Source organism: Lycorma delicatula, chromosome 2 (assembly GCF_047948215.1).
Source record: "Lycorma delicatula isolate Av1 chromosome 2, ASM4794821v1, whole genome shotgun sequence".
NCBI classification, from domain to species: Eukaryota; Metazoa; Arthropoda; class Insecta; order Hemiptera; family Fulgoridae; genus Lycorma; species Lycorma delicatula.
Window position 1 is genome coordinate 9,643,241 of NC_134456.1, and position 491,389 is coordinate 10,134,629.

General features: G+C 31.8%; 2 protein-coding genes across 4 annotated transcripts; both read left to right on the top strand.

The window, feature by feature from the left end:
- Positions 1-16,831: 16,831 nt before the first annotated feature.
- On the top strand, positions 16,832-487,246 carry LOC142320111 (uncharacterized). 3 transcript variants are annotated; one of them, XM_075357791.1, is made up of 12 exons: positions 16,832-16,964; positions 369,928-370,151; positions 388,506-388,739; positions 394,264-394,365; positions 401,814-401,906; positions 415,127-415,228; positions 420,114-420,203; positions 452,020-452,133; positions 459,373-459,465; positions 463,072-463,188; positions 474,656-474,706; positions 486,820-487,246. In XM_075357791.1, exons 2-12 carry the CDS (start codon positions 369,942-369,944, stop codon positions 486,937-486,939), a joined length of 1,326 nt encoding a protein of 441 aa, XP_075213906.1. In that variant the 5' UTR covers positions 16,832-16,964; positions 369,928-369,941; the 3' UTR covers positions 486,940-487,246. The 3 variants fall into 3 exon arrangements, with proteins under 3 accessions (XP_075213906.1, XP_075213908.1, XP_075213907.1); XM_075357793.1 differs by lacking the exon at positions 452,020-452,133; XM_075357792.1 differs by lacking the exon at positions 401,814-401,906.
- On the top strand, positions 149,255-156,248 carry LOC142320463 (uncharacterized). Its single transcript, XM_075358265.1, has 2 exons — positions 149,255-150,045; positions 156,108-156,248. The coding sequence occupies exons 1-2, from the start codon at positions 149,342-149,344 to the stop codon at positions 156,124-156,126; spliced, it is 723 nt and encodes a 240-aa protein (XP_075214380.1). The 5' UTR covers positions 149,255-149,341; the 3' UTR covers positions 156,127-156,248.
- Positions 487,247-491,389: the final 4,143 nt, after the last annotated feature.

The following is a 491,389-nucleotide window of genomic DNA, read 5'->3' on the forward strand; positions in this document are numbered from 1 at the left end:
TTTCTCCTGGGCCGCTGGTGGCTCGAGGAGAAAACGGGTCTACTGGTGGAAGCATAGGATAGCGGCACTAAGGGCAGAAGCCGTGAGTACCAGACAAAGACTTCACTTATTCAGGACACGACTGAACGCTGAAGACCCCCGCCTGACAAGGGAGCTGCTTGACGCAAAGAGTGTCCTCCAAGTGGGGATAAAGAAAGAAAAAAGAACGCCTGGAAGAAGCTATGTGAGGGGGTGGACAACGACCCATGGGGACAGGCGTTCCAAATAGTCACAGGAGATTTGGTAGGCTCGCTCTGTCAGAGGAGTTGGTGGTGAGGATAGTGGGGGAGCTGTTCCTGCAGAGGCAGGACGTCTGGGAGGAAGTACGAAACACGGAGTCCAGACGTCCTACTATGGACGAACTCAAGAGAGCTGACGTCGAACTGAACGAGAAGAAGAGTCCGGAACTTGGAGTGCCTAGAAATGTTGGACTATGATTAAACGACAACCCTGGATGGTCACGGACGTGTTCAACTAGACACTGCCGTGAGGGGTGTTCCCGGCGAGCTGGAAGGAGGCCAGACTGGTCCTCCTTCCAAAATCGGATACCGAGACAGGCGAACCGGGGGCATACCGTCCGTTGTGACAACTGAACACAATGTATTAATAACATAATCACTATTTCAACTATCAGTAAAGATAGATTTTTTTCCAGATTTTTTTCAGGCAAAAAATGTATGGGATATAATTATGGTATGAATGTATACGGTTTCATAATTTCGTTAATTTAACAATGTAATAGAAATATTCAGGTGAAGAAAATATGATTTCAATTAAAACTGGCGGATACCTTGCTTGTCTCTTACGAAAGGTTATATATCCATTTAAACATGCAATGCATGCAGTGTATTTGTCTGTAAGATTGTTTCATTATATCATTTGTGAAGGGACGTTTTTCATCTGTATCATATGATAGAGATTGTTGCTAATTAAGCTCATTGAAAAGTTTTCTAGAACATTACATCTAGATAATGTAGGCGCTAATGAAAGTGAATTTCACGCTTGTATCAGATCTGAGATTCATCGGTGTAAAACTGTAAGGCAGGCAATGTGATCTTATACTAAAGAACCGGTAAGAAATGAACTATTAATTATGTAATGAATGAGGTCGGAAATCCTATATTTTTTGCGGATATTATTTGAAATTCTCTACAGAATTCTATAATTCCTGATGGCAAGCGATAATTTTAAATTTCAATCTTAGGTTGTATAAGAACGGAGGACAGAAAAATAAAGCCATCTTTGCTAATTAATATTAGCAAAGATGGCTTTACTTTGTGACGTTTCTTGCACAGGGATCACCGCAGAGAAATGTTTTTGGACTTTTGTTCAAGATTATTCTGTTTAATACATTTTTGTTATTTCGTCGTCCCAGTGGGTTGTAGAGAGTTGACGTTTATTTATGATACATAGCTGCAGAATGGGTATGTTTCTAGAAAAGATGCGGATTTTTGTGCAGATACGGATTTTTTCCCGGCTTTACCGGTGAAGTCATACAATAACTTTAACATTTTGTAATTTCAAAAATATACTAAAACAATTAAAAAACCTTTTTTGTAACCACATTTTTTAATTTTCGACATAATGTAATTTTATGTTTGAGGTTGTAATTTTTTAGATAGTTTTTTCAAACTATTTACATTTTTACTATAAAAAAATCGGTATTTTCTTTTAAATTCCTTATAAATAGTTAAACATTTTTCCAAATGGAAATTCAGGTTACTCAAATAAAATGTACGTATACACGTTTTGAACCGTCACTGAAAATTTATTTCCCTATCTTCAAGGTTAAATTTCTGGGAAAAGAAAGGCTACACTTCATTTTGAAAAATACGTGTACTTTCTGATCAAACAGAATGTTCCAAACGGTGGTTAAAGTAAATGTTCAAAATAGTAGCCTTCAACATCGATACATTTCTGTGTACGAGTCACGACTGATGCCGTAGCTCGCTCCAAACTGTCCAATGGGATTTCTGTGCACACCACTTGAATCTCATCCCAAGTGTATCTACGTCACGTGGTTTACAACGGTACGCTTTATGTTTTACTGCGCTTCATAAGGAAAACTCAAGCGGCGTAAGGTCTGAAGAGCGTGCATGAACTCGATTGGTCCTCTGCGTCTGGACAGGTACATATTGGCTGAAGTATGCTCCCACATCACTATGATAGCGCGGCAGAGTGTCATTTTGTCGGTAATAAAACCTCTCGTTACCGTAGATTGCACGAATGGAATCAGCAAGCCTTGTACTTTTCTTCAGTTACAGTATCTGCAAAACGGAAAGACGAGTCCCGTAAGAGGCAAACCGGTACCACTCATTCCCACCAGGCAAATTCACAGCCTTTTTAACAGTAATGTGGGGATTATCTTCAGCCCGGTACAAAAAATTATACCTGACAGTTCATTAAGTTTGAATTGTGCTTCATCCGACCAAAAAATGCTACCCACAAATCCCGGTTCACGTGTAACCATCCCCTGAACCCGTTCACAAAATTGTATCCTGCGAACTTGATCGTTGCCACAAGCTATTGCACCATCCTTAGCACGTGCACACGTAACTTGCCTTTCTTCATAGTGTGTCGCACACTGCTAGGCACTTAACCACTCTCACGTGAGAGTGCCACGCTGCCAGCTGCTGAAACATTACTTTTTCCCAAAAATTTAATCTTGTAGATAGGAAAATAAATTTTCTATGACAGTTCAAAGTATATATAAACTTTTTCTGAACACTACTATTACCTTATACAATCTTGTATCTCACTAAATAAATATTAATGATTTTTTGTAATTAAGTACATTTAATACTGAAATATTGTGTTTTATTTCTTGGACCAACAGACCCAGCCCGTTCGTTCTTGTTAACTTTTTCAGCATTATAATGTTAAATATAAAATTATTAAGAGAAAATATAAAACTATAAATACAAAAATATAAAATAAAAAGACTTCTCACTAATAAAAAAATAATAAAAAAATAGAATATATATTTTTCAGAGGTGAGAAAAAAATTTAAAAAAAAGATTTTTTTTTAATATTCATATATATATAGGTGAAGCTTAACAAATTTGCATAAATAAAGTTTTCTCTAAATCCAATACCTCCTTCAATAAAGGTTAAAATAAGACAAAAGAAAATTTTTAAAAAACTTTTCTGCATTTTAGGCTCGTATTCTATAATTTAACAAAACTATAGACATTTCTTGATAGCATGAAGTATAAATGCTACAAAACGATTTGAAAGTTTAAACCGAAGGGAGATAGCAAAAAGGAAAATAGATATATAGTCCAAACTCACCGTTTTGGTCTAGTGGTGAACGCGTCTTCCCAAATCCGCTGATTTGGAAGTCGAGAGTTCCAGCGTTCAAGTCCTACTAAAGCCAGTTATTTTTAAACGGATTTGAATACTAGATCGTAGATACCGGTGTTCTTTGGTGGTTGGGTTTCAACTAACCACATATCTCAGGAATGGTCGAACTGAGAATGTACAAGACTACACTTCATTTACAGTAGTCATACATATCATCCTCATTCATCCTCTGAAGTATTATATGAACGGTAGCTACCGGAGGCTAAACAGGAAAAGAAAGAAAGATATATAGTCCAATTTTAAGAGGTGGAGGTGATGCTTTAAAAATACTTTTTAGATTATATACATAAACATTATAGGCAACAAATTTGTTTTAACAAAGTTTTCTCCAAAATGTCTGAAGAAAATCGAAATTATGTTTTTTGCGATATCCCCAATTACCTTAACGAATTAAAAAAATAAAAAAAAAAATATTGTCATTGTCCAATATAAAGAAATAATTGAGCTAAATTTGAAGAAACTCGATTAGATGGTTCTTGAGATATAATACCAAAAGCAATGCGACACTCATAAGTACATAAGTACGCACTTACATATGTCTTTTTGGTCTAGATAAATCTGTCAGACCCTAAAACGTAAAGATTTGTAAAATACTTGATACCCCATTTTTGACATGATCATCATACTTTCCCTTTTAATATATCTATATTCGCCGGGAAAATAAAAGAGAGTCTATAGTGATATTTTTTACAGTGTTTCAAAAGATCTTGTAGAAGTCGAAGTTCTCGTATCTGTTAGTTAAATTGTACAATCAGAACCACAGAGACGTTCAACGACTGAAATATCTGGATGATGAATAATTGAGTCTTAAATCTCATATTGCCGAAAGTTTTCACAACTCTTTTAAAAAAGTTATTTGGGTAGTATGTAAGGAATCGGAATGTTCGGGCATTGTATCATGGTTTTTTCGAAAAACGCTGATGTATGGTGCATCAGTTTTAGATTAAAGACTAAATTTCACTAATTATAATAGAGTTTTACTTTGTGTACAAAGAGTAATGCTTATATTGGTTTACAGCTTCTATATTGATAAGATGCGCAAAAATCTGATGGTGCTCTCACAATACTGTATTGTTGATGCAAATGTTTTATATGTTATATATATATAATACGTGTGTATACGTAAAGTAATTTTAAAGCCAAAGAAAGGAGAATAATGAAAGCATGGCAGGTAAACTGGGGCAATAATTTCTTCGGTAGCTTTATGCATCGCCTCATAATATCCTTTACTCAGATTTAACTCGTATCTAAGATACTACTGTAGATGAATGAATTACCATTCACTGTACCTATTAATTCTATACACCAGTTATTACCACAAATGTTGACAAGCAATATATGACAGGAATTTCTGGTCACATATATGTTGACGGGAAATTTAATCGTATCTTAAGAAAGATGAAACTCTTTGGCGATAGTTCACGTGGCTCGTTTAGTGATTATGAGGATATTGCACACCATGGTGTTTCATGTGGCTGAAAACCATATTTAATTATACGGAAAAATTCAAAATTTGATCTGATTTCATAGATGAAATGTTGAAGTATCGCGCATAACCTGACCGACGTACTATAATTAGCTAAACCTGTGGTACCCAAACTTTTCTGAGTCGCGGCGCCCTTTTTCAATTAAACTTTTCCATGGCGCCCTACCTTACGTAAAAGTATGACTACTCATAAGTAAGAGATAAAAATAAATAAAACTCGTGTATCTTCATTATTTTTTTTACTTTATTGACGTAAAATTATAAATGTCTTGTTTCAATTAATTATGAAGCTTTTACAATATTTTGCGGCTTCCCGAGGCGCCGCGGCCCTCAATTTGAGAATAACTGAGCTAACATTCACTACTGGCTTTTCATCGGTGGATTAATCCTTCTTGCTGATTTTTTTTTGATTTTTCACTTAAGTATACTAATTATCAACATTAATGTCATGGAAGAAATAACCGTATGAAAGCCACGAAATACACGACCATACGCTTGTGCGTGCGTACGAAAAATTACAGGATTTATACAGTCCGTGCTGAACTGCTATACGTCTCGTGCGTGGTTGAGTGTATTTATAAACTTCTTACTAGTTCGTGGTAGAAATTTATGTTAACCAATTTTCTAGTCTTTTAATTAAACAAAAATATTTCGTTTTATGAAAAAGTTTGTGGAATTTAATTAAAAAAGGTCTGTGTAAAATTTGCTTGATAAAATTCTTAATTTATTCCGTTTATAAATAATCGATTTAGAATTCTTTATTTTATTTTTCTATCGGTGAAATTAATTTACATCTGTTCAGTTTATTTTCACATGATTTCATCTACTATCTGACTTGTTTACGATCTGAAAATTAATTTTTTACGAAAATCCCTCTGAACGTTTTAGAATAGATCTTTTTCTTTTCCTGTTTAGCCTCCGGAACCACCGTAATGTATTACTTTAGAGGATGATATATACGAATGTAAATGAAGTGTAGTCTTGTACAGTCTCAGGTCAACCATTACTGAAATGTGTGGTTAATTGAAACCCAACCACCAAAGAACACCGTTATCCACGATCCGTATAAAAGTTTAAAACAGATCTGTCAAACAAGTAAAGTATACTATTTATGTTTCAAATAAATAATGAAATAATAACTAATACGTTGTGTATTTTAACCTTTTTATATAAAAGAGTAATAAAATAAAATTAAAAATATATATGTAACGTGCATTTTATTATAAAGGTTATAAATAATCGCCAAAAACTATTAATTTAAAATGAAAATAATAGTACCAAAGTATAATTGTAAATTATAATTGTGTAATCAATAACTGAAATACAAATAATTTATAAAATAAATTTTTCTATTATAGATATGAATTGGATTAATTTATATAAATATAAATAAAAAGGATTTAGAAGAAACAATGAACGGCATAGATGAAGTCCTACGCAAGAACTATCGCCTGAAAATAAACAAGAACAAAACAAAAGTAATGAAATGTAGTAGAAATAACAAAGATAGACCGCTGAATGTGAAAATAGAAGGAGAGAAGATTACGGAGGTAGAAGAATTTTGTTATTTGGAAGTGGAATTACTAAAGATGGACGAAGCAGGGGCGATATAAAATGCCTAATAGCACAAGCTAAACGAGCCTTCAGTAAGAAATATAATTTGTTTGCATCAAAAATTAATTTAAATGTCAGGAAAAGATTTTTGAAAGTATACGTTTGGAGTGTCGCTTTATATGGAAGTGAAACTTGGACGATCGTAGTATCTGAGAAGAATAGATCAGAAGCTTTTGAAATGCGGTGCTATAGGAGAATGTTAAAAATCAGACGGGTGGATAAAGTGACAAATGTAGAGGTATTGCGGCAAATAGATGAAGAAAGAAGCGTTTGGAAAAATATAGTTAAAAGAAGAGACAGACTTACAGGCCACATACTAAGGCATCCTGGAATAGTCGCTTTAATATTGGACGGACAGGTAGAAGGGAAAAATTGTGTAGGCAGGCCACGTTTGGAATATGTAAAACAAATTGTTAGGGATGTAGAATGTAGAGGGTATACTGATATGAAACGAGTAGCACTAGATAGGGAATCTTGAAGAGCTGCATCAAACCAGTCAAATAACTGAAGACAAAAAAAAAATATATAAATTGATAAAAAAATCAAAATCGACAAAAATTCGCGTAAATTTAAAATTCCACTAAAAAAATCCAATTCAATGTAACTACGAACAAACTGCGCAAGAGCAACAAAATATGATTATTCTGATGCGCTAAAATACGACAATGAGTCAACAGTAACATGCTGACTCCCAGCAGTAATGATAGAAAAGCCGCTGTACTACCACACATATGTGCGTGGTGAGCAGGTTGCATGTATGCGTAGACCACGCGCTTGTAAGTGCTCAGCTCTCAACGTTTTAAAAAGAAAGCGCTGAACAAACTACTACTATCTGTAAGAAATAAATTTGCTCTTTATTCCTATTATTGAAAGTAATGATTCAAAATCCAGTTATACCTTTACCCCGGATTCATTCCAATTCTTGCTTTATGATAATGAATATCAATTTTGTAACGATTGCTGACCACGAGGATCTAATATATACGCTTCTGAGGTTTAACATTGTCAGGAAAAATGATGTTCCAAGCAAAAAGCACGATTAAAATCATAGACTACAATTTGACATAGAAGTTAATAGGTTATGGATGTAGCCGTTTGCTGCGGTGAGCCTCACTCTTTACGGTGCTAGATATACTTACTTTTCTTTCGCTTTATAGATTTAAAGCTAATTGTAGAAAATTTAGACTCATTTTGCTAATATCCGATAAAATTTTATTAATAAAAAGGTTCAACTGAGTTTCAATATATCATTTTATTATGGTAAATTACTATATAATCAGGATAATCAGCAAAAATTTTAGAACAGAAAACATTATTAATAAAATAATAATAATAATAATAATAATAATAATACTGTTAATAAAAATAATAATAATATTTAAAAATATTTTGAAAATTTAATACAATATTTAGCCAACATAATTAAGTTACAAAATCATAATTTAAAATTAAATTAGTAATGTAAGAATTACTTAATATTTATTTGTAATAGGTAAATAAATTTAACAAATTAACTAGTTTTAGATTTCTCAAGGACAAACATTTACTTATTTATTTTTATAATGCGATTATAGATAAAAACTACAAATTTAATCATTATTATTAATTATTATTGTTTGTTAATTTAAATTGGATTTACAAAATACACGATCTTCATTTTCTATTAAAACGTTATAAACATATCTTCACGTAGACACAAAATATATTGTTTTAACTACAAATTTTATGTCTTCTGTAGAAAGTAAACTGTGTAATAAACTAAAAACTAACATTAAATAGACTTACGTCTAGGCCTAGGTCGTAACGGAATTAGTAGTACAATTCTTTATATAAATTCAAATAAAACGAGCGAAACGGTCTCGGGTGACTGCTTTGATTTTAACCGTAAAATTAGTTCTGATAATGTGCAATGAAGTAAAGCAACGAAATAAAATAACACCAGTGAATAATAAATAAGTTATAAAAGTGTAAAAATACAGTTTAATTTTCTTTAAAATAGTAAGAAATAATAGTTTTTTTTATCATCACATAAGTTGTAATCTTGACTATCAAGTAATTATTATACAATGATGTCTACAATTCTATTCAAATATCTGGAGAACGGAAGCTCTATTATACCTCAAATTATTATTATTTAAAAAATAATAATTAAGGAATACATTTTTTTACAGCATAAAAAAAGTCTAAGAAATGTAACGAATGGCAGTGACAATTTACCACGAACAATAACAAATACTTATGCTTTCCTGTATCACTGAACAACTTATGCTGTTTTTCCTGTATCACTGTATAACTGAAGCGATATCTTTTTTAACCTCGGATAGGCCTTTATCATTTCATAAAATTTCATTTTTATTTTTCTACCAAAAGGTCTTCATTCTTTCGGACTGTTTGTCTTTTTCCTCCAGTCCATTCTCCTCGGATAAATTTTTTGTTTTCACCTACAGGAACCTTTATTTAAAATTTTCTTTCTGTATTAGTTTCGATGTAGACAGTCATTTTCTGTAATATTGAACTTTATATGTTCTTCTTTCATCTGTTTAATAAAGCCACCTTCACCTTTATAATTTCAAAGTTTATTGATTATCTGCTTTGTTTAACCTTGATTGGTTCATTTGGACTACGTGTCCGTAGAATTGTAATAGTCGTTTTCTTATTGTTACTTTCAAGTTTTCAATTTTATCGTATATATATCTTTATTTGGTCTCAGTCTATGACCGTTGTGTTATTTCTGGAAAATAAATTTTTCTTTCTATCTTGAGTAGATTTTCTACTCCAGTTAAATCTGTAGTTTCCATGTTGACCGTACCTCATGGTGAGGAATTAACCTGTACCGAATCCTCCAACCCATCTGACTTAGATGATGAATCTAAATTTGAGAAAGCCGCTGAAATCCGACATGAGGAACAAGATGATCTCCTCTTTTGACCCAGAATCATTTTCCTGTTAATCTTTGATAATTAGAGGTGCATTAAACGACCTTATTTGGGGTTTGAACTTGTCGAAGATACAAGCTAAGCTTTTAGGACTTAAGATATAAAACTAGAAGCTTCTTCATACTGACACTAATATGTATTTCTCTGGTAATAGTCAGGAAGAGTTCCAAAATGTATACTGAAGAAAATCATCTACTGAACTATAATAATAATTGTGCTGTCATGTTAGTATTTCATCGTGAACAAACTCTTTACAGAATTGAGACTATTTATTGATTATTCTAAAACTAATTTAAAGGCCTGTTCGGAGAGGAACAGGTCGCTCCTCTCCGAAAAGGAAGACGCTTCCCTATCAGAAACGATTTTGCCTTTTTTACAGTAAATTATATTTATTTCACTGATTAAAAAAAAAAAAAAAACAAAAAAAAAATCTTCAAAAATTGTTGAATTACTTTATCTTGCTTTTGTCTCATTAAAAAACTTAAAGTTATTTCTTCAAACGTTTTATCACGTACGTTGGTTGTATTAATAGGATTTGCTATAACAACAAAAATTGAAATTGCTTTTTTTTTTCTTTGAATTTTTATAAGCATCGACTGCTAAGGTCATTAGCCCTCGTCATAATCTTTAAAAGAAACTACTATCACCATCTGGATCGTCATATGTAAGGATGTAAAAGGCCCTTACATTTTATTTAAAAGCACAAACTACACAAAACATTTAAGACATAAAGACGAGGACAATCACAAACACTTATGGGGTGTAAAGGGCCTCAATATTAAAATTTGAGATAGGTTCTCAAAAGACCATTAAATTAAAAATAAAATTAAAACTTATCATACCCTTATGATAAGTTTTAATTTTAGCACCCTCGGGGCGACCAGAACCGCCGTTGAGTATATCAGTCGCGCCAGGGTGTCGTGGCAGTTGAATCCTTCTTATAAACAGGCTATAGGCATGCACAGCGTACACCCACAGCCTCGCGCCCTCAATGCACCCTTGAGGGTCCCCCATGTCATCATCGGACACACCCTGACTCACTGCTCTTGAATGCAGGTGAGCCAAAATGGCCTAGGCAAGAGGGCTACCTCCCGTCACTATACGTACCACGTTTCGAGATTCCCTTATATATATATGCATGCATTTAAAATTAAAATTAAACTTATCAATACCATTTGTTTCTTTATATATATATAAAACTACCGCTTAGAGATTCTTTTATCACAGCTTTAAACTTTAATTTTATAGACTTTTAAGAAGTCCACTGGCGTGTAAAAATGCAACTATATTTTCTTCATTTCCATTATCCAGATCAGCACTAATATTATTTCTAAGACGGAACCTCTTTCTGAGGTCCTCATATATGGTACACTCTTCTATTAGATGCTTGATTGTCAGTGTTTTATTACAAACACCGCACATTGGTCTCACTTCGCCGGTTAACAAATATAAATTTGTTAATCGCGAGTGACCGATTCTAAGTCTGGTCACCGCTACTTGTTCACGGCGAGTCAACTTAAAGTCGCTTTTCCATTTATAAGGAGAAGTTTTAACAGAGTTTAATTTTGTATTTAAACTCCTCCATTCAGCGTTCCACTTGTTTCTTACTATGTTGGTTAGACGGTTTTTAACATCTGCCACTCTTACAGGAAATGCATCCCAGTCATCGCAGACTGTTGCCTTTCTGGCAGCTTCGTCTGCGATTTCATTACCTATAATACCAGCATGCCCTGGAGTCCATACAAATACGCATCGCTGTCCTCGTTGTTTTAGTACGTATAAAATGGACAGGATGTTTGCAATTAGGACGTCCTTAATGTTCTTGTTCCGAATTGCGACGAGTGCACTTAATGAATCGGAACATATTAGCACTCTCTCTTCGCAATAGTGTTCAGTGTAGCGAAGAGCTTGCTGAATTGCAGTGAGTTCTGCCGTGTAGACACTGGCCACATCTGGCAGTCTCCAAAAGTGGGCTTCTTCTTTTACATATATCGTGCATCCAACACCATGTTCGGTTTTAGAACCGTCAGTATAAATTCTAATATGCTCTTCGTAACTACTGACGGTTGCCAAAAATTCCTGTTGGATGATCACTGCTGGTTTCTTTTAATTTAATTTCTAATATTTTATATTTTCAGTTATAAGTAGAAAACTGATGAAAAAAAAAAAAATATATATATATATATTTTCATTAGTTTTAATAAAAAAATTTTTTTCATAAAAATTATATATATATATATATAAAAGTTATAAAAAAAAAAAAAAAAAAAAAAAATATATATATATATATATATATATATATATATATATATTAATTTATGGTTGAAATGCTTCAGTAGTAAAAATTTAAAAAAATAAAACTCCATGTGCAATTAGGAGTAAAAAATATTTCATTAGGCTTCAATAAAAGAGAATTTCTTTTTAATGTTTAATGTAATCAAAAATTTTTTAAAACCACATACATATTGCGGGTGAAGTATTATATATATGATTATTTCAATGATAAATAGAAAATATTAAAATATCATATAAAAAAAATTATTTACCTAATCTGCTAATAGTAAATTAATTATTGTTTTGTTCCTAGAATGCACATTCTAATAAAATATTTCCCAACTATGATACATAAATATATATATACAACAGTTATTTGTGGTTACAACTGGCATATTTCTACTTTAGTAATTTTTCATTGAATATCTATAAATATAATTTATTATATACTTTTATATATTTATGTATATTCATTCAGCGGGTTTCATGGAGTGACTGCTAAGTTACAGGCGTATTCTTCTGATTGATATAATGAAAATATTTGTATCAATTTATTCCGATACAACTATCTTTCAAAGTAATTTAAAAAAAATATTTCTCAAAAAATTAATTTTTTCACAAAAACACAAAAAAATTATTTTTTTTTTAATTTTTATTTTTTGGAATATTTTACGGGATTTCTACAAAAAATATTCATTTATAATACTTGAACCAATTTCTGAAGTGTAATTATATACAACTAGAACACCGCATTGTTAAACCTTTAGATCAAAAAAGGCCGACATTTTAACTGGCCTTAGCTGTTAACAAAATATTTCACATATTTAATGTACACACACACACACATACACACGCACAACAAATATATATATATAGGTTCTCAGTTTCAAATTCAAGTAAAGGTTAGTTACTATTAAACGGATTTGAATACTAGACAGTGGATACAGGTGGACTTTGGTGGTTATAGTTCAACAAGCTTAACCCACCGAGTTGGTCTAGTGGTTAACGCGTCTTCCCAAATCAGCTGATTTGGAAGTCGAGAGTTACAGCGTTCAAGTCCTAGTAAAGCCAGTTATTTTTACACGGATTTGAATACTAGATCGTGGATACCGGTGTTCTTTGGTGGTTAGGTATCAATTAACCACACATCTCAGGATGGTCGAACTGAGAATGTACAAGACTATACTTCATTTACACTCATACATATCATCCTCATTCATCCTCTGAAGAATTATTGAAACGGTAGTTACCGGAGGCTAAACAGGAAAAAGAAAGAAAAAGTTCAATAAGCTACACATTTCAGGAATGGTCGGCTTGAGTCTGCACAAGACTACGCCTTATTTACGTATCATACATATCATCATCTGACTGTGCCATTGTTGCTAATTGTTCACTAGTTGAACAGATTGGCCGGCCTCCGTGGGGCGAGTAGTAGTGTCTCGGGCTTTCATCCAGAGGTCCCGGGTTTGAATCCCGATAAGGCATGGAATTTTTACACGCTACAAAATTTCCATTCAGGCTAAAAAAAAAATTGAACAGATTGCTACGTACACATTAAGAATAATAATAATTTTATATATATATATATATATATATATACATATATGATACAAAATATAGATACATGTATAATGATATCAATATCTACACAAAACACCAGACTCACACAACCACTACGACTTTATACTATTTTTCAACAACATATACAGTATTAAAGTTGAAAAACATTATTAAAAACTGTTCACTAAATTGTGGGTAAGCATCCCAAACCGCGTTATAAAAAAACGAATTGATCAAGGCTGGGTTTTATTAACAAAACGTTGTGACACAGATCGTAAAATTTACTGACCATAATATTTTTAACCATCATTATATAATTTAACCTTATATTCGACTTTATAACTTCTCTCTTATCTCATCGTTTGCGGTTTTTTCTGAACGCATATATTTATATGAACAGATTATTGTTTTTTTTTAATACACAGGTTAGTTCATAAAACTTTTATATTATTTCAGTAAACAACTTGCGATAGAGAAAATATTTTTATAATTAGTTTTGGTGTTATTGTTTTTCTAAATGATTAACTATTCAAAAATATGTAGAAAAACAAAATATATGTACTGAATATTTTACTTAATATGACTTTATGAACGATTAAATACATATAAGTATTATAAAGAAACCCATTCTATACATATGAACATTAAAGTTCTATCAAATAATGATCACTTACTTCAGTTCTTTATCAATAAACTTTTCCAGCTGTCATCCATTATTTAAGTGTTAGGTATTTCAATAAGGAATATTTATTACTTTAAATTAAAAACAAATAGTGGTAAATTCGTTTAGAAAAAACTGAGTAAGAAAATATCTGTGCTAAAGTATAATATTTGTTATTTTATCTCGGATGAATGGATATTTAGAAAAAATAATGATTTTGTAAAAAGAAGTAGAATGTACAAAATTCAATCAAGAAAACGATTAGCCAACGAAATGTATTTAGAAATTTCTGTACCTACGCATTACGAAGCAGAAGACGTGTTTTGTACCGCTGAAATATCATTTTTCAACTGATTTTCATGAAATAAAAACAGTTTTGTAAAAAAAAAAAAGGGGGATTACAAAATTCTTTTTTTTCTATACATTAAGCATTCTGTAGAGATCTTAGAAGAATGGATTCAAACAGACTTACTAAGTGAATTTTGACAAGAATAATGGTGACAAGACGAAGTTAAAAGATTCAAGCAAGTTAAAGGGAGTCTAAAGGTAGTAAACATAAATTTGATGGACTTAAAGGACAGAAGGGTGCTTAGAAAAAGGATTTTAGAATTCAGATTCAGATTCAGAAGGAGAAGAAGGAATGCGCTAACCTAAACTGGTCGGAAAAAAGAAGGAAGCGTAGTGAAAATGACGGAGTATTGGAGAGCTAAAAAACTAGCCTAAAGCTAACTATTTTATGTGGCCCTACAGTGACCGGTGACTATAAAAGAAAAAAATTTCGATTACAAAAAGTTTAGATAGAAAAATTTAATATGTTAAAAGAAAATTTATTTCGGAATATAATTAAATCACACTAACTTTCTTACCGCAATTTATTATGAAGCAATTCATTTAAACTTGTCGGTAATGTTGAACTTATTAGCCAAAGTATAGGAGATGAGCTCACTTTAAAAAGAATATCAAAGAAGAAAATGTGGCTAAAAGAATCTGTAAAAAATGAATTATGATTCTTTCAATATTATTTCTGATTAAACAACAGCGATAGTTCAGAATTAATTCATGTAGAAAATTACAGCATAACCTGGTGTTAAAGAAAAATTAATTTATAATTATATGGAATTAGTTAAATCAATTCTGGAATACAATTACGTACCTAATTGTTAAACAGTTTCATTATACCTTAGAATAAGATTAAATTAGATGTTACACAATTAATCTTATTATTTATTCATAAAAAATGTATATTATACACGTGGTAAAAATTAGTACATAAAATTGTACTTCATTAATAACTTTTGATAATTTTTTATATTTTTTTTTTTACAATCAAAAGTTAATATTTATTAATAAATCAATATATTTAAATTAAAAAAAAAAAAAAGGTAAAAAAAGGAGATTAACTCTGAATCGAACAGATGTCCCTTTCCCTTTTAGGATTCAAATATTTCATTAATTAAAACTTCGTTTGGCTATAACTCTGGGATCAATGAAAATAAGTACCTCTTATGATGTGTAATTGGAAAGCTCTCAATAAGGGCATATTACTGCAGTTAAGAAAAAGTCAAAAAACAAAATTTTGTTGGATTTTGGGCTTTTTTGGACGCTTTTGGTTCAGTCGGTTTCAATTAAAACGGAAGGTGTACAAGTAGATGTTACAGCAGTCCTAAATCCAAAATTTCAACATTCTACGGTTAATGGGTTTTGAGTTATGCGAGATACATACGTACGTACAGACGTCACTCCGAAACTAGTCAAAACGGATTTAGGAATGGTGAAAATGGATATTTCCGTTGAAATCTGAAAAGCGAAATTTTTCGCAATCACAATACTTCCACAATACAATACTTGTACGAATTAAAGAAAGTATTAATTTGGTTACAATTAATTGTCAAATTTCGGTTTTGATCACAATACTTCAGTAAAAGGAAGTATTGTGATCAAAACCGAAATTTGACAATACTTCCTTTACTTCGTACAAGGAAGTAAAAATATTAAAAGTATTTCGTTAAAAATATAATCAAAGAATAATTTAAAAATTTTAATGAATATAATATTAATAAATTAATGTTCATTTACATTTCCGCACTATTGAATAACGCTCTACTTAAAATGTCGCCGCAGATTATAATATTAACTGCAGTTGTCAAGCCGGTTTGGAAGATATCACCAAAATAAAAGAAATGCATTAGTTATAGAAAAGAAATAATAGCAGTAATGAAAGATGGAAAGAAACACTTCTTTTTATTTTTAATATTCATGGCGTGTTTTAGGACACACGTATAAATCTAGCAGCTTTCTAGTCATGGAGTCTTCAGTCTTACAAACCAACAATTTATTTTCCTACTGTCAAAAAATATTAATTAGGTGGGCCACACTAGTGACGATATTACGATAAATGAAAAAAAAATTGTCTATATTTTAATACGTGTACCGATTAAAAACGTAAACGTCTGATTTTTTAGTAAACAAAAACATCTGATTTTTTAAATAAAATTATTACATAAAATAATAGTTAACATAATTCTTTTTAATAATTATGAATCAATGTAAAGTAAAAATAAATACAGTAAGTATCGTTTATAGTGACATCGGATATAATGACCAAAAACTTCGTCTCTTGATATGTTTGTTATGCTGTTAAATATATAAATACAGTATGTGTATTGTTTATAATTACATCGATTATATCTAATTTTTTCAACTGCAATAAAACATTTTATCGCTTATAATGACGGACGTAGTATATCTACATTGTAGCTACAGAAATATTCTGACGGTTAAAATGAGTCACCTTTTCCTTTTTCCGTGCATGTGTACTATAGTTTTTGTCTTTCTTATCTTCTTCCTGTACAGATTATTATAAACTGAAGCAGCCACGTTCAGTTGTTATAAATTTTTTGCTGTAAGCGTATCATATTGTGCGGGTAACGTATTTTATTTTACGTATCCTGTGTAATTAATTTAATAGTGATTTAATTATACCTTAGCGAAAAACATTCACGATAGAGGAAACGGCGCACATTATCTAGAGGTAAGAGAATAGTGAAACTAATAAGGACATTGTCCAAGAATTAGGTGTAAGTCATTCGGCGATATGGAAAAACCGTGAAAAATTTTGAAACAAATTCTATGAATTTAAAAAATTACGGCCTAGTCAGCGTGATGATGTAGACCAAGCGCTGTTAAAATGTTATAAATATCAAATGACAAGTGATATCCAATTAGCGGCCTTATATTGCAAAGTACGGCGAACGATGTTTCTGAAAAATTCGGTAAACCGTATTAAATAACTTCAGCTTGACTACAACGGTTCCGTCAGCGTCACGATATCGTGTCGGGAAGAATCGTGTCGCGGCGAGGCCGCTTATTCTTATTCAAATAGTGGATCTGAAACCGGTAGGTAAAATTTGACCAAAATTAAAAGACGGCTATTCGGACGAAAAAATTTATAATGCTGATGAATCAGGCCTTTTTTTAAAATTGACGCCAGATAGCGGCAATGAAGCCCGTTTGCCGGTTTCTAAGTTTTACCGAAATTGCTAATGAAGAAACAGAGAGTGTTTATTTTGATTTAGAAAAGAACCTTCAAAAACTAAATTACAACACGAAATGTTCGAAACAAAGCAAAATAACCCACTTTTTGCAGAAAAATTAATTTTTACAACTTTTACTCTATCGTACTTGTATTTATTGTTGCATATTTTTGTTTTTTTATATTATTTTATTACGGAAATAAATTATTACTATTATTTTACTGTTTTACAACACCCGTGTAGATGGCATACTAAAGTCCACTAAGCTAAACATCGGTTATTTTGACTATCGGTTATAATAACCCAAAATCGTCTTGGAAGTCACTATAAACGATATTTACTGTGTATACTAATCAGCTTGCGAAGATTTTGGATTTGTATAAAGAATAAATCGTTTCAAAAGGAACATTCAATTTTTGTTAAAAATTGTACAATATATTAAATTTTGATATTCCCAAGGACATATTGGCCAATCTGTCTATTTATTATGGTTAGATTTTAATCTTGTCAAATTGTTTCAAATGGTTGGCTTTATCCTGGGAATTTTGGCTCCGCAACAATGTTGTGTAGCAATAATTATCGATCACGGGCAATCTGACATTTTAGAAGACTAGAAAAGCAGAACGAAAATCTACTTGAATCCTTCTTTGCAAATTTTATGTTTCTGCAAAACTACGGTTTTCCTTTCAAAAAGAAGAAGGTGCGAAAAAAGAATACAGTGTGATCATGTCGCTCTGGATAGGCCACTTAAAATTGTCCTTGAAAAAAGCAACCTGTCCATTAATCAATTTCTGCCTGGGAGTTCAAGATCATCTCGGGTAATGCCATCAGCATGGTGCCTGGTCTCACCCCTGCATCCCCTTGTCCGGAAGAGAGTTCTATTTTGTCATTAAAAAAATAAATTTATTCAAATGAATTAATAGAATAAGTATGTGTTATTGTATGTATGGTGTGTGAATTTGTGTGTTTTTTTGCGTATTTGTTCAACAATGTGACTTAAAGGTAAGCTCAATTTTTTTATCTTATTTCTCATTATTATTATTTTTATCTGTGTATTACAATAAGGTGTTAAGGGTAAGGTTAAAGTGAATGTCTTTGGTATGAAAAAACGAAACGATGCTTGTAATTAAAAGGATTGTAGACGGGTTCTGAACACATTGTTTCATGCTAAAATCCTTAGCCTTAACGTGATAAATATTAACGAAATAATTTTGTTCACTATTTTTCCCTAATTTCCCTTATGTTAATACCACTTATATTAATTTCCGTTTATATTAATACATAATTTTTATTACAAATACCAAAAATCTAATATTTGGTAGGGAATAACAGAAAAGAAACTTTGTTTTGTTTGGATAATTTTAAATTTAATTTAAGTTTTCCATAGGAAATTTGTCCCATCATCGCGGACCAGATGTTGAGAAATCCCGATGAAGACCGATATTTAAAAAAATAAAAATTTTAACCAATCCATACGTTTATATTTATGAATGTGCAATCTTTGGTGAAAACCTCCTATAGGGGATTAAGCCGGAGTTTGAAAAAAGAGGTTCTAAGCAAATTTCCATCGAACGTTCCAATCTACAATATCTTTCGATAGTTTTATTCCAATGAAATACCAAAATAAATTTTGACTCTACTCCAAATTACATTTGTTTTAATTGTGTATTTATCTTTGACGGAAAGTGTTTTGATATGCGATTGAAAACCTCTGAAAAAATTATAATTTAAATTTAAAAAATCACTTTCGGCAGGCCGGAAGGCGGAGGTAGATTTCACCGGTGCTAAGTAGGGAATAAAAAATAGTTCCACCTTAAAATTAAAAAAAATTCAAATTTACTCAATATGATAATGGTTGCGTGTGAAAAACGTTTTTCACATGTTTAGCATATGAGAAGCCCCTCTTCTTACAATTCCAGCAAAACTGTTTATTCCTTGTCGTAAGGGTTGGTCATATCAATTTTTTTTCAGATAAAAGTTTAGGTAATGTTTAGATGACTAACCACGAATTTAAACAGATTCGATACTGTGCCTATTAAGGGAGAGATATGATTTTTTTGTCTTCGAAACCCCATTTTTTCCACCCCCTGGGCCAATGGTCGGTGATATCAAAAAACGTTTTTACTTTAATTTTTTTTATTTTTTTTTAGGCCCTTGTCCAAAAAATAGTGGGAACTTTAAAGGAATTCGATGTTTTAATTAATAAGAAAGTGTTATAGCGACGTTTTATTTTTTCGAAAAAAACCCCATTTCCACTCCCATGGTCCGATTTTAACCGTTAAAGAAATTCAACCGAGATTTTTGAACAAGTAATTTTTACGGAACAATTTGAAAGTGATTGGCACAAAATTACGGCAAGAGTTTTTTCATTTTCATTTAACATATTTGAGAAAATTTGACGAATTTTTTATTATTTGATTTGTGTTATTAAGTAAAATAAATGTTTATATTCAATTATTTCTCGATGATTTCATATTTGTTTTGCATTAAAAAAGTTCTATCATTTAGTTAGAATATTAGTAGAGAAATAAAATATTTAATATTCAATATACAGGAATAAGATATTAAACGGTGTATATTGTTGTGTATGAGAAAATGAAGCAGGAAAAATATATAACAATCATTATCCCGCCTTTCATACATATTCGTACTTTTTTGATTCGGACAATGTCTTTTTGAAGAACTATAAATAAATAAATAAATTGTTGAATTTTGATTTTCGATTTTTGATGTTTTCAAGTGACTGCAAACTCTCGCCTAAATCTTAACAATTTTATTGTTTTGGGAGTTTGGATTTTAATAAAAAGACAATTTTATTATCTGTTTTTCTTTTTTATTCATCATCATAACTGAAAAACGACTGTTAATGTTTATATACAATTACTAAGTTACAATTCTCATCTTGTTTACAAAAGTGATTTTAATGTAAAAGGCGGTAACGTTTTTTCCATTCATCCAGATCTTTTATTCCTGGTCAGGTACGCTATTTTTTCATTCGATACCAAAAACTGATTTCTTTATGATCTATTGCCAGCTGTTACAGGATGGCAGTCATAATAAACGGAGTATAAAGGAATTAATTGCCGGTGGGATTTCTCTTCTTTGAATTATACTCTTAGATGATTAACAGATCTATTTTTTGTTCCGAGAGAACAGATTGTAGATATTTATTTCTGTCAATAAAAAAATAGCGAGAATATATTAGGATAACAATTTATGCGGCGATTTTAATCTACACATAAAAAAGAAAGAAAATTAGCGATTCATTTATTTTATGGAAAAATAGTACAGATTTAAACTTAAAACCGAATCATCGTTGTGAAGTGCAAGAAACAATTCATATATATTGATACGATAGCTATGCGATTTATTAATTAGAATGATTTCATAAATATCTCTGAAATACTTTATGTTAAGTACTTCATAAATATTTATATATGAAATATTTAAAACATATGATTATACTCGATTGATCTTGGTAATAATAAATGTATAAATGTTTACCTATAGAATATTATTCGTAATGAAATACTCTGTTATTAGTTTTAACAAAATTGAAGTGTGAAATAACAGTGTTACATCGCACATATCGAACGGATGAAAATTTCACCAGTACGACAAACGAGTAACCGATTATTCATAAAAATAGAAACCTCAGTAATGCTAATGAGTTACAAGTAATTTTGTTTTAAATTTTCAAAGAAAGCTTTAATTATTCTCCTACTATATTACACTTAATTTAAGCATTTTACTTAAAAAGGCAAGGATATATATTTTTAACTTTCCCGAAATTTGCATAAAGTTTAAATATTTAAAACCTCTCCGAAACGTTAAAATTATCATCTCGCGTATTTTTTTTTTATTCGTTCACTTTTACGTTTAAAGATAAGTAATTTAAAAAAAATTATAATTGTTTGTTAAATCAGCTGTAAAAATAATGTGATCGTATTCTTAAAAAAACTTTGTCAAATTTATAAATAAAGTAGTTTAAAAACAAATTAAATTTGGAGTTATTTGTAATTTTACATTTATTTTAGGTTTTATACTTTTGATAAAAGTTAAAAAATATTTCTATCCTGATAAAGCATAGAAAGTAAAAAAAATAAGTAAAAATTATAGTAAATAATTTGAAACAATATTAATGCATTTCTATTTTTATAAGTTGGCGTTTGTTATCCGTATGATTCTAATATGATTTAAAAAATTTTCATATTCTAACCACAAACGGTTCTTTCGGAGAAAAGAATAATAAAATCTTATATATGCTTAAATGTAAAAAAAAATTAACATAATTTTTATATCATTCGGATCAGCTGACAGATGATCCACGTTTATATTCCACTGTGGCATATACATTAACTTGGAAAAACGATTAAACAGAACGATTTAAATGACATATAAATAAAAATACCTCACAAAATATTTTTCTCCTCCAAATTCTACTATGAGGCCGACGAAAATCTAGTACACAACTAGATTGTTATAATTCACCATTATAACACAGTAGCTCTTCCGGTGGCGCTTTATGCTTGTGAAACTATCTTTTTCCACTTACTTAAAACAGAAAGGCGAATTATTAGAACTTGGATAAGTCAAAGTTATCAAAAGGATGGAATCTGGCGAATTGCCACAAATGAACAGTCTACAAATAAGTCGACCCGATTCTCAGTACAATGAAAAAACGAAGGATTTTCAATTTTTTCCACGTATTAAGAATGCCTGAGAACCGAATTCTAAAACAACCGGTCACAAGGAATATTAAAATAAAAAAACCTGTGGAAAATATGTTGGAGAAATCGAAAGAGATCTTCAGGAAACTGGGTTGAGGGTTGAGGACGCCTGTGTTAAAATGGAAATTAACTAAGCACTTCAAAACAGTAGATTCAACGTTTAAAAATTAGAAAAGCATAACATTAGAAAGGACACAGATGAAGTCAGGAAGCAACGATCTGATAGAATGAAGAAATACTGGAAAAATCGAAAGGCTAGACTAATACAGAAATTCAAGAAGACTGAAATATGGATGGTTCAATGTGGCCTCAAAAAAAAAAAAAATGTACTGTCATTTTGATGGAACCAGCTTTTGAAAATCTGTTTTATTAATCTTTGTTTTTAAATACGATAGATGTAGCTTCCTCAAAAGAGAACGCTTTAAGAAATTTAAAAAAATTCATTATGAATTAATATCATATTCATATTTTATATTTTAGTTATTTAAAAAAAATAAATAAAAAAACGCACGAGTAAAAAGATTCTAAACGCACGAGTAAAAAAATATTCTATCAGTTTTAAATATTTTTGGCTTATAACATTTGCTAGAGTTCTATCGCATTTAAAAATAAAAATTAATAAAACAGGTTTTCAAAAACTGTTTCAATCTAAATGACGATTCAATTCAAGAAAAATATTTAAAAAACTGGGTTTGTTTAGCTGTTGTTTACGCAATATATTTTTGAAATAAAAATTTGTGTACCAGATTATCATTGGCTTAATAGTAGAATTTGGAAGTGAAAAATCTTGTGTGAGGTATTTTTATTTGTCATTTAAATCTTTCTTTTTAATCGTTTTTACGGGTTAATTTATAGACCATAGTGGAATGTAGACATAGATCATCTGTCAACTAATCCGAATGGTGAGACATCGCTTTTCTGGAGTTGTATACAAACCTCTTCAGAACATGGGCCTCTGGCATCCTCAAGCAGGACCCCAGAAAATCTTGCAGGAAGCTGATTAGAGACAAAATTGTTGCCAATTTAGCCGAGGACTCAGAAAGTGATATTGAAGGTGATATTATGGACTCTTAACCGAACTCCTCCGTGGAAGACTGCATCTATACCTCGTACAGGCTTGAAAAGCCCTTTCATCCTTCCTAGTGAATGTATGACTAATTAGGTTATGCTCACGAAAGCCCACCGGGCCGATTTAGTGATTAACTCGTCATCGCAAATCAGCTGATTTCGAAGTCAAGAATCCTAAGGTTCAAATCCTTGTAAAACCAGTTACTTTTATACGTATTCGCATACTAGATTTGGATACCGGTGTTCTTTGGTTGTAGGGTTGCAATTAACCACACATCTCAGGAACGGTCGTCCTGAATCTGTACAAGACTACCTTCATACATATCATACTCATTCATCCTCTGAAGTGATACCTTACGGTGCTTCTGTAGGCTAAACATAAAAAGAGAGAGCTTTTGCTCACGATCCAAGTCTATAATCTTGTTGTCTACCCCAACGTTCTTTGAGGTAACACGAAGTTGTTTCGCGCCTACCACCAGCACACTATAATCATCCTACTATCATTTGAAGTAGTTCATAGGCTCGTATTACAAATCACCTAGATGGTAGGGCACATGGAAGTACTATGCTACTGATTAAAAGTTTCTTCATACATCACCATATCTCTAGATTCATCACGGATAAAATTCAGGCGACCTCGGTTGAAATCCTGGGCTGGATGGAGCCTAATAGATTATCTGCAATCTACTGTCCTACTTGCCACGCGATAACGGATGAATTATTTTCGGATTACTTTGCAACCCTAGGTTCAAAATTATTCGCAGAGGGAATTGAAACGTTAAGCATCCTCTATGGGGTTCTCGATTCACGACCATTCGAGGAAGAACGTTGAGTTCTTCCTTGACAGTAAGAGTTGTATTGTCAACTTGCACCTTCGATCTCAGGATTATAGCCTATGTACTGGTCAAAGGATCCCACGAAGATCGGACGAACGGACTTGTTAAACGCCTGTATTAGTTCAGGCACATCATCTCTATACACCTCGACTAAGAATAGTTACGAGTCAACATCCGACCGTTAGCTTGTTCTGCTCATCTTAAGTACGACGGTGATAAGAAGAAAGAAGTCGACTGTCCTAACAACAGGAAAGACTGGGACTCATATCGAACCTGAATTTTAAAGTAATTCGTACTTGTCACGTTGAAATGTCTGATGACATGGATTATGCAACATACTATTTGTCCTCGGTCATGCGGGAAGGTAATCAACATCTGAAAAGAGATCTGAGCGAAGAGAAGGCACATATTATCCAAGAGAGGTGATGACCTGATTACTTCAATAAGGTGACTTAGACGAACGAACGTGGAAATGGTAGAGAAGATCAATGCGAATCTGAGGAAGATTTTTCTTCTACATGACGGAGGGTGTTTTATTGAATTTTTTTACAATTTTGTTTGCAAATAACAGGAAATAATTGACTTCTTGGATGATCCAATGACAGTAGCCCTTCCGATTGGGCCCTTTTCAACTACGGTGGTGCTGCAGGTAGTCAAACAGGGGCAACGTTCAAAGAAGGCTTTAACTTGATTACGCATAGAATGCCGGTTATGCTCCAGTTCAAGGCAACCAAGCACATAACATACATTTTCAATGGCTTCGTTCGGACGTCGCCCTCGAATTATGTAAACTACACAGGTATATGAAATGTTGTAAATTTTTTTTTTAGACTCTACTAAGGTTGATTATCGTGAATGATAAAATTTTATTACCGTAAATCATAGTTTCAAAAGCAAATGAGATTCAGTCGCTTTCTATCATTATAAAATTTAATAACAAATTGCGAACAATTTCCGGATGATAATAATAGCGTTTTATACAGATTTTATCTGACTAGCGTTTAGAAAAATCTGAAAATGAAGACTAATTTGTAATATTTTTAATGACTACTTTTAATGATTTCAAAAAACGAGAAAGTTTTCATTCAATTCAACCTGTACTAAACGTTTTGGAACCGTTTTTTTTTTTTTGGAAAGGTGGTATTTTTCCTGGTGGTACCGAGTAAATTTATCAAAATCTGTACAAACATTTTTAGAAATTCAGTAAAATGAAAAAAAAAAATTTTTTTTAGGTTCTGATCACAGGCTTCTTCGAAGGGTGTACTTTGTGCTGTCCTGGGTGGGTTATTATCAATAAAAATTAAAAAAACATTTGTTGCTTTAATAAAAGAAAAACCCCGACAACATAATTTCCGGCAACAAAGAAATATAGTTCAAAATTTTTTAATATTTGGGAGAAATCATAACACCGAAGATAATTGAAAAAAATGGGATGAAGTATAGAATACAAAAATGGAAACCGTCTATCATCCCATGATGAACATTTACAATAAAAAATCTATGTCATATAAATCCATTGAGGTACTATAAAACTGTAATCTTACTAGAAGCACTATGTGGGGAAGACCTGTGTGTCTGAAATTTTTTTTCAGAACAAGAAATAACAAAAAGCAGAAAAAAGTAACTTTAAGAAAAATTTATGAACCAAAATATGAAAATGAAATTTACAAACTGAAAAATTAAAAAGAAATTTATAAATATACAGAAAAATAGGGTACTTAATCCGGAAAAGAAGATTACAGTTTTATGGAAATTTATAAAGAATGAACAACCAAAGACTGACAAAACAAATATTTAATTTTTACATAAACAGAGCCGCAAAGAAAAACTGGTTTAAAAATAATAATAACAGATCTAAAAACATTAAACATTTCTAAAGATCTGTGTAAAGACAGAGATAAGTTTAGAAAAGTGATTCGAGAATCTAAGTTTCCAGACAGAAAGAAAAAGAAGGATATAAACCTGAATAGACGGATGGAAGAATGGCGACAACAGGGGAAAAGAATGAAAATATTTTGGGAAAAGAAAAAGAAGTCAAACTATGCAAGCGTGATCCGTAGTGGTCGCAACGAAAGGAAAACAAAAGAAAAAGATAAACCAAGTTAAGTTGGCAGTACTTATGCATCTCTGCCGCAGCGATTTGCCATCATGTGATTTATTTATTCATTTGTTAGACTCCAAATCACACAAAGATTTTAGTCTGTTCATTTGAATTAGAGAAACATATGTTTGTCTTTGGAAAAAACGTTTTTGCCAACATCAATTGCAGTTTGAGTGTAATAGTGCTTTGTAATTTGTATACCGTCACGAGTATAACAATTAATGGAACCATTTGTCGTTCATCGTCCCTATATTAAAGGCTTGAAAAATCGCCCTGAGAAGAGCAATTGAAAGGTCATCTACATTTTTCACACGATTATCAACGGGTTGTCAATTGAATTAAAACAGCATTTGGTTGCCCTCCAGATTCTAACTGGTCTATCACAAGCAAATGAATTTCATAAATATACCCGTAGTTCCTTTTATAAAATTTTTATGATGGATATGATACGGTATAATACTCACGATACTTTAACTAATTTTATTGCGAGTAAAGGAAAATCACAATTGACATCAGTTGGAATTACGTCATTTGGTGGTTTTCTTTCATACGTGGTGGCTTCCCGAGAAAAGTCAATTGCAGCATTATACATTCAACGTGTAGTACACAAAATTTTCGTCAATTTTAACAGACTTCAAAAATAGGAAGTTATTAATTCGATAATTGTCAGGGCATAACCTTTGATCAGAAGCTCATTTTTAACGATAAATTAGTTGCTTGCGGCGATCCTGTTCCATTGCTTAATTGTATAGACTAAAAGGAAAACATATAATGGGAATAAAACTTTCCTGTTTTGTTTCAAGTAAAGTTCTTTTCTCTTACGAACAGTTTGTTTTGTAGGTCTGCCTATATCTCAGTTCCGTTGATGTTATAAAACTGAAAAGAGTAAAGTAAAAGCTTAAAAAAAAACATTGAACTGACTCCAAAAAAATATACTCCCCGCAAATATCTAATTCTCACTCTTTATTTGTTATTTTTTCTAAAGATCGTAATAGAGTCGATCTATACGCTTAATATGCTATATACTCTTTAAAATTTATCACTATACGTTTTATAAAGCAAAATAGAGGTTACTATACACACCCTCGTTTGCGCGAGCACTTACATACATACCCAGACGCAACATTAATAGAATAAGTTTCAAAATTTTTTTAACTCGGGGACCTCAAAACGACAAAACAAGAAGGGGGTTAATTTCTTATTAACCAACAGTAACTCTTACTCTCTATTGTTTACAATACTTTCCCTTTAAAAACTATTAATTGCGATCATTAAAGTTGTTTAGAATAAATTATCTGATTATAATTACGTTTCTATTAGTTTACAGTATAAATGCAAATTATTTTATCTAAACTCAACAGTTGATATCGTGTCTGAAATCTGTGCCCTTAAACAGACATAAAATAATGTAACTCTTGTGATATAATGCAAAGTGTCATAACATCCTTTTGTTTTAAACTACTTTAATGATAGTTAAAATCACTAATGATGGCTTAATTACTATGTTAAATAATAATAAACTAACAGTGTTCATTTTTTAATTATCATTTGCTCATAAAATAATAATTTGCTTTTTTATTTTTTATTCCTGTTAAGTTATTCGTCATTTATTTTCGTATTACATAATTTTATTTTACCGACAAGAAAGTAAAATTTGGATTAATAACGAATAAAGAAACAAAATTAAATATTATAGTGCTGATTTTTAAAGTGTTTTTTATATTTATTCTGTTGTCAAAAGTTAGCGAATTTTCAAGGTAACTGATTATTTCTTTCTTAAAGAAAATTAAAAAAAAAAAAACAAAAAAAAAGAAACGAAACTTAAATGCAAAATACAATTTTAGCAAACTAATTAAAAAAAAACCTTCGAAAAATGAACATTCAAATCTGTTAATCCATTTAGTTGTTACCTAGAAGAGCAACTAAAAACTATTAAATTAATTATAATGTTTTATTTAATAAAACATCCCATGTGCTAATTGAAACTTTACAAATCAAACGTAGTAAAAAAAAAATAAAACATAAGAACACTTATAATGAAATCTAAAAGAAACGAAATTAATATAGGCCTGTACTTTTACTTTCCCGCTTATATAGCGCTATAGCTCTAGAAGGGAAAGTATTATAGTCGGTCGAATTTGGGCATATGCGGTTATCACCGGAACTTGACGTTTTTACACCTAAAAACCGGATGGAAATTTTCTGGATATTCGTATGTACGTATATAATATGTTCGGTTTCGTCCTCTAAATCACCTTGTATCTCCAGAACTACTCGACCGATTTTGACCAAACTTGGTCAGATTACTTCTATATATCGGGCCTTGATGCCATTAAATGTTCAATTTAAAAGATCAAGGGGGGTGAAGCTTTAGAGCTAGATGACTCTGTGTCCCGAGATTTCGCCTAATTAGGTCACAATTTTTCTTAGGCACATTTGTTAACGATTAAAAAATAAAGATATTTGCAAAAAGATGTTGGCAAAATCGCACCCCTACCCCAAAAAGCTCTAAACTTGTAGCTAAGTGGGCATACTACCCCTTGTCAATAGTACCCCTTGTCACCACAAGCAGCGTTAGTATTGCAGCCCGCCATCTTGGAATTTCCCTTTTTTTCTTGTGGGAATTAACTTTTCCCTCGTCCCCTTGGACCGGGAAATTTGAAATTCCACAGAATTGCCAACCGAATTATTTTTTTACATTTTAATATTAATTATTTTATTTAATCAGTTAATATTTCACAGATTGATAGCACTAACCTACTGCTGTTGTAGTTGTCTATGTTGTGACGTCACAGGTGAGCAGTAGAATTAAATAAATGAACATATAAAGTGTAAAAGAGTAATTTGGTCTGGCTGGGTCTCGAACTCAATCGCCCGGTTGACTCGTTACCTGGTGCGACAAGCCTCGCGGTTACTGCAGTATTTCGATCCTAGAAGCAAAATTTGCTCTATATAAGTTCTAATATAACATTAAATTAGTTAGTGACGACCGTCGCCGCTAATACCGCCACACCCGCTCGAATTAAATACTTGTGCGCGCGTGCTTTTGTTAGATCATTGAATTAAATAAACGAAAAGATATTATAAGTGTGTGTGTGTGTAAACCATGCATTAGAAACAACCCATAGTCCCACAGTTCACAGTTGAAAGTCTTACAACTGTGTTGTCAGGTTTTTACCACTAAGCAATATACAAAAATGCAGAAAATATCAATGTATGACCTCAACGAGATTTTTTTTTTAAATTTGTTAACATTTTTTAAGTGTTTTGACTTTACTGTACCGGATAAAAAGAGCTAGCATAGTACTTTCCCAGCCATCTTGCACAGCTTTAATTTTTTATTACATTTTTATTATAATATAATAAGAAAAAGAACATTTCAAAGAAACGTTTTTGCACTTTAAGTCCATGATCTATAATTAAAAAAAATTGTAGACATTTCTTAAAAGCGCTTTTGAAGTATAGCCTTTCAAAATATATTTAAAATATTTTAAAACGAAGGAAGATTTGGTTCAAAATAACAAAAAAACAAATATTTCAATTTTAAAAGATAAACAGTTGTTTTTCTGAAAATAAAATTGGATTATTTATATACGAATTGTAGAAAACAAATTTGCTTTTAAATGCCTTTGAAGAAAATCGAAATTGGTTTTTTCATGATCCCACCCCCAAAACTAATGTCGAGAAAAATTAACATGAATAATGCCCCTTACATAGAAATAAATGAGCCAAATTTTTAAAAAATCGGTTTGATCAATCCTGAGATTAAGGCCGAAACTAGTGCTACACACTAACGTACATACAAACGTATATTTTAGTAGATGAACTAGCCTGACGCTAAAGCTTAAGATTTACAAAAAACCCTATACCCTATTTTTGACTTGATCATCATACTTTTCCCTTTCGTATAACTATTCTCGGTATATTCCCCAAGAAAGTAAAATCAACCATTATCCTCTTTAATAAAAACTTTTACCAGTTAAAAAACAATTACCAATCGTATACTCTTACCTTTTATTGACTTAAAAACTGAGAAAAAAAATTTGTCTAATTTTAGTGCACTTTTCTGAAGTATTATTTTTTCTTCCCTTTATCTCTGATGCATCATAAAAATCTTTGATCTATACTATATTTTGAGTTTCCACAATATTACTTATCAGTTTCTTGCATAATTTTCTTATTTTTACATCTAAGTCCTTTTCTTGATCATTACACCTTTAAGGGTTGTTCGGAAAGTTATCGGCCTAACAAAGAGAACACAAAATTTTTCAGACATTTTAATTTTATTTTTCAACGTAGTCAACTTGCAATTTGGTACATTTAGACCAACTTTTTAATTGCCTCGATATTTTAAGTCTATTAAAATGGCCTCTTGAATTCGGACGATCATGATATTATTCGTTCAACTCTGCAAAATAAGCGGTTGTCTCAGCTTTGACCTAATCATTTGAAATCAATCTTTGTCCAGCGAGCCATTTCTTCAAATTTCTGAAGCGGAAGTAATCGCTGGGAGCCAGATCTTGGTCGTGTGGAAGCATTTCGAAACGTAGGTCATGCTGTTTTGCAGTGACAATCCGAGGGACTTGTGCAGGTGCATTATCGAGCTGAAAGAGGACTTTTTTGGCCAGATGTGGACATTTTGCCTAAACAGCATCCTTCGATCGGTCCAGTAGTGAAGCGTAATACTCCCTTGATGATGGTTCTGCCTTCCATACTGTGATTTTTCCTGATGGCATCTGTTTCACTCTCTTTGGCGCAATTTCACCTGATCTCACCCACTGTTTTGATTGATTTTTGTTTCTGGGGTGTAACGGTGAATTTATGTTCCATTTACTGTAACAAAACATCAAAAAATCCCAACGGAATCGCGTTTAAATAACGCGATTCCGTTAAATAAGTCTAAAAATCCTCGAGAAATTTTCGAATGGGTTTTTGGTTGAGCGGAAAGGATTTTAACACCCAAAAAATCATGGGAAATGTTGTATACACGGATTATCTAGATGTTTGCAATACTAGCAAGCTTTCATCCCTTCGGTCAGCAAATCACTTAATATCGCATTGTGGATTCTTGTCACGATTTCTTCGGTCGTAATGTTTTTTGAGGTCCCAAGCTTCATCATATTGAATGGATGTTATAAATGTTAATAATATTCACATTTAAATTCAACAGCTCACTTTTTTACCGTTGTAAACGTAAGAGAAGAATCCTTCAAAGTGGGGAGTTAATCCTTTAACTCTGCGTGCCCGTCAGGGTTAAATCTTTTAAAACAAAGTTCTTTCTAACTTGAACTAAAAAAAGCTTATTTTTTTCAAAAACCTTCAAAACATGTTATCTTTAATCAAGCACCACAAACAAGCAATTAAATGTACGAGTCTGTAACTTTGCAGCATTCCACTTAAAGGATCATACTTGGCAAATATCATACTTAGTTATCTATTTTGTCAGACCGAGAACTTTCCGAACCGCTCTTTTATCTGCTGGTTGTGGAAGATTCATTATTTGACATAACACTGGGGCTGTTCCGTATCCTTTACCAAGCCGTACAATTGTCGTAAATTAAAATCATAAAGAATCCTTTATGTGGTTTATAATTTTATTTTACAATATTTTATTTTTGAACTAATAAATTTTTAAGTCTTTAAAGATTAGAAGAAAACTGTTCATTTGTAAGGCTAAAAATTAGTAGTTTTCGAGTAATAAGTATATAATCCTGTGTGCGTATATCTCATTTAAAGAAGCAGTAAATTTATTTAGACTTATAATTCTGAATTCTAAATCGTTTTGCCCTTTACCGTATTCCTCTAGATCGTTAATAATTTTTGATTTTGTTTTTGCATTAAAATCTACGTGATTTTAATAACAGGAAAAATTTTAATTTACAAAAAATCAACGACAAAATTTATAATAAAAATTATAAAGTTTACTTAAATATAAAAATGACCTTTCACATACATTTTCTTTACTTGCTCTACCTCGAACTCGTCCATCAGCCTATTTCCCACTAATTCCATATTTTCTTTTATTGTTACGTTTTTAATAAGCTTTTTAAAAATCTTTTCATTCTTTGCAGTCCTCCAGTTATCAAACATTTTTTTCATTTCACTTATCAGGTTTCAAGCATATCTGTTTTAACTAATTACATTTCACTCTTGCTACAATTATTAAATCTCCTGATCGCCTCAAATATTCCCAAGTTTGTAAGAGAAACAGCCATAATAAATGAACAAAGACACAGAAGGAAATTATATTACGATTTATTAAGATTCTGTTTTTACTTTTACAAAAAACTTCTTTAAAATCTAGTTGTAACTGTGATTGATTCTGAAATGTGGCCTCTTTTTTATATATTTTATCATCACTTCAGGCAGGTGAAAATACTCCGTATATTATGATTTTTTAACATTTCATTTCTATCTCGCGCTTGAATAAAATTTCCTTGTTAAATAACATATATTTATATTTGTAAATTCAATCAAGTTATATACAATATTTACTATATTTTAGAGGAAATTACATAAGTAATTGAATGTAAAAAAAAAGATATATATATATAATTTAATTTTATTAAAGATATTTAATATGGTAGTTCCGTTAATTTTACTAACATCCTTAATTAATATTTTGGATAATAATGTACAAAATACTAAATTAATAAATTTATCAATTCGTAATACTATTAAATAAATTCGGTAAAAAATAAATTAAAAAAATAAATATTAATCTCAGGAAATAACTTAAGTAAACAAGTGACCAGTTTCTAAATTATAAATTTATTCAAATTAAGTCCCATAACGAAAGAATTTAACGACAGAAAACTGGCTGGAATAAATAATAATCTATTAAATATTATCTGTGACGTAAAACTATTTTTATTCTTATTAGTTAAATTAACATCTTCCTACAACTATTTTGGAAAAAAAAATTGAATTTATTTAACTACGTAGCTACATAACCTTTATTATATATAATCAATAAAACTTCTAGTCTCTCTTTTAAATTAATATTTGGAAAGCTGCCCGTAAAATTAAGGTTAATAAATTAATTTTTAAGAATAATTATTATACAGTAATTGTGAATTTACTAATTAATCGAATATATAAACTTATTAAAAACGTTTAATATTTGATTAATTAAATAACCCGGTTATAATTTATATATATTATTTTATTTTTAAGTAACATTGAAAAAATGTTACCACATTACACCAAAATGGCTGAGAAATTTTAATTAAAATTTTCTAAATGTATTGCATACGTCATTTCCCATTCTTTAAGTCCGTCACAGTGGCAACAATCCCTTATAGAAAATTTATATTCTTATATATATATATATATATATATATATATATATATATCTTGAATTTATTTTAAAAATAATTTTAAAATAAGTTAAATCTAAAATATTATGTTCTTGTTTAGATAGCGGTATACCAGAAGGGTATACCGCTATCTAAACTAGAATAGTCTATACTAGAATAGGGTATACCGCTACCGTAGTTTAGAATAGGGCAAATGGGCATATGCGGTTTTCTCTAGATCTTGATGTTTTAACACTTAAAGAACCCAAAAAAATTTAAAAAAAAGTATAGAAATTATCCGGTTTCTTTTATGTTAACTACAAGTTAGTCTGTTTCAAAAACACAAAGACACATCTTGTACGGAACGCTACTGGAATAAATATCTTACATTAATGACGGTACTGGGACATTCTATTTCGATGTAAAATGATTTTATGTTTGTTTAAAAACAGTGTAAAATTCTTTACTTTACTTTGGTGAAATATTATGTTTTTTAATTTCTCCTCAAGAAAATAAGAAACGGAAGCGTGCTTCATGTGAACAGAATTCATCACAGCTATCGCTTATTCGCGGCTAGTCTTAATAAAATAAAAAACTTTAAAAAAAAATATAACGACCGAGAATCGGCTGCTGGAGCAGGGCCCAAATGGCATAGTCGGACCCAGTATCCTTATCCTTAGCGGTTAGAGACAGAGGTAAGATGAAAATAAGGAAAAGATCCGGAACCGGTTAGCCGACCTGCCATGCCGGACGTACTGGTAGGTGGGCAGGCTCATTTGGGTCGCAAGGACACTCCCCTGGGCTGAGTAATACTTGATTGTTAAGCCGGCCCAGGGGAGCAGAAGAACAAACAAATACAAAAAAAATAGTCCTAATAAAAGAGTTTCTAGGACTAAGGAAAAACTCCCTAACACTTTTCTCCAGACACCATCCATTTCCCGTTACTCTTCCCATTACTCAAATATCCGGGTGTTTCAAACCGATTACGCCATCGCCAAATGTTATTGTATAATTGACATCAATCATTTATCAAAAGTCAATATTTTTAAATATATATATATAAATCACTGGGTCAAATCTCATCTAAATCGATCCTTTCTGTCTGAAGGTCCACTAAAAAACCACAGCCCAATGTACGCTCATACATCCTTCCAATTTCTTTTTTTCTTTAGAACGGGCCATAAAACACCAACATCTGCAAAACAAACCAACGTGCAAAATTTGACCCGATTATCATAATTTACCGTATGAAGAGTACTGTACGACTGTTTAGCTTAATTATATGCCGGAAAACAAAAATAAACAAACAAAATGTAATTAAAAGATATATTAAATTTATTCTTCAAAAACGGAAATCTCTAAAGTAAAATATATATACTTTTTAGGTAGATTTCATAAGAAATTTACCTACTGTAATGGGTGTCATGGCTCGACTTCCGGAAAATTTCGATATATCTTCGCGTTTCGCATCCCCCAGACCCTAAAACTACCGTCAACTCGGAATTTGATATATATATATATATAAAATTCACTTTTTTGTGAACTCGATAACTGCCATAATTTTGCATCAATCACTTTCAAATTTTTTCTCAAAAATAACTTGTCCCAAAATCTCGGTCGAGTTTGTTAACTGCCAAAATCAGACCATGATGGTGGAAATGGTGGAGGGGGCTTTTTTCGAAAAAACAAAATATCGCTATAACTTTCTTGTTAATAAAATATCAAATTTTTTACAAATTTCCTACTATTTTTTGGATAAGGGCTTAAAACTTATGTAGGTAAAGTTTTTTGAAATCACCAACCATTGGCCCAGGGGGTGGAAAAAATGGGATTTTGAAGACAAAAAAAAATCATACCTTCGTTAATAGGCACAGTATCGAATCGATTTAAAGTGGTCGTTAGTTCTCTAAATATTACCTTAAAATGTTGTCTGAAACAATTTTTCATATGATCAACCGTAACGTCAAGGGATGACCAAAACAAAAAAAAAGACAAACAAAAAATATCGTTGTAACTTTCTTTCGTAAAATATCGAATTCGTTTAAAGTTCCTACTACTCTTTGGATAAGGACCTAAAAACCCTATCTAAGTAAACTTTTTTTATATGACCAACCATTGGCTCAGGGGGTTGAAAAAATGGGGTTTCGAAGAAAAAAGTATTATACCTCCCTTAATAGGTACAGTATTGAATCGGTTTAAACTGGTCGTTAGTCCTCTAAACATTACCTAAAACTTTTGTCTGAAACAATTTTTAATATGACCAACCCTTACAGAAAGGGATGACCAAAATTTTGCTGGAATTGTAAGAAAAATGGGGTTTGACGTATGCTAAACACGTGAACTTTTTTCACATGCAACCACTATATTGAGTAAATTTGAAGTTTTTCTTAATTTTAATGTGGAAATCGTTTTTATCCCCTACTTAGCATCGGTGAAATCTACCTCCGCCTTCTGGACGCCGAAAGGGATTTTTTCATTTTGATTTTCGTTCCATCCGTATCTTTAGCTAAGGTAACTAAATCGTCTGCAAAGACCAATAGTACGTTAATATTCAGAAATTAAAATTTTGGTTAATAATCGATGGATGAAGCCGTTACTTGATGAAAATCTATCATAACAAAAGATGTTTTTTTATTATTTTTTATGTACGTAGTTACTATATTATTTTTCTTTGAATAGTAAAATAACTGTGGAACGTATTAAATTTCTATGAATCCGCCAAGTAAGGTCAACCAGATCGTTATCAACATTTTTTTTAATTTTGATGTATAAAAAAATAATTATATTTAACATGTGATCACATCATTATACTCATTCTAATTGAATATTCGTAATAACTATGATTTATCTTTAACATTAAAACCAAACTGCACACTATAAGGACCTAAAAACCCTATCTAAGTAAACTTTTTTGATATCACCAACCATTGGCCCAGAGGGTGGAAAAAAATGGAGTTTCGAAGACAAAAAAAAATTACACCTCCCTTAATAGGCGCAGTATTGAATCGGTTTAAAGTGGTTGTTCTCAATTAACTAAAACTTTTGTCTGAAACAATTTTTGATACGATCAACCCTTACGGAATGGGATGACCAAATTATTGCTGGAACTGTAAGATGGGGTTTTGTCGTATGCTAAACACGTGAAAGATTTTTTAAATGCAACCATTATCGTATTGAGTAAATTTGAAGTTTTTCTTAACTTTAAGGTGGAAATATTTTTTATTCCCTACTTAGCACCGGTAAAATCTACCTCCGTCTTCTGGTGTGCCGAAAGGTGTTTTTTTTTTGTTTTTATACGTGCGTACAACAATTAAAATAATGCCGAGAAAATACATAGAAAAAGAAATAGATTTACGATATTTTAATATGTTTTATACGTAAATTACTTTTCTTTTTTTTAACTGTCTCCGATTAAGTTACAATCTCTTCCAAACAATAGGTAAAACCACAGACTAAGTAAAAATATATATATATATATATTTAAACCGACGTGAAAGAATATCGTCCCAGTAATATATAATCATAATAAAACCAAGATAATTGCTAATAATACGTAATAATGCAGTGGCTTATTGAAGATTATTTTCTTCCTGCATTTGATTTTTTTTATTATGAACTGCATAATACGAGAAATGCACATGAAAGCACTATCATCAATACCACATTGCAAAGTTAAATTACACTAACTATAAAACTTTTGCTTAGAGATTGCTATTATATCACACTGTTTCTTTTTATTATATAACGTCTTTTCTTTTTTTTTTTGTAATAAAATAATCCTCAGCTAAATTAAATTCGCAAAAATGATTATATCTCTTAAATATGCATACCAAATAATATATAGCTTAGATATTTATTTTTATAAATAAGTATAAAGTACTGCATCTCTAATTTTTAAAAAAATAAATGAACGTGCCTTTACGCTCGTTATCTCATAAACTTTAAGCCAAGGTAGTTGGATACATTAATTTTGCTTTTAAATACGAATATAAATTTTCTAATGCGGATGGGATTTAGAAATGATGCAGCAATAACACTTTTATTATTCTAAGTCTTTAAATCATAAAAAAGACAATTCATAGAAGTTAAAAAATACATCTATAATTATATAAATCGAATATTCCAAGAGCAAAAGACCAATTTGAAACTTTATAAATCGGTTTAAAAAAATTCAGATTCATATATTCATATATGAATTATATGATATAGTTATAACATATATAACATTTTACGTTATATCTGTGGTACTTATCGTGGATTTTAATTAGTCTTAGATTGGTTTACGTACGTCTACAGAACGAAAATAATTTTCAACATATTTAAAAGAAATATTAGAACATATTTTTGTTTTTAACCGATTTCATAAAGGAGGTTATATATTCGACCCGTATTTTTTTTTATGTTTGTACGCGCATAACCTTTTTCGTATTAAACCGATTGAAATAAATCTTGTTGCAATCGATGCAGCTGCTTTTTGCAGTAGTTCCACGATGTTGACAAAAAAATTCTAGACAAAAAAATCGGTCTGAAAATTGAAAAACACCTTTTTTCGCCGTCTGACGGGTAGGTAGGGACAGTGAGAATCCTGATGTTGTATATATGTGTGCGTCACATTAGAGGATGTATGATCTTCTGTAGGACAGGTAATGTGAGTTTTTGCGTAAGACAAGCAGCGCCATTAATAAAACCATAAAAAAAACGAGATATCTCGTTTTAAACTGTTCAGACCCAATGTACATTATATATAACATACCGCACGATAGGGACAGTAGGGATCTTATAATTCTATATACAAGGATCACATTAGATGGTCTTGACGTTGGTTCTATTTTTTTTAAATAATTATTATTATTATTATTGTTATTTTTTTGGAGTGGCGAAAAACATGACTGTGTCATTATATCCCAAGATAATAAATATTATGAAAACATAACTAAATAAATAAAAACACAAATAATAATCTTATAACTAAATCTAAACTAAAAAAAATCTTAACTAGAATTCTATACAAAAGAATTGAGAGGAGAGTGGAAGAAGTGTTAGGAGAAGACCAATTTGGTTTCAGGAAAAATATAGGGACAAGGGAAGCAATTTTAGGCCTCAGATTAATAGTAGAAGGAAGATTAAAGAAAAACAAACCGACATACTTGGCGTTTATAGACCTAGAAAAGGCATTCGATAACGTAGACTGGAATAAAATTTTCAGCATTTAAAAAAAATTAGGGTTCAAATACAGAGATAGAAAAACAATTGCTAACATGTACAGGAACCAAACAGCAACAGTAACAATCGAAGAACATAAGAAAGAAGCCGTAATATTAAAGGGAGTCCGTCAAGGAAGTTCCCTATCTCCGTTACTTATTAATCTTTACATGGATCTAGCAGTTAATAATGTTAAAGAACAATTTAGATTCGGAGTAACAGTACAAGGTGAAAAGATAAAGATGCTACGATTTGCCGATGATATAGTAATTCTAGCCGAGAGTACAAAGGATTTAGAAGAAACAATGAACGGCATAGATGAAGTCCTACGCAAGAACTATCGCATGAAAATAAACAAGAACAAAACAAAAGTAATGAAATGTAGTAGAAATAACAAAGATGGACCGCTGAATGTGAAAATAGGAGGAGAAAAGATTATGGAGATAGAAGAATTTTGTTATTTGGGAAGTAGAATTACTAAAGATGGACGAAGCAGGAGCGATATAAAATGCCGAATAGCACAAGCGAAACGAGCCTTCAGTCAGAAATATAATTTGTTTACATCAAAAACTAATTTAAATGTCAGGAAAAGATTTTTGAAAGTATATGTTTGGAGTGTCGCTTTATACGGAAGTGAAACTTGGACGATCGGAGTATCCGAGAAGAAAAGATTAGAAGCTTTTGAAATGCGGTGCTATAGGAGAATGTTAAAAATCAGACGGGTGGATAAAGTGACAAATGAAGAGGTATTGCGACAAATAGATGAAGAAAGAAGCGTTTGGAAAAATATAGTTAAAAGAAGAGACAGACTTATAGACCACATACTAAGGCATCATGGAATAGTCGCTTTAATATTGGAAGGACAGGTAGAAGGAAAAGATTGTGTAGGCAGGCCACGTTTGGAGTATGTAAAACAAATTGTTAGGGATGTAGGATGTAGAGGGTATACTGAAATGAAACGACTAGCACTAGATAGGGAATCTTGGAGAGCTGCATCAAACCAGTCAAATAACTGAAGACAAAAAAAAATATAACTAAATAATATTAATTAAAATGGCGGCCTCCGTGGCGCGAATGGTAGGGTCTCGGTCTTTCATCTTGAGATCCTGGGTTCGAATTCCGGCCGGGCATGGCATTTCTCATACGGTACATTTCCATATCCCACGCACAAGGTTCAAGCTTATGTGACGATATAATCAAGCAAATAAAAAAAAAAATGGTTAATAGGAAACAGAAACATCATAGGTTTAAAAAACCTGTAAAGAAGAATTGCATAACTTTCCCAACGCTCTTCCTTATGTTTAACAAAGTTTAAAATTATAAATAATGAAAAAAAATTAAGTTATTAAATAAAATTTATTTAATTATAATATAAAATTGTAAATATTATTATTATTCCGCTTATATAAATTCAAAAATCAAACAACATTTATTGTTAAAAAATTAATTATTTTATTCAATAAAATTAAAAAAAAAAATTAAAATTGTAAATATTATTGTTAAATGTTATCCCATCCGGCTGATCTAATGGTTAATTTGTCGTCGCAAATCAGTTGTTTAACAGCTGATAAACTGCTCATTTAGGATTGATTAAGTTAATTGCTTTTATAAGGATTTAAATACTAGACGGCAGATACAGGTCTAAATAGATTTTTTGGGGTTCAATAAACCACACGTCTCAGGAATTGTCGGTCTGAGACTGTACAAATTTACACCTCATTTATATGAGGTTGTACACGGGTTACGGGTTGCAAACTCAATCCGTGTGTATCAAATGTAATCAAACCAATTTTTTTGCAAAACTAACTCCTCAGTGTTTGATTTAATATTTTAGATTTACTTTTACGTGTTTATAAGTGGTGCTAAAAAAATTGACTAGGTTATAGATTAAAAACACGGAAAACTAAGTGCGCTGAGCAGTAGCATCTAACGTGCGACAGATATGATTAATATGGTACTCAACAAATTACAAATCTTGGAAACGATTTAACCTTATCCGTTTTTACCTTAAAGATTATACTTTTAAAAGTTTAATTGAGCTTTAATTATTAAGAAAAAAAAATTCATTTAAAACATTTTGGATCCTGATTAGTCCCTTTAAACAAAAAATATTTTTATCATCAAATTATACTGTATTTACAGAAGAATTGATTCAAAAATATTATTAAACACAAAATTCAGGTCCCATCGAACAGTTTTTTTTTAATTTCCTGTATCATCTATATTACTAGATAAAGTTAAAATTTCAATTTTGAAAATTAATTTTTTAAAAACTGATATTTTAATTACGGGTCCCATTCATCCAAGTAGTTTTTTAACCTTAAAAATACATTTAATAGATTAATTATTTACTTCAATAAGTCGGCACAATTTGGTGCATTCTTAGTCAATAGGGATAAAAATACCGTGACTCCTACGAAAACAGATGGTAATTAGAACTTGAACAATTAAAAACGGATAATTAGTCATAGTTATGACTAATTATTAACACGTTTTATTCAATTTGAACAGCTATTGTAACAATACATCACTTGTTTTTAATCATTATTACCAGCAATTTTCTAATCAATAAAAAATCTGATTTATCTGAAATTGATTTTTTATTTGAAATCCGCCATTTTGTTTCTATAAATTGTAGAAGGTTGAAATTTCACAGAACATTTTTAGAACATTTGTTAAAAGATCTGTAAAGTTCCAATAGAATTTAGAGGGTGGGGAATGGGCGAGTGATACTATACCTCTTCGTGGGACACATTATATATAGTTTAGTAAAAAAATAAAAGCGAGTTATGCTCCTTGTTCGAGGGATCTAAAGCCAGATTAAAGCTGTTTTTACAAATTATATTTTTCTTTCGAGGTATGAGTTTCGAGATACGAGGCAAAAGCTATTTAGAATTATTGTTGAATATCCCGCTCTCTACAAATTCGATTGACTTTAAAAACTATAGAATTTTAAATAGCACATTACTTATTTAGTAGTTTCATTACACTAAATATCAGTTAATTATATACGACCGCTATACAAAAATTCAGCATGGTGTATACTTTATTAATTCTACTTAAAATTCAATTTTATCAATGCCACGTATATAGAAAATTTTTGAGCTGTTTCCGAAGAGGTTTACTTGAGTCATCCCGGAGATATTAATTAAAATGCAGGCTAACTCACACGTACCTATGACTATTTAGAAAGTCATAATAAAAATATGAAGCAAGTGGTTTCTTATAACGTGACTAAAAAGAAAAGAATTTGTTCGCATATAAACGGAAACCGTTCAAAGGATTTGTCATTTTTAATTATCAATAGAATTTAACGATCATCGATTAATTATTATACAATAAGAAATATCACATCTAACGGTGAAGCCTGGTTAAAGATATACCTCTTAAAATAGTTTCACACAGGTGGTATAGAAAAAAAGATAATTATTACTATGCTCAACAATAAAGAAATAAATTTCTATTAAAAATAAATAATTCAACCCTTTTTAAACTTATATTTTGAAATGCTATCACACCGATTAAAAATTACTGCTACCGTTGCTGTGCTTAAGAACCTCCCTTCATAAATAATGGGCATTTATTTTTTTTTTTTTTTGTCTTCAGTCATTTGACTGGTTTGATGCAGCTCTCCAAGATTCCCTATCTAGTGCTAGTCGTTTCATTTCAGTATAGCCTCTACATCCTACATCCCTAACAATTTGTTTTACATATTCCAAACGTGGCCTGCCTACACAATTTTTCCCTTCTACCTGTCCTTCCGATATTAAAGCGACTATTCCAGGATGCCTTAGTATGTGGCCTATAAGTCTGTCTCTTCTTTTAACTATATTTTTCCAAACGCTCCTTTCTTCATCTATTTGTCGCAATACCTCTTCATTTGTCGCTTTATCCACCCGTCTGATTTTTAACATTCTCCTATAGCACCGCATTTCAAAAGCTTTTCTTCTCGGATACTCCGATCGTCCAAGTTTCACTTCCGTATAAAGCGACACTCCAAACATATACTTTCAAAAATCTTTTCCTGACATTTAAATTAATTTTTGATGTAAACAACTTATATTTCTTACTGAAGGCTCGTTTAGCTTGTGCTATTCGGCATTTTATATCGCTCCTGCTTCGTCCATCTTTAGTAATTCTACTTCCAAAATAACAAAATTCTTCTACCTCCAAAATCTTTTCTCCTCCTATTTTCACATTCAGCGGTCCATCTTTGTTATTTCTACTGCATTTCATTACTTTTGTTTTGTTCTTGTTTATTTTCACGCGATAGTTCTTGCGTAGGACTTCATCTATGCCGTTCATTGTTTCTTCTATATCCTTTGTACTCTCGGCTAGAATTACTATATCATCGGCAAATCGTAGCATCTTTATCTTTTCACCTTGTACTGTTACTCCGAATCTAAATTGCTCTTTAACATCATTAACTGCTAGTTCCATGTAAAGATTAAAAAGTAACGGAGACAGGGAACACCCTTGTCGGACTCCCTTTCTTATTACGGCTTCTTTCTTATGTTCTTCAATTGCTACTGTTGCTGTTTGGTTCCTGTACATGTTAGCAATTGTTCTTCTATCTCTGTATTTAAACCCTATATTTTTTTAAAATGCTGAACATTTTATTCCAGTCTACGTTATCGAATGCCTTTTCTAGGTCTATAAACGCCAAGTATGTTGGTTTGTTTTTCTTTAATCTTCCTTCTACTATAAATCTGAGGCCTAAAATTGCTTCCCTTGTACCTATACTTTTCCTGAAACCAAATTGGTCTTCTCCTAACACTTCCTCCACTCTCCTCTCAATTCTTCTGTATAGAATTCTAGTTAAGATTTTTGATGCATGACTAGTTAAACTAATTGTTCTGTATTCTTCACATTTATCTGCCCCTGCTTTCTTTGGTATCATTACTATAACACTTTTTGGAAGTCTGACGGAAATTCCCCTTTTTCATAAATATTACACACCAGTTTGTATAATCTGGCCATATCATCTATTAAAATATTTTTTGACTCTGGTCACTTTAAATGAATGTATATCTATAAACTGAGTGGTTATTTTTTGTTTTTCATATATAATTATACGTTATGAAATAATTAAGAAAGAATCATTCAATTCATACAAAAAAAAATCATTCTTAATTTATAATCTCGAATAGAATTCAAGTTTTGCGCCACTGAAATTTGATGTTACCTATATCTTTAAGACTTTTTTTATGTACGAATCGTGACTGAGATGTATTGGACACGAGAATGTAACTACAAAAAAGAATTTCGCACAAAGTGATATGTTTTACCAGCTTGTAGTTTAATTCTCCTACACTAACTTTCAAAAAAGAGTGAGTGTGAACCCTCTCATATTCAATAATATCCCCCTCCCTCAAATTGGGCCCTCTCATGTTCTGTCAGTCGCCATTTTTACAGTATCAAGTTAAGTCTGACATGTTAATGCATCTGAAACAACGCACAGTAATTCAATTTTTAACAGTAGAAAAAATGAAGGTAGTGAAATCCATCATCGTCTAAAAGCTGCTAATGGTAATGAAATTGCCGATTGAAGTACTATGAGTAGGGTGGGCAATAAAATTTCGTGCAACAGAAGCTATTAAAATTAATATTATTGAAAATGAACTTCGCATTGACAATATTTTGGGTTCCAAACAGTAGAAACGGATCGATTATCTAAAAGCTCAACAGCTGTTAGATAAGAGCTCAAAAGCTCGACAGTAAAGACTTTGCAATATATAGAGGAGTTAAAACACTTCTCAACACGTGTGTGTCGTGCCCAACATCCAATGAGCCAAAAATTCAGCTATACAATAATGGTCCGCCGTTCACATCACGTACATCACCGAAACTCTTGTGAAGTTGAAATTTAAACTTATTCTATCCACATCCTCAACACTTAGCAGATTTGGAACCTTCGATTTTCGCAATTTTCCGTAATTAATGAGGGATATGAAGGGAATTCATTTCACTAAGGTTGATGAACTGAATAACGCAGCATCGTTCAAGAAGATTCGGTCAAGGAAAAATCGATATTATTCTTCATCGACAGAATGAGAAAATCGGTTCACCGTTGGAAGAAATGTGTACCTCTAATAGTGACAACATGAAAAATATAAATGTAAGATTTTGTAGCACGTAAAGTTCATTTTTATTCCGTATTTGTTTCGTTCGACTATCTTTTTTCGGTACTTGTCGGTTAGCATCCCACCTAATTTATTTTATCGGTTATCTGGACGCTACATATTTTCACTTTTTCCACTCTTCTTGTAAAAAAACTGTCATTATAAACTTACGTAACCTTAAAATAAAAACGACTTTTTAAATTATTTTAAATTTAATTAGATAAGGTTAGCGAGCGAAGCAAGCGTTAGGTTACGTATGGTTGGAATATCGTACAAAGTTCAGTACATGAAGTCAACATTACCTAACGCTCGTTTCGCTCGTTAACCTCGTCTAATTAACATTAAATAAATATAAATTATATACAGTACTTGGAGCTTTCAAACATTTTAGTGTGTTTTTTTTTTTTATCAGTGCCCACATTAAAAAATTAAATTAGGTGAGACGCTAACCGACAAATACTCTCATTTGCGACTTATGAGCGACTGCGTGTAGCGTTTCAGCTACTCATTGTATATTTTACGTTATGAGTGAATTAAGATCAACTTTATTTTTAATACATATACAAATAGCAGATATATTATTTATTTTAATTAATAATTTCCAGAATTTCTTTTTTATGAAAAATCAGCGCCTATTGTTTAGTCATTACTTAAATAGTAATCGTTGTATAAATCAAGTCCATTTAGTTAAAAAATATGTTTATATTCGTTCATGTGTTAGATTACAATAAAACTAAAATAAAACAACATGACGATTTGTTATATTTGTTCCTTTTATTAAAAGAGGTGCACAACCAACAAACGCCTGTTTGTAGCAGAATACCTTGACCGAGTACGTACTATGATGTTTACCTTGTCTGTAAAGCAATTTACCTTACAAGATATTGACCAATTAAATATCATTTGACTGTTATAACTGTTCTTATATATATATATTATACTACATCTGTTATTGTTAGATAACATAAAGGAGAAAAAAATCAATGGATAACAAGTACCAATTAGAAAGGTGTTAAACAAGTTTTAACTTTTAATTTGTTATTTTGTTTTATGGGTGCATTTACAAGTACTATTCTTATATTTTATAAAATTATGTTAATTTATTCATTTCCATGTGTAATTTCGTAATTATTATAATTATTCTCAATTTGATATTTAACAGCACTTGCGTACTTTAATCTATTTTTTGTAGTATTTACTATATAACCCACTCGATTAATCTAGTGGTAAACTCGTCATCGTAAATGAGCTGATTTCGAAGTTGAGAGTTCAAATCCTAGTAAAGGAAGTTACTTTTATACGGATTTGAATACTAGATCGTGAATACCGGTCTTCTTTGATGGTCGAGTTTCAATTAACCTCACATCTCAGAAATGGTCGATCTGAGACTGTACAAGACTACACTTCATTTACATTCATATATATCATCGTACTTCTTTTGGAATAATACCTCATGCTGGTTTAGTAGGCTAAACAGCAAACAAAAGAAGGTATTTACTACATAAAAAAACACAGAATTTTTCTTCAAAAAAATCCTTATTACACAAATCAAAATTTTAAGTTTTAAAATTAATAAACAATAAGAAAAAGAAAATAATTATAATGAAAAAATAACGTTTAGTTTTATCAGACGACATAACCGTATTAGCTGAGACATGGAATTAAATCAAAGAACAGACTGTAAAACTTGAAAATCAAGCGGCGAAAATAGATCTTAAAATCTCCGACAAAAAGACTAAAATAATTACAAACATCGAAAATCCACCAAAATAACCTTAAAAGTGGTAAACAAAAGATAGAAATAGTGAAATAATTTAAACATCTCGCACACATCCTCAGAATGAGCGCTTACAGACTAACCAAACAAATTTTTGATTATCTCCACAATAAAAAAAAACCAAATCAGACTGGTTAAACTAAACAAAAAAAGATAATGTAACTTCAAATCACAGGAAGCATGCTCCTGAATAAAACAATCACCAAATACAAGAAAAAGAGGTTCTAAACCAAACGTAAGATCCAATTCTTCAAAGAAGAAAGGAAAGTAAGTTTGGAAAAAATTAAACAATATTGGGCTAAATGAAAGGCACAGGACGCTAAAAAAGGTTATGATGAAACGAAAAAGAAGAAAAAATAGGTAAACAATGAAAGGATAAAACAAAATACCATAAAATTAGTTAATTTTGCGTATCGAGATTTTTCCAAATCTGTGTTTCAAAACTCTTATTAAAAAAAAGTTATATAAATTTCTACAAGATGCATTTACGTACGGGTGATGGTCTGTATTTTAATTATAACATGATTTCCTACGGGAGTTAAATAAATTTTTTACCCTTAAATTAAAATGCACTCTTACTTTTAGACTGTGATCATGTGTAAAAAATTAATTTGGATAAAAATGTTTTACGCAGCATTTTAATTTTATACAAACAAATTTTTTAAATTAAATCTTCTAAGAAGTGTTATACAGTAGAAGTTTGTACTCGTATAGTAATTAGAGCACATTTAATTACCTAATTATATACAAGGTAATGATGTATACAGTAATTTAATAATATAAGCATGGAGTTCATATTACGAGGGGGAAAGTCAGTGGAAGTAATGATGAAATAAAATGTTCCTTTCTTACAATCATGCAAGTTTATTACATATTATAATTAAAATTAAATTAGTTTAAGATTAAATTTGATTAATAATCTAATAAAAAAAATTGCACACTTTAACTTAGTTTTTTACTCTCGACACGGACCCTTCATCAACTGCGTACTTTCTTAATCTCTTTTTACTTAATGCTGGACGCACCTGTAGAAAACATCACGAATAGCGCACCAAGCCTCTTACTGGTTAACCCGTTGTCGCTTTAAAAAAATATTTATATTTTACACGTTTGGGATATTTTAATAAAAGATAATTTTAAAGGTATAAAATATTCATTTTATAAGTAAAATTGTAAAATTGAATTCTTTCGGACAAAATCGATTGACGTGAAACTTAGACAATAATTAGCGAATAGCTCAAGAAACAAAATTTATATAGTACCGATGTGTGCTTTTACCTCGGTTGATGGATGAAACCCTCTTCTCAGAGGTGGAAATTATTACATTCAAAATAACCGCAGAAATCAATGGAGGAATAAATTCTAAGCAAAAAATATTCCGTAAAAATTTGTTGTAGTCGATACTTTTTGAGATTTTCGTGATTGAAAATGCTGATTTTTTCATCCAACCGTTAAAAGATTTTTCACGAATAACATAAAAACCTTAGATTTTATCGAAAAGATTATATTTGCAAAAATGAAGCTTATAAAATAACAAAGAGATTTATTTTTTTATTTGTGTAGATGCAATACGAACCACCGAGTTATGCCACGTTGAAAGTAACTTTTTGTTTAACGAAAATTGAAGTTGAACCTTTCAACGTTAATTAACGGAAAAACGTAAACGTTTTCGAGGAAAACGCTTAGAATATTATTCAAAGTAATTAAAAAGACCTTTAAAATTTTTCGGTAAACGTTATTAGCATGAAAACTTACAGAGTTATGATGAAAATAAAATGGTTGTCTCGCCATTTTTTCGGAGAAAAAATCAGCAATGAAACAAATGACATTTCCGCAAGATTTGGAATTGAAAGTAACTCTTTTACAATTTACTTTATTTAAGTACTAAAATATGTTCTAGAAGTTAGAACGATTTGAAATGCCTAGATTTGAAAAAAAAGGTTGATTCAAATTTAAAAAACTTTTTAAAATTTCTTAAAATTTTTTTTACTTTTTTCATAATAATTCAAAATTAAAGAAAATACGTAAAAAATTCTACAGTACAAAAAATTGGTTTTTGTTTTTACTGAATATTTTTATTTTCATTATCTCTGTAGAATAAAAATTGATTGAGATATCACCGTTAGAAGTTTTCATTTGAGTTCCAGGACCACCTTCCCCAAGCCATTTAAACTCATAAGTTTCACAAACGAAGGGCTCAACGGATCTGAACTTTAAATACCTTCTATCCCTTGAAATATCCCTGCAAAGTGGGTTTTTGAGCGATTGGTTAACTTAAAAGTTAACAAAGTTATCTTTGAAAAACCATCGCATATTTTCGGTGAAATTTTGGGAACATGTAAATTTTTATATTCTCGATAGCTGCAATATAATGCAACTATAATTTACTTAGTAATTTTACTATAGATTTATTTCATTTATATATTTTCACGATTTCTTTTTTTTTTAATAATATTAATGAAAAACACTTATTCTAAAAGTTATCGTTGTAAATGCAATTAATACATTAGTGAAAATTTATTATTATCTTTAAAAATGTTGTGTTTTTCGTTTTCGTTTCACGAAACAAAACATAAATTAATATTATTGTGAGGGAACGTCCACTCCTTCCTGCTAATACACACTTGATATCTACGTCATTTGACAGGCAAGCCCCTACGTGTGAATTCCTACTTGTGTGTTAGTGTATCCTACCACTTAAGTGTAACTTTTGTTCGATACTCGCCCGTCTCGCGACCCTGTGTTGGTGTACACTATGGAAATTTGAATGAAAATGGCATGTGTCATTGTCACTGACCTATTCTGACCTACTCTCGCCTAATCTGATAGGGTGGTTCCCCACGATGGGGGCCGAGGCCCCCATCGGGAACCCCCCTGGATCTTGAGAACAAGCCGAATTTTTCTTCACCAACCCTCACCTGGGAAGATACCCTTCCCGGTCCTAACGTACGTTTAAGTTGAGGGGATGCATGCGCTTCCCCTAAACATCGCCCAACTTGTTTGTGTTGTGTTTTTGGCATAATAACAGGATCGGAGCGGAGGTACCCTCTGTAAAAACAACTTAAAATTCATTCCAGTCACAAAGGCAGTTGTACGTGTATAATGTAACTCTTATTAGAGAAATGAGAATTTATTAACAACGTTTCTCTAGAAACAAAATTAATCTCTTATTATTTAATTTTTTTTTTTATTGTTGAGAAATTGTTATAATTTTAATAACTCTGGGACTATAAATTCCGTAATTTCTTCCCCTATTCAAATTATTTTAATATTTGACTTCCATCAAAACTTTTAAGCCGTGCAGTCCTATAGTGGAAAAGATCCATATACGAGGGTTTTTTTTCAATATCCGATCGGTCACCAAATTAAAACCACAGTGAAAATAAAAAATTTTTTATTTGTAACTAGTACTTACATAGTTACGCTATATTTCTACATATTCGCTACTCCGATTTAGACATTTGTCGTAGCGTGGTACCAATTTTCCAATACCCTCGTCATAGAACGGAGCCGCCTGTGTTTTCAGCCATGTTTCTACGCCGTTCTGCAGCTCGATGTCTGTGCCAAAATGTTGTCCTCCTTGCCAGCGATTCATGTGAGCTAAGAGGTGAAAATCGGATGGATCCAAGTCCGGGCTGTATGGTAGGTGATCAAACACTTCCCAACGAATGCGCTGCAGGAGCTTCTTTGTTTCAGCTACAGCGTGCGGCCGAGCATTGTCATGGAGCATTGTCATTTATAAACATCATAAATTATATTTCATAACACAAAAGAGTGTGTGGACTTTATTCCCAGTGCTAAACTTCCACGAGTAGATTTACACCCAGGTTTCTCTGATTGGTCTCTCATATTCATCCACAACTTCCTCGTGACGGGAGGTCTGCCAGTACCACTTTTGTGTACTACACTTCCTCTACCTTTAACTGCTAATATCAACATTTAATCGACCCTTTATTATGCGAGTCATGGTCGTATTCTAAACGAAAACGTCAACAAACAGTAGTAACAGATCAGTTTTTATGAAATCATTGTACGCACGTTGCTTCCTCCTGCACGGTAACCATTGCTCAACTGACGATCCCCTCCGTCATTTCATCGAAGGTAAGGGAAAGATTCATTCAAGGTAGTAACTCTAGTACCAATACCAATGTTAGAAAAACAATTTACGAGCGCTACATTGTTTTAATTTTTACTGGTTCCTAAAATCCGCTCAGTAATTTATGTTATGTCTGTATTATAAAAATATAAATTTAACTGAAATTTTAATAATTTGTTTAATTTTATTTTAAAAATAAAAAAAATTATTTTAAATTAAAATCTCTTTAATTATTTTATATATTTTTTTAATTGTTAATTTGTGGATATATTTTTTCAACAACGATATTGGATATATATATATATATATATATATATACATACACATAATAACAATTTGTTGTAACATCTCCTTCATCAATGACAAAAACCAGTTGGGTTTGAATTTCTATTCAGTACTTGGAATATTTGTAAGTAATTTAAAGTTAAAATTAGTTATACGTTGGAATATTTGTAAGTAATTTAAAGTTAAAATTAGTTATACGTATAAACCGTAGAATATATAGTGTAATATTTCATTATTAAATCAGAAATACACTAACATATCGTATAATAAAAACGGTTAAGAAGAAATATATTCCCAATTTAATATATATCAAAACAGTAAATTTTACACCATGAAAAAAATACATTTTTGAATGTAAGGTGTGGATTAAAAAAGATAAAAAGTTATATATTACTTATTTTTAAGATAACAGACGAAATACGTATTCTGCTATGCGAATTATTAAAATAAACCATGTAATTTTTTTACTTAACAGTACTATATTCTGTAAGATGGCGTTCTCTAAGGTTTTCTCCCCTTTTTTTGTTTTTTTTTCTGTATTTTTATAGAACTTTTATTTCTATTAATTACTCTTTATCTTTTATTTTCGTTATTCTTATGTATACTTTTCATTTTTATGTTTTCTTAACCTCAATCATTTTATCATTAATACGTGGAATAATACGTTGATAACAATAATGGAATAAAAGTAACAAAAGAGAGGAACAAAAGTTTATAGATATGACCGTCTTCCAAGTTGAGATCACAGTAAATAATTAAATCGTTGACTTTCTCTTCATGACAAAACAAAAAAGAATTAAAAAATCATAAAAATAATAACGATAAAAGAATAATATAACCGAAACTGCGTACTAAAGATTATCAGAACAGATTATGATTACAAAAATGGTCCGACAGTACAAATAAATGACAAAACAGGCCACATTCGGCGTAATTATAATTATTCATCTTACTTCAGTAGTCAGGAAGACACCAGTATAAGTGATATATATATATATGTATGTATGTATGTATAGACTAGACGCTCTCTGTTCCATACAGCGTCTAACTTAGACTAATAACCTAACTAACTTAGACTAATCTAGACCAATCCAACCCACGGATCATTTATTTTTTGGTTATTTGAAAACGATTATCACTGGAGCCTCAGAGCTTGAGATTAAGGTAAAGAAGCGCAAGGAGAGTTAAGGCGTTTTCAAGACGGTGCTTGCTGAGAAAGTTAAGAGGGGTCAGTTCTCGGTTTCAGAGAATATAAGGGCGGCGACGATAAAACTCCTTGACTTGACCGCAGACATTCGGATGAAGGGATTATTCGAAGACGTGGTGAGTGCACTTGGCGATAACGGATCACGGTGCTCAATCGTATCAATAAGAGAGGTTTTCGGGAGGCTCATGCGATGTTCAAGATATCAGAGCCAGGGGCATGGACGCTGAGTAAAATTCGGTTGGTAGGGTGGACGACTGGCGCTAGGAGACCAAGTGCTACAGTTGTTAGGCCGCAGATCACATCTCTGGAATGTGCAATAGGGCAGACGTGAGAGTGCTATCTTTCAGCTACAGTAAGGCATGTCATTGACCTCGCCTGAATTGACATCACTTGATCTGACCTGACTTGTATTGACTTCGCCAGGTTTTTACCTGACCTAATCAACGGGCCAGACGTGAGAGTGCTGTACGTTAACTGCGGTGAGGCAGATCATTGACCTCGCCTGAATTGATCTCACCAGATTTGACCTCACCTGTACTTAACTCGTCTTATTTCGACCTCGTCTGGTTTTTATCTGACCTAGTCGTTGTTTTAGAGGCTGAAAAAAGAAAAAAATTATATATCTTCAAATTTATAAAAAAAATGTACACTTCTATAAAATAATTAACTGTTTATTTTTCGAAATAATAATTTATTATTATAGTAATAGTAAGTTATTAAATAATAATTTATTTTGTCCTGAAAAGTACTTCAACCTTGCACATAACAAATAAAAAATAAAGAGTTCTCACATCGGTCCATACGCAGACCAATGCTAGTGTTTACTAGGGGTAACCTTTCCATCTTTACGCAGTAACAAACTTTAAACATTTAATATTGGAATTAATGGCCCAAATACTAATAATAATAGCCTTCCCAATAATGAATAACACTAAATAGTTCTTAGAGCTCAAATTATGAGATAAATTTAATAGTTTTAGATGAAATCTGACCTGAAAAACTGAAAAAAATAGCAGTTTCTAAACAAGTGTTTTTAATAGTTTTTGATAAATCTTGGGGTTAAAATCGGCCACATTTTAACATATATTATGTTTATAATAATCTTTGGATTTTATTCATACCGGTTTACTCAGAATCAGATTCTCTACAGGTTTTATTTATACTTTTATTTAATTATTACCCGTTTAACGAAGTTATTTTAAGGCAAACATAAAATAGTGTGTATTTCAACTTTTGTCTTATACAAAATTTATAGAAAACTACTAAAAATGCAGTACTGGGACCTATTTTTTTTATCAATTTTTCAAGTCGTATTTTATATAAAACACTAAATTTACCCCTTAATATGAGTCTCGAGAATTAATTAATTAACCGGTCCGGTTAATTTTACCGAAGGCGCAAAAATCAGGGCGGAATCTTTCGCCAGCCGACCACAAGATAAAGATGCGTTTCCTAATTATTGTTTATATGAAATTTCTTCTTTATTTTTAACAGTCCTGAATGTTTGTACGAAAGAGAAGGTTAGCGAAAGCGCGTCAAAAATACCAAGAAAAGAAAGCAAATGAAGATAAAAAAAAAGAAGGCAAAATTGGATATTAATAAACCGGTGAGCCAATATTACATAGCATGCTTTACCAGCACAGGAAGATGACAGAATCATCAGCAAGCCGCTACCGATTGAAAATTATCTTAAAGTCAGGATCAGCAGCGGACAGACATTGAGTTCTTCTTCATAGATGAGATCTCCACGGTGCCCTACGAGTTGCTATGCATGATCGATTAACGTCTGAAGCGATTGAAAAATAACGAGAAATTAGTTATGATGTATCAATACCTTAAGTATTTAGTGATTAGCTGCAGCTACCATCAGTAAGCAAGTATTCAACAGCCTGAACATATGGCTCCAACAACGCATCTTTGGCAATCGTTCACAATGCTCGAGTTAGAGAATATGAGACAACATGGAGGTACAAAAGGTACAAAAGTGGTCGATATTGTGAATGCGATGGAATGGAGAGCTCACAGAAAATCACACGGTCTTGTTGGTCGACAAAATCAACACAAACATCGATGGTGAATTTTCACTACAAAGAACGTTGCGAATCTATCCGAGCAATCGGCAAATTAATGATCACAATAAGATTACTTGAGTATTTTAAAAGCGAAAATATTGATAATTTCAAAATTAGAGCACAATATCAACTTATAAATGCCACCAAACGACTTGAAAAATATACAACCACAGAATCAATTAATCCTAATGACGTTAACAAGATTGAAAGTTTACCAAAAGAAGTGGAAATTTACTCGTATAATGAAGCGAAGGTCACGTTGCAGTCAAACATCAACGTAGCTAAAGGCCTTGTCAACGGAGCGACGGGGCTTCGTTGAACCCCATTATATATATATATATATATATATATATATATATATATATATATATAATTTTATTTCATTATGACTAAAATGCAGAAAATAAATATATATTTTTTAAATTTAAAAACGTGTTTTCTTAAAAAAAAAAAGTAAATAAATAACAAAAGCAAACAAAACAATTCGTACTAAAAACCAAAAAATAATTTTGTTTAAAAAAAATTATTTTAAGAAAAAAGTACTTTTAAGAAAATCTTCTATTTATGTTTGATTAAAAAGAAAAGCGAGGGACGCGCTGTAACTATAAAACGGTTGTACATGAGAGCCCCGAGCTTTTCTTTTTAGTCATGAACATAGAGAAAATTTTTTTTTAAATAATTTTCTTGAAAAAAAAAATTGTTTTTTACTTTTTAGTACGAATCTTTATGTTATTTTTTAAAAATAATTTTTTATTTTTTTATAATTAGTGAATATTTTATGAAGCAGGTTTGATCAAGGTTTTATCACGATTTCTTTTGATCAATCTAGACTGACACTTGGCCAGTTTTTTTTTAGCATACCTACTCATTCTTGATGTGATCTACATAATAATGTATTATGTAACGATCAATATTAAAAAAAAATGGTTTTTATTCAATCCGTATCTAATCTATATGATTCAAAGATAGTTTATATTGAGAGAGAAAGAGGGAGAGAGATAGAGAGAGAGAGCGTTTGTATGTCGGGAGGTGTTTGTAAATCTTAGATATCTAATGTAGGACATCAAAACAACAAAAAAAAAAGTTGGCAAATGCCCATCTCGTTTCATTTTCCTTCTAATAGGCTTTTTTTTTTTAAATAAAAATTTGTCTCTTAAGAACGATTTGAGATACATTATAAAATTTTGTGGTACATTTACTCAACAACATCTTCTACAAAATAAGTATTTTTATCAAATTTTATTATATATATAAATGTTGTTACACATCTGAAACTGTTAAAATGGATCGCAAAAATTATGCGTGTAAAACATACACAAAATTGCCATAATGCATAATTTTTACGATATCCATTCAATAATTTCATCCGTATTATCAGCTGTTTCAAGCGGTTTGAAAACATAAGGTGTCATTTTGTTAACAATGAAAGGCTTAATATTTTATCCGGTGAAAGGTAATTCAATAAAGCTAATATTTATCGACCTACTAATGATTAAACATTTTTATGGGTGCCATTTTGAAATTTTAAAAGGTAAAATTTTCAAACTTATTTATTTTGTAGATGTTGTTACGACGTGTTGGGTTTACCAAATTCATCAAAATATTTCAATTTTTTCTTAAGAAAATAAATTTTTTTGAAAAAGCAAGAACAAAATTGTTGGACAGATAGAATATATAAATTCATTTGTTTACATAAACCTTTTTGTTTATTCTGATGTTCCGAATCAGTCTGTTAAGTTTGGTCAACACTGCTCAGGAAACTGTAACCCATCGGGTTGGTCTAGTGGTTAACGCGTCTTCCCAAATCAGCTGATTTGGAAAGTCAAGAGTTACAGCGTTCAAGTCCTAGTAAAGCTAGTTACTTTTTCACGGACTTGAATACTAGATCGTGGATACCGGTGTTCTTTGGTGGTTGGGTTTTAATTAACCACACATCTCAGGAATGGTGGAACTGAGAATGTACAATACTACACTCATACATATGATCCTCATTCATCCTCTGAAGAATTATCTAAACGGTAGTTACCGGAGGCTAAACAGGAAAAAAGAGAGAAAAAAGAGTGCTCAGGAGACTGTGGTACATATTATTATTTGTCTTCATCATTGCACAATGTTGGATTGTTTAAAGATTAGTACAGTCAACTTGTATTTTTATTTGAAAATCCTTACCTACCGATTGATGTTTTTTCCATATGTTAGGGGTGATGAGGGAAGCTTAACTCCAGATTTTTAACATCCCCCTCCCATAGATTTTTGAAAAACTCAAAAAGTATTTGATATGCGTTTTTCTCTGAATCAATGCATTTTAGAGAAACGTTTTTCAAACAAAAAATGTACAGGACATTCTCCTCTACAATTAATGTTTTCGAAGTTATGCCGTATAATTTGAAATTGAAATACTAGTGGAGCTGAAGTTGTAAAAAACGTGTTTTCCGGTTTTTTCACCGGAAAAAATTGTTTTTCGTCTGTATTGAGTTTGGAAAAGTTGTTAATCTCAAAAAACAGACAACTTTTATTTAAACAATTTTCTTGTACGACTTAACGTTTTGGAGCTGTAGCTTGTGAAAGTGTGAAAATGTTGTGAATTGGGCACGTGTTCGAAACCGGTCTACTCGTTTACAACGTTTTTTACAACTCCAGCGTTACCTAGTATTTCAATTTCAAATTAAACGGCATAACTTCAAAGACATTAATTGTAGAGGAGAATGTCCTGTACATTTTTTGTTTGAAAAACTTTTCTCTAAAATGCATAGATTCAGAGAAAAACGCATTCAAAAACTTTTTGAGTTTTTCAAACATCTATGGGAGGGGGGATGTTAAACATCTGGAGTTAAGCTTTCCTCATTACCCGTAACGCATGGACAAAATATCAATCGGTAGGTAAGGATTTTCAACAGCCTATTTTGATGACAAATTGCCTGTACTAGATTATGATAAACCGTAATTCTTTCTGATACTTAGGTATTTAAATTTTTTTTATTTTTAAAGTTTTTTACTTGAAAATTCAAAACGTTTTGAAAAGCTATGATAAAAATTATTATATGTTTTCTGTATTCCGGAAAATCTCTTAAATCACCAAAATTTCAATAAATTTCGGTATTGTCCTCTTTATGCAAATACTCTAGATTAATTTTCTTATTCTTAACGAAACTTAGGGCTTCCCTCTATATGTTTTTTGAATGACTTGGCGTAATAATTTTTTAGCAAAATTTTCTGACTTATTTAAGCAGAATTTTAAATAAAATTCAACATAATTCTTATAGAAAATTAAATATTATTAACAAATATTAAAATCCGCTTGGTAAAGTCGATTTAATAACACGTTGAAATAACCTCTAGATCTTTCGGGTTACTTGAAATACATCATCAGGAGTTAAAATATTAAATCGAAATAAAAATCCTAAGTTAAAATGTGTAAACAGTCATGACTGTGTGGTCCAAACAGTATTGTGTTTTTTACTTATTGTGTTTATCTATTGTGTTGTTTAGTACAAGTATTGCATGTAATGCGTTAACTGAATGAAATTTATAAATTGACAGTTGTATTATTACAATTTATTATATAAACATATAATTATTTTTGTAGTTCATAGAATTCTTAAATTATCTTGAATTGTACAATCATAAGTGTGGATGTATCCAAGATGTAGGATTTGCTGTAAAAAATTTAATTTCCACTGTTTTGTTAAATAAAAAAAAGTTTATTTTAATTATTTAGTTTGAACAAACAAAAACTGTCGCCGTAAAAATGAAGTTATATGTTGATGGTTTGGTCCTAACAGTATATCAGGGCTAAAACGTAGAGGGGGGGGGGGGAGTTTGGCGACCAGAAGCGTCACAAGGCGGGTGTCTTCTTCTACGGTCCTAACAGTATACTGAAGGAAAATACTCTGGTGGATTAAAATTAAATCAAACGGAACCATGTTAACAAGCAGATAGTTATTAGTTTAATTTATTTCTTTATATGTATATTTAGTATGCTTTTAAACATTTGTTGTTCAATAATTAAATTTTTGTTATTGCAGTAAATATGATATTTTTTTAAGTTAGAAGTATTATAATATTTATAAGAAATATCTATGATTTTTAGGAAATTATAACGATCGTATGTATTACCGTATTCTATTAAATAAGTATGCAGAAAGGTCTAGAGGCTATTACAATGTGATGGTAAGGTGGATTTTAATAATTGGTAATATTATTTAATTAATTAACATATCAGCACTACCAAGATCGAGAAATTAATTTTTATAGAAAAGCTTTTTTCCTAAAATGTTTTACTAATATACAACATTATTAGATACAGATATTAATTTGTGATATTTTATTCGCTTCTATTATTTGTATTATTTTATTTCTGGGTTTAATTAATTTAATATTTGCGTTTTGATTAGTTAATAATTTTATACATATATAATGTAATGTAAAAAAATTGGTTTGAACATTTTGAGGTAAAAAGATTATTTTTATCCACTCATTACGTTAAAAAAAATAAAATATTAAACTAATTTAAAACCGCATTAAAATTTGGAAACATTTTAATATAATTAAATTATTATTTAGATATGAAAATTTTGAAATCAACGTTAAATTAAGGGTTGCAAAACGGTTACGTACACATAACCGTTTTTACATTAGAGCGACATTTAAAATCGAAATTTTTGTAAGTATTATTTTTAGTGGAATTTATTAGTCTGTTTTATTATTTTTTGAATTTTATACGATTGTTTATTTATGTTTCTTTTTAAAGATCACGGTTTAAACTTATTTACAGTTGATGTATCCACCCACGTTAGTATCATTAACATACAATAGTAATTATTATTTCAAATTGCATAAGAGATTGCATATATATTTTAAAATATAAAAAAAAAACTGTAACACCCACACATAAAACTTTGTAATTTACTTTGTTGTTTTACTATAATAACATAGAACCGTTGCAATCTACCCGATGTAATTCTTAGAAACAAACTTTCTACTATATTTACGAGATATAATCGGTGATAGATTCAGATGGTATTACCTATTATATAGATGGCAGTACGTGATGAAAGTTCAGGAAAACCCGATCGATATGAAAATGAATTCTACAATAATACTAACTGGCATTTTGTACCATTAAACCGAAGCTCCGGTCATTCGTTGCACGATTACCGGAGAAGTACATCCGTAATAGAAATTAAATCACGTAATATGTTATACTAATAATCCAATAATAAAAAAAAAAATAAAATTGCATCATTTTCGTGTAAAATATACATAGTATAATTGAATAATATATTGAAATTAGTATCAAAATAGATACTGCAGTATTAAATAATAAAGTGGCAAAACCCGGATACCGGAATTGTAAGTGGAAATAGTCGAGTTATTAGCAACGTCTCATGTACGCCGTATAATTTTACGTAACTTTTCGAAGAAGGTGATGATTACAATTAAAAGATTTTTTTTTTAAAAAACCTGTTATCAATTTTTTAGAAGTTACTGCGATCTGAATGCAAGTAAACAAAAAAACATTTGGATGCTAAAATATTATTCTTTTAATTTCAAATCTGCCTAAAATCTTTTTTTAATGCATTTTTACCCAATCAATTTTTTTATGATTTACTTGCTCATGATTCCTTTTTTACTTGTTTTTAAAATAAATTCTTTTATTTAATCGCATGCTGTTAGCATGCGATTAACAGCATGCGATACCTAGGACTGCATCAGGATCGCTGTCTGACTGGGAGTCATGCCAGGGAGAAAAAGACAAGCTTAATATTAAATTCAGAGGGAGATGTACCGGTTGCTAAGCGGGGAAATCTAACTATCATTATCTTTTTTCTTTTCCTGTTTAGCTTCCGGAACCACCGCAGGGTATTACTTCGGGGATAAATGAGGGTGATATGTATAAAATGTAAATGAAGTGAAATCTTGTAAAGTCGGATATTACAAATAAAAACGGATATTACAATTACTGCAATACTTTTTTAAAAGGTGTTGAAAATGACCTCCTCCAACATCAATACGTGCAACACTCCACACGTTTCACTTTGTTTTCCAAACTTTGAGTAGCTGTACCGGAATGTCTCGTACGCATGCCGTTATTGCGGATTTTAGTTCGTCAATCGTGTGTGGTCTGTTAAGATGCACTGTTTTTTTCACTGTTCCCATAGAAAGTAATCTGGGGAGTCAGATCGAGTGATCATGCAAGCAACAAAACCTTCGTAATGTTTCGTTCACCAAAGACATTTCGTAAAAAAAGTCATTACCTGTTACCTGTGTGAGCTGTGAGGCCATCTTGTTGGAACCAACTGTGGTTGATTTCTACGTCTTTGAACTGATTTTCTACACTATTAACTGTATCTTCAAAAAAGATTGGACCCGTAATGCGCGTTCTACTCGCATAATTCTCGCTTCGTATAAAGATTATTCGTGTATTTAATGAGGATTAGTTGTCGATCACAGTCATCTATTTTGTGAATTAATATATTCTCCCAGATGAAACCACGCTTCATCTGAAAAATCTTTGGACTTTGATCAATGTACTTCAGACTCATCTTTGTATTACTTAATTATGTTTAGTATACATTTATGAATACAAGATATGTAAACATTTACAGTTCTTTGAGGGGTTTTCAATAAAACCCCTCTCTACATACCTTTTTTATATCCCAATCTACATATGGTATCGGTAAATTGAAACAGATTGTAAATTAAACACTTTGGAAAAAAAAAACAATAAATAAATTCTTTTAAAATTCATCAATAGGACTAAATTGTTTATGTGCTACCGCAAGTAACAACGTGTGTAAAAAAAAACAAAATTAAATTCACATTATAATATAATATTTGTAAATTCACGATCAATAGCGTAATAATGTTTCACATCAGGAAAGAAGAAGCATTATTTTTTTTTAAAGCAACTGTTCAATGACATCAAATTATTTAATTTTTTTCTTTTAACGAATGAAACCCAGGATTCTAGGACACAACGGGAATCTGAAGAGCTTTAATTTTTTTTTTAATATCCCCAGAAGCAAAAACTTTAGAAAAATAAATATCACAGCATTTCATACTTAAAGATGTGAAGGAGATCTCTTTGAGTAGAACGATTTTTCGAAGGCAATAAATTCTGCTACTCATAAATATAGGGGCAACAAAAAAATGTTATTGTTCCTTTGAAGAAGAACAAATCTACGTTTTTTTTCAACGTTATTTATTTACCAGATCATAAAAAACATCGGTTTCAATTTTTTATGCAAAAATCCCAATTTAGGATCACGCAAATATCACTTCGTTCTAGCTTTCTTCTCTTCCTCCGTGATCTTTTCAAAATGGTGTCATTTTTTCTCATCCGCTCATTTTCATTCTGTCAGAAGAACTTTTAAATTTTGAATTATTCCTCGGAAGTTATTTCTATCGCAACAGACCTCCTCAAATGATTTGCTTTTCATGTTCCACAGTTTTTATTTAAAATGTTCCGGTCCATTCTGATCGTATGCCCCTAGAAATTTAATCATCTTTTTGTTAAACTGTTTCTAGGTCTTCTTGATTTTATCGATCTCCTTGTTAGATATAATTGTGTATCCTTTGTCTGTAACGTTTGGACGATAGATTTTCCTTAGTAAACTTCTTTCGATCTTGGGCAATTTTTTGAGGACGGTTAGGTGTAATTGTTTCAGTGCCATTACTTGCATTCAAACAAAACACGTAAATATATGAGTAATAAAATTTTATACTGCCTATTTGGAAGTAAATTTTTTTTGAATAAATAATAATAGTTGTATCAGTTTAAAAAAAAATAATATATCAAAATATTCTAATTGTTTATTAGCGGGAGCTTGATGATAACTGGGGTAAAGGTAAAGAGTAACCGGGGTGTAGTAGAGTTTAACCATTTTGACAACATTTCTGTTTCTAGAAATGAAACAGAAATATTTATTAAAAAAATCGATTCGAATATTAAAATATTTAGTTTTTTTATTAATGTATAAATTTGATGGCAACTGGAAGCGTTTGAGGTATAAATCTTTACAGAATAGTTACGTTATCATTAACGGCACTTTATTTATTCGTATACATAATTATCTTTTCAAAAAGAATTGTAATTTATTCAATATTTACATGTTTCTTTATTTAATGTAGAAGATTCTAACGAAAGCGGAGTAAAGATTCACCCAAACTAGTGACGATTTCCTAAGAACCCAGACAATTTGAAGGTTGTACAGCTTAATGGATTTATGATAAATGATTTCTTGGAAAATAATTTCATTCTTTTTAATGTAAATCACACTTGTAAATTATTCCACCTACTAACATCGACACACACAAGCGATAAAAGTTAGTAGAAATTCATATTTTAAAAAACGAATAAGTTATTTAAAAATCAAATCTGGAGAAAAATATTTGATAAAATGATATGAATAATTTCGACGCGGGGTCATGCGAGTTGAATTAAATTTCTGATATAAATTGTCATTTTTTTCGCTTATCCCTGTACGTGTAATGTGTATGTACTTACAGATCCGGCAGAAATAACTCCCCGATTTCCCACCGCTACTAGTGGAGAGCTAATACAGGGCGAAGTGTCGGCACGCCATTTTGTAGCGGACGTCTTGCCATTTCAGTTACAACCATGGCGTGGAATCATGAGCATCATACTTTCGTTATTGAAACGTATTTTAAAAATGGTGATTCTGTTATCAACATGTAGCGATTAGGTTTTTTCACACTTTCGACTAGTTTGACACGCCGCTGTATCCAATAAGAAGACAATTCAGTTATGGGTGTCCAATTTTAGGTTCAGCTTTTAAGAAGAAACCATCAGGTAGGCCACGAAGCGTTTGAATACCCGACAATTTAAATCAGTGAGACAAGCAGTTCACCTCTTAAACACGCTGTTGCGTTACAAATGTCGGATCGGACTGTATAAAGAATTTTACACGCCGACTTACAGTTAAATCCTTAAAAAATGATGGTCATGCAAAGCTAAATGAACTCGACTAGATTAGCCGTATTGTATCTCTTTCCAGGCTATTCTGGAGTATGATCCACTGAACTCGATTGTGCTGTCAAGTGACGAAGCCCATTTTCATTTATCGGATTGTTTTAACAAACAAAACTTTCAATACTTGGCAGAAAATAATCTCCTACAACTTCACGAGCACCCTCACTTAGAGCTTGTTACAGTTTGGTCCGCGGTCGTTGAATTTGGAATAACAGGGCCGTACTTTTTTAAGGAAGAAAGGAAACCAGTTAAAGTAACTTTCGAACATTATGTAAAAATGTTATGTTGCATTATGTTGTAATGCTATCAAGACTTAATGAACTTGAAAATCAAGCCGAAAATTTATGGTTTCAACAAGACGTGACCACTGCTCATATAGCAAGACAATCAATGAATTTCCTAAGAGAGATGTTTCCCGGACGTCTATTTCACAACAAGGAGACATCCTATGGCCTGCACGTCACCTGATCTTGCAGCATTGATTTGTTTCTCTAAGGACATCTAAATGTTGAAATCTTTAAACAGAAGCCAAGAATCCTAGATCGTTTAAAAGCTGCTATTCATCAACAAATCGCTGCGATACGATTAGAAATGACAAGAAAGGTAATGCGGAATTTAAGGGAGAAGTTAAAGAGAAATTAAATAATGAAAGTTGGAATATGAACAAAATAATTTAAAAAAATTAATAAATAGTATTTGAAAATAAATGCCAAACACTGTTGTTTCAGAATATATTTAATTTTTTTTGTAAATTAGTGGTAATGTCTATTTTGTTTACATTTCAAATCGGGGAGTTATTTCTGCCGGAAAAATAAAATTTGTAATCCAGAATGTAGTGGATTATTCTAACGAAAGGAACACGTGTTTAAATGTGGACAAAAAATAAAATATTCAAAAATCTATACAAATGTATCCGTATGTAAAACATCACCTTTTTTAGAATTTTATAAAAAATTCAAAGCATTTTAGATTTAGATCTCTCCTAATCAGAGTTTTCTGACTCAATCTTTACATAAGATAATAAACATACAATGCTACCTAACTTACGCGACGTTTCAAGTTACAAGCTACTAACTTATTACCCGAAAGAAAAATTCCCAAAAAAAATTTAATCCAAAATTATTTGAGTATTTCATTTCCATTAATTCTTCCCATTTAAAAGTCTTCCAAGTGTTATCATTTCAAAAAAAAAATGTTACTGCTGTAGAAGGAAGAGACCTTTTTTTAAACTTTAGGATAATATTTTTCGAAAAACAGGTTAGAATACAAATCGTTTTGTATAATTGAATAATAAGCTTAGTTAACAAGGAAGAAAGAAAAAAATAATTTCCTTAGAAAACCCTACGCAAAGGATATACTCTTGTTACTTTTGAGAACATTTATTCCATTTCCAGGAGTGATTTACGTTTCATGTCGAGTCGCTCTATATATATATATATATATATATATATATATATATATATATATATATATATATATATATACACACACACGAGAATAAGTCAATTATTATCCGTAATTTAGTTATATTTTTGTTTATGTTGGTAGTACTGTTGTTTTGCGTAGATGATGCAGGCGTGGTTTAATTGTTATGTCTGTGCAGGTTTGATGTTGCTAGGTTAGTTCCATTATCGTTGCCCTGCCGTCAACCACGGCTGCTCCGCTTTGTTTGCACCAAAGAAGAGCAACGTTGTGATTCGTTTTTTGTGGTCGGAAGGTGTATCAGGGGCCAAAATTCATCGGAGACTTTCGGTACAGTACGGGATCAATGTGTTACCGCAACGGAGTGTCTACGATGGATTGAAAAATTCAAAAATGGTGGCACAAGTGTTACGCACGACGAAGGAGCCGGACAACCGTTTACCGCCAGAAACGAGGAAAACGTTGAGCGTGCACGTGACATGGTTTTCTTAGACAGACGTGTAACTAACGATGAAGTGGCACATCGTCTGCAAATTAGTCACAGTTCTACCTACAAAATCATCCACAACAGACTTGGGTTTCATAAAGTTTGTGCAAAATGGGTCCCAAAACAACTCACACAGTCGCATAAACAAACACGCTTGGACATCTGCCAAGAACATTTGGATCGCTACGGTAACGAACGGGACATCTTCTTAGATAGAATCATCACCGGTGACGAAACATGGATCCATCGTTGCGAGCCGGAGAGTAAACGGCAGAGTATGGAATGGAAATATACAAATTCGTCTTGCAAAAAAAAGTTCAAGACCCAGCCGTCCGCAGGAAAACTAATGCTTACGGTTTTTTGGGACTCACAAGGCCCAGTACTGGAACGTTATAAGGAAAGGAGCACGACAATAAATAGTCCGCGTTACAGTGAGATGCTTATTGCCAAGCTGAAGCCTGCAACTCGAAGCAAACGCCGAGGACTGCTGTCGAAAAGTGTTGCGTTATTGCACGACAATGCCCGTCCACATACTGCTGCCTACACTGCTGAAACGCCCCAGTAACTCAACTTTGAAGTACTGGCTCGTCCTCCGTATAGTCCTGATCTTGCCCCTTCTGACTAACACTTGTTAGGTCCACTCAAAGAGGCATTAAGGGGCCATCGATTTACCTCGGAAGAAACAGTCACTGTTTCGTCCGAGCCAGGAATATTCCTGCGAGCCAGGAATGCACCGCTTCTTTCACAGAAGCGGTGCATTCCTGGCTCGCAGGTCAACCTCAAACCTTCTTTTATGAGGACATCAGGAAGCTTGTGCAACTATGGACCAAGTGCGTTGAAATGCAAGGGGACTATGTTGAAAATTGATGTACATGTAAGTTTCCTATTTGTATTGCAATAAAATTTAAAACTACATTGTGGATAATAATTGACTTACCCTCGTATATATATATATATGTGGTTAAAAAATCTATGTCAATATTCGTTTTGATAGTCTCTAATCATCGCAAATTTAGATTTAATTTGTTTATACATAATTATCAAATTACAGGTTTTTTTAGTAATTCTATTGCAATCTAAAAGGATATGTTTGTATATTTGAAATGATAATACTTAAAACTACATGTTAAAAATTGAAAGGTCGTTCGTAGGTCAACAATGTACGCGAGTCAGTTTTTATAACAAGCCGAAGGCAAAGTGGACTTTTTATTTATATTTAAAATAATTGAATCATTTTATAATAAAAGAAAACATGTATTATTTAATAATAATCCAAGATGATTTGGAAATTCCAATGACTATAGATGATTGAATTATGTAATATTTTCGACTACTCGGTTAAGGCGATTACTTTCATTCATCTCGATGTTACGTTTACTGATAAAAATAGTAAATATTAAAAACTATTTTTTGTAGAATTTATAAAAAAATCATAAATACTACTGAATTTAAAAAGATTAACAAATAGAATGTTAAAAATTAACAGAAAAATTTTAATTACGAAAAAATCAAGCATTATAAACAATTTTTATTCAATTATATAAAAAAATCAGAATTATATCAGAAAGAATAAATTATTTTATTATGTTATGAATAGAAAAGAAATCCACCGCCAGAAACTAATTAGTTGTAAGGAATAAAAAATTTTAAATTATGTTACCAAAGTTTATTGAGTTTTTTTTATATGTACACATTACCATTACGTAATTAACTGGACACGTTAGGATTTAAATAAAGATTGTTTAAATAAATAAAACAAATTTGAGCATTTCTGTAAAAGAAGACAGACATTTCGTTTCCGATGCCCTCACAATTTCGCAGTCATAAACGCACTGATTTTTTAGAGTACAACGCACTTACTTTCTTCCGTTTAGCCTCCGGGAATTACCGTTCAGGTATTACTTCAAAGGATGAATAAGAATGATATATATGAGTGTAAATGAAGTGTTAATCTTGTACAGTCTCAGTTCGACCGTTCCTGAGATGAATGGTTAATTGAAACCCAACCACCAAAGAACAACGGTATCCACGACCTAGTATTCAAATTCGTATAAAAATAAGTGACTTTGCACGACTTGAACGCTGGAACGTTCGACTTCCAAATCGGCTGATTTGGGAAGACGCGTTCACCACTAGACCAACCCGGTGGGTTAAAAAGAGTACAACGCAATGCAATATGTTCGATTAACGAATAGATCTACCCATTAATTTTCAACTCGTTCACAAACGCGGTTTACTACATAAGCGCGTATGAAAAATCGTACACCACAACACAATCAACAAAACCTCAGATTGACATTACGTTGTCTTTTGCCTTAAACTGAGCGTAACTCAATAACGGCTCGACTAATCTTTATGAAATTCCCGCATGTACAACATAAGTTAAACTACTACAGCATATCTAAATTTCAGTGAAATTAATCTAGTAGTTTTGAAAATTTTCGAGTCGCAAAATTTTATACTTGAATGATGTTTTCGTAATTCTCATACCTAAACACGTAAAGAAAATTTACTTTTTACCCCCCGATCCCACCAACAGATCGAAAAAACCTCAAATTGAGGTTATCTTGCCTCTTTTTAAACTTAAATTAAATGTAACTAAGAAATGACTCTACCAATTTTCATCAAATTTTCACGTGCACAACTTCAGATAGACTACTCCAGCATAATTGAATAAAATTGATGTAATAATTTTGGAGATTTTCAAGCCACAAATATATATATATATATATATATATATTCATAATTAAGTAACATTCTAAGTGAATGGTATTTTTAAACTCCTCATACCTCAAAAGGGTAAGACAATTCAATTTCGCCCCCCCCCCCACCAGTTCCACCGTGCAACCGGAAGAAACACCGTACTTTTCTTCGTGAATTCGGTAAAAAAAAAAAACTGTATTCAATATTCTAACAATATTTATTTAATTATTTTAATTTTATTTAATTTACTCTAGTCTCATAGATCCATGCATAAGCCTACAGTTACGATTTATACTTCTGATGTTTCTTTTACCTTTCTTTCCAACAATTTCTCATTCTAACTGCATGTACTTTTTTTTTCATTTTCACTCGATTTTAAATTCGGATTTGATGTTTTCTTTTCAACCTGAGGGTTCTTTGTTCCTTTTATAATACCTCTATAATCATTCTTATATTCTTAAAAGAAAACTCTTCAACGTTTATATTTTACTTTTAAAATTTTTCTTTATCTTTTTGGAACCAGTTTAATCATTTTCTGTTTTTCAAAATAATCCACCAAATTCTTTACTAATCCATTCTTATATATTCTATTAATGCGTGACCTTATAATACATTAACATCTTTTTTAATATTATTGATATTCTTTCAATTTTGTTGCGGAGACCTTTACTGCTTCTTAATTTATAAACTTCATTTACAGTATTCGGTCTTAGAATCTTTTTCAAAATTTTACTTTCCTTCTTTTCACTCACCTCTATTGCTGACTGCTTTCAGTTTTATAATGTCTTTTCTTGGTAGTGATGGATAGATAGTATTTTCTTATTATATTTATTCTGCCAAATCTGATAAGCTGTTTTTATCTTTCTTGTTCTTTTCTCTTAAGATGCAATAATTTTCTTCTTGCTGTTAACTATTTCCCAAGCTATTAAATTATCAATTTATCAACTACTCTACTAGTACTAATTTACTACTACTACTACTTACTACTACTACTTACTACTACTACTACTACTAATTTATCAACTACTCTAATTTTTCTATAATTTGTTCTCTTTTCTCTGCTGTTATTTTTTTCATCTGCAATCATAAATTTTGGGTTTTTAAAAAGTAATTTGTAATCCGTCTTTATTATTTATATCCTGTAACATTTCTAATTGTATATTTCTCTCTTTGTTATGTAATAGAACCGCAGTATCATCCGCATAAGCCAAACCATCTGGTAATTTTTATTTACAGTAATCAAAATAATAAGTTATTTATATAATTATAAATCTATATTATATAAATGATGTTTGTAGATAATTTGGAATTTCCAATGAGTGTACATTATTGCATAATATTTCGGATTACGCGGTTAATGCGATTTACTTTTATTCATCTCGACGTTACGTATACTGGATAAAAACATTACATCTTAAAACCTGCTTTATGCAGATTTATAAAAAAAATCATAAATATTCTTGAATTAAAAAAATTTAGCAAATGTTAAAAATTAACAACAGAAATCCATGCTACGATAAAGATCTCACATTTCATTTATTTTTTACTATATTATATCAATATATGTTGTAGACATAATAAATAAATTTGTTATGAAAAAAACCCATAAAGTGGTTGGTTTTCCTAAAACCTTTTTAAATAGTTATGGGGACTTCTGAAATTTTAAATAACTTTTTAAACGTTAACCCAATTGTTTCTGTTGACAATGAACACACATTTTTCATTGACTGGTTTAAAATAATATTTTTTTTAAAAATAATATAAAATAATTTAAAAAAAAATCAATATTTTATCTATATTTATTTAAATACTGATTTAAAAAATATTTCCTTTATTCTGTAAGGTATTTTGAAGGCTTTCTCTACTGATTTCAAAGGGGTTTAATTTAAAAAATAAAAAAAATGTTAAAAAATTAATAATGATAGAACTCAATTAGCCAATCAATAATATCTACAAAAAAAGTAATAATTGAATAAAAAAACATAGTATAGCTACTGAACTATCTTCTTAGTAGTAAATTTCAAGTAAAAATTGAATTAAAAAAAAATGTTTTTAAATAACCGAGAAACCACTTAACAGTTACTATAGCGATATAATAAAACATTTATCATGTGAAATTTAATGTTTTGAATATATTTCTGGAGTGGGTGTAAATCAAGGACAAAAACAGAAGCGAGACAAAGCCTGAAAGAATTTTAAATAGGATTAAGAAGTAGTTAAAAAATAATTTAGTTTAAAAGTTTTTATTTCTTTTTTATCGGTTATATTTACATTAATTTTCTCAGAATTAAATTCTCTGCAAGTTTTATTACTAAATCTTCCGTTTATTAGTCATTTAACAAATCTATTGTACTAAAAACCTAAAAAAAACTTGTTTTTCGACTCCGTATTTTATATTTTATGTCGGATATCTTAAAAACTAGAGTTACAGTTTTGCAACCTGTTTTATCTTATTAAGGTATTAAGGATAATAGGTTGTGTGTATACACACACAACTTTATTTAAAATATTTATCATTTTATTTAAAGAAAATATTATTTTCATTTATTTAATTCAATGAATCTAACTAAAGCGCGCGCGCATTCTATTTAATTCGTGCGGGTGTGGCGCGGTACTAGCAGCGACGGTTGGCACTAACTAAACTAATATAATTTCACATCTTACAAAGAACAAATTTCGGTTGTACTGTCGGTTGACTGGTGTAGCCTCAACACTTATCGCACCAGGTACCGAGTCAACCGGGCAATTGAGTTACGTTTTTACACTTTATATGTTATTAATTTATTTAATATACAACAGTTGTACGTCAGTGCTACCGACTTCTGAAATATAATCTAAATATATATATATTAGTAGTATGGAAACCGCACGTTCGGACGTAACTAGTACATTAAAGAATCCACTGAGGTCTCTTTTCACAAGAGCGACTGCCACTTTCCAGTTAAATTCTTAGCACGCAAGCGTCTATCTACTGCAAAAAGCATACCAAAACGGGATTCTGTTTTCTTCAATAATCGATTCCAATATATTACTTCCGTGTGTGCGTAACTTATTCAATACATTAAAGAAGATTTTGGAAAATTTAAAAAACGGGCGTAACTAGAAAACGGTGTGTACTAGGCCAATTCTAACGCGATGTTGAAAGGCTTAACCGAAAGGGTACTTTCCAACATCTGGGAACGATTGCCACTAGTTTCATCCGTCCAAGTCCAGCCGTTCTCGAGATACGCCCTTTTCTAAACATTTTTTGAAATTGATGCTGAAATAAAATAAAAATGTGCTCAGTTAACAGTTTTAATCACTTTTAAATTAATTTTAAAATTGGCCATCATTACTTTCAGCGAAAGAAAATAAAAAAATAAAAAATAAAAATTTCTACTTAAGAAGGTATTTAATAACTTTGCCAATTAACGGCGAGTAAGACACTATATTTCCATATATTAATAAACAATACGCGATTTTACTTGGTTTAAAATTATCTTCAACTTCAATATTAATTTTCAAATCAGTAACGCCCATTTTTATCGATTAATCCTGTCGTGAACAATCAATCACGTACAAGGAATATTTGTTTTTATAATCTGATAACGTATATGGCGAATCGGTCAATTTATAATACAATTGTTTAAACTCTAGATTTCGCTGAAAGTAGTGATGACCAAGCATCATAATAAAATTTACACAATCATAGTGTCATTAACGATCTCAACAATAAACAAAATAAACAATCTACAACCTCCATCCCCATCATCCCGCTTTCGCTGAAAGTAATAATGCCTGTTTTTTTTTTCATAACTAACAATGATTTTTAAGTTTAAACTGACATTATAGACATTAAATAATGATTATTGCTTACATTAAAAAATAATCAATGGTATATTAAACTTTTGCTGAAAGTAGTGATGACCAATCATCATAATAAAATTTACATAATCATAGTGTCATTAACAATCTCAACAATAAATCTACAACCTCCATCACCCATAATCCCGCTTTCTCTGAAAGTAATGATGTCCGATTTTTTTAAACGTAAATTACATTTAAAAGTAATCAAAACTGTTAACCAAGTGGTTATTAGTTAATAAAAACACATTTTCATTTTATTTCATCATAGAGACTTTAGCAAACAGTCTTTAAATTTAGAGGCTTTTTGGATTTAAAATTGCCACAATTTAAATAAATTATTGATTCCGCGACTTTTAAGTAGGAAGAAACCGAATCATTTGGTGTATGGAATTCCAGCCATCAAAATATTTCACGATAAAACAGATTATTTCGCAGTTTTAGTCGGGTTAATGAATAACAAATTTACAAAATAATAAATATTTTTTTCAGGACGATGAAATTTTATTTATTTATTTATTTTACCTTGTTTACAGCCATTGTCTTTAATTTTTTTTTAATTTACCGCTACGGATGGTTGACCCATCGGAATTCCGAGGAGCCTAAGTTTCTGCACAAACAGTGTTGGCCCCATCGAGGTAATAAGGAAATTTCAGTATGGGTGACTGGTACACTAGCTCTCCTTGCAGCGACAAGGAATACTCAACAGTATTCTTACTAGTAGGCATACTGTGTCAATACGCAGTACCCCTACTTAGCTACTAGTTTAGAGAATTTTTTGGATGGAGGTGTGATTTTGAAAAAAAATGGCTTGCAGCAACTATTGTTATTTTTTAATTGTCGAAAAATGTGCCAAAGAAAATTATGACTTTAATTAGACGAAATCTCAGGATACTGAAAGTGACCTTGCTCTACAGCCTCACCCACTTGACCTTTTAATTTGAAAATTTAACGGCATAATTGCCCCATATATTGAAGCAATCAGACAAAGTTTGGTCCAAATCGGTCCAGTAGTTCTAGCGATTTAAAATGTGAGACACATTCATGTACATAATAACATCTGGAAAATTTCCATCCGGTTGTTTGATTTTTTGGGTTCCTTAGGTGTCAAAATGTCAAGATCCGGTGAATACCGCATATGCTCAAATTTTACCGATTACAATACTTTCTCTTCTAGAGCTATACCTCTACTATAACGCTATCTAGACGGGAAAGTAATAAAAGAGAATGTATATATGGATTGTATAACGACGATAAACAGTTATGATGAATTTCAACTAATTTTACTGGTTAATTAAATTACGATAAAGTTGTTTTAATTATTTATGATTATTTATAATAAATTTTGTATCTATTTAACTTTCACAGTAACTCTTTATTCATTATACTGTTCCGAGCCTTATAAATATAAAACCCTTTCTTTTAGAACTTTTATTTCGCACTTAACTAGATTAATTTCTAACAATTGTAATTTCAGAGATCCGAAAATATGAAGTTTTTCAACTGTCGTTTAAGTACTTTAAAATCGTCAGAACCTAATGCCGTTGGAAATAAGAAGGCTGTTTTTGTCCGTTATAAGGTTATATTACCAACCAACCATAAACAAAAAAAAACAAATGTAATCCAAACCTATTACGTACCTCTTCTCATAATAAGAGAAACGATTTTTTTTTGTTCAATGATATTTTATATTACGTAAACATTAAAATAAGAAATCTTTGTTAATAATCAAAAATTAACTAAATTTCTTAACGAATGTAAAAATAACATTACAAAAATGAAGATTAATTTTTGAATAATTTGAGAAAAAATACAAAAAAAAATTAACCAAATATAAACAAAAGGATAATAAATAATGTCCATAATAACAGAGATGAACTGAAATTTTGTAACTAAAATTTTTTTTTTAAATAAAAAAAAATAGAATTTTTAGTAAGTATATTCATTCACTATCCAACTTTCAAATAAATAATTTCTTAATGTTTATAATTATAATAATAATCATATAAATATCAATAATAAATAAATATTTATCTGTCTATATTAAGTAAAATTATTGTTTTATAAAAAATAACTGGTTACAAAGTAACAATTATTAGACTAAGGCTGACCATATGAGTAGGTCAAATTTTAGAGAGAATATCACTGTCAAGAATAAATAAATAAAAAAATTAAAAAAAACATTTAATGACTTTCACCTTTTTTGTAATTTAATTATTAACAATATATTATTCGCTTCGCAACTTTATACGTGTCCATTTAATTTTTCAACCTTAAAAAATACGTTGATCGTCGAACGAAAATTATGAAGAAAAACTATTCTGGAAATATTATATGGGAATAGATTGGTCATCGATTGAATTACAATTAATTACTAGAAAGCTAGTAATTGTCTGGGACATATAAAAGGAGACGATTGATTAAAACAGGGATAAAAAAAGGATTAGTAGAACATCCAAAAAAAGACAAGTCGGAAAAGTAAAAATTACAAATGATTATAAATTAAAGATGAAGGAATGATCTTAAAGATTAATTAAGAATTATAGATGGATTATAGATAGTAGGAAATAGCTACCGACATCTTATAATTTATCTGCAAACAAAGGAGAATGAAGAAAGAGACGTGATCATGCGATTTAATAAAAAGAAAATATGGAATTAACATTCTGTATTCAACAAATACTCTATAAATATTTAATTAAATTTTTATAAGTGTAAAAGGATGGACCACTAAATGTGAAAATAGGAGGAGAATAGATTATGGAGGTAGAAGAATTTTGTTATTTGGGAAGTAGAATTACTAAAGATGGACGGACGAAGCAGGAGCGATATAAAATGCCGAATAGCACAAGCGAAACGAGCCTTCAGTAAGAAATATATTTGTTTACATCAAAAATTAATTTAAATGTCAGGAAAAGATTTTTGAAAGTATATGTTTAGAGTGTGCTTTATATGGAAGTGAAACTTGGACGATCGGAGTATCTGAGAAGAAAAGATTAGAAGCTTTTGAAATGCGGTGCTATGGGAGAATGTTAAAAATGAGATGGGTGGATAAAGTGACAAATGAAGAGGTATTGCGGCAAATAGATGAAGAAAGAAGGATTTGGAAAAATATAGTTAAAACAAGAGACAGACTTATAGGCCACATACTAAGGCATCCTGGAATAGTCGCTTTAATACTGGAAGGATAGGTAGAAAGAAAAAATTGTGTAGGCAGGCCACGTTTGGAATATGTGAAACAAATTGTTAGGGATGTAAGATGTAGAGGGTATACTGAAATGAAGCGACTAGCACTAGATAGGGAATCTTGGAGAGCTGCATCAAACCAATCAAATGACTGAAGACAAAAAAAAAAGGGTAAAAATTTTTGTTACAACAAATAGTATGACTAATTATTATTATTATTATCTTTTATGACCTCACCTCATAGGATCACTTTAATCCGTTCATCATACAAGACTCTTCTATGGGACTATTTGGGTCATGCAGTCCTCTCAGTACTTTTTGATACGTTCCGATCTTTGTGCCCTTTCTAGTGTTGAAAATGTTCGTGTTGTGAGCTTTTTTCTTCTCATTGTGAAACGAATGGTTTTGTTCTTGATTTTTTTATTTAATTTTATTCTACCTGTGGTGTCTGCTGGTGTAATGACGATTTCCATCAGATTGTCTTTTATTTCTCTGATAAATCTACATCCTGATATTTTGTTTTTCGAGTCGAGATTGTAATGAACTGTACTAGTTGAGAAGTTTTGAATCTTGCATCGTCATGATATGTCAAAAGAATCCTAGTCTCTCTTCCGCGGGGGGTAAGAGGAGACTAACTCTCCTCTTACTCCTCTCGGGTAAGGAAGTAAGAGCAACCAATCAGTGATGAGTTCTAACTCTTTGTACACGACTTGGTTGGTCACAATCCACCACTGCCCGTCTTTCTGGTACTTTTTATTCATGCAGGTTCTTTCAATTCATCTTTCGATTTTCTGGAGTCTATCTGACTCTTTGATTGTTCGTTCAGGTGGAAAAGTGTTTCTGCTGAATATGTGACTTCTGGTTTTATAACTATGTTGTAGTGTTTTATTGATAGACATTTTTTATTGTATGTGTAACAGGTTAATTTTTGAGCTTTAGCTAGTTTATATCTTCTTATATTTGGATTGACGTTTTTTCGTTCAGGTTGTTTGTTATTTTTCCGAGGTATTAAATCGGTTTACTATTTTGATTTTATTACAGTTTATGTTTACTTTTTTTAATCGTGTTGGTTTTTGGAGCATAATTTCTGTCTTTTCGAATGATATTTAGAAGTTAATTTTATTTGCAATATTTTAAAATTCTAATAACTGCGATTTAGTTTTGTCGATGTCGTTTGCTAGCAGTGCCAAGTCACCGGTGTACCAAGTCGTTAGTACCAATATAGTTTGTATTGATTTTTCGGCAAATTATTACTTTTTAGAAGGCACTTTTTGTCTAAGTATGAACTTGGATCCAAGGATGACTAATGACATATACGTATGAAAAATAAATCGGAAAATCGCCATCTGCGATTTGCCGATTTATTTTCATTATTGTTATTTATAAAAAATCGTTAACGAAATTTTTAATGATATTTGAACATGAAATTTTTTAATATTTTATTTTTAATTCAGATTCGTTCTCACAAATTAGGCGACAACTCGGTGAGAAAAAAAGAATAATTTGTATATAATCGGTTTTGTTGCTAACTTTTCAATCCTTACGAAAATAATCCAGGTTTGTCAAATTGCAAGACGATAGTCCCTATCGTTTCATGAAAGAATTCTAATCCTCAACATGATTGTTAATAATGGTTTTGTTATTTTATAGCATTTTATTGGAATCATACGTCGTCTAAATCCATATCGATATTTTTCAACATAAAAAATCATTTTGTGCGGGAGCGTTTGCTCTCACTCAAATTTCTTGGACGTATTATTTTATACAAAAAAAAAAAAAAACAAGAACTCAATAACACGTTCAGCTCATAAAAGGCATCAAACAGTATACATATTAGAGATGAATTGCTTGTTCACAGATTTCTCCTGGATTTTATTTCCCCCAGATATGACAATTTTGCTTGTTCAATGAATCCACTAAATACTGGTATGTTTTATTTTTTTTTATATAAAGATTTTTGATTTTACAGATAAAGATTTACCAATTCGAGTTACCGGATGTTGTTTGGTTATTCCTCCAGATAGCAGCACTGATAGTAATTGTCTTTTTAATTATATATCAGCCGTTAAAACGGTATGTCCATATCATTTATCGTATTATGGAAATACAATTATATTTACTTCCCAACTTTGTAATTCTAAACCGAAAACAAAGAAAATAGGTCTCATTATAGTGCATAAATTCAAGAAAACTATGTTTGTAATAACGCAAAATTAATAAATGTTTACTTTTATTATTTTACTTATATTTTATATTATTTGGTTGTATTTCTCAAGCTTATGTTTTATATTTTAAGAATTTATAATTGTAAACAACTTTATTTTCACTTGTAATCGGTTTACATTTTGTGGAACAAAGATTATTCTTATGAACATGCATTTATTTCTGAAAATATTGCCGCGGTTCGTGAAAGTATTGCTGAATATCAAAGAATTACAACTTCATACAGTTCGTAAAAATTAGGCACTGTAAAGAGGTATCGGAAAAGAAGATTTAGGTTTACAAGTATATCTGATTAAGTTGACAAAAAGAAATCATAGTCGTACATTTATTGATTTATTGTATAAAGAAAAAAATGGAGAAAATACCGAGTCTGGCGGATAGGGCGGGGTCACACGAACGGCATAGCCGGCTCGGTTGTCCCCGCCACTAAAGTTACTGGCAGGCAAAATAAAATAAGAAGATCCAGAACCGGTGGGCCGACCTGCCATGCCGGACCTACTGCCGGCAGGCGAGGAGGTCCGTTAGAATCGCAAGGACACGCCCCTGGACCGAGTCATGCTTGACTGCAAATTCGGTCCAGGGGTGTAGGGGAAAAATAATAATAAAAAAATTAAATTATCAAAGACAGACAAAGCGGCTTTGGAAATCAGGAAATCCAAATTATAAAAATTAAATTTTTTAACCAAACAATTCACAATACAAAAGAATTTTTCTATAAATACAGAACGTGAAACATTGAATTACTTTAGTCAGACCGGTGATCTTATACGGAATTCAAATAATAAATCTGACTAGCCTAGAGAATCTTCTGAAAATCAAAAGGATTAACCTACGGACAACCTACGATTCCAGAAAGACAAAAGAAGGTACTAAAATAAAATTAGGAAATTTATAAAACCGTAGAAGATTTTGAAATTGCAATTAGAAAATAAGGGTAAAATTCCTCGAACTAATGATCTGAATGAATTCGTAAAAAATAAACAAATCATCGAAAAACTTGAAGAAAAAAGCCGAATGGTTTCTTATAGTAAATGATATCGGAACTTCAAAACCTAAGAATAAAAAAGAGGAAGACTGTTTGAGAAGAATGAAGTTTAAATAATTTAGTATACAAAAATTCTTGTTGATGAAGGGAGAAAAAGTATCCAGAAGGAAAATTAATGAACACGAAAAAAATGAAGGAAGCGGCCACCTTCCGGGCTATTTCGAAATAAAAACATTTTTAGTGGATACATTGAAAGATAAAAACTTTAAGTATTGTATAACTTTTAAGATAAAAACGTCATTTAATGAAAGGGATCAAATCAAACCTAAATTTTTAGACCGAATATTTTTATTATTTTCACTATTGCACTCAAAATATTGCGTAATTATGTCATCAATATTTAAAAATCCCATGGGATATTTGAAATAATCATATATTCATTAAGGGTGAAGCTAGAAGATTTTTTCGGCTTTTTTATGATAATCTAGTATTAGATTTATTAAAAATATTTTAAACCTGTATAATTCGAAAAAAATAAACAATAAAAGAAAACATCATAACCGAAGAAATTTTCTCTTCACTTCAGATTTTAATTTAGCAAGATTTTACTGTGTACACAAAACACACACACACACACATTTACACGTGTGTATATATATATATATATATATATATATATATATATATATTTATATTTTTTCTTTCATACACTAATCTCTTATAAATGCATAATAAATTACACTGTGTCTATGTAAATGACAAGTAATTATAATGTATGATAATACATAACATACTATGTTATTATTATTTGAAATAATAAAAAATGAAAAAAAAAACTTAATGTTATAAACTTCCTGAAACTGATGCACTTTTACTTGAAGTATAAATTAAGATATCCTATGTAATAAATTTTTAATTAACACAAAATAAAACATATTTATATAATATGCAATTAGTAATATCATCAAATACTGACCCTTTGATCTATAACTGTGAAAGTAAGGGAATAATAAACAAGAATAATACCCGTAATAATATTTTATAATAACGCCGTAGGGAAATTAAGATTGCATATTTTTATTTGATATGATAGAATATAGTTTGTAATTTAATAAAATATCTGACAATCATAACATTGGATTTTCACATCGGTTATACAGAGCATAAAATAACTTTTCCCACTGTTACGTTACGTTGTCTATCATAATGATTACAATTATGGCAGTGTTATTATTATTATTCGCAAGTTAACATACTTGGACAAGATACAGAAAGCAGCCGATAAAGCAGCCAAGGTAACTCTTTGAGCAGACTCAACATTACTAAAATTAGAGGCCCTAAGCCCAGTAAAAGAATAGTCCTCATGACACTGGCCCGCTCTATTATGCTTTGTGGAGTAGAAATTTGGGCAACCGCTCTAAGCGCTAAAAAATACAGGCAACGGATGGCTTGCGTAAAGAAGAGTGCAGCACTCCGAATTACCTGCGCGTGTAGGACCGTCTCGGAGGATGAAGTTTTAATAACAGGAAACGCGATTCCGGTAGACCTTTTGGCCAAGAAAAGAAACAAATATACGGAAGGTGGGAACACTTAAGGATAGAAACAGCACACAGAGTAAGTAAGGAAGATAAAATGAAGGTCTGGAACGAAAGTCGGAGGAAAGGGACAGCAGGTAAATGGACGAGAAAACTCCTGGCATCCCTGGATAAATGAACCGATCGAACACGCAGCGAATTTAATTATTATATGACTCGATTGACAGGAAGTGGGCTGTTTCGTAAATACCTGCATACAGTAGGTAAAAGGATAACTCCAGACTGCATATGGTGTTTAGGGGGAAGAAGATGATGAAAAAAAATAGGTTCTTTAGATGCCGCGAGTGGAACGATGAGTAGAAGAACCTACAGGACGTTCTAGAGAACACATAACCGTAGGCCACAGTAGAAATAATGCTGGAAAGCGAGAGGAAATGGGATTTAGTAGCGAACTACTTTCAAAACATAATGAAGAAGAAAGGAAAATAGAATGAGGTGATCACAGGAGAATAGAACGAGCAGAAAAACAAAATAAATGGGATAAAAAAGTTAGAGAATAATTAAGGTCTGCATACCACCCTGAAGTAATATGCAAACAGTGCCGGGGTGGAATAAATCCTCTGATGAGGAAGTGAGTATGCCGGCTGAGCCGGATTGTCCCACATACAGGGGGACAAGCGAGACGGTACCTAAAGCACTTCTTTCAAAAAAATATTATTATTGTTACATTTTAATGTAATACAATAATTATTAATTATATAAATCTTACTATATATATATATATATATATATATTTTTTTTTTTTTTTTTTTTTTTTTTTTTTTTTTTTTTTTTTTTTATTTAAAGACAGAAAATTAATTCTTTACCGGTATTGATTTTAGGTAGAGTACTCAATAGAAATAATTTTCCTGTATAAAAATCTTTGAAACCAAATTTCATTTTAGACATTTTTTATCATATTCAAATTTCATATTAGCTTTTATCAATTATTTATAAAATCCACTCAATAAAAAAACCAGTTATAATCTAGCTCTTCATCTGGCGACTAATAGATCTACGTATTTTTACATAAACAATAAAGGAATCATACATTGATTGCACTAGAAATATGTCTGCAATATCAATGTAAACGAATCTGTTCAAAAAATTTTTTTTCAGTGTTCCAATTTTCGTGTTGTACCATGGCGATGGTATAACACGAAACGAAACGAGCCTTCAGTAAGAAATATAATTTGTTTACATCAAAAATTAATTTAAATATCAGGAAAAGATTTTTGAAAGTATATGTTTGGAGTGTCGCTTTATATGGAAATGAAACTTAGACAATCGGAGTATCTGAGAAGAAAAGATTAGAAGCTTTTGAAATGCGGTGCTATAGGAGAATGTTAAAAATCAGACGGGTGGATAAAGCGACAAATGAAGAGGTATTGCGGCAAATAGATGAAGAAAGAAGCGTTTGGAAAAATATAGTTAAAAGAAGAGACAGACTTATAGGCCACATACTAAGGCATCCTGGAATAGTCTCGCTTTAATATCGGAAGGACAGGTAGAAGGGAAAAATTGTGTAGGCAGGCCTCGTTTGGAATATGTAAAACAAATTGTTAGGGATGTAGGATGTAGAGGGTATACTGAAATGAAACGACTATCACTAGAAAGGGAATCTTGGAGAGCTGCATCAAACCAGTTAAATGACTGAAGACAAAAAAAAATACCTATTTAGAAAGACGTATTAGGCTAATAATAACTATATTACCCAGTTATATAATTCAACTTATGGCATTACTGGCTAATAACGCTTTACGGTTCAAAATTGTTAAACAATGTAGAGATAACATTGCTAAAAATTAATTTAGTATAAAAATAAATGTTTGTTATTACTGTAATAAGTATTGCTTGTAGTTTAAAAAAATTTTTTTGTTATGTATATAAAAGGGTTTAAACCATGAATTATATAAAATTATTCAAGATTTTCTAGTAACATCTTGATTAGAAATTGATTGTTATTGGAATAAATTGTAAATTTCTAACTATGTACTTTTTAAATTGTGATATTTTTACCTGTAAGAATTATTATACAACATTTGTATTTTACTGTTGTAAAAGGATAATTTCTTTGTAATAGATTGACTGTTTAATTTAGATTTGGAAATGAATAAAAATTATATTATATTACATTTTGTTAAATATATTAATAGTGGGAGAATAATAGATTAACTATTATCAATAACTGATTATTAACTTTAAATTAAACAATACTACTTTTGTATTTAAATTGTTGTCAGTTGGTTTATCATCAAGAATGAACTACAAGATGAAATAAAAAAAAAAAAAAACCACATACATTTTTACTTTCCCGTCTAGTGCTATAACAGAGCTATAGGTTCCCAGAAGGGAAAGTGTGGTAATTGGTCCAATATGGGCATGTGCGGTTTTCACCGGATCTTTACATTCTTACATCTAAGGAACCCAAAAAACCGGATGGAAATTTCCCGGATGTTCGTATGTACATGTGTGTGTGTGTGTGTGTGTGTTCGGTATCTCACACCTTATATTTCCAGAACTACTCGACCGATTTTGACCAAACTTGATCAGATTACTTCTATATATGGAGCATTGATGCCATTAAATTTTCAACTTAAAAAGTCAAGGGCGTGAGGCTGTAGAACAAGATCACCCTCAGTATCTCGAGATTTCGCGTAATTACGGTCTTATTTTTCTTAGGCAAATTTGTTAACGATTAAAAATAGTATTTCCAAAAACAAAAAGATTTTTGCAAAATCGCACCCCCACCCCAAAAAATGCTCTAAAAGGCTCTAGATAAACAAGAGTCTAATTTGGTACAGCGTGTCATTAGTACCCTCTCTGACCTCAAGAAGCGCTAGTGTAGCAGTGACGTACAGTTGCTGTAGTCTTTTTCTTTCTCTGTTTAACCTCCGGTACCAGCTATATTGTAACGTCACAGTTGAGCGGTATAATTAAATAAATGAGGAATATTTAAAGTGTAAAAAAGTATTTAAAGTAGCCGTTAGTGCCGCGCGAATGATATAAGGTATGCGCGCACTCTTTTATTAGAATCATTGAATTAAATAAACAAAAAAATATTATATTTAAATAAAATTATAAATATTTAAAATTAAGTTGTGCGTGTATGAGGATGTAAGCCGTACATCAGAAAAAGCCGCGTGGCGGGAAAAAAATACAACTGTGTTGTCAGCTTTTTTTATTTCTATCCGCTGTCTCTTCAACTGAAACTGTCTTTTACCCACGCGATGGCACCACTATTTATAATATATATCAATATCTCTAACCGTATTATATCTGTTGTTCAAATTTGGCAGCTGACTAATTCAGACCTATTTTATTAGTATTTGCGATATATTTTGTTTGAAAATGATAAAATTTATTTTGTTTGAAGTGCAGTGAAATGGTAAAGATATTAGAGAAGGCTTATGTCAAGGATGTTATATAGACAAAAAATAAGTGATAAAAATGGTTTTAAGAAGGGAACTCGAAGAGAACAAAAGGATTGGACGTCCTAACATATCAAAAATCGATGAAAATAATAGAAATTTGTTGAATTAATATTGGAGAAGAAATTTCTGAAGAGTTCGAAATCTCTTACAGCTCTTGTAAAACAAGTTTTAATGAGATTTTTGGTATGAAACAAGCGACAGAAAACTGTTGAATACAATCGTTAGCCGACACTGCTTTGAGTCAAAATGTAAAAATTACTCAAATATGTCATAACACGTGATAAGACATGGGTGTATAGTTGTGATATTGAAACGATAGTACAATCATCTGATGGAAGTTTCTTGAAGAACCGAGACCGGACAAAAGACCCCGAATTAGAACGAATTCTAAGGTTCTCCTTACTGTTTTTTTCGATTAGAATAACGTGTTTCATTATTGATTCTTACCGCAAGACTGTACGATTAATACATATTATTTCTTAGTAGTTTTACGCCGTTTACCATTCGAAGAAAACGACCATAAATTTGGACAAATAATTGTTGGATTTAACCCAGCTTACACTTCACTGTTAACTGGTGACTATTTAGTAAAAAATAACACCACAGCCTCTGAATTCTTCATACGTTCCTCACTGAGAGGTGTTCTCTTTCCTACTGATGATGAGAAAATTAAAAAGGATAATGATTTGAGACTATAAATGAAATAAAAAAATATCGCTAAGTGAACTTTAGGCTATACCAGAAGTAGGCTTTCCACTAATAATAGGTAGCCTAAAAAGTAGTGAGCTCTTTGCGCAAAAAGATAGCTTCACATATACTGTGACAAAAGTCAAAGGAAGAACGATAGGTAAGCAGTCATGACATCGCTATTGACCTAAACTCGCACTATTTACATTATTTTCAGTTTCCTCTATTCCCAAATAAATTTTTAAGCTACTGATACTTCCATTTCCTTTCATATCGTCCAAAATTTTTGTTCTTTTTCGTCCTCTCTTTTTGGATATACTGTTCCATCTGGTCCTGTTTTAATTAATCCATCTCCTGTTATGATATTTCTCATCCGATTAGCATTTCTATTCTGATTAAATGTAAAACAAATCAACAATTAATCAATTGAATAAATCTATTCTCAGTTAATCAATAAATATAAATTCTTTCATAAAATTCCTTCGGCGAACGGGTAATACCTAAACTCAGGAAATATATTGTTTATTGCATAAAAATATCAGATGAACCGGTACGAAACTCTGAAGCAAGTTCTTTCACCATCGTACTTAAGTATCTGTATTGTTTTTCATATTCAATTCCTTCTTCTTTCGTTAAAGCATTCATCGGTTGTCGTCTTGCAATCTTATTACTTTTTTCCCGAACGTTCGTTTCGATTAAAGTTAAATCCCTGGAAATCTGTCGAGAAACCTTCAAAATTATCATAAAAAAGTCACTATTTATTTATTTTAGAGAAGATCAGGACTAAAGGTATATTGTCCTGCGTTATGCGTATGATACTGCGATTCTATAGTACGTAAAAAAACAACAAAAAAACAGATAGTATTATATAACAGGAAATATCTGATAAGACAGTAAAATGTTTTCTGAAAAGACAGAGATTATGATTAAATGTAAAATCGATAACACCAGGGAGATGGAAATAAGAGCTGATAAATTTAAATATTGTGATGACTAGTTAACATCGAAAACCTATGACATCTAAAAAAAATAAAAAGAGAGAAACGGTTCATCAGATATGCCAAAATACAAATAATAAGAAAATACTATCTATCTATCAGTGGCAAGATCAAAACAATTTAAATATTGCAGATAATACAGATGTTAAATAAGATTCACGTCATTGTTATCTATCTAGTTGAAGTATAAAAAATAAAACTCAAGTTTAAATTCTTTTGTGAGTCTCATTTCTTTTATCCAGTAAAGCCATTTTTAAGTACATCATGTAAAACTCACGTTAAAAATTTAAGTTCATCGTATAAAAGTTGAAAGCTACAAACTCAAGAAACAGGGAAAGACATAAGACATTATGAAACTGCGGATAAACCGGAAGTATTATATACTATAGAATATTTATAACAAAGAAGTCTGTATTGAAGACGAGCGAAAAGAAAGAAGAAAGGAGAATTTTTAAAAAGATTCTCAGACCGATTAGAGAAAAGATAATGTGGAATTAAATATCCGATTAGAACATAATAATGAGAAATTTAAATTAAGAAGCAATAAAGACCTATTAGAAGAAAATAAAAAAATAAAAAATATAACATTCACTTACGTTCATAATGTCACATTAAAAAAATGAATAGACATAGATTAATGAAGTTAATGGATTATGAACAGAAAATGACAAACTGGTTCGAAGTTAAGGAAATAAACTGGAAAAGAAGTTACTGAAAAAGGAAAATATAAAGATTGAAGTTCTAGAAAATAGGAGTGATGAAAGAAATATAATAAAAGGAATAAAGGATTATCAGGATTAAGAGAAAACATCAAATCAAAATTTAATATTTAAAGAAGAAAGAAATAAACAACATGTATTTAGAAGTAGAAAATATTCGAAGGAAAGAGACAATAACAGAAGAAGAAATCATAATTGCAAGCTTATGAGTGGTCCTGAGAAGCTTAAATAAATTCAAAAATAAAAAAAATATTGTTAGCGTTAAATAAATTTGTTTTAAAATATTTTATTTAAATCATTCTTAACTGACCAATTGATTACTTAACGATAACGTGTACGTATAACACTAAAGGAATATTCACTACCAGAATTCCTAATGGTTTCTGGCGGTGGATTTATTCTTTTTTTTTTTTTTTCATTACAAACTGAAATAATTTATTCTATCAATTGATATGTTAATATAATTCAGTAAAAAAATGTGTGGTTTTCTCGTGGTAAGAATTTTGCTGTTAGTTTTTAATATTTATTTGTTATTTTTTTTAAATTAGTTGTATTTTTATGTTTTTATAAACTCTGCGTCAAACAGGTTTTAAGATGTCATGTTTTTATCAGCATACGTAACGAAATGAATGAAAGTAATCAACGCCTTAACCGAGCGTTCTGAAATATTAAAGAATTCAGTACAGTCATTGGAAATTCCAAATAATTCAGAGGAATAGTTTTAAAAGATATAAATTTATTACGAAATAAAAATTATTTTAACTGTAAACAAAAAACCCATTTTGCCTTATGTTTGTTACATAAAATAACTAACTCCGGTGGCCACTTTTGACCTACAAACGACCTTTGAATTCTTAATATATAGTGAAGTAATAACATATTTTACATACAAATAAAAACTTTTGGAATGAAATAGAATTAATCAAAGAAGGACAACCATAATTAATTAAAAATGCTTTGTTTTTGTCTTCAGTCATTTGACTGGTTTGATGCAGCTCTCCAAGATTCCATATTTAGTGCTAGTCGTTTCATTTCAGTATACCCTCTACATCCTACATCCCTAACAATTTGTTTTACATATTCCAAACGTGGGTGGCCTGCCTACACAATTTTTCCCTTCTACCTGTCCTTCCAATATTAAAGCGAGTATTCCAGGATGCCTTAATATGTAGCTTATAAGTCTGTCTCTTCTTTTAACTATATTTTTCCAAACGCTTCTTTCTTCATCTATTTGCCGCAATACCTCTTCATTTCTCACTTTATCCACTCATCTGATTTTTAACATTCTCCTATAGCACCGCATTTCAAAAGCTTCTAATCTTTTCTTCTCAGATACTCCGATCGTCCAAGTTTCACTTCCATATAATGCGACACTCCAAACATATACTTTCAAAAATCTTTTCCTGATATTTAAATTAATTTTTGATGTACCCAAATTATATTTCTTACTGATGGCTCGTTTCGTTTCGTGTTATACCATCGTCATGGTATAACACGAAAATTGGAACACTGAAAAAAAATTGTTTGAACAGATTCGTTTACATTGATATTGCAGACATATTTCTAGTGCAATCAATGTATGATTCCTTCATTGTTTATGTAAAAATACGTAGATCTATTAGTCGCCAGATGAAGAGCTAGATTATAACTGATTTTTTTTATTGAGTGGATTTTATAAATAATTGATAAAAGCTAATATGAAATTTGAATATGATAAAAAATGTCTAAAATGAAATTTGGTTTCAAAGATTTTTATACAGGAAAATTATTTCTATTGAGTACTTTACCTAAAATCAATACCGGTAAAGAATTAATTTTATGTCTTTAATTAAAAAAAAAAAAAAAAAAAAAAAAAAAAAAAAATATATAGTAAGATTTATATAATTAATAATTATTGTATTACATTAAAATGTAACAATAATAATATTTTTTTGAAAGAAGTGCTTTAGGTACCGTCTCGCTTGTCCCCCTGTATGTGGGACAATCCGGCTCAGCCCGGCTTACCCAGTTCCTCATCAGAGGATTTATTCCACCCCGGCACTGTTTGCATATTACTTCAGGGTGGTCTCCAGACCTTAATTATTCTCTAACTTTTTTATCCCATTTATTTTGTTGTTCTGCTCGTTCTATTCTCCTGTGATCACCCCATTACATTTTCCTTTCTTCTTCATTATGTTTTGAACGTAGTTCGCAACTAAATCCCATTTCCTCTCGCTTTCCAGCATTATTTCTACTGTGGCCTACGGTTATGTGTTGAACGTCTCTCTAGAACGTCCTGTAGGTTCTTCTACTCATCGTTCCACTCGCGGCATCTAAAGAACCTATTTTTTTTCATCATCTTCTTCCCCCTAAACACCATATGCAGTCTGGAGTTATCCTTTTACCTACTGTATGCAGGTATTTACGAAACAGCCCACTTCCTGTCAATCGAGTCATATAATAATTAAATTCGCTGCGTGTTCGATCGGTTCATTTATCCAGGGATGCCAGGAGTTTTCTCGTCCATTTACCTGCTGTCCCTTTCCCTTATGGAAGTCAAACTTGGACGTTTGACTTCCATATAAAGCGACGCTCCAAACATATACTTTCAAAAATCTTTTCCTGACATTTAAATTAATTTTTGATGTAAACAAATTATATTTCTTACTGAAGGCTCGTTTCGCTTGTGCTATTCGGCATTTTATATCGCTAAAAATGTTTAAACATATTAAAAATTTACGTCGCTTACACGTATATCTAAATTTGATGTCATAACTAGAGGTAATGGAGGCAACCCGATATGAAACACAAATTAAATCCAGCGGCAATGAAATTTGTATGAAGTTCAAAAGATAATGAACTTTTCCGATTCACATTTTTAAATTGATCTTTGAAAATTCGTAATTCTCTGTTCATATTCAAGTAATTTACACTCAAACAGATCTGCCCTCTTTTAGACAGAACCTTTCCTTTTCACTGTCATTCCTGATTAGGCGATTAATTTTAAAACTGTTACGCTTACACGTGGTTACGATAAAAATGTAAGATCTATATCAGGAATTTACTTCGATTCAATCCAACGGCTTCCGTTGAAACCGATTAAAAAGAAAAACAAATTTATTCAATATCTTTCTCTAACGAAAAATTTATCCAATTTCTACAAAATTTTATACGATTTGTATTTACATAAAAAAATTAAATCCTTTTCAGAAACACAAAAAAAAATTGTTTATCATAAAACCGTTAAATTGTAGAATCTTCTAATTCTTTAGTTTCATAAGTAGATTGTAACTAGCTATATTAAGTAAAGAAACATTTAAATATTGAATAATTAGAATTATTTTTAAACATGATTTATCTGTAGGAATAAATAATATACCATGAGAGATAACTTAACGTTGCTGAAGAGATTTGTGCCCTGTAACACCTTCGATCGCGTATAATCATATACACTCTAATAAAAAATCGAAATATAATATTCGAACCGGAGTTTTTTGGAAAAAATAATGTTTTAACAACCAATAATAATACATGGTGTGAAAATTGTTAAAACAATTATCGCTGGGCTATAGTAAGCCCACAAACACTACTACGGAAATGCTACTATTTAACGAACGATTTATTCCTTTACAGGTTATGTTTTCTGATTGCTCAGCCTTAATGATAGCGACTGTTATTGAATCGATGCTTCTTTATTTGTACCGGTTACACGTTCGTTCTTTTTTTTATTCTTCGGATCGTTGTAAGTTTAAGATATTTGGCAACGGCAATAAACCGATATAAACAATATAATACTGGAGAAGTGGCCGTGATGTTTCTGCAAGAGAGCGATGTGTTGTCGGCAAGCATGCGATACAGTAAAGTTATACTCAAACTGATTACATAAACCGAAGTTGCAGAGCTCACACTCGTTATTAGAGTTAATAAAAATTTACGTGTCGGCGACCCGGCTTCAAGGAAGCTGATAATAATTTACGATTCATTTACGTTCGGTGCTAGGAACCGACCGGTATCGAATTTTTTGACGGACATCTTCATACTTCGAAAAACATAACCGTAATCGTAATATTTAAATATGGGAGATATGGGCGTTTCGTCGAGCGAGCGAACTACCATTAGTAAAAAAAAGGGAAATTAAAAATTCAAAAAACGTTTGGATCAACTGTTGTTATTTTTGGTATATATAATAATTAAGTCATAAATAGCTAATTCCTACATATCGAAACCATCTGGGCCACAAAAATAGGGAGGGGTGTTCCAAAACTGAAAAACTACTGGATTCACTATTTGATACAGTAATATACATAAAATAAATTCAAATAAAATATTCCCCTATTTAATTTATCGTAATTATGACGTGAAATATTTTGTGATTTGAATTTCTGTTCGTGATAGCACATTCAAATTCGTTATTTTAATGCGATTGACTATCCTAAGTGAGATTATTATAGCAGATATCAACTTCAGCTCATTAAAAAAGAAAGTTCGTACGCATTCATAGCAATATTTAGAATAAAATTAAAATAATACTGGCGAAGCCGGACTCGCAGCTAATTTTTATAAATTATATTACGAAAGGAAATCCTTTTTTATCTCGGTCTTTTGACATTTCATCTGTTTATTTATGTTTGTAATTATATTCAATTATATCCAAAGCTATTTTTCCCTTCCCGTTTGGCGCTATAAATTTAGAAGGATAAGTATTGCAATCGATTCAATTTGTGCACATGCGGTTTTCATGGGAGGTTGACGTTTTGACACCTACGGAACGAAAAAACCGGATGGAAATTTTCCGAATGCTCGAATGTACGCGCGCGTGTGTGTTCGGTGTCACACTTCTTATTTCTCCAGAATTACTGGACCAATTTTGACCAAACTCGGTCAGATTACTTCTATATATGGGCCACTGATGCCATTAAATTTTTAAATAAAAAGGTCAAGGCGGTGAATCTGTAAATCATCCATCATCTAGAGATTTCGACTAATTATTTTTCTTAGGCGCATTTGTTAGCACTTAAAAAATAATATTTGCAAAAGTATTTCCAAAATCGTACCCTACCCCAAAAATGCTCTAAATAAACCAGCGGCTAAGTGGATGTACTGCGTCATTAGTACTCCCTCTCGCGACAAAGAGCGCTAGTATAGTATTGATGTATAGCTGTTGTAGTCGTCTGATAATTTGTGACGCCATTGGTGAGCGGTAGAATTAAATAAATGAATAATACTTAAAGTGTAAAAAAGTATTTAAATTGGCCGCTGGTACCGCAACATCTGCATGAATGAAATACGGTATGCGCACGCTCTTTAGTTATAATCATTGAATTAAATAAACCAAAAAATATTATATTTAAATAAAATGATAAATATTTTTTATTAAGTCGCGTGGGTATGTTTGTGTAAACCGTGCATCAGAATAAATAGCCGCGTGACGGGAAAGTCTTACAACTGTGTTATCAGTTTTTCTTTACGTGCGTGAAACTTTTCATATAGTTCTTTATTATTTGGTATATTGAAGTTTGTATAAAGATTTTGATAAAATTCTTCGTTTCAAAATGGTGGAATGACATATTTCTTAGAAAGGGTATGCTAAAGAATAGGAATCATCACTCCTGATGTTATAAATCATTTTTAGTCTTTATCAAAGAGGCTAAGTGTTAAATATTTCACTCTTTCCTTTTTTTTATTCTACTTTTAAGCCTAAAATTTGTTTATAAGATCGTTCCCTGGTATTGTAAATCATTATGCCTTTCTCAGTTCGCTGTTATATACTACTTAATCTTACGCTGACATTCGTTAAACTTATTTGTTACGTTTTCCCGTCGGATACAGAATATGAGATAAAGTTTAAAAAAAAAACAAAAATCGGCACATAATGGATCTTCTCGACAGTCGACAGTCGTCAGTCAATGTTTATTGGTATTCCTGAAAACACTGCTTACGTATTGCTAATACCCCAAGATTATTTTAGTGCTGGCCAAACTTCCTAAGGTCGGTTATTATCGGAGATTATATTTTATATTTTATTTTTCACTGTATTATTTAATTTCGTTACACATAATAAGATTTAGTAAAAACTCATCTCTATACTAAGAGAGATACGCAGAGGATGTATGCTAGATAAGTTTTCGTTTATATATTATAAAACTTTTCAAAAACCCAACAATAGTTTTTTTACCTTTAAATAGTGCGAACAGTAATTTTTTTTTAACATATAAAAATTAACCGCACCGTCTGGAATAAACGTAAAAAATTCTTTCTTGATCAAAAGTGATTTTAAATATAAAATAAGATTTTAAATCGATAAATTGAAAGGGTAAACAAACAGACGTTATCAAATTTATATATTTATAAAGGTCTTTATGTCATCAGGATGATTTATTACTAAGTATAACCATCTAATAAAGTTTGAAATCTGATCTCTCCTAACATAGCATTATTTAACAAAAATTAAGTAATAATTAACTGATAATAATAGTAATAATAAAATTAGTTGGATTTACAAAAAACTATATGATGGAGCTGCGATCTCGGAGGATGTATAGGCATTGACCTCGCTTCCGAAGGCGGACCACAGCAGAGAGAGATAGGTTATGTTTTCATTAGAGGCTCATTAAATTTGTGAATCTGTTTCTTGATTTTTAAGTAAAGCAAGAGGACTTTGAATAAATTGAATTGTAGACAAAACTGTCGTTGTTGCGATCAACACTTGTTTTGTCGGTATAAGGATAGTATTTTTGGTGTTAAGACTCAAACAAATAATGACCTGAGTGCATACTCTAATTGAATTAGATATAGGAAGACTTTGTACGAAACCTTAGGTGTTAGATGAAGGCGCGGGGATCGCGCTTCAAAGAAACGGTTAATTGATAGTTGAGAGTTATAAGTTATGGTAGGTGGTCTTAGTTGGAAGAGGTCATATGAAGGCGATAGAAAGTTGTGTAAATACACCGATGGAAATGTCTTCCGAACCATTTGCATCGGTGGCAACCTGACAGAGGCCAGACTGAAGACTGGGATTTGTTATCAAGTTTAGAGAGTCAAAAAGATGACCTCAGGTAAACCCCATCAGGGCTTGGAACGGGGAGGCGTGGCGAATGGGATCGTCATAAGGCGGTTGTCTCCCCTATTTTATGGCGGGGGGGGGGGTCAGGTGTTGTAGCTCGATAACCTAAATCTCTTCCAATATAAACATATAAAAATCAAAATTATTTGTTATTTAATAAAAAATAATCATACATAAAATATGGACAAGAAATATTTATTGTCAATAACATAAATTGAAAGTAATAAATAATAGCCTAACAAATTTTGGAAGTGAAAGGAATTAAAGTAATACGAACCTAAAAATAATAATAATAATATGCATAATAGCTGTAGTAAAATTATTGAATTTTATATCATTATTTACCAAATAACCTATTACGAAATATTTAAAAAAACATAATTACAATAAATATAGTTCAACAGAAATTATTACACTCATTAATAGCCTTAAAGATTAAATTGTAAGTAATAAATTTATATTTCGTACAATAATTATAGAGGGCTATTTAATTGGCGAAGTGTGTGCCAGTAATATGATGCTGGATTTTTAATTATTGCCTCGATTTTGAAAAAAGTTGTGTATTCAAATTTAAAACGTAATTACGATTTGAAATTTCCTTTTTTGTATTACCCGTAATTGTAATTACCCCAGTCTTCATTATAAGCTGTTACGAATATAAAGTATCCGAAATACAAAGAGAGCTAGTCAGGCGTTTACTTTCTCTGAAAATAATGATATTCATTATATCCATTCCTAAAAGGTACATAAATCAAATTATATACTTGTGTAATTAGCAGAATAATTGTATTTTCAGTTCGGAAATGACAATAAAGTGTTTTTTGCTCGCACTCTTTTATTGGGGGTTTGAATAAGATCGAACACCATCAGAAAGTATCTTTTCTTACCTAAGGAGCATTAAATTGTGAACAAATTCACATAATTTTTGGATAAAATTTTAAGATAATTCGGCGTTATTTACGCCGAATCTTATTACCCGTATCATAAGATTCGTAGCTCGGTGCCCCTAATCGATTGTAACAAAATTATATGTCAAAATGCCATATATAAAGATATTATCGTGCCTAATTTCATCCTAACCAATCCACCCAGTTTGCAGCTATCAAGCAAAATTCTGGTCAAAATAGGTATATTCTACGCTTGAATAGTAAATAAAACTTTTCGATGATAATGTGTGATCCTGATGAAACTTCAACTTTTGTAAGAAAGTTTATTTGCTTAGTTCCCCACTAAAGATAGGACATTTTATTTCAGCCAAAACATCTCTATCTATTTTTCCAAATTTTACAAAAAATTAATTCTTCCCTCCCGAAATTAGTACCTGTGTACCAAGTTTAAAGAAAATCGGTGAATGGGGTCCACAGTTATAAGACCACATACAGACCGACATAATTCTGACAAACGTCCGTGTGACAAAAGTATATTTTTTTCGGAATTGGAATAAAAAATGTTCGTAAATTTATAATTAATTAAATTTTTTTTTTTTAATTTTTAAAATCTCCTTAAGGCTAAAAAAACTTAAAGAAAGACGCAATTTTTTTGACTTTTTGACCGATATTTATACTTTCCCGTTATACCTGTAGCTGCCATAGCAGCATATATCGCTACGGCCGGGAAAGAAAATAATCAATTTCTTTTTTAAATTGGTTCTATTTGACCCCCGTGCTTGACAGCTACTTCATATAACATTTTTAATAACAGCCAAAATTGAAAAACAGATAAATATTATCAGAAATTATAAATAAATAAAAAAACTTTAAATCCTAACACCCTTAGGCAGAACCCACCCTATTAATTCATAGGACTCCCTTTTTTTAAATAACTTTCTGTTGTCTAGATTAATACTAAATACAGGTCGACACTTTAAAAAAAATTAAATTTTAAAGTACGGATCCCATTCAGCCCCTTGTTTTTTGGGACTTAAAAATTCATTTGTTGGAGTAATTATTTACTTCAATAAGTTGGTCCATATCATTCATCAAAGCTAAAAAATTATAGTTTACTAAAAAAAGTACCGTGATTCCACCTTGACCGATGAGATCAAAATCAGGATAAAGCTGGGATATACCTAGTCCAATATTTATGGTCGATGGGTTTTTAAGATGCAAAAACAATATCTCTCTACCAATAATGTCCGATTGAATTAAAAAAACTTTGGAATTTTAAATAACTTTCTGTTAGTGCGATAAAAGCACAATTTTCTACGACCATTAAATAAAAAGTTAAAGACGGCAATCACTCTACCCGTATTCTCGTTATTTTCTCCAAATTTTTACTACCATCAATGTAACAAAACGTTTTTTGATCTATTTCCAAAGAATTTATATTCAGCCCAATCCAGAGGTTAATTAAACTACACTACTAGTGTTGGCCAACACATGTACGTAAACTTTTATAAATTTAGGTAAACTTTTATAAATTCTTTTGTGTATTTTGAACTAAGAGACTAAACGATAAGAAAAACTCGCTGTTTTATGTTTTACCAAATTAACAAAGTTATTTACGCCAAACATAAAATAGTGTGCTTTTCGACAACAATTTTTGAAAACTACTAAAAATACGGTTCTGAGAACTATTCTTTTTTTTCAATTTTTCAGGTTATTTTTCATATAAAACTACTTACTAAATTTATGCCTTAATTTGAGTCCCAAGAATTATAATCAGACTTATTTTACCGAAGGCGCAGAAATCAGGGCGAAATCTTTGACCAGCCGTCCAAACGTTTCGTTTCGCCAAACCTATGTTTCTATGAAACAATTTTTTTTGTTTTTCACCGGCAGAACATGTCCTGAAAGTTTGTTACATTCTTCGTGAATCACTCTGTATAAAAATAAGAGATCATTTCCTTTACAAATAATAATGCTTTCTCTCTATAAAATAAGCTTTCATATAGTAAACCAATATTATATATTTGTTTGATTATTATTATTATAATTATGAAATTTATCTCGATCTAATTTATAATTTACGCTTTTTTTTATGTAGGCAATAGAAAAGTACTGCAGTTTTATTAGCGGTAAAACCACTACAGTTTTTCTTTCTATTTAATGTAAACCAGTAATACTTTACCTCCTATTTTGAAATTATTGCCACACACAAACACCGCCAACATTACATACGAACTACCTACGCGTTATTAAAAAACGAAACAAAAAAATATACAACCGACATTAGATAGCAATCATTGAAAGTGTTTTTTCTTTTCTTTTTTTTTGCAACATATGTATATTAAGCAAAAGTTGTAGTTAATGATCTTTTATACATGATGCAACGTTTCATCTAAAAAAAAACTGATTTCATTGTGATTTATAGCGATCTCAGATAATTATTAAATCTAAAAAAAAAAACAAAAAAAATAACGAACCATTTCTACATAACATAATTTTTTTTTACTGAAAGCCGTACTACTGTATATTAACTATAGGCGCAACAAGGAAGGAGGGATATAAAATATCCAAAACTTTAAAATCATATGATTTTCTTTCTCACATTTTATTATTACATAACACAATACATATTTTTATGTTTTAGTAGTAATTTAAAACAAAAAAATTGTAAAAAAGATATTTAATAAAAGCCAGCATAAGGTTTGCTTTCTCAGCTTTGACCTGACAGATTTTAATTTCAAATATGCCGTAGGGATTTAATATTAATGACTTAATTCTGAAATATTTAAAGTACAAGTTCGAAAATGATCAAAATGTTGAGTAAAAAAAAAATTGAATCCGGTTTCATCCCCATATCAAATTACATTCACTGAGGCACACATACCAGATTTTTAATGAATTGCAAAAAATTTTTACCTTTTAGTTGATTTGTTTTTTGTTGCCGATCATTTAATCGGTCTTTGGTTTGATATAATTCTTCTGATCTTAATTTGTACACGTTTAATCTCTTTTATTCTTTCTTTGGTTTTAACATTTTCTTCCTCTTTATATTTATCATATTCTCTTATTTTTTTAATCTTTCCTTATTTGTAACAATTTATTCTTCTTCATATTCATCTTCTTGTCGTTTTTTGGGATATATGTCTACATGATATCTTTATTTTTCCTGTATGATTGTTTCTTTTTTATTTTTGATCATTCACCAAATAATCCGATAATGAAAACTGAATATTTTACACCGTAAGGTCAAAATTAAAATTTGTAACCTTTTGTTAATTACGAACTCACGAAAATACGAATAATACTGATCTAGTAATAAGAGTAATAACGGGAATTTTACTCTTCTAATATTTTCTGTAAGATTGTTGAATTAATAATTGTGTAAATATTTTATGTTAATAAAAACTAATGTTTCAGCAATAATGTAACTTGTTCATTTTATTAAAGAATTGGAGGATCGTATCTCACTTTCAAATGAAATAATTTGAAATGAAGTGCAGCAAAAAATATGTGTGTATGTAATTTAATAGGCGTACAAGGAAGTCATGTGGTGTTGATATAATTTTTTTTTAAATTTATTACCAACCTCTAAAAAATTATTTTTTAAATCTTTTAATTTTTAATAATAAAAAATCTGATGTGGACAACACATGACTTCCTTGTACGTCTATTAAATTACATTTAGATTTTTTTTTTAAATGAAAAGTATATAAAATTTTATAAAAAAATTCTGCAATTTTTTTTTTTGTTATTGAATTATTACTCACCGTAAATTTTTTTACAACGAGAGGTTAATAATGATTAACAAATCAATGCATTTAAATTAAAAAAAAAAAAAAAGTTAAAAAGAGGAGATAACGCCTGATTTGAACTGATGTGCCTTCCCCTAAGATCCAAATATTTCATTAATTAAAGTTTTATTTGGCTATAACTCTGGAATAAATGAAAATAAGTACCACTTACGATATATCCTTGTAAACCTCTCAATGAGAGCTTATTACTGCAGTTAAGAAAAAGTAAAAAATCCAATTTTTTTAATTTTGGGATTTTTTTGTCACTTTTAGTTCAGTCGATTGCAACCAAAATGGGAGGTGCACAACTAGATGTTATACCAGTCCTAAATCCAAAATTTCAATATCCTACGGCTAATCGTTTTTGAGTTATGCGACGTACACACATACATAACACGTTTTTTTTTTGGTTTAGGAGCGAAAAACACCTGTGCGTTATCATCTCCCGGAATTTTATTTAATAAAAAGGTAAAATAACTCTAAAATAATAAAACGTATTAGGTTTAAAATTAATATAAATCATATAATAAAAATTTACTAAAAAAAAAGTAAAAAAAGTGAAATAAAACTCAAAACTAATATCGGAGACGGAGTCTTTAAAATATAAAAGTTAAAATAATAGAAAAAAGAAACTATAGAAACATAGTACGTACAGACGTCAGGCCGAAACTAGTCGAAATGGATTCAGGGATGGCCAAAATGGATATTTCCGTTGAAATCTGGAAAAGGTAATTTTTCGCTATCACAATACTTACTTTACTTCGTACAAGGAAGTAAAAATTATTTTTTTTTACTTTTTTACAAGTAAGGTAGTCCCAAAAAACAAAACCTTTTATCAGAAATTTAGAAAATTTGTTCCTTAAATCTCATTTTGGAAATCGTTATAATCAATAAATTGCCCCATTAAAGCGGGGGCCCCAAAATTTTAAAAACTTTCAAAATTTTTTTTGGTTGCTTATATTTAAACTTTTATTACAAAACTTAAAGTAAGACATTTAATGATTGAATTATAAAGACTTCCCTGCCTTCGCCGAAAAGATTTCACGATGAAAATGTTGTAAAAAGTATTGTATGACTTGACAAGCGTAGCTGGGATAGTCATACAATAATCTTCCAACATTTTATTAATTTAAGATCACGATAAACGGGTTTATTTTCAACATATAAAAACAAATAAAAAAATAATAAAAAAAATTTATGTAGAGTAGTTATGTTTATGTATTTTTAATGCTTAACAAATATATATGTAATACAGTCTTCATTAAAATTTAAATAACACAATGAGGTTACAGGTTAGTTTAGAAAGTAAAATAATATAGAAGGTAATGACTGTGGACGAATAAAATTGACAACAGATATTTCTTTGCTTTTATTATCTTTAATCAAGTTTATTTATTAATTTTATCCGAAAATAAAAAAAAAACTCAAGTTAATATTTAAAAACAGTTAACTAACGCCCATCGCTTAAATTATATGGAAATTGTACTTTCAAAAAGGTTTTTTCAGAGTTAATAGAGCAGCATTGGAATTCGCGATGGAATTCCACAGAATGTCAACGACGATTCAGATTGTAGGATTACTTCCTCGTAATATGAAAGTGAATCGTTAATAATCATAACAAACTTTATCAATTAATTTAAAGTTATATTGAAAATATGTATTAAATAATTTATTAAATTGGCCACAGCTCAACGTAAAAACTTTTTTAACAGCAATATTATTGCAACTGAATAATAGTATGATATTTTACTTTCTCTCTTGTTATAAAGATTTTTTTGACGGTAGAAATTATCTATCACCCATTTGACTAGTTTTATTCTATCATCCATTCCTTTCTATTCTATGCAAATCATTTAACCGCAACGTATTTACTATATCTTACATTCTACTATCCGTTGACTGGTATCTACGTTTTCTTTACTTTCTATACTTCCCTCCATCGACAAATGAACCAAACTTAAATGTTTTAATATATATATAGTCTACCGAGATAGTTTGTCTTTTAAAAAAAATTAATTCGTTTTAATAACTCTTTATTTCGAATATTATCCCACCTAATTTTCAACATTAACGTGCAACACTTTGTTTGAAAGATTATTTTTCGTTTTGTTCCTCCTACCTGCTAATACTTGACATATATATTCCGAAGAAATTACCTTCTTATTCTTGGATATATTTTTGATACTAGCAGAGATCTTTTTTAATGAAACTCTTTTTGTTTGTGAATCTCTACCTCATTTTATTTATCTTTTTGAATTTTATTATCTCGTTAACACAAATTTTGTAAAATTTTTCATAACAGTCAGAGTGTTTCATTAATAAGTGACACAAAACTATATCTTTTTCTCGTAAAAAAAAGATGGTACATGGGTTTTACAGTTCTATGTAATATTCAAAGAAAAATAAAACGATACACTTTTTTGTTCATTTTCAAAAGGTTTGTATTACTAGTCTCAAAATGTCTTCTATTAACAATTTAACGACGTCATCTTAAACCTAAATAAATGTGACAGTGACTAGAATATTTTCTTCCTCCTTTTCTTAATAAAATTAAATAATTAAAATTAATAAATAACAAATAAATAAACATACAAATATAAAATATAAATAAAAATAATCTACGGCTAGAAATCAAATTAAATAATCTGTAAAATAATTGATAACGAACTACGTCTAGCATGAGAGAGTCGACTGAGGGAGAGCCGCCCTACGCAGCCGCCCAGGGCACCACTATTGGTCCGCTCAGCACCAACAGCAGCTAAAATAAAAATGTGAGCACACGACAGACAAATAAACAGACCCACCCACCATCCTTTTTTATGAGAAATATATTCATAACGTATCAACCTTAACAATTGTAATTTTAAATTACGAGAGAAGAAGATTCAAAAACGATTATACAAATTTTAAAACATATAAATATTTAAGTTTTTCTAACAAGGCACGATTGGTAAATACAATATTTTGTATAATAGAAACTGCTTACCAATATATTATTAGTTTTCCTCAAATTTTTTGGGCTATTCTACCATCTTCAGGAGGGGGTTATAATTTACGATTGAAATATATAAACGTATAAAACTCGCATATTTAAATTATATACATAACAATCGATCGTCATTTTGTAAAAGTTAGTCTTAAATCGAAGTAACTACGTCCATATTGTAATAGTATCACAGTTATGCTATAACAATCTTAGTCGGTTTTGATACTATTACAATACGAACGTAGTTTCTTTGACTTAAAACTTTAACTTTTAATAAATGACGATCAAATGTTACGTATATAATTTAAATATGCGAGTTTTATACTTCTATATATTTCAATCGTAAATTATAACCCCTCCTGAAGATAAAAGAATAGCCGAAAGCGGTTGGGGAAACGAATAATATATTGTTAAGCAATTTATATTGTATACAGTAATATAAATATTTATCGAGATAACTTACAGATTAGGTTGAGGTCTCATTTCATAGCAAAACACATTAAGTTTTGACTCGCTTTGTTCGTTATTACCGAATTCGACTATCACTGCTGACACCAGAATTGTGAAAAATGTATACATTTACTGATGCGAAACGTGCTGGCCGTGTGTTTTGGTTTCACGATTTGCAGTCAAAAACTACAGTTCAATGTAATTTTCGTAGACAGTACACTAGAGAGCCTCCTAGAATTCATACAATTTACTCTTGGCACAAAACCTTTCTCGAGACAGGTTGTTCTTCCAGAAAGAACGGCTCGTTCTACTTCCAGAAGACAACGAACGGTAAACGGTATCGTTTACAAATTTTTGCCTCGGTTAGAGAACGATGACCAAGGTGGATACCATTACTGTCAGCAAGACGGGGCTATCAAGGACTTATCACTACCGCTTAAAAGTCAGAAATTTCTTGATAATCGATTCCCAGGACAGTGGATCGGCCGTGAAGATCCAATTGCAAGACCACCTCGCTCCCCAGATTTTTTCTTGCGGGGCTTCATTAACTACCGGCCTTTGCCTGCTGATCTTTTTGAGCTAAGACTTTGAATAAAAACTGCAGAGGTAATGCCCGACATACTTCTACAGTCTGAAATGGAGTCGATATCAGGTGTGATCTATGTCGGTTTACAAATTGAAGCTACATCAAACCAATGTGAATGTCGAATGACAAACTTGATGTGTTTTTCTTTGAAACGAGACTTCAACCGAATCTTTAAGTTATTTCAATAAATTTTTATACGCTTTAAAATTTTTTAAGTCCTTTTTGAATCAAGCGATACCAATATATTACATATAATACCCAAAATAAATATATATATATACTTACACAACACATAGACAAAAAAAAATACATACATACATATAATACAATAAAATATTTTAAACTTCTTTTATAGGAACAACTTGCAGATTATATTTTAATAATTTATATTAATCTAATCCAAAAACTCCAGCAAAACGCGATACATTCTAGTAATAATGATGATGGAGTTTTCTAGGTAAATTTACGTCAACGGCTTCCTTTACAATTCAGTAACATAGTGAAAAAAGTATTATACAGATTAATTTAACATTTCAGAATTTTAAACGACCATCGGTACAAACAAACACAAGATCCTCTGATAATAAATGTAATAAACCAACGTCCATTAAAGTTAACGTCTCTATCCGGCTATTGTATATACGTATATATATTGTGAAATAGTTAGATAGTACGTACTAACTTAAGTTATTGCACACTGTACACTTACATTTATATTATTCAAAGTGAAAGCTGTCTGTCTTTTTTCAGGTGTAACAGAAATATTTTTCGTTAGATCGAACGATCTTTGTCATTACTAATGGGGGAGAATACATTTTGGTGGTCTTCTTGCTACCGTCATACATAATCAACGGAAAAAAGAGTAAAACAAATATTTATTATGAAGTAAAAGGAATAATTGATATTTTTATTCAAATTTTAAGAAATCTTGTTCCATCTCTGTTAGAAATAATAACAACTTAAAAAGGAAAATTTCCAGTTGTCCTATTTACATAAATTTTATATATTACACAATTATGTAGATATCATTAATATGGCAGGTTTATTTATGAGAAATTTTCCTGGAAAGACTAAGGAGTAACTGCAGAAAACTTAAAGCAGAGCGTCTTTATAATGTATAACTAAATAGTTATATAGTCCATATTAATAAATAAGATTGATTAATTCGTGAAATAATAGTCACGAACTACGCAAAAGTTATTTTAAATTAAACACATATATAATAATAATAACAATAAAAATGAAAAAATGTTTTTTAGTGGCTATAATTGATTAATATTTGAGTACATATTTACACGTTAAGTGAAGTATATTAAAACAATTCAAGCATATTAGCTAATTAGTAAATTTTTTCAGTAAAAAGAAATCTTTTAATTGTTGGAAGATTTCAATCGTTGGATTGCATCCACTGAATCCAAAAATTACAAACGAGTTAAACTGGTATGCATTTATTTCTGTATTTGTTTACCCTCTTTTCGTAACTTTTATCTTTTTTTTTTATATTTTCATAACTGATCGAAGTGTAATCGTGAAATTTAGTACGGTGATTTTTGTTTATGAAGAATTACTAGTATTAAATTCTTATAAATATCAGACAACTAAGCGGGGTAGTTTTCCTTTAGCCGACCGCGAATCTGATCTTTAATCCAACGATCGATAGTGATTGTAGGACAACAAAAATTTCGGTTCTTTAAGTGAAATTTTTTGATTAAATTTATCCGTAATTTAAATTACGATGAATACACTAAAACGACTATAATTGTTTAAAGATTTATAATTTGGGGTATCAAATATAAGTAGAAAAAACAGGATTTTAAAAATAACTTGTCGTTATTGGAGATCTCTGTAATATTTTGCATGTAAAATATTTTTTAGTTAAATATTTTCAAAATATTACAAAAATATATATTGCAATATATATATATATATATATATATAATATTTCAAAATATATACTGTAATATAATGCAAAATATTACAGAGCTCTCTAATAACTCACTGAACTGGTCTAGTGATGAACTCGTGTTCGCAAATTAGCTGATCACGAAATCGAGAGTTTTAAGGTTCAAATCCTGGTAAAGGCAGTATGCACTTTTATACAAGTTTGAATACTAGAACAGGGATACTGGTGTTCTTTGCTGGTTGGGTTTCAATTAACACGCATCTCAGGAGTGGTCGACCTGAAACCGGTACAATACTACACTTCATTTACATTCATACATATAATCCTCATTCATCCTCTGAAGTAATTAAAATAGAAAAAGAAAGAACTCTCTAATAAGGGCTAATTATTTCCTTTTTGGTACTAATAAATTTCTAACAGTCTTAGTTTGTTCTATTTTTTTTTTTTTTTTTAGTTATATTGGCTAAATCATTATTCCCTCCCGGATATCCGAATTTGGGAACAGAAAAACCGCATGATTTTAATTAATTAATTTCCTGGTGATATCTGTCTTAATCATTAACGGAGTGGTTTTCTGTTGTATTCTCATCCTAACTAAAAGGGGAGCTCCAATAAAATATTTTTTAAATAAATATATTTTTCATTCGATCCATAATTGTATGATGTAATAAAAACGCACGGTTTTATTATGTAAACCATGCCACAATGAATTGAAATCATTCCCATCGATTAGAAATAGCGTTATATTCTTCTTTTTTTTTGTCCAATAATAATGGCCAAAGATCTTGTTTATTTTTTTTTTTAAAGTAAATATTTGTATGAATTTTAAAGATAGGTTACCAAATATGTAATTTCAAAACATATTTTAACATTATAAAAACAAGCATTACGAAATTAATTTAATCATATATATGTTTTTCTCATATATACATTTTCCCTTTAATTTTTAAAAAACCTATAATAGGAATTTCACGATTAAAATAATAGGATAAAATTACGTTAAAAAATATATTTAGCTATATTAATTTATCGATCATTAAGTTATTATACTTAATATAATAAAAGAACACAGGGAAAAAATTACAAAATTTGAAAATATTATTAATCGTCAAAAACATTTTGTAATAATAAATATAATACGTTTTAAAAAAAGGCCTGAAGGAATATTTGACTATTAAAATGTGATTTATATTCACATTCGAGAAAAATATTACCAAAGTTAACAAAAAAACTGTTAGTTTCTTCTTTAATTTTATACTTTTATACGTACGCAATAGTTTATGAAACAACAAAAAGTTATTTTATAAAATTTACAAAAAAATATATTACATACTCTATCAACATAACACTCATTTAGATAAACTTTTTAATGTTTTAACATTTAGTTAAATGAAATCTTAAATTTAATATTTTTGTAACATTATAAAAAATATAAATAAAATATTTATATTAATTATAATGAAATAGGTTTAAGAGAAAATTAAATATATAACGGAAACAGAAAAAAAATAATAAATTCAAAATTAGACTATATTATCACAACATATGACTTTATACTGCAAATCGGTCTGTTCCCCATCGGGAATCAAGCAAAAAAAGAAGAAAAAATACATGTTTACGTTCGTACATACATTCTTCTGGATTTTCAATGATAAAATTGTAGTTTTGTTTCTTTTTTGACAGGGCGGGATCATGAAACGTTAAAATCTACAAAAATACTGAAATGCAAAATATAAACAGACCACTTATACGACTCTGATAAGAAAAAGAGTCTGATAAGAAAAAGAAGTTTTAAAATAAAAATATTTGTAATAAGAGAAAAAATATCTACAATTACTAATTAGCAAAATCATTAACTTTATACAAAAATTTACACAATAATTAGACTACTTAAGGAGTTTGAAAATCGTTTTAAAGTCAATAAAATATTAATTGAATATTTCATGAATTCTGATAAAATATTGAGGTTTTCAGGAAAGACAACATACGATTTAAAAATAGAATGTTTATTGATCTGATATTGTCTAAATTAAAAAAAAAAAATTGTTTAACCTCTTATTTAATAAAACATATTAAGTACAGGGTGTCCCATATAAAACACAACCCAACCTTATATTGGTTAGGTACTGAAATAACAAAAAGGCATGTGTAAATGTAAATGTAATTTTTATTATTACCATCCATTACCTTACATTTAGAGTAAATGTCGGAAGTGGCCGCCATCTTATTGAATACAAGCTTCAATTCTTTTTACAGCGTTTTTGCAACTTTTTTCAAAGTTTGTGGCTGGATATTTAATACAGCTTGTTCAATATTGGTTTGTTGCTGTAGGCTTTTTCTTTGAGGTAAACCCGTAGAAAAAAATCCGCCGCAGTCAAATCTGGAGATCTTGGTGGCCAGAAGCCTCGACCGATAACACGATTACCAAAGAATTCCTCGACGAAATCAGAAGTTGAACCTGCGTAGTGCGATGTCGCACCGTCATGTTGTAGCCAACAGTGTCTGTCTTCCTCTTCCAAGAGTGCGATGAACCGAAATAAAATATCCTGATATCGTTCTGCATTGATGGTGTACTCGAAAAAAATAGGACCGATTATTTTCTTCCGCGATATCGCGCACCACACACGCCCGACTTCTGCGGGTGTAATTGTTTTTCGTGATAAACGTGGGGATTTTCAGCGCTCCAAATTCTACTGTTTTGGCTGTTTACGTAGCCATCCAAATGAAACCGTGCTTCATCTGTGAAAATAACGAATCCATAACATTAATTCCCTCGCGCAGAAATCGACGGAACCATCGACAATATTGTAGCCGTTTTTCTTTTTCGGGCTCAAGAAGTCGATGAACCGTTTGAATGCGATAAGGTCGTAATTGTAATCGTTTGGTCGCCCGATGAACGGTTGATTTAGACAAATTAATTTCAGCAGACAAACGTCTGATCGATTTATTTGGCGAGGCGAGTAATCGGTCTTTGATTTCAGCGACTGTATCTGTATTCAACACTGACGCAGATCTTTTGTGTTCCTTGTTATTAACAGAACCGGTCTCTATAAATTTTGCAACTAACCTTAATACTGATGTTTTGTTAGGAGCCGGTTTATCCGGGTACTTATGGCGAAACAAATCTTGCACTGCAACCGCTGATTTCGTACTGAAGTACGATTTAACAATGAAAACACGTTCATCTAGGGAAAACACCATCTTGTCTGTAGCAATACACTGAACGTTATGATTGCATTGTTGTTACTATCGGTAGTGTTCTACTGCGTCGCCGCGATGTTCAGATGTTGGACGAGTCCATTTCAGTAACGAGTAGGGGAGTAAGCTGGACTTTTGAAATTTCATGGATGAGTGATTGATGCGTTGCGTTTTATATGGGACACTCTGTATTTGTACTGTGATAAAACAAACCATTTTTAGAATTAGTAATACGAGTATATAAAAAAAAAAAACGGTTTTAAATTAATCAGCAAAAAACTAAAAAAGTATGTAAAAAATTTATAGAACTCTGTATGAGTATAGGATAATTATCCTTAAAACTCTGATACGAATTTCCATCCTGAAAGTCACCTTTTTTAAAGCAAAATAATTTTTAAATTCTTTCATTTTTTAAAATTGATTGGTGAAACTAAAAATGAAAAAAATCAATTTTTTTTTAATTTTTCTTTCAAAAATACCTTTATGTTGTAATTTTGTGATTATAAAATATTTTTATGTTAAATAAAGGAAATATACAAATAACATTTTCCCAAAATAAGAGGTGTATTTTAAAAGAAAAATATTTTAATAATGCACTCTTGTCATCCTATTAGACAAGTTATCTCAAAAAATTAACTGCTGCTGCTGCTGCTGTTATACAAAATTTATTATACATAAAGCACATACTCATATTTAATATGCGCTGTGTGAAATAATTGTAAAGAAAGGTAAACCTGAAATGTTATATTTCAAAGTCATTTAATCATTTATCGTTGCAGTAACGCGATCTTTCATTAACAAAGGTAATATATTTGGTCTCTATTAGAGCTACTCCACAGCATATCAACAAACAGCCTCCTGAAATAACAGCAGATAAACGCATTTGATTTAAAAAAGTTATTGTAATTATAAAAAATATACCCCATTACAAAAAATATCCGAAAGAGATTACAAATTTGTTTTAAATAAAATAAGCATAAAAAAATAAAAAGCTGACAACAAACTTGTTATACTTTCCTGGCATTGGTTACACAAGCCTCGTACAGTTATTTTTTTTAGTGTTTCAGAATTTATTCACGTAACTTTTTAGCGCTGAATCCGAAAATAACCTTCATCCTTTTTCAACACGTCAGAATTTTTTTCGCAAATTTCAAAATTTGTAAAATTGTGAAAATGTGAACAATAAAGTACACATAAAATTTTTTTTATAATAAATTAATATCTCTTTTTTGGCTTGTGCTATGCATTCTTATAGTTAAGTTGAGTGGTCTGAAGAGAAGGGGGGGGGGGGGGTCATCGACCTCTTAATTAATGGAAAATGTTAAAAACGCCAAAATTCTATTGTAGTGCATTTTTAAATTAATTTATTTTTATTTATTTAATTAATTTTTATGAGGTACATCATGTCCCTGGAAACTATTCCCCCTTTTCGCTCACCCTTAATGACAAAATATGTAAAATACTTAAAATTTTATTCCATGTGTCGAAGTTTCTTTGAACAGCTTATACTCTACTTCGCGCTTTTCCTTCTGTGTTCAGTATAGGGTTCATCTCAGTGTAACATCCAGCCTTTCTTTCTTTTCTTTCTTTTTCCTGTTTAGCCTCCGGTAACTACCGTTTAGATAATACTTCAGAAGATGAATGAGGATGATATGTATGAGTGTGAATGAAGTATAGTCTTGTACATTCTCAGTTCAACCGTTCCTGAGATGTGTGGTTAATTGAAACCCAACTACCAAAGAACACCGGTATCCACGATCTAGTATTCAAGTCCCGTGTAAAAATAGCTGGTTTTACTAGGACTTGCATGCTAGTGATGAAGAAAGTAAAAGGAACTATCGGCAATTAAGAAATGCTATAAACAGGAGGTGCAAACTGGCGAAAGAAGAGTGGATTAAAGAAAAGTGTTCAGAAGTGGAAAGAGAAATGAACATTGGTAAAATAGACGGAGCATACAGGAAAGTTAAGGAAAATTTTGGGGTACATAAATTAAAATGTAATAATGTGATAAACAAAGATGGTACACCTATAATACGAAAGGTAAAGTCGATAGATGGGTGGAATATATTGAAGAGTTATACGGAGGAAATGAATTAGAAAATGGTTTTATAGAGGAAGAAGAGGAAGTTGAGGAGGATGAAATGGGAGAAACAATACTGAGATCTGAATTTAAGAGAGCATTAAAACATTTGAATGGCAGAAAGGCTCCTGGAATAGACGGAATACCTGTAGAATTACTGCGCAGTGCAGGTGAGGAAGCGATTGATAGATTATACAAACTGGTGTGTAATATTTATGAAAAAGGGGAATTTCCGTCAGACTTCCAAAAAAGTGTTATAGTAATGATACCAAAGAAAGCAGGGGCAGATAAATGTGAAGGATACAGAACAATTAGTTTAACTAGTCATGCATCAAAAATCTTAACTAGAATTCTATACAGAAGAATTGAGAGGAGAGTGAAGGAAGTGTTAGGAGAAGACCAATTTGGTTTCAGGAAAAGTATAGGGACAAGGGAAGCAATTTTAGGCCTCAGATTAATAGTAGAAGGAAGATTAAAGAAAAACAAACCAACATACTTGGCGTTTATAGACCTAGAAAAGGCATTCGATAACGTAGACTGGAATAAAATGTTCAGCATTTTAAAAAATATAGGGTTCAAATACAGAGATTGAAGAACAATTGCTAACATGTACAGGAACCAAACAGCAACAGTAGCAATTGAAGAACATAAGAAAGAAGCCGTAATAAGAAAGGGAGTCCGACAAGAGTGTTCCCTGTATCCGTTACTTTTTAATCTTTACATGGAACTAGCAGTTAATGAAGTTAAAGAACAATTTAGATTCGGAGTAACAGTACAAGGTGAAAAGATAAAGATGCTACGATTTGCTGATGATACAGTAATTCTAGCCGAGAATAAAAAGGATTTAGAAGAAACAATGAACGGCATAGATGAAGTCCTACGCAAGAACTATCGCCTGAAAATAAACAAAAAACAAAACAATAGTAATGAAATGTAGTAGAAATAACAGAGATGGACCACTGAATGTGAAAATAGGAGGAGAAAAGATTACGGAGGTAAAAGAATTTTGTTATTTGGGAAGTAGAATTACTAAAGATGGACGAAGCAGGAGCGATATAAAATGCCGAATAGCACAAGCTAAACGAGCCTTCAGTAAGAAATATAAGTTGTTTACATCAAAAATTAATTTAAATGTCAGGAAAAGATTTTTGAAAGTGTATGTTTGGAGTGTCGCTTTATATGGAAGTGAAACTTGGACAATCGGAGTATCTGAGAAGAAAAGGTTAGAAGCTTTTGAAATGCGGTGCTATAGGAGAATGTTAAAAATCAGACGGGTGGATAAAGTGACAAATGAGGAGGTATTGTGGCAAATAGATGAAGAAAGAAGCATTTGGAAAAATATAGTTAAAAGAAGAGACAGACTTATAGGACACATACTAAGGCATCCTGGAATATTCGCTTTAATTTTGGAAGGACAGGTAGAAGGGAAAAATTGTGTAGGCAGGCCACGTTTGGAATATGTAAAACAAATTGTTAGGGATGTAGGATGTAGAGGGTATACTGAAATGAAACGACTATCACTAGATAGGGAATCTTGGAGAGCTGCATCAAACCAGTCAAATGACTGAAGACAAAAAAAAAAAAACTAGGACTTGAACGCTGGAACTCTCGACTTCCAAATCAGCTGATTTGGGAAGACGCGTTCACCACACTAGACCAACCCGGTGGGTGTAGCCATCCAGTGTAGCCGTGGTAGGATCTGGCATCATCGTAGCAGTCTGTATTTCTTGATATCCCATTTCTTTCATATTCTGATAAAACCCATCTCTTCTTTAACGGCACCCAGATTTTCAGGAATAGTCCACATGTGAATTTACGAAGTGAACCTTCATGCTCATGGAAAAGTCTAAATCTTTGTACTTGTGCAGCATGTTCTCAACGATTGATTTGAAGTTCGGATCCTTCTTACTGCACAAAATCATATCATAGTTACTACGTATTTAAAGATTCCCCAGGCGAAACGACGAGAAATGCATAAAAATTCATATGGTAAGCAGTCAAAATTCATATTGCGACTGCTGATTTTTAGCTGTTTACTGCAACAGCTATGATGCCACTGAATTAAAACTGAAAATTTACATTTTTCGTGGTAATTTCATTATTTTTTAACGATTTAAAAATTGTGTTAATTTTAATAACGCTGTTTGAAAAAGTTTTCATTGAAATTTCAATTCCATTAAGTCCTTACCTTTTAATAGGTATGATTTAACTTCATTTCTTCGTATCGTTTATTTAGTATTAAAGATTAATTATATTATTAACAATAATTCATTCATGTTCTTGTATAGTAGATTAAAAAGTTTTTTTTGTAGATTTTGTATTAATCACAAATGAATGTTTTTGTAATTTGTATTGATATTTAATTTTCAATGGGAAAATAAAATTTTAATTTCAGTAGTAATAAGAAAAAAACCTGCCTCACATTTTGAGATTGCCGGGTAATTTGAAATCACTGTGTGTGTGCAGATATACGCTGTGTTTATCCGATTACACGTCGAGATTTTTTCCAACATTTTCTCCCGTAAAAGTTGGGGGGGTTGACCTACATCCGGAGCCAACTTACGTTTGGATTCGACCGGGCTTTTAAGTTTCGTAGTTCATTTTCGTTTTTATATTCTTGATCGTGAACTTATTATAGTTTACATTTATAGTAATAACAACCTTCGGTAATTAATAAAATACGTAATTAAAAATTTTTTACTTCATAAATATATTGACTTTTTAAATTAGATTATAGATAAAATTAAAACATATTATTACAATTTCAAACTTTTATAGAAAAGAGATGATTAAATGCGTTTATGTAACCAGTGAATGTTCTTAGTTTTCAAATTTCCGTGAAATCATATTGTTTATTTCGTTTAATTTTTTCTTGAAATAAGAATGTGTAATATTATAAAATAGTATAATAAAATACTAATATTATAGTATAATAAAAAGTATATATCTTAATGGTTTTTTAAGGTTTAAACGAAATCAATTTAATCATACCACAAGAACTTGTTATCCCGTAAAACCTCCGGAAATTTCACATTGTGGGCAACATAAATATCGTACTAACGTTATAACTGATGGGAATTTTATTCACGCAATCAATAATTTTTACGTCGATTTTAGAAGCACAATATATTGGTTTATCCAGATTTTTAACTTAGATGGTTTAATTTTTTTATCGGTGGTAAAATTTTATTTGGCGGAAAAAATAATTTCTACCGACTGTTTTTTCCTGAAAATTAAATTACAAAATGGAAGTCAACCGATTAGGGGTCGATGTATATTTGAGCAAATACGGTAAATATACAGAAAGTTCATAAAGTATGGCAAGTCCTACGTTGAGAATTGGCAATAATCTAATGTAATAAAAGGATAATGTGAGATTTTTAGGACTAGTATTGGATAAATCCCTTACGTGGGGATTACACATACAGGACTTGAGTGTTAGATGCGAAAAAGCCCTAAACATTATCAAATGTTCATCGAACATTAATTGGGGCTCAGATAAAGAGATATTATTGAGATTGTATAAGGCATTGGTTCAATCAAAACTAGACTACCGATGTATTGTATATTCATCCGCTAGGAAGTCGCATCTAAGAAAGTTAGACGTTATTCATAATAGCGGAATAAGATATGCGACAGGCGCTTTCCGCACAAGTCCGGCGACTAGTCTAATGTCCGGAATAATGCCACTACATTATAGAAGAGAGATCCTTTTACCAAGATATGCAGCAAAAGTATGGGCTTTTCTTGCCCATATAAATCACAAACTTTTTACGAATCATTCTATGGCTGCATTATACGAACGTCGTGCTACCTATTCCAGACCAGCCGGAATTAGGTACCACGAATTAAGAACAAAATACGAAATTGCTATTCCAGAGACTCCAGCAATTTCCACAAGAGAAACACCGCCATGGCTCTTGCCAGCGGTAAATACAAGGGTGGATCTCTCTCAGGGAGAAATAAAACAGAAACCAGCAGTGTTCATCCAACAGGAATTTTTGGCAACCGTCAGTAGTTATGAAGAATATATTAGAATTTATACTGACGGTTCTAAAACCGAACATGGTGTTGGATGTTCCATATATGTAAATGGAGAAGCCCATTCTTGGAAACTGCCAGATATGGTCGGTGTTTATACGGCAGAACTTACTGCCATTCAGCAAGCTTTTCGCTACACAGAACACTATTGCGAGGAGAGAGTGCTAATATGTTCCGATTCTCTAAGTGCACTTGTTGCAATTCGGAACAAAAACATTAAGGAAGTCCTAATTTCAAGCATCCTGTCCATTTTGTATGTTCTAAACCACCGAGGACAGCGATGCGTATTTGTATGGACTCCAGGGCATGCTTGTATTACAGGTAATACAAGCATGCCCTACAATATTTGTCGCCTCGAGGGCGCAGACGCCCTCGCCAAACGGTCTGCGATGATTTGGATGCATTTTCTATAAGAGTGGCAGATGGTAAAAACTGTCTAACGAACATAGTAAGAAACAAATGGAATACTGTTTGGAGGAGTTTAAATACAAAATTAAACTCCGTGAAAACTTCTCCATATAAATGGAAAAGCGACTTTAAGTTGACTCGCCGTGAACAAGTAGCTGTGACCAGACTTAGAATCGGTCACACGCGATTGACAAATTCATATTTGTTAACCGGCAAAGAGAGACCAATGTGCGGTGTTTGCCTTAAAACACTTACAATTAAGCATCTAATAGAAGAGTGTACAATATATGAGGACCTCAGAAAGAGGTTCCGTCTAAGAAGTGACATAACTGCTGATCTGGATAATGGAAGTGAAGAAAATATAGTTGCTTTTTTACACGCCAGTGGACTTGTTAGAAGTCTGTAAAAGTTGAAAAATTTTTAAAGCCGTGCCAAAGAATCTCTAAGTGGAATTCTTTATGTATAAAAAGGGATCTTTATCTATATGGGAGTCTCTAAGCGTGGCACGTGTAGTGACGGGAGGTATCCCTCTTGCCTAGGCCATCCTGGCTCGTCTGTATTCAAGAGCAGTGAGTCGGGGTGTGTCCGTTGACGGCATGGGGGACCCTCAAGGGTAAACTGAGGACGCGAGGCTATGGGTAAGCGCAATGGATGCCTGTAGCCTGTTTATAAGGAGTCAACTGCCACGGCATCCTGGTGCGACTAATATACTGCTTCACGGCGGTTCTTGTCGCCTCGAGGGTGCTATACAAACTATAAACGGGACAGGCAGAAGAAAGAAATGGTATTGATAAGTTATATTTTTAATTTCATGGTCTTTTTGAGAACCTTATCTCAAATTTTAATATCGGGGCCCTTTACACCCCCCTTGTCTTGTTGCTGTTGTGTCTTAATGTTTTTTATGTTGGTTGTGCTTTTAAACAAAATGTAAGGATCCTTTACACCCTTGCATATGACGATCCTGATGGTGATACTATTTTCTTTTAAAGAATGTGACGAGGGCTAATGACCCTAGCAGTCGATGCCGGTAAAAATTCAGAAAAAAAATAACGGATTAAATTTAAACTAAGTTTTATTTTTCATTAAACAAATGCGATTATGTACTACGTTGACTATGGTGGGGCTTTAAAAAATTGTATAATTAATTTGTAAAATAAATTTTACTTTTATTAATAAGCTGTACGTTTTTATGTTATAATAGTTTATACCACACGATATGAAGCTACTATTTAAACTATTGTCTTCTTCAAAATTAATCGTACGAAAAAAGTAAAATGTCTACAATTATTTCTGTATAAAACCGATGAAATTTCATTTATCCGTATTAGTAGCATTTATGACCTAGAAAAATTTCGTTTCCATTATGACGACACAAAACTGCGATTGTCACTGGTGTATGGTTCTTTTTTAAACGAATTTTTTAAAAAAAAACCTTTTCTTTACCATTTTTATTTATTAAATAATTTAACTTTTTACACATTAAATAGTTGAATTAATTGCATTTAAATTTTACGTACAACATAATTACAATGTTTTTAGTATAATTTCATTAAAACTAAAAAAATCTAATATATTAAAATATATCAAAACATGTGCAAGTAGGTACATCCTACTGCGCAAGTGTACTACTTCGTGGGACCGTAAACCGTTAGCCGTGGAATGAAAGTAAGATAAAGAAAAGCATGTAATAAAATTAATTATAATACCAATTTGAATCATTTCTAATCTTCATGTAATCTAACCACCTGATCGTTACCACGATTACTTAAATATAATATTATATGCGAAGTCCTTTGATTTTATTCTTTAAAATTGTGCCAAGGATAAATCTATAAGTCATTATTTTATGACTCGTGATAGGTAAGAAGGTATTATTCTAAAATTATTACGTATTTATTATATAGACTCCTTTCTAAATCTACTCATGTTTACAGAAATGATACATTACTGATTAATCTATGCATTAGGTAGCTACGTAACTCATTAAATAGATACTGAAGTTCAATTAATAAATTACAAATAATATATGTGTGTGTGTGTCTGCGTGGGTGCGCGCGCGATATGATTATATAGTTTTAAGAAAATAATACAGCCTTTACCTTTTCAAAAATTAAACGTAAATATATATATATATATATATAATTTAGCAAATAATAGTACATAAAAAAAAAATAAAAATATTTTTCAGTATGAAACCACAACCTTAGCACCCAGGGGACTCCCATAGAAAGCAATTCAAACGTTTTATATGAAAAGGTAGGGTTGTGTTTTGGTTTTACGATTTACAATCAGCAGCAGCAATTCAACATAATTTTCGTAGGGAGTACAGTAGAGAGCCTCCTATTAGGAATACAATTTACTCTTGGCACTAAACCTTCGTTCAGACAGGTTTTTCTTCTTCCAGGAAGTAACCGTAAATCGTATCGTTTATCTGGACATATTTCAAAATTTTGTTTTTTTTCAATGCACTTTTTAAATGATGTGTATAAACAATTCTATTTCATTTAAAACTTTTGAGTTTCTCCCTTTTTTTTTTGCAAATAACATTTTTTTTTTATTGTTAGTTCAATATATTGTAAATATAAATTATAAAAAAAATATATAAATAAAATCTAGTACAAAATTTATTTTATATAAATGGTTTATATTTTTTTAAATTTATTTTATTTTAAAAGTAATTGGAAATTTACTCACTTCTAACTATATTTTTCGTCTGAAAATGATGTTTCGTAATAAAATTTAGGTATCAATGATGAGTAAAAGGTAGGTTTTTGCAATTTTTAATAATTTTAAATTGCTAGACTATATCTGACCGAATTCTATTATTAAATAGTTAACAAAAATACTCCCTTCTCCAAAAAAAGTGTTGGAGCTCAAATAAAAAAAGAGATTATTTCTTCTTTAAAAGAAAATTTCAAAGCAAGTTGAATAAAATTTAACGTAAACCTTTATGTACAAAATATCCAACATTTTAGTCAGTTTTTTACTTAATTATTTAAATAATAAACTTTCAACAGAAAAGGATAAAAAAGAAATGGAAAAAATCTATAATGTATAATGATTTTCTAGTTTAGACATGACTTTCACAAAAGCAAAATAATATTTCAAAGATTTTTTTTGTTTTTTCACATTTTCATATATTCAGTGTCTGCTGAAGAAGAGAGTTAAACTTTAACTCCTCAGTATGATGTAATGTAATCAATAATCGAACAATAATTTTTGTTCTTGTTATTTTCCAATAACATAAAAAAATCAGGAGAAAAGGACACTAAATACATACAGTGAAAAGAAGTAAATGCTCATTTCTGTTGTTAAACAATCATCATCAGTTGTAACGAATTAAAAACTTACTATAAACTCTGTCTTCAAAAAAATGAAAAAGACTTTTTTTTTCAGAGCGCACAACAAAGTACTGTCATCAGCGCCTGGACACGATATTTGTGCAATAAATAAATATTAAATATTAACAATTAAAAATTAAATTAAAGACTAAACCGCAAAATATAAAACACAGCATAAATGGAAAACGCCTTAGATATGTGCTGAAAGCGAAATAAAATTAAAATAAAATATTTCATCGATACCGAAATTAAAACAACAAAATTACCTTCTGCCGTAGGCCGAGTGGCATAAGTAGCTAAAACATACTACAGAAAACTCAAATATTTAAATATAAACGGACGGCTCTAAGAAATCGTAAAACATTCGATAACATCGAATGTTGTTTAGTAATATAATTGTTTAATAATCTCTCATTATAATCGTCTCATTGCTTAATAATATATTTCAGAAGTTAACATATTTCGCCTAGTTTAAACTTCAACGCAACGCCGCATAACAGACATAGTTCGCAAGGACGTGGTGTACACCTAAGTGGCAGTCGCAGCGAATTCAAACACGAGCATGAGTCAAGAGTCATGAGATATCCATTAGCGAGCCTACCGTAACCTATTTACAAACGGCAAATAATAACCTCTTCTCGACGGTTATTCCTGGATAAGGAGCTCCACGGTTCTTAACAGAACAATTTTATTGTTGAAGGTAGTACTCCATTCACTTTACCAATCATCACCAATCACCCTCTCAGAAAACAGGCAAGTCCATCAGAACCGACATGATTAATGAAAGGAGGCTGGAGACAAGCGTTTTTTGCGCACCATCAGCGTAAGCTCATTGCCTGAAATAGAAGATAAAACGCACATTAGATGTAACGTAATAAAAGTTTAACAGTCTAAATAAATAAAAAATTATATCGTTATTTGTTTCTTTAGTATGCATCCTCATCGTCACTCGTACGGTTAAAAGTAACTGTTCATTATCTACTTAATGAAATAGTGCCACCGGACTAAAAACAGAAACACACCAACCGATCACATGAAGCAGTAGTCACATATTGTACAAAATAAAAAGGGACCAAGAGGCTCAAAATAAGGCCCGATTCAAAGGCTCTATTTTATCAGCTTTGCTCAATATGTAACTCTGTCTCAGGCTGGACTTGTAGGAAGGCACTGGATTGGAAACAATCCAGTGCTTCCCTACACCCTGCAATGCTTCCCTAGAGTACGACTATGGTCACCGGTTTGATACATAAGCAGAGAGCTACCCTAACCGAATCGAACAAACTTTAAATTGATAACTTTAAAATTGAAGAGATAACTTTAATTTTCTCAAAATGCTTCCCATAGATTTTAGATACCCATGTTTCAGAAAATTACTTATCACAATTAAGGTAAATCGGTTTAGGTTTAAGCTGCAACATATTCATTTTCCTAAAAAAGCTCTCGTCAGAACACGTTCAAGTTTGTTTTTAGGAGAGAATTCAACTATTCTAAGAATAGTACGCCTTGTAATAAATATATAGTTTGATTATGCACCGTTCAACTATACAAATCATTAATCAACGCCGGCCTCCGTAACACGAGTGGTAACGTCTCGACGTTTCATCCGGAGGTCCCGGGTTCGAATAGCGTAGCATTTTCACACCCGCTACAAAGCATTCATCTCAGCCTCTAAAGCAATTTCTAACGGCGGACCCGGAGGTAAAAAAAAAAAACCATTGGTAAACAGTAGACTTTTTAATAGATACGTACGTTTCAAAGTGAATATCAGGGTATTAAAGCTATGTAATATTTCTCAAGTTTAATGTACACAGATTAATTATACACGAAATGAAAGAGCAATATAAACAATTTTAGCTGTGCGCAAGCTCTGAAGTCTACAGATTAGATTTGCATGCTAGCTTTGGCAAATGAAATGATCCACCGTGACGATAAGACTTTCTCTATCGTATCATATTCAGTGACGAATCATTTCATGTTAATGGAAAATTAAACAATCATAATGTGCTTATCTAGGGATCAGAAAATCTTCCCGAAACATTGCAGTGTAAACGAGACTCCACAAAACTGAATGTTTTTTAATTCCGTATCCAGATGCAAGTTTACAGGTCGTTTTATTTCCCTGAAGCAAGTCTGTCTGGAATCTTGATATGCTACATCTATGGCTCTTTCCTCAACTGCAATACGAACCACACAACTTTTATTTGGCAACAAGATGATGCACCTTCTCACTAGCATAACGCTGTACGTGATCTGTTCCCGGGGACCACATGACAGGCCTTGCTTGCTGTGGTCTCCACGTTCGCCCGACTTCACCCCGTGCGATTTTTTTTAGGGGTTGATAAAGGATCAAGTGTATGTCCCAACGCTACTAGCCGACCTACTCGATTTTAGATACAGCATTGAAGCAGTTCTTCCACTGATTACTCCTGACTCCCTGATTTAAAGTATGGGTTAATCTACCTATGGGGTGGATGTGTGTTGCGTGACGATTGGTGCACACAATGAACACGTACAGAAAAACTGTTGCTCTTTCATATCTTTTCATATATAATTTATTAATATAAATGAAACTTAATAAATATTGCATAACTTTAAAACCCCGATATTCATTTTGAAACACACTACCTTGGAAAAAAGTAGAAATCAAATTTTCTCTTCGTTTGTTAATATTCCATAAAATTCTTTTTCGATTGCACGTGCATATGAAGTAAATTACTAAATATTTTTTTTTTTATTACAGGAATTTTAAAAAATCAGTTCATTTGTTAATCCTACAGGATAACATTTACCAATATAAAAATAATTACTGGTTAAAAATAAAAAAAAAAACCTTTTACGTGTTTTGTGGATTCCAAATTGGATTTTCAGATTAATCTGATAAATAATAAATTAAAAATCATTTTATCTGTTATTTTATACGCGTTATGTTCAATTAATATTTAAAATGAATTTATACGTAATATTTAATCACAATAAAAATTGTAATTCTTAATGAAAAGGGGAGGTGTTGGATGCCTTTAAATTATGTTAAGACCTGTTTAATAATGCAGTTAACAAATAAAGAAAGTTTACGCCGTAAATTTTTCTTAAAAATTGATCTAGATGTCCTTGTAAGATTATATATACAATTTATATATATATATATATATATATATTACACACACACATATATTTACTGTTTGTCAACAACAAAAAAAACACGCAAGGAAAACTGTCAGAAGGTCTAAGGAAAGACTTATGATTGCAATCTAATAATTTTTATTAATAACAACAATATTATCTATTACTATTTGGCCGTGACACTTTATAACGCGGGAATTAGTAGAACTTTATGTTGTAATTAAGAGACAGCTTTCAAATTTCAAGGTTAAAATAAATAATTTAATTGAAAAATTTCTTAAAATTTATATATAAATAAATTTTTGCTTTCATACGTCTCGTTTTTTTGCAATATGTATATTAATTTTATATTAAAAGTAATAAAGATTTTCATCCTTATAAGTAACATAATTAATTGTTCATTTTGTTAATTATTTGTTCGTTAATTGTATTAGTCTAAGAAACAATTGATTAAATGATTATAGAAAGTCACTCGGACTAGTTAAATAATTCACAATTTTAAACTTGAATTGGAGAATTAACAGTTAATTAAACGAAAAATATTTAAATATACTGTAATTCAATTAAGAAATAAATTTAATTAACTAATTAATGATCACACTGTCGATAAAAATTTTGTAAAATCAATTAAAATGATTCAAGTTAGAATATAATTTCGAAATTTTAATTGCGCAAAAAGTAGTCTTTTCTTTTAAATTGAATCGTATTTACTTAAATATTTCATCCGTAAAATTACATAAAATGTATTCCGAGAATAAATATAAAATCTATTTTTTTCGTCAAAAAGAGACGCCCCACTAATAAATATTTCAATGAAGATTAGCAGATAAATTCTTTTTAAGAACAGACTTTCCCGTTCATTCTCGATCGATTAAAATTAGAAAATAAGAATTCATTTGAAAATGCGAATAGATTTGTTAGTTTTCCAACGAATATTCAGGAAGTCATCATATATTCCATGCAGCTTTCTGGATTCGGATCCCTTAGGCAGCCGCGTCCCTTGTTCGTGACGTCTGAGTAGTCTTGTACAGACTTAGGCCTACCATACCCAAGACGTGTTGTTATTTGAAACCTACCCGCCGAAAAGAACAACGATATACCCAATCTAATTTTCATTTTCAAATCCGAATAAAAGCAACTACCTTTATTAGGATTCGAATCTTGAGATATCTCGACTTCGAAATCGGTTGATTTACGACGAGTTTTACCATTAGATCTTGTCTAATAGGTTAAAATGTAAAATTTGGTTAAAGTGGAATTTTGAACTTAAGTATACATTTTAAACTTCGTACTATACATCAATTTTCTATGATACTTAGACTTCTATGATACGAGAACTACCTCTCCTCCTTTTAGGTAGATTTCATAAGAATTGTAATGAGTACCATGATTCCACTTCCGGAAAATTTCGTCATATCTTTGCGTTTCACATCCACCAGACCCCAAAACCATCGTCAAGTTTATGTATATATACATTTATATATTCACTTTTTTGTGGACACGATAACTGCCGTAATTTTGAGACAATCAATTTCAAATTGTTTCCTAAAAATAACTCGACCCAAAATCTAGGTCGAGTTCGTTAACGGCCAAAATCGGACCATGAGTGTGGAAATGAGGTGGCTATTTCGAAAAAAAAATATCGCTATATCCTTCTTATTAAGTAAAATATCGAATTCGTTTAAAGTTCCTACTATTCTTTGGATTAGGGCCTACAACGTATCTAAGTAAAGTTTTTTGATATCACCAACCATTGGCCCAGAGGGTGGAAAAAAATGGAGTTTCGAAGACAAAAAAAAATTACACCTCCCTTAATAGGGACACTATTGAATCGGTTTAAAGTGGTTGTTCTCTAAACATTAACTAAAACTTTTGTCTGAAACAATTTTTGATACGATCAACCCTTACAGCATGGGATGACCAAAATATTGCTGGAACTGAAAGACGGGGTTTTGTCGTATGCTAATCAAGTGAAACCTTTTTCACATGCAACCGTTGTCGTATCGAGTAAATTTGATGTTTTTCTTAACTTTAAGGTGGAAATCTTTTTTATCCCCTACTTAGCACGGATGAAATCTATCTCCGCCTTCCAACGTGTCGAAAAGGATTTTTTTAATTCCAAAATTTAACGTCATCGTTGTACCATATACGGAATTGTTTGAGTCACTTTCGAGGATTTATATTAAGACAGTCCGGAGATTAAAATACAGGCAAAGATACCTACATATATACATCTTCCAGAAATTTCTATAATTTTTATTTTTATTTAACGGGTTAAAACGGGGCCCTGAAATGGCGATCTTAATAAATATCGCGGACAACGCGTGTCACGCTTGTTCTGTCGGTAAAGTAAACCCCATGGTGTTATTTAGGGAAAACTCACGAATTCTTTCTTGCATGCGTTCCAATGCTGCAGAACCGTTCATACACAAACATCGTGTGTTTTGCGGTGTCCTCCTCCCTGCAATAATCATATTTCAGGGAAGTTCTCAGCAACCGTGTGCAGAGGTGTGCCTTAAAATACCCCTGACGATTAGGAACACGGTCAATCGTGTTTTCGGTACAACCATCTCTGCAGATTAGGTATCAGTCTGATCCGTCTGCCTTTCGTCGCCTGATTTCATAACAAGCAAATTGATTTATCTTATTAAATTTGCACTTAAATAGTTTCATAAAGTTCAATAAATTAATTATGCTGAATGAATTACTTATGTTAAACAACGGTTTCTTCACTTATCAAAAATCGGCACGAAAATACGTAGTGAGATTATGACATACTTGTATGATAATTTAAATATGTAAATTGTATAAAATGATAATATTTATGACTAAGCAAAGTGAATAAATAATAAAAAAAATTACACGCTTAATTTTAAGAGATTTTTGTAAAAGATTATAATCTCTCAAATAATAACCTTCAAATTTGAAAGCTGTGATATAATTGTATGAAAAATACGTTTCACCAAATATGGCATTATAACAGTCACGGCCAATTATAATGTTGTCACTATTATATTAATTATTTTTTCATTATTAAACTGTCAGATTTTGTTCTATTTAATCATCTGTTATCTATTCATTCATTAAAATTATTAATGAACAGTTTATAAAGAACGAAGTTCCTTTTAATGTTCATAATTATAATTGTAATAATAATAATTTAACTTTACTATTAATGAATATTTTTAAATATATTATTGTGCGCAATTTTTATTACTATGATTATTTTTTTCTTTTATTTGTCTGTACTTTCATTTTTATTATACCAGAATTCAGGTTCAAGTTCTTTCAATAATATACCTGAAGGGCGTAATGAGGTAGACAAATACGGAATGTAATACAAAAGAGGCAACGGATAATGAATTTTAAAAAAAGAGAAGCCAATGATGCTGTTGAATTTGCTTAATATCTTCAAAGAGCTCAAAATTTAATTATTCGACTTAAATTAACACGAATATATTTTTTATGCTGAAATTTTAAAATCCAATCGGGCTTTTCTATCGCCCTCAGATTTTTTGTTATATCCGTTCACAAAACTTTCTTTTTTTATCGTTTCGAAGCTTAGTTACATTCGGTTACACTTACATAAACCTTTAGTAAATTGGATTACACCCAAATCACACGGTAAGGAGTCCTCAAAGATATTTCTAAATAATTACATACTAGTATAAAAAAAACTTTAACGTCAACCGCATACGATTAGCGATAATTATAAATGACACTTAACAACACTGGAACGACAGAAATAAAATAAGATATCATAGGCAGAAATAAAAAAGTTGGACCAATGTAAACAAAAAAATTATGCGCAATAAATTTAAAATTAAGAGTCGAATAGATCAGTGGTGGCCAACTTTTCTGTATATAAGATCGACTTTTTATCTTAAAAGTGTGTCGCGATCGACTTGTCATAGGCGTAGTCTAAGAGGTGTGAAATGCATACTATGTTTATACACTGTGTTTCAGTATAAGGTGCATTCCAGCGAGGTACGGGCAGATAAGTAAATTATATTATTTTATAATTCACTTATTAAGTTTTCGAGATATAGGCTCATGAAGAAAGCAAATATCTCGATACCCAAATTTGATAGCAGCGTTCCGTACATGCGGTACCTAAAAAATTCGATTTTCCGACACTTTTTCAAGATAGATTTTTACTAACATAAAATGCAATTTAATTTTTTTATCGACTGCAACGTATAAGTTGTTGTACTATTTGTTCGTAAATACGAAAATTTTTTTTTAAATGCACAGTATGGCTGATAATTTGATTTAAATATTTCACTTTCGCGTTTTTTGGGCCAGGAAAATTTATAACGAAAGAATAATATGACTTACTTTTTGCTAATCTATCAATAGCTCTCTTAGTACACCTCATATTGAAATATAGATATACGGCTTATCTATCTACGAAAAAAAAAATAACAATAATTATTTAAAGGGCCAAAAAACTCACGACCGGGGGAATTAAAAGAACATGGATAATAATTCACAATATTAATTAATTCAAAGTAGCTACAGATAAAGACAGATTTAGAATTTACTTTGTTGCCTTAACATTAATGGGAAGACCGAGTTTGCAAGTTTGCATGTCCCTAACCAAGGAATCATAATTAGGTGTATATCCTGACAAAGATTATAATAATGAGTCTTCAGTAAGGGAATCGGTCAGGATAGAACGTTGTTTAGTCTTCGTTAGCTTCAAGTATGAAAATGCCGATTCGCATAGTTATGTAGATTCGAAACAAGAATAGATATATTCGCTACATTTGGTGATAATGGGATATTTTTCTCGGTTGACATATTTCCAAAAATCTTCTTCAAATTTTCTGGCTTGTAAGATTAAGTCGGTTTGTAAAATTATAATTTCGTTTTCTAATGCCTTTTGATCCGTATGAAATATTTCTGAAATTTTTTTGCTAATGCTTTTAACACTTAAATCTTTTTTAAATGGAAAAGATAAAAATTCCACAATTTCTTTAATTTTTTTAAAATCCTGGAATCTTACCTCAAAATCTTCAATTACTTTTTGGATTTCCGCGACGTATTTGTCGATCTTATAATTAATATTTTTATGTTTTTGTAGGTTATCTGCCACATTTTGAAAATTATTCAGATTATTTTGTTGCAGATCTTCTATTAACAAAATAAATTTCGTTTTATATGCGTCTATGCAGCTGATCATATCAATTACTGTTTTATTTTTACCTTGTAATTCTAAATTTAAATGACTTAAATTGAAGTAAAATCTGTAAGAAATGCTAAGTCGCTAAGCCAAGTTTCATCATTTAAATTTTCACAGTTTCCATCTTCTTCGTGAAGAAAATTTATAATTTTAGACAATAAATCACGAAATCGCTGCAGAAATTTACCTCTGCTTAGCCATCTGACATCGGTATGTAGTAATAATTCAGGTTGGCCTTCATCGAGCTGCAGTTGGAAGAGACATCGTTTGAGGAAACTTCCTCGAATTGAATTAACAATTTTAAATGCTATGTCCATTACCTCTTTTGTGTTTAGTCTCTTGCTAGCTAACAATTGCTGGTGAATTATGCAGTGATAGCTCAAAAAGGCTGGGAATTCATCTTAATTTTGACATAGGGCTATAAATCCATTTCTGGACTGCTGCAATGATTCCAAAATCACTGCAGCTGCGCCATTCGTTGTTATTGAGACTAATTTAAAAAGTGGTACTTTCAAATCATTGAGCTAGTTTTTAAAGGCTTTGAATATGTCTGCACCTCTAGTCCTTTCCTTCAAAGAAATCATACCCAACAATTCTTCTTTAGATGTAAAATCCTTAAAAACCATACGAACGAAAACAAGTAATTATGCTGTATCACTTATATCTGTCGATTCATCACAATGAAGGGTAAAACAAGAACATCTATTAATATCATTATATAACTGCTCTTTTACATTCCCACTCGTCCTTTCAATTCGACGCATCACTGTGTTTCGAGACAATTGTAGATCTATCTTGAATTGCAGCAACAATTTCACTCTTGTTCTTGAAATAGTTAAAAAGTGAATCTGACACTTCCAAAAAAACTTCCTTTACAAATTCACCGTCGGAAAATGGCTTACATTTTTTTGCTAAAAGATAGCTTACTTTGAATGATGCAGTAGTTACTGCTTGGTGACTTCAACCTTTGCTTTTTAAAAATGCTTTGTTGATTTGTTAATTGAGTTTCAAGATCCCTAACTTTATGTTTTCTCAGTTCAGAATTTGGTGGATAATCTGTTTTATACTTGTTATGTAAAGTTAAAAAATGTCTCTCCAGATTACCCTTTTTAGCAATGGCTACCGAGGTAAGGCATATTAAACAACATTTATCATTCCCCATTCTAAAAAAGTAATCGAGTTCCCATTCTTCATTGAAGTGATAAGGTTTCAATTTTTTCGGTTTACTACTCATGTCCATGGGTATACTAGAATGCAAAGAAATATGACTATTTAAAGAATAAATATTGAATTAAATATTTTCCTACAAAATTCAAAAACTCATGAACTGCGGCAATTATCTCCGTTACATTGAGAGAAATAATAACAATACTGCATATTACGATCGGAGACAGCAATACAAGTTTATTAAAATCTAACATAGATATATTGAAATTTACAAGAAGTATATTAAAGTTATAATATATTTATTACGGTTTACAATACCGACTTCTTAATTTAAATAGAATTATTGTTATTCCTAATATATTTGTAATACTGTCCCTTATTTTTCTCTCAGTGTAATGACCGCAATTTATAGATCTGTTGCCGAGAATGCTCAGTTATCAAGTATAGGTAAAAAAAGCAATTTAATTTAAAACAAAGAAAAGGTTTTTACATTTTAAACAGAAGAAAAACTGAAACTCAACGTGGTCACCGAGGATAAATAATATTGATTAATAATAATACAAACGAAAATAAGCTACCGTATGACAATATCAAATATTCAAGCTGACTGTGTTCTTCGATGAGTCGAGTCGTAACTGTTGCGTTCACGCGTTGCGTCCGGTGACAAGTGTAACACTTAAGTCAAAATGTATCGTGCTGGGTGGCCGAAGATCGCAGTGTCAGGCTGTCAGAATTCTAGAAATTTATGACCTTGGCAAATTCCCAGAATGTATTAAACTATTGCTGGTCTACAATCTTGTACAAAGATTGTCTTCTACAATCGCTTCAAAGTCCATGGTACACGGAATTCCACCCAAGACATTGCGAGCGATCGACGATCGACCAAAATTGGCCTCGCGATCGACCGGTCGATCGCGATCGACTTGTTGACCACCCCTGGAATAGATAATACACAATACTCGCACTTGAATTTACAACAGACACATTAAGGCACTGAAGGGACACGTAGATCTACAACGTGTAGTCTGTTCACCTTCGGTCATCTCCGTTGTCTAGTAGATTTACTGCCAAGTGATCTGTATGGTAGTTAAGTCTAAGTTTGTACTATGAACTGAAAGTTGTATCTCCTCCCGCATGGACCGTTATCCTAAATAATCCTGGATCTCATTGTCCCTTGTAAATCAAGGTGCCTCTGGTACGTACCTCCCTAGCTTATTCTGAAACCGCTGTAAGATTTAAATACTGGTTTTGCTCGCGGTGCCCAACAGTTCGATTCCGATAGATTTTAGAACCGTTGAATATATTAGCAGCTTATAAGATAAGGATAAAATAGAACGTCAACCCAACACCATAAAATTTCCTTAAACTTTATCTCAAGTTTCTTTTTCTCTTGTAGGAACTTTCAACGTTAGTCGATAACGGAGATGTGGACCTAAGAACCTCACACTTTCAGTTTGCGGAATTACAACACCATCAAGGCAGACCCGTGGTCAGTCACCTCTCCTCTTCATCACATCGTCACATCGTTCAATTTTGCTTGGTTAAAGCGTATTATCATGTACTCTATCATCTATTGTTTAAATCAAACTCTAATTGTACAGTATTCGATGCTACAGTTGGGCTGGCATCAACATCCCAACCCCCACCCCAGGTAGGGGAAGACACCCGCCTTGTGACGATTCCGGTCGCCACCCGCCCACCACCTCCCCGTTCATAGCTCTGAAGGGCTTTAACGGAGGTCATCTTTTGAACCTCATAACTTTTACATCCCACAGTAATAAGCCCGGCCTCGTTGGGATGCCAACGATGTAAATACCTAGATAGACATTTGCATCAATGAGTTAATGACTCGGCCTTATAAGTATGTCATAATCTCACTACGTATTTTCGTAACGATTTTTGATATCAAGTGAAGAAACCGCTGTTTAACATAAGTAATTCATTCAGCATAATCAATTTATTGAACGTTATGAAACTATTTAAGTGCAAATTTAATAAGATAAATCAATTTGCTTGTTATGGGATCAGGCGACGAAAGGCAGACGGATCAGACTGATACCTAATCTTCAGAGATGGTTGTACCGAAAACACGAGTTGACCCTGTTCCTAATCGTCAGGGGTATTTTAAGGCACACCTCTGCACACGGTTGCTGAGAACTTCCCTGAAATATGATTATTGCAGGGAGGAGGACACCGCAAAACACACGATGTTTGTGTATGAACGGTTCTGCAGCATTGGAACGCATGCAAGAAAGAATTCGTGAGTTTTCCCTAAATAACACCATGGGGTTTACTTTACCGACAGAACAAGCGTGACACGCGTTGTCCGCGATATTTATTAAGATCGCCATTTCAAGGCCCCGTTTTAACCCGTTAAATAAAAAAAATTATAGAATTTCTGGAAGATGTATATATGTAGGTATCTTTGCCTGTATTTTAATCTCCGGACTGTCTTAATATAAATCCTCGAAAATGGCTCAAACAATTTCCGTATATGGAACAACGATGACGTTAAATTTTGGAATTAAAAATTCCCTTGTGAAAAAATCCCTTTCTGGAGAGGTGCCACCGTCTCTAACCATCCGAGTGGCTACACTGGGCTCGGCCCGGCTATGCCGTTACCAGCAGCACCATCCGGACAGCCGGGATTAGGTCATCTTCTTGCCTCGCCTCTAATGTGAGGCCCCCCGTGGTTAGGGTCTTTGGTGGTTGGGATTCAATTAATCACACATCTCAGGAATGATCTGCCTGAATCTGTACAATATTATACTTATACCTCACTTACATGTCACACACATCACCCTCACCGCATTGGACGATGGGGTTACTTACGATTACAAAGTTGAACAGATTGCAATGTATACATTAAAAAATGAAAATAAAAATATAGATTTATCTGAAAAATTAATTTTTTTTACGTACCAACAAATCTTCTCTTTGTAAAAACCAGCAGTTAATTACAGAGGTAACAATTTTAATTTTTACGGAATTTCGTGTGAAATTACTTTGAATGTTCAGATTACATTATAAATAATTCAATACTGATTAACGATGGAAAAATATTAATTATCAAATCTCCTGTGATTATTTCTGTTAAATAATATTTTGTTTAAATAATATGCAAGAAACTTTGCAACGGTATCGATGAAGTGGCTTCTTTTATATTATTGAAATAAAGAATCACCTAAATCAGAGCATTGCTCATCAAATTTTAGAAAGCTCAGTGATGCGCAAAGTGAGAATGGATTGCCGAACCGACGACTGGTTTTTGCTACTTTTGATGTCCTGTAGCGGTCCAGTATTCTATCCACTGTACTATTATACTATTAGCAAGACGTTACTTCAGACATTATTTCGGACATGCTCAGCAGAACTGCAGCGCATCTATTTGTTTTTGTTATCTAAACTTTTATGAGTGATGAATTAGTCGCGTGAGTAAATACTAAAAAAAAGATTCGGATTAAATCAGAAACCTTTTTGTAAAATAGATTAAGAACATCTACATTTAAGAGTTTTTTTTTCATTTAATTCAGATTTAAAATTAAATCATATTATTAACACAATAACTAAGTTAGACTTAAAATTTATTCGACGCGAAATTGTGTAAATAAGGAAATTTTATTTTATTAACTTTTAAAGTATTACTGAAACTTCTTGTAAATGAGTAATAGTTAAACCAAAATTTCTGCTTTTCTGCTTTTCTGATTTTAAAAAAATTGGGAAATGGCTTTCTGCTTAATTTACAAACTAGTTCATTTTACCAACAGATATGCTTAAGATAAAATTGTTTACGGCATGCCTAAGACCAAAATGGAAATGCTTGCACAATTGTAATTTCCTTTCATTAACAAGTTCAGGATATACAGTAATGAATGAAAGAATGGTGATAACGGGTAATCAAAAAATATGCAACATGTTAAAATTCACTTTTAATTTATTGTAAACTTAATAAGAAAAAATAACTGTGTTACTGAAGAATGTAAAGAAATTAAACCAGTTTGAATACATACACACTCCTTAATGGAATATAAAACAAAAAAAAATAAAATGGTAATAATTAATAATAATAATAAAACAATTAGAATATAAACAAATAATTTATTTAAATTATCAATGAACAGTGTATCATCGTCGTTAATTGAATGTACGAATAGAATAAAACATTTTTTTTTCATTTACTTTCATAATAACAAACAGAAAGTATTTCATTTTATTTCATTATTATATATATATATATATATTCGTTAATATAATACGTATAACAATAATTATAAAAATAATTAATGCAAAATAATATCACAAATCAGTTGAAAATCTAATTAAATTTATATGAGAAAATAAAACATTACAATAAAAAAGGATCACACCTTAATTACTATAAAAAAGGATCATATCTTTCTCATCATAAAATTTACATATATATATATATATATATATTTTTTTTTTTAAATAAAATTATTCATCAAAATATTAATTAATTTTCATACAAGAAGTCACTGAAAAAAATCGTTGTATTTATTCGCAATTTGAAATTAATTTTCACATGAAACAATGATGCTTTTTTTTATACACAACCACCAGTCGAAAAGGTTGTTTCTCTTTCTTATGTCAGACATATACTCGAAAAATAAAATTTCAAAAATCCAATATACTACGATCCTTTGTTAAAAAAGAAAATTGTTCAAATAAAAGGAGGTTAACCTGTTAATTTAAATAACACAACTCCACCAAACAAGCAAGAAATACGATAAACCATCAAATAACTTAGAAAAACAAACCTGATCGCCACGACGGAATTACTATAAAAATGCGATACCGTAATTGGTGGATAAAACAGACCTTCATACACAAAACGTGTTCAAAAAATTTGGCTAGAGGATATAATTCCCAAGGAATCGAAACTAGCCCTAATCCACCCACTCCAATAGAAGGTAATAAAACAGACCTCAACAATTATAGAGGGATCTCATCACTACCATTTACGAATAAAATTTTCTCTAAGCCTTCTAAACAGATTTAAATCCCAGACCGAAAAGAAATCAGGAGAATACCGAGGATTCAGGAAGGGCAGATCATGCACACAGAAAATTCAATACCTGAAACTCATGAAATACATTAAAAGCCAGAACAGCATTTAATACATTAGTGTAGTTCAAAAAAGCATAAGACTTCGTAGACAGAGAATGCATTTTATTCCCATTTATTTAGAGTGAATAACAATAGATTGACTAAACAAATTTTTTATTCTTCCAAAGTTAAAGAAACTGAAGGCAAACGGCTCACTGAAGTCCAAGAAGACGTAAAAGAAAAGAAATTTTAAAGAGAATATTAAAAGATGAAAATAAATGTTCCAAGAAGTGCTAAAACGCAGAGTAACAGAACTAAATTTTCTGAAGAACGAAGGAAAAACATATTAGAAAGAATGAATTTGTAATGGACAGATAGAAGACGAGAAAAAAGAAACAACCGCAAATAAATAAATGATCTAATGTGTTGTAAGGTCAACTATACGAGGGAGGAGGAAGTATTCTAAACAAGGATAAAAGGGAAATTAAAAAAAAACCCGTAATAGTCAGTATCTTAAGTCAGAAATACCAGTTTTAAATATACCAGAAAAATTAATAACTGAATCTTACGGCATCAGTCAAGAATATAAAATTAGTGACGATAAAAACAATATATACTCGTAGATTTTTTGTGTCTCCGATAAATAAGGAAGAAATTGAAAAAGTTATTTCCTTTCTACCAAGTAAAAGATTTTAGTGGGCAAAAATTGCTCTTGCGTTATCTTCACCCGGCTCATACATAATTTAATAGGTAAAAATTTAAAAAAACAGAACAAGAACAAAAACTAAAACTAGATTAAAATTAAAGTATATATATAAAAAAAACTAAAGGCTTAAAAACTAAAAACTTAGACTAATATCACCAATAACTACCAACTAATATCACTTACAAGCTAAAACAAAGGGAAACAAATATCACTAGAACGTAAAACAGTAGTGTATAAATAGGAGTACGGCGTCACAAGTGCCTAGCCCTCCCGGGGGGAGCGTTAGTGTCGCGTCCGCCATGTTGGTTTTTCCCTTTTCTCCCTGTGGGAATTTCCCGTTTCCCTTTGCGGGAAGTTTGAAATTCCACAGGGTAGCCAACGTTGGTAATGTTAATTCAGTTTGAATATTATTTAAGTATTTAATTCAAAGGTTGGTACCGCTGTTGTTCAGCTGTTGTGTAGCGGTATGTTTGAATTAAATAAAATAAATAATATTTAAAGTGAAAAAAAACCAGGTCGGCTAGGGATTGAACCTAGACACGGCGGGACGCGACTGACTGACTGACGCCTTAGACCATTCGGCTGCAGCGGCTCCCCCGGTCGGAGAGCGAAATAAGTTGTATATAAGTCGACGACAACAGCGGCGGGCGGTGGTTCAACCGCCATCTTGTGACGTCACACCTGGCGTGCAGTACGGTAGTCTATTAGTAAGTCTGCAAACAAAAAAAATTATTAGTTTGAAAAATAATGATAATATTATTGTTGCATTTCCACACCACCCAAGAGGTAGCAACTGCAGCGCGTTGAGATTTTTTTTATTAGAGTGAAATCTCTCCCCGATAGGCCTACAAAACACTCGTACAAAAAAAAGCAAATGATTTAAAATATAAACTAAAAATTAAGTTGGATACTATAAAAATATTTAAACACTCTCCTCACCATTTGCAACATAATCCGATAGTAGATAAATCTATTACCACATCATGTCGCGGGCCTTGGAACCACTGCATTCAATAAACGTAACTAAATATCGTTCTTTTTCTTGTTTTCTTTAAAAGAAAACGTTTTTAAAAAAAAACAATAGTTAGTTACAGTATTTTATTGAATGGGGGTTTAAAGTGTTTTTGTTTTGTGTTTTAGTGTAACTTTTTTTATGTTGTTTGTGTAAATGTGTTGTAGTCCTTAAAAGGACTTTTTTTTAAAAATCGGTTAAATTAAAAAATTCTTCTTGATGAATGACCGTTGTTTTCCTCTTCGTTGTCATTTTCATTGCGTTTGTTAGTCTTGTATAAAATAAAATAAAGAGAAGCGACATGACGACCACGCAGATATCGATTGGTTTTAACGTAATCGTATTTTGAATTTTCATCCGTGTCGTACGCGACCATCAGCGGTTGGGTATCATCGTCACAACCATCGGCGGAACAATCTACCTCATCGCGCGTCTTGAAGAAAAGTCCACAGTCCGACGCCACATTAGTGGCTACTCGTCGTTTTTCGTACGCGACAAAAATGTTTACAGCGAGTACGTTGTTTTTGTGATGCGACGTATTGAGATCTTTTAACACCGACGCTGACAATTTCAGATTCGACGATCGATTTAACTTGAACGCCTTTACGTTCCCGTCGTCACCGTAGAATCCGGAGAATAGAACCTCTTTACTGTCAATAAGTCCAATCGCTTTGTCACCGCATTCAAATTCGCAATAATACTTCTGACCACACGCGAAATCATCTTTGAAAATTATCCTTACGGTTAAGTTATCACCGTCTTTGTCGAAATCGTGTTCAGATAAATCGACAACGTATGCAAAACTGTGTTTTAACTTAAAACACATAGGTGCCAGACGTTGGTTCCCGACACGTACGCGTATATCTTCTTCACTAACCGGAATCATGATGATGTTTACACTTCGTGCGCTTCTCAAAGAATAAACTAATTCGCGCGTTTACGCTATATTTATAAGGACATCCCCACCACATGAGCCACACCCTACTCTCCCCTCCACCCCCCCCCCCCACAACACGAACAACGTGGGAAAAACAACCATCTGATATAAAATATCCTAACTGCATGTTGTATGATTTGAAACTACATCCATTCTTTTTTTTAAAAAAAGTCAACAACGTTCTAAACCCGAATTTGTTAAACACTCTCCTCACCATTTGCAACATAATCCGATAGTAGATAAATCTATTACCACATCATGTCGCGGGCCTTGGAACCACTGCATTCAATAAACGTAACTAAATATCGTTCTTTTTCTTGTTTTCTTTAAAAGAAAACGTTTTTAAAAAAAACAATAGTTAGTTACAGTTTTTTATTGAATGGGGGTTTAAAGTGTTTTTTGTTTTGTGTATATATGTGTAAGATTGTGTTGAATGTGTAATGTGTTGTAGTCCTGAAAAGGACTATTTTTTTAATACCTCCAAGTCTAGTCGAATATTACATCGTACGCATTTCCAACCCGACCCTTAAATACGAGTGTCAGTTTCTCTTCTATTATCGACTGGAACTCACCCTCTTCAATAGTCGATGAGAACCGCTTCGGTAGGAATACATTAAACGGTTCCTCTTCGCTGCTACCTTTTACAGTACACACAATACTTTTACCATATTTTGTGTCTACGGTCTTCAACGCTAATATTTCATACGGTTTACCAACCGTCATCGCAGCCACAGTTTTAGTTTCGGTTAGACGAACGGTTTTTGTATTTAACCGTTCAACGAAAGCTTTTCTTGTCGATGTACCGTCTGTCATGATGTAGCAGTAGTCAGCGTTAGAATGATCCTTATGCTGTTTAGGAACCGCTATTTATACTCACTAGATGACAAACATTCCCCCTCCTCAACCAACCGCATACGAACAAGTCTGAACCTGTTTATCATCATCCCGCATCCGGTGTTCCAAGAAACAACGCAATAAATAATTATGTTTTTTTTACCACATCTGCAATAAATAACGTTTTTTCCGTTAAACCGCAAACGAACAAGTATGAACCAGCTTATCAACAACTCGCATCCGGTCTTCCAAGAAACAACGCAATAATTAATTATTTTTTTATCAAAAGCAATAAATAACGTTTTTTCTTTCCGTTAAACCGCAAACGAACAAGTATGAACCTGCTTATCATGAACTCACATCCGGTCTTCCAAGAAACAACGCAATAATTAATTATTTTTTTATCAATTACCACATCGATTATTCTAAGAACAGATGCAATAAATAACGGTTTTTTCCGTTAAACCGCAATAAATAATTGTTTTTTTTTTACCACATCTGCTATTCTGTGAACTGATGTAATAAATAACCGTTGAACAGGAAACGAACAAGATTGAATCTGCATTCAACTGACACGATGTAAAAAAAGCTATTACACCAGATCATAGTTACAAAAATAGTTTTTGTTTTGTAATTTAGTTGCATTTCCACACCACCCAAGAGGTAGCAACTGCGGCGCGTTGAGATTTTTTTTCGAGTGAAATCTCTCCCCGTTAGGCCTACAAAACACTCTCAACTGTCAGATGTTACAAACTTACTTTTAAGTCTTCAGTCAAACCATCGTCTTTCTTTCCGTAATATGTTAACTTCATCGAATGTCGTCTTACAACAGACATCTCATCATCGGTAAATCTGTTTGTATATCTGGTCGGTAAATATATTTGAAAGCAACCCAATTCGTTTGCAACGGTGTCGTATAATATGGCACAAATACGATACTCAGATAAAGATGTAAATACCTTTCTCATATCCAATATTACGTAGTCTACACCGATGCGAAGATCGGTCAGTCGTTTCCACGGTAGTTTCTTGAGAAAACAAACGTCATCGTTGAAAGCGTTAACAAACGATATGGCATCCATCCTCACACTCGCAGAGTTTACACTCGACTGATCGGTAGACGACGATGACGGTATCGTATACGTACCTTTGTCATCTGCATTACTCTTGTCGGCAATTTTACAAAACAAACGATATAGACCGCTATCATCGATGACTGAACAAGCGAATTGATTCTTCCATAACAGCTCATATTCATTATCGCGTACCATAGTGTACATCCTTTTTGCGTTTTCAATAATCATTTCACAGGAGCAAAGGTATTTCGGTAGTCCACGTCCGCTGTAACCAAATTTCTTACAATCGACGGTATGTATTATTTCACCGCAACAGTGAACAGAGTGTGCGACAAGCATCATAAAACTATATTTACAAATATGCGATGCAATAAATCGCAATTCGTTAACCGAATCGGTAAACGTTTTCATCGTTGCAATAGTGAATATAATGTCTACACAAACCGTCTACAGTATCGATTTTTAAGCTGTCTAAATATTCCTGTAATCCGTTGTGAAGTTCAGCGTATGTGGCTGCGTAGCTGAAATGCACTCTAACCGTATTGAATCGATCAACGTCCACACTTATACTTGTAGCGTGCGGAAACGCTGTAGATGTAAGTTTCGTCAGATGTCGCAACGATCTTACACGACGACGTGGAAAAAATCTAACCACCCAAACCGATGCGGATATATCTACATCCATCGTTGAACTGTTAATGGAATTAAGTATTAGTTCCCTTTTAAACTCTCTATACATCTACCGCATTGTCTTCATCGGTTACATTTCCACACCACCCAGGAGGTAGTAACCGTGGCGCGTTGAGATTTTTTTTTACACGAGTGAAATCTCTCCCCGATAGGCCTACTATAAAACACTCGATTTTTTTGTATTTTTTTTTTTTTATTTTTTTTTTTATTTTTTTTATGTAGTTTCTGTCACAAACATTACGACAGATTGTTCTTTCTTCGTGGAACAATTGATTCGAACGAAAGAGGAACGTTTTCTTTTATGCAGTTTCGACATCGCACCAAGTGTTGAGACGAGTCAATCGTTTCGTTGCACCAACAACATTTGATGTGCATGTCATCGAAACAGTAGTAATAACCGTTTTTAGCCAGCTCGTCTTTATTTTTTGCGTCTGTATGTTCAAAAGTACGCAGACGATCGGCCTCTCTCGCCAGATCCAACGACTTATTCGAGTACTTCAACCACTGCATGTAGAAACAACCCGTATGCAACGCACATTTTCCACCAGCATGGTGGTTGTGGTATGGACAATTTACTATGTAACTATGTTTAGGTTTTGGTGCGTTCTCCGGTATCTCACGTACGTCGGAGTGAAATCGACGTAAGAAATCTGCTTTCTCCAGTCCTTTAGTGTATATCGTACCGAATTGTGAACAAAACGCCTTCATGATATCATCACTGTATACTGCCTCACCGTAATCCCAATTGATTTTGTGAAAATTTCTCTCCAACCATCCAGCCATCCGTTTGTATTTAGATGGTAACTCAGACTTTGGATACGGTGATCGAAAGTGAAGAAGCATATAGCATTCTTCTCCGACAACAGCGAGTTCTTTGATTATAAACTCTCCGCGTTTACCAAGAAAGCCGTGATACTCGATAACTCCGTCCATGACGACAACTCACTTGCGTATGAGGATCGACGTATGTTCTTTAGACGTTTATTAAGGTGTACTTACAATTGTGGTGGGGATGAACCCCTCCCCACCATAAACACACCAAATATTTACTGTGTGCGATCGTATAAAGATTCGTATACGTCATCAAAGGAACAGTAAATACCGTGTTTGGCTAATTCGTCCTTATTTAAGAGCAATGGTGGTACGCACGACCTCTTGTCTTCTTGTTTTTCGTCACTCCTCTTTGACAGTATCGTCTTCTTACTGCTAGGTATTTTTTTTGACCTTTTAGTGTTTTCACTCGTCGACGGTCGTTCGTACGGCTTATTACGCGGTTTCTTTTTCTTCTGTTCACCGCTGTTCTTTTTTGACGGCTTCGTAGATGTTTTCTTTTTTTTCTTATTAACTAATGAAGACTGATCTTCAGTATCGTTATGTAATGTCTCTTCAGCGATCGGTAACAACTGCTGATCGTCTGATGAACTCGACACTCCTCCTCCCTCCATGACTGACACTCAACTGACGTTCTGCGTCGTCTATCGTAACCGTCTTTTTTTCTATGCCAGTGTGGAAGTGGAGGGGGTTATCCCCACCACCTCGTCTTCTTCATCCTCTTTTAGAGGACCATCATAGTCATCATCATGTTCATGCAACGTTATATTAGGTAATGAGATGTTGGTAGCGATTACCTTCGGTAACACTGTTGTCCTCGCTGAAGGTAATGATGTCGTTACATTCACTATGGGTTTCTTCTTCAGTGTGGTTTTGTTGATCTTTACCTTTGGTAATACTGATGTCGTTACATTCACTATGGTCTTCTTCTTCGATGTGGTTTTGTTGGTATTTACTTTTGGTAATACTGTTGTCTTCGCTGAAGGTAACGATGTAGTGATGTTGCTAACTACATCAGCAGGCAGGTTTTTTGAAGATGATGGTGGTGATACGGTAGCGTTGTAAAAAATGGGCAACACCTCCACAGACGATGAATTACACCACACTAACGGTATGTTAACCGGTGATTGTGAAGAAAAAGTAACTCTACACCGTATCGGTTTGATCGTTGTACAAGATTCATGTGAAGAGTCACCCAATAATAGTGTTACAATTATACCAACTGCTATACCTGTTTTAAATATACTAAATGTTATCAACCATTTCGTAAACCGTCGCCACGTAGCTAATATTTGCTTTTTACCTTCCTTTCCCAGTCCATCCCCTCCGTCTAATTGATCGATTTTAAATACCTCCCGCATTACATAAGCTTTTTCACTATTCCAGTGAGCGGAGTGTATGTGACGATGCTATCATGTATAATGAGACAGTAGGCAGTCGTATTGGCTGGTATATTGTTTTTGGTATCGAAATCGATACGTACATCTACTGTTCCCGTTTTAAGCGATTCGTTCTGACGGGAACAGTCGATAACAATTAACGGTACACTGACCTTGAAATCCGCCAAACTGTAAGCGGGACATTCGTCCTCCGGTTTGTTATAATAGGCGGACCGAAAACTGGCGAACATTTCATACATCATATTCACATCTCCCTGTAGATTGTCGTACGGATAGTACTGTGAATTCAAATACAGACGAACGTTTACCAACTCACACATATCGAAGTTCGTCAATGATTTTGTAGCTTTATCCTTTCTGTCCGTCTGTAAACCGAATATCACGTATCTCGGTTTCTCCGTTTGCGCACATGTTTTTACCGTCCATGAATGTATGTTTGTTTGTGGTAGAGCCGGATATTCGTGGATCTGCCATGTACGAAAAGCAATCGCTAACGGTCTATCTCGTTCTACGACCTTCAACAATTGCAATCGCATCGTATCGGCAACGTGAACATACGGAATTTTCCACGCTATCTTAGTCACCTTCAACTTGGAATCAGGTGCATCTTTGGAAGACACTAATGCGTTCACATCGCTGGAAGATCTCAGCAAGACCAATTCTTGTTTGACGTTCAATATTATGTGTTTGTAGTCTTCGGCGAAACCCATCAGCATACGCAGCGGTACGTAGAAACAAAATCTTCCAGTGGTTTCATCTAAATCGAACTTATCCGTAGCTTTGAACTTCCACCCGAAATTTTCCAAAATATTTTCTTCGCTTTTACGCAAGGAAAGAATATTCTTTATCGTTGTCGTTATTCCTAACTTTTGTACGCGACACATTTCCGCGCCGTTTATCTCGTATCGTATCTCCTCGAAGAGAAACGGTATCGCGTTGTTTGTTAAAGTCGATTCCGTTGCCTTTTTATCGCCTGCTTTAGTAGTTAACGCACCTTCGACCATCAAATAGCTTTTATGCGGTAACGTGTACACATCTTGTTGGTGTATCGGAATCCGGATTTCATCGTTGTTGTTGTAGGTTGAAGAAGCGTACGGAAGATGGGTATGATATTCATACTGTGTGATCGTGTTGTCGAACGAAACACTTTCACCGACGTCCAACATATTCGCTCCTGCCATTACGATTCACCAAAACTGTGAAACCAAGTTTTCGAAGAAACAACACGTTACGTGATGTTAACGCTTTGGTGTTTGCTCGTCGACTGATCGATTTGCGTGTCGTTTCGATACTAGTACCACCGCTATTGTATATTAACCCCATTTATTGATTTTCCTTTGTAGATGCAATCTCACCGTAATTATTTCACCGCGGAAATTTATCGGTTTTCCGTCTTGATCGGTAAACTTTATAACGATCTCGTCTAAGCTCTTCGTATTCACCGGTAGATAGATTATATTCTTCGGTGATTCGATTATTTTGAAACCAGGCGGTACGCTAAGCGTGAATTCGTGCAATACGTGTCCCTCTGATCCGTTCGTATAGGAGCCTCGTATAAGGTTGCATTCAACCCGTACGGTGTTCACGTTGTTAATGGCGACCGGCTTTGATGACTCGTGCCATATATTCGCCGCCAGTTTAATTCTCTCGAACCCCAACAGCGGTGCCATACTATCCTTAGAGGTCAGATCGATCGCAGCACTGCATTTAAGTTCGCATTTTAACGTATTGTTATTCGGACGCATAAGTAAATCTATTTTGCTTTTGTCTTTCAGTTCATCGCTCAAGTGTTTAGCGATATCATCCACTTCATACGATCCTGTCGCCAGTGTCAACTTAATCGGTCTTTGTGGTCTCTTTGGTTCGACAGTAAATGTGTTGTTGATTCCCTCTTCGACATTTGGAATTGAGTTGTATGTGGTTAAATTTATCAACGCCAATTCCCAATCACCATCAGACAAATCCAATGGTGGAAAGAATGTAGCGTGTAATAACGACGTATTTCCACTTATGCAGAACATGTTTACCTGTAGGCCGACGGACCACGACTGAGAAATTCAAGACATAAGTGTCCACAGATAACCGTGTTTATATTCTGTGTAGCGTTATAATTGAAATTTATAGTAGAATCGAGTGGAAAATAACGCATCAATTCGTTAGGTGGACGCAAATTACCGAAACTATCGAAATAGTCCACCACCCGTCCACGTTTTATATAACATACCCAATGTGTTCCATGACCGGTACTGCGATCAAGATTAACTATCGCAGATTCGTTGGTCTTCGGTTGTGTAGGTAATGCGTCCAACATAAAGACTCCTCTAAAATCGGCTATATTTAACTTTCTCGCGTACAACATAAGTTCTATATTCGATAGCGGTCGAATTGGTATTCCCTTTATTGGAGACGGCGTCGACGTCGACGACGACGACGATGTTTTTTTTTACCACCTATTCCCGATCCAGTCGAAGGGTAGGGCTTAAGGTATAATCCCTGCCCTGCAGCGCCCGCTTTTCGTTTCATCATTTCGACAAGGCGTTTTATATTATTCCTTTTTGTTCGTCTTCTTCGTCTTCGTACTCTTCCACCACCGAACTTTGCTTTTAATTTCATCGCGTTTGTAACTGCTAATGCCGTAGCTTTTTCCGCTATACTCGAATCCTTAGCTTTAACTCGTTCCCAAGCACTATCGGCTAATTTACGATCTGCTGCCGCTCTTCTTTCGTTATCACTGTACGTTGCGTATGCGATATCGTGTTCTTTACAAGCAGCGTCCAACTTGTTTACACCGGGATCACCTCTCTTTAATCGTTTTTTTAAATTCGTTCCCGGTCCGCAGTACTGATATCCCGGAATGTGTAACTCTATCGGTAATAAATCGACCCCTTTGTTTACGACCGTTCCCACCACCTTTTTGACACCTTTTAATGCTTTATCGCTGATGTAGGATCCTAACGCTCCTGCAGCTCCTGCTGTTAGAGTTGTTAACAGTCCACCACCTCGTTTAAGACTGGCTATTCGTTTAGATCTTCTCACCTTACCCTTTCGAACAGGAGACGAACGTTTTGACCTCCTCACTCTTGTCATGTCGGACAGACAATGAGCTTGTTAACTACATTCCACCATCTTACATTGGATCCGTGTTCGGCAATCGTACCATATTTTTATTCACATCATCCGAGACCGGGGGACGTATCATATTTTTGTTAACATCCTCATTCTTCAATGTCTTATCAGTGATCGGTGGACGCACCATATCTTTTGTCACATTCTCATTCTCCATTGTATCTTTACTACTTAGAACTGTGTTTGCAGAAACATCCTCATTTTTCAATGCCTTATCAGTGATTGGTGGACGCACCATATTTTTTGTCACATCCTCGTTCTCCATTGTATCTTTACTACTTAGAATTGTGTTTGCAGAATCGCTTTGGTGATGATTGTCAGCGGATAGTACACTCATAAGCGTTTGTTGATTTAAGTTTCTGTTAGCGTTGTCATTAATGTTTAATAGAAATTTGTAGAACCTAAATAGTGTGTCATCGATATATCCCTTAGTCGCAGTAAGCAATTTTTGTATATGTAATTCCATATCGTCTACGTAGGACTTTGTTGCGACGTCCGTCTTTTCGACAGGATCACCGACTCTACATATTCGCTTGTTTTGATAATTGATTGCGTTGTCATCATCTTTAAAAATCTTCGCTAAGAATACACGATTTAGATCGCTATGCATTACGTACTCTTCCACCATCTTTTTCTTCAATTCACCCCTCATTAGGTCGACATATCCTTTAGTCGCGAGGTCAGTCAACTCAACAGGTGCCTTAGCGTTTGTTATAACACTTTTTTGGATATCCACAACGCCATCATTACTCGTAAAAATCCCATTTGTCACTTTGTCTACGTATGACTTTGTAGTGAGATCCGTGCTATTAATTGGTGCACCAGCATTTGCGATAACGCAACCTCTCGCGTTAATTGTCTCATTTTTACCGAAAAGGTTTTTCCGTAAATAGTCGACAGTTACGGCGTCTGTTTTTACAATTGGATCGGCGATATCGCACAATCGCCTCTTTGAAAAGGAGAGTGCGTTGTTGTCCATCGGTGAAACCGTGGGTAAGTATTTATTATTCAACTCGCTTTGCTTTACGAACATTTTCTTAACGTGACCGATTGTTGCACCATCATCATCTTCAACAGGTGGTCCAACGTTGCACAAACGTCTTTTCTTGATATCGAAATCTCCATCGGCGGTTTTGTCAAACGTTTCGACAATTCGAGTTGGTGGTGGTTGGGTGGTTGCACTTCCAACCCGAGAACGACCGAACTTGTCGATACTCATCTTCAGACTGTTTAAAATAAAAAGTTCCCTGTACTACCCTCCTTTATGTATCCACCTTCTTGTAGTTCTTCTACGATCGAGACTATTTCGTTATTATGACCGGTATGACCCGCACGTTTCGAAGCCAATAAAAGTCGCAGTCTATCGCACAGTTCGTTCGGATCGTCCCAGTAAACGTAATCCGGTCTATCCGTTTTCTTCGCTCTCATCAACAGACCCGATCCGGTTATTGGACTTTCGTCGTCATGACCGCTTTCCGACGAAAGATGTGTACGTGGAAACAGTCTTTTGATAATATTCTTGTACTTTAACGACCGACTGGAAATTATGCGACCGGTATTTTGACTTTTATGCGCCTCAGTAGTTTCTAATATTTTTTTATAGTTATTTAAATCTTTGGATGTATAATCTACAGGGTCATTCAAAAAAATCAATTCATATAAACCTTTGGAACCACTATACGTCTTGTTGTCGATAACTATTTTATTTCCTTTGAACTGGAGTGGTTTTGTTCCAATCATCCATTGATCGTCAATGTTTTTAACTCCGTAGACGTTGTCTATTTTTTTACCTTTATCTGTTACGGTAAGGTTCAAGAAATGTTTTGCACGAAAACCCATCGTTTTCGGCGTCGACGGGTCTACAGGTTTTACGAATTGTTTTTCCGACGTTGGTGTTTTAAAGAGTCTTCTCATAACCGTTGGTGTCTCTTCCACCTCCTCCTTTTCACCCACTCCCTTTGCATTCTCTTCTTGTTCTTTTTTAACATCGTACTTCTGTTTAAACGATTGATTAAGTTCTCGGAGCGGTTCGACAATAGGCTTAAATTGCTTTTCCGTAGCCTGTTCCGATTCCGTTATTCCTTGCGTAATAGCGCGATGTTTTCGTTTAATGGAATCTCGTATTCTATCGATTTCCATTACCAACTTCGCAGACGTCGACGACGATGACATATCGACCTCGTTCTTGTTCGACATCGTGGTTACGAATGATCGGAAACCAGTCGACACATCACCATCCTAGTTCCACCGATCTAAAGAACACTGCATGTTTTTTGGTTCTGCGTAAAAAGCGTATAATATCGATTAACGAAACATTCATTCTTGTCGGACGACGAATGGTATTGCACAATTCGCGGTAATATTGCGTTACACCCTGATCGATAGACGGTATCATGAGTTTCGTGCTTGTGTCTTTAAAGACAACAGCTCTCTTTACATTTCCAACCCACATTGGGATATCCACAACTGTTGAGTGATCGCGTTGTGGGACCTTTGTCAGGTACCGTGTGGAAAGTCGTCTGATCGGATGACGATCACCTTCCGAATGTAAATGCAACAGATAGCTATTGAACAGCCAAAATTCGTCTGGTTTCGCTCCTGCATATTCGCACCATTTTCGCAACAGATCTTCGTTTTGGACTTCAAACAGTTCGCGTCGTTCGTTGTACCTCAATCCGAACACATTGGCGTATAGTTGCAAAGTAGGTATCGCTTCGTTTAGAAATTCACCGGAAAAGAGCGCCTGCGCTCTGTTGTTCACGATGTCGAACGGTAATCCTCCTCGTCTTACCGGTAATGTCTCCGGTACTTCATCGGTAAATTGTACTCCGTAAGCCGTGTCCACAAAACATTTTCTACCGTATGATAACGCTAAGCGGTACAACGTTTTGGGTGACCTGATCGGAATAGTTCGTTCCGTGATCACTATACAACATCTCACTCCTTCAAGACGACTACCGTATTCCAACATGTGCATGTAAACGTTTGTGTAGTCCATAGATGCATGACGGTTCCGAAGTTCCAATAAAGGCTTTTTGTACATGAGCGGAGAGGGTCTAAATCTTGAAATAAAGTTCCATCCGTGTCGAACTGTGGTGTTGAACATATTTTTATCGTAGATCACCAGTTCGATTGGCATCTCGTATTTGTCACATTCTTCTAAAAATTTTAACCATATACGCTTATTGAAAATCTTACCTTCGCTAGTAATCATCAACAGAACGACCAACGGATAGTCACGATTCATTCTTTTTACATGTCGCCAACATCGTCGGTCTTTATTTTCACAGTAGTTCACTTTACGACAGACGTAGTTACCGCAAAACTTCTGACGGTCGCTAAAATATTTAGAACACAAGTTGTTTTGCGGTTTTTGTCTAAAACGTATGGCGTTAGCGTACGGTGTTACGTCCTCGTAGGTGTGTATGCTTGCCATTGTTACCGGTTATCGACTGATCTCTTTTACAAAAACATCAAAGCCTACTCTATATCGTCCTCCGTCGATATCGCTCTCCTTATCCACAACTAAAAATCCGTGACGCTTTATCCATGCCACTCCGCACAGAATTTTAAACCGATCGAATTTCATATCGGTATTTACATGATCTTGATATATGTGACGTAAGTTGAGATCGTCTTGTTTGAATATAAGAAGGAGATTTGCATTGTCTCGCACAAGGTGCTTTCCAGCGCTGGAATATGTCTGTGTCAAATAAAAGCTGTCGATGTTGTTGTGACGACCCATCGCAAAGTATTTGCGAATATTATTTTGCTTTTCGCAAGCTACATCGTCGAAAATCATTATCGAGTTCGGTTCCGCTTCGTCGGGTGCCATCACATGATCGTTTTCGGTAAATGAAAAATAACCGATCTCCGGAACACCGGTCATAACTTGTTCTAGAAACTTATATTTTGGTTGGTACAGCGATTTAGAAAACACGTAAATATTTCTGAATCGTAGACCGTCTGGTGAGAACAGCAAGTTGAATAGGACATTTGTTTTTCCACAATTAGACGGTCCGCAGATAATACATCTGATTGTATTCGGCAGAAGAGGTCCATGACGAGTCTTTTTTCCCTCTCCAAACCCAGCTCCTGCATATTCGTCAAAGTTTTCTAGCGTAATATTACCAACCTGTTGTCGTTCCAACTTCATGTTTATGACTGATCGATTCACCTGACCAAATCCACCTTATGTATCCAACTGTTGTGTTTTCCATCGAACCCTTGCCACTTTACAAATAGCCTATCACCTTTTCTTCGTAAGACCTTCTCGACTAAATACACATTATTTGTAACGTTAGTTTTAGTGAGCTCTTCAGTGTAAAATTTACCGCTCACCACCTCACCGTGAACATCGATCAACGTGTAAGTACACGGACGCGTATTATTGTGTACCTTATGTACGATAAATATTTCGTTTGTCCAATTCGGTAAATATCCTTTGTCGAATGTCTTTTTAAATTTGCTTATACGCACTCGATCGCCAACATTGTATTTCGGTAAGGTAGGCATTCGGTAGAGTACCGTATTTAACCGTTGTAAAACAGCGGCTTGGTTTCGCGTATTTACATCTTTCGGTTTCATTCCGATAGTACGATGACTAGTGTTGTTGTATTTTGCAATAAGTTTCGGTAGTAATTCTAACCACTTGTAGGTTCCTTGTTCGGTAAACTTTCTCCACATCATCGTTTTCAGTGTTCGATTAAACCGTTCGACTATCGACGCTTTTTTATCCGAATGTGTGGAATAGTGATTTATATTGTACGACTGTAATAGTCGTTTAACCGTCGGATTGTAGAACTCTTTACCCAAATCGGTTTGAAAATGTCGCATCTTGTGTTTATCCAAAATAGGTTTTAGGGCTTTAGCGATCTCCGTACCGGTTTTAGTTTTAACCGGTACGGCGAATGCTAGTTTAGAAAAACAATTTATCATCGTCAATATGTATCGATAACCTTTGTTTGATCTTGCGTACGGTCCCATTTCTACAAGGTCAGCTTGGAAAAGATCAGAAATATTCTTCAGTTCGACACGTCTTGTAGGATAGTTTCGTCGAGCCTGTCGGTGGAGCTCTTTAGCTATTGTCGCTTTGGTGTTCATCGCTATAGTGATAAAATAATCGTAAGACGCACCTTATTTACATTTCATCGGATAGGAATCTCGATTGATTGACAGGAACAACGAGTATGATTGGTGGCTACAATGGTTTTATAATACGTTATGAAGCTGTTGTTCATTAACATTTCTGTAATGTGAATTTCTAAAGTTACTTTTTCAACGCTGTCTTTTTCTGGTTGACATTTAACTTCCTGACATTGTTGACAAGATCCCGAGCCTTTATCACATCGGTGTAAAACAACATACACCGGTCTGAATGTAAACCTTTGAGACTTTAACTGTTTCGAAATGTTAATGGTTGGTATTGACCTTTTTTGTGGGATTTTACATAAGAAACCTATAGATTCACGATATGTCTCAATGAATGTTAGATTTCGAGATTCCACAATTAGTAATGAAGTTATTGTAATACACAGAAGTAAACTCCATTTCATGGAGCAGTACTCGTTAGCTGTTGTCACAATGGTGCTCATTGTGATACTAAATATATTTCATTTGTATGGAAGGGAATATCAAAAAGGATCTTTATTGTTTTTATTACCCGCCTCACCACTCTTATATCCCGGCCTTGGCACCGGCCGTATCGATAATACTTATATATATATGAAAATCAATATCCGATTTACGATATCGTAAAGCGTATTATGATTTAATATAAATTATCGATTCGGGGGGTTTAGGGTGGTCCTGAAAAGGACCGTTGTACACTTTAGAGGGTTACCCAAAAAACGGACAAGATGGCATACACCGTTTATGTTCCACATATGGATGGTCCGTTTCTTCCCACATCCACAAGCGTATAGAACAATAGTCACATCTGACTACATCATCGATACCCTCGTACCTGAACCCATGGATAGCTAGGATCAGTGGAGAAAGTAACGGGTTTTTCATATGCGGCCATAACGGTGTATAAATCTTATTATTACCGTCTCTAGTAACCCTGTAAAATGTATGTACTCTATCATAAAATGAACGTTCCATTATGGTTGAGTACTAGCGCAAGAATGAAGAAAGTCTTGAATAAAGTTTCTTTATCTGTTACAAAAATAATATTCTGCAACTTCCGCTGATAAGTTGTATAAGGAAAGACGGTCGATTTTTTAGACGTATAAAACTTTAATTTATTTAATAATTAATTCTTAAAAAAATATATTAATTTAATTTATTTAATAATTATTTCTTAAGAAAAATATTAATTTGTTTTACAACTTCCACTGGTAAGATGAATAAGGAATAACGATCAATTTTGAGATGTATAAAATTTAATTTATTATTAAACGAACAATTTTGAGATGTATAAAATTCAGTTTATTATTATGTGTAGAGTAACTAAAGGAATAAATTATTATAGTGTGTAGTATATATAACGTTTTGATAACCAGTTGCAAATAACAGAAATAATTTATTACCATATGCGGGTGTATGTTGTTATTATTCTCAACTGAATATAAAACAACTGTCTGTAATATATCCTTATACAATACAAAGAAATAAAACGAATACAGTAAATTGTCTGTAATATATATATACTTTTAGCTCTACGTATTTTTTAAATAATTTATTACATATACTAACACAATGAAAATGCATTTAATGCAATTTTAACAGATGTTAGTAATATATACTTCTTGGTTGTTATTTTAAATAATTTATTATACTTCATAGTATAGTACAAAAACGTGTGTTAAATAAATAATTTATTACATATACTAATACAAAGAAAACGCATTTAATGCAATTTTAACAGATGTTAGTAATATATACTTCTTGCTTGTTATTTTAAATAATTTATTATACTTCATAGAATAGTACATAAACGTGCGTTAAATAAAATGCAATTTTTATTTTTTTTTGTGTATAATTATTAATACAAAACTAAGTTGTACTTTTATCTCCCCTTTTTTTTATTTTCTATTGCGGATGCAATTATTAAAAGAAATAATATTTTAACTGGTAGATAGTATTAAAAAAGAACCACATGTTGCAATTACAGTATAACATACGACTTTTATCTCCCCTTTGTTTTTTTCTATTGCGGATGCAATTATTAAAAGAAATAATATTTTAACTGTTAGATATTATTAACAAAGACCACATGTTGCAATTACGTTATAACATAAGATATTTTTTATTAAAAATGCGGTTATATGTAGTGCGTATATCTCCCCATTCTTTTCCTTCATGAGAACCGCATACAATTAAAACAACTGCATAGTCATATCTCTGTCTCTTTCTACTTGCAACTAACAAAGAAGTATTACTTATCGCTCTTGAAAACCGCATTCCAATTAAACCAACTGTACAGTAATATTTCTCTCTCTTTTTAGTTGCTTTTAACAAAGAAATATTATTTATCTCTCTTTGATACATTAAAAATTATATTTATTAACAGTATTATGTTTCTCTCTCTTTGATGCATTTTAAAAATATACTTATTAGTTGTATGAAATAGTAAAAGATAGACTATTTATTTACTGTCTCTTTTTTCTTTTGCGAATAAACTTGACTTCCTTTTTTTACTTACTTAAAATTATATATAACTAATGTACTATGTGTGTGTGTATAATATTTTATTACACACATACACAAAATATTTTCTATCTTCTTCTAGCCATTTACTTATATATTAGCTGAGTGCAACATTGTTTTACATTAGTCTTGCGCTTTAGTCGATAGTTGATAGTCTGTTTATTTCGTTCTACTTTATTTTTATTATTTTATTTTCATTTTTAACTTTAACTTTTATTTTCATTTTTAACTTTTATTTTATTTTACATTATATATCCATTTTCATTTTTAATAACTTTTATTTTCATTTTTAACTTTTAACTTTTAATATGTCCGGTGGTGATGATATAAGAGAAATTATGGATGGGATAGTTGACATCCGTCGGTGTGGTGGACGGTTGCAACGCAACCGCAACCAGCAGGTGGAGGCGTTCTACAGCGTTGTAGATCTGCTTCATTGTATGCACCGTGTGAAAAGGCGGTGTATAAGTTACATACGCCAAAATGAGGGCTTGGTAGAGGCCCAACAACGTGCAGAGGCAGTAGCCACGTCGCCTCCAACGCTTCCAGCGCCTCCAGCGCCTCTACCACCTCCAGCGGCTACGCCTCCACCACCGCAGGCTACAGCATCGCCACCACCTCCACCATCACCAGTCGTCGCAGCGGAGGCGCCTACGTCACCTATCGAGTACACACCAGCGTCTCCGCCTCCATCTTCAAGTATCCAACATAGAGAAGATATGACGTCGCGGTTGAGGGCGTTGTTGACGGCACGTGGTAGAGGTGTTGCACCTCCAAGGGAGTACCACGAACGTCACCGGATGGTCGCTCGCCGACTCTCCCTTCACAGGGATAATGATCGTGTAGGTGAGGAGGCCATCTGCCCTATTTGTTTATCAAATAGGGTGGATGTTTCTTTTACCCCTTGCGGTCATCATTTCTGTGAGGTGTGTGCAATACGTGTGCTTTCCGACTATGGTCGGTGTGCACTCTGTCGGGGAGTGATAATATCATACCGCCCGATGAATACCAGGTATGTAAATATATACTTTTTTTATATTTTTTTATATTAATGTTTTGTATTTTTTGTAGCTATCAATTACAAAGTACGATTACATGGGTGACAAAGTGTTATGTTACGTTGTGGGTGGGGGTTATTCAGTTACATATATATATATAGTACACACAAAAGTAAGACATTATTCACTTGTTACTACATCGTCATGCCAGCTCCGTCGTTAGCATATCTTTCATGGGTGGCGATTATAATAAATTATTTAAAATCGCCACCTAGGACAACGTGGGAGGAAGATGAAATGAAAGATATGCTTAGACATATATTTCGAACATCTTTTGTTAATGACGATGCGGGGCCAGAGTTGTGGGTGACGGAGCAGGTGTGGTATGACCACGGGTTCTGGGGCTTGTATTCAACGCTAGAATCCATATCGTACATAATACGGTCTTTTTTGAATGTCAGAAGAGCAGGTGATACGTTGGTTCTGTTGACCAAATCGCCTCCAGACGGTCTTCGTATACGTGTACCGTATTACAAAGTACGTCCACCATGGGAGCTTTTTGGTCGTCAGGATCAAATACGTTTTAGTACTGGACGGTGGGAACTATCCGGTACTACTAAACGCCGTCGTATGCACTCATCGACATTCATAAAAAATCGGTGGAAGAGACCGAAACGATTGGGGTCTAGTGAGTAAGTAAATTATTTTTTTGTATTTATAATATATTGTTTTGTATTATTTATAATTCATGTTTTATATATGGTATTAGTTTGTAGCTAGTGATATGGTTGGGGGGGATGGGGGTATTCAGTCACGTATTGCATATATAGTACACCCAAAAGGAGGTACATCATTCACTTGTTATCACATCACCATGCCGGCTCCGTCGTTAGCGTACCTTTCATGGGTGGCGATCATAACTAATTATTTACGATCGCCGCCCGAGAAGAAGCGGGATGAGGACGAGATGAAGGATATGTTACGGCATATCTTTCGTACGTCCTTCATAAGGGACGATGCAGGGCCGGTGATGTTTAAGTTGGAGGAGGTACCTGTGGACTGCTATGGTTCTTCATGGTCATGGGAGTTGCACTCATACCCTGCGACCATCAGAGACATAATAGATTCTTTTTTATTTATGGAAATGAGATGTTATCGGACGATGGTTATGATTACAAAATCGCGTCCCGAAGGTGACAGTATACATATACCATATTATGATGTACGTTCACCGAGGAGTCGATTTTGTAGTAACCGTCGAATAAGTCTTAGTTATTGGACTAAAGATCGGTTTTACCTCTCTTCGGTAAATATAAAGAATCTATGGAAGAAACGTCCGTGGAGAGGTGATAGTGACAGTGACACTGAGTAAGTAATGGGTTTTTTAAAAAAAAAATACACAATTAATTTAAGAAATTTTTTCTTATGTTATATACGTATATATTAATAAATTTACATATTTTTTTTATACAATATATATTAAATATTTTACAAGTGAAAACAAGATACACAATTAATTTAAAAAAAAATTTTATTTTACATATTTTTTTATACAATACATATTAAATATTTTACAAGTGAAAACAAGATACACAATTAATTTAAAAAAAATTTTTATTTTATATATTAATAAATTTACATATTTTTTTTATACAATATATATATTAAATATTTTACAAGTGAAAACAAGATACACAATTAATTTAAAAAAAAATTATTTTATATTAATAAATTTACATTTTTTTTTTTTTTTTTTTTTATTATACAATATATGTTAAATAATTTACATATTTGTTTATACAATATATATTAAATAATTTACATATTTGTTTATACAATATATATTAAATATTTTAAATTTTTTTTTTTTTTTTTTTTTTTTTTTTTTATTATACAATATATGTTAAATAATTTACATATTTGTTTATACAATATATATTAAATAATTTACATATTTGTTTATACAATATATATTAAATATTTTAAATTTTTTTTTACAATATATATTAAATAATTTACATATTTGTTTATACAATATATATATTAAATAATTTACATATTTGTTTATACAATATATATTAAATATTTTACAAGTGAAAACAAGATACACAATTAATTTAAGAAAAATTTTTATTTTACAAGTGAAAAAACAAGATACACATTTTTTTAGTAAATAATTTTTATAGTTTGTTTTCACTTTTTATTGTAAGTAGTGGAGGCAATAATTAATATAAATAGTCGTGACCGTGGGATATGAGGACATCGTGATCGATTCTTGGTCTCTTTTGGTGGTTTGGGTTATCGACAGTTTCGGACGGGCTACGTTTTGTTTTATTTACACTGTAGTGACCATATGGAACTGTGTTTATTCTGTTTTGTAAAATGAATCGTTTGTCGTCGAACGGTGATAGCGACTTCTTAGACTGATTAATGGAATGGATATTGTGCAAAGTGCTTCTGATTCCATACGCACTTGTGTATGTAACTTGATCTTTAAAAAGACTTTGTTTGTACAGATCGTGTCTAAGATCGTTTGCAATGGATACTCTAGGAATACCCTTTGCAACATTCTTCTCCTTCTTGTCGAATTCGAGAATGCTATACATCTTAGCACGAAGACCGACAAACTCACGAATAGCCCTTCCATTCATCTCGTCCTTAAACTTACCGAGACGTTTCTTATTGGTATTACTATAACACATGTGATCTCGGGGGTAGTCTGAAGTATCGAATCGATCTATATCGTGAAGGATATCGTCGTAAACGTTATCCGTCACTATATGATACATCAGACTATCAGTATCAGTCATTAGAAGCTTTATGTTATCACCGTACTTTTCCACCATGTAACCATAGTGGAATTCGTACATGATCGCTTTACTAATGTCCAATACGGTAAATCCGATGTATATTGGACGATTGAGGAATATTTCCGTTTTCTTCAAACTTATCCCCACAACATCTTTGTTATAGATGTACCAAGCTTTAACTCTCGGTTTCGCTATTGCTTTATCCAGTTTACGCTCGTTAGTGATGAGTTGGAAGTCTATTCGGTTACGAACGTTTTCCAATGACTTACCATACACCGCGTTATTCATTAACTTAAAAAAGTCTTTTTCAAAACTGTTTCGCGCTTGTGCACGCTTTTCAGTATTGAAATCGATGTACGGTTTCAACCAAGGCGATTGGGAGAATTCCAGAACTCTATGAATGTGTTTCACGATTAAACCGAGGCGGGTGTATAGTTTTAGATTTCTGTAGTGTAAGACATAATGTTCTTTGTCTAACAATGTTGTCATTAGTTTTTTTACGGGACATCTTTGTACATCATTCAAATAAGGTGACAACATTTCGTCAACTGGTACTAGTCGTTCGGGCGCAAGGGGGTAATCCTTATGACGATCGTGTAGGTGTTGTGGATACTCGAGATCCACTTCCAATATATAGCCCTTTTCTCCACGATCGTCAACATTGTTGATGTTGAGAATGTTCATCTCTTCACTACTCAACCACCTAAAATTTGCATATGGTAGGGGTTCAACCATGGCTGTACCGTAAAGGTTGTTGCAATCATAGTATTGAACCCAGGAGGTGGGTTCGGATGGGTCATATTGATCTGGAATGTTTGGATTGTTCGCCTTGGCGTACCTGTTTGAAATCATTGCTACACCACCTCGTGTACCTTTTTCAACAAACAGATGCATATCTATGTCGGTCAACAGTTCCAATTTTTGTCGGGTAAATTTTAACATGGCGTTCCACGTAAAATGGGGGGTGGAGTAAAAGTGGCATGGGTCCAAACCGTAATATTGCATAGACGTATTCCGAAAGTTTTCAAACACATCTGCCAACAATAGTACGTCGCTAAGAAGGTACAGATCGTGGTAATCGCCTAACGTATTGCAGTCAAACGTTTCCCACACGTTTTGGGCATGGGTGTAATCATCGTCTGTTATGTTCTCTCTTCTTAGCGTGCTGTAGAACGCCGTCTGCGGCGGAAGTTGGGTTTCGAAAAACTTGTTTACATGTGTCATGTATTCGTATGGGTAGACACCTTTTCGGATTAAGAAATCCCTTTTTTCTGGTAGCGGGAAGCGGGCGGTGAGTGTTTTAAAGACAACGTCTTTGTTCTGACAATCTTTTACTAAATTTTCTACAAGTTTTTCGAGGGATGACGGAAGGAATTGTAAAGAGTCCAAGAATCTCAATGGTCCGATGGACAGTGACTGTAATCGCTCGGACGTGTTGGCGATACAGTTTATTTTGTGTTGGTGTTTGTATTTTCCCAAAGCTTGAACTATATGGTGACTATCGTATCCGCGGAGGTTATGAAAAAATACTGGAATATGCTGGGTGCGCTTACAATTTAAATTGCACTCGTTATGACATGCACCGAGAAACCGTCCTGTGGTATGTGAGTGATGACGTACACGATCGTCGTTCAACTCACAATGACAAAGAAAACACTCGGTAGCCCTTTGAAATGTTTCAGTGTCTTCGGGAGTCATCACCATCGGTTTTTCGGTAATCATAATTTTGTGCAATCTATCGGCGTGATCGAGCATTTCGTCCAGCATCTTTTCAACGATATTTTCACCATCTGTTCTCGCTCGGTACACTACAGGACCTTCACAAATCTGTCCTCCCTCGTCAACGATTACATAGGCGTAACCGGACGGAAGATGATGGGCTACCTTATCGGTAAAACTAGTGTTTGGTTTAGGGGTGGCAGTGTCCATCGGATGTACAAATGATTCAAAGTCTGCATACACCGTATACGGAACGCGTAGCGTGGACGAGTAGTCCCTAAACTTCATTATGCATTCCTTTTGGTTGTACGGTTTGGGAAGCCTTACTCGTTGTGCACCGTGTCGCTTACACTCGATCAGATGTTTCTGTAGATTTTGTAAAGCGACATGTGGGTCTGATGAGCTGAAACGGTGCAAACAGTAAGGACAGTATCTACTAGCACAGTGGACCTTTGTTAGACCCGTCAGGAGACGAGAAAGTCCGTTTTTACCTGGTTTGGTATTAATCAGACAGTAATGAAATTTTTCTCTAGTCTCTCCTGTAAGCAGCAATAGGTGTATGCAGTTTTCACGATCGTGATTTTCGGTAACGCGTACCGGATAGACACGATCGTTTTCCTCCTCATACCCGTAGACATTAACGCTTATTGTGGGATTTAACATCTCAAAGCGATTAATATCTCTTACTTTTACAGGGTATAATATCCCAAGCATGTTTATATCATGCTCGTACCTAGCATACCACGTCTGACGGTAGTTACGACCAGGTTGGTCATGGAGGTATGCTAAAACTGACCAGAGAAAACATTTCTGGTCATGTGGATTTTTTACGTTAATTACTGCCTCTCTTTTTAAAATTTTATTTGGAGTACGTATATAGGAGGAAGAAGCACCGTATAGCGGTCGGTAACGAATAACATTTAGGTCTATATAAATTATTTTATGCATTACCCATCCGCTACCGTTGTTGATGAAGTTCACCATCGTCTCGACGATTTTTTCGACGGACTCCACCCACTGTTCATCGACAACGTTGGTGTTCTCCTCCATATTTATAGTTGTTTTCGTCCGTCCGTGCAAATAAACGTTGGTGTATGACGTTTCTACTCCGCCTTCGAGAGTCGTCTGCTTTTTTAGTTCGACATTTACCGCAACATACCTATACAAAAAAAAAATACAGATGTATTAGTATCTTTAAAGATGTGAAGAAAATATGTATTGATAATGTAACAAAGAGTAATTGATGAATGTAAGTAGTTACACACTTACCATTTTACGTTGCCGTCGAAGCGTCTACCTTCTTCCTTCAAACGGTTTAGGATATGAGTCTTGTATTGTTGAAGTGTTGACTGAAGGTACATCTCATCGAGCTCGGTTAGGTCCCAACGAAGGCGGATGACATTATCATTAATTGCACGAACCGCGGCTGGATTAACTTGCATTTTTGATGATACCTAATAGACAAAAAAAAATTATAATAACATATGTTTTTTCTTTTAGACAAACTTAATAGTAATTATTATTTTTTGTTTGTTTGTGTGTTTCAGTGATGATGACGATTGGTGATGAAACATAATTTTTTTTCAATTATTATTCAATTTTATTATATTCACATATATATATTATTCAATTTTATTATTTGTTTGTATTTATATATTAATCTTTTTTTTCAATTTTATTATTTTTTATTTCACTGTATTTATCTTTTTTTCAATTTTTATTTCATTATTATTTTCATTATTTTTATTTATATTCATATATATTATTTGTTTGTATTTATATTGATCTTTTTTTCAATTTTATTATTTTTATTTCTTTGTATTATTATTCAATTTTATTATATTCACATATATATATTATTCAATTTTATTATTTGTTTGTATTTATATATTAATCTTTTTTTCAATTTTATTATTTTTTATTTCATTGTATTTATCTTTTTTTCAATTTTTATTTCATTATTATTTTCATTATTTTTATTTATATTCATATATATTATTTGTTTGTATTTATATTGATCTTTTTTTCAATTTTATTATTTTTATTTCTTTGTATTTATCTTTTTTCTATTTTATTTCATTATTATTATTTTTATTCATATATATATATTATTCAATTTTATTTATTTTTTTATATTAAATTTTTTTTTCTAATTGTTTTAATTTTTTTCTCATACCATGTCATATTTAAAAAAAAGAATTCTTATGTATTTAGACTTACCTAGACAGCACTCTTGCAAATAACCTTCTTGTAAAGTAGTATTTTTTCTTACAATAGATGTTCACTCTTCTATATAACGATTTTGCAAATACTATTTTTTTACAATCGACGATCGCTTTTCAAAATACCGCTTTCACAAGCAAATAATACTTTTTTACACACGATGTTGACTATTCAACAGTTAGTGAAAAAATGACTAAATGATGCGAATGCTTTATATATACACACGAAAGGAAACTTGATTAAGAAAAATGTAACCGTTTTTTTTTAATTATCCATTTTAATCCGACTCGGTCGGTTGTTCACCAGTGTGAACTGGTTTGATGCGGTTGTATACATCACAGGTCGAGGATGTGGGTAGTGGGTTTCAGACATTGTGATTGGTGGACAGCGCGGTAGGTGAACAGAAAAAAAATATTCCACCTAAACTAAAATCATTTCGTCATTTATTCAGTTGAGCGTTGGATCGTGCACGGTTAAGATGTCTGTCTCCAGTGGACGCACGCACGCGCAGTCATCGCACTCTATGACAATATGGTGAGTACCTTAAAACACGTTTTATTTTACAAACACACACACACACACACACTTACCGTATTACGCGCCAGGTGTGACGTCACAAGATGGCGGTTGAACCACCGCCCGCCGCTGTTGTCGTCGACTTATATACAACTTATTTCGCTCTCCGACCGGGGGAGTCGCTGCAGCCGAATGGTCTAAGGCGTCAGTCAGTCAGTCGCGTCCCGCCGTGTCTAGGTTCAATCCCTAGCCGACCTGGTTTTTTTTCACTTTAAATATTATTTATTTTATTTAATTCAAACATACCGCTACACAACAGCTGAACAACAGCGGTACCAACATTTGAATTAAATACTTAAATAATATTCAAACTGAATTAACATTACCAACGTTGGCTACCCTGTGGAATTTCAAACTTCCCGCAAAGGGAAACGGGAAATTCCCACAGGGAGAAAAGGGAAAAACCAACATGGCGGACGCGACACTAACGCTCCCCCCGGGAGGGCTAGGCACTTGTGACGCCGTACTCCTATTTATACACTACTTAAAACTAGTATCACGTAAATCTTACAATTAATATTACAGTCAGAATCTAACAGTAAAATAAAATTATTTAAAACGAAAAACTAAAAAATAAATAATTTAACAAAATCCGAAAGGGGTGTAAAGGGCCCTTCACGGATAACAAGGATTAGTTCTGAAAAACTACAACTAATTTACAAACACTAAATATAGGTATATATTAAATTTTATTAAACGTGTTTATTTTCCGTAGGTATAAAAGCATCTGATATACCACTTGCCAGCCATTGCCTAGGATACGGGAATGTTTCGGGATAATTTAAACTTGCGATGTAAAGACGCATAATATACGCAATCTAACAGGATGCGGCGCACAGTTAAACGGCACTCACATCTTACGCATAGTGGTGCGTGTCCTGCAGACATGAGGTACTCGTGCGGACTCTGGTATGTCCTACCCGCAATCGACAGAGGACTACTTCCTCACGACGAGTTTTTCTGCACGAGGAGACCCATGGCAACACAGAATCATTAATTCGCCAGAGTTCATTATCAACAGCAGCCGTCCAGTCACCTTGCCACTTAGCTTGAAGAGATTGTTTTAAATAATTAATAAAGTAAGAAGTAGTAACACGAGTGAGGAAAGAAGGTTGATTACATGCGTATTTGGCAGCGGAATCTGCATGATCATTACCTGGAATCCCTACGTGGCTAGAAACCCGGCAGAAACTTATTTGTGTGATGCGATTATTCAACTCAGCGATGCGTTGTAGGTTTCAATGACGGTAGGATGTCTGGAATAAACGTTTTTTTAAGGCTTGGAGAGCACTACACTAGTCACTGTAAATAAAGATATTTCGGTACTTAGGGTTAATTAGAGAATTATTTATAGCGTATAGTTCAGCAGTAAAGACACTCGTAATACCAGGTAGACCAAACATATATGTTCTATCACAGACAACAAACGGTATCATTCTGTTTCAATCCATCAGTGTATACCACCGCGTCTGTGTCCATCTTGAGAGAACACACTGAAACATTTGCTGGAAGACAGTAAGTAGATGGTGTTGATTGTTTATTGTACATCGTAAGGTCAAAACATAAAATTTATATTGTTTATTCCCCGTGGAGGATATGAGCACGGATACGTTGGTTAGAATGAAAGTGTGTAAAAATTTGTATGGTGCAGTACAACGTGGATGGTCCTCATACCTTCCTAAATTAGGATTCCTAAGGACTGTGTCAAAAGCCGGGTGATTTGGTTGTCCTTTGAGACGGGCAAAATAAGGTGCTTAAAGCTAGCCTCGTCTATCCCAAAGTAACGGCTCACCACAGTCAGCAAGTAAGCTTGCGACAGGACTTCATATAAATGCACCTGTGGCAAGTCGAAGGAAACCATGATGTACAGCATCCAGCATTTTAAGCACGGTATGACAAGCTGAAGAGTAAACGACGCAACCGTAATCTAAGCAGGAACGAACTAAGGAATAATAAAAACGTATCATATATGCCCGATCGGCTCCCCAATTGGTGTTGCCAAGAACTCGCATCATATCTATTTTTTAAAGTTTGGAACATTTTGTTTTTAATTCTTTGATATGTTTGACCCAAGTAACACGGCTATCAAAAAATAAACCTAAAAGCTTGAAATGCAGAGAGATAGCATTAAGCTCTACGTTCAGAAAAACTTGCGAAAGAGGAAGGGTTCCGCAGCCGAGAATACACATTTTGTTTTTTCAGGTGAAAATGTGAAGTCGGTAACCCTAGATCAAGCTTCAAGGTGAGATGTAGTATTCTATAGTCTGCTGTGGATGCTGAACAGGTTGCAATGTAAATGGCAAAATCGTCGAAAAATAAAGATCGTGAGACAGGTGGCTGTACACATTTGGTAATATTGTTGATGGGTATAGAAAATAAGGTGGCACTTAATACACTACCTTGAGGCACTCCATTCTCCAAAATGACGCTACCTGAAAGAGATTCGTCCACACGAACATGGAACGTTCGATGATGCTTTTATTCGAGGTAAGAAACCTCGAATAAAAGCAAGCATATTGCCTTTGATTCCCCATTCTTTGAGGGTGTTAAGAATGCAAAGTCGCCTGACCGTGTCGTACGCCCTTTTGATATCAAAGAAGATAGCGACGAGGTGCTGATGGAATAGGAAAGCGTTTTGTTTGGCTGTTTCCATTGACATTAATGGTCAATGAGGGTCGTCCTTGTCGGAAAACACACTTTTCTCGAGATAAAAGGCCATGCCTCTCTAAGTACCATGTAAGCATGCGGTTTAGCATTCTCTCCATTACTTTGTATAAAACGCTTATCAAGGAGATAGGGCGTAGCTGGAGGAGTTGTATTTACCTGGTTTAAGTACTGGTATGATAATGGCTTCTACCAGCCGGGTGGGATGACTTGTTCGGAGAATAAATCATTGTAAATGTACAATATTTGTTTGTAGCTTGTAGCGCCGAATTAGGAAAGTGTGGCAGCATACCGAGGCGAATGTTGTCGGGTTCAGGGGAAGTTTCACGTGAGTTTTTAAGAGCGTGTGACAATTCATTGAATACGAAGGGAGCGTTAAATTCGTCAACCGAATCACCAATGTTTAACAATAATACTTCTATCTGTATCTTGTACCTCTACAAACCGTTATTATATGATGAAGTGAGAGAAACGAGAGGATAGATTTTGCTAAGGTATTTGGTAGTGCGAAGATGAGGAAAGGAGTTCTCCTTCATGAATAAGACCGAGAGTAGATTGTTTCGGTGATCCACAAATTGCACGGATTTTTTTCCCCACCGTAGATGTGGGAGTAGTGCGTGAAATAGTGTTCACGTATTTCGTCCATAACTTCCTCTCAGCGTCCAAGAATACTCGACCGCATACCGCTCTAGCTCTGCGGTATAAATGTAGATGTTCAGTTGTAGGCCTACGGTTAAATTTGCGTCGTGCCTGCCGCCGGTTGCTAATAGCATTTTGGCAATCATCATTCCACCACGGTACGAAGGAAATCTAGGTTTACCCGATATTTGTGGGATATATCTGTTATTCAATCTCAAGTATTTTGGAGTTAAAGAAGAAAGTTTATCAAGGATGTTTCGGTCATCGTCATACCGTGATGGGAAGGATTTATGATAACCGTTCCGATCCACCTTTTCAACAATCCATCTCCGTGGCCTTTTTTCCACCTCGCGGTCGAGACGAAAAACAATAATAATTGGTTTGTGATCACTGCCATGAAAGTCATCACAAACAGACCGATTAAGACGAGGGAGTAAACTCGGTGAGCATACGGAGAGGTCGATGTTAGATAATGTACCAGGTGATAAGGACATGTGTGCGATCCATTATTCAGCAGGCAAAGGTCCAAGTCTTGTCTTACTCTGTTTATCATATTTCCTCGAGAAGAGAAGAAAGATGAGCCGCAGGAAATATGGTGAGCATTGAAGTCACCTACTATTAACGAGGGCGATGGGATTTGTGTGAGAGATAAAAATTGCAGATATGCAATTTGAAGGGGATAAAGACCTTTACAGCAACAGTAGGAATAAGGATGGAATCGTTGTAGCCGACACCTCATTCCTCATGAAAATAGCAACTCCGTCACTCTTTTTACTGACTACTAAACAGTCGTATCTCTCACTGAAATAGCCTCTGAATGTTACTGCATCCTGTTGTAGAAGATGTATTTTTTGGAAACACATGATTAGTGGTTCATGTGCGCGCGCAAAAACTCTAATATGCTCAATGCGGGACCGAAGACCTCTAACATTCCACTGAATAATGTTCATAAGTAAAGGTAGTTTTATAGATAAATAGATTCAGGAAAATATATAAAAGTTAGTCGTATGTGATCCGGTTTTTCCTTTTCGTATTTTTGATTTTAAAGAACTCCAATGCCCTGACGTCGGTTGATTCTTCAACCATATCCTCCAGTATAAGAGGTGATGAAGGAGGAGATTTAATAGAATGGGATGCTGCAGAAGACATCCGAAAGGGGATGGTTATGTAGGTTCCCTTAACAGGGAGCTTATTAGATGGCTGTGGGGCAGCTGTGATTACTCCTGCCGTACAGGTAAAACATTGGGGACAGGAACTTTCATAGGGATCCGACTGTTGGAATTACTAACTGCAACGAAAGACTTTTGTTTATCTTTGTCAGCTCTGAAATAGTGGCTGTTAGTGATGCAATTTGATCAGATAACATCCGAACAAGTTTTTTTAGCTCATTACCGGATCCGCACGGTTGATTACTTACATTTCTAGGAGCTTGTTTTCATGTAGCAGTAGCAAAAGGTACATCTGGTTTAACCAGATTCCTTGAGTTAATTGTTTTTTTATATTTTCTGCGTGCCGCCAAAAAAGATAGCATCTGCTCGGTAGAGATTCTGAGAATTGCCTTTCTTCCTTAAAAGTTGGGCAATCTTGGGAGCGAGCTGTATGCGAACCACTGCAATTAGCACATCTTTCATCTTCTTGGCAGTTAGTATTATTGTGACCCTCCTTAGCACATCTAGCACAGAAAAAAATCTCTCTTTTAGAGCAAGATGTTGTAGTATGATCATACCCTTGGCATTTAAAACATCGTCGAGAGTTGGGAATCAAAGGTCGTACTCTACCTGAAAGATAACCAATTTTTATTTTTTCCGGTGGGACTGGAAGGTTGAAAGTCAGTACAAGGGAAGGCGTTGGTTATTCCGTTCTGTTCTGCCTTTTCATTAAACGCTTCACTTCTACAACATCTTGGGCACGAAGCTCATCAGCTATTTCAGTGATATCTATATTCGTGAGATCTCGGAAAAAAATTACTCCGCGACCCGTATTTAGGGTTTTGTGGTATTCCGCACTTATATTTATATTACGGAGACATAAAATAAATCGGCTGCGCTCACCATTGAATGTTTCAATCAGAATCGATCAGTCACATAATTTTTGTTGTTCTTCGGGGAACCACTTGCATCTGTTGTAACTTTGTTTATCAAGAAAGGCGAAACCTTTTGGAGGGAGCCACCTTCCTGATTATTCGGAGAACAACGAATCGAATATTTTTAAATTTCATGTCTGATGATTTGCAATTCTCTTCTGCAGGAATTTTATCCTCGTCAGACAAAGGTGACCGAGACCTCTTCACAAGACTAAGTTTGGTAGTTTTTTCTGATGGACCACCAACCATCATAAGAATTTCATCTGGACTTACAATTTTTTTCCCACGAGTACTGGTGATATAACGGACCACTCCAGCAGAGCGCACGCGTACTGGAGCTAGAGCTAAATGGGTTCGCCCTGGTGCCCAGAGGATATCGTTCGAGACTCACCACGTACAGCCATTCACCCATCGGCGCGATAGTTCCCACCTTGGGTTACGGTTGCGTTTCGTAAGATGTCGCAACACCACCGAGTGTAAATGTAAGAAAAACGGTGTAAGATGTTGTTGTGTAAGGATATATGTTGTAATTTGTGTAATGTTCTTGGTGTAGTGTATATGTATAGTGTACGTGTTCTGCAGCTCTGGGTGTAGTGGAAAAAAAGGTTGCAAAGGCTAGGGCCGAGGGGATGTCAACCCCCAAAGTCTTAAAGAATAAGACTCCCCGTCGGGGATCTAGGGTTTATAACAATCATCTAAGATTGAGTTTCATAAAAAAATGCGCTAAAAGTATTTCACAAATATTAGAGTTTATAATTAATAAAAGCTTAGAAACAGGCAAATTCCTACGAATATTAAAAAGATCAAATAATTATCACAGTGTTTAAAAAAGTAGATGCGAAAGAAATAGAAATATATCACTGGTCACCCAACCCGATCAAAAATAATCATGAAGGAAAGATTAATGATTTTTTCAATAAAAACAATTTCTATAGTAAAAATAAATTTGGATTCACAAATAAAAGTACGAAAATATTGTTGAATGAGTTCTTTAGAGGAACGCACTGCAACATAAATTTAGGACTAAAAGTGTCAGTTTTATTCCTAGATATAAAAAAAAAAACTAATATAGTCCAGCACAGTATACTTTTGAGCAATATGGAGTGAGTGGGAATAAGGGGCACTGCGTTAAGCCGGTTTGAATCTTGTCTGAGAAATCGATTGCAATGTGTTAAAATAGGGTATTACTTAAGCGACCGTACTAAAGTAAACTGTCGTGCTCCACAATGCACTAATACTCTTTCTGTCATTCTGTTCTTGTTACTCGTACTTATTAATAACTTATGCAACGGAATTTTCTAGGAGGTGTCACACTTTGTGGACGATACCGCCATTGAATACAATGACAGAAATTGGAAAGATATAAGAATGTAGATGGAATAAGGTCTAGTTACCATTAGGGACTGGTTCTATAATAATAGACTAATTTTTAATACAAGTAAATTAAATTATTTTGAAATTTTTAGATAAGTCGGAAACAACCTTCGCTGTTACATCTGACAAACACTTTTACTTGAACGATAAAGATTGTTTGTGTAAATGTTATAATGGAACTGATTCTATCAAATATTTAGGTTTAATTATAGATTCTGAATTAAGCTGGAAAATATTAAAATTAATTAAAGATTTAATGTTCTTTCCTTAATATATATAATTCCTTCCTTAATACACAAATTTTATTAATTAAAACAGTTTTGTAATCAAAAATGGCTATTACGTATGTATAATGCACTTATTAAATCTAGACCTGAATATGGAATAACATGTTGAGTTAGTACTTACAAAATTCAACTAACAAGCTCAGAAATAACGCGAAAATATAGAATCATAGACTTTTAAAAGTAAATTTGACAAATCACAGGAAAAATTAAAAAAAACTAGATATTCTACCCATAAAACATTTATATACGTATATATATATATATATATATATGCTACAAAGGTTATTTTTCAATGATTATAAAAACACAAAGGAAATGATACACATAACACAAGAAGTATGGAAGAATAAAATACGCAGATTCCTGCATTTTTAGAGTAATTAAAGAAGTTCTATGTTTACGTAGGGCCTAAACTATATAAAACATTAGAAAAAAATACAACTAAAAAAAAAATACATTACGGAAATGAAGAAATGGATTGCTGATATTCAAGAGATTAGAAGCATTTTCTCAAAATTAGAATAAATCAATTCATTTAAGATAAATCAATGATAAAAGAAAAATTAAATTAAAATATTACGGGATTATACTATGTGTATAAGGTTTGTAACATTGAAGTAGACTCGATAGTAATTTTTTTTTTTTGTCTTTTGTCATCTTTTTTTGTCATCATTTGACTGGTTTGATGCAGCTCTCCAAGATTCCCTATCTAGTGCTAGTCGTTTCATTTCAGTATTCCCTCTACATCCTACATCCCTAACAATTTGTTTTACATATTCCAAACGTGGCCTGCCTACACAATTTTTCCCTTCTACCTGTCCTTCCAATATTAAAGCGACTATTCCAGGATGCCTTAGTATGTGGCCTATAAGTCTGTCTCTTCTTTTAATTATATTTTTCCAAACGCTTCTTTCTTTAACTATTTGCCGCAATACCTCTTCATTTGTCGCTTTATCCACCCGTCTGATTTTTAACATTCTCCTATAGCACCGCATTTCAAAAGCTTCTAATCTTTTCTTCTCAGATACTCCGATCGTCCAAGTTTCACTTCCATATAAAGCGACACTCCAAACGTACACTTTCAAAAATCTTTTCCCGACATTTAAATTAATTTTTGATGTAAACAAATTATATTTCTTACTGAAGGCTCGTTTCGCTTGTGCTATTCGGCATTTTATATCGCTCCTGCTTCGTCCATCTTTAGTAATTCTACTTCCCAAGTAACAAAATTCTTCTACCTCCATGCATCATCGATCATTCTAATATCTTTTGTAAAAATATGGTAAATATGTAAACTTAAGCTAGCGTAAATAAAGAATTTTATTTTAATTTAAGTTTCCATTTTTCATTTCATTCATAAAATATTATACGTCGCAACTGTGTTTAATCTGTAGCGCCAATGTAGTAAAAAAACTCAGGAAATGTTACACGGCTTTAATTAATTACGTATTTACATCATTGTATTAAACTATAATATGTAAAGAATCTATCTGGCCGACGAAACTTTCGTAACTATGAGGTAACATATAATGATTTAACACTTATCTAGCTATCAAGATGGGTTCAAAAGATTAACCAGATATGCAGCAATGACAGCACTCTCTCTGTCTCTTTCTCTCTCCGGTAGTTGGTTATTGGTGTAATTCAATGACTTGCCCTTTAATGAAAAAAGACAGTTAATTAATACCAATGTTACATACAGTGTAATTTTATTACTCATTAATGATCGGTTGAGGTAAGACAAAATAATTAAATGAATTAATTTAATTAATTCAGATGTAATTACTAATATTGTTTGTAGTTATTATTTTTAATTCGTGAATCTGGAATAGTAATATTGAGACTGTTCCTAAATTAATTAGGCAATGAGTTACATTAAGCAATTCATTAATTAATTCATAAAATGGGAATTACAGTTAAAGATTTTTATTTATTTAAGTTGCTTTTAATTACACGAGATATTTTATAACAAATAAATGTTAAGTAATGCCGTTAAAAACAGTACCGCTGTAAGGTAATTAAAATTCAAATCATTAAAAACTTACCCGATTACATTTATTAGATTATATTCATTATTGAATTCATTGATACATAATAAGGATTATTATTATATACGGACTATTTATTATATATATATATATATATATATATATATATATATATATATGGAATATTATTATTATTATATATTATATTCTGCTTGATGAATTAATTCACCACAGGAGCTTACAGACGTAAAGAATGTAGGAATGTGGAAATGGAATTTTGTAGCGTATGAAAAATTCCATCTCTGAACAGGACTCGAATTCTGGACCCCCAGATGAAAGGCCAAGAAGTTACTACTCCGCCAGTGCAGCTCGGAAAATTAAAAAAAAAAGTGTGTGTGTGTGTGTGTGTGTATATACATATATATATAGAGAGAAAGAGAGTGAATACGAGGGAGGGAGTGTGGTGTTAAAGAAGTATTGCAAACCTTAAATAACTTTTGAACAGTTCAACGTAAAAGAATAACGTTTAACAAATGTTATTGTTCAATCTACATTTTGGTATGATATCAACCAGCTGGAGGCGGTCTTGATGAGGTCTTGAAAGTCCCCCATGAGGAATAACTCAAAAATTTTAAATGTTAAGGAGACGGATGTGACACACTTAAAGGAATTAAAAAACAAAAATTCTGACATAAAAAACATAGAGGTAAAACAAATCTAACCAAAACGGTGGCCATTTAATATTTTTCGCATCTAGCTTCAAAAGTGTCCGTAATAATTAAATAGTAGTCTCATATCATATAATTGAAAGTTTTGAAGTAGGAGTATTAATATATATATATATATATTAATATATATATATATATATATCGACGAAGGTGATTATTAGTTGTTTTTTCCGTCTTACAAATAATATTAATATAATATATATATTAATATATATATATATATATTAATTAAATAAATAAAAAAAGGAAAAAAAAAGAAAAAAAGGAAATATGGCCCACACCAATAAAGAAAATGCTGAAATTTTGGCAGAAACCTTCAATAGACTCCTTAACTGTGACGACCCCCCAGAGCTTTTTGAGATTGACACTGAAACTCCAGTTAAAACTTCACCAGTAAATATCAACCCGCCAACAATTCAAGAAGTTGTCGCAGCCTTAAATGAAATAAAAAACTACAAAGCAAGCGGAGAAGACCAGCTTTTCGCAGAACTCTGGAAACACTCATCAGTTTATTCAGTCAAAACTTCCCTACATCTATGCCTCGTGAAAATATGGAACGAAGAAAAACTTCCAGAACACTGGACCACAGCCCTCATCCATCCATTACATAAAAAGGGGGATAAAACTAATCCGGAAAACTACAGAGGCATATCTCTCTTGGATTGCACATACAAAATCCTGTCGAGAATCATATACAACCGATGCAAAGACCAACTTGAACTGGAACTTGGGGAATACCAAGGGGGATTTAGGCCATGGAGAGGTTGCCCGGAGCAAATAATATCCCTAAAACTTATGATGGACTTATATAAAAGACGGAAAAAACAACTAATAATCACCTTCGTCGACTTTAAAAGGGCCTATGATTGTATACACCGACCATCCATGCTGAATATTCTGAGAAACCTGGGCCTTCACCCTAAACTCGTAAACATGATAAAATTAACTTTAACCAATACCCAGTCCAGAGTGAAATTCAGAGGTGAACTCTCTCAACCCTTCTACATAAAAACTGGATTGAGGCAAGGAGACGGCCTCTCACCACTCCTTTTTAACTGCGCCCTCGAATTTGTCATGAGAAAATGGTATGAAATAAATCCCAAAAATATAAAAATGGGTACTAAGAAAAACTCCATCACACTAAATTGCCTAGGATTTGCAGATGACCTCGCTCTTTTAGCAAATAATATTCAAGAAGCCAAAACACAAATCATGAGCCTTCAAAACCTAGCACAAAAGATAGGGCTTCATATCTCTTTCGAAAAAACTGAACTAATGGTCATAGATCCTCTGGTAATAGAGCACATTACGGTAAACAATCAGAAAATTAAAATAGTAAACAATTTAAATATCTAGGGGAAATAATAACTTATAATTTAAATGAAAAAGTGACATGGCAAAACAGGACAAATAAAATGATTAAATCCCAAAAATTAACTCGGTCAACATATAACAAAAAATGCCTTTCTGCTAAAACAAAACTTAAACATTATAAAACTGTAGTACAGCCAGAAGTCACCTACGGAAGCGAGACCCTTTTCAAAATCACTCAGAAAAACCGAATTGAAAAAATTCTGAAAATAGAGAGGAGAATTGTCAGAATGTGTATCAATAAAAAACACCAAAAAGAAGGCCGATGGTGGATTGTGCCAAATGAGGTGGTGTATCGAGAAATAGAGCCTGTTACTGATACTATGCGGAAAAAAAGAATCTCTTTCTTCGGTCATCTCATAAGGACACCGGAAACAAGACCGTCAAGAAATATCATTGAAAAGCTCTGGTTCCAAAAGCTAGAAGTAGGATGGATCAAAGAAATTAGAGAAGATATGAAAGAATTGGGAATTTCCCTGACCGACCTACAGAATAAAACTGGAAAAATTACAAAGCTAAAAGATAAAAGCATTAGATTTAAACAAAAGACAGACAAACGACAAAATACAACGAAGAGGGTGTTTACGGATGAAGAAAAGAAAGCAAGATCTGAACGGATGAAGAAATACTGGGCAGCTCGAAAGAGTAAAATAACACGCTTTTCTCAGAAAAGATCCAACTAAAATTGACTTAAGTGGTCCCATGTTGGCCGTAAAAGCATAATAATAATAATATATATTAATTATTTTATCATATAAATTCAAGAGTGAGAATAAGGAGTGGAAATTTTATAACATATTTGACCTGGAGTTGAGCTCGGACCTTTCGGTTGAAAAGCTTAGACGGTACTACTCCACCAATAGGGTGGTCGATAAAAGGAAATTAGAAGTCAGCACTCCGTACAAAGGTTGGCGGTAAATTCTTGACTGACTCTTTTATAACTTACTTCGATATATATTTCTAAACAATATACGTAAACCTATTTATTAAATGTATACCAAATAAAAAGTGCTTTAAACAATAAATATTTACAACTTTTTCAACTTACTTTTTCCTGGTTAGCCTTCTGTAATTACCTTTCAGATAATACTTCAGAGGATGAATGAGGATGATATGTATGAGTGTAAATGAAGTGTAGTCTTATACATTCTCGGTTCCACCATTCCTGAGATGTGTGGTTAATTGAAACCCAACCACCAAATAATACCGGTATCCACGATCTAGTATTCTAATCCGTATAAAAATAACTGGCTTTACTAGGACTTGAACGCTGGAACTCTCGACTTCCAAATCAGCTGATTTGGGAAAACGCGTTAACCACTAGACTAACCCGGTGGGTTTTAAACTGGTAAAATTATGACACACGTTTAAAATAATATTGTTACAAGACCGGTACAGCGGACCTGAGTAACGGATTCCTACCAGTTAAGAAGAAAATAATCGATATTATAACAATGGGAGGAATCCAGAAAGGGGCTAAAAGGAACCCTCTCAGTAAAGGAAACAGGTCCGTTTAACAATCGTCTTTTGTAATACTGACCACTGACACACCTAAACAGATATTCGTTCCGTGAGATGAGTTACCGGACCAGGGTAGGAATTTCATAGGAACGTGTGAAGGGGGACGATCATTCTCAAGCTTTGAGTCGGGTCCGGTCCGGTTGGTAAAGAAGATAGGAGTATAAATACTCCGGGATACACTAGTTAAAAATCAGTTCTGCGAATCAGTCTAAGCGAAACTTTATGATATCAGCCTGCGAGTTGCGAGTTCCGCAAGATGTCAGTCAGCAAGAGTATTCTTCTAGGAGTTAGCAAAGCAGCAACTTCTAGTATAAATTAAATTTGACATGATTAAGGTGATGTCACAAGTACGTAATTCCAGTGCAAACAGCACATGAAAACAAGAAATGGTTTGGTGAGTTACTGTTGGATAAGTGAAAGAGATAATGTACTAAATTTCATTTATAAACTGTTAGGATAGTTTTGTTTGTAAGCAGCAAAGGTATTTGCTGTGAAAGAACTTTATACTTGTCTTAAGTATTGTAGTATTGTTGTTAATAAAAGACCAGTGGTTAAAAAAGTGGCGGTGATTCTAAATGTCTTTTGTATTTTAAATTATTCATCTACCTGTGAATAAATCCTGACGATTACTTTAAATTCTGTTTTGTATGTAATCACTATTTATTATTATTTTTTTTTTATTTTTTTTTCCCCTACTCTCCTCGACCGGATATCCAATTAAGTATACTCAGTCGGGGAGAGTGTCCTTTTACTCTCAAAGGAGGCGTCCCCCACCCGCCGGCTATACGTCCGGCACGGCAGGTTGGCCTCCCCGGTCTCGGATCTTTTGTTTTACATTGCCTGCCTCTAATCCCCCGCTTTAGAGCCAAGGTCCGGCTATGCCGTCCCCCTGCGCCTCAGCAGGGAACCGGGACTCGGACTTTACGCCTTTGGCCTCTAATCGACAGCGCCGACCCCACAAAGAGCCTAGGCTCCTGCAGGGACGACCCCGCCGACCGGGACTTGGTCTTTTATTTTAACCCAAATTCAAACTCCCCTGGAGTTCACCCCCTTCTCAGGTACCCGCACACCAAGGCGTACAGGCCCTCCATGGAGTGACTGTCCGCCCTACCCTACTGTTTATACTCCCATTCTTCTGTCTTCATCCTCTTTGGCCCGCACGACCTCCCCGGCGAACCTGCGGAACCATTCCCAGTTCTCATTGTTGTACCTCAACCGGTTTATGAGATTTTCTGGTGTAAGACCATTAATTACTATTTGACCTCTGTTAACGGCCCATCTTGGACATATGAACAACGTATGTTCGGCATCGTCGTTCTCTGGACAATACATGCACTGCGGGGTGGCTCTCTTCCCGATCCTATACAGATATTGACCGAAAGAGCCGTGCCCCGTCAGTAATTGTGTCATGTAAAAATTGACATCTCCGAGTCTATTGTTATTCCAGGTTTTAATATTAGGGATTAGGCGTCTGGTCCATTCTCCCACTCTGGACCCTGCCCACTCTTCTTGCCATTCTTGTTCTATAATCCCTTCCATCTCTTCTTTCGACATACCGCTGTGTCTGAGGGTTCTGGCTTTTATCTGAAGGTCTATGGGTAGGACCCCGGTCAGTACGCACAGCGCGTAATACGATACCGTACAGCTGTATGTTCATTGCCGCCCCCCCCCCCCCATATGGGAGCCGCATACAGTACCGCCGAAGTGATAACCGCGGTTATCAATCTTCGAACAACCATTTTAGGTGTGCCGTGGTTTTGAAATAATCCTCTTAATCCCTTTACAGCAGGAGTAACTCTCCCACAAATCATATCAATATTCTTGCTGAACCTTAAACTTTTGTCCAGAAGTACCCCCAAGTATTTTGTTTCTTTTACTTCATCAATTCTCTGTCAACTGATATTTAGATTCACACTTCTTAATGGTCTTCTACCCGAGAGGACCAGGCAACAGGATTTATTAGGAACTATTTCTAATTTGTTATTCTCCATCCATTCATCTATTGTTCTAAGCGCTTGGTTTGCCTTGTTCTCCAGTTCATTAATATCTCTGTCTTCTACTAATATTGCGATATCATCCGCGTATCCTACTATCGATACCCCTTCGGGGTAGTTCAGCCTGAAGATTTTATCATAGAAAACATTCCATAAGGTTGGGCCAAGGACAGATCCCTGCGGCACCCCTCCGAATACCTTAAATATGGCTTTCCTTTCTAGGGTTTTGACCTCTATGAACCTATTTTGCAGATATTGATCTATCTGATTTACTAAGTATTTACTTATTTGCATGGCTTGAAGCGCCTCAATGATGGCTGTCCAGGGGACCGTACCAAATGCGTTTGGTACGCATTTGGTACGGTTTATTTGGTTTATTATTATTGACATTCATTATTATTATTACAATTATTATTGTTTTTGTTGTAGTGATTGTGATTACTACGATCATTATATAATTATTTATTATTTTTATTACTATTGTTGTTATTATTATTGATGTCTCTTGGTTTACTTATGTTCTTAAAATAATAAATTGTAATTATACAAACGTTTGCAATTGTCAATCTCTCAATATCCTGATCGAGCCGCGAACACGCAAACAATATATTTTTTTGATATTAAATATTAGTAATTACATTATAGGTAGTAGATATTATTAGATTGTGGTAACATATGATGGTTGCAATACAAAAGTATCGAAATGTAATTTATTATCAGATTTCTTATAATATGTAAAATATTGAGATTCATAACGTATAAATTTTATAGGTTAAATAGCATACTGAAAACAGTGTACTACGCTACAAAGCAGAGTGTAATATGGTATAGCTTATCAGTCTGGGATGGAGAATCAAGAAGGAATGGTTTTGAACACAGAAGAAAGGACTTTTATTGCGGAAATTATTTAACAACTAAATCCTTTGTTTTGTGCCAAGATGCCTGGAAACGTAAAGAAACAATGGAATGTGTTAGGGTAAGCTTTTTAAACTCGCCTAAAAAATCATTAAAAAACTTAGGCAGCAAAAAGAAATATCTCTGAAGTGTCTTTAAAGCTACTCGGCTACTTAATTTAAAGTCATGCCGAAATCATGTATCTGGTTGATTATGCTGCTAAGCTCCACTACTGGCAATGGTTTAATCAGTTTGTTCGGAAGAGCATTAAAGTGTGGATAATGTATTTTTTATAGATAAGGCTTGGTTTCAATCGAGCGGTTACGTTAATAGCGGAAAGATCGCTACTGGAGCTCCAACAATCCTCACATCATCCATTCACAACCTCTACACTCACAGAAAATTGGTATGTGGTGTGCAATTACCAGGTGAAGAATAATTGGCCCAGTATTCCTTGGAAATACTCCTAATCCAGACTTCTACCAAGAAACTGTTAGCAATTTAGTAAATTTAGAATTAGATGAGGGAGATTCGCGGTTTCAACAAGATGGCACTACATGTCACACGGCAAGAGCAACAACGGACCTTTTGAGAAATTTCTTTAATGAAAGAGTAATATTGACTGGCTTATGGCTAGCTTGCTGAAATGCACTTTCGCCTGAAGATTTTTTTTGTCTGGGAATATCTAAAAGGTTGTGTACTTAAAAATAATCCACAAACCAATGAACAACATAAGGCCCAACATAACTCGAGAATTACGCCGGCCTCCGTGGCGCGAGTGGTAGCGTCTCGGCTTTTCATTTGGAGGTCCCGGGTTCGAATCCCGGTCAGGCATGACATTGGAAGAGGTACACTTCAAATGGTTGCACGGAATATGAAAAAGGGATAAAGACATACATAGAAAAAAGCGGTGTTCACTTTCAATATTTTTAAGACAGATTTATCTCAATATTATTTTGCACAGATAATTGTAATATTTATAACTAATCGCAATAAACGTAGCACATTATTTTTTTTTTTAAATGGGTTGCTTTATATTTGGTTGGGTTTTAATACAAATGGTCTGAACTAATTTAAGTATAAGGTTGGGTTTGGGACGGTTCATAACGGCAAGTACAGCATCCGAAACTTTAGTCAAACTAGATTTCAATTTAATCGCTCGGATTTAACGGTGATAATTCGCGATTTCCAAGCTACTTAATATTCAATTTTAATTTAATAGAAAGCATAATAAACATTGGATAACAGGTGGGCTGAAAATCTGAATAATTGATCAATTTTCCTTTCAATTAATATTTAGTTTATTTTTGTTTTGATTTTGACCGGTTTAACTTTCTTTTGATTTCTTTCTGTTGTGTTTTTCTTGCTTGCTTTTGTTGTAATAAAAGTTATTTGTTAGTAATAAATATTCATTATCATTATTATTATTATTATTACTATTATTATCATCATCATTATTGTACCTTCATCACCTTTACAATTTAGATTAATTTTTTTACCGAAATTTATTTAATTTTTTAAATCTCTCTTGTACTTTATATATTATTCGTTATTTCCCTTTGTTTATAAAATGTTTGATCCATATATTATTTATTTTTACACGGCAGCCCAAAGAGGAGTCTAATATATTTAGAGTATAACTCACCGGGATGGTCTAGTGGTGAACGCGGCTTTCCAATTCAGTTGATTTGGAAGTGGAAAGTTCCAGCGTTCAAGTCCTAGTAAAGTCAGTTATCTTTATACGATTTGAATATTAGATGTTGGATACCGGTGTTCTTCGGTGGTTGGATTTTAATTAACCACACATCGCAAGAACGGTCGAACTGAGACTGTGCAAGACTACACTTCATTTACACTCATATATATCATCCTCTAAAGTAATATCTGAACGGTAATTACCGGAGGCTAAACAGGAAAAAAAAGGTTGGTATGTATGTTCCACCGTAGCAGCTCAACGACTGAACCGATTTAAATGTATGACCCCGCGTTGGAATCCTTTCGTTACCGGGAGTGTCGTAGGCTATATAAACGTGTATATATATGATTAAATAAATTTAAAAATGTTTGAAAAAAATTATACTATATACAAAATATCCTATATTAGTAATTATCATACATAAAGAGCAATGCTTATCAGCAATTTTTTTTTTTGACAGTGGTGTTTCTAATTTTTAATATTTATCTTTTAATATTTAAGTAAATATCTCTATTTACTTAATTTTTATTTACTGTAATTATTTTTAATTTATTGGTATTAATTATTCATAAATTGATGAAATCGGTTTTGATATATTTAATGTTTGTTTTTTCAGTTGTTTCACTTAAAGCGATCTATTAGTTATTAATTTATTTTAATTTGATTTAATTAAATTATGTTTTTTTTTTTTAATATTTTGTTACGATATAAAATTTTGCTTTTTTAAATCTTGTTACTCCCTCCAGTGAGCAAGCTGTTAACTAATATTGGTGATAGCTATTTATTATAAAATATAATAATAATTATGAAATATATTAATTTTACTTATTGGTCAATTAATAAATAAATTACATTTTTATGATTATCATTTACAAAAAAATTTATTTGAAATTCCCCTGGAAGTATATATATGAGAATATTTTATTAAAAAGGGAACAGTTTTTAATTAACGAAACCAAATTTGTGATAGATAAATCTCTGCTATCATAAACCGAATTCAATAACAACACACCAAAATTATTATTTAGTCAATTTTCTAAATTTCACGCAATGTAACGATGAAGGTATTTATCTATTACAAACCCATTTTAGAAAACGACCCAGAATAAAACTAGAAGAAAAATACGTTTCAAAATACCATACCTGTTGGTTTAAGCATTACTGTTGAACAAATAACGGTGTTATCTATGAAAATTTACGCCCAAAACCATTCTTAAAATCTAATTAATACAACAGCAAAAAAAATCATTCAGATTGATCCAGTAGTTCGAAACGTCTAAAGAAACAAGTAAAAAAAAAGAAAACAAAATACGGGCATTATGAATTATATAAATAATGCAACATAAGTAAAATTATTTTTTATAAAGGATTTATCTAGCTAATTACTTCATTTCAAAGATAAAAAATCTGATTAAATAATCATGTTGATGTGATGGGGCAAGAAACGTGCACTTTAATAGAGCGTGTGCTTCAAAAACAATTAAGCCTTATATAGGCCAATACCAACCTTAAACAGGCCGAGGCTTTATCCTACAGCTGACAAAAGCATTCCTTTAAATATTAACTAAAATATAAACCTCTTTATACCAGTGATTCATCATATAATCTGAGACCATCTAGTATCATCTTTATTTTTTTTTTTTGTCTTCAGCCATTTGACTGGTTTGATGCAGCTCTCCAAGATTCCCTATCTAGTGCTAGTCGTTTCATTTCAGTACACCCTCTACATCCTACATCCCTAACAATTTGTTTTACATATTCCAAACGTGGCCTGCCTACACAATTTTTTCCTTCTACCTGTCCATCCAATATTAAAGCGACTATTCCAGGATGCCTTAGTATGTGGCCTATAAGTCTCTCCCTTATGATTTTAGAATTTACCCCGATTTATGATTCATAAATCGGGGTACATCATACCCCGATTTATGATTTCGGGGTATTATAAATCATCTTTATAATACCCCGAAATGACCTTTCGGTCTGCAGAAGAAATTTCATGTATATTTCTGCTAAACTGATAAATATTATCCCTGATAAATCTACTTAAAGGAACAGATGAGTGGATGACAAATAATTGTATGAATCGCTATTATTCTAAACATGTTTTTGCTGTACTGTCTAAATCATACCAAATTAGTTAATTTTCTAATCCGATCTTAATAACGTTTTGCTATTTTATATAAAATCCTATAAAGGAAATAATCCAAACTAAGGAAGGAAAACTTATTAAGAGTGAATTTATAATTATAATTATAGTCATAGTATTAATAATACTAAGATTATTTTGCATTATTTTGTATCGGTACAAAATAGTGTTAACAACATAACAAATATAATAACATGCATTTTACTACAATTTAAAGAATATTATACTAAGCTTAAAAGTGTACAACAATATAAACATTACCTTCATATTCTTGTATCTTCTTGATATTCCTAAATCTAGAATGTTGAATCTTAATGCATGGGCGCGGTTGTTCTTTGTTATAGTATTATTATAACCAATTTTTTTTTTATTCTTTCGTTGTTTTTCTAAGATAATAGTCGTAAGTTTAACACTTTAATTGATCTCAGTCTTTAATAATTCATTTTTATTTACCACTATTTATATTTTTTTTTAAATTAATTTTAATCATTATATTCCCTATTTAGAAATATTATATAAAGTGACTCATGCCTGCACTAAGATTATCCTTTGCAGGTAATATGTTTCCTAATTATATATAATATAATTATATGTCATTTTTGTAGAATAGAAATAAAATTTATTCATTCATACTTAATCAAATATTCCTCTACTCAACCGAGCCTGTATATAATACTTAATTCATTGTTACTGAACAAAAAAAAGTTTTATTTTCTTTAAAACTATCTATTTTGGTCTTCATTAGCTTTTCCTATGACAGGAAGCCACGAAAAACATTTAAAATCTCTGTTATCATTTTCAGGAACGACTTGTTAATCGTACCGAGACGATGAAGTTCATTTTACGTTTATGATATAAAACAAAAAATATAGTATTTCAAATCTGATCGGTGGCTATACGCGTATAGGCACTTTGGAACTGCAGTACCTCTTATTTCCACTTGATATTAACGATAACATTTAATATAATGAGTCCTTTTTTCTTTCATTCTTTCTTTATACTTGTACAAAACAAAAAAAGTCCTTAAACTTAATTCCAGTAGCCATCTCCCAGTTTACAAAAAAGATATAAAAATCTTCGTATGGAACTGGGCGCTTCATAGTTCCAGTGGTGTGGTATTTGGCTGTTGTACACATGCGCAAATAGGAAGCTGCACGCGAGTCTGCGAGTGAGAGAGGCAATGTCGCTGCCGAAGTGCCGACCCTGGCGTGCTGGTGGAAGGTAGCTTTTTTTTTACTCCGCGTGTGTATGGAGCGTTCCTTGTTTGTTCCCTTTTCTAGTTCGGTCGATGGAAGGAATATGAAAGTGGTTTAGTTATTTTTTCAGTAGCGATCAGAAGGTGGCGAAAAGCAAGAGCTCTTTGTTTGCCAAATCTGTCCAAAAACACTCAGGAAGGGCGAAAGAGAATTAGTAAAAACTAATCACGTATTTGTTTCTGTTTACGTAGAAATTTAAATTGAAGTACCATTGGGCTATAGTGTTTTTAAGCGGACATTTTATTAAGTTATTATCTAATAAATCTAAAAAATATTATCTGTAGACATTTTATTATTTATTCGGTTAAACCGAATACGGTTTAACCGAATAAATAATAAAATAATAATTAAGCACATTGTGTCTAAAAACCGTGTACCGTATTCTTGAATGTGTTAAAGTGTAGAATTAGATTATTATCCTGCTTCCAGCTATTATATTTGACTTATTTTTTCCGGTTCTTTTATTTTACACAAAACTTTAACCGTGGCTTTGAAAAGGCCCAGAAAAAAACTTTCTGGAGCAGCACTCCCACTAATTTTAGCTACGAGCCGCCAATGAATTTGATTTTCTTTTTAACTTACTTAAAAAGAAAATATTACTCTTATATCAAACTCTATATGCCTTACTATCAATCTTCAATCAATCAGACCAAAATAAGGGCTTGACCGGTATAAAAGCCTAAATTCGGACAGCAAATAATTCGGCTGTGCGACCGTGATAAGAATCTGATTGAATTATACGGTACAACGGTTGCTTTTATCTCCCGGTGGCGGAAACATGTAGGCATGTCATTGAATTTAGAATCTATATCAGTAGTAGGTCGATTCCAGTCATTTAAGAAAGTCAGAAAAGCTTAGATTTTATATACAGAATGGGTTCCGTTCTGATAAGATAGTTTCATGTTTTATAATGAATTGTTTGAGGTGGTAAAAGCCAGAACCGAACTCAGCCGTAACTCAAAAACAAAGCATTTCACCTGTGATTATACGAAGGTTTTTCATTATTTTTACCACTAAAACATGTCCTGAAAGTTTCTTCGTAAGACACCTTTTATTTCTGAAGAGAAACTACGATTATTAAACATTTTACCATTAAAAAGATAAAAGTTTTACCTGAGAAATGAAATATTAAATACATATTTTAAAAAAGACAAACGAATACATGACTATATATATATATATATATATATATATATCAATGAATCTTTTCTTATCTCATAACTCCAATGACAAATTTATAACATATTAAAAGAAATTATACCTTCACAAGGAAGAAAATTATGCAGGAGAAAAAATGAAAAAAGTTGTAATATTTGCGGTTTTTTAAATTGCGGTTATTTGAGCTGATCAACACAATAATAAGCTAGTATTTTATGGTTGTAAATGTAACTTCATTTCATTTTTTGGTTGTGCGTTCTAATTTTTAAGGTCATTGTATATTTTAATTTAAATATTTTTTTTCTTTAATTAAAAAAATATATATTCAATTTTTGAATAATTTTTTCGTTTTAATTTTATTTGATTATTCCAGTTACATAAAAATGTAAAAAACAATCTCACTGCATTTATTTATTATTATAATTTATTTAATTTGAAAAAAACAACTTTTAACTAACATCGTTTGTTTTACTTTTTCTGTTTCTGTTTAGCCTCCGGAACCACGGTAAGGTATTACTTCAGAGGATGAATTAGGATGTTATGTAAATGAAGTGTAGTCTTGTACACCTAACATGGTTTATTAGGTGTTATTAACCTAACAGTTGAATGAAAATTGACACCGGTAAAACCCTCAACAGCTGTTTTGAATGACTACTGAAAAAAACTTACTTCCAAAAAAAATGATATAACCACTTCTAAAAATAACTTATATTTCAAGGTCTACTAATAAAAGTGAAAAGGGAAATATATTATTAACATGAAAAATCCTCCGAATAAGTGTGTGTCTTCGCTTATTCCATCACAAAGACAAGATGTGTAATGAAAATAAACTCTATAAGAGAAAGTTGAGATTGACTTGTGTTCTTGCAGTAAAATCTTTAACATAAAATAACATAGACGTAAAAAAATTCGGGATAGGCAACAAAAGTTTATTAATCCATAACCTCGCGTAGACTTCAAAACAAATTGAAATAAATAAATACTTTCAAAAAGTATCAGCTTTTGATCTTTTTTTTTGATTTATAAAAGGTTTTTTTATTATAAGTGTTAATTTTTTTCTCCAAATAGTTCACCTTGGAACACGTTAGATCATTTATTTATTTGCCTCCAATGTTGGAGAATAACATATATAATTTGTATATTTAACGTTAATTAGACGAGATTATGTTTGGCTTAAATTTAAACTACTTTTTTTTTGAGGGTTTCTCGTATTCTATTTACCTTAGAGATTGGTATCGGGCAATTTTTTAAAAAATCTGAGCTTATCTAGAGCTTATCTGTGTTTGTCAACATATACCGGCGAAGGTCCGAATAAACAAATATTTCGGTGTCGTTCACTGACGTATTTGGTTGTGTCGACATTCACCAGAGAATAATGACATTTTTTAATTTCGGTCTTTCACGGTAACATATATACACCAAATTTGATTAAAATATCTCAATCCGTTCCTAAGGCGCATAGATTTAATCGATAAAATACAAACTGACGGACAGAAGGAAATTGAAACAAGATAGGACATTTGTCCACATAACCTCTTTAGTTTGTTTGGATATCATCAATTTTTTTTTTGTCTTCAGTCATTTGACTGGTTTGATGCAGCTCTCCAAGATTCCCTATCTAGTGCTAGTCGTTTCATTTCAGTACACCCTCTACATCCTACATCCCTAACAATTTGTTTTACATATTCCAAACGTGGCCTGCCTACACAATTTTTTCCTTCTACCTGTCCTTCCAATATTAAAGCGACTATTCCAGGATGCCTTAGTAGTATGTGGCCTATAAGTCTGTCTCTTCTTTTAACTATATTTTTCCAAACGCTTCTTTCTTCATCTATTTGCCGCAATACCTCTTCATTTGTCACTTTATCCACCCGTCTCATTTTTTACATTCTCCTATAGCACCGCATTTCAAAAGCTTCTAATCTTTTCTTCTCAGATACTCCGATCGTCCAAGTTTCACTTCCATATAAAGCGACACTCCAAACATATACTTTCAAGAATCTTTTCCTGACATTTAAATTAATTTTTGATGTCAACAAATTATATTTCTTACTGAAGGCTCGTTTCGCTTGTGCTATTCGGCATTTTATATCGCTCCTGCTTCGTCCATCTTTAGTAATTCTACTTCCCAAATAACAAAATTCTTCTACCTCCATAATCTTTTCTCCTCCTATTTTCACATTCAGCGGTCCATCTTTGTTATTTCTACTACATTTCATTACTTTTGTTTTCTTCTTGTTTATTTTCACGCGATAGTTCTTGCGTAGGACTTCATCTATGCCGTTCATTGTTTCTTCTAAATCCATTTTACTCTCGGCTAGAATTACTATATCATCAGCAAAATCGTAGCATCTTTATCTTTGTACCTTGCATTCACCTTGTACTATTACTCCGAATCTAAATTGTTCTTTAACATCATTATATCATCAACAGTCACTTAGATTTTCCCGAACACCTCCCGAAACACTCTTTAAATAATATAAGAAACACAGAAAAATCAAGTTTGTAAATCATCACAAAGAAATAAGATAAATCATAAAAAGAATACGGCATACAAATTCTACCCATAGAACATCATAAAAAAGATCATGTCGGTATAGTTGAAAATTATGAAATTACGAGTAATAAATACAAAACAGATTCAATACATTATTCTTAAATTATATATATTTTTAAATATATATATATATATATATATATATATATATATATATATATATATATATATATATATATATATATGCAGATTAAATGAACACAATTGAAAGTTTGATAAAACATTAACAAAATTAATATTACGGAACCTCACAAAATTTCCGTTTCCCTTTACAATTCCCAATTTTCCTTTCCCTGTTCCCCTTTTCACATTTTCATTTGTACCAGATTCCCTTTTCCGTATTTCCCCGTTTTCCATTTTTCTCTTCTTCCCTTTTTCGATTTTTCCCATTCTCCCTTTTACCCGCCGCGTAAATCGGTCCAGTAGTTTTTTGGTCTGTAGCGGACACACATATCGGAATCATAAAATATTTAGTATAGGGTGTGTTGCTTTTACTTCCAACAGATAGCGCTCGCTGTTTTTTTTTAAAAAAGCATGTTTTTACCTGTCACAGTTGTGACATCTTAGATATAAAAATACGCGCGTATTCGAATGCAACGTTGTGTCAAAATTTCAAAGCAATCGATGAAGAACTTTCGGAGATTTAAGATTTTAAACAAACGAACATTTACATTTCTACTTATATATATATATATATATATATATATATATATATACATTACCTAAAATTTTTAATTAACTATAGTAACACCGATAAGTCCACTGATAAAGGACCTGCATAATTAGCAACGAAAGAGCTTTGGAAGGCAATTTACATGCAATTTTAAACGCATTCATTAATAAATAAAAAAATTCATTTCAATAATTCATTTCAAAATTCATTTTTAATAATAAAAAAATATAAATAAATAACCAATATATATAAAAGATTTCTAGTTTTTACTGCATTTATATTCGAAAGTTGAATTTACCTGTAGCAAGTACTTATTTATTTAAATATTGTTTTGTTTTTTTAAATTAATTTTAAATAATCAAATTGTTAACATCTCTTTTCACTTTCTTTGTATACAGTGTTATATAAGAACGAAAATGATTCTGTTTCATATAAATATTCAACACATTTAACAGTCTATTAAAACAGTTAGTGAAATTCGACAAGGAAACGTGTGGATATTATAACATTTTCCCCCACTTGTTATAAAAAAAATCAAGTTTGATTTGTAACCATTAAAAAAGCGATCAAAAAAACCAACAAGAAATCATATAAATATAATTAAACTCCTAATTATTAAAAGGTAAAAAGCGACAAACAAAATCCACTTTCACTAGTTTAACGATAATGGTTATTGATCGGTTAATACCACTAGATAGAGTTACAATCGGTAACGTAGAATGCACACTTTTTTACAGTGGTGCTATCTATGTGAAATAAATTGAATTACTAAGCGGCCTTGAGGGTCATTGGTTTGTAAAATCATTTCTATACTGTCTAAATACAATGTATACGTTTAATTTTATTATGTTGTGTGCGTACAGACCTGCGTGTGTGTACGTGGATGAACATACTAGCGTCGAATTAATCTTACGTAATATAAACACAGTATTTTTCTTTTTTTTAAATACCTACATACGCCATACGTATGCAGTATAACGAACGTGACAGATAATCAACATAACCCGTTATATTTAATAACAGCACATATTTTTCATTATGACATGAACTCTCAAATAGAGTAAAAAAAAAATAAAGAAATAATTGGATAGAACAAAATAATACTTCCCATTTATTTCATTCAACGTCTGGTTTTTTTAAATACAATTTAACGTATACACCCACGTACCACGCGCAACTAGGGTTGGAAAATTGAAGAAGTAAAGAAAAACTTTCCTTTTTTTAGATTTTATTAACAAAAACTAATAGTGCTTGTTATTTGCATAATGTCAGTAAATCAAACTATACTGTAAATATTTAATTAAAAGTACGAAAATTAAAGTACAATTATGGCACGTATTTACTTTAGTTGGTGTGGTTAGTGCTCGAATTTCTTTCAATCGTAGAATAGCAATTATCTTCGTAATGACTTCTTTTAGCTTCCGGAACTACCGTAAGGTATTACTTCAGAGGATGAATGAGGATAAAATAAATGAAATGTAGTCTTGTACAGACTACATTCCTGAGATATGTGATTAATTGAAACCCAACCATCAAAGAGCACCGGTATCCACGAGCTAGTATTCAAATCTGAATAAAAGTAACTGCCCTTATTAGGAAGTTGAACTCTCGACTTCGAAATCGACGAGTTCACTACTAGACCAACCTGATAGGTTTTCTTAATCACTTAACCACCAGAAATAGATTTCTTTAGAGATTTTTTTTAATTCAGACTTTAATATTTCTGAACTGCAATAATCCAGTCCCAAATCTGAATTAAAAAACGATTTCTTAATTTTATCAAATGGTGTAGTCTCATATGTCGTGTAAGCTATCCATTTTGTGTAACGTTTGCCGAGTTTGATTTTAAATAGTCGGTTTACGCAGATATCTAGAGTTACAAGAATAGATGTCATTCCATCAGGAATAATAAACTAATCACACTTTCCAACAATCTGGCTTCGCTTTACATCATCGGCTGTACGACTAAAAACACAGTCTATTACAAACATGCAAGGTTTTCATAATAAAGCTGCTAGTCTACGCTCCTAGACGCATTTAATCCGATCCAGTACGCATTCATTATTTATCCATCTCTTTTCTTGTGCTAATAGGGTAATATCGGGAGGAAATTTTTCTCCTTTTGATAGATATTTTCTTTTAAAAATTACTTACGGAGGTAATATTTTTTCATTTGAAAGTATTGCCCGCATCGAGCGACGTTGTTTTACGTAACCGGCAGTTCGAATCTCAACACTCTTTCCCCCTAAATTTTCAATTGTTGTCGGTAACATTTTGAAAGTCACAGATGTCCGGTTCGCAATATTATGATTTATTCTAGAGAATAAATCTTTCTTTTTTATAAATTTATGATTAAACAGTTATTACTAATCCGTTTGTATTCGTATCCTTCAAGTAGGAGGGAGCCACTGTGTTATGATCGTCCTTCAAATACAAAAACTATGTAGGCAAAAAAAAGGCGTTCCCAATTAAAACAAGTTTTAAATTTATCCCTGCGGATAATTAATTCACCGGTGACTTCATATCACATATTTCTAATGAAATTATATTCAAAGTGACGTTCATTTCATATATACGCTGCAAGGTTTTTTTTTCCATTTTCCGGATATTTCGCGTTTTTCCACCGAAATATTCACTTGTTTCTGCTACGTTAAATTCGTTTTCTTTCTTTCGCCAAACACGAAAGCAGGACTCCGTTACACCAAATTTCTGCCTGTAATACGATTTCTATGCGCCTTTGGCAATTACACGTAAATATTTGCAATAGAGAATGAACGGATATTTTTCTTACCGGTGGTTTTCTGCAAGGTTTTCCTAGGGGCCTGTCGGCCCGCGTTAAGGACATAAGGACTTCTTTCAGCTATTGCGTCCGCAATACTTTTGAGGTCTGTGGGTGTCCGTAGGCCTGTTCACCTGTAGATCAAGCATCAGAAAACCTCTTCATCTTTCCTAAAAAAAAAAAATTCAAGATATTATCGAACCACCTGAAGTAAGGTTTAGACTTCGTTTTTGAATGTTCTCGCTCATTTCTAGAATGTTTGAGGTGTAAAAGTTTGGAAAATGTAGCAGAAAGCCTTCTTCATTCCTAAAATCAATAATGTGGAAAAAAGGGTACAAAATAATGAAAAATATACGTGGTGAAGTCCTCGGAGAAACCTCAGTACAACACACACCAGAGCCTACCTAGAGGAATGCTTAAGGTTGCACCCGATACATTTTCACTCATACGTAAGCAGTACAATACTGATAAATGATTTTTTTAATGATGTTTTCGGCAACATAAACTGCTTTTTATCTGGAAATTAAAAAGCCACCTGAAAATGGATTAAGGGTTTTTAAAGAAACATTGTCTCCCATCCTTTTGAGGAATCTTTTACTAAGTGGGATCGTTCTCCTTCACTCACAAGAAGTTTTTTCTGATAGATAAATGCCCTTTTGGAATTCCATTCACGTTAGGATCGTTAAAAATACGTATGAAAGGAGTAATAATTTATCGGTAAATAAAAAATCTATAGCTCTTTGTATACACGTATTACAAATCGCCTGAAGTGGAAATTTTAATAAATAGAAAATTTTAAGTAAGTTCAACGAAAAACATTCAAATTGTTTTGCCTTGCTCGATCAGTAAAATTACATTTAAAAACATTCTGTATTCAATTAGTGTGATCTGCTTTAAGAATGATATGATAACAATAAAGTTATACAGAAGAAGTTATATACGTTATTACGTCGTAGAAGAACAAGGCGACAAACCATAAATACAAATAACAGCAAGTATCATGTAAATTGAAAGCAGTAACAGATGTTTAAATAACACGAACTGATTTGAAGAACGGAGAAAAAACATGAACTTGTGTACAGGTGACTTCCTTGATAAATATTATAATTCCCTGTTACGCACCCACCGGCAATTTTGTAGCAACCTTCAACGTAATTTTAACTAATAAACATACATTTAGAAATATGTTTAGAAAGTCAATGTTGCATTATAAGTCTAAAAAGCTGGAAATATTCATTACACAAAAGAGAAAAAATTTACGAAAACCGTTTATCGTACATAAACATTATACGTGGTTAAAATTAATAATAAAACAATTTTTACAATTCTTTCCATAATGCAGGAGATCGTAAAGTCGCGCAACCCAAATTGTTTTGCTTTGAAGGAATAAACAGTTAAATTTGTAAAAGATATTTTAATTAGGGTAATTTTTGGTGTGACAGAATAGTATATGGTAGCACTGTTAGATCACCCCACCTGGCAACATGGGCGTGGCACCAAACAGCGTGTTTAATCCGACCAGCAATGTCTTTTACGCAAGAACAACGCGAATTTATTGTTAAAAGTTACTGCGAATCGAAATCGTACGCGAAGTGTGAGGAAGATTTTTTAAATGCTCTTCCAGATGCTAATGTGTCAAACAAATCCACTATGTCGTTTTCGGGATACAGGTAGTGTACATGACTGTAGGCGTACAGGCCGTTCAAGTGTTTTAACTGATGACAGTCTGCAGACGATAAATGAAACACTTCGTCCAAAAAAATCTCTTCGAAAACTTTCTAACCAGATTGGGCTATCATTAAGTGTTAATAAGACTAATAAAGTTCTAAAATTACATCCGTACCGGATTAATATAACTGATCCTCCAAGAACCAGATAAGGAGAAACGAATACAGTATTGTCGGTGGTTTAGAAGTTTCATTTGAAATTACATATTTGTTCTAGAGAAGGTTTTTTTCAGCGATGAAGCTTGGTTTCATCTTAGCGGATACGTTAAGCCAAAATTACAGAATATGGTCTTCAGAGAAACCACATGTGTTACATGAACAGCCATTACACTCGCAAAGAATTGGGGTGTGGCGCGGTGTATTTCGTCGGAGAATTGTCGGGCCTATCTTTTTCCGGAGATCATCACAGCTGAACGGTATAAACAAATAATCATGCAATTTATAGCTCTGCTACATGCTGATGAACGTGACTGTTAGCTAGAACAAGAACGGTGCAACTGCACACACGGCGAACAGTAAGTAGTATGCAATTTTTTCGCGATTTCTTCGATGACTGGTTAATTTTTGGTCTATGACCTCTTCGTTAACCGGATCTGAGTCCTCCTGATTTTTATTTGAGGGCCTTTTTGAAAGATAACGTTTACTCGAACAACCCGCATACACTTGATGAACTTAAACAAAATACCGAGGAATGTATGTCAAACATCACTGCTCCTACACTGAAAAAGGTCGCATACAATGTAAGAAAACGCGTTGATGCATACATTGAAAATCATGGTGCATATTTCTAGCACTTACTATATACTTGTAAGTAATACTTTTGCAAAAGTTAATATTTTGTAAATTAATAAAAAGGCTTTCTAAAAAACAGTTTGTTGTCATTTGGGTTCCACGATTTTACTATCACTCGTTACTATTTTATTTAAATATACTTTAATGTATAAATAGACACTGACAGGAAATAGACGGAGCATACAGCAAAGTTAAGGAAATTTTTGAGGTACATAAATTAAAATCTATTAACGTATTAAACAAAGATGGTAAACCGATTTGTAATACGAAAGGCAAAGTCGATAGGTAGGTGGAATATATTGAAGAGTTATACGGAGGAAATGAATTAGAAAATGGTGTTATAGAGGAAGAAGAGTAAGTTGAAGAGTTTGAAAGGGGAAAAACGATACTGAGATCTGAATTTAAGAGAGCATTAAAATATTTGAATGGCAGAAAGGCTCCAGGAATAGACGGAATACCTGTAGAATCACTATGCAGTGCAGATGAGGAAGCGATTGATAGATTATACAAACTGGTGTGTAATATTTATGAAAAAGGGGAAGTTCCGTCAAACTTCAAAAAGAGTGTTATAGCCATGATACCAAAGAAAGCAGGGGCAGATAAATGTGAAGAATACAGAACAGTTAAACTAGCTTAGATCAAAAATCTTGACTAGAATTCTGTACACAAGAATTGAGAGGAGAGTGGAAGAAGTATTAGGAGAAGACCAATTTGGTTTCAGAAAAAGTATAGGGACAAGGTTAGCGCAATTTTAGGCCTCAGAATAATAGTAGAAGGAAGATTAAAGAAAAACAAATCAACATACTTGGTATTTATAGATCTACAAAAGGTATTCGATAACGTAAACTGGAATAAAATGTTCATAATTTTTAAAAAATTAGGGTTCAAATACAGAGATAGAAGAACGATTCCTAACATTTACAGGAACCAAACAGAAACAGTAAAAATTGAAGAACATAAGAAAGAAGCCGTAATAAGAAAGGGAGTCCGACGAGGATGTTCCCTATCCCTATTACTTTTTAATCTTTACATAGAACTAGCAGTTAACGATGTTAAAGAACAATTTAGATCCGGAGTAACAGTACAAGGTGAAAAAATAAAGATGCTACGATTTGCCGATGATATAGTAATTCTAGGTGAGAGTAAAAAGGATTTAGAAGGAACAATGAACGGCATGGATGAAGTCCTACGCAAGAACTACCGCATGAAAATAAACAAGAACAAAACTAAAGTAATGAAATGAAGTAGAAATAACGAAGATGGACCACTGAATGTGAAAATAGGAGGAGAAAAGATTATGGACGTAGAAGAATTTTGTTATTTGGGAAGTAGAATTACTAAAAATGGACGAAGTAGAAGCGATATAAAATGCCGAATAAAATTATATATAAACAAAAAAATTAATTTAAATGACAGGAAAAGATTTTTGAAAGTATATGTTTGGAGTGTCGCTTTATATGGAAGTGAAACTTGAACGATCGGAGTGCCCGACAAGAAAAGATTAGAAGCTTTTGAAATGCGGTGCTATAGGAGAATGTTAAAAATCAGACGGGTGGATAAAGTGACAAATGAAGAGGTGTTGCGGCAAATCGATGAAGAAAGAAGCATTTGGAAAAATATAATTAAAAGAAGAAACAGACTTATAGGCCACATATTAAGGCATCCTGGAACAGTCGGTTTAATATTGGAGGGTCAGGTAGAAGGAAAAAATTGTGCAGGCAGGCAACGTTTGAAATATGTAAAACAAATTTTTAGGGATGTAGGATGTAGGGGGTATACCGAAATGAAACGACTAGCAATATATAGTCGTCAAACCAGCTTGGAGAGCTGCATCAAACCAGTCAAATGACTGAAGACAAAAAAAAAACCTTTAATGTAATAAGTTTTCCGGTTGAAATCCTGCTAAAGGTAGTTACTTTTATTCTGATTTGAATATCAGATCGTGGATACCGGTGTTCTTTGGTGGTTGGCTTTCAATTAGCCACACGTCTCAGGAATAGTCGACCCGAGTTAGTTCAAGACTACAAATTTACCGGTTGAGTTAAATTACACTGATAAGTCGCTAATGACTGCTAGTTGATGCGACTATAAATAAAAGTGTTAAAACTCTTTTTTCTTAATTTTAATACAATAATCTGTTTAAAAATAATAAGTATTGAACGGATATAGTAGTATAAAAAAAAAACTGTTTGACGATATGATTAGACTTTTCTAATCATAGTTTTCTAATCATTTCTACGCAAGCTTGTGTATCATTTAAGAGAGTTCTGTATCATTAGAGTACTTTCGAAATTCTTACAAGAGTTTAGAAAAATGGCGATGCACAATGGGTACCGAATACAATAGTACGATAAAATTATAGCCATCCTGTGCAAAAATCAAAATAGTTGCTAAATACTTCCCTACGAGTATCACGGTGACATCTGATGTTCTTTCCCTTACATGTACCTCGTGTACTTATGACAAACCAGAGTAGATTTTAAATATTAATACATGCGACACTGATAAATGACAGACCGAGCTTTTTGCATCTATTTTTATCTGATCACTAGATGAATTAACATACAGTTGAGAAATCTGTAGCTGAACGCGTTTAAAATTACAGGTTTATTTTTATTTTTTTTTTTTTTTGTCTTCAGTCATTTGACTGGTTTGATGCAGCTCTCCAAAATTCCCTATCTAGTGCTAGTCGTTTCATTTCAGTATACCCTCTACATCCTACATCCCCAACAATTTGTTTTACATACTCCAAACGTGGCCTGCCTACACAATTTTTCCCTTCTACCTGTCCTTCCAATATTAAAGCTACTATTCCAGGATGCCTTAGTATGTGGCCTATAAGTCTGTCTCTTCTTTTAACTATATTTTTCCAAATGCTTCTTTCTTCATCTATTTGCCGCAATACCTCTTCATTTGTCACTTTATCCACCCGTCTGATTTTTAACATTCTCCTATAGCACCGCATTTCAAAAGCTTCTAATCTTTTCTTCTCAGATACTCCGATCGTCCAAGTTTCACTTCCATATAAAGCGACACTCCAAACGTACACTTTCAAAAATCTTTTCCTGGCATTTAAATTAATTTTTGATGTAAACAAATTATATTTCTTACTGAAGGCTCGTTTAGCTTGTGCTATTCGGCATTTTATATCGCTCCTGCTTCGTCCATCTTTAGTAATTCTACTTCCCAAATAACAAAATTCTTCTACCTCCATGATCTTTTCTCCTCCAATTTTCAAATTCAGTGGTCCATCTTTGTCATTTCTACTACATTTCATTACTTTTGTTTTGTTCTTGTTTATTTTCATGCGATAGTTCTTGAGTAGGACTTCATCTATGCCGTTCATTGTTTCTTCTAAATCCTTTTTACTCTCGGCTAGAATTACAATATCATCACCAAATCGTAGCATCTTTATCTTTTCACCTTGTACTGTTACTCCGAATTTAAATTGTTCTTTAACATCATTAACTGCTAGTTCCATGTAAAGATTAAAAAGTAACGGAGATAGGGAACATCCTTGACGGACTCCCTTTCTTCTTACGGCTTCTTTCTTATGTTCTTCGATTATTACTATTGCTGTTTGGTTCCTGTACATGTTAGCAATTGTTCTTCTATCTCTGTATTTACAGGTTTATAAAACATTATATTACACACAAGTTATATTCTATTATGAATTTTCACAAATTCATTTTAAAAGGTACATATTACTAGATTTTCTTTTCCAAAATTTGATATTCTTATTAATATAACCTAAATTAGACTCAAACTTTGTTAAGTTTATAACTTTTGTTAAGATAATAACACTAAATCTAATAAGCCAATCGTTTTTTAATACACCTAATATTATTTATGAAAATAGTTTAATAATGATGCTGGTATTTAGAACTGCGTAATGTTTTCTGCTTTTGAATGCGAAGAAATAGAACACTTAAAATTCAACCCTTTTTCAAGTAATATAGTTTAAAGTTATTATTATTCTCTTTACTCTCCTATTTTGTTCTTCGTTGTAATAAATCTGATAATAACGTATATTTTTTTCATACTTTCATTTTCTTCCTGGTAACGTATACATTCAACTATAATTTTTATACAGTTAAAAAATGATGTGTACTTTACAAAATTTCCAAGAAAAGATTGGGTAAAATCGAATATTGAAAGAAGAAAATTATCATTTTTTATTATATTTTTAACCAATTTTTTTCTTCATTTTCATTTAGGCTTATGGATTTCAACAATATTTTTGTTATAAACTTTTTATCAAATTAAAATTAATAGTATAGAGCTATTAACGCTTAAAACTTTAATAAAAAAAAGTCAAAACAGTTTGTAAATAATAACGCATCAATTCGAACACAAAAAAAACTCTTTTGTTCTGTTTAGTCACCGTAAGGTATTACTTCAGAGGATGATATGTATGAATGTAAATAAAGTGTAGTCTTGTACAGAGATGTATAGTTAATTGAAACCCAACCTCCAAAGAACACCGGTATCCACGATCTAGTATACAAATCCAGCCAACCGGGCTGTTGTAGTGGTTAACTCGTCATCGCAAATCAGCCGATTTCGAAATCTAGATTTCTAAGGTTCAAATCCTAGTAAAGGCAGTTACTTTTACACGGATTCGAATACAAGATCGTGGATGCCGGTGTTCTTTGGTAGTTGGGTCTCAATTAACTATACATCTCTGTACAACACTATACTTCATTTACATTCATACATATCATCCTCATCCATCTTCTGAAGTAGTATTTTACGGTGGTTCCGGATTAAAAATACATACTTATACGCTAAAGTATATATTCTAAAATTTTAATAGTTTTGGACGCAACGTATTATCGCCAAGAAAAAATATAAAAAAAAAACAAATTAAGCAAATAAAAAAACACACTTCGAAATATATTAAGTGAAAGGTTTTATTATTTACATATATACTCGTACAAAACAACAACAAAACATAATTAATGCGCAATGAAAAATGTGTAATAAAATAACTAGTTTATTATATCAGAAATTATGTTATTATATAAACCGTTGAACAATTTTTTATTCTTCTTCGTTTAGTAATACAAATTTAAATTTATTTAAATTACTGTAATCTCGTTTTGTCACAACAACTAGTCACCGGAATTAATTCAGCGAGATGCAACGATTAATACATTTTAGCTTAATAAATTTTATATTGTAATATTTGACATTTACGTAATATTTTATTATACATTCTTCGCTTTTATTGCAAATAATAATAAAATTATTATTTGCTAAAAAGGGAAATTATTAAACTAACTAAAAAGGGATTATACTTAAAATTTAATAGCTGTATATTATATAATTTGAAGGAAGAAATTATTTTATGTAAAAGACAAAGCATATAAATTTATTTTATTTTAAAGAAAATCGTAAAATACACGGAAGTGTTATCATCATTAAAATGTAACAGAATATTTTTGATAATCATGCTACTCCACGAGAAGATGGTTGAGTTTATATATTAAAAAATTATTCAATAATTATAAAATACTATAATCTGAGTATTATTTACTCATTAACTGTGCTTTTCGCGGTCGAAGTAAAGGAAAAATTAACGTTCAGAGCAGGTTAGTCAGTGCATATTCTTGGTCTGATCGAGGATTGTACTGTAAAGAGTAAAAAATAGTTAGTAAAGTAAAAGTAAAGATTAAGTTGTAAAGAGTAAAACCAATTAGAGTTAAATTTATTCTATATGTTCAATACACAGACAAGAAGGGAACAAAAAAAAAATGTATACAACTGGAAACGCAGAATCATCGCTTCTGTAATCGACAAAGCCGTGAATTTATTGCCGTTCGAAGCGGACATATTCAGATATAAATGCTGCAGTAACGGCATAAAATAAAAAAAAAAAAAACGTTTAAAATATGCTGTTAACTTATATATAAATCTGACGAGGCGTGCGTTTGTCAAATTTATCGCGTAAATCCAATAATAAAAGCAGACAAAAAAGCGAGAGCTACAGACGATAAAGCTCTTACAAATCGTTGAACGTTAAAAAAAACCGCTCCTTACGCAAACACGAATATTATGAAGCTTAATAAAAATAAATTTGGCGGTAGATTAAAACGGAAAAAGGGAGTAAATTTGCAAAGGGTAGTAGGTTAAAACTTAACAACGGTAGTGAAATCGCAGTAAAGAAACGTGAATTAAACAAAATGAATTCAATTTTATAGCGATACGTGCGCTGTGCGATTATGAGTTGATCGAGTACGCTAAACCCAAAAATTCCGTGTTTGAAAGACGTTATTATACATACGTTAAACGTTATTATAACATAATAATGTTATTCATATGTGAGAGACGTTATTACGTCTCTCTGAACTCTGAATAAATCCGATAAAATTCTGATTAAACTTTGGAAATATGAAAAATCGATAACGAATTATCGATATGAACAGTTTGAAAGGTTCTGGCGTACAATGATTGTTCTAAAACAACATTCACTATTTCAATTATGTCGGAACGTCTAACGAATTGATGGTAATTCTTTTATCATTATCTACCACACAAACGCGAAGCCTTTAAGTTGGAATGAACCGTTTTACCAAATGGATAATGCCACGCTTGATTGGAATTAGAATACGGAACCTTCCGGATAAAAGGAATCACTTCGCTACGAATATCAGAAAGACATTTCGCAAAGAGGATAATGTAATAATTTACAATATTATTTGAGACATCAAGTCGACGATGTGATTTGAAGACGATAGTGTTAGGAATTTTTGCAAGGGAAGATTTACAACAAACATTAGTCAATATCATATTCTCGTAAAATTGATTTTATTGTATAATATGTGTAGGTATTTATTACTTAGGGGTAAAAAATTTGGAATTACGAATAGATTCTTTTAGGAATTTTAATTAAGCATCAAATGCACGCTAATTTAAAACTATGTGATGATTTCCAACAGCATCTGTAACGTCGATAAGTAAATGAACAATGTAACGCGTTTCAGAACGACGCAAGTAAAAAACGGGTTATTAAAATTACTGATTATTGCGTCGTCTAACATATTATTGAATACACTTACAACGTATTTAAATACTTCGAACAAAACATTGTCATGAAACAGGAAAAACAGGAAGAATTTAAGATGCGGATTTATTTCACAGATCAAGAAATCATTGTCCCGCTGGTTTGAGATTATAAAATTCTAGAATCCGATGTATTTCTTACATTTCTCCGGTTGTAGCGATGTATGATGCTACACCAGGTTTCAGATACAAGTATAACGGGCAAGCGTATAGATCGGTCAAAAAAATCTAAAAAATTGTCTTTAAGTTTTGTATTTTAAGGAGACATTAAAATATATTTAAATAAATTGTAACAAATTTTTTATTCCAATTCTGCCAAGTCTATATAGTTATGTATAATAGCTGTACATCATAATATTCGAAATAAATATTTTTACAGACGAATGTGAAAAATAAGAATTCATAATTTTGGTTAATGCTTTTCGATAAAAACGAATTATTTTATCGTAAAGGACAAATAATGCTTAAAATTATTTAATTGGAAAATTAAATAACGGGATCGTTATAAGGGGATTGTCTTCCCCTACGGGGGTAAAGATGTCAATATTCTGTACACACAAATGCTGTTAATTTACAAACAATAACAGAATTATTTACCGTATAATTTATATTTTATTAACAGCCAAACGATAATATTCAGGTCAATCAACAGGATGTCTAAAAGGTACCGGGCTACAGCTTCGTGAACATTGAAGGCAAGTACAGACGATTTGAAAAAACCGCGCTTGTTAAACGGTTAGCAACTAGTGCACGTTTCTGACTACGGAAATCAGTTACGAACTGAATCGGCGATTCAGCGGCGATTAGAAGCGACGATAGTCAGATATTTAGGCGTTTCGAGAATAATCATAATAATCATAGGCGGTAGAAAATGTTACTTTGTGGCTCGGTGCAAAAAAAAAATATCGTATGCCGACGGTAGTCAGCATCTGTATATTCCTTAGCAAAGATTTCAAAAGGGTTATCGAGAAGACGAGATAGGAATTGATATTAAATAGAGCCGTAACGTTGACATTAAGGCCGACTTGTTAAATCAGTTTTGTAATCATCGTAGTTATGTGCGGGGTGCCGTATCGCCATCAGTCCCGCAAGCGAGGTCACGAGTTGAAAAAAAATATAAAGGCAGAAAAATACTTTTGATAAGTTTTTGGAAGTTGAAAAACGGAAGAGTAACTGCCGTCGTAAACTAACACGTAACAGGGGATTGTAAAAGTCGTCGCAAACGTTATGTAATCGTTATACGATTAATAATTTTCAAACTAAAAAGCAAAATAATGTCTCAACGATTCGTCCAAATTCTTGCTATTTATGAAATATAGAATTGTTTCTGAATTCAGATCAATACTCATAAGATGATTTAAGGGGTGACGTAAATAAATTGTGTAAAATATTTACTGATTTTTTGTAGTCGTATTATTGGAAAGAATCTACCGAGACAGCTTATATATATATTTTTAAATCTTAAAAGCATTTACCTACCGTACGTAGTCGATAGTTTCATGCAACACAATCGATAAAAAACAGAGCTAATACTTTAAAAGTAAAATTTGAAATATAATACTGCTCAATATTTTAATTTATTTGATGTTTTACGAAATTGAGGTGTTTTTCAAACGAATATTCTTGCCGGACAACCTAATTAATTCTTATATATTAAGAAGTTATTACTGAAACCTTTCTCTTGATAATGTAGATTTTTTACGTGGAGATAACAGCGGTGTAACTCGTTATTTCTAATTAAACGGAAATTAATGACTTAAGCCAAATGCCAAAAACGTAATTAATTTCATTTCGTTTTAATATTTTTTTTCAAGATAATATTTCAGCGTTACGTCAACGACGAAGGACTTGTCAAACAATAACTCTAACTAAAAATAAAATGATAAATAGATAGTAATTCGATATGTAATATAATCATCAGAGTGTAATTATAGAAAATGTAATAATATATAACCGTAAATTAACAACAGGTACGGACCTGAAGTGAACCTGAACGTTCATACGAACGTATTTTGTGCTATTTACCTTGAAAGGGCGTACTGAGCTTTATTTCACATACAGTAACTGGAAGAATTTATCTTGCGGCGTCGACTTAAGAGGCGGGAACAGGAGAGACACTCACGACAGGGGTCGCATCGGCCACCGCCTCGAAAAGAGGGAAACAGCCCTCCCCCTTGTGTGGTTTTAGGTGGTTTCCGTGGTTTTTGTTGGTATTAAAACATTTTTATAAGGTAAAGCAGTTTTATTAACCCTTTACTACACGCAGAATTACTCCTTATTCAGCTTACTTCTTCAGTTTCGCTTCCGGCGAAAGGGCTGCTTCCAGAAGAAGGTGTTTAACTGCCACGATAGATTGTTCAACATGCACGATGAGTTAATCCCTTCTGTAGTAAGGATAGCTGCCGGGGTACACCCCCATTCCAGAGATACCAACCAGATATATATAAGTACGTGAAATGTATATATAAATAAAATAATAATGCGACATAAATTTACATTTTTCCTTACAGTTTTATTTTTTACTTTTTACTTATATTTGTATTAATAAATTAACTAAACTTGGGTTTCTTAATACATTTTTCACCAATCTACTTCGTCTTTTAACAAGTCGTCCTACATCCATCTCAAGTTGACACACACACACGCGTGCGTGCGCCAATTTTTTTGAATGTGTGTGATTCAAAGCGCACACACGATATTACGTATACAAGTGTGTGCGCACACACACGCACATACACAAAAACATACTGATATATGTGAGATCGTGTGTTCGCTTCGAATCTCAGTCAGGTATGGCATTTTTTCTCAGGCTAGAAAAAATCATTTATTATTACAAAACCACAAAATTTTACATTACAAAATTATTGGTAAAAAATTCACTTTTTCAGGGAAAATTCTCACCAGATATGGTAGGTACCGGGGAAATAAATACCCAGTGTGGAGAAGAACTGGCACTGCCACTTTGTAGTTAAGAACTCTGGCTTTAAAAAGTCCAGGTTAAAAAAACTTACATATACAAAGGTATCTCCTAGTTTTCCAGGTTGGGGGTTAGGCATAGCTTTAACGATTCTAAACTATAAAATACATTGTTACTGTGTTCAATAAACAGCTTCGAATGAATCATTGGTTAGTGGATATCTAAATTGAAATGAAAATGGACTAAGAGAATCAATATTCCAACAGGTAACTTTTTTGCTGTGTCCTACACCATAAATTTTTCGAACGCATATACTAGTATTTACACCTGAAAACGTCGATTATGCATCCGAAAAAACCATAATAATTTTTGTGTGTGAAAAAAATATTATCCACGCATAACAAATATGCATGAATAGAGAAAAAATTAAGATACCAACAATTACTTTTTCCTGTAATAGTGAATAATTGTGTATAAACACAACCCTATAATAAATGGTCCTAATTCCAAAAAAACACAGCCGCTATAAACATTACCCATGAGAATATACATTCATCACTCTTGTATTGTAGATCCAAATTAAGTTTAAAAGTTAGCATAATTTACGTTTTCATGTGTATATGATATATATATATATATATATTTAAAGAAAATCATGATTAATAAATTGATTTACATCTGAAAATATTTTTATTGATGAAACCATTAGATGTACATAAAAATTCTAATGTATGTATCAGATAACTAACGATGCAGAATTTAGGGAGTATTTTAAGGATAACAGATTAATATAAAATAATGAACAAGTACATAAAATCAGTCAATCCCTCTGTCAACCCAAAACAAAAAAAAATCGTTAACATTGTAACGTTTACAGTTCTCTCCAAATAAACCTTCATTCATTAAAAAATGATAAATTAAATTATAAATCGAATTACGAGTGAAAAAAATAATAAAAACATTTAAAGCCTGAGGTAATCATGTGTGGAACAATCACCTAAGTTCCACGTCCAGGGTGGCAACAGCTGTACATACGCAAAATACATATATAGCTTGCAAACGGGTCTTTCTCGGAAATTTATCTACAGATAAGAATACGTTGCATAAGGACTGAACTTTTCAGGCACCTGCAAATAATTTAAAATTGAAGACGATTTTGGATATGGACTTATACCTTTTGCACCTTTAGAGTTGGCAATTTGAGGGCCAGAGTCGGTATGGTAGAAGCTGTAAGAGAAAACAGAAACCCTTCCGTTGCCCATATGCCCCCAACGATGGCAAACATGTAGTAAGGTGCCCATGCATGTCGGTGCGTAGGAGCCCTGAAAGCTTCGGTGAGTAAGGAACTGGAGTCGGTGCAGAGATTGCGCATCCGCTCTCTGCCAGGACATATGCCGGTTCTACCGGAGTTCCGGACCGGACCTTCAGGATCGGTATCTCTGGAGTGGGGGACACCCCCACCCCGGCAGCTAGTCTTGCTACAGAAGGTATTAACTTATCACGCAAGAGAACGGACACACCCTGTCCTTTCTGTATGCATTAAACCGAATGGGACACCAGTGAGTATTTGTATGGGCTCCAGGGCACACTGATTAAAAGCTGCCAGAACGGTGACAATTTGTGAGAATATGGATATAATCCCTATTCGGGTGGCAGACGTTAAAAATCGTCTAACATTCTAAGAAAGACGTAGAGTAATAAATGGAGAAGACTAAACACGTAACTGAATGCGATTAAAATTACTCCATTTCAAAGAAAGAGCGACGAAAAACTGACTCGCCGGGAACAATTGGCGTTGACCAGACTCAAAATCTGTCACGCACGAATAACAGATCCATGTCTACGTTACAGCTGACGATCCTTCTGTTGATTTTATTCTCTTTTTTAAATAATGTGATTCCTCGTCACATTATTTAATGACCTTGGAAGTCAATGCCCGTATAACGAAGAAGAAAACATTTAAAAATTAATAACGTCAACTCTTAATAAAATTGTGTAAGAATACCGTGATTTTCTATAACATATACATGCATTAGTACGTGTATATTAGTATTAAATTCGGCCTTGATAATATATATATATATATATATATATATGTATATATGACAAGACATGATGTATGTCATTGTCTTCTTTGGTTATTTATGATATCACGGTATATTTATTTACGAAATAATTATATTTTAACTACAGCATATGCAGTAATACTCGGAATATGTAATTATGCAATTGCTCATCTTCGTAACAACATAATTGTAGTGAAAATTATTTTAAATTCGATGAAATAGCTAAAGTTATCAAAAAAAGTTTTGTTAATCGCTTAATGATATTAATTTCAGATAGCTATGGTGTAACAAACATAAATGCCTTTAATATAACTAATTATTATCATCATTTTTTCATATTTATATAATCAAACTTAAATTTAAATCCCACTATTATTTAACCTGGTATTAGATTTACCGCTACATATAATTGGCATATCATGAAACATTTTATTAAAATAAAATAAATATAGCTACTTTTACATTTTTTAAATACTTATTTTTTTTAAAAACTGGCAAAGATGTTGCTCAACATTTTGATCGTTAAAATAAAGATTAATATTTTAACCTTCTCCTCGATGATTATAAAATTAAATTACGATTACACCAATCGTTAATTATTTTCTTAATTATAAATGAATAAAACAAAATAAAAGTTTCTTTCTTACTTGCTTGTACGAAGTAAAGGAAGTATTGTGATCGCGAAAAATTTCGGTTTTCAGATTTCATTGGAAATATCAATTTTGACCTTCTCTGAATCCATTATGAATAGTTTCGGCGTGACGTCAGTCTGTACGTATGTATGTACGTACGTATCTCGTATAACTGAAAAACGATTAGCCGTAGGATGTTGAAATTTTGGATTTAAGACTTTTACAACATCTAATTGTGCACTTCCACTTTTGATTGCAACTGACTGGTCCAAAAGTGTTCAAAAAAGCCCGAAATTAAACAAATGGATTTTGGACATTTGCTAAACTGCAGTAATCAGTCCTCATTGAGAGCTTTTAAAATCTTTTCAAATAAAAAAAAAATAATAAAAGAAATTTTAAACCGGTAGGTTGAAATAGTAATAAATAAAAATGTATTTAATTATTTATCACGCCAATCTCCGCCGGGCTGATAGTAACGTCTTGGTCTTTCATCCGGAGTTTTGGGTTTGAATCCCGATTAGGAATGGCATTTTTCATACGCTAAGAATTTCCATTTTCACATTCCCACGTAAAACTTCTGTACTCTAAACTTCTGCGATGAATTAATTGATCGGTCAAACAAATAAATAAATAAAATAAAAGTAACAATACATAATAAAACCCTTCTTTTTTTTACTAAAAAAATTAACACATTTTTATTTGATTTGTTTTTAACTTTAACTTTTAGAAATCTGTAACAAAATTAAGAAAGAAAAAAAAGAAAAAAACAATTACCGACAACTACTTCTTATATTGGTACAAATTTCAAAATGTCGTAGTACACGTGAAACAACTGAAAGTATTTAAAACGTCATTAAAATCATACAATTTGGTTTTTTTATTTAAATTAGGAAACCAGTAAAAACTCCTGTACATATATAAAGAAATTTTTATCGAAAAAGAGAGAAGTGAGGTAAATATAAAGTAAGAAAAAAATTGCCGACCTCCGTGGCGCGAGTGGTAGCGTGTCGGCCTCTCATCCGAAGGTCCCGGGTTCGAATCCCGGTCAGGCATGGCATTTTCACACGCGCTACAAATCATTCATCTCATCCTCTGAAGCAATACCTAACGGTAGTCCCGAAGGTTAACATGAAAAGATTACATAAAACACGACCAAGATCTCTGTAGTATAAAAATATGCGTTATATTTTAACCACGTTTTTCCACTAATTTTCTTGAATTTTCGACAGAACAAAATATTTTTAATAACAGAAACGTTAGACTATATTTATATTAAAATAAATTAATTTTACAGTAAACAGAACAGTGTTAAAAAGCGACACAACCTTACGGTAAGATGAGTTTGTTACAATAGTTGTTGAAAGTGGCCTCTACATAATTTAATACAACAGTGCACGCTCTTAAAAACATTTTGTAACGTTTGTTGAAGAATTGCAGCGACACTCGTTCAATTTCGCTCTGCAATTCGGGAATGGTGTAAGGATAAGTTTTGTGTGCAGCATCCATCCTTAAGGAATCCCCATAAGAAAAGGTCAGGAGAGAATAAATCAGGAGACCGAGGAGGTCACACCCGGTTTGAAATCACTTGTCCATGAAAATACTGATCCAAGAAAGTCATAGAGTTGTTAGCTGTATGAGCCGTATTATTGTCCTGCTGAAACCACGAGCACGTAACCACATCTAGCCGCTCTGCAGGTATACTCTTTTCAAATTGTTGCACCATCTGTATGCAGCGTTCACCGTTCCTAATACGACGAATGTCATGAAGATTCTCGCCTATGTGACATGGCACTCCAAATACCTACTTTTTGTCCGTGTAGAGGAGACTCACACAGCTGATGTGGATTTTTCCCGTACAAAAAAATAAGTGAATTCTGGGCATTTACGTATCCATAAAGACGGAATCGTGCCTTATCAGACCGAAACCGATCATCGAGTTCTTCCCCGAGTGGTTTTACAAATGACATGAACCGCTGACAGAAAACTACACATTTTTCAGTAAATGCAGGCAACAACTCGTGCACACCCGAATTTTGTACGGATGCATCTTTAAACACTTGCGTAATGCCGTGTGGGCACTATCAACTGAGAGACCAGACTAGCTAGATAGGCGTAGCTCAGACTCCTTGGGACTAACAAAATATGCAGCTTGCATGTCCATCAACTTTTCTGGTGTCAGCACTTTCTTTCGGTCCGACCACTTTTAGCTGCATCTGCCACATTACTCGCATTCTTCCTAAAGTTGTGTCACGTTTTGAACACCTTTATAATAATTATGTAATAATAATTAAAAACTATAATAAATTCAATCCTGTAGTGACTTTAAATAATACACTACATTATTCGCGCTACATCTTTACCGATGAGTTTGAAGCTTATTCCTACTCATTTTTCTATTAACCTAGAAAGTATATTTTCTGAATTTTTTTAAACTGAAAACTGTAAGAAAATTTAGAAAATTACCCTTTTCAAAGCGTATTTTAATCCTTACTCGAATTTCTTACGAAACGTGCAAACAATTGATCTAAAATAGCATTTTTAAACATATATAATTCTCTAATGTAATGTACAGTAATTATCTCTAAAATTTACTTAGTATTTAATACATTCGTCTCCATATAAACAATTCGCATTAACTTGTCAATATTACTGAGTGATCGTCACAGTGTTTTTTCCTCTCCACAGCATTTACCTTTCCGAATAGTAATTTGGTTTACGAGAAAGGGCCTTAATATGCTTCCGTTGCCATTTTTAATAAATTACCAAACCAATTTAAAAAAAATCTAGTCACCAACTTATTTCAAATAAAATTAAAACATTTTATGTTACACATATAAGAAGAATTTCTTTCATCTTTTACAAAACGCACTTCCGATTATAAATCATATAAATTAAATATAATTAAGTTAAGTTAGGTAATGAATATTAAATTGTATTATAAAACAATGTTAATATTGGTTCTAGACTATGAATAGATAACCTTAGAGTACAATTATAATTAGTATTAGGATTACTTTATTAATTATTAATTTTTTAAAAGTGAAAGAAATAAAAGAATTTGAATTTTCAAATAATACTAATTAAAACACGTACAATTTTCTACATCCCGTTCAACATGCAAATATATATGTGATCAAATAATTTTCATTAACGTCTCAGCCCTCTAATCAATGTTATAGTTTTTTTTCAAATCAGTTTTCAAGCTACTGCCGGGTCTGGACAAGTGTGTATAGATTAGCAATTGCAATCACCGCTACCGGCTTGCCAAGGTTGATACAGCTGCACACTAGTGCAGTGTAAGTGTAAATGTACCGCTAAACATAAAGTCTTGAAGATCCAGGTTGACCGCTCCTGAGATGTGTGGTTAATTGAATCCCTACTACCAAAGAACACCGGTATCTACAGTCTGGCATTCAAATCCATATAAAAGCAATTGCCTTTACAAGGACTCGAACCTTAGAATTCTCAACTTCAAAAAAAAATCAGCTAATTTTTCGATGACGAGTTCAACTACTAGAATAATCCGGCGGGTTTATTTTGCAGTTATTTATAGTAATTAGTAACTTCATGAATGCCTTAATATTATTTCATGTATTGATATTTTAAATAATTAATACGGATTCTTAATTAATTTATTTCTTGTTTTATAATAAATTATGCATTTTTTATTAATCCAAGCAAACAAAGAACCGCTTCCTTCATTTACTCATTCCTGGCGTGATGTGTGAAATGTATTATATACCGATCAGAATAAAATATTTTCGAAAAATTTCTAGAGTTTATGCAGGATGCAACCGTAGTTTTTAAAATCTAAAAAGCCTCTGAAGGTGAATGATTCAATGAAATGGGATCAGTTGTTCCTAAATTATACAGAGCGATTCAAAAGTATGGAAACCCCTCAACAGCTTTAAAACTATTCCAGATAGAATACCACCGGGTTGTTCTAGTGGTAAACGCGTCTTCGTAAATCAACTCATTTCAAAGCCGAGAGTTACAAGATTCGAATCCTAATAAAGGCAGTTACTTTTATACGGATTTAAATATTAGATCGTGGATACCGGTGTTCTTTGGTGGTTGGGTTTCAATTAACGACCCATCTCAGGAACGGTTGAGCTGAGACTGTACAAGACTACACTTCATTTACACTCATACATATCATCCTCATTCATCCTCTTAGTACCTGAACGGTAATTCCCGGAGGTTAAACAGGAAAAAGAAAAGGCCAACATTTTTTTTCTATGACGTCATAAATTCATACGAATAATATGACGTCATCATAATCCAGTTAATGTTACTGAAAAAAAAATGTTAAAAAGACGTTGTTCCAAGGACTTTGAAATAAATCAATTAAATAAAACGTAAAAATTAAATCTTTCCGAACAAACAAATGTTTGGTTAATGAGTGAAAATTACATAAATGTTTGTTATTTTATCAATCATGTGAGAATTCTACTTTGAAAAAGATTATAAGAAGATGGTGATATATAACTGGTAAGCGAGCAGTTGCAATGTATAAAACCGGTTAAGTATAACACATTAACAAGTGGAAAGTAGTCTGGTTAAAAAAAAACCTCCCGTGAATTGCCGCAACACAGTTGAGACAATAATAGAAGTTAAGAATTTTATATAATAGCGTATTAAGATGACATAATTTCTTTTAATTATAGTTTATATTTCTTAAAATAATTATTTTTAAAGATGTTTGTAATAAATAAGAATCCAATCAATTTATGACAACATTTGAATACTACGTGAACTAAAAATCGTAATTAAATTTCTACGAAGAGAATTTAAATTTTTAAATACACGACCGTGTATAAAAGGAAGATTAGCTACTTGCGTAATAATTGTAATAATCTACAAGAAATCAATCGATTATTTATGTGATAATTGTCAGTTATTATCACATAAATGATCGATAAATTTATAAAAGTAAAAGTATTTTAAATAAAAGTAAACTCGTATGTATATTAAACGGGTGTATTATACATCACGTTCAAAAACCATTTAACCCTGTTTTAACTTTTTAACGGTTAAGATTATTATTTTAATCATTGTTACACTAATTCGTGATATGAAACTAATTTTATTTTTACCAGCAATCCATACTCCTTGTTATTTGGTGGTTTGTAGTGAAGGGAGGGTAGAAGCCCAAAAAGGCTTTAATATAAAAACGTTTTAAACCCTATTTCATGAAAAAAAAATTAGTAACAATAACCAGAACTTGATAAATTGATCTGTCAGAATGGTAGGCGTAAAAAACATTTACTATGGTTTTAAAAAGAGTAAAGAAAAATTGGAGTGTTCAGTATGACGGTTTTACTCCCCAAGTATTTAAGTGAATAAATCTTAAATGATCCATTATTGAATGTGGGAATTTTGATGAAGTACAAGAAAATGTTCAGCTGTGGAACGTTCTTACTGCTCAACACACGTCTGTAGGATTAACATATTCGTACTTTAAAACTGGTACGTCTTGATCGGAAACACTTACATCAAAACCACCAAAGTAAACTATTTCTTTATTGATTTTCACCTGTGAGAAACCACCGTAAACGATCGCAAACATCGGATGCCTGTCGAATCCATTTTTCAAGAACAAATTTCGAAATATCTATTACAGTGCAGCCCGTTAAATACAAAATTCATATTCTTGATCGGTTATCAACTCTTCGACTTGTGTAGACTAATATAACTTTGTACATCATTTTTTGTGTTATTACTGTCGACTGACATCGGTGTGAAATCATCTTATGTTTATATACGCGACAAAGGTACCGTGTATTTCAAAATGAATATCGGGGTTTTAAAGCAATGAAATATTTATAAGTTTTACTCCACCGATAAATTATAAGTAAAATGAGAGAGCAACTCAAACAGTATTTTTTATTAGTGTTCAATTTGAGCACCGTTTGTCACACGGCACATTTGTCACATACTCAACCGATAGAAGAATTCATCCCGTATCTTAATCAGAAACTTTGGAATAATTGATGACATAGTTGTTTCAATCCTACGTCTAAGTCGAGTAGCTCTGGTGATAGCTGTGGTACATGCAGTTCATCCTATACAAATCCCAAAAGAAAAAAAATCGCACGGGGTCAGATCGAGTGAACGTAGAGCCTACGGCAAACAAACCGTGTCATGTGGTCTCCGGCGACCAGGTCTATGGGCGGGGAGAATTTCATTTAACCGATCACGTACAGCGTTATGCCGGCGAGAAGGCGCAACATCTTGTTGTCGAGTCGTTCTCGAGAAGTTCTGCGATTCGTATTGCAATTGAGGAAATAATCATAGTTGTAGCATATCAAGATAGTTCATTTCAGAGACGCTTGCTTTCGTGAAAAAGAACGCCCCCAAAAACTTGCCGTAGGGATACGGCACAGAAAACATTCAGTTTTCAATGTAAAGTCTCGTTCACTCTGGAATATTTCGTGAGGACTTTGTGATTCCCAGATACGCACATTACGAGTGTTTTCTTTTCCATTAATATAAAATGTTGATCCGTCGTTGAATACCACAATATAAAGAATATCTTCGTCGTCATTTATTGCGCATTCTTAAAAATGATTTTTTTTTTTTGTTTACCAAACGAGACCCAAATCTCACAAAACATATTTTACTACCTCTAATTGTTAATTTTTATGTGACTTCAAACGTTTCTTACCGTATAACACTAAATTTGTTACAGTCAGACAACGCATTCGCTTACAACCTTTGTTAAAATGTGACTACATAATGAAATCCAAGCGTAATTCGTCTGAAAAATGGTGGTGGGAAGCGGAAGGTAGAAACTGGTTTCACACAAATCTTACATACTTCATTTTTATAACCATATATAATTTGTTTTTCTAAATTGTTAACTCAATTCTATCAAGATTTCATTTTATCGAAAATTCGTGCGTGAACTTATACCCTTGAGAAAATCAAATGACATATTCACGTTAAACTAGCAAATTACTGAAAATCTAATTAAGGTTTTCAGCATCATTTTGTATGATTTGATAAATCAGTTGATACTATTAAAAAAATTATTATAAACACATAATTATACAAAAAAAAGTTATTAGAAAAAAATTAAACCCAAAGAATGGAAAAACAGTTTTTTATTTACATATTATTTTTTAATAAAATTTAAAATCACTCTTAAATGTTTTGTACGCTTCTTAGAGTAAATTCACAAACTGAGGAACGACATTTTTCTGACATTAATAAAGACGATAATGAAAATCTTTCATAACATCACGCAGCATCAATAATACTATTGCGTAACAGACTGCTACAGTTCATTGTATACGATTTTCAAAATGGGCAAGCTTATATTTGCAGGTTTTACTCTACAAATTTTCCTAAATGGAAAATTCTAAAAAAAAAGAAATAACTGAAAGATCTTGCTGGTCATTCGATACTTAATTGTCTATCTATCCATATTCCTATATAATGAGTATTAAAAAACTCTCAGCATGGAGGTACTAAAGCAACGATGGTACCTCACTGTTACTTTGGAAAGTCGGCTAATTCTCTTCACCTCGAGACAGTATCATCCGTTACTGCCGAGATGATATCTTTTCTTTAACATGTATAAGTATTTGTGGCCATTTACTGACCCGATGATAAAAAAATAATCCGATGAGACGATTCGTGTAAATTCTACCAAAACATCTCTAAATTTAACGTTAAGAGATAGTGGATGATAAGTGAACTTCAAAGAACCGATGAAGGTTTTTTCTTGACCGGTACCAAATGCGATAAGCTTAATTAAAGCTTGAGCAGAAAATGTAAATTCATCATTATCATGTTCACATCACAGATAACCGTAACATTATTTTGATAGTTTTCCAGCTCATCATATATCATAATTTCCTAAAATTTCTATTCGGATCATCTTCGTTGAGCTCTTGAAATAATCGTAATTTTCATGGCTAAAATTTGAGTATTTTTTCGACCGATAGTGAGATATCCAAATTTTGACTTGAATCTTACACATTTTTTGAAGTATATTTATTGCAACTCTACCAAGAACGTAGATTTTGTCATAAATTACAAGGTTCTTCCATATCGAGGAGTATTTTTAACACGATCTCTTTTTTTAATTTCCTGACTATGCCGGTCAAGTTATTGATAACTCATAGATTTCATAGATTATTCATAGATATTCATAGATATTCATAGAACAAACTGATTATATAAGAATAATTTTTAGGATTTTAATTGTACAGGAAGATTATTATCTTCCATCAGATCAATTCTTTTTGTCTGTTCTAAGAAAATGTATTTTTTTTCTTTTCTTTTATTGTTTAGCCTCCGGTAACTACCGTATAGATAATACTGCAGAGGATGATATGTATGAGTGTAAATAAAGTGTAGTCTTGTACATTCTCAGTTCGACCGTTCCTGAGATGTGTGGTTAATTGAAACCCAACCACCAAAGAACACCGGTATCCACGATCTAGTACTCAAATCCATGTAAAAATAACTGGCTTTTCTAGGACTTGAACGCTGGAACTCTCGACTTCCAAATCAGCTGATATGGGAAGACGCGTTCACCACTAGACCAACCCGGTGGGTTAAGAAAATGTACTGTACACTTATTAAAAAAAAAGAAGCTAAACCAGAATGAATCGCTCGTTAGTGCAACAACGGAATTGAAACTAAATATGTATATACACTAGCCGGCCCGTCTAGCCAGAACCTGGACCCTCGGGGCTCGGGTCAGCCTAGACGAATTCCGGAGCCAACTCACGGGCTCCTAGGGGGCTCCCGGGGCCAAGGGGCCTATCCCCATGGCCGCAGAGCTCGTTTCGTTCACCATTCCCAATTTTTTTGGGAATGGACCCCGCAGAGCTTTCGGTCGTCATTTCCATCTACTTCTAAAAAACATACCATCTAAAAAAAAAAAAAAATACTTTTTATTCTTGTACCTTTTTATTACAATTTCGCTTGTAGCGGCAACATGTGCTGAGCATGATAAATTATATCAAATCTGTAACTGGATTTATGTTTTGCGGCGTTAAGCAAGAAATTGTTTAATCAAATGAATTATTAAGTTGTCATAATACAGTCTAATTCATTAATTTTAATGTTTCAATTTATTTTTTTTTAATAAGATTAAGTTATCAATTATTCAACTAAATTAACCATTGAAAGAAGTAGCTAAAAAACTTGCTTGCAGATCTCTGTTTTCTGTGACATAAATGACGACAAGTACCAGCAAATATCCCAAAAATAAAAGAGATATACTATAAAATTTATGACCTGGAATAACAATAAGAAAACGACGACTAAAATTGTATGGACACATGGTCCGAACGAACCGATCAAGGCTAAACAAATGAATTTTCAATAAACACTGAAAATTATAAAGGTCAATGTGGCTATGTTAAACACATGAAAGAAAAGCTTAAAAAGTTCAACAGTACACAAAATGACTATCTAAATCGAAAAGAATACAGAAATAAATTTTTTGAATTATAGTTCCCGTAGGTGAAAAGAAAAAACTCAACAGAGAAGAATGAATGAAGAAAGAAGAGCAAAACAGTCCGAAAGAATGAAGAAAATCTGGAAGAAAAGGAAAGAAACTGCACGAAATTATATTTGCGTGACTGCATAAAAAAAAAAATTAAGTTAAGTTTGTACTATTCTAATATAAAATTTCATCCGGAAAGAATCACATGAATTCGATAACGCCGCATAATTTCGGTAACACTTCTAACACTCTATTTATTTTTTTAAAAATAATTTTCATTAAAATAAATGAACATAGAAACATGTTGAAAAGCCTCTTTTAGTGAATTAATCAAATTTAATTAAAAATAAATTTTTTTTTCATAAATTGTATGCAGATTAGAATATTAAATGAAAGATTTTTTTTTGAATTGCTATTTTTATGAGCTTAATTTCAAAATAAAAATTATAAAAATATTATTACAAAATAATTTTTTGCAACTCAAGTATTTGCTGTAACTTACTAAGTAAGTATTATTATTTTTATTTATTTATTTTATTAATGAATTAATTCACAATAGAAGCTTACAAAGGACATGGGAATGTGAAAATGTGAATTTGTAGGATATGAAAAAAAAATCACTGACCGGGATTCAAACCCGTACCTTATAAAAAGCTGAGATACTATTACTTGGCCACGAAAATGAGCTTATTAGCTAGTTATTAATTAATGTTATTTACTCATTTTTCTAGATTCAATTTTTGAAAATTATTACAAAAACTACCATTCCAAGTTCTTTTGTCATAAAAATTGATCTTTGTTTAAAAATTGAAAGTTTTTCATCTCTGTAAACACAATTATATTATTTTTATTACGTTTTTGTACACATAGTGTACAAAATTAAATAAAAAATACAGCTTATTTTTATATTTTTTAATTGTGTACATTTAATATTACCTCACAATCTGAAAACGATACACATCATACACTTTATTTCATTGATTAAAAAAAAAAAAACAAAAAAACACCTATAAAGAAAAAAGATTTTTTTCATGATTAAAAGTATGAGTAAATTTGACTAAAATCATGGAAATTATGATTTTACAGGTTACATCATTTTCATTATACATTTTTTCATTATAGATTGCGCTAATTTTTTTCTAATTTTGATGGAGTAATTCAAATTCAGAAATTAAAAAAAAAAAATAGTAACAAAATGTTTTAAAATAATAATAATAATATTTTTGAGTAATTATATAATTAATTATAACTTAATTATATTATGTAATTATGACTTAATTGTTGAGTCAATGCAGAGAAAACGAATACAAATAAACAGATGTAGAAAATTAATTAATGTAATGTTAATAATCAATACTAGTAGTTTAAGAAGTAAAAATAAAAAGATACATGTAAAATCCTTAAAAATATTAAAAAATTTAAGTACTATGAAAAATTAAAAATAATTGCAGCTCCATTTAATTTTAGTAAAATTTTTGATATTTTTATCTTAATTTATTTTTTGAAAAAAAAGAGCTATAAAATTAAAACAATACGAGAAATGTAACAAAAAGAGAGAAGAAGAGATTACTATCCTCATCTGTTCTTATCTCTTTGTCTCTTCTCTGACGAAAAGGAATAAGAGAAGATTTCCCGCTTTTCTTTATTCTTTTTCCTTTTTTATATCTGTCAACATTTTAACAATGTTTTAATCAGTGTTGCTACGTAATTAAATTCACAATGATGTAATATTTTTTTTTGTCTTCTGTCATTTGACTGGTTTGATGCAGCTCTCTAAGATCCCCTATCTAGTGCTAGTCGTTTCATTTCAGTATACCCTCTACATCCTACATCCCTAACAATTTGTTTTACGTATTCCAAACGTGGCCTGCCTACAAAATTTTTCCCTTCTACCTGTCCTTCCAATATTAAAGTGACTATTCCAGGATGCCTTAGTATGTGCCCTATAACTCTGTCTCTTCTTTTAACTATATTTTTCCAAACGCTTCTTTCTTCATCTATTTGCCGCAATACCTCTTCATTTGTCACTTTATCCACCCGTCTGATTTTTAACGTTCTCCTATAGCACCGCATTTCAAAAGCTTCTAATCTTTTCTTCTCAGATACTCCGATCGACCAAGTTTCACTTCCATATAAAGCGACACTCCAAACATACACTTTCAAAAATCTTTTCCTGACATTTAAATTAATTTAAATGTTAGATGTAATAATACACTTTTAATTTTATGGATTTTTTATTCAGGTTTTAAACATTGCTTAGCAATTTATAACGCGCACACGTAATTGCAAGTACTTTAAAGTTCGTAATTATTTTATTTTAAATAATTTTACAAACTTTTCCAACAAAATCTTTCTCAGAGAAATAGGATAAAATAGATCCACAACTGTAACTCCAGTACTTTTTAAGATATCCGACGTAAAATACAAACTTCGACGTCGAAAAAAAAGTATTTTTTTGGTTTATAATGCAATAGCTGTGTTAAATGACTAATATAAATGCGAAACACTGTAACAAAACTTGTAGAGAATTTAATTCTGAGAAAATTAATGTAAATAAAGTAAATAAAAACTTATAAAAATCGGTTTTTTATTGAACCAAAACAGTTAAATAGACAGAAAATGGTGTTATTATTCTCTACCTAATAAACATTAGTCTTATTATAACAAAACAAAAAATAAAATACACGAGATGATAAATGGTAATAGAATAACAAAACTCGTTACAGTAATTGTTCAAAATTCCTTCTTTCACAGTGTACACAGCACTCTGCCCGACGTAAAATATTTCCGTTGGGTTTCTGTATCATCTGAGGTTTGTTTCGTATAAATTCAATACGATTTCGTATTTTAATGAGCAACTCTTTTTTAGTATTAACTTTTTTTCGGTATACTATCCGTTTTTCATATGGTCTCAGATGAAGTAATCTAGTGGCACTAAGTCTGGTGATCGTGGGGAAACACGTTTGAAATGACCCTTTCGTCCTTAAACGGTGATACAACAAGAAAGGTTTTCGTGTTTGGAATCCGCCTTCCAGGAAATCTCTCCTGATATTCACGTCGTGCAGCTTCAGAATTTTCGTTACAAAATCCATAAACAAAAATTATATCAGCATATTTCTTGTTGCGTTTTGTATCACTTTAAACGTAACGTTTTAATTGAAACGGCGTTTTTCGCTACGATATGGTAACACTATACTTCCTTTATCTGTATGATAATTTATGACAACAGATTCAAACGAATTACATAATTTTCACTGTTGACTGACTGTTGGTATTGCCAATCTATACATTAATTTTTTTTAAATATTTCTAAAGTAATATGCGTACATTGCAATTTATTTTTTTTAATTATTTCGTTTTATCCGTGTAAATTATTGAATATACACAGCTAAAATACTGTTTTATAAGTTTCATATTTATTTTAAAACTATTTAGAGTAATAAACCTTTTTTGTTTTTAAAATAGTGTTTATTAAATTCAGATTTTCTGTCCGTTTTGCTTCAATAAAAAACAGATTTCTTAAAGTTTTTATTTACGTTTTACCGGCAGTATTTACAATAATTTCTCAGAATTAAATTCGCTACAAGTTTTGTTACTAAATCTTCCGCATTTAACAAAGCTATTGTACTACAAACCTAAAAACTTGTTTTTCGACACCGAATTTTGTGTTTTACGAGATATCCTAAAAACTACTGGAGTTACAGTTCTTGTACCTGATTTATCATATTTCCCAGCTCCAATGACATAAGAAACCATCAACTTCACGCCTCCATTTAGGTCCAAAAATTACAATAGATTTCTTTTTAATACAAGAGCTGAAATCCAGGCTAAATATTTCACTAGCCGTAAAACTAATAAACAAAGCGTTTACAGATCTATGTTTATATGAAATTTTTTCATTACTTTTGCCTGTACATGTCCTGAAAGGTTTTTTTATTTCTTTGGGGTAAACTGTGTATATATATATGATACAGATTGTTTATAACAACCTTTTCAAGAATTCAGGCGACGGTCCTCCACATCGATATAAATAATAAATTTTATATCAATATACGTCCGGAAACGCTTACTTTACCGGCTATACATCATTTTGAATTTTTAATATAAAAATTTATTTTTCGAAAGCGGTTAATCGTAGCGAGCCGAAATTTCGTATTCTCCTAGGCTATTTATAAAAATAATAAACCTTATCTCTCAATAATTTCAAAATGGCGCCCATGTAAACTTTTAAATTATTAATATCTTTCAAACTGCCGGTTTATTTAAATATTATGTTATTACAAAAATTACTAAATGTTTTATGAAAAAGAAAATGACACTTTATTTATTTAAATCCGTTCATAAATAACAAAGTTATAGCAAAAGTTTTGAAATGAGTCGGTCTAAATTAAAAAACCAGTTTTCATTTTCTCACGAATAAAATTGAATAACTCGACAAGATTTCAACTGGAATAGTGGCATTACTCTTACTGTGTAATAAATTATAATAATTAAATAATACCGAAAAATTTTATTGAAATCCTGAAAACATTAATAATAAACAGTATTATTACTGAAAAATAATTTGCGTTACAAGCGTTTAAATATCCTGTGTCTGAGATATTAAAAACACATTTTTTTTTTTATTAAAATTAATTTAAAAACAATAAATTACCGTATCAGATAATAAAATATTAGTAAATGAAATTACAGTAGGTGTTCAAAATGGCAGCCCTCATTCAAAAATTGAAAATGATTTGTAATATTTTCAATAATATTAAATTATAATTTATTACACTGTAAGTTTAATAAAATTATTCCAGTATAGATCGTGACGATGTATTTTATTCGCGAGGAAATGAAAACTGGTTTTTTATCTAGACCGACTCGTTCCAAGAATTTTTGCTATAACTTATTATTTAAGAACGGATATGAACAAATAAACGTCTTCTCTTATAGTGATTTCATGATTATAAATCACAACTTAGCTTTATTTTGTCGATATTTTCAACGGTTGCTGAAGTGTTATGACGTCAAATTCTTTTGTAATCTTCAACTATTTTCACGGCCTTTTTGAAACCGTTTTTACCACACTTATATTGGTGTTGAAGTAAGAATCTTAAGGTTCTCTTAATCTAAAGCTCTAAGATCTTCTCAATTTCACTATACATTTTTAAATTTTTAATGGAAAATTTAATTTTAATCCTTCGTTTCGCCATCTTCAAACAAAATATATCGTCAATCGTCATATAAAATACGTCCTAATTACTTGACTTCCGAATTTTAACTACACATCTGCCATTGCATGGGAAGAGATAACTCGGTGGAAAATACGTCGTGCGCTGAATTAAAAAAAAAGAGCTACACCGGTTCAGCGAAACAACTATCCTAGCTGTTATTTTTAGTAATGAGATTTTACTACAGCGTGTGTGATTTTGTCAGTGCAGTAATGTAACGGATAATCCACCCGGTTGGTCTAGTGATGAACTTGTCATCGCGAATCAGCTGATTTCGAAGTCGAGAGTTCTAAGGTTCAAATCCTAGAAAAGTCAGTTACCTTTATACAGATTTGAATACTAGATCGTGGATACCGATGTTATTTGGTGGTTGGGTTTCAATTAACAGCACATCTCAGGAATGGTCGACCTTCCTTTTTCCTGTTCAGCCTCCGGGAATCACCGTCAGCATCACTTCAGAGGAGGATATGCATAAGTGTAAGTGAAATGTAGTCTTGTACAGTCTCAGGTCGACCGTTTCTGAGATGTGTGATTAATTGAAACCCGGCTACCAAAGGACATCGATATTCACGATCTAGTTTTCAAAATCCATATAAACGTAACGGCCTTTACTAGGATTTGAACGCTGGAACTCTCGACTTCGAAATCAGCTGATTTGCGAAGACGCGTTCACCACTAGACCAACCCGGTGGGTAGGAACGGTCGACCTAGATTGTACAAGACTACACTTCATTTAGATTTATACATATCATCCTCACTCATCCTCTCAAGTGGTTCCGGAGGCTAAACAGAAAAAGAAAGTAATGTAACACACAAATGACTCATTTGTTAGTCCTCATCGGTATTTATAAAAGACGTACCGTCTGTCGTCTTGTGATACAACCTACCGGGTTGGTCTAGTGGTGAAATCATCTTCGCAAATCAACTGATTTCGAAATCGAGAGTTCTAAGCTTGAAATGCTAGAAAAGCCGTGAATTTTAATTAAATTTGAATAATAGATCGTCCGTACCGGTTTTTTTAGCGATTGGATTTCAGTTAATGACACATCTCAACAAGGGTCGATCTGAGACTATTCAAGACTACAATTCAGTTACATTCATACATATCATCCACTGAATTAATACCTTACGGAGGCTTCTTCTTTTTCTGTGTAGCCTCCAGAACCACCGTATCAGAGGATGATATGTATGAATGTAAATAAGTGTAGTATTGAACAGCCTCAGCTCGACCGTTCCTGAGAACTGTGGTTAACTGAAACCCATCCAACTACAAAGAACACCGGTAACTAGGATCTAGTATTCAAATCCGTATAAAAGTAACTGTCTTTACTAGGATATGAACCTTAGAACGCTCGACTTCGAAATCAGCAGATTTGCGACGAGTTAACCACTAGGCCGGTGGGTTGTTTCCGGAGGCTAAACAGAAGAATAGTCTTGTTATACAAACCCACCGGGTTGGTCTAGTGGTGAACGCGTCTTCCAAAATCAGCTAATTTGGAAGTCGAGAGTTCCAGCGTTCAAGTCCTAGTAAAGCCAGCTATTTTTTACACGGATTTGAATACTAGATCGTGGATACCGGTGTTCTTTGGTGGTAGGGTTTCAATTAACCGCACATCTCAGGAATGGTCGAACTGAGAATGTACAAGACTACACTTCATTTACACTCATACATATCATCCTCATTCATCCTCTGAAGTATTATATAAACGGTAGTTACCGGAGGCTAAACAAGAAAAGAAAGAAAAAAGTCTTGTTATACAACATTAAAGCTGCCGTATAATTAATTTTTAAATAACTCGATTCAGTCGGCGCAAAATCAAACATAAAACCTCAAAAGTATAATTTGTACGCATATCGTTCGACACTAACAACGCGATGCGATTTGTTTAAAACAGGGCGATATTAAATTTTGGATTTTTTATTTTTATATAACAATAAATTATACGTTTCTTATCGCTAAAATAAATTACTAATGAAGTAATATAAACCGGGCTTTAATTTACATATAATATGATTAATAAGAGATTATTTTAGAATTCATACACAGATATTTTCTATTTTGTTTAACAAATTTATATAAAAGTCATTTAAAATTTAAAACAATAGATAAATAAACGATTTTTCAATCATCGACAAATATTAACAATAAACAATCGCTTTACAATAATTTACTACCTCACCGAGTATAATTTAGTCGGCAGTTTGCAACCATCATCATTTGATGGTTGCAAAAGAAAAACAAAAAAAAAATCATTAAACGTTATTAGCGACAATGATATGCATAATAAATAATACTACTTACTCTAACTGTTATTATAATTATGACGTAATTTTTCTCAATATCTATCGTATATTAGTATAATTAGGGACATATATTTTCGCAATATTTGACGCAGAGCGTAGTTATAAGTGTACATAATATCTGAATTAAATTATTTTATCAATATAGTTGCATATATAATTTAAAATATTACTGTAATTAATCATTTTATACAACATCAGATATTATCATATGGTATTTAGAGATTACGTTAACTATTCACGCACGTACCTAGGATTTTTTTCGGGAGGGTAAGGGGGTTGACGATGATGATTAAATAATAATAATGAAAATAATTTCATGTTAAAACGGTTTTTTATACTTGATTACGTTTGAAAAATACAAAACATATGCTTAGATTTAATACATCATTTACCATAAAAATAAGAATCGTAATGTTAGCATATAATTTTTTTCATAATCCACATTTACACTCCAATAAAAGTAATGAATTATTAGAAAGTCGTCGATTTTTCTTACACTCCATAATATCTAAAACTTCATCAAGATTAAGAGTAATAGAGGTCAGTGTATAGAGGTCTATACACTGACAAAGAAACTAACGAACTTAATCTTCCATCCTCCGACTTGTTACAAGCAATTGTTTTGACACTTCATTGTGGAGAACGAGCGTTCAATGGCACATGTTGTTACCGGAAGAGTCGCTAAATAAGATACGCCGCTTCGAGGACATAGTCAGAATATTTATTATCATAATACATCGCTAAAACTTTTACTTCATCCACTTTTGCAGGACTAGCTGAACCTGGCAAAAGAATTTGTATACTTTTTGAAGATTCTTGGAACGCCGTCTACGCATATATTTGGAATGCGATAAGCAAGTGTCGCATTTCTGGCTCGCGAGAAATCCCCAGTAATCAATTATCTTTATTAGTATTGCACCAGAATGAGCGCGGCGCTCACACGTCGTTAACAGCGTTACTCTTGCAGGGTCGAATAACGGCGGATTAAGGTATCTAGGAGGGGATTAATGACTAGGGAGATGATTATGTACAGGTTTATCTCAAATTTTGTAAAATACTTTTGAGATGTTATAAATAACGAAAATGTAAAATTCTAAAAACGGATTTTTTGGACCCAACTTACAAGCTTTAACCACTGAATGATAAAGTCAAATAACTGTCGGGCGTTGGGGGCTGCAGCCCCAACGGCAAACTGTAATATTACAAAAAGTGCATAAGCGAATAATAACTTAACCGATATTTGGAACACAGTTTATAACTGAACATTTTGCAAAGAGGTAATAGTCAGATGAAAAAGCCGACAAAAGTTTGCATAACTTTTCTGTCTTCACCACTGACAGAGCTTTATTTCAAACAAACCATTACGTTTTTAAATATTAATGACTGTTATTTTTACTTAAAATCGATCGAATAAATTATGAAATAAAAATAGGAAACGATTTTGAAAATCGGTTAACAAACTTAGTAAATAAAATCCGTTTCTGCGGAGTGTTCCTACGGGATATGACGATATTTCAGTGGCTGATGATGAATGTAGCAGTTGTTACCTCATGTATAAATATTAATAAACCGTTGAATATTTCCCTTAATTTTAATTAAAACTGTCGTTCTTTAATACAAATTTAAAAAAAAAAAATTATATTAAAAGAAAACTAATAAACGTGAAATTGGATCTTACCCGCTTACGTGTGGTGGTGTAGACTGAAAAATATGCAGTTTGACCATTTTTATATCTGTTTTCACGCATAATTTTTGCGTTCCTATTTAACAATTTTAATCATACCTCGTTTATTCATCCATCGATTTGAATAAATGAGAAAGGGTAAGAAAAGCTTACCCCTTCAGCTAATTAAAACATTTTCCGATAAAAATAATATTTACGGAGATATTAATGAATAAAAAGTAAAACGGTCGCAGTTTTGGACTTGGAATATTTGAATCCCTTCTTAAGACGTAAATTTTTACAGAAGAAAACACTAATCGGCAAACCGAAGAGTAATAAAGTGAGGTAGAGCTTTTATCTACAAATAGTCTTTTGTTTATTTTGATGCCTTTCAGGTTTGGCTGACACCTCCCAGAACAATCTGTGATATAAATAGCTGTGTATACACTAATGTACTATTTACACATCATTAAATAGCTACTGCCAGGGGATAAAACAGTTTTTTTAAAATGGGGAGTAGAAGGAAATGAAGCAAGATAGGGTGTTTGTCTACATGATCTCTTTTGTTTATTTTTATATCATGAATCAACCTTTAAATATGGATTTCACCACCCGATTCATTCTGTTTGGGGGGGAGGAAATTTTGGGTATCATGATGACCCCTCGAAGTATAATTTAGTAATTGCCAACACCCAATTTAAAAATCATAATAGAAGAATATACACTTGGAAAAAGCCAGGCGATACTGGAAGGTATCAGATAGATTATATCATGGTTAAACAAAGATTTAGAAATCAACTCGTTGACTGCAAAACTTACCCTGGAGCAGACATTGATAGCGACCATAATTTGGTGATAATGAAATGTAGATTGGGGTTTAAAAACCTGAAGAAAAGGTGTGAGATGGATCGGTGGAATTTAGAGAAGCTTGAGGAAGAGGAAGTAAAGAAGATTTTTGAGGAGGACATCGCAAGAGGTCTGAGTAAAAAAGATAAGGTAGAAAATGTAGAAAAAGAATGGGAGAATGTTAAAAAGGAAATTCTTAAATCAGCACAAGCAAACTTAGGCAGAATAAAGAGAACCGGTAGAAAACCTTGGGTTTCAGACGATATATTGCAGCTGATGGATGAACGTAGAAAATATAAGAATGCTAGTGATGAAGAAAGTAAAAGGAACTATCGGAAATTAAGAAATGCTATAAACAGGAAGTGCAATCTGGTGAAAGAAGAGTGGATTAAAGAAAAGTGTTCAGAAGTGGAAAGAGAAATGAACATTGGTAAAATAGACGGAGCATACAGGAAAGTTAAGGAAAATTTTGGGGTACATAAATTAAAATCTAATAATGTGTTAAACAAAGATGGTACACCAATATATAATACGAAAGGTAAAGTCGATAGATGGGTGGAATATATTGAAGAGTTATACGGAGGAAATGAATTAGAAAATGGTGTTATAGAGGAAGAAGAGGAAGTTGAGGAGGATGAAATGGGAGAAACAATACTGAGATCTGAATTTAAGAGAGCATTAAAAGATTTAAATGGCAGAAAGGCTCCTGGAATAGACGGAATACCTGTAGAATTACTGCGCAATGCAGGTGAGGAAGCGATTGATAGATTATACAAACTGGTGTGTAATATTTATGAAAATGGGGAATTTCCATCACACTTCAAAAAAAGTGTTATAGTTATGATACCAAAGAAAGCAGGGGCAGAAAAATGCGAAGAATACAGAACAATTAGTTTAACTAGTCATGCATCAAAAATCTTAACTAGAATTTTATACAGAAGAATTGAGAGGAGAGTGGAAGAAGTGTTAGGAAAAGACCAATTTGGTTTCAGGAAAAGTATAGGGACAAGGGAAGCAATTTTAGGCCTCAGATTAATAGTAGAAGGAAGATTAAAGAAAAACAAACCAACATACTTGGCGTTTATAGACCTAGAAAAGGCTTTCGATAACGTAGACTGGAATAAAATGTTCAGCATTTTAAAAAAATTAGGGTTCAAATACAGAGATAGAAGAACAATTGCTAACATGTACAGGAACCAAACGGCAACAATAACAATTGAAGAACATAAGAAAGAAGCCGTAATAAGAAAGGGAGTCCGACAAGGATGTTCCCTATCTCCGTTACTTTTTAATCTTTACATGGAACTAGCAGTTAATGATGTTAAAGAACAATTTAGATTCGGAGTAACTGTACAAGGTGAAAAGATAAAGATGCTACGATTTGCTGATGATATAGTAATTCTAGCCGAAAGTAAAAAGGATTTAGAAGAAACAATGAACGGCATAGATGAAGTTCTACGCAAGAACTATCGCATGAAAATAAACAAGAACAAAACAAAAGTAATGAAATGTAGTAGAAATAACAAAGATGGACCGCTGAATGTGAAAATAGGAGGAGAAAAGATTATGGAGGTAGAAGAATTTTGTTATTTGGGAAGTAAAATTTCTAAAGATGGACGAAGCAGGAGCGATATAAAATGCCGAATAGCGCAAGCTAAACGAGCCTTCAGTAAGAAATATAATTTGTTTACATCAAAAATTAATTTAAATGTCAGGAAAAGATTTTTGAAAGTGTATGTTTGGAGTGTCGCTTTATATGGAAGTGAAACTTGGACGATCGGAGTATCTGAGAAGAAAAGATTAGAAGCTTTTGAAATGTGGTGCTATAGGAGAATGTTAAAAATCAGATGGGTGGATAAAGTGACAAATGAGGAGGTATTGCGGCAAATAGATGAAGAAAGAAGCATTTGGAAAAATATAGTTAAAAGAAGAGACAGACTTATAGGCCACATACTAAGGCATCCTGGAATAGTCGCTTTAATATTGGAAGGACAGGTAGAAGGGAAAAATTGTGTAGGCAGGCCACGTTTGGAGTATGCAAAACAAATTGTTGGGGATGTAGGATGTAGAGGGTATAATGAAATGAAACGACTAGCACTAGATAGGGAATCTTGGAGAGCTGCATCAAACCAGTCAAATGACTGAAGACAAAAAAAAAAAAAGATGACCCCTCCTTCGATGGGATCGAAATCAGACCAAAACTGGGATAGTTTTGGTCAAATATTAGTCAAATATTTTTGTTGAATTTTAATTTTTTTAGTCAACAAGTTTTCGAAACGTGAAGTGAAAACTATTTCGAAATAATGTTGAATATCTCCCCCTAAATCCGATCGACTTAAAACTTTGGAATTTTAAATAACTTTTTCTACTAACAAAATAGAAAACGTTAGAGAAATTTCCTTTTAATATTTTTGAACTTTATAATTTAAATGTTAATAAAGTCAATTTTCTATGAGCACTATACAAAAAATTTAAAATGATGATAACTACTTTTCTCCTTTTTATAATTTTATCCAAAATTTAATGCCATATATATTGAATTTTTTGAGCTATTTTTGAAAAGCTTATAATAAGCCAGTCCGGAAATTTTAATCAAAATACAGGTCAACACAGGCACGCACATACATCTTCCGAAAATTTCTTAACTTTTCGTTTTTACTAAGATAGTCTTGTAACGTAAACATTTTAACAATCCCGATAAACAAAAGCAGGTCTATTTTTCACGACTATAAACATTAAAATTTATATTATTTTCATAAAACTAAGTAGTAATCTAATTTATTTTACTTTTTTAGACGATTAAACCACTGTTTAAGTTTTTATCTTATGGTTGGGGATATGGAATGAAATTTTATAGTGAATGAAAAACGCCTTGACTAACCGGGATTTGAACGAGGGACATTCCATATGAACAGCTGCTATTATTACTTAATAAAAGTTTGTAATAACCTATTAAATCAATTAATTTTAAATTTAATAAAATTTATAATCAGTTTAATTAAGGTGATTAATAAAAAAAAAAAAAAAACAGTGTATTAAATTATCGTAAAATTTTTCTTAAAAACGTTTTGAAACACATGTGACACTAAGTTCAGAGAAAAAGGCAATAACGAAAACAGTTTAGTTCGTCACAGTTTTAAATTTTAAAAACGACTTGTATCACGTGATTTATTGTCTACAATTATCGTGGTTAACTCGTTTAACATAATATAAGAAAATAATACTGAATTTAATCGCCCAGAAAATTAAAATATCTTTCGGGGTTGATGAAGGAACTACAAAATAAAAAAGATATATTACAGAAAAAATATTTTTATGCATTTAAAAATATTTCTATTTTTAATAAATTAATTACGGTTTTAAATTTAAAACACTTCTATATGACAATCAACACTTTCTAAATATTATTATAAATAAAATAAGTCCGATTTTTTAAAATACAGTGGAATTTTACATTAGAACCCTCTATAATTATAACAACATATTCACATCCTAGCATTATTTTGTCACATTACAGTATTATAACAAATTCCCGTCCATTAAAAATACATTAAATTCACTTATATATATATATACATATATATATATATATATATATATATATATATATATACTATATAGGTAGGTGAAGTCTTCAACAAGCTCTTTTAATTGATTAATAGAGCAGAAACACAACCAAATGTTACGGCCAAAAATGATTAATAACCTAATTTAATGAGAAAAAAGAACTGCTTGGTCAATTCAATTGCATTGATGATATGCACTCTCTCCATTAACCTGAACAGCCGTACGTATTTAACCTTATTTTTCCCAATAAAATTACTCGACACTTTCGCGACCGGCAATATTTATTAATAATAAAATAGGGGAAATAATTACCTTCACTTATTATTAATAAACTATACTAATAGTAACAAAAAAGAAGCAATCGTTCACAAAATAGCCAACTAGTCCATTTATCGATCAACATGTTGATTTCTAAACCTGTTGGGTTCGATTCCTGGTTTACGCCTGTTATTTTAATCGTTCACAATTTCATTCCCCTCAAATCTCGTAAAGATTTACTATGATATCTTATCTGATATTTATTAATCATATATTTTAAATAAAAGGCCTGTACAATAAGAGTAGAAGGGATTTTTCTAATTCACTTCAACACTCTTATAAAAGTGTTTAATACAGTTAAGAACGAAACCATTAAATATGTTGATATATAGATTATTTATTTAGATAATGCAAAACAATTACAGGAGATGAACACTCATCGGTGTTACTGTAGACTAGAGAAAATTTAATGACTATACTAAAATTGATACAGAGGGTTTTCATAAATATTTAATTTATGCGAATGTTCGATTGACCGTCATTTCATGTGTGATATCGAGGATTCACGGCAATTGACACTCATGAAGAGATTTAATAGTTATTTTTCAGTTTTTTTACAGACTTCTCGAAGAAAAGTACGGTATTACTATCGTTCGCACAGAGGGATTGGGTGATAAAATTGAATTTTCTTTACGTTTTGAAAATACTATTTACTTAGAATGTAATTTCCTGGTAAATATAGACCAATGTATAAAATATTTGCCCGAAAATCTCAAAAATAACATTCATGCTTGTCGCTCAAAAATCTCCAAAATTACTACATTAATTTCATTCAAATTTAGATATGCAGTAGCATTGTGTCTGAAGTGCATGTTTGATGAAGATTGGTCGAATCGTTCTTCAGTTAGGTTAAATTTACGGTTAACAATAGATAATTCAACCTATATTTGAGGTAATGTTAACTTTGTATCGATGTATATTTCATACCCGATTATGCAGTAAGTCACAGTGGTAAGCGAGTTGAAATTTGATGATTTGGTGTAGGGAGTACTCGTTAATAAAACTATGTAGTGTGTTGTATTCTGAAATCAGAGCGTTTCTGACTGCGAAACAATCAGGGCGTCGGAATCGAAACTGCGCAAGAGTTTCACAACTTCAAAAATTACTCGTTACCAAATGAACACATTTATACAAATCTTTTTTTCTTTTTTTAAGCTCTTTTTGTTCGTCCTTTTGCAGTTGTATGAAAACCCTTTTTCATTACGGGCACCATTTTTTTTTGTAGGCCCACCGACATTTTGCAGGAGAATAAAACAAACACATGGAAAACAACGGGAAATTTATTGGTTTGCTTGGCATTTCTCCCGCCACCACCCCACTCGATCGCCCTAAAGCATAAGACCGAATGTCTATGCCACAAACGGCTACTGAGCCTCGAAACAGTTTAGCGATCAGTGTCATAAATGACTCCCAGAGCTTACCTAACAGCGTGAGCGGACTAGGCGCGGCGCCATACACCGCCGACTTACGTGTCCCAACCGCTCGCTTGTCATATATTTACTAAAATGGGTAGACGCACTCCGTCAACTACTAAAAATGTATATGACATCCGTAAATTAAAATTTACTTCGACCAGACAGCAATTCGCTCCCACGCCTAGGTCGCTGAATGCCAGTAAATACCTGTCCACAATATTAAAGCGCTTGGAGCCTTAATTGGCTGATGGTCAAACATATATCTCTAGGTTAGCTTCCCACAGCAGTGCCGTAGGAGTCTTTCCTTTAAGTAAAGTACTACTGCCGGTTGAACATAGCAACCGCATTAAGGAACTCCCACACGGTCCGACAATGCGGCTCTCACCACATTGACTCGCCGCTTGTAAGTAGCCAATTTTCCCCTTGACCTGTAAGTTCCAGGGGGGCTCGGTCTCTGGCTCCTCCAACAGCAGGGAAGTCAAACATCAGGTGCTCACTTGCCTGGACTTCCCCGCAAACGCACAGCTCATCAGCTGCCAGACGGAACCGAAACAGATATTGGTTCAAATTAACATGGTTGGTGAGAACCTGGGCACCCGTTGTCCTGAAAAACGAAATTTAAGCATACCATCCTCCCAAGATCCCTTAGAAACTTGTAGGGATCTTCCCTTAGTCGTGGCGTCCCATTCCAGCTGTCGTGCTTCCATCGCGAGGCTCTGCAGCTTCTTCCGCAGGAGATGGGCAACTGAACGAAATTTAGATCCGGGAATGTTACGGTAACTCCGGGTATCGAGGGCTTCAACCTCTACAGACTATTACTTCAGGAAAATTAAATGGAACATTCAAATGTGTAAGAATGCAAGTTAAGAATTGCATGAAAAAAGAATTATTCTATTCCGAATAAAATTTTGAGATATGGACCCATTGAGAATGTATCTTCCCATCTTCTTGAATGATTATAAATTACACTAAATCAATGACATATATTCATCGTACAAAATTTCATAAAAATCAGTTTAACAGTTTAACTGATAACAGTCTGTTTTCAATAAAAACGATAACTGATGAGCAAAATAAAAATAAAATTAGGCTTATTATCCCCCAATCTAAATAAAACCTCCAAAATATGTACTCCAAGTGACATACTATTGTAACCGAGTCATATAATGGACGGTTATGGGATTTTGAATAAAACCAAACACCATCAGAAAAGAGATCTTAAGAACCTTTTTTCTCTTTTTCTGTTTAGCCTCCGAAACCACTTTAAGGCATTACGTAAGAGGATGAATGAGGACGGTTGTATGAGTGTAAATGAAGTGTAGTCTTGTACAGTCTCAGGTCAACCATTCCTGAGTTGTATGGTTAATTGAAACCCAATCATCAAAGAACACCGGTATCTAAAATCTAGTATTCAAATCCTTATAAAAGAAACAGCCTTTATTAGGATTAGAACCTCGGAACTCTCGACTTCGAAATCAGCAGATTTGCGATGACGAGTTCACCACTAAACCTAAATCATGAGAAAAAAATTTACCTATCCTTTGAGTAAAATTTGGAGATACTCAGCGTATGAGATGTGTTTCTCTCTGATCCCTCACCCGATACTGATCGTATTTTAATGGCATTAAAGCATTACACATCGTACCAAATTTTATGTAAATCGGTCCATCTTGTATGTTATGTAAACAAAAACAAACCAACAAATATTCATCCTTTCTGGATTTTTCAGCGTTACTACTAGTAAAATGTGTTTTGCTAGAGAGGGGTGGTCATGAAACGACACGATCTACCAAAATTCTGACATGCAAAATTTGACCGTTAGCATACTTTCTCTTACGTAGGATATTGAATACCGAATACTTATATTCCCTACTATTTAATTTTTGCGTCGAATCCAAAGATTTAAATTTAAAAAGAATTGGAAAAAATCGTTATTTATTTTTTGGGGGTTTTTTTTTTAATAGATTACAGTTTTTAATTTGTAAATTTTATTTTATTAATATTTATTATAAGTACTTAGATTGTATATAATACAAAGTACTAATTATTAATTCTTTTTATCATATCGGCATTATAAAACAGACCTGGTAAAACCCATTACAACACTAAGAATTTTACACAATCGACCGCGAATCATAATGGAATACATAATTAATAATTCATGAATGAATAAAAAAAACCTCATTCATTTAGAAAATCCCATAATTACCTGTTATACCGACAGTTTTGATCACATAAAAATTTGTCACGAGGGGAATCCGGGATCAAAAGTTTATTTAAAATTTAATTTTTTTAAATAATTTTACTTTACTATTTACAAATTTTATTATACATAACAAGGGAAAATATGTTATTATAAAAATGACCTCAATTAATATTTTTGTTGTATTTACCAACTTTTCGGAGAAAAGTACGGTATTTTACTTTTGGTCATCCGTTGTGATTGTGCTGGCCGTGGCGGGGGGGTAAAATTAGATATATTTTTTTTTTTTTACGTTTAGAGGTATGAGAAGTACCAAAATACCATCCACTTAAAATGTTATTTCCTTGTAAATATATGTTAGATCTATGTATAAAATTTGTAGCTCGAAAATCTAGCTTGTAGCTCGTAGATCGAAGATCAATTACCGCTTTAGAGCTGTAGCTTGTGAAAGTGTGAAAATGTTGTGAATTGGGCACGTATTTGAAACCGGTCTAGTCGCTGAACAATGCCTATCTCCCTACTACAGTAACAATAGGACCGCTGCGTTGGCATTGTACCGCTATAACTCTGGAATGCTATAACTCTGGAGTAGAAAAAAAAAAAAAAAAAAACTCTGGAATGCTAAATCGTACAAGAAAATTTTTGTAATAAAAGTTGTCTGTTTTTTTGAGATTAACAACTTTTCCAAATGCAATGCAGACGAAAAACAATTTTTTCCGGTGAAAAAACCGAAAAAACACGTTTTTTACAACTTCAGCGCCACCTAGTATTTCAATTTCAAATTATACGGCATATCTTTAAAAACATTAATTGTAGAGGAGAATGTCCTCTACATTTTTTGTTTGAAAAACTTTTCTCTAAAATGCATAGATTCAGAGAAAAACGCATTTCAAAAACTTTTTTGAGTTTTTCAAAAATCTATGGGAGGGAGGATGTTAAAAATCTGGAGTTAAGCTTCGCTCATCACCCCTAACGCATGGACAAAAGATCAATCGGTAGGTAAGGATTTTCAAATACAGCCTATTTTGATGACAAATTGCCTGTACTACCACGTGACTTCCTTGTTTGCCTATTAAATTACGTAAACGAATTTTTTTTAAATGAAAAGTACATAAAATTTTGTTTCACTAATAACTTCTGTCTGATATTTCTTCATATTTTTTTTTTTTTTTTATTATTATTGAATTATTATTTAAGTATATCCGTAGGAATACGAAATGGAAATTTTTTAGCGATGAAATTAATTATGCCTGACCGGAATTCGAACCCAGAACCTCCAGAAGAAAGGAAGACGCGTTACCACTCCGTCACTGAGATCTGCTGAGAACCTCCTTCCAAATGAAAAACAATTCCTACGGAAGTTGTTCTTAACATTTTTTTTGGCTTGAGTATTTTTTTTTAACGCATCCAGAGACCAAAAATTTAATAAATATTTACCAAGAGAAGAGCGAGTTTCTTTTCTTTGCTTTTTCTTTAAAAAAAACCTTATAATCTTTTCTTTACTGACTTCAATTCAAGTAAAAAATAACGATCTCTTTTCTTCAAGAAGTCTACAATAAATATTTTTATGAAAAGCCAGATATAAGTAAACTTTTAATCGTTTAAATAAATTAATTCATAAACATATATATGTTCATTCTACAAGTTTCGTTAAACCGGTTTTGCATCCGTACGTAATCCGGTACAAAGATAAATGAAGAAAGTAAGCTCAAATTATAACAAGAATGCATTAAATTATGTAAAGGATCCCGTACAGCGCCTTGTTTTTTTTTGTGCTTGAAAGTTTATTTATTGGAGTAATTAATTAGTTCATTCAACAAACACTTACGATTTAAAGCAGTGTTATTTAAGAAAGCGAAAAAAATTATAGTGTAGTAAAAAAAAAGGTATTGTAATGCCAGCTGGAATACATATAGCCAAATTTCAGCTTTGTGGTGAGTAGATTTTCGAGGTATGAGAAAAAATTGTTTACGAATAACGTTGAATATCCCCTCCCCACCATAAATCTGATTAGTTACTTAATTGTTACTTATTTTACTAAAGTTCAATTTCTACGGCCACCATATAAAAAGTTAAAAACACAAAACTGCGAATACTTTATCTCATACTTTTTGCATTTTTTCCAAAATTTAATGTCATCACTGCTCCATACATAGAAAGTGTTTGAGTAATTTTTGAAGAATTTTATTTTTATTTTATTTCCGGAACCGGTTCGGAAATATTAATCAAAATACATTCCAATACTACAACGTAAGTACATACATACTCGGGGAATTTCTGTTTTTTATTTTTTACTTTTTATGGACTGACGGGGTCGTGAAACTTCGTCATTCGCAAAAACCCGTCATCCAAATTTTGGACCTGCCTGAGAAACTTACATTATTGTATTTCTTTTAAATTCTCTCAAAACAGAAAATAAGGGAAGCCTAACAATAAACAAAGAAAGGTAGAGAATTTAAAAAATTTATTTTTTTTTATAAAAAGTATTGAAAAACGCGTTTTTCAATAAAACATAGGATTAATAAAAACACAGGAAAATTTAAAAAATCTGAACATTTAAAAACGTATGAACTATACAAGATTTAACGGAAATAGAACAAGAGAGAAACTTATATCTTGTAAAAAAAAATGAAAAATTGGCCTTATATTAAAGTAAACGATGTTTGTGAATTCAGTACTAAAAGGTAATGGAGAAAGATGAAGTAAAAAATTCGTTAACAGGTAACCGAGGCACGAGGTAGATAAATATACCGAGGCTAACAGTAAGGGACGAAAATAAAGTGGACGAAGAAGTGAAAAAAAGACTGAAAACTAAAAGAAAAAGATAGGATATATCGAAATGTATTTTTAAACAGAGAATAAATATCTTAACTTATTTTTTTTCTTGTCTTCAGTCATTTGACTGGTTTGATTCAGCTCTCCAAGATTCCCTATCTAGTGCTAGTCGTTTCAATTCAGTATACCCTCTACATCCTACATCCCTAACAATTTGTTTTACATATTCCAAACGTGTCCTGCCTACACAATTTTTCTACCTGTCCTTCTAATATTAAAGCGACTATTCCAGGATGCCTTAGTATGTGGCCTATAAGTCTGTCTCTTCTTTTAACTATATTTTTCCAAATGCTTCTTTCTTCATCTATTTGCCGCAATACCTCTTCATTTGTCGCTTTATCCACCCGTCTGATTTTTAACATTCTCCTATAGCACCGCATTTCAAAAGCTTCTAATCTTTTCTTCTCAGATACTCCGATCGTCCAAGTTTCACTTCCATATAAAGTGACTCTCCAAACATACACTTTCAAAAATCTTTTCCTGACATTTAAATTAATTTTTGATGTAAACAAATTATATTTCTTACTGAAGGCTCGTTTAGCTTGTGCTATTCGGCATTTTATATCGCTCCTGCTTCGTCCATCTTTAGTAATTCTACTTTCCAAATAACAAAATTCTTCTACCTCCATAATCTTTTCTCCCCCTATTTTCACATTCAGCGGTCCATCTTTGTTATATCTACTACATTTCATTACTTTTGTTTTGTTCTTGGTTATTTTCACGCGATAGTTCTTGCGTAGGACTTCATCTATGCCGTTCATTGTTTCTTCTAAATCCTTTTTACTCTCGGCTAGAATTACTATATCATCAGCAAATCGTAGCATCTTTATCTTTTCACCTTGTACTTAACTTATAAACTAGACCTAATCCTAACCCAAAATCTACAATTAAACTTTTAAGAAACGCATGAAAAATTGAATATGTACTTCAGGTGACATAACCGTAATGGTTATGTTAAATGTTTTTTTTTTTTTTTTTTTTTTTTTTGTATTTTAACCTCCGAGTCCACGTTAGTTATTGCATCAGAGGATGAGATAAATGATTTGTAGCGTGCGTGAAAATACCATGCCCGACCGGGATCTCCGGATGAAAGGCCGAGAAGCTATCACTCGGCCTTTCAACCAGAGGTCCCGGTCGGGCTGTTTAATGCTATTTGTTCTTGAATGTTTTACTTACGTCGAAATCATAAGAAAAACTGTGTGATAAATGGTATAAAGCGACAAATTAACATACTCCTTTCTGCAGAAAAAACAACGCTTAATACATATGCTTTCCAAATCATAAAGAAAAAGATTGAACGATAAGTACTACATTACGCGATCATTAATTTGCATAACCGTTTCAATGAGGCTAACTATTATAAGAACATAACATTGAAGATACCGTTTGAATTTTAATAACATCGTACAATCGAATTGAAAATTTTTATGTTAAAATTTAATCTACAAATACTTTACCGACTCACACAGTAATCACATTCATTATAAATGACAGTTTAGTGATCATGTGCGTGCGCGCCCGTCGTATGTGTGCGAGAGAAAGAGACAGAGACAGAGTTAACCTAACATTATCAAATGCGCAATGAATAAATGAATATTCGATATTTCAACAGGCTAGACAATGGCAGTTCCAGTACTTATTATAATTTGTATGTTATTTTGAAACATCGGACTAACTTAGCTGTTACTGACCTTCGTCTATCATAAGAAGATAGGACACAAATAATTTACAAGGAATGTACTTATTTAAGTACCATCACAAATATAATCGATTCTGACACAATATTCTCTCGTAATTTATTCAAATCTTCATCCGGCTTTTAAAACAAATTTAATGAAATCAATCAGTCTAAACACCAAATCGATGATCGAAAGAGCAAACACTTCTTACGATGCTAAGACAAATATTTGCCGACAAGTATACATTTGAAAATGATAAGTTCTATAAAACTAGAAAATCTAAATATTATATACCCTGTAATATAGTTATATTGTATAGATGTACGTTATACTACGTAAGGGAAATTTCCCATCTAAAGGGTTTTGCAGATCTTGATGCCTTATGACCCTTCTATCCAATAAACAAATTTTTAACATTAAAATCTTCCAGAAGTATGTATATATGTACATATACCTCGCATGTATTTATCCTCGTCAGATTTTTATTCGATATCTCGACCGATTTGAATAAAATTTAACACGATATAGGGCACTGATACCGTATAATTTTGGTCACAATCTGTCGAGGGGGCAAGAAGACACTAACTTCATAGGTCCCATATACCAAAATCTTCTAAAGAGTTGGTAAACCTTTTTTTCATATAATTTAATGCCTATTAGGTAGCTTTCTGATAATGTTTGGACTTATTCAAACTCCCATAAACGGGTGAGGGTAAAAAGATTTTATATTTTATTTAGTTTCTGGATTGAAAGTCACATTCTTGTACTAATTATATAATTCCAATATTTAAGAAATTTCATTCAGGTATGAGGTTCCCTGGATTCTTGTTAAACCTAATTTTTTTGCAATTTCCAAAGAATTTGTAGAAATTGCTACTGTGTCCGGTCCGATTTTCTAAGGAGATGGTAGATGGAGGGGAAACCATTTTCTTTGCGTTTTGGAGCCTCCTGAACTCGATTCTGCAACATATATACATGTACATGTATAAGATTTTCTCGTTCGCTTTACCGGATTAAAACCTACACAGATTTTGACAAAACTTGGAGCGGTTATGTAAATCTACTTAAAATAGGGCCCTATTGATTTTCAAGCGAATCGGTTCACAGAGACCGGTGTTACAACCAAAAAACGGGTTTTTATCGTAAATTTTCAGCTTTTATCATTCTACCGGACGCAATTTTCAACCGATTTTGTTAAAACTTGGTAGGGTGATTGATGTCAACCTATTAGAAATAAAACCCTATTGCCTTTCAAGCTAAAAGGTTCACAGGAACCGAAGTTACACACAAAAAAACTGGGTTTTTGGGTACGTTTTCAAGTGTTTTATGTTGTAACTTAAAGGTGACATGTTAGAAAGCCAAAATTAGATTTTTGCGTACACCAATGAGGTTCGAGCTGGTTTCACAAATGATTTAAATTCAAATTTCATGTTTGAAGCCAATAATAGATTTCTGTGAACGTTAGTTTTAACCCAAAATGTAATCTGGTATGGAGAAAAGAGGTTAAATAAATACACAAATATTTTAAGTTCGAAAACCAAAGCAAGAACGATATTACTTTTAAAAATCATTACAGCAGTGCAACATCCTTTCTTTCTTAAAACTGAAGCGTAAACGGTTTACAACTGACAACAGTGTAGACGAAAGTAGTAACATACTCGATCAATAGTGACGCTAGTAGTAACAGCGGCGGTAGAAGCGTAACATTTGACAATCAAATAACTATAGTGCCCTGAGGTAGGTAATCCCCACGTCCGGAACACAACATCTACGTTCCACGTCCAGGGCGGTAACAGCCGTACTTATGTACAATACATATAGCTGGCTAACGGGGCTCCGAGTAAATTCCTCGGATATGCTTTTCTTTTGACCTGTTTCCACCTTCAGGTCCCCTCATGGATTGGATTTTTCGGCTACCTGCAGGATATGAATAATTTGTTGATTAGGATGTGAACTTAGAGCTGGCGATGTGGCGACCACGGTCAAAGTTATTTGCAGGTGTAACGGAGACCTTTTGTCGTCCACATGCCCCCCGCGATGGCAAGCATGTAGTTAAGGTGCCCATGTTCGGAGCATGGGAGCCCTGAAAGCTTCGGTGTGTAGGGGCCTGGAGTCAGTGCAGAGACTGCGCATCCGCTCTCTGCCAGGACATATGCCGGTTCCACCGGAGTACCGGAACGGACCTCCAGGGTTGGTAGCCCTGGAGTGGGGGTGTACCCCGGCGGCTAGCCTTACTACAGAAGGGATTTATTGTTCATGCAAGTTGAACAATTAAACGTGGCAGAGGGTGCACGTAAACACCCTCGTTTAGAACCAGCCGTTTCGCCTGAGGCAAAACGGAGAAAAAGTACAGAAACTAAAAGGTTACAGATTGAGGCTAGAAAAAGCTTACAAAAAGCTTTTTTTAAAAGTAGTAATGTACCGAAACCCAAATATTTGGTCATTACAAAGGAGGATGGAAATTTCTCGAGGGTGAGTCCTTTTCTCATCGCTCGGGAGATAACCAAATGCGCTGGTGGACCTGTAAAAGAAATAAGGAAGAGCTTCATGGGACTTCATGTTGAGACTGTAAATGAAGTCCAGTCTCAAAAGATTTTGGGGCTTAAAAAGATTGGAGAACTGGCTGTACATGTCGATCCCCACAGTACGCTCAACACCTCAAGAGGTGTGGTCGTCTGTCGGGATCTTCTAAATTGCACGGAGCAAGAAATTGTTGAGGAGTTGTCATCACAGGGAGTAATTGAATGTCGCCGATTGGATTGAACATGAGGAGGAATGGCGAGGTCCTACCTTCAGCCTCTCATGTTCTCACATTTAACCGGCCTACCTTGCCGGAGAAGATTAGAGCGGGGATACATCGATTGGATGTGCGGGCATTTATCCCGCAACCTATGCGATGCTTCAAGTGCCAACGTTTTGGCCACACCGCTATCAAATGTGAGAGAACGCAAATATGCGTGTGCGGCGAAGAGGTGCATGAGGGAGAGCCGTGTAAAGAGCCCCCTACATGCATCAACTGCAAGGGGCAGCATTCATGTAGATCCAGGAATTGTCCTGTCTACAAAGAAGAAGTAGCTGTGCAGGAAGTTAAAACCCTGCAGAAAGTCAGCTACATCGAAGCCAAAAAGATTGTTAACGCCCGCAAACCTAGAGCAACAACATCTTATGCTCAGGCTGCGGCTACTGTTGCTGCTCCTGCTCCGATTGCTGTAGATGAGGCTCAAATTATAAATAAACTTGCGCCTACTTTGGCTGACATGATTGAGAGGATCATCGAAAACAAGATGAAACCTTTTGGCAATAAAGAATTTGTTAAGCCAAAGATAGTGGTACAGCCTGCTGAAGATAAGTCGATAAAAGTGAAAGTTGCTCCTCCAGAAAAGAAAACGGACACCAAACCAGAATGTCAAGTCCGTCTCAGCGAGATTCTTGATGAAAAGAAAAAGCTGATACCTACAGAGACTGTTATGGAGGCTCCCAAGCCTCCTGTAACTGAAGTGGCCTCTAAGCCTCAGAGGCCACAAAAAATCACACAGGGGGGGGGGGGGGCGAGTGTCCCCCCTCCCACAGGCGGTGACCGGTGCGACCCCCGTGTTGGGGAGCGGCCAGGTTGCCGCCTCTCAATCGGCGCCTGAAACCGGCGCCGATCCATGCCCGTCGTCGTCGGCGGCTTCGGTGGTCTCCGATACGGAGACCGGAAGCCTTACAGGCGACGACCTTCTTCGCGAACACGATGCTGTTCGTAGGATGGAGAAGAAAAGGAAAAAGGGATGGCCGAAAGGAAAACCCAGACAATAATTTAATTAAAAATTAGCGAGTCGATTGTACAATGGAACATCAATGGATGTTTTTCAAACATCCATGAGCTCCAACGCTTGGTACATGACGTAGACCCGATTTGTATATGTCTGCAAGAAACGCATTTCCGCCGAAATGAAAATTTTAAATTAAAAGGATTCGATATATATCGGCGAGATCAACCGCCAAATGTAAGAGTTAGAGGTGGAGTAGCTATATTAACATCGACTAGAGCTACCACCGAAGCGGTTGTTCTAAACACAAACCTACAAGCGGTCGCCGTTAGAATGAAGCGTCCGCTCCAGGTCACTGTCTGCAGCATATACTTGCCGTATTTTGATTGGAATAAGGATGACATAGCAAGACTAATTTCCGAGCTTCCCCCACCTGTTTTACTGGTGGGTGACTTTAATGCTCATAATTCTCTTTGGGGATCAGATCGAGTAGATCCCCGTGGAAGAGAACTGGTAGGGTTCCTGATGAATTCAGAACTAGTTATTTTAAACGACGGATCAGGAACCTTTTTCAATGCCAGAGATGGATCGACGTCCTGTATAGATCTTGCACTTATAAGCGGATCGATAGCACCGAGGTACAGCTTCCATGTCATAGACGATCTGCATGGAAGCGATCATTTCCCGGTGCAAATTGTAACTGATGTTACAAGAACAATATATCCCATCCCTAAAAGATGGTTATTTGAGAAGGCAGACTGGACGAGCTTCACAGCTAGAACGATACTCCCAGAAACAACTGGAGTTATCGGAGACGATGTCGACGCCATAACAAATGCAATAATTGAATCGGCATCGAGATATATTCCCAAAACATCTGGGAAACTTACGAAAAAACCCGTTCCATGGTGGAACGATGAAATAAGTGAAGCTATAAAAAGAAAGAAAAGGGCGTATAACGCCTTTAAGAAGCGTCCTAGTATAGAAAATCTTGTTGCCTTTAAGAAATACAGGGCGTATGCAAAACGTCTTATGATAGACTCGAAAAAACGATCCTGGCAGCAATACGTGTCATCCATCGACAAAACTACTACTGCATCAGATGTTTGGAGGAAAGTGAAGGCGATTTGTGGGCGTAATGATTTTGCTCCCATAACTAGCCTTCAAGATGAAGATGAAATAAAAGATACTCCATATGAAATTGCAGAGCTGTTATCCAATCACTTCGAAAAGGCCAGCAAAACGGCCAACTACGAGGAAGGTTTTCGAACCAAAAAAGAAGAACTCGAAGGTCTACTAAATTTTAGAACTGAGTATAATTACTCATATAATGTACCATTTAAAATGGCTGAATACCACTGCAAAGCGTAGATTATTAGAACTTTATAATAAAATTTGGCGGGATGGAACGTACCCGCAGCAGTGGAAAAAAGCTCATGTTGTTCCAGTACCAAAGAAAAATAAAAATTTAACAGACCCCAATAACTATCGTCCTATTTCTTTGACGTGTGCTATGGGAAAAATACTGGAAAAAATGATTAATAATCGACTCGTCTGGGTTTTGGAAAAAGAAAACCTGATATCACCGTATCAAGCAGGTTTTCGGCAATACCATTCTACCACTGATCAAATGATCAGCTTAGAGGACATTATATATAACAGCTTTATTAAAAGGAAACATTGTGTCGGAGTCTTCTTTGATCTTCAGAAGGCTTTCGATATGACCTGGCGTCATGGTATAATGCTCCAGATACATGAATGGGGCATTCGTGGCAATCTGCCTATACTGCTCAGCAACTACATGAATGACCGTACCTTCCAAGTACGCGTCAAAAATGAATATTCATGTGAAAGAATCTTGGAAAATGGCATACCGCAGGGTTCGCCGTTGAGCGGTACCTTGTTTACCATTGCCATTAATAAATTGATACTAGCCATTCCAGTAGAAATCAGCAAAAGCGTCTATGTTGATGATCTGGCAATTGTGTATGCCAGCAACAAGACTGCTATGGTGAGGTACAAATTGCAACGAGCGATCAATGCTCTAAATGAAGTTGCAAGGAATAACGGATTCCAATTCTCACCAGAGAAAACGTGCTGTGTACACTTTTGTAGGAAGAGAATTCCTCATCAAAGTCCTGCGTTGACAATTGACGATAATCCAATACAATATAAAGATAGCGTAAGATATTTAGGACTAGTATTGGATAAATCCCTTACATGGGGATTACATATACAGGACTTGAGTGATAGATGCAAAAGAGCCCTAAACATTATAAAATGTTTATCGAATTTAAATTGGGGCTCAGACAAAGAGACATTATTAAGATTGTATAAAGCATTGGTTCAATCTAAATTAGACTACGGATGCATCGTATATTCATCCGCTAGAAAGTCGCACTTAAGAAAGTTAGACGTAGTTCATAATAGCGGAATAAGATATGCAACAGGCGCTTTCCGCACAAGTCCGGCGGCTAGTCCAATGTCTGAAGCCGGAATAATGCCACTACATTATAGAAGAGAGATCCTTTTGTTAAGATATGCAGCAAATGTATGGGCTTTCCCTGCTCATATAAATAATAAATTGTTTACGAATCATCCTATGGCTGCAGTATATGAACATCGTGCTACCTATTCCAGACCAACCGGAATTAGGTACCACGAATTAAGAAGAAAATATGAAATTGCTATACCAGAGACACTAGCAATTTCTACGAGAGAAATACCCGCCATGGCTCTTGCCAGCGGTAAATACAAGTTTGGATCTCTCTCAAGGAGAAATAAAAAAGAAACCAGCAGTGATCATCCAGCAGGAATTTTTAGCAACCGTCAGTAGTTACGAAGAACATATTAGAATTTATACTGACGGTTCTAAAACAGAACATGGTGTTGGATGCTCGATATATGTAAATGAAGAAGCCCACTCTTGGAGACTGCCAGATGTGGCCAGTGTCTACACGGCAGAACTCACTGCAATTCAGCAAGCTCTTCGCTACACTGAACACTATTGCGAAGAGAGAGTGCTAATATGTTCCGATTCATTAAGTGCACTCGTCGCAATTCGGAACAAGAACATTAAGGATGTCCTAATTGCAAACATCCTGTCCATTTTATACGTACTAAGACAACGAGGACAGCGATGCGTATTTGTATGGACTCCAGGGCATGCTGGTATTACAGGTAATGAAATCGCAGACGAAGCTGCCAGAAAGGCAACAGTCTGCGATGATTTGGATGCATTTCCTGTAAGAGTGGCAGATGTTAAAAACCGTCTAACAAACATAGTAAGAAACAAGTGGAACGCTGAATGAAGGAGTTTAAATACAAAATTAAACTCAGTTAAAACTTCTCCTTATAAATGGAAAAGCGACTTTAAGTTGACTCGCCGTGAACAAGTAGTGGTGACCAGACTTAGAATCGGTCACACCCGATTAACAAATTTATATTTGTTAACCGGCGAAGTGAGACCAATGTGCGGTGTTTGTAATAAAACACTGACAATCAAGCATCTAATAGAAGAGTGTACCATATATGAGGACCTCAGAAAGAGGTTCCGTCTTACAAATAATATTAGTGCTGATCTGGATAATGGAAATGAAGAAAATATAGTTGCATTTTTACACGCCAGTAGCCTTCTTAAAAGTCTATAAAATGGAAGTTTAAAGCTGTGGTAAAAGATACTCTAAGCGGTAGTTTTATATATACATATAAGGGAGTCTCGAAGCGTGGCACGTATAGTGACGGGAGGTAGCCCTCTTGCCTAGGCCATTTTGGCTCACCTGCATTCAAGAGCAGTGAGTCGGGGTGTGTCCGATGATGGCATGGGGGACCCTTAAGGGTGGATCGAGGGCGCGAGGCTATGGGTGTACGCCGTGCATGCCTATGGCCTGATATAAGAAGGATTCAACTGCCACGGCACCCTGGCACGACTGATATACTGCTCAACGGCGGTTCTGGTCGCCCCGAGGGTGCTTAAGCAAACTATAAATGAAACTTCGTAGAAGAAAGAAAGATATGGTATTGATTAGTTTAATTTTAATTTTAAGTTCATGGTCTTTTGAGAACCTATCTCAAATTTTAATATTGGGGCCCTTTACACCCCGTAAGTGTTTGTGATTGTCCTTGTCCTTCATGTTTTAATGTTTATTGTGAAGTTTGTGTTTTTAAATAAAATGTAAGGGCCCTTTACACCCTTACATATGACGATCCTGATGGAGATAATAATTTCTTTTAAAGAATGTGACGAGGGCTAATGACCTTAGCAGTCGATGCCCGTAAAAATTCACATAAAAAAAAAAAAAAAAAAAAAATAACTATAGTTCGAGCCGGCTCGATCGGGTTTTAAGTCCCTCTGTTATCGGAATGACAAACAATTTTGGGTGTTATACGTGAACATTGATTCATTATTTCGACAAAGATAGAAACACAATCTTCGATACGGCGTACTGAAGTGCGTACAAAGGAAAATGAAAGATATTCCGTCAGTTATCTCGTAACTAATAGTTTAGTTAATTACAGCTATCTTAGCCTAGATATCGTGAATAAAATTTTTAACATATTATTACATTACCAAATTTTAACCCGATTACCACACAGACACTTACTCGCGCACTGCGCGCATGCGTGCATTAATTACTATTTAAAATTATGATAAACATCAACTAAAGTGAGTAATAATTACCATCATTATAATGGCCATCATTTCTTTTGTACGTTAAAAATTGGTTGCAGTTTACAGGCAAAAATAAAATTTATTAGAAGTAATAAAACATTTACAATAATTATTACACGACGCTTAAAAAATCAAACCGTCAGAATATTTTATTATTCAATTTCAAAATATGATTTATGATTAAATCATTATTAAAGTTAAAAAATATCGAATATAATTATCGAAATGGTTTGCAACTTAAAATATTTTATTAAATGAATCGTAAAAGATTAGAAACTAGCAGTAGCTTTACAAAAATTATAATTAATATTTTTATAACTTCGTATAATAATAATAATAATAATAATAATATTAAAATCTATAACTTATAACATTCATAAATATTGTAATGACCTTTTTATTAGTCATAGTGTACACACCACACTTATTCGTATGACATTTCTAACAGAATTCGTCATTGATACATTGTAATCCATTAATTAAAAAAATTAAAATTAGAAAGTTTTTATTTAACACTAAATCGATCTTAAACGAATTAAAGTTTCATAATTCAGCGAAAAAATTGGGAGATAAAAGAGAAAGGGTTAACTACTCTATCATAATTTGTGTGAGAGCGTTAGATGCACGTCCTAAGGCGATGTGCCAAGGACGACTACGCCAAGATAGGCGGAAACTGGAGTAATATTACATTGCACTCGTTTCTGTATACACCGGTAGGTAATCGTAATAGACGCCGATGTAAAATAAGTATTGTTACTTATAGAAATTGAAAACAACATAGTCCGAAAGAATCATATTACCGTTTGTTTTTTTCCACCTGTACTATACTAGGTCAATGATTGCATTCAGCCTCCGGGCTAACATTACGGTTTCACGATTATTATATAAATAATAGAAAATCGTATACCTGTACCGGGTGTATTCAAAATATCGTCCGATATTTCGATAACATAGATATAAAAATAAAGCTTCATATAAACATAATTACAGAAACTACGTACGTCGTTGTGGAGCAAATGTAGACAGTGAGCGCTACCTTTTCGCACAAGAAGTTGAAAATGCGTGGCTCGGACGAACTAGTTATAATTTAATGTTAACACCTCCAAGATATCATTATCGTCTTATATTCTGTTGTCGGGATCAGATCGATAACTCATTCTGGTCTAGCGGTATAGAAGTAGAACCAGATACCTATTCAACAAAGCGGCCCCAACATAAAAGCTACAGTACAAATTTAGAGGGCCTATCGGAATATTATCCAAATCGAGCATCACGTAAACGCTTAATTTTTCGTCTATGTGTCCATCTCTTAAGCTTAAACAAACTTAAAATCTTAAGCGTATTCTTTTTCGACTATTTTATATCGAAATAATTTCTAACATAGATCGAGTTTTACGATGTAAATTTATCGATAAGTACTCCTGTCTAAATGTATACCCACCACCCGAAAAACGGTCGGTAAACAACTTTACTCATAACCCAAACAAGACCTCGATGTTTTATTTTAAGCGAAGTTGTTTTTCACACGTTTCTCTAGTTCTTCCACCAGTAGAATGTCCCTTTTTCATCGACCATCCCATTCCTTCCTTGCCTCTGATCGCTACTTTCTAGTAGCGAAATGTGAATTTTGGTTCGATGTACCGGTTGAAAACCGTGATAAAGAAGATGGAAGCTTTTACAGATTTTGCGTTTTTGATATTTTTATATTACTATTTTTATTGTTCTCCATTAGACAATCCAGGAGCTCTTAATTAGCTGATGATTACGTGTAAAGTCTGATGCCTTCTAATCTTACACAATCGGTTCAAAACTAACTTTACAGTTGTACGATATCTAGACACCAACGCCATTGTCTTCTGTCTTCTCACTGTTCGTCCTGCAAGTCTTTTAAACTCGTGACTTTCTTTATACCCTCATTTCCGGTTTCTGTTGTCTCAAGCTCTTAACCTTTTGTGATATGGGATCTGATCTATCGCTTCTTTAGGAAATCTATAATCGGCTATATACTTTTACATACCAAGTGTCGTCTTCTATCGATGTCCTCGTAATTATATCTTGTAGTACCGTTTGCAGTCTAATATATTCTTTCATTCCTGATTCTATCTGCTCGTAAATGAAGTCCTTACTGATCCATTTCGGTGGCTTGTAGCATTCTTTTATATTTATCGATAATTTTCCAATACTCTGATTCAAAGAGTAGACTATTTCTGAATACATGTTGTATTTTCGGCGCCTGGTTGTACGTTTACTCTACAAAATTTTATTCAGACATCCTATAGGTAACTTTTCCTGAATCGTTCTCGATCTTATCTCTTTTTCATCTGTCTCATCTGAAATATATACTTTAAATTTTGAATTTCAAATACGCTGCCCAAATATTTAGTTTTTGGATGTCACTGTAATAACCAATGTCTCATAGATTTCTTTCAACTTACTAGTTGAAAGCCATTAGTATCATAATCTAAACCTTCCTGATAGAGTACGATATGATTGTCTCTATTTATTTTATTGGATCCTTGTTATCTAAACTACTTCACCCAATTTTGCGACATAAATGAATATAATTTTTTTTTTAAATTAATTACTTCCTTGTACGAAGTAAAACCCAAAATCCAAAAATTTGGATTTTAGATTTTTTCCTAACTGCAGTAATAAGCCTTCATGAGAGCTTTTCAACGACATATCATAAACGGTAAACGGTACTTACTTTCATTGGTTCCAGAGTTATAGCCGAATAAAATCTTAATTAATGAAACATTTGATATTAGGGGAAGGCACATCGGTTCGAATCAGATTTAATCTCTATTTTTTTTACCTTTTTTTTAAAAATTTAAATATATTGATTTATTAATAATAATTAACTTCTGATTATAAAAAAATTTACGACAAATAATAACTTAATAACAAAAAAAAATTAAAAAGTACAGAAGTTTTAATTTAAAAAATTTTATGTACTTTTAATTTAAAAAAACAAATGTAAATGTAATTTAATAGGCGTCCACGGAAGTCATGTATTGTTCACATCAGATTTTTTACAATATTTGTCACAGTTTTCATTATGACTATGCAGCTGAGGTGAAGAATGTCTGCAAGTGGCACTTACTATAATTACTTTCTTTAACAGCAATAATATATATTAATACCCAATTCAAACGATAAACAGAATGAAGGTAATTAATAATGTTTAAGGTCGAATATCGTTTGCGATTCGGTGACCTTAGCAAACCGACAAGTAGTCGGGTTAGATAATATATTCGTCATATCAATGTCTATAACAATCAAGATAATGTTCTTTATTTTTGAAAATGTATTCATTATTGAGGACGTTTACAAAAAAGGTAATGAACGGTAGAGGTTTGGTTTACAATAATTTTCACACAATTATAACGTATATCGAAGGGGTAATAATATATAAGGAAAAAGATTTTCCCCTCTGACTTTTTAAACGTCAAACTCGTGAAGGACTTAAAAAAACTTTAATAGCATCAAAATGTATCGAAGATATCCTACTAAATTTCAAGCGTTTAAATTAATGTATTTTAGAGGTATGAAAATCGTCATAATGAGACTTAAGGATCTTTAAGAATTAACTTATACGCATAATTAACTATTAAACCGCAATAGTATTAATAAATACAAACGTATATAAACAAAATTTTTAGTTAAAAAGGCAAGGAAAAAATTTACTAATCGGATATTTTTTTATCATGATACAACTCCTCTTGTCGCCATATCATCTCATCCGTTTCAAAGATTTTTCCCAAAAAATTTAATGGATTTAATGCCCCATACATGTTTGGAAGTCATCGTACACAATTTCAAATTTCTACGTCATACAAATTAAAAAAAAAGAGACGTTACCATATTTACTTATAAACATACATATAAATAAGGTTGAAAATGTTCGTCAATTTTCTTTCTACTAAAGCTTTAGTTATCGGCCGATTTAAAAAAAAAATTAGAAACCATTTTGTTTTTTCTAAAAATGTTTTAACATATTTTCGATAATATAACGTATTTTAGTAAAATTAATGAATACCAAAGTATGCGAGGTGTGGCTGAAATGTAATCCACTATGGAACTTAACGGTAGAACAACATGTCTCACAAAACGACAGTTTCTGCCATCTTGAAGTTTCATTACTCTACTAATAACATTCCAAAATTCGTTTATGTACTAGCTCTCACTTTCTGTCCCAAAGTTGTGGAATCAAGTACGCCTGCTACGTCAACGCGTATAAAACAATGTGCAGCGGCCGAATTTTTAACAGCGGAAAAAATGAACGCTATGATACTCATCGTCCTCTAAAAGCCATTTATGATAATGATGAACGTTTACGATCGAAGTACTGTGAGTATGTAGGCGATAAAATTTCGTCCATCAGAAGCCGATAAAGCAAATACTGAGGTCGAATCTCGTACCGATCATCGAGTTTCTGTGATCGATGAGAAGCACCAAAAGGGAATAGGTGATTCGATTCAAAATGAACGTCTCACCACACAACAACGCATCGTCATCATCATCCAGATAAGCATAACGAAAGAACAAGTAAAACCTGTTCGCGATGGATGCCACGAAAAATCTGTAGAAATAACAAACAACGAAAGAAATGATAACAGTTTCTGAATTATTATCGAGACGAGAGGGATTACTTCCTTTTCAATATTTTTAGGGGAAAAACTTGAGCGCATCATTAGGACCCAGAAGAAAAACGGCAGAGGACGGAATACCGGCACTGGCGTTCGCCCCAATAAAAAAAAAATTCAAAACATAATGTTTTCCAAAATAAATTCTTTTAACAGCGTTCTGAGATTCTAAACACGTATGCGTGACTGATAATCTGGAAGCCGGGTCGATTGTAAATTCAATGCGATGCATAGAAATGTTATTTAGGAGACGCGAGTGTCGTGTTCAAAAATCCACGAAATCGATCATTCTGCAACACGATAATGTTCGGTTGCATATATCGTGTACAAATGTTGAGACTCTTATAAAACTGATGTTTGAACCTATTCCGTACTACCAGATTTGGCACCCTGCGATATTCAATTCTTTCCGCAATAAAGGAACGATATTAAGGGTATTCGTTTCACCATCGATGATAAACTGAAGAACGCAATGAGGTCATGGATCAAGGAAATACCAGCAGCAACATAAACTTCAAGCATCCCTCCAGAAATGTTTGAACGTGATTACACCGTAATTTTATGTTTATTAGAAAAAAAATTGGTGTACACATGTTTGCCAAATATTATTTGGAACGCCTTGATCCGATCTTAGGATATAGGTTTTTCTTTAAAAAAAAAAAAAAAAAAAAAAAATGGCAATAATTTTCCATGACTTTCCTGGTTACGTCAGTCAAAAAGTAGAATTGTAAAAACTAAAAAATTCTAAACATCTGTAAAATAAAAAATTCAACAGATTTGTTAATCAGAGGAAGAGAAAAAATAAAAAATTATAAAAAATAAAATCTTAAAAGATTCTTCAAAATTGTAAAATAAATTAGACTTAAAAAGTCGTAATATGTTCTTGCACAACTTTGTCGTATTACTCTTTTAAAAATACTGATATTAACCAAAATTAACATAAATATTAAGATTTTATAATAATCCAAATTTTTTAAAATGTGGGAATCCAAGTATCAGAGCGCTCTTTTTACTGATTAAGATCATTATAAAAAAAAAATTCTGATGTGGATACCACATGACTTCCTCGTACGCCAATTAAATTACATATACACATTTTTTAAAATGAAAAGTTCATAAAAATTTATTTCACTATTAACTTTTCATATTTTTTATTTTATTATTATTATCGAATTATTATTTATTGTAATTTTTTTACAATCACGGGTTAATAATTATTAATAAATCAACGCATTTAAATTAAAAACAAAAGTTAAAAGAAAAGACTTCCTCTTGTAAGATCCAAATATTTCAGTATTATTAAGGTTTATTTGGCTGTAATTCTGGAACCGATGAAAATAGGTACCACTTATGATGTATTCTTGAAAAGCTCTTAATGAGACCTTATTACTGCAGTTAAGAAAAAGTCCAATATCCAATTTTTTAAATTTTGGGCTTTTTTGGACCCTTATGGACCAGTCAATTGCAATCAAAAGGGAGGTGCACAACTAGATGTTACAACAATCCTAAACCAAAATGTCATCATCCTACGGCTAATCGTTTTAGTGTTATGCGAGATACAAACGTACGTACAGACGTCACGCCGAACTAGTCAACATGGATTCAGGGATGGTCAAAATGGATATGTCCGTTGAAATCTGAAAACCGAAAATTTTAAAGGAAGTATTACAATACTTCCTTTACTTCGTACAATGAGCTAATACGGTTTTACGATCAAAACTTCCAAATTTCGAATAGATTTTTCATTTTGAGTTTAGGAGCTTCCTTTCTCCATAAGGAAACTTTATGAAAAATTTATTTATAAAGAAGAAATCCCTAAAAAAATAATTAATTTACAAGGAAAGCGTTTGAAAATTTTATGTAACTGTTATGAAAATAATGAAGAAAATATCTCAAGTTTTCGAAATATAATATAGGTGAAAAATCTACTTTAATTGTAACAGCCCTTTATGTGATGAAGTAAAATACGAAAAATTTCAATAATAAATTTTAATAATAAAATTTCAAAGAATTATAGTCAAAAAAGAAAAATATATATTTTTTTAGTACAGAATATATTTTAAGAGACATATTACTAAAAATATTCATATACATGTTAAGCTTAAAAAATTTGCTTAAATAGGGTTTTCTCTAAATTTAACACCCCCTTCAATAAAGGCTAAAATAAGAAGAAAATCGTCAAAAAAATCTTGCGCAAGAAGACTGACTTTTTGTTATTTGCAGCATCATAAAGAACCACGCTTGTAACTTGCCCCGCTCAAAATGTTTCAGCCTTAAAATTGAAGGCAACTCTAGAACGATCCAAACAATCTTCATCAAATTTTCATATGTTCAACCTCAGATACACTACGAGAACATATCTCAATTTCAATGAAAATGAATATATATAATATATATTTCCTTACCTCTAGATATATATATATATATATATATATATATATATATATATACAAAACGTAAGGAGACCACAATTAAAATGAATTGTATTTTTGTACTCTTCATACCTTAAAATGTAAAAAAAATATTTTCACTTCCCTCCATTCCCACTGTGGGACCGAAAGTATACCGTACTTTTCTTTGAAAAGTCGGTAAAAAGGTTTCTGCATTTAAGATCAGGAGTCTGTAATTTAAAAAAAAAAAACAAAACAAAACTTGTACACGTTTCTGGGTAGCTCTACATATAGAGTATTACTTAGCAAAGATTTTTGAAAAATATTTCAATCAAAGAAAATTAAATATATATATATATATATTGTATAATATATATTAAAATATATATATTTTCTTTCAGAACGAAAGAAAATAAAAGACAATCTTTAATCGTTAGAGGTGGAGGTTGATGCTTTGAAATAGATTTTTGAGATTATTTATAAGCGCATTATAGATAACAGATTGCTTTAATAACGTTTTCTCTGAAATGCCTCTGAAGAAAATCGAAATCGGTTTTTTCCCATATCCCCCAGCCATCAACGAATTTTGAAAAAAATGAATAAGATCAATGTCTCATATATAGAAACATCTGAAGCCAATTTTAAAGAAAATCGTTGCGATCACTACTGAGATATAAGGACAAAAACAGTGAGACATACGAAATACGTATTTTTTTTGGACCCTAAAACGTAAAGATTTGAAAAATCCCTTACATCAATTTTTACATGATCACCGTACTTTTCCCTTTAATATAGCGTTCAAGCAATATTAAAATAAAAGTAAAAAGATGAACGAAGGAAAACAGTGAATAAATCGTCATAGTAAACATTTTATTTGTTGATTTTGATTCGTGAAACCTGAAAATGAATAGCCAGGAGCACATTGTTATTATTATATATTATTAAAAGCGCACGCACACACTCACACAATTTTGAAATCCCCGAGTCAGAAAAAATTATGTATATCCTGGATGGGTTATTTTTGACACGTTACCATACTTTCCCTTTATTATATTCTTATAATACTCGGAAAAGTAAAAGTTACATACTTCCAGTTATTATATTACTAATATAAATTTTGTTAACAAATTAAATTATTAATTTCGATATTAAATTATACAAAGTTATTGATTAAACATTCTGCTTATATGACAAAAACAGGGAAATTAAAATATTTTACATTATATGTAAGATGTAAATATCAATTGTAATTATTACCTATAAGTTTTACGCATTATTATGTAATATTAATAAATGTCATGATGATAAAAAAGCTATCTACGATGAGATGAACTTTCTCAGTCTTTGGTTAAAATTTAAGTTCAACTTTCCCTAAAGATAAACTTAAAATGTATTCTTATTGCAATGATCTAAATAAATAATTTTATTTATTTTTTTATCGAAAGTAATATATAAAAAAAACTCTGTAAAGATTTTATTACACTAATAAATAATTGCATAACCAAGCAAGATATTAACAAAAAAAAAGAAACAGAATACGAAAATACCCGCATTATATTAAATTACATCGCACTTCTACGAAATAAATATCATTATATCGACTCTTTGGCGAGTAACAGCAGCTCTGCCTTTCATAGGTTCTGTGTTTATATCCCGGTAGGCTTGGCGTTTTTTCATCAACTGTCACTGTAATTGGTAAAAAGACTATTGTTGGCTTAATAATAAATGAATAAATTATTAAAACGAACGAAAACTAAAATTTCATATCATAAAATTATCTAGCGCGGTAATGACGTTGGGGGTCTTCCCCTAGAAACAACTATTATACAGTTTTTTCAAACTTTATTAAATTTCAATTAAAATGGAATCTTAAATTAAAAGAAATTCTGTATTTACATTGGCAAAAGTTTACTCATTTACAATATTTTTGCATAAGATGTTCGAAGTGAGCGCCCTGCCTAGCGATGCACTTTTGAGATCGAATGATCATAATGAGAAATCGGATAACAGCAAAACGCTGCAGTCAATGCGGTCGATTTCTTCAGTTCAATCGAGAGTACGGAAATTGATTCATAAGTTCTATTCTTTAAATAGCCCAAAGGTAAAAATACAGCTCGACAAATGTGGGAAAAGCGGAGGCCTCCGCTCACTGCTGACAGTTCGTTCTGATAAAGCCCCACGCCATGGACGCGTGCTAGTGAATCGTTTTAAGTGTGCAACGTTATCCATTTTCTTAGAAGAAGCCGTCCTTTTTTCCACGATCTGTCAACCGAGCGTAAAATTCGTCAAAAATTGTACGGTACTTTTCTGTAAAGACAGTAATGTTAAAAAATATTGGCCCTTCTAAACGATTACCATTAGTAGCATACCATTCCCAGATTCTGTCATCGTGAAGTGAACGCTTAAACACCCGGTAAGGATTTTTAGTCAACCGAACTTGTGTTATGCGAATAAATATGCTGAGATAAACTGTGCCAAGTCTGACTTCAAATAAAGCATCTGTCCATTTATGATGCTCAAAAATTATAGAATATAATTATATCAATTTTTTTGTGAATTTGTTTTGCAATTTTTTTTTTGTCTTCAGTCATTTGACTGGTTTGATGCAGCTCTCCAAGATTCCCTATCTAGTGCCAGTCGTTTCATTTCAGTATACCCTCTACATCCTACATCCCTAACAATTTGTTTTACATATTCCAAACGTGGCCTGCCTACACAATTTTTCCCTTCTACATTTAATCGATCGAAATATTACAACGATCTACATTTCATTATCACCAAATTACGGTCGCTATCGATGTCCGCTCCAGAGTAAGTTTTGCAGTCGACGAGTTGATTTCTAAATCTTTGCTTAACCATGATATAATCTATCTGATACCTTGCGGTATCGCCTGGCTTTTTCCAAGTGTATATTCTTCTATTATGATTTTTAAATCGGGTGTTGGCAATTACTAAATTATACTTCGTGCAAAACTCTATAAGTCGGTCCCCTGTTTCATTCCTTTTGCCCAGCCCGTATTCACCCGCTACATTTTTGCTATAGGAAAAAAAATTAAGTTCCAACGTATATTTTTTATAATGCTTCAAACTGGAGTTCCTGTAATTTCTGCGCAGACACTACGCCTACACACAGAATTTTGTAATTAACTTTTTTTTTTTAAATCAAAGAAATACACACGTCAAGAAATACGAGTCATAGTTTTTTGTTAATTAAATGAATTAATTCAGCTTTGTAGTTTTGTAGGTTGTACGTGGGAATATCCAAATGGAATTTTGTAGCGTGAAAAAATGCCATGTCTGACCAGATTTGAATCCAGGACCCCCCGATCAAAGGCCAAAACCATTCCGCCACAGAGATCGGCATTTTAGAAGTTAGAAATTTTTACCTGCTACTGTACGTCATTAAATAAGGAAACACGAAATAGATTTTTACCAAAATCAGATTAAATTTTATTAAAATATTTCACATGTTCATATCGATCAAATTGACGATACAATAATTATTTTACGTTACTAGTTACATGGAAATAAAGGAACTATGCTCCCAAATGATAACTGAAAATTATGGAAAAGAAGATTACGCTTCGTAAACTGTTAAAAAAAAATCTAACTTAAAATCGTACTCATTAGAAATATTTTTTTGCAAGGAGAAATTTTTTTAAAAATAATTAAAGTTTTAAATAATTTTTTTTTTGTTTTTTTTTTATTTTCTAAATAATTTAGAATTGTTATGAAGCTCATTTTGTTTTCCAATTTATATCTCCTACAACAATTTCAAAAGCGGTTTACAGCGTCTCTTAAATAACTCCTCGATAGTGAAATAAAAAAATAAAACTTAGCTAACGGTTTTGGAACCAAAACGATCTATTATTATTTCTTGTAAAGGACCATCACATCTGTAATCCTAAAAGGGAGAGATAGTTAAAAATATTAAATTGAAATATTAGGGCTGTGGCATTTCACATTTTAAAGGAATTATTGAATAAAACGGGCTACGAAAAGTAATAAAATGGCGGAGATTTACTGATATCTTTCATAAAGTTTTAAAAGAGGTCTGCGTTAACGCGCCAACACTAGCGATCTCATAACTAGGTCATTTCGACGAAGAAACATTTGCTAAATTTTATTTTTCTATGTTCATTTATTGAAACGATAGTATTCGAAGATTTCCGTACCTTTTTAACAGTGTATACTTGACAAAAATCAATTAATTAGGAACAAGCATGACTTTATCTTCATGGAACTCTACGGACAATTCCATCTTCAACTCTATGCAAAAAATGAAATCAAATCAAATTCTACCACGCATAAACTTTCATTCGATCATTTTTCTTCTAGATAGTTTTATTTTTATTTCAACGTAAGACATTTTTTCTACATACAACACTTATGTCTGAACATATTTATGGTTACTATATCTTAACGAAAAAGATGCGATGAACAAAACGTATCGTACCTTATTTTTAAGTAGTATTCTTAGCGAGCCTCCGTGGCGCGAATGGTACCGTTTCGGCCTTTCATCCGGAGGTTCCGGGTTCGAATCCTGGTCAGGCATGACATTTTCATACGCTACTTGTCATTCACGTCATCCTCCGAAGCAATACCTAACGGTGGTCCTTGAGGTAAAAAAAAAAAAACAAAATGTCTCGTATTAAAATGAAAGCCTATATAAAGAATGGAATAGACCGATTAAGCATCGTTACACGAATTATTTTCAATCGAAAACACACGGGACTTTGACCGTACTTGATCGGTCCGCTGAAATATCGTTTCGGAGCAGGCGATCCGTTTGCTCCTAATAATCTTAAAGAATGATCACTAATTTTGAAAATACTTCCTCAAGTGATTGTTTTTCAACTACTGATATAGAACATTTAATACCTGAAATGCGCAAGTAGAAAAAACTTTCAGGCTTTCTATTTGCTATTTTTATTTCGTTTACAATGTGATAAATCATTTCGGTATTAAAAATAACAATAAATTTTTATTTAGGTACATTATTTTTGAATTTCCTAGAATGATTAAGACTACTTGTCCGCTTATTTTATAATATAAATTTCGGTAATGTTTGTTCATGGGTTAATATATATATATATATATTTAATAAAGTGAATGTAATTGACATTATAAACAACTAACAAAAACTATTCAACTTGTACCCTATACTTAAGTACAAAAATTTTTAATATTTTGTAATTAGGCAGTTTTATTTCGTAGTACGAAGTTCATGTACGAGTAAATAAAAATTACACCTTGATGTACGTATTATACCATTTCATTCGTCCGTCCAACACGAACAGGGAATAATATACGTACAACGATATTGATAAACCGACTAAATGATGTATTTGTGTTTAAATATTTTGTATTTAATCATAAATTTTATATTATTTTGTAATGATTATAAGTTGGCCTGCTGTTCGAAAGGTAGATTTTAAAACGTAAAAACAAAAGCGGTTAGTTCAAAGTTAGACAACATGTTGTAAGGCCAACAGGAAGAATGGGTGGAGAAGCGATGTTAATAACGTATAGTTGTTCGTGTAGTTTAAGAATTATGTTGAAACAATTTTTTCTTTCTTTTTAGTTTATTAAAAAAGAAAAGAAATAATTTAGAGTAACGCTATGAATGTAATGTTTATCAGACGTAACCTGATACTACCAAGCTATTTTCTCGTTATTATGTGAAATCAACAAGTGGAACAAGACAACACTGTTAAAAGAACAAATGTTTTCATTTTTTCTCCCTTTTTTACGTTCTGCTACAACCTTATAAAATACTGGTGCCACAGATACAAAAAAAAATCCGTTATAACAGTACTGTTGCGGGAGATATACGACACTTAATGATTTTATATCAGCAATTTTTATAGCATTGACCTCAATTAATTTACTATTCTAAATAGTAAAACTTTTTTGGTCAGGATAATTATTACAAAAAAATAAGTTTTAATATATTGCATATTTTACGATTATCATTTCGCCACACGATTAAATTGTTTTTCCTGTAAATTTAAAGTTTTTATAACCAAATAATCTTCTTGAAGGAGGATCGTAGAATATTGTAAACCCAACAATCCTCCCTCCCGTTTATATATATTCCATAATAACCGGGATTGTAAAACTCTATGATACGGCGTATGTTATTATATTATATAATTAACATAATTTTTTTTCTCCTAAATATGTTTACACCTGCATTAATGTCTTTAATCTAAGTTGCTTCACTCTTATACTTCCATTACAGTTTCTAAAAATTATTTCTAAAAAACGTGAAATAATGCTTCAAAAGATTACGGTAAAAGCTAAATTACTCGGTGCTACTTCGTTCGGATAATACATTTTGTTTGTTATTTGAAAAAAATCAGTAGTAAAGATAAATATATGTTTATTTATTTATATAATTAATTATTTTCTCCTTAAAAACTTTTCCCAAAAATAACCTTATATGTGTATTCCCAATTAATAAATTACAGGCTAAAATACTGCTAGTAGATGGGGTACGTTGTCTTTGTATTTAAAAAAAAAAGGGTTTTAATAAAAATAATCGATAATTTAAAAAATAATAATTTTTTTAAATTCTTTTTCGTGTTTTTAAATTTTGCACCAAGACAAATTCTCAGCTTTTTAATTATAGAAAAGAACTGTAGTTCGACAATATGAAATTATCCTATAAACAGCCAAAAAATCATTACAATTATTTTTTATATTTACAACTTTAATGAGTCAATTTCGAAAAAACATTATTTTTCGTCTAGAGGAAGTAGTCCTTGGTAAATATTTCTAATGAAGACTTAATATACAGTTTTTTTTTTGTCTTCAGTCATTTGACTGGTTTGATGCAGCTCTCCAAGATTCCCTATCTAGTGCTAGTCGTTTCATTTCAGTATACCCTCTACATCCTACATCCCTAACAATTTGTTTTACATAATCCAAACGTGGCCTGCCTACACAATTTTTCCCTTCTACCTGTCCTTCCAATATTAAAGCGACTATTCCAGGATCCCTTAGTATGTGGCCTATAAGTCTGTCTCTTCTTTTAACTATATTTTTCCAAATGCTTCTTTCTTCATCTGTTTGTCGCAATACCTCTTCATTTGTCACTTTATCATCCCATCTGATTTTTAACGTTCTCCTATAGCACCGCATTTCAAAAGCTTCTAATCTTTTCTTCTCAGATACTCCGATAGTCCAAGTTTCACTTCCATATAAAGCGACACTCCAAAGCGACACTCCAAAGATATACTTTCAAAAAACTTTTCCTGACATTTAAATTAATTTTTGATGTAAACAAATTATATACTGGGTTTTTAGAGTATGAAAAATAAATCATTTTGAGGTAGGAGCATCTACTAAATTATATTTTTCATTCTTTAACTGTTGAAAGTTATTTGTCGATGACCGACTTTATTGACGCTTTGTATAAAAACTAAGAAAAATTTGCAATATTTGATTCAGGTGTAACCCAATGTTTGTAATTGTAGTTATTCTGAATAAATAAATAAATAAATTCTATACTGGTTGTGTTATTTCTTTATCAACATGTTTGGAGCTTAGAGAATCTTTCAACACTGATATTACGTTATTCCTAATTACTTTTCTATTATGCTGTGTAATTTTTTCTGAAATTAAAAAAAGAAGCATTTTAGCTTTCTTAATATTAAATTATTACGGCTATATGGTTCCCGGATAAAGTCAAAACTCCCTTTTTAGTACAATTTAATATAAAACAATGTAGCTTTTCATTGCAATACTAAAAAGTTTGCCTAATTTCAGCGTTTGTACTAGTTAAAATACTTCTTTTACTTATATTTTTTCAGTAACCCTGAGATCGGTTTTGTGTAGATTTCAGACTCTAAAAAAGTAGTGTGGTATCCCGGACTAGATAAAAAATACTTAGTTCTCAAGAAATTTTGAAAGCTGATAAATCTTAGGTACCTTTAACTCTACCGTCTGAGTAATATCTTGAAGCATTCCATCCGGTGAAAGGGTTTTTAGTCTACCCTCCTTGCCGCTTTCCTAGGTAGACCTCTGGAACTTTTTTAATATGCAGGTTTTGGTCTTCATCTCTGATCTTTTTTCTTCGTTGATAATAATAGGAATTAACTGTGGATTTCCATTAAATCTATGCTAAACGTGAAAGAAGCAAAATTGATTTATTACAATAAAATCTTCAGCATTTTAAAAAAAATTAGGGTTCAAATACAGAGATAGAAGAACAATTGCTAACATGTACAGGAACCAAACAGCAACAGTAACAATTGAAAAACATAAGAAAGAAGCCGTAATAAGAAAGGGAGTCCTATAAGGATGTTCCCTATCTCCGTTACTTTTTAATCTTTACATGGAACTAGCAGTTAATGATGTTAAAGAACAATTTAGATTCGGAGTAACAGTACAAGGTGAAAAGATAAAGATGCTACGATTTGCCGATGATATAGTAATTCTAGCCGAGAGTAAAAAGGATTTAGAAGAAACAATGAACGGCATAGATGAAGTCCTACGCAAGAACTATCGCGTGAAAATAAACAAGAACAAAACAAAAGTAATGAAATGTAGTAGAAATAACAAAGATGGACCGCTGAATATGAAAGTAGGAGGAGAAAAGATTATGGAGGTAGAAGAATTTTGTTATTTGGGAAGTAGAATTACTAAAGATGGACGAAGCAGGTGCGATATAAAATGCCGAATAGCACAAGCTAAACGAGCCTTCAGTAAGAAATATAATTTGTTTACATCGAAAATTAATTTAAATGTCAGGAAAAGATTTTTGAAGGTGTATGTGTGGAGTGTCGCTTTATATGGAAGTAAAACTTGGACGATCGGAGTATCTGAGAAGAAAAGATTAGAAGCTTTTGAAATCTGGTGCTATAGGAGAATGTTAAAAATCAGACGGGTGGATAAAGCGACAAATGAAGAGGTATTGCGGCAAATAGATGAAGAAAGTAGCATTTGGAAAAATATAGTTAAAAGAAGAGACAGACTTATAGGCCGCATACTAAGGCATCCTGGAATAGTCGCTTTAATATTGGAAGGACAGGTAGAAGGGAAAAATTGTGTAGGCAGGCCACGTTTGGAATATGTAAAACAAATTGTTAGGGATGTAGGATGTAGAGGGTATACTGAAATGAAACGACTAGCACTAGATAGGAAATCTTGGAGAGCTGCATCAAACCAATCAAGTGACTGAAGACAAAAAAAACAGTATAGGTCTATCGGTAGAACCGTTTCGAAAAAATCTAACAGTTAGTTTATTCGAATTTATCCGTACACCACATAACTGAACCGTTGTTCAAGGATATTTCTTAAGGTGGAAACTTCTGAGGAAATACAACTCTGATGGGTAAGTCATTGATGGGTGTCTAGAGATCGATTCTTTACCACTTTGATATTCACTACCACTTTTCCTTATCGGTGATCCATTCTCATTTGAAGTATTCTTTAAACTTTGATAGACGGTGCTAATAAAGAATGAACTTGTAGAATTAAGTCCTTTGTATTTTGAATAGTTCGGTCGAGGAGATCATGCTTATCACCCGTTAGAAAACTTCGGTTTCCTATCCGAATAAGTTTTATCCTACCTTAAGAGTTAAAAACATTGGACATTGAATTCGACATGCTGATAACTAAATCTGAGATATCTCATCCCTACTGAATTATATATGTGTGTGTGAACATCAACATATAGGAGACAACTCAAAGAATTTGTGAAACAGATTACTCAAAACTGAAGACTATAAACAATAATAAAAACAAATAATGATAATAATAATGTTTTCAACGGCCTCCCAACTCCCCTTTTCTAACCATCCGGTTCACCCGCACCAGACAGAAAGCAGCCACCCACCGGGTTGGTCTAGTGGTTAACGCGTCTTCCCAAGAAGTCGAGAGTTACAGCGTTCAAGTCCTAGTAAAGCCAGATATTTTTACACGGATTTGAATACTTAGATCGTGGATACCGGTGTTCTTTGGCGGTTGGGTTTCAATTAACCACACAGCTTAGAAATGGTCGAACTGAGAATGTACAAGACTACACTTCATTAAACTCATACATATCATCCTCCTTCATCCTCTGAAGTATTATCTAAAAACGGTAATTTAACATAATAATAATAATAATAACAGTTCTAGAAAAATGCGAATTAATATTACCAAATACGATTCCGTTTCATGCGCAATAAAAAATTAGAAAATAACTTACATATGAATCTGTGTTCATGTTGTAAATTACAGTAAATTTACCAATATATTTCTGTTTGTGAAAGCGATTTCAGTAGATAAAAAGAATTATTCGCATTAGTTATATACAATTTATATTGTAACGGAAACGAAATATCTTTTCAATCTAATAAGATTATGTTCATAATTAATTAAAACAGCTAAAATCATCATCTTTTGATCATTCTGTTGGCCTAATTTCATAATTTTGTATTTTAATTAACAATAAAATATTTAGTAGTCGTACTTTCGGTTTTACGAGTAAATAAATTTACATTAGGACATTTCATTAAAATTTTAATATATTACTGTAATATTGCTATGTTATTTAATTATTACGATAATTTATTTAGAAATGTAACAATTACGATAACAACAACAGAAAAATACAATACTAACAATAAAGTCGTTGAACTTTAAAGATATATATAAAGTTAAAAATAAAATCCATCCACCAGGGATAAAATTTCTAATTAAAATTACTTTTACTACCTTAATAGTGCAATAAATATGGAGATTTTATAAGGCATTAATTTGTGGTACGATGAAACTTTTGAAATTTTTTGTAAGTAGTCTAAGAGGCTGATCAATCCCGAGTGCAAAATAAGGATGATTTTTTTTATTAGCTGTTGAAGAATTAAAATTACTTATTTGTAAATAATAATTAAAAAACTATAAATTTTAAAAAGTAATATACGTATCCTTTTCTGGAAACTTGATCAAATTTCTGACAAAACTCTTTTTCGATCGGGTCTCTATGACCAAAATTGGCAAAGTTATATTTATTTTTAAAAAGCCGTACTTTTCTCATATAACTTTTTAACAAACTAGGATCATAAAGTGTTTCCCATAAAAATTCTTGTACTTTCAATGCTTTTTATAATTTTCTGTTTCATTCGAAAAAAAAACCATTTTTTGACCCTCCAATCCTTACTAAGAAAAATTACCCCGATTGGGCACGCAGGGCTCTTCAGTTTCTTACATTAAATGCCAAAATAAACATTTTTCCAGAATTTCATCGAGCTCCTAATTAGTTCCTTATTACACTAATATTTTATGCTAATTTTATTCTACTATTAATATGAATTCACATCCTCTATTAAGGTACTTTAAAATGCAATATAATACTGAACTCCTTGGCAGAGTAGTAGTGTTTCTGCCTTTTATTCGGTTGATTTTGTTTAAATCCTAATCGCTACTAAATTTCACCTTCTATCAGCAGCTATAACTATGCAGTTAGCACGTAGTTGCTTTAAGAAAGGAAATAAATAATTATAAACCGTTCATCGTAAAATACCGTGATGAATAATTAGGAAACGGAAAGTGCGAGAATGAGAAAAATAAAACCAAAAGAGAATATAGACCAGATAGATAATTGTGAAAAGACTTTGAGAAACTACAACAGTGCAGAATAATTTTGGATAGAAATCAAGAAGTTTGATTGAATGAATAGAACGTTATTATGTCAGGACTACCCCTATGACTGGGGGGGGGGGGATTTATAAATACTACCTTGGGCGAGCGATTGGAAGGGTGAGTGTTTTCACAATTTTATCGCGAAACGGATAAGTTGCGAGGATATTATTTATGTAACGTTAAGTGCATGAAATTGTTTTTTTTTGCGAGGTAGTTATGAACCGGGTACATGGTGTTCTTTATTTATTAATAAAATCGTACACCAATTTCCGTTTGCCGGCCTCCGTGGCGCGAGTAGTAACATCTCGGCCTTTCATGTGGAGGTAACGGGTTCGAATCCCGGTCAGGCATGGGAATTTTCATACGCTACAAAAATTATATTTTATATTTCTACGTACAAGCTTCGAGTTTCTGTAATTAATTTCATCAAATAAAAAAATAAATCCCCGTATAAATGTTGTTATTCATTTTGTAGTTGTAATCTCACTGCCATAGTTATGGTTTAAATTCAGTATTAAATTTCATTAATTATTGCAAATTTAATTTTTTATTTGCGATATATAATTTACTATTTCTTTAAATAATACGATATTAAAGAGTAAATAAATTGAATATACGTAAGAATTTTAGTGTGTCATCTCACAATACCCTTTATCAAAGCGGTAACTTGCAGTAGTATCTTAAATGAAAATATTTTAAATGTTTAAAAAAAAGTTAATTTTTAAAAATGAAATTTAAAATATCATTAACTATTATTATGAGAGAGTTAAAGATTGAAAAATATTTCCAGAAAGAATAAAGAATGCGAATGACTAAAAGTATCTCCTTTTGATTAAATTAATTCAGTTCTTAATCCATAAACAAAAGAATTATGGATATTCTTTTACACTGGGTGACCGATTTCTTAATGCAAGGTTTACAAATTTTTTTTCTACCTTACAACAAATGCAAAAGCCAAATAATATTTTTTTTAAATTGTAACCAAAAGCACGCATTCTGATGTGAAAGATTTCCTGAACCCTTATAAGTCTCGAAATGGCATGTCTGCGCTGCGTCCTTGTACGTGATAGGTAGTTAAGTGTATATATATATATATATATATATATATATATATATATATATATATATATATATACGGGTTCGTATATCGAATAAAATATATAATGAAATAAATATTAATGTTTCCTATTTTAATGCTAAACATGAAAATAATTTTAGACAGTTTATTAAGGAATGAAGGTATACATTTAACAATACAACCTGTTTTATTTAATTCGCAATTATTTTATACATTTTTATTTTGCCGGATGTTATAGTACATTCAAATTAGTGACAAATAACGTAGATAAAAATTGTGGGAACCAATTTTTTACTCTTTTGAATTTTGAAACTCTCAAAGCTTAAAAATTAAAAAAAAAAAAACTAGAGTGCAATTCTCTATGTATGGATATACATACTAGCCCACCGGGTTGGTCTAGTGGTGAACGCGTCTTCCCAAATCAGCTGATTTGGAAGTCGAGAGTTCCAGCGTTCAAGTCCTAGTAAACTCAGTTATTTTTACACGGACTTGAATACTAGATTGTGGATACCGGTGTTCTTTGGTGGTTAGGTTTCAATTAACCACACATCTCAGGAACGGTCGAACTGAGAATGCACAAGACTACACTTCATTCACACTCATACGTATCATCCTCATTCATCCTCTGAAGAATTATCTAAACGGTAGTTACCGGAGGCTAAACAGGAAAAAGAAAAGAAGATAGGTATGCTAATGTCTACTTCCCTTAATATCTCTGGAATTGGTTAACATATAATCATAAAAGTGTGTATATTCTAGGTAAGGTATTAGCGATATTAAATTTTTATCAACATCAGACTAACGTTAGAATTAAAAATAAATTTATCAAAAATAATATTTTCAAACACAATTATAATTAGAGTAATAATATCGATATCATCTAACAACATAATATTTCCATGAATATCAATATAAATAAACCTAATTTAATTTATACCAATAAAAAAAAAATAAATAAATGAACAATCACTGAAATACTTTATTATGAAAGAGTATCATCATCGATAATGATAATATCCTTAATTATTAATTTAATCATTAACCACCCCATTAATGAAAAACATTAATAACAATAGGAATTTTAACAAAAATAGGGATGATACCATTTCATTTGTGATTACCAGGAACGATACAAATAATAATATGAAATACATGCATTATAATAATAACAAAAAAATATTCCAGCAATTACAGAAACATAAATCATTAAACTAAAATTAATGTTAATAACAAAAATTATGTTAATAATTACGCAGATAGACAAAATAAACATCTTTTCAATGTTTCTCTGAAGTGTGATACCATTTCTTGAATTGCTTTTTTGCAAACAAAACAGATAAGTAAATACAAGTTTAAAATAATAACCCCCCTTAGTTTTAAATAAATTACGCTTCAAAAATAAAAAAGGGAAAATATAGTTAAAATCTGTAAAATTTATAATTTTGCACGGATATACCTCTGTTAGAATGATTTCGCTGATTCTTTTCCATTATAAATAACCTCAGGCACATCCGGAATTCATGTCCAACAGTAATCGGCTAAGATGTTAGTATTCCATTTTAATGTTTAGGTGAAAACGTTCACCGTATTCGTCACTTACGTCTCCGGGTTGTCCGGGAAAAAATCATACAGAATCAAGAATTATAGAGATTCAATTTTTACCTTTATATAAATGGTAAAAACGTTACATCATAGCCAGCTTTTTTAAATGAATTCTTACTCATTTACGCATACAATAAATCATTTCAAATTTATGTTACTCTTTTTATTTTTAAATAAATGAACGAGTGATAAATAAGAAAAATAATTGTAGCTTGTTACCAGTAATTAATGTCAGAGAATCATACAAAATGATTCTTTTTACTGCTAAATGGCAACAGTGAGATTACTTCACAAATATAATATGCGTTTTCAGGATATGACAGATTTACACATAATGTTCGTCCATATTGACAGTACTTTATGGAAATCCGATGTATTTTTTAGTACACTAATTATCTTTACGAATCATGTTTTCAAATAATGCAGCTGTTACTTGTATTTAATTAGTCAGAACTTGTTCATTATTACAAACAATAAACTATTTATTCAAAATCGGCTGAGACAATGTTTCGATAGAAGCGCGCTGTACTACTTTATACTATATACTACTACAAAAAACGGGAGGAATGGCAGGTTTACTTTTGAAAAAAAAAATCAATTTTTTTATAAATAAAAAAAATCAATTTTTTTATAAATAAAAAAATTGATTTTTTATTTATTTAGGAATACCCTATTTATAGGGTATGCCTAAATAAAAAATAAATCACAAATGTCAATCACATTACTTTTAAAATAGCGATAAATAAAATTGAGCCTTTTAATTCCATTTATTACTGTTAACGAAATAAATTACCACGAGGCAATATAATATTGTGCAATTGGAGGAACCCCGGTTTTTCCGGATTACAGACTCGGAAAAGAACACGTAAAGATCAAATTTTATTTCCTTTATTTCACATAATGTCCATAATCTCAAACGTCATTTACTAAAATTTAACCGCAGTTTTTAAACTACTAAAAACTGATTGCGTAAGAAAGGGATCAGGAGTTCACTAAGAAATCTTTTAAAATATTTTTTTTGAAACTTTAAAATAAATTCTGTTTTTTTTTTTTTTATTTAATTATAATAGTATAAAATATGTATTTTTCTAAACTATCATGAGTGTGTAACGTAAAAAAAAATATTTTACCAAATGAGGAGAGGGTTTTCCTACATTTACCAGTATATATTCTCCCTCTTTGTGAAACGCATTCTAAGCAAATAAATGCCAAAAATTTATTTTCTGTTAACAGGAAGTGGCCTATTAGTAAATACAGGGCGATTCAAGAAGGACTTCACAAATTTAAAAGCATCTATAAATTTATTTAAATAACTTACAAATTCGGTTGAGGCTCTCATTTCATACCAAAATACATCAAGTTTTGACTCGCGCAGTTCATGAGTAACGAATTCGGCCACCAGCGCTGTCACCAGTGTTGTAAAAAATAAGTACATTTACTGGTGCGGAATGGGCTTGTTGTATGTGTATTTTGGTTTTACGATTTGCAGTCGGCAACTTAGTTCAACGTAATTTTTGTAGAGTACGGTAGGGAGCCAAATAAGCATACGATTTACTCTTGGCATCAAACCTTCATTAAGACAGGTTGTTCTTCGTTCAGACAAAAAGGCCCGTTCTTTTCCAGGAAGCAACCGCAGATCGTATCGTTTATCTGGACACGCTTTAAAAGTTTTTAATTCGTCAGCAAGACGATGATGACAAAGATGACGTCATTACTATCAGCAAGACGCGGGCACTCACTACTCACTATCGCTTAGAAGTCCAAGATTTTCTTGGTAGTCGATTCGCAAGTCAGCGGACGGGTCGTGAAGATCCAAAAATTTCAAGGGCACCTCGCCTCCCACCAAATTTGATCCCACTATATTTTTTCTTGTGGGGTTTCATTAAAGATCGCGTTTATGGACGCCCTTTGTCTGCTAATATTGTTGTGCCAAGACTTCTAATAAACTCCACATCTCAATTCCCCCCCCCCCCCGAGGGGAGAAGATCCCGCCTCGTAGCGTGTCAGGTCGCTACACCACCCCCTCAGTTCCTTGCCAGTAATGGCTTTAACGGAGGATATATTCTTTCCCTAAAACTGAAACACATTCCACAGTGTTCAGCCCGGCCACGGTGAGATGCCACCGACGCAGATGCCCCGAGGGACATCTACATCGGTAATTCGCCACGAGAGATAGTAATGAGTTCTGCCTTCTGAAGAAGACAGCTGACACTTAACGCTACCACGTTGCCCTCAGGAACTAAGCAAAAGCCTAACTCGCGGAGAAGAAGACCCCGCGCCTACCACAATCAGCCTAAACTATACTGCGCGCCTAGTGCATAGATGCATCAAGAATGCCACGACAGCATATCTATCAGCAAATTCGGTAACCGCAAACGGATCGTAAGAATTTAAGCGATTGGAGCACAGCCAACAACAATAAACCTAGTCCCAGAGGTCCTCAAGTTTGGTCCGTCGGGAGCTGAGTATAACCTCTAATCTCCCACTACAGCTCCGGCTAGAAGGGCCGCTCGGAAAACACCCTGGTCGATCGCAACCAATTTCACCCATCACCCCCATTAGGTGTGCACTCCGATCAGACAAATCGCCATGCTAAAGTTAGTAAATCGTGCACGGAAAACGAACTCCCCGAGCACAACCTCCATTGAAACTAATCTAACCGAGGCCGGTGCCTAAGCGCCTACCTCTGGCCAGTTAAACTGCCTGGGCGGTGCCCTAGCCACCCGAGAGTCCTACGGGACAAGGCCCCGCAAACGCCAACACAGGTACGAGAAGCCACAAGCTAGTGAGTAATTGTACAGCAGCGTAAGCTGCTAGGATACCTAAACTCTGCCAGGCCGACACTATCAAGAAAATGCCGCTACCAAGACAAGACTGGGACTGAAAAACCTACCGCCAGATCCACCCATATCCAGTGCGGAATCGACTCTGCAAGCAGAGCCAGCACCACCAGAAACCCGCGGTCGAGAAATAAAAACTGCCAAAGAAGCGATTTGGCTTCGCAGTAAGAAAAACATACAGCCTTCCGCATCAGAAATGAGGTGGATCATTGTTTAAAGAGCAACTAAAGGACCTGGCAGATCGCCCAACTAACAGTGAGCGGTGTTGAAAAAGAACACCGAGACTCCAGCAACAACTCTCCTAACTCTGTGTGCAAACACAATGCCCCAAAGAAGGATACTAACTATCCAATGAATTGAAATTTAATTCTACCACACGTAAGTAACAGCCACAGTCCTTACTGTTGACCGAATTGACTGTTGCACTCTTTGCGCAATCTTTTACAGTTAACGCACGGTGGAGCCTCGGCTTTCTGCGGACAGTCGTCGCGCTTGTGACCTTCCACGCCACAATGCGCGCAGACTGACGCATACTTACAGAATTTGGCCCTGTGACCAAAACGACAGCACTTGAAGCACCTTTGCACATCAACGTACTCATTAACCCTACAGGAAGTAAAATCGACATACAACCTACCCTCGAAAACAAACTTCTGAAAGAGACCAACGCCAAGTTCAAAAACGCCGTGATACCGCTGAGCCTCACGGCGGCCGGTCTTGAAGAGTAGCCTACACTCATTTGCAAATGCAGCCTCATCCAACTCGGTGTTCTGCTCCCTCACGAGAGACAGAACCTCCTTATCAGATAATCGCCGGTCAATGTCGTAGACAATGACCCGAGGCCTACGCTTGCGCTTCGGGTCGACCTGGACCTCGAGCTTTTTCACCTCTTGAGACTCCTGGATGACTCGGACTGTCTCTGTCATTTGCAACCACAACCAGACCCTTGCTGGTCTCTTTAATTTCCCTAATCTTGAGGCACTTTCGGACCCTACGAAGAGCGACGTGAAAGTCCTCCTTGAGTTGTCTGAACCTCGGGCTGCTTGGAAGCCTGAATAGCCTCACGCTTCCCTTTGATAACATCGGCGAAACGCCTTTGCTGCCTCGGGGCAGGCGTCGGGACAGTAACTACTTTGACCTCAGCGGGCTTTGAGGCCAACTTCTCGTAACCATCTGATAGCACACCCTTAGCATGCCGCAATCGCGGCAACATTCTGCCTCTCGCACTAGCGCTGACGTTCTTGGGACCTTCGATAAAATCGAAGAGATAGTCTAAGCTCTGTCGAGCCGCCACCAGCATAGCCTCGGAGCTGCCAGGTTTACCCTGGGCAGCCACCAAATCCTCCACCAAAGGATCATTAATACACTCCCGGGTGGGAGCCCTTACCATCTCTACCTCAGAGAGCTCACTCTCCGAGCAAGAGGGGAACGGTGAAACCTCCGCTCTCCTCTTGCGCCCAGGCCGAACTACCAGCCGGTCATCTAGGGCCAGAGATATCCTAGCCTGCCTACTATCGGGACGAGACGTACTCGCTGTATTCCTTCTACTAAAAACTCTGGGCGAACCCACGTATGTGACGACTGTCCGCAGCGAGCCACGGACAGCTGGGGACCTTCTTTATTCCCCTGTCACTCTTTGTACCTCTTAGCCGCTTCTGTATCGATTGAGTGCAATACGGAACACGTACGGCACAAAACCACAAATAACGGCCCTCGCTCTGAAAAGAGCGCAAGTAGGACTAGGGAAAGCCAAAAATATTCCCTTGCTTGTTACGGAGACTTACAACCAGAAGTCGTTGCCACTTTTCATCCACGATGAGGCGAGTACGCGCCGTACAAAGCTCACTCCGTTCACCTTCCGAAGAAAGTGAAACGACAAGTCTACAATAGAAAGCACTAAATGCGATCGCAATCCCACAATTCAGTAAGCCTGAAACCAATGGAAGGTCCCCACTCGACCAGCAGCCAAAAACACCAAACAGCAGATCTAATCACAGCACTCTGGACGCACTTAAGGAGACCAGAGTGATAATAAACTCCACAGCTGCAGAGGTAAGGCCCGACATACTGACTACAGTCTGAAATAAAATCGACTTCAGATGGGATGCAGGTCGTATTACAAAGGAAGCCTTATCCAAACAAAGAAAATGTTGGGTGACAAACTCGATATGTTTCTCTATGAAATGAGGCCTTAACCGAATATGTAAGTTATCTCGATAAACGTTTACACGCTTTTAAATTTTTGAAGTCCTTTTTGAATCGCTTGTTATTTGAAATTAAGAAAAAGCAGACACTGCTAAGATTTCATTAAAATAGGTTAAATCAATAACGCGTACATCCACAAAGATATCAGAAGAGACACGAATCGAGATGATAAGATACTAATTAGTAAGCAAAGCCATTAAACTACAATCAGCTTTTGTTTAAATTACGCCACCAGCTATCTATGAAAATTGCGATACAATTAATGTTTCTGTTTAAAATTTTCTACTCGTAAATTCAGAACAATTTTTATAATTTTTTACAACCAAAATTCACCCGCAAGAAACTATATTTATTTCTAATAGAATGCGATTTTGTTGCCGATTCAGAATACATTAAAACAAAATTACGCTGCAAAAGACGACACATTATTTTTAATCCTTATTTTACATACATTAATGAAAAGATCATGATAAATTTACGGTAAAAAAAATTCCCAATATTTCAATAGAATCATTGTTAAAACAATCATTTAGATCGGTTCAGTGATTCTTGAGTTTTCAGTAAACATAGGTGCAAACATACATACAAGCATTGCGATTTATACTGGATGTTAAAGCAGAAGAATATTTGGATTTTAATTTGTTATAATATCTCTTGGATATGCAGTATCGATTTAAGGCTAGAATCAAAGAGCGATAAGTTTTAGTTGCGCCCATGGCTGTACATTGATTCCTTATCATTCCTCTTACCCGCGGCACTAGCACAGATGACGATTCCACTAAATGAGTTCGATTCAAACATTTTAAGAAACCCTTCTGCGTTTGCGTTTTCGTAAACCCAAACGAATAAAAAGTAGTTCAACATTGTTTCGTGGAAAGTTGAATCGCGATCGTCCGAGTGACAATAACATTCCTCGGTAGCATAATCGGTTTGAAATGACCGGACGTCTGTGTAAAGAGAAGAGTACGGGTCGACCGAAATTGTCTAAAAAAAATGTAGAACGTATCAGGAAGCCTTTCCTGCGTATTACTAATAATCTATTAAAAAGGCTTGCCGTGAACCGAGCGATGCCGGTATGAGAGTGTGAAACGCATGATGACAGTATGACGTCGCACGTTTTATGCTCTGTGCGTAATTCTTTGTGTACCGAATCATACAGTTATATGTTCAGGTAAAAAGATGAATATTTTCTTTCTTTTTCCTGTTTAGCCTCCCGGAATTACCGTTCAGGTATTACTTCAGAGGATGAATAAGGATGATGTGTATGAGTGTAAATGAAGTGTAGTCTTGTACAGTCTCAGCTCGCCCATTCCTGAGATATGTGGTTAACTGAATATGTCAAAAACTTATGTAACGTTGGCCGGTTAAAAATTTGAGATTTTTTTTAACTGAAGTAAAATACTTACTGGTAGAAACTATCGTAAATCAATCCATTTCTAATTTTAAAACCGCTTCAGGTTTAAAAATAAAAAAGCTTCAGGTGTGGTGATCGGTCAATTATTCTAATTTTCTGTGACAGTAATAAAATTTCAGCCTTTTTTGGGAGAGATTAAGGGATCAGCTCAAAATTTTTAAATAGGAACTCCCGTAATGCGACACTTCATTTTTTATGGTATTTTGTTTTAACGAAAGGCGATTAAAACTGAAAAAACTGCTTTATTATCTAAACGATATTTTTATTTTTTTTTTTTTTTGTCTTCAGTCATTTGACTGGTTTGATGCAGCTCTCCAAGATTCCCTATCTAGTGCTAGTCGTTTCATTTCAGTATACCCTCTACATCCTACATCCCCAACAATTTGTTTTACATACTCCAAACGTGGCCTGCCTACACAATTTTTCCCTTCTACCTGTCCTTCCAATATTAAAGCGACTATTCCAGGATGCCTTAGTATGTGGCCTATAAGTCTGTCTCTTCTTTTAACTATATTCTTCCAAATGCTTCTTTCTTCATCTATTTGCCGCAATACCTCTTCATTTGTCACTTTATGCACCCATCTGATTTTTAACATTCTCCTATAGCACCACATTTCAAAAGCTTCTAATCTTTTCTTCTCAGATACTCCGATTGTCCAAGTTTCACTTCCATATAAAGCGACACTCCAAACATACACTTTCAAAAATCTTTTCCTGAGATTTAAATTAATTTTTGATGTAAACAAATTATATTTCTTACTGAAGGCTCGTTTAGCTTGTGCTATTCGGCATTTTATATCGCTCCTGCTTCGTCCATCTTTAGTAATTTTACTTCCCAAATAACAAAATTCTTCTACCTCCATAATCTTTTCTCCTCCTATTTTCACATTCAGTGGTCCATCTTTGTTATTTCTACTACATTTCATTACTTTTGTTTTGTTCTTGTTTATTTTCATGCGATAGTTCTTGCGTAGGACTTCATCTATGCCGTTCATTGTTTCTTCTAAATCCTTTTTACTCTCGGCTAGAATTACTATATCATCAGCAAATCGTAGCATCTTTATCTTTTCACCTTGTACTGTTACTCCGAATCTAAATTGTTCTTTAACATCATTAACTGCTAGTTCCATGTAAAGATTAAAAAGTAACGGAGATAGGGAACATCCTTGTCGGACTCCCTTTCTTATTAGGGCTTCTTTCTTATGTTCTTCGATTGTTATTGTTGCTGTTTGGTTCCTGTACATGTTAGCAATTGTTCTTCTATCTCTATATTTGAACCCTAATTTTTTTAAAATGCTGAACATTTTATTCCAATCTACGTTATCGAAAGCCTTTTCTAGGTCTATAAACGCCAAGTATGTTGGTTTGTTTTTCTTTAATCTTCCTTCTACTATTAATCTGAGGCCTAAAATTGCTTCCCTTGTCCCTATACTTTTCCTGAAACCAAATTGGTCTTCTCCTAACACTTCTTCCACTCTCCTCTCAATTCTTCTGTATAAAATTCTAGTTAAGATACAGATGTAATATTACATCATTGTAAGATGTAATATTAATATTTTTATTAATATTTTAAATAAAATGTATAATCTTTTATTTTTCAATATATTAAAAAAATAATTTTATTAACGGGCGCATTATAAACTATAAGTAAAAAGAGAGTACCGTTATTTACAATATAATTGTTCATGTAATAATATTTTGAGTACATGCTGATTAATTACGTCATGTAAAAGATGTACACTTCTCAAGCATGAAATTTATATTATAGATTTTATTTTATTATTTCATTAATCTAAGGATATTCCCAAAATATCGACATTTTAATCGAAAATTTTATTGTTTAAAAAAAAAATAATGTTTTTAAGATACAAAAATGGGGTGTCAGATAATTACCTAGTCACCATAAGTATGAATCATGTTGACCGATATTTAGAAAATTATATATGTTAATTTATGCATCTGTTTATATACTTGAATGTGAAATCATTGCCAAAAAGAATGATCATTCTTAAAAAATAACAACATCCATCTTTACCAAACCAGAGAACGAAACATTTTTTTGTACGACTCATCGCCAATACTTCGGCTTAACAGGAAGGGCCTTATTGCTTTTGTAACCATTTTGAATAAACTGCCGAACCATTTGAAAAATCTTCTACGGATCTATTTAAAATTCTATATAAAAGATTTTCTTTTATGGAGACAATATTACTCTGTCAAAGAATTGTTTAATAGTATTAAACAAAAAAAACACGATTTATCTGCATTTTGTTCAATTTATACATAATAAATGTTCGAAATATCAACAGCAGCTTCTGAATTGTAATTTTTTTATAATTATGTATTTTTTACCTTAACATTATTTCACGTGTTTGTATTTAATTAATTAATATGGAATTTAATCACAACTATTTTTACTTCCTTGTACAAAGTAAAAGAATTTCGCGAAAAATTTTGCTTTTCAAATTTCAAAATAAATATCCGTTTTGACCATCTCTGAATCTATTTTGACTAGTTTCGTTCGACGTGACGTCTGTATGTATGCCCGTATGTAACTCGCATAACTCAAAAACTATTAGCCGTAGGATATTGAAATTTCGGATTTAGAGTTGTTGTAACATCTAGTTGTGCACCTCTTCTTTTTTATTGTAATCGACTAGACCAAAAGTGTCAAAAAAAATGAAAACTTTTTTTATCCAAAAAATATGGATTTTCGACTTTTACTTAACAGCAGTAATAAGACCTCATTGAGAGCTTTTCAACGATATATCGTAAGCGGTACTTATTTTATTGGTTCCAAAGTTATAGCTAAATAAAAGTTTAATTAATGAAATATTATGTCTTACAAGGGGAAGGCGTATCGGTATAAATCCGACTTCATTTCCTATTTTTATCTCTTTTTTTAATTTAAATATATAGATTTATTAATAATTATTAACCTCTGATTGTAAAAATAATTACAATAAATAATAATTTCATAATAATAAAATATATATATCTAAATATATATGATAAAATATCAGAAGTTATTAATGAAATAAAATTGTATGAACTTTTCATTTAAAAAAAATGTGTATACGTAATTTATTAGGCGTACAAGGAAGTCATGTGGAGTCCACATCAGATTTTTATTTTATAATCTGCTTAATATTTATAATTTATGTTATACTGACCTGACATGTATATAATATGTATTTTTATGTTCAATCACATATTTATTGTGATTTACATAATTTGTCTGTGCAATGAATAAAAAGGTAAAGTTGTGTATAAATAATTAATTGTAAAATTTGTTTTATTTTCAAAATAAAAAACCTTCTATTAAAGCAAAAGTGTTTTTGCTTTTCATTCTATCGTTTTGTTTGTTTTAATCTCAGTTCATCATCTCGAATTTCGGCTTACGTTGTTTTACGAGACTGCGTACAAACGATTAAACATATTTAAAAAATAAATAAACAATTAACTGGATACAGCAATTACATAGCGACCTCGATGACAGATTGGTAGTATCCTAGCATTTTATCCGTAAGCTCCATGGTTCGAATCCTGGTTATGTAAAAGATTTTTCGTACTCTAAAACATTTCCATTCAATACTCCCATCCCAAGCTTTGAACTTACGTAGTGAATTACTAACCACAAAAAATGTCAGCCATATCTTCTATTTCTTAATTTGAGATATTTAAACGATCACCCCTAATCTCGAAAAAAAATTTTTATACCCGATTAAAACCCGGATATATATTAATATACCGGGATAAAATCCAACTATACCCGGACATATACACGATTAAAATGCATTTTATATCGAACAAAAATAGAGTAGAAAAAGAATTATTAAACGATGAAAATTGAAGTAAATTAAACTGTACACCGATTTCAGGCAAACGTTTTTTTAATATTTCGAACACAAATTCCTGTTCCTTCTTGTGGGAACTCGTTTAGAAAAAAACTTTTAGGGGGTTAAAAACTAAAATAAATAACATTTTAAACAATTTTCGTGCGAAACATTATTTAAAATTTTGAATGATAATTTTCTTCTGAGCAAAATATAAGATCTATTACCCGAAGGGACATGAGATAGTTCAGCTTATTTTTTGATAAGCTAAAATAGATCAGGCAAAGCGGGTAATTTCGTTCTATTTATATACAATCAATTCCACTTCTTATTCGAAGGGCATCAAGATGTCTATCTTTTTTATAATTACCCCCATCAGAGATGTTGGCGCAATACTAAATTACTGAACGAAATTATAATTAAGAAGAAAGAACTTTAGAAATTATTCAGGGTCAAATTTACGGTGACAATTACATCTATTTTAAAATTAATGTATATAATTATATCACGGTTGAAAAATGTTTTTGATTCTAAATTCTATCGTACAAAAAAAAATCTTTTAAATTGGTAATCGTTATTTCACGTTTTAAATATCGAAATTAAATTAACTGTTGAATAAAACTACACTAATTGTCGTTTATCTGCTTGTTCGTTCTTATTTTGATGCTTTAATTAATAGCCCATACTAGAACACAGATGCGTTAACGATACACAGACAAGCAACAGGTTTAGTTATTACGTGATAAATAACGCAACGTTCTCAGAATAAAAGAAGATGAGGCAAGACGACTGGGATACTGAGGGGTGTAGTTTATAGTAGGGCTGGGCGGACAGCCCCGTTCCTGAGGGCTCACATGCCCTGGTGTGTGGGTTCCCGTGATGGAGCGGGGACTCCTGGGGTCCGTTAGGTGCGAATGAATGAAAAGACCGAGACCCGGCCGGCGGTGGGGGTTCCCGGATACGCTTTGGCGGCTTCGGCTCCTGCGCCGTCGGTTTGAGGCTGGCAAAAGGAAAGACCGAGACCCGTTCTGCGGGGGGGGGGGCTGGGAACGGCATAGCCGAGCCTGGTTCTTCCGTTGGAGATTAGAGGCAGGCAATTAAAAGATCCGGAAAGGACACGTCCCGAGTCGAGTATACTTAATTGGATGTCCGGCTCGGGGATGTAGGGGAGAAAAAAAAATAACGCAGCGTCCGTAGACCCTGATTCGACAAAATTATAGTCGACATCCAAAATATTATACGAACTGATTAATCATACGATTCATACAGTGAATTTGTATGCATCTGTTTTGCTTTCCAACAAAACAGCCAAAACTAAAATAAAATCAAGTTAACAAAATCAGACTAAGATAAAAAATAATATTTTCCAAAATTTAATGTTTTGATGTCTGTGCCAAATTAAAAACAAACGGTTACCAAGCGACTTACTAGCCATTAATTTGGCACCGAATCCAAAGATCAAGACCTCCATGGCATAGTGATATCGTTTTAGCTTTCCATCCGTAAAGTCCTTGGTTTGAATCCCGGTTAAGCTTGGAATTTATCATATCCTTTAAAATTTCCATTCTATACATTCAAGCTTTGAGCATATATGATGACTTATTCAACAATCAAACAAAAAAATTATACAAAAAGTATAATTTATTAAAATTTATAACTAACATTTTTTTTTCTAACTGTTACTATGTATTTGAGGTCTGTTTAATTTTTTAAATCTACTTTTTAATTTTAAACTTTATTTTATTTAAAATATATGTTGTGCAATTACTGGTTACGTGAAATAAAAATCACCCGTTTGTATTATAAAAGAACAAAGGTCAGAAATCTACTTTTGATAAACGTTAAAAAAAGGAATTCTTAGAAACGGTCTAAGTAGACCACTAATGAACATAAGCTAAGGCTGTATGTCATTTAATAATATGAGCTATATTATATTTTTACTAAAGGGTTTTTCAGTTAATCTTTTTGAGGAAACATTTTTATTATTAACGTTCAAATTCATTATAAAGACTGCGTAGTTTTTCGTTAAATCTATTTTCCATCGAATTTATCTGGAAAATATATTAATAAAACGTTAGGGAAACTTATTTTTTTTAAAAATTCCATTAAACTGACCCTTGTTAAGGAAAAGTTAGGCGAGAACAAACATAGTATTAAAGTATGGAAACCTTTAAATATATTTTCAATCATTAAATATTAAAAACATTAAATTTAGTAAACGGTCTACTTCGTAAAGATTATTTTTCGGTATGCTACCACCACATACAAAGAATTATCCTGGATGGTGGCCTGTATTTCACAGATAGTTTCAAAAATAATTTACAGTACTTTCAAGAGTAAAAAAAAATAAATAAATAAAAAAAATTTTTTTAAATCACTTCTTGGAGTGGAAGTATAAGCTACTTTTTAAACTAGCTGTGAAAATATAAAACATCGCCATTTTGGTTACGTTTGACGTAGTCGTTGTTTTTTGTCACAAGTTTTTACTTCCTTGTACGAAGTAAAGGATGTGACGTCTGTACGTTTGTACGTATCTATGTATGTACAAATGTATTTCGCATAACTCAAAAACGATTAGTCATAGGATGATTGAAATAGTGAATTTAGAACTGTTGTAATATCCCGTTTGATTGCATCTCCCTTTTTGATTGCAATCAACTGAACTAAAAGTGTCTAAAAAAGCACAAAATCCACAATAATTTGGATTTTAGACTTTCTTAACTGCATTAATAAGCCCTCATTGAGAGCTTTTCATCATAAGTGGTACTTATTTTCATTGGTTCCATTGTTATAGCCAAATAAAATTTTAATTAATGAAATATTTGGATGTTACAAGGGGAAGACACATCGGTTCAAATCAGACTTCATCTCCTCTTTTTAAGTTATTTATTTATTTATTTTATGTAAATATATTGATTTATTGATGATAGTTATTAACCTCCGATTGTAAAAAAAAAAAAAATTATTTTTACCTAATTAAGGTAAATTTGCCTAATTAAGGTTTATTTTCTTAGCCAACTTTGTTAACAATTAAAAATAATAATATATCCAAAAAACATTTTTGCAAAATCGCGCCCCCATTCCAGAAGATGCTCTAAATAAACTGGTGGCTAACTGGGTATAGTGCGTCATTAGTACCCACTGTCACCGCAAAATGCGCTAGTGTAATACGGACGTACAGCTGCTGTAGTTGTCTGATAATTTGTGACGTCAAAGGTGAGCGGTAGAATTAAATAAATGAATAATATTTAAAGTGTAAAAAAGTATTTAAAGTAGACGCTAGTACCACCACACCCGCGCGAATGAAATATGGTATGCCCGCGCGTTTTAATTAAAATTACTGACTAAAACAAAAGATATATATTTTTTTTTAATGTTAAATATTTCAAATTACGTTGCGTGTGCATGTGTGTGTAAGCCGTGCATCAGAAAAACGCCGCGTGACAGCAAAGTCCTACAACTGTGTTGTAAGCTTTCTGAAGGCCCTTAAAATGATATATCCCAACTCTACTGTTTCCACTTAAAATGATTTAGTTATTTTCCCTCCCCTCGGGGACTTTGGAGTATGGCGCTGTCTTGCAGATAAAATAAAGATAGTTTCATGATTAGGAGTATGTGTTAAATTTTATTTTTTTATGTTTAATAATAAACATATATACTTGTTGATGTGTGTGATGTGTGTGTGTGATGTGTGTGTGTGATGTGTTGTGTGTGTGTGTGTGTGTGTGTTTGTGTTCTGGGAACCGTTAAATATCTTTTCAAATTTTAAAAATTTAAGAAAAATACTCCTAAACTCAAAACCGATTTATTTTTTTTAAAACCCGTTTTTTTGAGGTGTATTAAATTTTCTTCACGTACCATTATTCAGCAGTTATTGACGAGATGTTGTATATCAATTTTGAAACTTGATGTGAATATTAATCTACGGCAATTTTGGTTATGAATATTGTACTCCTGGCAAATTTTACATAAAAATATATTTTTTTAACATTCCCTAAAACGAAATGTCGCAACCCGTTATCAAAACAAAACGGTTCGAGGTCAGGACATTTTTAAATTAGCATAATTTAAAAATCCATCGAAGGAGTATTATGGTTTCTATAAAAAAAAAAATATTTTAATTCTATTTTGAAGGATTTACTGAGAAGATTTTTCAGATTTTAATTTATTAAAAATTATCTTCTCTTAAGCCGAAGTATCGTTGAGTTATACGAAAACAGTTCCGCTACGGAAAACCACTTCAGTCCTTACTTTCCTAATTATGCGCTTAGGATAGGATTTGTTATTTTTAGGAATAGCTATGCGATTTTCATTTGTATCAGGTATTGCTTCAGCGGATGGGATGAATGACAATTTATGTAGCGTGTGAAAATACCACGCCTGACCGGGATTCGAGCCCCGGAACCGGAATCTCCGGATGAAAGGCCGGGACGCTACCTCTCCCGCTACGGAAGCCGGCCATCAAATCACGGTTACGACACCCGAAATACGTACAATATCACCTCTCTTACCTGGAATAAGGTGATCTTCAGGAACGATTAACGATAATGATAAACGCAATAAAATGAATATGTTATTTGAATAAATTACGTCGGTAAGAATAGCAGTAAATAAGTTATAAATTAATAAATAACTATTAACAATTACGATGATTAAATTTAAATTGAAAAATTTATCAAAATATATGTGGCAACAGATATCGATTAATCTTTGTTGAAGGACTGTTTTTCCCCCACCGATACAACCCCGACGACTGCCGCTGCTCGCTAACTTCATGTCGCAATAAGAAAACCAGCAATATAGCGATAGAAACGGCAAGAGAGAACTTACACCGGCTGCATCGCTAGTGTAGTTCGTACCGTAATATTCACCCCCACACGACTACCATATAACCACACCACACCGGTCAGGTCGGTTTTGCTGTATATCTGCCTGTTTATGTTGTAAATGTATTAAGTGTATGTTTTTTTTTTATTTGTGTTTGTATGTCGACGATTGTTACCTCATCGGCGACAACATAATACTCTTCCAGTGTTCACTGGCGTAAGTTAGCCGGTCTCCGTTCGTTGTCAGTTAGCCAGGCTAGACCGACTGCTTTACCTCCTTACCCGGTCAGTCAACTGGCATACGCGCGCCGTGTACCGTTCTCCGAATAGCACATCTATTATAATTTATAATCATCGGCTGATATTTGACTATATTTTAAGACATCATCGTACCTCGAATTTATAAATTACAGGTAATTAAAAATTTAATATTTATAATTTTATTAAAATTTACGTTAAAAAATGTTTATTAATTTTATATTAATTTTTTTTATAAAAAATACAGGTTAATAAATATAAACTTATAATAAATTTATAAGTTGAATTTTATTGTAATAAAATAAAACTAACCACCTTATAGGCGTATTTATTTAAAAATGTATAAAATTAATTTTAAGAAACATCTAGTTAATAAATTATAAATTATGATAATAGATTTACGTAAAACATTTATACAGTCTAAAAAGAGTCATAATATAATTGTTTTTAGATTTAAAAAATAAATAAAACAATGATAACAAATAAACAAATATTTGTATGCAAGTGTAAAGTATAAAAAGTTTTTTAATTATTTAGAATTTATTAATAATAAATTTTTATTATTACATCGTCCCCTATTTAATAGTTTAAAATATTTAATAATAGTAATTCAAAATTTTTAGTATTAATTAATTAATACGGTTATATAGAAAAAAAATAAAACTAAATTTACAAAGAGAAAGGTAGTCAGACGGCGATTATTTTACAAAACTACATATAGTTAATTGAAATGAAATATTAACGATGTTAATTTATTTATTTTTAATTAAAATCAAATCTAATTATAATACAAAAATAAAACCTGTATTATTATTACAATTATTTTTCGGAATTTGTTTATTGTGACTATTTATTAATTTATTATTTTATGATAAAATTAAAATTCATAAAAATTGATTAAAAAATAAATGAGTAAATGATTAAATCACATCGTAATATCATTATCAATTTTATAGTGTATATTAAATCAGAAATGTCAGATTTGCTATTCAACGGATAAAATTGTTTACCGGAATGAATCACAGAAAAGTGATAAAAAAAAATCTCATTCAGTATAGCATTATGAAATTTTTAAATTTTTCAATGAAAAGGTGAAGACTTCACTTCCATATAAATAAGTTACTAACGATCCAATTGTGTGGAAACATTAAAAAAAAAAAACAAATACACATTTTAAAAATTAGTATACAATGAAAGAAAAATTTTGAATTCCTTAATTGCAATGAGACTTTGGATAATGTTACTGGAAAATATTTAAAAATGTATAAACAAAATAATATTATTATTTTTTTTAATGAAAATATTTTATTTAATCTTTAAATCAATCGATCATAAGTTATTTTAGATAGGTAATCTATTAGATTGAAACTAAAGCATAGGAAGATAATTTTTAGTTCATCTTAACAACATGTAATTTTTTTGTTTTACGCTAAAATTACATACAGTAGTACGCTTTAATTTACCCGCCGGGTTGGTCTAGTGGTTAAATTCGTCGTCGCAAATCACCTGATTTCGAAGTCGAGAGTTCTAAGGTTCAAATCCTGGTAAAGGTTTTATACGGATATACTTTTATACGGATTTGAATACTGGATTATGGATACCGGTGTCCCTTGGTGATTGAATTTCAACAAACCACACATCTCAGGAACGGTCGACCTGAGACTCGTACAAGACTACAATTCATTTACATTCATACATATCATCCTCATTCATCCTCTAAAGTACTACCTTGCGGTGGTTATGGAGGCTAAACAGAAAAAGAAAGTACGCTTGACTTTAATTCTTTGCAAAGGTAATTCTATTATCTTGACCTAGCAAAGTATTTCGTTTAAAAATATATATAAACTAGTCTCGCTTATTCGACCTTCGATTATCCGATATTCCATTATATCGGACATACCGTCACCGAAAAAAGAAAATATCAATCGGCAACAAGAACTGCAAGTTGTGAGAGTAGTCTATTTTTTTTCGTTTCTCCCGACTACTCTACCGCATGCCCCTCCCGTCAACGCTACGACTCAAGTGTCTGTCATTTAGTGCAGTGCATTTTATCATTGTATGCGGATCGGTTTATCGCCTGTTACTGTTCATGTGTTTGTGTCTGTGTGTGAGTGAGCAGTAAGGGTGATGATTTGGAACGGTTTTCATTTTCTGACTTTGAATTCTTTTAAAATTAATTCTCTTTTAAAGTAATTCTCGCTTAGCATTCTCTTAAAACAATTTCTGACTTTGAATTCACATAATTTACAATTGCCGCTCTGAATTCTTACGATGAAGATTTGCTGCTAAACCACGGTGTATTTTTCATACGTATTTATGCGAGTCACAGTGATCATCGAGTTTCACTTAATGATTATGTGTAGGGCCTACCCGTTAATCGAACGTATGAAGTGCCTTATACTCTGAAAAACAGAGCGTTTCTGATCGCAAAGTAGTGAGAACGTCGAAAACGAGTAATCGGTCTTCTTGCGCAGGACTGCGCACGAGTTTTTTTTATTTTTTTAAAGGAAACTCCCCGTGTAACTTGTTTTGAGTTCCACATATACTACTAGTGATTTTTTTATTATTTTTCTTTCTTTCTTTTTTTTGTTCGACTTTGATGATTCTGGCATTTCAACTTTATTTAATTATTAACGTTATTTTTTAATTATAAACACAAATGTGCCAAGAAGAACCTTAATCAACTGAAATTTAGCGATACCGACGGTGAACTTGCTCTACAGCCTCACGCCCTTGATCTTTGAAGTTGAAAATTTAATGGCATCATTGTCCCATATATAGAAGTAATCTGATCAACTTTGGTCAATATCGGTCCAGCTGTTCTGGAGATATAAGGGAATTTAGAGATTAACACCAAACAAACAAAACAAACAAACAAATAAACAAACAAACACACACACCGTGGTGCCAATGGTATCGTCTTGGCCTTTTATCCAAAGGTCCCGGGTTTGAATCTCGGCCATGCATAGCATTTTTAACATGCTACAAAACATTCATCTCCATCCTCTGAAGCAATACCTAACTATGGTCCCGGAGATTAAAAAAAAAGTGTTTAAACGTCAAGAACCGGTGAAAACCACGTATGCCCAAATTGGACCGATTACAATACTTTCCCTTTTACAGCTATAACTCTGCTACAGCGCTATCTACACGGGAAATTAAAAACTTGTAGAGAATTTAATTCTGTGGAAATTAATGTAAATACAGACAATACAAAGTAAATAAAAACTTTTAAAAATCTGTTTTTTATTGAAGTAAAACAGACAAAAAATGGACAAAATCGTATTAATATATGTAAACCTAATAAACATTTTTGTAAAACAAAAACGCTAATTACTGAAAATAATAAAAATTGTTTCCAATATAAATTTCACATTAATATTTGATGTAGCAACATTTATGACAAAATTCTGGGACCATCCGTTTTCAATGAAAACCTTACGGTAGATGCATACGTTCATTTCTCGAAAAATAATTTGCCAGACTTTTGGAGGCTGTATCTTTAAAAACTTGTTTGCAAATGATTTCCCAGCACGATGGTGCCAAGCCAAATTTTTCTTTAGTAGGTAGAAATCACTTGAATGTTAATTTATTAAACTGGAATGGAAGTAGCGGACCAATCGATCGGCCACCACGATCCTGTAACTTAACGCCACTAGATTATTACTTCATTTGGCGTCACATGAAAACGATAGTATACAGACAAAAAGTTAATATTAAAGAAGAATTATTCATTAAAATACGAAACGCTACTGAGTTTATATGAAACGATCTAAAAGATACGTAAAGCCATCGGAAATATTTTACGTCGGGCAAGTGCTTCTAACATTGTGAAGGAGGGAATTTCGAACAATTTCTATAACTGAGGTTCGTCATTCTGTTACCATTTATCATTTCATGTATTTTATCTTTTTTTTTGGTTTACTTCATTAAGAATAATGTTGATTAGGTACAGAAAGAATAATATGATTTTCTGTCTATTTTTAGGCTGTTTTGCTTCAATAAAAAACTGATTTTAAAAGTTTTACTTTTAATGTGATGTGTTTATTTTTTCACAAAATTAAATTCTCTACAAGTTTTTTTACTAAATCTTCCCCATTTATTTGATTATCTAACAAAGCTACTGAACTAAAAAATCTACAAACTTGTTTCTTCACACCGAAGTTTGTGTTTTATATCGTACTAGCATATCTTAAAAGCTAACTGAAGTTACAGATCTGGGACTTGTTTTATCCGATTTCCCAGCTCAAATTACATAAGAAACCACCAAATTTACTCCTTAATTTGTATCTCTAAATTTATAGTTAGGTTTTTTTATTAGAAGAGCTGAAATCCGGACGAAATCTTTCGCTAGCCGTAACACCAAAACACAGTGTTTGCGGACCTAAGTTTGTATGAATTTTTATCATTATTTTCACCAGTAGAACATGTTCTGAAAGTTTCTCCGTTTCTTCGTGGAACACTGTATAAAAAGAAAAGTTTATGAATAGAAGAGAGTAAAGTACCGCGACTGTCACGGTTGGGGGTAGGAAAGAAGAATGCTACTTTTTGTTTTTAGCTTTACTTTTTGGTATACTTTAGGTTTTGTGAAAATAGTTTAGAAATGAGATGGAATGTTCTCTTTCAGATTAATTTCTTCTATTAACTCGATTCTAGTTTAAATCGATGAAAAATTTACTGCAACAGTTTTAATGATTTCACGTATTGTTAAAAAAAAGAAAAAAAAGTTTAATAACTTTCACCATCGATAAAAAAAAATTTAATCTAAAGTTTTTATAATTCTTTTATCGTAATAAACAAGGAATATTGTTTATAAATTAAAATAATTTTTGTTATTTATATTTTACTTAATGAGAACATTTTCATTATTGTTAAATAGCACAATATTACAATTTTGAAAACGTTTGGAGAGTAAATCGAATTTAAATAAAATTCTGGCGAATAGAAAAATTTCGCCAAGTTTCCAGTTTTATCGTATTTGTTCTACTGATGATCTTTCATAGTAATTTATACCGTAAATAAGAATACTTTAACACAAACAAAGAAATCGAGCTTTGAGGCCAAGTGGGAGTATGTTACCCGGTAGGTCCCGGGGTCAAAATCATATAACAAAGTAGTATTTCAAACCTTGTTGTGAATTTGTTCCAATCTGTACGTGTTATGTGTGTGTGTGTGTGTGTGTGTGTGTGTGAGCGCGCGCTCGTTCTCTCTCACGCTCTCTCTCTCTCTCACTCTCCTCTCTCTCTCACACTCTCTCTCTCACTCTCACTCTCTCTTTCACTCTCACTCTCTCTCTCGCTCTCTCTCTCTCACGTGTGCAATGTAAAATTATGTTGTTTATTGTATATATTACATTAACGAAATCTTTAGATTAATTTATTTTTTAATAAAATATACATTTGTTTCATAAATAATTTTTTTTTCTTTGAATGTTCAAAGATGAATGTTCACATCATTTGTACACTACATTAACTACAGTATAAAACTTTATCATAAAATTTACGGTCCATTTTCTATTTTAACCTTAAAAGTAATCCAGTTATGTATTTAATGATGAATTATTTTCAATAATGATTTCTTAATAATGGAACGATAGTGGTGGGCGGCGGGGGCTCCTCGGAGTCGTCGCTCGTCGATCGCCGCCTGAGGACGCCTTCCGGTCACACGGATTCGGATAGTGCCTGGGTGATCATGCAGGGGCTGTACATACCATATGGCTTAGATCCGGCCCCTGCATGGTAGAAGGGGAGGTTTTTTAGCGGGTGAGAGCCCCGCACTGCCGTCAGTACGGGCCTGACGGCGGCTGGCAGAGCTTTTTCCTCTGCTACGGAAAGAAAAAAATAATAATAATGGAACGAAGAATGCAGGGATAAACATTTTAGGTTATGTTTTTTACTTTTTTTAAATAATTTTTTTTCATGTCATCGTTTAAATAGTTTTGAAAATTTTAATGCGACCTTATTCTAATGATATTTGTAACTGTAATTAATGTTTTACTAAACCGTTAATAACTGGAAAAATGAATCTGTTAAAAAATATCTGGCTAATATGTCGTTGAACATTCTCGGATATGGATGGAGTTTAAAATTAATCGTTTAACTGGCTTTATAAGATAAAATTACTAATATTATGTTGACCTCGAACCTTTTTTTCCATCATTTCTTATTAATTACTTTACCGGCAAATATAACTAGAACAGATTTATATATATTTTAACGGGAAAGTACGATGTCAAAAATAGATATAACTATTTTACCCAGACCAAAAATGATGTAATAAGTTTAAAAAAAAAGTATTATACTAGTATGTATGTACGTACGAGTATGTGTGTGTCAAAGTGTTTTAGGCCTTATATCTTAGGATTGACAGAACCGATTTTTTTCAACTTTGGCTCAAATTTTTCTATACAAGGAACATTATTTATATTCATTTTTTCGAAATTCGACCGAAAGGACGGGGGAATATGGCGAGAAAACAATTTAAATTTTCTTCACAGGTATTTTAAAGAAAAATTTATTAAATAAAAATTATTATCTACAACACATATATAAATTCTCCAAAAAACGTTTTTTTCAAAACGTTGACCCCCACGTCTTAAAAGTGAAATATATGTTTTCTGTTCGTTTGTTTTATCTCTCTTCGGTTTAAATTTTTTAAAGTTTATACGTCATATAAAAAACTATCAAGAAACGTCTACAACGTTTTTAAATTTAATATCCTGGAACTAAAATGTAAAAAGGTATTTTGAAAATCTTTTTTTCATATTTTAGCCTTTATTGAAGGGGACGTTAGATTTAGAGAAAACTTTATTTATGAAAATTTATTAAGCTTAACCTATGTTTAAATTGTTTTAGAAAACCTTTCTTAAACTTTATTCCCCGATTCTAAAAAATATGTATTCTGATTTTTTTGTTTGTTTTGTAGCTCTAACTCTTGTCAATTTTTATTATTACAAATTATAATTATGATTATATTTATAAAACAATTTAGTCGGGAAAGTCATGCAGTATTTTGGTTTGCTTGGCATTTCTCCCGCCACCACCCCATTCGGTCGCCCTAAAGCATAAGACCAGTCGTGCAATAATTGCTAGCTTTTTTTAATTTACTTTTTTCTTGGTGAGGGGAGAAACCCATTTACGGACACAGTGTTTAACTTGCTAACAGGTTCCGCAAGATCTCGTTAAAATGCGTATTACACCTGCGTCCTATCAACTAAACCTCCATCACAGCAACTCCTCCAGGGGCCGGACCCGCCGGAGGCGTAAATACCTTGACCCGGTCACTAATTTCTCTGTACAAGTAAAAAAGCATCTTCTTAACCGAGGCGCCAAGGCCTCCGTCATGCAGAACAAAAACCGGGGCCACCCACGCCTCCAAGACTCTTCTCAGCAACATCAATATCACCGTCAACAAACCATTTTCATCACCTGAAGAGTCAAAGTAAACGGTAAAACGACTCTTCTGCGTAGACTCCACACAACTCCCCGTGATTGACGACAGTTCACGTGCCATGTCTCCCGGCTTTACTACTCCATGATGAGCCGATGCACTACCTGCACTCCGTTCACGCGTCAGGTCAAAAAAATAACAGACATCCCCTTCCAAACCGGATAAATCATCGACCCGCGTACAAGCCGGGTACAAGCAGCCGGCCAGCGCATAATACCAGACGTACCAGTACCTCACCCGCCACCGTTTCTTTCAAGATACACTTTGTGTATGACACATGTACACACACATCGAGTAGTGTGTACTACTCAAATCACGACCCCGAATCCCCACATTCTTAACATCGGGCCGTATCACAGAGAATCTGCGCGGTCGTATCCGCTATTTCAGGTAACTTCATCCAGATATCACAAAGGTCGTTAATCAGCCGGGCACGGTCAATCAGCCTCTTGGTAAGTCGCTTTATTTTGCGTTTAATGTTCCCAGTCTGACAGACTTTACTGTCTAACCGCGTAATTATACATAGTATAGCAACCAGAGTATCGTAAAACTATTCCCCACAAGAGAGTGTCTTTCGCTCAAGCTCTTCGTTTTCTTCCTCCTGTCCCTCTACCATCTAATCCCCGTCGTCCTCCGATCCACTGTCACTGTCGACCCGCAACTTCTTCTCATCCCGTTCCATAGGTAGCGAGAACCGTTGTCGGCACTTCATCGCCCGTCTATCGCTCATCTCCTCACTGGATCTCGTCGACAGCGGTGGCAAATCTGTCTCAAGATCACCAGCATCACCGCTACCATCGCTGGAGGCGACGAACGTGAATACCGAAGATCGTCTCCTATTCGATTTTTCCTTGAACTTGTCTTCCATTGGATCGGCCTACAAGCGGGAAAAGCTGCCGGGGTCCGGGGTAATATTACATCCCCGCCCAAGGAGCAGTCACCTTCGACGTCTTCAGAGACACCGTCTCGAGCGAGGCAAGCCAGTCGACCGCCGTCTAAGCGGCTCTCTGTTCTCAGCCGGAATGGAAATCCCATCACTAGAGGGTGAGGTTACACCATGCGATCGGTTGGGATGAGACATAAACATAAACGGAAAATTAAAGAAAAAACCACAGAAAATAAGAAAAAAGTAAACAAATAATCACCAGGCACTAGGCTACCGGAGAAAAAGTTACTTTTTTTATTTACTTGTTTTATTAAAAGAAAACTATTAAACGATTTTTATATCCCCACGATTCGTTGTAAGATTAGTAAATAATCGATCTTGTACTAAGTATTTCCCTGTCTTACAGCGAAATACCGTTCACAATATCCACGTATTTAAATAAAAAAATGAACTAACAATATGATACTGTGTTAAAATCATTAATTTCTCTATATTACATTTTACGTAGCTAAAGACTGTTAAAACTCTTGCTTTATTAATTTTACACCCGTTCAAAGGCTTTCTTAGATAATTAACACCGGTTTTGTCAAACCACCCCCAACGTACCTTGAAGATCCACAATGATAAAAAATAAAATATAATTAAAATCTTAAAACATCAAGCGAATTTGTATAAAACGGCTTAATATCAACATCTAAATGTTTACAATTGGCCGCATAAGGAAATTAATAACAATCAAACAAGAGTTTTCAAGCAGTTAAAAACTGATCGCCTCAGCTCTATCGTTTATACAATAAATGATTATTTAGGTAGAACTTAATCTTTTAGTAAATAATAATAAGCAAAGACATTTTAAGCAGTTACTTCAAATTAGGAATTTGGAATTCTTTTTGCGTTGCTGCTTAAATTAACTCTCTTATTGAATGTGTTGTTAAATATGATACGTTTAATTTAATATAATATTTTTTATATTTTATAAATACATAGGGTATATATTTACGTGTGAAAATAGCGTCATATTTTAAACTGAGGGATACTAGGAGGTAGAGAAATATATAGCGGTTTACATAGTTACAAAATTAGTACATTAAGGTGTGTTTGAGATTTTTGTCCGTCATGTTAGATCCATCATATTCAGTTGGACGGATCAATCATACACTGTCTTTGTCACAGGTGACTTATTTATAGGTTTACCTTTTTATTCTTAACGTGATTTTTTCGTTTTTTGTACCTTTGATTGCTTATAATTCGAAAACGAAAGCATTTATCCGGAAGCGGTTTTCGCCATCGTATTTCTCGTACAAGTTTACATTAAAATCCTGTATCATATACTCATCTTTGTATGGTTTTTTTTTTTAAGTTTTATTCAATGTACCGGATCCAAGATGACGGACAAAAATTTCCAAAAATACCATAAAGTAGTACTTTTGTATGTGTATCTGCACTTGTTTCTGCCTCCTAGTATCCCTCAGTTAATATAACGCCGTCCAAAATTTAATATCACTTCGTATATTTTGTCAAATTCTTCATACGCGCGCGTTCATGTGATATTTCAATACATATACAAAGTGAATTGTAAACAAGAATTTAAAAACAAATCATTACTATTATTATCAAATGAATTATCTTTGCGATGAAATTTACCAAGGAATTTATTTTTAAATTTACATATTTTGGGCTAACACTTTGTCCATTTGAAAGTTTTTAAAAAATTTGTCCATTTTCACCTTTTTTTTAATAAAAAAAAATCACTACAGGAAAACTAATAAAACTGTACACATATCAAAACAACTTTTATCTAAAATAATTTTGAAAATCAGTTTTTTCTATTCAAATATAAAATATTTTTGCATTGTTTTCTCAAGAATTTTAATATTTTGAACTTTTAAATGATTATAATATGTAAGTGGAGATTTTTAAAAATAATTTATATGAAAATTTAAAAAACAATCTGGTTAGAATTCCAACGCAACTATTGTTAGGGCAAAATTAATTTCAGTTTTAATTTTTTCGTATATTCATAGAAAAAATAATTTGGTGTCCTATTATCTCTAATGATATCTTATTCTTTAAAATTTGTTTATATATATATATATATATTATTATTATTATTATTATTATTATTATTATTATTATTATTATTATTATTATTATGCTTTTACGGCCAACATGGGACCACTTAAGTCAATTTTAGTTGGATCTTTTCTGAGAAAAGCGTGTTATTTTACTCTTCCGAGCTGCCCGGTATTTCTTCATCCGTTCAGATCTTGCTTTCTTTTCTTCAACCGTAAACACCCTCTTCGTTGTATTTTGTCGTTTGTCTGTCTTTTGTTTAAATCTAATGCTTTTATCTTTTAGCTTTGTAATTTTTCCAGTTTTATTCTGTAGGTCAGTCAAGGAAATTCCCAATTCTTTCATATCTTCTCTAATTTCTTTGATCCATCCTACTTCTAGCTTTTGGAACCAGAGCTTTTCAATGATATTTCTTGACGGTCTTGTTTCCGGTGTCCTTATGAGATGACCAAAGAAAGAGATTCTTTTTTCCGCATAGTATCAGTAACAGGCTCTATTTCTCGATACACGACCTCATTTGGCACAATCCACCATTGCCCTTCTTTTTGGTGTTTTTTATTGATACACGTTCTGACAATTCTCCTCTCTATTTTCAGAATTTTTTCAATTCGGTTTTTCTGAGTGATTTTGAAAAGGGTCTCGCTTCCGTAGGTGACTTCTGGCTGTACTACTACAGATATATATATATATTAATTTAAAGGCTCCATTTTTTATGAAATCTCATTTTATTGAAATCTTGGAAAAAACATTATTATTAAACGATGAAATTTTTGGCTGTTCTTAAAAAAAAAAACTATTATATCTGCGATTCATAACGCGGTTTTCAATAATTATATAACATGTTTATGTAATCTGTACAATACATAGATATTTATAATATTTTAAACATTTACCTTTCCCTTTATATTGAGAAAGTCTTCTCTTTAAAAGACAACCATACGTGAATATAAACTAACAAATGTAACTAGTTAGTTATAAATCTTAATAAATTTTATTCAAAAAACAAATTAATCTATAACAATTAAAATAATTAATCGGGTAAGACCGTAACTTAAAGTTGACGTTTCTTATAAAATAAAATTGTTAAATAATCATAACTAATACGTAATTTATTTATGTAAAATTTAAACAGTTTCTGGTTAAAAATTTAAAATTTCACAAAAATTATAACCAAATATTTAACTTTTATATTTCGCAACTCCAGTAATATATTTTTCTTTTACTTTAAAACAAAATGTCTATTTCAAGTTGTAATTTTTTAATTATATATAAACTGATACGGTTAAAAATTCTCAAATAATTCGGTACTGTTCGATTGAAATAAATAAATACTGTTGTTATAAAATTTAATAGTTAAAACACATTATTATTTTATATATGTATACTAGCCGGGCCCGTCTAGCCAAAACCTGGATCCTCAGGGCTCAAGTCAACCCAGACGGATCCAGCAGCCCACTCTGGGGCCCCTTGGGGCCTCCCGGGACCAAGGAGCCTACTCAATGACCGCAGAGCTCCCTTCGCTCGTCATTCCCAATTTACTAGGGAAATCGGCGCCTTGGATACCCGCAGAGCTTGCTTCGGTCGCCATTCCCATCTACCCAGGCGCTCCACCCCCTGGACCCCCACATTGTACATTATCTTCACGGTTGTGAGAATAATACTGATAAATAATAATAGTATTCAGGCCTTATAGAAATCTGAAAAAGAAATTAAATTACAAAAGATAGAATAATAGTAACTTTTTTTTCTTTTTTTTTTTGTTCACTTCATCCCTGGGCCGGACATCCAATTAAGTATACTCGGCCCAGAGACGTGTCTTTTGACTCTAAGGCGGTCTTCCCGCCCACCGGTTTTACACCTGGGACGGCAGGTCAACCGCCCTGGTACTAGATCTTTTCTTGCCTGCCTCTAATTCCCGCCGACGAGGACAAAGCCCGGCTATGCCGTTCCCCACCCCCGCCGACAGAAACCGGGTCTCGGTCTTTATGCCGTTTGCCTCAAACCAGCGCGACCAGCACAAGCAGCGCGCGCACTCCCAAAACCAGCCACGCCGGCCGGGTCTAGGTCTTTTAATTTTATCCCCGCGAAATCTCCCCGGAGTCCCCGTCCCCTCAACGAAACCTGCACGCCAGGGCATACAGGCTCTCAGAGACAGGGATGTCCACCTATCCCTATTAACGACTGAACCTAACGATTCCTTCGTCGCGCCTCCTCTTCCTTAGTGCGAAGAACCGTACAGGCGAAATTGTTAAAAACGTTCCGGTTCTGCTCCCTCCTTAGCGACCACTCTACTATGTTATTCGCGTTCAGGTTACTGACTGCTATGAATTGTCTGTATTGTGCCCATCTTCGGCATTCGAACATCGTATGCTCTGCGTCGTCCACCTCCTGGCAGTAGTCGCAGTTGGGTGTGACTCTCTTGCCGAATCTTTTTAAATAGCAACCGAAACATCCATGACCCGACATCATCTGTGTTATGTAAAAGTTCACCTCGCCATGTTGGCGATCCAGCCGTGCGTCCAAATCACTTATTAACCTTCTGGTCCAGGCCGCAGCGTTAGTCTCTGCCCGTACTTCCTTCTACCACTGTCGGGTCATCGCCTCGGTCTCAGATCTACTACACCCTTCCGCTCTCGCTTTCCTGCTCTTGATCTGAAGTTCTATCGGCGGGACCGACGCAAGCACACATATAGCTTCATATGACAGAGTAATACCCTGCCACCACTCCCAACAATGCCGTTCTGTGCATTCTTCGCAGTTTATCCTTGTTTCTTTGTATCCTGATTGCATCAGCCCAAACCGGCGCCGCGTATAACGCCGCAGACACCGCCGCCGACGCAATCAGTTTCCGTTTGGAGGCCCTCGGTACTGTGTGTTCCACGAATAATTTCCTGATGGCTTTTATGGTGAGCCCTACTTTTTTGCACACATTTTCTATATGCCCACCAAATTTGAGACTTTTATCTATTGTCACCCCTAGGTATTTTGTATCCTTGACCTCAGTTATAACCTCTCCACGGATCACGACCCAGAATAATAGTAACTGCGGTAACTAAAGCGCACACACATTTGGAAACGAAAAATTCATACCTTATTTCTTTGCCGTGCTGGCAAAAAAACAATAATGAAGTAAAAGGATAAATCTACTTTTTCTTTAACGAATATCTTTAATTCACTTCACCCTCCTTGGGGGTGAAGAAATAATGAATATTTTTAATATTTTAACCTTCAAGGGAGCTAGGGCCTCGGTCTGTAGCTTAAAACCTTCGTTGGAATAATACGAATGTATCTTGAAAATTTGAAAGCTATCGATCGGTCGGTTCTTCGAGATTTTTCGAGATGAAATATATTTAAACACCTTCTCAATTACGCCAAGAAACACGGGTAAAAATTTGGTTGCGACCGATCGAGTAGTTTTTTTTGTTTAGCCCGAACAAACAAAAATCCTCTATATTAATATAGATACAATAGTACAGACGTACAATATATAAATTATACGTATATAGTAGTGTATTATTGAATTAAAGATAATTATAATTGTTTAATGCGGTATGTTGAAGTATAATTTATTCCTTTTGTTCCCAAACACTTTGTACATCTTTATCGTCTTCCTTGTTTAAAATACTTATATAAATGCATGTCCAAGGTCGTAGATAAATAAATAAATACACCTGAAAAAATTTCACGCTTCTTATTAAATTGCTAAGTAAATTTTATAAGTGTTAAATAAACAAAGTTTTATATCTTATATATTTAAATTGGATATCATTTAATAAATAATTAAGTTTTCTTACTAAAAAAATAAAAAATTGAAATATTTAAAAATTATGCTGAAAGATAAATTGATTAATAATATATTCGATAAAAATTTATTTAAAATTAAATGAAAATTAAAGTTACACTACTGAGAAGGGAAAGTTATTTATCAGGAAACTAATTTCGCTTTCCCAAACTTTCGACTAATTTAATGTCGAACAAATTTAATTTAACCTGAAGGTATGCAATATTATGATAAATGATTAAAAAAAAGCTAAAAATTTAGCCTTCGGCTACATATGGGAATGGGGAATTTATAATTCCCCATTCCTGAATGAAATCGCCGTTATACATAACCAAAGTGACATATTAATGTATATGTCATTCTTAGTTAGTACAAAAATGTAATTTTGAGTCAAAATAACAAAAAAATGAAAAAGACCTTTTGCTTCAGTTAATTTAATAAGGGTATGAATAATATCAAATACTTTCAAAACATACATCTTAGCTAGGTAGAGATAGTTTCAAGTTATATTAGAAACATCTAATTAACCTTTGACATACAGAATCCATTATGCCCATATCTCCGTGCCCCCTTAACCGATCGGGACCAAAATTAAATATACTATTAACATAAATCATAGTGGAAATTTTCACTCAAATCTTCCATCATCCGGTCTGGAGATATAAAGCCAAAAATAACACATACCTACATACTACTTCCGGGATTTTTTTTTTGTAGAGGATCATGAAACGTCAATATCTGAAAATTTTGATCCGATTAGAATGCTTTCATGTACACAGTATACCGAATAGATACACAGTGTAACTATATAACCAGGAAAATAATAATACCTAAAATTCACATTAAAAAATTTTAAATAAGTGATTTCTGATTTTTTAAGTAGATAAAAATAAGAAGTTTTGGTAACATAATGAAACTTAGTTACGAAACTTCATATACAAAATTATCATATAAATTAGTTTATTTACTTAATTCTATCGACTACAAACCAGCTGAATAAACTAATGACACGCACTCTTTATAAGAGGAAGAAAAATTATTTTGATTTCTTTTTGCAAATTATTATTAAATAAAATCAAAGTTATTTACTATTATTTAAGAAATACGGAATACTCGTATATAAAAAAAAAAAAAACAAATTAAATACTTTCACATAAAACTTGACTAGTTGGTAATTCAGTGTTGTTATTTCCTTTTAAATAAAAATTTAGATACCTAAAATTCACCAAGTACTCATTATTTTAATTAATTGTAAAACTCGATCTGCCCACTAATTTTTAAACTGAATAAATTTATTTTAATTAATAAAATAACTAACAAAAAATAAATACTAACCGAAGAAGAATAACACAAAGATTAAAATTATAATATTATATTATAATAAATATTTAATTATAATAAAATATTATTAAACAACAAAAAATAAGAAAAAAGGAATGCGTTAACCTTTTTATAAAGACGGCTACAAAAATAATTTTCTGAAAATTTAAATCTGAAAGAAAATAGTACGCTAACTAAACTAATGGTCCATATATATATACTTAAAACTGACTACAGTTAACATAAAATAAACATTTTTTAATTTCCCAACTGTAGCTCAACATCAATGCTGCAGCAATATAGAAATTAAGGAAAAGAATATATTGATCGGTTAAAATTTTGGGTGTTTAGTTTTGCAAATTTCGAAGTTTCAATAATTCCAAAAGGAAAAAAAGAAAAAAAGATTACAGAAATTTCCGGAAGATGTATCTACGTACGTTCGTCTGTGTTTCAATTATTATCTCCGGACTGGCTCAACATAAATTTTCCAAAAATTACTAAAAAAAAAAAAAAAAAGCTAACAACGCAGTTGTAGGACTTTCCTGTCACACGGCTTACTCACACATACACACACAACATAACTTAAAATATTTATAATTTTATTTAAATAGAATATTTTTTAATTATTTAATTCAACGATTCTAACTAAAGCGAGCGCCCATACCGTATTTCATTCGCGCGGGCGTGGCAGTACTAGAGGCCACTTTAAATAAATTTATACACTTTATTATTAATTTTTGGGAACAAATTTATGGATCCAACGAGATGCTGATAGAAAAAACCGTAAAGAAAAAACCCACCGTACTGCCTTACAAACTGTTAAAAATTATTACTATTTTTTGGAGTGGAAGTACAATTTAAAAAAAAAAAACTTTTACAAGAGGTGTTTTTTTTTTTTTTTTTGTTATAACTATTCACAAAAATATTACAAAAAAAAATACAACGAAAATCATCCCTTGTACTCCCTTCTACAACTCTTCAAAATTAAAATTATTTTTAGGGATAATGGTGAAATTTAAACAATTTTTTTTTTAATTATACAATTAAAGCTTAAATTTAAGCAATTTAAGCAAAACTTTTTTTTTAATAAAATTTGTTTATTAATATTCACAAAATTATTTTAAAAAATATAACCTTAATAATGCAAAATCTGGAGACGATTTCGTTTTTTCCCCTTTATCCTCCACCCTTTGACCTTGAAAATTTAACAGCGTCAATTTCCCTACTAATGAAATATTACAGCCAAGTTTGGGTGAAAATCGGTCAAGAAGTTCTGGAGATATAAGGCGATTTACACGCCAGCATACATACATACATACGCACATTTTTCCACGGAAATATCAATGTCATTTTTCGGTTTTATGGGGTCCTTAGGGATCAATTCGTCAAGATTCGGTGGAAACCAGATATGCCCAATTTTTACCGATCACCTTACGTTCCCGTATATATAGCAGCTATAGCTATATAAAAGGGACATTATCAATAAGCATTGATAGTATAAAATGGACAAAATTAAAAGAGTGGATCGTTGTTTTTCGCGATTTTTTATGTTTGAATTTTTCTATACTGTTCATAGAAAATTGAGCTTTACTGCAATGAAAGTAAATTATTTAAAATTCAAAAGTTTTAAGTCGATCGGATTTAAAAGTGGGGGATATTAAACATTATTTGAACAAATTTTTAGTCTCGTATCTCGAAAACCCATTGGCCAAAATAGTTGAATTTGCCTATATACGCAAACGTATCACAACTTTGGCGTGATTTCGACCCCACCCTCGACAAGGAGTCATCATAGTACAGGTTTTTAACCTTTCTCAATAACATTGCACCGAATCAATTCAACTTATTGAAGTAAATAATTACTGAAATAAATAAAATTTAAAGTCCTAAAAAACATGGTGACTGATCAGGATCGTTACTAGAAATAGTAATTTTTTAAATATTGATTTTCAAGATTAAAAATCCAACTATATCAAGTATAACTGTAGATGAAAAAGAGAATTTTTAAAAAAAGGGTTCAATGGGTCCCGACTAAACATTAAAAATATTTTTTTACAATTTCTTATACTTATCTGTTTTTCAACTCGTGGTTGAAATTACAAATATTATATACGGTAATTGTCGAGCAAAGAGACAATGGGATCCATTTTTTTTTCTTTAGCATTTATAATACAAATAGAATATAATTTTTATGACAAATAGTAGAAAGTTATTTGGTCAAGGGATCGTCAAGGACCCAAAATATTTTACTATTAATTTTTGTTTTTAGAACAAATTCTATATATAAACCGATTTAAATTAAGGTTAAGTTTATTATTTTATTATTTCAAGGTTAAATTTAGGACAGATGCCAAACTTACTTCATTTAATCTCTGTCCACCATTTGTGTTTTTTTTTTTTTTAATAACTTAAGAACGAAATGAAATATTTTAATGAATGGGTATACCTTCTAAAAAACATATATGTTTGAAAATTTCAAAACTGCAACCACTTGAAATTTTTAATCATTAATAGCTCCGAAAATATTACTTTTATCGAATTATGCTTTATTAGATAAGATGTTAAACCTTTTATTATTAGAATTGATTTGTTCTAAACGGTTCAGAAACTGTTGGGATCAGGCAATGATTGTTTAAAGTGAATCGTAAAAATTATGAAAACAAGCATAGAAATGTCATACTGGATAAATGGTCGACATTTTGGAATTGTCAAAATATTTATTATGTAGAAAATTTTTTTAAGTAAATGTACACAAAATTTCATGAAAATATCTTAAATGTTTATTGATAAAACTTAAAATTGCTTGCAAAGGGAAAATGAAGCAAGTAAGGCATTTGTTCACGTAAACTCTTTTGTTAATTTTGATGTCCTGAATCAATCCCTTTAAGTTTGACGAATATCTGCCGGGACACCCTATATAACCGTGCTTTCTTTTTATTTAATAAAAAAAAATAAAAAATAATTAGCGAGTCAGAAAACATAAAAATAATTTCACCAGATTTATTTTTAATTTTAACTTAATTCCAACAGCGTAAAATTATTATCTCTTGAAAAAACCTCATCATAATTAGCCGAACAATCTCTTTCACCTGCATACAACTTGGATACACAGGTGAACGACATGGAAATGTACATAAAGTACATAGCGGAACGAAGTCATCATATATATCCTCTTGCATAATCCTCTTTAACAATTAAATAAGTGATAAAAGTAAAATATATACAATAATCATTTTAAATATGTCACCGTTAGGTTCTCCTAAATTAGAAAATATACAAAGAATTTTTCTTTGTATAAACAGAGAACGTTTCTTTGATTTTTTAGTGCATTTAACACACCGTGTTGGCATATTTGAAATACCATCATTTTTTCTATTATCAACGTCATTTTTAACAAGACATAAATATTAAAAATTAAAAAACACGACTGCAAAAAAAAAAATTGCTCTTTAATATAGGACAGTTAAAGAGCGTGCGGGTGACAATTTTGTATACTGTACAGTACATTTTCTTTTCAAACTTTTTTAAATATATTTATGAACATACTTATATAAATAACAAACATAACTACACAAACCTAAATAATTACATACATACATCCTAAACATAAGAACAAGAAAGAACATGCTTACATGATCGAACATACTGCACGTCAAAAAAAAACTATATTTTATAGATTAAGATTTTATAAACATATATATAGCCGTTACGGTGGAACAAACAGACATATATATACACACACCCTAAATATAATATTACGCTGCTTTTCGGGCAGTCGTGTAAAAATGTAAACCTATTTTTTTTATAAATTTTTCATATGCAAGATATTATAAGACAAATTTATTTATTTTACGTTTTCTTCTAAATGCAACTGTTCAAAAACTACACCTCATCATTGTATCAGTTGACAATAAATTTCCTTTAAGTTGAATCTATATTCACAGAGTTGTAATTTCACTCTTTAGTTATTGTTTCACTTGAGATATATTTTCATAATATTTCAATATTTTGGTTAATTTAAAAAAAAAATGAACGCTGTTTTCTTTATAATAATTTTACAAACTTTAAAATCAGTAGCCCAAATTCTGTACTAATCTCGTTATGCTAGTAAAATATATACGTATAAAACATCGGCAAAATAGGTAAGATTAATAGTAAATTTATGAATGTAAATTAATAATTAATAAAACTGAAAAATTGTTGTTCATTATAATTACCAAATAGAAAAAAATTATCACATTAAAAAAACAAAAATATCGACAAACGTTACAATTTTGTAAGAAAGATTAACATTATTATTTAAAAAATAATAATACCAGTCAATCTGTTACGAGCAGAGAGCATTTAAAACAATTAGTAAGCCTAAATAACAGTGTTTCCAGCACTGTTTCCAGGGACAATGGACATCACTAACTGATAATTACTGAGTAGGTACTTCTACCATATCCAAATCTTTTTACATTTTATTTTAATGAATAAGATTATTATTTTTAATCGAATAATATTTTATTATTTATTTATTAATAAATAACAATTATTTTATAATTTATTATTTTAAATCAATAAGATACAGGAAGGGGAACACGATAAAAGATAAATTAGCGTTAAATTAAATAGTTAAAAGTGTACTGAAAAAAGGCACAACTAGCAGGAGAACGGTCTCACGGAAAAACAATTCGCTTAAAAATGAACTGTCGAGAAAAACATTGAAGAGAATACAATATAACCGTTGAGAGAGATAAACTGAAATGTTGATAAGTGATGCAACTATTGAACATGTCTTCAGTCTGCAACGGCAGCTAAGCGACGGAAACTTTCTCTTCACAGAACCCACTAACTGAGAAAGATATCGGCCGCAATTTTGAAGTGAAAAAAATCATTAAATGCGCACTTCTTCATTGCAGTTAGAATCTGTTAAACAAGAAAAGTTACAAGAACTTTATATTCCCCCGAATTTTGAGCGCATTAAAAATAACCTATTGGCATGTTTAAAATCTTCATTAATTAAATATGGTGATCAATTTCATTTTTCTAAATGGAAACTCTCACCCCTTCCAATTTTTGTAACATTTTTAGATACAAAAAATATCTCTAAGACTTTTAACCCACCGGGTCGGTCTAGTGGTAAACTCGTCGTCGTAAATCACCTGATTTCTAAGTCGAAGTTCTCAGGTTCAAATCCTAATAAAGGTAGTTGCTTCTATTCGGATTTCGAATACTAGATCGTGATCTAGTATGCATACTGGTGTCCTTTGGCGGTTGGGTTTCAATTAATCACACGTCTCAGGAATGGCCGGCCTGAGTTTGTGCAAGACTATACGTTTACCGGTACACTGATAATTCGCTGCTAATGACTTTTATTGTAGATATAAATAAAAGTATTTAAAAAAGACTTTATTTTTGGAATTTTTAACCTAAATGCAACCGTTCATTCTAAGTATACCAATCGAAAAACCACAATAAAAAATAATTTACTTTTTTATTACAATAAAAATCTATTTTTAAAATAAAACAGTATTTTTCAATCTATTTATTACAACTAAAGATTTAGATAATGGGTAATACATAATCTGGGACATTGATTTAAAGTGATGTAAAATTTTTAAGACGTATAAGTGTGCAATTTCATTAAAAGTTAGGCAAAATAATTTAATTGATAATTTCGTATTGATACGGTTTTAAAAAAAAATCATTATTGTTTTGATAATACAACTCTATTAAATAAAATTAGAAAAATTATAAAATAACAAAACTGTGGATTTAAGTTACAATATACTGAGAGGAAATATTTTAACGTTGCCGATAGAGTATTTTTAATGAGCTTAAAAACCGAGTTTTCTAAATAAGTTCTTCGTAGCTTTTGTTTTTTACGAAATCCTAATTATATCGGCTCACTTAAAATACACTTTCTGTATACGTAATACGTAAGATCTGTATACGTAAGAACGGACGATGATTTGCAGAGGGCTGTGTTCTAGCTGAACGGTTTAAACTCTCAATATAATATGAAGATATCCCTGACAAAAACCAAAGTCATGGAATTTCTGGGAAAGTTCCCTGTTTAGATCTAAAATCGTTTTAGGTGATAAGATTCTCGGTGTCTCATGTCACTCGACAGGTGTCTCATTTTAATTACCTAAGCTGTGATGTTACGGGAACGATAGAGATTGTGATAAGAAGATCTCTAGATTTCAAACCGTTTGTGAACAATAAGGAGAACACTGCACAGGAAGGTATTGAATGAGATTCAAATGAAGTTTTATAAAGTGACGGCTGTTCCTATTCTGTTGTATGGCTCTGAGGGTCTGGGTCTTATCAAAAATACAGCTCAATAAAATTCAGACAGCGGAAATGAGATACCTGCGTTCGGTAAAGGGATGCACTAGGCAAGATCGTTTTAGGAACAAGGATATCAGAAGAGAGTTAAATGTTCTACTCTTGTGCGGCACAATAGTAGAAACAGGGAGAGGTGGAAGGACCATATTAATAGGATGGTAGACGGAAGGTTCTCCAAAGAAATAATACGCATAGACCGAAGGGCAAAAGAAGTGTGGGACGGCCAAGAAAGCGCTGGTAACCCTTTGAAACCGGAATAGGTGAATCGCCTATAACATGATGGGAGAAGAAGAAGCAAACGTAATCCCGCTTAACAGCAAGGAATGTTAATTTATAATTTAATCAATGACATTAACTGTAATTGTTTCACAACATTACAGCCAGGCAAATGCCGAAAAAGATTGAGTTAAAAATCGCTTCGCTCGGTTAATAATCAAAAGAAAGCCGGGTAATTCAGAATTTTTAATCGTATAGCTAAATCTTTCCTGGTAGAGACTTACTTTGAAAGCTATTAATTTAACAATAAGTTATTTTCAACAGCTGTTAGGTTTATGTTTAATAGTGGCCTGCTGTTTGATCGAAATGACGTAGGTTTGAATTCCAATCAGACATGGAATTATTTATACGCTAAATAAATTGTATTACAAAAAAAAAAATGTTAAGTCTATGAATAAAATTAATATCTAAAAAAAAAAAGGCGCTCGATTTTTTATTTGCATTAAGAGTACAAATAAAGTAAAGACCTGATCGGTAAAATAAATAAAATAATACATTTAAAACCCGATTAAAATGCAGACTATCGAATTACAAAATTTAAAAAATCAGGTTTATATGAATTGAAAAACAACTCTAATACTGTACCACTTTCCAGTAGTAAGTTAAACATATCTCAAGTAAACGTATCTGTGTTAATTATAATAAAAGAGTTATGCAACACATAATACCGTTAATACTGTGCAATATTATTTATTTTTATCTGCCTTACTTTTACAGACTTATTTTAAATACTCGTCAATGCCCTCCAGGGTTAATAAAAAATTCAAGATTGTAAGAAGATATGAAACAAATATTGTATATATATGATCTGGTTTACCTACACATTGTATAAATATTTTATTGTTTCACAGCAGAGGGACATATTAATTGGTTATTCTACACATGTTCCAATCTTTGTAACGGCAATAGAAAAATAATTTAATATAACATGGGCTCCCTTCAGCAGCTTTCTATGATAATAATGATATATAACCACACCCAGTCGTTACTAATAGAATCATTTCAATTTTGACGGTCTGAGGAATCAGATTCATGACAGTAAATTCAACCCTGTGAAAAAAAAGAATCTGAAACCACTTCATATCTTTCTTTCACAAATAAACTCGGGGCACTTTTTCATTTTACGCCCCCAACTTTTTTCGCATTTTTTCAAATAAAAATTACTTAATATAGCATGTTTTATAATAATCGATGAATTAGATAAAATACACTACATGCATGGTGTTTTATACCGGTCATCTTAAACATTCTCCGTATTAACATATTTTACATTTTAAAAAAAATTGATGTGGGCACCACATGACGTCCTTGTAAGCCTATTAAATTACATATACACACTTTTTGTTGCGATTCATTTAAACTTACTTAATTTGAAAGTGAGATATGATCCTCCAATACCTAAACTAAGTGGACAGTTCCACAATTTTATTGTGGTGGACACCGCATCACATTTCTTGTGCGTCCGTACTAGCATTTTATATTAGTTTATATATTAATTTTGATTCACGTCGTCCAAGTAGTTAAAAGATGTAAGCGAGAACGTGTAGATCCGTAACCGTGCACACATCGGTTCATATATGAGTTCATATAAATATATTTTTTTAACTTTTTTTTAAAATTTAAATATATCGATTCATTAATAATTATTAACCTCTGTAAAAATTTTTTAATTAAAATGAAAAGTACATAAAATCATATTTCACTAATAGTTTCTGATTTCGTTTTATTGTTATTATTGGATTATTATTATTTATTGTATTTTTTTTTACAATTAGAGGTTAATTTTTGATTAATAAATCAATATATTTAAATTAAAAAAAAACATATATATGTATATGTAGTCGGATTCGAATCGATGTGCCTTCCCCTTGTAAGATCCAAATATTTCATTAATTAAAATTTTATTTAGCTATAATTCTGGAACCGATGAAAATACGTACTACTTCTGAAATATCACTGAAAAGCCTCAACGAGGGCTTATTACTACAGTTAAGAAAAAGTCCAAAATCCAAATTTGTTGGATTTTGGGATTTTTTGGACACTTTTGGTCCGGTCGATTGCAATCAAAACGGGAGGTGCAAAACTACATGTTACACCAGTCCTAAATCCAAAATTTCAAAATCATACGGCTAATCGTTTTTGAGTTATACGAGATACATACATTATATACAGACGTCACGCCGTAACTAGTCAAAATGGATTCAGGAATGGTCAAAATGGATATTTCCGTTGAAATTCAAATATGAAAACCGAAATTTTACGCGATCACAATACTTATTTTACTTCGTACAAGGAAGTAAAAAAAACAACTCTATTACAATCAATAATTATTGAATTTATTATTTAAATTTCAAAAAATTACTGTTAATTAGGCAAGGTTAGCGAGCGTAGATTAAGTTTGTTTAAATTATATTGAATCCCTGCACTGACGAATCGTACTTATATCAACATAACCAAATTAAACATTTTGGTTTAAACATAATAATCACACTAACTTACTAAACCGAAATATAAATACGTCAAACAAAACATTTCATTTCGCTGGATAGAATTCACTAATGTGTTTTAAAATAACATTAAATAAATCTTCATAAAGTCTGATGTGATTTTAAATAAATCTTCATTTTTATGTCTATTACTATTACGCCATAAAAATTCGCCACAAACATGAATCCAACATTCGTTAAGCGGTTCCACTTTCCCTCTTATGTTTTTGGGAACAAGCCCACAAATTTTCGATATTTTATGTACGCGCTCCGGTGGTGGGATCGCCAATATTTTCTAAGTGATCTACGGTATAATGTTGAAAATAATATTCATCTAAATTAATTGTTAACACATTATTGTTGATCCTTTTTCAATGCATGCTGTTATTGTCTCGATTAATGTATCTTTGTTACGATCCTGAACAGCGTACATGAACCAAATACTACATACCCACTGTTCTGGAAGAATTCTACCACTATTGTACTTTCTTTTTCAAAATGAGTACTCGTATATTTCTACCGTCATTCCTGGACCAAACTTTTTCGGGTTTTAAATAAATGATCAGTACACACCTCTCACAGGTACATTCCCCAATCCGTCATCATTACATTTACAATTCTCTCGAACAAAACTGAGCCCAACAGTATATAAACAGCACAATATTTAGTAAAGATAATTTATTATCCGCGAGCCACGTGTTTTTTCTCAAACCAAATTCTTCTCTGCACGATCTTTTGTTACTCATCCGTGTTTTAAATGAAATTTCAATTCATTTGATGATATTTTTTTACAGATTCTTGTTATATGTATTACTTTTTTTATTGCAAAACTTTCGCAGCACTTTCTTCGTCACAGTCATCGCGAATAAGAGAAATAAAGGTGTGTAATATTTCCATGGCGTCTATATTCACACTAATATAATAACAAAAAATACTATGGTATGTTGTTTCACTATTCGACTAATATTTATTCGAAATCCAATAACCCAAAATAATATATGTTATATCACTAAATTTGATTAATATTTACACGAATAGTGTTTAAAATTAGAGGGGATAAGAACATTTTTGCTTTATTAAAATATCTGTTACGGATTATTGTTACTTTTATTGAGTATAGGGTTATTACGGTATTTCTCTGATCTTTTATTCATCGATTATAAAACATGTTATATTAAGTAATTTTTATGTGAAAAAATGCGGAAAAAGTGGGGGCGTAAAACAAATAATGACTAATCTCAAGATGAGATGCTTATTATATTGAGAATGACTGTACCATATTACAGAATGATTTCTGCATCACATCAAGCCGTCTGTACCGATCTGTTCAAAGAGTTCATTCAAAAAATTGTTATATTTACGATTAAATTGGTCTCGTGATTTAAATAGGTATGTTTTATAAGTTAATCGAGCTAATGTAGTAATTACGTTAATCAATTTAAATACATGTAGTAGAATTAATTTATGATTATATAAATAGTATACAATTAAAAAGATAAAATAAAGCTCATTTAAACACTTGTTTTTTCTTTTCTTTTTTTTTGCAAATGTCATTATGGATTGTTGCTGCAATAATTAATTATTACTCAATAAAATTACATCAGTACGTTTACCCAAACAGAAAAAAACAAACGCGCGCACGCAGACACACACGCTAGCGCGCGCACACACATTGAAATGCCAACAAGCATCACTCATCGAAGTTTTTTTCGAATACCGGTCCACACAATAGGTTACGGAGGAAAAACAAGTATAAATTTAAAATTGATTTACCATAATAGTATATTTTGCAAATTTTATTTTTGAGGTAGTTTCTCGTTAGCCGAAGTACTGTGTTCAGTTATACGAAAACAGTTCAGTCGTCTGATTTGACAGAAATTAATATTTTTATAATCTTAATATTTGACAAAAATCTTACAAATCACCATCAGTCTGTTGTCAAATCCATTCTTAGATACAGGCATAAAATTATTTTTTACCTTTTAGTGCGTTTAATTTAAGAGTGGTGTTTTAATTTTTGTTTCATACTTTCTATTTCCTACCTATTATTTTTCATAAGTTCACACTATACAGCTACGCTAGCGCACAGGTGTGAGCGTATATAGCGAAAGATCGGATCGGTACGTTCTACGGTGGGTGAGTGCAATCAAAGCATAGGGCTAAACGATTTAATTTCCGGATAACCAAGATCCGGTCGATCAAGATTGTACCCGATCGGTTAAACGGTTAGCGCTCGATCTGCCGATACATCAGCCGTTTGAATCGAGAAAATCGGACAAGCGGTTGCCGAGATATTACGGTAGCACTCCATCGCACCCCTCTCACCAATTTCCGAACAGCGCCTCGGCAGCACTTGAAAATATAATCATCCGACGGCTACCACTGCCAGCGGATGGGCTGCTATAGTGGGGGGGGGGGGTTGAAAAACATTTCAGAGCGCTAGGACCGAACGTTTTCAAAATTTTGCAATTTTCGTCCGAAAATTCGGATCCGATTAAAAAGTACTAAATTTTCCCAAAAGTTCATACAGTTTTTATTAACAAATTGAATACCCTAATACATGTAACATTTCCTTAACATTTCCTTTAAGAAAATATGCATGTACACGAGGTTGCATAAGCTGAAGGGGCATTTTTTCACTAGCAACTTGGGGCATCTAAGCGGCTTGGAAATGTAGCTAAAATGTGTTGCCATCAGACGGAAACCTGTACGCAAGATTTCCGAGCGAATGGATAAGAGAAAGCGCTTCAGAATTCGACTGAAAGGTTCCGTACCTTGAATCTCACATACGTACCCGAGTTAATATAAGAGGGGTAAAAAATTGTTTATTTTTTGTTTGTTTTTCATAATTATTCTTGGTAGATGCGTACAATCAGTAGTAGAATTTTTGGTTTTTAATAGTTATTTTGCGCTTTTTTGACGTGTCCATAAATTTACCGTTCAATACACTCGTACTAGTCATATAGATACGATACTACTGTAAGGTTTTTTTTTTTAAATTTCTGCTATTTAAATAAAAATTAGAATGCTAATCAATAATAATGTATATATGCGAATAACGAACGCATTTATGTCCTAGCTGAGATGCATTCCTGTTTCCTTTTGCCGAGTAAATATTTCACTTATATTTCGAGAGTGATGAATTTTTCGAAAAAAAGAATCCCTTTTTATTGTTTTATGGAATACCATCATTAAAATTTGAAAATAGGGTAAATGTTTATATTTTGTCCCTGAGCGTAGCGCCCCCTTCCAGATAAGACAATTTAAGATAGCTGATGTTAGTTCCACACCGAAGAACTGTTACTACCCAAACGTTGGTTGTAATCGGTTGGATGCTACAACAGTTAAATATGAGTACATCCCTTTTCAATTCGTACATAAGTTGTTTTTTGTTCTTTCATAACTTTTAACTGAATGCAACAAATTAACTAAATTTAAAAAAAAATGATTATAGGTTAACTCCGTTCCGTTCTACTGGTACATGATACTGGGCCGAAGAAGTACACTTTTAAAAAATAATTTTTGCCCCCATATATATATATATATATATATATATATATATATATATATATATATATATACGCGTATAGATAATCTCCGTACAAATCTTTTATAGGCTGTATATAAACATTAGAAAACTGTCAAGGAACAAAAGTCTTTGCGATATAAAATTACACAGTAATAATGTTAATAGTAATACATAAATAATATTTGTAATTTCCTGGGAAAACAGCACAAGTCCACGTTTTAAAAAATAGCGGTAACGTTAAATTTGACCAATTTCGAAGGTGCTCTTTCAGATAGAACTCGTATTTTTTAAGTAAAAACAATATATTATAAATATATTATTGATAAAACTATATAATTAACATAAAAGTAATATGAAATTACGTATTATGGAACAGTTACCGATAAATTTTAAAAGAATCATAGGAATTTTAGCGGTTTGATAAAGAACTACATTTAAAATAAACAGAATGCACTCGTAATTTCTTAAAGTATATATTTTGTTTCCCAAATAATAGGACAGATTTAAATAAAATGCATTTCACGATTTAACGTATTCTACTAAAATTTTAATAGTATGATGATACAAAATAATGGGAAACAAATAATAGGTAAAAGAGCGTCCTGTTTTGTTTCAAGAGAACGTTCTTTTCTCTTACAAGTATTCTGTTGTTTAGGCCTGCCCATATTTCGGCTTCGCCAAACTTATTAAAGAACTAAAAGGAGTAAAATAAACATTTTTTGTTAAATAGAGACGAATCCAAAAAAAAAAGATTAATTAAAAAAGAAATAACACTGAAAACAAAAAAATAATTGTTCCACTACGCTCTCAATACAATCCTTAAAATTATTTTTTGAAGTTCCAGTAAAATTCAAAGAAATTTCATAATTCCGAACTTGTGCACTCATTATTTCATAATTCGTATCTCCTGTACTCGTATTTATTTTAAATTTGTTTCAGACTTCAAAAAAATAAGTTTTAAAGATTGCAATGAGGCGTAGTGGAAAATTTTTTTTCCTTTTTAGTATAGCATTTTTACCTATTTAGTTTGTTTGAATCGGTTCCATTTTAAAACTGAAGTCTTATACTAACGATTTCATATGACCCCCACAGATCGGGGAGCGTTAAGCCAGATGACCTAGTCAATTAATAAGTTAATGCCGATGATAAGCTTGTCGTTTTAATAACGCGTTAAAAAAAAAACAGCAATTTTAATTCAGGGCACCTCAAAAAGTTGATGAATAAGTAAAATAATTTTTTTTTCCAATAGGAATGCTTTACCTTTGTTATTTCATGCAATATTAAAAGAAGTAAAATTACTCTTTCGCGTTTAAGTAATTTATAGCTATATACAATTCATTAATATATCCATACAGAGAAGAGAATAAAGAGGCAGGCACGTGTACACGCATTGATGAAAAAGCCGGTAATAAATAATTTAAAACAAAGACGATTGCAACACAAATCAGAAAGTAAGCAGGAAGCATTGCAAGATAAAAATTTCAACTGTTTACAGTGTTTCGCTAATAAAAAGATATGGAATTAATAATAGTTGACTCCACGTATTTACCAAGGTGATGATGACCTTTCATGTTGTCACGTATAATACTCTCAACTTTTGTGCCTTATTTATTTTTTTTTATATAGTACACATTTTATAGTATTTTTTTTTTTTATAAAAATAAACCAACCTCAATAATTACATTACTAATAACGTAATACTTTCATTTATGAGTTTTTATTATTTACAACTCGTTTTAACAGAAATCGGCAAAAGATTTACTAGAGTTTAATTTCATTCATTCATCATTTTTCAAGTAAATCTCCTTACATTACTCAAATTAATGTTTTATATAATGAAAAACTAATTTTCACTAAACTATATATGTACGACGTGAAATGAGAAAAAAAATCCAAAAATATGCCGTATTAAAATAAGCAATTAATCTCATTATTTCATCAATTATTTATAATCCCTACAATTAATCTTTTTCATTATCATCGCTCTAATAGATGTTTTTAGATAAATAATTTTCCTTTTATCGATTATTTTTTTAAGTAATAAATTTTAAACGGGAATAATTTAACTAAAAAAAAAAATCGGTAACTTCATTACAGCCGGTTACACAGCCGAGGTAGCACTTACGTAATTAATCTTAAATTGCAGCGGCATGAACCTAGTTAGATTTTAGAATTGCCAATTTAAGTCGAAATCGGCAATTCTTGTAATTACTAAGTTATTACTGAGTAATTATAGATATTTAAATTTTAATGTCTATAATTAAAACCCAAAATATTCGTATCTGCTTTTACTCTAAGCTACGTATGAGTACTGAAAAATGCTATTTCGATTACCATTTAATTAAAAATATAAAACTAAATAATACATTTATTGCAAGAGAAAATCTGCAGTCCAGATCATTAAATTACGCAAAGAATATGTAATTACGAACTCGTAATGTATCGGATAAAGCTTTTAATATTAGATTGGAAACATTACTTATTCTATTTTATTTATTGCAACATATAATTTTTATTGTGCAATATTAATATATGAAATATGAGATTATTAAACTACCATCACCCTCACGGCTTTGCTCGCGCTATAGCGTATATAATTTTTAAAAAAAGAAAAATAATTTTAGTAGTTACGTAGGTTTTTGCTCTCAGAGTCGTCGCTATTCACCATTTTCCATAAAATAAATTATTTTGGATGAATAACAACTTTTCAATAAAATAAAATTTAATAAAAAAATGATAAAATAAGAAATTTACATAAAATTTGAGAAGGCTCTGGCGTACATTCACATTCTCTATGACCATAAAAAACTGTAGTAGCCCTAGAAGTTCTTCCTATCTCTGATCTCACCGTTCTAGGCGTTATGAAAATATCAATACGAAATTGAAAGTCGAATCTACGCTTATGGTTTACCCTGATGGAACTTCTTAGATCAAGATATAAAAATCTACAGAGTTCACTAGTACTTGTAGATTTTAAAGTACTCTCACGCGAATAAAGTATTATTCGCGTGAGGATGAGTTCTCTCGGGTCACCGCCAGATTAGACATTCTTTTTTTTCCTACAGTGTACGTTGTAATCTGTTCAAGTAGTGAACAATAAACAACCCACCCCCCACTCGCAGACCAGTGAGATGAGAATGACATGTGAATAAGATGTAGTCTTGTACAGATTCAGGCCGACCATTCCTGAGACGTGTGGTTAATTGAACCCCAACCGCCAAAGCATACCGTTATTCACTATCTAGTATTAAAATCCGTAAAAACCCGCTAACGTTTACTAGGATTTGAACCTCAGAACTTTCGACTTCCAAAATCAGCTGTTAAATAACTAATTTTCAACGAGAAGATAGATTAAACAATGACAAATGACAACCTATGCAGACAACGACATAACATTTAGGAATTAAAAGTTCTAGATTAATTATTTATAAGTTTTTTTTTTACGTTTTATATATAGCGACATCGGTAAGGCTTGCATTACGGGAAAAATTCCGAAATTAAAATTTCATATCGATCGGTTGGTAGTTTTCGTTTTCATCGAGAACAAACTAAAATACGTTCTCTTTGTATATTAGTGAGATTATTAAATAATTTTTAAATAAATATTGTTATTATTTAAATTACCTAATTATTAAATAAATAAATTATTAATTAAATAGGTTGTTATATAATTTTGCAAGAAATGTAAATACAGAATGAAATATAAAGTAAGTTTCGCCTATTTTTTTCTATAATTTTTAATTTAAAGAATCTAGAGCAACGTCGATTTTAAACATAAAATGTTGGCCGCCTCCATATTGATTTCCCCTATATTGGATTCATCTTTGATTTTTAAACAGCACTATGGTTATACGACATATAATTTCTACATAAAATTTAACCAATAAATCGATGGTGAAAACCATCGATATCTCAATCCTTTTACAAGATATTAACCGTTAAAAATATGTAAACGTTAAAGTGCATATTTACAATTTTTTATTACCTGGATTTTTACTAACGATAAATGAATCGGGTAAAATTAAAAATTATTTCTCTTTTCTAAAATTGAAACCATTTTATTAATGCAAATTCTAGTTTTTAAGTTTTAAGTTAAAAAAATGTATTAATGAAAACTAGTCAAAATCTTAGAGTAGGTTAAAAAAGCAATAGGCTTATTTTACTCGTATTTACAAAACAGATTTGACATATGTGAGGATTCTTTAATATAAATGGTTGTAGAGAAAAATAGAGGGAACTCATACACGTACTGTAAACATAAGCATACAGGTACACACAAGTGCGCGTCAGTGTTTAATAGTCCTGTTTTTTACGTTCTGGCGTAGAATCGAAATCTAACTTCTTTTCATAATTGACTTTACTAACTAAATTAACTTAAAATCATTGAAAAATCAATCTTATCGAGAAAATTAACTCAAAAATTTTTTCCAACATCAATCGTAACAACCTAATTTTAATTTTAACTGAAAAAGATGTTAGCGGAATTTAAAATTTATACCTACTTATTCTAAAAGTATAAAATATTAGTTAAGTATTGTTTGTCTCTTGTTAAAGCGTGACTATCACTGCCTCTATTTATTATAAAAATCTACTATATTATTAGGTAGATTTCATAAGAAAGCTACCTATTGTAACGGGTACCGTGATACTACTTCCAGGATTTCGACATATCTTCGCGTTTCACATCCCCCAGACACCTCAAAACTATCGTCAGCTCAAAAGTTTATATATATATATAAATAATATAAAAGCACTTTCTTGTGGATACGATGCTGTAATTTTGCACCAATCACTTTCGAATTGTTTCTTACAGGCACAATATCGAATCGGTTTAAAGTGGTCGTTAGGTCCTTTAAAAATTACCTAAAACTCACGTGTGAAACAATTTTTGATATGATCAACCTTTACAGCAGGGATGACCAAAATGTTGCTGGAACTGTAAGAAGATCGGGTTTGTAGTACGCTAAACATGTGAAACTTTTTTCATATGCGACAATTGTCGTATCGAGTAAATTTGATGTTTTTCTTAACTTTAAGGTGGAAATCTTTTTTATCCCCTACTTAGCACCGGTGAAATTTACCTCCGCCTTTCCGGCATGCCAAAGGGACTTTTCATAATTTTAAACAACGTTTGACTATTAAAACAATTCTAACAAACAAACAAAAACTTTTTTCCTTTCCTAATATTTTAAGTTAACATAGTGAACTTAAAATATTACCTACGACTTAAAATACAACGAAGTAATTTTTCTTAATTTAAAAAGTTGTCGTTGGTTTTGATAATTTTTTTTTCAAAGTTTACTTTCTGTTGCTTAAGGAAAATCAATTTTAGCATCGTAAAAATTTTCAGGATATTTCAAATCTACATCTAAAATATATCCTACATTAAATTTATAATTTATTTTTGTGACATCAATATAATTGTTATTTTACTTAAAATCAGAATAAGGAAGATATACGTATATTCCATTCATAATCGTTGTTTACCTCAAAATAACCTAAAAAAATAAATTTTTATCTTGGATTACATATATAAAAGTACAGTAGTATAAAAGGACAGTTCAACTGAAGTCGAGAAGTCCAGAGTTCAAGTTCAGTTATTTTTACACGGATTTGAATACTAGATCGTGGATACCGGTGTTCTTTGGGGGTTGGGTTTCAATTAACCACACATGGTTGAACTGAGACTGTACAAGACTACACTTTATTTATACTCATACATATCATCTTCATTCATCCTCTGAAGTATTATCTGAAAGGTAATCACCGGAGGCTAAACAGAAAAAAGAAAGAAGTATAAAAGAACAGAAAAAAAAATTAATATACATATATTAGTGTAAAATTAAACTATCATAATCGGTATGAATTTCAAAAGAATTTCTGATCGAGGAATTTTGAATAGATCCTTCGTAAAAATATTCGACATTTAACTATCGATGTACAAAATTAAAATTACACGCAAGAATTTAATTTGGAAACTTAATCCAATTTTAATCCTAATTTTATCCATTTACAGAATCATTTCGGGATAAAATTTGAATTATAAAAATTGTGGATTATTCCTAATGCGAAATTAAAAATTAAAGTAATATTTATTAATTAAGAAACAATTTTTTTCTGATCTTATAATAATTTTCTATTTTTTTATATTGTAATTATTATATTTTAAATTTTTATTTTTATATACATTATTTTATATGTTTTAAATAAGAAAGTATTACAGTGAAACCTCTACAAAACAGAACTTCCAAAAAACGGAAACCTGCTCAGAACTTATTGTTTCCAAGGTCCTGATATATTTTTATAGAAATTAATCTTTTTCAAGATGGAAAACTCTGCAATACGGAAACGGAAAGAAAACAGATTTTACTTTTAATTTTACGTATTAATCTTGTTCCAGAAGACGGAAAGGAAAAAAAAAAGATAGTACATTCCCACGATTTGCAAATTATAAATCCAGTATATGATTATTATTATTATTATTATACAGTACTGTAACTGTTGTTTATTTAATTATACACCGACACATTCTTGGCTCCAAACTTCCTGCATATAAGCCGACGGTCATTAATAAAATTTCATAGAGGACGGCAGCTTATGTAAAAATCCACATTTAGTTCTGAGAATAATTTTATTCAGTGCCTTGAACACCGTGTTACGCAGCCGTATAGTTTTCATTTTGTCACAGAAGTAAATTGTTATAATTTCGCGTTCTGTTTGTTTATTATTTGTTGAGAGTTTTTCATCCAGTTCATAAGTGTCTTTATTTTTAGTGTAATCTAACTCTTTAAAAATTGTACTTATTTTAGTTACGTACGTGTTTTTCTTCTTTTAAAATTTTGCTCATAATTATGTCATGAAAAAATACTTTACGTTTAAAGGACAAAATAGAGGTTATTAATTTAATTTCTAAAACGAACGTAAAAGAACTTAGTGAAAAGTTTAATCGTGGAAAAAGACAAACTTAAGATATTTTAAAAAATAAAGATAAAACCAAGGGTCCAAGGGTGAAAGGAATGCTAATTGTAGACGTCAGACTAAAAGTAAAAATGTAGAAATAAATTCAGTTTTATTTAAACGGTTAACACATACAAGATCAAAAAATCTTCCTATTTCGGGGCCTATCCTGCAACAACAGGCGAAAGAAATTGCAGCTAAGTTAGGAGTTACTTACATTTAACGCTTCTTATGGGTGGCTAGAAAGATTTCGTGCGAGGCATTCTATTTCTTACAATCAAATTTCAGGTGAAGCTAAATTTCAGGTGAAGGTAAACAAAGAAATAGTAATAGACTGGAAAACAAAAATTAAAGAAATAACCGCAGTTTACGAACCAAAAAATTTCGTTAACTGCGATAACATTGGTTTATTTTATCGAACAAAACAGTGCGTTTCAAAAATGAGAAGTATGTTGGAGGTAAACAATCCAAAGAAAGAGTGACTGTTCTGCTGTGCGGTTTTGGGGAAGGCGCGTTAGTTAAACCATTGGTTATAGGTAAATCATGGAAGCCTCGCTGTTTCAAAACTGGCGTCTGTTACCAATGGAATGGTACGCAAATAAAAAGTCTTGGATGATGTCTAACATAATGGAAAAATGGCTACGTAATTTAAATGAAAAAACGGTTAGTGAAAATAGTAATATCCTACAGTTTTTAGATAATGCGTCGTGTCACCCTCATGAAAATTATTCTCACATAAAACTTGTGTTCTTTTCTCCAAATATAATTATTGTAACTCAACCGATGGTTCAGGGGATTATTAAAAACATAAAAATTCATTATCGGAAACACATTGTGCAGTCGATAGTCGCCAGTATGGATTCATGTTCATCTATTCCATAATTGATGCATAAAATTACCGTTCTGGATGCACTAAGGTGGAATACAAACAATATTGCGTAAAGTTGAATTTTTGTTGCAAGAAAGCGGTCAAACATCGGTCCATGCTGTAGATTACGTGGGTATTGATAGCGATTTGCTAACCGAAGAAGGATTTCAGACTGCAGATGAAATTATTTTTTCTGAAACTAGCAAAATTAACGAAAGTTCAGAAGAAGAAGAACAAGGACGCAGAACAAAATAAACAGTTTCAAAGAAGCACTGGGTATGATTGCTCAGCTGGAAGAATTCCCGATTCGTATAAACAGTGATGATTTGTGACACAATAAGTTAACCGCTAGAAATATTATTGAAATATTATTACTGAAACAGAAAACTGTACTTCACTATTTTAGAAAATGATTTTATTTTAGAATTAGTGTTACATCATGTTGTGTTTTAGGCAAGTATATTTCTTCTAATTAAACATAATTTTTAAATGAAAAATTACTAATTTTAAAAATAAAAACACCCTCTTTTAGTGTAACTGAACGAGTTTTGAAAATTATTGGTTAATTTTCTCTATATGCAATATAATTTCCGGATTATTCCAAGCGTTTATCCTCGTCTAACTTCATTTTACATTTGTATAAATCAGAGTACAAAACGTCACGATAAATTAGCTCGATTTTTAAAAACTCTGCAACACGGAAACCTCTTCAAAACGGAATTCTTACTCGGTCCCGTCAGATTCCATTTTGGAGAGGTTTTACTGTATTTCATCTGAAGATGATAGTCAGCCATTGAAAATGCTAAGCTACTATTAATAATTTAATTTCATACAATATATATATAAATTTCTATCGTATAGTTAATGGGGACTGACGTAGCCTATATTGTCCAAGGATTGGGTAAACCCTTATTATTTGCCTTTTACTGTAGTTTCATTCATCTAATTATTTTGCATAATTCAACCCTAAATGAAAACAATTCGTATGATAATTCAAACATGCGCGGGCACACGCACATATGCACAAGCATTATTTTATATATTTTTGAGTCTATTTTTAGATCAGATTCAATTAATGAAGTCAACATGTCTTCGAATGTATTAAGATACTTATAAGTTTAATTACCATCATCGGGGCACCACATTACTTTTCGTGAATTAATAAATTAAATATCTTAAAAATTTCAATTTCAACCGGTTGGAAGGCGACCCGAAGATTAAGGAAACTAGCACGCTCCGACTAAACCTTAACTCGGGTCTTTGATCCAGACGTTCTTTCTGAACCCGAAAAAATATGGTTTGCTGTTAAATAAACCTAATATTAATGATTTTTTCTTAACGAACTAGAAGCACGAGGAGGCAAACCGTGGAACGAAAGAACAAACGCAACTTAATTAATATCTCTCTTCACCGAATGACCGATTAGAATTTTAATTTCGTTTTTGTGTTAAACATGATCGAGTGGTTTTTATATATTTGAAATTCTCCAGATTTTTTTGAAAACTTATTCATCGAGCTGGTAGGAGGGAATTCGTTGCTCATATAATGAGAATACCTGTAGTTAAATACTTCTCTAGACCGCCGAACAAGGATTAATCGTTAATTAGTACTTAAAAATTGACTTGGTGGCGGGGAGAAGTCTCACGTGATCCTAAAACTACAACTTATCCGTTCTGGCGAGAACAATCTACCACCCCTTTAGGAAGAGAGACGATAATTCAGCATATTAATGCTACCTAATAAAATTTTTATTAATCGGGTCAAGTTCATTTAACAACTTTAATCGAGCATACTTTTCCGTAATTATCACGAGGCCCCTTCACTTAGTTTTTCAAAACCGTTTAGATTAATAAATGAACTCGTGAACACCCTACAGCATAGTGTGATAATAGATGGAAATTATAATAACGATTTCTGTCATACGTACATTCGATTTTCCGTTCACTACATACAAATGTAAACTTCAATGAATGCCGCGCATAAAACATCCGTTTTTTGACACAACACACGCACACACACACACACACACACACACACACACACACACACACACACACACACACACACACACACACACACACACACACTCATACATTTATTTATTTATTGGGAATCGGGAGGATTGTAGTTTAAAAAATATGTATATGTATATATATATATTATTTTCATACATATTCTTTTAATCTACAATCGTCCCGATAACGTAAGGATTCCATAATGGGGTCAAACATCTAAATCGGTTCAGCCGTTGAGTTACTAAAGCGAAACAAACACAATACATACATACACCCTAAATAGCCTCCTTTTTGGTAGTCGTTTGAAAATATAGTTTCTTTTAAATATTTAATAATTATTTATTAAAATAGTGAAAATTATGTAGCTTATAATAATAGATATAAATGATAAATATACCAAACTTAACCTAAATTACTATCTAACCAAACAACCTACGCTTGCTTCGCTCGCTAATCTCGACTAATTAACAGTAATGTTTTGATTATTGAAATAAATAATTGCAATAATTACTGAATTTATTATTTAAATACCCAAAACATTACTATTAATTAGTCAAAGTTAGCGAGCGTAGATTAAGTTTGATTAGATTATATTAATAAAATAAATAAATATAAATGGTTATATCGGGTTATTGGATTATTTCTCCAACCTGGTTATTTTTAATATCAGTAGTTCCTATTATGAGTTATTTACAGTTGAAACTTGCAAACTTTTGGGGAGGGAGAAACGAAAAAATACCCAGCTCGGAAAGTACAAATACGATAGATCGAACAGGGAATTGAATAAGGGACGATCTAAAAAATAAATTTCTGCAAAAATGTATGACAAATTCTTAAATATTACAATATACTTTAAATCCACGAGTTAGAAATATTAAAATTTTATACCATGAAACGAAAATTGTTAAAGTTTTTTTACAGTGTATATTTTAGTATTTTTAGATTAAATAGACGTTGTATATATATATATATATATATATGTATTACATAAAAAATAAAAGAAACAAAAGGAAATAAACTTTTACAGTAAGATTGGAAAGCTATGCTTACAAAAATTAAGAGAAATCGATTAAAACAAAAATATTCAAATGATATTATATAATCTGTACAAGATTACACCTCATTTACATGTCAAACGTATCATCCTCATTTTATTGAGCTATAGAGGGGGGGGGGAGTTGCTTATTGTTTACAAATTGAACAGATTGCAACGTACACATTAGAATAAAAAAAAGAAATGTATTTACCTTAACCTCACTTTTGTTCATTAGTTTTTTTTATGCAACCGTAACGCTCGTAGGTGACCCTGAAGAACAATTCATGTGTCACAAAAATTACAGATAACCATTGTTAAGAATAACCGCATTCACTCGCAAAAGTGAGGAATGAAGTTATTTCGTGTTATTTTTTCACATATTCAAATATACCGTTGCACATCAGCTTTTCTAGTCGATACGTTGAAATTATTTATAAAACCAAACTTTTTGGAGGTAAGTGAACTTTTGTTAGTTATACTTTCAAAATTTTTATAATTTCCAGTAATATTGAAACGATCAATTTTTTAAGAAAAAAACACGAGTAACACTTTTATCAAGTCCAGCTTGTTTAAAATATACCTTGTTAATATTTCCTATCCTCTTCATCCGAATTGTTTTTAAATTAAACAAAATCTCTATCCTTAATATAATTGCGTACATGCTATTATTCGTGGGTTTAATTCGTGGTAAATTATATTAACTTTTTTTACGTGCCGTACTATAGTAGCCTAGCAAAAGTATCCTGGTTTCACATAGATGTATCTCGTGCGCTATCGTTATCCATTCATGGAATCGGTAAATAGTTGTTTCCTAAATGTAAAAGAAAGTTTAAAATAAAATAAATTCAAATTGATTTTTTTTTATAACTGTGTAAAAAGAACAGCTTTGGTCAGAAAGACAAAAAAATTCCTAAAAAAATTTTACAAATTCCAAATCCTTCATAGATTTTTTTTTTAAATTTTGTGAAATTAAAATTCTGAAACAAAAAGTTTCACTGAAAAGTTGTTTCACTGAATAGGAAGGGGTTTAGGTTACAGATTAAATTATTTTCACGAGGTTTACGTTCCTAAATTATTACCATGTTCTGTCATAACTGGTGTTCCGGACGAAGTTGCCGAAGTAAATAAGTCACTAATTACAAAAAGAAAATATAAGGATGTTTATTGATTCAGCAACGAGACTTCGTCGTAGAATAAGCAAGCAAACAAAACAAAAAATACTTTCTTACTGGTGATGTTAGATTGTAGCCGTGTTAATTATTTACGATCATATAGGCCGGTAACAACAATATTCTGCGAAAGTGGCGTGCCTATAACGGCATACAGAATCATCGAAACTGAAATTTTACCGCTAACGACGAAGAAAGTTTTGTTAGCCGAAGAAAAGATCGATATACAAATACTACAGAACACGACGGAGGTCTGCCAAATCTCAACACAAACCTAATATACATAAATCGGCAAATGCCATGTCAGTCATCTATTTATGGTAATTTGTACAGCACCTCATTATTGACGACAGCGTATGGGAATACACTTTACGTAATATTTACCATCCTTAATTTATAAGTAAATACTACTCGAAATTAATAAGAGTTACAACTTACAAGGGAAAGAATTTAATAATGAGAAACATTTACGCAAAGTACCTAGAACCCTTTCAAATAACGCAATATTTCTTAATTATGAGTCGGTGAGGGCTTGAGTACGAAAGGGCAAAGTCTCGTGCTTTTATTATTCTGCCGATTTCGAATGACCGGGTTAGATCATCTATCACAGTGAAACATTGTTGATTACATGAGCAATTATAATAATAAAAAAGCAAAAATAAATTGTAATTAAAACAAGATGATACGGAAGTACAGCGAACACAGAACAAATTTACAACTAAATATCATTTAAATAATAAATAAACGGAACGAGTATTTCAAATATTAAAGTATAATCAAATCATTATACTTTTACATATTTTAATTGTAGAGTGAGGTTCAAAGGATTCTGGATCTATATAAAATCTAGTTACGAATATAGATTTTTTTCTTGGACCCCAATAATTAGACCCTAACGTTTCGTGATTCGGTAACTAACGGTTTTTAATCATAAACGCACTTTCTTATCCGTTATTAAGACTTATCATTAAGGGATTATAAAGGGGGATAATTAGTAAGAGTAGGTAATTATGCGTAATTCCTAAATAGTCTATAGTAATCAGGAAGATGTAATTTTTAAAAGGTAAAAGGATTTATTAAGATCGATTTAGTAGTTCCTCATACTACCCAAGGCAAGCAGACACAAACTACGCTTTCTTTATGAAATACAATATAAAATAATATTTTAACTTACCTACTAAAGGTTAATGCTAAAAAATTATTTTGTTCCTGTAGATAAACGACACAAAATAATATTCACAATAAATATAATTTTTAAAGAAATAAATACAAACCTTTTTTTACGAATTAAACTGCGACTGCAACGACTACACACGCAAACAAAAGTCGTTCAACACGCAACGCTACAATGACCGGGCTTCATGCCTGTACAAACAGATCCGTTCGAACAACAATGTAATCAGAGACTGTCGCGCACGCGCGTTGGAAGAAACGTCGACAGGCAGACATCACCGTACCATCAAAACAAGCAAAACTTATGCTACGTAAAGTAAATATACCTTTTGATTTTAAACAACATTGGACCCAAAAATACAAATTTATTTAGTAAATCAACCGGTTTAAAATCATCATTAAATTACTGAAAACAACATTTAGCTAAATAAAAATGTCGTTTCTAATATTAAATTTATGTTATCTAAAAAAAAAGCATAACATATTTAAAAATTAAAATAATTCGTTATTTGAAATTAAGCAAAAGTTAACCAAAAGAGTTGCGTAACTTTCCCGGGTTTGACCGTGAAACATTTCTATTTCAAATACGCCATAGGATTTTTAAATATTAATCATTAATGTAATAATTAAACGCAATTCCGAAAAAGAAAAATAAACGTTCAGTAAAATATTTTTCTTATTTCACCCGCCCCCCCGATCATATGGAGTTCGTATCATCAAAATTATAACGTATTTAAAGTATGATCGCTTCAAAAAATCATAATTTTTAGTAAAAAAATTTGACGTTTCATCTGACCCTACACGACAGTTTATCACTTATATTTCATAAAAGATAAACTACCATAAAATATAAAATATTTTAAAAATTCCTAAGTCAGAACCCACGGGATCCCCTTTTTTTAAATAATCCCCATTATACTAGACAGAATTAGATTTTCATTGTTGAAAATTAAATTTGAAAGAAAACTGATTTTTAAATACGGGTCCCGTTACATCCCCTTGTTTTTTGGTTTTTTTTTTGTGGAGAAGCTTAAAAGTTTATTTATTGAAGTAATTATTTACTTCATGAAGTCGTCCAGAGTGGATTTCAATAATATTCAACAAGGTTAAAAACAAATTATAGTTTACTACAAAAAAAAAAAAAAATACGAATAATACAGCAATGCTCGAAGAGGTTAAAAATCGATCAAAAATAGTTTTGATAGATTTAAATTGTTTGGTAAACGGGTTTTCAAAATACGAGTCAAAAAATGTTTAGAAATAATGTTGAATATCCCCCACCCGCAAATCCAATCTAATTCAAATTTCGGAATTTTAGATAACTTAAGTATTTTCATCGTATTGGTTCAAATTTCTAGGATTATAAAAAAGTCAAAAATTAAAAAAGAAAAACCTATCCCTTCCATTTGATAATTTCGCCCAAAATCTAATCTTATCAAAAATATGGGATAATCAGGGTTCCATACAAAGAAATTATTAGAAACGTTTGGAAAAATGTATGATGTCAATCCAGAAATATTAATCAAAATTTGTGCTAAACACTTACGCACATTCATCTTGAGGAAATTTTTATAATTTTTTGTTTTTGTTGAGCGAGGGGGTTTGAGATTTGCCAAAAACCGATACTCAAAATTTAGCCCGTCTTAAAAGACGGGCTAAAAGGACAGAACAGCCTTCCGTCTTTTTTCAACATTTTTTAATTACATTCGTTCACACAATTATAATTTAATCATTATTTTGAAATTAAATTTTTGAAAATCAATTTAATTAAGTAATTTGTTAATTTGTCAGTCGCCTCAGAAAATGAAATTACAGTTATTGATTTTACAAATTATACCTATTAACAAATTATTACTGTCGACAATAATATAGTTAAAAAAAATGGATTATACGTTGGTAAAAATATTCAAAATATAGCCGACGCTCAAAATTTAGCACGATCACTAGTCTTTCCCTTTATAATCAAGGAACAGTAGAAACAATAAGCTATAACCACCACCCCTTCTAGCACGACTCAAATTTCCACTTATTGTAGCTAATTACGTCATGAATATACAGGATTGGCATATATATATAAAATACAAAATTTAATACAAAATTTTTTTAGTACTCGAAAGTGACTAATTTAGTAATAAATTATTCTAATGGGCAAAAAATTGTAATGTCCTGCAAAATTTGCAAAAAAAATCTTGCTTGTATTTCTGAAGCAAAAAAAAAAAATCACAAAATTGAAAAAAGTTAAAATTTAAAAAAAAAAACCGCATTAGTTAATTATATCAAATTTTCTTCCGGTTGTAACGGATGTAAATCATATACATACTATAAGTAACAAATAGTATGCGCTACTTTTTCTGAAAGTAATGATGTAGCGGTCACAATGAATTTGTCACTTCAAAAGGTCTAAAACTTCATGTTCATTTCGGAAATCTTATCATGTTGGGATATATATGTACATAATATAAAACTAATTTTCATAGGTGAAACCTAGCATTAGATGCTTGTTACTATTGTCAATGGTTCTGCTAGACTTCTCAAGTCCAAACTCTTAGAATCTTTATTTTATTACATCTTGCATATATTTATCTAAATTAAAACGGGCATAAAAAACTTATATTTGAAATAAAATTAAATGAAGATTTATCTTGTATTTCTATCTTTAAATAGGTTTCCCATAGCAACATCCCATTTATTTTTGCATTTGTACAATCTCACATTTTTCTTAAAATGACGATTTTCTCTCTTTAAGCGGAAAAATTACAAATAAAACAAAATTACATTTTTTTTAAATGTTTTCATTTTTCATCATCTAATAATTTCATTAAATTTTCAAATAAACGATTACAATACGAAATTTATTTTTAAAAAAATACTTTTCATTTGTTTTCTTTTTATTTCTGGAAAAATTATTTTTTTTTAACATAAAAATCTGATAACTAGTATCGAAAAACTCATTTCATTGTATTATGTAAAAATTATGTCATCTACATTGCTTTTATTAAACGCAAGTTCTGAATTGGTGGAAATATCAGAACTATATACGTCAGAAACTCTGTTCACTCAAGCCAGCAGAAATGTAAGTTAAACAGTCTTCCGTCTTTTTTCAACATTTTTTAATTGCATTCGTTCCCACAATTATAATAAATGAATCATTATTTCGAAATTTAATTTTTGATAAATCAATAAAGGTAATTTCTTTATCGGTCAATCGCCTAAGAAAATAAAATTACAGTTATTGATTTTACGAATTATACATATTAACAAATTATTACTTTCCACAATAATATAGTAAAAAAATGGATTATAATACGTTCGTAACCCATACCGTGCGATATAAACAAAACCGGGTCACTGTTGCAAACCGGTCTGTTGCAAACGGACTAACCAAATGGTGGTTTACGCCGTCAAACTTGTTCTGTATCTTATACACACGCACGCATACCGTCTTCATAATTTCTTTTCTCTGTTTACTCACTCGCACACTCACTCTTTCTTTCTTTCCCCCCGCAGAAATTCTGACCGCAAAATTATGTCATCTAAGCCGTTCTTACACTAATACATCATAGCGTACTTCCCGCTTTATCTTCCTCAAAATATTGCAGCACGCATATGCAATAGCTACGTATAATAATATCGTATGTACTTCATTTTTTTTATTATTATTTACATTTTAGATTAATATTAAATAATTTTTTATAGTATTTTTAAACATATATTTTTTTTGTTTGCAAATATAATGGATTCTTTCCCAATTTTAAATTTAAATGAAATACAAGGTATCTTAACTCATCGTAAAGATGAAATATACATATATAAACGCACGCAAACAACGTGTTTTATCAACGAAACTTGATATTTATTCTTAAATTTCTTAAAAAAACATCTGATGTCAATTTCATTTCAAAATTATTACTGAATAATGAAGCATATCCAAATTTGTTCGAAACCTATATTTTGTGTGTAATATAATAACTTTGGAATTAAGTGTGCAAATATTAACTTATCTAATTAGATGCTAATCTACATACCTTTCTCTTAAGTACGTACCTTTTATAACCTCAGCATATTACTATTTCTTAATTTTCATAACTACAGAATTACTACCCGATTACAATTACCGGATAAGATGTAAGCAATTTTATAGCGTGGGAAAAATGCTAATGCCGATCGAGATTCGAATCTGGGACCTTCTGGATGTAAGGCAGAGACGTATACCCTCAGATGTGTATTGTGCAAACTCGTACTTTTCTTTTTCTGAATAGTGCAGTAAAAATAATAAGCATAAAAGTAGTGGAACAATGAAAATCGGCAAACAACTTCGTTTTTGTAAACACTTTCAGGAATCACTAAATCAATAACACGATCGCTGGTACCAACAGGCTTGTTGTAGTATTAATGCAATTTATATATATATATATATATATATATATATATATATTTGAAAATATATATATATATATATATATATATATATATATATATATATATATATTTTCAAATATATATATATATATATATATATATATATATATATATATATATATATTTGAAAATATCCAAAAAACAAGGAATTAAAAAAATCCAATAAAAAAACAATATCAAATATAACATTTCCATTAATTTTTTTTTTTTTGTATTAGGTATTTGTGGATCAAAAAAAGACCAAGGTACAATTTTTTGAAACAGAATAAGTTCATCAGGGTTTTATATATTTTATACACTTTAATAATAGTTAAAAAATAATCAATGATAAAAACACCATTAAATATAACAGAAGAATATCATGGGTTCGAATAAAAAAAAAAAAAAATTAATTAAAACCTTTCGTTCGTCCACTAAGATCAAAATAAATATGTATGTCATAATAAATACTAGGATTGGAAAAAACATTTCTTCGTATTCTTCCGACAGATGGCTTTAGAATCGCATAACTTTGATAACATTAACCAAACCTGGCAATAATTGCGAACTTTTGAAAGGTGGCATATCAATGAGTATTTCTAGAAATGTTACGATGTATTAGTTAATTTATTATAAGTTATTCATCTAGAAAATGAATCAAATTAAACAAGAAGTTGGATACATTTTGAAATTTTATTATTAAAAAAATAAGAATGCTACTCAGAATGCTAAAAAAATTTGTGATTTTTACGGGCGTGGTGGACTATCATCTGTACGTATGATACAAAGCCGGTTCAAGCGTTTTCAGTCTGGAAAATTTGATACCGATGATCGACTTCGGGTCGGCCAATGACTGAAAAACACAATGAAATAATAGAAAACAATCGATTAAGACCGGCACATTAGCATCCCGATGTAAGCATCGACCAAAAAACAGTTTTAAATCGTTTGAAGAAGCCTGGATACCAAAGAATTGTCGATTTTTGGGTACCAAATCATTTAACAATGAAAAATTTAAGGGACAGATTTTTCCATCTGCGAATCGTTGCTAAAACGGAACAACATCGAACCATTTTTTAAACAAGACATTACAGGCGATCAAAAATTGATCACGTACCACAATAATTTACGGAAACAGCGTAGCTGAAAAGAGTTGAAACACCACAAACGGTGGAAAAGTCATGATTAACGCAAAGGAAAGTTATGCTGTGTGTGAGTGTGTGTTGGGATGCTGTATTTGTCAGACCTTTTGGTTTGACCTCGCACCGTCAGACTATCATTATTTTAGTCTTCTCTAAAGAACGGTAGAAAGTTGGCTTTAAAAGAGGTATGTGGAAATTGTTATTTGCAGTTTTTCTTTCCCGAAAAAAAACAAAAGTTTTACGGGATTATGATTTTACCTTAAAAAAGTGGCAAATATTGGTAATCAAAATCGCTTATATTTGGTTCAATAAACTTCATTTAAGATGTAAAATAAATCTTGTTTTAGATTTATATTAATATACGAAGAAACATTTTCTCAAATCTAATATATAAAAGAAATAAAAATTTGTAAATAATATTTAAATAATACATGCTCAGATGAATTTAAAATATAAAAACCGGTGATTACTTAATATCAACGGCGACCCGACTAAAGTGTGTTATTTTAACTACTTTTTATCTCTACCACTTCTCCACACATTTTTCATATCATTTACACTTTATACAGTCTCGTTTACAATGGACCTGTTACTAGGTTCAATCAAATTCTGAAACTGTTCTTTTTTCTCAGGAAAAGAACACCTACCCGATCATGATATGATAATAATACAATTATAAGTAAGGTGCTGGAATTGACGTAAAAACGTAACATTAGCACAACCCGCGTCACAGGCACACTTCTCATTCACATCAATATTTACATAACACATTCAAACATTATTTACATTCAATATTTACAATTAATAATATATATATATACCTCAGAATTAATAATACATAAAGCTCATAATATAGACACTATAGCTATGCCAGCCTCAGACAGCAGAACACCTCCCGCGGGACCCATTGGTGACGACAATGCCGAGGCAACCTCGCCACTCGCCCACGAAGGCTGGCGCCCATCGTCGCCCTCTCCTTGTCATCCTCCATTAGTTTCTTCTATAGCGCCCTTATAAAATACCAGGCACAAGCAGTCCATCCTTCACCGGGAGAGAAAATCAACCGCCTGAATCCCCCCCCGGCAAGTTCATTTCCACCAAGACTTAAAAGTAGACTGCAGTACATAGTAGGTGTCTGATAAAGAAAAAGTGATTATTTTGAAATAGGAGCATTGCTTAATTTAGTGTATTTAATTTTATTTTTTTTAACGTTTCTCCTTTTGTCAGTTATTTAATTAGGTAATATACACCGTTCTTGAAGCTAGCTGTAAAAAATACTTAATGACCACGACGATTTAATAGCCATAAATGTTTTACGTCAAAATGTTTTATTTTTCAATTCCCTTTGAAATGATGCGTCATAATCACACGCCTTCCATTTAAAAAACGTTTGAGTCGCTCTTCATGGAGGTTTACAAGGTTGATTGTCTCGGTGGTCTCATACGCAAAAAATATCATTTTAATATAGTAACATTTAATAAATTTCATTTTTCTATGTTTAACTGTAGAAAGTATTAAATGTTTATTTGAGTGTGTCAATATTTTGTTAATACTCTGTACATCCTTAATGTACATTGTACAATTAATTACTTACCGAGATGAATAGAATACTTATTTGTATATTAAAAAAATAAATTCCCATTAAAAAAATCCCTTTCGGTATGCCGGAAGGCGGAGGTAAATTTCACCGGTGCTAAATAGGGTATAAAAAGGATCTCCACCTTAAAGTTAAGAAAAACTTCAAATTTACGACAATGGTTGCGTGTGAAAAAAGTTTCACATGTTTAGCATACGACAAGCCCCATCTTCTTACAATTCCAGCAACATTTTAGTCATTTCTTGCCGTGTGGGTGGTTAAACCAAAAATTGTTTCAGGTGAAAGTTTAACGTAATGTTTAGAGGATTAACCATTTTCAACCGATTCGATGCTGCGCTTATTAAGGGAGTTATGATTTTTTTTGTCTTCAGTATCCCATTTCTTCCATCCCCTGGGCTATTGATTAGTGATATCAAAAAACTTTAATTAAATAAATTTTAGGTACTTCTCGAAAGAATAGTAGGAACTTTTAACGAATTCAATATTTTACTTAATAAAAAAGTTATAGCGATATTTTGTTTTTTCTGTTTTTTTATTTGATCATCCCTTGCCGTAAGGGTTGGTCATATCAAAACTTGTTTCAGACAAAAATTTTAGGTAATGTTTAGAGAATTAACAGTCAATTTAAACCGATTCGATAGTTTGTCTATTAAAGGAGGAATGATTTTTTGTCCTGGAAACCCGATTTATTCCACCCCCTGGGCCAATGGGTGTTGATATAAAAAAGAATAATAGAATCTTTAAACGATTTCAATATTTTAACTAATAAGAAAGATATAACGATATTTTGTTTTTTCCTAAAAAGTCCTCCCATTTCCGTCCCCATGGTCCGATTTTATCCAATAATGAACTCGACCGATATTTTGGGTCTTTATATTTTATGTATCAATTTGAAAGTGAACGGCACAAAATTACGGTAGTTATCGTGTCCACAAGAAAGTGAAATATGTAAATGTACGTATAAACTTTTGAAGTGACAGTGGTTTTGGGGTGTGGTGGATGTGAAATGCGAAGATATGTCAAAATTTTCCGGAAGTCGAATCATGATGCCTATTACAATAAGTAGGTTTCTTATGAACTCTACCTAAAAATGGGATGAAGAATAGAGTACGAAAAACTGAAACTGCCTGTAACTTACGAAAAACATTTACAATAAAGACTTTTCGTCATATAACTCCAAATTGAGGTACTACAAACTGTAGTCCTACCTGAAGCACTTTAAGGGGCAGAATGTCTGCATTTTTTTCAGAACAAAAATAGAAAAAGTAGAAAAAAGAATCTTCAGAAAAATTTTGTGAACCAAAATGTGAACAAGGAATTTACAAATTGAAAAGTGAAAAAGGAATACACAAATATAAAGAAAAAATACGAAACTTAATGCAGAAACAAAGATCAGTTTTATGGACATTTATGCAGAATGAACAAACCAGCGATTGAAAAAAATTGTAATTTCTACATAAACAGAGCCACAAAGACCAACCTGTTTAAAGAAACAGAAAGAGTTCTAAACAACATTTAACATTTCTAAGTATTTGCTTAAAGACAGAGATAAATTTAGATGAGGAATTCCAGAATCTAAGTTTCCAGAGAGAAAGAAGAAAAGGGTACAAACTTGAATAGATGGACGGAAGAAAGGCGGCAACAATAGAGCGAAAGAATGCAAACCTTTTGCGAAAAGAAAAAGAAGTCAAAACTATACAAATGTGATCTATAATGGTCAGAACGTAAAGAAAACAAATTCTAACCGTTAAAATCTTTCGCTATGAAATTACAAAAATGATTCTTCCTTTTTGTAGCTCAAAAATAATTTTTTTTTAGATTTATTTGCTGTAAATGGATATTAGTAAAATATTTCAATTTTCCTAATTTTTTACCGTGGTTCCCGTTACGAGGGAGTCATATAAAACCTGTTTCATTGAAATAATTTAAATTTTAATATAAATATATAATACAAATAATTTTATTCATATTGCCTAACAACAGACTGTAATCCATTTATATGCGGGCAGTAAGTCTTTTCAATTTAGTTAATACAAAGAATTCTAAATAATTAATTGAGACCTAAGTGTAAAGTACGCTGAAATAACTTGAATTTAAAGTTTAAAAAAAGGTTGTACCTTGACATAGTAACTGGCAGAATTTGATCACGTCTATAATTTGATCCGTTTTTTATAATGGTTAATGACATCTGATTAAAGGGTATACACTGAAATATGTAACTTATATTATTTATCACGTACTTTTGTAATAATTATATAATGCTCTACTTAATTAGAGAGGATATCTACGAGTAATAGTACTACTACTACTACTACTATTAACTATATTACTCTGTTACTATTAGTATTACTAGTACTATTAGTACTAGTAATAGAATTGTCGAGATTAATATAATTACCCATTTAAATTATGTGCTACTGACCTCATTTCTACATTAAATTAGCATCAGGAAAGAAATTTAATAGCTGAAATCAAAAACAAGATCGATCTATTCAGCAGTGTACTAACATTACCGACATCGCTGATATTTATTCTATTGCGCCAGACGACCCAAATTCTGATCTATTTTAAGATAAAATTACATTTATTTGTAAATTTATTTTACCAATTTAATTTAGCTGTTGGTTTTAATTAACAGCACTGATTGTAGACTGCTTAAGACCGACTTTAATTATGCTAATAGCATGCTACCCCACCGGGTTGGTCTAGTGTTGAACTCATCATCGCAAATCAGCTGATTTTGAAGTCGAGGGTTCTAAGGTTCGAATCCTAGTAAAAGCAGTCGCTTTTATACGGATTTGAATACTAGATCGTAGACACCGATGTTCTTTGATGGTTGGGTTTCAATTAACCACACGTTTTAAGAACAGTCTACCTGGGACTGTATAAGACTACATACATACATATCATCGTCTGAAGTAATGTCTTACGGTGGTTCCGTAGGGTAAATAGAAAAATAAAGAAAGAATAACAGCATCCTAACCAGCCGGTTAATAATAATTGATCGTCTAATCGTGTATAGGTCAATATGCTGACTCCTCGGTTTCAATTCCTGGCTAGTGTTTGGATTAGATGATAGGTTTTTACCTAATAATTTCATCCACTTTATCCTCTGTTAAAATATTACAGTATCAGATCGAAGGATGTAATAATGAAGTAAAATAAAAGTGTTTGATGTGGTATATGGGGCGTTCACGAACTGTGCACTCTCGTAACCCCTTTTTACCTTCTGCCCGATGTACCTTTAGAAAACGACACAAATAGCATACCATATTTACCAACTGACTAATCCGCTATTACCTGAAACATATTCCAATATTTTTCAGTTAGCTACTTATATCAAATTGAAAAGTGTAAGCCAACCTTTTAGAATCAATGATCCTATAATTTGATGTTTATCTGTAAATTTGTGTTTTTCTAATATAACAATATTGCTTACATTGGTCGGATTATTTGTTTAAATTAGGTAAACGGTAACATATCTTCTATTATAAAATGGCCCAATACAGAGTTATCATAAAAGAATGGTGCGGTTTCAGTAATTCATAGGAAGATTGTAGGGAAATTTCTAGATGTTATATTGGTATCCCTGAAAGCATCCAACCCAAAAGTTTGTTTATCAGCAGTTGTAACCGCAACATCAGTTCTTGTATTGTTGTTGCGGTGAGTTTAGCGAGTTACTATGTTCTCGGATAAAGACAAAGCAAAGTGTGTTTTATTGATGGCTGAATTAAAATCCGTAATTTTAGTTCAACGTGCGTTTCGACGTGAATTCGGAAGAGATCCACCACACAGAAATAACATAGCACGTCGGTTCAAACGATTCGAAGAAACCGGATCTGTTAAACAGAAATCAACCGGCAGACCAAGTGTACCAGACGAAACGGTTGAACTAATTAGACGAGCGGCAATTAGAAGTCCTGGGAAGTCCATCCCCCGTCGAAGCGTCGAATTAGGTATTCCAAAATCAACAGTTCACAAAGTTTTACATAAAAAACTGAAATTACACGTTTATAAAATCCAGATACTGCAGGAATTGAAACCCGATGATGGTGTAAAACGTTACAATTTCGCTGTTGAAATGTCGGACAGAATAAGCGAAACCGATTCATTTTTAGACGATATAATTTTTACAGACGAAGCTACATTCCATGTTAATGGATGCGTTAACAGATACAATTCACGAATATGGGCTCTAAAAACCCACACGCAATTATTGAGAAATAATGCGATTCGCCTAAAGTTAATGTTTGGTGTGGTGTGATGAAAAATCATGTAATAGGGCCTTTCTTCTTTGCTGAAAAACCAATTAATGGAGATGCGTATCTTGACATGTTAACCGATTATTGCTTTCCTCAGCCAGATGAACTCGAAAACATTCATCGACTTCATTTCCAACAAGATGGTCCTCCCCCGTACTTCAATGCATCGGTCACGGACGCTTTGAACGAAAAATTTGGAGATCGATGGATAGGCCGGCAAGGACCCGTACTTTGGCCTCCAAGGAGTCCAGACCTGACACCTTGCGATTTTTTCTTGTGGGGAACATCAAAAGCGTTGTTTATACACAAAAAATTCGCGACCTAAACCGCTTAAAAAACAGGATTAATGAAGCGATGACAACCGTTAACGAAGAAATGTTAACTAATGTTCGGAGAGAAGTTGAGTATCGTTTGGACATTTGTCGAGCGACTAAGGGCGCACATATTGAAATTTATTAGTTATGTAAAAAAATGTTTGAGACGACAAATTTGAAAAATAAAAAACATAAACTGTAAGTAATTCTATTTTAATTTAAACCATGTTCAAAACCGCACCATTCTTTTATGATAACCCTGTATAGTGAGCTGTTCGTATAATGATTTTATACCTACGTACTTGGTGAACAATTCGGGATCGCCGGTTTTAAATAAACAGTGGCAACCGTAAATCACTTTTCAACAGTTAAATATAAAAAAATTAAGTTAATCAAATGCTTCTACATCGAAAGGATCTACTTTTCGATTTGAAATCAATGTTTGGAGTGTACTGAAAGCCTCTTATGGAATTAGCCAAAAAATATTATATGTCAGCCTTTTTTGTTAGGGTTATCAAATCCCGTAGCTGTTACAATTTAAAATTGTTATTTTTCAATGCCCTTTTAAGTTATATGTCCCCATCTCACACTTTAAAAAACACTAATTTACAATTTGTGAGATGCTCCACCATAGGAATTTTGGTTTGGAGTATGGTGGTCTCATATCGAAAAATTAATCTTTATGAGGGAGGAGCATTTGTTAAATTTTAATTTTCTATATTCAATTACGATAAAGTTATTTAAGCACTGTATTTCTTAAACATCCACAAAAAATAACTTACTTTTTTCTAAACCCAGAAAGGAATGAGAAAAATTAACGCTGAAAAAAATTATAATTATAAAAATTTGTTCATTAATCACAAAAAAACAATTATTTTTGGGTGAGAAATTCAATCGTAATTGTATCGGTAATATTGTACTCGTACTTAAAAAGCAGTCGTAATCAAGGTAATTTCGGGGGGTTGTACTACAGGAAAGGAGGTAATGTGCAGCCTAGTATAAAGGTAGAGCGGTAGAGACTATCAACAACCTACTGCTTTCGTTCTCACTTTCGCATACAAGTTTATCAGCCGGCTAGCGAGTTGTCTAGACCAGTCCCAGTACCAGTACCACTAGCAGCTAAGCGTATTACATAAGCTGTTATACCTCGTGTACAGTTGCACGTGTAGTTTTCAGTGCCTTTTTAATATTATAAAAAAAATTTCAACTCTTTAACGACTTTGCTTCTCACACTGTTATACTGCATCTCACGTAAAAACACCTACTCTCTCTTCGGTTATCTACCTTCCTACTTTCTATACCGCAACGTTCTGTGTTTGAATCCCGATAATTTTCTTTTACAAGTTACAAAAAAACTAATTTTTCACCTTAAAACAAAAAAGTCTGATATGGATACCACACGACTTCCTTGTACGCCTATTAAATTACATATAACATTTTTTTTTAAATGAAAAATACATAAAATTTTATTTCATTAATAACTTCTAATATTTTTTTATTGTTATTATTGAATTGTTATTATCGTAAAACGTTTTTTTTTTCAATCAGAGGTTAATTAATAAATCATTATGTTTAAATTTTAAAAAAGTTAAAAAACAAAAGATGAAGTCTGATTTGAACCGATGTGCCTTCCCCTTGTAAGATTCAAATATTTCATTAATTAAATTTTTATTTGGCTATAACTCTGGAACCGATGAAAATAAGTACCACTTATGATATATCGCTGAAAATCTCTCAACGAGAGCTTAATACTGCAGTTAATAAAAAGTTCAAAATCCAAATTTTTGGGGATTTTGGGGTTTTTTTGGACACTTCTGGTTCAGTCGATTGAAATCAAAAGGGGAGATGCACAACTAGATTTTACAACAGTCCTAAGTCCTAATTTCAACCTCCAGCGGCTAATCGTTTTTAAGTTATACGAGGTACATATGTACATACGTACGTACACACATCACGCCGAAACTAGTCAAAATGGATTCAGGAATGGTCAAAATAGATATTTCCGTTGAAATCAGAAAACCGAAATTTTTCGCGATCACGATACTTCTTACCTTACAAAGAAGTAAAAAAGGATTTAATTTTCGATCTTTTGATTTTTGTTTTGAACATAAACAATTAAAATAATAGATTAATACTGCAGAAAACTAATAAATATATGTCATACAGGCATGCTTTTATTATTAGAAAAAGTAACAACTTTAATCTTTGAAAATTTATAAAAATAATGATTTGAAAAAAAATTAAAAATACTAGACGACGGACATCAGAAAAAATGAGAATGTTGAAACAACTTTTTTTACAAAAAAATACCAAAAAAATCTTTTGATGAATGAATAAAGTAATTTTTAATTTTTAACTGTAGATTTGTGAAAAGTGTTTCGGGTTTACAAAATTCCTTGTACCTTTTTGAATGAAAATAGTTGCGTCGACACGATAGATGTAAGCGATCGTATCGAGTTAACCAAGTTTCTAAAGCAGTGAAAGCTTAAACACGAGCTAAACCGGTGTTGATGTCATCGTCGGAATCATTATGGCTAGCAAAATTTCTTTTACGAATTTATATACTCGTATTATCACATTTGAACGTATCATCTGCGAAAGGCCAAAATTTTCATCATGTATATATTATTTTTAATAAATTAGGTAATATTAAGTTAAGGCTTAAGAAATATTATTTTCAACTTTTACAAGAGTTTCATAACGGAAATGTAGCGATTTGACTCTTATTTACAAGAATTCTTTTAATTTCTATTTTCCTAAAAGCATAGCATGGGATCTTGTTATTCTCAGGGAGGGTTATATCATTTTTGGGAATGACTTGTGACTCGTGTCAGATCGCCTATAACAGATACTACTATAAATAAATTAAAAAAATATAGACAGAGAGAAAGTGTATGTATCTGTATGTGTGCGCGCGCGTAAGTGTGTAGCACTCAGATGCAAATGCATTACATTGTTAAACAGGTACCGTTACATGAATTTTCAACAATTAAACACAGAAAAACGAAATTTGGTAAATGAGCCCACCTCCAAACGATCTAATTTTTAATATGTGACAATCACCACTTCCAACCCTAAATAGGAAAGGTACTAGAAAACCTTAAATGAAAAGCGTAGCACATCATTTTAAAGCGCATTGTAAAACAAAAATTTCATCGTAAAAAAATCAAGCTATGATAACCCTAAACAAAATTGTGATCGTTTAATAATTTTCACCACTAGGTAAAAAAGTGGTCTACAGTACGAACACCTTAAGTAGTGGTCTTACAGAAAAATATATCTTTTGAAGTAAAAGCAATTACCAAATTAAATCTTTTATTCTTTCCTGTTGAACAGTTATTTATCCGGTATTGTAGACCCCACGTTTGAAATTAGCCGCGAAAAATATTAAACGGCTACCTTTTTTATTATTGCAGTTGTAAATCCGACGACTTAATCGTCAAAACTATTGTTTTCTCAATGCCTGTTAAAATGATGGTCGCACTCATAGTCTTTCCATTTTACTTGAAATGTGTTAGGCTCACCCCGAAATTAGATCGTTTATAATTAAGAGCATTTCCGAGTTTTCATTTTTGTATATTTAGCTATTGTAAACTTGTTTAAGGGTTCCCATTTTATATTAAAATTTTGTATACATTGAATATAAAATATTTCTTTTCATTTTCATTTATATGATACCGGCTTCGGGATTATTTTATTTTCATATACGAAAGTCATTCAATAACTGATCTGAAACTAAAACACGACATGAATACTAGCAACCTAACACACTTGTCCCGTCTATGAATCAGGTTATTTATGCCTGCTACAAAGAAGTCTTTCTTTCGATGCCGGAGCCAATTTAGCACATTTACTTTGATGTCTTTGCTATTAAACTTCTTACCACGTCGCGCCTCCTTAAGCGGATCCAGCAATCGCAAATCCAATTAAACTAAGTAAAGATTGTATGAGGGATGAGGTTCCCCCGAAATCGAAAATTCCCGATGCAATTTTCGACGGTTTCTCAATTTATATGACCTGTGTAAGCCGGACTTTATAGTGAAGCCGAATGATGCCTTTGCGCTGAGATCCAGGGCGTTCTTACAACACTACTGGCGTTGCTTTATTGATAAATTTCACAGTAGTATGCGCTGTTTATTGTTTGCTGATCTTCAAAAATATCAAGAAAAACCGGGGGTTTTGGACCCAAAAGTTATCGTCATATTTTTCATGATTCTGCTGACGGTCGGGATCGGAATTTTTTCTTGACAGATGCTACCACTCTATAGTCCATCTTTTTGATTCCAATTCGAAATGGTGAAACCATGTCTAATCACAGCTAGCCCAAAAATGGATCGCTTTCCTGCTGAAGCTTTACGTGCGCATGCGAATTCTTGTCTCCTGATGGTAGTCTGTTTTTTAAAATCCATCTTGCAATTGTTTAACGGAGTTGAGAATGGAACCGTTATTCGATTGTCTATTATATATATGATAATTAATCGAAATTATGATATCGTTTTTCTGGATCGATTCAAATTCAAATTGTATTTGATATGATTCAAATTCTATTTTTTGGAGATAATGTTGTGAACTATACCAACACTTCTAATTTTTCAGCTATAATCCCTACTGTAATTCTTCGGTCTTCTATGATGAGAGTCTAGACGAGTTTGAAGGGCTGGATTTAAATTCACCTGGACGTCCAGAACGGTACTCCTTATTCACTTTAGTTCGAAAATCTTTTAATATTTCTACCCGTTTTTAACAGTTTTAACGATTCATACGTTTTTGCATTGGTTGGTCATACGAGAATAAATTTTAACCGGTTTTTCACTTTCGCAAAGCAAAAAATGGATCACTGCGCGCTGCTAAATTAATTCGCAAATTTCAAGAGGACGCGCCGTCGTAAACCGAGTTTTTAAGGTCATAAACAAACCAAATTTACCCAAACAGCTGATAAAAATTCATTACAGGGTAACCAACTTACCGTTCTGAAAGTATCAGGATCTTCTTACCAGCTATTTTTCCTACACAGTTATGTATCTTTAATTAATGAATGACACGTCCACTTTCATGATCTTATATGTATATTAGAAGAAATTTTATATCTTACAATTAAATGAATTAACAAACTTCAATCCTGTCTGAAAATGGGATGATTCCGAAACCGAATACGCATTCAAAACTTTTATCGGCTAAAATAAAAATAAAAAGTTTAAATAATAAATTTTAGTAAATGCGGCAAGAATAATGTAGCAAAATCATTTATTAATAATATATTATAAATCATATTAATAAATATATAGGACCTATATAACAAAATAATATTCAAATTAACTGATTCACCGAAGCAGTGAAACATCAGGAAAATATTTTCAACTTAATAATTCAGTCTTTATTTTTCAATGAATAACGAATTTTGATAGGTACATACGTATAAATTGATCCTAATATTGATGAAAAACATACTTTAAATAACTCTCAAAATTTAAAAATTACATGACCTCGGCTGCTAATCCGTTGTATTCAATCACTAATAATCAATAATTAGAAGGAGCATATCATCATTTAACTAAATTATATCAGTTTTTCACAAATAATTATCTATTTACCTTAGGTAAAAGTATTTCTTGTAACACTTTGAGGTTTCCGTGTAGGATTTTCCAGTTACAGGAAAATTAATTACAAAATTCGCATGAACACTATCCGAACACCTTCTGATACATTTAAACCTGAGACGTTTCATTCCTGTCGTATATTATTTCACATCGGTAAACAATCTTATGATGAGTAACAGCATAATTCCATTAGATACTGGCCTCATGTGTTGGGTTAACTCAATTTTTTTTCCAATTCACGACGGATTAAAGATATATTTGAATGACTTTGGACATTATAACAAATGTACGTAATAAATAAATTTTAACGGTAACGTATTATGCATTACAAACTGAATCTATATATAAGTCGTCAAATTTATAACGCGTAAACACGTAGATGTACATTAGTTCTACCTGGGGCCCCTAAAGTATTATCGGATGAAAGGAGGTTATAATGTACTGCGACAGGACGGAGTACCTAACAAGAAGGCAGCCGTCGGTCCAGCAATCCATTCCCGTCCTGGGCATCACCTAAGCTTTTTAAATTTTAACGAGTAAAACTTTATAACTGTTTTATCCTTTGAATTACCCTTTGTTGGGAAACGACTTTTATATCGGTCTCTAATGATTCGACCTTGAATCTTTTGCTTAAACTATAAATAATTTGTTAAATTGGCACGGAACTGTAGGAACATTTTTATTGGTATACAAGACTGTAACGTTTCATCACTGTATTTCTTTACCGCCAAAGCTGTATGTAAAAACACTCGCTCTATTATCGTCAGTATTCTATATAGGACTATTTACCATTCATAAAATTCAGCAAACATCTTAAAAGGTCATCTTTTATGCAACGTTTGTTGTAAAGTGACACGATTTGTTTAAAGAGAATATATACACGTGTAATAAATTTAATCGAAATAATAGATTTACTGCGCTACTACATTCTCTCTCTTTGGATACACACACACACTTTTTTCCGAAAAAATCATCTATAATTCCTAAACCGAAATTGTGTTTTGTAGGTCAAGATTTTCGTAGGTAATCTGAACGATGATATTTTTTTAAATAATTAATATTATTTTTTAATGAAATTTTTCTATGTAATAAAGGCATCTACTTATACATATATTTGTGCCAAATTACTTTAAAAACTTTTGTCCCATTTTAAACCTTTAATCAAATGAGAATTTTGCATTAAAACTTATGCAGTACGAAATAATATTTTCAAGAAATATACCGTATTTATGTCTAAAGAAGAAAAACAAAATTAATGAAAAACGTCCAGTTTGCTCAACAGCTACCTAAGTTATATTTATAACACTTACAATATGAAAAACAGAAAAATATCAAAAATTATTTTAAAAAATCAAACAATTTTTTTTAAATTTTGTCGATCTTAAAATTCAGAAGTCGGGTCTGATGTCGTTTAATTTAATACTAGTTATGGTTGGATTTTCAAAACTGAAAATCCAAGACCATTCAAGTGGTCTCCATTCAGCTCGTTGTTTTTTCCCCAAAAAAACAAGCGGTTAACATGGGAAAACTTCCCATGTTGTATTTATTAGTACTAGATTTGGTACTACATTTTACATTTTAGTAGTATATTTGGATTTCCAGTTTTATAAATTAAACAAAATTGATAATGGAAGTAGAGTTTGGTTTAGCCCTCCTGTTATTCGGGCTTAAAAATTTATACAACGAAGTAATTAATTGTTTTAATAAGTCGCCAACTTAGTTCACACTTTTTCAACAAAGCTATAAAATTTATATTAAAAAAAGGGGTACAGTGATGTCCCCTTGTCTCCAATGAGGTTGAAAATTAATCGGAACTGGAATATACAGTGTCCTAGGAGGATTCTGCTAAACTTCATAGGCGTATTTCTCTCATTAAAATAATGAAAAAAGTTCGTATAAACATTGGTCCGAAAACGCTTCGTTAGCGAGTTACGGCTAGTGAAAAATTTCCCCCCGATTTCTGCTCCTCCGCTGAAATGAAGCCCTACTGAAATTCTGGGAACGTAAATTAAGAGGCTAAATTAGTGGAGGAGAGCAGAAATCGGGGCGAAAACTTTCATCGCCATAACACGTTAAAGAAACGTTTTCGGACCCGTGTTTATATGAACTTTTTTCATTATTTTAATGAGAGAAATACGGCTGTAAAGTTTAGCAGAAACTTACGGGACACTCTGCATATATAGTCAAATATTTTTGGAAAATTTAAGCTTTTTTGGTAAATAGGTTTTCGATATACGGAGTAGTAATTGTTTTAGAAATATTGAACAGTCCTCACACATTAAATCCGATCGACTAAAAACTTTTAAATTTTAAATAACGTAACAAGTACTTTCGTCGTAATAGAACTCAACTTTCTTCGACTGTTATAACAAAGCCAAAAATTACATTTTGAAAAAACTGCCCCTTTTCCTTATTAATTTTTTCCGAAATTTAATGTCATCAATGACCCACATGTACAAAAATCTTTTGAGTTATTTTCGAAGAATATATGTCGAGCCAATTAGGAGATAATAATCAAAATACAGGCCAACACACGTAGATTTGTACGTAAATACATTTTAATGGTTTTAGTTAAATGTTTTTGGGACTAAAGATCTTGAAACGTCGACATTTGGAATAAACCCTAAATCAAAATTTTAGAATGATCATTATCAAATATAGCTATTAAGCTGTTATAAAGCAGCAACAAAGCCTTTACCAGGAAAGTAATAATACAAATTAAACTTCCTCAAACATACTATACGTTTCCTGATCTTATGATTAAACTAATTTGGTAACGCTGTTGATATAATGAAGACATATAATTCGCGAATAGTATTCTAATTAACATATTATATATTTATATAAAATATTACTTGCCGTAGTATTACCTTATTTAATAATTACCGATCGATGTTTTTGTATGTTGAAATTTACCTTGAACTTATTAATTGAATACCGATACTCATTAACTCCTTAAATTTCTTCACTATTGATTATTAGTTTATAATAATTTATAAACTGCAAATATTTATATTATCTAAAAATGTAATAATAATAATAACATTTTTATAAATTATAGATTCTTATTTTTAACTAAATTATTTTAGTAGTTTTGAAAGGAGAAAGTTAATTTTCAGGGCAAACTTGCGTAAGGTTGTTAGCCTGTATAATTATTAAATTTTACCTTCTCAACCTTGGATAAGTATTTGGACACAAATATTATTAATCAATGAGGAAACTGATATTAATGAAATATAAATTATGAAATAATTAAAAGAAAGTGGTCACGAATTAGAACTTCGTGGTAATTTAAAATAGAAGATAATATACGATGAATATTTTTAAAAACAACTTTTATTAATAATAAATAATTGTGTCTACACGTAACTTAGAATAATTTTTTCGTAACATTTACGATTTTTTTTTCGTTTATGTACAAAGTTAAGAAAAATTTGTTCCAGCATTTTTTTAATGTTTTAATTTTACTCGTTATTTTATCCTTTCTTCGGTCCATTTTTTTTCCATGATCATCACGGAGTTCGTTAGAACTTCGTCGGTAAGAGACGATGAAGTCAACGAAATACGTTTACAGTTAAACATGACCTAACCTAACAGTGAAATGAAACTGGAGAAAAAAGTAAGCGTGAAAACTTTATATTTCACTTCAATTAGATTAGTAATAAAGAATATTTTCAAAAAATACCTCGAATTTTGTTAGATAAAGGTTTTTTTCTCATTTGATGAACCGCGGGACTCGAATATGTCATTTTATTCAACTTTTTACGGTACTCTTACGAATCGCGCCACTAGATAGCAGTACTTGATAGTACTAGGTAGCGTACAAAAACTTGATAATATATTTGAAATAATAAAATTTAAACGAAACTATACTGCAGCTTCTTTTAATAATAAAATCTCTTATGTAAATGAAAGTACTGAAGATGAAACAATTTTTTAAATTGACATCACTTCTTTAAAAAATAGTTTTATTAAAAAAGAAAAAAATATGGTATGAAGTGAATAAACAAAATAAATTAGCCTGAAATTCAATTTCTTTGTTCTAAGGCTATAAATTTTAATAATAAATCCATAAGATTACAATCACTAATTCATAAAAATAATAAAAGAATAATCTAACGAAACGAAGTGATATCCAAAAAAATTACACCATTTCGTTCAATAAACAAAAATTTCTGTAATATAAAATAAAACTGTTTTTAACAAAACGATACTGATATCAAAACAGGTAAGACACTCCATTTCTATTATCAAAATCTGTTATTAATTTAGAATTTTCTTTAAAAAAGATACATGTTAAATATATGTAATAGACAATAGATATACAATAATAGATATATACCATTTTTAAGCGTTCCATACAATAAGAAAAAAATAAAAATTTGTTACAAAACTCTTACCGGTCCGATTCCAATTATATCTGTATACGTGATGAGTATCACGTGTACAGAAATAATAAAATTTGTATGATTATTCCTTGTTTAATAAATGAAATCGGGCCGGTAAGAGTTTTGTAACAATTTTTTCTCTTTTTTCTTATTGTATGGAACGATTAAAAACACTGTTTTTTTGTTGTTTTTTTGTTGTTTTTTTTTATCTATTATTGTATTGTATTGGCTATTACATATATTTAACATGCAATTTGTTTCTTTAAAAATAAAATTCTAAATTAACAGATTTAGAGAATAGAAATGTAGTGTCTTACATTTTTCGATATCAGTATCGTTTTATATATATTACAGAAATTTTTGTTTTTTGGACGGTAGAAATGATATCTGCGAGACTCTTACCGTACGGTTTTCAATTTCATTGTAATTTTTTTTCTTCTTTTTCTATTTATTGAAACTCTATAAATTAAATTTCTAAATAGATACTCCTGTTCAAAATATATTTTTCTGTAACTCTGAGCTCTTGGAGATACTTCCAAATTAATTGTTTCAATCAGATTTATTTTCTTTTTCTATTTCACCTTTAACATTTAGAGTTAAACATGCTGTTTTGACTTAACTCTCTGTTCTGTATCTTTAACTTTTATTTTCACAAAAACAAAATTCATAAATTAAATATTATACACGCTAATTTATGAAATTAGTTTACATGTTTATGTAAACCTGTAATTATATTCATATTATATACAATATGTATTATATTAATATTTTAATACAACATGTAGGAGGAGAAAATCAGTTTTAATTGAAATGCCGCGTTATATTTTAACTTAAAATATCTTGAGAAGCTTTCTCTTGAAGAAAAGTCATTTGTGATAGTGGAAATATTTCTTAATTTGTTTACCGGATTCTGAACCGCTTCGAACGGGAATATTTTTACTTTTTTTTAATCGCTATGCACTTACTCAAGGGATATTGATTAAAGAGAATAAAAATTTAATCTTTTTTGAAGGAAATGTGTGTTAAAATTTTGAACTGGGACCCCTTGAGATAAACCTTTTTTTTTTTTTTTGACGGGGAAAACTTCAACGACTTTTAACTCCTTTTTTTTCAATATCGAACGAGGATTTTTCAGCCTCATCTAAAAAATTCCTATTTTTATGATTTACGACTGAAGATAAATTTAACAAATAATTGTCTGTATACATGTTTATTACTATAACTCAAAATGTGGTAAGCGTTCTGACATAATATTCAAATAATTCAAAAAACCAGCAAAACCATTCTCGAATATAACAAGTATTCCACGCCAGGCGTACTAAGGGAAAGGAGAAGTGAAGCGGTTTCCTATTACGTTTTCCATTGAACTAAACATTTTATTGGCCATCAATATCTAAATCCAAGCGTGAGATCTTCAATCTCTTCCTTATAACAGTCGACTATAGAATAAAAATCATTAATCTGAATGAAAGCAACTTTAACTGGAATCTACACTACCTACTTACTTTACATACATTACAGCGGTAAGAAAGAGTTGGACAAATAATGAAGAGCAACAAACTGATACTACCTTTTCTGTTAAAAAATAAATACTTTCATAACGGTTATTAAGTGGAGAAGAAACATAACCAATTTATTCTAACTCAAAGAGAGTTTTAATTACCTTTTACAAGAAATTTTTCAATAAGTTATAAATGTAGGCGATTACTGACTGGTGTGGTTGATTTTTAATTTAGAAATTTAAAAATGGTAACTAATCACCGGGTTAATATTTATGAATATAAAATCTTTGCCGAAATGAATAGTCATTTATTCCTAAAAAAATAATAATATCCACTTCTACGAAACAGAACTGTTTTTGTGTAACTCAACAACATAATAATTATTCAGCTAACTATTATACTCCTGTTTCTATTTCTAATTAATTATCAGCCGGTTTCCACGGCAGAATTGTAGTATCTCTGATTTTGATCCGAAGGTCCTGACCTGGGTTCGAGTTCCGGTCTGGTATGGCAAAAAAAATACTCTGGAAAAAACTTCATTATCATCCATCGGCAGCTATTGCATGATATCAGTCAGAATAAACGAAAGTTAATGGCTGCGTTGGGCTTTCTCTTTTTCAAGTAAATCACAGATGTTATTATATGACATTTATTATTTATTATTCCAAAAGAACAGGTTGTAGATATTTGTGTTTAAAAAATAATAATAATCACCGAGCATTTTAAAATATCTTTCCAACAATTTAATTGAAATACAATTAATAGATTTTTTTTACAGAAACAATATTACTATGTCGATAAATTTAAAAATACATTAATGAAAAAATTTTAAAAACCCATCGCCATTCATCGAGTAAATAGTTTTCATTAATACCTTTTCGATTCAATTATTTCTTACACGTACGTATTTACTTCATGTAAAGTTTCTTCATTACCCGACTGCCCAAAAAGGAGTGTAATGTATTTAGAGTGTATGTATGTACGTATATTTAAATATAGATATATGACCCCGCGTTGGAATCCTTTACCAGGAGTGTCGTAGACTACATATATAATATATATGTGGTAGTGGAGATTTGCCGATCGAACAAACTTTAATGAAAGACTGACCTAGCCCCAGGAAAGTAAGACCTAGTTCCGGTGGGGAATCCTTTCGGGGGTTCCCCATTAGAGGCAAGGCATAAAGACCGAATCCCGCAGAAAAGATCCTTTGGGATCCCCTCATTAGAGGCATGGCGCCTAAAAGACCGAGTCCCGGCTATCTGGTAGGAATTATGTTCCCGACGAGGTAGTTAGAGGCTATGGTACCCCTCGGAGTCGAGTTTATGTCGGAGTCGAGTTGCGGATCCGGCTCCGAAGGGAGCGGAGGGCGGGAAAGCAGAAACTTTAATGAATTGAATTAATGAACTGTGAACTGTGAGCCTCTATAAATTTGTAAGCTGGGTTTGAATTGAATGATTCGAATCTATCACATTAATTAATAGAATTAAATTTACGTTTAAATTTAAATAATATTAAATAGATTTAAAAAATTTCTGTTCAACCAATCATCACCATCAACTGGTAACAAACGGGATGCCCCTGGAGTGCTGTTTTGGAAGGTGCAATGGGGCGCTCTTATAATATCTCTGCAAAAGATTGTACGATTTTCAAAATTGAAACGGGGTATTTGCTTGTGTAATAGAAAATTTGATTGTAGGTTGTAACCAAACCAGGTCAAAAAGAGCAATGCCTGTCAGCAATGTTCTTTTATCGCTAGTTGTGTTTTTTAATTTCTAATATTTATTTCTTGTTTATATATTTACCTCGATATTAACTCACGAGTTTATATTTTAAATAATTAATATAAACTTTCATCACATCTAATCTTTGTTTTATAATTATTGAGTATTTTGTGACGGTGCTCTGATCACGGTTTCTCTTGGTACATCCAAGTAAATGTTGCAGCAGTTCTTTTTTTAATCTAATATCCATATCAAGCCTTTCTTGATTTCACCTATACATTATTACGTACCGGTCAGAGTAATAATCAACTCAATCCGGATGTTATACGATGTAAAATCGATAAAAATTCAATGAAAAGTTTTCGTTTCAGTCAATTTTTCCCATAAAATTATTATCATGGGATGGGATAATATTTATTCGGTCTCAGAGAACTCACAGCATTAACAAAGGACTATTTAAATTATTTTCTTGAAACAAAACTCGGCTTCGCTTTGTTTAATTAAAACTTAGTAATGATGAACACATCGGTAGACGCAATTAGATCGTGAATATGACGGAAACACACGAATTTCAGTATGTGAAAGGAATGAAAGAGTTCGTAATCGGTTTAATTATACTAATTATGTAAATATGCAAAATTCTAACTACCGTCTGAATACAGGATAATTTATTCCGGTAATACGTAACAGTTACCCTACAAGGATTTTACTATGTATTTAACATTTTCCCTTGGTTTTTACTTATTTCTAATTCCGTTAATACACTTTATATGCGTAACAGTATTATAGAATATTAGATTTACACAATATTTAAGCAAAAATTTAAATCTAAAATATAGAGAGCTTCTCTTAATAAGTACTTAGTAAGATATTTGTAGTTCTGTAAAGCACAGATCTCATTCATTCTGAACCGACTATAAACAATTGAATTCTTCAAAAACTTCGAATTAATTAGGTGAAAATTGAGATAGATTAAAAACAGAACTATTTATGGTAATTAAATTTGTAGGTTTAACTACTTTTTCAAATTAATTTATTCTGTTACCGATAACTATTCCCAGGGACCCCGGATCATCGTTGACTCAAGATTATGAAGAAATTATTTTTACTATATCCTCTTTTTTGTATTTGTTTTAGACATATACTTTTTAATTTTTACACTTTTTACAATAAATATAATATTTACAAATAGCATTCACCAGCTGATAACTTGGAAAAGAGTTAACAATCGGGATCCTCCTTAAAGCAAATCCCAACTCCGTAGGGGAAGACACCCGCCTCGTGGCGATTCCAGTCGCCACAACCCCCCGCCCCGCGATGGGCTTCCTAGTCCTGATGCCTCTTTACGGGAGCCTCTTTAAAGCACATCCCAATTCCTTAGGGAAAGACACCCGCCTTGCGACGTTTCCGGTCGCCCCCCCCCCCAAGTTCCACGCCCTGATGGGCTTTAAGGGGAGTCGTCTTTCACCCTCTAACTTTTTACACCTCGTAGTAATAAGCCAGGCCTCGTTGGGATGCCACCGATGAAAGTTCCTCGGTAGACATTTGCATCGGTGATTTGTTAACTCGGCTTTTGCCTTCGCTGTAGGCCTTGTCCGGACATCTTGAATGTCCTACATCGTTTCCCTCTGAACTAGCTAACCGTGTCCGCGGAAGCACAAACCCCGCGCCTAGTTCTACTTTTATTGAGCCAATTTCTAGTAAATGTCTCGAATTCGAGGCAATTTAACAACATATCACCAATAGGTGTTGTTCGCAACAACGAAATTTAGTCCTAATTCCCTTACTGAACTCAACTTCAGTTCATATCCCAGACTTAGGTTAATTTCGGACTCCGATCTGGTCTACCAGGGAAAGGCGGACAGATCTCCTACTCTCACTCAGCTTCATCGCAGAGTCCCGCGTGACATTTACTTGCTTTCAACCGTCGTCGAGATGCCGCTACATCTCACGGCTGCATGGTAAACCATGCCCTCGGCAATGCGGTCGCCGTTCCACCGATGTAAAGCACAATTGTATTAGGTGTAATTTTGAATCTGAAAACTACGTTGTTTCGCTTAATAACAATGAATTTTACTACAAATGTTCATAGAAGAAGCCGGCAAAGGATTGTAACATTTTCTGGTGCTGTCCCTTATGTTCAACAAAATTTTTAAATAGAAATAATACAAAAAAAATTTAAGTTAAGTAAATGCAATTTAATTTTAAAAATAGATTAGAAATATTATTATTATTTCGCTACTGCATAAAAATACAATTCTTTATCGTTTGTTTCCGATAACCGTGAAAACTACTGCACTAATCTTTACAAAATATTAACTGTAGCTTTCTTACAATCCCAGGAATGTTTAACAAAGTTCAAACCTCACCAATCTCACTATTACATAAATCATAAATTAAAAAAAGCATAAAAATGCAGTCGATGCCTGTCATCTCAAAAAAGATAAATAAATAAATAAACAATCTAGAACTACTTTTAGTAAATTTAATATAACTGTCTATATCGATAGATATTTTCTTTATCCATCATTGACTATGTCATTATCGACTTCTTCGTAAAGTTATTATGTGATTTATTAAATGTAATGGAAGTTCCATCCTCCGTGGCGCGAGTGGTAGCGTCTTGAGCTTTCATCCGGGCCCCGGGTTCGAATCCCGGTCAGGCATGGCATTTTCACACACGCTACAAACCATTCGTATCATCTTGTGAAGCGATAGCAGCAATACCTAACGGTGGTACCGGAAGTAATGGAAATGAAGAGAGAGATGGCGTAGGTTCCCGTTAACCTTTTTGTGTTTTTGTTTATTTTAATGTCCTGATATAGTCCCTTAAGTTTGGACGACACCTCCCTGGACACTTTTTATAAACTCTTTGATTAGGACTACGATTACTTTACAGTGTAATCTGGCATTAAATTTAATAAGCAAACAAAAAATTATTAATATCGGTTAGGAATTTATTAATATCATTACGATTTATGATTCGGTCGGTTAATTGGGCGCCACGTCATACAACTTCAATGATGAACGAGGATTTTCCTTAGGAAAGCCTAAGTCAAACAAAAACGATGGCTTTTCGTAACTGGAGGATGAGATATTTATTAAAGCATATGTTTAAATCGGTATAAGCCGTGATAAATCGTCGAACAATTATGTTCTGCCACTGTTATGTTGAATATCTCCAGGTCGGAATTGAAGCTTACCGCTTGTAAAAAACTAAGAAGTACTCCTTGACGTAGATTTTCTGTCTCTTTTCATTATATATCTACGGTAAACAATCCTTTTCTTATATACCAAAATTTTCTTTTACATTTCTTCCTCCCTCGTGATTTTCTGTGCAAGGTTATATGCTAAATACTGGCTTTATACGGGTTAAAAACGTAAAGAACTTTGTCTTTTGTATCTGATTGATTTGATAAAAGGGATCTCTCATACATATTTAAAGAAGAATAATTATTCGGTAGGTATACATAAAGTCTAACCGGAGGAACCAATCCGGTATAAAGCCGAGCCCTCCTAGTACGAAGCAATATAATCTGCTAAATATTATAAAACAAAAAAAAAATTTTAAAACGTATATATTACTTAAAAGAAAATTGTTTTCACTTCAAACACAATTTTTTTTAAACGACTAATAAGCTATAAAATTAAATAAAATTACATTTGATTATTAGAATATACTTGAATACGAAATAATCTAACCACTAAAACATCTAATTTAAATAATGTCTAATGGAGGTAGTTGTAATTGGCATGACTTAAAGCAGTAATGATGCAAGACATGTGTTACCCACAGTCACTTGGAATGACAGTAGCAACCTTACCAATTATATATATAGCCTTATTAAAATACTTTTTCTTGCAAGAAGTTTTACTGACAATCACTTGGAATGATTGTAATCTTTTCAATTAGTCAGCTTAATAAAATAAGTTTTCTAAATAAATAATCTTGTAGAATTATTAGTAATATATAGTATTGTAAAATATAGAACTACATATATAAAAAAAAGCTGGTAAAGTATCGAATGACTTTTCCTGGCTACGCCGGTCAAGTCATGATTAAGAAAATAAGATTTAAACACCAAAATTCCCAAATTTTGAAAAGATTTTTATAAAAAATTGCTTTTTATTTTGGGGCGGATATAATTTTGTGCCAAGGCTACTTTAATTTTAATGGCCCTTTAAGCAATGAAAAAATGCAAAAAAACATCTTCTTTAATAATAAAAATTTAGAGTATTTTTTAGAGCTAGAGAATAAATTTAAAAAACATTAATCTAAAAATATTTTTATATAGATTAAGCTTAAAAAATTTACTAAATAAAGTTTTCTTTAGATCTAACATTTCTTTGAAGAAAGGTTAAAAAAAGAAACAGAAAATTTCAAAAATACACTTTTCTGCATTTTAGTCTGTTTTTCATAATTTAAAGAAATTGTAAACATCTCTTGGTAGCTCTACACATATGAAGTATAAACTTTCAAAAAACGTTTGAAAAATATTTAAATCGAGTTGAGCAAAATAACAAAAAATAAACATTTCAATTTTACGAAATGTGGAGCAAAAACTTTTGAATTATTTATATATGCATTGTAGATAACAAATTTGTTTTATAAAGTTTTCTCTAAAATGCCTCAGAAAAAATCGAATTTGGTTTCTTCGGAATACCCCCCTTAACGAATTTTTAATAAAAATTAATATGATCAGTTGTACATATATAGAAATATCTGAGCCAAACGCGAATAAAATCGGTTTCGTCAATCCGAGATATAAGGCCAAAAGCAGTACGATACAAATACGTACGCACATACACACATACGTACGTTTTTTGTTCCATATGAACTAGTTGGACCCTTAAACGTAAAGATTTGTAAAGCGATTTGTAAGCGTCTGTGATCAAGTAATTTTTTCAAGGATTATCTACAATCATTTATAGTCGAAGATCACCAAATTATTTCATTGTTAACGCATAACGGAAGTCAAGCTTCTCCTTATATCATGTGTAGATGTTTGGAAAGATTTGATTTTTCAGTTATTGAGCCAGTAATATATTTTTCAAGTTACTATAACATCATCTGCGTATATAATGTAAAATTGTATTCATAAATCTGGGAAAGTTACTATTAAGATGTTATTAAAAAAAAGGGAAAACAGAACCTCGGGGAACTCCAGCTGCAGAGTATGATTTATTATGTTATTCTACAGAGAATAAACTAACATATAGTTAATTAATAGAGGTACTGAATGCTACTAACTAAAGAGCGAATAATGACCGGTTAATAACTGAAGAATGATAAAATATTTACTAATCTGCGAAATAGCTAATCCTATAATTCATGAACAAATGTCTAATGTGTGTTTAGAAATACAGAGATAGTAAATTTCTTTCGGTTAATAACGATTAATAACTCTATGCGATTAATTGTTCAGTAGTATTTTTAATTTGATGAAATTCGAAGCGAAGGCGATCTGCATAAATTACTGGAAAAAGAAATGACAAGAACAATCCTTCGAAAATTTTATAAACAAGGAGCAAAAGGAATATCAGTCCACAGGATCACTTTTATATTCAAATATGTCCGTTTTTGAAAAAATTCTATTCAATGAAAATGAAACGACTGTATGATGAAGATCGTAAAACCGTAATTGTAAACAACTAATTTTCTAGAATAAATTTAAATACAAATACGTATATTTGCAATAACAATTTTTATGTACTTATTTACAGTTTATTTATTAACAAATGTCTTAAATGAAAAAAAAAAAATATGAACTATTAATTTACCAATAATAAGATAATAACAAAATACTTTTTTATTCAATGAACTTAAGAAAAATTGAATTTTTTTTACTAAAGGAAAAAATGCATGAGATACGTAAAGCTAACACAAAACAGGAAGGCTGTCTCAAACCGTTTCATCATGTAAATGATTATCAATGGATGGAAGATTGTTAATAAATGTCTTCCCAATGATTCGGCTAGTTAACTGTCTGTACGAGCCTGGGTTCAGTTTTGTCTGGAATTCAAAAAAACATAAAATAACAAAAGAAAATATATAAAAATAAACTCCAGTAGAGAAAGAAGTTACCTGTACAGAACAGTATCAGCCAAATTACATCATCATAAATATTTTTGAAAAACTAAAACTTTTTCGGAGATATGTTTATAAATTACATATTTTAATTACAGTTTATCAACATAAGAGAAATTTAAAAATCTCTATTATTGTTAACAAAACTGTTAAACAATTAAACACAGAAAAAAGAAAATTGGCAAATACCTCGAACGATCTATTTTGCAGTATAAGACCATTATAGCCCAAGCTTTCGTACGTCATATAATATTTTCCACTCAAAAGTGGTCTATAGAGATCTCATACCGAAAAAATAGATCGTTTTAAGGTAACAGTATTCGCTAATTTTATTTTTCTATGTTTAACTGTTGAGAAGTTATTTAAGTGTTGTCATACACTGTTAACACTCTCGATATTTACAAAAGACCAAGTTTATATTAGTCGAAAAATCTACTTGTACTAGCCACGGGATTAATCATTTATATGTTATGGTAAATTTGATTAATGCGGTGATTACGCATAATTATCGGTGAATTTGATTAACTGTCTCCAATGTTGGAGAATAGCATACATAAATTACACATTTAACTTTCATTAGATGAGGTTAGCGACCGTAGGTCATGTGTGGTTAGGTTATGATAATCTAAGTTACTTAAAACGAAATGTGCGAAATGCGCACATTTAAAAAACGCACTTAAACAATGCACGAAATGTGCACAGCTATATGCTTTTTTTTTTTTTTTTTTTTTTTTAAATATCAGAGGACAGAGAATTGATGAAGTAAAAGAAACAAAATACTTGGGGGTACTTCTGGACAAAAGTTTAAGGTTCAGCAAGCATATTGATATGATTTGTGGGAGAGTTACTTCTGCTGTAAAGGGATTAAGAGGATTATTTCAAAACCACGGCACACCTAAAATGGTTATTCGAAGATTGATAACCGCGGCTATCACTTCGACGGTACTGTATGCGGCTCCCATATGGGGGGCGGCAATGAACATACAGCGAAATAAAAAGAAGTTGAGAAGTGTCCGTAGACTGGCATTGCTGCGTGTACCTGCTAGTTACTGTACGGTATCGTATTACGCGCTGTGCGTACTGACCGGGGTCCTACCCATAGACCTTCAGATAAAAGCCAGAACCCTCAGACACAGCGGTATGTCGAAAGAAGAGATGGAAGGGATTATAGAACAAGAATGGCAAGAAGAGCGGACAGGGTCCAGAGTGGGAGAATGGACCAGACGCCTAATCCCTAATATTAAAACCTGGAATAACAATAGACTCGGAGATGTCAATTTTTACATGACACAATTACTGACGGGGCACGGCTCTTTCGGTCAGTATCTGTATAGGATCGGGAAGAGAGCCACCCCGCAGTGCATCTATTGTCCAGAGAACGACGATGCCGAACATACGTTGTTCATATGTCCAAGATGGGCCGTTAACAGAGGTCAAATAGTAATTAATGGTCTTACACCAGAAATCTCATAAACAGGTTGGGGTACAACAATGAGAACTGGGAATGGTTCCGCAGGTTCGCCGGGGAGGTCTTGCGGGCCAAAGAGGATGAAGACAGAAGAATGGGAGTATAAACAGTAGGGTAGGGCGGACAGTCACTCCATGGAGGGCCTGTACGCCTTGGTGTGCGGGTACCTGAGAAGGGGGTGAACTCCAGGGGAGTTTGAGTTTGGGTTAAAATAAAAGACCAAGTCCCGGTCGGCGGGGTCGTCCCTGCGGGAGCCTAGGCTCTTTGTGGGGTCGGCGCTGTCGATTACAGGCCAAAGGCGTAAAGACCGAGTCCCGGTTCCCTGCTGAGGCGCTGGGGGACGGCATAGCCGGACCTTGGCTCTAAAGCGGGGGATTAGAGGCAGGCAATGTAAAACAAAAGATCCGAGACCGGGGAGGCCAACCTGCCGTGACGGACGTATAGCCGGCGGGTGGGGGACGCCTCCTTTGAGAGTAAAAGGACACTCTCCCCGACTGAGTATACTTAATTGGATATCCGGTCGGGGAGAGTAGGGGGAAAAAAAAAAAAGTTACTTACAAAAAAAAATTCTTTTAAACGGGTTTGAATACTAGATCGTGGATACCGGTGTTCTTTGGTGGTTGGGTTTCAATTAACTATACATCTCAGGAATAGTCGACCTTTCTTTTCCTGTTTTGCCTCCGGTAACTACCGTTTAGATAATTCTTCAGAGGATGAATGAGGATGATATGTATGAGTGTAGATGAAGTGTAGTCTTGTACATTCTCAGTTCGACTGTTCCTGAGATGTGTGGTTAATTGAAACCCAACCGCCAAAGAAGACCGGTATCCACGATCTAGTATTCAAGTCCGTGTAAAAATAACTGGCTTTACTAGGACTTGAACGCTGGAACTCTCGACTTCCAAATCAGCTGATTTGGGAAGACGCGTTCACCACTAGACCAACCCGGTGGGCAGGAATAGTCGACCTGAGACTGTACAAGAGTACAGTTCATTCTCATTCATCCTCTGAATCTGGTTCATTCAACCTTACCGTTGATCCAGAAGATAAACAGAAAAATAGAGAGCTTATGATAATCTAACCAAACATAACCTCCGCTAGCTTTGCTCGTTAACCTCGACTAATTAACAGGAATGTTTTGATTATTTAAATAATAAATTCAGTAATTACTGCTAATAGTCGAGTTGTTATGTTAATATGTAAAATGACCGGTATATTTAATAAATTGCTATATATTTATTAAATTCTCCAAAATTGGAGGCGATTAATCAAATTTATCGGTAATTGTGCATAATCACCGAATTAATCAAATTTACCGTAACATATGTATATATATAATATGAAGATTAAAGGTGCCGTAAGAATAATTAAGACGTGGAATTTTTTTATTTTCTTAAGAATTAAATCGCTTTGAATAATTTATTTTTATAGTATATAGTAAACGTGTCTGAAAATAAAATTTCTCTACGATATAAACAAAAAAAATTTTAAATAAAAACGGTACTTCAGTCGAATAATTACAAGGCCAAACTTTTTCGAATAATAATAATTATTAGGATTCACGAAATCTACAGCACACAACTCACTTCACGCATGCACATTCATTAATATGTATTAATAAAAATTAATTTACTAAAACCTGTCGAAAATGCTCGATTTCATTTGAAAGGAAGTATATTCTTTTCCAAATTCGAGACTCACAAAATTCTCATACATATAATTTCCTCTTTTTTTTTAATATAACTTTTAAACGTAACTGTTTACGATAAATTAACTTGTTACGAAATATCGCGTATCGAATAAACCATTTGAATTTATTAAAGCAATTTTGAAAAGATTCTGTATGTTTTATCTTTCTATTTTCTAAGGAAAGGAAAAAAACGATGGATCTGAAAGGACAGGCTTCTATTTTCAACCAGATCAATGATTCATTCAGTTTCATTCGGTTTTAATTTTATTGTTCAATTACATGAAATTAGATGTTTGTTGGACATCAGGAAGTAGTGCAACCTTTAGCGCTTAGAAATAAGGCAAAATATAAAACAAACGAATGCAACTCCTTGCGTAATTTTATAATAAAAAAATTTAAATGAGCAGTAAATAAACCACCCGTAAAATTTATTTTTAAAAATAATATAGAACTTTATTAAAAATTATATAGAAGAGAAACTAATTTTTTAGAATAAATTTATATACAAATATGTATATTTGCAATAACAATTTTTATTTACTCATTTATAACCGATTTATTAACAAATGTCTTAAAAAGAAAAAAAAACTATTAATTTACCAATAATAGACGGTAATGTTTTTGTGAACGTAAAGAGTAACTTAAATGTGTATTACTTTCCATTTCGATCGAACCAGTTTTTAAAACATGTTTCAGAAACTTTGACTTACTTTACTGCACTTGATTTCTCCACATTGCGAAATTATATCATATATATGTTTTTATATTTCGTTTTTATTATTATACATTTACAAAATATATATGTAAATGCTTATTTCTTATAAATAAATGTTTTTAAAGCGACGAATTCACTAAAAGCTAATTTTAAAAAATGTGTTTGTTATGTTTAGCGAGCGAAAAATGTTTATTACTATCTAAAAAAATAATCACTATAGTATGACCGGTTGAAAATTAAAATTTGTAATTTTTAGATTAATTGTGATTTACATAAATTAATCGTAAAAGAAAGTTTCCCAATGAAATTCAGGTATACGTAGTACGAGTATAACCGGTTTAACTAACTCATTCTTCCCTGGCCTTTTACTGTTCACCCTGGATCTTTTACACCTACCTGTTGCTAATCGGAGATACCACCAAAAAAAAAACTGCATTATAGATAAGCACATACGATTATATTCGGCTCACTTTAATAGCTATCCTGTTGTAAACAAACCACGTGGCGAATAATCTGTCTCGAAAGTTACGCGTACAAATTATACGTTTTGATTTTTATGTTCGATTTATGACCTGATTTAAGTTTGATTTTTTTTTTTTGGCGCCGATCGAATCGAGTTATTTATGAATTAATTACACGGCAGATATATTTAAAGTTTGATCACCGTTTACAAAAACCCCGTAGACGATAAAAGATTATGTAAGTACTGAGGGGAGGACTAACGGATTGAGTCACCCGGTGCATTACTGCATTAGCACGATCGCATAATCGCTGCAGTAAAATGTCACTACTACAGACAGCAGCTAGGATAGCTGTTACGCTGAACACAGTATTGCACTGTTTTAAACAAGAATAATAAATGATATTTTCGTGAATATAACTGATAGAAATAGTCGGACATGAAGGAACATGGGTATAACGCGGAAAGATAATTCACAAAGGGGGATTTTGGGAAATAGACTACTCATACATATAGATTTACAAGTAGTGAATGCAATTTATTCGAATGTATGTTTACAGTAAATGAAAAATATTAATGGTACAGAATAATAAGGATAAAGAAGAAAATAGAGGAGGTTACAAGTGGTAGATCAAATCTTGCGAAACAAGATAATAGGTAACACAGGTCTGAGACTGGAATGGATTGGGAAAACGCATCATCAAGAAGAACCCTATAAAATCCAGAATTCAAATTTCTTCAAAATATCAACTACTCTCTCATACCATATTATCATAAAGATATTATCATATTCTAATATTATAATCATATATTATTAATATTATTATTACAGATACCATATTATCATAAATTCTTGCAGATGATCTGATATATGACAACATTCTCTACAATAAACAAATCCATCATCAAGCACATTTCTTGTGCCATGAGTAAAAGAAGGCGTAAGTAGTAAATAATTTCCCATTACCTTTTTTACTTCTTTGTACGACGTAAAGGAAGTATTGTGAGCACGAAAAATTTCAGTTTTCTTATTTCAACGGAAATATCCATTTTTACCATCCCTGAATCCATTTTCACTAGATTCGGCGTGACGTCTGTACGTACGTACGTACGTATCTCTCATAACTCAAAAACGATTAGCCGTAGGATGTTGAAATTTTGTATTTAAAACTGTTGGAACATTTAGTTGTGCACTTCCCCTTTCGATTGCAATCGAATGCACCAAAAGTGTCCAAAAAAGCCCAAAATCCAAAAAAAAATGGAGTTTGGACTTTTTCTTAACAGCAGTAATAACCCCTCATTAATTTACAACAATATATCATAAGCGGTACTTATTTTCATTGGTTCTAGAGTTACAGCCAAATAAAATCTTAATTAATGAAATATTTAGATCTTACAAGGGGAAAGTACATCGGTTCGAATCAGACTTTTTTTTTTAACTTTATTTTCTTTTTTTAATTTAAATGTATTGATTTATTAATAATTATTAACCTGTGATTGTAATTTTTTTTTGCAATAAATAATAATAGACCGATCGAAATAATTGATTTAGAGGGGGAAAAGTTACCTGGACTTTTATTAGTGGAAATGGTAAAGGGGCTTACAATAAACGTAAAAAAAAATGAATGCGAGTGTCGGGAAGGTGGAGGGTTGATTTGGGGGATTGAAAGGAGGTGAAAAATGCTATTATTGCGATTTCCGGCGAAAGTTGTCAAAAAAAGTTGTGGTTGTTTATGACACAGAAAGGTATATTTTCACCAAGCTTTATCAAAATTAAATTATTTTTGCGAAAATGAAAAATAAAAAACGAAAAAAGAAAAGATTTTTCTCGGAAATTTTAAGGTTCCTCTACAAATGTTGTAGATGTTTGCATGATTTACAAATTTTGTATTGGAAAATTTTTTTTCAACCCCGAATCCGCCAACCCCCTAAACCCCCTCCAACAACTTCGCTCACGCATTTATTTTTTTCACGTTTATTATAAGCCCCTTTACCATTTCCCCTAATAAAAGTCCAGGTAACAATTTTTTTCTTCACGTGTAATTTACTTGAACTAAAAATATCAGAAATTATTAATGAAATAAAATTTTACGTACTTTTACATATCAAGTAATATGTAATTTAATAGGCGGACAAGGAAGTGATGTGGTGTCCGCATCAGATTTTTTTATTGAATGAATTAAAGTTTAAAACTACCATTTTTTTCAGAACTACGATTTAAATAAAAATTATTTTTAAAATATACTTAAGTAATAAAATAACTTACTTATACTTTTAATAACTTCGAGCCTCAAAACCGAAAGTCATTTTAGAATATGGATAAAAAATTTATTTTTTGCTATTTCACTCATTGACGATAACTTATAAATTAATTTAATATTCTTTACAGTAAATAATCAATATGTATTTCATATAAATTTAAAAAAAAGCCGTATTAAAAATAAGGGAATATAAAATTAGATAAAATCCTAAAATAACTTTTTTTATCCCAATTAATTCTGATGGAGTGTTCTATTGTAATTATACAAAAATCAACAGAAATATTTATAAAGGAAACAATATAAATAAGGGAAATTTATATTTCGTTTAATATAAGACATATTTTCAACTTTTACGTGTTATAAAAAAAATAATAAACCGGTTTTATAAAGACATTTTAAAAAACTGTCATTAAAAGAATATTAATGAAAAGTGAATGTACGATTATTATGTAAACAGTCAAATAATTAAGTTTTATTACGACATTTTTAATACATGTAATTACGATATATTTAACGGTTTAAGTTATTTGGAAATTTGGAATAAAGTAAAGAGTATCCAAGTTTAAGTATCTCGGAGAATTTATAACATCAAATGTCGTATATAAAATAGCAATGGATTAAGAAAATGCAGATGTATAACTTAACAAGAAATATGTATAACAAAAAATCATTATCTAAAAATCTTAACTCCTACACTATAAAACAGTAATTTTACCGGAGGCACTCTATAGTGCTGAAAATTCACAAAGCTATTCTAATATACATGTAAGTATGGAAGAGAAAAGATTATTAAGGAAAATACATGGCCCAATGTACGAAAATGGAATATATAAATTAAGGAAGACAACTAAAATTTGTAAAAAAAAAATGAAAAAAAATAGAAAACACAATTAGGAAACGAAGGCTAAATGTTATGAAAATTTGTAAAGAATGAATGAGGATAGCTAACAAATCAAATATAACTTTTTTGAAAATAGGAAAACGAAAGCAGGCGGTTCAAAGAAGCAGAAAAAAATTTAAAGTCGGTCAATATCCCTCCTAAAAAATTAATGATCGATTGAACGAAATTTAAAAATGTCGAACTTTCCAGAAATTATAAAAACCAGGAACAACACATGGACAGATGAAAGACGAGATAACCAAAGAAAGACAATCAAAGCATTTTGGGAAAGGAAAATAACGAGAAATTGATACTGTGGAAATCGTGATCTTTAATCGGTCTTATACGAAAAAAAAGAGCAAAATTATCGACTATTTTTAATATAAAATATTCATATAAAGAATACAAATCAATTCAAACGAAACTCTTTCTTTAACAACATACTAAACATGTATCTACCTAATTGAAAAAAAAATTACAATATCAGTTGTTGCTAGGTTAAGAACAGCAAGTCCAATCATTGAAGACTGGATTGAACGATGGAAAATTGATCATTAAGGGATGGTCGAAAGAGGTATCTGCGAACAACTAACTGGACCCCGCGATGTAGACACGATTGTACCGAACTTGCTATCTGGAGTCGACAAATTCAGGGCTGTGTCAGAATGTATAACAACGATACTACAGCACAACGGCAGGGACGACGAGGTAGCAAAGGGGTGATGGACATTATCATGTGGAGTCGTCGTTGGTCCGGGCTTGCCGGAAGGGTAACGATGATGAGACAGAGGAGTCCGTCGCCCTCGAGCTGTTGATCGAGACCCGGCTGGGGCTCCCTCGAAGGACTCAGTTAGAGGCAGGCAGATGTTAAAAAACCGAGACCCGGTGTGGGCCCTTTTTGTGGGCGGAATTGGCGTCAAGACTGAGTCCCGGCCTTAGGATGGAGTTCAGGAACGACATAGTCGGGCGTGGATATCTTGTCCTAAGGGTTAGAGGCAGGTAGTAAAACGATCCGTTAGAGTGGACAATCCCCGGGTTGTGCTATGCTTCACGGTGAATCCAGAGCAGGGGGGATAGGTAAACAAGCTACAAAAAAAAATTCATTGACGATGGTATCAAACGACCATTCAAAGATGGCAACTTAGTCGTTTCGAATTAAGTTACTAAAAACGTTGTATTAAAAAAAAATTGTTAAATTCTAATTTATATTTTATATAATTATCATCGCCGACCATCATAGAGACAAAAATTTAGCAAAAACAAAAGATTTTTTTAATGAAAAAAGTAACAAAAAACTGGCAACACAGTTGCCTTTTCTGGACTGACAATATGTTGAAAACTAGTTTCTGGAATGGTTTCAACATCTTTCTTAACAACCATTTTTATTTAACTTATTAAAAAAAATTATTTTTTTATTTTATACTGTAATTTATTTTAAAATAAAATTACGAGTTACATAATTCAACTTTAAAATAAAATGAAATACCTTGAAATTAAACAAATTTGCCAAAACTGAAGGACAAAGTTTTAGGACAAATTTTTTAAAAACGTTTATCATTATAATGATTCAGACTTTTCCTGATACTGAAGCATATAGGGATAATATAATTACTATATATATATATATATATAGTAATTATAATACCTACATCACCAATATTACTTGATTTAAGAAAATAAAAAGTTGCTTAAATTAGTCACAAAATATTTGCTAATTATGGGTGAAGTATTCGAAGGTTAAAAAAATGTGCAATCGTATATGATAGGTAATTGTACTAGAGTATCTCTATGTAATTATTTTATACGTACTTAAACTGATTTTAAACCTATTTTAAACTGATTTCGGAACAGGAAGTAAAAATTTTATTTTGTAATTTTTGGCTGTAAGCTTAAGTATTACCTAAGACTTTTAGTCGTTTGCTAAGTTTTTTTCTAAACTGCTTAAGTAAAAATTCGAAAATGAAAAATCCCTAAATTTTTCCTACCCTTCCGAAAAAAGCGTAAAACTACGTAGTGACCAAGTATGAACAAAATCGGTTCATCAGACTGAAGATATTTAGCGAAATTAGTACGACATGTTGACATACTTTCATACTTACAAAAGCACATATATATCCAGCAGGTAAAATCTGTATTTTATGGTATCAGGGGACTCCTTAGTGTGAGAAACGTCGTCTAAATTTGTATAAAAAAACCCGATAGATGATTTTTGGCTGATCACCAAACTTTATTTTATATATATATACATTAGTGAATGTAAAGAACAAAAGTTTTTTTTTAAATTTGCGTTTTTTTACATAGTTTTGGTTTTTCCCTAAATAAATAAGTATCCGTTTGGAAATAATTTTCAACCTTCATTACTTTGATAGACCTTAAATATTAAACGTTTTTAGAAATTAGATTTTCTCCAAATAAACAAAATTATTTTCATGTGAAAAATTTTTAACCGAAGTTTTATTATAAGATAAAGGTATTAGGATTTAACCTGTTTATAAGGCATTGAAAATCGTAAATCATTGAATTCGAAATAGGTGATTAAATAAAATATTTGTATAGATAAGTTCGATTTATCGTCTAAAAGTTTAAAGTTTTAAATTAAATTTTCTTGACGATTAGTCGAAATGGTTCCAATAGTATTAACTGAAATGATAATAACTATGATTTTTTATATTCTAAAAACACACGTTTCAGGAAAATTTAGATTTAAATAAAATCCTAAAAAACATATAACATCTCGTTAAATCATTCTATCCAACTCATCAAATTAAATAAGAACCGCCATAAGACGCAAGCTGTCACCAGATTAAACTTTCTCATTTACAGTTAATCCGCTCTCGAGGTATAAAATAGAATACGGGCTAACACATACGCATAAAATGAATTTCTTAATCTACATTTAAGTGTTTTTGAACACAGAGAAACACAAAACGTCAAAAAATACAAAAACCAGTTATGATCATATTTTAATCCGATAATAATGTTTCTTTATAAATGTAACAGCAACGAATATAAACATAATATTCCTATAGTTTTATTTAAAATTATATAACTTTACATATCAGGTTAATTAAAATTATGTAGGCTAAATAAAATCTTTAAATTAATTTAAATGTTAAAAGTACTTTCCTAAAATCCCATTTAAGGAAAATTTAATTGAAATTACCAAATCTTTTAAAAGAATTATTAAAAGTTGAATCGTTAAGTTTGATGTACACTACCTGCAACACGTAACAAATGCAGGTAATTTTTTCACCGTTACTTTCAAATTATAGTAATTTTAATTTTCTTACAACAAATTAATCAGTTTGTTATTTTGTATCCATAAAATGTAATACGTTTTAAAAGAGTTAGGCGTTATCGGCGTTATCAATTATTCGAAATTTTACAAAATTTCGAAATTTTACCGATCCATAAACTACCGCGATGGGTCGTAGATGTTTAACAAGAGTATATTCCTGTTTTTTCTTCACTGAAAAACCCAGCAGTAAGATTTTCCAATTTTCTTCAAGACACTGAACCTCATCACTGTCATACCACACTCCATCCAATTTTTAAATACCCTAAACGCCCAAGCTACTATATGAAAATGTTGTTATTGTCGGTTAAACAGTTCCTGAAATTATAAAGCCATATAAAATTCAGTAAAATAACATTTAGATCATTTCATATAATTTTTAAAAGAAAATCTTTATATCTTTACTTTCCCGTCTAGATAACGCTATCATAGATCTATATCTCTAGAATGGAAAGTACTGTAATAGGTCTAATTTGGACATATGCGGTTTTCACCGGATTTTGACGTTTTGACACCTAAGCAACCCCAAAAAACCGGATGGAATTTTCCGGATGTTAATCTTCGTAAGTACGTGTGTGATGTTCGGTGTTTGCCTCTTATCATCTTATATCTCCAAAACTACTGAACCGATTTTGATTAAACTTGGTCAGATTACTTCAATATGCGGGGGTATTGATGCCAATAAATTTTCTACTTAAAAGGTCAAGAAGGTGTGGCTGCAGAACAAGGTCAGCCTCAGTATCTCGTTATTTCGCTTAATTAAGGTCATATTTTTCTTAGGCACATCTGTTAACAATTAAAAAATAACAATATAAAAAAAGATTTTTCAAACCGCACCCCCACCCCAAAAAATGCTGTTGCAGTCGCCTACTATGTTGTGACGTCACAGGATAGCGGTAGATTTAAATAAATTAATAATATTTAAAGTGTAAAAAAGTAACTTGGTCTAGTTGGATCTCGAAATCGATCGCCCGGTTGACTCAGTACCTGGTGCGTTAAGAACCGCGGCTACACCAGTCTGCCGACCGCAGAAGCTAAATTTGTTCTAAATAAGTCGTGAAGTTAGATTAGTTCTGTTAATCCCGACCGTCGCCGCTAGTACTGCCACACTCGCGCGAAAAAATACGATATGCGCGCGCGCTTTAGTTAGAACCGTTGAATTAAATAAACGAAAGAAGTATTGTATTTAAATAAAATGATAAATATTTTTAATTAAGTTGTGTGTGTAAGCGAATAAACACCGCGTTCCGGGAAAGTACTACAACTGTGTTTTCTGCTTTTTTTTACTCAAAGAACCTAAAATTATAAAAAAGTACTTAAATCTCGGCTAATTTTTATGTCGATAACGATATTTTCCTTCCATCATACGAAAATGAAATGTTATAAAAACTCTAATAAAAAGTTATATAACAGTTTCTTAAAAACAATCAGGACGAAGCGAGTGAATTAATCTAAAAACTGCCGGTGCACGCATAAAAAACGAGATTTGTTTTTTGTTTTAACCTGGAATGAATTATATAATGAAAGAATACAATTGTAATAAGTATTCACGTTTTGTTGATCGTAAATGATTACGCATATAAAAAGATAGAGAAATCTATTAAATAGATTATTAGACTATTATTTAGCTTTGGAAGCTAACAAAACGTTTAAACTTAACTGCGATGGAGATTCTTTCAAATTAGTTTTTAATAAAGATATTGTTTTTTTACTATACGTAACAAAACGTATTCTGAATGTTATTATGTACGAATATTATAGAACAATAATTTATATTAAAGAACAACTTACTTAATAACGAAACACGATCTAATTTTGTTATTATACTGAAAATGAAATGATATAAACCGAGGTATAGAGTTACAGAAATACACGCATTAAACTAAATTATATTTCAACATTATATAACTAATAACAACCAACATTGGATTATATGCAATATGGGTTTAATACTCTCACTTTTTGTTTAAGAGAATATAGAATTTCTGCACTAAATATAAAACCGAAGATATTCCTGTACATTTCTCGTAACAAGTTTTCAGGAAATTTTATAGAAAAATAGAATAATTTAAGAAATTTCTCGACGTGTTTACTTTTTTTTTCAGGGTTCATGTTTTTTTAAAACGGCACCCCTTTTTAAAATTGTTTCCATGTCGTCTACATTAATACTAGATACAGTTGCATTACAGAAGAATTGAGAGGAGAGTACAAGAAGTGTTAGGAGAAGATCAATTTCGTTTTAGGAAAAGTATAGGGACAAGGGAAGCAATTTTAGGCCTCAGATTAATAGTAGAAGAAAGATTAAAGAAAAACAAACCGACATACTTGGTGTTTATAGACCTAGAAAAGGCATTCGATAACGTAGACTGGAATAAAATGTTCAACATTTTAAAAAAATTAGGGTTCAAATGCAGAGATAGAAGAACAATTGCTAACATGTACAGGAACCAAACAGCAACAATAACAATTGAAGAACAAAACAAAGAAGCCGTAATAAGAAAGGGAGTCCGTCAAGGATGTTCCCTATCTCCGTTACTTTTTAATCTTTACATGGAACTAGCAGTTAATGATGTTAAAGAACAATTTAGATTCGGAGTAATAGTACAAGTGAAAAGATAAAGATGCTACGATTTGCTGATGATATAGTAATTCTAGCCGAGAATAAAAAGGATTTAGAAGAAACAATGAACGGCATAGATGAAGTCCTACGCAAGAACTATCGCGTGAAAATAAACAAGAACAAAACAAAAGTAATGAAATGTAGTAGAAATAACAAAGATGGACCGCTGAATGTGAAAATAGGAGGAGAAAAGATTATGGAGTTAGAAGAATTTTGTTATTTGGGAAGTAGAATTACTAAAGATGGACGAAGCAGGAGCGATATAAAATGCCGAATAGCACAAGCTAAACGAGCCTTCAGTAAGAAATATAATTTGTTTACATCAAAAATTAATTTAAATGTCAGGAAAAGATTTTTGAAAGTGTAAGTTTTTGAGTGTCGCTTTACATGGAAGTGAAACTTGGACGATCGGAGTATCTGAGAAGAAAAGATTAGAAGCTTTTGAAATGCGGTGCTATAGGAGAATGTTAAAAATCAGACGGGTGGATAAAGTGACAAATGAAGAGGTATTGCGGCAAATAGATGAAGAAAGAAGCGTTTGGAAAAATATAGTTAAAAGAAGAGACAGACTTATAGGCCACATACTAAGGCATCCTGGAATAGTCGCTTTAATATTGGAAGAACAGGTAGAAGGGAAAAATTGTGTAGGCAGGCCACGTTTGGAATATGTAAAACAAATTGTTAGGGATGTAGGATGTAAAGGGTATACTGAAATGACACGTCTAGCACTAGATAGGGAATCTTAGAGAGCTGCATCAAACCAGTCAAATGACTGAAGACAAAAAAAAAACAGTTGCATTTTAAAATTTAAAATTAAAGTTTTAAAAAACTGATATTTTACGTACGGGTCACGTTCAGATCCCCTTTTCTGGGGCTTAAAAATTTATTTATTGGAGTAATTATTTACTTTAATTGTCAGCCCGAATTATGCATTGTTAATCAATTTCGCTAAAATAATCACAGTTTACTTTTAAAAAAAAGGAAGGGTACCATCGTGCCTCCTAATCCGAAATCATATCAGATCTGGCACATTTACCCAAATATTTTTGCCAAATTTCAACACTTTTGTTCAACGGGTTTAGATATGAAGCAAAAACTGTTTAGAAATAATCCTGAATATTCCTCTCACCTCGAAAACCGACCGGCTTAAAACTTTGAAATTTTAGCCCTCTCTCTTTTTAGGTAGATTTCATAACAAAGCTTATTTTGTAATGGGTACCACACGATTCGACTTCCAGAAAACTTCGACATATCTTCGCGCTTCACGTCCCCCAGACCTAAAAACCATCGTCAGCTCAAAAATTTATATATACATTAATACATATTTCACTTTCTTAGGGACACGATAACTGCCGTAATTTTGCGCCAATCACTTTCAAATCGATATATAAAATAAGACGATCCAAAATCTCAGTCGAGTTTGCTAATAGGCAAAATCGGACCATGAGGGGTGGAAATGAGGGGGGTTTAGAAAAAAATAAAATATCGCCATAACTTTTTTATTAAGGAAAAGATCGAATTCGTTTAAAGTTCCTACTATTTTTTGGATAAGGTTGTAAAACTTAACTAAGTAAATTTTTTTGATATCACCAACCGTAGGCCCAGAGGATGGAAAAAATAGGATTTCGGAAACAAAAAAAAATCATACCTCCCTTAATAGGAACAGTATCGAATCGGTTTAAAGTGGTCGTTAGTCCTCTAAACACTACCTAAAACTTTTGTCTGAGACAAGTTTTGATATGACCAACCCTTACGGCAAGTGATAACCAAAATGTTGCTGGAATTGTAAGAAGATGGGGCTTGTCGTATGCTAAACATGCGAAACTTTTTTCACATGCAACCACTGTCATATTGAGTAGATTTGAAGTTTTTCTTAACTTTAAGGTGGAAATCTTTTTTATCCCCTACTTAGAACCGGTGAAATCTACCTATGCCTTCCGGCTTGCCGAAAGGAGTTTTTTTTGGACAAATTTTGCCCAAAATTTACTTCCATCAATATCCTAAACAGAAATTGTTTAGTGTTCAACAAGTCCGGAGATATTATTCAAAATACAGGCCAACACACGAACACATCTTTCGGAAATTTCTATAATTTATGTTTTAGGGCTAAGTGGAAGTTGTAACTTCAAAATTTTAATTCCGACAAACGAAGTTTGTTTTGGCCAATCCCTGTACTTTTCCTTAATAGCTATGCTTTTATAGCAGAAATAGAGCTATAACTAGGAAAGTAATATTTTTTTTTTTTGTTAAAATATCTCAAAATATTAATTTTTAAGTATTTTCAACTACATTTTATTGTATCTGATTTAGCACAGTATTAAATTTTTAATAAATTACTGAATATTTTTATTTTTTTATTATAAAATAAGTAACAAATAAAGTAAAGGAAAAACAATTTTCAACACTGTCACTGGGAGTAGCGTTAAATGTTTTAAAATATAAATACTTTTTTTTTTTATTTTTTTTTTTATTCCTCTACTCCCCTGGGCCGGACCGACTTGATGGTATTACACCACCTAGGGGAGTGTCCGTTACTCTAATTAGCCCTCCCCACCTACCGGTAATATACCGGCATGGCAGGTCGGGCTAACCGAACCCATCGGATTGGTCTAGTGGTTAACGCGTCTTCCCAAATCAGCTGATTTGGAAGTTGAGAGTTACAGCGTTCAAGTCCTAGTAAAGCCAGATATTTTTACACGGATTTGAATACTAGATCGTGGATACCGGTGTTCTTTGGTGGTTGGGTTTCAATTAACCACACATCTCAGGATTGGTCGAACTGAGAATGTACAAGACTACAACACTTCATTTACACTCATACATATATCATCCTCATTCATCCTCTGAAGAATTATCTAAAAACGGTAGTTACCGGAGGCTAAACAGGAAAAGAAAGAAGGTCGGGCTAACCGGTGGCTCTTTTGAGGTTTCTTTCATTTTTTGTCCTTTATGGCACCACACCATACCTCAATGCCGTGGTGTGGTCCATGGATCTTTTGATATTTTTTATTCCTGCCAAACACACCCAAGGAGTCCTCAGCAGATCAGTGAAACCAGCACACCTAAGCATGCTGGCTCTCACTGCTGAGGCTGTCCACCCCACCTAACAAACTAGTACCCCATATTTCTTTCGTCTATGTTCTTTTGCTTTAAAACTGTTCTTATGTAATCAGCAACCTTTTTCCATTTTACCTCACTATCAAGCGTATAGTCAACTATTTCCTTCGGCGTTTTCCCTCTAATACCTGCATACTGCCTTAACTCCTGCCATTTGTGGCACCTCAAAATGGTATGCTCAACAAAATATAAATACTGTTAAAATTTAACGTCAGTCAGTATTTTAGTTTTTAATAACTGAAACAAATCATTCCAGTTGTATAGAACTAAAAAAAAAAAAGTAGAGTAAATTGTTCGTACATTAATTCCAGCGGAATAAACGGAGATTGGCGCATAAAACATAAAAAAAAATGGTTTTTGCCGTAAAAATTCAAACGAGATAAAAAGAAATTACAGTCATTTGATAATGTATTATTTTGTTTACAATCACAATTTATTTCATTAAAATAATAATAGTAATAATAGTATAAAAACAATTGATGCTGGCTTAGAATATAAATGATAAAAAAAAGGAACGGTAGGTGTAATTTACCATGTGACCATAAATCAGGCATGGTACCTTGCACGGACGCCAATAGCATTGAATTAGAAGCGAATGAATGGTTAAGTTGAAAGAACATCTTTATAACAGATCACGTTTACACATCACGACATTAACACTTCAATTGCACGGCATTGGCCTTAATAGCAATTCGCCAACTACTGCCATCGTTTAACGAACGACAAATATTGTATTTTTAAATATAACTGCCCTTCGCATACACAAATAAATAAAATGCACGGATACCAACATACAAGCATGTAATCACTAAGTTTTATTTTATATAAAAAAATAAATAAATTTATGAAAATAAATATTTGGCAATTATTAAAGTAATAAAACAAACTAAAAATTTTATTTTATTTTTATTTAAAAATCTGATGTACCTTGTTTTTTCTTCTTCTCATACAGTTTTTATACGACTGCCCTTAAATACTGTAATGTATTTAAGGTGTATGTATGTATGTCTGATCCACCGTAGCAGCTCAACGGCCGAACCGACTTAAATATATGAACCTACGTTGGAATGCCTTCGTTACCGGGAGTGTCATAGGCTATATAAATAAATAAAAAATATATACATATATATATACATATATATATGTATACATATATATATATATATATATATATATATATATATATATATATATATGTAATAGCGGAGATTTGCCGGCTGAAGCACAAACTTTAATGAATAAAATTAATTGTGAACTGCGATCCTCTATCACTGTATTAGCTTAGTTTGAAATGAATGATTTCAAATCAATCGAATAAATAATATTACAAAGATAATAGAATTAAATTTACATTAAATAAAATAGAGTAATATTAAATAATTATAAAAAATTTCAATTTAACAATAATGGACTGCGTGTGAGGCTACAACGATGAAGTATGCGAGCGCGTCGTGCGAGGTTAGACCAATCATCACCATCAATTGGTAACAAACGAGGTGTCACTGGGGCACTGTTTTGGCAGGTGGAATGGGATTCTATTATATCTCTGCAAACGATCCTCCGATTTTCAAAATTCAAACGGGATATTTCTTAGTAGGTTAAAGGCTAACTTTTGCATGCCCTTTACTGTTTAATTTGGGTTTAAAAAATTACAGTAGGGTTTCTTTTTATTAGAAGAGTTGAATCCGGGCGAAATTTTTTGCTAGCTGTTACTCGAAAACAAAGCTTATTCATACCTATCTTTATACAAACTTTTCTTCATTATTTTCACGGGTAGAACATGTCCTGAAAGTTTCTCCGTTTCTTCGTGGAACGCGCTGTACGAGTACATATAGAAATTAACATTTTTGCATCTAATAGAAAAAATAGATATGTGCACGAGACCGGTATACTGGCTTGGTTTATGACCAATAAAAGAATTCGAATGACTTAAATCCTACAATTTAATGAATAGTCTAAAAATAACGCTGCTACTGCTTTGACCTATTAAAAAGATTATGACATAAGGAAGAAAATCAACTTTCAAATTATTGCCGCCGCTATCTGGAATATCTTTTCTTTCAATTCACATAAAAGTTAATATAAGTGGTAATAACTATTACGTAAGTATTCTTGTGGTAAATAACAAAACGTTACACTCTGAACACACCGATTAGATAAAATTAAATAAATTCATTTTAATATAAAAAAATACCACCTAGTATTTTTAAAGATCGTAAGATCATAAACCATCTAAAGAATTCTACTACAAAAAACTGGTTATTTTCCTCTTATTTCATAATACAACTATAATCATGAAATGAGTTATACTATACTATTAATTTAGATTTTTATAATTTAAAGGAGTTAAAAAAGGTGCGTCACTATTCGCTTAAAATTAACTCCGCATTTCACCCCATTAAGGATGAAGCAGAAGGTTTTTCAAATATTTAAAAAGGGTGTTGTTTAAAAAAAAAAAAAATTAATTCATTCTCCGTAAACAGTTTACCAGATATCAATAAATTAATTTTAAATTAATCAAGAATAAAGCAACTGCTAAAGTAGCCATCGGCGTCTTTAAGAATTTCAGTAAAAATTACAACGAAAATATCTGTATAGTCTTATTTCATAATCTCATTATTTATGAATAATACATTTTTTTATGAAAATTTCATTTTTTAAATTTAATAATTTAATTTTATACATATTAAGATATATAACGCTAATTATTCTATTACATAAATACAAGATATATAGAATATTAAGATATTCCGGGTTTGGTAAATTAGTAACAAAGGGACGTGTATATCACAAAAATCTGGACACCACATGACTTCCTTGTATGCCTATTAAATTACACATATACGTTTTCTGCTGTACTTCACTTAAACTTACTTCATTTGAAAATGAGATACGATCCTCTACTCTAATTCTTTAAAAAAGTGGACAGTAACACAATTGCATTACGGTAGACACCACATTGCATCACATTTTATTGTGATGTCTGTATCAGCATTTTATATTAGTTAATATATTAATTTTGTTTCACGTCGCTCAAGTAGTTATGTGATGTAAGTGAGAACGTGTTGGACCCGTAACCATGCACACATCGGTTCGAATCCGAGTTCATATACAATTTTTTTAGCTTTTTAAATTTAAATACATTGATTTATAAATAATTAAACTCTGTAGATATTTTTGAATTAAAATGACATAAAGTACATAAAATTTGATTTCACTATTTTTTTTTTTTTTTTTACAATCAGAGGTTAATAATTATTAATAAATCAATATATTTAAAGTCAAAAAAAGAAAAAAAATGTATGTATTCGAACCGATGTGCCTTCCCCTTGTAAGATCCGAATATTTTATCGATTAAAATTTTATTTGACTAATAACTCTGGAATCAATGAAAATAAGTAGCACTTACATCGTTGAAAAGCTCTCAATGAGGGCTTAAATCTAAATGTTTTGGATTTTTTTGGACACTTTTGGTCCAGTCGATTGCAATATAAAGGAAAGCACCTTTCCTTTTGATTGCTAAATTTTGCATTTAGAACTGTTGTAACATTTACTTGTGGTGCACAAGTAAATGTTACAAGAGTTCTAAATCCAAAATTTCAACATTCTACAATCGTTTTGAGTTATGCGAAATAAATACGTACGTACAGACGTCACGCCGAAACTACTCAAAATGGATTCAGGGATGGACAAAATGGATATTTCCGTTGAAATCTGTACCGAAATTTTTCGCGATCACAATATTTCCCTTACTTCGTACAAGGTATAGTAAACGTATTGAGGATAAAATATTAGCGTACAACAGAAAGGAATAGAGAATAGCACCAAACCAGTCAACCAACTGATGACTCCCAGCTTTAAAAAAAATTAAATTAATTTTGCAGCATCCGTCAAATACGTTTTAACTATATATTTTAAATACATATTTTTTTAAATAAAGCGTGACGTCATAAATAACAGTATTATATATATATATTTTTTTTCTTTTCTGTAATAAGTAGCGTGAATACATTTATTTTGTTTACAGGCACATATTGTACAATGTTAATATCATGGAGCGTGGGAACGACGCTTATATTAGCGATAATATTATTACCATCCAGTTGGACAATACCATTACCACAACATTATCAAAATGTACGTCCACAAAATTTATATCAACATCATGATGACCAGTCACCGTCTTCCCTCGGATCAACAGATCAGCTCACACGAGAACAGTCGCAGAGGCTACGTATGCAATACTTAAAGGTAACAATCAGTTTATCTAAATTTTTTAATGGATGATTTTTATACAATATATATATATATATATTTCTTTTTACCAAATTAGTTTTCTATCCTGCACAATAGATTTCGTAAAATATGTATAATGTAAAACAGATTTCGATTTCCATGGAGAAGGAGTAATACATTAATCTTTCATCCAGAAAGTCCCAGTTAAAATCCAGGAGAAGCTTGGCTTTATAATTAACTAACGTTAGTCTGCAAAGATTGCAATAAATAATTTTTAAATTTAATAATGTCATAGAATTTAAACATTAATTAAATTATTTTTATAAAGCTATTTGTAATAAATTTTTCTCAAAATATATTTCTCGGAAAAGAACTGAAAAACGGAATGACGCCCTAAACCAGATACTTATATCGATTACAAAATTTTAATTTTAAAAACATGAAATAAGTAGTAATATATTATACTTTTCAGTAATAAGTAAATAGTACATTTTTAAAATTAATTTATCGTTACTGTAATTAATTAATGAAATAGTTCCCAGGAAAATCATACGGTTCAAATAGAGATGCATGACCAGTGCGAAAGCAATTACCACAAGTTTTTATATTGTTAGGATGTTATAATTATAAAAACAACGTTTTTTTTTTACATGAGATAAACATTTTTCGAAAATATTTAGATATTATAAAATTATATATTGTTACAGATCGTTAATTATATGTAATTTATTAATTGAATGAATTAAATAATCATAAAAAATAGTATCTTGAGAATTAGATGTGGACGGAGTTAAATAAAAATGGAATAGAATATTACTGATTGAAAATAAAAAAATAATTATTGTGTTTAATGAAATTAAAGCTATTTTTATGTATAAAATAAGGGTACACAGCGGAAAGTAAATTTTCAAACTTTACGAAGATGTAAATTAGTTGGGATCAAGATCTAACTCTTTTACGTTGAGATTCCTACAGTTTATATTCATGTAAATCTTTACGCATGTAATAGTTATTTACATATAAGTTTGAGTTAATAATAAATACAAAAAAAATCAATAAATTTACATAAATTATTTCTGCGTGTTTAAGTAGTAGTCTATAATAAAATCAAGAATGATAAGTATTTTTGATGTATAGTAGGTATTATAAAATCACATCCTACACCTTCATTACTACAAAAGCAGTTAAATTAGATATTCATGTTTATAGTTTCATAGTTATCAAATAACTTTTAATTTCAGCTAAATGAAACCAGATTATACGGCAATCTTCAATATTTAAAATTAAGAACAACATCCTTCATCTCTCAGTATACTCTTTAGCCTTTATCTAAATTCAATCTTCTATTTCTAGAAAGTTTTTTAACTAACAACGAAGTCCTTTGAATTCTTTGTGTACACCAGCGATGTTTTAGGTGTACGTATGTGCGCGCGCGCGCGCACACACACACACACACACACACACATAATATATATATATATATACCTGGGAATAAATAATGTTTATATATTTATATAAACCCACATACAAAGCAAATACTTTAATCAAAATCTATAATATAGTCAAGTGAATAACAAAAACTCCGTACTTTAATACACGGTAATAATTCTTTTTTTATTTTAATAATATTTGAATTCAAAATCAAATTACGAAAATTAGTATGTGTGCAGCATTAATCAAACTAAAAGACAATGAATGACACTACAAAATTCTGATGGATATTTCATTTAAATAGCATTTTAACAATACGTATAGCAGAACTTTAACAATAACAACGTTGCAGAATTTATTTTGTTTATGTTTTCCCCGGATCATAATAATAATAAACTTTAGAAATGAAAGCTAAAGAAGGCTTTTTTAATACTATAAGTAAAACAAAAACGATAATAAACAGAAAGTATAATAAATTTCATCATCTTCATAGCAATAAAAAAAGAGTTTATATAAACAACGTAATAAATCAGTCTACTTCTTGTTGAAGTGCTAAGGTGTCTTTGCTTTTCATCCAGAAGGCAATGGGTTAAATACCGGCCAGATATAGCATTTTTCATACGGCACAAGGTTTTTTATTTTATAAGTAATTGTAATTTGACGGTTAGTTAACTTGTAACTTCTAAAATAAATAAACATTAGAATTCCACCCGTTATCACTACGGTTCATCAAAATGAACTCGAGGAAATATCCGACTAAATATAATGCTTAGGGCACTCGAAATATTCTCAGCCTGACAAAGAAAACAAAAGATTTCTTTATCTCTAATGCTTACGTTGAAATCTGTTCAACTAGTAAACAATAAGCAATTCCCCCCTCAGGACCTAATGAGATGAGGATGATATGTACGACGTGTAGGTGAGGTGTAATTTTATACAAGCTCAGGCTGACCGTTCCTGAGAGGTGTGGTTAATTGAACCCTAACCGCTGAAGTATAGCGGTATCCCCTGTCTAGTATTCAAATCCGTATAAAAGCGACTGACGTTTACTAGGATTTGAACCTGAGAATCTTTGAATTTTTGAATTTGAAAATCAGCTGTTAAACAACTGATTTTCAACGACTTAACCGCTAGACCGGTTCGGTCTACTGGATTTCCAACTTTTAACTTTTCCAATACCCTCGGTGTATTAAGGTTTGTCCAGCTCGGCAAAACAGCTAATTGTTTCAGAGTTGACCTCATAATTTGAAGTAAATCTTCGTCCATCGCGCCGTTTTTAAGGTTTGGAAAGATTAAGTATTTGCTAGGAGCTAGATCCGGCGAATACGGTGGACGGTGAAGCACTTCGAAGAACCCAGGGCTGTGCGTATACCTGCATTATCGTGTTGGAAAAACACTTTCTTTTTAGCTAGATGTGGACGTTTAGTCTGCCCAGAATCTTTTAATCGATGCTACACTAGTGAGGTAGGTCATGATTCTCATTTTTCCAGGTATTCTATATGCATCACACCACGAAAATTCCCCCCCCCTAAAAAAAAAAAAACTGTAGTCATTATTTCTCTTGCAGATGGAAACGCGTTTTTGTTTGATGCACTTTCACCGTACCCCACTCATTGTTTATTCTCTGGTGGATTTACTAAAACCATATTTCCTCTGTTGTTATAAAATTTCCAAACAAACTCAGCGGAAATAATTTTAAACACCATCGAGAAGCGTTCAGTCAAATGCATTTTTGGTCGACTGTAAACAAACGCGGCACCTACCAAGCAAAAAAGCTTTACATCGTGTAAAATTTAATGGTCTATCGAGATGTTTGTGATGTCTCAGCTAGCTCGTGTCTTTTCAGCCAGCTATCATTTACTACGGCATTGCAGATTTTTGTGACGATTTCGTTGGTCGTAGCTGATTTTTGGGGTACCAAGTGTTCATCATTTTGAATGAATGTACTATGTACTCTACCACATTCAAATTCAGCAACCCGCATTTTTAGTCGAAAACGAAAGTTAAGAGAATCTTTCTTTTTCTTTTCTTTTCATTCTTTTTTTCTTTTTTTTGTAGGAGAAAGAGAAGAGAAACGAAGAGAATCTTTTAAAGTGGAATCGTAACATTTTTTTTTTTGTATTTCCGTCGAGGTTAAACTTTTAATACAAAAAAAGTAAAAGTAAAGTAAAGTAATCTATAATAGCTGGAATTTCAATTCTATTCATTTTTCAGAAAATGTAAAAAAACAACTGTTTGTTTTATTCGATTCCCACAAAAAACTAAACTGAAGCGTTTGAAAATTCGTAGTACGCTATCTAAAGGTTTATACTTGAGAAATATCAGTCGTTTGATTGTACTTGCGTCATCTCTTTTTCAGACCTAGAACTTTCCGAACATTCCTCTATGCGAGTTCGTAAATAAAATCAAGTTATTTTAATTTAAAGTTACCGCACTGTAAGTATATAAAGTAAAAAGTAATAATACAACTAATTAGCGATTGTAAATTTTCATTCAAGCCGTATGTTTGTTAATTTATAATAATTAAAGGAAAATGTAGCGATGTAATAATATAGATAGGCATAATTAATTGTTATCACAGTCGTTAAGTTATCTAACAATTTTTTCTACATTTTTACTAACCACAGAACTGTTGGACAAATATTTATTCAAAAAAACATTGGAAGGTATTTTAACATTACAATTAGTTAATACTAATCTAGGTAAGCGACCTAAGTTTGCCAAACGAAGTACGTTTTACGAGTTGTTTGTTGACTGGTATGTGGCGCGCTGTATTGAAATAATATTGAGGAAAAACAACTTTCGCTTGCCTATTATATGTAACAACTTTGTGTGTGTGTGTGTGTATGTGTGTGTGTGTGTGTGTGTGTGTATGTGTGTGTGTGTGTGTGTGTGTGTGTGTGTGTATCTGTGTGTGATATCCTAAAATGAACTGTTTGATTCCCCACTCACAAACATTTCTCTCCGGTCACCACTGAATGCCAGTCGCATAAAAAAAAAAAACAAGTTAATAATTTTACTAGAATGACCTGTTACACTTCAGACATTACTTTTTTAATATATTTTTTTAACTATAATTTATTATATTAAACTGTTTTAATACATAATTTTATATTTTTAAGTGTACCACCTTATTTATTTGAATCGGTTATCAGCGCGAATAGAATACGTAAATTACATTCTTTTGTTTTATTAAATATAATGAAGATGTAAAGAAAATAAAATTATAAATATAGAAATAAATCCAACTTTAGCTTTAAAACGTGTAATGTGCAATATTGCAAAGATGTAGCTTCGATGTGTAACATATCAACCGCTAAAAAATAACTCCTTACTGTAATTAAAATAGATTTTTTTTTTTGTCTTCAGTCATTTGACTGGTTTGATGCAGCTCTCCAAGATTCCCTATCTAGTGCTAGTCGTTTCATTTCAGTATACCCTCTACATCCTACATCCCCAACAATTTGTTTTACATACTCCAAACGTGGCCTGCCTACACAATTTTTCCCTTCTACCTGTCCTTCCAATATTAAAGCGACTATTCCAGGATGCCTTAGTATGTGGCCTATAAGTCTGTCTCTTCTTTTAACTATATTCTTCCAAATGCTTCTTTCTTCATCTATTTGCCGCAATACCTCTTCATTTGTCACTTTATCCACCCATCTGATTTTTAACATTCTCCTATAGCACCACATTTCAAAAGCTTCTAATCTTTTCTTCTCAGATACTCCGATCGTCCAAGTTTCACTTCCATATAAAGCGACACTCCAAACATACGCTTTCAAAAATCTTTTCCTGACATTTAAATTCATTTTTGATGTAAACAAATTATATTTCTTACTGAAGGCTCGTTTAGCTTGTGCTATTCGGCATTTTATATCGCTCCTGCTTCGTCCATCTTTAGTAATTTTACTTCCCAAATAACAAAATTCTTCTACCTCCATAATCTTTTCTCCTCCTATTTTCACATTCAGTGGTCCATCTTTGTTATTTCTACTACATTTCATTACTTTTGTTTTGTTCTTGTTTATTTTCATGCGATAGTTCTTGCGTAGGACTTCATCTATGCCATTCATTGTTTCTTCTAAATCCTTTTTACTCTCGGCTAGAATTACTATATCATCAGCAAATCGTAGCATCTTTATCTTTTCACCTTGTACTGTTACTCCGAATCTAAATTGTTCTTTAATATCATTAACTGCTAGTTCCATGTAAAGATTAAAAAGTAACGGAGATAGGGAACATCCTTGTCGGACTCCCTTTCTTATTAGGGCTTCTTTCTTATGTTCTTCAATTGTTATTGTTGCTGTTTGGTTCCTGTACATGTTAGCAATTGTTCTTCTATCTCTGTATTTGAACCCTAATTTTTTTAAAATGCTGAACATTTTATTCCAATCTACGTTATCGAATGCCTTTTCTAAGTCTATAAATGCCAAGTATGTCGGTTTGTTTTTCTTTAATCTTCCTTCTACTTTTAATCTGAGGCCTAAAATTGCTTCCCTTGTCCCTATACTTTTCCTGAAACCAAATTGGTCTTCTCCTAACACTTCTTCCACTCTCCTCTCAATTCTTCTGTATAAAATTCTAGTTAAGATTTTTGATGCATGACTAGTTAAACTAATTGTTCTGTATTCTTCACATTTATCTGCCCCTGCTTTCTTTGGTATCATAACTATAACACTTTTTTTGAAGTCTGACGGAAATTCCCCTTTTTCATAAATATTACACACCAGTTTGTATAATCTATCAATCGCTTCCTCACCTGCACTGCGCAGTAATTCTACAGGTATTCCGTCTATTCCAGGAGCCTTTCTGCCATTTAAATCTTTTAATGCTCTCTTAAATTCAGATCTCAGTATTGTTTCTCCCATTTCATCCTCCTCAACTTCCTCTTCTTCCTCTATAACACCATTTTCTAATTCATTTCCTCCGTATAACTCTTCAATATATTCCACCCATCTATCGACTTTACCTTTCGTATTATATATTGGTGTACCATCTTTGTTTAACACATTATTAGATTTTAATTTATGTACCCCAAAATTTTCCTTAACTTTCCTGTATGCTCCGTCAATTTTACCAATGTTCATTTCTCTTTCCACTTCTGAACACTTTTCTTTAATCCACTCTTCTTTCGCCAGTTTGCATTTCCTATTTATAGCATTTCTTAATTGCCGATAGTTCCTTTTACTTTCTTCATCATTAGCATTCTTATATTTTCTACGTTCATCCATCAGCTGCAATATATCGTCTGAAACCCAAGGTTTTCTACCAGTTCTCTTTATTCCGCCTAAGTTTGCTTCAGCTGATTTAAGAATTTCCTTTTTAACATTCTCCCATTCTTCTTCTACATTTTCTACCATATCTTTTTTACTCAGACCTCTTGCGATGTCCTCCTCAAAAATCTTCTTTACCTCCTCTTCCTCAAGCTTCTCTAAATTCCACCGATTCATCTGACAACTTTTCTTCAGGTTTTTAAACCCCAATCTACATTTCATTATCACCAAATTATGGTCGCTATCAATGTCTGCTCCAGGGTAAGTTTTGCAGTCAACGAGTTGATTTCTAAATCTTTGCTTAACCATGATATAATCTATCTGATACCTTCCAGTATCGCCTGGCTTTTTCCAAGTGTATATTCTTCTATTATGATTTTTAAATTGGGTGTTGGCAATTACTAAATTATACTTCGTGCAAAATTCTATAAGTCGGTCCCCTCTTTCATTCCTTTTGCCCAGCCCATATTCACCCACTATATTTCCTTCCTTGCCTTTTCCAATGCTTGCATTCCAATCTCCAACTATTATTAAATTTTCATCTCCCTTTACGTGTTTAATTGCTTCATCAATCTCTTCGTATACACACTCTACCTCATCATCATCATGGGCGCTTGTAGGCATATAAACGTTAACAATCGTTGTCGGTTTAGGTTTTGATTTTATCCTTATTACAATGATTCTATCGCTATGCGTTTTGAAATACTCCACTCTCCTCCCTATCTTCTTGTTCATCATGAAACCTACTCCTGCCTGCCCATTATTTGACGCTGAGTTAATTACTCTAAAATCACCTGACCAAAAGTCGCCTTCCTCTTCCCACCGAACCTCACTAATTCCTACTATATCCACATTCACCCTATCCATTTCCCTTTTTAAATTTTCTAGCCTACCAACCTTTTTTAAGCTTCTAACATTCCACGCTCCGACTCGTAGAATGTTATTTTTTAATTTTCTGGTGACCCCTTCCTTAGTAGTCCCCACCCGGAGATCCGAACGGGGGACTATTTTACCTCCGGAATATTTTACCAAGGAAGGCGCCTCCATTGTTGCTATGTGAAAATGCAGAGAGCCACATTTTCTTGGAAAAAAAGCAGCTGTAGTTTTCCATTGCTTTCAGCTGCGCAGTACTCAGAGGACTGAGTGATGTTGATACGGCCGTTTAAGTCATTGTGACTCACGCCCCTAACAACTACTGAAAGAGCTGCTGCCCTCTTTCAGGAATCATTCCTTAGTCTGGCTCTCAACAGATACCTCTCCGATATGGTTGCACCTTCGGTCCAGCTACTCTGTATCCCTGAGCACTCAAGCCCCCTCACCAACGGCAAGGTCTCATGATTCATAGAGGAGGTAAAATAGATTAAAACATATTTATAAAATAAACATTAAACCGCATTATTAAAACTAACATATTTTTCACGCTAATAATTCCGCAGGCCTTTCTCTCACGTCCTTCACAATCTATTTCTTAATAAATATTGTTTTTTTTAAAAAAAAAAAAAGATAAGATTATAATCTTATTAATAACAATTTTTTACGTAATGTCCTTAATGTAGATATAGATAATAATAATTTGTTATCGTGGGAAAATAGCCTTATTTATCATTACATTCCAAAAAAAAATCTTAATACCTAGTAATAAATTACAAAACCAAGTTTATTTAATAAATTTCATATGTACGCCTGATCCTGATCCTTGTCGATTTTGTTCACTTCAGAAACAGATTTAACTTTCACCAGCATAAAAGGCGTGATTTCTTATATAGAAAAATTTAACTTTGACGACATTTAAATAAAGATACATAAATAAATTCTTTACTTTCATCGGTACATGATAATGTATTATATAAATCACATCAGGAAAGAAGAGAGGTATGTTACTGCGTGGATAAAAAAAAAACAAATCATTTTCCTGAATGAGTAATTTTGTTAAACCTTTATCAAAACATGATAAAAAAATATACATAATTAATTACAAAATATATATATATATATTTTTTTTTTGTCTAAGGTCATTTGACTGGTTTGATGCAGCTCTCCAAGATTCCCTATCTAGTGCTAGTCGTTTCATTTCAGTATACCCTCTACATCCTACATCCCCAACAATTTGTTTTACATACTCCAAACGTGGCCTGCCTACACAATTTTTCCCTTCTACCTGTCCTTCCAATATTAAAGCGACTATTCCAGGATGCCTTAGTATGTGGCCTATAAGTCTGTCTCTTCTTTTCACTATATTTTTCCAAATGCTTCTTTCTTCATCTATTTGCCGCAATACCTCTTCATTTGTCGCTTTATCCAACCGTCTGATTTTTAACATTCTCCTATAGCACCGCATTTCAAAAGCTTCTAATCTTTTCTTCTCAGTTACTCCGATCGTCCAAGTTTCACTTCCATATAAAGCGACGCTCCAAACATATACTTTCAAAAATCTTTTCCTGACATTTAAATTAATTTTTGATGTAAACAAATTATATTTCTTACTGAAGGCTCGTTTAGCTTGTGCTATTCGGCATTTTATATCGCTCCTGCTTCGTCCATCTTTAGTAATTTTACTTCCCAAATAACAAAATTCTTCTACCACCGTAATCTTTTCTCCTCCTATTTTCACATTCAGCGGTCCATCTTTGTTATTTCTACTACATTTCATTACTTTTGTTTTGTTCTTGTTTATTTTCATGCGATAGTTCTTGCGTAGGACTTCAACTATGCCGTTCATTGTTTCTTCTAAATCCTTTTTACTCTCGGCTAGAATTACTATATCATCAGCAAATCGTAGCATCTTTATCTTTTCACCTTGTACTGTTACTCCGAATCTAAATTGTTCTTTAACATCATTAACTGCTAGTTCCATGTAAAGATTAAATAGTAACGGAGATAGGGAACATCCTTGTCGGACTCCCTTTCTTATTAGGGCTTCTTTCTTATGTTCTTCAATTGTTATTGTTGCTGTTTGGTTCCTGTACATGTTAGCAATTGTTCTTCTATCTCTGTATTTGAACCCTAATTTTTTTAAAATGCTGAACATTTTATTCCAGTCTACGTTATCGAAAGCCTTTTCTAGGTCTATAAACGCCAAGTATGATGGTTTGTTTTTCTTTAATCTTCCTTCTACTATTAATCTGAGGCCTAAAATTGCTTCCCTTGTCCCTATACTTTTCCTGAAACCAAATTGGTCTTCTCCTAACACTTCTTCCACTCTCCTCTCAATTCTTCTGTATAAAATTCTAGTTAAGATTTTTGATGCACGACTAGTTAAACTAATTGTTCTATATTCTTCACATTTATCTGCCCCTGCTTTCTTTGGTATCATAACTATAACACTTTTTTTGAAGTCTGACGGAAATTCCCCTTTTTCATAAATATTACTCACCAGTTTGTATAATCTATCAATCGCTTCCTCACCTGCACTGCGCAGTAATTCTACAGGTATTCCGTCTATTCCAGGAGCCTTTCTGCCTCTTAAATCAATCTCTCTTAAATTCAGATCTCAGTATTGTTTCTCCCATTTCATCCTTCTCAACTTCCTCTTCTTCCTCTATAACACCATTTTCTAATTCATTTCCTCCGTATAACTCTTCAATATATTCCACCCATTTATCGACTTTACCTTTCGTATTATATATATACATATATAATTTAATTCCTTATTAACTATTTAAAATATAAACACCTGAAATAATATTCAATTAAATACAAGATGATACTAAGTATAAAAAATAACTACAATAATAATTTGCAATCCAGAAAGAGTTAATAGAAATTACTTGAGAAAAAATTTACGTGTACATTGAATGGGATGCAGAAAATTCAACTTATTTAAATTTTATAATAAGTATCATGAGCTGGATTATAACCAGAGAATAAAAGTGAGGGAAGCAGACGAAATGACAGAAAGAACAGGGATTAGAAGGGGAGTGAGGAAGGAATGTTACATGTCACCAAAACTGTTTAGTGTATCTAGAAGAAATAATTAAATTCTAAGTGGAAAAAGAAGAGGAATAAAGATCGGGGGAAGAAGAGTAAAAGCTATACGTTTTGCTGATGACGTGGACATACTGAGGGAGAGTCCGATTAAACAAAATCTGATCGATCAAAGATAATTTTTCATCTAATAAAATACTGCGTGAAACATAATTATTGTTGTTATCATTAATGAGAATTCCTCCACTCCAATGTTAAGTTTATGTGAGTAGCACAATTCAAAGATTTTTATCTACTCGTTTAATCTAAATTAGATACCTACGACAACAATCGATTGAATAATTTTTTGAACCGGTAATGTCGAATTTTCGACATTTTTAAAATAATTATCTTCAGATATAGATAAGCTATATTTTTTCCGAAGAAATTAATAATGAATATCCAAAAGTTTGAGGCAAGACATCAATAAACAACGAGAAAAGCAAGAGAACAGTGATAGTTCTCTGTAGCACACCGCATTCCACATCTTCAAAAGGGAACCTACATCTTACATGCGTATTGTTAAATTAATTAATAAATTATTTTTCCTGATTATCTGATCAAAATCACAAAGTAAAGTATTACAAGTGCTTAAGAAATAAAGAAATAATTAGAGAAATCACTGATTTTTACTTCGAGAAAGGAAATGCTCAGATGGGCATTTATGTTTTCATATATTTGCATCTCATACCGACACAAACTGGGTCGGCGTTTCCATCTTTACCGGTTCTTCACCATTCCCTTATTTCCACGCTTTCTGACTTTCCCGTACTTTACCTTAGCGGGTCCTTTGTTATTTTATCATTTAATGTCAACTTCGGTCGGTCATCTTTACTTTCTTATTCTCACCTCTTCCGACTTACAAAAATGTTTGTGTGATATTCGCTTCCTTACTTATCTCTGCATCTCGGCCTGCATTTCTTATCTTTTTTTGAGATTTTACTCACTCCCTTATCGTTCTCTTTTGTCTCAACTATATTTTCACCTGTGTTTTTGTAGTCGCCCACATCAACGAGCCGTACATATTGTCAGCCTCACCGCAATATCATGCAATTTTCCTTTTACCTTCCATTTATTCATTTATTTTTTTATCTTTAGGACACTGCTCATTTTTCTCCAATTAATTAGCAATTCCTACCGTACACTGTTTTATTTCGGTCTAAATTCTTTCATGCTTTTCTTTATTTTACGTATTATCAAAAATTAAATTTTATTAAATGGACCGGTTTTGATGATTCCTTTTAATTTTTTAAATAAGAACCCTTTGGTGGTCCCTTAGTAAGTTTCTTTTTAATAACTTATTATTAGCAAGCAGCATAATTTTCAACTTTGAATTTCTTGTCAATCTTTTCAAACGAGCACCTTCTACATCGAATAAATTAATGTAAATTTAATAAATAAAAAGTAATAAAAACCAAACAAACGTTCATAAAATTAATAAAATGAACAAATTTTAATTAATTTTAACTTATTTGAATTATATGCAAAATTAAGAATTTGCGGAATGCTAGTAATTTTTAATTCAGACCTGATTTCAAAAATATTAAAATAAATTTTTTTTAATCGGGTTTTTTAAAAATATTACCGTATCACAACATTATGGTATCACATACTGCACAATAATATGTCACCGCATTGTATGTTTGTGTGTGTGTGTGTGTGTGTGTGTGTGTGTGTGTGTGTGTGTGTGTGTGTGTGTGTGTGTGTGTGTGTGTGTATGTGTGTGTGTGTGTGCCGCGTGCGCGCGCGCACGCACGCACACACACACACACACACACACACACACACACACAGAGAGAGAGAGAGAGAGAGAGAGAGAGAGAGAGAGAGAGAGAGAGAGAGAGAGAGAGAGAGAGAGAGAGAGAGAGAGAGAGTGAGAGAGAGAAACAAACCATATAAAAACTAATGAATTATAATTATTTTCGTTATTTTTACAAAAATCTGATTTTACAAAATTTTTTACGAAAAAGACCAACATAAGTAAAATTTAAAATCAAATGCAATCAAATATTAACAACAGTCACTTTTTTAATGGTAGGACACTTTATTGATTTCTAACGAAAAAAATCTGATGTGGACAACACATAACTCCTTGTACGCCTAATAAATTACATATACAACTTATTTTTTTAAATGAAAAGTACATCAAATTCTGTCATTAATAACTTCTGATATTTTTTTTTATTTTTTATTTTTTATTGTTTTATAGAATTATTAATTATAAAAAATTTGTGCAATCGCAGATTAATAATTATTAATAAATAAATATATTTAAATTAAAAAAAAGTTAACAAAAAAAGGAGATGAAGTCGGATTCGAACCGATGTGCCCCTTGTAAGATCCATATATGTCATTAATTTTTAATTTGTTTATAACTCTGAAACCGATGAAAATAAGTACCACTTATATCGTTGAAAAGCACTCGATGATTTTTACAATGGGATTATTAGTGCAGTTGAGAAAAAGTCCAAAATGTTTGGATTTCGGGCATTTTTGGACACTTTTGTTTCAGTCGATTACAATCGAAAGGGGGAGTGCACAACTAGATGTTACAACAGTCCTAAATCCAAAATTTCAACATTCTACGGCTAATCGTTTTTTAGTTATCCGAGATACATACGTCGTATAGACGTCACGCCGGAACTAGTCAAAATTAATTCAGGGCTGGTCAAAATGGATATTTCCTTTACAAGTAAAAACATTAAATTTTTTTTATTTGATGAATTAAAATTTGGGTTGTACTTTCTACTCCTCATAGTATCTCATCCGATTTTTATCCAAAATAATATAATCCAAGAAATTCTTCCGATTCAAAGGTAGCATAAACTAAAACGGTTCCAAAAGATTGAAGCCAAATGTAAGATAATACAAATACGCGCTCGCCCACACGCATATGCATACATAACATATTTATTGACCAATATTAGAAGCATTTTCGAATAAACTGACCTAAATATAAAATTATAGAAGGTAATTTAACGGATATTCAGCCATTTTTATATAACTTATTATTACGAAACAAAACTTCAAATAAAATGACCAAGTAGATTATGCACAATTGGGACGAAGTACTGCATAAAAAATCTTTTACATAAAATCTTTTTAACTTTTACATAAAACAAAAATAACCAGAGAAAACTTTATTTTGCTATTGTGCATAGTCGACTAGACTACGGCATCAGCTGTTGGGGAGGAACTTATGTTACAAATTTAAATTCCATAATCAAAATCCAAAAAAGATTCGTTAGAATGATAAGCAAAAAAATAACTACGGATCATTCTTTGCCAATATTTAGGGAATTAACTATATTACCGCTACGTTATTTATATGTTTATAAAGTAATGAAAATTTTTTTTGTCAGAAGCGGTCATAGAGATAGTATGATAACCGAGTACGAACTTAGAAGTAAAAGGAATGTATATGTTCCCAGAGCAAATAAAACGAGTTATATGAAGTTCTTTTCAAGTACTTTTTTTCCCCCTACTCTCCCCGACCGGATATCCAATTAAGTATACTCAGTCGGGGAGAGTGTCCTTTTACTCTCAAAGGAGGCGTCCCCCACCCGCCGGCTATACGTCCAGCACGGCAGGTTGGCTTCCCCGGTCTCGGATCTTTTGTTTTACATTGCCTGCCTCTAATCCCCGGCTTTAGAGCCAAGGTCCGGCTATGCCGTCCCCCAGCGCCTCAGCAGGGAACCGGGACTCGGTCTTTACGCCTTTGGCCTCTAATCGACAGCGCCGACCCCACAAAGAGCCTAGGCTCCCGCAGGGACGACCCCGCCGACCGGGACTTGGTCTTTTATTTTAACCCAAACTCAAACTCCCCTGGAGTTCACCCCCTTCTCAGGTACCCGCACACCAAGGCGTACAGGCCCTCCATGGAGTGACTGTCCGCCCTACCCTACTGTTTATACTCCCATTCTTCTGTCTTCATCCTCTTTGGCCCGCAGGACCTCCCCGGCGAACCTGCGGAACCATTCCCGGTTCTCATTGTTGTACCCCGACCTGTTTATGAGATTTTCTGGTGTAAGACCATTAATTACTATTTGACCTCTGTTAACGCCCATCTTGGACATATGAACAACGTATGTTCGGCATCGTCGTTCTCTGGACAATAGATTCACTGCGGGGTGGCTCTCTTCCCGATCCTATACAGATACTGACCGAAAGAGCCGTGCCCCGACAGTAATTGTGTCATGTAAAAATTGACATCTCCGAGTCTATTGTTATTCCAGGTTTTAATATTAGGGATTAGGCGTCTGGTCCATTCTCCCACTCTGGACCCTGTCCACTCTTCTTGCCATTCTTGTTCTATAATCCCTTCCATCTCTTCTTTCGACATACCGCTGTGTCTGAGGGTTCTGGCTTTTATCTGAAGGTCTATGGTAGGACCCCGGTCAGTACGCATCTTTTCAAGTACTGCTCCTAGATTGTATAACATACTTCCTAATCATATAAAGACCAGTAAGAACCTAAACACTTTCTTAAAGCTACTAAGACGATGGCTAATTAATATTGATGACGCTGAAAGTATGTTCCATGTAATTACATGATTTATAATTACATATATAATTAATTATAATGCTTTATACTATCGGTCTTGTCATAGTAATAGATTTTTACGTATATAACTTAGCGGGTAGCACTGGATGAAAGGTTTATTAGTAAACATAAATATTTGACGACGATTCATCTTCTCTATACTTAACTGCAGAAAAGATAAGTTTCCACAAGAGTAAATCGTGAATTGAACCAAAACTAATCCTCCTTTATAAGATAAAACTGTTTACTTTTCCCCTTACTCTAACTAAAAAGATTAATGGAGAAGGGATGGTGTCATAAAACGGGCAAGACCCTTGTGGACCCCTAATCTTTCATCTTTTACAAATAATATAAATTAAGTATAATAAGTTAAGTAATAAATATTAAATTTTATTATAAAACAATGATAAATTAAGTATGATTAAGTTAAGTAATATTATAATTAGTATTAGGATTACTCCATTAATTATTAATTCTGTAAAAGTGAAAGAAATAAAAGAACTAATAATAATAATAATAATAATTTACCAAATAATTAACAAAGACTACATTATCCATATATATTTGTATTTGTGTGCATGTATCATCTTAATTAGTGGTAATATCAAATTTAATAGAAATCAAAAGAGTATCACATGTCTCTGTAAAGCTATCTGTAAGCTATTTACGTCTAATATCCGTAAGCTAATTATTTCATTTCTATTAAATAGAGATGACATCGTTGAGTAAATAATCAATAGACATTTCGGTAATTTTAATTTATATTTGTAATAGCCAACAAAAATATTGTTATCTTCATTCCAAATATCACCCCCCAATACAAGCTTACCGGATCTATAGCTAAACAAGAATATTTGCATTTATCCGTTAATTAAAGTTATGCCATAAATTACATTACTTTAAATACTGTAAACATTTTAGCGTCGCATTTCATTTTACTATTATAATAAGTTGCACATATTAATTACTTTTCATAGGAATTTGTACTGATTCTCAATTCACTCAGTAGAAGTATAACAACAAACCAGCTCATACGCGCCTTTAAAATCAGAAGTATAAATTATACGATAATAAATGAGATGATAAATTTACTTATACAGAGATGAATGTAAAAAAAATAAAACCTTACACCTTCACTAATAACACTCAATAATCGATGACATTAAAATTACTAAGTTTGACGAGTTTAACAATAACTGAAAATTTGAAGGCGTGAAACGGTATTCTGATAACATCGTAACTGAACCGAATATAGTACTATTATTACATAACGGTACGCTGAGCCCGCAAAACCCAAACGGTATTCACTCTTATAACAAATATATTCAGCGCTAAATTAAATTAATCGAGTCTGTTGCAATTCAATTTAAACTAAACTTGAAATATATTATATGTGAACGTCGCATATATTCATCGGGTTTCGTCACCAGCGCACGACCAAGCGGACGTGTACATGTGTACGGTTGGCCTAATCAGTTTCCATCCAGTTAACCCGTGACCTTGAATCTAAACTGATTCTTATCGTTACACACCGGTCACGTTTTTAGTCGGTTTTGAAATAAAAACAAAACTGAAAAAATATGAACTTACGCGTAAAAACTACATTTATTAACCGTCATTACTTTAACAGATTTTTCGTCGATTTTCACAAGCTTCTTTAATACCTGTTCAAGAAACTCCTCCGCCATAACTTAAACCACACTGTGACGTCATTTTTCAATTCTTCGTCAACGTCTAATTTCTGTGATTCAAGTTGTCGTTTAAACAGAAGTAAATGAAAATAATCGCTGGGAACTTAGTTAAGGCTATAGGCTGGTGATAAAAGATTTTCAAATGAAATTCAATCTTCGATCGCTGTTCGGTACACACAGCGTAGTCGATAGGCTTCAAAGCCCATTAACAGCTGTAAACGGTTCGGATGCGTATGTAAGCGTCTCTCTAATCGTTTCATACTATCTTCACCGGCATCGCTAGTTCGAGGCCGGCCTTTGTAACAGGTTTTTAGGACTTCGCAGGAAAGACTCCCCGACACGTTCAACATTTTTTTTTTTAGACATCTTCATTTGTCTCGTATTCTTCCCTTTACATTATATCCGTTTCATCCCTTTACATAGACATCCGGTCATTTATCGAACCGATTATGACATCGACAAATGTTACTGTCAAAACTTTCTACGGACGCACTTTGAACCTTAATTGAAGATCCACATTAGGAAAATGCAAAACACGCAAGGCTTTCTGTTCAGGAATCTTTGCTAATGGCGCTGTCAAGCGGGATAGATAGGGAATCGGTCTACGGTAATGCGCTCAAAAGGGTAATTTTATCCTTTTATCTATTCTAGTCTTAAATTAACACTGAACATCTCAGCCTAAGAGATATGCAAATTCCGATTTTTTGTTTTTTTTGTTTTTTATACTCACTATAATTACAGTAAAAAAATTATATTTTTGTCATAACAATAACAAAAAAAAAGACGAAACTTTATTGAATACGTTAAAATAATATTTACTGTACTTAATTTATTGAAAATAAAAATAAATAATATGTTGCCACGGTTTTCAACTTCATTTCTTAATTACTATTCTTCATTAAATACTTCCGCTCGGTGATTTTAATTACTGAAATTTATTTAAATTAACTAAAAATACGCTCTACTTTAGTTAAAAGCACTATAAATATATAACAAAAGGCAAAAGCCAAAATAATTTAAAAAATGTCTGACAGAGCGAACAACGATGCAATTAAAAATTGGCAACCGACTCGGGCAGTCATCTTCTCCACCCATAGAATTTGTTAGAAAACAGCTAGAAGGCGATTAGCCGTGCATTAGTAAACAAGTCAACCGTTTCATTGTACTGTACAACTAAATGACATATGGACTTTATTATCGACACGATAAACTATTCGATCAAAACTTCAGCGCCCAATATACAAGTTAGTTTTACATAAAATTTTTGAAATAGTACTGCCACATCGAATGTAAAGGTTAAAAAAAAGGATATACTCAACGGTCCAGTAATCCACTTCCACCCTGCATACTGAGCTTTCTAATCTTTGACAATTTACTAATAATAAAATGTATAATTTTTATTTGCATTTTTTATTTACCTAAATCATTATAAAATAATACATTTTTTCGTTTATATGTTATTACAGCAATTAGAAGCAGAAGTGATCGGAGCAGTTAGATCCGGTTCAATAGCGCAAACGGTCCAATTGGAACAGAGACTACAAGATGAAATCCTAAGCGCCGCAGTAGAAGCTCTAGCCAGCGAGAAAGATCAATCGGCGAAAATTGAAGATTTACAACAAATCGATAACCTGGTAAAAAGAGATAAAAGAGCGGTCGAAGTGCTGTCATCTTTATTAGGAGGAAGTAGTGGCAACAAGGTAAAACAAATTATGTTATCTTATTTTATACATTACTATGTATTGACTAAGGTTTCGTTAGCGTGGATTTTGAATTTGTAATTAGAATAACTTTTCGGAAGAAACATTAAATTTTTTTATTATACTTCTACCATAACTTAACGGTTGATGTTTTATTGAACGTATCAGAAAATCAGTCTTTTTCAATAAAGTCCGATCTAATATCAGACTATTCATTGTTATTTTGGCGAGGATTTTGATCTTGTCAAGTTATTTCTAGCGGTTAACTTTATCCTGGGACTATTCATATACTGTAGACTTTGTTGACCAGTGATGTTTAGCGTATTACGGGACGATGTCTCCTTTTAGTTGGAGTTGAAAACACACCTTCAAGTGTGGAAATCAGAGTTAGGCGAGCTCATTATGGAACAGGCTACATAAAACTATCCTTAAGAGAAGAAATCTTCAAGTACTCAACTCCCTCCACCTTCGGAGTCGTGACCGAAACACAACTTTAGGGGAGACTAAAGTCTTTTGAACTCAAAAAGATATTCTGAAGGTATAAGAAGTATTCGCGAAATAAAAACAGATTCCTCTTTGATTACATTTTGGTTCTTCTCTTGCCCCCCCTCACGGATTAGATTTATGATAAATGGTGAAAAACTTGCGTTTTTATTTTCAAAGAAAAAGTTTAAATATTATTTTTTCCGACTTCATATAGTTTGGTTTCATATAGTTTCATGAAAATGTTTGTCCCCCTTTGCCACCACCAAAGTGAATTATTGAAAAACGGTGAACAAGTATAATTTTACAGCCTAAGAAATTTCTAAATATGAATTGTTACTACTGAATTATATTATATTATATTATATAATATATTATATTATATTATATATAATATATATTATATTATATAATATATTATATTATAATATAATTATATTATATTCTCGGTTCTTAAGATATAACATTTTTATTAAAAAAATTCTGTCCCCCACAATGGATTTTGAAAAAGCTCATTTGCTTTTAAAGAAGAGTCTAAACACCAGTTTTCATCATTAACATCTTTAGTTCCTAAGATACAATTTAAAATTTTACCTCTTTGCCTCCTTCCTATATAGACGGAGTTCTCCAAAATTGGTTTTTTTTAGATATAATTATAAAAAAGATTAAAAATATTACAAAAGAGATATTAAATACGTAGAATCTGCTTGTCATGGAGATTCTTAGTTTTGTTTTCATGTTTTCGTAGTTCCAATTGTGACTTGCTTTAAATAAACTCATATTACGATTATTTTATGACGTAGATTATTTTTTCCTATTATTTTTGTACGTTATGACTTACTGCAATAAGTTTTAAGTTAATATTCACACGATACAGACAGTATATAAAAATTATTTTAAACTGTTCTACTGTTTCTGTCTAGTAATTTTCCCTAACATTTCTCGCTATATAGTCGTTTCTGTCCGCTAAGGGGTATGCGTTCTCTGTAGAGATGTCTCACGTGAGCTATTAAACAAAAAAAAATTATTATTATAATTATTATTACAATTTTTTTTCTGTTTATTCCTTTTGTATCATAAAAACCAGTTTCTATATAAATGAAAATTTCTACCGCTGAAAAGCATCATTATCAAAATAAATGGAAAATTATATTAAATTTTAAGTGCTAATCTAATTTAAAATACTTAAAAATGGTGCCACGATAATCAAAAAAGGCAGTTTCCCCTCATTTTTTCATTTATTTTTAGTTTTATTATAAAACCTCGATTGACTTATTTTTCGTACCAGAGTAAACGTATTTACAGATGCGCACCACCAAGAATTAATGTATGTGTTAGGATATATGAGGTAAACCTAATTAATGATTTAAGACTTAAAAAAATATATATTTGTTTTAACTATTAATAATTTTCAATTTCTAACTACAACACAAAAAAATATAATTTGAAAAATTCCACTATGTTTAGTCCACTAGAAGTCCAAGAATTCTGTACTGATTGGATATTGAGTTTAGGTAGAAAGGGGCATAAAATTATTAAATCTGAACATTTTTAAATGAATTTATTGACGTTTTTTCTAAAACTTCTATTTTGTATGGTATTTTACCTAACATCTAGTACTTTTAGTAATGTTATTCTCAATGACCTGCAAATGGGAGATGAAAAGTTATGAAGCACGGTAGAACTAACTTAATGTAGTAATTTCCTTTTCTTTAATGTTTTATTCTCTTCTTCTTCCTACTATTATTATTACTATATTTTTCATCCGAAAGGTTCTGTGTTCAAATTCCGATAAAGCTTTTCACCACAAAATTCATTTATTATAGATCGACTATAACTAGCCATATATATGTTGGTGGTTTGAGAATAAATAATAGATAAATCTATATTAAATACGTAATCTTTTTTTGTATTTCTAAGTTAAGAGTCGTATTCTTAATATAAAATATTTTTTAATAATTTGTTTTTTTTTGTATGCAGTAATTACAAAGACTAAAGTCTATGCGGATGTTATTTATTGTGTTAAATATTTAAAATAGGTTAACTCAAATTTAGTGTACAATGTTTTCAATAATATTCACTTGTTTTGTTTTAAATATCCAGCCGTCTTTGTCCCTTTTCTATAGAAAATATGATACTCGCATTAAGATTATTTTTCATCTATATAAAAAAGCTGTAACAGCAAAAATTAAAGAGAATGTGATCTAAAAAAACTTATCGAAATATAAACCCGGAATTCCATCACACTCATGATGAAATATTGTTTTTTGCCATTTACTTTCTTATTTAATGCCTATGAAAATCTCGAAGAGTAAATAAAAAAAAAATAAAGACTTTTCTACAACTTTTTTTTCAGAGAGCTTTCAATGCTTTATTAGGTGAAACTTAATAACCCGTCGGGTTGGTCTAATGGTGAACGCGTCTTCCCAAAAAAAATCAGCTGAATTGGTAACCGAGAGTTCCAGCGTTCAAGTCCTGATAAAGTCAGTTATTTTTACACGGATTTGAATACTAGATTGAAGATACAGCTGTTCTTTGGTGGTTGGGTTTCAATTAACCCACACATCTCAGGAAAGGTCAAACTGAGACTGTACAAAATTTTACACTCGTACATATCATCCTCTGAAGTATTATCTGTAAGGTTATTGCCAGAGGCTAAACAGGAAAAGAAAGGTGAAACTTATGTTGACGTTTCAAGTTCTCGATAAAATTTAATACCTTTATAAATTTGCAGATTAAATGTTTGAACAATCACAACGGTTTTTCTTTGTGATCATTCATAACGTCTGCTTTAAAAAACCGTTTACATTTATAATCATGCTAGCCGGTCAGGATTCGTTTCGCTCAATTCTTTCCGTTTAGCCGGCGGGCGGAGCCACCTGGTTCTCCTCTGAGTTCATTATCCTCATTTTTGTAAGAACCGGTAAATAACAAATAGAATTTGTTCTACTTATAAAAAATATCAGTATATTATAATTTCAACAGTTTGGTCAGCGCAGGACTCAAAACTTTAATATTCAGAAGTATCCAGGTTTCAGAATAGCGGGTTCCTAACCTAAAAATATTAGTTACAGCCGGTACCCGACCTTCATACAGGTAAAAATGTGTTTTGCTCACTTCTAAGCGTTACCCGACAATCACCACGAGGAGGTTACCGTACTTCATTTCTCATTTTTTATTATGTATATCTTTTTGTCAAGCACCCGGAGGCAGGTACAGCCAGTCCCGAAGCGCACACAGAAAGAGTGGTTGTGTTTTACGCCACCGTGCCGTACATCACCGCACTTTAAAATGTACTTTTATCGGTAACCAAAAGAAATAACGAAAACGATACCTGTTTTGTAGAAAGTTTAATTTCAAATATTGCAAGCGGTCTCCGAATTCATCCGTTTGTTATCGCAAGCCATTAAAACGGCTACCATCTTGAAACGGTGAATCATTTCGTAATGGCAACAGTACTACGTTCCTTCGAAGTAAAAAAAATTTTATTCGTGAAAAATTTCAGTTCAGTCGGTTGACTAGTTTTTGCGCGAAAGAGTAATATACTCACAGATATATCTAGATTTTTATACATATATATCAGATCATTTTAAAACACCTTTTTTAAAATGTTCATTTTTAAATGAAATGAATCTTCGTTCACTTTGTACGGTCACATAATTTTATATGATTTCTTTTCGTATATCATAATCTATCTATACAAGTGAAGATTTTCAAATTGCAAATCATGACTATAAGATCAGTGTATGTTTGTGTTTAATTCACTACCGATAAAAATATCACTATATATTTCAATACCGTCTCGTAATTAGTTTAAATACCACTTCTGCTATTTATTAATAAGTTGTATATAATTTCTTCATTTACTGTTAATTAGACGTGATTAGCGAGCAAAACAAACATTAGGTTACGTTGATATCGTATGAAGTTCAGTACACGGAATCGTTAGTTACGTTACCAAACCTAACCTGAACCTAACCCTTGACCTAAACCTAACTAACCTTATGTATTCTAACACGTAACCTACTTAATTATCACATGAACACAATATATACGAATAAATACATATTGCAATAAAAGTTTTAGGTAGTAATTAACGAAAAAGAGCCGATTTTTTTAAAATTTAATTTTCAAAATAAAAGAACGTATCTTATATAACAAATAATCTTAGACACTTCAAATAGTTTTTCTTTATTATTTTAAATAACCGGATATTTTCCTGTTACAAGAGGTTTTCTGTAGCAAAAATTAAGACCTTGATTTTTAACTATAAGTTTGCTAACTAATATATCGGGCATCATATTCTCTTATTTAATCAGTCCAGAGTTCAATTCTTACAAAGGGTCTCATATTTATTATTTATTAACATTTAATTCCACTTATTATCTACTCCCTCCAATCCTAAAAGAAAAATTAATTCTCTCGATTACTGTGCAGTAAGCCAAATAATTAAACAGAATATTCTCATTTAACTCATCTATTAAGAAATAGTATTTCCTTGTAAAGTAGTATTACCCTGAAAATATCTTTCTCCACAAAGCATTCTAAATTCTCTTAATCAAGCATGTTTCTTTATCAAATCCATTTTACATGAGCGATACAGTTCTACGGTAATCAGTATGGTTATATGCAACTGAAAAATTTTAATCTTTCAGAAGTATAACGAAAAAAATAATCAATTTATTAATAGTAGGATTTTTATTGTTTTCACAGACTGGATGTATATTTTTATGTATTATTCTGAAAATATGTATTATTTTTATTTTATTATAAATGTATATAAATTTAATAGAAGTAATTTTCTAATATCTTTACCGGAGAGAACAGTGTTTGGTACAAGGTAGAAAGAAACTGACTTCCACAAATGGCAGGAACAGCAGGAAACAAAAAATGATTAAAAATCCAATTCTCAACCGGGTAAAAACTGGTAAAAGAATAGATTTCTCGTGGATAATTCTGAAAATCTAAAATAAATAATGTATATAGTGTAACTATATTAACAATAGAATATATATATATTTTTTTAATTTAATTTTCCTAGTTTGGAGGAGGGGGAGGAGGTGATGGTTCAGGTGGTTCCGGATCAGGAACAATTCTTAACCTTGTAGGACCTCTTTTAGGAAGCAGCAGCGGTGGCGGCGGAGTAAGTAAAAGTTATTATTTTTCTTTTTTTTTTAATGGTAGTAATTTTATTTTAATCCTTCAAATAATAATATTTTTCCATCAATAAACATAAAGATTTTTTTTCAGGATGTTAGATTTAAATCACAATGTAATATATTTAGCTTTAAGATTGATTTTCTTGAACTTAATAAAAGTTTTTATATTAAAATAATCTTTCACTCAAATCGGAAGAATAAGATATAAAGTATATTAAAGTATAATTTAAGATAAATAGCGTAAAAACAAGCTGAACAATGATGCGAACCGTTTTATAAATATTGTATTAAAAAAAAAAAAAAACTATTTACGGAACAGGTAATCTCACGGAGTGAGATTTTTCATGAGAAAGTCCGCTAACATTACAACTAAAAATAAGCAATAATTATAGTTTTTTCATTAATCCCTGAAAACAAGCAGCAAAAAAACTAAATCATATAAATATAACATATTGATTACATCGTTATGCCTCTACAGTGCACAAAAAACTATATACCGATAAATTATTACTGCATAATCAATCGTTTAAACTTCACAGAACATTGGAATTACACTTTAAAGATTTTCCCCAAAAAAATATTAAAGTTATTAATCGAGGTTATATTGTTTCTGAATTGACTGAAAATCACACTCCAAAATTTTAACAGAAAGAGATTTTCTCTATACTTTTCGCCTGTTTTGCTTCAATAAAAACCGATTTTTGAAAGTTTCTATTTACTTTTTATCGGCTGTATTTACATTAATTTTCTCAAAATTAAATTCTACTAGTTTTGCTACTACATCTTCCGCATTTATTAGTCATTTAACAAAACTATTGTACTACAAACCTACAAAAAATTTGTTTTTCGACAAAGAATTTTGTGTTTTACGTGGAATATCTTAAAAACTACTAGAGTTACAGTTCTGGGACGTGTTTTATTTTCCAGCTTAGATTACATAAGAAATCATCAACTTTATTCCTCAATTTGAATGTAAAAAATTACAGTAGGGCCTCTTTTTTATTAGAAGAGCTGAAATCCGGGCGAAATCTTTCGCTAGCCGTAAATCGAAAACAAAGGGTTTCCATACCTATATTTATATGAACCTTTTTCATTATTTTCCCCAGTAAAACACGTTCTGAATATTTCTTTGTTTCTTCGTAGTACATTATGTAATGTAGTTTGAAAACAGGATTTTCAACCGTTATGCCAAAATCTGAAAATTAGCGTCAACATTTTTTCTACTTTCTTAACATAAAGGAAGTTCTGCAATTAAATCTGAATCCCAAAATTATGACGGATGATTTTCCTCGTGAGGACCGGTTGCTCTTTTGTATGTGGAAAGAAAAGTTTGTTGCAGGGTATATTTGAACCGATCAAAGTGGACTCTTCGCTCAATTTGTTTCATTACTATCTTTTGGGTAAGGGTTTCCTAATCCTCAATTATTTTTTGACACGACATCAGCTGGTTGAAGGAAACCTTAACGTATTACTTTATATGAGAATTCTGGTTTCGTTAGACGATTCCTCTGCGGACATATCTTCTCAATTTCCTTCATACTTGGTATCTTTTTCTTCGATAACGTTTTGTGACTTTTGACTTCAGCTTGATATCCATCGAGTTAAAGTTTCCGAGGCCTTGTATGTCGTTTGAGTTATTTTTTTTTTTTTTGATGGGGTAACTCTTTCTTCAAACGAATCCAGGGGAATCTACTTTCTATTCAATAGCTGTACAAAAAACCCAATTTCCGACCGAGGTGGTTTTATCGGGTAAAGTTACGCCTTATAATTTTTCTTAACAAGTACATCGTAAGATGCGAGTATAATTTTTTTGACAGATATATAAAAAGTATTTTATAAAAAGACATAGAAAGATCGAGTAGTAACTGATGTCCAAAGGAAAGTCCTGATAGGGCGTAATATGTTGGAAATTCTAATAACGATAAAAATGTCAATTTCTGAAACGCTCATGACCTACATCTAACGTATTAACGTATAATATATATTATTATCATCCCATTCATAACACCGTAAAAAGAAGTTAAATATTTTAAATCAATTTACCATTCCGGACCGTCAGATATTTATTATTAACAATCGTCTCTCGTTATGATTGTTATTGTTACAACACTAATGTTATTATAATTTTACATTATACAATTATCATTTATTGAAACGAGTTAAAACGATTTAAGCAGAATACAATTTCATAAAAAGTATTAAAATAAATACTATGTTGTTCACAACTTTTGCATACACATTACATCTTAAATAATAATTCTGTTGAGTAATAACGTTACGTTATTATTCAATTTTCCTCATTGCTAAATCTACAAGCACTTAACAAGGAAGAACTTGTTTTGCCGTTAAGAAATACACTATGATAATAACAAAATATTTTAATACTTTTATATTTTATCGATTCCTAGTTCAATTCGACCGAAAAGGACTTCCATACAACAATCCATAAGAAGTTTATGTAAACAATATATATAAAAGACTTCGTGCCTGAATTTACGTAGCGAGAATAATCGTTTATTTGTATATATATTGAAGTACGTGTTAATGACTTTAGTCAAGGATAATACCTCGTGATGTCAAAATATAACCTCGGTGAACACTTGTGTTGTGTTACCATGTATAAACGGTGAATAAATTCATTTCCTTTAAATAATTTACAGATAATACAACCCACTCTTTGTGTACACTAAATCGTGTTTTCCTGTACTTCAAACATCGAAAAGTAAATATCGTTTTAAAACCGAATAAATAAACGGTGCAAAAAGAATCTATATATAACTTAATTCTAAAACGTTTATCCTTTACTTAATGTATTCGTACGTAATTGATTATAGCATCAGAATAATTATTATACAAGGTCGTGGACAAGAAGCATCTTCCTCTTACTCCTCTTCATAGGTCAGACTACTCGTTCTGAGAAACCCTTATTTTTATAAATGCTTTTCCGATTTCTTTAATTAATAAATCTTCTACTTTTCTAAACTACTCATTAATGTATTCCGTATGACATTGGCACGGATTTTCCATATCTTAACACAATCGTTCCTTTATCTCATTTTATAACACATCTTTTAAAAAGAAATATCGGTGAAAGAAATATCTCATTCACATCTCTCGTGCTTCTTCCCTTTTTTATTACACAGCTGTTTTTCTCTTACAATTTTCTCCCTTTTTTTTTACTAAGTATTCCGTGTAGAATTAACAGATTAGTCTGTTATAGATGTGAAATTAAACGAACACTTGAGGCAACAACTTCTAATCGATTGAAAAATTTTTATGTTATTGGAAATTTTCTCATATTTGTTTATTAATATATTCCGTACCAGTATATTTCCGTATCATTTGTTTTGATATTTTAAACAGTTATGTTCCGTTATCCTCCAGCCAGTTTTTAATCGATGAATTTTTGTGATATTTATTTTATTAATAATAACAATTTATAAATAATTATTACAGTTAATTAAATAAATCTATTAAAATGTTTAATCCTTTTTAATTATAATGTATTTGTAATTTTTATGTTTTACATCACATATATGAAAGTGACGTATATTTAAATAGCAGTGGCAGCTCGTGGCTAAAATTAGTGGGGGTGCTACTCCAGAAAATTGTTTTCTGGGCCTTTTCAAGGCCACGGTCAAACTTTTATATAAAATAAAAGAACCGACAAAAAAATTAATCAAATATAATAGCTGGAAGCAGGATAATAATACAAATCTACACTTTATCACATTCAAGAATACAGTACACGGTTTTTAAGCACAATGTGCATAATAACCGTATTCGGTTTAACCGAGTAAATAATAAAATGTCAATACAGATAATATTTTTTAGTATTATTAGATAATAATTTAATAAAATGTCCGCTTAAAAACACTATAGTCCAATTAATTTAGATTTTTAGATTTCTATTATTATTAGATTTTTAGATTTTTAGATTTTTAGATTAATTTAGATTAATTTAGATTTCTATGTACACATAAACAAATACATAATTAGTTTTTACTAATTACCTTCTCTTTCGCCCTTCCAGCGTGTTTTTCGAAAAATTTGGCAGTCAAATTCAATCCGCCATATTCTGATCACTACTGAATAAACAACTAAACTGCTTTCATATTTTTTCCATCGACTAAACTAGAAAAGGGAACGAATAAGGAACGTTCCATACACACACGGAAAAAAAAAATCTACCTTCCACCAGTATGCCAGGGCAGGCACTGCGGCAGCGACATTGCTTTCTCTCTCTCACTCTCTCGCTCTCTCTCTCTCCCTCGCAGCCACGCGTGTACCTGCCTATGTGCGGATGCGCAAAACAGCTTAACACCACGCCACTAGAACTGTGAGGCGCACAGTTCCGTACAAACATTTTTGTACCTTTTTCATAAACTGAGGGATGGCTACTGATGTTAAGCTTAAGGATAATATATTGTACAAATATAAAGAAAGAATAACGAAAAAAGGGCTCGTTATATTAAACATTATCGATAATATCAAGTGGAAATAGAGTGCGCTGCAGTTCCACAGTGCCTATACGCGAGCCGCTACTGTTAAAAGTAATATAAGCCACTGTTAAAAGTATTATAGTACGAAAGTTAATTATAACTTTCATACTACAATAGACTAGATAGAATAGACACGTAGAAAAACAAACTTATGACTTATTGTACAGGCCAATAGGCGGCAATATCTTTCAGAATGGACTGGAACGGATTCCGATATTCTACTTCTACTTTATAACACAATAGAAATTCATATAAATAGCAATCCAATACATTTATACTATGCCGCTTTTTCATCGAAGCCTACTTTTTTCGATCCCCCTCGGCCTTTTACAGCCCCACAGTCTGGCTGTGCGCCTCAGTAATTGGTTCTAGAAAATTTTGAGAGCGGTTAACAGTGTCGTGTACATAATTACGCTTCAAATTTCGTAACCTGTTGTACACCGGGCAACGATCTGAAATAATTGATCTAAAAGACAGCCGCCTTTTAGATCAGTTACTTCAGATCGAATATAAATCACTCTCTCGATATGATAAAATCATATACAGTAAAAGTACTAAAAACTAATCGATTCATTGATAACAACTGGCGGGAGGATAACGAAAGAGATCTTTCAAATAATTAGTATGATAAAAAATTCATACGGTATCTACTGATATAATTCTTTAACATTTCGATTTAAGCTTTTAAACGAGATTGTACTCCTAGAAAGAGATTATACTGCGTCAAATGAGATAAAATTATGGAAATATTGTAAGTGTAGATTACAAAGGTAGAAAATTAATTAATTAAATAAATACGAGCGTACTTGAATCGGACATTAATGAAAATAGTGGATAATACAGACCGAGTGGTTTGACCTAGGAAGAGGAGTAAGAAATGATGCTACCTACCCTCCAGATAGAATAACTAGCGAGCCAGAATTCATTCTTAATTTTTCGGTGTGTGTATCTTATTATTTTATTACGAATAAAAGGATGACAACACTTGAACTGTATCACTAACTCTGTTGGAAACAAAAATTTAAGACCTCACCAAATAAGACCACAGAATTTTGTTTGGTTAACAAAAAAAAACTATTGAAACTCCATATCCTACAAGTAGAATTAAAAAAATAATCAAATAACATTTGATATCCATCTATTTTATTAACGACCAAAAAACTGTCAAATAAAATTATAACAAGTAATTGACAATGAATAAATATACATAAAAAAAGGAAAGAATCATATTTGTAATGATAAACTAAGCAGTTCTAAAAATCTGTTTCATCTTCAACTATTCTGAATTTTATATATATAAAATTCAGAACGGTTGACGTATACTTCGCGGGTCGCACAAAAATGCATACACTTTTGATTTAGTATCACTCGCTCGTTTCCCCACCGATTCTATTGAAATTTTACAGATCTTTAAACGAAGGTTTTAAAAATTTTCTGTGGAAATTTCAACCTTCTAGGATTTATATAAAAAAATGGCGGCTTTCAAATAAAAACATCAATTTCAATTTCAGAAAACCACATATTTATTCCTTACAAAAAAAAAACCGGTAAAAATGATTAAAAACAGGTGATAATTAGAACTAGAATAATTAAAAACAATTGGATAATAAGTCATAGTTATGACTAATTATTAGCCTGTTTCATTCAATTTGAACAGTTGTTTAACAAAACAGCCGTTCACCAATAATGTTTAATAGATTTTCAATAAAATCGGTGGGAGAATGGGCGAGTGATACTAAATAAAAAGCGTATATCTCTTTGTGGGGCCGCTATATATATATAAATTTTTTTGGATGTGTACAATAAATTATTGTTGGACTCATTATATGTTAATATAATCAAAAAATATACCAAACTTTCCAAAGAATGTCGTCGGAAATTTTAAGTAAGTGGTAGACAGTACGGTAAGTTGTATTCTCAAACAACCTAATTTAAGAAATTAAAATGTAGCATTTAATCCTATACATTATTATTATTAATTTTAAGGACCGCTGGATTGCGATTTTCTTAATAACTGCTTGTAACCCTTTGCTATGAAAACTATCAATATTAATTCAAAAATACAAAAACTACAATAGTATAAAAAATACAAAGAAATTCAAATAGTACAATTAATTCAACCTGTTATATTGTTAACTGGATAATTTATCTGTCATCAGACTTTGATGTGAAATTCCGAGGGTCACACAATTTTTGGGATAAACCAATTTTCCCGAGTGGTGCCTGAAATTTCTGTATTTATGATTGATAATTAATGACTTTTTTCTTCCCCCAAAAATAATATATTACCGACCTTTATCCTTAATGGAGCGGAATCATCACGACCTTTTAACACGAATGTTCGTATCCCTATCAGGCTTAGTATACAAAGTTTTCACAACATATTCCCAAGTACAACCTGTAAGGGCCAAATTAATCGTTTAAAATAAAATATAATCTTGTCTCGCTTAATGGAAATATCTATACCCCTTGGCAAAGCGGGATGAACGTAACTGGCGTACTTTGAAGCTATCATTCTAACGAAGTTGAGACGAATTCACGGTTATTACGGGAATAGATTTACCTTTGTCTTTTCTTTTCCCTTTTCACGTATTTTTTTGCCCTACTTCCCCACCTTAAGCTTTGCGGGTGTAAATCTGATTCTGGAAGGTCTGACCTGAAGATGGTGAGTACTTTAGAATCGGTTCATATCATCTAGAAAGTGATGGTTGCACTCAGGTGAACAAGATCTTCTAATCTCGATAAAATAAAGCTACAAAATGTAAAAAAAAACCTAAAGTAAAGTCAAACAATCTTACCTGGAAAAGATTGCAAATCCATAAATTCGTTTTTTAACAAACACGAATTTTTTTTATAAAATAACAAATATTAATTTTCATTTTTAATTAATTTTCTTTTCAAAAGGTAGGGCATTGTGTTATTTGTTTCAGACAACAGGAGGGGACGGAGGGGATGCAGGTTCAGGTTCGGGTTCAATATTGAACCTACTTGGTCCATTGCTAGGAAGCAGCAGTGGCGGTGGGGTGAGTTTTTTTTTACCACGAAAGGTACCAAAAATACATTTGAAAAAAAAAACAATTAATTGGTTTGTTTATCCTTCTTTCTACATCAATCTTCTGCACGAATATAACACACTGCATAACAAAATATAACTTTCTCAAAATTATATACACTAAACTTAAATCGAGCTACGTAGTATAAAACAATATTAAATAAATTCCAAAATAGCAAGACAGCACTCGTATTCCTTACTACGCGTTTAGATAAACGATTTCAGTTGAGTATAAAGTAATTGGTTCTACAACAATTTCTGTTCGTAATTCGACTTTAAGAATTCTTCGTCTTTGAAAAAAAAGGGAATTTACTACAACCTAACTACGTTAATAGTTAAAACATTACAGATTTCAGCGCATTCTGTTGCGCAAATAGTTCTCCTTATACACCGTACCACGAAGCGGTAAACATCCTACAGTTACATCGTTACATACAATCCTCTTTAGATTCGTAATATTATTCGAATCGAAACACTTCACGATAAAATTTTTAACACTATGCATGTATTTATGGAGGTGAGAAATTATTTCACGTAACACAGATTCAATAAAAAAAAAGTAAAAACCCCTACTTATCAGTTCATTGTTCGTATTCTAACTTATGGCCGTTATTTATTAAAAAACATTCGTGAAAAGATTATTTTATTCTATTAGACACGCAGAGTATTTCTGAAATACGTAGAGATATTTTGGGAGTAGATTACTTACATTAGCTGTAACCATACCCTCGGAAACGCTAAGTTTTCCATCTCTCAGCCGTTTTATGTTTTCATAGTATAAATTTTTATCTCAAAAACGGATTAAATATTTTAATAAAATTCTACGTACTAGGATCATTCAAAAATCAAAACTGATCTGGATCAAAGTGACATTTCTTTCCACTTTTTAACACAACGTCTAGTAAAATTAATACATTTGTCTCTAATCAGTTTATTTAAGCCTGCTCCAAAGAAACTTTGTCTTGACGTCGGAGTTAATTTAGAACATTTTTTTTGATATCATCATCGCCATTAAACTGTACGGGGGGGGGAGGGTTGAGAATAGAACTTCCCGACCCAATTTTTTCGATATTTTCTCGAGTTCTCCCAGCCGAACGAATACGGGCGTTATCGTTTAGCAGAATGTCTCCAGGGCGTTTTTTCAACTCTGCTGCCTTCACTTTGTCGATAAGCATGTCGCAGTACACCGATGGAATTGTCACATGTGGCATTCGCATCGGTGGCATCCTGACTAAGGCAAGATCACGGCTGAGAAATACTTTTGGCCGAGGTTTTGAAGATGAGCTCCGGTAAAACCCATCAGGGCTATGAACGGAGGGGGTGGCGTGCCGACCGTAACCGTCACATCGGTGAGTGTCTTCGCTTACAGGGTTACTGTTCGCTTATCTTCTAGAAAATCGACCAAAATCTTTAATAATAAATTACAACCGACTTATAAATTATTTTTTCATTAACCGATACTATTAGAAAGAACATTCTTTTACAGTTCAGAAGATCAACCGTAAAAGTTCAAGATAAATAATTTAAGATTATATTAAAAGGTTAGCATCTCACGGCAGTACTTTTTCCCTGGTAAACGTAATAAACTAAAAATATAGCGTGCTACCAGTAGATAGTGGATTTTAAAAAGTTGTCAACAAATTTGCCGAACCGTATCTCTAATATTATAAAGATTAAATTTTAATCCCCCTCCTTACACAATAAAATTGAAAATTATTCTCTGAAAATAAACAAGTTAAATCTTTTAGTAAGTAGTAGAAATAACATAGGAGGACCGTAACAGTAAAGTTAATAGGCTCCTAATTTATTTATTAGCGTATGGCACCAAAACGCAATACCGATTGCAGTAAAAAATTACAAAGATTTAACAAATTAATATACGCTACTGATTCTGGAGTAGCCATCAGGAAATCTCCAGGATTCCCTTCATAAGCTTTCCTAGGGCAAACTTCTGTGATGTGTTTGATTTTCTTTTGGTTTTAGGTTTCAGACAATCCAGTTTAATAATCATTCAAGTAGTAACTTTTTTACGTCAAGATAATCTACGGCTTTAATTTACCGAACGACTGCTTCATGAAAACTGCTTTGTACAGTTTAGTTTTATTCAATCGCCGTACACAAGAATTTTTTTTACAATATTATCACGTTCACGTATTTCACGTAAATTTTCACATATTATTTTATTATTATTTTAATTTTCACATATTATCACGTTTCACATATCGAAGTTATTTTATTTATACTGTGTTAGAAATGATCTTTTATTTTACCCCCTCCTGTGTATTCTTATTTCAGACATCAGGAGGGGACGGTGGTGATGTTGACTTAGATTCTAGTTGGGTTTCAATCAACTACACATCTTGGGAACGGTCGACCTGAGACTGTACAAGACTACACTTCATTTACATTCACACATAAACTCGTTCATCCACTGAAGTTATACTTTACGGAGGTTCCGGAGGCTAAACAGAAAAAAAAGAAAAAAAAAACGGTTCTAGTTGTGTATATTGAACCTTCTTGGTTCATTTCTGGGTAGCAGTAGTGCCGGCGGAGTAATTTTACAGGATGAACAAACAGATAAATTTATACCGTTTAAAAGCCGAAAAAGTAGCAAATATGTTGCTAAACTTTTCGGTTAATCGCACACTTAAAACTTTATACCACCCCTTCCTGAGTGATTAATCAAATAAAAATAGAGAAAAAATTAGTTCACCCTAATCACTTTATTTATCTAAATGTTTATTTATATAGTGAAAAACAATAAAAACTGTTTTGAACTTCCTGGCATTCAAACATATAAATATTTTCATTAATTTAATCTACTGCTAAAGCGTTCTGTTCAAAGGTATTATGACAGTTATACATTTAGAATAAAATTCAACAAATTAAAAATATTTAGATATTTACGTCATATCTCTGAAATAAAAGTTTAAAATTTAAACTTATCAAACTATTCTAATTTCTATTTTCTATTCTAATTACAATTCATTTTCCTTAAAAAAAAAACTCACAAATAACAATTTTTTATTAAAATATTCGTACTTTGTTATTATATTAATATATAAAAGTAAATATGTAAACGAAAAAAAGTCTTCCACTACTTAGGGAGAATATTACTAATAAGCCCCTTAGCTTTAAAAACTTCGTAGATTCACTTTGGAATTTTTTCGATAAGTTTTATTATAAGTTTTAATTCTTGCTTATGGAATTCCATTATTTGTTGATATTCTTAAAGAGAATTTTTCTCTTATAAGATTATAAGAGATTGTACTCTTTTAAGTAAAATTTTGAGATACGGAAAACGTTGGGAATGTATCTCCACATTCCCTCGACCGATTGAAACCAAAATTAAACAGAATCGATGACCTGTAATCAGAAGTCATCTTACAAACTTTATAAATTTCATAATTATCATTTTATACGGTCTGAAGATTTACGTAAAAATAACCGATGAAAATAATGCAAAAAATATAGAGGCTTATTATCCCCTACTGCTGAATGAAATTGCCCAAATATAATCAAAGCGGCATACTAATGTAATGGATTCATCTAGTCGGTACAAGAATGAGACATGAATCCAGTAACGACAAAAATAAAAAAAGGACTTCCCTCCCACTTTTTTATGAGTCTGAATAAGAGAAAATATTATCAGAAAGTATCTTAGCTACCTGGAACAAAAAATAACGTGAAAAATATATCTATAATTTATGAAAAAAATTAAACGGCGTCAATACCTCATATAAAGAAATCATTATGCCAAATTTCATCTAATTCAGTCCATCCAGTCTATAAATAACACGCAAAAAACAAGAAAACCGTATATATAAATGCATCCCTTTCTGAATATTTTAATACTAAAGAAAATTCTTTTTCCTTTTTTTTTAAAGGGCTTATGAAATGTCAATATCTGAAAAAAAAACCCAAATAAAAAATTTTGCCCGATAATAATAAATTCCATGTACTACTATACTGTAAAGATATACAATTATATCAATCCGATCGACCTAAGTACAGAATAATAAAATAAGATGACACCTATCTTATTCCATAATTCAAGCAAGAGCGCTTTCGCGAGTTCCTCGCATCATCAGTTGCTCTATATAATTTTTCAAATCATTTGAACTAAATTACACATCAAAATTGAAATTAAAAATCCTAAACTATACATAAGATTTAAAATTGTTAAAAGATCTTTTACAAAACTAAAATCAAAACAGAAATTAAAACTAAAACGTTCTAAATTCAAAAGTTTATAACCGGCTAGCTAGTCCACATGGATTTCTATTTTGTTTTTATTATTGATTTTAACTTTGACTTTTTAATTTAATTTTATTAAATGACTTCAAATGCTTTTATATGTATACAATTTTTAATTTTTATTAAAATTTTTAAATAAATTTCTTAATTTAAAAATCTGAATAATAATAATTTACGTAAACGAATCTTAGTAATCGTCTTGAGTGACGTTTTAGAAACTATGGAAAAATTACAGAATAAAAATTTCATAAAATTTGAATTTATAATCGATATAACCGTACACAACACAGTACGGTACACATATTATACAGCACAGTATAAAACGAATAGCAAATTTCTCTTACGTAGTAAACAGTAGTAGATATCCGATACATAACCGCGATTTTAAATTAGATTTACTTTATTACATTTACAATTACAAACGTATGTTTTGTTACGTGAAAATACAAAGTTTAATTTTTTACTAGCTTTTAATATGAACATCATTTACAGCCCTGCGGCAAATAATCCACCTTATTCTAAACTATGACAAGCACGTATGCAGAAATCGTTTCCACGGCTGTTTTAATCTTTGGCACAAGTAGTCGAGTGACATGACTTCTTTCTAAGATTACGATGTCTTTTACGTAACCCAAAAAGAAAAAAAATCAATCGGCGTCAAATCGGGAACTTTTGCATAATGTGGATGGGCTCCATCATGTAGGAAAATTACGCTCTCCGTATTTTCAATCCGCAGAAACAATAACTTCTCCAATGTCAGACTACACTACGCCCGTAATAGTATGCTCGTGGAAAAAAAAATGGTCCAAAAATTCCATTATTCATGATACTACACAGACATTCACTTCAGAACCGTTGCCGACAAACTGTGCCGATTAGTATGAATTTTCTGAGCTCTATACTGGACGTATGGATTCACGATTCCTTGAACGTAAAACGTTGATTCATCAGAGAATAAAATGCGCCGCGAGTAATTTTCATCTGTAGCAATGAGTAAAACGTGGTTTTATTTAACCGGTGGCTTATCATTAGGTTTAATTAATAATTTTGATTTTGTTACCGACGAAATAAATTAAATACCAAGAAATAAAATACCAAGAAATTTCGCATTATGGACAACAGAAGTACTATCTTAAAAATAAATTACACAATTATTGACAAACGAGAATAGAATATTCCTTCTTAAAATCAGAATTTATTTTCCTAGTAAGAAAATAATGAAACATTACTAATAATATTAAATTTTATTAACACTAGTAGTATTTAAAACGACTAACTCTGTATAATACTAACCGTTCAGTTAACACAAGTAAAGAAATTTTAGCAAACGCTACAAAACAATTAAAAAAAGTATATATAACAATAAATAATAAAAATCTAAATCTTAATGGGCATTTCTATCACTAACCGATCATCATCAGTAAATACAGTATATACTGATTATAATTATTTAATAATTAAAATGCGCATCTCGATTTAAAGTTTCTGAACGTTTTATATTAACGAATTAACTTCAATAATTAAGCTGTACAGCTCTTTCTTTGTATTTAACACTATTAATACATTATTTTATTGTAATGAAATTAATCTAAATACTAATAACATTAATAAAATAAATATTTAATATACAGTTAGTACTAACTAATCTTTTTTAAACTAAATAATAATGTACTTTTTAAATTTAGAAGAATAGAGAAGCGGTAGTGTTGAATTAAAAAAAATATATAGTAGATTAAAGAAAATCTCAATTCAAATAAATGCTGCAACACATTCAAAAAACATCTCAGGTTTGTAGTCCTTTGCAAGTTTAACGAGCCATTAAAAAAAGGCAACGAAAATGTTTATATACTTTAATCATTTCTCGTAGAAAAAATATTACGTCATAATAATTTTCCTATATTACTAATTTTACGCTCTAGTCAACGTTATTTTTTAGTTTTACCGTGATACTTCTTTGACCGATGAGGTCGAGACTAAAATTTCGACGAAACTCAGGTCGAAGCTGGAATATATAAAGCTAAATATTAGTACGAAATTTCAAATTTTTGTTAAGAGGTTTTTGAGATACGAGGCAAAAAATATTGAATAACCTTTAGCCCGAAATCTAATCGACTTAAAGAGTACGGGATTTTAAGTGACTTAGTAAGTATTTTCACCGTACTAAAATTTGTTGGAAGTAAATTCCAACAAAAACTAAATATAATGAAAGCTACAGTTTTTTTTTTTTTTGTGAAAAATTTAATTTCATTAATAACGACATTTTTTTTTATAGCCATTTACGAAAAATTTATATTGAGCCCGCTTCGTGATAGAAATCAAAATACAGGCCAACAGACCAACCAGTACATACCTAAGTCAACATTTGCAAAAATCCCGATACCCAAAATTTTTACCGAACGCCATAGTTTCTCTTTACTGTTTCTACAGTAGGGAAATTAAAATTGAGAAACATTTTCATATCTTCTACCAGAAAGTTAATAATATATTTTGTTCGTTAAAAACATCATGATAAGTTCGCTTAAAAAATTAAAAACTACTCGTCGAAATCTGATAATATAATTCAGAAAACACGATAAAAATAAAAAACATATGGACGGAAATGAACAACCTCTCCTTTATTCTTCAAATCGACCAAAGTTTTATTAGAATTTGGTAAAAAACAATATTACAATCCCAGAATTTTTTAAATAAAATAAATATAACATTATTAAGTATTTCCTAAACAAACAATTTAAAGTCTTTACATATTAGTAGCATCCACCACCGGATCTGTTTCTTAATGAAATGTAAATTGTTAGTTGTAATTCAGTATTACGTTAATATTTACTAAAACAATTAACGAACGTAACCGCAAATTGCAGAACTTGAGTTATAATGGAGCGTGTGTTACTCGGCCCCCAACATCGTATACCATTACAGTATCGTATAATTTATAAGTACATTATAAAACAGTCAGAATAACCGGTCTAAAGAGAACAATACAAATATTATAATGGTTTATTTAGAACCACTATATTGTGACAGTTCAACACTGAATTTCTCAAAACAAAAATAAAGAATAACAATACGATAAAATATAAAATGTTTACTGAGACAGCAAAATAATGGGAACCTCTCAATTCGAATCATAAATATTTTTGTTTCTTGTACGATCATGCCTTACTAATTATCAAATTTAAAAAATCTAAATATAATTTCATAATTCAGTAACTTCTTTCGGTATTTCTATTGTAACCAAGTTTTATATAAAACTTTTATATGTTTATTACTTTTTTTACCAAATTTATTTTACCCCCGGATATAAAATAGTGTTTTTCCACCCCAACCGTTTGTCTTTTACCCCAGATTTCTACTATTAAAAATAAAGCTCTGGGGACATTTTTTTTTTTATTTTTCAGGTCGCATTTCATATAAAATCATTAAATTTGCCCCGTAATTTGAATTCCAAGAATTACAGTCTGGCTTAATTTTACCGATGGCACAAAAATCAGTGCCAAATCTTTCACCGACCGATACTCGCTAACGAACCGTTCTCAAACTTAAATTTATAAGAATTTTTTTCTTTTATTTTCAATAGTAAAACATATTCTGGAAGTGAGTCACAATAACTTAACATCGTAAATTACTTCTTTAGTCCGATATCATTCAACGTATTTTCAATAAAATACGTTTCCTCTATTCTAAAGAACCTTAACTCGTAATCTGTTTCTTTTCACAATCTCTCTGTATTTTCGATTAAGGCACTAGTTTCCAGCCTTTAACCTTTCTTAAGAACGCTTCTTTTCTAATGAGTAACTTCTTTATAGAGTACCTGCATTTTAAATATAACATATTTCGTACTTCGACAGTTCGGTACTGCGAATGTAACTGTTAATTTGCACGACCTTCTTTTTTTCACAAATCCAGTTGACAATCTCAATATACAACTTACGCAAATTAATTGAAACAAGACATTTTTTGTAATAAAATGTTTTATTTCTATACAGCAAAAAGCAAATAAAATAACTTACATTAAAATGATTTTTAGTATTTACTTTGTCTTCTGTCAGCTTTAATTAACACTTTAGTCCTATCACGAAACGATTTAATCAATAATTTACACTTTTCACGAATCTCAACGTCATGAAACTGTACCCGTCTAACTGATGAAATCATCTTCTCTGTAGCTGCGCAATCAATTTTCTTGATGTGCTTCTCACAAGTTGACTACAGGTTTTCGATAGGGATCTGGTCAATTCCCAGACGAGTCGAGTATTTTTATCTCTTGTCCTGCAAAAATTTACCTTTTTCTCGTGCGAGTATGCGAGATCTTACATGGCAGATCTTTCGGGCTGAAATTTTGTATTGAAATACAAAATGAGTGTTCGACGTTACGATAACGGGCAGGTAGGAAGTATTAAAGATCCATTAAAGAATATCAATTTTTTGTTGGAATATTACATTTTATTTGATGCTTATAATTTAACTCCTGTCTCGGGGAAGATGAACGGTTAAAAGTAGATCCCAATATTAGAAAAAATGACACTTCCAGTTTTTTAAAGGCTTGCACATGCATTTGTGCTGGAAAAAATTTGTCAGTACAGATTTCAAGGAAAGTTAAAAAATTTATGTTTAAAAGAACTTTCTACATCTAGAATAGCCGGACAAATCTCAGTATATAAACTGTAAAATATGTAAATAGAAAACTTTTCTGATATAATTAAGAAACGACTGAGAAATATGAACTCCAACGCTAAAGGAAATATTATTTATACAATAGTTTCATGATTATGAAATCAAAATATAGGTAAAAAAAAAACATAGACTCATTATCAAATAATCTTAACAATTTTTATAAAACAAAAATTCAGGTCAAATTAAATATAAAAAATAACCTAATAAAAATGTAAAAAGTCTTTTTAAGCAATAAATTATTTTTTCCAGAAAACATCACATGAATATGCTTAGAACTGCAGTACAAAGAAAAATATATAAGATGTATTTAATGAATAAATATGAAAAAAAACTATCAAATATATCTAATTTAATTGTTAAATAAAAAAATAAAAAATGAATCTAGCTAATTTCCGAAATTTATTATTTTTTTTGTCATTATTTTTATTTAATATTTTTTTTTTTAATTAAAAAAATTAATTTATAATTTTAATTATTTAATTACACTTTATTTATGTCTGAAAGAAATATTACAAATTATACTATTTACCAGTATAATATTATATAATATTATTTACCAGTATAATATAATATTATATTATACTATTTACCAGTGAGGAAATACATCTCATATGAAATTTGCAGTACGCTTTACATAAAATTTGATAGATTAATTTAACACGCATAAAAAAATAAAAATAAACAAACAATCTGTACAGTCAAAGAAAAATATGTTTTACAAGATGTAAATCACCTTTAACATCGTTTACCTCATCCGACATTACAATCGGCCGATACAAAATTGTTATTACAGAGAGGTAGTAAACATCTACCACCAAAATAAAAAATACAAGCGTCGTAAAAAAAAAAAAAAAAAAAAAAAAAACGGGCAAAGAGATATATAACATTCCCGATTTTCCCATTGGAAAATTTTTACTTCAAGCACGACAGTATTTTTTGAATATTAATAACTTAATTATGCAAAAATTTCGAAGAGAATTAGTAAAAGATGAAAATGTTAGGTAAGAAAATCTAGATCTGATTTGAATGTCTCGGCCAAATGATGTTTTTATCATAAAAAGTACGCATTAATAAAAGTATAATTGAGAAAAACGTAAAAATCTTATTAGATTTTTGGTTCCCGGTCGACTCCCTCGACCAAATTACGAAAGAATTTTTTAAAAAATCTTCCAATCTGCAAAAACCGAAGAAAACTGGAAAAACAATGAAGGAAAATCATGTAAACAAACTGAAAAATTCTCTATTATAATTAAAAGGAAAAGAACCTAACTTTACGGCCGCCTTTAAAAACAGAAAAATAATAATAATAATAATACTCGTAGATTAACATGGAAAATATTGTACCACTTCACAAAATAAAAAAGTGGAAATAAAACGGCTTGCACAAACCTATAAGATTTTTAAAAACTAACCGCAGAAGGTATAAACCAAGAGGAATTAAGAATAAAAACATGAAAGATTTCTGGAGCAAATCCTCTCCCCAAAAAAAAGAAGAAAAATGGACACAAGAAAGAAGAGAAAAACAGCCAGAAAAAATTTTTAAATGTGGAAAACATTAAGAGAGAAAAAATAAAGCTATTAAATGAAAGTTAGTACGCGGTCCTTATTGATCAAAATCGAAAAAGGATTTCCTAATAGAAAGTGTCCCAAAATGAACTGATATTTTTAATTTGCCGCCATTTTTTTCGCGGTAAAGTAAAAGAAATGTATTTTATTAAAAAATTAAAATGTTACCACATTTTGGAACACTCCAATTCTGAATTTCTTCAAAAATCATTTCAGCAACTTCAGACAAAATAAATTTAGAAAATACAATCTATTTATAAAATTACACTAAAAAATAAAATAAAATAATTTTCTCAATTCTTCCAATTTTTACTTTTGCACCAAATTAAAAAAAAAAAAAAACAATCTACTAATATTAAACATATCCCCTTTCAAAACTCGAAATTTAAAGAAAAATTTAAAACTTTTCTTTTTCTTTTTTTAGAGGATATTTTTTATGAAAACTGTAATTTACAACAAGAATAAGTCCAATATAAAATCTATTAATTTCATTTTTATTTAAAAATATGGACAAGCACCAACAAAGAACGATAACGGATAGAAAAAACAAATCCATCCCATTTACAAGTAACCTGCGTTTTGGTGAAAATAAAAAAAAAAAATGCTGAAAAACAAAATAAAAAATTCATGAGGTACGTCTCTCCAGAATGCGGAAAAAAATTTTTTTATCCTAATTTTGTAAAATTATCTCCTTGAATTTTTTTTCTGTGGAAGAACACCGTGCTGTGTTTTATGAACTAATAAACAGAATAATTTTAAAAATAATAATAAAAATAACCAAGTTTAAAATATTTTTAAAAAAACCATCAAAATCGTTTTATTTGATTAACAATAAGGCTTGATAAGTACAAAATTTATACACACGGGTGTAACTAACGAGCTCCTTTTATTGAACTCTGTTAAAAACCCGAAATAACTAAATTTTGGCTTATTAAAAAAACGAATCGATTATTTTTTTTACCTATTTTCAAAGCCTTATTTTCATCCGCATGCATCGATTGCTATTTTATATTTTTATTCTACAAAGGTTTCTCTGGTAGTTCATTTTTAATACTAAATTTCACTAGAAAATATTTTAAACGAAAATTATAAGATATATTTTATTCGTAGATAAATTATTACTTTTCATCAGATTGCTTTAATAATAATTACATTTAGTGTAAATTTATTTTTTTGTTAAAGCTATTATCAAACGAAACTTCAACAAGAGTAATCTTAAAACTAATTTTCCACATTCCCTAAAATTATATTTATTTTTTAAAGATTAGATAACACATTTCTGCAATCCAGATTGCCTACCTCGCGCCTGATATTAGTTTATAATAACGAGTTTCTACATATTTTTTTATTATTTTCATCAATACTCTTGTTTCTTCTCTTTTGCTCTCTTGCAAACGACTTCTTTTCAAACAGACAACGGTTTTTTATAAAATAAACTTTAAAAAATAATAGAACTAAATTCAATAACGTGTTGTAAAGTACAGAAATAATGATAATCGATTAATTCACCTTATATCTCATCAATTCATGGAAGTCGAGGTCCGATTAACGTAATTCTCGTATATATTTTAATACTTTCCTGGCATCATACTCGTATCTCTAGTTATGCTAGAAGAAATGTTTGGTAATAGATAAAAACAACGGGGCATGGTTTGTTTTATTTCTCGACGTTTCACGACCCAGGGACATCAAAAAACAAAAAATAAGCGTTCGTAAAAAGTTCGTACGTACTTGATTGTTTATTATTTAATGTTTGTTCATACGACCATTACTTCCCGCGTAAATACGTACGTACATATGTACAGGTTTTGGCTGTTTAAAGCTTTATAACTTTTGACTAGATAAACCGATCCTGATGACATTTTTTACAGTCTTATATATATGAAGCAATTTGTTGGTAAAAGTTTTGGGTCCATATTTCAAGGAGGCGGGATAGATTTTTTTGTAGTCAATTTTCTCAAAATTTTGCAAATAACCTCAAATACAACCGCAAATTACCTAAGTTTATTAATAAGCTCAGTATGTGCATATGTGCTTATCTTAGAACTTACATTTTTGAGGCAAAAATTTATTTTGCCTCAAAATTCTCCCTTCTCCACAAGTCTAAAAACTATGTTTTTATTTAATTCAGATTTTTTAACCGAATTTTTTTATATGTCTTGCCAGACATAGTACTAGTCCAAGTAACCCAAAAAAATTCTTTGAAAGCAATATTGGTTGGGAAACCGATAAAAAAAATATATAGATTTTTTAAAACTTTTTATAACTTTTTTTGGTTTATTTTTAGGTATCATTTTTTCCACTACATAAAACCAACGCTAGAAAAGTATTTCGATTTTTTAAAATATTAAAAGTCTTTTTTTTTAATATGATGCTGACTTGAAAAAGTTATAATTTAAACTTTTTTTTTTTTTATGTCAGTTTAATTGTAAATATATGCACTTCATGCAATTTTTTGAAGCAGTGAGAACAAGTACACTGCCTGCAACTGTGTCACTCATATTTTAGAAACATTTCACTGTAAATTTTTTTTTCACAAAAAAGAAATACACACAAACAACACCAAAAAAGCACGTATTATGCATAACAAAAAAAAAACCACTGAGCTTGAAACAATTTTTCAGAGGAATATTTTATTTAATTACAAACATTATTCAATGATTAATTTTGTTTCTTTCGTTGTTATAATTTCAGGGCGGTACTGGAGGCGGAGAAGGTGAATCAAGTGGAGGCGGCGGTTCAGACTCAGGAGCTATACTTAACTTATTAGGACCGTTATTGGGATCAAGCAGTGGTGTAAGTAAACTAACTGATCAATACGCATTCCTTAAAATAAACGTTCAACTTAAAATTCCTAAATACATATATACTAACCCACCGGGTTGGTCTAGTGGTTAACGAATCTTCCCAAATCAGCAGATTTGGAAGTCGAGAGTTACAGCGTTCAAGTCCTAGTAAAGCCAGTTATTTTTACACGGATTTGAATACTAGATCGTGGATACCGGTGTTCTTTGGTTGGTTGGGTTTCAATTAACCACAAATCTCAGGAATGGTCGAACTGAGAATGTACAAGACTACACTTCATTTACACTCATAGATATCATCCTCATTCATCCTCTGAAGAATTATCTAAACGGTAGTTACCGGAGGCTAAACAGGAAAAAGAAAGAAATACATATATACTAGCTGACCGTCTAGTCAGGGAGTTTCGCCATTCAACCCTCGGGGTCCAGGTCGGCCAAGGCGAGCTACGGGGCCAACCTAGGGGTTCCCCGTGGCCTCCCGGAATCACAGTGTCCTCCCGGGAATAGCAAGCGATGAGCCCGCTTAGCTCGTCATTCCCGTTTAGCCAAGACCCCCTGCAGTGTTCATTACCCCTACGACGGTTGTGAGAATAATACTGATAAATAACATATAAAGTACTCCTGGCTTTGTACAAACCTGAAAAAGAAAGTAAATTAAAAAAAATCAGATTACCAGTAACCGTAATAACTAATGTACGCAGAGCTTTGACGAGGAAAAATTCCACAACTTATTTTTGTTGTCAGTGACAGAAATATAAAAATCAAGTAAAAGCATTAACTTTTTTTTTTTAGTTAATCCACAGCTTCACCTCCAAAGGGACTAAACCTGGATCTGTGGCTTAAAACCTTCCTAGGGATAACACAAATGTATCCTTCAAATTTGAAAGCAATCGTCCTGTAGTATTAATCGCATTTCACTATACACACACACACACACACACACACACACACATACACACCAGAACCAGACCCGGTAGGAGCTGTGAAACTAGTTAGAGAAATATATACAATGATATGTAATACAATAAGTCATTAAAGAAAAAGATAAAGAACAGGATAACTCAAGGAAAATGACCATTTTGGAATATAACGCATCACAACAAAATGAAAAGTAAGGAAATATCACTATAAGGTTGAAAAAATATTTGTCTAATCATTTATATGAAACATAATATATTTATATACACGGTTATGAAACTTGGTTCTTAAGAATGTTAAACGAGAAATATTTAGAAAGTTCTGTGGTACGGACGTAAAAGAAGAAATAAATGAAATGGTCAGACAAAATAAATAATATAATGGTTAAGTTAAAAAGGAAATAAAAATAGGTTAAAAGATTAGCAATGTTTATCTGAGAAGCATAATGCAGACGTTTAACCGCATTAAAAATAATCTATCCACTAAATAATCTTTTAAACCGTTGACGTAGAATTATTTTATTCGTTTAAAAAATAATCTTGGATATATAAAAACAATTGTAGCATTTATGAAGAGATTTATCTGAATCAGATTTTCCCAAACTTTTTCAGAAATAGTCTAACTTTTTTGCAATTTATTAACAAAATCACCATAGAAGAACGAACGTGTAAATAATATTTGTTATTTGCGTAATTTCAAAAAAGCTACAACACAGTTTCAGGGCTTTCCCGTCACACGACGTTTTTCTGATCCACGGCTTACACACACATACACACGCAATTTAAAAAAATTATTATTTTATTTAAATAAAAATATTTTTGGCTAATTTAATTAAATTCTAACTAAAGCGCGCGCGCATTTTGTATTTCATTCGCACGGGTGTGGCGCTACTAGCGGCCACTTTAAATACTTTTTTTACACTTTTAATATTATTATTCATTTATTTAATTCTACCACTCCCCTGTGACGTCACAACGTAGCGGACGACTACAGCAGCTGTACGCCAGTGCTACACTAGCGCTTCTTGTGGTGAGAGGGGGGTACTAATGTCGCAGTATACCAACTTAGCCCACTTTTTAAAAAAAAGAAGATTTTTGGAAATTTAATTATTTTTTAATCGTTAACAAATGTGCCCGAGGAAAACAGACCTTATTAGGCGAAATCTCGAGATACTGAGGATGACCTTGCTCTACAGCCTCACCTCCTAGACCTTTTAAGTTAAAAATTTAATGGCATCAATGACCCATATATAGAAGTAATCTGACCAAGTTTGGTCAAAATCGGTCGAGTAGTTCTGGAGATAAGGTGATTTAGAGGGCGACACCGAACATACACACGTAAATGCAAATATCCGAAAAATTTCCACTCGATTTTTGGGTTCCTTAGGTGTCAAAATGTGAAGATTTGGTGAAAACCCTATATGCTAAAATTGGACCGATTATAGTACTTTCCCTACTAAAGCTATAGCTCTGCTATAGCGCTAGACGGGAAAGTAAAAATCAGTCTATACTGTAAATATTTAACTGAAAGCGTAGTAATTATACTACGTATTATCTTAATTACTATCATTGCTCGATTTTCTGTGTCATCCGTGAAACTGCAATTATCTTCGTAATCTTTTAATCGCAAATTATCATCTTCATTTCCTTCGAGAGCATTCGAAATATATCATTTGTTGAATGATTTTTTAATCAAATCTTCCGGTATTTTTGACCGAAATGTAATAATCCGTACACAAATTTGTATCTTAAAACGAATTCTTAACTTTACTAAATGATGTAGTCTAGTGTGTCGTGTCCGAATGATTTGTGTAGTGTTTATGGAATTTGGTTTTAAATTATCTGTTTACGCAGATATCTAGAGATTGAAGAACCTCTAGAATCTGGTGTCATTCTACCAGGAATAATAACGTGATCCTTTCCAGCAACTAGTCTTTGTTTTACATATTTGATCGAATAACCTCTAAAACAGTCCATTATAAATACGGAAGGTTTTGGTTACAATGCGCCTGGTCAACGATTCCAGACGCATTCAATCCAGCCAGAACTAGTTTATTAATTATCCATCCCTTTTCTTGTGCTCGTTCTAAAATATCGGGGAAATCTTTCACATTTCTGGAAATATTTTCTTTTAAAAATTATATACGGGAATAATTTTTTCCCGTCCAAAAGTATTGTCAGCATCACAAGCAATATTATTTTTCGTATCTGAACACTCTTTGTACCTGCACATTATTGTCGATCGAATTTTGAAATTCACCGGTGTCTGGTCTGCATTTCCGATTCGATCAGGGAATAATTGATTTTCAGATCTTTAATCTGAAAAATTAAGTTTAAAAAAAATTGCAACTTTAAGTATGGGTTTCATTCAGCCACCTTACTTTTTGGGGCTTAAAAGTTTATTTCCTTGAATAAATTACTAATAATTTACTAAAAAAAATATAGCTGTGATGCCTACTTTTTTGGTGATGTAAAAAATCAAGCTTGGATGTATATATATAGTAAAATATATGCGTCAAAGTCCAACTGAGGGTTTCAGATATGCGAGGCAAAACCTGTTTAGTTTAAAAAAAATAAAATTGCCACTTCCCTTATTTTAATTTTGTCAAAAATTTAATGACATCAATCTCCTATACGTAGAATTTCTTTGAACCACTTTCGACGAATTTATATTGAGCCAGTCGTAGATAAAAATCAAAATACACGCAACACACATAGTTTAGTACATACATCCAGAAATTTCCTCTACTATTTTTGTGTTTTTTGGACTAAGGGGTCTTCAAATGTCGATATCTGCATAAAACCCGATACCCAAGCTTTTGGCTGATCACCGAAACATACTTTCCCGTAATTGGTATGATGTTGCACCTATAGCCGGAAAGTAATAATAATAATAATATTAAAATCTACTCCAGAATAGAAATCCCAAATTAAAACACAAAATATGGAGTAATAAATAAAGTCCCTCGCTTTAAGTAACTTGGAGAATTTATTACGCCGAACAGCTCTGAGAAACCAAGTCAATTGGACAAAGCTCTAGCTGCGGAAAGCTCTAGGTTTAGTACAAAATCTCTACAACAAGAAATCCCTCTCGCGTCAAACGAAAATCCGGCATTACAACACAGTCATTAAACCCACAGCATTATATGCCGGTGAAACATTGGCCTTAAATAGAAAAACCGAAATAGAAGAAAAAAAGAAACAGGAAAGGAAGATTATAAGGAAAATATTGTGACCGAGACAAACTGAAGAAGGATACAGATTACAACCGAACGAAATTGTTGAAACATACTATAATATCGAAACTGACATAAGGAAAAGACGAATGAAATTCTTCAGACACCTTTGCAGCCTACCGGAAAACAGACTGACCAAAAGAATAATCGCGTACTTAAACATCATTAAAAATTGCAATCTCCTGGCTCGCAGAAACACGAAAAGATTTAGAGCACGCAGGAATTACGCTGGAGAAGATCATAGACAGAAACACATACAGAAATGAAATAGATAGATGGGAAGTTAAACCAGAAGCGCCGAAGCCAAAACAAAATCGTCCGAAATGGTCTGAAGAACGGAAGAAGGCCTTTTCTGAAAGAATGAAAGAATTTTAGAGGGAAAAGAAGAATGCCAAGCGAAAGAAATATGAATCATGAATCCTTAACGTCTTTCATTGGGAAGTTCTCGACTTATAATATAATAATAAAAACTATTGTACTAAAATTTAAAAAAAATTACACTTTTTTAATTCTTTTTAAAATTTTGAGTTGTCGAAATCAGCGGAAAAGTAACGGTCTGTAATCTTAAAACTCGAAATTTAAAAAAGATGTTATTAGAATAATTTTTTTTTTCAATTCGATTAATTTACAAATAAAAAACGAGTTTATTTTGTGTTTAAATCAAAACTAATTTATACTCATTTGATTTTTTAATAATTGATTAATTAAATAATTTTAATTTCAGACAACACAAGACGGTGAAAGCGGAGGTGGATCAAATATACTTAGTTTAGTCAGCGGACTTTTAGGAAGCAGCAGTGGAGGCGGTGGTGCGGTGAGTAAATAAAAAAAAAAATCGCAATGGTCAATGGGAATCTGGAAAAGATTTATAAAAAAAAAATTTTTCAGGTAAACTTCAGATATATTGTAGAATACATGAAGTGAAAAATGTTGGTTATTTGCTGTTACATTAAAAAAAAGAATAAAAATCACGATACAGGTTACTAATAAAAAATAACTGATCGTAATAATAACAAATACATTAATTGAAAAATATCAAATTAATTAAAAATATACAGACGTATTTTAAAAATCACAGATAAAAACAAAGTTTTTGGTTATAACTGAATTCGGGTCTAAATAAAAAACATCACAGCGTATAGTACTCTCAATAGCATTTTTTATCTAAAATTATTCTGTGGCATAAATTAAACTACATTTAAAAGCGACTGTACAACTTATATAAACATTTCAAGCATTTTCTATATATAGTAATGAAGGTAAATTAATGAAGATAACGAAAGTTAACCGTTGCGTAACACGTTGTAACACTCTTTTTTTATAATTAATTAGTTGCATAGCCCATTATAAACAATATTCCTGAGCTCTTTTTTCGATTTAAACTCTACGGACGGCGTTAAAAACCTTTTATCTTTTCTTATTCTACTGTTTTATTTTTTCCAATATTTCTTCATTATTTCATCGGGCCATTTTTTCTTTCATTTGACCACTGAATCCTTAATTCATACGTTTTTTTGATTTTGATTCGGAAACCTTGAAACTTTTGGATTTTTTCCTTAAAAATATCCTTATACAGGATTCCCTTTTCAAAGTTCTACTTTTCACGCAAATTTTTTTAAACCTGTGAGAAATAAGTTTTTAAGAAAGTTTTTAAGAGGTTTTAAGAAAAAAACTTCAATTTTTTCCAATCTATTTTTGTTATTCTTGAAAGATGTCCGTAAAATATTAATCTTTTCTTTCTTATTCAATCAGAAAGTTTTACTGTTTTTTTTTTTTTTGCAAATTACTACTTATTCTCCAAGTTTTTTTCTCTTTTGTGAACCTTATGATTTTCCTTTTTAATTCTTCTTGCTCTTTTATTCTAATTTTTCTAGTTTTCCTTTACTGAACCCTTATTTTATTTTTTAATTTTTACCAAAACAATGTTAATAAAGTATCAAACGAACTTCATAAAACAATATACAAAGTGATTCACGAAGAATGTAACAAACATTCAGGACGTGCTGGTGAAAAAAAGAAGGAAGTTCATGTAAACAAAGGTTCGGAAACGCTTCGATGGCGAGTGTCAGATGGCAAAAGATTTCGCCTTGTTTTCTGCGCCTTCGGTAAAATTAAGCCAGACTTTAATTGTTGAGACCGATACAATTTTAATAAGAATCAAATTCTCTACAAGCTTTTTTAAAACTTTTATATATTTATTACCGATTTAACAGTTACTTTATACCAAACATAAAGTAGTGTGTTTTTCAAACGCAACGTTTTGTCTTTTAACACGGATTACTCGAAAACTACAAAAAATACAGTTGAGGGACGTATTTTATTTTTCAATTTTTTTGTTCAGATTACATATAAAATCACCATGTTACCTCTTAATCTGAGTCTCAAGAATTACATTCAGGCTTAATTTTGCCAACGAAGCAGAAATTAGAACGAAACCTTTCGTCATCCGACACTCTCCAAAGAAGCGTTTAAGAGCTTATGTTTATATAAACTGTAATCTTGATTTTCACTAAACATATCCTCCTGTCCTGAACGTTTGTTACATTCTTCGTGAATCCCTCTATATATGTAAATATTTTACGGATTACAAATAATTATAAATACAAAAAAAATATCTATTAAGTCATAAATTTAAAGGCATAGATAAATCGGCTTATCACTCGCTTTATTACGTAATTTAGCCACGACATATTTTTACACTTCCTAATTATACTGGATTTAATATTTAAAATATATTTCATCATTTTAATTCCTTATAATGAGACAAAATACAAAATACATAAGGAAATTCAGATCAGTTTAATAAAAAAAAATATAAGAATGCAATAACGTGGGATAAATTTGATGGAGTGAGAAATTAATTTCTAATAACAATATATATATATAACTAGAAAAACATTCCTGATATTAGCATGTCAATATTTAAAAGAAATTCTGTATAAATGTAGATATATAGATATAAGTTATTAATAGAATTATTTTCTAATTTATAATTTCAAAAGCAGATGGATGTGTAGTTGTCTAAGCGTGCATGTTTAATGTGGCTTAATTAGTAGCGGTGTATTGGGTAATAATGTAGAAATTGGATTTATCTTTTTTCTTGCCGACTGGGTAACTGGTGTTTTATTTGTATAAACTAAATTTTATTTATTATTTATATTACAGTAAATTTCAAATAGTATAATTTTTAATCGACATCGACAACAAAAGGAGGACTTTTTTCATTTCGAATAAAGTATATATGAGGGATCCAAATGTACTCACTGTTTGCTGGTCCATATTTCGTGACAAATTTGACTTGACGTGACAATTTTTGGCACTGAGAGGGTTATGATATGTGTTCGAAATGACACCAGCAGCTTCTATACAACGCCCATGGCGCCTAACTACACACCGAACTACGGCTGTTAGTGTATCTGCCATAATAATAGGACATGACTACGATTTTATTCACGTAGCTCGTCGATTGTTGCTGGTTTTTGTCGATACACATCATTCTTGACGGTCCCTCAGGGATCGAATTCCAGAGGTGTCAAATCAGGAGACCAAGATGGGTACTCGACAGCAACTCTTCGACCCAAACACCGACCGGGTAGAATTTTATCGGGTACAACCTGATATCTCTATGGTAGTGAGGCGGGACTTCGTCTTGTTGCACGTAAAACGTTCATCGCCATACAGATTTTGGACGGCAGACAAAATCCTTGTGTGATGCATATCTTGATATACACATTATCTTAATGATAATATCTTGATACGCCTCACATTTACGGTACCGTCGAAGAAGAAAGAAATAATCAAAGCATGCACTGACAGACCGCACCACACAGCAACCCCCGGTAGATTCACCGCCCTGTCCACATGAGCGTGAGGATTTTCAGGAGCCTAGTAGACACAAGTTAAGTACCGTTAAGTTTGAAATGCGCCTCGTCAGTCCACACAAACTTCCCAATTCCTCATCCCCGCCAACCATGTGCTGAAACCATTCATAGTACTTCGTCCCTCGATCTGGGTCGTCCTCATTAATCACGTGTAACAGTATTGGAATGTACACTGCACTTTGCACTTACAATTGACCGGTTCACACTACATTTGCGCGCTCCCTGGTTCACTGATATTTGCGGTGATCGGGTGAAACGTTGCAACACCGCAGCACTGGACGCTGGACTTGTAGCTGTTTGTGGTCGGCCGGACCTTTCCTTGTTCCAAACTCTCTCCGGCATTGCCGTTATACCTCGTAAATGTTCTCGTACTTCCAGTACCACTTCAGTACAGTCTTGAGTTCAACAAACGATAAGAAAACCTCAGCCATTATTGCTACTCGACTGTCTTCTGCTGTACTGGCTAATATGACTGGCTCGTTGCACCCCCAACCACCCGCACATGAGTGGCAAAAGTTACCAGCTTTGCCTACCACGACAAATCTAATACCTTACACTACACGTTATATTAGTGAGTGCAAGTCTTTCTTTTTAGATATTATTTAATTATAAACAGCGAGTAAATTTTTTTGGATCCCTTTATATACTATTGGTATATATACTATAATTATTTTATTTATTTATTTTGTATACAGATAATCATTGATATGATAATTCAATCGTTATTCTTCACTAAAAGAAACCGATTTCGACGATTCATTGTTTTTATTTATTTTGCAGAGATAATCCCTTTGGTGGTTCTAATACAGATTTTCCCATTAATTTATATGGAACATCTTTTAAATAAAAAAAATAATTTGCAGCCAATTTAAAGACATTTTATTATTTTTTGTTATTTTTTTGATAAAGTATTTTCATACAAAAATTCAGGAAAATTACGAGGCCAACTTAGATTAATTAACAAAACATTATACATAACCCCATTTCAGAAAGTCTAAACTCATAGCATTACTTTTCAATATTTACAACTTTTATAAAGATTTTTCTTATTTTAATGAGGTTTCTGCAAACGATGATTTTTTTTCTTATATCGATAGTAGTATTTTTATTAAAAAAAATAAAACAGACTTTTAAAAAACCGTTTAAAAAATTGAAAGAAAAAATATATATGATTTCTATTTACTTTTTTCAATTTCAACTCTTTAAAACCGGGGTACTATTAAAGATTGATCAGTAGCTGAAAGAAATAAAATAATAGTACATTTTTTTTTTTTTAATACTTAAGTTGATTTTTCAAATTGTTATTTTTTTAACATACTTATTTTTTAAGATTAGTTGGATTAGATGTTTAACGTTATGAAAATTTGTATTTACCTTAAGATAATACCAAAACGACAACTTAATAGCAATAGTCGTTACACTATATTTTTACCGTTGAGTTTGAAGCTCAATAAATCGACTCCTAATAACGGAAAAAAAAGATCTTGCAAACAAATCTCATATTTTTCAATAAAGTTTCTGTTAATTTAGAAACTTTAATTTCATTACGTACATTTTTCTATTAGATTGAAGACTGCATTTTTTAAAATAAAAAATGTTCATTTTGCAACTGATGATCGATCGCTGGAGTAGATGTATTTCTTCAACCAGAAGCTGCGTTGTTTATTTCATATTAACATGTGGAAGAATTGAAAGATTCCATTACTTTTGACGTGACTAACCGCCGGTGAGATTTCCTTGTGGTGGACTATCAGCATTAATTTTCTCTAGCAAACATTCTTTCGTATAAAAACGAGATAAATATCTTCATTCTACACGATATATACAGGACTTTAAATGAGGGGGTTTTGTTTCCTTCCCCGTTCTATTTATAGGAACGAATGTTTTTAATAAATAATGGTGAATCTCGCTAAATATATTTAGCCCTTAGATTTACACATTTATTTACATTTAAAAAAAAAATTATCCTGTAAGTTTGTTCTATGACGATAAAATTAAAGAAATTATAGTTACTAATAAAAAAATAATAAATTAAAAATACAAAAAGCGATGATATTCAATAAAAGTACCAAAAAGTTTAAATAATTAAATATTTATTAAAATATTCAATTTTTTTTTAATTTCTATTGAATTTTCTCTGTTAGAAATAGACGCCCCTACTCGATTAACTCATTCCTCTCCTGGTACGACATTAAATTTGAAATTTATATGTAATTTAGTCCGTTATTAAGACACATCCTAAGTTTTATATAATCTGCCGTTCGCTCGAGCTTCATCATCGGTGGTGACAATGAAGTGCGGGGACTCTCGAGCCCCTGAGCTAAAAGACTGAGTCCCGGCGGGGCCGTCCCTTCGGGGGTATCCCTGTCAGAGGCGAGGCACAAAGGACCGAGTCTCGGCTGCTGGGTGATGGTGGTCGGGAACGGCATAGCCGTGCCTGGCGTTTCCCTCACCTGGCGGCTAGAGGCGAAAACATCTCCTGGAACCGTGTTTATGCTTAATCGGGGGTCTGGTTCCGGGAGGCAAGGTAAAAAAAAGTTTATTTAATCTAGCAATAGAGGAACATGTAAGTAAAAGGTTAAACCTTAGAGGAAGACAGACTGGAATTTATATAAAAAAGATAAAAAAATAAAAATTAGGATTTAGGAAACAATTACACCGAGGTTAAAATATTAGCACAAAACAGTTAGGAATGGATAACATCCAACTAAGTACACAAGAAATAGTAAGTCGAAAACTTCACAAGTAGAAACGAAATATATTTTTAAGAAAAATTTATTTCCATACAATTTTCCACAGTGAAAATCTTTTAACAATGATACTTTTTTAGTATTCTTTGGGATCACAGGTAATATTCATCAACTTTTTTATGGGAAAATAATTTATTAAATATCCAAATTATAATTTATATATTTCACGCAAAATATTATTTAAAAGAATAGTAAAACTGACATAAAATTGAAAGAAAAACCAATCAATAATTTTTATTGTATGTTATATAATTCTAATTAAACTTCTCTTATCTTAAAAACGTTATATTAAACAATTTATTACAAGTTTTCATATTTATTTATGCAGTGAAACAAAAAGTACAAAAGTTTCTTAAAAGAAAAAATAAATAAACTTAGAAAAACAAAAATAATTGTAAAATATTTCATCGTCATATGTTTCTACATTTCCTATTAAATTAAATTTATTTAATTTAAAAAAAAACATATAAAATATATTGAAATTAAATGTTTTAAAATAAAATATACACGTAACTTATGTTTAAGTAATATTGTTTGTGATATGTGTATGTGTGTGTATGAGAAATTTATATATATATATATATATATATATATATAAAATATAAGGTTACAAGTCAACAGTTACGAAATTATAAAGCTTTTTTTATAAGAAATTTCAGTTGGTGATGAAATTTCAGAATGCTACGGATGAAAGAGGAGAAGGCATAGACGGAGGTAATCTGATAACCTTGTTTGCGCCGTTACTCAACAGTTTATCAGCGAGGGTACGATATATGGATTAAAATAAAAGTATTTTTTGTAATCAATGCACCGATATACTATAAAATATTTAAATTTAAATGCACAAACTGCACTGATATATTGTGAAGGTAGATATGCCCGACTTTTAATATATTTTAAATATTAAAAATATACTATTCAATTACACCTTAGTTGCTTTAAAGGAAGTGAACTATATGTCATTTCAGTAAAATGCAATAAAAAGGTTACTATAAACATTGGTAGAGAGAAAATAAGATTTTCATCTGCCTGTCTACTGATTGAGATAATTTTATAAAATGTTATAAAATTTAGCTACTTCTTCGAAGAAAAAAATTGTAGCATGTTAATCCTTAAATCATTCTTAATATTTATCAATTCTCAGCCTCAAAATCTTAAACCGGTAATTGTTACGTTCTTCACATATGACACAAATGTGTCTATATCCAAAGATAATTATTTAAAAGGATTGGAAAATTCTGATATTTTCTCGTGTTAGCTGTTGAAAACATTGTTTTCTGGATGAATTTTAACCGTCTAACTTTAAAAAATATATAAAATTGTAGTGGTTTTCAAACGTGCGTAACATTGATGATCTCGTGGATAGAATTCCACGATAACATTAAATAATAATATTTTTTCTTTTCATAAGGCGAAAATTCTGTGTGGTTTATTAGATGACTAGTCTTTTCAGACGATCAAATTGATTTCACTTCCGTCAGATTTTCAAATCGCTTTGTTTGAAGCGCCTAAATAAAACTCGTCAGCGTTATTAAATATACAGAATGTACCACGAAATTGTCCCGAGACTTTCATAACCTACTCGTAAAAATAACGGAAAACGTTCATATAAACATAAGTTCTAAAAAACTTCGTTTGCGAGTTACGGCTAGTGAAAGATTTCGCTTGGATTTCAGCTACTCCGGTAAAATGAGGTCGAACTGAAATTTTTTAGACGTTAAGCAAGGTGCAGAAGTAGTAATTTCTTATGGTTTTTGATCTAAAAAAAATTAAATAAAATAGCTCCAGAACCGTATCTACAGCAGTTTTTTAGTAATGTGGGATGAAAACTAATAAATTACTCCGATTTATTGGTTTTTACCTTACACGGGTGATAAACACGTAAATATTTCAAACAAAACTTGTAGAAAACTTAATTCTGAACAAAGCGGTGTAAGGTAAATTGAATAAAACAAATAAAAGATAGAACAATTCAAATTTTATTTAGAAACAGATCACTATACCAAAGCTTATTATACGTACCAGTTTATAATAGATGTTAAAAAATGAGTTCGCCATTTTCAACATTTGCCATTTCTTGACACGCTTCTGTACTTCTTTAGTGGCTCTTTTTAGTCCTTTAGGGCTGTCCTTAGTTGCTCAGCCGCATCCGTAATGCGGACAATTAATTCCTCACGAGAATTTTTTTTTGTTTTGCGTAAAATATTTTTCATCCATCCTCAGACGCAAAAATCTAAAGGTTTTAAATCAGGCGACCACGTTGGCCAGCAATGTGGACCTCCACGACCGATCCACTCCTCAGGGAAATAATGATTTGTATGTGGAAACGGCACAAGAGAAATGGGGAGGCGCGCCATGGTACTACAAGTGTACTTTGCATCTCATCGCTAGACGAACGTTTTCAAGCAGCTGCGGAAATTCTTCTTGAAGAAACTGCAAGTAAAGCTCAGCGTTAAAGCGGCCGGATAATATGAACAGTCCAAACAGCTGATTGTGAAAAAGGCCGCACTATATATTGACGATAAATCGGTGGTGAAAATTGCCATCCGTTTCGTTAGGATTTACTTATGCCCATGCATACTCATTGCGTAACTTGTTGACGTCATCCCGAATGAAATTTGCTGTTCTATTTTATTCAACTCTTCAGGTCAAAAACCATAAGAAATCACTAATTCTACCCCTTAATTAACGCCCTAGTAAATTTCAGTACTCGTGTTAACGGGGTAGCTGAAACCCGAACGAAATTTTTCATTCGCCGTAACTCGCAAACGAAGCATTTTAGGACATGTTTATATGAACTTTTCCGATTATTTTTACGAGTAGTAGAGGTTATGAAAGTACCGGGAGAACTTCCTGATACACTCTTTATATTATGCTTTTGTTTGAATTAAATACAATCTCTTGGGACTCCCTCAAAAAAATCATAACGAGTTTTCAAGGTAAAAAAATGAACTGTCCGATCATTGTTTGGTACTAATACGGATGAACCGTGTAGATCGATAATTATAAAAATTAAAAATGTTAACTAATCCTTGTACGAGTTTGAAATCATTGCTGAAAAGAATAGGCGTTTATCCTTTAAAAAAAAACAATATTCACTTTAATCAAATCAAACAAAGAAATTCTTTCATGTAATTCAATCCAATACTTCGACTTTAACGAAGGGTGTTACAATGCTGCCGTTATCATATTTAATAATTTATCAAATATTTAAAAAATCTTCATACCAATTTATTTAAAATACAATTAAAAAATTTTCATTTGAAAAAAAATATATATTACTGTCGACAATTTTTTTTAAATAATTTTGTCAAAACATTTTTAAAAACCTTGAAATTTCTGCATTCCGTATGAATTCCATAAATATGTGCTAAAATAATTTTTATTAACCCCTTCTGAATTGCAAATAGTTTTGTGATTATTTTTCATAATTACTATTTTTATGTATCTATCTTAATATTATTCAATATGTTGTTTATATTTTACATAATCAATTTTGACTTTAGTCTCTCATATTTACAATATAATTAATAGTGTATTTTGTAAATCTCCTTGATTAAGGTTTAACGTCTGTTTCCCTTGATCCATCCGGACAAGTTCTACATATAATTTTTTTTAATCCATGAAGTAGCACCCGCTTATTTCTGAGTGATCTATTCGAGTGTTCTATGCTCTTATTAGATTACCTATCAGAACAATTAATTACCTATTATGTACCTTTCAGAATAAATGAATAAATATTTATAACTTGGAAAATAAATTTTAATAAAATAATTTTTTTATTCGCTGAACTTTTAAGCAGTTTATTTTAACAAATAGTGTTCATGTACGCTTTCAAATAAAATAGTTAAGGAGTTATAAAGCATAGATACGGTGAAAATTATTGATATGTAACAACAGTTAAATATGAAATAATTTTTTACCAGATTTCCTCTTCTCCAAAACAAAATAAATACTAACCATTAGTTAATTATTGTTTAATTAATAAAATAATTATTGAATTAAACGATTTCTAATTAAATTAATTTTATCAGATATTTACGATTACGTTTGTTAGATAACATATAACATTAAATGTTTAGACAACCGAATACCAGTCACAAGTCACTTTCGAAAAAAGCACGGCTATTCTCACGAATAACATCTTTTATCGAAAAATATCTTTATCTATACGGAGATATGAAACAACTTATACGGAGAAACGAGAGTTATAAAGTTCCACTGCTTTCTCCAAGCGGTATCATATCAACACACTTCACCCGCTGAAGAACGTACAAACTGAAATAAACAACAATTATCTTACTAACAATGCACTAATTGTTCTGATCGCTTTGTAATAACGGTAGTAGTGTACTGCATTGGAGACGGTCAAATGTTGAAAGAGTCTCTAGTAAAATGTAAAGGAGAGTAATCAATTTAAATTTCGTAGGGAGGCCATTATTGGATTGAGTTTTATACGAATCGCTTTGTATAACGTTTATGTTATCAGTATACCCAGGATGCGTTTATCTTTTGGAGTAAAAATTCAGCTTTTCATAATAACCAGGAAAACAAATAATTTTAATTTTAACATTGCTGACCGGACAGTAAAGTTTTTTATCCGATCAGTATTTTTATTTATTCTTTTGTTGTTTTTACTTACTTCCGATTATTAATTTTTAGAAAAAAGTATAAATAATGTAAATTCTTTTAAAGGAATTTTTAATAACCACATATATATAATATTTCATTACATATCCCAAAATAAATGGTTATATTAGTTTATACATCCTACAATAAAATGGTAAAAACAGAAAATATTTTGAAGAAAATAACAAAAAAAAAACTGCTACCTCTGTATAATTATATCAACATAATAAAAAAACTAAATTAAAAAAAAATATACCTATATTCAGTCAATATAATTATTAAAAAAATTGATAATAAACAAGAGGTCAGATTACGTTATAATTAGGTATGTTACAGGGTGGAAATCAAACAGACGGCAGAGATGAAAGTGAAGAAGGAACCGGGGGAGGAGGATCTGATTTTGGAACAATTTTGGAAATAATAGGACCGCTCATAGCTAGCAGCAGTGGCGGGGTACAATCCAATTATATATACAAATCACATTAACAAAATATTCAGCACAAAATATTTACGCACAAAATAATGATTAATAAAAAAAATAAAAAAAAATAAAAGGATTAGAAAAAACAACAAAATTTAATAATAAACCACCGAATTAGATATTTTTATATAAATGAACAGAACCGGTTTTTAAATATATCACGGTTTTATTTCACATCAAATCTTTTTCAACTCCGTGAACGAGTAATTTTCATTAATCAATTCGTTCCTAAAAAAGTAGGTATTACTTCTCAAACATTAGAAAAGTCATTTGATGCGCGAGGTAGGAACATATAGATTGCTGGCGACTGGCTACTTGCTTCTTACCAAGTCCTGCTGCAATAACAATATCCCCTCCAACATAATATTAGCCGAGTATAGTAATATTTTATCATTTCCACCGCTAATAATATTAAACCACAGGAAGGACTACTGCGCATCAATATGTTTTTTTTACTCTTTCTAAACATTGATGAAGGACGTGTATTTAAATATTTATATAATTCATACAAAAAATCTACCGTGATATCAAGCAAAAAAAAGTCAATTTTACAATAACAAAATTACAAAAATGCTATCGACTTTTTAGCAGTATTTATTTATATAAAGCTTAAAATTAAACACTTCACGGCGGTAAATGAACAAATTTAAAAAAACTAAGACCATAATTATTTTAATAAAATCTAAACGATTAACATTTTATAAATCATTTTATTAATATTTTATCAATTCAAAAGAAATTTAGATGAGCATTTCGATTTTTATACAAACATCTGCAGATACAGGTAAATTTGTAAAATTAAAAAAAAAATACCGGATCAAACTAAAGTTAAAAATCAATATTAAATATTCATTTTAAAAAAAAAACGGCAAAGAATTGCAAAACTTTCCCGGCGTAACCCTTATATTAAAAATAATAATAATAAAAAACGAAAATAATATAGTAAAATTAAACTTTTTAATATTTATTAATTTTAAATAAAAATTATAAAAAATATTATCGTTCAGCTTTTAAGGATTTAAAAATAGAATAATATTTAGTGTCACGAAGTTAATAATTTGATTAAATACCAGTTATCACTGAAGTCTAGGACTTCCCTGAATAAACATTCTTATTACTATTACCAATCTCTCAATTATTAATTCATTTCTAATCAAGTTATTATCTCTAACTTCTACTTACGGACAGACGCTAAGTTAATATAATTTATTTATCTCGTGTTTTGGCAGTTTTATGGCATTTTTCAAAGCTGATATTTATATATTCTATACATTTCAGTAAACCTTACATTAGTGTGTTTAAATCAACTTAATAGTTGACACCGTTATTGCGTAATGATTACAAAATTTTAATTTTGGCGGTCATTCGTGTATTTTTCTATTCTTCTAATGATGCTTAATTCGAATCCGAAATCAAATCAATAGACACGAATACATAGATTGAACCGTTCGTTCGTTCAAAATATGCAAATGAAAAACAAATTCTGAATATTAATTTAAATATAGGTTATTAATAATATTGGAAAAAGTATTTTATCGGTTTGGTTGACCGAGCACGGAAGTAGATTTAACCCAAAGTTGTGAAAATGATCAAAATTTCCAGTAAAAATTTAAGTCCGATTTGACCCCCTTTATCAAATCACATACTTACCTTAAAAATTATGCAGTATAAAAGTATAATTGAGAAAAAAGTACCTTAAATCTTGTTAACATTTGTTTGGTCCCGGTTTACCCCTTTCACCAAATGACCGTTTTATTATCAAAATTATACTCCATTTAGCAAGGGTAATTGCTAAAAAAAAAAAAAAAAATTTTAGTAAGCAAAATTTTGGTCCCATTTCATTCCCTTGCGCTCAACAACTACGTCATTACAATTTTTAATAAATTTAGTAATTTTCACTACATCGAAAATCAGATAAAAACATCGAAAATTATAAAAAAATTCAAATATTTGTTACTTAACTTGGGTCCCCTCGTTTTTTAAAAGTTTCCATGTCGTCTACATTAATAAATTGGGCTTTTTTCCTGAAAATTAAAGTATAATTTTTTTTTTTATTTTAAGTACGGATCCCGTTTAGACCCCTTGTTTTTTATTTACTTCAATAAGTCGGCTCGATTCGGTACAAAATTATTCAACAAAAGGAAAAAAATTTAGTTTATTATAAAAAGAATGACGCTTCTCCGATTTGGTGAAAACTCAGACCAAAGCTGGAGAATGGAATGGAATGCAAAGTTGGCGGGAGTTTATTACTCCCTACTTTATCGCAGAACCTGGACAGAGTCCCTTGCTGCTGGATGATTCTAATCGGGCTTGGTTTTTAAAAGGGTTATTTTATATCTCGGATCTAATTTTTTCAAGTTTTGTGTATTATTATTTTAGTGAATTTAAGACGGATTTAATTGCATTCCAATCCGTTGTTGAACCAGCGTTATCGAACCCATTTTATGGGCCGACCGCGGAAGGCTAGGCTTTTGAAACCTGTCCTCCCGACGTAATTCCCCTTTAGACCGTCCACTGAAGTCCTTTCGGTGCTAACTCTTAATAGGCTAGCAGGAATACGCCACAACGGGGCACTAGCTATAAGGAGGGAGCAATGCGTCCCCTTTTCCGGAGGAGTCGCAATTGCTGGGTTATTTTGTCTTACTGTAAGTTTTAAAAAGGAGAGGTTGTGTAGAAGCTCTTCATCCGCTTCTGGTATGGCTGCCCTTCAGGACGCATCTCTGCTGGGCTCTGTTCCGGACTCCAGTCCGTGATGTTGAGACGAGTGGTGGGTCTTCCTTCTTCTTCATCTTCTTCTTCTTCCGAAGACCTCTTCGTTCTTCTTTGGCCTGCACCCAAAGCTGGGATATGTATAATTAAATATTTATGTCAAGTCTCAACGGTTTTGGTCAACGGATTTAAAAAACATATTTAGGTAACTTAATAAGTACTTTCATCTTACTTAAAGTCAATTTTCACTAAGCAAAATATTCAAAATTCTAAACGGCAATAACTTTTTCTTTTATAACTGTTTCGAAAATTTAATTCCATCAATGCACAACAAATAGAAATTTTGAAAAATTTATGTTGATCGGGTCTAGAAATAATAATCAAAATACAGCCAACACAAATACGGTATTGGAATGTCGACATTTCCAAAAACCCTGATAGCTAAAAGTTTTTATAGTTTCTCTTTACAGTTATATTGTTGCAACACCAATATAATTATAGCCGAGATAAATAATACTTCATAAAAAACCGGAATTATAAAATTAGCACAAGTTAATCTGAAAAAATCACACCGCATAACTTTAGATTGTACAAGTCAACGTATAATAAAATGTTAATTAAATATAATGTAAACTTCTTAAACTCTCTACTCAGACTGACTACCACTTCCTAATCTACTGTACATCTTCCTTTATGATATAGGATATGACAAAAGTTCATCTATAAAAAAAAGGCCTATAAAATTAAGTATACAGCTGTTGTTAGAAGCAATAACCTGTCATAAAAATTCATTAACAGTTTTGATGTGAATAAGACGTAGTAATTTTTTAAACCTCGTTCGGTTCATTTTTATTTGAAATATTCACTTTTTTTAATTTTTATCAGAAAATTGAGAGAATAGACATAGATATTTTTCAGAAGAAATAGTAATTTTTTGTGTTACTTATCTCGAAGACAAGTATAATATATTCTGGATTTTAAAGACACATAGGAAACCACAAGAATTGTAAAAGACAATTTTAGAGTTAAAAATTTCATTTTCCGACTGATACACCGTATCGAAAAATACTCGTTACCAATAAAAACAAACTTTTATTATAAAAATGACTTCTCTATAGAAAACTAATTTCCAGGTTAATTATTTTTTAACTGAGAGGGAAAGTCACATGTAACAGTAAATGAGAACAGATATACCACTCCTATTGTAAGCATGCCGACAATATTTAATACTAACACATTAAAAAAAAATTATTTTTAATTTCGATTCAGTAAGCATATGTGTTGTATGAATGTATATGTATGTATGTATTTAATTTGTTTTATAAATTTCTGAATCAAAGCTGAGATCACATTTTTTAAATTTAAAACTTTAATTTTTTTAACTAATTTGTGTTCCATTATTTATTTTTATTTAAACGTTATTTAACATCACAAATTACAATACAAAAATAAGAATCTTTTATTATTATAAGAACTCTTATAAACAGTTACATAACAGTAAACATTTAGTAAACTGAAAATATGCATTTCAATTATTAAATAATTATCAGCAGTATTTATAGAGGAAACGCTAAAATTAAAAAAAAAAATATATATATATATATATAAATAATACTCAAAGCATCACAAAAAAAAAATACTTATAAAATAAATAAAAAGCTAATTTAAAGAATAGATTATGCTATATAAAAACTTGTTTTCTTATCTAAATTTTGGTAAAAGAAGAGATATTTTTATAAACTTACAAACTTTTCACTGTCGGTTTCTTCTAAAAATAACCTTTACTTCAACTTACTTTATATAATAGAGTTAAAAAAAGGAAAGTAACCGGTCCCGTTGCAAAATTTAGATAATAAAGACTATTTTAACGGTTTGATTTTTGCCTTTCCCTTGGACTATTCAGAACAGGTTGAATATTTCCGTTTTAGTTTTATAATAAAATAAAACAGTATTTTTTTTTAATACAAGCCGTATTTTTTGAGTTTTGTATTTATATTTATATGTTTAACTTCCTTTGTAAACGTAACATGTTCATAATGATGATGACTGATTAGCACTTGAAACGCGCTATTAGTAGTTGATTTTTTAAATTTATGTAAACAGTTCATAGGCTTTTTCTTATTTATTTTATTTCAATAACCGTTTATCACAGTCCGATAATTTTTGTATAAATTGTATACCGTAATGGAAACGATCCAATTATTCTGTAAAATAACGGATGTTACGTTTTAATGGCATATATAAACGTCGTGAATAGTAATCGGTTTAAATTCATATTTAACCTCCACAACAACATTCTAAATTCTAAGCAGCATAAGAAAACTTATGATGCAATAACTCAGGATTACGGTCGGTTCCTTTCCTTTTAAAAAAAGAATAAACCGGCTGACAAAATACATAAGAGAAATAAATAAATCTGTACTATAAAATTAATTTACCAAACAACGCTACATTTATGTCTGAAATACATAGATTTAAGTAAAAAACGGAATATCTCTTTTAATTTTATAACAGCACACACAGATTTAACTAACACCACTAATTTCATTACCCAAACTACACTAACTTTAATTGTAATTCACTCGGTCATATAATAAAATGTATTTATTTATTACTGTTATGATTTAAATAATAATTTATTGCCAGGATGGAGAAGAAGGTGGTTCAGATTCAGGTCAAATATTGAATATTTTACAGCCCTTTCTTGGAAGTAGCAGCGGGGTACGTTCATTATTAAATATTTTATCTAGATAACCTCACTTAACCGCACAAAAAAATAAAATTATGTAATTTCACAAAATTTTAGGTCACTTAACTTAAATACACCATCATATTACATTAAATTCATCACACTGCAACTGAGAGGCAGATTTATTTCACAGATCATATTACACAGAAAAAACTAACAGATTGTTGTTACAAACAACATGAGTCATGCGTGCGCTAAATTCATTATCATTATTTTTTTTATATTATTTATTACTTTTTTTTTTTGTTAAAAGTATGCTAGTCGTACATTTCTTTAACTTTACCATAAAATATGCTTACGTAAATATTCTCTGACGCATATTCCAACCTCAATATCTTTCATATAATAATTCACACGGTAAAAATATAACATAAAATTACTGTCAAATTTTTACGTTTAAAAATATGTGAATCTACACTGATAAACGGAAGCTTAATTAAAAAACATCTGTTTTTCCGGCACTGAGAAACTATGTTTCGAAAACCGGTTTCTCGATCGATTTTAAGATTTTTCTATTCTAAGACGAGTTGAAAAAATAAGGTTAAAATAAATCCTCAACCCCTTTTTTTTTAATGTTCGCGTTTTATTTAAATTTACACATTAAAGGGATTGAACAATTTTATTATCGATATAAAATTCTGAGTTTTTGATCGATAAAAATTAAAAATGTAAATATGTTGAACGATAAATTTCTAGAAGGAAAAGAGGAAGGTTTTGTAGTACACTTTTCTTTTTACGATGATGCAAAGTCTACCTAGTTCTGAAAACTACATGTACAGTAATTATATTATTATTACAGCTTGATTTAAGCAATTCCAAAAAAAAATTATTTAAATTAATCAGAAAATACTTGTAAATTACAGATGAAGTACTCAAATATAAAAGAATAAAAATTGCAAATATTCAATTATACTAAATGTTCTTGTCTAATTATAAACTATTGCTTCTTTTGGCTAAAATATTCTAAAAAGAAGAATGAAGATTGTATGCTTGAAATTTTCATAGATAGGATAAAATATCGAAACCTTTGTTTCTGAAAGTTTATATACTTCTTCAGCGGTACATTTTTTGGTAAGAATGGTGAAAATGAAAAATTATTACAAAATGTTAACAGGATAAACGATCGATAAATTGATGTCTACCGACAAATTTGAACAAAATCGGTTTATCAAGGCTAAAGATATTTAGAGAAAAGCATTGTGACAAAGGGTACATACATTCGGAAAAATTATTGTCTTTTTTGTCTTCATGGACTCTATAAAATGACTGTCGAGATTTATAAAAAAAACTGGTTACTGATTTTTGACTGAACACCACACTTTCTGTGGTAGCCGGGAAAGCAAACTTCTAACGGACAAAATGAAACTATTATAACAAATTACGATTTTGTCAAAATATCGACTTATAAAATCGTTTTCTTACAATCCGAATAATGGGACAAGTAAACTTTTAAAAACACGTAATTGAACGTAAACCCACAAATATCAGACGTTCAACATTCCTGTTCTTATATACACTGATCCATACATCGTTTAAATTATCTTGTATAGGATGATATAAAGAAAAATCGGGAAAAATTGTAATAATCTAGAATGTAACAAAACGATTAAAATTTTAAGAAAAATCAGACTTTAACAAATAGTAGAAACACGTAATTATAATTTAAACGAAAATCATACGGTCGTTACAAGAACAGAAGGTTAAAAAAGTGGGCTCTGATTCAGAAAAAGTGAGACAAGAATGTTCGCCTTCTTTGTACGAAGTCGAAATGATCCAAGAACTGAAGCATAAAATTGAAGTGACGTAACTACCAGAGAAGAAAGAAAAAACAAAGCCGACGATATTCTTACTATTCAAACCAAAAAATGAGCTACGAAACATACTGAACGCCATTCATTTTTTGTTAAGAGAGAAATTCAATTTAAAACATAAATAAATAGTACAAAAAAGGTTATGGAAATTTGCAAAAAAAAGAGGATTATAGGGTAGAGGGAAACATAACGTACCAGAGAAATTAAAGAAACTTAATATTTTTTTAGGCAGAAGAATTCCCTAAAAAGGAATCAGAAATCGACTGGTAAAATGAAGGGGAACTTTTATGCACAAACAAATTGTTAATATGAAATAAGAGGTGCGACAATAAAGTAATGAGACTGATTTTTCTTTGCAAGATGTGGCAACCCTGCAGCTTGCGTAGGCACACCATCTTTGACCTTGGTCTATAAGCTACTTCTAGTCCAAGCGGCACATCGATGCAACTGCTCAGTCGTGAGTTGTGCTGTAATAAGTGAACACGTGTTTGTGTCTCTCGTCACAGAAATGAAACATTTCTTTTTGCGTTAAATCGGGTGAAAATGCGACGAAAGATTTGTGCAAAAATGGTCCCCAAAAATCTTACACAACAACAGCGAGAAACACGGAAAAATGTGGCAGCCGATTTGTTAGAGCAAACGGAAATCAATCCAGATTTTTTGAGCCGTGCTATCACTGGTGATGAAGGTTGGTTTTTCAATACGATCCAGAGGCAAAACGTCAAAGTTCGCAACGGTGCTCAAACGGATCACCCAGACCAAAAAAAAAAGCTCGCATGTCAAAGTCAAAAGTGAAATGCACGCTTATGTGCTTCTTCGATTCCAAGGAAATTGTTCATAAAGAGCGGGTGCCTCCTGGACAAACAGTTAACCGATATTTCTACAAAGAAATTTTAGAAAGACTTCTGAAACGAGTTCTTCGTGTCCGTGCCAACATTGCTGATAATTGTATTCTGCATCACGATAATGCGCCATCCCGTCAGTACACCAATTTTTAACCTCAAAACAAATTTCAGTACTACCACAGCCACCTTATTCACCAGATATCGCTCCGAGCGACTTTTTACTATTTCCAAGAGTCAAAATGGCGGTCAAGGGACACCATTTTCAAACAACACAAGATGTCCAAAAAGCTGTGACGAGGGTCTTGGAGGATATTACAGAAGATGAGTTCCAGAAATGTTACCATCAACGGCAGAAGCGCTGGAATAAGTGTGTGCAATTAGAGGGGAACTACTTTGAAGGAGACAACACTAAACATGACTAAAACGGTAAGCAACTTTTTTTTCACATCAGTCTCTATCTTTATTGTCGCACCTCGTATAAATTTAAAAATAAGAAAGAAATTCTTTAAAATATTTGTGCGGAATGCAACGGTTAATGTAAATGAAAACCAAAGGAAAAACAGAAACGTAAAGGATAGAAAACTAACAGAAATGCGAATATAGGAAGATTTTGAAAATCGGGGAGTCAATAAAACTCAAAATAAATTAATGAATGTATAGGAGAGAAGAAAACTTTATAGGAGAATCTTGTAAAAATGACGAACTAGGTTAATGAGCCGATATTAGAAGTTACCGAATTGTATTATTTAGATAGTAAAATAACAAAGGATAAATTAAAGGATTACAAACCAAATTCACACTAATGTAAGTCTAAAGAATTTCAGGAAAAAGAAGTCTGCTAACACTAATATAGAACAATTTAGAAGAGACATATAAAATACGAAAGTAGTTCTTGAAAATATATATATGGAAGGATTCTGCGCTTTATAACAAACCATCGACAAAAAAAAATAATAGAAATTTTTGAAAGTGACCGTTACCTTATAGTGTTAAAAATTTAAGGTGATAAAAATTTGATGTTTAAAGATGTAAGACAAATAGAATGGAAAAAATTTGTGGCATAATCGTGAACAAAATCGAAATAGTTTGCAGGCCGCAAAATAAAACATTCAAAGCCTAGAGGAAGACAAATAATGGAAACGATTTAAACAGATAGCTGATATTGTAGAATGAAGTAATAAAAACATTAAGGTTAAACGACCGGCACAGAATAAAAGGGAAAAGAGGATAGTATCAAACCAGTCAAATAATTGATAACTTCGATAAAAATAATAAAGCATATAAATGTGATTTTAGAACTTTAAAATTATCACAAAGAAACGTTATCAACTATTTTTAACTGATTTCTAAACCGGAGATGAAACATTTAACAGTACAAAAACCAAACACACACGCGCGTACATATACGTAAATAATATTAAAAATGTAACCCACCAAGTTGATCGAGTGGTGAACTCGTCATTGCAAAACATTTGACTTCAAAGTCTAGAGTTGTAACGTTCAAATCCAAGTAAAGGCATTACTTTTATACGGATTCGAAAACTTTTCTTTCTTTTCTGTTCAGCCTCCGGAACTACCGTAAAGTATTATTTAGGAGAATAAGTATGAATACAAATGAAGTGTAGTCTTGTACAATCTCAGATCGACCGTTCCTGAGATGTGTGGTTTATTGAAACACAACCACAAAAGAACACCGGTAGCCACGATCTATTATTCGAATCCATATAAAAAAATTTGAATACCAGATGAAGGATACCGATGTTCTTTGGTGGTTGGGTTTCAATCACGACACATCTCACAAACGGTCGACCTGAGATTGTACAAGGCTACGCATCAGTTACATTCACATATATCATCCTCATTCATCCTCTGAAGTAATACCTTACGGTGGTTCCGGAAGCTAAAACAGAAAAAGAAAAGAAAAAAATATTAAAAATGTAATCGATTATTGCAAATCTTTTATATATGTAATCCTTTGCTCGACAGTAAAATAAAAAAAACTCTTTTAAATAAAAAACATACAATTTTTGTTAGAGATTTACATTAATTAAACTGCAATACTAAGGCGCATTAGCATTTAATTAAAAGAAAACAATAAATATATAGTTTTTTCGTAAATTATTAATTTTTAAATTATAATTTTAGGAATCGACAATAAATATCGTTGAATATTCATCATGTAATTTAAACATCTAACCAACCCTGTTTTGCTTTTGTTAATTATTCTTTTTTTATTATTATTTTTATAAAGAACTTATTTTTAAATCTGAGAAAGATTAAAAATTATTTATTACGATAAAAATCAGAGGTGTGAACAGTTATTGATTTTTTAAACTGCTTTTATATGCACGCATGACTCTGAACAGTAAAACAGTAGAGTTCTTAAGAAGCCTTTATAGATGTTATGTTTTTGTGCGCATATTTATCTTTGTTTTTAGCACGTACAATTAATTTATAAATTTTATTGCAATTTAACTATTCTTCATATAAGTAAAAAAAAATGAAAAAGATACTTAATTATAAGAGTAGACTATTGTTCATACACTTTTATTTATTTTTTTAACGAAATTAGTTTACATCATTATGTACGAGTCGCATACATAATAACGGATACATTTTATCGTATATTTTCCACGTATATTAATAAAGAAAATGATTTTTCATCGCTTTTTAAAGAAGGAATTCGACAATGGGAACTTGTAATTATACGAATATGATAAGAGGCTTTCTCTTTCTTTTCCTGTTTAGCCTCCGGTAACTACCATTTAGATAATACTTCAAGGATGAATGAGGATGATATGTATCAGTGTGAATGAAGTGTAGTCTTGTACACTTTCAGTTCGACCGTACCTGAGATGTGTGGTTAATTGAAACCCAACCGCCAAATAACACCGGTATCCACGATCTAGTATTCAAGTCCGTGTAAAAATAGCTGGCTTTACTAGGACTTGAACGCTGGAACTCAATGATAAGAGGCTAGCCGCTGTTATCTGTACCTATAAAGCAACTTGTGACTGACTGGTTCATCAACGCCCAGCAAAAACTACTGAAGATAGATTGATGAAAAGTTGTAAACATTTTCTTCTTACAGTGTAAGTGCACACCAAGAAAAGGTTTTTTATATTCCTACAAAAGAATTTACTGTTAAAATACCCATCGACGTTTCACAACCCTGCCCTTAATAAACAAAGTAAAATTTCGAAACATTAATAATAAAAATATAACAAACTTCAGTAGTTTTCTTTAATGCCAAATTTTCTTAACTTTTCAAAATTAAACAGGATTTTTAAGGCAATATACACTTCCAAAGACGAATTTGATTATAATAATTCAGAATTTAATTAACTTAAAATTAAGCCGGTAGGAGTAATCAGAAAATAGTATTATTGTTTTTAATTTAAGAAATAACATTGAGATTCATAATATAAATAAACAGGAGCAAGATAGTAAAAAACATCTCGATTCGTGAAAGTGTAATTTCTTATGTATATACAAATCCGCTAAAGAACGACTGTCTTAACTTAAAATATAAAACTTAAACAATTACGTCACTCTACATCACGGTGAATTATACGAGTATTAGATGTATCTAGAAACCTAACCTAACATGTAACATAACCTGACCCGACATGAGTTAAACTACATGCTTAAAGTGAAAGTAAAGTTTAACTCTATATTTATATTCCTATACTTTATGATAATTGCGTGTTGATATGTCATAAGTTCGCCACACATTACTTACGTAAATTAATTTTAATTTAAAGTTTTTTCATTATTTCTACGATTGTAATTCGGTTAAATATATCAATTTTATTTTCTAAGCGTATACATATATTAAAAATAAAATTAAAATTATATATATCTTATAATTATATCGAAACGTAATATTTGTAAGTATATCCAAATAAACTTCCAACCCGATTATATAGCAAGAAATTTCGTACCGTCCTGAATTTCGGTACAAAATTTGGTATTTAACAGTCATTCCTGACTATTATTAATCTAGCTCTATAACACCAATCTTCCCAGGAAATGTGCGAATCATCCTTAACCACATCCATCAACTCTTCACCAAGAGCAACAGATTTCTTTCAGGGACGGACCCAGTTACAGCTTCGAACATATCCAACCCTACGATGGCGCGACCATCCAGCCGACTTACCGTACTAGTAAAACCTACAAACGATAAAAAAAGTTACTTATGAAATGGATTTTTTAACTGAATAGAGGAAACTCGGGATCAACCTCCCCCCCCCCCCCAACCGAGCATGAAAGCTGAAATCTGGCCTAAAAAGGCTGAAGTCAAGTTGAGGTGCTAGATGAATTGATTAAAGTAGAGCTCACCCGGATGTTTTTAATGAACTTTTAGATTTTTCGTCCACACTCTTCGGCGATAACAGCTGTCCATTAATATTGAAATCATCGGTCAGAGTTTACAAACGCTAAAATATATTCGGCGATTCACGAAGAATGTAACAAAGTTTCAGAACATATTTTTCTGGTGAAAATAAAGAAGACAGTTCATATAAAATATAAACTGTAGGTAGGTTCTGAACGCTTCATCAGCGAATGTTAGCTAGAGAGAGATCTCACCCTGATTTCTGCGTCTTCGGTAAAATTAAGTCAGACTGTAATTCTTGGAACGAAAAACATTATTTAATGTTTGGAGTAAAATAGTTTTGTTAATTACGAATAATTGAGCCATAAAAGATTTAAACAAAAATTGTAGAGAATTCATTTTGAGTAAAATGTTAAGGAAAAAGAGCCACGGGTAAAGAGAACATTCATCAACACTGATGATGCGAAATCAGTGAATACCACGTGCAAAATTGCCCGGTATTCCTCATCTCCGAACATCCACACTTTGTTTTGAGCCTTAGTCGGGACGTCATAATAATACAGCTAAGTTTTGTCACCTGTCACAAAGCTGGGATATTTTCCATTTTCAAATGTTTTCATCATTTCAAAGCACCATGAATCACTAAGATCGTCTGTTAAGTTATACGGTATCAAAAGGGTAGAAAGCTTTCTAACCTGAAAACGATCTCGCAGAATAGCACGAACGGCTGGTATATTAATGCCCAAGGGCAGCTCTCTTTGGTTGTTGGTTACACGCCTTACTTTATCAAGCATATTTCGTACTGCAACAATGTTTCTCTTGGTCACTGAAGACGGTCGATCTGACCGTGGAGCGTCCTGAGGGCCAAAATTTTATTTTTCAAACTGTCGGTACCGTCGAAATATTATTGTAAAATGAAGGCAATCCTTACCAAGTACAGGATTCATTTCCTGTAAACACTCACAAACACTTGACCCGCGTGCAAAATCTCCCGGAATTGAGTTTTCGCCCACGACGATACCACTAAACACAGCTAAAATAGCAACTGACAGCGAGACAGTAACTAGAGCGGCTACAGTGAAGGTCGGGATCTGTCTATCAACACGCGCTAACTTCTAACAGTCAGTGAAGCTCCATTCCGTAGAACTGCAAACCTTTCCTACTGTCCTATATATATATGTCTGTATTTGTATGCAGATGTGTTTGCTAATTCTATTTTCTGTCAGAATAAGTTTTAAAGAAAATTTAAAGATTATAATACATAAAATGCCAATAAAAAAGCAAATTTTAAATGTAAAAAATTTTGTCTCTATCTTAGCATTTCTTTTTTTCATTTTCATACCACTTCGCACAAAAATATTTACAAAAAACAAACTTATATATTTTTTGGAAAACTTAACTGTTTTGGAAATCAAATATTTTGAAAAAAAAAATTAATCGTACAAAAAAAAACTAACAAAGGAATTTCTTAAACAAAAGATTTTTAAATTCTGTGACGGGGTCTGGACCCTGTTCGATAGCGAAATTATATTCTAATTTTAGTTTCTCGATATTTTAATGGTGTTGTTAGTTTGAAAGTATAAAAATAAAATACTTAAGAAATCCATTCCGTAATAATACATAGATTTTTATTATTAATAATCCAGTACTACAAAAAAAAATAAAACGATATATAAGTTAAGACTTAGGGATTAAAAAATCAATTTTAATCACAATTGTTGTCGAAATTTATTTAATATTAATATGTAATTTATATAGAAACACAAAATCAATTAACTTAGTTTTATTATAATTCACGATAATGCACATTAATACACAACACTGCCTCTCGGTTTTTATAACACACCCGTACCTACACACATAAATCGTTATTTAAATGTCTGCACAAAAATACATGCATCTTTTTTTTACAGTTAACGCAAAAAATAAAACATATACAAGTTTTTTCAGGGTGGTGAGGATGGAGAAGGAATGTCCGATTCCGGGTCAATTGTCAATCTTTTAGGACCCTTATTGTCATCAAGCAGCGGGGTATATTTTCATTACATTTATACGTATTTCTATCTAATATATGTAATTATTAATATTATTTTTATAAGTAATTTAAACTTATCATTCTTACATTAATAAAAGATTATAAGTCTATCTGTAAATTCTTCACAATTTGTAAACATTTTCTTGTACAACTTCATACAGATGTTTTATACCAGTTTTAAAATTTCTGTCTATTAGATACACTACAATTAAGAACCACTGATCCAAATTGAATAAAATTATTCACCACCAAGTTAACAAAAGAAATGAAAGTTAATCAAGCTTTATAAAAGTTTTTTTGTACTGAGTGTTTGTTTTAAAACACAACCCGATTTAAAGAAAAATAATCTTCTACAATTAATACGATTAGTTATAAATATTACAACTATTTGTGCAAAACAATTTTGAGATCAGATTTCCAATTTCTCGTAATTATTAAGTTAAACTGGCTTTCAGTTTTTAAATGGTATGCGGGTTGTTTTTGAATGCATAATCTTTTAGATATTCTCAGAAAAAAATTCTTAAGAGAAACATCAGGTGACCTAACTGGCCATAAGACAGTCGATATTGCTCTTTCACCAAAGAAATTTCTCAAAAGGCTTCATCTTGTTGAAACCAAGAATCTCTCTCATTAATTCTAAATTTGTAATAAATTGCGTTACAGTTTCTCGGTAGAGGTCTGTATTAAGAGTGTTTTCAAAGAATACGGGGCCAATTGTTTTTCACCTACAAATTCACACCGGTCTTTTGAGGGTGCAGAGGTCGTGATGATTTTTGGAGCTCCAGCAGTGATCACACCGACTATTAACATAACCACTCAAATGAAACCGAGCCTTATCTGTAAAAAATACTTTATGCAACACTTTAATGCTTTCCCCAACAAACTGATTAAACCGTTGACCAGTAGTGTAGCCAAGAGCATAAACAATCGGTTGTAATTCAAGTGATAATACATGAATTCGGTATGACTTTATGTTAAGTAGTCGGGTAGCTTTAAAGGCACTACACAGATGATATTCATTTTTGTTGCGTAAGTTTTCGTAATGATTTCTTAGGCGAGTTTAAAAAGCTTACCCTAACATCTTCCAATGTTTCATCATTAAGTACTGAATGTTTCCGGATAGGTCTTTGGTTGCAAACAGACCAGTTCCTCTTTATTTCTTTATTAAATGATGAATTGAAGATTTTTTTACTCGGAAACAGCAACTGAAACACTTCTTGGCACAAAACAAAAAGATTTAATTATAAATGCTTTTCCACAATAAAAATTCTTTCTTCCGTGTTCAAAACCATTTCTTCTTAATAAAAAACACAGATAAACAAAATTAACTGTTCAGAAAAAATAAATAAAAAATCATATCAGCCTATTATAAAACAACAACAATAGGTAGTGCTGCCAACCGCTTCATCCGAAATTATTGTATTAACTTTTGTAAACAGTATTTTGGTTGCGTTGCGTTTTAAAACAAACAACCAGTAAAATATTTTTATAGTGTAAGATGATGTCTCCTTTTATTTACTACCTTTTTCTTATTTTTCGGTCTGCCAAAATAGTTATTGAAAGACGTTTAAGACAAATTCTTTCAAAAATATGAAGAAAAATATACTGAAATCGAAATAAATAAATAAATAAATTACAATTCTTTCTCAGTACGAAATAGGTTTTCCAATTTTATTGCTTAACTAGAATTTCATTAATAATCTTTACATTGTTACAAAAATAATATACGATTAGATACAAAAATGGGCGTCAGTTCATTATACAACGACAATAAGTTTGAATCGTGTAGACAGACATTTAAAATATTAACCACGTTAATTTATCCGTGCGTTTACATTTCATGAATGTACAATATTATCTAAAAAGAATACTCGCTTTATTTAAAAACAAATATTCATCTCATCAAACAACGGAACTATTTCCGTACAACACAACACTTCGGCTTACAAAGATCTTATGATCTTATTTTAGTTCCTTTAGATTATTAATAAATAACAAAACAATTTTAAAAAGTCTTTGAACGACTTTATTTAAAATAACATTAAGCAATTAGTTATAAATAACACTAATTAACAAAAAGTCCTCAAAATAATTTTCAATATCGTTTTGTGAATTATGAATTATTTTCCAGTAAATACATCTTATTGAGATATTATTATTGAAATGCATTTACCATAACATTATTTCCTTTTTTTATTTAAATAATTAACATTAAATTAAATCATGTCTATTTTTTATCTAATAATCTATGTTTTCATACTTATAATTTATCTTATAGTGGCGCAACCTATATAATGTATTATCATATTCCGATAAGAATAAAAGATTTATCTATAATTTCCAACTAAAATCTGACCAATTGAAAACAGATTTTGTCTTAACTCCTTTTTGAGATTATGACCAAGCGCTCCACCATTCTCATATTATACATAATTATTTTTGTTATTTTCTGATTTTTTTTGTACTCCATTAAAATTTTCTAGTGAAAAATAATATAAATGTATCGTTCATAACTAAAATTATATATTAAATCCTAAAAACAAATAGCATTCTAGTAAATTTATTATTCTAATTAAAAATAAAGAAATTATAAACTGGACGTAACATTAGTAAACCGCAAAATTTAGGATAGTGTGTTGTGACATTAACACAATCAAAAACTTCGTATAAAGGTTTGCCCAAAAATATTTCGTTTTCAGACAAAACACTTTATTTTTACTTCCTTGTACGAAGTATTGTGAGCGCAAAAAATTTCGGTTTTCAGATTTCAATGGAAATATCCATTTTGACCATCCCTGAATCCAAAACAATTTGAATTTTGGACTTTTTCTTAACTGCACTAATAAGCCCTCACCGAGAGCTTTTCGACGATATATATATATATATATATATATAATAAGTGGCAATTATTTTCATTGGTTTCAGAGTTATAACCAAATAAAATTTTAATTAATGAAATGTTTGGATCTTACAAGAAGGCACGTAGTCGTATTCCAATCGATGTGCCTTCTTCTTTTAAGATCTCCTTTTTTTAACCTCTTATTTAATTTAAATATATTGATTTATTAATTATTATTAACCTCCGATTGTAAAAAAAGAAACTCTTACTATAAATTATAATTCAATAATACAATAAAAAAAAATATCAGTAGTTATTAATGACATAAAATTTTATGTACTTTTCATTTAAAAAAATGTACATATGTAATTTAATAGGCGTACAAGGAAGTCATATGGTGTTCACATCAGATTTTTTTTAAACAGTAATTTATAGGTTTAACAGTATTTTTTGTATTGTCTAAGTATTATTTGTTTTTGTTAATATTTTAATAAAAAAAATAATAAACGGGTCGAATATTAACCTCCTGTTTTTAAAGTCGGTTAAAAATTAGTTTGCGAGTTACATTAAATTAATAATTTATTTTCATAAATTAATTAAAAATTAATTTTCTTCAATTTTTTTGCATTATTTACTGAAATGAGATTATAATAGAATTTTGGTTGTTGATTTAAAGTATTGTAAAACTTTTAAGACGAAAAGTGTACAGTTTATAAAAGTCAATCAAAATAATGAAATATTATGAAAATATAACACCATTGGACTATTAACAAAATAAGGAAAATTACAGCTCTGTGGACTTAGGTTCAACCTATAGTATATACGAGTATATTATTTATAGGTACAACTGGAGAAAGGTGTAAATCCTGAACGATTGCGTTAAGTGAAAATACGTTTTCTAAAAATGTCATAGTTATATGTTGTAACCGAAAATATTATAAAAATTAGATTTGAAAGATTTCCGTCTCACAAAACGAAGTCGACAGCCATACTGGAAAAATGGGAAATTTCAAACATATCAATAGCGTATTTTTAATACTCGTACATTCAAAAATCGTTCGAAAATGAAACATTTTCGAACATAAATATATATTTTTTTAAATGTTTTCGTAATATTAATGTCCCAAATCGCATCGTAAGTATTGTCATTTACTCGTATGACCCTAAAATAACTTGACTGAATATAGACATACATAAACCGATCGATAATCAGATTTACTGAATTATATCGATAAAAAATAATCGATTACTAATTTTAAAATCATTTAATTTCTGTATTTTACGAAAAATATTATTTATAAACCCATTGGACGTCGGTGACTTTTGTGATTTCAGTTTGAAAAGCTTCAACCGAGTGTTACCCGTAACATCATTATTTCACTTCATTCAATTTTAGTTAATTTAAATTTTTATTTTATTTTCTTTTTTTATTCTTTCAGTGTTTCATCGTTTCTCTTATTTATTAATCCTTTGATTATTTTTGTTGTGTTGAGCTACCAACGGCACTGTTCTCCGACTTAATTTATGCGTGTACTTACAGCTTACACTAAATTTTCTATAGAATGATATAAGTATAAAAACGTTTTGAGGAGCTTCGATGAAAGCCTCTCTAGATGTAATTTTTTTATGTGATCTTAGTTACTTACGGTTTCTTTAATATTGTAATCGATTGTAAGTTTTATTTTGAGGCAAAAAATAATTATTTATGTTTATGAACAACTTTAAAAAGGAATTATTCTTCGCTATGCAAACGACTGATTTATGTAAACCGATAATATTATCAATAAAAACTATTTGTCTTACTAACTGCTAATAAAATTTTAAAAAACTACTAATCTATTAATCAGTAAACCTTATTTAATGTGAAACGTACACTAATATTATTAATGAATGATAATATAGCCTACGAAATTATAACTTATAACTAATTTTAATAAAATCTACGGTAGACTACCGTTATTACTAATATAATCGACGAAATAGCTAACTATTTAGTAAAATGTAACACAACAATTAAATTAAATTTTAAAACAAAAAATTGTACAGTAGCTTTGTAAAATTAAATGCTAACGAAAAAACATACATTGTTAATATAAACCAAACCTAACCTACAATTAAATATTAAGTAATCTAATACTCCTGTATGTATACAGAGTGTCCCATATAAAACGCAACCCAACCTTATATTGGTAGGTATTGAAATAATAAAAAGGCATGCGTAAATGTAAATGTAATTTTTATTATTACCATCCATTACCTTACATTTAGAGTAAATGTTGGAAGTGGCCGCCTTCTTCTTGAATACAAGCTTCAATTCTTTTTACAGCGTTTCTTGCAACTTTTTTTCAAAGTTTGTGGCCGGATATTTAATACAGCTTGTTCAATATTGACTTTCAATCGTTCAAGTGTTCGTGGTTTGTCGCTGTAGGATTTTTCTTTGAGGTAACCCCACAGAAAAAAATCCGCCGCAGTCAAATCTGGAGATCTTGGTGGCTACAAGCCTCGACCGATAACACGATTACCGAAGAATTCCTTGACGAAATCAGAAGTTGAACCTGCGTAGTGCGATGTCGCACCGTCGTGTTGTAGCCGGCAGTGTCTGTCTTCCTCTTCCAAGAGTGCGATGAACTGAAATAAAATACCCTGATATCGTTCTGCATTAATGGTGTACTCGAAAAAAATAGGGCCGATTATTTTCTTCCGCGACATCGCGCACCACACGCCCGACTTCTGCGGGTGTAATTGTTTTTCGTGATAAACGTGGGGATTTTCTGCGCTCCAAATTCTAATGTTTTGGCTGTTTACGTAGCCATCCAAATGAAACCGTGCTTCATCTGTGAAAAATAACGAAACCGTAACGTTAATTCCCTCGCGCAGAAATCGACGGAACCGTTGACAATATTATAGCCGTTTTTCTTTGTCGGGCTCAAGAAGTCGATTAACCGTTTGAACGCGATAAGGTCGTAATTGTAATCGTTTGGTCGCCCGGTGAACAGTCGATTTAGACAAATTAATTTCAGCAGACAAACGTCCGATCGATTTATTTGGCGAGGCGAGTAATCGGTCTTTGATTTCAGCGACTCTATCTGTATTCAACACTGACGCAGATCTTTTGTGTTCTTTGTTATTAACAGAACCGGTCTCTCTAAATTTTGCAAATAACCTTAATACTGATGTTTTGTTAGGAGCCGGTTTATCTGGGTACTTATGGGGAAACAAATCTTGCTATGCAACCGCTGATTTCGTACTGAAGTACGACTCAACAATGAAAACACGTTCATCTACCGAAAACACAATCTTGTCTCTAGCAATACACTGAACGTTATGATTGCATTGTTGTTACTATCGGTAGTGTTCTACTGCTCACCGCGATGTTCAGATATTGGACGAGTCCATTTCAGTAACGAGTAGGGGAGTAAGCTTGACTAAAATTTCATGGATGAGTGATTGATGGGTTGCGTTTTATATGGGACACAATATTTTCAGATTGAATTATGTAAATATATATATATATATAATAATGCTTTCTTTGTTTGCGCTATGTAAAATGCATAATTTATAGGGTAATGAAGAAGAAGGTAACGGTGGAGGGGGCGGATCAGATTCTGGTTCCGCATTAAGTTTATTATTACCATTGATAGGTAGCAGCAGCAGCGGCGGTGGAACTGGCAGTAGGGTATGTTTTATGAAAAAAAAAATACATAAATATTTCCTCACTAGACTACAAGTCTACAGCACATCACTACAGTCTTTAAAAAAAGTTATTCACTTATCATTTGAAAATAATTTAATGGTAAACGATATTGTAAGAGAATGAATCACTTTTATTTAAAATTATACTTTTATTGCTATCCCATTACAGAGGGCGGTTAATCAAAATCGATCTTTGTTGTAGTCTACCCAACCAAACTTAAAAAAAATCGAAGTTAATAATTTAAAATACGAAATGATTATAAAATATTATTTTTTGAAGAGGTGACATTGATAATTTATATAAAGATCGTGAACGGAGGTAGAAGATTATAAAGTTCAATTTCGGCACGCAATCCGGTGTAAAAAAAAATCAATAAAATTAGTATTACCAGGTAAAATTTATGATCCTCTTAAAACCGGTGTAACTCTTAATGAATAGATATTTATATTAAAAACAAAATGAAATTAAGATTTAAAACTACGATAGACTCATAATATTTAAAATTTTTACTAGAGAATAAATACATACAATTGCCTGTAGCCTGAACTGAACTAGTAATTGTCAAACAATTGTATTTTTGGTATAGTAAGGGACGCGAGAATGTGTAGACTCGGTCAGCCTTATGCGTGCAAAAATGTAAGCTATTAGGGCTTTAGGCCTTGTACTCTCATTCACCCAGGACGATGAACAATCATTCGAAAAAGTACTATCTATATTACAACGGAAGCAAAACTTCATGAAAATAGTTTTATTTGTTAGTTTATTCCTGTTTATTTAATATTTAGCAATTACTATAACGATTGGAAGTTGTCAATGATGAGTATATTACAAACCAACCGGATAGGAGCACAACCAGAACCCCGATGCACTTCAAACTACACAAAATGCAACTCTTTTATTATTAAGACTAATATTTTATAAATCCTAGTTAAAATATCGGTGGAAAAGATTAATTACTTTCCTTCAACAACGGGTTACGGGTTGGTTGTTACAGTTACTAATCCGTATCAGGAGTGAAACAACACATGACAAATTACTGCGATATACTATTCGTTTAATTCAATTTTAGGGTCTTTTCAACGGCTTTTTTTTTTACTTTTAAGACCATAATGGATCACTTTAGTTCTTTTTTTTTTTTTTGGCAAGTTCTTTCTTTTCTTGCTGATTTGTTGTTTTTCAGCTTTTCTTTTTGCCAATAATTTCTAAGGGTTTCAGATCTTCTTGCACTTTCTTGTTGAAAGGGCAAGTAAAGATATCATTAGCAGAAGTAAAGCTATCTTTACTTCTGCTAATGTTGGTGGAAGGATGTTTTCTCTTGGTGTTTTAATCTGGGTATTTGTGTTTATTTAAGTTCTTTTGGTTCTTCACAATTCAGAAGTTTTCTAAAGCTTTCTCGCATGATGTTGGCATTTTCTTTATCTGTGTGTGCCAGATTTCCTTCTGAATTTCTTAACATTAGTGTTGGGGCATTAAATGTAGTGTTCTTCACTTTAAAGTTTTTGTAGTATTGTCTTGTATTATTTTTATGGAAGTCTTCCTCAATCTGTTCTAGTAATTTCTTGTGATACTCTCTCTTTTTATTTCGGCATTGTGTCATATTTTTAACGTATTTAACTTTTTAAAAGAATCGGCATTTACTTTTTCAAGTGTTATAGTTCTTTAATTATTAATTAAACGGCCGGTTAAAATTAAAAATCCCATTCGTTCGCAAAATAAATTTACTTTTAATTTATTGATAATTCACAGTACTAACAATTATATACTTATGAAACCGTAATATCGTTTTAATTTTTATTCTACTCAAAATGCCTACATTTTCTAAAATTCTGCCAAATAAGCTGCCGTTATTATGTGTATTACGTCATCATATTTCAATATTATATAGTTGTAATTAAATAAATCGTTCAAAATTATCTACAACCTTTAGGCAATAAAACATTCACATTATAGTTAATATTATATTTTATAATATTAAATGCTAATACGCTTCGGTAATAAATAGTGTTAATTGAAATAGAGCTATGCTTTTTATCAATAATAATTGCATTAAAGAACTGGAGGGGCTGCAATATAAAAGATCCCAATTTTATGCAAAAAAAAAAAAAAATTATACAGAGTGTCTCATGAAGAAACAAAAAGAATTTCAGGACATCTTTTACAAGTAAAAATAAAAAATAATAATATAAACTCGCATTTAGAAACGATTTGTTTTTTATATATAGTTGACCAAAGATTTTTTTTTCGTTTCTCCAGGTGTAAAATGAAGCTATACTGAAATTCTTAGAATTAAATTTGAGGAGTAAATTTGATAACTTCACTGGTTTTTGACCTAAAAATTGAATAAAACATATTCCAGAACTTAATTTCTAGAAATTATTTTCGAAAATTACTGAAAAATCAGAAATTGTTATCGTAAAAAGCAGTTCTTTAGACCTGACGTACAATAACTTCCTCAAATTTCCGATAAACAAAAAAAAAATTTGTAGAAAATCTATTTAAGAAATACCACCTGTAATTTAAACAGAATTTAAGAAACTTTACTTTTATTAAATACTGAACAGAGCGAAACGTACAGAAAAATACTATATTATAATTTTCGGTTTCTTCGTGAGACACTCTGTATAAATATCAATTGAATTAATGAACGCTGAGAGTTATAGTAACAACGAAGCAAAGAAGGATTTTCTTACGCAAAATTCAATTTCAGTATAATTAAGTGTGCAGAACACTTTTTTCGAAATGTAATTTAGCCACAAAATTTTATTCGTTAAAAACCATTGATTATTAATAAATCTTGTTTTATAATTCACTGCACATACAAAGATAAAATGATATGCCACTTTGTTATGCAATCGCTAATTTCAAACGTAAGAAAAAAATTAAAGAAAAATTCGTAAACTCACAAAAATAACTCTGCCATCATATTATCTATTTGTGTAGCATCAAAATTAACAGAAAAACGCAAATGCATTGTTGTAAGTAGTTTATAACACTTGCCGTCCAGATCTACCTACTACTTATGTGTGTCGGTTGGCCTCCGTGGCGAGAACGGTAGCGTCTCGTAATTTCATCCGGAGTTCCCGTGTTCGAATCCCGGTCAGGTGTGGCATTTTCACGCGCTACTTGTCATTCATCTCATCCTCTGAAGCAGGGGATGTTTTTTTTACAACCCGGTAAAGTAATATAAGCATTATACAATTTTACGCTTAAATTATTTTGTTTTAATGATAATCCTTGCTCACTTAAAAAAAAAAAAAAAACGGCCACAAATGTAATATACATTTTCAAATTTATAACAAATGTTATTATAACCCATCGGATTGGTAATCATAAATTACTTCATTCGAAGTCGAATGTTCTACGGTTCAAACCCTAATAAAGGAGATTCGGATTTGAATACTAGATCGTAGATATAGGTGTTATTTGGTAGTTAGGGTTCAATTAATCACATGTCTCAGGAATGGTGCCTCAGTCTGTCCAAAGGCTACACGTTTACCGATTGATTTACAATTACATTTCAATCGCTATGATTTTAATTGTTAATACGACTATAAAAATAAATTATTTACAATTTTATATTTATATTTTTATTTTATTTTCTTTAACTCACAATTTTTTTTTGTTTCATGTTTGTCCTCAAATCTTGCATCCTTAATTGAACATTAAGGACATTGCCGATCGATGAAATTTTGCACAGTTACTGAAGTCGGATAACAATACAATATTCAGCTATTATTTTTGCAAACATCCCCCCGTACGGGAGTAAATTAATTGTGCGAGTGTAAAAATTTTCAAAATCTGCAAACCGGCCATGCGGGGTTTTTTTGGTCGCAATAAAACTTTGCAATAATTATGCATTATCAGAGATGGATCGAATGAAAGATCTTTTATAAAAACGTTTGTCGAAAATTGTGATAAGTAAATTAAATAAAAACTTCACTATTTCGTTACTTTGTATAGTAAATGTTTGATATTTTGTAAATATATTAGAAATTTTAATACATGATGTTATCTTTTGAAATCCAAATTAACCTACTAATTAAACTCATGCATGAAGATAATTTGATTAAAGTACGACTAAAAAGTATAAAGCAAGTTTTTAAACATTTTTTTAATATTATTTATAAGTGTAAATATTTGCAGGTAGTGGATTTGTAAAAAATATTAACAGTAGTACTTATGGCTTTTTTCTTTATTTTATTTCTTTTTATGTTATGCGTTTTGCACAATAAATTGATTATATATTTGTAAATTATTTATTTATAATAATGCATATTATATTAAAACAACAAACATGCATATTGTATAGAAAATATCTAATTGCATATTGTTTTGTATAATAATAATAATACTGTACGCAATATTATTAGAGGTAAGTATAAATTATTTATGTATGCATGAAGAGTTTTTAGTATGTAACTGTACAATATTGTACAAAAGACTGTAAATTTCATAAATATTTTACAACTATCAGTCGGTATAAGACTCGTTATGTAATCAAGAAGTTAAATTGCTTTGGTGAATGCGGATATGTCGACTACATAATTATGTTTCATAGATTTTACTCGATAAACATTTATGCTTTTTTTTATGACTATTGGAGGGTACGCATCGATTAATGTATTTCATAAAACGCATGTTAATCTATCATTTATATGCTTAAAATATTCATTATTCGTAGAGCTGAATATTTACTTGTGATTTGAACCGTAATGTAAGAATAAAAAATAAAACTATTCAAGATATTGCGTATATAATTTACATTCCGCAACGTAATTGTGAAGGAAAGATGTTGTTTCGTCATTTTAAATTTACAGTCCTCGATAAAATTAATACCGCTCTTTTTTAATTAAGCTTAACAGATTTACTCACAGAACAAAACACCTTTTCTTCATCATCATCATCTATTGAATAGTCATACATTTAGCTAACTAAACTGTTCCGGTATACAGAAGATCCCAGTACAAATAACTCGGATTTCTACTTCTATATTTATTAAAAACAAGTACAGTGGAACGCCGATTATCAAAACTCCGATTTTCCGATATACAACTATGAGGACTGCTTACATCCGCACTAGGCAATTTAAAAAAAATTATTACACTATTTAAAAAAGCTGACAACACAGTTGTAGGACTTTCCCGCCACGAGATTTTTTCTGATGCACACTCAAACGTTTAATTTAAAATATTTATCGTTTTTTTTAAATATATTTTTGTTTTATTTAATTCAGTAATTCTAACTAAAGCGTGCACGTATACCGTATTTCATTCGCGCGGGTGTAGCGGTACTAGTAGCCACTTTAAATATTATTCATTTATTTTATTCTAACGCTCACCCGTGACGTTACAACATAGATGATGACAATAACAGCTGTACGTGTCAGTGCTACATTAGCGCTCCTTGTGGTGAGAGAGGGTACCAATAACACAATATATCTAGTAAGCCGCTAGGTTATTTAGAGCATTTTTGTGGGTAGGGGTGCGTTTTAAAAAAAAAAACAGTTTTGGAAAGTATTTTTTTTTTAATTGTTAACAAATGTGCCTGAGAAAAATAAGACCTTAATTAGGCGAAATCTCGCGATACTGAGGGTGACCTTGCTCTAAGTTGACCTTTTAAGTGGAAAATTTAATGGCATCAATGCCTCATATACAGAAGTAATCTGACCAAGTTTGGTCAAAATCGGTCGAGTAGTTCTGGAGATATAAGATGATTTAGGGTGCGCCATCTAACACGAACACACACACGCGTATATACGAACATCCGGAAAACTTCCAACCGGTTGTTTGGGTTCCTTAGAAGTCAAAAATGTAAAGATCCGGTGAAACCCGGATATGCCCAAATCGGAACGATTACCATGCTTTCCCTTCTATAGCTATAGCGCTAGGCGGGAAAATAAGAAACTTAAGTACTACTCAAATAAAGCTTTTTCTTTAACCGGAAGTAAATTTATTTTTTTTAATTTTTGTTTTTACTAGATTTTTATTATAATTCACATAGTACAAAATATACGTAAACTTAGGCCTATCGTTAAACTAATTATAAAATTAAAATTTTTGAAGATCGATGAAAACGCATTAATACGTCAAGTACGGACAGCGGTGTAATGATGCACCCCACGACCATTCCACGAAAAGCTCATGAATATTTGTCTACTGCTATGGACTGAGATAAAAAGAATACGATTCCATACAGTTTCTTTGTTTAAAATGATCAAGTGATCTTGCAGCTGATAAACGATCAAAATTAAAGCGACTACCAATTACAGATTTTTTAAGGATGAACAGTGTGTTTTTAAAGATATGTTTTGATAATCGATTATCGCTAATTATTCTATTAAAAGTACTGACAGTTTTTCGATTTTTTTTTTTTTTAATTTTTAAGAAATATATTTTTTATAACAAAATAATTTAACTCAATTTCTCTTCATACGTCTTTTTAAAGTTATTTTTAATAACCTTTTTAACGAAATTATTTTATTAAATAGTACGGTCGTAAATTTTTATTATTTTCTAATAATGTTTATAAATTCTGATTCTTTTATTAGCAAATTTCTACTTATGTGTTTTTTTTTTTTTATAACTAATTACTTATCTGTTGTTTATTAAACTGTACGGAAGTTCCGAGTATATTTTTGATTTTACTGAAATGCATTTATTTTTTTTATACTTTCGTCTTTTTATTAAGCCACACCCATTAAACATTAGAATTACGATAAACCTTTTTTTTTTCAATTAACCAGACTTTTTATTGTCGGATTCACCTTGGCATAGATCAATTCGAATAATCGGCGTTCCACTACATAAGTAATATTTATTGCCGCCTAAAATCGTTAATGTATCTAGAATCAATAAGAATTCAATTCTACACTACTTCCTTTATCTGTTAGAAAGGAACATAATCCTCCGTTCGAAGAATACATTCAGTTCTGGTACCCGATACCTCAGCAAGCCTTATCGAATAGAGCGTTCCTGAATGAAATATAGTTTGGTTTGTTTTTACGTGTAGCTTATTGTCCGATAATAATTATGTTATGCTATGTTTATATAAAAAGAAGTATTTAAATAGTCGAATTTTATAAATTTTTGTACATATATTCACTTTATTTATGTTTTGCACAGAATTAATAGCGTATCTATCACGTATTTTGTCCTTAATCAATCGATATTAGTTGTGTATAGTAATTTAGTAAACAGTAGTTTATATTGTGGTGTATATCAGGGTGGAGGTGATGCTTCTGGAAGTTCAGCCGGCGGATCAGATTCCGGATCGATATTGAATCTTGTTGGACCGTTACTGGGAAGTAGCAGTGGTGTAAGTATACTATTTATGAGTGTTATATTTATATAAAACAATATCAAACTGTAACCGAGGGAGTCTCTCTCGATATTCTAGTACTTAGGAGTAAAATTAAGTGGAACATTAAAGTACGCAAGTAAAGAACTATATAAAAAAAATTATTCTACTCTGAGGAAAGTTTTGAGATAGCGGTCGTACCTCCCCGCCTCCTTGACTAATTGTAAGCGATATTAAGCGGCATCATTGAGCAGATGACCTTTGTTCACAAAATCATCGTGCAAAATTTCATAAGAATCGGTTAATCCATTCGGCAGGTAATAAACAAAACAGGTAATAGCAAAAGTAATTAGGCTTATAACCGCTCACCATTGACTGAAACAGCCTGAGTAAATAACCAAGATAATAAGCTAATATAATGGAATCGTTTAATTAAAATTAGTTCAAGAGTGTATCTTTAAATCCAGAAAGACATAGAGAGAACTTTTTTTTTCTTTCGAACCCCTTTTCGGGGAATTAAATAAGACCGACACTATTATAAAGTATCTTACCTATCTAAGGGGCATTAATATATGTGATAACAATTTACCTATCTTCGAGCGAAATATCGAAATATGGGATCTCTAAGTTTAAGTTCCATATCTCCCTTCCTCTTTAACCGCTTACGACCGAAGATAAACGGGATTAATGTCTCATATATAGGAATTATCCTGTCAAATTTAACCCGAATCGGTTCACCCGGTCTGGAGATATCAAGCAAAATACAGACCAATAAACACAGAAACAATCTTACGGAACCTTTCGTTGCTAAAATAGTGTCGTTTTTCGGTTAGAAGTCATGATCTTCAAAAACCCCCGAGATTAAAAATATGCACGATAAGCATACCTCCCTTTTACGGTATAAGTTCCCTTATACTATACTGTATACTGGTATATTACACCCTTATATGTATAATTGCCCGGAAAGTAAAAAAAAATTTTTTTGTGTAAAATTTAAAAACGATAATACAAAATAAATATATATAATTTCCCACTTTACGTATAACAGGAAGATTTTATTCCAAAACTCCATAATATAAGCGGCTAGACAATTTCAATAAATTAACCGGTTGAACAAGGGTAAACATTCAGTAACGTATAACCCCGAATCCAGGATTTAAAGTGTAAATTCCGAATTTGATTGTCCCTTTTGATTATTTTATCGATTATATACAAACTTAGACTTTTGCACTAAAAAATAATAATAATAATTTTTCTTCTATATTACATGCTGTTTCACATGCAGATGAAAAAACTTTAGGATGTTGATCGATGACCCGACCTTTTCACCAAGATGTGTAATCAAGCCACAGCGGGTTTGTAGGAGCTAACCGCTACATTAATACAATACGTTTAAATATCGGAAAGTATTGAAATCTATCGTATTTTAACCTAACACCTGCCGTGAAATGCCTTATTTTAAAACCTCCTTAACAGGAAGTGTGAAGAAATGGAGGAAATAAATCCATTCGATTTTCAAAGTACTATTTTCCCAACAGAATACTGATCAACTCCGAGAAACTGTATGGAATTTTTTATGCTAAATTTGTTTAATACTCTGGAAAAAATTGTAATGTTACGATTCACACAGGAGCGACATAAAATAAACCGACGTCAGGTATTGGTAATATTGAAAAAAGAAACTTAAGCCCTTCAAAAGTTCAGTTAGTTAAAGAACTTGATGAACACCATTTTGACCGTACAGTCGATGTTTCTGAACAACGATGGTTACCGTTAATTAACGTACAAATTTTTGTTAAATAAGGTAATCTTTAGCTTAGCAATGAGGCTGTGTTCATGATAAACGGTAATTTTTCATAAACGACTACATTATCAGATGTACGAGGAATATCTCTAAAGTAAAGACCGCTGGGAAATTTACCTCCTTAAGATCGGCGAACCTGTGTCGTTCACGGCCACGCTAGTAATGTACACACTGCATTGTCTGTAAGTTCTCGCGTTGTAATATCTTTGATTACGTGTGAGTTATTACGTTATAAAATTAATCGGAAAATCGATGTTGCCGCCGACTGTGAAATACGTGGAGTCATACGTTTTTTAAACCTCAAAACGTTAAGCCGGCTTAAATTCACAGACATTTTGTTTCTGTGTACGGTGATACTCGTAATATAATGAATGAAACAAACATCCTAAAATGGTTTGAGAGCTTTAGAAATAACAGAATTAATGTGCACGATGAAAAACGTTCGGGGAGGCCATCGATAATCACCAAGGACTTGTTATCGGTCGCATTGTTCACGACCGTTTAGGCTTCAGAAATGTTTGTGCACGTCGGGTGTCTCACGTCTTAACGAAACGTTACAAAAAAATCTGAAGGGGATCTGCTTTGGAATTTTTGATGCGCTACACAGAAAAAGGCGATGAGTTCCTTAATTCGATTGTTACCGGCGATGAAACACGGATTTCGTATTACACGCCAGACAGAAACGGAAGTCAAGTGAATGGCGTCATTCACAATCACCAACCAGACCGACAAAGATCAAGCCACAGCCACGATTGATTTCATGCCGCGTGGAACGACTATAAATGCAGAAGCCTACTGAAAAATTCTACGTTAAGTTACCGCACGCCATTCAAAAACGGCTACGTGGGCGGCTGACCGACGGCATCGTCCTGCTGCACGATAATACACGTCCACATGTTGCAGGTCCGACACGTGATTTAAAGAAAACATTTGGTTGGGAAATTTACGAACACCCACCATATAGTCCGGACTTAGCTCCTTCTGATTATCATTTGTTTGGGGAATCGAAAGAATTTTTGAGCGGTAAGCGATTCGCGGGCGACGATGAACTTAAAAATGCTGTTAATCAGAGGCTAAATGGACTGGCGGCAGAAGAATACGATGAGGGTAGATTGAAGCTGGTGTATCGCTACGATAATATCTTAATTCATGTGGCGATTATATAGAAAAGTAGTATAAGATATGTATTTTAAGAGAAACAAAAAATATTTATAAATTTTCAGAATATTTTTTTTTTTTACAATGAAACTGTCTTTACTTTAGAGATAACCTCTCGTAAATCCATAATGATTTACGAGATATATATAGCCAAGTAATATTACGTCGATAAACGAGGAAGAGAGCCACTTTTTATCGATTGAAATTTAAATTAATTTACGCTTCAAAATAAAACGATTTAAGAAATTCAATACATTTTTCGCCGTGATTTTCAAAACTGTGTACTTTCAAAGCGGTAAAGTACCATCTTATTCCGATTATCAATTTCGCCAGATTTTAAATACAATTTTTTTCTGGATGATAGATCCTGCGTAATAGAACGGCTGATAAGATCACCGGACTTATAGGTTAAATTATTTCCCATATTTCCATTACATTATCTTAAATTATTTATTTAATTTATTGTAATTTTAGATTATTTAATTACGCGCACTTTAACTAAAATTACACGAATTTTTAGCTCTTTACCTTCGAATACTTACGAAATAAATACATTTTATAGTTATAATTTGTCCCCTAATATTCTATTAAATTCAGTATTACTGAAAGAAAAATGTCGTTTTTTCTACTCTTTTAACAGTTTTTTTTACTATTTATTTCAGGGTGGATCATCCGGAGGTGGCGATGCGTCTAGCGCTGGTGGCGGCGGCAGTGGTCTTGGCGATATTCTTGGACTTAGTAATTCCAGTGGCGGTGGAGGAGGCGGCGGCGGTTCAGTGGTAAGTAAAATAAAATTTTGTTTTAAAACAAAAATATTTAATAGAATGAAATCATTACTCGTTTATTAAAACTTAAAAAAACAGACTGGCTCTCAATAATACTTATAATGATGTGAATGGTAACACGAATTTTGTAGCGTGTGAAAAATCATACGCCCGATCGGGACTCGAAGATGTAAAATTCGGATGAAAGGTTTAAAAACGAGTATAATTATTTAAACTAAATTTCACTTAAGAAAATTAAAAGTAATGAATCGTGTTGACAATCGCGTTTCAACATTCAAACTTAGTCTGAATTAAGGGAAAAGAACTTTGTAGGAAAAGCTTTTAAATCTCAAACCGGGCTTCCTACCATCTTGACAATATGTGCCGCGATTTAAACTCTACTAATTTTTAAAATATTAACAAAATAAATCAGTAAATTTATTATAGATCATCTATTTCTACCTTTGTTATTATAACGGTTCTACTTTTTGTTTTATTTATTAGCTCTCACGATATTTAATTAAAAAATTCAAGTGAATTAAACACTATTAAAAAGTTTTATGTTAGACAAAAATTTTAGCGAACTCCATAGTAGAGTGGTAGCGTCTCCACCTTTTACCTGAAGGTCTCGGGTTCGAATCCGGGGTTGGGCTTGGCATTTTTCATACGCTGAAAAATTTTCATTTCATAATCTTACTGCACCAAGCTTCGTGCTTATATGGTAATTAATTATAAAAAAACAGCTGGATCGGTAATAATTTCTAAAAAAACAAAAAAAAAAACAGTTTAAACAAAAAAGTGTTACATTTAATTATCTTCAATAAATATTAATAATCTTCCACGAAAAAAAAATAGTTTTAAAAACTAACACGCTTATCTCTTTGACGGAGCGGTAACGTTTCCTATCATCCAGAGGTTCTGAGTTTGATTCCTGATGAGGTAACGTTTTTTTACCGCATACTACAAAAAATTCTTTTTCGTCCTTCCCTTAACCCTTAACCCGCCTTATCCCTTAACCCTAAATGCGAATAAAAAATACTTTGTAAGAATTGTTAAAAAAATGTTTCTCTAAATTCGCAATTACACTTTTTTTAGTTTTATTTCTTGAAATTAATCGGTAAATTTATCTTGAAGTTGTAAACTAAAAAGCGTTTTATCAGAAGGAAAGCGACTATAATTTTTTGTACATCCAGAAGAAGTAATGTTATAAATGTATTTTTCATCGGAGAAACCTACCCGAGATTTCAATCGTCTATAAAGCTTTACGTTTAGCTAAAATAAGTTAATTTTTCAAATTTCGTAAAAATAGGTTATCTCTTTACATTAATCGAGACTACAGGGACAACTGGAATAAACAAAACCATTAAATAGTCCAAAAACCATTTGGCGCTAGTTTTGTATGGAACGCGAACGTAATGTGAAAATAAAACCAATCTTAGGACAAGCTTGCTTATCAATACGAAGATATGTATAATACCGCGCTTAAGGATATTATATTATTAATATAACCTCCTTGAACGCTTGAGCTCCTTATTCATGTCCTTGAACATCTCCTCATCGATATTGAGCCTTGACCAATAAGAACGGTTTCTTATTAATAAAAGAAGAAAATTTAAGAACGGGTGGCAGAATAACAAGAAAGATCTCATAATATACATACACTGACTATAACCAGATCGATCTTTGCAAATCGGAATCCGGATAAATGAGAAATTAAAAAAAGGTTTATCGTACGCACTGGCTATTTAATTCTAATGTTAAAGGGTATATCACACTTAACAGAAAACGAAAATTTAAAAAATAAATGGATTTCAGTAACGTTAAAAAGTATTGAGATAATATGAATGTAATAAAAAAGAAAAAACGGATGCAGTAATACGTACGTAAAATCCAACCGGTAGAAATTAAATAAAAGAATTAGAATTTATAAAATTTATCCAAACGAAATAAAGATATACTTTTACCCTATTGTTTTATAAAAAAAAAACATTATTTAAAAACTTACAAAAAACATGAGAAATAGAGTTAATTGTGCGTTATAAAAAAATATCATTTCTTAAAAATTACAAAAAAATGGAAAAGTTACATTTAATAGAATAACACTTAGTGACAATCAATAATTAAAACGTATCTTTAAAAACATTATGTCCAGTTTAAAAACATTTTAAATTTATTTTTCATTTAACGTCGATAGTTTATTAGCACGTAATCGTTTTAAACAAAGAATCTGCCTAGAATTGTATTTTTTTTATCGCTCCATCCAGTAGATATCAACAGACAAACATTCATCAGCTTTTCGTCAACGGCCTTGGACGTTGATCATTATATTACAATTCAATGCTTGACCGATTAATGTGTTTCCATCAATCATTTCAGAAATGAATTTTATAATTAATTTAAAACGAGGATAAATTTACGTATGTTTTGTGCTACGAGATATATAAAGTTACTTTAAAAACCCATTAAAAATATAGATCGATAAAAATTCATTTCTTGTTGAAGCAAAATGTCTTTTTATTTGTTTTTTTTTTTGAATAGTATCTTAAATTTACTAAATAGTGTACTAATCTTTTTTAACATTGCTTAGTACGGATGCAAGCGGTTCGGATAGTTGGACATTCATAAAATCGGATTTCAGATAATCAGCCTCAAACTGTAATTAGTTTTGACGTCGTAATGTGACGAGAGAATGCAGTGTATATTCAATATTGCAATTAGCGCATCACATACGACGCATACGCCCTTTATTTAAATATATACGTTGCCTAGGTAACACCACATACGCGTATACTCCCCGCACATTAAGCAACCCATCTACATACGCCTCGACCATTCCAAAACTTTCTTGTAGTATTTTGAATTTTGTAAAACATTCGGTTTATGTAAAAAAATAAAAATCCCGATTTAAGAAGCGAGGATAAAATACCAAATTACATTCATTATCGGTAGCGTTCGAGACAGTCAGCTTTTGTTTACACACCTCAGTTTAAAATGTACACAACAAATAAGAGTAGATGTGCACAAATACAGAGCGCGCCGAAACCAATAACCAGAAGAAACAGGGAGTTTAAATCTTCAAATTTTGAACTACGTACAGGATAAAATTCAAAACCTATCGATAGAACATAGCCTGATCTTTTGTAGTAATAAAACAAACAATCTAACGAACGGGTGGATTATTAAAGAATTTAATTTAGATTACGATATGGAAGCGATAACAGAATACAGAAACGAATTTAACACTCCTACAAAGGGATATTAAACACTAAACGGCAGCATAATATACAGATGAAAAAACAGGATAGTATAAATCTTAATTTTAACTGGCTCCAGCTCATAAAAATTTAATAAAGAACACATCGGAAGGTCGAGTACTAGTTTACGGAAAAGATTAGGTATATGACGAAAGATTTTCTGACGTCAACCGACTGAAAATGTTCACACATATTTTTTCATCTACACATACTTTTTGATTCGATGATTTTTTGGCAGAAATTTTTCTTATGGACCAGTACGATCTCAAAATGATATTAATAGTGGAAAAAGGGTACGGGGATGTTATTAATGAGTTCTCAATATACGTTTCAAGTCCCCCGATCGGATCTCCAGGAGCGGACAACTGCGAGAAGGAATTCGGCTACTTTCAACGGAAGAGTACACAAAATTGCAAGCCGGAACAAAAAGTCTTAATGAAAGTCGGCGAGCTTGCAATTTTCGAGAAAGAATGTCAAAGAATCCAGATTTTAGTATCGGCACCAGCGGTGACACATTGAAAAGACAACGGCTACTCCTGTAAATCAGAAAGATATGCGGTGTATTTGTCAGGAAAATCAGAACAATCAAGCAGCGGTGTGGCATTCAAAATATCGAGGGAATGAAAAGATGCAGTACATAAATAAAGACCGGCTGGCTAGCGACAGAATCACTCTGATGATATTAAACACAAATCGGTGAAGCTCAATATAATTCAGTTATATGCTCCAAAATCAGAAGCCGATGAAGAAATAAAAGAGTTTGATAATCGACTTGCCTCATGCTATAGCTCGCTACCGTTGAAAGAAATTATAATCGTGCAAGACGACTTTAATGCAAAGGTAGGCGGTAAAGAAACGGCTATAACAGTGCACGGTAGCTTTGGTCTTGGCGAAAGAAACGATGGCGATGAACGCCATCCAATTCTGTCAAGAGAAGATAGTTCAAATAACCGATACAAAATTTCGGCAGTATCCTCGTAGGCTGTTTACGTGGTTCTAACCGTACGCCAGATATCGCAACCAAATCGATTACGCCTTAATTTTAGAAAGGTGGAAAACGTAATTCAAGAAAAAGAAAAACATTTCCCGGCGCAGACTGCGGGTCAACCACCAACTGTTATGTTTCTTTCTTAGAGTCAAACATCATTAAGTCTCAGTTAATGCGGTCACTATAAGGTACAACCAATTAATACCTTTGCTGTACACCATCGGTAAATTACAGCTTCGGAACTACCTAATCTCGACAATGGATTAGGTAGAGCTGAACTAGAAAGTGCTTTTAGCTTTTAATCGTCATTTTGCTCGTCATCTCGGGGATGCATTTAACGCTTCCAGAATCAAAAATGAATGTGGAATTGCAGACTTTTTACAGGTTCATGCAAAACGCTGATAAACATCAGAAATTATTTTTTGGTGAAAATCGTCTTTGGAAGAACAACAGATAACAATAATGATAATGTTATATTGTAAAAAGTAATCTTAAAAAAAAATTTAATTTTTTTTTATATTATGCTGAAAAATAAATTATAATAAATTTTAAAACGTTGAAAGCAATGAACGTTTATTATTATTCATAATCTGTGGTGTAATTTGTTCATTTATATTCAATATAATTATACCATAGATATATTGTCCTCTTGACACGACATAATTTCCTTTTTTATAGTAAAATCACACACACACATACATAAATATATGTTAAATGTAGTAGTCTAAATGGTTATTTAAAAAAAAAACAATGCATATTTCATAAAAATTAATTACAAACAATTCAGTTATTACCCTAAATATTTCTTCTTTTCTTCTTACATGCGCAATTTTAATTTAATTCTTTAATTTTTTCTTTAATGTACAATAATTATAAAGAGAAAGGATTTATTTATATAATCAAAGATCAGAAATAATACGAAAGGTTATATTGTTTGGCTGTAACAAATCTTTATTATTACTACTTGTATAAGCTATATTTATTTATAGCTTACTAAATGCATCACATTCTTTTCTATTAACTTTACATTATATAACCAAAAATAAAATAAGTGAATTACTAAACATATTTTCACTTCCTAATAGATTAAATGAATCAATAATATTATTTTAATAACAAGAATATCGATTGTAAACCTCAATAAAGACTAATATTTTTTTGCATTTAACTTTATTTTTCAATTAAAACCATAAAATAAATAACCTAGTATAAACACTTTTTCATATTTTTTTTATATAGTGTCAGTTATGATAAATAAAACAAAAAAAAAATCAGGTAAAACAGATTGCAAAACTTTTCCAGCCTTGTCCCTTATTTTCAACAAAAATTTAAAATTAAATTATTAAACAAAATTAGGTAGTTAGGTAACATGTATTCAATCTTAAATAAAAATTATAAGTATTATTATTTGTTTTTCTTAATGAAAAAAAATCAAAGAATATTTAACGCCGTGAAGTTATTAACTTTATTAAATAAAAATAAGTATGTGAATATTATCATTAATAATATTGAAAAAGTGTTTTTTCTGGTTTGGCTTACCAGATAAAAAGGGTACCAACCTTTTTATTTGCTTCCAAAGAGGAAGCAAATTCAACCCACAATTATGAAAAATATCAGAATCTTTAGTAAAATAGTTTGGATCTGATTTGACCACCCTCACAAATGACATTTTTATCTTAAAATCTATGCGGTAATAAAAACTATATTTGAAAAACAATCAAAATTCTTAGCAAACAAATTTGGTATTCGGTTGAAACCTTTGACCGAATGACATTTTAGTCATCAAAATTATAAATAATACTTACAGTAAACTTGAGCTACCTCAAATTCATTCATAGCGTTCAGCCATTAGGATAGGTCCTGTCACAGCTGCTGTTCTCCACCTTCTTCTATATTTTGCTAACCTCTTTATTTCCAAATATTTTCTCTTTTCCATAATCCCAACCGTCATTTGAATCTCTCCTTCCGTTCACCAAGCCTTCTATCGCAACCACTAATAAAGGCCTTTTCATACAATATTCTAGCCAATTCTTTTTCCTATATTCAACCGCATTCAGCATTTTCCTGTTCTCTCCGATTCTACTAAATACTTCATTTACTTGATGGTCTTGCCATCCGACATTTATCATTCTGCGCCAATCACACACATATCTCGAAAGCTTCAATTCATTTTCTGTCTGCCTTTCTCACCGTCCATGTTTCAGCTCCATAGAGCACCACACTCCAAATAAAACATTTCATTATTCTCTTAACGCTAAATTTAGCTTTCCACAGAAGTCGTTCCGTTTTATTAAATGCCTTCTTACTTCTTGATAGTCTTGTTTTAATTTCTACTGTGTAAGTCAGGTCATCAGTTATAAAGTTCCCTCAGTAAGGAAATTTCTTCACCTGCTCTTAAGCTTCATTTCCTGTCTTAATCTCCATTCTCTCCTCTTTTTTTTACCTCAAATAAGATTTTTAATAACAGCCACAACTTATAAAACAGATAAAATATTAGAAATTATTAAAAAAAGTTCATAAGTCAAGTCCAATGTAACTTTTTTAAAAAAAATTCCCATTTAATTTACATTAACACTAGACACAGTTGGATTTCTAATCTTGAAGTTTAAATTTAAAAAAAACTGATATTTTATGTAAGGTTCCAACTCAATCTCCTTGTTTTTTAGGCTTAAAAGGTTCTAACTCAATCTCCTTGTTTTTTAGGCTTAAAAGGTTCCAACTCAATCTCCTTGTTTTTTAGGCTTAAAAGTTTATTTATATGTAACTTCAATCGATAGACTCGGTTGGGTCAAGTGTTACTCAACAAAACTAAAAAATTATAGTTAAAAATAAAACTGGAGTACCGTGTACCTTTGAGCCTTCAGTCACCTTGAAGTTGGGATATACATAGCTAAATAACAACTTTCGTGGTCAATGGGTGTTTGAGGTATGAGACTAAAATTGTTTAGAAATAATTTTAATCCCTCTACTACTAAATGTGAACTTTGGAATTTTAAAAACATAATAAGTACTTTCATTGTACTTAAGCTCAACTTTATACTACCACTATAATAATAGTCAAAAATTAAAAATGGTGAAAATTACCCATCATCTTTTTCACGTGTTCATAATTATTTACCATGAATATCTTATGCATAAAAACTTTTGTTTCATTTTCAAACAATTTATTTTCAGCCAGTCCAGAAATATTAATCAAAATACTAGTACATATTGATCTTCTGGAAATTTCTATAACTTTTTGTCTTTTTTGGACTAAGAAAATCTTGAAAATGTTGACAATTGCAAAAATCTTTACACCCAAAATGGTGGTTGCTCACTTATACTTGGTCGTTTACATTTTCTTTATAGCATACTGCTACAGCAGCTATAGAAATATAACCAGAGAAGTAAAAATGAAAAAAATTGTTTGATTAAACATCTTATTTTACATGTTAATAAAATAATATTTGCTGAAATGTTTACCAAATAATAAATATCAGACTTTTCTGTGTAAGATTAGAATTGAAATAGTCAAATGATTTCTCAAAAAACAGAAGTTATACAGTTTTATGTTAAATCAATATTTTGAGGTGTAATGTTAAATCAGTGCCTGCTAGTATATATACTGTAACAAAAACATTACTGTTAAGTGGAAAGTATAATCTCTTAGGGACAGGAGATATTCAATTTTTCTTTTTTTTGCCTAAAATAAGTATGTAACTTACAATGATACAACTGAACTTTTCTTGAATTTTCATAAAATCTAATCTTTGCTGATAAAATTGAAAATTATTATTTTAATGATCTTAATTATTTCTTTATCAAAACAGAAGTTCTATAACACTGGCCAATAATGGAAATGTTTTGAGCTCAAAAATAGCTTATTCTTAAGTATTTCTACCTGCTGAATTAAAAAAATCACCATAAAAATGACTGATTAACTCTTGATTTAGAAATACAATGGCATGTCATTTTTTATCAGATCTAAATTTTTAGTTTAGCGGTAATTTTGTTTTTGGAGTTGTCACACCTGTTAAATGACAAAACACAATGTTCTCCAGCTGTTTGTAGGTTATAAATATTATTACTGTTGCTGTGAATGTGAGTTTCATTGTGTTGTAATTAGATCAGAATTTCTGGTTTTTGAGTGCTTTTGAAGTGAAAAATTGGTAAATCAAAATGCCACGAAAATGTGTAAATTCAGTGAATAATTTTTGTAAAATTTTTGTCACAGAAACACAATCTAATACCTCTTGTGAAGACTGCCTATCAGCATTACTTTGGTATGAAGGTAGGGGGCCAGGATAAGTCATGGGCTCCACATATATGTTCCAACTCTTGTTCAGTTATACTAAGAGAATGGCTGAAAAATAAAACATTATTTATGGCTTTTGCTGTTCCCATGGTTTGGGAGGAGGCTACAAACCATACAGATAACTGTTATTTCTGTTTGACTTGAACAGTCAAACTGTTGGAACTGTTTTGGAACAGTTCAATACCTTAATCTTCCATCTGCTATTCGATCTATTCCACATTCAGATAATTTATCAGTTCCTACTCCACCCCAAAATTATGAGCTTGAAGTAGAAAATGAAGGCAGTGTGGAAGAAGAAGAAGAACCCAACAAGCCTTGCACATCCCACAACTCTGATTTTGACAAAAAGGATGATAAACCGCACAGACTGTGTGAAGCGGAATTGAGTGATCTCATTTGAGATCTTGATTTGTCGAAGGGGAAGGCAGAACTTCTAGGATCAAGACTACAGCAATGGAATCTTCACCAACATGATGTCAGGGTCATACAGACATCATCATAGGGAACTTCTTTCTTTTTTTTTGAGAAGAAAAACAATCTTATTTTTTCCTGTGATGTTAATGGCTTGATGAAATGTTTGAATTTGAATCATGATCCAACTGATAGGAGGCTATTTATAGATTCCTCCAAGCTTAGTTTGAAAGCTGTATTATTTCACAACGGCAACCATCAACTGTCTTCCTTCTATTCCTGTTGATCATGCAGTTCACATGAAGGAGACTTACGCAAACATGGCAATCCTCCTAGACTGACATCAAATATTTCAATCAAACAAGCTGAACAAAAGTAGAAAATCTGTGGCGATATAAAAGTCATCGCTGTACTCTTAGGAATGCAACTGGGGTACACTAAATACTGCTGCTCTTTATGTATGTGAGACAGTAGGGATAAGAAATCACATTATATTCAAACAGATTAGCCTGCAAGAAATGTTAACTCTAGTAAGAAAGAAGTCATTGCTGAGCCTCTTGTTGACCCAAAAGATATTCTTCTTCCATCCCTTCATACAAAGCTGAGTTTGATGAAAAATTCAGTCAAAAATATGAACCGAGAAGGACAGGCTTTTAAGTACTTAAAGAGACAAATTTCGTACATTAAGTGATGCAAAAGTTAGGATGGTATTTTTGTTGGGCCACAAATTTGACTAGTTGTAAAGGATCCTGCGTTTGATTGAATTTTAGGGGGAAAGAAGAGGAAACTTGGGAAACCTTAAAGGGAGTCATTCATGGATTTCTAAGCAACAGAGATGAAATTACCTTCAGTTGGTGACAGTACTTCTGTAAAATACTATCAGCTCGGATGCAACATGTCCCTTAAAATTCATGTTCTCCACTCACAGCTGGAGAACATTTTCTCCTAGTTGTGGAGCTCAGTGATGAAAGTGGGGAAAGATTCCATCCGAATATTTCTGTAATGGAACAAAGATATCAGGGCTGTTGGAACAAAGCAATGCTTGCGGATTACTGCTGGTTTGTATGTAGGGATGTTCTGGAACTCACTTAAAAGAGGAAAGGCAGAAGACAACAATCTCATGAAGCCACCACATGATTCTCTTCTTCAGACTCAACCGACTGTCAGGTGTTCTTCCATCAATTAAGAAATCTTACAATGAAACTGTCATTAAAAGAATGTCAAATGGACTTTTTATGTTGTTGGTATATGTAATTAAATTGTTTTCTCTTAATCCATTAAAATAAAATACTTCCACCTATTGTATATCACAGAAATTAGAGCTAATAAAAATTTTTCTGTGTCATATTTGTTTTTCTCAACCCATAATTAGTAAGATCTTACTCCTGAAATGAAGGAAACATTAAAAAAAATTCTTTGTTGGGTAGTGTAATAATTTGACAAACAGGTTAAAAATTAACACAAATTCCATTTTTATTAAGATTTAATTTTAAAAAAAGACTTAAATTATAACAATTTAGGTTACTTTTTAAATAAATATCTTGATTTTACACTGTACCTAAGTTACTACACTCTTTATATAAAAACACCTCTTGCATAAAAAGTAACATATTATTATTAAAAAAAAAAAAAAAAGGTAGTAAAAAATATTTCATGTCAATAGGATAAAATTTAAATGCTAAAGTTTATAGTCATGAACAGAACTTGTTTAATGGTAGGAATGAATTACCTTCTATTCTGGTAAATTTAGAAAACATGATTCTTCCATTTCCACTCTAATACTTCAATAAGTTTATAAATAAGATAGTAGAAAATTTTCAAAAATTTATAGGGGTAGTTGGGGTTTCATGAAAATTAAACCACTAATCTTTATAATGATGCTATTTTCAATGACATTACGTCTGATAGAATGCAATACATTTACAAGTAACACATTTGCTAATTCCAACCCCTTTTGTAACACCACATCCTCCCACTAAACTCCAACCCCTCATTTGATATTTTCAAAAGTGTAATAGAATCAATATCCCTCATACAAAAACTATTTCATGAACACAGAGTAAACAATTTTTTATATAATGTATAAAACTAGTTACAGGTCAACATGCACACAGAACACACAAATATGTACACAAGTAAATAAAATAGCAATAAAAATTTACTACATTTTTGTGTCAGAGATCTTAAAACATCAAAAAATATAAAAATTTTGAAGGTTCTTATGTGACTGAAACTAATGCTTAAGTTTTTTTTTATTTTTTATACACATACTATTTTTAATAAACTAGCAAAAGTAAAACATCCATTTTGAACATGACACTTGCATCTCAAAACCATACACAAACATTTACAAATACTGCTCATGTATTATTTCCTCATCATCTATCACTCATTATGCATTTCCTCAATATGTATGTGCACTCTCTTTCTAACACACACACACACACACACACACACACATAAACAAACAAATGTATTCATGAATGGAAATAGGTTTACAGAACATTTATTAATGATAAATTTTTATTTTGACAGAATGGAGCCAAAGTAGGAATTGTCCAACAGAAACTTCAGCTCTTCCTCAGGGTAAAATAAGTTATTCATTATTTAATTGTTTATTAAGCATAATTTAACAAATATTAAACTAATTGATATATTCTTCTGCATGCTCAAATAAATATACAAAAAAGACAGATGTAAATAAGATATAAATTTAAACAAGACAAATTTACAGTAAGTAGAATTAATTCATCTAAATAGACCTCCATAGTGAATTGGTAACATATCTGCTTTTTAACTAGAAAGGTTTGAATCTCAGCCAAATTATGCAATATAATTAAATATAGAAACCAAAGCATTAACGATGTTTAGATTAAATGGTTCAGTTAACTTCATAATAACAGTTATTTATTATTTTTTAAAAAAAAATAATTTAGGTTGGTGGTATATGACACAATAATAAATGGGAAAAAATGTCATTTATCACATCTAAAATATAACATTCTATAAAAAATAAATAAAAGGATGGATGCGATTGTCCCTAATACATCTTTTATTAATCTTTTAAAAAACTAATTACTGCATGAAATATATTTAAAAAATAAAAATTATAACATTTAGTGTAAAGGATTAGGTTAATATATTTTAGTAGTATTAAGTAAAGATAACGACGAGGAGAAATAGGAATTTAAGATAAGAAAAAAGGAAGATTAAACAGAGAAGAAAATATTTATTATCTTCAATCCAATAAATATATGAATAAGATACAAAAAAAAAAATAGACAAAACTTGAGCTAAACAGTAAAAAACTGAGGATAATATCCAGGATATTATACACAACCAGAAAATCTAAGTAAAAATATGTAAATCGCTTATAAATAATACAAATTACTGTGACATAATGATGAAAGAAAAATAATAAATGTTGGTTAGGGCCACAAAATGAATAGGTATAATTAAAAAAAAAGAAGAAAGACTAGTTATAACTTTTGCCTAAGTAACTTTTACCATAAGCAGTAGTAATACTATTATTGTGTAACAGTAGTTTAATTGTAGAACAACAAGCCCATTAGCAACTAGGATAACTACTTATTTTGAAACTATTTAATAGCAGCTAGACACTATTCATACAAGTTATACATCATCATATTCCACTTCTCTTTTTTTTTTTGTTGGAAGAGGGGGAAAACTTTTATAGGTACCATGCAGTTTCATACCTCATAGTAGTGTGGGACTCTCCCTTGCAAGCCTACCCACTGAAACCCCTTCGCCTCTACAACATGGGATGCCGAGCCCACCTTACAGTATTATCACAGCACCCCAAGGGTTTTGCCTCCATCTGTGCCTCCACTGTTGGCCCCACGCCCCCAACTTGTTGGGATCCTGAATTTTTTTTTATTTATTTTTTTTAACTTTTACTTCTTGAGGCCAGGAACCTACCCGAACAAAGACTCAGAGGTGTTAATTCGACTCTGGACATCATTTGCCAACTTGGTTTGGATAATCTTAACCAGGATCGTGGACACTGCATGCCACGATCGTTCACTCAGAAGCATAGTCCCAGTAATGTTCTATGGGGTAAGCACGCCATTATATTCCACTTGAAAGTGAAAATGTGTAGACAAAAACGTTTTTCCCAAGTATCTAATATATATAAAAAAAACTAATTTCATTCATAAATTATCTTATAGAAAATATCAGACTTTCTTTAAAAGTTCAGGAACAAATTATTTTCTTTCTATTCCTCTGGTACGTAATCTTTTCTAATAGAAACGCTTTCAATAAAAATCTTAATGAGAAAAAGATTAAAATTCCATGCATTGAATCAAATGGTAGTGATGTAATTACTAAGTGATTATAATAGCTTAAACTGTCACAGTTTCCTACTGAAATGCAACCTGGCAGATCCTACTTATTCATATGATTTATATGTCAGCTGTCAGTGCTGACAAAGATTAAACATGTTTCTACTTAGTAACATTACTAATTTATCTTGCATACTGCTACTTTATTAAAAAATACTAAACAACAATAATAAAGGATTTTCAAATTATCATACTAATTTAAAATAACATCAGTAAAATAGTGCCTCATTCTCATGCCTAAGGGAGAAATTTAGGAATGATATTTACGTAATAAACAATTGGAGTTGATGGTCATACAAAAAAATATAAAGAGACGGAAACTGGAATGGAATGGATATGTTACAAGGAGAAAATAAACTAAAGGTGTACAAAAAATATAGATTGCTTCAATAAATCTACAGAGATCAAAATACGGCTACATAGTGGGACAGAATCCAGAAATTACCTAATGAAGAAAAACACGATGCATCAGCATGCAAGGGATAGCTGAAGATGGAAAAGAAACTCACTATTAAAATAACTCCTGGATATACATTAACACTGAGCCATTTGATAAACAATTATTGGAATAAACTAACAAAAATAGTAAAAATTCAGAACTAGTTGTACATTTTGATTATAAAACAATCATTAGTTATTAATATTAATCTAAATATTTTATTTAATTATTAATTTGATGACCTTATTTCTAAAATAACAAATACTATTCCACATGCACATGCCTACACACAGAAAGTAGAAAAATTCATAAATAACATAAAACCAATTTTCATTTTTTTCTCCCAACAGAGGTTTTTAAAATTCATCAACAAATTTTAATCAATAAAATATAAACAACTGTCAGTAGCTTCTTAATCTATTCTTTCTTTTTGTCTTTCTAAATTATAAACACATGTTAAGGAAACAGGGCAGTTGTAAAAAAAATAATAATGATAATGATAATGAATGATCCAATCTAAACATCATTTCTCAATTTTCATTTCAAAAACTTCTAATTTTAAACATTTCAGATATATGGTCAAGTATAATTAGGTGTATACTTTTTATTAATGATGATACAAATTAAATAAACAAATTTACTTTTAGATTTTTAATCATTACAAACAGTTTTTGAGTACTATCCATTAATAACAAAAAATAATAAGATAGTATACAATTATAATAATTCTAAAAATGGGAGAATTTATAATAAAAGAATCCTTAAAACTTAAAAAAAAAAATTCCATTTAATATTATTAGTTGAATAGATAACTGAATAAAGATCAATTTTATGAAGGCAAGTGAGATGTATCGGTTATTTTTTTTTTTCATTTGTGTAGTACCAATCACTGATTTCTAGTTTAAATTACCTTTTGCCCAATTCCTAACAAAGGCCTGTCACTTTTCCAGCAATTTTATTCATTTTTGTCTTTTTTATTAAAAAAAGGTAAAAAAGCATATTCAAAATCATTATAGTAAAAATAAAATTTTTATGTATATAAAGAATTAATATATAGCTAGTATTAAAATGATAAGCATACAGTGCATTTTACATAATGCCTATGTAATATGCAGGCAGAAGCTTTTAATAAATCTGTCCCCATAAATCTTTGAATGGTAATTAGAAACAACTGACATCATATCTGGATTTTAAAGATAAAACTAATAAAGGACACATCAAAAAATAATTTATACACAATTTATAAAAAAAAGTAAATACATAGGTTAAACAGAATATACAATGAAGAAAAGCCTGATAGTGAAATTCTGAAAACACATGCTTAGAATGAAATCACTGAAACTTACATAGAATGTAAATGAATTCTAATGAGTTCAAAAGTCAAAATAATTCCAAACATCTAGGCAAAGTGAAAAATATTTTATAAAATAAAGAAACATAATTTCATAATATGATACAACTCATTGTTAATATACTGAACTGAAACATGAAAAACATAAGAAATTAGAAAAAAACAATCTTGTCTTCAAAAGGAAAATATTGAGTCTAAAAATATATATATATATATATAAATATAACTAGTTGTATTAAATCTGGATAAATCTGCAAATGAATGAAAATGTATTACAAAAGAAACTGCTGTCTACTCTTCCCTAGGAAAAACGAGAAATTAGACAGCCAAGTTCAAATGATAATCTAAAAAGTGAGTTTTATTTAGTATTTTAAAATAGTATGTATAAAATGTTACCTGATATGCACTTTAGCTACTAAGCTTAATGTGAAGCTGTCAATCCATTAGAACATACCAAAAATACACTGGCTCAACAACATCCTCGCTCTCATCCGTGCGTAAACATCTTCAACTTGGACTTATCAGGATTAAATCTATAAACATAAATATTAATAAATGGATCAAGGATAAGGAAAACAGGTGGACAGAAAAAAGATGTTCTATCTTTAAAATAATTTCATTAAAAGAAAAAAAAGAAGAAAGCTCATGGTCTCTGCCAGGTGATGAGCACCCATTCCCCATAACCCTCTGAATGATTGGAACATTTTTATCCAATATAAGGGAAATAGGTTACTGATCAAAATTTTATATAAATTAACTTAAAAATACAAGCTCCAATAAAAACTGTTTTTCTCCAGAAATTAAAGAGCCATCCTAAAGTAAATATGTCGTTTCTAAAGGGAAAAATATCACCCATCCCCAAATTCTGTGGTGAAATATAGGTATGAGAATATGGAATCAGTGGGAATTTAGATTCTATGTGAACTATAAATATAAACTGTCCCCATTATAAAAGTTAAGCTGTTGAGAGAGCAACAATTAAAATGGTAAAGAGTTGAACCCATGAAAGAAGCTTTTCCAGGCCAAGACTCATTTTAGAGCCAGATTAATACAAGAGCCAGTACTCATATTATACAAGAAAAAGATGAAGAATAATTTTATTATTCATTACCTATAATACCTATATTTACTATTTTACCTATATTTACTGGTGATAATGATGATACGTTTTACTGTATAGAACTTATAAAGTTTAACCAGCATTCTAACCTAAAACATTTTCCATGAAAGATAGAAATGCTATCATTCCATCATGCAGAGCAACTCAGTACTGATTTAATTTGCATAAACACATTAAAAAAACTACAATAAAGTTAAGCAGCTTTGTATTTTAAAAGTAATAAAATAGAAATAAAAGATAAATCTGATTAAGATACGTAACTAAGTTATCACATACTTTTGTTAAGCTGTGATAAAAAAAGCTGCCACACACACATACGACATACACACATAACTTAATTTAAAATATTTATCATTTTATTTAAATGTAATATTTTTTGTATATTTAATTCAATAATTCTAACCAAAGTGCGTGTGCATACAGTCTTTAATTTGTGTGGGAGAGGCGGCATAGTGGAGACAGTCACCACTAACTAATCTAATGTAATTTCACAACTTACATTGAACAAATTTCACTTGTATGGTTGGCAGCTGCTGTAGCCGCAAGGCTTAACGCACCACATACAGAGCCAACCAGGAGATCGAATTTGAGACCCAGCTGGTTTTTTTACTTTAAATATTATTCATTTATTTAATTCTCCTCAACTGTGAAGTCACAACATAGCAGTAGTTTAAAGTATTTTTTTGGGGGGTGGGGATGCGATTTTGCAATAATGTTTTTTAACTTTTAACAAATGTAAAATGAGCCTAAGAAAAATATGACCTTAATTATGTGTAATGTAGAGATACTGAAGGTGACTTTGGTTTAAGTTGAAAATTTAATGCCATCAATATGATTATGGTTATATATATATATATACCAAGTTTGGTCAAAATCGGTCCGGTAGTTCTGAAGATATAAGGTGATTTAGAAGCCAATACTAAACACATATAACGTGCGTGCACGCATACACGTAAATACAATTATTAACATCCAGAATTTCCATCCAGTTTTTTGGGTTCCTTACGTGTCAAAATGTCAAGATCCGGTAAAAACCGCATATGCCCAAATTGGACTGATTACAATACTTTCCCTTCTAGAGCTATAGATTTGCTACAGCGCTAGCTAGACAGGAAAATAAAGGAGAATCATTTCTTGTGATTAAACTAATAAATAGAAAATTTATTTTTTGAACTTCACACAGATTGGTATAATACTATTAAATTAATATCCATTATAATAAAACTATGAATTTGATTTTATAATTTTTAAGTAATACTTTAAAATCAGCTTATGCAAAAGCTTTGAAAACAGATTATTATAATTGCACTGATGGGATTCCTAATTCTCAACACAATGAAAAATGTAATGAAAATAAAAAAAGGTATGTATATAACAAACAATTATGAATGTAAGTAGGAAAATAATAATTTAAATTCTAAAATTATTATTACTCTTGTATAACAAACAGTTGCAGTATTTAATTACATTTGACTTACATAAGAAAATTACATATTTTTACTCATTTTGAATGCTATAAAGAAATATGAAAGATTAGTAAAGGGAACAGTACAACACAGTAACAAAAGGAGAGATTACAATAAAATAACTTTCTCTTTCATCTGGAATTACCACGGATGGATATTCAACAAATCAAGATGTGAACTTTATTTCAGTAATCTCTTGCATAAATGAATTAGCGTATGTATATATAATAAAGAATATAAAATTGATATATTATATGGTGAAATTAATAGAATGGATTAATATAGATTTCATAAATTATAAATTTCCTGCTTCGAATTTGGTTGGTGGTTGTAACTACTTTTTTCAATTTACTCTCTTATTATATCTTATTTCCAACTGTTCTTTTAGCAGTTAAAATAGATGAGATGTAAACCAGACAATTTTTATAATATTCAATAACAATATAAATTATTTTATTCTAAATTATTTAAAAATAATGAAATTACAAATGAATAATATAAAAGGACTGTTGTTTAGCAAACAAGGAAACTGTAAATTATCACAAACCACAAAGTGAGATGTTCACAAAAATGTAATTTTTTATTTATTTGTAGTTAACCAACTTCTTTTTCTTATATTAATATATAAATTATCACAGACATTATCAATAAATAAATAAACCTTTAATTCAGATCTTTAAAAAATATTACATCATATACATTAATTACATCAGGGATCTGTAGATATGTTCTACATGGATAAATAAAGGTAATGGCCCAGCTTTTGCCATCTTAGCAAAAACTGGGCCAGTAAAAGAATACATGTCTATTCTTATCAGCTAAAGTTGCATACACATAAATATAAACACAAGGATAAGTTAACATTTTTAATCTTTTAAATATTTTTGTACACAATAAAAATTAAAACGATGGCCAAAATGTAATTGAACTTTTCTCCCATTCACATAATTAATTTAACAAAATTTTTGTATTAAGTATTATGTGAATGGGAGAAAAGTTCAATTACATTTTGGCCATCGTTTTAATTTTTTTTGTGTACAAAAATATTTGTTAAATTAAACTCTGCATTTAAATGTTCTAATTTAATCGTAATAATTACGCAAAACATTTCAAATGACAGAATTTTGGGCTGTTTTTCACAAAAGCTTAGTTTTTGAAAATACTCAAAAGTTGGTTTACCCACAATAAATTGAAAACATCCTGCATAATGCCACATTTTGAAAAATAAAATAATAAGTACTTTCATGTTTTCCAAATAAGCTGAGAAAGGAAAATTTAGAAAGATTTATATAGTTCCAACTTTATAAGTAGAGATAAATTACCCTTTAACCCTCTGACAAGGATTTAGAAGTAATCCTTTGTAATTTCTCATTTACAGGAAAATTATGCAACATTCATTTCAGGTCTAATTTTTAAAACACTCTCCAACTGAAGAGTACATATAGCATTATTTCACAAAGAAAAGAGCATATATTAATTTGTTTCTCTATAATATTAGTTTTTCTTTCTAAGTCTTTCTTTTATATTAAAAAATGTCCATTATCTGTGCAAATGTACAAATGGAATATTACAATTTTTTCGATGGGAATGAATGATGATACTCAATAATGATTGAATAATCATCCTTCAATAATTCAATCAGGACTGAATAATATCTTCATTTTGATATTTCTGACATGCTGCTATGCAATTGTGTATTCAGCTCAGTAAAAACTGGAAGAGAAAACTACCTCACTCTTTCTTTACCCTTAGCAAGCTGGGCAATAAAATGCATATCATAACCTGGCATGCTTTACTTAACAATAACTTCGCTTTTTTCCCTTTTACTTGTTAACGATACTTCCACTATTATCACTTTTTATAAATACTAAAAACTAAAAATAAAAAAATTTTCATGATGTACAATCCACTTCTGAAAAACACTCTTCCACTTTTTTTCAAAACCATAGATTTAACAAAATACAAGCTCTTGTACATATGGTAACACAACCAAAGTTCAGGATTTTATGTCAAAAAAACTTATTATATTCTACCAAAGTTATATGCTCAACGTGTCAAAATATATTTATGTGATACATAAACACCCATTTAAAATCAATCATTTAGAATTATGTAATTTAGTTACAATTTTAGAACTTTTGAACTGTGAGGCCAGAATATTCTAAATTAAAGAAAAACAAAAGCAGGTTCCAATTCAGAAAAGTGGACAAGAATATATATAGAAGAAGAAATGAAGGAAACTAAGAAAAAATTGCAGGGAAGAACAATTAATCTTTCTGACAGAGACTAAAAAAGAAGCAGGAATTAGATAAAAAAAAATAGTAAAGCCCAGCGTTACCTGCTAGGAACTTCAACTACTAGTTTGGAATTTTGTGCAACCCTGGGCAATCCCACCATCTGATACTAGAAGACATCAAATCAACATTCCATATCGAGTTAGGGCAGAAGCAAGTAATTTCTGTAGTACCACCTGAGGAGAAGTAATGAGGATGTACAGAGTGTTTAGAGAAAAAGGACAAGTGGTCCATAGAGGCACTACCTCTGTTCAGGGTCTTCTTTGTCAGATGAAAGAATTAGACTGAAAGTAGATCGAAGTAATGGAAATGAGTCAGAAAGGAAATCATCGAGGAATTAAAACTACAGAAAATGGATGAAGTAAATAAAACATCAAAAGCAGACGGGAACCAAGCAAGTGTATCTTTATTGGAGAAAAACGTATGCTAGTATCAAATATAAATTTAATGAATTAAAGGAAGACGAAGATTGGAATATACAAAACAGATAATTGAGGATGAAGAAAAGTTTCAATCAAATTACTGATGACTCAAAATTAAAGAAAAACATATATTTCTTCTTTTTATGCATTATATACATTTATTAGTGCTTTATCTTCATTAAGGAATTCTAAAATAATGGATTAGTATAATTACAATTGAAGATCATTAGATTATCAAAATTATCATTATATATTATAAATAAATCATTATCATATAGATTATCAAAATTATATCATAATATAATATTATCAATCATGAAACTGGAAGTAGATTTTAATTGACACATTTTTAAAAATGTTCAGTATTATCAAACCACTCAAATAAATGGTGATAAAAAAACTACGTTGATTGATAAAGTTCTACGAAAAAAAATTATTAAGAAATTGTTGAATATCTCAATTTAGTTTTAATTACACAAAAAAAAAATTAATAATGCAATGAAATTTAGAAACATAAAGAATTGTAGAGGTGGCAAACATTGAAACATATAATAAACAATAATTGAAGATATAAGATGAAACGAATAAGTTGAAGATAAATGATTAAAATAGAGTAAAAAGAAAGAGAGAAGGCTCTTGAACTGATAAAGTGATTAATGAAAAAATAAAATAATTTTAAAAAAGTTTTAGATTATGCATCATATTAAAATAATAAGACAGTAAAAATACGATTCAATAAATCAGGTATCAACAAAATAATAATCTACAAATAATGAACGGTAAAGCCCTTAACCAGGAACAAGGACTTAGACGCACAATACTTATATATTAAATATACTATAAGATCAGAAAGAGATAGTAGTACAACACTCAGAGACCAAACCTGAACAATTATTTTAAAACCACTACTTTCACCACAACTCTTGCTTTAACAATGTTTGAGTCATGAAACGATGATGTAAAGCACATGCATATTAAACTGTTTGTGCCGTAAGAAAATTAAAGAATATCTTTACTGAGAAAGGATAAGAATGACTGAAAGAATATTTTATTGATAATAATAATACATTAGCTAATAAAAATAAATACAAAAATCTTTATTCTTATCAAAAATCTTTATTCTTAACATAAAAATGTACAGATAATGTGAATATAAAATAAATTATGAATTTAAAAAAATAATTATAGATAAAAATAGATACGACCATATTTGTTAATTAAATACAAATGCATAAAATACAAACGCCGATCTCTATGATGGAGTGGTGGCGTTTCAGCCTTTCATTCAGAAGTTATGGGTTCAAATCCCGGTCAGGTGGCTGGAATTTTGTAGTTTTTACTACAAAGTACCATTCCCTTATCCTAAGCACAAGCTTCAAGCTTATGTGGTGAAATCAAACAAAAATAAATAATAATGTCAAGGTAAATACATTAAATATAGAAAATTACTACAACAGAATTCTCATTTCACAAGCCACTATTAAAAATTATTTGAGTATAAATTTTAAATAAATTTAAGTTAAATTATACTCAGTTAAATTATTTGAGTAAGTAAATGTTAAATGGGATAGATTGTAATTTTTTTTAATTTAGTATTTCATACTAATAAAATATAAATTTATAAATTAATATAAATATAAAATTTACAGTTTGTATATTTTATCATTTATTTATTAATATGGAAGCAGTGTGATGGTGCACGTAAAAGATTACTATTCATTAAAATTATAGTTACTTATAATTAGATTTAGGGTTAAATTGACAGAACCAGCTCAGATGTGGATGGCAAAGAATGAACAAAGTTGCCTAAATGTTTTCATGCAGTGTAATCTAAAAAAGATCTACAAATGATCACAACCCCATCAAAAATTAAACTTATGGCAAACATTTTGATACCTTTTGTACTACATATAGAATTGGGCAAAATGATCATATTTCACCAATTTTATTTAATTAGAAAAGTCATTTAGGAATGGAGAAAAATGGCAAAAACAGAAATTAAATTTTGAACAAAAACAACTCAAAATTGTTTATTTAGTGTTTGTCAATAACTTAGCAACTTTTTTCTAATGGAAATGGTAAAACGTTTTTAAGACAGGCACTACATGCTAAAAAATGCATGACTAACAATAACTTGCATAACTAAAAATGATATTGCTAACAACTTTCAAAACGTTTTGGAAGAAAAAATTCCATTTATTTGAAAAAGACTCATTAAATATTTAATCTTTTTAAAGCATTATATATTCTGTAACACTGTTTTATTTATAATGTAAATGTGTTTTGGCAGGGGGGGGGGGTTGGCTCAATGCTAAAATGGTTGTCTTACATCCAAGAGGCTAATGTGTAAATACAGTGGTAAATAATTATATATATTTATGATCTTCAAGGAGACGGAGAAAATGTACAATTAAATTTCTATATCTAACATAGATATTGCAAAAAAACATCTAATCATCAAATCCTACTGCTATGTTACGTTCTACAGACTTAAAAGCATAGACATATATAACACAAAAAATAAATATAGAAAACTAAAACTACAAAACGCAGAACCTGTATAAATGTCCCTTTTGCTGCTGTGTCTTTCATCTACCGGGTGGGTTATTATTTATTTAGTGGCGGTTATAATTATTTTGTTTTATTTATGGACAGAATTGTTAGTTGCATTCTGATCTTTTAGACAGGGAAGAATTTGCTGACCGGGGCTGATTGTGGGAGACTAGACGTGTACGACCTTCATTCTCCTGGCGTGATTCCACTTCAGTCTGTCCCCTGAAGTCCTTTCGGTGCTAGCGCTTTCCACCTAGAAGGAATATGCATTTCAGGGGACCTAGTGTTTGGAGGATGTAATGCGCTCCCCTTTCCAGAGGGACTCGCATTACTGGCTAGGACATAATTGTAAATATTAAGAAAGGATGATGGGTGGTTGGTGAATCTCTTTGATTGACTATCCCTTCCCTCCAACTTCCCATTTTCTACTCTTGTGCATATCAATAATACTTAGAAGACGGAAACTGATAAAGTAGTTCCTTAATATCTGGTTAGACTGCAGCTCGATCTGAAGAAGAATATTTCTTTTGGATTCATGAACCGTAAAATACTCAAAATATTGTATATATATTTTTTGTCCATCAGCAGTATTTTTCTTCCAACTATAGTTACTAAGGGCATAAAAATTGCTACTCAATTCATATAATATTTAATTTTTAATTAATTAAAATATTGTTTCTTTTTTTTCAGTTGAAATTTGCTTTATTCACAAAGATGTTAAATACATTAACAAGTATTCTTGGTTCATCATCAGCAGCAAAAACAGGTCAAAGTATATCAATAGATGATATAAAATATCCTGACTCGTAAAAATAGAAACAAGAATGTGATTATAAAAATATCAAATAATACAAGTATATGACATCATAATAAAAAATATTTATCACTACATATCATAATTTCATAGAAAAAAATCACATATGCGAACACCACATCACTCGTAATCATTTAGAAATCTATTTATCAACAGACTCATTAATATGGAATAATTACAGTAACATACTTTGTGTTTTACCCAACTGATTTTTCCCTATTGATATGATTCTTTTTTTGTATTTTAAGATTAAATTACTCTTTGTATTATAAAATATTTAAAAAATATTAATCAAAATATTTAGGAGCATAAAAATTAACTTATCTATGCTATTGAATAAGAATATAATTACTGTTTTACTATATCTTTTAGTTTGAGAAAACTAAACAATGATAATTGTGTAAAGTTTTAAAATAATTTAAGAAATATTTTATTCATAAACATTTAGTAGTATAATATAATTAATTTGCACTTAAAACATAAAATTATTTTTATGAGACACCAAAAATGAATTTTTTTTTTGTTTGTAATTAATCCATCATTATTACTATAATTCTGAAAACGTTTATTATTTTTTTTGTAAATATGTGTACATTTTAAAAGATAACTACTCCTGTTAAAAAAATATATATAATTAAATTAAAATAATTGCCACATAATTAGGCTATTTTTTTCATTTTTAATAATAATTTTATATTAAATTTGATAAATATAACAACAAAAAACCAAATTTTTATAATTTTTTGTATTAAAAAATAACTGACGTAAAACTAAAGGACAGAGATACTACATAGTAACTCTTGGTCTTATACACCTCCCCAGTGCTACCTTGATAAATATTTTTAATTCAACAAAACGAATAAAATCAAAAAGCATGTTTAGTTCTGTGAAAAGATTGTAGTCCCAGAATTATAGTTTAATTTATAGATTGATACATAAATACAAATAAACGGTATTATTATCATCATAACTGATTCACTCATTCATGATGGTCAGTAGGTTGTGACAGTATATCTATTTTCTGTCTGTCAGCATCACTGCTTTCATACATTTCTCCATTCATTTTGTCATCTATTTAAGTGACTTCTACTTGGAAATTAACTTTTATCAAGCATATAAATGAAAATTTTGTTGAACTACTCTCTCAGATTTTTCAGCTGTTATACTCAATACAGCATCTGCCAGATATTTTTCCCTGCAATATTCTAAATTTGGTATCCCACATAATACGATCCAGATATTCCAATTTAATGCTGTGAACAAATTGTGTTATTTCAAAAGCTCCTTCCTTCATCAAGTTAGAATCACTTAATTATTACTTTATTGCTCATGAATATTTGGCAGTAGTACCATATATCAAAAGACATTCTTTACCATTTTCTGATTTAACATTCATTCCTATAAGATGGGAAATGTATAATACTGCATCATCCTAACATGATGAACCAGTATCAAATCTTGAATAAAAATATTTTTTTTAATTTTCAAAAACAAAACTCTTATTATCTACATTTGACAACTGTCTTCTATGTGTGATCGGTTTATCCATACATTCAGATATTTAAATCTCCCATCTTTGCAATGCTTATACCGTACATTACTATGAACTCTAATTAAGTGGTCTTACCCTAAACACAAATCTTTTCTACAATGAAATATCTCTAATTTCAACTTATTTGTCTAAATGTTCAATTAATTTCCATTGTATATTTTAACTTTTGTCCTCTCTACAGTTTATATATTTTAAACTTTCTTACATTATTTGATATATGACTAACCTATCCGCAGAAATCATGGAACTCTTTTATCGATTAAATTTATATTTACTCATAAGAATGTGCTTAGGGCAATTTTTCTCTAATTTTTTTATGAATCCAGAAGGATATAGGGGCAAACAACCCCTCAAAAATCCCAATCATAATCAAATACTTTTAACAAATACGTCAAATAAAATTACCACTGGCACCGGCCTCCATGGCACGAGTGGTAGCATCTTAGCCTTTCATCTGGAGGTCCTGGGCTCGAATCCCGGTCAGGCATGGTATTTCCATACCCCACCCACAAGCTTCAAGGCTATGTGGCGATATCATCAAGCAAAAAAAAAAAAAATATAGTAACATAAAAATAAATATTTTACTTCATATTTAAATAAATGACTGACTGCTATATTATTACATAATAGGAAACAATAAAATCTTATAATCCAATTTGTTTGGCAAAATAAATTCTTACCCAATTCGCCTATTCAATAAAGAAACAATTTGATCAGATCATATTGAAAATAAGTTTATTTTCTGTAATAGGCAAACTGTTATACCTACGGTAATTATTTTTTGAACCTATTAATTTAAAGGTAATCAAAAAAAGATATTCAACACTCCATTTCAGATACTAAAATTTTCTAATTAAACCACTCTCTTATTCTTTTTCAAGTTAAATACATTTTTTTAAAGAGCTATCCAACCGTCTAAAGGTATTATCCAAGGTCCAAGGTATTATACCTTGGTATATTATACATCATTGAATAACATTCAAATACTGAACAACACTGATGTAGAACTAACTGTTCTCTTAAACCTCTTTTATATTTTTTAATCCAAATTAATTTTATTGGATGATTAAATTTTAGTTTTCCAAGACAATTACAGAGTATGAATTAAAATAATATTAAAGATAATCTCAGGAAGAAATGTTTAAAATTCTATTTACTTAAATTTTTTAGGCTAAAATATTCACAGCAAGTAGAAATCAAGAATCCATTTACAATATTAATAGGTTCCCATAATGATTTATAATTTTTATCTAAATAATTTATTTTACAAAATGCTTAACGAGTAAGTAAATTAAAATGCTTAATTTCATATTTAATAGAAGTCATAATGACCCTTCAGTAAGAAGCTCCTACCCCATCTATAACAGTCACTAAATATAACATCCAATTACTTCAAAAGGATATTCTAAATGAACTATAATTTCTGAATAATCTTCAACTTGATTTTTATGTAACTATTAAACATATATAAAGTATTTCATCAGTGAAAATTCAGGATAAACGTATTTGATTGTTAAGCAATTTATAAGCAACATATGTAATAAAAAATGACAAAACAATAGGATTGTTTTTTCTTGTAAGTTTAATTAGTAAGTCTTTTATAAGACATGATAATAATATTGATGATAATTACTTTCTTTAAAGCTGTGTATTAGTTTAATATTGAATCAACTCTTAAATATCTAGAGAAAAATATCAAAAATTAGAAAATAAGTAATAATGAACTACTTATACATTTTAATCAAAATTAAATAGTCAATAACTTATAAACTGTTTTCAGTTTATAAATTACAATTAATTTAATTATATATTAGAATGCATGTAACTTTTTTTTTTGTTAATATCCTTAAGGTTTTACTTTATGAATTGAATACTCAATATTAAGTATTACAAATGTGTCCTATTTTTAACCACACATTTCATTATACAGTGTTCATATTCTATTGAAACATTCATTCTGTTTTATTTATAACTTAACTATTATAAGAGCATTTAATTCAGATCAATACATAACAATTATACGTTATATAGAACACGAATTCCTTATAATGTTATATAATAATTATACATTATAATAATATGTTAATAATTATTGTACGTTATGTAGAATAATATGTTATGTAGAACATGAGAGCTAAAAACATTTACTTTGTTATAACGCAACTTCTAATTATAAATCCTGACAACACATTTATGATATCCACTCTGTCATATTACTCATAATAAATACCAGTAAGATAATTTAACTACCTGAAGTAAAAATTAACAAAGAATAAAATACTAACAAATATAGTACATTTATTTCCTTAACAAAATAATAATAATAATAAATAATAATTATCAGTTTCCACTTTCAAGTATTTTTAAAAATTCAACAATTTTTTTTTAAATGACAATCATTAAAATGGAACAATACATAATTATGGATTATTAAAAATTTTTTCTGTTATGTAATAAAAATTGCAACTGATCAGCAAAATAATTTTGGTAATACTCAAAACAGGTGGTGGATACCTATAAATGTAGATAATTCCAAAAATTAGCTCAATAAATACTTAACATAAATTATCATGAATTTATAGATAATTATTTAATAATAATATGTATATCTAATTAAATTATGACGTAAATTAAACCTAATAGAAATCAAATGTATAAAATTAAGATAGTTATGAAAACAGGTTTATGAAACTTACACGTTTCAAGATAGGATTACTAGTTTAAAAATTGAGAATTCTCAACCACTTAAAGATGTAGGACTGGGGCAGGTCTGTTATACGTAATTTTTTTTTATATATAAACCAGAAACGATATAGGGAATATCCAAAATGAAGTAACTTAATAAAGATTTTATTTTGCATTTTATGCAAAAAATTATATGACTCCCTAATTTT

Excerpts from the sequence above, each read along its gene's own strand:
- LOC142320463 (XM_075358265.1), top strand. The coding sequence starts at position 149,342 with ATGTCCGGTGGTGATGATATAAGAGAAATTATGGATGGGATAGTTGAC.
- LOC142320111 (XM_075357791.1), top strand. The coding sequence starts at position 369,942 with ATGTTAATATCATGGAGCGTGGGAACGACGCTTATATTAGCGATAATA. Across the intron at positions 452,134-459,372 it reads GCGGTGGAACTGGCAGTAGG|GGTGGAGGTGATGCTTCTGG; the intron begins GTATGTTTTATG and ends GGTGTATATCAG. Across the intron at positions 474,707-486,819 it reads AACTTCAGCTCTTCCTCAGG|TTGAAATTTGCTTTATTCAC; the intron begins GTAAAATAAGTT and ends CTTTTTTTTCAG.